The 576716-nt window shown below is 30.8% G+C and overlaps 3 protein-coding genes across 9 annotated transcripts; 2 read left to right on the top strand and 1 right to left on the bottom strand.

The window, feature by feature from the left end:
- The first annotated feature begins 101158 nt into the window (after nucleotides 1–101158).
- LOC142325494 (rhotekin-like) lies at nucleotides 101159–527296 on the top strand. Of its 7 annotated transcripts, XM_075367327.1 has the most exons (11): nucleotides 364005–364026; nucleotides 365043–365164; nucleotides 382806–383147; nucleotides 504121–504317; nucleotides 508494–508703; nucleotides 510328–510507; nucleotides 511006–511100; nucleotides 517409–517635; nucleotides 520005–520162; nucleotides 521430–521542; nucleotides 525794–527296. In XM_075367327.1, exons 3-11 carry the CDS (start codon nucleotides 382992–382994, stop codon nucleotides 525973–525975), a joined length of 1518 nt encoding a protein of 505 aa, XP_075223442.1. In that variant the 5' UTR covers nucleotides 364005–364026; nucleotides 365043–365164; nucleotides 382806–382991; the 3' UTR covers nucleotides 525976–527296. The 7 variants fall into 7 exon arrangements, with proteins under 7 accessions (XP_075223440.1, XP_075223441.1, XP_075223442.1 ...); XM_075367325.1 differs by lacking the exons at nucleotides 364005–364026; nucleotides 365043–365164; nucleotides 382806–383147 and adding exons at nucleotides 101159–101363; nucleotides 160849–161253; XM_075367326.1 differs by lacking the exon at nucleotides 365043–365164 and having other exon boundaries at nucleotides 363910–364026.
- Nucleotides 527297–539612: 12316 nt separating this feature from the next.
- LOC142325493 (large ribosomal subunit protein P2-like) lies at nucleotides 539613–543516 on the bottom strand. The gene is made up of 2 exons (XM_075367323.1): nucleotides 543290–543516; nucleotides 539613–539852 (listed from the first exon to the last, which is right to left on the bottom strand). Exons 1-2 carry the CDS (start codon nucleotides 543459–543461, stop codon nucleotides 539674–539676), a joined length of 351 nt encoding a protein of 116 aa, XP_075223438.1. The 5' UTR covers nucleotides 543462–543516; the 3' UTR covers nucleotides 539613–539673.
- Nucleotides 543517–550039: 6523 nt separating this feature from the next.
- LOC142325768 (putative RNA 3'-terminal phosphate cyclase-like protein) lies at nucleotides 550040–573751 on the top strand. Its single transcript, XM_075367800.1, has 6 exons — nucleotides 550040–550356; nucleotides 551306–551434; nucleotides 558260–558426; nucleotides 564374–564548; nucleotides 568269–568518; nucleotides 573558–573751. Exons 1-6 carry the CDS (start codon nucleotides 550218–550220, stop codon nucleotides 573718–573720), a joined length of 1023 nt encoding a protein of 340 aa, XP_075223915.1. The 5' UTR covers nucleotides 550040–550217; the 3' UTR covers nucleotides 573721–573751.
- Nucleotides 573752–576716: the final 2965 nt, after the last annotated feature.

Here is a 576716-nt window from a genome sequence, read left to right as displayed (position 1 = left end):
TTGTATTAAATATGAATTATTAAAGTAATATTTTAAAGGTTGGTAGCACTGTTGAAGAGCAGTAACGTGAGAGTTGAGCGGTAGAATTAAATAAATGAATAATATTTAAAGTGAACAAAATGTGGATCGGCTAGTTTCGAACCGGGGACGGTTGGTTGTGTATTGACTGACGCCTTAGACCGTTCGGCTAAGTCGGATGGTCGGGTGAGTGAGTGAAATTTGTTCTACATAAGCGGTGAAATGATTTTCAGATTTTTTTGTTAATACCTGTAACCGCCGCTGCAGTCGCAGACGTTGAGTTTTAACGTCACTCTAGTCTGTATGTCTGTGTTTGTGTTGTGAATAAAAATTTAGACGTACCTGGAGGATGTTCCTGGTCGTCGAAAAATCGCACTGGGAGGCGTCACTGCGATGGAAAAGGTTCTCGTCGCCTGCACCGGGAGGCGGCTGTTCGCGTGCGTGCGTCGACGGAGCGGTATTTTTACCGTGCAGGATGCGGCGCTCGGCTGAAAATTCGACCGACTGACGTGGACGTCATAGCGAGGTTCTCGTTGTTGTCCAGGAGGCTGGCTACGCCCTGCCAGAAGCCGCGGTGGCTGCGCGTCGACCTACGGGTCGGTAGCGGCGGCGGTGGTTACAGGAAATGAACGTATTTATTACCGTTTGACAGGACACCCCTCCCACCGCAAAAATAAACGTACCTGGAGGGCGCAGCGGCGACGGCTCTGCAGAAGACGTTTTCGAGGATGATCCTAGTCGTCCTGGTGGCGCGGTCGTCCCGTGGCGCGGAGCGGCAATGTTAGCCGTGCGAGAAGCGGCGCTCGACTGACGTGACCGACCCGTGGTGGGGGCAATGGCGCGCGCGCCTCGACCCATCGGTTTGCCCGCGCATGCGCAGAAAGCGACGGATGACAATCGTTACAGGAAATGAGCATGTTTAATCTCGTTCGACAGGTCACGTGACAACAAAGTCGATTGCGTATTTATCATTTCGCCTACACACGCACACAAAAAAACCGTTAACTTTCATTTATGTATGGGAAACGTGTGCTAGTTTATCAGTATTCATCATCTGCGTTTGATGTTTATCACATCATGGTCTTGTAAAGAAGTAGCATGAAAATGTTTCGCATACATAAACTGTGTAAAATATTATTTAAACACTTTCCTCACCATTTGTAACACAATTGATAGCGGATAAATCCAATATCATATCATGTGACGGGCCTTGGAACCACTGCATTCAATAAATGTAAATAAATATCGTTTCAAAAAAAAGTTAGTTACGTTATTGAACGGTTGTTTAAAGTGTTTTTGTTTTGTGTGTGTAATTTTGTATTGTATGTGTAACGTGATGTAGTCCTGAAAAGAACTATTTTTTTGAATATTTTATAGTTTATTCGAATACGACATCGTTCGCCTTTCCAATTCGGCCCTTGAAGACTAGTTATACGTCATTTCGACAACACGATTGAGGTCATCTTCGGTCATTGCTTCTACAAATTTCCTCAGAAGAAAAACGTTAAATTTTTCATCGTCAGCTCTGATCAAACAGATTACACTGTTACCGTACTTAGTTGACATCTTCCTCCATGACTATTTCGTATTGTTTTCCAACGAGATCACCCACGTTCTTGGTGTCAGCTAATTGTTCAGAAGTACATTAAATTAGTTTTTCGACGGAACAGACATGAGTCTTCTTCAACGAGCGGCTGTACAATGATTCTAACACGTTTATGAGCAACCAATTTATACCCGTTCCTATGACACACACACACACACACACACACACAATCTTATCTATTAAAGAAATCGAACATGTTTCAAGCCGCTTATCAACAATCACGACCTGTGCTCTAAGTATTCATAGTATCTTATCTACCCCACATAACCACTCGACTCCGATAAGAACAAAAACTAGTCCTTTTTAAAACAGGAAATGCTTATCAACCGCACGAACTTGTTTCAACCTGCTTATCACATCCTTGTTATCAATTTTGTATGTTATCTTTTAAATGCGGTTTGAATAACAACGTGATCACATAGAATGAAATAATTATAAACGAAACGAACATGTTTCAACCTGCTTATCAACAATCACTGTATTCTACGAATTCACACCATCTTGTCTACCACACACATCCACTCGACTCCGATAAGAAAAAAATCAAATTAGTCATTATTTTTAAAACAGTAAATGCTGATCAACCGCACGAACATGTTTTGATTTGCTTATTTATTCATTTTAAAATATGTTATCGCTACCTTTACTACGACAAAAAATTACGATTGTGTGAGTTGCAATTCCACACCATCCAGGAGATAGCAACCGCAGTGCGTTGAGATTTTTTTAGAGTGATTTTTTTCTCCCCAATAGGCCTACTAACCCGGCAAGATTTTACAAACTTTTATATCCTCATCGTCGTCTTATTTTTCTTTCCGTAATAAGTTAATTTAATCGAACGATTTTTAACAACGGACAATTCGTCATCGGTAAATCTATTTGTATATGATTTTGATAATAAGGTTCGAAAGCAACCCAGTTTGTCTGCATCGCTATCGTACAATATTACGTATTTACGGAACTCGCCGTATTGAGTAAATATTTTTCTCATTTCCAACAGTGTGTAGTCCACACCGATATCAAGATCGGACAACCTCTTGAACGGTATCTTCTTTAGAAAACAATGTTATCGTTGAAAATGTTAATAAATGCTATGACGTCCATCTTCATACTCGCAGTGCTCACACTCGAATGATTGCGCGTGTGATTTGCCGCCACCTCCTTACCACCACTTCCGTCGGCAATTTTGCAAAATAACCAGTAGAGTTCGTTGTCATCGATAACTGTACAGACGAACGAATTTTCCCATAACTACGTATTTATTTGCGTGCACCGTAGCGTGCAGACTTTTCACGCTTTCAATAATCAGTTCACACGAAAACATGTATTCGGGTAGTCCACGTCCGCAGTAGTCGAATTTCTTACAATCGATAACATGTGTTTCACCACAGCGAACAGAGTGGGTGAAAAGCATCAGAAACAATACTTGCAAATATACGACGCAATAAACCTCAATTCGTTAACCGAATCGGTAAAAGTTCTCATCATCACTATACCTTACCCTCACTATAATTAATATAATATCTACACAAGCCGTCATAGTATCGATTTTTAAACTCTAAATATTCTTGTAACTCGCTGTGAAGTTCAGAGTAAGTGGCGTTGTAATTGAAAACTACTTAACCGTATTGAATCGGTGTACGTCTGCGGTTATACTTGAGTGAGGAAACGCTGCGATTGTAAGTTTCATAAGATGTTGCAACGTTCTTACGCGATGTTTCGGAAAAATCTAATCGTCCACACCGATGTGGCTATGTCAACATTCTTCACTAAACTGAGGATGGAATTACTCATCGGAGGCATGGTTGCGTTTTCACACCACCCACACGAGGTAGCAACCTCGTGTAGCTTAGAGATTTTTTTGAAATTTTTTTAAATTTTTTTGCAAATGTTGTAGCAGCTCTTCAGCGGTATTTGAAGAGGAACAATATGTTCGAACAAAATCGGTACGTTTTCCTTGATGCAGTTTTGACATTGCGTCGAGTGGTGATGTGCGTCGATCCTTTCGTCGCACTAACATTTTACACACAATTCGTTAAAGGAATAGTAATAATCATTTTTTGCCAATTCCTCTTTGTTTTCCGTGTTTTGTTTTCAAACGAACGCAAGCGCTCGGCTTCCCTCACCAGATCGAACGGTTTTTTACGTAGCCACTTCATGTAGAAACAACCGGTTTGTAACGCACATTTTTCACTCGCCTTGTGCGTGGTGTGATACGAACAATTTACGATTTTATTAAAATTCGGCTTCGGTGCGTCCTCCGGTATCTGACGAACATCGTTATAAAACCGATGCAAAAATTCCACTTTCTCCGTAAACAACTTTCGTCGTTATATACGACCATAATTCCAATCGGTTTTGTGAAAATTCGTTCTACTATCTGACCATCTGTGTATATTTAGTCGTCGTCAACTCGGACTTCGGGTACGGCGAACAAAAATGAAGAATTATATAGCATCCATCACTAACAACGGCAAATGCCTTAACTCACCTCGTTTTCCGAGAAAGACGTGATACTCGAATACTTCTTCCATGATGAACGCTCATCCGTGTATGAAGTCTGCGATATGTGTGTAACCGTCGTCGATGTCTACGAAATCACATTGGTGGTGGGGGATATCCCTCCGTTCTTCTTCTCACCTTGACCGCAGATAATCGTGTTTATACGCTGTCTGGTTTGATAATTGTAATTGATAATCGATTCGGATGGAAAGTAACTCATCAATTCGTTCGGCGGATGAAAATTACCGAAACTGTCAAAATAGTCTACCGTCCGCCCTCGTTTTCGTTAACATACTCAATGCGTTCTGTATCCGGTACTACGATCACGATTAACTATCGCCGACTCGTTAGTTTTCGATTTTTTCAGTAACGCGTCCAACATGAAGATCCCTCGAAATTTAGATATTTTTAGTTTTTTTCCCGTACCACAATTCGATATTGGCGGTCGCACTAGTATTACCTTTATCAGAGACGACGATGACGGGTTTTTTTATTCCTACCACCTATCCCCGTTCCTGGGTATGGTTTAAGGTATACTCCTCCCTCCGACACTTGCTTTTTTTTCATCTCTACAAGATGTTTTATGTTATACTTTCTTGTAGGTCTTCTTCTTCTTCGTCTTCTCTATTCTTCCACCGTCGCCACCGCCGAATTTCGCCTTTAGCTTCATCACGTTTGTAACTGCCAATGCAATAGCATTTTCTGCGATACCCAAATCGCTACAGTCGCTCTGTTATCGCTGTATGTATCGTATGCGATATCGTGTTCTTTACAAGCTGCGTCCAACTTGCTTATACCAAGATTGCCTCTCTTAATCATTTTCTGAAATTATTTCCCGGTCCGCAGTACTGATATCCTGGAATATGTAGTTCTACCGGTAGTAGATCGATGCCTTTGTTTATCACTTTACCGACAACCTTTCTGACGCCTTTTAATGTCTTTTCACTAACATAAGATACTAACGCACCTGTAGCTTCTGCGTTTAGATCTGTTAACAGTCCAGCACCTCGTTCAAGAGTGACTTTTTAGTCTTCCTCACCTTACCACCCTTGCGCTTTCGATTACTGATGCGTTTGTTTCTCCTCATCCTTCCCATGTTGGAGAGAGACTGAACTTTTTTTTACGATCGTCCACCGACATCCTTCGAGTGAGGAACGACTTTGTTTGGTTTGGATCTGAGATCGGTGGTCGTACTTCATTATTGGTCAGATGATCCTTGCTCTCAAGTCCGTCATCGCTCGGCGGATCCGTTTTCGGTGGAGGAAGATAGGGAACAAAGACTTTATTCGAATCCGGAAAAGGTACAGGGTGTGCCATATAAAACGCAACCCAACCTTATATTGGTAGGTATTGAAATAATAAAAAGGCATGTGTAAATGTAGATGTCATTTTTATTATTACCATCCATTACCTTACATTTAGAGTAAATGTTGGAAGTGGCCGCCATCTTCTTGAATACAAGCTTCAATTCTTTTTACAGCGTTTCTTGCAACTTTTTTCAAAGTTTGTGGCTGGATATTTAATACAGCTTGTTCAGTATTGACTTTCAATTGTTCAAGTGTTCGTTACTGTAGGCTTTTTCTTTGAGGTAACCCCATAAAAAAAAAAAAATCCGCCGCAGTCAAATCTGGAGATCTTGGTAGCCACAAGCCTCGACCGATAACACGATTACCAAAGAATTCTTTAACGAAATCAGAAGTTGAACCTGCGTAGTGCGATGTCGCACCGTCATGTTGTAGCCAGTAATGTCTGTCTTCCTCTTCCAAGAGTGCAGTGAACTGAAATAAAATATTCTGATATCGTTCTGCATTAGTGGTGTACTCGAAAAAATAGGACCGATTATTTTCTTCCGCGATATCGCGCACCACACGCCCTACTTCTGCGGGTGTAATTGTTTTTCGTAATAAACGTGGGGATTTTCAGCACTATAAATTCTACTGTTTTAGCTATTTACGTAGCCGTCCAAATGAAACCGTGCTTCATCTGTGAAAAATAACGAATCCATAACATTAATTCCCTCATGCAGAAATCGACGGAACCATTGACAATATTGTAGCCGTTTTTCTTTGTCGGGCTCAAGAAGTTGATGAACCGTTTGAATGCGATAAGGTCGTAATTGTAATTGTTTGGTCGCCAAATGAACAGTTGATTTAGACAAATTAATATCAGCAGACAAACGTCTGATCGATTTATTTGGCGATGCGAGTAATTCATCTTTGATTTCAGTGACTGTATCTGTATTCAACACTGACGCAGATCTTTTGTGTTCCTTGTTATTAACAGAACCGGTCTCTAAATTTTGCAACTAACCTTAATACTGACGTTTTGTTAGGAGCTGGTTTATCTGGGTACTTATCCGGGTTTACTGGGCGAAACAAATCTTGCACTGCAACCACTGATTTCGTACTGAAGTACAACTCAACAATGAAAACACGTTCATCTAGCGAAATCACCATCTTATCTCAAGCAAAACACTGAACGTTATGATTGCATTTTTGTTACTATCGGTAGTGTTCTACTGCGTCGCCGCGATGTTCAGATGTTGAACGAGTCCATTTCAGTAACGAGTAGGGGAGTAAGCATGACTTGAAATTTCATGGATGAGTGATTGATGGGTTGCGTTTTATATGGGACACCCTGTATATTATTTTTATTTGTATCTACTATTTGTAGACTATCTCTTTCTTTGTCGAATCCTCCTTTTCCTCATTTTTATTATAGGAGGACGATTCGGAAAGTTTTGCTCACGTTCGAAATCCGTCGGTGGATCCGTTACCGGTAAGGGTATTTTATTTGGATCTACTATCGGCAGAAGTATCTTTTCGTTCTTGGTCAGATCCTTCCTTTTATCTCTATTTAGACCTGTGTTTGATTGGTCATTTTGTATTTCACTTTCATCATACTATTGTTTGCCTGGCACCTTAGCTTTATCTAATAGTTTCATAATCGCGTTTCGATCAATTTCTTGAAAATTGGAATCCTCCAAATATTGTATTATATGTCTGTAAAATTAAACAGATATTTTACAACGTAGCTCTTTGTAGTTAGATCTGATAATTCTATCGGTATCCTAGTGTTGGTAGTAACAGTTCCTTTAGCATCTACCGTTCCATAACTGTTAATCAGACACCTGTCATCGATACTTTTTTTTCATACGTAGCCCTCTATAATCAACATACAACCTTAAAACAAGATCCCTTGCTGTTATCGTATCTCAAGAATTCGTGAAAAGCTTCCCTTCATATCAGTGAGAAAATTTTCACCACCACCAGCAAAAGGTGAAAAGTTGTTTTGTAAATAATTGAGATGAACGGCATTGGTCTCGTTGACAGGATGACCGACGTCACATAATCGCTTATTTAAAAACGATAGACCGTTATCCGTCGATAAACCCGTTGGTATGTATCGATTGGTCAGATCGCTTTGTTTTACGTAAGTCTTGTTCGCAAAACCAAAAGTGGTAGCATCATCGTCTTCAACGGCGCTTCCCACCTTGCACAACCTCCGTTTTCTAATGTTGGAATTTCCATCGGAAGTTTTGTCAAAAGTTTCGATGACCCGTGTACGCGGCAGTCTGTTACCGTACAATCCACCGCGAAAACATCCGAACTTGTCGATGCTCATCGTTAGACCTGATTAAAATAAACTTACCTATACCCCCATTTTTTATGTATTCATCTTCTTGCCTTTCTTCTAAATGGAAATTATTTCGTTATTATGACCAGTATGACCTTCACGCCTTGAAGCCACCAATAGACGCAGTCTAAGCAAAGTTCGTTCGAGTCGTTCCAGTACACGTAATCTTGTCTAACCGTTATCTTAGCCATCATAATTAGACCTTTTCCTGTTATTCTATTTCCTTTGAACGCGAGCTTCTTTTTTCCAATCCACCGATCGTAACGTTTTTCACTCCGTTGACGTTGTCGATTCTCTTACTTTTATCCGTCACGGCTAGGTTTAAGTAATAATCTGCACGAAAACCCAGTGATGTCAATGACTGCGGGTCTGCAGGTTTGACGAACTCATTTTGGGTCTACAGGTACTCGTTGGCATTCAGCAACAAAGGAGTGGCAGCGAATTGCTCTCTTTGACGAAATAAACTTTATATTTATGATTGCCATACATTTTAGTATAGACGTGATGCGCCTACCCGATAATTTTAGTTTATATATGACAACTGAACGGTGGGACACATAAGCGAATGGTGTATTGCATCATGCTTATTCCGTTCACGCTGTTAAGTTAGCTGTAGGAGCTAGTTAGGAGACTGGTCGAGGCTCAGTAGCTCATGGTGGTGCAGACATTCGGTCTTATGCTTTAGGGGCACCGAATGGGGTGGTGGCGGGATAGTGCCAGTAAACCAAACTTTCTGGGTGCTATGGATTATTGCTTATAGCATGTTTTCGAACGCAACTTGTTATTCCACCTCTGATGCCTTTTTTGATAAATATGTTGACATCAGTTAGCATTTTAATTTGACCTGCGTTTTGTAAAGCATTCCATCATAAGCCAGTCCGGGTACGAATACATAGTGTGCCGGATCGACATTGTAAGTTTTTAAACAAAGCAAGCTAAAGTTTTGGAACACGTCGGCTCGTAACAATACGTCGCACTTTAAGTACAGATCGCTGTACTCGACCAATTTTTTGCTGTCAAAGTGATTCCAAACACTCAAAAAAATAATCTGAAGTGATATGCACATCAGTCAGTTTACAGTAAAATTTATCTTAGTACAGTTTCATCAAGCTTGCCCCACGAGTCGACGTAATCGTAAGGAAAAACGCCTTTTATGGTGAGCATTAACATATCTTGAGCGTGAAAGGACTTCCCCATATACTTAAAGGTATCTTTGGAGAGGTTAGAATATTTAATCTAATCCGGACGCCATAAACTTGAAATTGTCGACATATTTTACTTTCAAGTTGTCTTCTAACTGTTTTACTAACTGTTATGAATTTCTTGGTCGACTTTACGATAATATCAATCTTTCCAGCGTTGGCGAGGTTGTGAATAAATCTTAGCTGGCGAGGTTGTGAATAAATATCGGGATAGTGTTTTCTCCTATGCAGGTTGCAATCGCTGTACAGTGCAACTCTGTACTTTTCGGAGAAACGGCAGCGCTATCTAACCTTTTGTCTTTCTTTCCAAATTTCTTGTTGCACATCTCAGCAAGTCGCCCTTTCAAAAGCTATTTCCGGTTCTAGTGTCATATACATATTCGGGTCGCTTTTTCTCATTCGAATTTTGTTTTTTCCATTCTTGCAGACAATTTTATTTCTTCGTTTAATGTTTTCATCGCGCTAGCCACATTATTCGCTATTGTTGCAACTTGTTTAGTAAATTTTTTAGCAGCATCAGGTCCTTTGGACAATAATGGCTCTTTAGGAAGAACGTATTTAATGTCATCGTGGACGGAATCATGACAAAGTATAACCCTTCGCTCATGGGTTCGTGATATTGTTCGGCGTTCGTGTTGCTCAAAATATGTGGTACGCGATTATTTAGTATACTTTCGAAATCTGCATACCCGACAATCAGAGCCGGGTCCATGTTCTGATAGTTTGTGAGCTTTAACACAGGCGGGTTGTCATATTTGTTTTAGCGTGATAGAATGGGCCGGATCATTGTCAATACAGCGGTCTGAGTGATCTTTCATTTTTCGATCGCATTCATCATCTTTATTTTAGAGTTTGAAACAACGCTTGTATACAATAACTTCGCAGTAGTTTGCGTTAACTGCGATCTAATCAGCCGCGAAAAGTGTATATGTAGCAGTAGTGACTGGTGGTTTTATTTTTTATATACAAAAGATTGAAATGGTTCGATTTTTATCGTCGCAGGTTTTTAACGGTTTGACCTGTTGTTTGCCTTCAGAACGCATATGTTCACAGAGACATCGTTGGCTTCTTCAAATTTATCCATTTGGCCGACATAAACTGGAAACCAGAAACGCGTACTGAAGTCATATTTGTCGAACGTAACTGTTGAGGATGATCCTAACATGTTTTGATAAGCATTTAAAGCTGTAATTATCATTCTCTTTTTTAATGTTGATGACGGCGTGCTTATTTTTACGGTAGTTCTATGAATGTCGAACCGCGTAACGGAAAGTATTTGTTAATGGTACTAACAAATCGTCGATAGACAGTAGTTTCCATCCGCTTCCTTTCGTTTGGAAATTGTCTTCTGTAACAATTTTTTCGAAAGCTTTACTTAAAAGCTTGTCCAGTTTGTTGCGATTGTGCACAGTTATGTGCTTCGTTTTAAAGTTTGAGACTCGTTTCGTAATCGTCTTCACCATCTGCTAATTTCCGATATTTTTCGTGTGTACTGAAACAAGATGAAATTTAGACTTAGTTGTCCAGCTGCTCTACTAACACGTTTACGATGGCTTGTTTTAACAAGTAGAGAAACGAGTCAATATCCTTGTTTCAGTAGTCCTTGCTATAATAGTATGCCGTTACGTACTTTGGTTTGTTTGCCATTTCTCCCGCCACCTCCCCATTCGGTCGCCCTAAAGCATAAGACCGAGTGTGTGCTACAAACGGCTACTTAGCCACAAAACAGTTTTATGACCGGTGTTGTAAATAGCTCCTAGAGCTATTTAGATACCTAACAGCGTGAACGGACTAATCGCGGTGCCATACACCACCGACTTACTTGTCTCAACCGCCCACATGTCATATTTACTAAAATGGGTGGGCGCAACCCGTCAACTACTAAAAATATATATGACATCGATATATTAAAATTTACTTCGTCTAGACAGCAATTCGCTGCCACGCCTGGATTGCTGAATGGCTGCAAGTACCTGTCCATATTAAAGCCCTTGGAGACTTAATTGCCTGGTGGTCAGCCATGTATCTGCAGGTTAGCTTCCAACAGCAGTGCGGTAAGAGTTCTTTTCTTAAGTAAACTACTGATGCAACCGCACCGAGGAACTCCCACACAGTCCGACAATGCGGCTTTCGCCACATCGACTCGCCGCTTGTGAGGCCATTTTCCCCTTGACCTCTAAGTTCCAGGATGGCCCGGTCTCTGGCACTCCCCCCAAGAGCAGAGCAGTCAAACATCAGGTGTTCATTTGACTGGACCTCCCCGCAGACGCACAGCTCATCAGCTGCCAGTCAGAACCAAAACAGATATTGGTTAAAATTAACATGGTTGGTGAGCACTCGTTGGCCTTAAAAACGAACTCGAGGCATACCATCCTTCAGATCCCGTATAAACTTGTACAGGGATCTTCCCTTAGTCGTGGTGTCCCATTACAGCTGCCATATTTCTATCGCGAGGCTCTGCAGCCTTTTCCACAGGCGAGAGATGGGCAACTGAGCAAAATTTAGATCCGGTGCATTGTGATCACCGCTCACTTCTCATTGCTGGCTTCTCACAGCCGAGTGAGAGTTTATAAGTATGAACTCTCACTCGGCTGATTACATAGCCTTTATACTTAATGTGAGGGTTTCGACTGTATAATGATAATTTTTCTTCACCCTTGAGAAGCACAAACTTTGTGTTGGGCACAAAAATCTTTACATTTTGAATATCCATCCAGCTCTCCACGGTTGATAAGGCCGTTTGCGCTCGATATTCCTGCTGCAGTCGTGTATTACAACGAACTAAAAGGAGACAATCATCTGCGAAAGCCTGGGTCGAGTACTTTTAGGAATTTCATTCCCAGAAACCCGTCAAATACCAGGTTTCACAGCAGGGGACCGAGAACGGAACCCTGCGGGCTTCCCCTGGCGACGAATTTTTCCACAGCTAGGTGTGCATCTTTAAACAGAATTATACGATGAGACATAGTCACATACTACGGCCTGCAGGGTTACGGGAGGATTGCGGCGTTCCAAGTTATAGAGGACAGAACTCTAACACAAGGAAGAAAATGCTGCCTCTATAAAGATTGCCAAAACATATTTACAGTCGGCGCTTTCCACCACGGCAAGAGCATTTATGATGCAATCCCCGGTGCCAACCCCTTTTGTGAAGCCATACTGGCCTCTATTTAGAAAACAGTTCACCTCAATGCTTTTCCAGAGCCGTTCCACAACCAGCCTTTCAAGCAACTTGCCAATTACCAGCAAGAGGCTGATGGGTTGATAACTGCCGACCTCACTAGGATCCTCTTTTGGTTTTAAAAGCACCCTCACCAAAGCCACTCTCCAGCAAGTTGGGAAGCAACCCCAGCTAAGGCATCACGTGAACTGCCTACCAAGCGGCTCTCTTATAACAGGCAACAGATGGTAGAATATATCCTAATCAAGTTGGTCAATCCCCGGTGCTTTTTTCAGTGCCATTCGAGAAACCACTCGGTCTATATCTACGGGATCCACAACTCGTAAGTCACCTCGTACTTCTTTCTCAACTAAGATAAACTGCGACGGTTCGCATACTAGTCTTGATTGTTTAGTTTTGTTCTCAGTCAAACCCGCATCGCTTTTGGGCAGCCGTACTCGTTTACAATTAACATTAATTCGGAGTAGTAAGCCGTCAACGCTAACCAGTTGTCCGTCTTAGTAAGTATGCGAAATGCTTTTTCGATCGCCTTTTTTATTTCACCCGTACCATTTATCTTGATATCACCGCTGCAGGTTTCTATATCGTCTTTATTCCATATTACATTCGTTTTTTTGTGTAAAAGCTTCACATTCCAGTATGAGGCTGACGTAATAGAACCCGTCTTTTTAATTGATTTTGTAAGCCAGCTTTCTAAATCTCCCCTCTATTTCAATTAGAATTCGATAGTTTGCTTTATCGTTGGAAAGGTTTTTGTGCTATGTTTCAGCGTTAGATCTTTGCGAAGCACTGGCTACAGAGCTATGTATTTACGAATCGCATAGCCCTAATCTAATCTGTTTCGGTAAGTACGTTTAAAATTCGTACGCGTTTGAATTACATAATTTTACCAAACCGCAGGCGCTACCTACTATTACAATCGACGGAACTAAATGGTTACACGCTATTAGTTTTATAAGCAAGCGAGATCTATATATAAATTATTACAATAAAAACAGAAAAATTGGTTCGTAGCAAAATATTGAACAGCAGTTAAATATAACATAAGATACTAGTGTTATAAACGAATGAATTATACATATATTATAGTATTGCAACGAAATTTGTACTTACTATAATATTGAACGGCAGATAAACAATCATAAGATTGATTACAACACATGTGTATATATATTTTAATTATCCTGTCAATGATTTTGATGAACGCAAGAATGATACTTAATAGTTAAGATGATAACAGTGAAACAATGAATGGATGGCCACTGACGCCAGATAATAAAAAAAATAATTTCATTAAGACGTTAATATTTATATACGAGTATATTCCATTTTGATCTTTTGCGTTATTTACAGTACATGGATATGCCCTACCAGCCAGCACCGTGCCGATACCGCTTGACACTGGTACCGACTCGATAACCCTGAAGAACTTACCCGAAGATTCTGTATTAAAAATCGAAGGTTTGGACTAACAATTCAGCTTAATGTCTTCCTAGCTGAATTCCCTTGTTTTAGTTTTAAATCCGGTATTTTCCCAACTGGGAATCAGTAAATCGATTCGAATTCACATTTTGATTACTTATCCCATAAAGTCGCTATCAACACCGTCCCATATTTACTGTTAACTTTTCGTAGGTTCAACACAACATATTCCTTATTCAGTTTCCGCCGCCGGTAAATGTATACGCGGTCGCATCGGTTGGATTTCCAACTGATGGGGTCAGGATGATAAAATACATCGTATATTCACTGCAATTTACCACCCCCGTAAAGCCGTTCGTTTCGATTTTTCGCTATTGTTGCGGTGCCGGTGACGTATGAGTGAAGGGTCCTAGCTGACGACATACAGGTGACGTCATGGGTTAAGTTAGATTGGTGTGGCGTGGGTTTGGTTAGTTGGGACGTCACGTGAATTTAATTGGGGGTCAAAGGTCAAGGTTAGCCCAGAATGAACATATTCACACTTCTCACCGAGGTAGCTGAAATCTGAACGAAATCTTTCACTATTCGTAACTCGCAAACAAAGCATTTTAGGATATATGCTTATATGTACTTTTTCCATTGTTTTCACGAGTAGAATAGCTTATGAAAGTCCCGGGAGTGCTTGATGATATACAATCTGTATATTACATTTTATTAAGTGTATTAAAAAAAGAAGCAGTTATATTATATCATCTGATATTTTCATACTATTAGGATTCTCTCAAAACTGAAAAAACTAAAAACCAGAAATTAGAAACGCCATTAAAAAAAAAGTTATTAGAATTTTCAACATTCTACGCTTACATGTAACTTTGATTATATAACAAAAAGGGAAAAAACAGAATTAATTTCAAAAACTAAAACAATAATTATTGTGTATTTCTGAGTCAATTTATCTTGTTGAACATCAAAGTCTGTTTTTTTTTTTATAAAAATTTAGATGTTCTCCACTAACAATGGTCTTGAAGAATTGGAAATATTGTTACAATATCAAAGTAATTATTAGCAATACATCATAATTTAATTTATAATTTATTATGGTATAATTTAAATGACTTATAAATATGTATTTTGTAACAAAGAATGATGTTTTTCATACGTAGAATTTTCCACTACCCTTTTACTCACATTCTAGAATTTCTGCAATTTTATTTTTCTGTAGATTATTGAATAAGTAATTGATTAATTAGTATAATTTAGATATGTAACAAATATCGCAATTACAATTAGACATGGATTGCGTGAGAAAAAGTATAGATAATTTTTTGGAACTGTGTTTTACAGAAAAATGCCTTTAGCAAGTTTAATCATAATAACCGACTTATCAAGTGCGGGATTTTTTGTATGTATTAATTATTTGGTTATTTGTGTGGAATCCATGTAAATAACAGAGAAATAGGAAGTAGATTTTTTTAAAACTATACTTTTAACTAATCTAATTGAACTTCATTTGTAAAACATGGATTTATTTTTTTCTAATTTTTATTTAGAATGTACATAAAATGTCTTGCACGTTTAAGTCTTGCTCACAGTTAAACTGATCATCTACGAGCCATCCATTAAATATATATGCTGTTTTTTTTTTAAGAGTAATGTTAAATTGTAAATTAATTAATAAGTAAATTCATTTATTCTTTAGAATTATCAAGCAATTTATTGTTTCGTTTTTGGCAAAAAAAATACAGTTTTTGTTCAAATAGCAGTTAAATGTATAACATCTACGCAGTCTTTTTTACTAAATATGAGTTTCTATTTCATTATACGCTTTTTAACGGCGATAGTGTCATTATACAGAAGTTTTGTATAATGCCGCTAGAGGGTAGCAACGACCATGTTTTGAATTCAATTAGCTAACCATTGATTCACCAGTGTGTTGGTGAATCGCCTGTATATATATATATACAGGCGAATCTGAGATTCGCCTGTATTTTTTTTCATGTTATATTTATATTAGAGGCAAACCTCTATTATATTATTCGTAGTCGGTTGTATTCTATGTTTGGAATCTTTGATTATAATCTGTAAGAATTTAATTTTTCAGTAGCATTTATATTTTCAGAGAAGATAATGAACATTATTTTTCACATAATTTGTCGCTTATATATGCGATAAAAAATTTAAAAAAGTTGGCGCTTACGTAACGCTCAGTTATTTCAAACAAACGTCAGGTGTTAGCAACGTATGTATTGCTGTAGCGCATGAATTTTTGCATCTATACGAAAATGAGGGTGATGAATTTTTTTGTGCGTTTAACCTCCAGGTCCTCCGTTAGGTATTGCTTCAGAGGATTAGACGACTGATTTGTAGCGTGTGTGAAAATGCCATGCCTGACCGGGATTCTAACCCGGGACCTCCGGATGAAAGACCGGAAGGTGATTGATCACCCTGATCGGAGGGGGAATTGCTTGATCACATCGTTACCGGAGATGAAACCTGGATTTCTTATTCGAACTTCGAGACAAAGCGTCAGTCTATGCGATGGCGGCCTAGGCCGAAGTTCAGTCAAGAACGTCGATAAAGAAGATTATGACTACTGTTTTTTAATTTTTTTGTGGTGGGACAGGAATGGTGTCTTGTTTGTCAAATTTAGTGATCGGGGAATTACTGTGATGCCGATACGTATTACGAAACGTTATAAAAGCCTTAGAAGACAAACGACGTGGGATGCTATCCGTAGGAATTTTGTTTTTTTATGACAATGCACGGCCGAAAACTGTAAATTAGACGGTGAGACAATTGGAAAATCTTCAGTCATCCATTCTACCCCTGACTACTCCCAGCTGTTATTTTCTTATACTTTACCTTGCATTGGCTTGCATTGACAATGACAAGGAATTGAAAAAATGGCATTACTGCGTTATGTCACTGGCGGCGTAATTTCTTGAAGAAGCTACTGAAGCATTTTGAAAAATGTGTTGGAAGTTGAAGGTATTTGTGTAGAAAAGTAATAAAGAGATGTAATAATTTTAATGTCAGTTTTGTTTTTATTTCAAAACTGATCTTACTTTAAAAACACGCCTCGTGTATTGATTGTAGCTACTATATTGATTACATAGGAAGAAATATATGAATTCACTAAGAAATCTTTACGCACAGAAATATATTTTTTTTGTATAATAAGAAACGTTTCCCTCGTTTTATGCATATATAAAAGAATGAAACTAGGATTTTCGGATTATATTAATCGCAGAATTATTCGTGTGGTCTAATATTTTTTCCTGAAATTGTTTGTTTTATTCCCCTATATATATTTAATGATTTTGGGCTAGGGAAGATTGACCTAAAATGTAAAAGTGAACCTTTTTTATTTTTTATAATTGAATCGCATTAGAAATTGTTTAGAGAATGTTGGGAGAAAATGAAAAGACAAGATACTGTTTTTAACTTCTTTATTATTTTGAGTATCACTTTTTATCCTTTAGCAAACGGAATTTTATATGCAGAATGAAACCCCTTAAAATTTACATTTAAGTACAATCAAATATGATTTATATAGGTAATCATCTTTTAATTAACATAAGTAATGATTTTGCCTATAGATTAAGATTAATTCCCTTAACGCAAGAGTAAATAATGTTTGTTAAACGAATGAATTACGTACCTTAAAGGTAAATGAACACAGAATTACGAATAAAATGTTAATTTATAATAATTAATTATAAAATTTATAATTTTCACAAACTTAACATTTTAAATGGAATAGAACGTCTGACGATTGATGTGGGTATAACTATATTATTCTTGAGATTCTGAATAATGGATAATCTCAAGTAATTCGTGTTAATGGTGAAAAGTTATTTGATTCTTACTTACGATTTATTGTTATCGCTTTATAAAACACTTTTTTTTTATAAATAAAATCGCAAAATTAAAATTTTTTAGCTCAGACTTCGTTGGAAGTATTAGCTTTGATTTAATAATAATACTCTCCTTTATAAATTTTGTTGCTGAACTAAAGCTTGTGGTTTTATAGATAAACAACAAGAAAACAAGAAAAAACATTCAACAAGAAAAAACATGAATAATTTATCGATTACATTTGCAAAAAATGTTTCATTTTTAAGTTGTACGAGTCGGAATTATTTGATAAATATTCAGACGTACTAAGTCGGTGCTTTTAACATTACTATGCGTTTAGATATCTGAAGATTAAAAGACTGAAAATCGATTAGAAATCTGCGGTTAGTCCAGATCATGAACAATCTGCTGTTTATACTCATCGCTGACATCTTGGTAGTGCTTTCTCAGAAATTTTGTTTTTTGTAGTATCGATTTTATTCGTGTATTTTATATAAGCGTTCGATTTTATTTCACCTCTTTGTATCGCTTTTTAGAAAACTTCACCGCATTCTTACGGGCTGCCCGGTTCAGAGAAAGTACGGCATTTGGAACGGCTAACTACAAAACTCCCAGTCGGTGCCTACCGATAATTGCTATCACCGTCCCCCTGTTCTATCGAGTCTGATACTCTGCGATGCCATTTGATATCTTTTGTAGACCAAATTGTGCCTTCTTGTTACATATCACCGACTTAATTTTACATCGTACAATTCGATCACAAATTCGTCGTCCTGTCGGGTTCTGTCGAAAGCAACGGAATTTTATCGGGTGTACTTGATCCCCGAAGCTCACCGAGGTCTTTCGAACGATCACCTCTACAAATATTCACTCGGTTACAGACGACTCAACGTATGATGTAATACTACTCCGCCAGAAGCAATCCACTACAACGGTCTTGAATAGCTTGGCTGCTACATTTACCTCCTACATTGATCGTGAGCCTTTCTGGTCGTATATAGATTATCTTTAACAAGTCAGATTGAGGCACTAGATGACAAGAATATTACTCGCCCCGGAATTCAGAGTGAAATCTTCCTGACCGCTATAAGTGATTAAGCCACGAAACCGAACTTAAATCGACTGAAACAGTAGAAACTTTGATGTATCATCTCTTCGTCTCTATGGTATCAGAAATTCAGTTTTCACCGAAGAATCAGAATTGGCCGTACAGTCCAGCCTCATGTTTCTTGAATTTTTCTCGTATACTCATTGAAAGAACTTTCGGCGTACTTGGCTTTCTTGAAGTTCTGTGTAATTTTTATTCTTTTAATTATTTTAATTTTGGAGTTATAGTTTGACGAATTTGAATGTCCATTATTTCGATATCCTTCGGCCGTTGGGTTCAACTAACGACGTCTTATCAATAGATGGTCTGAGATCAGAGAAAAACTGTCGAACTCTTACATTAATTGGAGTGTTGATTTTGCGTTTTTAACCGCAGTAGATTGCTGAACATTAACTCGCGGTATATCGAAGTGTTAATATTAAAAAATAATGATAATATTACGATTGAAGCTAGATTTATGTAATTGAAACCTAAGTGTTACTTAATATAACACTGTAGTTAGAAATGAACAAGATTTTTATACGCAGATCCGATCGCATTAGTTTAGTATAGGCTGCAGTTGATGTTTGAAAACGTGTTACAGTATCGTGACTGACTTCTATTAACAGTTTAGTATTATTATTGTTGGATTAAAAAAAGGTGCAGCTTAGATATACAGTTTAGGTCACATTCACTCTCCTTTACTGATGAAATGCCGCAGGTTTTATACAGTCCGTTATTTATAATATTATATTTTTTCCACTTCAGTAATTATTTAATTCAAGTAATATATTTTAATTTCTTCAGTTAGAATAACGTTTTAATTTATTCGACTATCAATAACAATTAAACAAGCATTTTTTATTAAATTTAATTGATGAATTTTTATCGTAAACTTTGCGTAATTGAATGATTTTCTTCGTTCCATAATATTTTTTTGGGCGCATTTCGTAATTACAGTGTAGCTTATTCATTTATTCAAATTAACGTTTTTATCGAAATATTGATTGTTAAAGTACAGAGTATAGAAAAAAGGATATCGAGGTTTTAAAGCTATTTAATACCTTTGGGTTGCATAATGGATCACAAATAAAATGTATAAAAAAGTAATCCTTTTATTAATTTTAATAATTCACTTTTATCCTGCAAGTGTTCAGTTTAAGTTTGTCTCGCGACACACATCCTACCGATAGGAGAGTTCGTCCCGTACTTTGAAGGATGTTTGGAATCCTTCAATCCTTTGAAGGATGTTTGGAATCCTTCAATCCTTTGAAGGATGTTTGGAAGCTGTTTCAATCCTGTGCCTTAAATCGGGTAAATCAATAGGTAGCGAAGCATATATAGCATATACACAAGATCCTTTATAAAACCCCCAAGGGGTCAGATCGGGTGACCTCGAGGCCAGCTGAAAAAGCTCCCTGTCATCGAGTCCATGCCTATCTGATCAGTCTGGCGGTCGGCGAACAACGTTATTCAACTGATCTCGTACATAGTTATGCCGGTGAGGAGTCGGCTATCTTGTTGCCAAACAAAATTCCCTTTTCCATCTTGCAATTGAGAAACGTACGCAGCATATCCAGATAAGCGACTCCTGTTGGGCTGGCTTCAGCGAAAAAGAACTTCGTCGTTCTTTTTCGGCCAAAGAACTTGCCGTCGTGATATCCCAAAGGAAATTTTATGCCACACTTAATGTCCGTTTCCCCCAGATACGGGCGTTATATGTATTAACCTTTCCACTAAGATGAAATGTCGATTCGTCACGAAACGCAATACGATCAAGAGTGTTAGATCGGTTTGCTTGGCATTTCTCCCGCCACCACCCCATTCGGTCGCCCTAAAGCATAAGACCGAATGTCTGTGCCACAAACGGCTACTGAGCCTCGAACAGTTTAGCGACCAGTATCCTAAATAGCTTCTAAAGCTTACCTAACAGCGTGAGCGGACTAAACGTGGTGCCATACACCATCGGCTTACGCGTCCCAACCGCTCACTTGTCATATAAACCATCAAGAGTGTATGAACCATCTTGGTGCGACATTTTGATTGCGAAATCAGAACGTTGAGCGTAGCCTGTAACCTTCAAATATGAACGCATGCATAAGCGTTTCCTTAAAAAATGCCACACTATCATCGTCGGCATTGCTGGCTGGCGAGTGACCTTCGTAACAGATTTTCTTTTTAAGAATAGGCAGGAAAGACTCCCTGATACGTCCTTCTATTTCTTCAGACACCCTCGGTCGTCCCGTACTCTTCCCTTTGTCGTTTCAAACTGTTATGCCTTCCACGAACGTTATTGTCACTTGCAATTAAAATGTATACGAAACGCGCGTTGAACTTTAGCTACAGATTCACATTTAGCAATTGCAAAATACAGTAGGCTTTCAGTTCTAGAGTCGCAGTCTTTGCTAGCGGCGCTGTCAAACTGAAAGATAGGGAATCAATCTACGGCGATGCGCGCAACTAAAACTGTCTTTTTTTTTCTGTTTGATTCTAGCCCTAAATCAACAACACTGTGCACCGTATCCAAGACGTAACATATTAAAACCCCGATATTATTTTTTCTACACCCGGTACTTTAGATATTAACGAATTATACTATTAGCATATTAGTAACTTATCGTAACTGTTTAAATTCAGTGCGTGTGATGCGATCCTAATTATATTCTGAAACCTTTTTTACCTGTAAAAGTACAGCTGTATTATTTGTATCCAAGAATCTTAGGAGTTTCTAAAAATCTCTCTCTCTTACTACTGGTAATAATAGAGACGCTATGATATGCGGTTAAAGACCAACTAATGTTACGATTTATTCTAATGTTTACTAAATTTACAACCTTTTGAAATATTTGTGAAGGTTGTACTGGCGTTTTTAATACTACTCATATTTCAATTTTCTTTTTTTTTGAACCCAAACAAATTCTCAATAGATTTTCATTATTCTTCTCTACCCCCTCCCGCCATCGTTCTGTTATTCATTGACACGAAAAAAAAGGAGTAAAAATAATTTATATACACTCTTTACAAAAAAACATGGTCTATCAAGATCATTGGCTTCCACATGTATGAATTGTGGAGACCGATATTTAGAAAAGTAAATATGTTAACTTATCGTTGTATTTACGCATTATCTGCTTTGAGTATATGAATTCATTAATTCATACCCTCAAAGATAAAAGATTACTCTATTCAGTAGATTAAATATTAATTTTAATAAGTTATAATGATCATTACTTATTAACATTTAAATATAATTTTTACATTACATTGTTTAAATTATATATATGTTAATGAAAGTGCATGTTGACATTAAGAGCTCTAAATTTAGTTTGAACAATGGATTAATATTAATGAATTACTAATATAAAATATCAGCTGTTATAAAATATACAACTTTATTTACCTTTACAAAAGAGTAAGAAGAACGACCCGGTTTATTTATTTGTAAATTAATAAGAAGAAAAAGGGAATAATAGATAATAATAAAAAGAGAAATAATATAAATGAAATAATAATAAAAATAGAAAAATGCTGTATTCATTTTATTTCTCTGTTATTTAAAACGAACTTAAATCAACCATATCGCTAAGATCGGATGAGGACGATGAGAAGACTAGTTGTTAGGAGGGAATATTTTTAGAATTTATTTTCTTTAGTGAAATAAAGTCGCATAGATAGACAGAAAAGTGACCGGGAAGTAATTTAAGACCGCCCATCAAAATTTACCGTTCCTTTAAAGCAAGTTTTAAACTCATCGGCAAATGTGCAATGTAACTACTGTAATCTGAACAAACTTGTTATTAAAAGAAACTTTTAAAAGCGACTCGAATATTTGATGACTCTCCGGAGAAGAGTTATTAATTTTTCTAGATTTGCCGCTACTGATTGTACTGTGCGATCGGCTAATTGTTTAAACCGTTTGTGAAATGTTTGAGGAAAGACCTCGCATCAGCGCTCTGATCGGTCGGTTAAATCGGTTAGCATATTATAATTAATTGCTATATTAAAAAATAGTTACTCTTAATCTCATTAAATTAACTAAATCTGTCGCTTAACATTTTCTGTTACGGACGTGATAAGCACGAATAAAACATTATAGCGTGGACAATCGGGAATATTTAAAATCATAATTTACGGTTTGTAGAACAGCAGTCTAATTAATGCGCTGCGAATTATGTTAAATTGCAATATTGAATTTATTTTTGTCTTTCTCTTTGTATTTAGGTGAAAGATATAAAATTGATAGGTAATTATTTTATTCGTTCTTGCATAATCTTAATTTTTTTTCGTATAATTACACTCGTGCAGGAAGAGAGTTGAAATAACAGTTTCTTTTGCTGCTTATAGTTCTTCTTCGGCTGTTACTTGCTCTGTTCCAGGATATCCCGGTTCGGGCAGTAAACATTATTTCATGTTACGTGCGAAGAAATTCTTCGTAAATAAGATCACGTGTATTAATCGTTAACCAAACTTCTTTTTTTAACTCCAGTTTCCTTCTGGTCCTGCACTTTACGCCGTTTTTTTAATTGTTCATTTGATGCAAGTCTTTTGCTTTAACTAATCCTTCCAACATATCTAGTATCTTCATTTATATTTCTGATCTCTTTTTGTTCCGATTATATTCCTTAGAAGTTTCATCTCTGCTTTTTTATCCTCTAATATTTTGAGTAAATCGCCCCCTATACTCGTACGTATGTCAAGATAGGCGTGTAGTACATCTTGAACAAAGACTTCTTGCCCTTTAAAGCCGTTATCTTGTCCCACAAGAACCCTTTTATAGAATGCTTGAACTTAACTTTGGTTTCCTTGTTTTTAATCCTATCTTTTCATCTTCTGTTTTTCGAATATATGAATTCTTAACCCGGTTTATACTACGCCTCTGCCTTTTATTACGTTATAATATAGAAAAAAGTAAATAATATTTCAATTCACATTTATGAAAATTTTCTACTATTCTTGTATCTTGGGAATAGGGCACATATTTTTGTTAACAAGGACGCCTTCAATTTTTAAGAGAAACGAAAGAATATTTTTAAAATGTTGTAATCTATAAATACTCGTAATTTATTTTTGTTTAATTGTTTTATAACTGGTATTACGAAACGTAAAAGTGAACTTTAAAGCTTCTAAATTAATAATTTTGATGTATTTATCTGTGTTTCGGTGAACTTTAAGCGTACTGCTTATCAATTTGGAAATTTGCATAAGTTCTGCCGTTATGGAATATTTTTGTCCACGTATGCTATATTCGGTTACTGAATTGTGTTCTATTATTTGATAATAGAACTTTCTATATTAATTATTTAAAATTTTAAGTTTTAGTAATCTCTTTAATTTTTAAAACGAAATGAATATATCGAATGGATCATCTGCAGTGAGAATATTTCTTTGTATCGATGTTAGTACCGTCAAGTGTCAGTTGACAAGTGAACGATCATTCATTTATGTGTACTTGTCACAATCGTGAATTTATAACTTATGTCGAGTAACTGGACAAAAGAATATCTACGTCGAAGCTGGGTTAACAGTAGTCTATATGTATTGTAATACTTTCTGTTATATATAATTAGATTCTACAGAAGATGTTAGTTTTAATAACGTATACGTTACGGTTATTTGTGAAGTAAGCTCTTACAGTTATTTCGTGAAACAAAGATCGAATGAGGAGTACAGGTGATTCAGGTTGAATTTGTTTCACGGCCGACGTTATATAAAGGAATGCTTTGGTTAGTATCGCTCTCGAACACTTTTAACTTCGGAAACTGTGATTATGTAGTAGAGATGACCGTTCGATTAATGAAGAATAGTCAACTTTGTTATAAATTACAACCGGGTCTATATAGGATTCGAAACGTTCGGTTAAGAAATTCATTACCCACTATTAAGCAACCCTTTTAAAAAAGGATTATAAAAAGTAATTTCTTATCACCGTTTGATATTTAATGTTAACTGATGCTTTTTTATAGTATGACGAATTAATAGTATACAAATTTCCAATTATATTTAACTATTAAGAACAAATTAAATATTAAGTAAAAATTTTGCAACGAGTAATTTACTTAATTTAAATAACCGTCAATTTTAAGGTGAACAATTTTTTTTTACAATAGAGAAAGTTTTCTGAGGGTAAAACTGTTAAAAACATTCTAAACTAATCTAACATCTTTATAATCCAATGTCTCGCCGATAAATTTTGAAGAAAAAACTACTTTTTGTTTCCTCAAAAACTGATATTTACGTATGGAATTCTTACCGATATGATATCGTAAATAAATGTGAATGTATTTTCTTAAAATATATTTTGGCATAGAAAAGAATCCTGAAAGATTAAATATTCTATTGAACGAAAGCACATTTGAATAGGTATCAGAAAAGCTTATGTAATTTTTTTTTATACAGGCGTAAATATAAACAAAGCTAGTTACAAAAAAAAAATGTTCATGTACTTCTTTGTGAATATGTTTTTTACAAATTAAATAAATAATTGATTTGTGCATAATTAAAACGTAAAATAAGATAACGGTATAAAATTATCAAGTTTGCTGTTCCAGATATTAGAAAGTTGTACAGACGTGCGTATTGAGTTAAATCGTCTCATTTTGAAGTATTGTGTCGGTCTCTTCCTGGATGTTATAAAACAGTTAAAATCCTTTTTATTAAAAATGGCAAATAGCGGTGGTACTATGAAAATTGGTCGCCAATTTTTAACCGGCTCAACAAATCCATAGCGTCCTTGATTGCGCCAATAGTTTTAGAAGAGAAAGACGCAGTTAGTTAAATTTCTATTTCTGATAAAAATTCGGTGAAAAAAGAAACTGAAACAGTAGTACAAATAATCACCAAAAAATAACAAGCAAACAAATATTGCATATATGAAACTGTTTGAAGTTTATTTAACATATATGAAGTCGTATTTGCCGTCTTTCTGCTGCATGTTATGTTGATTTTAAATTTTTTAAATCTTATGTACCGGTATGATTTACAGTTTACAGTAAATTTGTTGTAAACTGAAGAAAATATGTACCTGCATCGAAAAGAAAAAGAACTCTGCATCTCGTTGACCGATTTTTTTCAACTTAAACAGGAAAGGTTTCAAGTTTTTGTAAAAAAACTTGAAAACGGGAGGGGGTACTTTGTCCGTAATAACATTTCGAATGATTACTGAGGCACTTAAGAAAACAATTTTTCTTACAAAAATTGAGTGTTTTTTTTATCAAATCACAGATTACCAGAAAGTTTTATTTAATATTCACCCCCACTACAATAAATGACTATGTATATTTTTTTTAGCTATGTATATCTTGCTTCAAAAGAGGAATTAGTGCGAGTTTTTTGCATTTATTTGCATCAGCAGAACTTTCAAATCGCTATAATTTTTTTTTTGCCCATCCTATTCCGATAAGAAAAAATTTATTTATTTTATTTATTGCAGTAAGAAAAAAGTTATTTTAAATTTAAATCCATTTCGCAAGTTACCCGTTGCATTTAGAATGTTAAAATCTTAATTTTCGGATAATGCATTACTCTAGTATTTCTTGAAAAAAAAATTATTCAAAACTTTTCACCCCCTTCCTAGAAAATTACATCTTTGTTTATTTAGGATTATGACAGTATCTTTTTATTTTTTATCATCACTTAAGGACTGTTTGTTTTCTTCAACCAGTTTTCCAGTTACTGCCGTTTTAGAGTGCGCTCGCGCGCGTGTGTGTGTGTGTTTGGGAAGCCGGTAGCGGCAATGCAATTGCCGCTAAAACCTGACATAGCTGCAGACGTAGTGCAATGTAACCGTAAACGTACCGGTAAACATGTTGTCTGGAACAGACTCAGGTCGACCACTCCTGAGACATGTGGTTAATTGAGACCCGATCACCAGAGAACACCGGTCAGTATCCACAGTTTAGCATTTACTTTCTTAAAAATTAATTTTACCCGGATCCTCCTTCCTTTCTCTTGATTATGGGAGTCCCAGAATGAAAAAAATCTTTTCGTAATTTGGCATTTTTAATGCCCAAAACGTATATTGCACAACAATAAAGTCACTAAATTAACTTAATACCCCCTCCTTTGAGATGTTCTCCCAAATTAAAAAAAAAATTCGATTTTAATTTATTTAAAATTAATTTTAGTGAATATTTGAATCATTAAAAAAACACTCTGATGCACGAGTTCCGTAATTTTCAAAAAGTTGTAAAAATATTTTTTCGAAATTGTGTTACGACTAATGACATAATGTTACAAATATTAATAACTAATAATAATTTTACTAATATTAAACGTTATGATGATAAAGAAATAACTGAACCTGGCTAATTGAACATTTTTTTTTATTTTTTATTTTTTTTATTTATGTATTATAAAATAGAAATAAATATTTTTACATAAAAATGTGGTGGGAAAAATTCAAAATTTTTGTTATTTTTCAGTAGAAAGGAATGATTTTATCATAATAAAATAAATACGGTTTAAAATGGTTTAATTGTCGGCTTTTTTAATGAGCATTTATTTTTTGTGAAGACTGGCGGTAATAACGGGTTATTTTTGTCGTACATTATCTGAATGAAAACTGAATTTAATTTACTTTAAACGCTATCTGTCATATGCAGAGGTTTTTCTTAAGAGACTTAATAATAAAAATAGAATATTAAAATTAGTTTTTCGAAAAAAAATTTAAAAAAATGCCGTATCTCAATCAACTTTTGTCGCACGGCAAATAAATAAAAATGAGATTAAATGAAATCAACGATAGTTTTCCTTTAATAATAAACTGTGTGGTTAAATCCTGACACATTCAAAACGTACACTGGTATTCAAATCGGGATGAGTGAAATAATGTAAATCGCACAGAGTTAACTAAAACTAAAGTTTTTATTTTCAAAAAAATTAATTCTCTCTTTTAAAAGCATTCTTAAAACCTTGCAATTATAAAAAAACTCTCCACCAATTCATTAAAGTCTGATGTAGTGGTGTTACCTTAAAAAAGGGTTTGACTATAGCTGTAACATAGTAACTGTGTGCACAATCGGTTCTTCCTAACAAATAAAGGATAAAAAAATCTGTTTCATAATTTAGTTAAATTTAAACGAATGAGTTTTAATTTTTCTTGTACTAGTTATTTTGCGTTTTGTTCAAGCACAAATTAATCGGCATTAGAGCTTAGCTTTTGTTTTGCAGTACCGTTAAGTGATCTTTACTAGTCATTTTAGAGCAATTAAAGAACCGATAATTACGATGAGTTAGTCATTACTTGATCTGTAGATTGAACAGTGTGAAACTAGATTGAAGAATTGCGGTTACTTAAACATCCAAACAAGTTTTCTTAAGGAATAGCTTACATCAGATAAGAGTGTTAAAGTTTCAAAGATGTTGTGATCTTTTTATACAACAAAAAATTAAAAGCTTGTTTATCGGTTTGTAATTTGTTTCTTAAATGGCCTGTTACTTTTCAGCAAAACAATATATTTCACCTTCTTAATCACTCTCTATTTAATCATGTTACGTTTGCGAAAAATGTGTTTTTCTGAAAGTAGATTACAAATGAAGTAAACGCTTTTAATAGATTATAAAAAAGTAACTTTTATTTATAAAGAAATAACTAATACTTTTTTCAAGTTGATACTTCCTCCAGTGTTTACGTCAATCGACTTATTTTCAACTGCAAATAATTAAATTTATCTAAAATATAAAATGTATTTTATTTTAGATAAACTAAATTATGTATCATTTAAAACACAACTAAAGTACGAAAAATTCATTTCCACTTAAGCAAGTTATTTACCAAAACTTCGCAAGAATTGTCCTCAGTTAATGTTAGTGTACAGGGATTCATTGAGAATATTTTGTTGTAGGAATATTTTCATCTTTTTTTTTATTGTCTTCATCATTAATATAAATTCATTTTTTCTCGTAGAATTGAATCGGCGATCTTGAAGTCCCGAGAGTTACTTTATTTTAAATCCATAATATTAATATTACTTAAGAAGAATAATTTGGTTTACTATTTTATTCTAACTTCGTAAAAAAAACTGAAGGAATCTATATTTTCTTGTTATTAATATATAAATTTTGTTAACTGTTTTTTATTTTTTATTTTTTTACTTCCTTGTACGAAGTATTGTGATCGCGAAAAATGTCGGTTTTCAGATTTCAACGTAAATATTCATTTTGACCAGTTTCTGCGTGCGTACGTATATATATCTCGCATTACTGAAAAACTATTAGCCGTAGGATGTTAAAATTTTGGATTTAGGACTGTTGTAACATCTAGTTGTGCACCTCCTATTTTTATTGCAATCGATTGAACCAAATGTCCAAAAACACCCAAAATCCCCAAAAATTTAGATTTTGGAATTTTTCTTAACTGCAGTAATGAATCTTTTCAACTATATAAGTTGTACTTATTTTCATTGATTCCAGAGTTACAGCCAAATGAAATTTTAATTAATGAAATATTTGGATCTTACAACGGGAAGGCACATCGGTTCGAATCCGACTTCATCTCCTTATTTTTTTAACTTTTTTTTAAATTTAAATATATTGATTTAATATTAACCACTTGTAAAAATAAAAAATACGATAAATAATAATTCAATAATTACTATAAAAAGTGTGTGTGTGTGTGTGTGTAATATCAGAAATTATGAAATAAAATTTTATGTGCTTTTAAAAATCTGTATATGTTGTTTAATAGGCGTACAAGGAATTCATCTGGTGTCCACATCAGAGTTTTTGTAACCGAATTAACTTAATAAATTAATTAATATCCCGTATGATGTTGAAAAAAACTATACACAATATTAATATATGAAAAAATCCAATTTTTTTTTATTAATAATGTTTTCTTCATATCATTTTGTTTTTAATCATCTGAATTTGATATTTTTTCCCTACGTAAAATATCATGATAATACAATATCTATCAAGAAGTCATGAAAATTAATTTTATGGTATTTTTATGAAGCAGTATTTAAAATCGGCATTTATTTAAAAAAAAAAATTAATAACAGTTATGGCAATTTTAACATTATACGATAATGTTACGTAAGCATTTATTATTTAGTTGATTTGGTGATGGCTAGCAGGCAAAAGAGGTGTGTGCATCTTGTAAAACTGTGCACGTTGTGATTTCTGTACAATCCGATCAGTGTGCCGTTTGTGAAAGGCGCAAACAAGTTCCCACAGTTCATCGAGGAGCACGGATGTTACTTTGGTAACATCTTCTATAATATAGTGATGCAATGTGTTTTGTACTTGATGTAAAAGAGAGAGGTATTTTTTACTATTAATAATGCAGGAACTGCTGTTGCATATTAAAAAACACGAGATTGTATTCATGGAAGGGTACTAAAATAAATACAAAATTTTTTATTAATATCTAACACTCCGTACAAATTCTTTATTCACTTTTTTCTTTCATTTTAATCTCCGTACTGTTAACGTTTTTTAGCTTATCAGGAACGTCAACTAATTAATATTCAGAAGGCGTATTTTGTGAAGTAAAATAATACTGAGGGAAGATGCGCATCAAACCTTTTCTGATGAGGTTGAATTTTTTCTTGTGCTTCACGAAAAAAAATTACGGTTAATTTTAGAATTTAAACGCGATATGTTTTCGCATCTTTATTTTATTTACTGTTTCTTTTTAGGCTTTCTAAATCATTCCGATTGTTTCCGCCGCGTTTTTTCCTAAAACGAGACAAAACTTGACGGTATGCGCATTGCTCATGAATTTCAGCCGTCACGTTTCCGCGGAAATCGGAAAATAACTCTGGACAGCGTCGATTCGCATACAGACTTGGAAGGGTTCCGCTTAATCTACCAGCGTCAGAAGCGCGAACTACAGCCTTACCACCACAACACAATTTTCGTTATTTTTGAGTCCCATTCATACATACAGCCGGTAAAACTAGTTATTTAGTTTAATGTAAACTAAATGAACATTTTACTTTAAACTTGAACATTTGCATTTTGGAGGAGCTGAGCGAGCCGATTTTCTTCAGTGTTGGCTCACTGAAGAAGGCTACGGAAAATTGCGTCAGCCTTAGTAGATGCCGTTAGTGATACTTATTATTTTGAAAATGGCGATTTAAGGTGCGATTAGTGTCTCATATCAGATCGCTTGCAATTTTTTTTTTTTTTTTGTTATAACATAAATACAACTATGTGATACTTTTGGACAGTAATATCTTTTTTTTTTTGTCTTCAGTCATTTGACTGGTTTGATGCAGCTCTCCAAGATTCCCTATCTAGTGCTAGTCGTTTCATTTCAGTATACCCTCTACATCCTACATCCCTAACAATTTGTTTTACATATTCCATACGTGGCCTGCCTACACAATTTTTCCCTTCTACCTGTCCTTCCAATATTAAAGCTACTATTTCAGGATGCCTTAGTATGTGGCCTATAAGTCTGTCTCTTCTTTTAACTATATTTTTCCAAATGCTTCTTTCTTCATCTATTGGCCGCAATACCTCTTCATTTGTCACTTTATCCACCCATCTGATTTTTAACATTCTCCTATAGCACCGCATTTCAAAAGCTTCTAACCTTTTCTTCTCAGATACTCCGATCGTCCAAGTTTCACTTCCATATAAAGCGACACTCCAAACATACACTTTCAAAAATCTTTTCCTGACGTTTAAATTAATTTTTGATGTAAACAAATTATATTTCTTACTGAAGGCTCGTTTAGCTTGTGCTATTCGGCATTTTATATCGCTCCTGCTTCGTCCATCTTTAGTAATTCTACTTCCCAAATAACAAAATTCTTCTAACTCCATAATCTTTTCTCCTCCTATTTTCACATTCAGTGGTCCATCTTTGTTATTTCTACTACATTTCATTACTTTTGTTTTGTTCTTGTTTATTTTCATGCGATAGTTCTTGCGTAGGACTTCATCTATGCCGTTCATTGTTTCTTCTAAATCCTTTTTACTCTCGGCTAGAATTACTATATCATCAGCAAATCGTAGCATCTTTATCTTTTCACCTTGTACTGTTACTCCGAATCTAAATTGTTCTTTAACATCATTAACTGCTAGTTCCATGTAAAGATTAAAAAGTAACGGAGACAGGGAAGGTAATATCTTTATTCAGCTTATATGGCTACTTGTTTATTTAATTTGCATATTCGCTTAGAAAGGTTTAGGAATCAAACTTTCCGGAACTTTAATATTTTTGTTACCTAGAGTTAGTTTTAATGATAAATTTTCTAACTCTAGGGGGTAAATATCTCTTTTATAAAAAAAAAATTACAACTAATTTTCTAAGTCGACGGTTCTAAGGTTAAATCCTAGGAAAGTTAAGTTAATTTTGTACATATTTGAATATTAAACGGTGTATACCGTTGTACTTCAATGGTTGGGTTCAATTAACTACACATTTCAAAAACGCTCGGCTCAAATCTGTACAAGACTTTGGACCGTATGGTGCTTTAAAAAATTTAGTAAAGAAATATATTAAAGGAAAATTAGCAAGTTTGTATCATCACATCATTAGGGGGTAAAAAAATACTGCGTTCTAAATATCGATTAAAAGTTTCAGATTGACGAAACTTTTTTCTTATATAAATAAATTTAATAAAAGTAAATTTGTTTTTGTTGTAAATTTGTCATGCGTTTAACTAATTTTATGAGAATGAAAAAATATGTAATTTTTTTGTTTCAGTAAATTTACGATCATTCTGACAAATCAAATTTCAGTGTGTTAAATTTACCGACTGAGAGAAAACTAGCAGTTATTTATCCTCTCGTTTTTCTAATTCGAATACATCAATAAACTTTTTCTTAAAGACATACTTTTTTTTTGTAAAGTACCTCTGTACTAAATGCTGGTAGTTAATTTAAAATTAACCGAAATGACAAATTGAACCGAAATGTTCGTATAATAAAGGTTTTTTAAAACAACCTACTTCAAAACGTTTATAGTAGTTTTTGGCTTCTAAACTAAAATGTTCAATATCTATTGAGCATTTTACTTAATATTGAGTTGCTTAATATCTCTTCGATCGTCATGTGTAAGATAAACTTTGCATCTTACTACCTACTGAAACTCAAAATCAAATAATAATATGAAGTTTTCGTTCTGTTTAACAATTTTCAATTTTTTTATATTATAAATACTCTTTTTCCTACATAGTACGATCCGTATTAAAATTTACAATTTTTAGTTTTAGTTAGCTAAGTAGTAAGTTTATTATTATTATTAGATTTTTTTTTTACCTCGTATATAAAAAATTGAAATATCTGTCTTCGTTGTAACATACCATTTTCTATTTTTTTTTTTTTTTTTTTTTTAAGGATATTTATTAAGTTGGTTCTTAGATTAATTTTAGACATTTATTATTTCATAATTACCTTCAATATATTTTTTATCGTTTCATTAAGAGTCATTAAAAACATATGCAAGTATAATTAGAAACAGAAGAAAGAGAAAGTTACAAGTACTTATCTAAACCTACGTTTAAATTAGAGTTTTTTAAACTTTTTTCTGTTCAGCCGTATTTTGTTTCTTATTTCATTAAAAAAAAATTATGGTTAATGGTGTCTATGTTATTACCGTTTATAAATAGGCCATTGTATAATAGAATTTTGATTGTGTAATTGGTATTTTACCTTTTTTTTATTTTAATAATCCTTTAAAAGCCAAGGTAGAAATAATCAAGACTTAGATTATGTTTAGAGTATATGAAACACGTTTAAAAAAATTAGTTTTTATACTTAATAGATTAATATTTAAAATATTTATTTTGTGTTCCAAATTATATAATACGTATTATTAAAAATTTCTATCCGTATCTTTTTAATGCCCTTAATTCAATTTTAAAGCTCTATATAGAGGCCATTATCGTATTTGTTGTAGTTAACATCTTGCGATAGACTTTTATATGATAATAATTCATAATTAATAATGTGTAGGATCTTTTTAATTTAATTTTCCGCGTTAAGTGGAAGTGGACCGGTATGATTGTATTAAATATTTTAAACTATTTAAATATCAATTTAATTATCTATTAATTAAGTTAGTAATTTTAGAAGTTTGACATCTACCCGTTCGTATCATTTATCTTTTATGAAATTCAAGAAAGGATAAATTTATCATTTGTTGCTTCTTCATACTACCATAATGTTTTGTTTTTAAGAATTATTATCTGTGATTAACTGATATTCATTGTGCAATCAGTCGCTGTGGTGTATAAAGAAAAGGTATGTCACTTGTAGGGCTGAGTATCATCTTCGTTTCGGCGGGCTTTGCATGTTAATATGAAATGGTGTATTTCGCTCACTTAAGATAACGTGAAGAAACTACTTCACTCCTCATATTTATTTTGTCTCGTGTCAAATCGTCTACGGCTATAATAATATTCAAGTAAATATATACAAGTATATACATCTAAATGCAGTCTTACGTCTAAATGAATGTATTTTTTTTTTTTTTAGAGGAAATTTCTAATAGATCCAGAACAAGAGCGAATGACGTTTTAAACGAAAAATTACGTGGGTCTGTAGAAGACTGGAATTTATTTATAGCGTATTGTTCTACAGAAATGATACATTGTGATATTCGAAGTATTTTTGCGCGAAAAATTCAAAAAGTATTAATTTAATAACTTATAATAAAAAAAATATAAATTTTCGGATTCTAGAAAGCTCAACCTCATGCTTAATATTAGTTTTTTATGTCGTTTCTTTTCATTCTTTTTCTATCAGGATAAAGTCTCTGGACCTTTTTTTTCTTTGCGGACAACTTTTTTTTGTTGACGTACCCTTTTTTCAGGCTGAACATATTTATGTTAAATGAATTAAAAAATAATATCAATAAAATTGACTTATGATTAATCAATCCATAATAAAAAATAAAAACTTGCCAATTATTTAAATTTCGATCCTTCAAATTCGAGGCTAATTCAAAGCTTTATGATTTGGAACAGATTTCAAACAGTAGAAATTTAAAGAAAAATTGGAAAATATTTGTCAAGCTTAATATCAAAGCTTTTTTGCGTTTCTCAAGTTTTTTTAAAATTTTATATATATATATATATATATATAATTTAAATGGGTGTTTATGTATAATTTAAAAATGGGTGTTTGTCTAAAATTGAGTTGCCAAAAACCAACGGCCGGGGTATACTATTAAATTTTGGAGTGAGATACGTATATATTTATCGAGTGATATCTTTAAAAGAAAATCTCTCTTAGTTATTACGGATCGCTTGACGGATAAGAATGAATATTCTGAATACTTTCATACGATGAATTAAAGGTTAAAAATCAATTATTTGCAGCTGTTGTATTTTATTTATTATTCAGGTTATAAAATATTAGTCAACCTACACAAATGTTAATCAGTTAAAGTGGACAATCCGTCGTCATAGGTTCCAGTGAGATTTCTCTTTTAAACCGTTCATTGTTAATGATTAATTTTCATTTACTGTGCGTTATGTTTTATTCATCCTTTTTTTATTGAAAAAAAAAAATCAAAGGAATAATTAATCGTATTTATTAAACTGTAAAAGTTGGAAACTAAAGTGTCCTATACCTTTAATCTTTGTTTCAGTGATTTCTAGCTTGTTATTAAAAACAATATTTTCTCCACAAAATCTTTTGATATATTAATTTTTTCTTAATTCTTTTCATTGTTTTATCCGACTGAAAGAATCCTTACGTAGAAGTCAATGTTTAATAGAACCCAGTTGACGTTTGTCAACTGGGTTCTATTAAACATTGAATTGTCTTTTAATATTTTATTATTTAATAGTCTCAAACACTTTTCTAAAACTACGTTAATGTTGTAACGTATTACTGCTGTTATACGTAAAGCTTTTAATAACCCGTTTCACAAGTAATATTAACAAAAAGTTACGGATTGTTTTTATTTATTTTTTTTTTTTTTTCATCAAAAAAAAAAATGGAGAAATGTACAGCTGTAAATGTTGACTAAGTGTATATAAATGTTTTTGTTTCATTTGATATCGCTTTTCATTTGCAAGTTATCACGATTGTGAATATTAATTTCAGTCACTCCTCTTTTTACTTCCTTGTACGAAATAAAGGAAGTAAAATTGTGATCGCGAAATGTTTCGGTTTACAGACTTCAACGGAAATATCCATTTTGACTATCTCTTGACCATCCTTTTGATTAGTTTCGGCGGGTCTGTAAGTACGTACGTACGTATGTATCGCATAACTCAAAAACGGTTAGCCGTAGGATGACATTTTGAATTTACGACTGTTGTAACATCTGTTTGTGCACCTCCCCTTCTGATTGCAATCAACTGAAGCAAAAGTGTCCAAAAAGGAATTTAGATTTTGGACTTTGAACTTCTTTTTAAACTTCAGCAATAAGCTCTGATTGAGAGCTTTTCAACTATATAAGTTGTACACTTATTTTCATTGAATTAATGAAATATTTGGATCTTACAAGGGGAAGGCACATCGGTTCGAATGAGACTTCATCTCCTTTTTTTAACTTTTTTTTTAATTTAAATATATTGATTTGTAATAATTATTAAACTCTGATTGTAAAAATAATTTTACGATAAATAATAATATTCAATAATAACAATAAAAAAAATCTGATGCGGACACCAAATGACTCCCTTCTACGCCTATTAAATTATATATACACCTTTTTTTTTAATGAAAAGTATATAAAATTCTATTTCAATAATAACTTCTGATATTTTCTCATTTTTTTATTATTATTGAATTATTGTTAAACGTAATTTTTTTACAATCGGAGGTTAATAATTATTAATAAATCAATATATTTAAATTTAAAAAAATAAAGGAAATGAAGTCTAATTCGAACCGATGTGCCTTCCTCTAAGATCAAAATATTTCATTAATTAGAATTTTATTTGGCTATAACTCTGGAACCAATGAAAATAAGTACCCATTATGATATATCTTTGAAAACCTCTCAATGAGGGCTTATTACTGCAGATGAAATAAAATTTTGTGTACTTTTCATTTTAAAAAAATGTGTATATGTAATTTAATGGGCGTAAAGGAAGTCCATGTGGTTCCACATCAGATTTTTTTCGATACATATGAGTGTTCGAAATTTTATTTTAATTCTTAGTACTCTAGTAAATACATGTCTATTGTACGTCGAAGACTTGATAGATTTCACTGTTACTAGGTGTAGTATAAACAAAAATACTTTCTATGACAATATATCCCGTTTGTTCTGGTTGACGGAATCGCAGCCAAGTTTTTACTTTTTTTTCTTTTAACTCTACCTTTCACTGTATAAAAGTTGTGTTTACGAAATACGGATAGTTTTATTAATAAGAGTTGTTTAAAATTAGGTCCTTGCTTATCTTATTTGTATTCTGTATTGCTTATATTTTTTTTAAAATCGTATATCGTAGAGTTCCATATATATCGGTTAAGATTTTTAAAGCGGAATTATTATTTTTCTACGTAAACGTTTTTATTTATAACCTTTAATTTTCTGTTTAAATTAAAGTTCACTTTGTAATGAACAGAACTATTTATGTATTATAGGATAGACTTATTTTTGAAGGTTATCCCTTTCGGATCATTATTAAAACCACTTGTTTATACTTGTACTTTCTCGCCGCTTCGGTATGTCTTATAAAATTGTTTGCCTTGAAAATATCGTTAACGATGATCTTTTATTTCATGATTTCAACAGACCGCATAGGATCGAATATATTATATCACTAGCACGTGTATCCAGACCTTTTCTCTTTTTTGTTTTTTTTTTTTTTGTTTTTCTAAGGAGAGTTTTGTCTATCTATTATTCACAGCTGTATAAACCGAACTAAAAAAGTGTTATCGGTATGGAATTTAAGATTTTTTGTTAATAGAGATAAGGTCTTTTTAGTATTTTATTTTTAATTACATTTCATTCGGCTAAAGTTTAGATTTTCTTTAACCTAAATTTAGTAATTAATGTCAAATTATTACAAAAAGTAGTAGGTTAAGTAGTAAGTTATCTTATGCTTTTTTTTGGAATTTTATACTAATTATCTTTTTCAGTGTGTAATCCACATCTAATAAAAAAGTTAATCTAAAATGATTCCTGAGATGGCATTTATAATTTATGCGTATTGTATGATATTTTATAATTTTTTTTTTTAAATTATAAACGGTTATATATGAATAAACGTTATCGAACCTAAAAATTAAAATCGATTCGATACCCGTTAATTATTCTAATAGAAAAATATTTAAATATTCCTGCAATCCATTCATAGTCAAGCTTTTTAACGTAAGTTTTTTATTTCCAAATTCAAATAAATCTAAGAATAATAACTAATAACTCTTCAAAAAATTAAATTTTTTTAAGGTTTGAAAACCCTGTAAGAAAATAAATTTTCTTATTCTTAGCCGGAAAGGACCGGCTTTTAAGAATTTACCAAAACGTTTTTGAGAGAATACTCGTATGTACATTCAAACATGTACGTATATACAACAAATTGCTAATAAGAAAAAAAACAATGTTATGCTTCCTTATCTGTTTTATCTAAAAATCCTCTCGGTTATTACTCTTAGTCACTCACGACATTAAATAAAGATGACAAAAATATGGGTTAACTTGGTTAACCCATATACCGCTGAAGTTGGATAACGTGTAACGTAATTTGTTTCTCGTTATTATTACGTGAAATGTTTGTGTACTGTTTTTAAGTATCTTCTTTTAATATAAAATCTTGCATATTATTAAATAATAGCAAAAACTTTTGTGTAGGTAAGAAGTATTTTATGTTATTGTTCATTTCATTTAATCATTTTTTGCTTCTCAGATGACCTATAAATAATTTATATAAGAACAAACTCCGATGTACAGTATTATTTTAACTGATTATAATGTACTTAAAAATAGTGATAGTTTTTCTATGACAATATAACTATACTCTATATAATGTACTATATAACAATCTATAACTACTTGTCTACATCTAGACCATAGATTCTCATACGTTTTCGCCCACCGCCCATATTGAGAATCAAGAATTTTCTAGACCCCCAAAATTTTTAAATTTACCATCTGTTAAAAATAATAATTGAAATCGCTGTTTTAAAGGCGGGCTTCTAAAAGCATCAGTGAAAGGGTTTTGATCTTAGCTTTAATGACAAATTGTAATATCTTTAATCTAACGTCGCAGTTTTTGAATTTTGTTAATTTTGTACCGAGATATTGAAATCTTTAATGATCGAGACTGTAACATGATCTTGGGTTAAGCTGAGAACGGGTGATACATGTTGCAGTCTCAGTCTTTAAAGATTTCAATACCTCGGCACAAAATGACCTCGAAATATGTCATTAAAGCTAGATCAAACCCCTTCAATTAACGTATTTATTTGTATCAATACGTTGCTTAGACCGGGGGTATGCAGCAAGACCAAAGTGGCCTTTTTTCTTTAAAGTGGAATATTTAAATTCAGAAAAATTGTAGAGTGACGTACTTACTAAATAAGAAAATAAAGCTAAAGTTTTTCAAACGATTTTATTGAAGTTTACTGAAAAAAATTCTTTCTCCCATGCGCTCGATCAAAAGCGAAGAATAACATTCAAATTTTTAAAACTTCTCACTGATTTTTTTTTTTAATTTGATGATTTTTGAAATCTGAAGTATACTGTCAAAAAGTAGAGTATTCAAGCTTTAATTTTTTCTTATTCGTCTCTGTAAGCCTCTTGATTGCAAAGTTAAGTAGTTTCAATGCAATCATTTTTTATCATAAAATATAGGTGTCCCTATAATTTTTTTGTATTAGTGTACAAAGTATTTAATTTTAGTTTGAAATATCAGAAAAACATCATTTTTGCCTCTTTTTACTTCCTTGTACGAAGTAAAAAAGTATTGTGATCGCGAAAAATTTCGGTTTTCAGATTTCAACGGAAATATCCATTTTGAATAGTTTCGGTGTGACGTCTGTACGTACGTATATATATACGTATATATATATATATATATATATATATATATATATATATACGTATCTCGCATATCATATAACAATTATAAAAAAACATCTTTTATCTAATATTTTTTTTTTCTAAATTGCACCCCCACTCCAAAAAAAAAATAATTTTGAAACATTGTAGAAGGCAGTACTGTGGGTCTTTTACGTTGCAGTTTTTTCTATTAGCATCTCGTTGGATCAACAAATTTGTTCCCCATCAAAGTGGGGTCTTAACCCAGCCACCCCCGCCCCTTACACATCCCACTTAGCGGCCGGACTACTGCTGTAGTTATCTGCTATGTTGACGTCTCAGGTGAGCGGTAGAATTAAATAAATGAATAATATTTAAAGTGTAAAAATTTATTTAAGTGGCCGCTTGTACCGCCACACCCCCGCGAAATACAGTGTGCGCGCGCGCTTTAGTTAGAATCATTGAATTAAATAAAAACAAAAAATATTGTATTTAAATAAAATGATAAATATTATAAGGTAAGTTGTGTGTGTAAGCCGCGTGACGGGAAATTCCTACAACTGTTGTCAACTTTTTTATTTCCATATTTAATATTTATAACTAAATTAATAACTTGGAAGTCGATTTATTGCGGTAAGTTGTGTATTAATACATGATAATTTAATCTGTTGGCCTGCTAAAAAGTGAGATTGTAATTGATTATTAGGACTCATTGTCGCGTTATTCTCACACTCTCGCTTGTTAATATATCATTATACTTTAACGATAGTAGGATAATATTGTATACTATCGAAATAGCACGGTTTAATGTGTGTTTAAATGCTTTCATATTATAATCCATCTTGGATGACATTGTTCCGTTTTCTCTTTTATAATAACAGCTTTTAGTCGTGGGTAATCTGTTAATTTGGAAACATAGTTTTAGGATAAAAATTACTTTACCTCCATCAAAGATTTTTCTGGATTATAAATTCTTATTTATTATAAAGATATCTGATTCTATTCTGGAAAAAAATATTTTTTTTTATAATATTACTTCATTCTGATCTAGATTGACTGCATTATGCTAATTTATTTTTTTAAAGGTTCCGCTGAATGTGTAATTATTACAAGAAACCGAAGTTCAAAAAAAGAATTACAACAAATTAAACCGCTAATGGAGGCTGGAGATTTGGTCGAACGGTGTTTTAGATCAATTACCCACACAATTTGAGAATAGTTGTGGTTTATTCATTTATTTCTGTTGCTGTTTAAGTTTTGGAAGAAAATCAGCTTTTGTTGCTGTTAGGTTTGTTGCTAAGCCGGTCGACGTAAAATAATCCGTCAGCAATGTGTCGCTCTGATATATGTAAAAATGGATCTGAGATCTACCGAAGGGTTGCGGGTGAGATGGTCGCCCGTCACCTGGAGGGGGCACCGGTCGGATTGTTTGTCTCTCTAATCGTTGTTTGATCCTTTCCCCGTTTTTAATTCTACGAGGATAAGTCTGACTTTCTATGTCTGTTCTGAGGATTACAAGCTCTGTAGATCCCAGTACATAGTGGAAAAATTTCCTGTAAATCTATTCGGGGACAATAATTTTTGTGGCTGAAATTATTTTCTTCTATGATATGAAACTTTAAAAAGTATATCTAACAAAAACGTAAGCAACAGAACAGTTTTAGTTTTGAGTTAAGAGATGACATGAAATCGATTTATTGAATATTTTTCATAGAACTTTTAAAAAATTAGGAAGCTGAATCAGGATTATACCTGCAAGTATTTACGCGAATACGACTAATATGACCGATGTCGGATACGTGGATGTTGATGAAATGTTTCTGCTAAAACAAACGTATAGGAATATTTTTTAAATTATTTTTATATCTTTGAAAACTATAAACACGTTTTCGAATTATTATTGTGAGACCATTTAGTATTATTAAATTCATGTTCGTAATCAAATTACAATACGATTATTATTTTTGTAGACAAATTTAACTTTCTATATATTTATTGTCACTGACATCGGTGACTACTGTGCGAGGCTATCGTGATACGTACATTGCCCAGCACGCAGTTTGTTTCGTTCTGTAAATGCTCTAACTCGTTCAGTCGATATGAATACCTAAATACCGTCTTTCACTATTCTTTTGATCTATCATTCTGTGGCTGTTTCATTGATTTCTGATTGTATTTATTGGACATATATCGCGATAAACAGAAGTGTGTGTGTTTTGATTTTTTTACATAAGTACGCGAAATGTGCAAGGCGTATTTTAATGTCACCCGTTGCGTTTTTGTAGTATTTCAAAGTTTTCCTACCGTTTGATGCTAAATTTATTGCAATCCGACAGCATGTCAACTCATAACGGTTGTTTGAAAGCGACTACGTCATCAAATCCAGCTGTTTTATATTTGGTTTTATAATGTTTAATTTTCATGTTTAAATTTGAGATTAAATCTATCGTGATTTTTTCTCATCGAAATTTCGTGCCTCAACCTTTATAACACGTCTTTACCTCTACCGTACCTTTACCTTTATCTAAGTCTACCTTTATGACAACTCATAAGACATATTCCTTCTAAAATAAAACTTCGGAAAAAAGCTTTTCTAAACCGATTTGTTTGGCGTTAACGTTTTTTTTTTTTGTTTTTTTTTGTAATGTAAGAGATGTTATGTCTTCGACTTGTGTCCGTTCGTGCATCACGTATGAACGAATAAACGCTTTTGACTTGTGTGGAATGCACTGAATGTAAACTGTATCGACCACGGTTAATTGTATCGATTGGATTGTCCGGCTGTGGGATCAAGGGGCAGGTTTTTCGATAGCGTGGTGATTGTGAATTATTCTTAGAGGTTAATACATATCTTGTGTTACACGTATCACATTTTTGATATTATTATTACAACTGATAATGCGGAGCTGCCCGTTTTAAAGATTAATCGCTAGCAACAGTAAAATCATAAAAAGTAAAAGTAGTAATTAAGATACAAAGGTGGACACAGTTATATTTTTCGGAACGTGTTCGCGCCATGCGATACGCTATTATAGCCAACTATATTTTCAGTAAGATAAGGTACCTGAACGTCAAGCGATATTACCCCGTTTACCGCACTCGATATGTGAATTTCTTTTTGTTTTATATTAAAAAGAAATTGTTCAAAGGGATTCCCGCTTAATGAATGAATTGAAGAAGTTCATCTCGCATTCAAAATTTATGGATATTAACGCTAACCAGATTTCTGTTCCAGTGTCAGCGGTTCTATGAATGTAGATTGAGGGCATAAGATAATGAATTTAATCCGACCAGTATTTTATACTTATCTCCTGAATCTCGTTACATATATAGATAATAAAAAAACTCGACTTATAGCTTTTCACACTGTTATTGAAAATAGCTTTAACTTACTTTAATTCAAACCGATGAGCTGAAGTAAAGAATATACGACGGTACAATAAAAGAATCGACTATCGTGTAGAATTTACATCATCGTGACAATGATAAAAGATAAAACTAATTGTGCATCCGCGTGCTACACAGTTCACAAGTCTATAACTGCTTTTTTTCTTTACCGACAGGTTGTAAACGTTCAAGTGTTACCTAATCATTCAACGGTTGATTCATGAATAACGGTAGCCTTCTTGATAATGAATAACGACGACTTTGCGTTAAATAACGTTTATTTACATCCATTAGAAAATAATACTGTTAATGACATTTTATTATGTATGTTGTTGACGTCTATATAATGATTTTTTTTCTTTTATTTATTTATTTATACAATTATACAAATATTTAGACCACTATTCATCGGAACAACTTCGCGGAGGGACGTCCTGTTACAATATTTTTTTTTTTTACATCGTTAATTAAATTTTATAGAGCGAAAAAAATGGCCAAACCTAACGAGGTTTGGCCACCCAGAACCTCATGGATGAAAAACCTGGAACGTTATCACCCCACCACCACGTTGCCGATGGAACAGTTTGCTACAAGAACATATTCAGTATTTTTAAATTCTAATAATACACACTGGTGTTTGACTTAAATGCGGTTTGAAAAGTAATTTCACATTTTATTCCTAAAGAATATGCGAGTTATTTTTTACAAAATTCGTAAATATTTTCCACAGCATGACCCTGCGTAGTTCGCGCTGGTCTCGGTTAATTTTTCTTAAAGCAATATTATTATTGTTATTAATAATAATAATAATAAAGTTTTAGGAACAGTCCAGCAAAACTGTGAATATTTTCCACAGTATTTTTCCACATTTCCATTTTTTTTTCTCACAAAAAAAAATTGTAGGCGATTGACAGATCAGACAAAATCAATTTTTCAGCTGATATTTTTAACTTAAAATACAAGCACTAACTGATTTGGCGAATTAAATGACGATATTGTTCATAAATTCCTAAACTAGACAAACTTAGTAGAGTTCAGCTGTTAACAGGACTCCCATTATTTTTTATTATCAGTATTTATAATTATACATTTTTAATTAACTTTCACGAATTTTAATTATTTTATGGAAAATGTAAACTTTAATTTCTGAAAAATTATTGTTTTTCCAACAAAATAGTATTTTATGAAGCGGCTAATTTTAGTTGAAAATTAGAATGAGTTCTTATCTTTAAAAAAAAAATTATGAAATTAAAATGAAATATGTTTTAAATGAGGTTTTTTTTTTAATAGACATTTAGGATAAAATAATAATAGTTCAAGGTATGTTTAGGTCAAGTTGTGAAAACATCAACAAATTTATAGCTTTTTCAAATTACAACTATTTAAAAGAACATAAACGTCGGGGCAGAGATATTAGTTTTGTATTTTTTGAACTGAGATTTTTTTTAAAGCTCATAACTAAAAGCTTTCAACTCCAGTTGTTATGACATAGGCCATTCAACTCCAGTTGTTACGATAGTAATAGGTTCAAATTTTTATTTTTTATTCCAAACCACCTAAAATCATCATTTTTTTGCCGCATAATTTGTATTATAGTTTCATTTTATCGTTGTATCAGAAATTGGAACGAAATTATTTCACTAGCCACGTTAGGAAACACCATCGTTTTACAGTTTACGTTGATGTGAACTTTATTTTTGTTTTTATTCTCATTAACAGAAGGAATCCTGAATTACTAATGTCTCTTCGTCTGTGAGAGATAGAGAGAGAAAGAGAAATTGTGTGTGTGTGTGTGTGTGTGTGTGTCTGTGTGTGTGTGTGTGTGTGTGTGTGTGTGTGTGTGTGTGTAAGTAAAATATCTCCTTAAACGTAAAGTATCTGCTTAGACGTAGTTTTACGACTTGCTGCGTCATCAGAATATGATTATTAAAAACTACCGCAATTTTTTTTTTGATCTTATGTATAAAACAATTGTCATCAATAAAAGTTTACTATTCTCAGCTATTAGAACAGCATTTTTTTGATGACAAAAATTTATAAAAGTTTGCAATAATATGGTAAATAAACTATTTATATCGTTTATTATGGTGTTTTCATTATTCATAATATTGAATATTTCATTAGAGGAAGCATATTTAATAAAATTATATAACCCCCCCCGCGCGCGCGCGCACACACACACACACACGCACACACATATATACATGTTATTCCATAAGGAAACGGATATATCTTAGTAAAGCATTATGTAGTACAAATAAAGAAATAAAAATTTTATTTAACATAGATCTGCAAACGTTTCTATTTTCAATTACGGCTGACAAAGATTTTCCTAAAATTTCTACTTTACCCGTATTTATATTTGTCCTAAAGTTTTTACGTTAACTGGTAATACCTTATTGCATTAATATGAACACAAATTAAAAATGTATAGTTTTAAGTTAAATTTGATTTGAATTTAAAAATAATTGATCCAAAAGCTTTTCTCATTGTATCTGACAATTATACTCGTATATATAATAAAAAATCTTTTTTTTATTAATTGGCAATAAATGTATAAACATGATTAATAAATTCTGCGTTCCTTTGATATAAATGAATTCTATTGACATTGTATATCACTATGTGTTTTTCATAAATAACCAGTCTTTAAGTGTTTTTCAGTAAACAATTTTGAATTGTTTTAAATGTTAGTAACTTTTAAGTATTATAATTTTTAAGTTATTAATTTATTTTAATAAAGGTGCCTTTTAATAGGATTTTTTCTTTAAATCTACTGTATATTAATTTTCTGATAATTAAATTTTAAAATCAGGTGTTTACTATTCCAATATTTTAAATTGTATTTTATTTTTAAATTCTTAATACGTATTTAATTATAAATTTTGTTTATTTTTTTATATTACAAACCCGTTCTAAAGAAGCAGACACACTGTACAAGTACTCAACTAAGACCGCAAAAAAAAGAAAGAAAAACAAACAGAAATGAAAAAACGAATTTTTTTTTTTTTTGTCTTCAGTCATTTGACTGGTTTGATGCAGCTCTCCAAGATTCCCTATCTAGTGCTAGTCGTTTCATTTCAGTATACCCTCTACATCCTACATCCCCAACAATTTGTTTTACATACTCCAAACGTGGCCTGCCTACACAATTTTTCCCTTCTACCTGTCCTTCCAATGTTAAAGCGACTATTCCAGGATGCCTTAGTATGTGGCCTATAAGTCTGTCTCTTCTTTTATACTATATTTTATAACTATATTTTTCCAAATGCTTCTTTCTTCATCTATTTGCCGCAATACCTCTTCATTTGTCACTTTATCCACCCATCTGATTTTTAACATTCTCCTATAGCACCACATTTCAAAAGCTTCTAATCTTTTCTTCTCAGATACTCCGATTGTCCAAGTTTCACTTCCATATAAAGCGACACTCCAAACATACACTTTCAAAAATCTTTTCCTGAGATTTAAATTAATTTTTGATGTAAACAAATTATATTTCTTACTGAAGGCTCGTTTAGCTTGTGCTATTCGGCATTTTATATCGCTCCTGCTTCGTCCATCTTTAGTAATTTTACTTCCCAAATAACAAAATTCTTCTACCTCCATAATCTTTTCTCCTCCTATTTTCACATTCAGTGGTCCATCTTTGTTATTTCTACTACATTTCATTACTTTTGTTTTGTTCTTGTTTATTTTCATGCGATAGTTCTTGCGTAGGACTTCATCTATGCCGTTCATTGTTTCTTCTAAATCCTTTTTACTCTCGGCTAGAATTACTATATCAAAACGAATTTTATTACTCGTAAATTAATATATTAGTGTGTGAAAACTCCAGTAAATTATTATTCATTATTTGTCTCGTTTTGTTTTAGTTTTTTCTAAAATATGTGTATTTCTCCAACCAGCTTTCCAGCTACTGCCGGGTCTGTGGGTGTGTATGTGTATTGGCAAATGTAATTACGGCTACCGGCTTGCAAGGCCTGACGTAGCTGCAGTGTTAAGTGTAAATGTACCGGTATACGTAATCTTGAATAGACTCAGGTCGACCAGTCCTGAGACATGTGGTATTATATTTTCTAAAATATACAACATAAATCTCTGAACGTTATCTTTTTAACGTTATTGTTAAATATTTCACGCGTAAGTTATTGAAATTTGCCGTAAATTAAACTATATTTCCTGGTAACAATGAACAATGAAATCCAACGGTATTTTAGTTATATTAAGATACGTAATTTTAAGCATAACTAATTACTTTTGAAATTTTTTAGGTTTAATAATTTAATTACTTTTTCCTTATGTTCTGTAAGTTTAAGTTAATATAATAATAAAATAATATATATAGATGACACCTTTTCAATTAACTTTAACTTTTCTTTACGTACTGACTTATTTCACGGTTTATGGTTTCACGTAGTCTGTACTGTTCTGCCGCTCGGGCGGTGCAGATTGTTACTGAGCGTGCATTGGCACCGTTGTGACAGCAACGTTCTGACTTAGGTTATTATACACTATTCCGTGGAAGATTATCAAGATCTGTTAAAAGACTGTTATAAAAAAAAAATAATAATAATAATAATAAAAATATTTTAACGTTTATTTAATATAAAGTAACGGAAAACGTGTTATGTCGACTTGAATCACGTCTGTGGAATCAAAACACTTCATTCACAGATCAAGGATTATTAGAAACGCCTAGTTGCTCAGCCAAGAGAGTTGAACATTTTATTGGTATTAAGCATCTGAATTGTGTGGTGTGTTTTGCGTAAAATATTAATCGGTAGTTTAGCTGTACATCTGTCTTGGAACAATAATAATTTAATTAATTTCAATTAATTAATTAATTTATTACAATTTTAATTCATATTTATTCATTCATTATTTTAGTTCATTTAATTTATTTTGCTTCCCTTGCGTACAATGAAATAAAGTTTTCGGTTAGGAGCCGACATATCTGTTATGCGATATTAACGTTGTTGGACATAAATTAAAGATGTGTTTCTCCTTTGAAAGTGAATGAAAAATTAAATATATACGTATTGAGAGGTAACTAAAACTGTAAGTTTAGTTCAGAAGAAAATATTGTACTTCTATAATTTGATTCTAATTAGTATTGTCAAGATGTGTTATTAATAAGAATTTTAGCTATAGTTATGTGAAAAAGGAATAAATAAAAATGATATCCATTTATGATTTGGCTTGCGCCTATTGCAGTAGGCTTATTTAGTTTGTATTTTTATTCGTATAATGAAATTTTTCTTGTTTCGTATATGATCAAATTCCACTTAAGTGCTTGCTAACGTAATTAAGTGAGATAAAAGTAAGGATAATGAGGAATAACATATTAAGACAGAAAATGCAGTACGTTAAAATTGCAAGAATTTGGTTTATTTAACTTGTAAAATTTACAAAGGATAGATGAATTAAATAAAAATAAAAAAGAACAGACCGGTCTAACCAAGAAAAGTAATTCTGCAGATATTCTTAAGTGAGCTATTTGAATCCAGAGTCAGAAAGACCTTCCGATGTCAGTTGTTAATTACACCAGTTATTTTGTGTTTAGACTGTTCCGTATTATTCCGACTTATTATTACATTCCATTGATCTTCGAAGGTCCTTTTGACTTCAAAAAATTTCAATGGGCGGCCTCTTGCAATCTCCGAAAACGGGCTTTGGTTGCTCCCCAACACAAAAGTATAATTAAGGTGTTCCGTCGAATAAAAACTTTATTCTGAGATTAAGTAATATTTTAAAGATTAAAAATCGGTCGATCGATACAAGACAAACGCTGTTTTATTTGTTTGCAAAGGTTTGTCTTTGTCTTATAAATACACAAAATTATAAAGTTTTGATATCGTAATAAGAGTCATCGATGAAGCGTGACAAAAAAATAATGACACGCACAGCAGGCGGGTGAACTCCTTTTAAGAAAAATGGAAAGGAAAAATATAATAGAGGCTGTGCTAATTAGATGGATTGATAAATCTTTAAACGAAGAAATCAATGGCGAAAAAATTGTAATAGAATATCTTTAATTCGAGTGCTAGATTAGTGGATGATAATATTAAGTAATTTGGTAGTATATGAAACACTGGGTATGTAGAGAATAAACACCATTAGAAAGACAAAGGGTTGAATATTCTATATAAAACAGATATGTAAGGGTGTAGTAAATATACAGAATTAAAAACAGAAAGGAATGGAAAGTGTTATCAAATAGGTCGGTTGACTGATTAAAATAAAAAATTCTCCAGATCCAGGAATGAGATTTATCGCTGTTTGTTAAATGTCCATTCATCAGTACTTGCGTCTACTCTGCTTTCTAATTCTCCCTTGAGCTAATGCCAAATCCTTTTTTTCGTACCATTTTTTAAACACAACAAGGGGCGACCGCCTAAAAGACGTTGCCTCGATCGCACCCGTGTGTCGCGGCGTAGAATGCCCACCCTGACTCCAGAACCATCGGGTCTCCCCCCCACCGGATTATAAGGATATCCCGACCTCGTCTTCCGGACGGCCGAGATATCCCTCCTCAGTGATGCTACCCTTCCCGTTCCTACACTACCTCGTGTCCGGATATGCTCCCCACGCATACCACTCCCCAAAATGCCAAAGCCTTTCTTCTTTCTTTTTCCTGTTTAGCCTCCGGTAATTACCTTTCAAATAATACTTCAGAGGATGAATGAGGATGATCCGTATGAGTGTAAATGAAGTATAGTCTTGTACAGTCTCAGTTCGACCATTCCTGAGATGTGTGGTTAATTGAAACCCAACCACCAAAGAACACCGGTATGTACGATCTAGTATTCAAATCCGTGTAAAAATAACTGACTTTACTAGGACACTGGAACTCTCGACTTCCAATTCAGCTGATTTGGGAAGACGCGTTCACCACTAGACCAACCCGGTGGGTTAAAATGCCAAAGCCTAGGAATACTATAAATTACTCCCTTTTTTTAAATTAATTTATTTGAGTATAAATCATCATGGTTATTTTTTGCAGAAATATTTGTAAAAATTTCGTTTCAATCAATTAAAAAAAAAAGAACAAGAATGTTCATTTAATTGAAATTTTATATGTTCTCAGTTAATGATGTTTAATCAAAAATAAAATTATTAAAATCGTCTTAATTTTCTCATTTCATCAGCTATTACAAAATAATTCAGTACCTCAGATGGTTTTGTTATTAAATGCAACGATAAACAGGAACATTTGAGGATATTACCTACGATCTGATAAGTAAATTGGTATTCCGTTGATTTTTACCAGAAGTACCGGATGAACAATTTTTTTTGGGCGATTGGTATAGTGGTTAATATGATGAAGTTCTGAGTTCAAGTATCGGTATAATCATATGGCATAATTATCATCTAAAATGTCACTCACAAAAAAAGTACTAAAATGTAAGTTATTCATGGCAAGCATTATAGCCTTTTTATTTCATTCTAGGAAAAAAATGGATATATTACTTAGAGTTCAGGAAGCATATTATACTAAAACGTTCTGTAATGAATATCTTTCTTAAACTAATTATAGAGAATTGTTTACTCTGTAATGTTTTTATACACGTTTTTATTGCTTTATTAGTAGGCAAAAAGGATTATAGCTACTTGTATGAATATTCTCTTTGTAGCATTTCCTTTATATCACTTTTAACTATCCTTTTGAACTTTCTGTAAGTATTTTACTAATAATTTATTTTCAACGAACATTTCATTATTGAATTCAATATGTATGTATGAATACACTTTTTGTTTCGGATTCTGACTGAACATCGTTAGAGAGGATTACAAAAATACAGGAGTGGCTGCGATCGCCGTCGTGTTCATCTTAATATTGCGCGAAAATTAAAATTTGTTGTAATGATTTCGTAATAACGGTGTAAGCTATCAAGTTTGTTCAAACGCGATTATATAAGGTTTACTAAAATATAGAAATATTAATTTTTATAAACCAAGACCTCCAACATGACAGAAAAACTAATATTTTAATAGCTGGAAAAAAATGGCATAAAACAGCTAAAACACGAGATATGTGTGACTTTATGTGGAACCAACGTCATAATGACTATAAATTATGATTAACATAATATGGGAAATCAAACTTTATTATGTGGAACCAACGTTATAATAAACTATAAATTATGATTAACATAATATGGGAAATCAAACAGTAATACTCAGATATATTATAGAAACATCTAATATGTAATAACCTGAGTTAAGTAGAAGTTAGAGATAATAACTTTGTTAGAAATGAATTAATAATTGAGAGAGCAATAATATTGATAATAAGAATGTTCGTTCGGAAAAGTCTTACTAGACTTTTCGTTGATAACTGGTTTTGTATAAAATTTACAGATAGCATTAGTTTAATATTACAAAAAATGTTTAAAACTTGCTTCATACTTTACAGTCATACTTTAATGAAATTATTATCATACATTGCATGAGTCACCCGCACTCTTAATTTACACTCGTACGGGGAGATGTTTGCAAAAGTAATGGTGGAATATTGTATTGGCTCCCGACCTTAGTAACTGTACAAAATTTCATCAATCGGCAGTGTCAGGATGTTAAATTAAGGATGCAAGATTTCAGGACAAACATGAAAAAAAATTACTGAAAAAATTGAAAAAAAACATTGTGAGTTAAAATAAAGTAAGTAAAAACAAAACTTTTTTTGAAGGCTATCTTAAAATTGTTAATTCGAAAGAAAAGAAAAGACCTTGTGTTTTACCCGTACAGAAGAAATCTTGCACTATTCTATTATTGATTAGTCTTTCGCTCTTCTTCTCGCGGTCAAATATTGAATTTTTAATCTTAATGCTTTAACCCTTCATTTTACTCTTACGAATGTCGTTAATCAAAATAATGTTCGCTTATTATTCATAAAATTTCTGCTTTGCAGTTATTCAGGAAGTAGAAGAATTAGTGATGAGGTAGTCAACGACTGCTTTCCGATTACTGTCGGTCGGTTTGCGTCCCATTTCACTATTTTTCTAATGGTAGTAACTTAATAATCTTAAGGAAATTTTCTGTAGATTTCAGGTTTATAACTCCTCCAGCTTTGGAACCGTTTTTGAATCTCGTTTTAATTTTATTTTCTACAAGTTTCATTAATCCATCGTCTAATTTAGTTTATTCTTTATGTTATAGAGGCAAAATTTCGCAGAGAATTTTATATCTGGTTGTATTTTTCTTAAATCATTTTGTGTTTAATTTTATTTTGTGAATTTTTAAATCGATCGATTCTCTTTTTACTTTCAGTTGAATTTTTTATTTTTGTATTTCTTTCTAGTATTTTAGATAAAACTAATCGTTATCCTTTTGATTTTTTTTGAAGGTAAGTCTAGATTTAATGTTTTCTAAGTTTTTTTTTATTATAGAAATACTGTATAATGTTTATGAGATTTTTGTCTAGTCTCTCGATTTTTTATATTTTTCAGATGTTTTCTTTGTTTTCTTATGCATTCCGTAGAAATTTTGTTAAAATATTAGATAGTGCATTTATTTTTATTATTTTTTGTGGCTCAGTGTTTTTTCCGTTTTTTTCCTACTTATTCCCGTAGGAATAAGTATGAGGTGTGTGAGAAAAGCAATGAGACTGACTTTTTACTTACCAAAGTTTTCATTTTTTTCAAACAATATTATCCCCTTCAAAGTAGTTCCCTTGGGCAGCTATACACCGGCGGAGTCGTTGTTCCCACTCCTGGTAGCAGCGCTGGAAGGCTTCGACTGGTAGGGCTTTTAACTGGTCGGTCGCATCTTTTGAAAGTTCTCCAGAGTTCCAAAATGACGTCATTTTAAAACATGTTTCAATTTCGGGCAAAGGAAAAAGTCGCAAGGACTCAAATCAGGTGAATATAGGTAGGGGGGTTGAGGAACCGTAGGAATGCGTTTTGAGGTCAAAAATTCCCTGATGGAAATGGCCGTGTGACACGGGGCATTGTCATGATGAAGCATCCTGCAGTGTCTGCAGTGTCTGGTCTCACCCGAATCACTTTGTTCCTGAGCCTTTCAAGGACACCTTTGTAAAACACTTTGTTGACAGTTTGTCCTGGAGGAACAAATTCCTTTATGCACGATACCCCTACTGTCAAAAAACAAATCAGCCTGGTTTTGATGATTGATTAGCTCATTCAATATTTTTTCGGTCGAGGATGACAGTGTGCCACTCTTCGCTTTGGCGCTTTGTTTCAGGATCATACTCAAACACCCAGGATTCACTCTGTGATCACACGATTGAAGAATTCTTGGTCATTGTTAGTCCTCTCAAGAAGATCAACGCACACGTTTCTTCGATTGTCCTTCTATTCCGTTTTGAGGTTTTTCGGCACCAATTTCGCACAAACCTTTCGCACGTCCAAATCATCTCTCAAAATGTACGGTGAAAGTGTTTAAATTTAACTGTTCACTCATCATCCTTATTGTTAAACGGCGGTCTGAGCTCACAAGAACTCTCACACGCTCAAAGTTCATCAGAATTTGAAGTTGAAGGTCTCCCTGAGCGAGGTTAATCTTCAACGTGTTCTAGGCCTTCCAAAAATGATTTGTGCCAGCGGATAATTGTGCTCTTGATAAGCAATATTCCCCGTAGGCCTGTTTCAACTTTTCAATATTCACACTCGCGGATTCCCCAAGTTTAACGCAATCTGATTACACCAAGTCGCTCTAAATTCCGATGCTCCATTTTCATAACACACAACAAAAATACAACTTCACTGATGGCGCTGTCAAAAATAATGTGTTGGCTGAAGGGAGTTGAAACTCGTACTGAGCATGTGGAAGGGATGAACAAACCGGTCTAGCACAGACCGGTAGACACAGCGTTGCCAGATCGCTTGCAGTATTACCAATCTCATTACTTTTCTCACACACCTCGTACATGAGATAATTGGCGATGATAGAGATCTTTTTAATTTATTTTTTGGTGGGGATATTTCGTAAAGGCGAAATGTATTTTAAAAAACGATTCACAAAGTATCTTATGTTTTCGATCTACGTTATTGTTTCGTAAAATTAAATCTATTTTACAAACGAAAGTTTTCAGATTTAATTAAAACGTTTTTGAAGCCGTGATTGATCACTCTTGAAACCAGTCGCGGCAGGATCAGTTCGTATCATGTCAGATTGTAATATTTAATAAATTTCCATACTATTGAAAATCTTACGCTTATATTAGATTCCTTATTTTAAAATTATAAATCTAGCTTTCTACAATAATGTAAATGAGGTCGATCTTTGGCCATCTTGTTTTATTATACCTAGTGTATTTCTGATAGTTGCCGGCTTGTATTTTGTTATTTTGATTGATGTCGTATTGTTATTTTTACAAAACATTATGGCCGGTGTGATTTTACTATACGTTTTTTTTTCATTCTGCATTTAAAGAAAGTAATTTTAGTTAGAAAGCAAAAGGATTTTTGAAATTTTTATTTGATTTTTGTAGTTTATTTTTTGTATTACGTATAAATTAAAGCTAATGTATTTTTTTCATTATCGTTTCGTTATATTCTTCTTTTTTTATTTTTATACCGGTTTTATGTTAGCTTATATTGTTTTTAACTAATCGTAACTTATTTATATGTAATAAGAATACTAATTACGCTTGGGTGTAGCGTATTAAAAGTTTCAAAATTCAAAACTGTTTTAAACATGGAATTGTTCTGTGTCTCTGCTGTTTTTAATTCGTGTCGGAATGTATAATTATAACTAATAAAAGAAAGCAAATATATTTTTATTATTAAACGTAGCAATTCAAAACGCGAGTTATTCGGATTATTATTTAACTTCGGTCAGTAATAGCAAAAATATAATACTACGAAATAAGTAATTAATACTCGGGATTATAATGAAACTAGTACAAAGGCAAGTGAAGGGGAAATTGTACGCGTACAATTTTAGGTGGAGGTTAATTATTGTTATGATTACAGGAAAAGAATTATTAGTGTTCGCTACAAATCTTGTGAAGCTAACGGATTTTAGTATTTAGGTAGCATATCCGTTTCGAAAAAAAATAGTAATATTAGAAAACTAGTTGTTACCCCTACGTTAAATAAGAAAATAAGAATAATTCGGTTTCGGAAAAGCCAAAACATATTGGTTTTTGTCAATCCGCTTCAGAGTTTTGAAATCTTTCTTTTACTTAGATTTTTTTTTTTAATATCTTTTTCCTTTCTCTTGGCCTATTTTGCTGTATTTTTAATTCTGTACCGGTTTGCAGTCTTTCAGTGATAAATCAGATATTGATGTAGTAGAAAAATAACGAACAGAAAAAAAGATTCTAACCGCTGTACTCGTGTTATCTTTGTATCGCAAAATTTAGCCTTGGTCTGCATCCCGTGCCGATCTTACTAAGGAAATTTAGGAGTGTAGTGGTTTTCATCGCCGTCTTCACAGATCCTAACCTACAGTCTCGTGTACGTGCGAGTACATCGGGATACATAACCCGCCGAAATGGAGGAGACCTTTAGCTCTTTACAAGTGACACGTTCAATCTTATTACCGCCGAGTAGTATACATTATTACTCTCGGAGAAGTAAATTTTCTGTCCTCTTTTACCTCAGATGCTTTAAAAGCGTCATAGTCATTAGAAACGTTTAGTTGGGTACTGAAAAGCATCAATTCTAATGTAACTTTTGGTCGAGAAATACAGCGTTAGTATACTTTGTTTTTAGACCATTGTTTAAAACCGAGATAAAAGTGTAGTGTCCTATGTTCTCCAATCGAAACAGGATATGAAACAGGAGTTTAGTATTTTATGTAAAATGTAATATTTCACGTAGGTTTATCAAATTGCGTACATAACAGTATCCATGTATCCGCGTAATTTAACAATTTTCATAAAAAGTAAAACTGTTTTCATAAAAAATCCGTCTCTTTTTAGGTAGATTTTATAAGAACGCTACCTTTTGTAATGGGTTCCATAATTCGAATTCCGGAAAATTTCGACATATCTTCGCGTTTTACATCCCCCAGACCCCAAAATCACCGTCATCTCAAAAATTTATATATATATTTCACTTTCTTGTGGAAACGATATTGCTGCAATTTTGCGCCAATCACTTTCAAATTGTTCCCTAAAAAAAACTCGACCCAAAATCTCGGTCGAGTCCGTTAACGACCAAAATCGTACCATTGGAGTGGAAATGGGGTGGCTTTTTCGAAAAAAAACAATATATTGTAATAACTTTTTTATTAAGTAAAATATCGAATTCGTTAAAGTTCATTCGATTCTTTGGATAAGGACCTAAAACTTATTTAAGTAAAGTTTTTTGATATCGCCAACCATTGGCTCAGTGGGTGGAAAAAATGGGATTTAGGAGACAAAAGAAAATCATATCTCCCTTAATAGGCAAAGTATCGAATTTGTTTAAAGTGGTCGTTAGTCCTCTAAATATTACCTAAAACCTTTGTCTGAAACAATTTTTTATATAACCAACTCTTACGGCAAGGGATGACCAAAATTTTGATGGAATTATAAGATGGATTGGCGTATGCTTAACATGCGAAACTTTTTCACATGCAACCATTGTCGTATTGAGTAAATTTAAAGTTTTTCTTAACTTTAAAGTGGAAATTTTTTTTATCCCCTCCTTATCACCGGTGAAATATTTTTTCTCAACTTTTTTTTAAATTTAATTATATTGATTTATTAATAATTAATAACCTGATTGTAAAAAAAAAGTATTACAATAAATAATAAATTCAATAATAACAATAAAAAAATATATGTAAAAAAAAATCAGAAGTTATTAGTGAAATTAAATTTTGTGTACATTTCATTTAAAAAAAAGGAAATGAAGTCGGATTCGAACCGATGTACCTTCCCCTTCAAAGAGCAAAATATTTTATTAATTAAAATATTATTTGGTTATAACTCTGGAACCAATGAAAATAAGTACCACTTATGATAAATCGCTGAAAAGCTCTCAATGAGTTCTTATTTACTGGCAGTTAAGAAAAACTACGTATAGACGTCACGATGAAAATAGTCAAAATGGATTCAGGGATGGTCAAATGATGATTTCCGTTGAAATCTGAAAACCGAAATTTTTGCGATCACAATACTTCCTTTACTTCGTACAATGATGTAAAAATCGAGATTTATAAATAACATTTAATTATTTTTATTGGTAACTGGTCCCTGGTTATTGAATTCATTGCTGTAACAATTCGATTTCGTAGATCTTGAAGAGTAGCAGGTTTAATTGGTAAACCCACCGGGTTGATCTAGTGGTTAATTCGTCATCGCAAATCAGCTGATTTCGAAGTCGAAAGTTGTAAAGGTTCAAATCTTAGCAAAGGCAAGAATAACGTTTTTAAGGATTTGAATACTAGTTAGTGGATACCAGTATTCTTTGGTGGTCGGGATTCAATTAATCACACATCTCAGGAACTGTGGACCTGAGACTGTACAAGTCTACACTTCATTTACATCCATACATATCATCCTAATTCATCCTCTGAAGTAATACCTTACGGTAGTTTCGGAGGCTGAGCAGAAAAAAGATAATAACCCTGAAGTAAAATGTTACATATTTATGTTTGTTGTTTATATTCTAATGTTGACACATTACAAAATAAAATTATAAACGAGTGTTCCGGTCTAAAGTAATAAAAAACATTATTACATTTGCTATTTAAAAATTAAAGAGATAAAACATTTCATTTAATAGAACGTAATAATATTAAAACTGCGTATCTTATAAAAACGATATTTACAAAAATAATACGAATAATACTCGTGTAATGAATGACACGTTTATAATAAATTATAATATGAAAAACAAATTAAAATTTAATATTATATTATATTATAATACAATAAGAATAGGATAGGGCACCTTACACTTTAAATCAACGAATACTTTATATTTAAATGACTTAAAAATAATTACGTGGTATTTAATAATCAAAGGTCCGATGTTTAATATAAATGAGGTCATGGTTTTAAATATACTTTTATTCAAAATTAGTAAAAGATCTTTAATAATTAAAAATAAATTTTTGTTTTTATTTTTATGTAAAATATCTGTTTTTCAAACCGAATGAATTATCAAATTTTAATGGATTTTAAATTTGTAAAACCCCCAAATTACAAAATAGTTATTTAATTGTATTTTTGGGCAATTTAATATTTTAGGTTGATTCATGCGAAATTTACCTATTGTAATGGGTAACATGATTTCACTTCCGGAAAATTTTGACATATCTTCCCGTTTCACTTCTCCCGGACCCCAAAACTACCGTCAGCTCAAAAGATTATTTATATATGTATTTCACGTTCTTGTGGACACGATACCTGCCGAAATTTTGCGCCAATCAGTTTCAAATTGTTCTCTTAAAATTTCGACTAAAAATCTCGGTCGGGTTCGTTAACGGCCAAAATTGGACCATGTGAATGGAATCGCGGGGAGGTTTTATTATTGAAAAAATAAAATATCGCTATTTAAAGTTTCTACTATTCTTTGGATACTGGCTTAAAACTTATAAAAGTAAAGTTTTTTTATATCATCAATCACTGGCCCCAGGGGGTGGAATAAATGCGGTTTTGTTAACAAAAAACATCATACCTCCCATAATAGGCACAGTATCGAATCTGTTTAAAGCGGTCGTTAGTCCTCTAAACATTAAAATCTTTGTCTGAAACAATTTTTGATATGACCAACCCTTACGGCAAGGGATGACCAACATTTTGCTGGAATTGTAAGATGGATTGGCGTATGCTAAACATGCGAAACTTTTTTCACATGCAACCATTGTCGTATTGAGTAAATTTAAAGTTTTTCTTAACTTTAAAGTGGAAATTTTTTTTATTCGCTACTTAGCACCGGTGAAATCTACCTCCGCCTTCCGGCGTGCCGAAAGGGATTTTTTTATTCGTGTTGTGAGTTTAAATTATTTTGGTCATTTAACTTTTATTTCTCTTCTAGATGTTCGCCGGCTAGAAATAAATTTGTCAAAAATATTTTTTTGCCAGAAAATGAGATTTGTATTCTTAAAGTAACATTTTGCCAAGGTGGTAGTGCCACGGCCTTTCATCCGGAGGTCCCGCGTTCGAATTCCGATCAGCAGGCATTTTCACACGCTACAAAATGTGTCATTCATCTCATCCTCTGAAGTAATACCTAACGGCCGTCCCGGAGATTAGAAAAAACATCTTTATGATTCTGTAATCGTGTAGAGAATCGATGAGTAAATCGTGTAAAGAAGTCGCTAAAATAGAATAAAAATAAACTAAAATTTAGGATTATTTTTTGTTTTTATAAATTTTTTAATATACTTTATTTTTAATAATACAGGTGGCCTTATAACCCACCGGGTTGGTCTAGTGGTGAACTAGACATCGCGAATCAGTTGATTTCAAGGTCGAGCGAGAGTTCTAAGGTTCAAATCCTAGTAAAGCCAGTTATTTTTATTCGGATTTGAATACTAGATCGTGGATGCTGGTGTTTTTGGGGGTTGAGTTTCAATTAACCACACTTGTCAGGAATGGTCGACCTGAGGCTGTACAAGATTACTACGTATTTATATTCATACATATCATCCTTATTCATCCTCCGAAGTAATACCTTATGGTGGTTCCGGAGGCTAAACAGAAAAAGAATAGAGAAAAAAGGTAGGCCTACAAAAAGATGTTCCACATATGAAAAAGCCAGTTTGTAACGACACTAAATGTAAAACACGTGTCTTAAATAAAAATGAATGTTAAAAAATAAGTTACTGTTATGGAGCGTACATTGTTAAAATTGTTTAAAAAGATATTTTTTTATGGCCGTCAAAATTTTTGTTTATTTTTATAATCATCTTTCTCTCTTCCTTTCTTATATATAAAAAAGAAAATTCTTTACAATATGATTTACGAGTATATATGAGTATATAGCTTGATACACCAGTGTTCTTTGAATTCTACTTTTGTTGATAGGAATGATTTTTTTTTTTTAATTACATTTTATTGTCCATTTGTTATTTATTTATTTATTTTTTTTATTAAACAGTATTGTCCTTAATGTATTCAGCAATCGTGTTCTTTCTGGAAAGCAGCCAAAAAAAAAAATTCGCAAACACGGGCTATTATTTCCTAGAATGTTAAAATTAAAATTTGTATAATCTTTCACCTTAGATTTTCCGACTACCTAATCATGAAGTTTTTTCGTGAAAATATTTGAGTATCAAAATTATTTCAGACTACAGCACATCGTGCCAGAACAATGAAAAATTAAAAATGATAACTATAAAAAAATTATAATATAATAATAATAGTATAAATTGAAATACAACTTCATTATATTGACTTTAACATTACCATTATAGGACTGGCTATACAGAAGTTTACTTTCACAATCATGAATATATGTATGAGTAGAAGCTTATTATATAATGTGTGTTTGATGCTAACATCTGACATATATATGTGACGTATGAAATACTTCTTTCTTTTTTCATGTTTAGCCTCCGGCAATTTCCATTCAGGTATTATTTCAGAGGATGATATGTATGAGTGTAAATGAATCTTGTTCGATCATTCCTGAGATGTGTGGTTAATTGATACCCAACTACCAAAGAACACCGGTATCTACGATCTAGTATTCAAATCCGTTTAAAAGTAACTGCCTTTACTAGGACTTGAACGCTGGAACTCTCGACTTCCAAATTAACTGATTTGGGAAGACGCGTTCACCACTAGACCAACCCGTTGGTTGACGTATGAAATACTATTTTAAGTAAATATTTAATTTATAATTTATTGCATATACGTCTTTAATGTGTATGACTTCAACATACATTTAAATGTTTTCAAGTTTTATTTACTTCTATTACGTTTTTTAATTTTATATATACAGTATAATTTTTTTTTTTTTTTTGCTTGTGTGGTCCTCAGGTAGGTCTTTGACTTCACACTTTATTCTTTCTTATTCATGGATAATATAGGTTTTATTTATACATTGCTTTGCCCTTGAGCATCAGTGTTAAAATTTAGTATCTATAATTGCCGCCTTTGTATCGCATCTATGCTGTGGTGATGTAGTTGTAACTGACCACTACACCAGTACATATACGATGTATTTCCTGAGGCCGTTATTAAATCGTATTGTACCATCCCCAGCGTTCTTATATTATAACAGCTCTCGCATCGGATTGGTTCGATTAATATCGATTATTTTACAATTAAATTTCATTATTTCTATAATGAATTTAAAATGTGTAAATCTTTTTTTGTGTTGTTTTAAATTAGTTACGATAAATGTAATTAATAATACTGTGTGTTACCCGGAAACTGAGAAACATTTCGAACATTATCGACCGGTACGGTTATTTTAATCTCATGCAATAGTCTGAAATTAATTAATACGTATTGCCTAGTGATGCGTTTCATTTCAAAATAAACTTAAAAGAACATTCCTTTACGTAGAAGTACGTGCGACTGAAATTCGGTTTACGGGTGTATGGTATACAGAAAATATTTTTTCTCTCGAATCAGAGATGTCGATCTGCAAAAATATATTCGATTTTTCGTTAAACCAAAGTTTATCTATCATAATCAACTTTGATATAAATTATATTAAAGAATTAGATTTTTCCTTAATAAATCGATTGGCCCTTTTATGGTCTTTTTTTTTTTTGAGGTCACAGTGACCAGACTTTAGTCAACTCTGGTTTTCTTTTCATTTTTTTCTTGATTGCTTCCCAATAGGTCTTCATTCTGTCAGATCTTGCTATTCTGAGTTCTTCTGAACAAACCCTTGTTGTTGTTTTCATTTCTTTAATTTTAAATCTGGAATTTTCTTCTTTTAGTATTTTTATATTGTCAGTTTTGTTTCGTAAATCTTTATTGTGATTTCTAGTTCTTGCATATCTTGTTTAATTTCGGTTATCCAAGTCGGTGTTTTGGACATTTTCCAGTATTTCCCGACCAGTTTCCTGACGAGCCTGTTCGGTTCTGTTCTTATTGTGTCCAATGAAGGAGATTCTTTTCTTTCTAAAGTAGTCTAGAGCTGGTTCTACGTCTTTATGTACCTCTTGGTTTGGTATGAGTCTCCATTCTCCCCATCCGTAAGTCGTCTTTTATTTATGCACGTTCTTAGAATTCTTATTTCTATTCGTTGCATCTCTGCTGAGTAGGAAATGTTGAATCTTAGTTTGAAGAGTGTTTCGCTTCGATATGATATTATAGGTCTGATTACAGCTTTTGTAATGTCTGAGTTTCGTATTTACTGAGATGCATCTTTTATTATATGTTGTTTTGGTGGTATTTTGTGCATAATTGAGCTTTTGTGATCTTTCTTTCTAGATAATTTTTTGTTTAAGGTCATGTGTGATATTTCTCCTAAATATTTAAACCGTTTAACTAGCTAATGGTCCTTTATTTATTCATTTAACTGTTTAAATCCTACAAGTTCATGTGAAAAATGTGTAAAAATATTTTGCGATAAAATTCAGTACATCATGTTTGTATGTTCATAACATTTAGTCGTCCAATAAGAAAGAAAAGTAAATTTATTGAACCGTCTTCAAAAGATATGAGATAACGGAATTCAGCCAATCAGTTGTCAAGCTCTAACTTCTTATCTCTTCACTAAGCTTGGTCGTGCAAGAAAAAACTAATGATTTTCATATGTAATTTAATGGGAAACAATAAAAGATGTACAAAGTTAAAAATAGTAATTATTATTAAGATTATATATACATATTTTAAATAAATTATCCTTTGAGATAAGTGCTTTGATTTGGCTGATGCTTACTGGTGCTGCTGTTTGCTCTTCGTATATCGATTTTACTTTTAGAAATCCTGCAATGGTGTGCTCAAGATTGAATATAAATGGTTTTAGCATTTACAGCACAAATGGTGTAAAACAAGGTTGTTTTGTGCAGAAAAGATTGATTATTCTAATGATGTAATTAAATTATATCTATGATTTTTTTTTAACCATAATAACACGGAAAAGTCAACGGCCAAATTATATGAAACTTAGTATAAAGTTAGTGCCGTAAAACTCTTCCATAAACGGTTGTAGCATTGACGAAGTGCGATAGTTGCACGTTTTTTGTAAGTTTGAATGAATCATCTTCGGTATAATTAGACTGTATCGTCAAGAGTTATTTGATTACATGAGGGTAGATCTAAAAAAAAGTTGAGTATATGGATGTAAAATTAAGTCTGAAAGACGGTGCTTTTTCATAGTTTCACAACCGGGTGTCTTGCGAATATACTCCAGTTGCTTACCAGTGGTTTAGTTACAGTTATGCTGACCCACCGGGTTGGTCTAGTGGGGAACGCGTCTTCCCAAATCAGCTGATTTGGAAGGCGAGAGTTCCAGCGTTCAAGTCCTAGTAAAGCCAGTTATTTTTACACGGATTTGAATACTAGATCGTGGATACCGGTGTTCTTTGGTGGTTGGGTTTCAATTAACCACACATCTCAGGAACGGTCGAACTGAGAATGTACAAGACTACACTTCATTTACACTCATACGTATCATCCTCATTCATCCTCTGAAGTATTATCTAAACGGTAGTTACCGGAGGCTAAACAGGAAAAGAAAGAAGTTACAGTTATGCGCGTCCATCATTCCCACGATTGCTTTCACGTTCCATTTGCTACCTTGTAGAACTTTATCAAACAGATTGTGTACAAACTAAAAGTTAACTGCATAATGTGCGGTACGCATACCATGGAGCGATTTTGCGATTTTTTTTTTAGTTTTTTTATAAACCATTGGTTGAGTGATTTTTTTTATTAATTTACCACATAAACTAGAAGCTTGTAGATAGAAATATGATATGGAGATTTTTTGCTTCAGAAAAATGCCACCATCCGGATGAAAGGGTGAAACCTAATTGCCGATCCGGCGGAAATCGGGAGTTACGTTGCATCATTGTCTATCAGCTTTTCTACGATACTAACGTGTCCCGATTCAAATTCAGTTACGGTATTCGTACATATAACTGGTTTATTGAAATATTCATTTTTTAATATTTTTTTGATAATTCATGTTAAATTAATAACATTTTCTTGGGAAAGTTGGCCTGTTTAGTAGAAAACCCCAAGTAAAAACTGGAGTTGCCCAGCTTCGATTAGAATCTAAGCCTTTAGATCCTTATTGTGCCATGACGATCAGAAAATAAACTAAAATAGGAATGGTTAAGTTCAAAGGTCTTGTAATAATTTCTGGAGAACAAAATGTAAAGTTTGTATTATTCTCATTAATATGCAAACATACAAATAAATGAAAGCGTTGTTAAAAGTTAACTACCATAAAAATAGTATAAGCATACAAAAGGAGATGTGTTAATTTAAAAATAACTTTATCCTAATTACTTGGTAATTATCAAGGTTATTAAGTGTAACAAACTGATGTAGGCAGTATGAGAAGGTTTCTAAAGATATGTTATTATTTTTTTAAATGATTTCCACTTGTTGTTTTCGAGAGGTATAAACAAATAATATAGGCTATGTAATGATAATAAGCTGACCGTTCTTGAGTAATTACTGTTAGTAAGGTTTTTGTTTCCTGTGGCTTGTATTGTTCTCTACAGTGCATTTAATATTATGTAATTTATACATATATATAATTTTTTTTAAAGTTAAATACGTGCAGCAAAGTAATGAAATAACCTCAGAAAAAAGCAATAAAATTTTATTAGCAATTTCATTTTCCCTCCTTCCAATTGTATTCTGAGGTAACCATTATTTATTTTGTGTTATTTCTTCGTAAATAGCAGAAAGAGTATGTTTATCTTGTCATTTGCATTAAATTTTACCGTGTCATGAAGATTAATTTTTCTTCATCGCAGGAAATACAATAGAGACATTAAAGGAGTCATCGCTTTTACTCTTGGTCACAATTACTAACAAAGTAAGTGAGCTTTTTACAAGTCCGTAACCAGTACTTTAGCTCTGTCTTATTTATATAAGATTTGCTAAATTTAGTAGTTTCAGAACTCGTTTTGGTAAATTTTTATTTACCTATCGTTAAATTATTATTCTTGTTTCTTTTTCTCATAGTAAATATTATAAATCTGAATTTATTTTAAAAAAAGAGTAAATACGAAGCACATATATACATATACGAGTTTATACAAACGCGCCTCAAAGATTGTTAACAGCCCTGGAGGAACGAAGGATGAATGAAGAATGGAATGAAAATAAATAAAAGAAGAACTAAAGTAAAGAAGTAAACAACAAAGAGGATTTAGTGGTAAGGACAAGTGAAAGAATAATAGAGAAAATAAACAATTACTAATATTGTGGGTATTTGGTAACAGAAGACTGGAAGAACGCTATGGAAATAAAAGGAAGAATAAAAATCGGAAAGGAAGCCTTTTGTAAAAGAAGAAGAAATTGTTATGTAATAAGAATTTTGACTTAAGTTAAGGAAGAGATTAGCCAAAATGCTATGGAGTGTTTTGTTGCATGGAAATGAGGCCATCGATAATTAGGAAGAGGGAAGGAACTGGATTATGAAATTTGGATGTGGAGAATGATGGAGAAAGTAAGATGGACGGATGAAGTGAGGAATGAGGTAATTAACAGGATTAAAGAAGAAATAGCAATTATGCAATAAATTCACAAAAGAAAAGGAAACTGTTTAGAGGAAGTAGATTCTTGACAATTGCATTGGAAGATCAGTAGAAGGAGAAAGGAAGCGAGGAAGAAAAAGGATGAAGTTAAAAGATAAGGCTAAGAGTGGAAATAACGTCTGGACGGGAAGGAGAAGACTTGGAGTAGAGATGGATAGAGAGGGTGGTGGCGTAAGGGACCTGCCGCCAGGCAGAACAACAAATGACGATGATGATAATGATAATAATAATAATGATGAAAACCGAAGCAGTATACATATTTAATCAAAAAAAGGAATGAATTCAGATTTAAAGGAACGACTTTTAAAGTGTGGAAATGGCATGAGTCAGTCCATCAACTTTAAAGTGAAGAATTTTCTGAAAAGATATATCCTTGTAATTTGTGTTCGGCTATATTTAATGCATAACAGAATTAATACGCAGTTTCGTATAATAATTTCAAAAGAGAATTTTTTAATGTTTTGGGAATCAACAAAAATTATATAACACTAAATCAGATGTTACTTTCCCGTCAATATTGTACTGATATTATAACTGCTGCAGGAGCTACAATTGTAAGAGAGCGTTAAAAGTTTTTTGGTGAGGTGTTTTTGAAATCCGTAATGTTTCATAACCCCTTTAACCGAAAAATACAAAAAACCCACGGAAAATTCCCGAAGGATGTATATAGGTCTTAATTTTGATAAATATCTCCTGATTGTGTGAACATTGAAATTTGACTCAAATAGTTTTCCATATATTGATAACATTAAATTTTTTAATTAATCAGGCGGGTAAAACATAGGAACTTGAAACTCGTTACCGTGGTAATACTACATGAGATGTTTACGGTACTTAAATTTTAATTCAGTTGGATTTAGGGGTGAGATATGATTAATCTGTTTTACAGTTTTTGTAATATATTTCAAAAACCGATTACTAAAAACACATAAAACAGAAAAAATATTTTTCTACATAATTTCTGTTTAATTTTGGTCTTGTTCCGAAAATTTATTTATATATATATATATATTTTTTTTTTTTTATATATATAAAAGAATCGTACAACGGGATATTATACTAACTTTTGCGTGAGGGAAACGGTGCCACATTCGGCGCTCGTATCACTCAGTGGAATACCTACTAAACCTTCACAAAGTTTTTTTAGAAATCGATTTCTAAAACTATTCTCTGAAATCGTTTCCAGTTTTTTTTATTTGATTTGATCGATTTTAAATAATTATAATAATCATTAATATTTAAAGCAATCTCCGTGACGGAATAGGCGTTTTTTTCTTTCATCTGGAGGTTTTGAGTTCGAGTCGCCGTCAGGCATGGGATCTTTTTATACATTACAAAAAAATTCAGCTTATTATCAACCATCGGTAGCTGTTATTGGGTGTTTACCAGAATAAAACGGAATATAGAGAAGTTAATGGCTGTCTTATTTTCTTTCAAAGTCAGTTATAGATTTCAACACTTGTTTCATTTCATTCATGTATTTATTTAATTTATAAAGAACATCTCGTTTATATTTAAAATCCTATGGCGTATTGGAAATAAAAAATTTTCAAGAGCGAAGCCGGGGAAGTTACGTATCCTTTGCCGGCTTTTATTAAAAAAATTATATTATTTTTTTGAAACGCGGTAATTTAATAGGTATCTAAAATATCTCGTTACTGAATAAATTTATGAAAATATTTCACAGGCAAAAAATATGTGGAACCGTTTGTTTATTTAGATACACCATTTTCGTTAACATTTACGATAATTAAGAAATCTGTGTACGTTTGCTAAAATGTTAGTAGAAGCAATAATTTGTTTACTTCCGTCGGAGGTGTAATACAAGTGACAAAGCGAAGGAAATTATACGGTGTTGAGTCGTGTGCAAACGTTACTATTCAGATAATTCGTCACTTGTTAAAAAGTCTTGACCCGGTGACAGTAGTTTTGTCTAATTTATTTCCGTCGTCACGAAAAAAAAAGTTAACCGGTTAAGCAGGGCAGAGTTATTGAAAAAAATCCTGATGTTGAAGATGTATAAAATAGTAATAGCAATAATAGAATTATAATATCCCAAAAACGAAAAGCTCAATTTTTACTTCCTTTTACGAAGTAAAGGGAGTATTGTGGTCGCGAAAAATTTCGGTTTTCAGATTTCAATGGAAATATACATTTTGACCATCCCTGAATCCATTTTGACTAGTTTCGGCGTGACCTCTGTACGTACGTACCTCGTGTAACTCAAAAACGATTAGCCGTAGAATGTTTAAATTTTGGATTTAGGATTGTTGTAGCATTTAGTTGTGTACAGTCGATTGCAATCGACTGGGCCAAATATGCCCAAAAAAAGACCAAAATCCAAAATGTTTGGATTAAAAATATATCATAAGTGGTAGTACTTATTTTCATCGGTTCACGAGTTATAGCCAAATGAAATTTTAATTAATGAAATATTTGGATCTTACAAGGGGAAGGCACATCGGTTCGAATCCGACTTCATATACGTACAATATTTCAATTTTTTTTTTTTAATTTAAATATATTGATTTACTATTAATAATTGTTAACCTCTGATTATAAAAAAATTTACAATAAATAATATTTCAATAACAAAAAAAAAAAAAAAAAAAGTCAGAAATTATTAGTGAAATAAAATTTTATGTACTTTTCATTTTAATTCAAACATTTTTACCGAGATTGATAATAATTAATAGATCAATATATTTAAATTAAAAAAAAAAAACAATATATGTATATGAAGTCGGATTCGAACCGATGTGTCCATGGTTACGTATCCGACACATTCTCACTTAGACCACATAACTACTTCAGCGACGTGGAATAAAATTAATATATAAGCTAATGTAAAATGCTGATACGGAGACCACAAAAAAATGTGATGCAATGTGGTGTCCACCACAGTGCAATAGTGTTACTGTCACCTTTATTAAAGAATTGGAGCATCGTATCTCACTTTCAAATGAAGTACAGAAAGAAAGTGTACATGTAATTTAATAGGCGTACGAGGAAGTTGTGCGGTGTCCACGTCAGATTATTTTTGTTAAAATAATGAAATGTATCCTAGTAATGTTAAAATCTATAGTTCAAAGAAAAAAATTCACTACTTATCAATATATGAAGACTGAAAGTGAGCGTTAAGATGTATTTTTTTAGAGTTTCAGTGTGGGGGAATGCCCTGGAATTCGGAAACCATAGCCGCAGAATGAAGGGGTGCAACGGGGTATACCGCTGCGTATCATTTCTGCTTACGCGTCGGTTTCTACCGACGCAGACGTAGTGTTAGCGGCATTCCCCCGCCCCCCATCACCTTGATTGCTCGCAAGAGGAAGAGAGTGGAAGAAGGGGAAAACTGGATAGTGGCGCGTAGATGGCTGTTCCAGGAGTGGCAGGAACGGTGGGGCCAATCGACGACTGGAAGATGGACTCACTAATTAATAAGAGAGGTCGAACCATGGGTCAGCACAAGTTCGGGAACTTGAACTACTGGTTGATCCAACTACTGACGGGCCATGGGGTGTTCCGAACCAAGACGGTAGGAGAAGAGCTGATGACGAACTATGTCGATACTGTGGAGAGCACGTCATGTTCGAATGTAGGAACTGGGAAGGTGAACGGCGCAGATGCGTCAACGTCACCGGACCTCACGATAATACACGTGATGTTAAGCAGGAGAAATAAATTTAGCACTGTAGCGAAATGGTATTTCTCCGCAACACTGTAAAAAAAAAGAAAGTATTTAAACGGTAGATTAAATTCTGTTCTTAAATATATTTTAACAAAAAAAAAGTAATATCTATCAGCGAAATTGCGAGCGTTAAAGTTGAAGTACTAGGAAAATTGGTAGAAGTCCAGGGTACTCTTATTCATTATTTTTCTGTAATTCCTATAGATATTTTTCAAATTAACTCGTAACAATAACGCATAAACAAACAAGCTTCATTGTAGTATAAAACCTTACTTGTTTCTGTCAAGTGGTTCTCTTAAAGAAAAATCTTTCTTTCGTGAGAGATATTATAACAATATCCAATATAAATTTCTGGTAATTTTAATTTAAAATAACTGTGGTAAGTTTTTTGGCATCGAATTTCTTTTTTTTTTTTTTAATATAATTCTTAATAAATCTAGAAGTATTATCATGTTAAATTAAAGAAAAAGGTCTTTAAATTTTAATGAAAACAAATTGTATAAAATGAAATAATATTCTTGTAATAATGATATAAGTTAAACCGGGTATTTAATAAAATGTTATGTAGGAAGTTAATATTACAGTACCGTATTATTGTAGCTTCATTTGAAGTAATCGTCAATAACAGTTATTATAATATTTTATAGTTATGTGAAAATGACCTTTGTAATAATTCAAAACGAAGATAAGTACTTCGTCTGCTTCATAAGTTGCACTACAGCGGTGTTTAAATGTTACGCAACCGCGGCTAATGTTGTAGTAAATTTATTCGATTTAAATTACCGATTCATGAATATCTCTCCCGCTTCGCATGTCTTTACATCGTTTATCTTACTTTATGCATCTACATATACGCATTTCTAGTTCATGAAAGGTGGAAATTACTTGTTCGGTAATAATATTAAACTGGTCGATTACTATATTGTACGATTAGAATTCTTTTCGTACGGGTTAGTGAAGTCGAAATTTTCAGATAAATAACTTCTCATTTAATCACTTGTTTCATTATCCTTATTGATTTATTTCTTTTAATTATTTTTATAATCAAAAGTACCCGGTTTTAGTCAATTTTCAGTAATTAGATTTTAAGCATTATATCGAATTTTTTTTATACTTATACTAACCTACTAAAATTAAAAACCAAATAGAATATATTTAGTTAGGATAAAGAGAGATGAGTACAGAAATTCTTCTCGATTAACATTTCATAAATAAGTATCTGACTTGATTTAAATATCACCGAATAAACCTGTTGTGAAAAATTACATTCCAAATCCATTTTAAAATCCTCCCTGAACAGGACGTACAGATGAAAAGAAGAAAAAAAAATATTTTTCACGAAGAGAGAGAGGCAATCACTCTTACCTTCTGGATGAGTTGCATTATTACGTTTGACTTTCGCATAGCTTATTAAGAACCGTATTTAATAATTTTATGCAATTGTGATATTTTTGTTTATACGAGTATAACGAACTATCCGTTGAAAGTTTAATGAATTTATTTATTTTTTAAATATTTTTTTTTAAAATCTTGAATATTATTTATTTGTAATAACTATTTTAATTTTTGTTTTCAGGTACATGAGAAGAATATATCTGGATGTTTTAGAATAAGAAATGTTAGCGTTCTGTTTATTTCAATAGGTATGTATACGGTGTTAATACATTAATTACATCCCAATTAAATTGATAGTGAATTACAGCAAATACATTCAATGTGATACTACTGTACTTCAGTTTGTCTCTAAACTGACTTGTTTTCGTAATCTGTTTGTCACTAGTTCATAAATATTGTGAATTTTTGTATACAGTATAAAGGAATTAAAATATATAAACAGGATATCATTACAACGTAAAACGTTTACGCAGGATATCCGAAAAGTCCCGCACCATAGACGAAATGACAATATTGTTCAATATTCCCACAATCGAATTACAGATAAGTCTGTTGGTTGAATTGCAGGTTAACACTCTGGGACCATAATGGTGGTCTACAGCACAGTATTCGTCCTCAATCCTGGTAAAGTCATCCTTGACTTTACCAGGACTTTACCAATGTCCTGACATTATCAGAATTTTATATCATGAAATTTTACACTTAAATCGTTATTTCAGATACCACCAGAATGAAACGTCCATTGGATTAAAATCTGACGACTGTAGAGCCCATTCAAACAGGTCCTCTGCGACCGATCCAATATTCAGAAAGGTTTCACCCGGCCAGTGTCGTACAGCACTCGCGTAGTGTTATGGGGTTCTATTTTGCATGAACTGTTCAGGACGCTTTCCGATGATATCCGATGTGGATTTCAGCCAATCTATACATTTTTGCTGGTACTTTTTCCATCCACATTTCCTTTAAAAAAACCTATCGGCCAATGATACGATCGTGCCAAATGACACACAACTACACGATCAAACCCCTGCTGCATGGAGGGATAGTACCGATAGGGGTTCTTCAGTGCAGATTGTGTCTATTGACGTCATCTTTTAGTAAAACGTTGCCTTATCGGAAAATAATACAATAAGATGTCTGTTCTCCTCAATCCTATCCAAAAACGATCCGCACATTTCCTTCCTATGATAGGGATTGTCTTTCGACAAGCGTCGCAGGAATTTGAGCTTTTCCTTCCACAGGAAATCGTGAAACGTTCAGTACAAGGAGGTTCGCCGGATCGATTTCCTTGGACTGCCGCAGATCTCTGCATTCACACCTTCTTGTTCTGCGTCATCGGTTCACGACCTTCCCGATCGGGGCAAATCAGCAACATTACCGGTCCCCTTAAACTTGTCAAGTAATCTTCCCAAAACATTACTTGATACCGTTTGCCGTTTGAGAAGACGTCGAACTCATTACTAACCACGAAGTGAATAACCTTCGTGTACACATAACAGGATGATTTCCACACGATCCGCCAGCGACATCATCATTAACAACTACACAAAACGAAATATTAGAATTTCGCCTCTGATGCAAGACATTCCGAACACTCTGTATAGTTGCAAATATTCTTAAAAGGCTATGTAACGTTTATCCGCTGTGTAATAACTATAGAATACTTCGTTTGAAACATTTTTTTGTAATATTTCTTCTTGTTGGTGTGTTCTTTTACTTATTTTATTATGCAATTTCGTTTTATTTACATCAATATTTTGCAAATATTCCTTTTTCTTTTAATAATTTTGTAGCTTAAATTCTTACAGAAACATGGAAAGCACTGTTTTTTGTAGTATTTTATAATGAAAATAGAAATTACAAATCTTAGTTTTAATAATATAGTAATTTTTATATATATATATCTAAAATATTAATTAACTCGTTACTCCAATTAAATTCGTACACAAACAAACTTTAATTCTTTTCTATAGATAATTATTAATCGTACAGACATACACTTTCATTTCTTTCTACTAGATCTGTTTTACATTCTTACAATAATTAGTATACCGTTATCCTTAATTAAATTTGATTGTCACTTTTCTTTTTTCGCTATTACATACTTAAAACATTTGTTTACATGTTTGTACAAGTGAAATTTGTTTTAACTGATTAAGTGAACGAAGTAAAGCTGCGTTAGATATTTTTTCTAATGAATGACATACTAACGATTTTATTGAGGTAAAATTTTTATATTTGAAACACTTTAAAAAATAATTTGTAGTTTTGTATGTTTGTTTTTTTCGAAATGTAATACAATCTTTCCAAAATTGTAAAATGGTTAAATTTTAAATGGTTATCTTAAATTTAAAGGTGCATAGCCCAAATCGTTCGTACTATTATGTACTATTGTAGAACATATTATAGGGGCAGTTTTACTAACAGTTATAGTATGACCCCCTCCTCGATTTTTTTGTATTTTTCCTAGGAATTTTTATTTCCCTTTATCGTATAAGAATGAAGCTTGTCGTTTAAACCGGGAATTAACATTACAAAAAGTGCAATCATTATTTTTTTAATGTTTCGATCACGATGTTTTATAATTGTTTGGTGTAGAGTATGAAGTGTGTTAAATAACTAAAGTATCTGGTATAATTTTGGATGAAAAATTTAAATCCTTTCCTGGTGGTTTCCTTAAGAATGATAAACTTACTTAGGAAAGTTGTATGTTGTGATGGAATTTAATTGTTAGGTAGTAGGTAGGGTCGGAATTGAATTTCTTTATCTTACAGGTACTCTACCTGGCTTTTGTGTATCTGTAGTGTTATGGGGTGCATCCGTTCAGACTGATAGGTCAAATTTCTTTAATTATAGTAATATTTTACCTCGTATGCAAAGACTAATAGTATTTTTATTTATAGGTCCTATCATATAAAGTTTGGCAATACGCTACTACGTATTATCAAGTTGAGCCCCAGTTAATATGAAGGTACTATTTTTAGGCGTATTTACGAAGAAGTAGTATGAAGATACAATATACTCGCAGTAATTTCTAATACTGTAGAAAAAAAATTTACAGGAAAGTTGGGGAACACCGCTCTTGTTGGTTCATTCAGCCGACAAGAGCGGTCTCATTCCACCTCAAAGATTATCTAAAAGGTTAGTGACTACGACACGTTCTTGAAACAGGTATTTACAGGCCGTTGAAAGTCAATCGATGGTGAGGGTAGTTGACCGTTGATGATTCTATGTTGTTTTGAATGATTTGCCAGTGGATGTATTGTGGAAAAAATTGCGTGTGAATTTACCCGTTCATTATCTTTTCGTCCAAATATACTAAAATCGTGTATATAAATTTGTATATTTTTTTGTGTTTTTATATACTTTTTGGTCTATTTGATTGCACTTATAAAGAAACTTTTTATCTTCACATTCATGAAATTTATGTGGTAAGTAACAAGCTACCACATAATTTGATTGTTTCTTTAAACAAAAGAGTTGGTGTCACAACAAGGAGAAAAATTTTATTTGTACATGTTTATTAGAAAATAAAAAAAGCTTTTGACGAAATTGTCAAACATTTATAGTATTCTAATAACTTAGAATTTAATTACTATCTTAGTACAAAGAAAGAGAGGTATGCTTATTATTGAAATAAATAAGAAAACCAGAAATAAATACCATTCACTTAAAAATGTTAAACTAGAGACCGTTTCTAAACAATCATCAGTAGATACGTGAGAAATAATTAATAAATATAAATAAAATAGATTTTTATTTTAAATATGGAAAACACTAAAATGAATAGAATAAGAATTAAAAATACAAATTGTCATTTTAGGCGATCCCAATCGATAGCTTAAAGAACCATCTAAGCTGAAATCTCTAACTTTTGATTAATTGCTTTTATCACTCTAAACGCGGTTTAAAATAAGCCTATTCATTTTACTGGATTTCTTCAGTTTTTTAAATTAATATTTATTATTTATTTACTTTTTAAAATAAATCTTTTGTTACTATTTGATCGAACGTATTTTTTATTAATTTTTTTTTTGTATAATGAAAATAGTTATCGATTGGTTTGTTAAACTGGTGAAAATTCTAAAAACCCGGACAAATTCAAACAAAATTCCCGGACAAATTCCCTTTAAAGTATCAACAAACAAATCTTAACACCTCAATATATTTTTTTTATTCTTATTTGAACGTAAAATTAATTTAAGAACAAATTTCAGACTGATAGTTTGAAACAATTAAAGTCAGAATGATTTATTGAACTATTATTATTACCGATGTAGAGATTAATATTAACTCTGATAATTTCTAAAATTATTTCCACACTGAAAATAGTTCACAAAAAAACGACACCGATTTTGCACGTTAATTACCAAAACCGAAACGGTGCGAGCGATCTAACATAATCTACTGGTCGATTTCAAATACTGCATAATCGCTGAAGATTAATAAGCATCCCGCGCAAGGCTACCGTTGTTGCTTGATGTTGCCTCATATTTATTGTAATTATTTTATCAGTCTTCGTGTAACTTTTAAAATGAATCGAGTACTACAACCTAAATATTTCAGTTTACTTTGCTTTTGCGATTGTAAATATTTTATTTGTATTTTACAGATAATAATTGTATCCTTTTACTTATTATTTTGTTACGAAACAGAATTACATGACGTCTCATTTTCTTTAAAGTAAATAGCGATGTAATAATTGTTTTAATGTGCCAGTCATTACCAATTAAAGTTTCTCTGTCTGTAGCCTACCTCTGGGTATTCTTTCATCGATTCGTGCTGTAATATATCATCAAAATAACAATCGAGTTTTAAGTTAAACTTTCAAAACAGATCACGTCTCTGTTTAATATATTTGTTGTTAGTTTAATTTACTCGGCGTCGCTTCAGTTGTTATCTGTACCCGTGAGGAAATCCTCGGTCAAAATAAAGATAAAATTCTCATACGGATATTGTTTCTAAATTTATTTTTTTTAATTCTTGTCCTCTGAAATCATTTCAGTAAATCGCAAAAAAAGTCCACTTCCTTTTCTAAATGTCAAAAACGTTTCCTATGACGGACGGTTGTGGGGAGGTTCCATTTTATTTAACAAATATCAGTGATTGCATCACTATTTTTGATTTTGATGATATTTGGTATATGATAACTTACCTTGTAGTGGTCAAAATGTATTTTTTTTTATTTAGTTATCGACTATTTTCTAACCCGCCAACAGGTAAAAACAGCCATTTTAGTTGATTTTTCTATGAGCTGTAGCATTCTAATTTTACAACATACTGAGGTCAATAAGGGCTTTTTCAGTTCATCTTAGTGTACTCAAAATTCATTTTATTACTTAACCAAATTTTGTGTAATTTTTACCGAAATTACGTTTACATGTTGCTTTTCTAAATTTTTGGCCCAAAATAAATAATGAAGGATTTAGGGTAACAGGTCTGTTTTTTACCTTTTAACTCTTAGGTACTAGTAGTACTTACAAAAAAAAATGGAATATAAACGAGTGTCCTTCATTTAAAAAAAAAAATGGCTGCCAAATTGTAAGATTTTGAAAATGTCTCATTTTCCAAAAACCACATGTGGGACAGGTGGCAAAATTCTAAAATTTTTTCAACAGTAAGTATTTTTTATGTACGTAAAAACCATATAAAATCTATTTTGTTACTCAAAGAAGTTGACGAGTAATGAAACCAACAAAACCGCTAAGAAGACCGTTCCTTCTAATGGTGAACATATACAAAAATATGTCAGTTAAGTGTGTTATAAAAAATTGCAAGATTTATTTATAACTTCCATTAGCAGGAGTAAAATAAGATAAAAGTGAATTGAACAACTTGTTAATGAATTTGAATTATCATTTTGTAATTATTAAATATCATTCTGCAATTTACTATTTATTCATTTTTAATATATTCATTCTAATAATTTTAGTTGTAATTTTTATAATCCGAAAAAAATACATAACTAAAATCATTAGATTGAATATATTGATAATTAATAAATAGTCAATTACAGAATGATAAACAATTCAAATAGATTATCAAGTTCTTCAATTCACTTTTACCTTATTTTACTCATGCTAATGGAAGTTATAAATAAATCTTGCACTTTTTGATAACACACGTAACTAACATATCTTAGTGCCCCTGAAATTTTTTTATTGAGTAGAACTGATAAGTCCTCATTCATCTTTGGTATAATGTTGTGTACTCTTTCAGTAGTTGATAGGAAAAGCTCCGAAGGCATGAAAATCTTTAAAGTATTTTACAAATGAACCCATGTTTGATTATCCTTTAATGAATTCTTGAATGAAGTACCAGAACCCTTCGGATGGAGAAATTGTATTCAATATTCCTCTTGATTTTCAAGTACTTTGATTTCAGTGACTTCGCCTAACCACCATTTGCCATCGAATGAATACACAGCATACATAATTTTTACATTTTTACTTTGGTAAACTTATGAACCAGTCAGAAACATTAATGTCTTTGTTTACCGATATTAACGTAAATGTTTCTGATTCAGAGGTTTCCCGGACTTGCAGAATACAATTCTGACTTGTTGGAACATAACTGTGAAAGGTTGTTCTTTCTGAGACTGTTGTGATTACCTGGTAACGAGAACTGAGGTATTCTTCAATCTCTTGAACTTTTTTTTTTTTTTGTAACAATTTGATTATTGACTGTCCTTTGAAGGCTTGCTTTTGTCACAGTCCATTTTTACAGTTTCACCAATACGATCACATGGTCCTTTCCATGGTATGAAGCAAAACAATGCCATTCAGCTGCGATTTCAAAATCTTCTTGATGGTAGCACAAATTTATGAATTTCTTTTTTGTATTGGATTGAGATGTCATCAGAAAAATAAAAAAATTGTTTACCTTGTATAACAGTGTTTTTAATTTATTTATAACATGCTTTAGGAAGCAGAAGAACGATGTAGTATTGTGCTTCAAATATTCATTAATAACACAGTAGCTTTGGCTTTGCAATTTTCCTTCTTCTTTAAAATATACGAGAAATGGATGTACTGTGGTATAAGTTTTTGACCAGTAATATGACTGGGCTTTATCCTGTATCACAAAAGGAAACTTTTGAGAGAAGTCTTCCATTACAATACATCCACCCTCCCAACAAGTTTTCCTTTTTAATGTTGGGGAAATTAGCTTGTTTCTTTGTAACAAAATGATGTCTATTCAGATTATTTTAATTTTCAGTAACGTTATCTAAGTACTCTTGAAATGAAGGAATTTTAATAGTTAGTTTACAACGATCAACAGAAACATACTGTTTGAAGATAATTTCAGAATCAAAATCATCCTAGCTAGTTGTAGCTAGTTTTTATCTATTGATAAGTTAGAAAATAGTCTATTACTTAAAACAAACATATTTTAAAAATATAATAAAAGTTTTTTGGCCAGTACAAAGTGGGTAGTTATCATATACCAAAGATCATCAAAATCAAAGTAGTGATTCACTGATCATTTGTTGAATTAAAATGGAATGCCCCTTGTCTAAAATTTTGTGTAGTTTAACTTCTATTCGTTGAATTTTTTAACGTGTCTTCACAAATCAGCAGTGTAACATTCTTGATATTATCTTAAGTTAACATTTCAACCGTAATTTTAGCTATGTCATTCAATCATTCATTGTCCTGGATCGTCAAGCCAAGATTTGTTGTCATTTAGAACCCAACAACAACAGAGGGATGGCCGGAACACAGTATCTATAAGCCATTAGCTTTAAAATATTATCGGTTCTGCTAGGTTTTGAACTTTTCATATCTCTCACATTGAGCCAAGTACTAACCCCTCTCTCCTTCATTCAGTCATAAAAATTTCAAATATTTTTCTCAATAAAATTAAGTAAATTTTAATATGATTTTAATTGCAGCGTTTGACTCCAGTGTATATGAATATACTGGAGATAATTGAAGAACATCAGTGAATGTTGTAAGAGAATGTGAGTTTGTACCGGCTGACGATGGAGATATTTTCTTAATGAATGTAATCGTGGTAAAGGCGTTTAATTAGTTGTAATATGTAATGGTAGTGATAGGTACGATTTTGCTTTACAGTTAACTTAATTATTGTAATTCATACATACTTTCCCTTGTTTTGAAATAAGCTGATCTTTGTTTACTTAAATGCAGCGAGTTATTTTTATTGTATTACATTATGCATTAAAGTATACAATTTTATTTTACCTACAGTTGAATCGTGTGTATTTCTTTCTATAGCAATGGAGAAAACAGGAAACGTGGTCTTTATAATTCTACTCGTAATTAAATAAAACTGTTGTACCGTCGATTTATTTACCTAAAATTTTTAACAAAAATTCATTTCATATTATGCGATCAGGTTTTCTTTTTGGTCATTTGTTAACGTGACGAAATTTTAATCGCTACAGTATTTCGTACCGATATTGTTTCAGTTCGTAATTTTAAGATTGATCGATTGAACTATTGTTTATTGTATAATTTTATTATTTTCTTTTTTTTACAAAATTATGCAATGTTATAGTATTTTATTTAATGTGTAATCAATGAAAATTCAATTTTGATTACTTATAATTTAGTGTAGCATTTGACCTAATTTATTTCAACGTCAATTTTACCAATACAATATTAACATTACTATTACATCAATAAAATTTAGGTTTTGCCTAACTCTTACCCTTAAACATAGAGAATAATCGTGCTTTGCATGCATCAATTTAATTAAACCTATTCAAAAATTAATTAAAAAGCAAAAGATTTTCAGATAACGTACACTAACTTTTATTTAACAAAAAAGAGAATGAATGATATTAAATTCTTTAAATAAAATAACTTCTAATAATATTCTTTTAATAAAGTAACTTTTTGATAACAGAATCCAATATACATTTAAATGAATAAACGATGAGGGAAAATTATTTATTTTTGCCAAACATCCTAAAAGAACAACTAGATTAAATCAGTCTCCCTTTGTCTTTTTCATTGTCTACCGTGAATACGGTACGTTTTTACATTGAGTATACTGTATGTTTCAAAATGAATATCTGGAGTTTAAAGCTACGTAATATTTCTCAAGTTTCATGTACATTGATTAACTCAAACAGATTTAGCTATGCGCAAGCTCTAAAATGTTTCCTGTACCTTCCGCTTGAAAGCACTAATATCAAAGATGACGACGAAGAATGAAGATACACGATGTACGAACAGATGAAGTTCGGCGCTGATTCTTAAATAATTAAAGTCATAAGTTAATGTTATTATCAATTCTTTATTATATCTGAAAATACCTTTGTATGTATAAAGTGAATGTTTAATATACTTAAATATTAAATGAATTATTTATATATTATTCAATGTTTATTATAATTGAATTATGAATGGAACTGTTACTGAATGCGATTGCCATTCGTAGGCGACTGGCTGGAACTGAATAAGAGTGACGACTGAAGAATGAATGACACAAGATGGAATGGAATGCAAAGTTGGCAGGAGTCTATTACTCCCTACTTTATCGCAGAACCTGGACAGAGTCCCTTGCTGCTGGATCTTTCTAATCGGGCTTGTTTTTAAAAGGGTTATTTTTTTAATCTCGGATCTAATTTTTCAAGTTTTGTCTATTATTATTTTAGTGAATTTAAGACGGATTTAATTGCATTCCAATCCGTTGTTAAACCAGCGTGACACAAGAATGATGATGAACTTGCTTAAATAATGTTGCTGGAGCCGCTGATTCGTCAGGAGCCGAGTGTATCCGAAGAGCGCCGTGTGAACTGTCAGGGGCCGAGTGATGTGTAAGGAGCCGCTGAATCGTCAGCAGCCGAATGCATACTAAAGGAGCCCCAGTGTTCTGTAAATATCCGAATGAATCCGACCGAAGACGAAGATATTTAAATTTAAAAATCCGATTAAAATACATTAAAGCTTGCTAATATTAAAAAGATAATAACAAAATATAAATCTGTAAAGAATATTTAAAAAGAAACCTAAGTTCGAACACACCAGTTTTATTTATTTTTATCTCTTACTTAGAGTAGGGCGCCATGGTTAACTTTTAATTGAAAATGGCGCCGCAACTCGGAAAAGTTTGGGAACCACTGTGCTAAGAAATTGTATTCCGTGCGCTGCCAGTAACGTTTTCTGCTAAGATTGGAATCTTGCATTGTGTGCAAGATTCTTGCGCACAATGCAAGATTCCATATATTTCATATATTATCATTCACAATTTTACTTCCCTGCCCCAGTAAAAGATGAGAAGGTATGTTTGGTTGTTTGTTCATCGTGAGTTCGTCGTTTTTGAACGATCGAGACGAATGCGGTAATAATATACCTTTCAGACCGGTGGCAAAAATTAATTTTAAAAGGATGTGGATGCGGGTGATGACAACGCAGAAAGAATCCGAACTTTCTGTATTCCAAATCTTGATCCGTTCTTCTGTTCGAAGTTTGACACAAAATGGATTACTTTTTTATCAGTATGTTACTTTACTTAATTACAAGTAATAGTCTCAGTACTGCGTTAGACATTCGATTTCCAGTATCCCATGGCCAATCCACCGGGTTGATCTAGTGGTGAACACGTCTTCCCAAATCAGCTGATTTGGAAGCCGAGAGTTCCCACGTTCAAGTCCTAGTAAAGGCAGTTATTTTTACACGGATTTGATACTAGATCGTGGATACCAGTGTTCTTTGGTGGTTGAGTTTCAATTATAGGTTTCAAATATAGGATATAGGTAAAAACCGTGGATTACTAAGAAAATAATAAAGTGCTGTGACCGTGAGCAGAGGATAATCATACCAGTAACAATAATTTGATTCGTCACGTTGCCAAGAAATTTTTTATCGTTTAGATGTCTTCAGGAACCCACCGGGTTGGTCTAGTGGTGAACTCGTCATGGCAGATCAGCTGATGTCGAAGTCGAGAATTATAAGGTTCAAATCCTAGTAAAGGCACTTTTATACGGATTTGAATACTAGAATGTGGATCACCGGTGTTCTTTGTTGGGGTTGGGTTTCAATTAACCACATATCTGGGTAATGGTCGACCTGAGACTGTACATGACTACGCTTCATTTACATTCATACATAGCATTCTCTGAATTCATACCTTACGGTGGTTCCGGAGTGTAAAAAAAAAGAAAGAGATTGGCTTCAGTACCATTTTTTTTAATTCAGAAGAATGTTCTTTAAAATATGAGATGACCTATATTCTTTTAATTGATATTTTGTATTTGCCGTTTGTAAAAATGCATTTAAAAATATACTCCAGGAAATATATGAACCCTTTTAAATCAACAAACCTTTATCGACTTTATAATTTTCCGGAAAATTAATAAGACTATTTCTTTACCGGTTTTAATAAAACTGAGTAATAATTGTATATGTGTAGTTCAAAGTAAAGATCTTTTACGATAAGTTGTGTAAATATGTTCGTTTGTCATGCGATCAAATCGTGATTATTGCTTAGTCATCTTAAGAAAACTTCATTTTATTTCGTGTGATTTCATTCATCGAAACTTTTCTTCCGTGAACTCGATTTGAAGAATAACGCTTTCCGAAGAAATTAGATCCTTGGTTTTTTTAAAAATATTACTCGTACTTCATTGACAGTTTCATTTATTTTCTCGACCATTATTTATTTTTTCTCAAGATGTAAAACTAAACCTCCTTTGTATCTTTGTAAATTTCAGTTTCTCAATAATTTCAAGCAAGATTTACCTGGTTTCGAGCTACCTTCATATTTTCCTTACTATTTGTCATTATTTTCGAGATTTTCTCTTCATTTACAGCTTCCAAGCCGTTTCTTCTTGTCTTCATTACTATTTTTTGTCCTTCTTAATCACTTAAAGAGATCGTAAAATATATTACTTTTTTACATAATATTACTTATTAAATTACTGTGTTTGACGTTGAATATTACTGGTGTTTGTATTATATGAAAAATTAGAAAGTGATATTGTTTTCACAAGAAATTTTAGAAACTCTTATATCCATACTTTTGTCTTCTGTTCGATTGAAAGTTCATTTCGTACGTGGAATTTTAACAATTTTTGATGTTTCAAAAAATGAAGGGTGTTCAGGTTTCCTATGTTTTAACGTGTTACGTTCACAATCAATAGAAGTTGTTTCTGTTGTACTAGTTCCTAGTCCAGTTGCAGAGATCACAATTATTGGCAATAAGCCGGCAATAAATTTCACGCCTTTCCTGGTTAAGTTATTATATTTATAATAGTTACTTAGGTACTTACGTATTAACGCCACCGCAGCTGCAGCTTTATTTAAAAACAAAGTAGTCAATCGGATTTCGGTGGAAAATGGGCCGAAACAATTCAAAACAGAATATAAATGGTTATTTATATTTATTTATTTTATAAATATAATTTAACCAAACTTAACCTACGCTCGCTTCGCTCGCTAACCTTGACTAATTAACACCGTCATTTTTTGAGTATTTATTTAATAAATTCAGTAATTACTGCAATTTGATTATTTAAATAATAAATAATTGTAATTACTAATTTATTAAATAAATACTCAAAAAATTTCGGTATTAATTGGGCAAGGTTAGCGAGCGTAGGTTAAGTTGGTTAAATTATATTTATAAAATAAATATTTATTTATTTATTTATGTTAAATTCTATATCGGCCCATTTTTCACCGAAATCCGATTGACGACTACTTTGTTTTTAAATAAATCTGTAGCTGCGATGGCGTTAATACGTAAGTATCGTTACTTATTTCTAATTTTATGATTCGTAGTTAAAAAAATAAATACAAAAAACTTTTTATTTCTATTCTTAGGGGCGAAGTTAAACATGGAATTATTGTTTTTTTGTTTTTAAAAATGAAAAAATTCATTTTGGGTTCTTCCATACACTAGGTGAAACATTAGGGTAAAATTTATTTTTAAGAAAATAATTCCTAAGTTGTGATAATAAATCTAAAAAAGGAACTTTATGAAATCGTTAAAAAGATATTAACGTAATTCTAAATAGAAAAATCTAGAAATAGAAGTCACCTCACGACTTCTTTCACACCTATAAAATTATATATACACATTTTTAAAAGTACATAAAATTTTATATCACTAATAACATCTGATTTTTTATTCCTTTTTTTTATTATTATTTATTATAATACAATCAGAGGTTAATAATTATTAATAAATCAAAATATTTAAATTAAAAAAAAGGTAACGAAGTCTGATTCGAACCGATGTGCCTTCCCCTTGTATGATTCAAACATTTCATTAGTTAAAATTTTATTTGGGTATAACTCTGGAACCAATGAAAAAACAAGTACCGTTTATGATATATCGTTGAAAAGCTCTCAATGAGGGCTTATTACTGCAGTTAAGAGAAAGTCCAAAATCCAAATGTTTTGAATTTTTGGTTTTTTGGACACTTTTGATCCAGTCGATTGCAATCAAAAGAGTCAACTAGAAGTTACAGCAGTCCTAAATACAAAATTTCAAAATTCTACGGCTAATCGTTTTTGAGTTATACGAGATACATAAGTACGTACAGACATCACGCCGAAACTAGTCAAAATGGATTCAGGGTTGATCAAAATGGATATTTCCGTTGAAATATGAAAACCGAAATTTTTCGCAATTACAATACTTTCTTGTACTTACAAGGAAGTAAAAAGTTGTAATTTTCTAAGAAGGGGGTAAACTTTTTTGGCTAATTTTCTACAGAAATTATTAAAAAGTAAAGACTATCAAAAAATTCAGATTTTAAATGCAGTGGGTAACTTGCGAAATGGATTTAAATTTAAAATAATTTTTGTTACCACACACCATTGGAGTGGGATTGGAAAGTAAATGTTACAACGGTTTGATTTCTGTTAATGTAGAAAAAATAAAGGTGTAAAAAAAATTCCCATATAGCTAAAAAGCAAGATATAGCTAAAATATATATATATATATATATATATATATATATATATATATATATATATATATATATATTATATTCTTTTGGGGTGGGGTTGAGTATTAAATAAAATGTTTTGGTAATTTGGGATCTTAATAAAAAAAACTTCAAATTTTGAAAGAAAAATGCTTTGCTAAAGTGCCCTAAAAAGAAATATTAAAAAACACCCTTATCCCTTTTCTACTTTTTGCAAACATTTAATACACTTTTTTCCTCCGAAGGTAGTACCTGTCTACTAAGTTTGAAGAAAATCGGCCAACGGAGTCCATAGTTATAAGACCAAATACAGGCCAACATACATACGCACAAACGTTCGTGACAAAAATAGATTTTTTTTGGACTTGCGGGCATTAAAATAAAAAAAAAAACTTCGCAGATTATTAACAAATTACATAAATTTTTTTTGTATTGTCTCAATCCACAAAAGTTAAAAAAAACTGATGTTTATTAACCGATCTATATAATTGACGTTTATTGCTATAGCAGCATATATCGCTATAGCCAGGGTAGTAATAAAAATCTATTCCAAAGAAAACAGTTTTTAAGAGAAGGAACCGCGGACCTGCATTTAAATAGTTTCTTTTAAATAATACTTTTAAACTTGCACACGCATAATAAACAATAATAATAATAATTTGTTTTATTATTTAAATAAGATAATTTACATATGTATAAATATATATATATGTGTGTGTATGTGTGTGTGTGTGTGTGTGTGTGTGTGTGTGTGTGTGTGTGTGTGTGTGTGTGTGTGTGTGTGTGTGTAAAATACAGTATTATATATACTATTTATTTGTTCATAATAGAAAGAAATTTTAAATCAGTAATAGGAGTTGAAGTGAAACCACATACAGTTCAGTTCTGCTACCAGAAAAATTTGCTAATTTTTTTTTATGTTAGTATTGAGCGCTTATTTAAGAGGAGACAGGGGTGTGAAAAAATTAAATGATCGCCATTTCGGTTGAGACTGTAGTCTGAAGTTTTTTTACGTCAAAATGTTTGTTTTTCATTCCCTTTTAAAATAATTTATCCAACCCTACCATTTTCATTTATAATTTTTTAGTTTTTTCCATGAAGATCTTGATGCACAGTGAAAACCTCTTTCGAGGTAAGAACATTTGCTAAATTTAATTGTTGTATGTTTAACAGTTGAAAAGTTACTTAAGAGTTCTTACAGTTTATCAACGCTTTGTATATAAATTTTTTTAGTAATCGTATTTGAAAAAAATTGTAGGTATTTCAAGTAACAAATTATTTCGTGCGATGTCTTTTTTATTTTTATTATAAATTACACATTACAAATTACACATTCCTAAATGTGGAATGAAAAATTACACTAATAAACTACGTTGTTCTATATTAATTGAATTTTTTTTCCTAAAAAATAATATTTTTAATATTATTACCAAAGTTCTAATATTAAGTAAATTTAATCTTTATAATACTATTAAAATATAAGTATCGACTATTATTATTTATGAAATATATAATTGTAAACACCTTCAAAGTTAATTAACATTCTCTGAAAGGGTGAAACGTTTTTAAGTGCGTGGTATGTACGTTGATGACGTATTGTTAGGAAAATATTTTATCTATTGTTTTTTTATTTTTTTACTGTACTAACATGTTTAAAAATGTAGAAAAATAGTTAAGTTTGAAACAAACACGCTACTTTTTAGAAACTTTATCTAACGTAATAAATACGAATACGTCACGTACTATTTTGGCACAATTTATCGTATGTACCCCAGCGTATCAAGAGAGAGTGTGTTTTACTGCATTTTTGTCTAGGAAATGCTGCCCTAGTAATGCGTTAATATCAAGGCCAGTAGGATATACGTTCACTGTATTTCATGGGTGTGTAGTATGAATGTGTACGCGTTTATGTACAAGAATAACTTACAAGCCAAAAGACAATACTGTCATCGGCTGACATGTCTGGCATTTTAATATCAACTTATCTTAAACGAGTTTACATTGTCGTACGATAATTTGACTTTCGTGATTTATGTGTATTTTAAGTTCTTTTTTCCTAATTATATATCAAACAAAAAGAAAAAATGTTCCGTTTCTTTTATTTAATAGGATAGATTAGGTACTTATTAATTCGTAAATAAAGTAAATAATTAAAATTATTTCGTGAAATAGAGTTTCTTTTTTTGCGTCTATAGAAGAGAAAAAAAGTTAAATCGTTTTCTTTAATAAAACGAAAATTTTAGTAAATTGTTTTATTTTGTTTAAGGTGTATGTTGTGTATGACCGAAGGTCTTGGCAGTCTTACGGTGTAGTTTAGTCAGTTTATTGTATTGTTCTTCGTAACATAAATATACCGATGTTTATTTTTAACTTGATTTTTCGATACTTGTCTGTTATCCCGACGACCTTCATTTTATTCGCCCGTATATCAGGAATATATAAAATGAACGTTGTTTGTTTAATCGATGCGGTGTTAAAAATCCTTTTTTTGTACAAAATTTTTAAACTGGGAGTAAATAGATTTTTGTTTCTACGACGACCCCTTCTGCTCCAATTTCCCCGGCAATATCTTTGGACAAAGCGTAGAAACAGATCTACCGTAAATAATATATTCAATTTACTGCTTTCTTGCAGACTTTCTACTACCTAAAAAAAATTTTAACGACCTGAGTTGCCGGAATAAAAGATGTATAGAAAGTAAAATTGTTACGAAAGGGGTCCGTGAAGGCAGCTACCGACATATAGCCTACCTTTATGTTTACACATTTCACGCTGCACGTCCAAAATTTCGATGTTCATCATTTAAAGTGCGGTGAAATTTCACAAATTTATAAGCTAGAAAACGCCTACCTTATAAATTGTTTTATTCAAATGTTTTTCTTTCTTAGTAATCACGATTTTTGAACGGTGTAGGATGGTATCACTGAAAATCGTACTGTAGCGTACATGTGTGATGATAGAAGCGCACAACTGATATTAAAAAATGCCGGCCTCCGTGACGGGAGTGGTAGCGTCTAAGCCTTTCATTCGGAGGTCCCGGGTTCGAATCCCGATCAGGCATGGCATTTTCACACACACTACGAATCGTTCATATAATCCTCTGAAGCAATAACTAACAAAAAAAAAGTTTTGTTACATTTCAATACGTCGGAGAAATTGTTATTGCAGCGTATACAACCATCGAAGTCTTAATGACTTAAAGTTCCGATTATGTAATTTTATGTTTTTTTACCGCATGACCATACTGTTGCAGAAAAAAAGATGTGGGTTTTATTTTTCTTATAATTCCTCGTGTATTCTCAAATCGAATAACATCAAATATCATTAGCGAACGATCTACCTAAAATTTTAATTAATTAAAAAGAAAAAAGGATTTTTCTGCATGGCGTGTAAAATTCTTTGCTGCATTATATGACAATAATAATAATCAATCTTCTTTTTTTTATCTCTATAAGATTTAAATTTTGCCCTTCGATCACAACCCTATATCGTTAATCCACCTTTTAAATAAAGCTTGTTAATCCGATTCTTCTGGTTTACTGATCGATCCAACCACTCGAATCGTGTAGTACAATGTATTATCATCATTTACATTATAAACATTAAAAAAAAACTGTATTAATAAAATATTAAATTATTAACGTTTAAAAAGTCTAAAAAAGAAAAAAGGTTTAAGTCTAGTTTAAAAAGAATGCAATTGCTTTAACGTACGACATAAATAATAATTCAGCCTCAGAAGTTAGCTACTGCTGTTAAAGGATTGCAACATTGTTGTGGATGAAATGGAATATCCTGTTCGTAAAACGATTGGAAATGCTGATTTCCTAAATAAGTAGTATTACGATAAGATGTGCGTGACTGTAAGGAACTGAAGAAAATAAACATTAAATCGATGAAGAAGACGAAAACTAAAGAGAAATAGAGATTAAATATCGTATACAGAAAAAAGTTTCATATTACGATATCGCGTTACCGCTTCGGTACCGTAAAACTTAATAGATTGAGAACATACGCGACGAAACTAAATGTTTCAGCGGTTAAACGTAGATGACGAATCTTTTTCGACAAAAATAAACTTATAATAGTCGGGTTAATTCGTACAAGCGTATAAAAATTATTTTAGTTTTAGATGAAATCACGACCGGTTAAAAAACTACTTCAATGAGTACTATAACGGTTTGTACGTGTCTCGAAGCATATAGAGTTTCAAAAGATTTCTTACTCGTTTTCTCATCTATTAATGATGGTTTTTAAACGGTTTCCAAACGGTTATTAATTTAATAGTTTTAATTTTTACATTGTTCTTAATAATTTCAATTGTGTTAATTGATCCTGGTGTGGATCATTTTATCTTGTCATTTCGAATAAATATTTGTCAAAGTCGTTTTTTATTATAGGCTATTTTTTCCGAAAATTAATTTAGAATACATTCAAAACTTATTTGTATTTTTTATTTACCGTATCGAAATTAGATATACATTACGAAATAAAACCGACGATTTAATTTTAAACAAATTCTCTGAATACTAATTTTTCATATAGCATAATGAAAAGTTATTTCTATGATTGTCTAATTACAGTCTGTATTGCGTTTTTTTTGTGTGGTTTTTTTTTTAACTAATGGATTGTGTTACTGATTCTTATAATAAATTTGTTGTTACTCGGTTGCTAATTTTGTAAACTACGAGGATATAATTTAATACCTAAAACAGAAAATATATGTATAATTAATTTATGTATTTATTTTTTTTATACAGCTGATTTTGACGGTATGTAATCTAAGTCATCTAAATCGCTTTAATGTACTCATACCCGAATGGTGTGTTGCCATAGCGTGTAATAGTTTGTAAATACTATCGTCTGTAAATAAATACAGTCACGTACCAAGTAATCGATGTATATCTTTTATTTAAAAATAAATAAAATATCTGTAAAACAAGATAGCTAAAATATTTATTTTCTCTCTATTATCATTTTTAATACGGATCTAAACAAATAGAAACGCTTACACGTTAATGTATGTACAGATGGCAAAGGAAATTTTAAACGCATTGCTTTTCATTTATTAAATTATGAATTATTCTGATTGTGCACGTAGTTTGTTGGAAAGTGGACGGACCTATCTATCTCTGTTGCCTATTGTAATAATCGTTTCACGGCAATGACCTCCGCCGATCATTCCAGCATATAATTACCGAATGATTACCTATTAATTTGGACGGATACATGTCCCGTTATACAATATAACAAAACTAGCCGCGTTGTGTCTTTTAGTCGCGTTAATTTTAGTACCCCGTTCATATAGTTCATTGTTTTAAAGCGATAATAATTACATTAATCTGTTCTTTTTACTCTTGTGTCGAGTTCATTATTATGCTTACAACACAAATAAAGCACTACTTTAGAGTTCAGTCCTTGTGATAAACCGAGCGAAGACGTCCCTTGAAGAACTGCAGCAGATTGTATTTCGGTGGGCTTGTGCGTGCCGATATGCAACGGTGTATTCGGCTCGATGAAAATGCCACGAGATTACTCCTCATTTTTCCTTGTAAACCGGACTTAGAATGCTTATTACTCACGAGAATACCTTTACTGTTTTCTGGAGTACCTTCTAGTGTATATCAGCTCGCCTGCAGCAGTTGTAATTATAGCAGCTAACGTAATTGCAGTTGTAATTATAGTATGTGTTTTTGGGTCTTAAGTTTTTGCGTGAACGTTTTTATTGTTACGCGTAAAATCTGTACTTATAAAGCAAGTTGTCCTGACTGACTGATTCATGAACGCCCAGCAAAAACTACGGAAGATAAATCGATTAAAATTTGTATACATGTTCTTATGATGTAAGCAATTTTGTGAAACACAGAGTTTAAAGAATTAAAATGGAGTAACAATGAAATTTACAATTTTTTTTTATTTTATCCGTAACAAATGAGGATAACAACTTGATTTTTGGTTGTGTAATCTTCATGCGAATATCTGAAAACTAATTTCTAGACTTTTTGAAATTCCAAGTTTAAAGGTTTAATTTCTCGGTAACAATTGAAGATATCAACTTGATTTTTGATGTGTATAATTTTTATGTAAATATCTAAAAACCAGTTTCCAGATTTTTCGAAATTTGTCCGTGAAAGAGGTGAAGAATGGTAAAAAGAATTTATTATTATACGAAACGAGATATTCACTTGATTGGCGCTTGCAGATACTCTTCTGATAACATCTAAAAATCATTTTCTGATTTTTTTAAAGGGTTTTTGTAAGGGGTACGACTGTATACAGCACGGCGGCTCAACCAACACAGCCACTGTTACTGTATGTGCGACGCGACTGGCTGCACCTGTCTCCGGTTACTTTACTAAAAAACATAAAATTAAAATAATTAATTTTTTTTTTTAAATGAGAAACGAAGTAGTGTCACCTCCTAGTGATATTTGTCGGGTATGCTAAGAACCGGGTAAAATACATTTTTATCGGTCGGGTAACCAGTTCAGGAATTTTTAAGATGGAGATCGACTGTTTTGAAACCCACATTCTTAGATCACTCAGAGTTTCGGGTTGTATACTGACCAAACTGTTGCTCTGAAGAAATACATTGATATTTTTTATAAATTGAAGAGGCTTTAATTTTTATTTATTATTATTATTCTCACAAGCATAAATTTAATTAACACAGCGGGGTCCGAGGGGCAGAGCCCTCTGACTAGACGGGAAGGGCGAGCGAAGCTAGCCATTACCGGCTAAACATCCCCTGACCGCGTCGGGAAACGCAAGTAATCACATAGCGCGGGCGAAGCCGTGACGGGAATGCTAGAGTGTAGCACTGTAAAGTGCTGTTTTGAGATATTTTTATTTTTTACCTCGTACAATTTACCCATCGTAGAAGATGATGCGTGTCTTTTCGATCTCTTTATCATATCATCTTGTGTATTATACACAGCTATTGGCGACCGAAGTGCGGGAAAAATTGTGTCTTAAGTGGTGGAGAATTGGGAGCAGTTTCTCAACTTACGATTGAAAATAATTGGTGTTATAGCTGTTCGAGCTGCGATGAATTTTTCGTTGAAATGTCGAGAGGTTCGACTTTTGTACAGAGGTCCTGGGGTGGGATTGTGGGAGCTAGTAGCGGCTGGTAGATTATTTCCATTTGTATTCGAGGTTTACCGCAATGGTGAACTTTATACTACTTTCGGTAATAACGTTCAGCCTGTACTAATATGCGCTTCTCTGGTGATTTATCCACTGGGCACTTTGAGATACGGTTACCGTAAACTGACCAACATTTGACTCCATCATCTGTTACAAAGGCAGCATCTAGAAAGTGTCGAATGAGATACACAGATGCTACGCAAAAAAAGTAGCTTATTCATTCTAGTACCACAAAAAAACTATTCCTGTAGTGTATAAGGAAATCCTGAAATAAAAATATGTCAAACAGCACTTTACAGTGCTACATTCAAAATCGGCTCTTATCAAGGCCATAAATATTTAAGCCATGGGGAATAATTCTTTGTTTATCGTATACTCTTTGTTAAATTTTAATAAAATTTTTATTTACCGTTTTAGCAGGATTTAATGAAAATCTAAAAACTATATTCTTGATTGCCGCGACAGAAGAACGCTGCTTTACTAAATTGCAAAAAAAATCGTTTTCCGTCAGTTTTCGTTGCACAGTAACAGAAAGAAAAACGAGGAATAAACGTGTTAATTTATTTTTCAAACATTTTTCTGTTAATATAATATTCTGTTTCTCTTCTAACTCCTGGAAATTAACGTACTGTATTTCTTAAAACTGAAAGGGGACTATAAAAATCTCTCCCCCTTCTTAACAAACCTAATTCGACTTAAAAATTTAAATAATAAAATTTTCCCAAATAACTTATTTTTACTCGATCTAATCTTGGAAGTTTTTTAATCAGTCTCAGTTATAGATAATATTTAATATAATACCTGTATCAGTTAGAAATGTACTTTTTTATTCAAATAATAAAACCGGTATGTTAGATTTGAGAAGCTAATAATGTGTACTTTATTAAAACTAATCATTTCGAACTAAAAGGAGTGGTATTTGACAATAATAAAAAATGTTCGATCATTTGTGTAGGTAAAAACGTATTGTAATCATCACAACGTAGAATAGGCTAATTAGGTGCTATTGCGAACCACTGCTTTTAAGGATCGAGTTCAAATTTTACTGTATGTATTTCGTACGCTAAGTATATTATCACATTTTTATCTATTGTAACCAGATAATAACGGTCGTTTAGCATTATTGTATGTTTTTTCTCACTCAGTTACTCATGTTTTTTCTCAGAACGAATATATCAGGATTCTGTTGCAGATACTCTCAGATAATATCTAAAAACCATTTTCGGGTTTTTTGAATTTCGATTTTTTAAGGGGTGTGGCGGTGTACAGCACCGCGGCTCAACCGACACAGCCACTGTTACTGTATGTGCGATGCGCCTGGCTGCACCTGTCTCCGGTTACTTAACTAAAAAACATAAAATAAATATAATTAAATTTTAAAAAAAAATGAAAAACGAAATACCCGCTCTAAAAAATATTGGTCAAAAAACTGGAAGATGACATTGATACTCGTATTTTAAAAGCATAGTTTTAGAATTTTTGCTCGTTTTCAGTAGACGAAAGACAAAGTCAAGTAAAAAAAAAGTAGTCAAAAAAGGTGTTAATATTTAGTTTATAGTTGACAGTTACACGATTGGGGAATTAAATAACATCTTCGATTTTTGTTCACGATGAAACACCTTATATAACTTAAAAGATCATCGTCAAAGATACAACCCGAATAGCGTGTGATATACCTGTTGCTAATCAGACAATTATGTTTCAGCCAGTCCTTGACCTTCTCTCTTTCCCACGGCTTAATCCTTATTAATATAGTTTAATTTCTTTATGTTGAGGGTGTTACAAAAGGTTGATGTATGAAAATTATCTTACTGTAATATTTTATAGAAAGCTATGTTAAAATATTAATTTTATGTTATACCGTTTACCGTTAAAATATTTTACTCGGATGAGATAGGCCAGTAGGTTCTGTTAAAGTAATCATCTGTCGTATTAATATTTTTAATTTTTTACACATCTTGATTTATGTATTAAAAAAAAAAAAATACATAATAATTTTCGATAGTTTTTCTTTAATCACGAATTTTTTTCTGATTTCCGCGCGTGCGTGTCTACTTTTAAGTAGTGTGGCGAAATAAAAAATATATTCGGTTATATTAACAGTCATTTCTGTATCTAAATAAGAAAGTGTTAATTTTTTTATTTCAAAATAAACATAACATATTCGATTCAATAAATAAAAGATATTATTTTACTAGTATTTTTTTTAATTCATTGAAATAAAATAATATTTTATATTTGTAACAATCATTTATTTTAATTTACGTTGTAAAAAATATTTATTATTGGTAAATTTTTCCCTTTCGACATCATAACGGTATATTACAATCGATAGGTTTGTTAACTTTAAACATACGTTTACTATAGTAAGTAAAAATACAGGTATATTTATTTGTGTACGTCGCTTCGTGCTGTATACATCAAGTACTACATACATTATATCCGTGCAGTATGTTTACGCAACACAGGAACGACGGCCGACCTAACCTATTAAATGAGAAGATACTTCATCTTCAGCTTCTTGTTCTTCTTCTTCTTTTTATAATCTTCTCCTGACTCTCTTGACTCGGATTGTTGCGAAACCACTTTCACATAATAGTAACTAAATAAAGTTTGAATGAATTTATTTCTTGAGCGACTACATATTACAAGGATGTTTAAATTAAAAAAGAATTTTTATTATTATTTTAATTAGGACCGTTCTTTTAAATCAAACTAGCTGTACTTTTATTCTTTATTTAATTTCGCTTGTTCACTGTTGACTATTTGTAGGCTAAATTTATTGTAATTAACATTTTGTTTTTAGTAAAATGTCAAACATTCTTCAGAGTTTTTTTTTTAAATCCGTATTACCCGTATTTCCGGTACAAGTAATTATTAAAATTAAAGAACAAATGTATTTGTTTTAGTAGATTTTAATATAGATTTAGCGTATGACTTGATTTATAAAATAAAATATTAATTTACTGCCTAAATTATTATATTTTACCGACTTAATTCTTAAACGACAGTTAAAATTTCTTTCTTAGACGTACTTGAACACTAGTTATATTTTGAGATTGCACTACAACATAAACATATGAAAGACGTACATTTTTAAAAGCAGTTCCGGATAATTTTCCATAATTCCTGTAGGTTTTCTTTAAATAAATTGGAATTTTAAATAATGCCGAAAAGAGGAAGGATTAATTTGGTATAAAACTGAATTTTTTTACATCAAACGGTTCTAAAACTGTTCAAAGATTTATTTTCCCTGACAAATACGAGTACTACAGTACATTTCTTTATTTTAGCGTTTAATCGACTTGATAGACGTGTCAGCGCCCCTCTATCAAAGAGAAGGGAAAATATTATTTTCCCATTTTCGGGGGAGAAAAACAAAATCTTTGTCATTTATAGGATACATCCGTGTGAGCCCGCTTGCGTGTGAATCCTCGTATTTTTTTGTGATAATTTTACTTGATCGAGTTTTTTTTCTTAAAAATCTGAAAACTGTAGTTCATTTTAATGAATACTTCTAACTTACGAATATTTAAATTAAAGAATTTTTCGATTAAGATTCTGAAAATAGTAGTCAAGGATAACATACATTTAATTTTGGCCAATATAGATACAATGTTATTAATTTTAAAAAAAATTTGTAATAGATGTTTTATTTTTAGGTAGTTAAACTGAACGTTCGTTTATTTTTAGCCTGTAGATATAATTACTCTGATTTTAGATGATCTGAATCAATTTGAATAATAGTAGTTAAATTGTGATGAAATGTATTGATATAGTCTTCTTGTATTACAATATAATCTTGACGGAGTAGTATTTGTTTTTACACTTCGTTCCTCTTTGTCTGTCTGACAATCGGGACTCCCGATCATGGGAAGTTCTGAAGGCTATTTCTGTGTAACGAATGTAACCGATAAGGATGAGTGATAATGGTAATTAATCTTTTCTCGTCCACTTTCACGAGCAATGCGCAAATTCCACCTGCATGTTTTATACTATACTTTATCGATGTTTCATTTATTCTTATACAAAATAAAGTTAGGTATTTAAATTATCTTTCTATTCTGAAACATGTCACGTGGAATTAATTAATCCAATTATGATTTAACCTTCCAAAAAATCATGAAATGTAGGTTAGTTCAGTGAATTACACGTATATGATTATTTATTTTTAGGTTTCTTATTAACGTAATTAATTCAGTAAAATGATTGTTACCTTACGTTCAGCACTATGATATTTTTTAAACTTTATGTCAATTTTCTTTCGATGCAATAAATTACATCGAAAGAAAAACGTAAGTTCCTTCGTACGTAATCTCGTATTGTACAAAACTTACTTTATTGTTTATTATAATATTTATTCGAACTGTGTAAATTAATTATTATCTTTAATTATATTTCCGCTCTATTAGAATAACATAAACAGAAAATATTTTGAATTACATGATCTCTCAAAATCAGTTTTTTGATTATTGAAAACTATAGTATTCATGTTTTGTAGATTTGAGAGAATTTTAAATTATATATTTTTAACTACCAGGTACTGATAAGCATAAAAGATCTAAAAAAAAAATCAATTTCGGTATATATTATTAAAAAAATAAAAGAAAACGGTTTTAAGAAAGTGCTTTAAATATTAATAATTTTTTTTAATCATTTTTGAAATTTCGAGTTTTGAATTTGATGTCAAATTAAGAAGAACCAGTTACTAATCTTAATTTAAAGCCGACTTTAAAAAGTAAATATTTGAATGTTTTTTTTTTTTTTTAGTGTGGGTTTACTTGAATTCAGTTGTACTTTAATTTATTATATAGATAGGCCTAAAAAACGGGATTTGATTTGATGAAAAACTCATACTATACTCCTATAAATAATATACGAAAACCGTTCAACCTTAGGTTAAATATTTACTGGTAAAAGATCTTTGAAATACAATCATAATAAAATATACTTTAAAAAAAATAATTTTATCTCCTTCAGAAATGCTTAGCTATTAAAAGTTAACATGTCCTCGATTTCAAAAGTCAAATATAATACAAAAAAGTATTATTATTGTATTATTTATTTCTTTTATGGATGTTTTGTTTTAGATGTAAGTTTTTTTTAATATGAAAATGGATTTTGAAGTAGGCTTAGAAATAATACTCAAAAAAAAACCGTTCGTGAGAAACGACGTAAATAGGCTGTTATTGGTCTTGAGATAAGGTACTTTGGAATTCGGGAATTTTTATTATTATTTTACTGAAAGTTTTCCTATTAATTTTCACTAATTTTTGTGCGAAATATTAGAATGATATTAGGGTGTAATATATCGATGTATAAATTAATGTATGTAATAAGTTAATTATTAATACATATATAAATTAATTGTAATAAATTCAGTTAAGTATGTAATAAGTTAATGTTGATGTATTAAGTTTTAATCGAATAATTAGCAATTTTTAATTGTAATTTTTTTAAAAATATTTTCAATATAATTTTTCGTTTGGGAATTATTTTTTATTTAAAAGATTATTCGATTTTTTAGACATAACTTGGATCGGTTTCACTATAGATTTTTATGTGTAAAATTAAAAAAGTAATTGTACGAATAAAATTATATTCCGGTTAAATTGAAAACGGGTACTTCTTTTAATCAAATTAATAATTAAAATTAACCAAATGATTAATTGTTAACTAAAATTCGTTAAATAAATGAAGATATATGAAAATTAATAATTTATGAAATTTGTCTCTATCAGTAAATCAATTGACATTTTTTTTACTGAAATATTTATGGATAAAAAAACCCACATGTGTTATAAATTTGATATATTTTATGTATAAATGATTGTTATATCGTAACATATAAATTGTAGAGAATTAATTATTTCGTTGGTCATGTTACGTCAGGTCCACGTTAGTTAAAAATTATTTTTATATATTTACTCCTGTTCCTTTTCTTCCTTCCTCTTCACTAAATTTTAATTATCTTTTATGTATTACTACGTAACCGATTATATTTAGAACTGAACTCTATTACGGAGAATGTAAATATATTGCTTTTTTTTAAGTTCTTTTTATATTTAGAAAGTTAAGAACTTTTTTTTACATTACACAATAATCTTTTCAAAATTTCATTCGTGATATTTATTCGATAAACTCAATTGTTATTTTCTTCTAATTCGAGTATTTTTAATCAAAACATGTACCGTACTGTTTATATCAATCTTGCAAAGGTCATCATTGTATCGGTAGCAATTTATATTACATAAAATGATCTATGCATTAATGTACTCGTAATAATATTTGTGATATTACGTCATTATGATCGATTCTGTAAATTTAAATCGACAATGAACTCAGCTTTTTTTTCTTTTTCTTTAATTAGGAGAAATATCGATCGTAACATAACTAACAATTTTTGCGATTTGTATTTTTTCCTGGCATGTAGTTGCAATCTGTTCAACTAATGAACAATAAACAACCTCCTTCCCGTGGCCTAATGTGATGAGGATGATATGTTTGACAAGAGAGGTGTAATCTTGTCCAACCATTCCTGAGACGAGTGATTAATTTAAACTCAACCATCAAAGAACACAGACATCCACTGTCTAGTATTTAAATTCGTATAAAAGTAACTCTAGATTTTAGTAGGATTTGAACCTCAGAACTTTTGACTTTGAAATCGGCTGTTAAATAAATTATTGCGAAGACGGTTTACCAGTAGACCAGCCCGGTGGGCTAGTGGTAATTTTCTGAATTTAATCTTTTTTTTATATCGTCTGTACTTCAGAGTGAACGAACATTAACAAAATTTCGAAATGATTTATGTATGTTCTTCAATTAAAAATTAAGATTTTTATCCCGTGAATATTAATCAAAATTTTAGTATCCCGTTTTTTTCTTGAGATCCCCTAAATTCATAAGTGCAAGGAAACAAAAACAATATCTAGTTGCATATTTTGTCTCTATCTCTAAAACGGGGGAAGGTGAAATCGTGAATTATTTATGATGACTTGTATACGACATGTAATTATATTGTAAATCGAACAAGGACTTCAGTTATTACGGTCGGGAAAGTTTCGCAAGTATGTTGTAGTTTTTTATTAAAATTAGTTTAACAGTATTTTCATACAAGAAAATTAAAATTTCAAAACGTTCAGTTATTAATTCTTTCACTGTTAAACTATGTTATAACGGTGCATAAAATTGCGGTTAAACACTTAACCGTAGTCCGTATTACCGCTCAATTACGAACTTGTTGGTAAATCTTGCATTATTTCAGGTAGGTTATGAAGCGATTAAAATTGGTTTTTCAGCCAGATCAAGTAACCATGACATAGAGGGAGTCGAGCTTTTGTAAAGAATCGTTCAGATTTTTACTTCGAAAATTGTCTTAAGATACTTTACTCTCTTCAATTTTCTCTCTAAAAATATGTTAATAGTTCAAAACCTGAGCGTTTAAATCGTAAAAAAATTATATCGCCCGGATGCCGGAGCTCCCTTTTCTAAATTAATTTTTTTATTGATCATTCCTATTGATCCAGAACTTATTTTTATTAATCTCGATTGTAAATCACTTATGCGTTTGAACCAAATTATTTACTTTATCTTTTCTGCAGTTTTTTTTTTTACTACATTATTTTTTTAAATAATCTTTTGTTTTTGTTACATTGAATTTTTTTTGGAGCTAGGATTTCAAAATTTCTGCTACTTATTTATACGTATAGCTATCGTATTTTAGAAATAATTGAGGTATTAGGGCTTACCCATTAGGCTGTCATCCATTAGGCTGTCATCCATTAGGTTTATTGACCAGTCAACGGACGGGAAACAAATTCATGTGTCGTTCCGCAGGCCTACCAGAGATGCTGCAATGGTTATAAAGTTCTATAATAGGAACGATGAGGACGATCTAACGATGACGATGAGGAAACGACTAACTAATGAAAGATCGTCTACTTCGTTACTATTGCTACGTAAAACAAACCGTTTCATTTGGAGCTCATGACCTCCTTTAACAGGAACCGGGTCATTTTGCCTTCGGGATTGTTACAGTTCTTCGGGGATTGTGATTTTATTTCCTCGAAAGGAGTAACACATTACTGGTCAACGTTTTTGGTTCACCAGCTTATAGCTACGTTCCAACATCGCTTGTTTCCCAAGAAATTGAGGAGCCATCAAAGATCAGATTCAAGATACTAAACGAACGACCGCCTCCATCCCTGGAATTATTTGGCGTGCGAAATCCAGTTGAACTGTAAACTGTTCACTCTCATTTGTGGTGACATATATATTATTTTTATTGAATTGTAAGTTTACCAACCGTATTATAACAATTAACCTGTACAACGTTTTCTCGAACTACGTTTTTTCAGGTGTTACACATAAATGTAATCAATCTCTTTGCCTATAAAATTACATTCTCAGAAACCGTGTTAAGTACTTAATTGTACATGTTTTAATCCTTTTTTTTAATTTTAGGATTGTAAGCGAAACGTTTGTGTACTTGATTATTTTTAATTGTTTAATATATGGTTCGTTACTTTAGGATGTACATACATATCCACGAACTCAGTTAATATATGGCTTCATAATACTATTAATATGTATAAATTACCAAAAGCAGTAAAAATATAAACTATATCTTGCCTTAAATTTTGTACTAGTGCTTTCGTAGATACCTCTAAAAGAATATGTAGGTGTGGAAATTAAAATAAATTTTGATAAGAGATTATAGATAAAATTGTATCTATACATTTAAAAAATAAAAATAACCACCGTTTTGGAATTATTAACATTTATTTATTGATTTGTACCGAAACAGGAATATTTCATTCGGAATCTATGTTTACAAAAGTATATGAAGGCAGTAAGGTTGAAATATAAGCGTTTTTTGATATAAATTTATAGTAACTTTTTTCTTTTACCAAAATTACTCCCATTAACCATTAGTTAATGGAACTGACTTACATTCATGTAACATGAATGAACCGTTGTTCATTCGAGTTACATCTGTAATAATTACAGAAGTAATAAGTGTACTGTAACATCAGTTAGTAGTTTGCGCATTTTAATATTAATTTTTTTTTTTTTTTTTTACTTTTAAACTATGTTTTTAATGAATATTGCTAAACCGGTTGCATATTGCTATTGCTATTAGTTGCAAGAATGGGTTTTTATTACCATGTTTTTTTTTTTTTTTTTAAGAACGTCCTAACGTTATACAATTCCAGGCAATGGCATTATGTTATTGTATATTGTATTTAATGTTCTGATTCATGTTATTGTTTTCAATAATTTTTTTTTTGTTGAAAATATTGAATAAGTTATATTATTACTCCCCATTCCTTCCAAAATGTCCGTAAAGCTGTATTATGTCGGTTGTATACTTTCTTTTTTTAACCCACTGACTAATATCTACACGTACCGGTTCAGTATATTGTTTGTTTACATTAGCTCTTATACGTTTATCGTATCGGTTCGACATCGTTCCAGAGGTTACTTGTTCGATAGATAGTTAAAACGTCTTCATGGTGGGGCGACCGATACCACAACCGGTGCACGTTGCACGGTACACGCCGTTCGATCGCAACCAGTTAGTGCCGCGCCGTCTCTCCGAGTAGTGTGCTTATAGTAGTGCCTATCGTTCGCCTACCGATATACGTATACGACAGTCGTTCGTTCGCTCTGTTGATACGTTTGTCGCTTGGATAACCTTTGTCTTTTTTTTTTTACGGTGATTAACCCTTCGACCTTATATACTGCACCGACTCGCATGTCAATTCGGATCAAGTGATATTGCTGTTATAAATGTTATTTTTTTAATGTTTTTAGTTCTGTTGTAATCACAAGGTGGTTTGATGTTATTTTTTTTTTTTTTTTAATTAAAATTATAAAAATGTGATAATAGCTTGTGGGGTTTTGATTTTTTTATTATTATTTTTTATTGATAACTGCTTTCATTTTTAATTAATGTGATTATTTATTTATTTTATAGAAAATAATTTCTAATTTTCCATACAAAATTTATATATTTTTTTGTGATAAAAATTTAACCGTTAAAGTTTCTGCAATACTCAAGAATTTAGTCAGTATCATTCAACTGTGAACGTTTTATTCACAGGATTCAACATCCCTTGTTTTATTTTCCATTTTCTCTATATCCACAGATGGATTACAATCTCATTTCCTTTATCGACCAGGTGCAAAAAAAAGTTTTTTCGACGATGAAAATGTTTTAAAATCCGAATTAAAAATGTTATTTTGGTTTGAAACTGAATGCTCTTTTAATCGTTTTATCGATTTTAATTAATTGAAGTAATTCAGGAGAGAAATAACCATTAATTAGAATGGTGATACGACTGCAAAACAATAATAGTTCGTAATATTCAGTAAAATTAAAAATGTATAAGATCTGAAATATTTAAAGGAAAGAAATATTTGATTGTCGAGCCGATGTGAACGTCAGTGTTCACCATATGTTATAATAGCTGTACAGCGATAAAGAAACTATGATTTATTCCACGTAAAAATATATTATTTAACTTCAACTAGATATTAGTTTTTTCCAACTTTATTGACATAAGCTTCGCGGATTGTTAGAGTTGAATTAACGGTACTGTCTGGATAGGTCAGTCTGAACATGAACAAGACCGGTTAGAGACTAGAATTTGTAACTTATAAAAAACTAATTCGTAGAAACTTTACCGAGCTTATATCGTAGATCGACAGTTTCTGTTGTAATTAAACCAAAATTCATAAATTAATAGTTCCCGTACCGAACGTAAATTAGTGTATCATTTTATATTTTGATGGTTCAAGCGTTTCCAATTCTAAGAATTCGTCAGAAAGCCTTATATTGAATTTTGATTCTTAGAGGTGTAAATTATAACGGCTGTCCGAGTGTGATTATATATTTTTCTGGTACCCTTTCTTCTTTTCCATAAAGAAAAGAGAAGCTTCCGGTTTGTCAGAAGCAGTCAAAGTAATAATAATCATCTGAAAATTTCATCGCATTTAATCAATCGGTTGTTATAATTTCACTTTTTTGTACGTCTTTCTCTATTTAGAAACTTCTTTTTTATTTTGGCTGTAAAACAGTTCGATTCGGATAACTTTAGTATTGAAATTTGTATTTATATGTTTTTTTTTTTTTTTATCTATTTAATATGATAATGGAATTGAATGAAAATGTCAAAAACTGCGTTATTTTTCTCTTTTTATTTACGGTCGAACTATGCTTACTATTATGGAAATTTTACTTAATCCTTAAATTTTCCGATTTCTTTCTTCTGTATAATTTAGATTACACAATTTTCTGTTATCGTAAATATTTTTCATCTCGTTTTTATATTATAACGTGTTTTTTAGTCGACTAAACATATAAGTCTATACAGGCGTAAACAATTAATTATATTAATAGTTTACAGATCTCCAGTTCATGTATCAATTGTATACTAAAATTATGTTTGATGTAGTAACCCGTTCAAAAAACAGTTAGTATAATTTTCTTTTATGCTGTTAGAAAACCAATATTAGTGGATGAGTATTTATTATAAGTTCATTGCAGAACTACGGATGTCGTTAATTTTTAAACGATTGTATTCGACTCGTTTGGTTTTCGTTTTTTAATTTTGACCTCGTCTTACATTTTATTAAATGCATCGAATTCTATGATTTTCTTCCTTATTTTGTATATGATTTTTCCTTTTATAGTAATAAGTTTCTTCCGTGAAAACCAAAAACTTTTTTTAAACGAAAAAAAGAAATGGTAAGCTTTTCATTCGGAAGATTCCGAGTTCGAATCCCAATCAAACTTAGATATTTTTCACACGCTATGAAATTTCGACTCCAAATCCTCCTGAACTCAAGTTTATGAGGTGAATTAATCGTATAAACAATTTGGTATAATTTTTTTTCTTTTTTTTTCAAAATCATTGTTTGTTATTGGATAATTAATATATAATGGTATAGTTTCTTACGTTGTACTCAAATATTGGATTTTCTCGTGAAACATAAAAAAATTGTTTGAAAATTATTACTGTGAATATAAAAAATATAAATAACATTTAAAATAGTATAAAAGTTTGTTACAAAATCATGATTTAACTTTGTATTCTATGTTAATGTTTATGTAGTCGAAGTGAAAAATGATTCATATTCTTGCACAGGGAAATATAACTCAAGCTCAGTGCTAGACAATTCACGTCATTTCTCTAAATTTCTTTTCTTATTAACATCATTACATTGTTGCCTTTTGATTTTATTATAGTTTTTTCTTTCATATAGTGTTCTTAATCCTAAGAATTACACTAAAAAGTTTTAAATTAAATTTTTTAATTTATCCAACTGACAAAAAAAGTTTTTTTATTTTTAAATGTTAATTTTTGAGGTCGGCCAAAAATTAAAAAGTTTATTAATTGCTAGTAGTTAATTAATTTGTCACCATATTCAGGTTAGTTGATTTGTGTTTTTTTCTTATGCGGTTTTTAAGTCTGATATTGAGCTAATGTTGAGTTGCAAATGAGCTATGTAATTCTACTAGTAAAAATTTTAATTTCATTTTCTTAGTTAAATTTAGTTTATCTGCTTAAGCATATTTGAGGATGTATGAATCGTTGATGTAATAAAATTCGTTATATTTTTACTTTCTTGTTCGAATTGAAAGAAGTATTGTGATCGCGCAAAATTTCGGTTCTCAGATTTCAACGGAAATATCCATTTTGTCCATCCTTGAATCCATTTTCACTAGTTTGGGCGTGACGTCTATACGTACGTACGTATCTCGCATAACTCAAATAGGATTAGTCGTAGAATATTGAAATTTTGGATTTAGGACTGTTGTAACATCTAGTTGTGCACCTTTCCGTTTGATTGCAATCGATTAGACCAAAAGTATCCAAAAAAAGCCCAAAATCCAAAACATTTGGATTTTGGACTTTTTCTTAGCTGCAGTAATAAGTCCTCATTGAGGGCTTTTCAGCGATATATCACGTTACTTATTTTAATTGGTTTCAGAGTTATAGCCAAATAAAATGTTAATTAATGAAATATCTGGATCTTACAAGGGGAAGGCACATCAGTTTGAATCTGACTTCATTTTTATTTTTTTTATTTATTTAGATGTATTGATATATTAATAATTATTAACCTCTGATTGTAAAAAATTTACGATAAATAATAATGCAATAATAACAATAAAAAAATATAAGTTATTAGTGGAATAAAATTTTATGTACTTTTAAAAATGTGTATATGTAATTTAATAGGCGTATAAGGAAGTCATGTAGTGTTGACATCAGTTTTTTTTACTTTTGTGATATTTGTTCATAGTTTTTTTCTTCCATATATTAATAGTTAATAAAATTTTATCTCAAAAATAAAAAAAATAGTTTTTTTTTCACCATTTATGAACAGTTATTATTCTTTTATTTATTATTCCATAAAATATTTTATTTTATAATGAACTTTTTTTGGTGAAACAAAATACAAAATATCCTAATCTATCGGATGTTTGAGTAAATCGTTATAAAGAAATGTTAAATAATATACATCATATGTATAAACGTCACATATCTTTATATATTTGTTGACCAGGTTATAAAAGTTGAAGAATAATATTAAATAATATAAACATTCAAAAATTTTTAAATATGTAAATTTCGATTTCGCTTTTTCTTGAATGTGTAGGGTATATATGTTTTCTTTTTTTCTGAAAGAAAGTCAACTAACAAGTTTAACTGCTTTAAATTATATGTTTTATATACATAATAATGTTTACGAAATAAAAATTGATCTCCTATCTTTATTCAATTATTCTTAATTTAAATTACTTCATCGCTATTTATTTCTTTAATTAAGTTTTTACTATTTATTCATATTAATTCTTTATTACGTGTTTGTTTATTTAATTAGAAAATTGTATTGTCATTCACCTTTTAAGACATCATTGTTTCCTTACGTTAGATATGCGTATTTTAAAAACAAATAACTTTTTTCGTATTTGTTTATCTATTTATTTTATTAGGCTTGGGAATCTTTAAAAGATAACTAACCGATATATTCAAGAGGCTGTCAACAAAAATTTCGTATGAAATATAATATAGGAAGCCGGGTGAATTTGATTGAGGTGTCAAGTAGTGGTGAACGTTTTCAACCGAAAGATTCCTACATAAAACGTAATCCGTTTTAGCCTGTTAGAATATAATATTTGAGAAAATGTTGGGATCGATCAAAAAATTAACCCCTTCCATCGTATTCATGTAATTCTCGATCTTTTGAGATCCCGTGAATAGAAATATAATAGACGTACAGAATTGTATGTGTTATCTTTATTTTATTTTTTATGGATTATGGTAAAATTCAAAATCATAAAATTTGGTGCGGTAGATTAAATATAATGAGAAATTAGTTCTTTTAGTTTTATCTAACGGGTGTGGTGGGGTGATATTTATCTAAAAGGAAGGATCGAACGTCATGAAAAATTTAACTCCTTTAATTTACTTTTGGAATCGATGTAAATAAACAACGTTTACTTACATCAATTTCTTCACGCTTTTTTCGTTTATTGTCGGACTGTATCCTTGAGTTTATTGGCTCGGCCGATCGTCATATTAAATTATAATTCTATAAAATTAGCAAAATTCGGATTTGTAACTTTTCCTCCTGCGGACCATTTCCTGAAGATCGTTGTACATTAAAATATTCTTAGATTTGTTTTTATGTCTTAGGATAGAGTACCTTAGGATAGAGTAGCTTAAGATTAAATTCGGATGGAATTTTAATAAACTGATTAACAAATCTGTCTAGAACTTTTTATAGTATCCTGTTTTTCCTTTACATAAGAAAATAAATTGGATCGCATCAATTTTCTTTCTGGGATAGAAATTAAAATTTTAGATGCTTTGTATAATCGTTAGTAAATTTCAGAAAATTTGTTAAATTGTTTACATTTTACGTGTGGATGAATGATTTGACGTTTATCAGCACGTTTCGAGCTGCGTACGATCATTTCATAACGCTGATCAGCACGTATAAGAACAACATTTGTATTAATATTATTATGTTATCGAATTAACATGCGATCGATCGCTTATGTATGCAACTTATTAGGATTCTTTCTGGTTTGCAAAATTAAGAATAAATAAAAATGGCCTTTTGTTACAGAATATTTTTTCTATTTTTCAAATATGGTTTAGAAAACAATTTTAAGTCGCTGTAATAATTGTTAAATTTGATAGGTGAAACTTAAATTTAACCTTATCCCTGCAATTGCATAAATTACTAATTTTTGGAGAAGAAAAGTAATTCTTAAATGAAAAACACTTTTTTCAATTAAAAACAATTGGTTTTTTTATTGTTATTATTATAAGAAGTTTTGTTACTATAATTTCTAGCATCGTATGATAATTTGTTTATGAACTTTGGTCCTACACAATTTGATTTACATTAAAATAAAAAAATGTAGTTTTGTGGATTTCCACGAACCTGTTTGTTCAAAGTACTGCTTTACTTTTTAGTTTTTATTTTTTAATTTTGTCCTCTTACTATTTATTATGCTTCAGAAATAAAATAATTACTTCAGATCTTTAAAATTTGCAAGTAGGTTTCATATCTCTTTCTCCCAATGAAATATCTGATGTCTTTCTTTTGTGGCCTAGAATCTTTTCTCTAAATTTTATTTAAATAATGATTCCCAAAATGATATTGAGTACTGAACAGGAGAAATTACTGCTTAAGAAATAACCGTATTTTATAAAAGATTAGTTTTATACCAGACTTCGTAAAGAAGGTGATATGTTTGACATTCCAGTATTTGTGTATAACTGCAAAAGAGGATACATCGGATTTCAAGCATTAATTATAAATAGTCATCTCGATTTTGGGTGTATATTCCGATCGAATAAACTTGAAATATTTAATATTTAAATATTCGTGAAGTCTTGTGAAGCCTTAGTTATCATTTCCGGTCAAGAATTTCCATATCAGAAGTCCCGTTTCTTACTATTCTTTTGTGGTAATAAATCTTTCTTTGTCTTCCGTTTCCAATGTTTACATAATTTATTAATGATACGTTGCAGATATGTACGCAGTTTTTTCTTAGCCGGTTTTCTTTTCAAGCTTCTGATTTAGGTATAAGATAGATAGCCAAGTTATATCTTATCGTTTTTGTTTGGAAAATAAAATATAAAATTGTGTACGGCAATACATTTCACTTTTACATACAAGGCCAGAGATATAGGTTAAACACACACAAGAGTCGCATAAATACGTAATTATTAGGCATCATACGCAATATTTATTGAATTTATCCACAGTAAAAACAATCAGTGAAATCTACTTAGGATTAACTTAATTAAAATCAATGTTTGAATCGAAAAAATATAGCTAATATGAAGGATAAAAATGATTTATACGTATAAATATGTATTAAAAAGATATTATTCAGGCGGAAGTATAAAGAGGATTCTTGAGAATGCAAAATTAAAATGAATCTTTCATTAGGTTACATTTCTATATAAACTAAATTTTTTTCTCATAGCTTTGAAGCTTAATAACACCTATTCATTTAATAAAAAATTAAAAAATTACTGCTTGTCATTTTTCTGTTGTCGTAGTTTTCTTTTTCTATTGAAATTTTTCTTCAAAAAACTTGTAGAAACACTTAACACTTATACTAATTACGATTATTTTATTTCCGTGTATAACAGGACCAAAATTCTGAAAATATGCCAACCAACTTCCTAATAACGAAATCGTTTTTGGGGGCAACAGTATTCATAGCTATATCAATCTCGAATTTTTAAAAATTGTTTTATATAATATATTAAAATTATTCTGGTACGTTCGTTTTGACAAGCTGAATAAATAAAAAAAAAGCCATAAGGAAATTTGATTAAGAAAAAAAGTATAATGTTAAGCAATCGTAATTAGACAGTGGATGAACTGGTATTTATAAATAAAAATGTGATTAAATATTTTGTGTTCGTACAAGCGACGTACAGCTAACGGCTTTATCTTATTAATAGCAGTCTACAATTTTGACATGATGATGATAGATATGTTACGCTTATATTTGAAAAAAATAAATAAAATAACTCATATATTAAGCGCTGTGTAAAGGAAAACGTACTGTAACGATCAGTTAATAACATACACTTTGTACCTGCTATTTTGAATTTCTGTGTCGGTAAGTCAATCGTACTGGTACAAAATCACATTTTTATTTACAAATATCACACTTCATCGGCGTCTTAATGTTTTGTTGTTTTTTTAACTAGTTTTCTCAATTTAAAAAAGAAAAGTATATCCTTTCGAGTGAAATAGTTATTACTTGAAAAATGACCTGTAACAGATAAACTTGGTTTAAATAAAATTTAGTTTGGGCTAATACGAAAAAAAAAGATTGGCGATTAGGTAATTTGTTTAGTAATAATTTTATATTTACTATTTTCACATCAACGCTAAGTCCAGTTAACATAAAAAGGATTGATTACTTGGTTTTTTTTTTTTTTAAATAAGTTCAATAATAAAATAAACTAAAATAAGACTGCCGTTAACTTTTAGAACTAATATGAAACAATTCATTTAACTTAAAATTAATCAGCAATGATTCGTTGCGACTAGTAGGAACAAGTGTCATAGATACTTTTCATGTTAATTATTTTGTTTTCAGACACGTTTTTTAAAACCCATCGGTTTGGTCTAGTGGTGAACGCGTCTTCCCAAATCAGCTGATTTGGAAGTCCAGAGTTCCAGCGTTAAAGTCCTAGTAAAGTCAAAGTCAGTTATTTTTACACGGATTTGAATACTAGATCGTGGATACCGGTATTCTTTGGTGGTTGGGTTTCAATTAACCACACATCTCAGGAACGGTCGAACTGAGAATGTACAAGACTACACTTCATTTATACTCATACATATCATCCTCTGAAGTATTATCTGAAAGGTAATTACCGGAGGCTAAACAGGAAAAAGAAAAGAAAGACACATTTTTTAAACTGGTTGTCATAAATTAAAAGTCTCGGTCAGCCAAATGAAGAGTGACATTCTAATAACTGGATTAAAACGTAAACATTAGATTTTTTTTATCCTAAATATTGTCCAAGCGTATCTGTTAAAATATTATTTATGTTTGTGAAAAAGAAAGTAACTTTTCTGTGTTTTTTCCTTGTTATTTTTATGAATCGTTTAATCATATATGGGTAACCGGTTTCATATATATATATATATATATATATATATATATATGTCGAATTCATTGAAGTGCTCTAAGCGTTGTTAAATAAAGTTTAAAATATTGTAGGTGTTTGATTAACAATTTGCAAACCTGGGAAGGAGTCAAATTTAATCCTAGTCAATTTTTTATTTATTTTTTTTAACAACTTCTCGTTAAAAAGTTCATGAATTTGTGAATTCTTGAGTATTATTTTGAAGAATGCTGATTATAAGTTGCCGTAGAAGGCAACCTTTTTGCCTTTCTGTAACCATTTTTTTTTTGTTTCCTGCCAAAACTAGCCTCGGGACAGATTGACCTCCCATATAAATTATTTTTTACTGATAGAAATGAATTTTATTTGTAGTTAGTTTAAAACTAAACAGAAACGAAATACTTTCGTATCTTATCTAAAATTTGTAGATAGAAATGAGAGTTCAGCATTTAACTTCTGGAAAGATATATCTCTTTTTCCCCTCCCCCATAAAAAATGAAAGTAGATATTGTTCTACTGTCTACTTTTTATTAGGGTGAGGAAATCAATGATGAAACGATAACAGAAATTATATTTCATTATAATTAAGAACCCGCCGGGTTAAATGGTTAAACTCGTCATCACAAAATCAGCTGATTTGTGATTTTAACGGTGTGATTTTGAGGTTCGAGTCCTTGTAAAGGCACTTTTATATGGATTAGAATAATAGACTTGCGGATACCGGTATTCTTTGGTGGTTGGGTTTCAATTAACCATACATCTCAAGAGTGCTCGACCTGAGTCTGTTCAGGACTACACGTTTACAGGTACATTTACGATTTGCAGTTACAGGACTGGCAAGCTGGTAGGAGTAATTGCATTTCCTATCCGAATGTATCCTAAGTATACAGTTCAGAAACAAATACAACCAAGGAATATGAATTTTATTTATTTATTTTTACTGTTTCTAAATGAGTACTTATGAATATATATATATATTTTACTAAAACACATATATAATTTTAATTATCGTCTTATCATACATTTGTCATAGGAATTTCCTACATTTTTCGCCGAATTTATGTATCACCATCATAAGGGGAAAAATCAATAATTGCGCGTGCGCGCGCGTGTGTGTGTGTGTGTGTTACCGTGAAAAACCGAAATTAGAGAATGTCAATATTCTCGTCGAACGTCGACACATACCAAATACGTCGATGAAAGACCAAAATATATGCTTATTCGGACCTTCGCCGGTTTATATCGACAAACACAGATAAACTCTGGTGGGATTCGAACGAAAACTAGAAATTTAAAAAATAATCACCCATTACCGTAAAAAAAAGGAAGTTTAAATTTAAGCCAAACATAACCTACACTCGCTTTCCTCGCTAACCTCGTTTAATTATAACGTTAAATATACGAATTATGTATGTTATTCTCCAACATTGGAGACGACTTATCAAATTCACCGCATTCAGTATGCACTGATTATGAAAGATGAATAAAAATATATTTATAAAAAAATTGAAAAAATTGGTCCTTCATTTTATAAAATGCTTGAATACTTGATTAAATTTTTTTGTAAATGCGGTGGTAAATTTCATTAATCGCCTCTAGTGCTGGAGAATAGCATATATAAATTGTATATTTAACGTTGATTACACGAACGAAGCGAGCGTAAGTTATGGCGCTCCTAACAGAGCCGTGCCACGTGAACTAAAAGGGATATCCTTCAGGATCTGCATCCTAATGCCGTTGACCAATTTTGGCTCTTACGCCTTTTGGAGTCATTTTATGCCCCACGGACAATAGTGTCCTGACCTCTACCCGCTCATCCACCCTCAAAGAGGATGTTGGCACTTGGTAGAGGGGATCTTCTTATCTCAGAAGATACTCGGTTCCTTCGTGTTTTTGCAACCTGCATATAACATGTTATAAACAACAGGTAGAGACGGGGCAACCCCCGTCACTACCACGGGGAGGTGAATGTCAGGATTTCATCATCATTGAAACTACTAATTCAATAATTTTGTCAGTTTTCAAAATTCATATTGAAAAAAGATATTATTTATTATTTTGAAATAACTAACTATTAACGATTTTTTCGTTAAATTTTGGAAAAAACTAAAATATCAGGTTATATTTTATTTATTTTCTTATTATTTTACATACTTTCGAAAATGTTAACTTTATTTCTATTTTAATTAAATATAATAAGCTATTAAATGAAACTACGAACAAGTTTTCTAATTTTCATTATTTTTCCTAAAAAAAGTTAATTTTTTTCTGGAATCTAATCTGGACCAGACAGTGCAGTTTAAGGACTTGGTACTACGTTTTATTTAATTAACTTCATTTTATTTATCTTCGTTTTCTTTTATCTTGTTTTACGATATGTTTAACATTTCATTTAACTTCTTTAATTTATAAAATTACTGCATAGCGACCACCCATCCGTATAGTAGTTTTGTGCGAGTTAATTCACGGTTCATTTATTTTACATTCTGCTGTTTACAGAAATATATTTCATTTTATTTATCCGTTTCTACGAACGTCTGATATTATTATATGAACGTAATCTCTTCATTTTGATATGGCTTGTGTTTATCTTTCGTAGCGGTTATTAATTATATTCAATATAAATTCAAAGTCCAGTCGAGTGGTTTTATGGTTTTGAAAGTATAATTTTATTTTCATTATAAAATTATTTTATAATAGAGTTGAGATATTACATCGTTTCGTATATTTCCAATTATTTTATGAGTCTGTTTAACTAAAAATATTATTCGTTAACATATTCTTAAATTACGTATCAAACGGTCGATGAATGGTTTACAATTGATCGACCATTGATGGTAGGTTAAAGGGTACGAATCCTTAGTTATGAATTTAGTTTGAATTATTATATTTTTCCGGCGAGATTTCTTCCATTTTTAACCATTACATAAATATTTCTCAATTTTTTCTTTAAAAATAAAAAATTAAATTTTATTTTTGATACAAAATTTGCCGAAGTACTTTTTACGCGGGGGGGGGGGGGTTGTATGCATAATTTGTATTCTATTTTATTTATTTATTTATTTCCAGTTTACGTATATTTTTATGATGTATACGTAATGTATAATTTATAATAATTTTGAAACGCAGTTATTATCATCGTCATAATCAATCATCATCATCAAAGATCAATTACAGTTAAACTTGGACTAGTTCAGTCTAAACAATTTTAAATATACTACGATGTGCCACAAGGTTCCATCCTCGGACCTCTGTTGTTTTTTTATTTTTATTATCGATGTTTGTAGGGATCTTGAATGCAATTATCAACTTTATGCAAATGACTTAAAAATTTATCATGCAATATCCTCAAACTACGATCATATAGACATTTACATAGTTCTGTCAATAGAGTAACTATTTGGGTGAACAATAATTTCTTACAGTTGAATTGTGATAAAACTACTTTAAACCGCTTTCTCCTTGAATATTAATGTTTCTGGGTACATTAATAATGCTTGGAATATTAAGAGAGAAACTAAAATTAAGGATATTGGTGTTACATTTAATTCTAGGTTTTTATTCAGTGAACACGTAGATAATATAATTTCAGTGGTGAGATTATAAGATGGATCTGTAGGCAGTGTACCAGAATTGAAACTTGCTCCTTGTTATTTAAGGAGTTTAGTCAGGAATCGCTTGGAATATGCTTCTGTTGTCTAGAATAGACCAAGAGATTATTCCGATGTAATTGAAACTATCCAACATAATCTCCTTCGGTGGCATCAGTATAATTTTCCTTTTTTGTCTGTTTAAACCAGGGATTTATTTTTAACAATCTGAAGCTTGTTTCGCTTAAAAGTGGAAGAATTTTTCTCAGACTTACTGTTATTTCATATCTCTTTACACCCTCAAACAAATTTAGATTCTGACATCGGAATTAAAGTTCCACGCTGTGCGCTACGAAATACTACACCTGTATATAGATGTTTTAAAATGGCTAACAAAAGTATATGATGACTTGATATCTTCGTGGAAAGAAATAATTTTTTTTAAAGCTGTAAAACAATATATACTGGGGAGAATTTAACTTTATCGTTTTTCGTTTTATATTAGTTTCATTGTTGTTCTAGATGTGTCTTTCTGTTATATATTGTTCGTTTTTCATGTTTGCTGTTTAATATTTCTACGTAAAATTTTTTTCTTTAAAGGGTATTACGCGAAGGTTCTTACTTTCTAATGCCTTTTCAATGCGCCTGTAGTTCACTGAATGGCTGCTTTATGTCCGTCTTTGGGTGGAAAGGCAGGCTGTAGGGAAGTGTTAGGAGCCCTGTTATCAATTTAAAGAAATACGCGTATGTTATTATAATTTTTCAAATATATTTTAATAATGCCTAAATTCTTTGATAAAGGATTCCGCAGTAGACATCCCTGTCCTGAAAAATGCACAGAAAATTAGTGAATAGAATATACACGTTATATAGTGTTCATAAAGTATAGTAACACTCAAATAACTTTTCAACTGTTAAACATAGAAAAATGAAATTTAGCGAACGCTCCACGTCGAAACGTTCTATTTTTTTATATGAGACCACATTCCCAAGCCAAGGGAAGATAACTAAAAAAATGTTAAACGGAAAGGGTAGGACTGTGATAATATTTTAAAAGTCATTTACAATTAAAATTTTAAAGTAAAAAATATCTTTTAAGACAACTCTCACTGAAATGTCTTTAATGTCTGTCTTTCACTGGTTCAAAAATAGCCTTACAGTACACCCCAAGTAGGATCTCATATCGAAAAATAGAGCGTTTTGAAGCATTTACTCTAAATTTTATTTTTTTTGCTTCATTGATGAGAAATTATTTAAGATATTTTAATTTTGGGTTTCACTATTTTCTGTAAAATTTCATAATTTAAAAAAAAATTTACTTTTTGACGAATTTGAAGAATTTTACTAATAAAAAATCTGATGTGGGCACCACTTCCTTGTACGCCTATTAAATTACATATGCATTTTTTTAAAATGAAAAGTACATAAATTTTTTTTTCTTTAATAACTTCTGATATTTTTTCTTTCTTTTTTTTTTAATTGTTATTATTATAAAATTATTGTAAACATTTTTACAATCAAAGGTTAATGATTACTAATAAATCTATATATTAAAATTAAAAAAAAGGAGTTGAAGTCTGATTCGAACCTATGTGCCTTCTCCCTTGTATGATCCAAATATTTCATTAATTAAAATTTTATTTGGCTACTAGCAAACTCGGCAATGCTCAGCTATTGATAGATTTGATTATATACATATATATATAGATTAAATGAACACAATTGAAAGTTTGATAAAACATTAACAAAATGAGCGTTACGGAACTTCACAAAATTTAACCTTTCCCTTTTACCCTCCCCCCCCACTATTTCCTTTTCGACGTTTCCCCTTTTTCAATTTTTTCCCTCTTTTCCTTTTCCGATTTTCCCTTTCTCCCTTTTTCCCCGCACGTAAATCGATCTAGTAGTTTTTTAGTCTACAGCGGATACACATATCGGAAACATTGAAATGGAATCGTAAAATATTTAGTATAGCGTGTATTGCTTTTACGTCCAACAAATAGAGCTGTTTTTAAAAAAGCATGTTTTTCCTGTCACAGGTGCGGCGATATCTTAGATATGTAAATAGTACGTATATAAAAACAGCGCGTATTCGAATGCAACGTTGTGTCAAAATTTCAAAGCAATCCGTGAAAAACTTTCGGAGATGAAATCTGGAACCAATGAAAATAAGTACCACTTACGATATATTGTTGAAAAGCTCTTAATAAGGGCAGTTAAGAAAAAGTACAAAATCCATTTTTTTGGAATTTAGCCTTTTTTTTTTTGGATACTTTTGGTCCAGTCGATTTCAATCAAAAGTGTTGGTGCACAATTAGATGTTACAACAGTCCTAAATCCAAAATTTCAACATCCTACGGCTAATCGTTTTTGAGTTATGCGAGATACATACGTACGTACGTACAGATGTCACGCCGAAACTAGACAAAATGGATATTACCGTTGAAATTTGTAAACTGAAATTTTTTGCTATCACAATACTTTCTTTACGTGTACAAGGAAGTAAAAATCAACAGAAATGTTTCCAGCAGCAACCCAAAGCCAAAATTTTCCCAAAAACCTTAAATTGTTTTATATTTTGTAAGTAATATAATATAAAATATTGAAAATTGTGTTCGTTGTCTAAACATATAGCTGCTGCATTCAGTTTGCCTTAGTTATTTAATATTTGAATTGTAATTGTATTAAATATTTGAATTAATAGTTAACTCGTAAAGGTAGTTTTTTTATTGTCCTATTAATATATACAGTGGTTAAGAGCAACTTTGGTTTTAATAACACTGACAGGAGTGTAAGTTAACTTAATGATAATAGTTATTTTAATTGGTAGTATATCATTTTAATTTTTGGTGTTACTGCTGACGCGTAACCGTTGTGTATCGGTATCACGTGATACTTTCCACAATCTTTTCCTCATAATTTTCATAATCTTTTCTTATTTTTCTCATGATTTATCAGTATCTTCTGTGTTTCTTAATATCATTTTTAACATGTGTTGTAATAATTTTTAATCAGTATAAATTTGTATTTTAAAATTAAATTATTTATTCATTTAATTTATTTTATTATTATATTAACTAATTTTATCATTCCTTGGTGAATAAAACGTTTAGCTATTATAAAATATATAATGTTTTACGTTTCCGTAATTTTGTAATTTATTTTACGTATTCCATTCAAATAGCCATTATAAGAACCTGTTTCTTTCTCTAATACCAGTTATGTATTACGTATTTAATGTATGGTATAAGATTTATATTCTCATGTACGCTTTTACAAAAAGTTACAAAAAAAGAAAAAAATATATAGATTCTATTTTTTATATTGAAAAATTTCCCATATTTTATCGGAAAAACTTAAAAATTGAATATTGTTCGTAGTATTGTTGATATTTTCAATCAAAAATTGGAATATTTATATTGAATATTATTTTTTCATCGATTGTCAGTCGATTTGTTACACATTGATCTAACAATGAGTGAATCTATTTAAAAATGTATGTTTTTACATCAGTTCTTGTTCCGTAACTAGTCTAATTTTATAAAAAAATTCTTTGAATGTTTTTTCTCTTTCTTAACGAGGAAAAGTTTTTTTTAAATTTTAACAAAAAAAGATATATTACAAAAAAAAAGAATACATCCATTTTTTTAAGCTTATTTTTTTTTAGATTTTCTATTTGATATTTTCATCAGAGTATCGTTTCTTTTTTATTAACGGCATTTTTAATGCATAAATTTATAAATTTAGAAAAGTAAGATTCCTTTACTTGGAGAAAAAGAGATTCCACTAAAAAAAAGGAAGCTCCAATCGTATCCCTACTGCCCCTATTTGTACTAGCTCATTGTTCATAACGTGGTGTATCATGGAAAATTTTTTCCTTTCGGTATTAAGTCGTTTGGATGGATTGTTTCCTGTATCCCGTAAATATGTGAATTTTCTTTATTCAAAATTCAGATTCGAGGAATCTGAAGTACATTTTTCTCTTGGAGAAAATCCGAGCACGAATAAATAAATAATGTTTTTTCTGATCGGTACATAAATGTATTATATTACAGACATCTTCGATATAAGATAAATTTTAAATATAAAAACAAATTATAAGATCAAAAATAGGTGTGTTTTAAAGTGCATACTAATTATTTAAATACAAACAAAATAATGTTAAATATAATTAAAAATATATTAAATATAAATAATGGTATTTAATAGTTCACAATTCAGAAGCCGCTACTGAAAGTTGTTTTGAATATAAATTTATGAACGCGTTGAACAGGATGCAGATAAATAACTTCTTTTTTTCAAATTGTTGTAAGTAGTATTATTTAAAAATTCATTGAAAGAATATTTTTAGGCCGTCGCTCAGTTGAAAAAGTACCCGGTCAACTCCGTCCTTCGTAGGATATCTTGTTATTCCTTGCTATTCCGAAACATTGATCGTACTAATAACCATAGATATCTTAGCATAGATCTTCATTCATTTATGGTTTTAATATTCCAGTTAAAAGCAAAAACATATTTCACACTTATAATGATCATCAGTGTTGTAGATATACTTTGAAAGGAACTACACGTATATGTTTTGTCTAGCCATTTAAATTAGTATTGTTAATTCTCTATTTTACATTTTTTAAATTTATTTTTTTGATGCTGTTTGTCTAGCCACTTAAAATAGTTTTGTCAATTTTCTGAGCAACTTTTATTTATTTTTTACTTTATTATTTTTTTATTTCTTTATATATATATATATTTCTGCTGACTGTTTTTTACTACTTATAATAATTTTGTCAGTCTTTACTTTATTTAATTTAATCGATATCTACATATTATATTTGAGAACATGCTTTTCTGGTGAATTTATTCCCGAGATACATTTCCTTTTCTTCTATCCGTTTATATTTCCTTACATTTTCTTCGCTTCTTAATTTGACGTATGTATCAGCTTGGAAATTTTTCAAAACATCATCTTATACGTTGGGATGAGAAATGCAGATGGCGTTACGCGCAATTACTCGAGCGTGAAAATAATCGCAGTCGTTCACTGTAAGATTCGTTATAACGCCTAAATTCCCCCGTATTCGTGGTAGAAATGTAACATCAAAATAATTGTGTCGACTACGTAATCTGTGAATATTCTTGTTTTCTTTTCCGTCTGGTCGTAATGCTATTTAGTAGTCTGCGAAACGTTTATCTAAGTCTTCGAGACTTACGAAGGGTAAGCCAAAAAATAATTTCAAAAACCCCGAAAAAGATATAAATACAAGAAGTTGGTGGGGCGGGGATGTCAAACCGATCTTTTATCGTTAGCAGGAACGGGGACGCAATCGACCGATTTGAAAAAGCGAGTCGGGTAGCGGCAGACAGAATCGACCGATCCCGTAATATTTTCCCGCGAAAGGAAATCTTTTAATTGTATTTTAAAGGTAAAAGGGATTTTTGAAGACTATCGATCCAAATACTATTCGGTCCGTGTTCGATTAGGCGAGATAGATAGATAGATAGGTGATCGCGAAAATTATTTCTGGTGAAGCCGCTAAGTACGTCGGAGAGAACCTGACGATGTCTATTAAAGATCCCCTCAGCCAAATTCACACCCGATATTCATAGTCAGAAATCGATCCGTTACAGACGTCAACGGAATCTACATCTGAAAAAATGAACCGCTGCCTTCTCATAAGAATAAATTAGGACCATCACTCCCTTATAATCTGCTGTTCTATTCGTAAAACCGAAATTTTTTGCAATTAAATCAGTTTTATTTGATTTTACACCAGATAACTCCCGCTGTTTCGATATTTAATTTATGAAATCACGCCGATCGATGAATATTTCCTTACTTTTGAACCGATCTTCAAGACACATACAGTTACAGAAGTTCTCTAGTCTTATCTATTCTCCCGCATTTATATTCAAACGTATTCTCTTTAAAAAATCTTCTGGCCGTTTACAAACCAAAATGGGAACGGTAAGCGTCACCCATTTCCACGAAACCTAGATGAACCGTTGACGTTTTCCACCTCACATTCATTAACGATTTTCACGTTCCCTAACAGTTGAATTTCCAAATAGTATCAACATCTAAGTCGTCAAACGGTCCATTTCCATCCGCTTTTAAGATAATCTCTAAAAAAATGGATGGAATGGGAGATCGCGTTGCCATTGCTCTAACTCCTTAGCAATTACAATAATTTATAAATTTAATACGATTTTTTTTTTATATTGAGTTAAAAATATGAAAAAAAATTTATATTAAAAATATAAATTATATTATATATATATAATTAGTTTAAAAACGATTTTGTCTTAAATAATTTATTATTACGATAACGTCTCGTAATAATTATTTGCTGTCTGTTCTTGTATTCTACGGTATATTTGGTTAAAAAATGTAGTACTTAATTATCAACGAGGTTATATTTTCTTATGGCAAGTCAAAACTGATATTAACTTGTGATTTTTTTTTTGTTTTACAGGACGCGTACTACAACTATGATGGGTACTATTGCCTTTCACTTTTATGAAAGGTTTATTTAATAGATAAAGCGATAATAATTGAGATAATTAAACCCAGCCTTTTAATCTAAGTATATTAAGGTAAAAGAGATTAAAACTATGATTACACCTTACGTCTTGAGTTCGCGCGTACACATAGAAACACTTAATTTGAAACGGTCATTTTTTTTCTACTGATTTGATTTTTTTTACGTATTTAGTTGGTAATTTATATTTCAATTTATTGTTTTTTTTACTAATATAAAATGTATTAGATTTTCGTTTTATTTTTTGGACTAAATTGCCGATGTATTTTGAACAAAAATGTTCTGTATTTTAAATTAAAAAAAAAAAATGTAGTGTTAAATCACTCGTATATTGAATTCATTGCAGATATGTTTGTACAGTACATTTCTATCTGTATTGTATATGTTTCCGGTATTTTACGTAACGGTGTCTACGTATTATGGCTTATTACGCTATTGTAATGAATAGTACAACTTTGTTTTTTTAAAGATATCGCGTTTAGACAGTTTGATTGATCGGTGTCGTTTTGTGTTGTAACTAAAGTTAAAAATTTATCGAATAAATTTAATAAGTCGAAATAAAAGTTGATGTTTCTTTTTAACGTTTTCACAGTGATGTAATGATTTTTTTTAACAAATAAAATCTTTTTTATTTAATTTATAATTGTCATAATCGCGACACCGGAAATTATTTTATAGCGGCACGTTTTTTTAGTTACAATAAATTAATTTTTTTCCATTTTCCGTGGATGTTATTCGACAGAAAAATATTGTCTGATTTTTATTTACTGTCGTGTTTCCCTGAGTAATGGATCGTGTTTTTCTTTGCGGTTATTAAATTCTGTTTTAATGCTCGACGTAAAATTAATAAAAATGATTCGTGTAACTTAAATAATTTACTCTAATAATAATAAAAATACAATTTTTCAGCCCTCAAATTGAATGAATCGGTTTAATCATCATTAATTTAATTTAAGACCTGTGAAGAATCGTTTTTGTCGTGATCGATTTTACACATGTAGAAATGTTTTATTTTTCCATACTCCAAAGAAATTGTAGGAATCGCGATAGTTTTTGGCCTGTAAGTCTTCGTATTTTAATTGTTTTGTAATTTAATTTTTCCGTCGTATTCTATATAATGGCACTTTATATATCGTCTTACTAATATGATTAATAATAAATAATCAGTTGACCTCAGAAACAAATAATTTCTGAAATTGATAATGTGCTTTAAATATGTAACATATTTATTTAAATTAATCCGGTTTTTAACAATATGTAGAATAACGCGCGCGCGCACACCCAATCGCATATGGATTAGTTATCTGCGAGAGTCTCTGTTGGTCAAAATTAAAAAAAAAAAAAAAATTTTCTCAAACATTCTTGAATTTTCTTTTTTTGAATTGTTTCATAAAGTTAATCCCATCAAAGAAAATCGCGAAAAAATTATTTCGCCAGTATTTGGCAAAACCCGTTTAAAAATATTTTCTATAAAGGCTCCTGCAAAATATATAAGATACTGCTCAAATATTTATTTACTTCTTGGATGTTTTAGCAAAATATTTCAAAAGTAAGGAATTTAAAAAAAATTAATTCACTTTCGTAGGAATTTGGACGGAAGGTACTTTTACGAGTCGATCGTTAAAGCAGGTATATGAAGAAACGCTGACTAAATCACTACGGCGTGATAAATATTTGATCAATTCGTTTCTGATGAGTAGACAAAGCTTTTATCTTTGTCTATGTTTATACAAACATGTTACTTTTTTTAGTTAATTAAATTGACGAATATTATTTATAATGAAACTATTTTGTTGTAAATACGCTAATATTATAATATGTAAATACGCTAATATTATATTACTAATTAGCTACATTTTAAAATAATTAAAATTAAATTCTCTGTATATAATAATAAGACGAGTTTTAAAAATAGCAATTAATAACTCGTAATGATTAATTAAATTAAAAATTATGATAGTTTTTGAAAAATAAAGTTCAAATAAATTTTTGTAGCGGTCTGTTTGTCCCGAAAAGATATTTATTATTTTTAGTGTCGCCGACTTACATAAATACTAAGTTAATTCGCCAAACTGTTTGTTAGTTTGCTGTTTTGCTTACGAGCGGACCTAAATTTAAGTAATATAGGCAAAAGTTTTACTCTGTAACGTACAAAGATATATTGTGATCGTGGAAAAACTTATTTTTCGACATTGAATATTGTGTTTTACATCGGATATCTTAAGAACTACTGAAGTTACAGTTATGGGACTTGTTTTATCCTACTTCCCAGCTCAAATTGCATAAGAAACCACTAACTTTACTGCTTAATTTGGATTCGAAAAATTACAAGAGGGCTTATTTTTATAAGAGGAGCTGAAATCAGGGCGAAATCTTTCGCTAGCCGTAACTCGAAAACAAAGCGTTTCTAGACCTATGTTTATATGAACATTTTTCATTATTTTCACCAGGAGAACATGTCCTGAAAGTTTCGTCCTTTCTTCGTGGGATACCTGTATAGAAAGGGAAAACGGTTTTTGATATTAGCGACATCAATTTCAAAATACGGCAATTTACTTTTATGTATATGTAAATAATTATTTAGGCAGTTTGTCAAATGTTAATGCGACGTATGTTTTTTTTCAAAAGCGAAAGAAACTGGTTAATAACATTACAATTTTGGTGTAGAATGATGAACCTCTATTCAGCAGTGGATTGTTATAACGGTTATCGATATCCAGTTTGTTAATCGTACATTAATTAACAACGACGATTAAACTTGTTAATTACTTCGTTATTTAATATTTTTAAACAGAATAATTAATCAGATATTTTATGATGTAAATGGATAATAATTTTACAATAACCTTCAAATTATTCACAGTTGAAATATTAAAATATTTTAAGTGTTATCCGCGATTACGTTATTCTCAAGCTACTCGTATTTTAATTTTTGTGATAGTCACGTTTGTATACGCTTAATCGTTCGTATACAGTTTAATGTTCGATGTAAATTTTATTTTCTTAACGTAACAAAAATTTAAATAAATATTATGATTTATAAATAGTAATTAAATAAGACTTCTTTTGGATAACAATCGTTAATAATAATTACTATTAACATTTTGTTATGTAAATTTTGTATAAAAACTAAATTGTCTATCTTAATATTGCTACATAATTTAAACAAAAAGAGAATGAATCTTGTTCGTTTCGTTAAATTGCACGTCTGTACGATAAGTTTATTATTTATAAACATTATCTTTATTTCGGCCATTCAAAAATCTATCTAATAATTTTATTTATTATTATATTTTTTTTACATTATACAGCTTCGTCAAATGTCGTAAGCGTGACGAATCAAATAATTAAGTACAACAGTTTCTCACAACCCCAATTCTTTTGTAATCGTTTTAAAAATACAATAAACTCGTACGTATTTAAACGAATGGAAATAAATAAATGTTGCCCCCGTTTAATAAATTATAGAACCATCAGCGGCCTATTTTATTTCTTTTTATTCGGCGAATAAAATGTGTTTATAGAAAGAAGCGGACAATAATATAACAGTTCTTAAATCTCTCTGTCAACCCATTTCACTTGATTAGATGGTGACGCTTAACAGTACGGTGTAGAAGGAAAAATATAAAATATTACCATTGTAAACTATAAACGCCTGTCACAGTTTAAATTAAATGTATAGAAAATAAAAGACTAGAAAGGCTAATTTTAAATAGATTTAGCTTTTTAAAGTAAAATTATACTATACGTTTTTGTTATTAACATTTGATTACTTTTTATCGTTTTACTATATATATATATAATACTTTACTGGCATCATAGCTCTAGAGCTATGACCAATGGACTCCAAAAAATCAAAAAAATCTTGGGGATAATGTTATGTACATATATTGGCGTAGTTGAAGCTTAATAACGTATGACTGGACAAACCGATTTTTATGAAATTTGATACGGAGACTCGTATATATCGGGCAATTTTTTTGTAAAAGTTTGGGTTGCAATATCTCTCGGGGGTAGGGTAGATAGTTTCTTTGAGGTTAATTTTTTCAGTTTTGCTAACATAACCCAACTTTACATTAAGTTCTTACGTACATGCTTATTTTACCATTAAAAAAAAGATGCCTTCCCAAAATCTTTTTATTTATTATATTTTTTTTACCGAATTTTTTTACGCCTTTCAAGCTTAGTAGTAGTGGAAATGGCCCAAAAAAATACATGGGAGCAACATTGGGTGTGGGGGAGCCGATCAAAGTTTAAAAATATCGATTTTTGGAATTTTTTAAAACTTTTTCATATAGCATTATTTTTTCACTATATAAGATTAAATAATTAATCGATACCAGGAAAGTATTACAACTTTTTGTCAGTTTTTTTTTTTAAATATCGCAGAAAAAGTTTTCTTTTACGTAACAATTGTTCCAATTTGATGATTTATTTTTAGAAACTCTATAAAAATAAACGTGTACATTTCGTTTTGGAAGTTGTTACCTTCTATCATTTTTTTTTCCAAAGTGATATTTTGTTGTTGGAAAAATAACGGCTTATTATTTATTTCTTTATTATAATTTGTTTTCCTATATCTTTATTGTATTGTATTTGTACTATATGATAGATTAGGTGGTTGGACTTAACGAGTTGGTTATTTAAACCGTTAGGTTATTGGTGAAGCCATCAGATAGGAATCAAGTGTACCCGAACGGGAGCACATGTAGCCTCTCCGTCAAATCACAAAAGAGAATAACGTCGACATTCTCAGCACGAATCTAATTAGGGTTAATCCTATATTTATATAACTGAAAATTATAAAGAAAAGAGAAAGAATAAAAAAAAAAACGAAAAGATGACATATCTCCGGAGAAACGGCAACCGCCCGTACAAAACTAACAGACCAAGAAGGAGATAAAGCGGGTTGGTTTCCTCATTCGGCTCACTTATGTACGTGGAGAATTTCATTACTGTTCAAAGATTTTCTTTTGACCGATCTAAAATGGTTCAACATTGAACTTAAAAGGATTCAATCGGGAACGTGCTCAGAATTCTTAAGGAAACTCAGAATTGCGTATGTTTGATAATATTTTGATCACCACAGATATCTTTCTCAAAATAAATAACCTTCTCAAGATTTTCTATACTCCATCGTATTCATTAATGCAAAAAGTTTCAATAACCTTTTAATCTCATTTCCAAATTGTCGAATCCATAAAAGAATTGGGAATCCTTTCAGACTGATTCAAGGAAAACAGTTTTCTTAATCTTTAATTTTATGATCTTATTTTGTTTTTTTTTAACGTTTCTAATTTCCTCACTATTGCACAAATATTTTTTTTAATCACTTTGACATATTAATCGTGCATTAGTTAATTTGTTATCCGTAAATATTTTAGCAGTATAGTTCAATTTTATTATAATATACACTAGTTTCGTATGTACGGAGACAAATAAAAAATAATGAGATCTTATAAACGCATTTATGAATGTTTCATTTTGTCGATTCTCGTTCACCGTGCTAAATATTGTAATTGTTTGTTTAAAATCCATTTACGTATTAATAGGTCGTAAATTATCACATCTTACATTATCAATTGTGAACGTAAATTAAACATAGTTTTTATTACTTTTATTATTAACTGTGAACACCTTTTACGGCATCTTAACCCTACCGTGCTGATTGTTGACCGATTAGTACCTGTTCTTAGAAGGTAAGATATCCCGTTCCGTGAATTGGTTAAATGCACACTAACTTGCGCGCGAACTTTTGTTGATTATTTCTTGATGAGTTCGAGACTCTTCTTGGCATCTGTCTTCAGGCAAGGTTGACCAGTAATTGCTTGTAATGAGACCCACTCGTTCAGGTTACAATGTTATGTTGACTTCTTTTTTATTTTTTATTTTTTAACTTTTCACCGGTTAATTTTGTTCTTTCGGCTTTTAACTGTCTGTAAATGATTCATTTCTCTTTCTTTTATATAATATCCACCTTTTTTAAAATTTAATTTCATCGTTGAAAACAAATCTTAAAAAACAAGCTAATTATTATTATAAAGTAAGATTTAAATTTTCTATTAGAAAATGGCGTAGCAAATTACACCCTAGTAGTAGAATGAAATTATTTTACTAAAATAAACCAAATTATTTATTTTGAAAAAACTTACTCGCTTTTGAAATTAAGAAAAAAAATTGTTTACTTGATAGCAGTAACAGTAACAACTTAAAACCGGTTATCTTCGAAATCCAATATGCAATAATAATTAGTAATATATTTGTATAAATCATAAAATTAGAACTTAACATAATACGATCAATAAACCTAAACTACTGAAATGATAATATTTTTCATAAAAACTAAAAATTGTTAAAAGCTTTAACTTGAATAAATGCCAATTTAAATAAAGGTAAAAAAATGATATTCCTTTAACTTAATACTAACAAGTAAATTTAAAAATAAAAAAATCAAATGTTTATAAGTTGCTTCAAGAACTGACAATAAGGTGTTTAAATTTGGTAATTTATTAATAAAAAGAAATCTAATTATAATATTTATAATAAAGTAGGTGTCTTTAAACTAAAAAATTGTACGTGGTGATGGATTTTCAGATAAATATGTTATAATTTTTCTGAGAAAATTTTAAAACAATAATGCAATTAAAAAAGAATAATAATAAAAGTAATAATTATGCTGATCATGTTTAAGAAAATAAACACTTATTTTCAAATGTGTAAAATATTTCAATATTAGCATCAATAATAATAATAATAAAGCAAGTAATAAAAATATAATTATTAAAAAAAAATTTAATCATTTAAAAATATATAATTTATGTTTAAAAATATATTCAAATGCGATAATAAAGTAGTTGTTTCATTACCTTCCTACAATCTATTGTTCATTTTACTTCAAAGACTGCTGATGTATTCAACTGTATCAGTGTAGTTTTTAATTAGATATTTTTATCCGTTCTCAAGAAGCAGAGATTTCTGAGAAAACGCAATTTTAATAAAATAAAATAAAATGGGTTTGTGTGTATGTTTATATGCTGCGAATTATATGTTAGCCTTCATAGTTTTTTTGTTGGGGTGAGAAGGTATTATTTGTTATGCGACAACTACTTCTGCCATGATTTAAATTTTCAATTATTGAAACTGATAAGCAATTCAATCACAGGATTAACATATGTATTTTTAAAAATGAACAAAAAAATATTATTTATAAACCCGCTGAAAAATATTAAGACGATGAAGAAAAACAGTACGAATTTAGTATTTATATAAAATCCAATTTATTTAGACAGTATATCGATTATTCGGAGTGGCCCAAAAATTGTTATTTCCTGCACAATTTTCAAAGACAAATCTTGCCTCTTGTACCTTATGTCGCCATAAAACTTCAGATGTGTAGAAATCCGGCAAATTTCTCTTTGCGCCGGATTCTTTCGTAACGAGGCTCTTACGGCTGTCCACGTCGACTAAGTTTAATATTTCTTAGCTCATATAAATATTTATTACACTGTTATTGAAACGTAAAAATATAACGTATTATCAGTGAGTATTATTACTATAAAACAGTGATCATTCCGAAAAGACAATTGATATATCTTCTATAAATTATACGTTCGAATTAAATTTTTTTTTTAATAATTCAGTTTTTCTTCTGTTTAGATTTCTTCTACGTATTCTGTTGAAAAATGTCTGAAGAAAAGGTTGATACATTTTTTTGCTTGTTTCAGACAGACGTAAACTCATGTAAGGATTAAAAGTACTCAAAAATGTAATAACTCTTTTAATTTTTCTTTTATATTTTGAAGATATTTAAATAGAAATATATATAAATTTAGAGATATATTTAGATATAAATTTCAGTGTAATTAAATGAAATTTTTTTAGGTTAACAAAAACACTGACCGAGCAGGGAATAAACTAACTTTACCCTTGGTTTTTATTTGTTATTACTAAGTAAACTATTATTTTTCAAACTAATCGATTAAAAAATATCGTAACTTGTGTATTATTGTGATAAGTTGTTTATACAATTAATTTTTCAGTTTTTCATTCGTAACTCGCAGTACTGTACGTCATGTCGTATTTTAGTTTTCTACTTGTTATTTTACTGCACTTTTCCTTTCATATTTGTTATTAATAGACTGACAATAAAACATAACTGGAAGACGTTTTATTCGACATCTTTCTCGTCCCCTTTTCCGCCTCTCTCTTACTATTTGATTAAGACGTCATGTATAGGCGACATGATTACTGTTCCATTTTCTCTTCTGAAAGAATTTATGTTCTCTCGCATCAAACTAAACTTAAACTGTTTAAACGAATATAACCATCGAGAAGCGAGGAATATCTTCACATAATAACTGGGTCGCGACTGTATTTCTATTAAATCCCGCTGAGATATTCTCCCTCCCAGTTACTTAGAAAGTGATCTTTTTAAAATTTCAAAAGAAGAAAAATTGTTTAAACGGTAGTTGTCGTTCGTAGAGAGCTACCTTATTTTTAAAATATACACGGATACATAAAGTCTTTATTTATCTAGTTATCGAACTCTTGTTCGCCCATTTGAACGTCTTCCTCGACTAGCCTATAAATTAAAATATATATATATATATATTTACTTCTGGTAACTACTTGTGGTCATTTTCTCGATTGATGATTACTCGATTAATAATTAGATTTCTCCTTCTGGAAAACATTTATCTGTTTAATGTAGGAGATAGTACTTCAAAGTAGTTTACTTAATATTTCAGGAGAGATTTTTTATTATAGATAAAATTATTTAGATTAATTATGTAGATAAATTATTTAGATGGTTTTAATTTATTTTATAAAAATAAAAATTAAGGTTTATTAATAAATAATAATTATGTTTATTTTATTCAAATCAGTTTAGTACATAACAAAGAAAAATGTCTGGGCAAAGTGTATCCGTTAAACCTACCGGTTTAACGGATACGTATTTGATTTGAATATTATAATTTTTGCCAAAATTAACTTTCGTTAGGTAAGACATGTGAAAAATAGGAAACATTCCGTAGAATTGAATGAACTACTTTTCCACCCTCTCATTTTTCCGTATCATTTTCAAAATAGCGTCCAAAGTGGGCTAAAATTTTTTTTTCGTTTAAAAGAAATAGTCGTTTTACAAAAAAAAACGTTTTAAATAAATATTGTAGAACTTTTTGAAATAAAAATTGTAAGCCCTGTCGATGTCAGTTGATCAATAAATAAATTAGTTACTGAAAAAAACTACTAAAAATAACGTTTTCTTCAATTATTAATATCTATAAAATTAAAAAAGATTTTTACGAAACTTCGAGAATATGTAGTCCTTGGCGAGTAGAATGAGTACCTTTTTTGACTTTTGAAAAATATCCTATAGTTTTTGCAAAAATCTAGTTTTTCGAAAAAATACGTTTTCTTAAAATTCTATTAACTCATACTGTAATGCGCCTACATGGCCCATCCGGGGCTTAAAATTTTCTACAAGAGTTTTACTAACCTGTGAAAATAGTGGGCGTATTGCAAAATAATTGCAAATATGCGAAAAATCGACCAAAACATCGACTTTTTTCGGCTCGAAAAATGTCTGTTATTTTTTAAAGTTTTCCGTCGAAATGGCATTATTGCCATTCGATAGTAGCTGCTATTTTTCTACAATTTAAAAAATAAAAATACATTTTTCCTCTATGACCGACAGGAGCCAAGATAATTTTTTTTTCAAAAGATTTCTACGACCTCATTTGTCAATATTAAGGTCTGAAATTTGCGCACGCTGTACTCGAATACTTGTACTTTAATATATAAATTATTCCGCATCGATTGATTTCGTCTTCTTCAATGTAAGCTAAATTATGTGGACCCCGTAAAATAATGCGGAATAATTTTTATATTACAGTATTCGAGTGCAACGTGTGCAAATTTCAGACCTTAATATTGACAAATGAGGTCGTAGAAAAAAAATATATTATCTTGGCTTCAGTAGGTCGTAGAACAAAAAATTTGTTTTCAATTCGTAGAAAAATGGCAGCTATCGAATGGCAATAACGTCATTTCGAAGGAATTCCAACTTTAAAAAATAATTTAACTTTTTTCAGCCAAAAGAAGTCGATGTTTTGGTCAATTTTTTGCATACTTGCCATTAGGGTAGAAAAGTATTTAATTCAATTCTACGGAATGTTTACCTATTTTTTACTTGTCTTACCTAACGGAAGTTAATTTTGGCACGTAAAAATCTAAATTGATTGGCCTAAATATATGAGGTAATAAATTTACAAAGAATGTTCGTAAATGGACATGAAAAATTGACAGCTCAAACAAGGAAAGCCTTAAAATAGAAAAAACATCTGGTATTATCAAACCTAGTTATAAGAATTGCAAAAAAATTATTACAGATTTAGGTAGAGTTTATGATAATGAAACGTGGATATAAAAAAAAGGAAAGAAACAGAAAGGAAAGAGACATTTGATGTCAGAGGATTAGGATTTTGAACATTAGGTTTATAAAATTGAAATGAGTTTTAAAATAACGAGAAGAGGTGATAACATTTATGATAAATCTTGTAAAACTAGTGACGAGCTAGGTAGATGAGGTGGCAATATTTTAAGAAATCCAGTATACTAATAAATGGATTTATAATTCTTTAAATCTCTGAGAATTTGTAGAATAAAGGAAATATTGAAACTTTTAAAACTAACAGAATAAAATATATTTTATTTGGAAAAAAATGGCCTGGTTTTACCCAGTATTTTTTTTTTTTTTTTGAAATCTTCTAAGTACTAAAAGATACCGGCGCGACGCCATAGTTAGAACTAGACGACTCAACTTTCATGGCATTCATTCATGGAAATACTTCAATTATCGGAAGTTAATTGGTCCACGGATTACGGAGGTTGATCGTTTTTACTGTTTCCCGTCTGATGGTCGCTGGATGTTAAGATTTGTAAGATATAAAAACAGAAACGAGAAAGCAGACTGTAGAAGATTGACAGAAATGAATATTGAATAGCATTAAACCAGTCTAAAAAAAAATTTGCTTAGTACTAATTCAGATAAGAATTTTTTCTATAAGAATTTGATTTATTGAAATGAAAGTTAAAACAGTTGTTTACATTTTTAGTGAATCCTTGAACATGAATTTCTTTCGCTTTATTGGTTACATTAAATTGTTGTACAGTAACATGAATATACCAGTTATTTAATGAACTTGTTTACTACGTCGTAAATATTTACCGTGAGACTACAGTGTTACAATAACCGCTTAACTACTCAATTACACAATTAACTTACCAATTACACAAATTGTTAAAAAATTGAATTTTTTTATTAATAAAGAATCTCCACATAATATATATTTTTTGGTAGTTATAAGTTTTCTCTCTCTCTTTCTTCTTTTCTTTCTTTCTTTCTCTCTTTTATTGTCTTACCGGGGAAGACGTCACGAGTTTATTGATTCGATAACATTATTAGTTATCTTAAAATTTACAAAGACAGACAAATTATTTTTTTGACTTATATTTTCGCAGTCATACGTAATGTTTCGATGTCAATGTTTTCGATGAATTACCTTTTTTATATTCAGTTTTACTGAACGTATAAAAATCCTTTTTTTCTGCAATGAATATGATTAATATAATATAATATGGTTGACAAAATGTCAACGAATTCAGTGAATGAAACACGAAAACGGTTTTACTTTTTATCGAAAATTTGCTAAAAATAAATCAATCATTCTGTTTGTCACTATCACTCTCAAAACTTTGCATTATTATTAGTTATTCTCTCATCCTTATCAAAAGTAATAATTCGTAATTTAAATAAATATCAGATTAATTAAATTAAAAATATTAAATGGATAAGAGTAGACTATTTTATACCGCATTATTTTGCTTTGATATTTTTTATAGATGAGTTCGATCATAATATTATATTATTTCCTTAATTATTAATTTTTAAATTATTTGTTAAATATTTGTTCCCTTTTTTTATTAGCAATCACTCATTTGAATAGTTTGCGTTAAACAACTTCTATTCGTTTATATAATATGGTTGTAACTAGAATAATAGTAGTACATGTTTTTCAGGAGGAAAACCATCTACCCGGTAATTTGTCCGATTACACGTGTATAGTGTTGTCTAGACTTCGTTTTACGTTGAAAGTAATTAAACCGGTTATCGGGCTGATAATCATGCGCTTATTACAATTGCATGTATATAGTTCGATTATTTTAATAATCTCTTGAACATTATTTATGGCAAAACATAATGAGATTTCAGGTCACGACATCACACATTCGGGTCTCCTTCCGTAAAAGTTGCATCGACCGATTAGCATACTCGTTCTACTATTAGAAAAGAACTCGGGGTTGAAAACCGTAAAATCCACCTGAACCGTTTATTAATTATGTACGAATGAGGGCGGAGGGGTAGTAAAATCTTACGTGCTGTGCGGAAGGGGACGAATGTATTCTTACTGGAGTGATTTATTTCCAATTTTAACATTTAATTACATTTAAATGGTAATATTGTTCGTGAAGAACATTAAGCGAATAGTTTTAATGTATCTGTCAAAATTTTATGTAAATTATATGCAATTTTACAATAATTTTCCCTAAGTTATAAGCAAAGTAATAGATAAATTTTAAAAAAAACAAATTAGTAATGTTGATATTCGATATAATCGATTTTTCCATTTCTTTAATTAGTATTTTATTAGCATAATTATAGATAAAGTGTTGTGGAATGAAATTAACTTCAAGATATGTTTAAAATTTGCCTTCTGCAGACATTTAAATTTGTTTTGGGTAATTCAGAATCACCATTCAATGGTCGCAGATTATATTTTTTCACGATGGTTAAATAAAGACTTATTTTTATTAATATATAACAATAAACTTTAATGTACAGTTGCCTAATTGTTTAAACTTCAAGTTCTTTGAATAGATCCTTACTTGCGTAAAAGTCTAGGTCTGCCTGGCATTGCTTTATCGGACTTTTTAGAATTACGTAGATTTTATTCAACTATGCATTTACTGCACGAATCCCGTACTGAAGAGCAGATTGCGCATAAGAAAATTAAACAAGTCTGGATATGTATAAAAATGTCTTAATTTGTTTATGTTATAAAATTTACTAATTAAATAATGGCCGGATTAAATTATCAATATGCATATCTCATCCTAAATGTAGATGTACGAGAGTAAGTCAATTATTATCCGCAATTTAGTTATAAATTTTATTGCAATACGATAGGAAACTTACATGTACATCATTTTTCAACATAGTCCCATTGCATTTCAACGCACTTGGTCCATCGTTGCACTAGCTTCCTGATGCCCTCATAAAAGAAGGTTTTCGGTTGAGCTGCGAACCAGGAATGCACTGCTTCTTTCACTGTTTCGTCCGAGGTAAATCGACGGCCCCTGAATGCCTCTTTGAGTGGACAAACAAGTAGTAGTAAGAAGGGGCAAGATCAGGACTATACGGAGGATGAGCCGGTACTTCAAAGTTGAGTTTCTGGAGCGCTTCAGCAGTGTGGGCAGCAGTATGTGGATGGGTATTGTCGTGCAACAACACAACGCCTTTCATCAGCTGTCCTCGGCGTTTGCTTCGAATTGCAGGCTTCAGCTTGGCAGTAACCATCTCACTGTAACACGTACTGTTTATGGTTGTGCTCCTTTCCTCATAATGTTCCAGTACTGGGCCTTGTGAATCCCAAAAAAAACATAAGCATCAGTTTTCCTGCGGACGGTTGGTTCTTGAACGTTTTTTTGCAGGGCGAATTTGGATGTTTCCATTCCATACTCTGCCGTTTACTCTCCGGCTCGTAATGATGGATCCGTGTTTCGTCACCGGTGATGATTCTGTCTAAGATGTCCCGTTCGTTACCATAGCGATCCAAATGTTTTTGGTAGATGTCCAAGCGCGTTTGTTTATGCAACTGTGTGAGTTGTTTTAGGACCCATCTTGCACAGACTTTATGAAACCCAAGTCTGTTGTGGATGATTTTAGGCAGAACCATGACTAATTTTCAGACTATGTTTCACTTCATCAATAGTTACTCGTCTGTTTAAAAAAACCATATCACGTGCACGCTCAATGTTTTCCTCATTTGTAGCGGTAAACGGTCGTCCGGCTTCTTCGTCACGCGTAACACTTGTGCGATCGTTTTTGAATTTTCAATCCATTCGTAGACACTCCGTTGCGGCAACACACTGTTCCCGTACTGTACCGAAAGCGATGAGTTTCGGCCCCTGATACAACTTCAGACCACAAAAAACAGATCACTGAACGTTGCTCCCTTTTTGGTGCAAATAGAAAGCGGAGCAGCCATGGTTAACAGCAGGACAGCGATGATGGAACTAACCTAGCAGTGTCAACAGACATAATAACAATTAAACCACGCATGCGTCATCTACGTAACACGACAGTACTACCAACATAAACAAAAATGTAACTAGATTGCGGATAATAATTGACTTACCCTCGTAGTTCAACTAGATATTTAACTTGTAGCACGTGAAGGTACAATGCCGTGGACGAATGAATTTTTATATAATTTATATTATATGGATCACCATAATTTTCGCAGAAAAAGTCATATGCTTATTTTTTTAACGTTAAGGATTAAAATGTGGTCACTAAACCGCATTTTCACATTTTTAAGGCGTCGTTTGTTAGATACTTTGACCCCCTACCACGAAAAATCATTATAAAATTAGTTTTGTATCATCTGCATATGATACAGAGTTCAAAACGTGATGCAGCCTTTATGGGAAAATGAGTAAGTTACGATATCAGTTGAAAGTTGCCACCAGTATGCGATTCGCATAATTGAATACGACGTTGTATGTTGTTAACAAATGTTGTAACGATTGTTGTGGAATTTCAGCAACACATCATTCAATTTCGCTCTGCAATTCGGGAATGGTGTAAGAATGAGTTTTGTAAGCAGCATCCGTAAGGTGCTGCTTGATTGTGGCCCCCTCGGTAACCACGAGGGGGCCACAATCCCTTCGAAATCTTTTGTCCATAAAAACACTGATCCAAGAGAGTCATATTGCTGTTGGCTGCATAAGCCGTAGTATTGTCCTGCTGAAACTACGTGTATCGTAGGCCGTGTACAGGTATAGTGTTTACAAATTGTTGCGCCATCTGCTTACAGCGCTCACTGTTCACTGTGCAATGAAAGAATGTCATGAAGATTCGCCCACGTTACATTTCACACCAAATACCCACTTTTTGTCCTTGCAGAGGAGACTCGTGCAACTGATGTGGATTCTCCGTATACCAAATGCGTGAATTCTGTGCATTCACTTGGTGGAACCGTGCCTTGTCAGACCAAAAACCAATCCTCGAGTTCTTCCCTATCTGGTTACGGATACATTTAAACACTTGCGCCAGTGTAATATATGTAATATTATTTAATTAGTTTCGGAAATTATATAGTTTATCCTATCTACACTTAAATGCTCTTTGTAAAATTTGCAAATTCTATTACTTGGTTCGTTAATAGCTGAACAACCATTTAATTTATACTTATAATTAAAAGAATACTCATCCGCCACCCATGTTTCAGTTAAAACTATTATTTCAGATTCGATTTCACAATTCAGTATCATAAACGAATCGATCAAAATTCTTATTTAAGCTAGGTTGTTCGTATGTATTATATTAAAGAATAATTTATTTATTAACTTTACCAATAAAAGTATTAGACTGAAAATCAAATATGTTATCTACTTCAACAGTATTATAACATTCATTTCTTGTTTCTTACTTAAAATTGTTTACAATAACCATAAAGATAAGTAATAGTAATAATAACAATAATATAAACTGTGATTATTTTATATTAAAAGAAAAAGTATGAAAATACAAGTCACTATCTCTTATGTTATTTTTTAACATTTGTGGTTTAAAAGAATTAAAAATGTTATTTTACATAAAAGTAGATTCTATACAAAATAGAAGAATATAAAATAATTATTTATCTCTGTTTAAGAATAATTTAGCGAATTATCGTAATTCCTAATCTGAAATAAGATTGCATTGAAAATTACATTTCAAATTAACGATAATATTACTTTCTAGAAAGAAATAACTTTGCTTACGAAGTTAATTATTAGTTTATCATAAATTTACTTACTCCATAACTTTACAATATATTGTAACTAATCTTTCATTATTAACTTCACAATAAAAACCGTAAGAATAAATTCATTATTAACACGTAAAAATCAACTAAAAGACGCGTGAAAATTCAAAAAAATTAAACTTAGAAAAAAACTTTATGTAGGAACTCCAAATTTTTATTTTTTTCCTTTTTAACATTTTTGCAAAAAAAATATTAGAATAAAAATTTAAGTGACATATTTATCAAAAGTCGCTCTTTTTGACAATTCTTCTATGATGAGATGATACGTGCTCTCTGATAAAGATCTGTTTTTCTCTTCCGAATCGTTTAGCCAGTCCTAATATTGTTTTAAAATAGAGATAGGTGTTCGTTAATTTACGCATGATCTTTCAGTATAGAACTTATTTTGGTTGGTTTCCATCCAGTTTCATTTTTGATACGATGATCAAATCCTTTTTTATTTTTTTAGACACGAATTTAACAATTACAGATGTAGACTTTTTAGCATTTGGCACTCTATGCATAACTGTTATGTCATTATGTTTAAAATCCAACTGAATCGCTTGTGCAATAGAATCCAATATATTATACAGATTTTCACCATTTTTTTGCGGAAAACCAGTAATATTTCCAAACCTTTTAGTATTTTAATACTATCCATTTGAGTCTGCTGTTGTAAACCAAATACATTTTTTCTTGTAAAAGGGTTACGGTTTTAATGAGAACCGCGTTTTTATAATTGTTTTATTATCAGTTGAAAGTTAAAAACAATTTTTTGTCTGGTTTATAGTAGTTTTTACCGCTTTAACTTGTTCAGACAGTTTTTCAATTTTTTCCATAAAAGAGACGTGAATTCATTTCGCAGCTCAGATTAAGACTGCAAGATTTGGTCAAATCTAGTTTCATGTTGATTACCTTTTCCTTTATTAGTAGTTCTCATGCACTTGTCATATTTCCATGCTGCTTTAGTTTCAGCGTTTTTTTTTCTTTAATTTTTCTAATGATTCTAATCTTGTTCAAGAGGCGTGAAAGTGATTTATGTAGACAATAAATTTTATCGCTTCACTTACATATAGGAGATTTTACTTATATTTGAGATAGGTTCATGTTTTACACGCGCGCGCGTGTGTGTGTGTGTGTAGTATATCCAAAGTTACACAATTATATGGGAAAAAAAAGAATTAACACAGAGGAAATTATACAGTTACTTTGCACAAATAATGATTATAGTTATACATAGATTTGTATAGCGAGACACAGGAGACGACACAAACTTTAGAGAGCTATAGTAACCGCGTCCGAAATTATATATTGATCGATTATCCGCCTATGATAAAACTGTTCGTAAGTAAGACGAATTTGAACGGTTTTATTGTACCAAATTTCTAATTATGTCTATATATATATATATATATATATATATATATACACTCACACACACACACACTCACACACACACACACAACATAATTCTGTAATGCTCATTATGCAGACATTATCTTCTTTAATGTCCGTAATGTCTTACGGGCATTGTAGAAGAAAAAAGTACGATAAATCTGGAATTTCTGAATCCTCTTTAATTTAAGCGCTTATTAATGTTAAAAAGCAAAATTCTATTGTTCAATTTTCGGACGACTCTACTACTGTATGATAATCGCGTAGTGGATCAGAATTAAAAAGAAAACGAGTCATACTTTCGATGTAAAATGTTATCGAAAATTTCATTATAATTTATCCAATTTCTAAGGATTTAAATAATTTGTTATTTGTGAACGAATATATAGCGTACGGAAATAAATTTATAAAATAGTAAAAAACGGAGGTGGATATTAAAAATTCTGTTTCATCTAATTATAAAAAGTTTTTGTTTTCCACACTATTTCTGGAATTCACTAATAAACGAGACACTAGTCTAGACACAATTATGTAATGTATTTTAGTTGATCCAAGGCTACTATTTTTATCTGCTATATATATATATATATATATAATATAGTTGTTAACTGTATGCTGGTATATTTACTTAAATTACTTTCTTGAAGTTATTTATCGAGTACATAAGAATTACTTAAGTAGTGCATTTTTTAATGTACTTATTTTTACTTAATCTTGCTGCCAAGACGGTTGATGCAATGCTATGTTGATAATCACGGTAAATTTTCTTATTATGTTATTTTCTTTTGCCACACACTCTTCTTAAATGCAGTGTATACATTTAAATAAATGGTGTTTCATTATCGTTTATGCTAATTTAATAGTTTTAAGCCGTGGCTGATGTGTAGCAAACGATTAAAATATGTATATAAAGAAAGTTTTGTTTTTATTTATGACGCTACTGCTGTAAACCAATTTTAGGTGTGGTTTTAACTGTGTTTTTTCGCTTAAAAGAAATAACTTAATATGAGTGTTGTGATAATAATTAAAAGGGCCCTAGAAAACGGCGACGTCTTAATGATTAAGTGACAATAAAGAGGCGGTAGCAGAATTATTTAAAATTCAAAAGTGGTTATAAATATGTTGATAACTAGTTGTTCTTCAAACAGAGCTAAATTTTTCAATTCAGATAAATCATATTTTGCATGTTTCAAAGGTCAATTTAAAAAAAAAATTAATAGTAATAATAAATTTTATTGTCTAGTTGGATACTGTACTACTTACGTTAACGAAAGTGAGTTCAGACATGTAAGCTTTACATGTATTTGTACGAGTAAGATTTTTAATCCCTTACATTATTTTTATCTATTTGATAACTTTTACAAAAATTTCATTCCTGTTATTATTTTTTTAACAAATCCTGAATCCTGGATTTTTTTAATACGACACCGATTAATTTCTTTTTATATATAATAGTGCATTAATCTGAAAAACTTCCAGGAATCACTGGTGTACGTAAACGATTGGAAGATGTTTTATTTTCTTTTGACGTTTGTAATACGATGGAATCGGTGCGTATTTAAATCCAAGTAAAGAAAAAATATAATTTCAGTCTTTATTCCTTATCATAAGATATCCCGAAGTATTGCTAATGGAATGACTATCTGGAAAAAATCTTGAGTTTTCTTTTTTGACTACCTGGAAAAAATCATGAGTTTTCTTTTTGATGGAGTTGTTTGCCTATTTCTGCGGCTTCTCCGCGGTTGAACTTCGTTACTCTTCACCCATCTCTTTTCCTTAATTCCTTCTTCCCATTTTCGGTTCTACAGATATCGATCTGAATTTGTCTACGATGTCTAAAAATGTATAAAAGCCTGTTTTATCCTGTGTTAATCAAGCGGACTACTAACTGACTTGGCAGTTATTTTTCTTGCTCTCTACTGTAAATTAATGATGGCGTCAACTTTGGCCTCTTTATTCCTGTTAAAAAAAAATTATTTAAATTAAGTTCCATACAGTAGCAAAATGTTATGTATTCCTGCATTTCAAAAATGCTTGTAAAAATAAATGGTTTGTAAAAATCGTTTAAAATTTCATTATTTTTCTAAGTAATCTCCTTTTTCTGTAATTATACTTTTCAAGACGTACGTCCGTAGCTTAAGAGTTGTGTTTTTTTTACTTTCTTGGACAAAGTAAAGGAAGTATTGTGATCACGAAAAACTTCGGTTTTCAGATTTCAACTGAAATATCTATTTTGAAAATCCCTGAATCCATTTTGACTAGTTTTGGCTTGACGTCTGTACGTACGTATGTATCTCGCATAACTCAAAAACGATTAGTCGTAGGATGTTGAAATTTTGGATTTAGGACTGTTGTAACATCTAGTTGCGTAACTCCCCTTTTGATTGCAATCGACTGAACCAAAAGTGAAGCAATTCTTAATTGCGGTAATAAGTCCTCATTGAGAGCTTTTGAACGATATATCATAAGTGGTACTTACTTTCATTGGTTCGAGTTACACCCAACTGAAATTTTAATTAATGAAATATTTGGATCTTACAAGGGGGAAGGCACATCGGTTCGAATCAGACTTCAACTCCTTTTTTTCAACTTTTTTTTTTAATTTAAATATATTGATTTATTAGTAATTATTATCCTCTGTAACAATTTTTACGATAAATAATAATACAATATAAATAAAAAAAATGAAAAAATATCAGAAGTTATTAATGAAATAAGATTTTATTTACTTTTCATTTAAAAAATGTGTATATGTAATTAATAGGTGTACAAGGAAGCCATGTGATGTTTTTATCAGAGTTTTTTCACAAAAATGCAACAGTTCTGGAAGAAACTTAATTCAATTATTTTTTAATTTGTAATTAAGCTACATTAATACTTGATAAGTTTTTATTGTTAGTTGTTTATTTTTAATGTGATACCCGCTCCAAAAGTCTAAATTTAAAGAACGGGCAAAGTTCATCACATTTTTTTTACTTTTTAAAGAATATTTTTATATTTACTCTATTATTTTATTTATTTTTTTAAATTAAGTTTATTGTTTGAAAACGCCTACTTTAAATCTTAATAACAAGTAATTCATCAATAAATGATCCAATTAATTAAAAAAATGTCATCTTTCATAAATATGGAGAAAGTAAATAAAGAGCTATAATTTAATATTCTATTCGCATTCTATTTGTTAGTTATTATTATTGTAATTTTTCTGTTTATTTTAACTTTCGTTGATATATTATTCAGGTTACGTTTGCGTTCATCTAAATATTAATAATTTTATTTATTTATTCCAAAAAGTGTTCTGTCGTACTTAGAATAAATTTATTTTTTTTTGTGTCCTTCTTTATGTCTTTTTTGTCCCATTTTATTACTATTTATGTGCATATAGCATCAGAATTATATCCTTCCAATTAGATGAGTGATAAATATAGTCGTCGCTGATCTGCTTATATTATAAATGATAGTGGTATTGAAGTGCCCGGTTGATGTAGTGCAAACTACGTAGTTTGATTTGAATGCCTTTTCTTTTGGTGGGTATATGATAGTGGTATAGTTAAGGTTTACGTTAACACCTCCTTCTTAAAACAGGCTGATGTGACAAGTTTCATGGTTGTAAACAAGCTAAAATATCTACTTTCTATCAGGGCTCGTGGTCGGTAAACTGGAGTTCGGATAGTTGCTAGTAGCCTTGCTCAACGGTTTATTGGCCTTTACGTATTATCTGATTAAGCTTAATCATTTTCGTTTTGTCCGGATGAGGCAGTAATGGATAGAAAGTTTTGTGTGATTCCATTGCTTTTGATGATCTAGTCATTTTCTAGACGTTGAAATTACTGAATAAACCTCAAACTTTGTTTTTTTTAGTATTGATCTGAGAGATGGCATTGTACGGCGCTAGGTTATTCTGTAAAAGATTTGCCTAGTTTAAAGTTATATGAAGCGGCTTTCTTATATCGCTAACATCCTTCTGTATACTCGATTTACTTTAAGAGCTATCCTGTTGTAAACAAACCGCGCGGGGTTGTAATTCTTTTTTTTCCTGTTTAGCCTCCGGTACTACCGTTTAGATAATACTTAAGAGGATGAGTGAGGATGATACGTATGAGTGTAAATGAAGTGTGGTCTTGTACATTCTCAGTTCGACCGTTCCTGAAATGTGTGGTTAATTGAAACCCAACCACCAAAGAACACCGGTATCCACGATCTAGTATTCAAATCCGTGTAAAAATAACTGCCTTTACTAGGACTTGAACGCTGGAACTCTCGACTTCCAAATCAGCTGATTTGGGAAGACGCGTTCACCACTAGACCGACCCGGTGGGTTTGCGGCGTTGTAATTGACTCTCTCAAATTTACATGTACAAATTATACTTTTAAATCAAATCTTTCTTACTTTCAAATTTTTTAAAACTAATTTTGAACCTAATTAAAAACCCGCATCAAAATGAGATTATACTTCTGAACCCTAAAGCAATTTAACCGGCAAAATTTCATATATGTAGCAGTTAGATATATACATTAAAAACGTCATTGCCTTTCTATCACTTTAATTTTAAAATAATGATTTCTTAACGTTGGCGTTTTGAAAGTTATTTTGTAATAAACGTAATTTCCAAAATTACGATAAAATAATTACGTTAACATTATTATTAATGTTAACCGTAAAATTATTTATTTAAAAAAATATGTATTTTTTATACAGTATAAAATCTTCCCGTTTAAGAGTACCGTTAAATTTTTCTCTTCTGATAACGACGGGGTAATTAAATTTTACGGACACCATAATAACATTCGCTGAAACAATGCGGTTGTATTAATATTTAACGAAACATTAAAGTAACAGCATTTTAGTCAGACCATCCTTTTTTTTTGAGAATCGTTCAGCGGTTTAACATTTGATGACTTAATATTACTCAGGTGTGAATATCAGCGTCTGTATAATCGGCTTCACAAAAGGAAGTACAGGTCTGTTTGACCTGTACTTTGTATCGCTTTTCTATCTTTATTTGTTTATTTATGAATCTATGCCCTTATACGTTTATTCGTGGTAATTTAAGAACGCTCGAACCAATTTTAATGAAGGCATTCGCAATCATTTGGAATCTTGAATTAGGATTTATTTATACATTTGTGTTTAAATATCCAAGTTCGTTAAGATATATCTTACATCGGTTTCAAATGGAAAGGTGTCTTTTAATTGAACGTGTAAGTAAAGGAACGAAAGGAAAAAATGACCAACATAATACGATATATTATGATTCTCTTCAATTTTTTTTTCTGTTTTGACTAATGGTTTTTTTTTGTGATTTACCTTCGGCTGATTCAAAAACTGTAGAACCGATTTGAATGAAACTTTAAAAAATTTGAAACGATTTTTTGAATTTTAATTCTACGAGTAGATTTGAGTCACAGTTGGTGTTATGTTTGAATATATTTGATTAATACGATTTTAAATAATATAATTGTGTACCACTCACACACACACACACATACATACGTGTATATATATATTTTATTTTTATTTTTATTTTTTTTTTGTCTTCAGTCATTTGACTGGTTTGATGCAGCTCTCCAAGATTCCCAATCTAGTGTTAGTCGTTTCATTTCGGTATACCTCCTACATCCTTCAAACCCTAACAATTTGTTTTACATATTCCAAACGTTGCCTGCCTACACAATTTTTTCCTTCTACCTGCCCCTCCAATATCAAAGCGACTATTCCAGGATGCCTTAATATGTGGCCTATAAGTCTGTCTCTTCTTTTGGCTATATTTTTCCAAATGCTACTTCTTCATCTATTTGCCGCAACACCTCTTCATTTGACACTTTATCCACCCATCTGATTTTTAACATTCTCCTGTAGCACCACATTTCAAAAGCTTCTAATCTTTTCTTCTAAGATACTCCGATCGTCCAAGTTTCACTTCCATATAAAGCGACACTCCAAACATACACTTACAAAAATCTTTTCCTGACATTTAAATTAATTTTTGATGTAAACAAATTATATTTCTGACTGAAGGCTCGTTTCGCCTGTGCTATTCGGCATTTTATGTCGCTCCTGCTTCGTCCGTCTTTATTAATTTTACTTCCCAAATAACAAAATTCTTCTACCTCCATAATCTTTTCTCTTTCTATTTTCACCTCATTTTTCGTTCAGTGGTCCATCTTTGTTGTTACATTTCATTAATTTCGTTTTGTTGTTGTTTATTTTCATAGTGGTTGTTGCGTAGGACTTCATCCATGCCATTCACTGTTTCTTCTAAATCCTTTTTACACTCGGCTGAATTACTATATCATCAGCAAATCGTAGCATCTTTATCTTTTCACCTTGTACTGTTACTCCGAATCTAGATTGTTCTTTAACATAATTAACTGCTAGTTCTATGTAAAGATTAAAAAGTAACGGGGGTAGGTAACATCCTTGTCGGACTCCCTTTTTTTATTACGGCTTCTTTCTTATGTTCTTCAATTATTACTATTGCTGTTTGGTTCCTGTAAATGTTAGCAATTGTTCTTCTGTCTCTGTATTTGAACCGTAATTTTTTTTTTTAATTGTTCAGCATTTAATAAAATGCTGAACATTTTATTATTTATAAGTTTAAATGAAGTCAAACAAAAAATTGTATATATAATTTAATAGGCGTACAAGGAAGTCATGGTGTTCACATCATATTTTTATTTTTAATTATTATGTATTTTGTATTATTTTGTAATACGTAACATCTTTTTCTTTTTTTAAGGATTAAAGATTTTTTTGATACGTTTAACCGGATTAGTTTTCATGTATTTATATATACGCTCTGTCATGTATTTAGGTCTTAATTTTTAGTGTTAAAAAATTTCATGAATGCGGCCTGTTTAGCATAACAAAAAAACAATTACTATATGTGATTTATAAACTAGCGCATTAAATTCCAATTAACTTATTAAATTATGTATTATTTCTTATGTATTATTTTATACCTAACTGTTTTATAATAACAATCTAATAAAAATTACGATAAAAAAAAAATTAATCTTATGATTACTCCTTTTAAAAATTAAACCAGGACGTGTTTGTTAGTAAGGTTTAGTGACTGGTCGGTCAGCCGGCACTATTACGTTGTTAAATGTACCGTTATATAAGTTATTTATATATTTTAAAAACTCGTCCTTACCTTTTTTATTTTTAAAATTGACTGGTTTATATCAGGATACGTATGAGCAAACATAAATAAATTCTAGTCGAAACTAATCTCCTGATAATGAAATACAAAAAAACATTTATTAAGTTTTAAGTTGTTTGTTTTGGTATAACAATAATCTATACTTATTACTAAAACGAAAAATGTAGTTTCAAGTCTTAATGTATTTTTTTTTTTTTTTTTTTTTTTTTTTTTATAAAAATATAAATGTTTTTTTTTTGTTCTTTTGTAAATGAAAATTTTTATTTTTAAAAGAATAATAAAAAAATAAATTTCAATCTTTGCTATGTTATGCGAAAAAATGATTAAAAATCATAAAAAATATTTTCATAATTCAATTCATTACAACAATTTTAACCTTATTACCCCAGATATAACAAAAAAACTAATACTAAAAAGAATTCAGTAAATATTTTAATATATGATTATTTAATTAAAGCTTAAAAAAATGTACGCATTACTCTTATAATTTACGTTAAAAATAGACGTAAAAAGATTTTTAAAAAGAGTATTAAAGTTATTTGTAATAACAATAAAAAATTATTTAAAAAAAATAAAGTTGGAAATTATGTCGATGAACTTTCCGGTATTGTAGGAAACTATCCGGTATTGTATTAACAATAATAATAATAATATTAGAAAGTGTTGTAATATTGTGTAAACCAGTAAAATTTAAAATTTAGGAAAAAGTTCAAAATGTGTTACAAGTATAATATAATATTTAGTGTTATATTAATTTTTATTTAAAAACGATTTTTTATATTATTTGTAATAGCCAACACATTTTTATAGTTTCATAAAAAAATAGCTAAAAAGATTTTTTCAGATAATAATATTTTATGTTATTTAAAAAGAAAAAAACCAATATCTTTTTAATTTTTGTCCGATTGTGAAGACGGTTGAAAAGAATTCTCTTCTTTGTAAGGTACCGCATTTACAAATAATAACGGTTGATGTTTTTCAAAATATATATTGAATAAATATAAAATGTAATTATTTTTATTTGGTTTATTTCCAGGATTCTATCATCATAAATTTTGAAAAATGTTCAAAATTTAATTTAGAGAAAAATTAAAAAAAAAAATATTCGATTTGAATGCTAAACATTTAAGAAAAAAATAAGAAATCCTATTTGTATGGTTACGGGGTACAAAAGATTTTTTTCGTTTAATATAATAGTCCGCCGGTTTGTGTAAGACTTGTTTTCATTTGTAAATTAATACAGCCAACTTCCTTTTTAAAACACCTACAAAAGTATATCCTAATTCAATAAATAAATATTTTAACGACATTAGTTTTTCATAAATTACAATATAGCACGAGTAAATTTTCATAAAATTCAGATTCCTTTGGCCAATACAAAGTCTTTTACTCTTAATGAATCCCCATTTCCTCATACAACGTTTTTGAAAATTTAATTCTGAGATAACTGAGAGATATAAATATCAAGAGTCCAACACATCCGTACGTATACTTTGTACACACAGTAGCAACTGAAGTTCTCTTCCCAAATCTGCTGATTTGGAAGTCGAGAGTTACAGCGTTCAAGTCCTAGTAAAGATAGTTATTTTTACACGTATTTGAATACTAGATCGTGGATACCGGTGTTCTTTGGTGGTTGGGTTTCAATTAACCACACATCTCAGGAATGGTCGAACTGAGAATGTACAAGACTACACTTCATTTACACTCACACATATCATCCTCTGAAGAATTATCTAAACGGTAGTTACCGGAGGCTAAACAGGAAAAAGAAAGTAACTGAAGTTCACTTCACTTATGTTTTTTTTTTATCCCTGTCTCCCGGAACCACACTTCTAATTAAGCACGAACACAATTCCGGGAGGTGCCTTTGCCTCTAGCCGCCAGATGAACGAAAGGCCAGGCTCGGCTGTGCCGTTCCCTGGCTTCATCACCCAGCAATCGGGACTCGGTCCTTTGTGCGTCGCCTCGAACGGGCACATCCCCGAAGGGACGGCCCCGCCGGGACTCAGTCTTTTAGCTCAGAGGCTCGACAGTCCTCGCCTTCGTCACCACCGCCCACCCGTGCAAGCACGGGCGAACGGCAGCTCCGTACAAAGCTGTCCTTCACCCCCTCGCTTCTCGATATTTTTCATCTGCAGTATTCCCGTCACAGTGTCGAAGTCCACCGAACAGCGGAACATCGTTTCAACAATTTTTCCCACCTCGGGATACCCAGTTACGGCAGTACAGTCGCGGAGTTCCTCGTTCCACCGCGGGCAAGTTCATTTATGATTAGAAATATGTAAACAAAAGGCCTGCTCTATTATTGACGAACTGTTTACTTGATGTAACTGAAATCATTACATGCCCCAATATTTATAGCGAGAATAAATCACTATAAAATGAGAAATGTATTAATAAAAAAAATAACTATTAAATATTAAGGAGAAATAATTTAAATTTTTGGTTTGAGATATTTACTCCTTTTAATCACTTATTTAGGTTCTGGCGAGTCCATGACGAATAGGGGTAATGTATAGTATTTTGGGGTGGCGGAGGAAAATGGGTAGAATGGCAGTTTTTTTTTTGCAAATATTTGTAACACCGCCTTCCTCCTGATGAGAGTGTTTCTTTTGCCAGTATTTTTCAGCTAACTTTAGATCTTTCCGTATCTAAAAAATGCAAGCATTTTAAAGAATTTATTTTCCTACAGTTTGTTTTCTTTCGTTATTGATCACTCAAAATTGAGAAGTTGTTACCAAAATATAAAAGATACACTCTGTATTTAAAAATATTTTTTTTAGGAGTAGGTGACGCTCGTTATGATGAATTTAACAAAAAAAATGTATTTAATTTTTTTACCATAACTTAATATAATTTTTCTTCTTTTTTTTTGTGTAAAACAGTCTTGCATAATACAAGCAATTACAACCCATTAATTTATTTGATATTGTCTGTAAAGTCATTGTAAATTCTGTAATGCTGTAAAATTATTTCTTTATTAATTAATTTTAAAAAAAATGGATATTGTACATTTTTAGTAGCCAGTAGTCGAGGCAAGAAGATTCAAATTTATTAATAACGGTTAAAATTATTTAAATGTAGCCGTGGTATATTAAATTTTAATGTCTTGTGTTCGAGCCTTTTTGTAAATAAAATAAAATTGAATTATAATAAATTGTCCATTCACTATTTTTTCTTGTTGTTTTGGTTGCCGTTTGTTTAAATATAATTAAATATTTATTCAATGTTATTTTGATTTTTACTTCACTTTTACCATTGCACTTCTGTCGCTCGGATTTAATTTACGATTGAGACCTAAAAAACGCAATTTCTCGGGCTTATAAAAGGAAATATAATTACAAAGAAAATAAAATTCATGTTAATGTAACTCCTATTTGATGGATAAGCAAAGCAAAATGTAAAATAAATTTACGCGTCCTCGTGAGACTAATTCAAACTTTATATTTCCTCGTTTTAAAAATGTTTAGATACATTCTTTAATGTTAATAATAATCTAGTTTCTATTAAGTTTTATATATATTTAAAGTTAATTTAACTACCTCCTGTATTGTACAAAATGTGATAATGTATATGTGTAATGAACTTAACGATTATTATTATTATGACGTGTAATGTAATTTAAGAATTTATTATTTTTGTACGACTTATATGAGTAAAAAAACAAAGTAGTTTAATTTTACATTTTGTTATTTTTTTTTAAAATTAAGAACCGCTGAATTAACCGGTTAAATGAATCTAAATCCTAAGAAAATAAATGCTATTAAAGAATCGATTACGCGAAGCGGCCGCAGTCAGCCGAGACCTGTTTTAACTGAATAAAGTACATTACATTTTATGTATATATATATATATATATATATATATATATATATAATCAAGAATATATAAGTTACATTTATACTAGTTTTTGTCTTTGTATGTATGTATGTATTAACAGTATATAGTGTATCGCTCGGTTAGTTATTAGGTCAAGGATTACTGGTGAACTCTGCGAACATGTAGTCTCGCATTCCAGTCGCTTTGATTAGTACTTTGCCTATTACTGTAAGAGTATATACGAGTACCTTTACTTCGCTAATGTATTTAGTACTCATTCTTAGATTAACTCGAAATGCGCTCCGGCGCACACCTACCCAGTATTATATCATTTGCAATTATAGAAACAAAATTATTACTGCATTATATAATAATTATATTTAGCTTTTTATTGCGTATATTTATCTAGATAGTGGTAACGATTTGTAATTTTTCTCTTTTTTTAATTCTATTATTATTTAATGTCGGACCACTTCCGATTTATTGAACGTGAATTACCCGTAGAACTTTTGCATAAAATTATCTCATGTCGTTGGAATTTCTATTACGGGCGGTGGTAAATAAATATTTATGTTTGATCTCATTCCTCGTCTACGTTGTGGAGTCTTGATTATTATAATACATCGTTATATATTTATATAATTTGCTATTATGTTGTATTGTAAACTTTTATTATTCAGTATTAAGTGCGGGTTTCTGCAGCAATAATTAAGAGCTGTAATAAGTGTATAAGTTGAATTAATATAGTATAATATTATTGCAAAATATTGTGGGTAGTGCTGGCTGACATTAATAAGATTTATTGTAAAATAATTACTATAAATAAATTTTATGTTGAAATCCTTGGATTTTTCCAGTCATTTACTAAAATTCGTTATTCTTGTTTAACAGTGGTTCCCAAACTCTTCCTAGTCGCGGCGCCCTTTTTCGATTAAAATTTTTCCATGCCGCCCTACCCAAGTCAAAGTATGACTTTCCTCGGAAATAGGAGATAAAAATAAATAAAACTCCTGTATCTACATTTTTTTTAACTTTATTAACGTTAAATTAATAATTATAAATGTCTTGGTTCAATTAATTATGAAACTTTTACAATATTTTGCGGCACTCCTGTATAGAGACCGCGGCTCCACCAGGAGCCGCGGCGCACAGTTTGGGAGTCACTGTTGTATAACATTTTAATTGTATTTGGTCAATTATTCAAATACTATATCGATTGAATTCAATTTCCTAATAATTGTGTTCACAAAATCTGGTTTATTTTCATAATGAAATGCTACAAGAAGTGTGGTGGCTAGAACAGTATTGATTACAGATTATACTGTGTTTACGATCAAATGTTTGACTAACAAGAAATTTCAATTTACCAGAAAAATATTTATAATAGTTTTTAATATCGTGGGGGTCATTAAAAAGCAAAAATTTTTTTTTTACTACAATCAACTTAAACGTAAAAAATAATCAGGCCAATTTTTATTTACTTGTACAACGTAAAGGAAGTTCTGTGATCGCGAAAAATTTCGGTTTTCACGGAAATATCCATTTTGACTTGTTTCGGCTTGACGTCTGTACGTACGTACGTATGTATCTCGCATAACTCAAAAACTATTAGCTGTAGCGTGTTGAAATTATGGATTTAGGACTGTTGTAACATCTAGTTGTGCACCTCCCCTTTTGATTGCAATCTACTGAACCAAAAATGCTCAAAATCAAAAAAATTGGATTTTTGACTTTTTCTTAACTGCAATAATAAGCCTTCATTGAGAGCTTTTCAACGATATATCTATCATAAGTGGTACTTATTTCATTGGTTCCAGAGTTGTAGCCAAATGAAATTTTAATTAATGAAATAATTGAATCTTACAAGGGAAGGCACATCGGTTCGAATCCGACTTTTCTCATTTTATTTTTAACTTTTTTTAAAATTTAAATATATTGATTTATTAATAAATTATTAACCTCTGATTGTAAATAATAAATAAATATGTCAATAATAAAAGTAAAAAAAAAAAATCTAAAGTTATTGGTGAAACAAAGTTTTATATACTTTTAAAAAAGTGTATATGTAATTTAAAGGCGTACAAGAAAGTCATGTGATGTCCACATCAGATTTTTTAATGAACCTTTTTTAATTTCTGTAAAATAAATTAAAAGACTAGTAAAAATAAAGCTATAATAATTTTCCTTTTTAAATCGCTCTGTATAGTAAAAGTATATAAGATTCTTCTTAAAATTACAACTTTTCAATTCAGTGCTGAATTAAAAACAAACAGCTACCAGAAATTATCAATTCTTATTGTCGGAAATTTCAAAAAGTTGAAATTTAAAGAAAAACTGAATAGTATTATTTTTGGAAGTTTTTTTAAGCGTGTTATATATTTTATTTTAATAATTTTATTAAAGTTAATTAAATATCTCTTACAGTTATTTTTACGTTGAATACTTTGATAGAAATTCCCTACTTCTTCAGTATGATATATATATATATATATATTTTTTTTTCAATTTCAGTGAATAGTAAAATAATAACAATTATCTCCATAATTTTAAAGTAAATAGTTCTGAAACATTCACAATGAACATAAAAAAAGACAAACCTGTAGGCGAAATAGTTCTTTAATTATTTTAAGGAAATTATTGTGTTCTGCTGTTAGGATGTTTTTTTTCTGTCTTCAGTCATTTGACTGGTTTGACGCAGCTCTCCAAGATTCCCTATCTAGTGCTAGTCGTTTCATTTCAGTATACCCTCTACATCTTACATCCCTAACAATTTGTTTTACATATTCCAAACGTGACCTGCCTACACAATTTTTCCCTTCTACTTGTCCTTCCAATATTAAAGCGACTATTCCAGGATGCCTTAGTATGTGGCCTATAAGTCTGTCTCTTCTTTTAACTATATTTTTCCAAATGCTTCTTTCTTCATCTATTTGCCGCAATACCTCTTCGTTTGTCACTTTATCTACCCATCTGATTTTTAACATTCTCCTATAGCACCGCATTTCAAAAGCTTCTAATCTTTTCTTCTCAGATACTCCGATCGTCCAAGTTTCACTTCCATATAAAGCGACACTCGAAACATATACTTACAAAAATCTTTTCCTGACATTTAAATTAATTTTTGATGTAAACAAATTATATTTCTTACTGAAGGCTCGTTTCGCTTGTGCTATTCGACATTTTATATCGCTCCTGCTTCGTCCATCTTTAGTAATTCTACTTCCCAAATAACAAAATTCTTCTACCTCCATAATCTTTTCTCCTCCTATTTTCACATTCACTGGTCCATCTTTTTTATTTCTACTACATTTCATTACTTTTGTTATGTTCTTGTTTATTTTCATGCGATAGTTCTTGCGTAGGACTTCATCTATGCCGTTCATTGTTTCTTCTAAATCCTTTTTACTCTCGGCTAGAATTACTATATCATCAGCAAATCGTAGCATCTTTATCTTTTCACCTTGTACTGTTACTCCGAATCTAAATTGTTCTTTAACATCATTAACTGCTAGTTCCATGTAAAGATTAAAAAGTAACGGAGGTAGGGAACATCCTTGTCGGACTCCCTTTCTTATTACGGCTGATAGAATGTAATTTTTTATATAGTTATACTTTTTGCATGCCGATAACGGGCTACACGGAGTACTAGATTACTAATTTTTCTTGCAATTTCAAGAAATACTTTCCAAATACATTGAGTTTCAGAATATCTTCACTCTGTATAACAATTATGACAACAGATAAAAATACCTACAAATTGTCTTTGTCATCACGTAATTTTTCGTGCAAAAAATTATCTATATACAAATTATGTATATTATCTGGAAAAATTTAATTATTGGACTCCGGAAGAACTTTCACTATAATAAAAAAAATCTTTAAAATTCGTACATTTATAATTCAATTTTTATTATTAAATAAAAACACACGCATAGGTGTTTCGGTTGAAGTTTATTGAAATTATAATTTATCCATTAAAAATTAAGTTACATGTAACTTTGGATGAAAAGAAATTTATAAGTCGACTTTTATCTGAATTTATCAATCTTTCAACAACGTTTGATTAAGGCCAATCGGATTTCAAACAAATGTATTTTTCAGTTGTACTGACCGTATTTTATTTCTTCCCCTTATATCATCATTAAAATTATTACATTCGGAATTAATGCTTAGCGTGAATTTAATTTTTATTAATAGTAACGCAAGAAATTAATCACTACTTTTGATTCCTTTATTTATCGTAATTTACTTTCATGTTTTGTTTAACTTCATTCAGAAATTAAGAATTATACTTAAATATATTTAAAATTCATGAAAAATTTGCTTTCAGACCGTTATTTCATTATTTAATTTCACAATTATTTATGATTTCTATAGATATAAACCATATTGTCGGATAAAGCAGGGTTGGAAGAATCTTAGATCCCAGCCTGTTATCTGACTATTTAATTATTTAGGAATAAGTTCTTTATATTACAACCTGATGAACTGAGCGTACGCACATACACAAAATGTTTTCCTCAGAAAGTATTTGTTCACAGACTAATTGTACGGTTAAACAACATAGTTGCATTTTTTTTCTTCATTTTAACCTCTGTTAAATGTTTTTCACTTTAGCTGTCTATGATGTAATCTTTTTTCGTTTTTTCTCCATTTGTGACGCTCGTACGTGGTATATTAGGAAAAAAGTAGAGTTAAATAGTTCAACAAGACCACACACTTAGTAATCTGAAAAGATATGACAAAGAGAGGCGCGATTCCATGTACCTGTAGGCGACTCTTACCTTGAAATAGTCGGTTTTAGATAATTCCTTATATAAATTCTTCGTAACTTCTGAGGAACCCGTCTATCTAATAAATATTACATGAGATTGAGCCTCACTATAACTCGGAAGGTATATACGGTATTACAAACGTATTAACGTAACTAAAAACATCATTCGCTAGTAATTACACACGAATAGTATCGGGTTTTATTTATTTTAAATAATTATTATAATTTTCCATCGTTATATATTAATAAACTTGTTTATATACGCGGCATTGCTCGAAGTTATAATTTCTTTATCGGAACACCCATTTCTTTTTTACAAAAATTCGTCAAAATTTTCCACAACTAATAAAAATTTCCTTTGCATTTCTTAATGTTAAATTTAAACTTTCAAATTTAGCTTGTTTATTATTGTACGATATTACGGTTTGAATGAAAATGCGAGGAGTTGGAAGAAAGAACTTGTATTATTAAACTTTCAAACAACAATAACTAATCCAACTTTACAAAACTGTACAAATATACTACATACGAATAACTTATGCAGATACGTGCAATTTAATTTAATTTTTTTTTAAATTTAATTAAATTAATTAATCCGCGAAGTATTAGCTTGGATCCTCTTTGCTTGAAGACGACGTTCACGTTGGTTCTCAGATTCAGACGCCCGCACAGCTAGAAGCCGTTGCTGTCTTTGATTATTGTTTCGTCTGCTCATAAAAGCTTTGCTTTCTTCATTTTTAGTTGAATTTGACCGATTGACGGACTTTCTTTTCCTTTTAGGCATCGTCAAATCACTACTCTAAAATTTTTACACTTCACAATGATAATATTATCCGAAATTTTACTAAACACTGCGATCTGAATTTACCAGCTATTAAGAAACTAAGTTTTATAATTCGCTCTTCGATCTTAACTTATACACTTTTAAGTTCAAACTGAAACAACTGACATCTCACACCTCCTTTTATATTTTATATTGTTAAAGAACTTTCGATATCTTCTCTATTTCAGGAATATTCATTAATGTTAAACAAACATTTCAAAAATTCCTGATCGGTCAAGAAGTTTTAATTTTCAAACGTTGTATAATGTTGCAGAACTGTATAGAATGCTCCAAAATGTAAAAACTATTACCAAATTCTAGAAATTTCCAAAACGTAATAGTGTTCTTCTCCCACAACGGTTGCGTTCAGGATGTCTAACGTTTACAGTATTTTTTTTTTTTCAGTATTTGCTCACTTTGTAAGTAATTTGCTCACATAACAAGTAATACTTGTTCCAAGTTTGGTTCAAATCGGTCTTGTGGTTTAGGAGGAAATTGGAAACAAACATATATACCCGCATACCAGATACGGACAATGATGTTTATTTATATTACGATATATTGTATTGTACTGACCTAAATGTATTTAATACTAGAATTATTATAGTCATGAGTTTTAAAAATTTGAATATGAATAGTCATTTTTATTGGTGATTGTGGGAGATCTTTGGTAGGGATGGAGGGAGGGAGCTATTATTGCATGCTTTGTAATAGCAATTCTCCACGATATTTAATCCTGCGCCTTTCTCGTTGTGTTGAAATATTCATATTGTTCTTTAATATTCCACAACTTGATTCTTTTTTCCTCCTATTCGTTTACTTTTTTTTAATATACCTTATAATAATTCCTTTATAAACTGTTCATCCTAAAATACATATATGATTTTGTAACAGTAAAAAATATTTGTTTTTTATTTTCTTTTTCTGTCAACATTATAAAAACTATTATTGCATAAGTATTATTTAATAATGTACATCATTCAATTCATCTAGATTTAGACAGACCGTAAATTGAAACCCGATTATTAAATATATCCATAACTTAGGAATGCAAGACCAAATAAAATTAAAGATACCTTTAGTTATAGAAATCGAATGTCGTTCTTGTAGTGTTACAATAACTGATTGCTGTTATTGTATAATCATGTAGGATAATTACTGGAATAAAAATATAAAATTGTCTTTAATTTTGATAAAAATGTTATTAATTATTGTAGACATCATTAGCTATTATCACATTTTAATTTTTATAAAAGATTGCAATTTATCACAAGTTTAAATTAAACATATATATATATATATATATATATATATATATATATATATATATATATATATATGTTTTTATGTTGTTATGGGATTGAATATATATATATATATATATATATATATATATATATATATATATATATATATATATATATATATATATATATATTTATCTTTACCCATTATAATAATATAAACGTTAGATTGGTTTCAGTAGTTTTTTCATTAATCTGTATATTTGTGCATCATATATTAAGATCTACGTACGTGATCTGCACTGTAATTCTCATAGCTTAATTACATTTTAAATAAATATCATTTAGTTACAACGGATTTTTTCATTAAATTTAACATTGATAAATGTTAATAATAAGTCGAAGGTCTCTATTTTTTATTTAAAAATTATAAAATCTATTTATTTATGTTTTAATAAAAATTTTAATTAACCTTCACGTAATGAAATTTTTTGTGGCATGTGCAATGTTTAATTTATTATTAACGTTGAAAATAAGATTCTTTGACGAAATATGTTAACTAAATATTTATTTATTTGTTGAAATAAATTTAAGTACATTGTGATGGATGGACTCTTTTCTAAAAAGGATCGAAGCAGGTATAATATTGTCACGAATAATATTGTCACAATCATCATTACACATTGTTGAAATCTCGTAGTTGTAGTAGCATCTGAAATAAATTCGATTGTTGTTTTTATCAGAAAGACATCATTGAGTAATAAATTGTTGTTTATTTATATAATTTCATAACATCAAATGAATTTCACATTTCCTAAGTTATATTTCTATAAAATATATTATAACTACTATTTAATCGTGTCTGTTATTGAAATAAATTACAAAAAAAAAAGATTAAAATTCTAGAGGTTTTTAAAGAATTTTTGAATATTTAAAAGATTTTCAATTTATTTTTTCTAAATTATATATAAATAATGAATTTTAGTTTCTTAATGTTGTTTTTATCGTAACAATGAACTTTTTAAATAATGCTGTTAAACTATTGTCTTTTTTTTTTAATAATTAATTTTGTTCCTAAATATTTTCCAATAGTGAAATGATTCTTGTTTCGGTTTAAAATTGTAATACAATATTTTTCAATCAGTTTTGCGTTGTTTTGTTACTACCAAAAAGAGTCAAATTTCTTAAACTCTTCGTCGTGTTCAGTTGACGTTACACGTACGTTTTCTTAGAATTAAATACTGTACAAATATGTTACAAAGTTTATTCGTTTATTACCAATTTAACGAAATTATTGTACCTTAAAAATTTAAACCTTAAAAAAATCTTTTTCGACAGTAATTTTTTAGTGTTTTTTTGTAATTTTCTCAAAAATTACTAAAAAAAAAGTGACCTGTTTTATTCAATTTTTCTGGTGAAAACCCATATCAAACCATGTGATTCGTCTTTTAAGTTCGAATAATTTCAGTGTATCTTTATTTTAACTTTTGAGCAAAAATCAAACTTTTTCGCAAACTAACATTCAAAAAAGAAGGTACACTTATGTAGTAAATGTTTCCTATTTTCACCGTTGAGATTAAGCCATTACTAATTTCGTAATAGATATTTAAAGTTTTTTGGCAAAAAGCTTTTAATTACTCCTATTCAGATCACTCAGTTATTTTTTCGTTTTTTTTTTAAGATTTGTATCTAATTTGCTGTTAATTGTGACTAAATTATGCGTTACAGAAAATCAATATATAGGAATGAAGCTCTGAAAATGAGCATAGAGATGAATCAGTTGACCAAAACTGCTTAAGTTTAATGAAATTTCTACTCCAGCTGAATGTAAGCATTGAGCTTCAGTAAATTAGTATTAAGTACAGTAGCCGCCTTGTAACAGCGAGCTTGGATGATCAGCCCGCACGTTATACTGCTATAATATTGTTCTCTGAAACCGTGTCCCGAAAGAAACTCTATGACATACTTGTTTCAGGAAATCCAGGAGGCGCGCTGCAAGCACCTAATACCTGGAAGAGATCGTGCTTACACCACCCGTCTTCTGTTTATCCCATCTAGCTTGCCATAAATAAAATCCATGCTGCTAGATTTCCCGGATCTTTTCAGAAGTCAACTCATCCTTCTTCCTAGCAGCATAAGTTACTGCCTTTCTATCGCAAGAATATCGATTAGTTTAATCCGAGAGATTGTCTCTCGGTGAAATAGTTCGGTAACCACCCGTTAGCGAACATAACATCAGTCGTTGAGCTCTCAGTAAAATATTTCGGTAACTTTAAAATTTTAGCTTCGCACACGTCTTTGTACAGGTTGTTCATGGTCTTAAAATTAAGATCCCCCCAAATTGGGATTGACCACACCTCGAATTCCGAAGAAGGCATTACAGGTCTTCTCCGCGACGCATTGTGCTTCTTGAATTGCAACTTCTTATCCAGAAACACCCCGAGGTACTTATAAGCTTGAACATATTTAATACGTTGACCTGCCAGTAAAGCGGGCTTACCGACTCACAGCCAAACGGCCCTTGAGGAGCATCATAGTGATCTTATCCGGGCTGAACATCATCGTGTGTTGATGACCCCACAGCTTCAATATCCTGCACGCACGAATGGCCTGAACTCAACCTCGCTCCGCGAATATCCTTCGACCAGCAGGGGCCCGTCGTCGGCAGAAGCGACCACGCGACTGGGCAATCTCAGCCGCAGTAGAGAATCAAACTCGACCACCCATCACAGAGGACCCAACACTGCCTTGGGGATAACCCGTAGAGGTCTTACCAACCTCATGGTTACCCTCGCGGAGCAACACATCGCGATGACTGAAATAGCTTTGCAGTACCTGCAATTCCCTATCAGTACAATCTGTTCTTTGTAATTTGTAAATATCTGAAGCCCACCACAGGTTATTAAAAGCACCAGAAATGTCCAGGAAAATTCCCAAGACATATCCCGCCGCGGTCGTTGATATCACACTTATCACACTAAATATGGCGTCCTTTTTGCCTTTTCTGGGACGAAGTCTTTTACTGCTTCTCCATCAGTAACCTACGCGCTGTCAGCCTATCATTTCTACGAAGATACAAGACCTTTACAAAGACTTTACCAATAACCGACAGCAGCGTCAGGGCCCACCCTGACCACAATCCACAATCCTTACTACTCACAGAGTGCTTAGAATCCTTTTTTGCGCGCTGACAGCTCGCATAAGTAGGACCCGCTGACATTTTGAGATTCATTACGATTGTGTCTCTTCTCTCTGCAGTGCTCGCACATTGTCGTCGGTTGCTTGCACAACATGTGTCCATACTGACAGCATTTAAAGCAACGCTGGACATCTAAATAGTCCTTGAGCTTGCAAGTAAGAGAAGTCTACAAACAGCCTACCTTCCACAACAAAACGTTTCCAGAGTTCAGGACCTACCTCGAACACGCCTCGCAAAGGTAGGCGCAAAGGTAGGTAGGCGCAAAGGTAGGCGCGAGGCTCTCGGCCTCGCGCCTACCCGTTTTAAACAGTAATCGACAGTTGAACTTAAAGACCATTTCTATCATCTGAGTATTTTGTTTATGTATCAGAGTCATCAATTCATTCTCAGATAAAATAGTCTGTTATGTCGTAAACGACGACCCTAGGGCGCCTCTACCGATTGGGATTTTCCATGTAGGTTTTGCCGACTTCGAGGGAATCTGAAATTATTGATTTTGTAGTTATCTTCTGCTACGATGACTAACACCTTTTTAGTTTCACGAATGTTTCGAATTTTTGAAGGATTTCTCGAAGGATGACCTGAAATTCGTCCTTCATCTTGCTTGACTTACCAGAAACCCCTTCTTTTAAATTTAAAGAAAGTACCTCCGTTTGCTTACCCTGAGGCACAAAAACGGGAACTGAAACATTTTCTTTTACTATGATCTCCCTCACTTCAGCAGGCCTTGCAGATAAGGCCTCAACCCCTCAATTAGAGCCACGAAAAAGGATTTAAAATCACTCAACTCAGAGGAAACTATTTTCGTAAACCCATTGTTCCACTTTTAGAGCTTTCCAAAAATTGCATGAGCATATCATATCGTTCATTAAATTCACGCAGAAGTGGAGTAGAACTTCCTTGACACCCAAGAACTTGAAATTCACCAATATGTTCAACAGCTCGAGTCAAAATACCGCACACTCCAGCCCTTGTTCTTCCTTTCCTGAGGACGAATCATCATCTCGCACCTCAGTTAATACCTCACCGACAGGAATGGACTGTTTGCCCCGCCTGGACCTACCCACTTCTATTTTCCTGACATAAACATAACGCACACTAATTGCGTTAAAAAGAAATTATAAACGATAAGTAACCAACTAAATAATGTAGCAGTTGTGTACAACGAATGAACAAAAGCCCAATCAGAGCAAACGTAAACAGTAAAACAAGCCAATCAGGACAAGGCAATAGGCTGGCGTGAAGACAGCGACCAATCACAATGCAACAAGATGGGGCCGTTACTACGGTAAACAAACTATGCTCTGAATTAACAAAACAATTAAAAATTATCATAATTTCCAATAAACCACGAATAAATAACACAATTAAACACTTAACAAAACACAACGCTGATAAAAGCCCATCAAAAGATGTGGAATTCAATGAAGAGTAACCACCTAATAACCTAGATTTAGATAGCCCAAGCTACCCAAGCTAAAATAAATAAAAATGATTAATTACCTCAAAATAAATCACCATGATCAGTCACCCTTAGTAGCATAAACAAGATGCAGCTCTTTTTTACAAATGTTTGCTACGTTCGTAAGATGCAACGTCTACTACGTTGGGTACTAATCGTCGCCACCCCAAGCTCGCCGTTACTTGGCGGCGTCTGTACATGAATTGTAATTTTACATGAAAAAAAACGTAGAGATTTACTTTTCTATTACTAATACATGTATTTGATATTCTTTTTGCAAGTCTTTTCTTTTTGTACCCTACAAAATGTTTTTTTATTAAAATATGTTATCCTAAGTAAACCGATAAATACGTATCCCTATTGTACTGCATTATCCGTATCCTTATTTCTTTTCTATTAAACTACGATAATCCTTCTTAATCAGACAGTCAGTATCACCTATTAAGCAAGACCAGTCGTTTTATATTAAATACTTCAATATACGTTCTACTGGGAAATAAAGAATTCCTCCTGCGTACAAGGTTTAGAAAGGAAAAACTATTACTCTGTTTTGCATCGCATAGTCAAATGAAGGACAACTTTGTTACTTCGATTTTTTTCGATCTACTGATAAAATTTTTTTATATAAGCAGATTTTCACTATTACATAGCTATTTATTTTAATGTCATTTATTTAAAAGAAATATTCTGTTTTATGGTTGTGTACAATCCACTGTTAGAAATGTAAGAATAGGTATTGTGCAGTGGAATTCTTATTTTTTGTACGGTTATATGCCCGAAAGTGTTGCATAACTGGTGCCTTTTAGACAGTTAATTCTAGTGATATTATATTCCTAAATTTATTATGACTAGTTAAGCAATACAGTTTCGAATGTAATGTATTCTATAGATTGATGAGACATTCTAAAGAATAGGCTATTATAACAATAAATGTATCAAACCATCTTGTGATAATGTTAACTTAATTGCTAATTTTAATTTCAGAATCTGGTGATTTTATTTGGAATAAAAACGATGATATAAGTGTTGGTTTGACTTAACAGTTTACGCATGTCGGGAAGATGGACAATGTATAAAAAATATAATATTTATATAAAGTGATTTGTAAATATAATTTTATATTTATTTTGCGAGATAAAAACGAAAACTATGTATCGCATTAGACTTTATATCGTGCCAGAAGATCAAGAAGAACTCGAAAACGAGTCAAGAAATAAAAGTAAATCGTTATGGGAATTGTGGGGAAACCGTTGTCGTGAAGAATCACATAGTCAAAATCATCATAATAATAAGTTATTGCCAAAACACAAGGTCAAGGTTAATATACACCCTAACCACGATGACTTCTCCAGGATGACCTTGGCACCGCGGCCATCTTCCCCTTGCAAGGTAAATAACAACACTTTTTCTCATCAGCAATAAATATGACATCTCTTTATTACTCCTTCCTCTCCTTTACCACCGCATTATTCTTCTTTTATACTTCACCGCTTCTTAGTCGTTCTATCTTTCACTACTTGTTTTTCTTATTTATTTTGTTTGCAATTATAGTATATATTTATTTTTCTTGTTTTTGTTTGTTTATTTATACTGGTTTCTTCAGTTTTTGTTGTTACACGTCGACTAATGTATACTTCGCCTTAAGGTAATCTATGTTATACATTGCGCTGTTGAAGTGAGGACGTTCTCTCATCAACTTAGTTTATTACAACTTGTTTGCTCTATAATGCAATAATTATAGTAACATAACTTCTACATGTTACTCCTGATGTATATTTATGTTTCTTTTTCAAATTGTTTCAGGCATATAATAATATCTCTCTCTACCTGTGTATGTGTGTAGGTGCGGGTGTGTGTGTGTGTGTGTGCGCGCGCGCGCGCGCGCGTTGTAATTCAACTTAATTGTAGATAAAAGAGCATAAACCCACTTTTTGGGCTTCCAGTACTGTTATCGGATAGGATTGAGTTTGCAGATAAAAATCCATAAGTAACGCTGATCCCTTAGACATGATGGAATAAATTTATAGACAATATTAATGAAATTAACGGCGATAAAGAGGTTAAAATCAAGAGAAAAGGATGGATGGTCGATATATCCATAGAGGAACTGGAAAACGAGACTAACTATTTATTTCACTTGCTTCTCTTCATACAGTAGGATCTACCTTTCCTTAGATCCTGGGAAATTTCGGAAAGTTTTTTCCAGAATGAGATCAGCGTATAAATAATCAATTAGTTATTTGGTTTTTCCCTTGCCGTTTAAGAACAGGCTCAGGTCGCCTTACGGAAAACCTTCGTCCATTCTCCGAATTGTATGACGTGTAGAAGTATCTAACTGAAATCTAGATCATTTAGGTAGATCCCTCTACAGTATTAAATCTTCAGGATTCCTGATGCAATTTTTATTTATTCGTACCCTTGAGGAAATTGGATCCCTTGCTATTGAAGTGACAGCAAATATTTCACCGTGTTTTTTAAACTAGGTCTTCTATATCAAAGATATGTTATTAATTAGAACCGACAATAAATAAATGCCTGCTTAGCAACAGTGGTGAACAAAGTGGGTTAAAATTTAGCCGGTACGGTCGATCCGTAGACCTACTGTTAAGATTTTAATATTTGAAGCACATTTAGTATGATATACTGCTGTTGTTCTAGTAATATTTAGACTGCATTGCAGTTTCCTATTTTCAGGACCGAATTAAAATATCGATTATTATTAAACTTTACAGTTCCGATGCGACCGGTTTAGTAGAGAATTATTTATGGCTTTATATTTTTTTTTTAATTGAGCGGGCGCAATATTGTAATTATAGATTAGTATCATAGGAGTAGGGGACCGGTTTTACCCGGTAGTCGGTTGTAAAATCCTCATCAGGAAACGAAGTTTTCGGTACAAATGGAGGGTAATTCCTGTGTCGTTTATCCCGATCAGAACTATAGCGGTGTCTCCTTCTTATTCTCCCGGTTAGAAAGGAATTGTGTTTGACGTCCGATCGATTAAGTCCATTAAAAAATACGTTAAGCACAGGTAATTAATATTTTATTTTTAGTCGTCTAATAAATATGTATTAAATGTTGCTTTATTTCCAGAAATAAACGAGCCGGCTCAGGAATATACCGTTGTCCATCTTCGGTACAATGACATACTCGTAGAGCGTTGTCCGACTGAAATACATCAACATTCTATCCTGCTCCCACCGGAGAGTAATAATCTTTCTACAGTCGCCGATCCGTTCGCATATTATATATACTGCTCGTAACATTGTAAATGTATGCATCAGGCATATTACATTTAGCGTGTTATGTGTGGATCTAATGAATTTTACGCAGGATGATTGATGCTGTTATAATGATTACAATTTCAGCGGAGTATTATTAATTAAACTCGTTCGTTCGGACCGTGAAGATCGGTGATACAGAAGAAGATTCTGCCCATATACATTGAGAATTTCACTCTAGTCTACTTCAATTACAAAATTATTTGCCAAAAAAACCATATATAACAGTGGAATAAGATTAATTAGTATTATTTATAATAAATTTTGAAATGATTTAATCTTAATATGAATGAATTTTTCTTTTTTTATCCTGGAATGTAATGAAGGTATTTTTTATGTCATTATATCTCAGAATAAATAATCATTATTTTTAGTAATATAATGAAATTATTATATTACATTTTTTTTTTTACTAATTAAAGTTTGCTAAAATTTTGTTTTTTGTTTCTTAAGATCTACAGCTGTAACTGTTGTAGATTACCGGTTGTGAGTCACCGTCAATCTCAAAAATAATAAATACACTCTTTAAAAATAATGTTCCAAATCAAGATCTTTTGGAAAAGTGAGTAGTGTAATAATCTACTGAATATTCCTTTTTGAGCCTTGAACCGAATATACCGGTGCTAATCTATCAGCACCTTACCGAAATCCATCTTTCCATGTATAATACGTTAAGGAAAGACGACGGTTGTTCTTTATATGACACCATCAACACAAACACCCATAAATGCTGGATTGAGAATTACCCCCCGGGTGTGCATCAAACAGTTTTAAAACGAAAAAGAAGTGAAAAAGTATTGAAAATGCAAAAAAAAAAGATTAGATAAAATTCAAATTTGTTTCCCCGGCCAGTTGATGCGTCCAAATACCACCGTCCGGTCGCTGTGATACAACCAGAATCAGCTGATTTGTAGCAACTTTATTTTTCATGTTTTCTAATATTCTGTACATTTTTTTAACGGTAACATTTCAATCATTGCACTTCTCCTCTGTTTAAAAATAAAATTATTATTGTAGTTAACATGATTCGTTTTTATTTTTACACAAATTTTAACCCGTCTGCCGCATTAAACTCGAAATTGCATAAAATAAAAAGAGACAGTTTGCGAAAGTCGTACGGATCCGCTTATTGATACCTTCATTCCGATCATCACAGGGACTGGCTTATAGTGAGCATCATTACTCTCAGTGAAATCAGTTAAATTGGTATCGTTGTATCTTAAATGATTTAAATGCGTTAGAGGCATTGAAAAAAAAAAATAGAAGCAAATACGTAAACCTCTTTATGTCGTGTAACAATATCCATTATTTATATAAAACACCTCAACTAAGTGGGTGGTAAAATTACTATAATTAATAGAGTGCTAACCTTTAATGGCCAAGAGAAGTAGACGTTTAGTTGTAGAAAAGGTTACGATTTAGTTTGTTACTTTTCAGATCAAAATACGTTTCACAAGTTGCCATTTAGTAAAATTTTGAAATTTATTTCGTCAATATGAAAAAAATTACTGTTTTAAAACAAACAAGAAATTGGTAATCTAGCAAGATCTTAAAATAGAGTTTCTTCTAATCTTAGATGTTTGTAACACGGTGCGCAGAACATAATTTTATTTATATTGCTGAAACTTCGTACAAGTAAATTCAACTTTGTGACATTATGATGTTATTGTAGTTATGTTGAAATTCATCGCATTTCCCCCGACTTTTAAAATCCTCTTATCTAATGATGACTTTATAACAAACGAAATACACATAAAATTTTTTATTGTTGTATTTGGTAATTAGATCTTGAAGGTTTTTACTCTGGAGATTTTATTTCTATAATCTGTTAGCATACCCTTATTTTTTGTATTCATATCGCATTCTTGGTTTATAAATATATCTGTTTAAGATTTTTAATTTGAAGATGCTTTAGTTTATTTCAGCATAGCTTCAGTCATTTTTAAGAGTTGCACATAAGTAGGTATTTTTTTCCAAATCAATTCATTAACTGATGATTGTTATTTAATTATTGAAATGCGCATCTAGTTTTAGATTTTTATACTTGGACTACGGTTCTTTAGCGTTTGCTCTTTGTTATATTGTACCTTTTTTTCAGATTTTATTACACATCTTTTATTTTATATATTATATCTTTTATAAATTACAAAATGTTTATAGAATTTCTTGTAAGAGATTGTAAAAATGTATAAATGTCATTGTAAAGTTTATAGAATTTAAACCTTAAATTTGATTGCAGTCGGCTTATAATTAATTATATAATGTATGCGTTTGATTCTTAAATTATAATGCTAATCAGTGTTTGAAGTTTTGTTTTGATACCTGCATGATTATAAGCTTTATTGTTATATTGTGTTTTGAAGTAAAGTGCTGTGTATATTTAACGAAAGTCTCACATATTAAATTGTATATAATAATACTAATAATCAATCTTTGTCCTTCAGTGTTCATCTTTGTCCTTGAACAGGAATTTTTTGTTATATTGTTGAAAATTTATTGTTAGTTTATTCTGTACTTATTGCATGCTATGCGATTGTTATCTCTATATCATTTGTTTATTGTTAACTGTACAAAGAATATTAGAATCTAAATTCTATTCACCCTTTATTAGACTTTTTTCAGTCAATTAATTCTTGATTGTGGTTGATATAAATGCAGGATTATTTTATTCGTTATTAACTTTTACTTTTTGATATAGTAACGAATTTCTCAACAATTTAAACGATTCCTTAATAATTTATTCGTCTTTATATGATAATTTATATCCTCTTTCCGAGATTTTAAACAGATTTAAACGTATTTTCATGCATTCAATTTTGTTTAGCTAAAATTTTGTAGATTCGACACAAAAAAATATTATTGTCGCGTGTTCGCGACTCGATCAGAATAATGAGAGATTTGCAATTGAAAATGTTTATTTAATTACAATTTATTAGTTTAAGAACATAAATAAGACAAATCAATAATAAGAGTAGTAATAATAATAAACGACAATAATATCAGAATAATATTGGCAACAGCAAACAATTATAATAATAATAAATGCCAATAATAAACAAATAATCAAAGTAATCACAATCACAACAATAATAATAATAACAGACAGTGATTACATACAAAGCAGAATTAAAATAATCGTCAGGATTTATTCACAGATAGTTAAATATTGATATTTATATTTCAATATTAAATATTGTCTTCTCAAAAGACATTAGCATGACCGACAATCTTAACACTTTTAACCACTAGTCGTGTATTAACAACAATAGTACGATAGATAAGACAAGTATGAAGTTCTTTTACTGCAAATACTTTGCTGTTCACAAATAAAATTTCCCTAACAATTTATGAATGAAATTTAGTACATTACCTCTATCATTTATAATCTAGCAATAATTCACCGAACTACTTCTTGTTTTCATGTACTGGAATTACTTACGACGTCACCTTAATCGCGTCGAACTTAATTCACTAAAAATTCGCTCTTTCACCGACCTCCTCGCAGAATACTCGCTTCAAACTCGCATAATCACTCCTCGTTTAGAACTCTACCGTAGCACTCTGTTGCTGACTCAACTGGTCTTCCCCGGAATATTTATACTCCTATCTTCTTTACCTGTCGGACCGGACCCAACTCGAAGCGTGAGAATGATCGTCCCATTTTCCCGTGCAGAATATGATGAAAAAATATTGAAAAGTGGGGAGGCGCGCCATCGTGCTGGACGTATGTATAGTTTGCGTCTCAGGGCTAGAGGAACATCTTCAAGCAGCTGCGGCAATTCTTCGTGAAGAAAGTGCAGGTTGACTTCAGCATTTAAGCGTCCAGGTAATATGAACGGTCCAAACAGCTGATTATGAAGAAGGCCGCACCATACATTAACTCTTAATCGGTATTGAAAATTGCCTTCCACCGTTTCATGAGGATTTACTTCTGCTCGTGTACGCTCATTGCGTAAGTTGTTGACGCCATCTCGAGTGAAATTTGCCTCGTCGGTAAACAAAACATACTTATAGAATTGTCGATTTGTATTCGACTATTTGCAGAACTCCAAGCGAAGCGGACCGTTTCCGAGTTAGATGTTGAACTGGTTGTTTTATGATAAGGATAAAACTTGTTTCAAGTGTCTTCCAAACCATCGAATGCAAAACTTCGATCCGCTTAGAAAGACGTCCTGTACTGACGCCTGGACTGCGCTGAATCGCATCGATAGTAATTTCATCAATAACAGCGTCGTGTTGGACAAATCGATCGTAGCTGGTATGAATAGTAGGAAGTAAACCTATTTCCCGAAGATTGCGAAAAGTTGAATTAATTGTTTTTGGATCTGCGATTCGGAAAACGTATTTCATATTCTACTGTAGATGTAGCATTACCGTTACACACACCCAAAATGAAAACCATAAATGCGTATTCCTGTGTGGTATATAAATAAGTACGGCATTTCTTCAATGGAAAACCGAGCCCGTTAAAACTAAAATTCACAGAATACAATCGCTAACGACAGCACAATTCACAGTACGCGATACACTTAATGTATCTTACAGAAAGATTTAAAATCTAATACAGTATTGCCCATTATTTATCAGCAGTTTATTTTATTACCAACTTTGAAATATTTCAAATAATTGATTGTATTTTTGCCCTTAATAAAAAAATGATTTTTTAAGTAATGTTTATTTATTTATTTCTATTCTATAATTGTTTAATTTCCAATTTTTAAGAGCATTTTTTAACAGTAAATTTTTCACATCATCAAAAAAGAATTTTTTTAAATTTATTTTACATAAGTATTTTTCCTACAAATGTAGCAATGTACTGTTTCTAAATTAAAATTGTTCTAACTTTTCTTTGTTTTTTCAAATACCTTGCACAATTCTGTTTAGAATTAAATTCTCTACAATTTTTGTTTAAATGTTTTATGAGTTTATTTATTAACAACGATATTGTACGTCAAACATAAACAGGTTTTTTTTACCCCAGTTTATTGGTTTTAACCCCAGATTTTTCAAAACCTACTGGGTATACGGTTGTGGGATCTATTTTATTCAATTTTTCAGGTTAAACCATAATAAATTACTAATTCTGCTCGTTAATTAACGTCCTAAAAATTTCATTACGACCTCATTTCACTGAGGTAGTTGAAATCCGAGCGAAATCTTTCACTAGCAGTAACTCGCAAACGAAGAATTTTAGGATGTTTGTTTATATGAACTTTTTCCATTATTTTCACGAATAGAATGGGATATGAAAGTTCCGGGAGAACTTCGTGATACACTCATATGTATTTATATATATTTTTTTAGTTTTTTTAAATGTTAATGATTGTAACTATTGCTCAATGAAGGAGAATTATTAATTAAAAAAGAAAAGATCTTTTAAAATATCTACTCCAAAGTTATTTTTAAGGGGTTATTTATTACGACGTTATAGTGAAGTACTATTACGACATAGGTGATAATAGAGGCGCTCCCCAAAGGGTTGCTGTTTCGGTGAACTTCTCATAAGACTCGGCGCTGACAATTCATAGTCATGGAAGTAATTATTTAAATGGTTTAGATCGGTTTAGGTATAGGTGCCGGAGTTTGAATTTTTTTGGAGGAGGCTCAGAGAAAAAAAAGGAAAAAGAAGGATAAAAGATAAGTTACAAAATGATATTATATAGTATAATTAAAATTTTTTTATAAATAAAATATAAAAACTCAAACAGACTTATATAATTTCTTTGTGTTAAAAACACAAAGAAATTTATTAATGAACATCCAAAAAAAAAGTTTGAGGAAAATTTTTATTATATTTAAAATATCGGCCCTGAAGAGGACCATTGAATTCGTCATCGTTCAATTAAGTACCCTTCCTCATTAGGAATTAAGTTTTAGGGTGGGTTACCATCATCGCGCGCTTTCTAAAACCAAAATAACTTCACAACAAAATATCCGCTTGCACTTTTAAACTCTTTTCTTCAATAAACAAAAATACTGTTCCACTTATTAATCTTGACCATTCAAAATTTCCCTAAAAACATTTTTAACTCGTTTATCTTTATGCTCTGGATTTTATGTATTGAATAAAATTCGTAGTTTGTGCGTGTGTTGATAAATAACTGTCAATGGTAAATCAGTACTAAGGCTAATATTTACCGATGATTTTAAAGCTTAATTTAAACTAATTTTTTCATAGAAGAAAATAATTGAGAATTATCTTATTCATTCTGACACCATCTTGTAACTAAGTTGTTTATTCTATCAAAAACAAATTGAAGAAAACTAATAAAAAAAAAAAACTTTTGACTGATTATTATACAATTTCGAATTTTTCGTTCTCGATTAGCGTAAAAATGTACTCCTATCTTCATCCCAAGAACTAAAATACAATTTACTGGTTCTTATTGCACAGTGGACAATTTGTATCATTGATTTTCGGTTATTGGTCATTTTTCAAGCTATTGCTTCTTCTGGTTAATTTCGGAGATAATAATAATTAGTATTTCTGATTTCATACACTTAGTAAAAATAAAGTTTTGTAATAAAAAAAAAAAACAGTATTACTTCTTAAAGAAAAGATATTTAAGGATATTAGAATAAGAATTACCTTAAAAGAAAAACTACACATAATTCAGTCAGAGTATTCTGTAATGGTCTCTAGAAATATGGTCTCTTTGAAATCAGCTTATCAAACGAGCATCCGTTTTTTATGCGTTTCGCTGGAGCGTAAAGTCGAGTTAGTTAAAAAGCTAGCGGATGAGGTTAAACAATTTTTAAAAGGCTATTTTTCTTTATTACTTAATTTTTTACTTCAGCTTGAATAATAAAATGAAATTTTGAACAGAAAAGTGGCTGGAAAATAAAATTCGGTCGATAATTTTCCGTTATTATTATTGTAGTGAATTAATCTTAAAATCCATCGGTATAACTCGAACAACTCAATTCATCGACATATAACTCGACTTGTATAGTAAGCTATATTTTTTAATTTCTTCTTAATTTATTTTCTTTTATATAAATAAACCAAATCATTGTGATTCTTATTCTGAACAAATTTAAAAAAATTAAATATGCTAATAATAAATCACTTTTCTGTCTTCAGTTAATTATTAAATTTTCTTTTTAATTTATAATAGTCAAGAATCACTTACTCGTAATAAAGTTTCATGTAAAATATGCTGCTTAGCATTTTAATTTTATTGTAAAGAATTTTTCTTAATTTTTCAGTTGAAAAAATTAGTGTATTTTTTTTTTTTTAATAAAAAAAAAGAGGATTGTTATTTACGTACGAAGTGATCATACATCGCTATGCGATACGTGATTATTTCAGTTTCAAAAAAAAAGTCTAGTTTGTCGGAAATCTAACCCAAGATTATCTTAGCTTATCTACAAGGAAGGGACCTGAAAACTCCACCAATTGGCGATTTTACGAGTACTTAAAAATTCTCAATCTCTTATGTTAATGTAATTTTTTTATGTGATTGTTATTTTAAAAACTAGAAGGACCAACAATCAAAATGTTTACTATTTTTAACTTGAAATAAACGACAGTTTCTTGATTTCTGAAAAAGTTTTGACTTTGAGCCAATTTATTATCACTTTCTTGTAGCTATTCCATTTACGATCAAAGGTTATAAATATCCTTAAATTTCGATTTTACATCTAGAAATTTTGACAGTTGTTTACAATATTTTCATTTCTTATCGTAAAAATCCAATTTTTATTCGCTGTATTAAAATTAGTTTATTTTAAACATTTTACTTTATCACAAACATTAAAACAGTATTCAATTTTTGCGTTATTTTTATTATTTATTTCTTTTTATTTGCAACATTTACTTCTTAACATGAGGAGTTCAATAACATAGTAACATAGTTTGTCGGTTATTTTCTATTATAAAACCTATTTCTTACCAGAAGTTTAAAATCATTCAGGTTAGTTTGTGGATGACGTAACACAGGAAAATTACGAAGTTTTGAAAGACTTACTTTAGCAGGTATAAATTTCGTATATAAATTTTTGGTTGTCGATGTGTCAAAAGAAATATCATATTAATAAATGACTTAAATATTACCGTGTCATTTCTCTCGATATTGGTAAGGTTTGCTTTACTTGTGGCGGAAGATTATTTTCGGCAAAATTTTACGGATACTACCAACCAACCTAGATTATTTCAGCTAGAAATATGTTTAACGAATATAAATTATTTATTACTGTTAGTGCTAAATCCTTTGTATCCGTGTTTAGAAGATGTATCCGTGAAACGTCGTGTGTAATTACACGATCTATTATCGTGCCGTGCGTTTTGTTAATATGTCGGAAGCGATTGATCCTGTTATTCATTCATGGTCATAAGGTAAATGTGTCATCCTATTTTAAAGAAACTTTTGTAGAGTTTTCTATATTACATTAATATTTAAATAATTTGTTCATTCAGTAATGAAGATGTTTTTTGAACAAAATTATATTTTGGATTACATTTTTTTGAATCCTGACGAAAGGTAACCGGGTATAACTTTTTTATCTATGTCTTCACACTCGAGACTCCTTCACCGTATTTTTTCTTCGTTAGATAGTCTGAAAGCTTTTAATAAGATACATTGTTACTTAATTACGATGCTGCTTTAAAGGGCTGATAAGAAACAAATTAAGGTTTTATTCGTAAGAAAAAAGTACTGAGAAAATTAGCTGTCTTCATTTTTGTGTAATTTACTATATATATATATAACGTAACGCAGACATTTCTGAGAATAACAACCGTAAAATATTTGATATAATCAAAGCAGTCTTTTCAGCCTTATGGTATTGTCACCCTGATCTTTGTGGATAATTGCTGTGTATGTGAAAAGACAACCGTTATGACTGTGAGATCTGTTATAGACAAGCGTTATTTCCGAAAATGGCATGGCCATTTACCCCGCTCCGAAAAAACATAAGCGGTCCTATTATAAGAAATGTGACTTCAGATTTCACTACTACTTCAATCGAGGCAAATATTCAGTACAACATCAAGCCTACCGAAATGGTAATATCTTCATCTCCTTCACTTCATTTTAAAAGGCTAAATGATGAACATCATTACACTCAGGGAAAGCGATTTTAATTAGTTTCGCTTGTACGTCAGATAATTTGCATTCGTTACAGTTTTTTTAAAATAGACTGTGACCCCCAGATCGTGGATACCGGTGTTCTTTGGTAGTTTGGTTTCAATTAACCACACGTCTCAGGAATGGTCACCCTGAGACTGTTAAGACTACACTTCATTTACATTAACCTCTGAAATAATACCTTACGGTGATTCCGGTGGCGAAACAGAAAAAGAAAAGAAAGACTGTCCACCCTAAATAACTAATAAATTTTTGGGGTGGAGAGGGGGGAACTATGCATTTTCTCTACTCTGTATGGAATACTTTACAGTGACTATTTTTTCACAGGTAACAGTTCATATTGGATCAGTTGCTTAGTATTTTTCGGGTACTAGATTTATGTATTACCGGGAACGGCAGCTTCCCGCCGCACTGTATATTAAAAAAAGAAGAAATACACGAACATCGTTTCATATTAAACCGTTATTGTTTATTTGTTTATTAACTATAATAATTCCGCAACGAATACATCACTAAAAAAAAATTCATTCTGCAAGGTGAAGAAAAGTTTATTAAATTTCCATTTGAAATGTGAAAGCAATTGCTCTGATAGATGTTGACTTTCTTTTTCCTTTAGCTCGAAATATTTTTATTAAAATATTTTTCCTCGGTTAGTAAATCTTGCAAAGTCATTTTCCAAAAAGAATGTGGAACAGTCGTACTCTGTCGGTCATGAAAAACTTTCTGAGGTTTATTTGTTTCAAATGTTTAATACATGAAACATAACAAATTAATTACAAATACTTGTGCATAATAATGTAAAGAAAATAATTAATTTGCGGTTGAGGTATCAGTAGACTGTCTACTTTTGTAATTTTTACTTAAGCTTTATTATTCAATTAGATTTATATTTTATCTTTTCGAATTATTTCGTTTCTGCTGTATTCTATCATATACCGTATAGTTTCTTTATAAATTACTAACATAAAATTTATTTACTGAATTTAGCTACAGGGATATGTTTTTTTTATACCTTTTACGATCAGATTGAATTCCTGAGATTTATACCCGCACACTTTATATATATATATATCTATATATATCCTTAATATATAATTGTCTATCTATATTACTGACCAGTATCTTACAAGGCCAAAACTTCCCTTTCATTTGGATACAATATTACCTTCTATTTTAATTAAACTTCATGTAATTTTAATTTATTTATTTTTTGATTTTTCTAACAACCTTAGTAATTTCATCTGTTTTTTCCTCTATATCTATAAAATACATCATTAAAAACACTTTAGAAATTCGAAACAAGAAATTCTTGTTTTATTTTTACTCTGCAGCTTTGAATTAGTATGTGGTATTAAGATACTCTTATGTAATATAGAATAAACCGGTAGACTGTACATATTTTTTATAGTCAATATATTGAACTAGAATAATAATAATTATTACAATCTTTTTAGTTTTAATGTATTTATTGATATTTTAACCGTTTTTAATGATGTTAGGTAAGGTGAATACTGGAAAGTTTTATATTCAGTACGTGTTTTATGGCAGTAGCAGTAGAGTACTGCTTTCAATTTGTTATAAGATTATAGAAATTGTTTTAAAATAATTAATGTTGTATAATAACTGGAAAAGGTAAAAAAAGTTACGAAATGTTTATTCAAAGCTATTTTTTTCTACCATGTTATTTTTTCACATTAAGATGATTAATAAAAGTGTGTGTGCGCGCGTGTGTGTGTGTCTAAAATGTATTTCGCTATAGAGAGGTTAAAAATTAAATTTACCTTTTACATCCCACTGTTTATATGGGACATGTGATGGGTTCCCCTATTATTTTTAAATGGTCATTAACAAATTGACTTAGATCAATTATTAAATACTCAATAATGGTTACTTGAACAAATTTTTTAATTTAATGCTAATCGATTCTAAAACAGGAGAGCAATATTACTTTGTATAAAGGCGGATTACGATTCTGGCTTTATCTGAATAATATCTCGACCCCAAAATAAGCTACGACTGCAAAAAAAACGGGTTGAACTAGAGTTCCCGGATGGGTCTACAGGCGGGTCCACACGAATAACAAGGGTGTTTAACACAAGAGAGGCTCAGTGTCCTTTGTACGGCTCCAACTGGCATCTAAGGGGGAAACCCGCTTGAAAATCGGGAACAAAAGCAAATTTCAGAGGTAAGGTATGGAGTGGATGATCATTAAAGAACGATTTACCCATACATGAGACGATATAAACAAACAGTCACCTAAACAAGAATCAAAGACTCCCTTAGTGGTCAAACATTTGGTCTGCAATCATTGGAATAATCGGATTTTCCTTTTCTAGGATAGGTACAGCACATTATTAATCGATGATTTTTTTGTTGACCATCTAAAATATATTTTGCTATAAATTCGGTTTTAGCCCATCAGTCCGGTTTAGTGGTTAAGTCGTAATTGCCAATCGGTTGGTTAACAGCTGATTTTCGAAATCGAAGGTTGTGAGATTCAAATCCTAGTAAACGTTAGTTACTTTTATACAGATTCGAATACTGGATAGTGGATATCGGTGTTCTTTGAAAAAAAAATTAACCATACGTCTCAGGAAGGATCTGCCTGAGTAAGTAATAGACTACAAGTTATTTATATGTCATACCTACCACCCACATCTCATTGGACCGTGGGAGGTTGCTTATCGTTCGCTGGTTGAACAGATTGCTGCGTACACAATCCTATTCTACTACTAAAGGGATTTGTATTTGAGTCTGATTGTTTGTGTGTCCGTCCCTCTTAGCTTAGCACATAAATCAGAAGTCCGAAAGATTTCATTCCTTACAACAATAAGTAACAATGTACTCTGATAACAGGCATCGGAATGTATCGACACTAATGGAAAATCCCTCCCTATTCGTTAGTACATGTCTCGTGGTGGTCATGTGTATACTTATCTTCCACTAAACACATCATCTTAAATTGAAAATGGTGTACATAAACCGAAAAGTTTGCTTCAATTGTCGCACGTAAAATTACGTGCATCTTTTTTTCTCACAAAAAAGGATGGTGCGTGGATTTGTTTGTTTATAGCATGTGCTCACAATTTTACTTCCTTGTACGGAGGAAATATTGTAATCGCTAAAAATGTTGGTTTTTAGATTTCAACGGAAATTTCCATTTTGACCATCCCTGAATCCATTTTGACTAGTTTGGGCGTGACGTCTGTACGTATGTACGTATCTCGCATAACTCAAAAACGATTAGCAATAGAATGTTGACATTTTGGATTTAGGACTGTTGTAGCATCTAGTTGTGCACCTTCCCTTTTGATTGCAATCGACTGGACCAAAAGTCTCCATAAAAAAAGTTCATAATCCAAAACAATTTTTTATTAACTGCAGTAATAAGCCCTCATTGAGAGCTTTCATCTATTTTTTTAATTTAAATATATCGATTTATTAATAATTATTAACCTTTGATTGTAAAAAAATTCTACGTTAAATAATAATGCAATAATAAGAATAATAAATAAAAATTATGAAAAAATATCAAAGCTAATAATGAAATAAAATTTTATGTACTTTTCGTTTTTTTTTTTTTTTAAATATGTATATGTAATTTAATAGGCATACCAGAAAGTCATGTGGTGTCCACATCAGATTTTTATTTTAGTTGCTATTGGCGCATGGACCAATGGTGGTGCGCCGGGCGGCTGCGCACGGTGACGTTCTCTCACCGACTCTCTCTTTCTAGAAGCAGACCGTTGTCAATTAATTTACAGATTGTATAATTTAATTTCTAAGCATAGATTATTTTATATTTGTATTTTTATTTACTCATTATTATGTATTAAAAAAAGAAAGGAATTATTAGTTAATATTTAGCAGTAAAAAAAAGGATTCTTTATTTAGCGGGAAAGAGTCGTTGGCGCGCATCAGGTCGGCGCAACACGTTCTCCACTCTGCGCCGATAGCAGCCGCTGAACCGGCAACTAACACAACCTCACACAAACACACACACAAGACCAAACAGGAGCCCTGTTAACAATATGGCTAGCGTTAAACATTATATTAATAACTATTAAATTCTACATCTAATCACTCCTTAAACCTATTTTAATTGTAAAAGCATCAAAGTGTTCAGAAAAATATTCTTTTCTTAAAATATTTCTGTAAAATACTTAATATTCCCACAAACATATGATACGAACGCGTCGAGGGTCCAGGGAGTAGAGCCCTGACCGGCTAGTAGGATTAATAAAACATAGTAAAAACAAATTTGGTTTTGATCTACGGTTACTAAAGATCTTGCGTTTTTGTAAGAAAAACCCTTACCCATTCTCAGAATTGAATAACGCATATAAGTGTTTGACTGAACTATTTAAATCTAACCAGCTGGATCCCCACTGAAAGGAATATATATCTGTTTGCCGTAACCAGAAATAGAACATGATTTAATAAATATCTGAAATGATTAAAACTTATTTCTACTTTTTAATTATATTAAAATGAGAAAGTAATAAATTCCCTTTTTTGAGTAAGACCTGGTAGTGCCTCCTGTAGCATATTTTGTTTAAATCTATAATCTAAATATATATATTTGGTCATGATGAAACTCGTCTGCTAATTTCATAAAGATTGTAATATTTGTATATGTAAATATTTGAAAAACGGAGCCAATATAGTGAACTTATCTCTTTGGGTGATGCGCGCGTGATGGTTGGATTTGATGTTTTCTTGTGGTGACAGATTTTGTGTATGGGCGTTTACCTCCCCTCCTGAAGATAATTCTGTATTAGCGCTTTCCAGGAGGGGTGGGTTGCCAGGGGTGGAAGTTTAGTCAGTAGTCCGCAGGAACACACACCCAAGTAATAACATCCTGCGGAACCTGTTAGCGAGCCCGACACTGCTTCGGCGCCCGTAAATGGGGTTCCTCCACCTCTTCAAAAGGCCTCGATCTGTGTCTTCCTTTCCTGGGATAACACGAATGTATCCTGAAAATTTTTAAAGCAGTCTGTGACAGGCAAATTTTCAGCTTTACATATAAAATATATATTTCAGTTACAAATCGATAGTAGTATTAAAAATTAAAGCTTTACGATTTCAAATTTTTTGGAGACAGCCGTGTGATGGATCATCCTGCAAGCCATCCCAGTAGATTTTATAATTAGGGTTTGCAACCTTAAAGTAGAAATAAGAAGATTATGTTGTATTCTTTAATTCCATCAGTTTAATTTTATATTTGAGCCTATTCTTGCTTCGCATATTAAGTAAGTTATTTACTGGAGAAATTCTGAATATTGAAACGTTTTGGGTGAAGCGTTATTCTTTCGACTATCTACGTTTATTTCGTGTTATGTGGATTACTATTACTTTTTTTAAAATGCTATCTTTGTAAAATAAGTAGATTTACATTGATCTTTTTAAAAAAGTATGTTTTTTACAAAAGTTTTTAATATAATAAACAACATAATAACCTAAATATTTCTAGTTTTGATTTTTTCCAAATTATAAAAATAAAAGGAAATAAAACTGGAATATTAGGTGAAAGTGGAAAGATAGTAGGTATAACTGAATAAGTGAAAATTATTTATACTTATTTATGTTTTAGATATTGTTATAAAAAAGATACATATTACAAATCTCCCTCTCTCTCTCTCTCTCTATATATATATATATATATATATATATATATATGTGTTTTTTTTTACATCATCTTTATTTCTGTGACCTAAATATTTTGGTTGAAATGTGGTCTTTTCCTCCCAACAATTTTATTTTTATCAATTTTTTCTTTCATTTATTGTTAAAAACTTTTAACATTAAAATATCGCTCATGCAAAGATAATAGTTATCTGGTTATCTATTTTTTTTATATTACAATTTTAGAAGGAAGTTGTTTTCGAATTTATGTTTTACTGTAAACATAAGTTATTTTTAAAATTTGTTAATTATTGCTTACTTCAGCCCGCTTTATACGCTAATAAACGTAACTACTGTATCGGCAAAACGAAAATTATATTAAAAATATATATCTACTTAGCAGTTCATTAACTCATGACAGTTTCCTTAGCTACTTACGCTTTCTGCTATGAATTCATTTCATTTAGGCAAGATTGATGAATGTTAGTGTAATGATTAATTACGTATGCTTTTATAAATCATAACTTCCTAATCCTACGTTAGGTAATCGGCTTCGTTACAGTTAGCAAACTTTTGCGTTATAAATGATACGTTACTTACAAACTACATTAGTTTGTTGATGATTATGTCGCTTTTAAACTCGATATCAGTTAATATCACAGTTATTATTTTAATCCGGAAGTTTTTCTGTTAACTTCGTAATTTCTTTGAAATGATTTTCTTCTTTTTTTTTTTTAAATTAATTTTAGTAGTATCCCGTTTTATTAATTCTTAATCTAACAGGAATGTATACCCTGGAAAAAGTACAACCCTTAGCGCAGAAGTATTTTATAAACAGGTCCAAACAACTTTCATAATTTTTTCGTTTTTTTCACCCTATTTGGTTGTTTTTCGATCGAGTTTCTAGTTATCGACTGTTTTTTTATTAATTAATATAATTTTTAAAAATAAAAAAAATAACTGTTAGGTTTATTTTGATTAGCTGAATTTTAAACAAAAAAAGTTCTTAGTAATTAAGATTAATCTGTATATGCAGGTTGCTACCCTATCAAAAGTGATGATGAAGAAGATTGATGCGTTTGAGATGTAATTATAGAGACTAATGCTTTGAATATCATACGTTGATAGGTTCATAAATGAAAAGATTTTACTTTGAATCGATAAGGAAATTGTATCGGTCGTCGAACTTAAAACAAGGAGACGATATTTAGTTCATGTTATGAGAGGACAAAGATATACCGGTTATAAGTGTAATTATTCAAGAAAAAATATTGGAGAAAAGTGTGTAGGCAGAAAACGGATATCACGGCTTCAATACTTGAGGAGTTGGTTTAACTACACAATCCAGGGACCTTTTTAGAGCCGCGTTAGTAGGTTGCAGATAGTCGTGTTGACTGCAAACCGTCGAAAGAAGATGGCACCTTAACAAGAAGAATGTGTGTGTCTGATAACTTCCTCCTGTATTGTTTGTTTATTCCATCAGTTTTTTGAACGATGGGCAAATTGACCAAACCAAATTGTACCATTATTTTTTGCATAGATCTATTGTCGCTTGCAGAAATGAAACAGATGGTTTATTTAAATAGGTTATTTATAAAATCACAGCAGCCATTATGAAATTATTTGCAACAAACTGATATTTTCATTGATTAGATACAGGATTGTCAGGCAAATTATCAATCTGTGGCAATGTGGTAAGAAAAGACTGCATATTAATTTTTTTTTTTTTTTTTTAATTCTCTGGAATCCTTTTTGGAGGGGGGGGGGAGTAAAAATATTGTGGTTTCTTTTTTAGTATGTTCTTTTTTATGTAATCTTAAGAGAGAGAAAGTGAGTGTGTTTGTTTGTTAGTCTTAACCATTATTTTTAATTTAAAATGTAAATGGTAGTACTTCAATGTTTAATGGTACTACTTCATTTAAGAACTAAAGTAATTGAATTCACTTCAAACTTTCGTTCATTTTATTTAAAAGTTTAAAAAAAAATTGATTTACGAACGAAAACATCGGTATGCAAAACGTAATAATTAATTTTTAAATAATTGTTTATTGAGGTTAAAGGAATACATCATGAAGAGAAGTACTTTTAAAAATGTAATTATTAACTTATTTTAATTTTACATGAATGACAGACGGTATATTTTATTTATAACGTTACGCTTCATTTTATTGTATTATTCTATAAATGATTGCTTTTTTTTTAGCTGTTAATATAAATCCTGTATATTCGATATTACAACATACATTATCATATACGAATAAATAATCTACCAGACAGCCCATCTGACACACTTCTGTCTAATAGATTTAGAATGCATGCAAGGATAACTATAGTCTATACGTAGAAGTAAAAACTCAGTTAGGGAAAAGAAAGAGAAAAAACTGGTCGATATGATTATTATCTTTCATAAATTACTATGGAATTGCAAATCCGTTTCTATTATGTATTTCATACACTCCTTTATTTAAATCAGTACATTGCGTTGTTTTATATATTTTTTTCTTTTGTGTACACTATTTATTCCTCGTATTTTTCTGTGCAGTGGTTTGTTTGATTATTCCGTTTATTTTAACGGCGACTTCACTATTTATTATTGTTGATGCTTGTATAAATTATGTACTTGTCGATTTTATATAAATTTTAAAGGTTTCCATAATACGGTATAAACAAATTGAAATTAAGAAGAAAGGACATGAGATAGAAAAAAGAGAGTTTTAAAAAACATGTTTTGATTGAGTTGCAGAAAGAATTTATTAGATTTGAAAAAAACCGTGAAAAATAACAGCTATGTTATGTTAAAACCTGATAAAAACAATCTGGAATCTTTATACAGAGTGTATAAGAAAAAATGTCAAGACTTTTGAACTTACCTAATGTTCCATAAACATGATTTATTGATGTTCCATTAAACATGTTTGATTTCGAGCATATCTGGAATAATGGAAGGAACATTTGCTTCATCCTTGTGTTTTAAATCGGGTAAATCAGAAGACAGCGGAAGCACGTAGACAAGATCCTTTACAAAACCCATAGCAAAAAATCACATGGAGTCAGATTGGGTGACCTTGGAGGCCACCGCAAGACAAAAAACTTCGCTTATAATTTTTCAGTAAACTGATCGTTGGAATTCTCTGTTACGGCCTTTATTTTGCAGCCGATGGTGTTTTGAGATGTAGGCACTTGTGAAAGTAGCTTCCGCATAAATTCAACGATCACAATATTCAACGTATCTGCTACAACAGCCGGTAGAATGAGTTCTGCGATTGTACGGGCTTCTATTATTTTCCAATTTTGTGCTTGCTAACTTGTAAGATGGCAAAGTATTGCTTGCTACTGATGTCTGCTATAAAATCTACCCTTTTTTTTATTTAACTCTTAGTTTTCTGCTAGTCGCAAGATTTACTAATTATACGGGGATGAGTGGTTTTTAAATAGCTTTTCAACTTTTTCAGTAGAAAGCGCTCTGGTCCCAAAACAGAACACATCGTGGCAACTTTTCCCCATTAACTTATGCCGACATAAAACAGAAATTCAAATAGCTGTCAACATATTTTCGATTTTTACGCTCTCTCAGACCCTTGCCGCCGGTTGACGATGTCTCTTTTTCATTATAACTCTCACAACGCGTATTGGTGTTCAGTAAAAACCGATCCATTTTTAAACTTGTGTGCAAGAAGAAATACTTCACAATAAGAATCAGTTTATGCATTATCCGAAACTAACTCAACAATTAATACCTGCGAAACCGATACTTATTTATTTTCTAAAAGTAAATGTCATCAACTGAACATTGAAAACTGAAATTTTTATATAATTTTAAAACATCTTAGTAAAATTATGATTGCCGATTCTCTAAATTATAACGAATTTGGTGGTTTATTGTATTTTTATTACTCTACTTTTGTACTAATGGAATCTTAACGTTCTTAAATTCTCGATTTTTTTCTGGTATTGTTATCTAATCGTGATTATTACCGGATCGTTTATTATAATTAAATTTTTTTCTCATTTTCACTTTTTAAGTGAGAAAATCACAATTTGTAAAAAAATTAAATTAAAGAAATAATTCTATTACAGTTGTTGGCTGTTCTGTATTTATTTATTTTTTATTTAATATTAACTATATAAATATATCCTTTACTCTTAAAAACTACATAAGTACTTAGTTGCGATTATTACTTTTCTCTTGATTTGTTGTGATATTGTACTATTTATTGTTTGAATTTTATTGATACTGTTAAAAAAACTATAAGAAATAAGCAAGTAAAGTTTTGAGTTTTTTTTTTTATGCACTTAACATTGAAAATAGAAGTTTCATTATTATTACTGCTACTGCTACTACTGTTATTTTTAAGATGTTATATATTTTGTTGCTATCGTTATTTATCTTGTTTACGCTGTAATTTAACTTCTGTTGCAGGTAATGATTAGAAACCGAAGAAAATCGATTTTTCTTCCCTTTCGATAATAAACATGTAAGTTCTAAATTTGCTTACTCTCGTCCATGCTAATATTTGGTGTTAAATAAAAATGCATGAACTTTTTTAACTTGTGGATTTAAAGATGAACAATTTACATTTATTGAATAAAAATATCAAAGGAATTATTCAGATAAGAAAATAAATTACTAATATATTTAATAAATATATTATAAACAAAAATAATTAGCTTACGATAACATTTTTATAAAAACGGAATGCAGATGTCAATATTTAAATTTAAAGTACCGTATACGCCCACATAAGGCGTACACACGTTTGGAAGATTAAAAACGAAGGTTGAACGGATAAGAACTGTATTAGTTATTTCTACGTCAGTAAATCATTCTATACTTTTTGTTTTTCTATTCCGGAACCCGTAAGGTATTACTCCAGAGGATGAATTAGGATGATATGTATGAATGCGAATGAACAGTCTTGTACAGTCTCAGGTCAACTACTCCTGAGGAGTGTGTGCGTTAATTGAAACCCAACCACCGAAGAACTCTAGCTAGAACCCCTAGCCTAGCTGATTTCGCGTGAAATCAGCTGATTTGCGAAGACGTGTTCACCACTACACCAGCCCGGTTGGCTAAATCAGTCTATACTGGAAATATTTATTAGAAGCGTATAAATTATCGTAAGTATTTATTATTTCATCAGTGTTCCTGTTTCCTTCATCCGTACAATTGCAGTCATCTTCTTAATCATTTAAAACACAAATAATCTTCCTCACTTCCATCGACAGCGTTAGAAATATAACATTTTTTGAACGATTTTGTAATCAAATCATCCGATATTTCTGACCGAGCCGCAATAATCCATCCACGGATCTGTATCGAAGACGGTATCTTAATGGTCAGTTTACGTAGATATCTAGAGGTTAAACAATATATGTCATTCCACCTGATCACACTTTCCAACAATCAGTCTTCGCTTTACATCATCGGTGGTATGAAAACTATCCGTTACAAGTATGAACGATTTTCGTAATAAGAGCATGGTGGATACTCCCAGACGCATTTAATCCGGTACAGTACTAATTAATTATTCATCCATCCCTTTTATTGAGCTCGAGTGGAGATTTTTCACCTTTCGGTAAATGTTTTCTTTCAAAAATGTTATACGGGGGTAATATTTTCTCGTTCGAAAGTACTGTCAATATCATATTTTTCGAAGTAAAACGCGTGCAAGAATAAATAGCATACTTTTGTAAAATCACTTGCAATTGACTCAAGGTGGTAGATCTCAATTTTAAATATTGAAATATTGTTTTTCTTCTTTTTTGTATATTGCTGAAAACCTCTTAAAAATTATTTTCAAGTTTTAAGCATCGCGTAATTTTTCTTGTTAAGGTAACGTTTTCAAGTAGATTTGATATTGGAATATAAAATAAATTCAGGTTTATAGTCTGATTGGTTCCGAACGCAAATCAGCTAGTTTTATCCCTTACATCATTATATTTATGAATGAGAATTTCTTAAAATCATATTGCTCGGGTGAATTTCATCAGACGGCAACATTTTCAAGCATTTTTATTTGAAGATTTACATTTACCGATTGATTATTTTGACACAACGGTATGCCTTCGTACTCCCAGGGTCGGAATTATTATATAATCCCATGAAATACGTATTTTCGTTTTTCATCGCAACCTGAAAACTGATTAGCAAATTTTCACGGTAATGTAAATTATGAATGTAATTTTTAATAATTTTGTTTTAATTTTATTTTCGCTTTCAGTTTCTCAATTTTTTTTAAAATTAAGGTGTCTTGGTTTGTGATATTTGATTTAATTTTTTCCGATTATGGCTTTGAAGGTCGTTTATTTTTTAGTTATAAGATTATTTTACGTATTAAATTACATAACGATGTTTTTTTTTTTTTTATATATAATTCTCAAATAATTTCTGAGTCTATTTATGATTTAGTTTTATTATTACGAGCTATCGTCCTTTTTTATAGAACTTAATTCATGTATCAGTTTTATGTGATTTGTCTATTTTTACTTCCTTGTAATCGCGAAAAATTTCGGTTCTCAGATTTCAACGGATATATTCATTTTGACCATCCCTGAATACATTTTGACTGGTTTCTGCGTAAGGTCTGTACGTTATGTTCCTCGCATAACTAAAAACGATTAGCCGTAGGATGTTGAAATTTTGGATTTAGGACTGTTGTAACATCTAGTTGTGCATCTCCCCTTTTCATTGCAATCGATTGGACCAAAAGTACCCAAAAATGCTCAAAATCCAAAAACTTTGGATTTTGGACTTTTTCTTAACTGCTGTAATAAGCCCTCATACAGAGCTTTTCAACGGTATATCATAAGTGTTACTTAATATAATTGGTTCCAGAGTTATAGCCAAATAACATCTTAATTAATGAAATATTTGGATCTTACAAGGGGAAGGCACATCGGTTCGAATCATACTTCATCTCCTTTTTTTAATTTATTTTTTTTAACTTTTTTTAGATATATTTTAACATTTGTATTAGATATAACTTTTTACATATATTGATTTATTAATAATTATTAACTCGTGATTGTAAAGAAATTTTACAATAAAAAATTTAATAAACATATAAAAAAAAGGCCAGACGTTACTAGTGAAATAAAATCTTATGTGCTTTTAAAAATGTGTATATGTAATTTAGTAGGCATTATTACGTATGTGTAATAAATTTGGTGAAGCATCTGACTATGTAATATAATTTAAGTATTATAATTTAGAATTGTATTATCTTTGGATTTTCTAGTTTAATTTCTGTTTAATTTTATTTTATTATTCTGAAATTTCTGTTTAATTTTATCTACATTAAAGTAAACTACAGAGTGACTGAAAAATAGACAGTCACAAGAACAACATACATTGAAACCTACATGCCCGATTTTTATTAAATTCCAAAAAATTCTTATCTTATAGTTCATTACTCCTCTGATATTGTCGGAAAATATTCTCCTAAGTCGGAGTTGATCATCATTTCGTTTATTTGTTTTTTGTTGCTAATCATTTAATCGCTCTTTGGTTTGATATAATTCTTATGATCTTAATTTGTTCTATAGTTTCGGGAATTGTGTAGCTGCCCACTTTATTAACAAATTGGAGGATCGTATCTCACTTTCAAATGAAATAAGTTTAAATGAAGTGCAGCAAAAAATGTGTATATGTAATTTAATAGGCGTACAAGGAAGTCATGTGGTGTCCCCACCGGGTTTTTTTTTAAATTTAAATATCGGCTTTCATTTAAGGTAGTATATTTTATATTTTTATATATTTTATTCATTTAAATATTATGTTTTGGTGCCGAGATTATTTAATTATTTTCTTTCGTGATTTATGTAGCTGAATGTATAGGTGGTCTATTATGTAATCGATAAATTAATTACATTTCTGATATATAGATAAAGAAACTTGTTACAGGTAAGTTAAAGTAATTGTCATTTCTTGTTTACTTACTTTCCTTATTTAAAATTTTTCTTATTCTTTGTAATCTTATTTATGTAACCGTGCGGCATAAATGTCGGTTCTACTTTCTAAGAGTTTGTTACATTGGTTGTTTTCATGAGATACCTTTAAAGAGATTATTGTATGTGTTTAAGCGACTTCAATAAAAGGAAGTTCTAAATTCGGTATGCGTGTTGTAGTTTCTCTGGTTGATCCTGTTATAACTTATAAATGTTGAATAATTAAATCGTCTACGTAGACGATTTGAAGATGTTTTTTTTTTGTCATTGTTACATTATATTCTATCGGATTGTTTACCGTAATGATGATCATCCTTCTGATATATAAATTATTTTCACATTCTCATTGATTCAAGAAAAAATTAGTCAGGAACTTAAGTTTGATTATTAAGTAACAAAAATAATAAATATTCCAGCATTCCAAGGAGCTTAAGCCTACGCTTGGTATGTGTGTTACGTTATTTATCTGCACCTTTTCTTCTTATTTTTATTAAAACTTAGATTTACTGCCTTTTAGTTTTTGTTTTGAAGGCGCATTTATTTAAAAAAATAAAAATTATCAAAATAAAGTGAATAATTAAAATAAAATTAAAACTTTTTTTGGGTTAAAAAAAGATACGTTTGACAACATATCGATTAGTTTTGTTAAATTGCCGTAGATAAAAGTAAATTATTTTAATTCAGGACTTTGAGAACATATTTTTATATATTTCTTATCAATTAACAAGAATTGTTTAAAAAAATATTACGTTCGTTATTCTTAAATTTTAAAATCAGTTTTATTCATTCTACAGTTGGATATTTCTTAATTTTTTAAATGAATTTAAACGTCTACATTTTCTTCAAGTTTTTAGACGAATCATAATTGGAAACATTAACTGGGAATATTAATTTTTTTTTGTAACAGCATTGCAAGTTTTAGTTAACTTGATATTTTACTGGCATTTAACATTAATTATAAAAATAAAAAATTTAGTATTAATCAGAAAACCGTGAGGTAAGTGTCATATAGATCTCTTTCGTTAACATAATTTAATATTTTGTTAACGATTCCTCATTTCATCAGAAATTTGTGAACGGCTCCTTAACTGTTGCTGTTATATTCACTTGTGTTTGAGCGGTCAGAGACATTTGCGGCCATAAATCTGTATGGAATGTAGAATTGGTTTTTAGTACAACTATGTGCTATCAGAAGTATTACTTTACCAAAAAAAGGAAAAAATCGTAGCATTTAAAAGAAATCGAAACAGAATTAGTTAATTCTGAAGTCGATGTGTATTTTTTAGCGGACACGAGCATACTAATCGTAACCATAAAAACGAATTGAATTTTAATATTTATTGTAAAATACTGGCTAAATCACTCATTTGTTTCACAAAGGATGCGGTAGATCTTAGTCAATTTATCTTCGTTTCTTTATACAATCGCAAAATGTTAACATTTTTTCATTATTAAAAAGTATTTTCAGTCTGGCCTATGAGACCGAAAAATGATTTAACTCTCCACCATTGCTTACCGTTGTTAATACTTTATATCGGGCAAGGCTAAACAGTTGGTAGATTTCATAACTTATTGTAATGAATAATTATTGTAATACAATAATACTTATTGTAATCATGATTCGACTTCTGGAAAGTTTCTACATATCTTCGCGTTGCACATCCCCCAGACCCCAAAACCACCGTCAGCTCAAAAGTATATTTATACATACATATATATATATATATATATATATATTTGTGTGTGTCTGTTTCATTTTTTAGTGGACACGATAACTGCCGTAATTTTGCGCCAATCACTTTAAAATTGATACATAAAATACCACGACCCAAAATCTCGATCGAGTTCGTTAATGGGTAAAATCGGACCATGGGGATGTTAATGGGAGGGCTTTTTCGAAAAAACAAATATCGAATTCGTTTGAAGTCCCTACTATTCTTTGGATAAGGGCCAAAAACTTAAATAAGAAAAGTTTTTTGATATCACCAACCATTGGCCCGGGGGTGGAAAAAGTGGGGTTTTGCAGACAAAAAATAATCATACCTCCCTTAATAGGCACAGTATCGAATCTGTTTTTAAGTGGTCGTTAGTCCTCTAAACATTACCTATAAAACTTTTATCTGAAACAAGTTTTGGAATGAACAACCATTACGACAAGGGATGACAAAAAAAAAACCAAAAAAAAACAATAAAAACAAAATAACTTTCTTATTAGGTAAAATATGGAATTTAAAGTTTAAAGTTCCTGATATTCTTTGGATAAGGGTCAAGAGGTGGAAAAAATGGGGTTTCAAGGGCAAAAAAAAATCATAGCTACCTTAATAGGCATCTTAAGAAAGTCTTGATAAATTCAGCAATAGCTTGTAGTCTAATGAGAAAACGAAGTGTCCGTAAAACATGGAAAGTAATTTTTGATACGAGCTCGTACAATCCGAGTTCGCCTACTCAATTTTGCCCGAGTGAAATCTACCTCCGCCGTCCCGCGCGCCGAAAGGAATTTTTTTTATTTTAGTTGGATAATTCTAAACGCCATACCATTCTGGGAAGATGATTCAGCGTTTTCCTTATGGAAGCTTGTCCCTGTTTTCTAGTGGCTGTTCAGTTCCTGGAGAAAAAAAAAAGAAGTTTGTTGGATTTATATATGAGTTGTTTTACTCTTAAACAAATTTATCCTTATTTTACTGAGCGAAGTGGAATGTTACCGTCTAGAAGCCTAAAGCACCGTTTTGATGAGATTTTGTCTTTTCATTTGTGTGTGAGTAAATTATCTCTAGTCAATCTACCCTGAGCAGAATCCTTTTCTATTATTTTAATTTTTCTTTTTTTAAACATCTACGAGGCTAGCTTGGAATTCGGTGCTAACGTCGTTCGGATATAGTGTTTAAATAACTGTACTGTGGATATTTGTATGATTTAGTGGAGGCGGCACTACGTATTTATCTCCCAGGGAAGACACTGATTTCATATTCTGTTATTTTGCAAATGTCCGCCTAGGGCTAATCAGTTGTCTGTCGGTAAAGCTATCTATCGGTTCATCAACTGTTAAACAAATCTTTATTTGTTAAACAGATCTTTACACGCGATGGTAAAGATCTATTGTGCCTTTTGTTACGGTGCAGAAGGATATATTTATCCACTCTCCTATATACATATATTGCCGGTTTGTAAGTGAGGGCTTCAACTAAACTGAGTACTTGATATATTTTATCCTCATAGTTTACTACGCAGGGGCGGATGCAGCAACTGAATTTGAGGGAGCCATTGGAGGCAAGGGATCACATTCTCATATTCCCTTCTAATTGGGTTGGGTATATAAATTTTTATACATTTTTATTGGATACGTACTATATTCTGTACTATTATTAAATGCGAAAAATCGTTTAACCGATCATTAGTATTGTTATAGAGGCAAAAAGGGTCGGTATCGGCAAAACCAAAAAAGTGCTTAAGTCTCTTCAATTTTATTTCGATTATAAAATTTAAGCTCCAAGTTATTCGAAGTGAGACCCTGACGGGAGCTCCAGAAACTAAATTAACTTTAAGCTCGGACAGTATAATCGTAACAACTGTAACCAAAACTGCCATGCAAATAGCGAAAAATATACAATAATAAAAGATAATAAGATGAAGATTTAAATTAAGTTGATTTTTATTTTCATTCATTTCAATAATATTTACAATTAATCCATTATAAATCCAACATTTTTCGTGTTTTACTTCATATAATAATAATAATAATTATAATACAATAGTTTATTTACAAAATTAATTCATCTTGATGATTGCGCATCCTTAGCATACCGATCGATAAGGCGATTTATATCAATTTGCTTGTTGTTATGAATAGGCATTAGAGCAAGTGACGTCAGCTTTTCTTAATTACCTATAAGAAAAAAAGATATATTCACTTCACGTTAATTACAGAATTGCAACTTGCAAATGGTTATTTTGGCAATACAGTATTGGTAAAATATTTCATTCTTTTGTACTGCGTTTTCAAAAAGCAAAACCTTCGGGCCTTTGAGGGGCCATGGCCGCCTTGGATCCGCCATTGCTGCTACGTAAGAATTAGAACTTTGTCCCAGGAAATACAATTTATAATATACACCTACGTTGTACGACATTTCATTGTTTCCTTTTTTAACTCTTCTTTTTGTACCCAACCCTCAGGTTTGTTTGTAGCAACTCTCAATTTGTCTCTTGGAGAATGCTTTTTTAATTCTTTATACCTATTACATGTCACATCGATCATAATCTGTTGACATTATATCTTCTTTGGCCGTCCTCTATATCTCTTTCCTTCGACGTAACCTTTTATTATCATCTTCAGTGTTTTCCGGACGAAGTATATATCCGATCAGTTTCATTATTCTTTTTGTTAATATTCTCTATACCTTCCTATTTTTCTTAAAATCTCTTCATCGGGAACTCTGTCACACCGCCTTGTTTTCATCATCTTCCTATAACACCATACTTTTTAATTGTTATATAATAATAATAATTCTAATTATATACATGTTAAATTGTTTGCTAAGCTTACAGTAGAAGAATTACGTAGGCTTAATATTAGGCAGTCTGCTTCATATCTAATCATCTTAGTGAGAATTATTTTTAATTCGTTCCACTTTTCTTTAACGATTATTCGACCTTATTGTTTCATTCGCTGTATTATTTATGTTATTTTTAATTAGGTATTTTTACCATACAAATATTTTTTTTTATTACTGCTATAATTACGATCATCTTCATTTTCCCGGAGCTGTAGTACAGAAATTATTGTATTATACTTTACTTCGGTCATAACAACTAAATTAGTGTGAGATCGTATTTATTATATTACAAACCTACTTTACTTTAAATCGTAGTTCTATTATACTGCTGATCGTTATTTTAAAGTAACATGTTATTATTCTGGCGAATATTTGTTTACTTAAGTAATTTTCTGTTAATAATAAAATAATTATTAAAGGTAAGCTATATTAAATTAGGCCTACTGTACTACAATTTTTCCGTTCCCAATTACCGACAATATAATAAAGAATTCTATATTAGTATAAATTGTTTTAATTTAATTTGATTAACGAGTATTATATTTTTATTTTGTCAGTATTAAGTGACGTTTATTTTAATATATTCTATTAGATAATATTTCTTATATTTTTTCTTTTCTTAAGTAGGATTGAGATATGTCTCTGACATTCTAAAATGGTATTTATTATTTTAGCTAAAGAATATTTTTTATTTTACTTATTAATTGGTTTTTTTGTAAAGGTTTTTGAGCGTTTTCTGTTCATGAACTAATTTTTTGTATTTTAAGTTTGATAAAAGATTTAGATTTGTTTCTCAAATTTTCAAGGAGACAAGGATGTTAATAATAATGGCATTAACTAACTACGATGAAATTAAATTACAGTTTATGAATAAAATAATTAGATTTAATTTTACATCTTTTTCTTTTTTTTTTTTTTTTTTATTTCATAATTTAATAGTCAAATATGTAGCGCCGGTAACTAACCAAAAGACAGAATCACATTTACTAAACCACCGGTTGGTCTAGTGGCGAACGCGTCTTCTCAAATTAGCAGATTTGGAAGTCGAGCGTTCAAGTCCTAATAAAGTCAGTTATTTTTACATGGATTTGAATACTAGATCGTGTTTACCGGTATTCTTTGCTGGTTGGGTTTCAATTAACCACACATCTCAGGAATGGTCGAACTGAGATTTTACAGGACTACACTTCATTTACACTCATACATATCATCCTCATTCATCCTCTATGATATTATCCGAACGGTAATTACTGGAGGCTAAACAGGAAAAAGAAGGTTCACATTTACTTATACGAGAATGTAAATCTGAATAAACGTACAATAGTTTAAATAAACCGATTGTGGTTTGATATTTTTCCTGGATCCTTTTAGTATATCTTAATAATCGATTGAATATTTAGCGGGTGGATTTTTATTTAGTAATAAATCATTGAAATTGTTTTGAATAACGGTAATACTGTAATCGAATCATGAAATTTAAATTTGCGGCTCTAAATGAAACCTTCAGAGAGCTGTATTACATGCTCCACCAACCGACTAAATCATCAAAACATGGAAATATCTTTTTCAGAAACAAAGATGATGGCTTTTCAGACAGAATGATCGATAAGAATAAAAACCGTGATATATGAAAACGTGGAATAACCGTCACGTTTTAAGTTCCTTGGTCGCGGTATAATGTATGAATAGGATACAGATATAACCTCAGATAATTTTCGCTTCTTCTGTATCCCCATCCTCTGCATGCTTCGAGAACAAACTTTAAACTCGGCTGAATTTCTACAAGGTTACGGCCGTACCTCCTTTGTTATACGGTACAGAAATTTGGGCTTAAACTAGAAGAGATCTGTCACAAATAACAACGTCGGAAATTAAGTTCCTCAGAGCTGTTAAAGGGTGCTCGTCGCTTGAACGGATAAGGATCGAGGTTATGTGTGAGGAGCTTCAGATTTAGTATTCGATGCAGCAGATTCTTTTGAAGTAGAGAAGGATATAGAAATTATACGTAGAGAATTAATGATATATCGCTGACAGAATTTGTCGAAACACATCTCCTGTTTGGAAACCGAGGAATCGGTAGAACTCGTAAAAGATGAAAATATCCGTTTTCCGATGAAATTTATCGTAGCACTGTGTAAACGTAATAATAAATAAAAAAATATTACAACAAACATTACATAAAATAATAAATAAGTAAATGAAAACTTTTGAGATCGTAACAAGTATGCTTAATCCTTGCCAGATGAAGAAATTTTTTATGAAATTTTGTCCTGACTGGACATTACTGATTGTCATATTTCTAATTTTAATTTCTTGTTAGGCATTATAATTTCAAAATAAAAATTTTATAATAGGTAATGTCCGGTTATGACAGAGTCAGTGATAATAACAGTCTTTTGTGGTTTTACGTAATCTTCCAACCGTTTACAATTTTTATAACATTTTCTTAATGTTCTACCAGTAAACAATAAGAACCTCCTCCGTCCTAATGAGATAAGGATGACAGGTATGGCATTTAAATGAGGGATAGTCTTGTACACACTCAGACCGACCATTCCTGAAACATGTGTTTAATTGAATCCCAACCACCAAAGTACATCGGTATCCGCTGTCCAGTATTCGAATCCGTATAAAAACATGTAAGTTTTACTAAGAGTTGATCCTCAGAACCTTAGATTTCGAAAATCAGCTGTTAAACAGCTGATTTTCGACGTCGAGTTAACCACTGGATCGGCTTAGTGGGCTAATTTAGAATTTGCAGAATATTATTATTCACTTGCATGAGATCACTCTTTTTTATCATCTGATAAGCCTTCGGTAGTGATAGTTTAATATATATACCAAACCACAAAAAAAACTGTAATTATAAACATTTTTAAATTTGTATGTAGATGATGCTACTAAGGTTTGGAATGGGTGTCTCAAAGAGGTGGTGAAATGGAGAATATCGGGAATCTCATTTGGGCTGGAGCTGGACGAAATAAATATTCCGCTCTTTTAAAACAATGAAAACTTTATCTTATGAAGGCTTTACAAAAATTCCTAAATTAAAAAATCCGATGTGGACACTATATGACTTCCTTGTACGCCTATTTAATTACATATACACATTTTTTTAAAATAAGGACATAAAATTTTATTTCATTAATAAATCTCTTTTTTTTATTGTTATTATTGAATTATTATTTATCGTAATTTTTTTTACAATCAGAGGTTAATAGTTATTAATAAATCAATATATTTAAATTAAAAAAAAGATAAAAAAATAAAAAATTGAGATGAAAATCTGATTCGAATCTATGTGCATTGCCCTTGTAACATCCAAATATTTCATTAATTAAAATTTTATTTGGCTATAACTCTTGAACCAGTGAAAATGTACCATTTATTATATATCGTTGAAAAGCTTTCATTGATAGATTATTACTGCAATTAAGAAAAAGTTCAAAATCCAAATTTTTAGGGATTTTGGACACTTTTGGTTCAGTCGATTGCAGTCAAAAGGGAGGTGCACAACTAGATGTTACAACAGTCTTAAATCCAAAGTTTCAACATCCTACGGCTAATCGTTTTTAAGTTACGGGAGATACATACGTACGTATGCGTACAGACGTCACACCGAAACTAGTCAGAATGGATACAGGGATGGTCAAAATGAATATTTCCGTTGAAATGTGAAAACCGAAATTTTTCGCGATCACAATACTTCCTTTACTTTGTACAAGGAATTAAAAAGTAGATTTTAGTTAAAATTTTCAAGTATCTCTGGAGTAGATGATTTTCATTCAAACTTGGTTTACATATATAATATATACATGGAAGTTGTCTTTAATTTTTTTTGTTTTTTATTTCAAACGGGTGCATAGTTGGATTGGGAAATGCAAAACGATAAGTCAAAGCGTACGGAATACTAGTTGAAAGTAAAAGCAAAATATTTATTAGGAAACTTTAATAATGCCACTGCCGATTGTTTTCATTCAGAGTGTAATTTTTAGTTGAACAGAAAAGTGAAATAGTAATTGAACTGTAACTATGTGTTCATAATAGCGTAAAATATTGTATAACACGTATGAAGAAATAAGAAACCTGTTCAAAAAGAAGTAAAAATACAAAAGTACTATAGTCGGAGTTTATTTTTCACTAGAACGAATACTAGAGGGTTTTATCTTCAACTTTACCGGTCCTTTTTTGTACCCGTGGGTTTTTTGTTTGTTAATTTCCCGCTTCATTTCTTTTCACCCGATTACTCCTAGTCGATATTATGAGTATCTACGTACGTTCTTTCATTGTTTGTATCTGCGTGTTCCTGTAATCCAGAATGACAGCACCGATTTTCATTAAATACGTGTCGCTATCCTCCTCAATCGAGAGAGAGAATTTGTTTATGTAAGACTTATACAGAGTAAAATGGAGAACAGTAGATTTACACTACACCTCAAACCGTTTGATAATATTTTGTAACTCGTAATACTTGTGTCAAATAAAAATGCGGTTTTAAAAGCGGGTACAAAAAAACAGTATTGTTATTAACATTATTCTAAATTTCTTACAAAGTTCTGTAACAATATTACATGAAAGTACTTAAAAGGTATTAAAGCATGATTATAATCAAAATACCAAAAGAGAAACGTTTGGAAGTCATGTACTAAATTTATATATATGAAACTTATTATGAATTCGTAATTTAAAATAAATTTAAGTTGTGTCACTAAAAATTCTTCAAAACGTCAAATAAGAAAAAATATTTAAAGAATCACAAATTTTATTAAATTTATTTATTTATATTTTATAATGATAATATATTTTATTCAACAAAGCATGCAAAATTCAAAAAACGTATACAGATTAACTGTAAAAAACTTTTATAGTCACACTAAAAAGTTGAAATAAATACGTTAATAAAGTTGTAATCAAATGGTGGTATGATGAAAATTAACATAACGAAAGTTAAATTAGAAATTTAACTCTGTAAATTGATACTAAACGAATCGGGATTTTCCGCTAGTGATCGGTAAATCCGGTGCCTACTTTTTGGTTATACTTCATTATTTTATGAAGAAAAACAATCACATAAATAAATAAAACATATATATAAAAAAAATTTAAAACACCACTCTTAAATTTAAACGCACTAAAATGTAAAAAAATAATTTTAGGACGGTATCTCAGAATGAATTTGACAAGTTAAGGTGGTGATAGGTAAGATTATGTGAAAGTCATAGCTTCACATTAAAAACTGGATATTTCGCCGATTTTTTTCTAATGCGTGTTTCCACCCAACTCTTTCTTTAGCCATTTATCACGCATAAGAAAATTTTAGCAAAGACAACAAATTTTTAAGAGTGGTATTTTAAAACTTTTTTTTTACATATTTTTTATTTTCTACTTTTTAGTCTTCATAATTTTACAGTTTATAGCTGCGCTAGCGTACAGGTTTGAGCGTATTTAGCTAAAGATCGGATCGGTACGTTTTACGGTGGATGAGTGCAATCAAAACATAGGGCTAGACGATTTAATTTCCGAATAACCAAGATCCGGTCGATCAAGAGTGTGTACCCGATGCGTTAAACAGTTAGCGCTCGACCTGTTCATACATACGCCGTTTGAATTGTGAAAATCAGACGTGCGGTTGTCGAGATATTACGGTGGCACTACATCGCTCCCCCTCAGCAATTTCCGAACGGCGTCCCGGGGGACTTGAAAATATTATCATTCGACGGGTACCATTGGGTGCGGATGGGATATCGACAAAGGAGGTCGAAAACGTTTTTCAGAGAGGTAGGACCGACCGTTTTCGAGATATTTGCAGTTTTCATCTGAATATTCGGATTCGGTTAAAAAGAACTAAATTTTCCCAAAACGATATATATATATATACACGGTATATTGATTTATAGTAATATAAAAAGTATACATCTGACCACCACGAGACATGTACTAACGATTCGGGATTTTTCGCTAGTGATCGGTACATTCCGGCGCTAAGCGAAGGGGAACGCACACACATACAAATGCCGTTTAATAAGGTAGAATAGGATATGAAAAAATTGTTTGATGTAAGTTCTAAGAGCAAAGCAGAAGAAAAACGACCGCATATCGTTACTAACAAAATGAGTGAATTTGTTTTGTTAAGAATTCTTTTTTTTATACGCAAAATTACAAAATTGTCATATTCGTGAATAAGCGTATGATATTACTTTTATACATAAATCGGAACGCCGTTTGTTCGTTTGTTTGTACTGTACCAATGTTCCCTTAAAAGTTAAGAACCTCTGGGTCAACCTGAATGTTTATTAATCCGTTTTTTGAGATGTAAAGTTATTCAAATAAAGATTTGGGTAAAAATTTCTAACCCCCCTAATGGGAAAAGTAATTTTTATTTTTACTATACAGAACATGGCAAAATATTACTTAAATATAATTTGATAAAAGTTAATCGTTGATCTAGTTAAGCGATTAATGTATCGAGCGCTACGCACTGTATTAAATTATAACTGTAAATTATCCCTAGTGAGGATTAACTTCCATATTATTTTTTGTCATTTAAAATTAAAAAAAAAAAAAGGCTTTTTATTTCAACGGCTTCATTTAAATTCGTGCACCCATTTCGGTTTTTGTTTATGTTTGTTACTGTTCGTAAAGTACAGGGTGATTTTTTAGTCCTGTACCTGTTATCTTGTTAATCTCTGGCAATTTTTTTCTAAGAAAGGAAAATTTTGTTTTGTGATACGAAGTTGGTAGCGCTACTCAACCGGTATAGATACGGCAGTGTGTGTTTTTTCTCCTTGAGCTGTGTAAACATTTGTGCCGTTTCCGGTCGTGTTACGAACAGAATGTCTATTACCTTAGAACAACGAGTTTTCATTCTTGAACAATATTTTGCTACGAAATCGTACACGAGTGTAAAAGAATCATTTCAAATTAAATTTGTTGGTGTTCCTCCGCCAGAAAAGTCAATTTCTAGGCATGCAAACGGATTTCGAGAAACAGGTAGTGTTTGCGACAGAAAACGTAGTGGTCGACCTACTCGATTGACAGATGACGTTTTAGAGAATGTGAAAACAAGATTGCTCAATTCTCCACGGAAAAGTTTACGAAAACTTTCCACGCAAGTCGGTTTGTCATATTCGAGTGTTCAGAAAGCTGCTAAAAAAATTGAAATTGTATCCTTGTCGCGTACGAATAGTCCAAGAGCTTCAGCCTCCAGATTTAAACAAGCGATTGCAATATTGCCGTTGGTTTAGGTCTCTCGTAAATGATAACGGAATCGAATTTTTAAACACAGTGTTCTTTAGTGATGAAGCTTGGATCCATCTCGATGGTGATGTGAACAGTCAAAACTGTCGAATTTGGGCGGTTGAAAATCCTAACGCTTTACAAGACAAATCTTTGCATCCTGAAAAAATTCGTGTGTGGTGTGCGATATCTCGTCATCGTGCAGTCGGGCCCATATTCTTCGAACAGACAGTAAATGGTGAAGTATACAGGAATATTGTGCGCCAATTTGTGTCCCTCCTGGAAACTCAAGAACAGTATTGGTGGTTTCAGCAAGACGGCGATACATGCCACACGTCTCGAGAAACCGTGGATTTTCTGCAAGAGTTCTTTGATGATCGAATAATAATCAAGGGCTTATGGCCTCCAAGGTCCGTAGACCTCACATCTCCTGACTACTTTTTGTGGGGCTATATTAAGTCCGAGGCCTTCAAAAACAATCTTCACACTATTGATGAACTGAAAGTCAATATTACAGACTAATCACGAATATTTCCAATGCAACTCTTAAAAACGTTTCTGCTAATATGCTGAAAAGAGTCCGTGCGTATATAACCGCAAGGGGTGGGCATTTTGAGCATATTCTTTAACAATTATGTAATAGCTTTTTATTATATCTCTTTTGTAAATAACAAATACATTTTTTTATTCCACCTAAATTTCCCTTTCTTAAATTACATTTAAAATTGGGTAACAGGACTAATAAATCACTCTGTATTACTCATGAATGACATATCTGATTTCACTAAACTTGATGAACGAATTTATTTCAACAGGATTGAATTTACGCCACTGAAATTTGAAATATTTACCTTTACGCTGTTCACACTTGATGAAAAATAAGATTTTTGCTATCTAATCACTCAGGATGTATCACTTTACAAAACATAATACGAACTATTTAAGTCCATTTTCAACTTTATAAATTTTTTTTTTTTATTTATACCTTGACAGATTTTAAAACCCCATTACTAGCTTGATGAAATTTAAAAAAGTAGAATTTTATGTAACTTAGAAATTTTTTTTTAAATCTTAAATTTAACTTGTGGATTTTTGCACTTTGCAAAACAAAAAACCACTATTGTTTTATAATTTCTGTTTATGTATTTTCGTAAAAATTTCAGAAAGCAAGAATTAAAAAAAAAAATTTAAACAATTTTAGTTTTAATACTTATTTTTTTAATTTTTAGAACAAGTGTCTTCTGAAACACCTAGAAATTTGGTCTTGTAAGTGAGAACGAGTTCTTGAAATTTAGGAAGTATAATTTTTTTAGTTTAAACTGTTAGATTATTATTTTAAATTGTTAAACTTTCTCCATGGTCATTTCCAAGATATAGAATTCCGTCATCAGAAATCATACAGTTTTCTTTTTCCTTTCGTCATAATTAAAGTAGTTTGCATATTTTAAGACTAATGCTTTTGATACAATTCAGAAAAGCTTTGTAGTTGTTTTTTTTCTTTTTTAAGTATCCTTTTCAATTCTTGTGAAGGAGAACAACCTCTAATTTATAGCCGTACTATTACATATTTCAAGTATTATGGCCCCCAGGAACTTTACCTGTTCTTGATCTGTGAAAGTTTTGCATGAACGAATCTGTGAATTTTAACATTTTTAATCTCATATATCATATATAATTAAGTAAAAAAATATATTTCAACCATAAAATAAAAATTATTATTTTTTTTATTAAATTAAAAAGTTAGGCGTACAAGAAGTCGTAACGAACGTAAACAATCTCTTTAGTCAAATTTCTTTATTTATATACGTTTATATATTCTTTTTTTATTGTTTCTTCTTCATATTTGCATGATAATTGAAGATAAATATGGATAGATTAAAGAGATCCCGTTAAATAAATCTAGCATTAAAATATTTCGTCTTATTATTCTCATTATTCAACGAAATTATATAACAGTATTTTTCTTATTTTGCGTGTATTTTACATTGACTAAAATGTGACGCTTTCTCGACGTGAAATATCTGAATTAGGGACATCGATTCCAGTTGTCCTACATTGTCGCATTTTATCCAGTTTTAACTTATACTGTTTTTTTTCTGAATTGTCATTCGGCTAATATTTTATAATAATATTATTATTATTATTTTGTAATTCTAGTACATAAAATTTACGAAGTTTTATGGGTAAATTTACCTATTTATTTATCTATCTCTGTTTCTTGTTGTTTTTTTACGGTGTTCATAATTTGATTGTGTGAATAAAAATTACCGTGAAATTATATCAAAGAAACATTTGATGGACGTGTACTGTCGGTGTTATTCTACGTAATATGATATAATATGTCATGTTTATATATATATATATATATATATATATATATATATATATATATATGATCACATCGTATCATAGTACGTTAAATGTCTGATGATATGTTGATAGCCTACGTGCATCCATTAAAATGAGGAAGAAATGTAAAAAGATACCGTTCGTTATTTTTTGTAGCATCATTCTTTTTTAATTTTCCCTCTTAAATGGTTTGCGATGACTTGTTTTATTAATTCTGAAAGCACTGTTGGCTTTTGTGCTTTTCATAAGACGTTCCATGTGTTCCGGTTTTTTTATTGTATTTTTTATTACCTAGTTATTACATAATTTATGATGGACTACCGTGAGTTTTTTAAGTGAAAATCCCATTTCTTAATTGGCGTACAAAAAAGAAAGAGCTTATCAACTTTAACCGCTTGTAAAGTTTTGAATAAATATATATATATATATATATATATATATATATATATATATATATATATTCGAGTGTTAAATTATAAAAAATGCGCCTATTATAACGATGGCCTTCTAGTAGTCCCGTAGCTAAAAGAACTTAAGACTACTGAAATTTCTTACAGACAACTTAAATGGAAGACATAAAAAGATTTTTTTTTGAAATTAAACGTAATCTAAATATATTAAGCTATTGTCTTAAGATATTTTTTATCTCTTTATCAGTTTTTCTGTTATTCTAAAAGATGTATTAGTAAACTTTCCGGTTGGCAATTTCAAAGGTTTTTCATCGAAAAACTGTCTTCGATCAGAGCCAATCGATAAATAATACGCAAGCTATTTCTTTCATAATTTGTTCCCTGGAAGTTACGGTTCCATGCAGGGGCCGATCTGAGCGAACGTTGTTCCAAAGGATTCTGTTGATGATAAGCATTCGTATATTGATTTATAAAGCGATGAGATTTTTGCTCGATAGTCTCATCTGTAGACGCACGTACGAGATGTGTGAGAAAAGTAATGAGATTGACTTTTTACGTAGTAAAGTTTTTATTTTTTTCAAACAACAATATTATCCCCTTCAAAGTAGTTCCTTTGGGCAGCTATACACCGGCGGAGTCATTTTCCTACTCCTGGTAGCAGCGCTGGAAGGCTTCAACTGGTAGGGCTTTTAACTGGTCGGTCACAGTCTTTTGAATGTTCTCCAGAGTTCCAAAATGACGTCCTTTTAAGACATGTTTCAATTTCAGGAAAAGGAAAAGTCACAAGGACTCAAATCAGGTGAATAAGGGAGTTCAGGAACTGTAGGAATGCGTTTTGAGGTCAAAAATTCCCTCGTACTGACCATGTGGAAGGGATGAACAAACCGGTCTAGCACAGACCGATAGACACAGCGTTGCCAGATCGCTCGCAGTGTTACCAATCTCATTACTTTTCTCACGCACCTCGTATATCAAATCAAATTCCATCGATAATCTTCTTTTTTCGCTGTCTCTTTAATATAAAATTAATAAACTCGTTTTTTTTACAGAGCTTCCTTGTTCTCGATATTAATCTTTGTTCATTTATTCTGCCTATTGAAATCTATACTTTTATTTCATGCGAACTGTGTTTTTTTTTTAATGGAGAGCGTTATTACAGTACGCCCATATGTTAAATAAAGATAAAACTAATGAGTGTAAAATAAAGTAATAATTTTTTTCTCCACAGATCGGCCTTCAGGGACCACGTAAATATCATTTCATGTAGTTTCTTTTTTTCCCAAAAGTTCTTCGTTCTTTCTGACTGTTCTCTTCTTTCTTCAGTCCATACTCCTCTGTTGAGTTTTTCTTTTCACCTACAAAAACCTTTAATTCTAAAATTTTCTTTCTGTTTCTTATAGATCTACGGTAGACAGTCATTTTCTATAATTTTGAACTTTTTGAGCTCTTCTTTCATCTGTTTACCGTAGCTATCTTGGCATTTATAATTCCAGAGTTTATTGAAAATTAGTTTTTTTAGCCTTGATTGTTTCATTCGGACCGTGTGATCATAGAATTTTAGTCGTCGTTTTCTTATTGTTACTTCCAGGTCTTGGATTTTATCATATATCTCTTTATTTAATCTCAGTCTGTGGCTTTCTTGTATTTTCTGGGACCATAAATCCTTCTTTCTACCTTGAGTAGATTTTCTATTCCTGTTACATGTGTAGTTTCCATGCCGAACAAGACCGAACTGGTCTTACAACTGTGCTGTGATGCCTTAATTGTGCGTTTACGGTATATAAAGGTTCGTTATTGTAAATATTTTTTGTGTAAAAGTTTAGTTGTACTAATTTGTGTTTTTTGATCTCAATCACTAGTTTATCTCTTCCATTTCTATTACGTATTTCTCCAGGATATTTATAATGGTCCGGAATCTTAATTTTGCCATAGTTTATTTCCATTGTCTTTTTGGGATATTTACTGGCACTTATCATCATTTCTGTCTTTGAAAAGGAGATCTGTAAGTCTGTTTTTTCAGCTATTTCTTTCAATAGGTTAATTTGGTCTACTTTTTCTTGTTCTGATTCTGCAGAGTCTTCGGCAAAAGCTAGACACTCAATGTTGGCGTTCTAATTCTTTGTTCCTATTTTTGCACTTGTCATTATTTTCCCATAAGGTTTTCATGACCATCTAAAACCAAGTCGAAAAGCATCGGGGAAAAGCCATCTACTTGTCTTAGTCCTGTTTTATTTAGAATGGTTTGCTGACCACCTGGAAACTTGCTTTAAGATGGTATTGGTTACAGTGAGTTTAGTTAACCTTTGAGTTGGTCACCTTTGTATTTTTTAAATATTTTTAATATGTACAATTGTATGTTTTTTAATAAAAAATATGTATATTTTTAATATTATTTATCTACTGAAACGTAAGTGTCAGCTTTTTGAAAACCAATGAATGAAACAGATGTTTTTTTTTTTTGCCTTTTGTTTCAGTACCATTTTTGGTCTGAGAATTTGTTCTGTACAGATATATTTCTACTGAATTCACCTTGATATACCACGTTGAGTTTATTTACGGTTCAAGTCTGTTAAGAAATAGTTTGGAAAATATTTTATACGTTACAGAATGTTGAGATTCCTTTGTAATTATTGACATCGGTTTTTTAATCTTTTTTATGCATCGGATGACTTAACGCGACAAGCCAATCATCTGGAATTTTTCTTCTTCCCAAATTTTCTGGAGAGTTTGGTCGTTTCTGTTATGAATCTCTCATCTGCAAGCTTTTCAATAATTCTGCGATTGTTACTGTAATATAATAAATTAATATTAAAAAAAACTTCTCATTTTACTATTTGAAATCGGCTTTTGATTGCCAACCAAGTCGTTCTAGGTTTTTTATTATACGCCGATTTCAAGATATCGATACCGAAAAGTTTTAAATCTTGATACGAAAAAGTATTATTTTATCACGTTTTACTTGTTCGTGTGGTTTTTATCTTAGAAGTTATTTTATTTGTATTTTTAGTCGGCGATAGCAGCTCAGCAGTTAATAAAAGTATTGTCGGCTGATGTTAAGTGTGTCCGAGATTTTATTTTTCCATTTAGTATAAATAAATTCTGATACAAGAACTGAAACGTCTTTAAAAATGTTTCTTTCCATAAAAAAAAAATAATAAGTTAATTTAACCTTATTTCTTTAAGCTATTTTCTTTACCTTAATTGATAAATTTCATTTTATTATATTTTAATGGAGTTATTCTGTTTTAATGTTATTTCGCTGAAAAAGTTGTTTGTGAAAAGTAAACATATTTATCACGATTCCGTCAGCGGTTCCCTGATCTTTTTTCGTAAAGAAGTGTCGTATTATTTCAACAAAAGAAGGTGGTTTTATGTCAAATCGAGATTGTTATCATCCTTGCTTCTGTAATTATTAAAACTGTAAGGAAAGCTATTAAATGTAAAAGAATAATATATTTTCTTCCAATCCTTCAGAATTCTTTGTTGTTAGTTATAAAACATTTTTTCAAGAATAAATTCGTCAGAATTTATTAATATTAATTAAAAAATTTCTTGTTTAATTTATAATATTGGCGACAGTTAAATAGGCAGCCAAAGCTGAAAAACTGTTAAGGTTAAACCAAGGTCAGCGATATTGTTACTCGGTTTGTTGTAGATCGATTCTTTCTTTTTTATGCGGTCGGTAGTATTTCATTTCGTACTTGTTCTGTTCGGCGTACATTATGATGTCGAGAGTACTATAGACCTGGATCTTATTGTTCGTGCGACCGTGACTAAATTGTTCCTGTGGGAAAGAATAGTAACGACTACATGATCCTTTGCTTTGCTTTTTATCATGTCTCATTTCATTTATATTGAACCGATGATGGACCGTGATTTTCTTCTTAGCTTTTTTTTTATACGGCTTATAAATTAGGCATATTTCATTTTAAAATTAATTACTTTAACGCCGAGTCATGTCAGTTTGTTTCTAGTTATTGTTTGTTTTTAAATGTAATGTAGATGCGTTAAAACGGTATTTTAATAAGAAAAAATACTAATAATTCCATCATCAGCCTTATCTTTTATCTTCATAAAAGATTAACAAATAATACCATAATCACTTAGTAAAAACTGATGATATATTTTTATTTATATTTTTTTATTTAACTTTTAACTCATATTTGTTCTTTCCCGGCTGCTGAGAGTTTTATTGTAAGCCATATTGCACTTTTACAGATCTTGATGTTTTATAACCCCTCTAACCAAAAACACAATATTAATAATTCCAGAAGGATTGTAACTTTTGTATTTATTTTGTCGCAATTTCTCTTTTGTATATGTGGCATTGATACCGTTTAATTTTTGTCAGGAACTGTGAAAGGGACAGGGAGATAATAAAACTTATAGTACCTGTATCTCAGAAGGCAAACTTTTTTCACATAATTTAATCCCCGTTAGGTAGTTAAGATACTTTCCGCTGGTGTTTGGTCTTATTAAAAACCCACATAAAGGGGTACGGACAAAATTTTTTTTTTCTTTTTTGTCTTTCTGGACTTGTCCGATTGATGATTTCATTCCATTAGTGTTTTACATCGAATATGTATTTGGGATATTTCATTCGAGGAGCCATAATTCTGCGACATTTACAATTCGATCATCAGCCTTATCTTTTATCTCCATTCGATCAGTTATCTTTTATTAGAACAACCCTAATTCTTTTTGATTTTTTAAGTCGGTTATCGTTTTGCATGATATCTTCAGAATGGATTAACCGATTTTTTTTTTTAAATTTGTACAATCACTTTTAATTGATGCCATTTAATATTGCTTGTAATCGGTCGAGGAAGTGGGGAGATACGGTCAACATGGATTTCGATTGATAAAATTTTTCTCAGAGTTAAAATAAATTTTTTACATAACTATTTACTTGCATAATCGCATAATTTAATTTTCCTCCTAAGTGGTTTGCTGGTTTTTTTTTCTTAGAATAATAATTTATCAAATAATAATATTTTAGAAGGAATTCCTGGATTAGAATGGTGAAGTAGCAGATACACGGTGCAAGAAAAAATACGCGACTTAATGCCTTCCTTCCTTAATACTAGCGGGAGCTTTATTGATAGTGCCTGTTATTAACAACGGCATAGAGTCCGTATTTCCACACGGGTAAGAGTTTAACTAGATTATAATTTCTAGTGGACACTGCAAATGAACCGTGTTTTCAATATCAGCTAGTTATATCGGAAGTCGTCTTATGAATAGTTCTGGTATATAAAAATAATAATTTGCTTCCGCAAAGCCTTTTCGTAGTTATTATCCAGTTCGTTCGCTAATAGATAGAATTCTTGTCTATGAAACCGACCGTCTTATAGTATGTAGCGACTCAATCGCGTTCCAATTGAGCTTTTAAATGCTTTATGTAAATTTTCATGAAGTGGTTCCTTTTTATATATTATCTATTTTCATAAGTCAGTTAATGAAATTAATCCTGTTTTAGTTTTTAGTGCTTGTTTCTTCTCTCTGTAGTGGATTGTACGACCGGTCTGGTCTGCTCAGTTATTTTTAGCGCAGCTAATTCAGCTAGTTTTGAATCATATTGGATTTTTTGTTTTCAGCTCTAACAGTAATCCGATTATAAAATGATTTTCTGTACTGCAATCTACACTTATGCGGTAGATTTTCCTTTTTCTATTGGGATTGCCTAAAACGACAAACCTTTTTTTTAATTTTTTACTTTTGAACCCACTTGTCATTTTATAATTAATGCGTTATTATTTCTTTATTCATTTCATGCTTTTCATTTCATTCATGCTTTTATATACTTTTCCTCATTGTATAACGATTGTTTTAACAATCGAAATGGTTATCTGGGATTAGATTATAAATTAAACTTCTGTTAACGGTTTTAGAGCGTAAGTTTGTTCACCAATTTATTTCTGTTTTGTTTACGGAGATTTCTTATATGAACGTAAAGAATTTACGCGCGGTTTGCGCGTTTCAAACTTCCTAGTACTTAAACGGTCGATGTCGGGCCCAAAATTCTAATATGATTTACTATAAAATGTTAACATGAGGTTAAGGTTCAGCTGTAAATCTAGATCCGCTCCCCGTTTTTCCTCCAGTTAAAACTCGCTTCTGCACTACATAAATAATTAAATTACATAGAATGTGTAAGCTGTGTACGTATTTTTCCGGGTAATTTTTTCGGTTGTTTATCGTTTACGTTTATACCTTAATGCCTGTAAATTATGACTAATTGTTACAGTAAAATTATCAGGTTATCTTGATTCTTTACCTGATAAAGAATATTATAGTCGTATATGCTTTGTAAATATAAAAAAATCTTATTTCTTTGTCTTACTGAGTCTGGTTAATGTAAAATTCTGATTATTTTGAATGGAAAAAGCTATTTCAGTAATCTTTAAAATAATAATTATTGGCTTGCTGAACTCCCTAAAGCTTGACGGATTGTCAACCGGGTGATTGCCGAGCAGGCCGCTCTATACTGTGTTCTTTGTGAACGAGAAAGAAAGATCACTTTTCTTACAGGAAAACTAAAATCATATTATCGTACGTTTGGTTTGATAACCAAACGTACGATAATAAAGAGATAAGAAAAAAACTTTTTTCTAGTAGAAAATCTACAGTTTTTCGTACGTGCATTGTTTACATTCATACTCTGTGAAAACCTTTATGTATATATATATATATATATATATATATATATATATATATATATATATATATATATATATTATAATGTGCAAAAAATATAATCACTGCGTTCTTAAAAAATAAAAAATAAAATAAAAACAAAGAAATCTACAAGTTCAGTATTGTTCAATTTTTTTTTTATTACCAGCTTATATTATTATCACTTCTCTTACTTATTTAAGGAATCTTATCTTAAAAAATAGTGTAAATAAAATTTTTTACTCGATTATATTTTTATGTAAATATCATATTAAAATATGAAACGGTGAAATAAACAAGGGGTAAAGCGTGAAAGTAGATATTTTTTTTGCGAATAAAATGTATTAATAAAAAAATAATCTGACAAATTAATCTCTTATTGAAAATCAGAGGGGCTTAGTAATTGAAAAAATGAGATGTGTTGGAAGACCTTGTTTTAATTTAGTTCGGATAATATTCTACCGATATAAAATCTACAATTTTCGTACATGCATTGTTTACATTCATACTCTGTGAAGGACTTTATATTACATCGTGCAATAATACAGCTGCGATTAACAGTGCGTGAATTTAATTTACAATTTAAATCGGTTTTGTAATTTAATTTAATTTCATCGATTAGCTACTTTTTTCACGGTATTATAATACTGATATTTCATTACATAAAGTTATTATTCTGTATTTAACTCTTCTTTTTCCTGTTTAACCTCCGGTAACTACCGTTTAGATAATACTTCAGAGGATGAATGAAGATGATATGTATGAGTGTAAATGAAGTGTAGTCTTGTACATTCTCAGTTCGACCATTCCTGAGATGTGTGGTTAATTAAAACCCAACCACCAAAGAACACCTGTATCCACGATCTAGTATTCAAATCCGTGTAAAAATAGCTGGTGGCATTACTAGGACTTGAACGCTGGAACTCTCGACTTCCAAATCAGTTGATTTGGGAAGACGCGTTCACCACTAGACCAACCCGGTGGGTTTATTCTGTATTTAACTAAACTGGTATTTCGTTACATGAAGTTATTATTCTGTATTTAATTACAATTCTGTGAATTTTGTATCCGATTTCATCTTAATGAGCGTTAGTTTATAATGCTATTAAATACTATTGTATATGTACGCTTAAACAAAGAAGTTATTAAATTATTATTTCTGTTTATCATTTACGCTAATTTATCTCATCTCAAAAGGCTTTCGTTGTCGTAGGTGTTGTGAAGCGATCCCCTTCGTAAGTATTTCTTCGTTTACTTTCACGTATGCTTTGAAGTATACATAAAAATATGTTAAATTTTGACATGCAAATATATATTTTTAAATACTCCTTGTAAATATTTTACTTCAACATGCTGCCGCGTTTACTTCGTTATCGCTTATAAGCGTACTGTATTATTTTTATTTACTCATTTATTATGTATTATTTTTAAGCGTAGAACATAAAAATACATATACGTTGAAGTATGTTGAAAACTTGGTTTATATATATATATATATATATATTCAACAATTAAATTTTATTAAACATTTTCATAATTAAATCCTGACTGTTTGCCTGTAAAATGTAAGTTCAGCGTTTTCTGAAGCGGATGGTTAGCCGTCGAAAATGTTCGGCGTTACTGCTTCTAAAACTGATTAAGCGGCTTGATCTAGCAACACCCTGCAGCTCCACCTATAGGCGAGTAAATTTGTCTTGACAATATTTATTCCTGGAAATAAAAAGCGTCTTGGCCGTTATCGAACTAGACGGTGGATACGCTGCTATAATTTTTTTTTGCTTGGGAATATAGTACTGAGATATTTTTAATTTGTGAAAAATTCCGTATCCGACGGGATTCGAACTCGGACCTTTATAAATTACGTCATTATTATTTTCATAAACATGATTAAGAAACAAGTAAAAAAGAATTCTTTCCACGATATATCCACTGAACGCATAAATAAATAAGTTTTTGCATCAATGGTCCACGTCCCGAGAATTTGGGAATCGCTGAGTTCAAAGAGATGATAAAAAAAGTTACCTGCATAAATAATAATTAAATTACTAATTTATTACTTACGGCAATAGATTGTAAAACAGTAGTATTGTTTGTAAAACAATAATAACGTTACAAAAATATTTTTTATTTTGTGATATAATATTTTTAACTCCTTGTTGAACAAATATTAATGTTTTATAAATGAGGCGATAAAATTTAGTGAATAATTTTTTCCTGTAAAGGTAAATTTTTCTGTGAAATCATTTATTTCATTATTATTATTATTCTTTGATTTTGACTACTTTTTTATCCTGGTTATAGTGTAAGGAATTATTATCTATAGAAATATTCTTTTATGTTATTGTCGTCGTTTCCTGATCCTTGAATTTCTTTTTAGCTATTCGTTTAAATATTACTCTTATTACTGCAAAATGAAATAAATTAAATACAAGAGATTGCGTTCTATATACTTTTGACGATAAATATAAATACGTATTATACATTCAATACGTAGCAGCGAACAATTTAGTGAAGGTACAACGACCTTTATGTAACGGACTAAAGTCTCCTTTGTGCCGAACGGATCGGAACGAAAGAGTATAAGAGATGCAAGACAATGGAAATGTCTCTTTTAAAATCGGTTTACTCGGACACGCTATTCCCTTTGCTTTTCAAGCCTCAAAGATTTCTTATAGATTTTTTGTAATATTTATGTCTGTAAATGATTATCACTACGCTATCCGATTAATTTCGTGATCTTTGCGTAGCTCTTTCACCATTCTGTTTATTTAGTTACGGGACGCCCATCCACTCCTACCTTATTACATACAGCTCGTTAAATTGTTACGAGTTGTTAGTTCTTTTGCGTAGCGACAATAATAATAAATCCTGTCGTTGAAAATGGAATCAAAAATAGACAGTATTAGGATATAAGTCTGCTAATTCGGTTTGGTTTTATCATATTTAGCCGGCTGAATTACCTAGAGTAAGGTACTTTGACAAAATAAATTAAGCATTAAAAACTGTTTTTTTTTTTGTGTTGTTTTGTTACTTCGGGACCCAATTCTTTGAAAAAGATTTGAGTTTGAAATTTCAAACAATGTTTCTAAAAATTTAAAAACTCTATGATCCTTCTTAAACTAAAATTCTATTACCTTACTGCACGAGAAGTTCCCTTTCTATCATAAAAAAAATATAATAGAATAATTACCTAATATATAGGTTATCACACTAAGTTTATTAGTTGTAACTACTACAGGGTTATCAAACGTATTCTACGAACTGTAAAAAAATTAAATCACGGAACTGTCTCGTTATGTCACTCGGTTAAAGTCAAATGAATAACTCAAGTAACGCGTACGTAATTCTTAGCCGATCGAACCATTTGTACTTTGTTATTATAATCACCTGCAACATTAAAATATGTGTTCTAAATCAAACCAGTGCGTTGACATAAAAGTTTTTCTTTGAAAATCGACAAAATCTCTGCTGGAAATATAGAGCTAAATGTCACATGAATGCGCGGATACTGAGAAAACTCATTAGTCTTTGAACGGCAAGAATTTCGATGATGGGCAAGAAGGTGTAAAAAAACTAACCCTGAATCGGGCAATAAAAAACAAAAATTATGGAGGAAAATACGAAAAGAGTGTAGTCTTGGAAATGTGTAATCCGATCATCAACTGTAAGTGTTGAAAAGATGATGGTGAAAAAATTAGCGAGATTTTGTTTGGGCGAGGTGTGGTTGATAAGCGGATCATCCATCGATCCGCTAAAATCTGGTGCGTTCATCCGTGTGAGGATTTCCTCGTGATGAGGAAATAGGTCTATTATCGATTTATTAATAAATTAGATATCGAATTAGTCCATCTTACTTATTCCCCCTAATAATCCTTCATGATTTGTAAACAACGAAATGGTATATCGTTCTAAGTATTAAATGTATATAAATGTTTAAAAAAATGTACTGAGGCCATAACTTGTGTATTTGTGTAGATGGACTTCTCGGACTGACTGTGTAGATGCATATGTGGAATACTTCAATGGTGGCAGTAGTCCATAACATACCGGGCAATTCAATTTGGACTTCACAACTTCAAAAGCATATAAAAATTGATTGACTTACAGATTCGGTTGAGGTCTCATTTCATATAAAAACACTCAAGTTTGTCAGTCAACATTCTGTTTGGTTCGATATGGCTTCCATTTGTAATGCGACATACATTCCGCCTGAAATCGATTTCATTCCGCACTGTAGCCAGCAATTCGGGCGTTAACTTAACTTTATTCGGGAGTCTTAGCTCAACAAGATCTGCAGAAAAAGGCGGTACATAAATCCCGATCTTTAATGAAAACCCACAATTAAAAGTCTAGAAAAGTGACCGTGCAATTTTATTTTCATGACCGATCCACCGACCTGGGAAATTGTCAAGAAAATCTTGGACTTCTAGGCGGTATTGAGGTGGTTTCCCGTTTTTTCTGATAATAATGGCGTCCATCATGGTCATCATCATTTAACTGAGGGATTAGAAAATTTTGAAGCATGTCCAGATAAACGATACCATGTACGGTTGCATCCTGGAAGACAAACGAGCGTATAGTCTTTGTTTGTTTAGGACACAAAAAGTATAGACCTTCGCAGCACGAACGTGCTGCAAAGTTTCATGAGGGTTTTCGCTAACTCATATTCGGCAGTTATGGGTGGGTGTTAACCTTGCCACTGACGTGAAAGCTGACTTACCACTAAAAATTACATCGTCAAAAACGTATCGTTGTTTGAAATTCTATCCGTCATTTCTATACAGTACTACAGCCGAGCAACTTTGTCATGTGTTATGAACCACGGTTAGTTTGTATGGTTTCAATTGCAATCATTTACGTAATACGCGCCAACCAGTCGTTTGTAGAATGCCAGTCTCACGAGACGCACGTCGAATAATTTAATCGAGTAATCCTTCTTCGAACTACAAAACTTTGTCTGAGTTGTTCCACAGCAGCTACAGGAACGCGTGGACGTCCTGGTGATTTTTTATGTTTAACAGAACGACCTGTCTCAACGAAGGTTGATGCCAAGAGTAAATTGTACGCCTACTAGGAGGCTCCCTACCGTACTCTACGTTAATTACGTTGGACTTAATTGCTGACTGCAAATCGTGAAACCAAAATATATACAGCGAGCACGTTCCGCGCCAATAAATGTATCCATTTTTAACAAAACTGGTGGCCGAATTCGGTACTAATGAACAACGCGAGTCAAAACTTGATGTGTTTTACTATAAAATGAAACCTCAACCGAATCTTTAAGTTATCTAAATAAAGTTTTATATGCTTTAAAGTTGTAAAGTAATTTTTGAATCGTTTTGTATTTTCGAACGTATTTTTTGTATAGTTGCATTTTTCATCTCTTAATCCTACCCACTATCGTACACAATCGAAGAATACAGAATTTTGTTTGAATCAAATATTTTTAAACTCGTAGAACCTCTGACCTCCATAAATATAAAAACCCAGATAATTTTTTTATCGACGCCATATTTTTTCTTTTCGTTATTAGTATAACGGTTAGGAAAGTAAAATATAAAAGCTTTGTTCTGAGCCAATCGTAGATAAAAATTTAATTTACGGATCGCATTCCAAACATTGTATTGTAATGCGATACCATATTGTATTTTGTAATCCGCAGTTTGTTTTTAAGTATATAGAGAGATGGTCCAGTAACCTTCTCTTCAGTCAACACGTGTATGAACTGTACATTATATTATCGACTTGTTTACACTTACAAAGTGTTATTTATAATGTATAAGATGCGTCGTCTAATAGTTGGAACCCATTCTGACGACAAAATAATGGCGCAGAACATAAAAGAGATTGTACCTTAGTTTCCTTGTGGAAGATGAAGGATTTGTATGAGGATGTTTGTGCATAACAATAGAAATTGTAATAATAAGAATAAAAGCAATGGAAAATTACTGTTATTATTATTATTATTGTTCAAACGGAGACACGCGCACGCACGCGCGTCTTTTTTTGTTACCAAGCTAGTATGAAAGCAGAAAGTTTTAACCTTGTAGTGTAGTGGGATAGCTATAGGTATAAATAATTTTCAATTTTTTTTAGAATCAGCACCTACAGGCGTCGATCAGTTACTTACCGTTCACATATAGTTTTATTATTATAAAATAGAGTTTCAATTGAACCTATAAAACATAATTAATAATTAAATGTTTGATAAGCAATAAGTTTGGTTATCTGTCACGATTTAATATTGTACTTATTATCGAACAAGGGAGGTTTACATTATCTTATATTAACCGATCGTGACAACAAATAAAGTAAATTATTTGTAAGAATGGTATTTATAGCTACGGTTAGTTGTTTGTTGAACGTAATTTAAGTGTAACAAGTATAAATCGTTACTTTTATAGTTCTGTGTGGTCGTTGAGAATCCGTGACTTTTAAATGTACAATATTATACTCTTCACTATATGCGATATCACTTAAATAACTTTGTTTTTGTGTTGTATTTTTTTTTACCGGATTTTGGCACGCAAATGTTGTATATATATACAACAATGTAACTATAGAACGGTTGGACTGATTTAAAGAAAAACAAAATAAATATTAAATACATTGACTCAATATCACACGTAACAATGGATTTATGAAAATAAGATAAAAAAACAAAACGACCATTTTTTCTAAGCAAAAATCAAACAAAAGCGCTTGAAAAAATGATTTCTGATATGTATTACGGGCCGTAAAATATGGTAAAAGTTTTAAATATATGCCATAAAATTTATTGTTTGTCATACGCTTATTCGTTTCATATTTTTCTCCTTTTTTTTGCCTGTACTAATCCGTTAACTTCAATTTAACTACTACCCAACTTCTAAGTAACCAGTTTTATAAATTCAATCTTTATCTTCTTCTTTACTTTTACCCTATACGCATATCCGTATGACCAATTATTAACTAAATATGTCTTAATATGTTGTCCACCAATGTAGTGCATCTTCTTACAAGATTCCGCCCTAAATCTCTCTCGTCTCGTATTCGTCTTTTCGATTTTATCGACTCCCCAAATTTACAACCTCTCCCCAGTACGTTTCAAAGGCCTCTATGTTTTTTTCATTTCTTCTTTTTTTATCGTCTATGTTCGTTAGCTAACCATTTGAAAAATATTTTCAAATCTTTTCAATTCTTAGATTTATATTTGATACTAACTGACCTTTTTTTGAATTTTACACGCTAAGTAACAGAATTCTGTAACGTGTGTAATATTTAACTCTTCATTATCTTTTTACTGCTACACTTCATTTTTAGTTTTATTTATTTTGAAACTGCGCATTTCTCCTAATAATAATAAATCAGTGTATTTTGAACTAGTTTTTACTCAAAAGGACAAAATCATTACCGAATCTTAATATATTTTTTTTCTTTCTCTTTGATATCATTTTTTTCCCGGTATTTCTTATTATTTCTTACAAGCGATTACTAAATCTACATCCCTCTTTGAGTTCTTTCTGAATCAAAGTTTACCATCCTTCATCTTCTATTCTTATCAATGCTACCCGATTCTTGTAAGATTATATACAGAATGTCCCGTTTAGAATACATAAAAATAAATAAAACTCGTTTTCATAAATAAATAAAAAAATTATATTTTCTATGTATGGAAACTTATGGGATATTCTGTGGAAGTATTCTTTCCCTGTATTTCAGTTCAATTTTTCTTGAAATTTAAAAAAAAATCGATTTTAATTAAGTTAGCAAATTGCTTCTCCGCTTATACAAATTCCGTGTAGAAGGCTTTATTTTCCGTAAGCTTAGCTTCTAAGATTAAGTGCCAGAATAGCCTTTCCTGTACCAATGCTATTCCTGAAAACGAATTTTTCTTCATTTTTTATACCTTTCACTTATAAATTTATTTTAAATAACATTAAAATATCAGCATTTAATAAATATTTTTGTTGGGTAGTAACCAAAAACGTAAGAAGTTGCATGTTACTTCTATAATCGGTGTAATCATCTCTTTAAAGAACGGTTATTTATATAACCGTTTTCATATACTAGGAATTGTGTCACTAGTCGATTCCCACTGACGTGTTCATCGAGATCAGAAATTATAGCAACGCAGTAATAAGATCTTTCTGTTCAGAAACAATACATTAGGGTAGCCTCTACTCGGTAAGGCTTTTTTATATTTAATAAATTACTTTCATTGAAACATCGGTAATTTTTTTTTTTAGTAACAGCTCAAAACTGGTACAGAAAAAGATAATATTTTGTTAATAAAAATTAATAAGTAGAGCGTGATTATTGATCCTAAATAATGTAAAAAGTTTGAATTTTTGTATTTGAAGTATTAAAACTCTTCATTATTACCTGTAAATGAAACTGAATTTAAAAAAAAAATGTATGTTAGTACTTGTGAAGCTTTTTTGGGCTAGATAATTTTACCATCTGAAATCGTATGATCTTTCACAATAATTATAATTGTAATAATCGTAATTTATCTAACAGAAGTGCTGACATAATTTAACGAAGGATGATTGTAATGCGAGTCCTGTTTAGTACTAATTTTTTTATTAATTTCTAACATCTTTGCTTGCTTTCATTATTCTAACATTATTCTCTTTACAAAATAGAGAAAATAATTGTAATTGCAAGCACCTTATTGATTTTTCATAAATTTTCTAAAATGTCAAAAAATGATTTTATGTTGTCCAAAAACAGATACGATTATATTATTTTATACTTCAGAAAATATCTTTAAGGTAAAATGTCTTTTCCGTTAAAAAAAGTGTTTTCTCTTAGAGAAAGTTTTAATTAAATTTTTCTTTGTGAATGTTTTTCGATCTCGAAAGCTCGAATCCTATGAAAAGGATTAAAATGTATAATAAACTCTATAATCAGAAAATGTATACACGTACAACAAAATATTAAAAAATAATTTACGTAAAGTAGTTGCTTATTACAGCTGTAGATTTTTTCGATTACTATAAACCTTAACTTCCTAACTGGTTAGTGCAATTTTCAAGTCAAAAAATTGACTTGAAAGCAGCGATAACAAAATATAAATCGATTCAGAAACTAATTTAATTTCATATCATAAAATACGAGTAAATGTCGTATAATTCTAGAGCGGTATATTATTTATGATGTGTTGTAGAATACAATTTATAGCCGTGACGTAAATATATCATTAAAAAGAAATCGACAGATTGATAAATAATTGGTTTTGTGTGGCGAAGTTAGGACGATCAAACCATAGTTCTTAACCGTAAATATAGAAAAATAAAATGATGTAAAATGCAACATTGTAATATGAACACTCTTTCATTCAGCCATTCGTGTAAGCTTTCGAGTTCAACAGTCACATAGCTCTGAATATAAAAAGTAAAATAAACTAATTGCTATTCATGTCCGACTCCCACGACACCTAAGATAACCTCCCAAAAAGAGCCTCACGGAGCGGTTATCCTTTGTAATTAATCTTAAGATAGATGTAGAGAGAAAGAGATATTAGTCGATAATGATGAATAATCTATTGAATAATGTGTAAATAATTGTGTGAAATGACTATAATAAATCGAGTTTATACAAAAAAGAAAAATTAATTTCTAAACAACTTGCTCTATCTTGAAAAATGTTTATTTCAGTTAATTTGATTGTGAATGTAATACAGTATACGCATTTATAGATTCAACAGATATAGTAACTTTAAATGAGACTTTTTTTTTGTATAACTATACAGAGCGAGTCAAAGTTATGGAAACTCCTCAACAACTTCGTTCCAGATAGAATACTGTAACTTTTAGGATAAGGTATCGGTCAACTATTTTATCTTTTGAAGAGAAATAGAATTTCAACCCCTTCTTCCGGGGTAGCCAAAGGAATGCAGCTCGAATATTTTAAATGGTAACTCCCTTTGTATGATGAATCATTTTAAAGATCTCCTTAAGACAAGAAAAATGGTATAAATGAAGAGTTTGTACGATGTCTGTACCGAAAATTTCGGCGGGATAAAGTTTGGATTTTGAAAATCACTAAATTTCGTAAGTTCAAATAATAAAATAAAGTGAATTAAATTAAAATTTTATCCTAATTTTTTTAAAAGTTAAATTAAATTTTTTTTTAAATTAAAAAAATTATTTTTTAACACAAAAAATTGTTTGTTCCAGATAAGTAAATAAATAAAATTATTGTTACCTAATCGTGCTGATCAGCTGATCATTGATGTTTCTTACCGTTGTTGCAAAAATGAAGCTTACTTCATTGTTGTGTAATATCCCATTTAGAATGTTTCATTAATATACTGTTAGTTTCTTATAAGAATTTATTGTGATCGACTGGCTAATTGATTTTGTCTACACCGCATTTGTAAACCGCTTTTGTTATTTACATCTTTTTTTTCCTTTTTTTTTTTTTTGTAATTGTTTTTTACTGAATTAATTTTTTCTGTGCTACCTTCTAACGTTGCTATCAACAAATCACTAGTGAAGAGGAGAGGGCCACACTTTTAATAACGACGGACTTTGGTGATAAAGTTAGGTCGTACAATAAAGTTCGTGAATTGTTCCGTGCGACATTTAATAATCGTAAACCTATTTCAAAAGGTACAATGTCAAAAATTATCGAAAGATTTGAAGAAACAGAGAGCATTAAAATAGAGGAAAACCAGGGAGATCTAAATCTACAACAAATAATAACAAATCGTTCGATATTATGCGAAAATTTATCGAGAATCCTTATTCCTCGATTCGAATAACATTGGCCGAAGTTCAGTGATTAGAAGATTAAAAAGTGGAAATTTTAAACCCTTCAAAATTCCTCTCTGCAAGAACTTAATGAAGATAACCTCGATGGAACTCTTGAGTTCTTTGAAATTATGATGGACAATATTTGTGCAGATCCTAATTTATTAAACAACATATTTTTTAGTGATGGCCACATTTTTTATGAATGGCAATGTAAATCGCCGTAATTTTAGATACCGATCTGATGTTAACTAGTATCGCGAGACTCATTCACAGTATCCTGTCAAAGTAAATGTAGGGGCAGTTATTGTTGATGGAAGATCGGTAGGGCCTATTTATTGATGGAAATTTAAACGCAGTGAAACACGAGGCTTTGCTTCTCGAGCATATCATTCCAAACATTCAAAACGTTGTTGGCTCCGACTTACAAAATATATGGTTTAACAAAATGTTGCCCCGCCTCATTTCGGTCTTCAGGTACGTGAAATTTTAAATCCATTTTTTCCTGGTAGATGGATTGCCGCAAGGATCAAATAGAATGGCCAACGAGATCACCCGACTTGTTACTTTCGGATTACTTTCTAAGGGGCCACTTAATTATTGTTTACCATAATAAGCCCCAAGATATAGATTATTTACAAAATAAAATTCGAGATTCAGCATAAAATATCACTACGGAATCGGTGGATAATGCAGTATCATTCTTTTACAACAGACTGACACATTGTCACTGAACAGAAGGGAAGGACATTTCGACCATTTATTAAAATGTAAGTAAATAAGTAAACGTTATGCTTAATACATAATTTTGTTGGTACTTACGTATTAACGCCACCGCAGCTACAGCTTATTTAAAAACAAAGTAGTCAATCGGATTTCGGTGGAAAATGGGCCGATATAGAGTTTAACATAGATTCAAAACAGTCTCTTTATTAATTTTAATAAATGGTTATTTAACTTATTTATTTTATAAATGTAATTTAACCAAACTTACCTACGCTCGCTTCGCTCGCTAACGTTGACTAGGTTAGCGAGCGTAGGTTAGGTTTGGTTAAATTATATTTACAAAATAAATAATTATAAATAACCATTTCTTAAAATGAATAAAGAGACTCAATAAAATAAATACTCAATTTTAAATAAAGCTGTAGCTGCGGTGGCGTAATTCGTAAGTACCTTTTTTTTTTAAATAAATGTATTCGATAATATTCATTTAGTTAAAACGTTCAAAATTTATGTATTAGCGATAACATTTCCTTAAATTTTCAATGTAATTTTTTTCAAAATCCAGATTTTATCTCGCTGTCATTTTGGATACAGATATCGAACCAACTTTTTATTTATACCATTTTTCTTGCCTTAAACACACCTTTAAAATTATGTATCACCCAGAGGGTGTTACCGTTTAAAATATTTGAATTATAACCCCTGGGCCACCTTCCCAAGAAAGGGTTAAAATTCTATTTTGCATCAAAAGTTAAAATAGTTGACCGATAACTTACCCTGAAAGAGACAGAATTCTATCTGGAACTGTTTAAAGTTGTTGAGGAGTTTTCATACTTTTGACTCGCTCTGTGTATTTAATGATTGAGCGCGTTTCAAATTATTGGCTATCTACTAACTATATTAGTTTTAACTCGCATTCGTTGGTTTGGTAGGAATAAAAAACTAATTTTAAATTATTCCAAATCGATATGACGTGTAAGTTAATAAATTAGCCCAGACATAAGAAAATTCATTCTTTTCAAACGGTGTTGTTATACGACGATTTAATAAATGTTTAACTCTATTATTAAGAGATTAACTCCATATTACATTGATAATAATTTTTGTTCGCAGTCAACGTTTTTAGAACGTAACGATTTTTTATCTCGTTGATTGTCAAAGTGTAAAAGTGGGAGAAGTCAATTGCTTGTCGTTTCGATTAGTATTTTTTCGTAATGATTCGTATGGAATAGCAAATCTAATGTTGACATTATGCTTATCAGTCTAATGTTTTATAGTAATCGTTAAAAATACTCGTTGTTGTTCACACTGAATTGAAGTAGCCAAAAAAGTCAAGCTTTTTAACTTAACAAATCGCTTGATAGTAAGAAACAAACCTGTTCTTTTCGTACGGTATAAATGCCTTTGTAAGACGAAATATTTTTTAATTATTTATAACAGAGAAAGATTTTTAAAGAAGAATATTTTACAGCAGTTTTTAATAAAATATACTTTAATTAAACCGGTTATGAAAAGAATTTATAGTTTGTAAGATATTTTATTACAATAAAGTAAGGTCGTAAATGTCTTTAAGATGTAGAGAAAACGTATTCCGTTTATTTTAGAATTAATTAGGAACATTTATATCGTACGTTAAAAATGTTTTAGTTAAATGTTTGGATTATATTGCCGTAATTTTCATCGGTTTTAAATTTCATTATCGCTTTTATATAGTTATTATTATGTATTATGGGTTATTACAGTATTACGTTGTTGTATGACTACTATATATCATATTCTTTTGAAATATTTTAAATATATCTTATTAACTAATTTATTTTTTAGTAGTTATTAAAATAAGATATTAAATGGTTTTAAAATAAAACATTATTATAACTGCGATGAATTTTATGATAAAATCTTTGCGCTTTTGTTAAAATAAAAAATTTACTTTTTAGTCATCGAGTTACAATAAAAATAATTTTAAATTACTTTTTTTTATATTTAAAATCTGAAAATTTTTAATATTTTTTTTTTAAACCTGTATTTTATCGGGAGGAAATTTGACTGCTTTTCAATGGTTATAGTTTATTTTTCATTTATCTACCGTAAAATTATTAGCATTTTAAAATTCATTTTTTATAATTTATTAGTTTCTTTGTTCATTTTAACACATTTTGTAAAGAAAAAATGTTGTATTTTTCAAACGCGGCATGTTATTAAGACAACTAATATTCACCACACTATTAATGATCATAATTCTAGACCCAGCGGTACTTTTGAACAAAATTTTTTTACGTATATCTCTAGCAAAAATGAGTGTTTAATGAGGTTTTGGTTGACTGGTGGAATAAAGTTTAAACATCAAGAAGAAAAAAGTTTAAAAAAATTAAATGACTGTTTTAATTGTGAGATCCTCTATGTAATTAGTATTATTGTCATATTTGAATAACGAATTATATTTTTAAGTGTGAATTTCGGTTATCTAGATTTGTTTATTTGTTGTTTTTTTTTTAAAAAAAAAGCTTTTATTTAACTCGCTTTAGGAATAATCAAATCTTGCAACTGCTGTATCTTTTGTTCTATCGTATGAAAATCAATCGAATTTGGTACACGTATGTAACTTCGATGACAATACAGCACTACGATGTCGGAATTTGATTATGACCCATCCCCACGCGCTAACCCTACGCTAAATTCATGCATTTAGTTGAAAATTTTCATTTCTCATTAACTATCGTATAAAAATGATTGAAATTTGGTACACGTATGTAACTTCGATGTGTAAAAATAAATATTTTTACTTTTCTTTTAGTCTTAAAAAAAATTACAAAAATATATTTGATTACATATAAAAAATATTTTTTTAAAAAAGCTTTTATTTAACTAATATTAATATTAACGTTAATAAAAAAAGGAAACAAATTAGAAAAACCCTCTAAAAAGTAAAAAAATAAATTATATAAATATGTAATAAATATCTAATAAATAGCCAATAAATAAATGTAATAATTATTCAATTTTAAAATTAAAAGTAATGAAAATATTTAGTTAAATAAAAGCGTGGCGCAGTTTTTATAACAATCTTTTCGAATAAGTATTTATAGACATTTGCTGTATTTTAAAATATATTTTTTGTTTAATCAGGTTATTTAATATATATATATATATATATATATATATATATATATATATATATATACTTTATTTATCTGTTACCAACTGTTATAACTCAAGTTTTAATTCTTTGATGGTTCAAATTTGCACCGAGATGACCTTTAAGGGTTAATAAGATTAAAAATAAAAATTAACTTTAGAAATCTTGCACAAAGTTATTACATTTTGACGGTAATCTGAAAAATTATTAATTATTATCATTATTATAATTGTAATCGTAATTATGAATTCATAAAATAGAAATTCATAATTAATTAAAATGAAACTTTTAGTGGAAAGAGTGCGTTCAAGTTGGCTTAGATTACAGAATTCGAAAATGAACTTCAACTATATGAGAACACGTACAAAGAAAGCGAGTGGGTGCATTTTCTCAGATCGTTACTTGTAGCTAGTCAGTCTCAAATGGAGAGGTTCCAGCAGACCTTTCCCACTCCTTGCGTCGTTATTGAAAATGAAAATGAAGATTAATTGTTGTAAAAATAAATTTGTGTTGTTTTAAATATATTATAAAAACTGCGCCACGCTTTTATTTAACTAAATATTTTCATTACTTTTAATTTTAAAATTTAATAATTATTACATTTATTTATTGGCTATTTATTAGATATTTTTTTATTTTGTTTTTTACTTTTCAGTGCATTTTTATATTTGTTAATATATATATTTTTTTAATTCTTAATTTGATTTAATTCTTATTTTTTACTTTTTAGAGGGTTTTTATAATTTGTTTCCTTTTTTATTAATGTTAATGTTAATATTAATATTAGTTAAATAAAAGCTTTTTTAAAAAATAATTTTTTATATGTTATCAAATATATTTTTGTAATTTTTTTTTGTATTTCCGGTTTAATTTTGAGTTTTTTATTTTTTAAATTTTCAATATTTCAAAACAGAAGAATTAAATATTTTCGAAAAATAAACAACGAAAATTAAATAATGAATTAGACATCTTTAAAGCTAATTAAAAATTACGTTTTTAAAATTTGTTTGGAATAATTTATTTCATAAGTTGGCAATACTGACAGCTAATTCCGACGATTAAGTATTTTGTATTGCACTTGAACAGCAATAAGCATTTAAATAAGTGAATGGAGTAGTGCATGTATGATATTATCTATCGATGCCTTATAAATTTCCCAATGAATTTGTAGACATTTTTATTGATGGGTTCTGCAATGGAAACGCACGAACTGCATACCGAGAATATCATCAAAGATTTTCACACAAGAGAATTCCTATTTGAACCTTAGTTCAGAATCTTTGCATCGATATTTCGGTATTTACATACGACTGGATCGTTGCGTCTTCTTCACAAACTGCCGAATGGCAAGAACAAGATCCTTTCGGGGAAGAAGAAAACGTAATTCAGCTGAATTACGTAGGCTCATTGAACGTAGCCCGGGAATAAGTACCAGAAGAGTTTCTTACAGCATTGCTTTAACACAAAATAAGTTATGGAAAATACTTCAAAATGATAAACTCCATCCTTTTAATCTTCAAAAGGTACAAAATTTTTTCCTACAGATTTTTCAGTACATCTAAATTTTTGTCACTGGATTCTGTTCGATGTTAAGACACAGGTTCTGTTTTTTGTTTTTTGTTTTTTTTTTACCGATGAAGCTACATTAACTCGAAGTGGAATTTTTAATTCAAAAAACAGTCTCATAGGGAGTCAACGAAAATCTGTACGGCACCGTCGAAACCGGATACCAACACAGGTTCACGTAAACCGTTTAGTGCGGTATTATAGATAACAAAATATTGGACTATTTATTTTCAACGAGCATGTTTCGGATGCTTTATACTTAAACCTCTTGCAGAATAACTTGTCAGATGTGTTGGAAGATAACAAGAGTGCAGATGTTCTAGCACGATGGAGCAACTGCTCGCTTTTCTCTAGCTGTTTTGACAACATTTAAATGCAAATTTTTAAAACAAGTGGATTAGACGAGTCGGACTTATTAACTGGCCTCCAAGATTTTCTGACTTCCTGCTACTGGAGCCACTTGAAATCAGTAGTGTAGGAAAAAAGGTGTAATGCAGGAGAAGAGTTAGTTGTAAGAATTCTAAATGGAGTGCAACAAATACAAACAACCATGTTGAAATTCAAAAAACTACCAAAAACATTGTCGGGCAGAGTAGTTTATCCACTTTAGGGGAATGGAAATTTTCAGCAATTTATTTAATTGTTTGTTAGTTGGTTTTATTGTTTTTAAAAAATATTTGATTCTTTTGTTTTGTAATGTTTAAATTTTTTTTTTGCTATCTGCCCTATTTGATAAATTTTGTTTTTAATAAACTTTGAAATTAGTTTTGTATTTTAATAAATATTTTTTTTTAAATTTAGTTCTTGTGAACTTTATTCATATCAATTTACTCAGATTTTCTACAAATATTATATAAATATTCTACAGAGAATCAGATTCTGTACAATTTTTAATTTTTTTACGTGTTATATTACCCTTTTAACAATACTATTTGACGCCGAACATAAAATAGTGTGTTTTTCTACCCCAATCTTTTGTCTTTTACTCCAGATTTCTCGAAGAATATTAAAAATACAGTTCTAGGGCCATTTTTTTAAAATCAAATTTCATATGTTACCACTAAATTTACACCTTATTTGGTTCCAAGAATTACAGTCTGAATTAATTTTACCGAAGGCCCAGAAATCAGGATGAAATCTTTCGCCAGCCGACACTCATTAACGAAGTGTTTCCGAACCCGTGTTTATATGAACTTCTTTATTTTCACCAGAAGGAAATATCCTTAAAATTTGTTACATTATTCGTGAATAGTTCTTTATATTAGTACAATTTTCTTGATAATAATTTTTTTACTGTAATTCAATATTTAAAACTGTTCTTTTACTGGAAAATAAAAGACGGGTGACTAAATAAGATGTTAGTTGGAATTTTTTTGTAATTATGAAGATAAAACCAGTCTTCGCATGATAGTACGTGGAGGAAATATTGATAATTTCTTTTAATTTGAACATGAGACGATTTTTCTCTAAATATTCCTTCTTTCTTCGTATACGAATATTCATCAAAACTAATTATACAAAAAGGAAAGATGATGGGGAATTCTTCAGATCATCCATGTTTTAGTTTCAATCCTTTTTAAATTATTTCTCAGTCGTATCAGAAAAATGATTGTACATTGTTCTGCGTAAAAGCTGCCCTGTTATATATGATTACTCTATACTGTACATCTGCAATTTACATTGCAGATGTACAGTATAAGCGTCCTCAAATGTTATTTGTTATTACTTTGATAAAAATAAACGTAATCTGTGATTAGTTATTGAACTAAACAATCTCCTTAAAAGGTTTTAAGTTAAAATTTTATCAACACATTTGATTTTTACTGCAATTTTATATATTAACTACAATAAAACACTTTCATTTTACTATCATTACAAGAATACGCGTTGGATAACTCTTTCGTACTGTAGCCCAAAAACCGTAAAGAATCTTTTGGTGCTTATTATATAAAAAAATCTAATTTTATTTTTTGATAGTAAGACTAACGAATTTTTCATAACCAAAAATGATTTAACTGCCCAGCCGTTCAATAATAGTAATGGTTTTGTGCATTTTCCATTCACTAAGCGACCAGTTAACCAAGCCTTTTTATAAGCTAATATGCTTTACATTTTTGCTGAAATGACTGTTATATAAACCTGTGTTGCATACTGCACTTTTACATTGTAAAACTTTGATAACTTTTTCCTTTATTTTAATCCTACAGTAAATCCTGATCGTATCAGTTTTTTTATGTTATTGGTTGCAGCACTATGAAACAAGAAGAAAATGAAATTTAATCCGTTTATAAACTTTGTTCCACTTAAAAAAACATAAAACTCAAATTTACATTTTGATGTGCTCTGTTTTACTTGTAAGTGGAACCAATAACGGTCATACGGTGCGTATCAGATATACATTAAAAAAAAAAGCAATCATTCCTGAAATTATAACTAACTGTTATACAGTAACGTAAAATCTTAATAATGCATTTTTCATCATTTTGTATCATTTTTACGCATTTTGTATCACACAACATAAATGTTAACGTATTCGACCTATTTAACGTTATTTTTTTCTTTATGATTAAGAAAACGATCTTCGTTTCTATATACTATTTAGATCATCGAGTCGTTAGTTGTTAGTAAAGACAATTACTTCTGCAAGCCCAGTGTATTTTAGACAGCCCAATTTAGTTTATTTTTCTTTTTTTTTGTAGTATTAGTAATCTAATCATCTTTTATTTGCAAAAAGTTAAAATTCATTTTTTTATATTCTGGAGTGACAAAAAATATTTTACTATCAAATTAAGTTATGTACCAAGCGTTTATAATAAAGAACCCAAAAACGTTTTTTTTCCAGTGATCGAAATTATCTAAAATGATACTAATTTCGCGTACTAAAGACCAAATTTCGATTGTAAATATGTTTTTACCGCTATATTCAATCCATCTTATTTAACACGGCGTTCTTCGGGACAGCATTTCTGGTTTACTTCGCAGAAAGAAACAAACCCTCAATCAAAAAAAAATGTCTAAGCAAGTTAATTTGACATGACAATTTTTTTTTTTTGGTGAAATCAGTTTCTAGATTACATCAACCGTAATTAAATCCCAATAAGCTCTTTTTAATCTTCTTTTTTTGTAACATTTCAAATCTTAAAAGATTAGTTATATCATAACTAGCTGGCCCTGCAATCTTACCCCGTTGCTAGATTTGAGTATATTAGTAGATTAAATGAAACATAAAGTTTGATCAAACATTAAAAAACTGAGCATTGCGGAACTTCACAAATTTTATCCTTTCCCTTTTTCGCATCTTTCCTTTTTCCCTTCTTCTCTTCTTTCCTTTTTCCCTTCTTCTCTTCTTTCCTTTTTCCCTTCTTCTCTTCTTTCCTTTTTCCCTTCTTCTCTTCTTTCCTTTTCCCTTCTTCTCTTCTTTCCTTTTTCCCTTCTTCTCTTCTTTCCTTTTTCCCTTCTTCTCTTCTTTCCTTATAACCCTATTTCCCTTTTTCCATTTTTCGCAAAAATATTTCTTTTCAAGTAACTAATATACGTTCTGAATATGAGCCAAATCGGACCATAAATGCAAATATTCCAAATACCTCAAACCCCAGCACCATCTAGCGAATCCGTGTTTTTCAGAGGTATTTCTTTCCATTTACGTAACACATATTCTGAATATGAGCCCAATCGGACCATAAATACAATTTTTCGAAATATTTCGACCCCGGCGCTACCGTGCGGTTGAAACTAATTCAGAAACCTTCGCAGGCGTGCGCACAACAATTCACCAAACTTTTATCGCAATCTGATGAACGGTATAGAAACGCATGCGGGACAAACAAACATTTATTTATTTATATTGTCGCTGAATGGCTTCGACGGCACGTAATTCATAACCTTGCGGAGATCCTGAAAAGGGCCGTTTTTTACGTTAGCTCTGAGAAGAGCCGTTGGGTCCGGAATATGGACTACTGCGAAGTCGGGGAGTTGCGGCTCGTACATTGAAGTCCGACCGGGCTTTTCCTCAGCGGCAGTTGGGTCCTCTATACAGCGTGACAGTAATGGCCCTCAGAGCCCCGCAGTGTTAAAAAATCGAAATTCAAAAAAACAAAACCGAAAATGGTTTTTAGTTATTTATCTGAAAAGTATTTGCAAACTTTAATCTAGTGATATCTCATTTAGTATAATGGGAAATGGGAAAAATTTGCAGTCATACTTCAAATTTTTTTTTTCTTCACCCCTTTCAAGGTCAAATTTCGAAAAATCTAGAAATTGTTTTTTACATGGAAATTACATACGCCAAAAATCAAGTTTATATCTTCATATTTTACCGTAAAATATTCAAATTGTTTTTTTTTTTTTTGTACTTTAAAATATAAAAAACAAGAATTTTTAATAATACAAAATTATAAATTTATTTTTGTATGGAAGGACTTTTAGCCCACCCGGACGGAGTATACAAGGAAAGTTCAGCTCTTTTGAAACGAAATGTTGCTTCACTCGACAGTTTCACATCCTTTCACTCAATTTTTCAAATGTATAATAGAACCATTATTAATAATACAATACAAGCCTCTTTCATTTTTAATAATTCTTGATTTACTCCAAACTCTGACAAACGAATACATGAAGAATTTTGTAATAAAAATTATAGTATCATTCTAAACATTTATACTCGATTACTCTTGTATTTTTAGTACTTAACTGTACGTCGGTTGTAATTTGCATTATTTTCTATCCTAGATATTTAGTTTACTTAAAGTAATTTTAGAGTCTCTAATCCTAGCGAACTGAGGAAAGTCGACTAGTTTAGAAATATGCAGTGGAAGATACGTACTTTAATATCTAGAACTACAAAGGTAATTTAGTACGGAACTATATGACATTGTTATCGTATATTTAACGAAACCAGGACGTAATATGACCTGCCAAATATAACAATACACGACTTATTAGTGACACTCATATACACTCAGTTGGAAGTTTTGTAGAAATTTATTCACCTTTATTTCTTTCGTCGTTCATAATTAAGTTATATATATATATATATTTTGCTTATATCGTATGAATGGATATCAACATAGTTTTTACCGTCTGTTTAACAAAGTTAGCCTGAGGAATTAATGATACGCATTATTGATCGTTTATTTATTTACCGTACGCCGTTTTTGTTATGTAAAATTATGAATAATAATATTTAGATTAGATTAAACGAAAATAATTGATCTTATAAAAATTACGTAATGTCGTTTAATAATTCGGTCATAGCAATTTACATGCGGTTATTGCAATCTTATTATTGCAACAGACGGTGACTAAACCGGCAGAATGATCTATGCATGATATTATCAATAAATTATATTATTATTTTGTCAGTGGATTTAGATATGATTGAGAGCTTAACGGCTAGTCCAATTTTATTTGGTAGCCAATAAGTTTTCTTTGTATTTTTTAAATAAATATGTTGAAATTTTTATTTTATTATTGGTACAAAAAACATTAAAAATGTTATTACCTGTTATTTTCTTTTTTAGGGAGACGAATAATATTAAGTATTTACATTTTAAGTAACTGATGAATTTAATCGGTCACATACTCCTGAAACGTTGGCAATGTTGTTTTTTTTTATGTACCAGTATAAAAATAATTTGAAAAATATTGATTTTATTAGAAAACATGATAAAATTTGTTAAAACTTATAAAAAATTACCTTTAATTTGTATATTTAATTACTGATCGAATCGGGTAGGAAAATTACAAATGTAGAATTTGTTTAAGCTTTGGTAAACTTTAACAGTTTTCAGAGGGAATTAATTTTACTTAATTTTTCTCGGTTTGCCCTTTGTTTTTCCTGTTTAGCCTCCGGTAACTACCGTTTAGATAATTCTTCAGAGGATGAATGAGGATGATATGTATGAGTGTAAATGAAGTGTAGTCTTGTACATTCTCAGTTCCACCATTCCTGAGATGTGTGGTTAACTGAAACCCAACCACCAAAGAACACCGGTATCCACGATCTAGTATTCAAATCCGTGTAAAAATAACTGGATTTACTAGGACTTGAACGCTGTAACTCTCGACTTCCAAATCAGCTGATTTGGGAAGACGCGTTAACCACTAGACCAACCCGATGGGTTATTTTCTCGGTTTGCACAAAAATAATTGGTACTTCGTGAAAATTAGTTCGTATAAAGTCGAAAGGTTTTATTGAATTACCTTTCATTTGCTTTCGTTTTTCGTCCTCGAACGAAAAATATTTGGCCGTAGTTAGGAATTATGGTACATAACCGCGAACGTTAAAAAAATTCGTGCCCTATATATCGTGCCCGTAACAATAGTTAACATTTAATATTTTTTCGAAATCACATATTTTTATAAGATACCAGGATAAATAATCGTTAACCCCAGGTTCCTTAATATTCATCACGTCCTTGACCTTTTTTTACACTGTTCTTTCATAGACGTTTTCCATATATTGTTTTTAAGAACTTTCAATTTTTTAATTTTTCAACATATTCTTTTAACATCATATTTCAATAGGTAATTTTTTTACTTCGGATCAGTTCGTGTTGGATTATTCTTTACATCGGTCAGTATCGGGTTCGATTCTCGGCAAGGTCCGTCCCCGATATCACTTCAACAATCAATATTTCATGATAAAAAGAATGTTTAGGTATGTCCGATGTCCTTTTTTTTCTTACAGGGTGGTGCACGAAATGATCCAACTCTTGGTTTTGTTAAAAAAAAATTATATGAATCACAATACAGAAAAGTAAAATACAAAGCATTTACTTGGAAATTATGAGCTGCTTATCACGTGTTCAATATGACCACCATCACGTCTGGGAACTTCTTCAACACTGTGTTGTTAATACTCGACGACACATATCCTCGGTTATTTTGTTGCACGCCTCAATGATCAGTTCCCGCAGTTCCATCACTGTAGAGGATGTTTAGGGATAATATTTCCCTTTAGAAATCCCTAAAGAAAATAATCATACGAGCAAATCAGGACTGTTCGGGGGCCAGTTCTTTCCTCGCGCAAAACGATTAGGAAATCGGTTTGAAATGGCACTTGCGTTAAAGGTTTTACGCAAAACGTCTAAAACAACATTAGCTGTGTGCGGTCTGGCTCCATCATTCATGAACCACTCGTTTTCTAATCGGAACCCTTTTGAAGAAGCTGAGGAACGAAATTATTACTCAGCATGATTAGGTAACGTTCAATGTTCACTGTCCTAAAAAGAATGGACCTATTACCCCATGACTTGAGATAGCTACCGTAATTCTTGGAGCGTGATGCAACTTTTCATGAAGCACGTGTGGATTTCTGGAAGCCCAAAACGCACAGTTTGTTTATTAACAACCCCGTCTAGGTGAAAACGTGCTTCATCTGAAAAGCAAACATTTTTCAACAATATGTCTTGGTACACAGCCCGTTCAGCGAAACCATTTTTTGAAATTTGTTGTCAACCGTTAATTTAGGCAAAACTATTATTTTATGCGGATACAAATGGAAATCTGTTTTTAAAATTCGCTGCACAGATCGCCTAGAAACCCCAAGTCGTGCTGCTGCTTTTCTTGATTGCCCGGGCTCCTCAGCAACGGTGTTCTGACAGTTTCGACATTCTGTTGAGAACGAACATCGGCAGGCCGTTCGCGCTTACTCTCAAATACTGAACCGTCACTATTAAATTTTTCGTAAAGTATACGTATTGTTTTAAATGAGGGCGACCACCGAATTGATCACCTTGATTTGAGATGGTCAAATGGATAATTCCGTTGAAATCTGAAAACCGAAATTTATCGCGATTACAATACTTCCTTTACTGCGTACAAGGAAGTAAAAAACTACTCGACGAATCGCAACCGAATTTTTACCTCCGTTTCTTGACGTAAGCTAGTAGTTTTTAGATTTGGTTCGTTTCGAAAAAATCTCTAAATGGAGATTTACGGGTCGAAGCGCAAACTTTAAAGAATTAAATTAATGGACCGTGAACTGTGAGGGGTATTACTAAAATAATACCCTTAAATTTACGTTGCGTAAAATAAAATAATATTAAATAAATTGAAAAATTTCTGTTTAACAATTACGGTTTTCCCGTGAGGATTGCGTGTGAGGCTGGAGTGGTGAGGTATACGAGGTGCTCGTGGTGATGATCGGTCTGATCATCACCATCAACCGGTAAGAAACGGGGTGCCCCTAGGGTGCTGTTTTGGGAGGTGCAATGGGGTGCTCTTATAATACCTCTGCAAACAATCGTCCGATTTCCAAAATTCAAAAGGGGGTATATGTTAGTAGGTTGAAAGCTAATTTTTACACGCATCAGGTTCATTCTAGAACTAACACACACAAACATATATATATATACGTCTCTTCGTTTGTTATCGCATCACGCGAAAATCAACCGACCGATTACTTTATCATTTGAAGGATACATTCGTGTTTTCCCACGGAAAGTTTTAAGCCATCGACCGACGCCCTGGCTCCCTTGTAGGTTAAGAAATAAAAAAAAATTCATTATTTTTTCATCCGCAAGGAGGGTGAAGTTGTGAAAAAGATATTAATGAGGAAAATATAGATTAATCTTTTTACTTCGTTGTTATATTTCTGCCGCCGTGGAAAATAAATAGGTTATGCATTTTGCATCGTCAGTTGTGTGTGTATTTTAGTTACCGTAGTTACCGTTATTCTGTACTTTGTAATTTAGTTTCTTTTTCAGGGTCCTAAAAAGCCTGAATACTATATTTATTTGTATTATTCTCATAACGATGAGAATAACGTTTTGTGCGGGAGTTCAGGGGTGGAATCTTCTATGTAGATGGGAATGGCGACCGAAGCAAGCTGTGCGGGGGTCCAAGATCCCGGAAGCCACCAGGAGCCCGTAAATTGGCTCCGAGATTCGCCTGAACTAACCTGAACTCCGAAGGACCAGGTTCTAGCTAGACTGGCCGGCTGGTGTATATATATATACATATTATTTTATTTATGCACTGGTAATAACCGAATAATAGAAATGAATTTAAAAATCTTATTATCATTAACTTTATTTAATAAAATAATTAATTTAATGACGTTATATATCGATTGAATCTCGCCTATTAATAATTATAATATTTACAATTTTTAATTAAAATTAAACACATTTTAATAAAAAACTTAATTTTATTTTATTTATTTATGTTTTTTTCTTTGGAAGTTTTTAGGGGCATCGACTACTTTGGACATTAGCCCCATCCCACTTCAAAACAAAAATAAAAAAAGGTTCAATAATTCACATTTTTACGTATCAAAAATGTTCAAAATTTTACATTTTCCTATAACTTCTGATCCAACAAATTACTTCCTAGGCTTTCCTTTCGGCCATCCTTTCTTGCGCCGTTTTTCCATTCTGCGAACGGCCTCAACTTCCGATGACAGTGTGTCTGAGGCCTCGGACGTGGCATCGTCTTCTCTTTCTGATGCCGATGACGTTCGCCGGCTTACATCAGGTGATGAAAGCTTCATCGGTGCTGGTAACATCGTTGCTATTGAATCTAGACTAGCAAGCGATGCGCTTTCCGCAGCTGATGAGCTGGATTCTAGAACAAAAAACGGCTGGTATTTTTTATTTTTTATTTGTTATTGAATTGTTATTCATCGTAAACTTTTTTTACAATGAGAAGTTAATAATTAAATTTAAAAAAGGACATAAAGTCTGATTCGAAACTACGTGCAAAAGTCCAAAATCCAATTTTTTTTTGGACTTGATGTTACAACAGGTCTAAATCCAAAATTTCAACATCCTACGTCTAATCTTTTTTGAGTTATGCGAGATAAATCCGTACGTACAGCCGTCACGCAGAAACTAGTCAAAACGGATTCAGGGGTGGTCAAAATGGATATTTCCGTTGAAATGTGGAAGCCGAAATTTTTCGCGATCACAATACTTCCTTTACTTCGTACAAGTAACAACTTACGTTCAAAAACAGTATACATACATACGTATCTCCCCTAACTACTGAATGAAAAGCGTCCAAAAAAGTCCAAAATCCAAAACAAATTTGATTTTGGACTTTTTCTTAACTGCAGTAATAGGACTTCATCGAGAGCTTTTCAATGATATACACAAGCGGTACTTTTTTCCACCAGTTCTAGAGCACCTAAATGAAAATTTAATTTATGGAAATATCTGCATCTATAAGGGAATGGCATATTAGGTTCGAATCAGACATCAACTCCTTTTCCATTTTTTAACGTGTTTTTTTTTTTTTTAATTAAATTATTAATTTATTAATAATTATTAACCCTTGATTGTAAAACAAATTTTACAATAAATAATTATTCAATAAAAATAAAAAAATGAAAAAAAAAAATCAGAAGTTAGTGAAATAAAATTCTACGTACTTTTAAAAATGTGCATATGTAATTTAACAGGCATTATTACATATATGTATATGTAACAGAGATGGTGAAACATCTGATTATTTAATAATAATTGAAAATTATAATTTAGAATCGTATTATTTTTGGAAAGAAAGGTTAACGATTGTAAATGAAAAAGAAAGTGTAACTAAACTGGTACAAGGGATATATTTAATAAATTCAAATATAGTATAAGGATATGATTAAAAGTTACGGTTATCCTAAATTTATCGATGTAAATTAATTGAATGTGGAGGAAGTGAAACACCGAATTATCAATAAACCTTACTAAGTTAAAATTTAAATAAATAAACTTACACAATTTTTCGATTTTCAGGAAAAATATACGGTCGCAGGTGATATATATCGATTTGGGCAATAATATAATATTATATATTAATTGTAATATTATGTTTTTGTGTTTTGATATAATTATAGGAAAACACACCTGTTTCTGATAATTTGATCTTAAAATTAACCGTGAACAGTAAACTACGTTTTTCCCTTAAAATGGTTGAAGACCATCAAGCTCGGAAGCTTTTTGAGCAGTTCTTGTAAGGATTTAAAAAATATATAATAAATTTTACTATCTATAAAAAATTTATTGTCGATTTAATAAAAGCACAAGTATTGTTTGCAGCTTTTGAAATACTGTATTTCTCGGTCAAGCGACTTTTTTGGGACACTATATTTTCTTATTCAATGTAAGAAACTGAAATACGTACAGTTAATATATTTTATTTATTAGTTAAGAAATGGTCGGCAACCGAAAAAAAAAATTAAAGAAAAGATTCAAGAAATAATAATATTGATTTTTTTAATAATTCAAATGGAAGTGAATATATCTTTAAAGAAATGTTATTCTATTTATTAGAAAGAATATATTTGATTTAAGTAAAAGAAACATTTGAACCAACTGCAGACTAGAAGTAAAACATTACCGTTAAAAAACAGTGACACGGCAAGAGACATAAATCATTCCACATCACTTATAATGACAGCTGTACAGTAAAAAAAAAAAGTCAAGGGTGATGTTATATCTCATGTACACGTGTTACATACGTTTTAATATATATATATATATATATATATATATATATTTGTGTAGAGAGAGAAAGAGAGGGATAATAAGTGAGTAAACAAGCTCTGTAATATAAATGATTTATAACGAACAAATCTGTTCATCTTTTACCTCACTTTTGGTTTTTTGTCTATGCGTGTACGTCAATCATGTTTCAATACACACACACACACACACACACACACACACACGCATATGCAAAGCAAATAATGCAGAGTTAAAGTAAAGAATTTACTCGAAATATATAAACATAAACGATTTTTAAAATCATTATATTCATTTTAACTGCTGTAAAATCCATTTGTGACCAAAACACCAAACATTTAAAAACTTTTATTGTAAAAAAAATTCAGTTGTCGTTTTCCTTTCCCGTTCATATAAATATTTATAAATAAAAAATATTCAAAGTCGATAAATTAAAAACTTTAGTTAAACAAATTTAGCAACATAATTCAGATTCTTTTTACTTTATTTTAAATATATAAACTCTGATGTAAACGATTAAACGCTTTTTCGAACAAAAACAAATATTAATTTTAAAATAAATGATTTATCGTTAACGATGCCCAGTTTTTTACATCCTCTCTCTTGCCGCCATGAACTGTGGTCATGTACAAGCCTTTCTGTTATATAGTTTTTTTATATACTATTTACTTGTCCTTGAATCGGTTACATACAATAGCGTTTGCGTCTTTGTTTTAACTACTGTCAGTTTTAACTGAATTTTTTTTAGTGTAATTATAAAAAGAATTTTAGACTACATATATCTTACAGTTCTATACTTGTTCATCAATAATTTTATGTATATACAAAACTCTTGACCGAACAAATACAAAAAATCTGGTCAATTTATCTGGTCAGATTTGACCTCCATGATCAAATTATGCTTTACTTTTAATTTAAAAATGATGCGGTATTAAAAGCATTAATACAAAAAAAACTATTTGTAATAAAACATTTTGTTGTAGGATTTTCCCGTCACGCGGCCTTTTCTGATGCACGGCTTACACACAGACACATGCGCGCGCGCTTACCGTATTTCATTTCATTATTAAATAATTCATTTCATAGATTCTTTAAATTTCGACCTCTGAAGTTCGGTTGATTCAGAAACTTTTGTAAATTGTTCATTTGGCGGAGATTATAGTTTTTTAAGTGTTAATCGATTTTTTAAAAGCTTTATCATTTTTATGTGTAATATGAGCGGTACTTCAAATAAAATTATCCGTACAGGCCATTCTCAAGAAATGTAAAAGTGAAGCGAGCGTTCCGTTTAAAATAAAAATCACCGACCATCACACTTTTCGTTTCATTTAAAAACAGTCTTTACGCGCTGTTTGTCAACCATCTTGGAACGATACGCAGACAGCGCACTCTGAGAGAGAAAAAAACTAATATTCATGAACTGTTGTCACTTCTTAAACAATTATTGCTAAAACAAATGTTGGATCGTGCGCCACTCTGTGTAATGCGATTTATCCAAATATATTTGAAATTTGTTAATTCTAGATTAACCAGTTTTTTACTGACATTAGTCTATAATGAAAAATTTTAGTTATTATTAACGTATCGTATTTATAATATCCATTAATAATATAAAATTTTACTTAAGTTTGTTATATTCATGAATAAAGTTTTATTGATAGAAATTTTATAAACTTCCGTTGATAAAATTAAAAGTACAGACATGTATTTTTACATTTAATAACATTTTTTACAGGTCGTAAACCCTGGAATTTTTTTATAGCATATAGATAACAATTTGGCTATTAACGTCGGAAGTGATAGTAGTGCAAACGGTTTTTTTAGCATCGTTATTATAAACTTAAGATTTTATTATCAACTATAATTGGATGACATCAACCAATATTTCACGGTATTTGCTATCTTTACTTTTTAAATATATACAACATTTGCATATGAATTGCTTGTATATTTTCAAAGGTTTATAAAAGAGTAGTTATTTATCGCTGTATTTAAATATTAAAAAAAAAAAATATTTATGTAGACATGAATGAATAAACCTTCTGTTTGAATGTCAACTACATTTAATTCTCGTTATATGCCTTTCGGATATTCATGATTAGCCATTTGTTTAAGGTCAGATAATAGTAGTATTTTTTATTAATTTGTAGAGAGTAAGGAAAACAAGAACATTCATTTTTACTTTCATTTTCTTATTTTAGTTTTACTTCATTCACTTAAAAGAAATTAACGGTTTTATTTTTTCTTAATAATGATAATATGTGGGTTTTTTGTTCAATAGATTTATTGGAGTAATACTGTTTTAAAACACGGTTTATTGACGAATTTTATTACATCACTCATGATGTTGTCATTACTTTTTTCTTCTTCCTTAAATTCCTTTTCTTTCTCTTTTTTCTCTATTTCTCAAACGTATTTGGTTTTTCTAATTTGTTTCCTTTTTATTAATGTTAATGTTAATATTAATATTAGTTAAATAAAAGCTTTTTTAAAAAATAATTTTTTATATGTTATCAATTATATTTTTGTAATTTTTTATATTTTTTTTTTTTGTATTTCTTAAATAATTGAAATACTTAAGACCTACATTTTAAAAATACTGATAATCGAGCGAATTATAAGAATAGATTAATGGTACAAAAAAGGAAAATTTGGAAAATAAGCGGATGGAGTAGTGCATGTATGTTATTATTTATCGATGCCTTATAAATTTCCCAATGAATTTGTAGACATTTTTATTGATGGGTTCTGCAATGGAAACGCACGAACTGCATACCGAGAATATCATCAGACAAAACAAATGTTTTGTCTGTTTTTACAGAACTTTTTCTAAGACTGTCTGGATTTAGACGGTAGTGATTCTGCTAGGTTTTTACTAGTAAATTTCTTAAACATGGTTTCCGCTGATATATTTTAATAATAAAAAATATGATGTGGACATGACTTCCTTTACGCCTATACACATTTTTATTTCCTTAATATCTTCTGATATTTTTACATTTTTTTTTTTTTATTGTTATTATTGAATTATTATTATTTATCGTAAAACATTTTTTTTACAATCAGAGGTTAATAATTATTAACCTTGATTAATAAATCAATATATTTAAATTTAAAAAAAAGGAGATGAAGTCTGATTCTCACCGATATACCCCTTCCCCTTGTAAGATCCAAATATTTCATTATTTAAAGATTTATTTGGCTGTAACTTTGAAACCAATGAATAAGTACCACTTATGCATCGTTGATAATCTCTCAATGAGGACTTATTACTGCAATTAAGAAAGTATCCAAAATTGGATTTTGGGCACTTTTGGTTCAGTCGATTGCAATCAAAAGAGAAGGTGCACATCTAGATACAATAGTCCTAAATCCAAAATTTCAACATCCTATAGCTAATCGTTTTTGAGTTATGCGAGATACATACGTACCTGCAGACGTCACGCTGGAACTAGTTAAAATGGATTCAGGGCTGGTAAAAATGGATATTTCCGTTGAAATCTGAAAACCGAAATTTTCCGCGATCACAATACTTCCTTTATTTCGTACAAGGAAGTAGAAATAATTTAAAAAATTTTTAACCATCTTACCAACATAAAAAATGAATTTTCTCAAAATCTTTCAGTTTTTCAAACAATCATCAGCAAAAATTAAGATGAGAATACAGTCATGACTATTTGAATGTCAGCAATATTCTCAAATACTGTATTCTCATTTTAATTTTTGACTTATTATAATATTTTTAATCTCCTGATGATGGTTTGAAAACCGAAAGATCTTGAGAAAATCCATCATTTTTGTTGGTAAGTGGTTAAAAAAGTTTTTTAATTATTTTTGTTTTTTCTTGTGTTTTGACGCAGTTACTGCCAAATTCTTTTTCGGATTTTTATAAAATTTTGCTGTATATTTCCTCTCTCTTGTGTAGGCAAAACAGTGTATTTGTAATGAGTTTTCATGAAATATGCCGTTTCAAAATGGCAACCGGTATAACTGTTGGGAAGAATATCGACTGTGTTAGTCCACACTCACCGCGATGTTCTTTGTACGTCTTAGTTTGTAAATGTTAACTTTGATTGTTTATTATGTACTTTGTAATTTAAAAAAAAATTAAAATATAAAAATTCAAAAAAAAAAAGGTGGAATTATTTCTTTGCAGCCATCTGTGATGTCCGGTAACCTTGTAAATTACAGGATATTGCTAATACAGTAAAATTATTTTTAGCATCGACTAAGTTGCTACCGATAATTTTGTTTTTTCTTTATTTTAATTTTCACTTTATAATTCAGCGTCGTTGTGAATCTGTTTGTTAAATTCAATCCAAACAAGCTACTTCTAATATTCACAGAATTATTAGTATTAATGAATAGTATTTAGACGAGAGGAGCGCATAATGGTAATAGAAGTGCGACTTCTTAACCGTTTCATTTTATATACATGTGCGTTCCCCGCGTCTGGTGTTGATACCCACTACTCGAATGCTTTCACGCGCTCGGCCGTTTTTGGTCATGTTTGGGGACATTTATCACCAATTCCGTAGTATTTTAACGCAAAATACGTTTTGAATTATTTTATTTTTTCTTTCATAATTTTTCTTCTTCCTTTCTTCTTTCTCATAATTTTTTTGGAAAATTGAAATCGGATTACTTCCCCAGCATATCCAGCCCTGCGGCAAGATAGTGTATTAAAAAATTCAAATTTCATTTGTGCAAAAACTATTTATCCTACAGCGTCTACCTTTTGTACAAATAAACAACATATCAATCGCTACTTATAATCGAAGAGCCTACGAGAGCCTACCTTGAAAAATGACAAAATTATGATTTTTTTAAAAAACGATGGTTTTTCCGGTTTTCTAGATTTTCTCTGGTCTAATAGTTCGATCGAGTCCTTCCAAAGCTCATTTTGTTCGCATTTTTATTTTATACAATTAACTCCTTTACAGGATTCAGATTTCTCCATTAGTTTCGCTTGTACAAGCAAAAACTAAAAAAAACGCTATTTTTTTCACAAAAATGTTTTAAAAAAAAAACGGTATTTAAGAGTAGAAAACATAAAAATAAACAACTACGAAACCCCCCTTCCATGTGATGGCACTGTCGGTATACTCCCAAGAATTTTGTCATGAAAAAGTGCTCTGCTGCTTGGCCTATCTGGATTTACAAGTATATATCCCCATCGATATTTAATTGCGAAGAGTATACGATATCCTCTTTTAATGGAAAAGGGGGTTTAGTATTCCTTCTGCTAAAACCTCTTTTCGCGGGTTTATTATCCGAAAATTTCTATTTCTTCTCGTTCGAAAAAGTAATACACACACAAGTAATAGAAAAACTGAGTTTTCTATTACTAAATTAGTAGCGTCTGTAAGTAAGTACACGCCGAATCATCGATGGAATTTAACGTCGGCAAAGATAGTTCGTGAATAGAATTAGGACGGTATCTGATCGTCTTCAAATGTAACTATTTTTTTATCTATGAGAAAAAGCTTGGCAGGTACTCTCACGTCGGTTTTTGTACATTTATTGTTATATTCATGTTTTGTTTTATAACTATCACTATGAAGTAATTATTAAGAATTTTCATTTCGTCTTTCTCTTTTAAAAGATGACAGATAGTGTATTGTATTCGATTTAGAGTGGATATTTTCTCTTTTTGAACAGAAAAGTGAATGTATTTTTTTGGTCGTATTTTTAGTTTTTTTTCTTGCAATTACTTTTTTTCTTTTATAAAACTTTGTTCAGTTATTTTGTATATGAATAATAAACTATTAGAACGATTTTATTTTAGATAACTTAAATTTTATGTTTTATTATTAAATTTGTTAGTTTCGTGAAAACATTATTATAAAAAAATACAATTTTTTCTGTTATTATTATCACTTTACTGATGTCTCAGATTTCATTGATTGATTGAAATTTCTCAATTTAATTCATGTCATTTTTTGATATATCATTTTTCATATTCTAAAATACTTCAGAATTCGAGGTCAGCATATATTTAGAAATCTTTTATTATGGATTTGAATTATTGTACTTTTAGTAAACGTTTGTAACGTATGATTATACAGTTTTTATATGCATGACTGTTTTATTTAATGTATTTATTTCACACATAAATGTTATTAACTATAAATGTCTAAAGTAACGGTAATTATGCAGCAAAACCATTAATTAGCTATCAAGTTTGCTCCGCTCTTTTCCAACTTAAAATAACACAGTTTCCAAAAAAAAAATTAATTTAAAAAAATCCCCTCCTAAAAGTTTGTCACCGAACGATGAATGTTGCAAATTTACGAAGAGAGTTTGTGTAACTGTTTTAGTAGCAACAATCGGAACTTTGCGATTCCAGTTATGTTGAAGTGGCAGTGAAACGGAAATGATTTTTCGTTGAATCGAGGGAACAATTCTCTTATTAATGACATGTATCATAGAATTTAAATCGTGTCGATGGTCGAAAAATAAATCGGTCTATAGATATTTAATACAGATTGTTTATAGGTAATGAATATTGCCAAACGATGAAGGAATCATTTTTATTGTGTAGGATTTATTTTAATTTTCAATAATTTACGAAGGCTATATTAATATCACTATGGCTATTATTATCTGAACTTTTTAAGAAAATCAAAAATTACACGTTCCCGGAATTACTAAACTAAAAACGGTTTCCGAAATACATAAGAAATCATTTTAAAAACAAGCGTTCGTAACTATTAACCACTAGAAAATCGGTTTACGTCGTTGGAATGTAAAATTCGAAATAAGGATAGAAAGAAAGAGAAGTAAAATGTTGTAAGGAAGAGAATTAGGTCGAAGTAATTATGTTGAGATTAAAAGATTCGCCCAGAACAGAAAACAATGGTGTATCACATCGAACCTGTCAAATGGAAGGCTAATTGTACAAAAAAAAAAAACATTCCCGTAAACGATTTTAACAGTCCTTAAAATAAGTATTTCAACATTTATATTTGTAGAAAAAGTATACAAATTATTATTTTTTGTTTTCCTTAAGAAAATTATCGATTCGTTTGGTCGTGGTATAAAAATATCGGAAATTATTTTCCCTGCGCTAGATCAAATCATCTCGATTTATTTCTGTACTATAAAACAAAAACGTGACAGATTCAAAACAGGATAGATTCTGTGAAAATTATTCATCTATATTAAAATACCTGAATAATAGTTATATTAAAATTTTTATTTTGAGTATAATTTATTTATTCCGCAATTTTTTCATAGAAAAAACATTTGTTGAACATACACTCAATAAAAATAAAATATGCATTATTAATATAAATATGCTTTTATTGTTGCAGTACTCTGCAGGTGCTGAGTGCTGCATCTTGTTAAATACGATTGAATTTATTAGTCGTAGGTGTACGTACTTAATAATAATATATTATTTTCTAAAAGAATTTCATATGAAAATTTTTTCCATAAGTAATATTAGTATTTTTACACGTATTGTTTAGCATATACGCTTAGAGAAAGTAAGAACGGCGACGCAAAAATTTCTTATATTTGTTATTGTTGTTTACGTAATGCTGAATATATCATTATTTTAAGATTTATGTTCAGTTTCTCTTATTTGGTTTAGTGAATAATAATAGAAAATTTGAATTCTTCATGGTGTACACTACACCTGCACGATTCAGCTTTTCATACACATTTATTACGCTTAAAAATTGCGTAAATAATATTAATATATTGTTAGAAGTTTATTTCCAGCATTGTTGTTCAGCCGTCGATCGTACTCCAGTATCTCTTGATAAAAATCGTTTCCGTAAAGAATTTGCGTACGATTAAATTATTTCTTAACTGTTCAATATACCTGCAGGAGGTGAAAACCGAAATCAAAAAAAATACCAGGAAAATGTAATTACAGATTTTTTGTTCTATTTTTTAACTTTCAAATTTTATTTAAAATACTTCATTTTCGATAAACGACAAAAAAAAAGAGAAAAAATATAGGGGCTGATAAAATGCACATTACCGATAATATTTTAAAGAAATATCGACAATTAAAGTTATTAGATTACATATCTCAACCGATCAGCGATCCGAAATTCAAAGAGTTATCCCTAGATTTTGATTTCTTTCTGTTATTTTTTATGCTGCTATATTTGCGTGAAATAATTATTCTTTATAAAAACTAAGTGAATTCATAAATTACAATATTTTTCTGAAGTTTTATTTTTCTTTTATTTATATTTTGGGCAATATAAATTAATTTGAAATGCATATTCAAAGAAGATTTTATACTAATTTTAATTTGTACTCAAAAATTATTTCTAGAGAATGACAAAGTTTAATAAAATGTTTTTCAGGGAAATTATGACCTCGGTGAAATAACATGAGATAACGTCTTCCAAGGAGTTTGTCGTAGTTAGAAGTCAAATTATGATGCTATTTCCCAAAGAATAATCAAAATTTGATATTTCCGACAAAATTTGTTAATTGACTAAAGAACAATGTTACGATTAGCTTAAGCTTAAAACAAAAGTCGCGATAAAAAAAAAAAAAAAAAAAAAAAACAGATGGAATTCGCTTCACATATAAAAATTTATATACATATCTTCGAAATTTTTATTGGAATAATTACGTTGAATGGAGGTATGTTAGCTTACTTTAACCGAATTACACTCGAAATTATCAGTCTCATAAAGAAATGAAAAGGTTTTAATTTTTAATTTCTTTAAATTGAATACGTTTTCAGAACTGTATGTAAGCAATTTTATTAATATAATTTTTTCATTTGTTCCTGTATAAAATTTTTATTTTATGAAAATCATGATACATTTGTGGAAGCTGACCTCTAGACCGCGATTAAAATTTATCACAGATTTATCATCGTTAAAATTCGATAATTCAGTCTTATTCTAAGCCTTTCTCAGTCGTCGTTGTCAAGAATGAAAGGACTACTAATTTCACGAACGATTAGATTTAGTTATTTGCGGAATTTCCCGTAGAATATTTTGCGTCTATTAAGTAGTTCATAAGTAAGGTATTTCAAGCTCGTAAGTATAGTTTCGTCGATAAATTGACTTCACAAAAGCTCAGGTTATCGGCTAAAGATCTTTGGACTAAGCGAACTTTTACATTTACTAGTAAAGCCGAAAACTTGGCAAATCTATGACCAGAATAATTTAAGCTAATAAATGTAGATTTTCAGTTTTTTCGAGAACGGCAGAAATGAATAACGTGTGATAAAAATTTAGAATGGTATTTATGTTCTTTGATTTCATTCTGATTTAATGTCGTTTAAATCGTAGGATCATAATACAGTACAGTACTTAGTAGTGAAAGATATGGAATAAGTTAATCGTTAATATTTATCTAGGACATGTTTTTTCGATGTACAGCGAGATTTAGTAGAATTTTCTACTAAGAAAAACTGATCGGAAAAATATATTATAAATAAATTTGGAAATTTAGAAATTCGTGACTTGGATTAAAAGATCTGGAAAGAACATTTTTACATGAAAAAGGGACCGTATAAGTAGAGATTTTAAAACTGATGGGAAACAGTGTAGAACTTCGGAACCCAAGTTTTAAAACTTATAAAAAAATAAATTAAAAAAAAACACAATTAAAATTTAAAGGAATAAAGAAAAAAAACAATTACGTTTAAATAAAATGAATAACTTTTTTAATTTTAATTTTTATTTAATCGGATACCGCTGCTTCTTCAATTTTAAGAAGTAAATGCATACTTAGTTTTGTTAAAATTTAAATCTCCTACGATATAAAATAACCTTGATTTTAAAAATGTAATAAAACAGCATTATTATCACAACATATAGTATTTCTTTTTATTTAACCTGACTTTAGGTAGCTTGTAACTGTGTAAAAATATAGTAATATATTTATTAATCATGTTCAGTTTCCTGTTTCGTGATAATAGTTTATAAATAATTAAATCGCATAAATAATTTTGAGATTTAAAAACAAAAATTAAAAAATCTTGTCCGGGCTATTTTAATAAACATCATTAACCTTCAGACTGTATCAGTGAAAGTTTTTATTTATAGACTTTGTTTATTATTTCAGTTTCCTTTAAAAAAAATCCTATCATATTTATTTCCTAAAATTTCATTCTTATTGATTTTTCCCATCGTGTTAATTTTGTTTTCTCTTTAATTATTAGTAATATTGTTTAATTTAATTTTTTTGCCGATATTAAAAACATTTTTATATGGATTTGTTTATTTTTACAGCCCGTGTATTGTTTAATGTTAAGGTATAGAAAGGATGTAGTTTTTTTTAACTTTCTCCGTTGCTGCTGTATACACACGTATAGCTGTCACTTAAAATATAGTTATCTGGCTAACATAAGAAAATAATAATTACATGTGTCGTGTAATCAATTTATTTATATTTCCTTCTTTATTACATGATTCTGATTTATTAGTTTTTTGTTATCGAGAATTAATCTTAGGTTAAGAAATTACAATATTATGGTTCATTTTACTTTCGTTTGTGTATATCTTTCGTGCGTGGATTATGCAAAATGCGTGTAGTACGTAGCAACCCGTACTCGATAAAAATAAGTATGAAAAAAGTTTTAGTTAAGGTCATAACCGAAATGGCCGCGTTAAACGTTTGCGAATGAGTTTGAATCTTAATAACAATTTTATGATAATAAAAATTAAAGCCGGTTTTTATCCTCTAATAACTTCCCCGATAACGGAAGCGATTTCATTTCGTTACGAAAATTTGTTTTTTAGAAAAAGAAAAAAAATTCTCCTTTTGACTACTTTCTAACCTTTCTCGAATTTTTACCCGTGTAAATTGTTTTCTCCCGGTTTGTGGGTTTTTGGACCGATAGATTTTTTTCATTTTTTGGCTATTTCCTAATAATATTTATTTTCAGTCCATTGTATTTATCTTTAATTTTTTTTAAAATGGTGTTTTTGTTATGATAAACTGCGTAACAAAATAATGCATAATATTGAGAGAGTAAAAAAGGATCATTGCCGTACAGTTTTAATATTCCCAAATAAAAATTTAATTATATCGCGCTTGTGCAGGTAACGTGTGAATAAACTCTTTACAAGAAATGGATTAGCTGGCACGTTGTTTTATGAGAAGCGTTCCACAGTGTTGTTTACTTATTTTTATTTCCTTGTACGAAATAAAGGAAAGCGAAAAATGATCGCGAAAAATTTCTGTTTTTAGATTTCAACGGAAACATCCGTTTTGACTAGTTTCAGCGTGACGTCTGTACGTACGTATCTCGCTTAACTCAAAAACGATTAGCTGTAGGATGTTGAAATTTTGGATTTAGGATCTTAACTCAAAAAAATAAAAAATTTGGATTTTAAACTTTTTCTTAAACGCAGTAATGACCTCATAGAGAGCTTTTCAACTATATATAACGATTCATAAGTGATATTTATTTTCATTCGTTCCAGAGTTATAGCCAGATAAATTTAATTAAATGAAATATTTTGATCTTACAAGAGGAAGGCACATGGTTCAAATCCGACCTCATCTCCTTGTTTTTAATTTAAATATATTGATCTATTAATAATTATTAACCTATTATTGTAAAAAAAAAATTACAATAAATAATAATTCAATATAATATATATATATATATATATATATATATATATATATATATATATATGAGAAGTTATTAATGAAATAAAATTCTGTGTACTTTTCGTTTTAAAAAATGTGTTTATGTAATTTAATAGGCGTACAAGGAAGTCATGTGGTATCCATATAAGATTTTTAGTTATCAAAATGGCACACTTTTTTTTATATTATAAAAAAAATCATTCCTGACCGATATAGTTACTGATTATCAGTGAATCGCTGATTGAAAAATATCTGAGGTCGGTTAGAAAATATAAAGCAGTTAATGGGCATATTTTTAAAATTACATTGCTCAACAAAGTATTTTTCAATTTTTTTCAAACTTCTTACTAATTTTGGGTTGAGAAAAATGAATATGGCAAAGAAAAACTTTTATTAGCTCTAGATTGTGTCATGTACAATAGGTGGAAGTATTTTATTTTAACGGAATAAGAGAAAACGATACATTTTAATTACATATATAAACAATATAGAAAGTCCATTTGACATTTTTTTAATGACAGTTACATTCTAAGAGTTCTTAATTGATGGAAGAATACCATGGGATTTTAAGGGACATGTTGTATCCGAGTTGAGTATCTTTGCAGAAGTACTGTCGCCAACTGACTGTCGACTGAAAGAGGATTGTCAAAAGTCATACTCGAGCAGTTATGCTCAATATTCATAATTTTACAAAGAAAGAAGCCGAAGAAAGACGCCGAAGAAAGACAAACAAAAACTGTAAAACAAATCCATACTCGTGTTTCTAAAGCGACTGATGTATCAGTTATATTCAACGAATCTTAAAACAACAAGAAAAACACGAAACGAGTGGAAGTGAATTTAGTACTCCTCGTAAAAAAACGGCCAAGGAAGAAGTTGAAAACTAACCTGGACGATTTCAACAAAGGTGTTATTCGGAGAACGGTGAATGAGTTTCACGGCAAGAAGAGGAAACTTTTCCCATTTAGTAACGTTAAAAGGTGCATTTGAGCTCTTCATGTAGTCATGAAAAATTTAGGCTTCGGATGGGAAAAAATCCGAAAAGAAGAAAAATTTTGATCAAGGTTGATTATATGCGAGATAAAAAGTTGCATTATCTGCGCTCCATAACGCGATACAGAGACGAAAATCGTCCGTTTATATACATAGATGAAACCTATAAACATTCTTCCCACACGAAGGGTCAGAATGGACTGATCGTTCTTCAAAAGGGCTGAAAACTCCTTTTTCTAAAGGAAGTCGAACAATAATAGTTAATGCGGGAGGAGAAGACGGTTTTATCGGAAAATGCTCTTCTAATATTTAAGTCGGGTCAATAAAACGGACGAGTATCATGACGATATGAATTATAATAATTTTCAAAACTGAGTCGTGTCTCATTTGTTACTGAATCTGTCACCGAGGTCTGTAATAGTTATGGACAGCACATCTTACCAGTGTTCAAGATAAATCCACTCCTAATTCGAATTAAAAAAAAACAAGACATTGTCGACTTTTTACATGAAATGTTCAAACCTGAATTTTATACGCTGATAAAACTACATAATCCGCGATTTAAAACGTTTAAATAAATTCTTTGTTTGCTGAAAAAGAACGTACTGTTGTCAAATTACCACCTTATCGACCCTATTTAAAAGCTATTGAGAACGTTTGGACATCTGTTAAAAATTGCATTGCCCAAAATAATGTAACATTTAATTCAGAAGACGCAATAGAACTTTTGAAAGAAAAATAAATGTAAACATCTGGAAGGCGGTTTGTAAAAGTGTGCAAAATTATGAGACGAATTATTTAAAACTTGAACCGATGTTAGACGAAATTTCCGAGCGTTTTAATGTAAAATTACATGAAACTGGTTTCAATTCCAACAGTTCTACGGATGACAATGATGACAAAGAGGAGGACATACCGAGTTGAATTGAAGAAATCGTATAACTTGGAAAGAAATTGAATATGATGTTTGTTAGGTGACGTGTTCATTTTGTATAATATGTTTGATTTACGTATACCGTCGTTAATGGTGTACGTTGGACATACGATAATGATTCTTAGAAATAAAAATAATCATGAATTAATGTGACCATCCACGATCATATAGCTAAATATAGAAATAAAACTACGCACAGTTAAGACAAGATCAAAGACAATTTTGTTTTAATTAAGTAAATTTATGATTAGCTATTGAAGTATAATAATATATTAGGGACATAAGGACCTTTACGAAGATGAAATCAAGGAGCCGAGTCTTCTTGCTACGATTGTAGATGAACGTTTGCTCTCTGTATTCCTCTCTGCAGACCGAAACTTTGTTACTGGATTGAGATAGTGAGTTCGCGTAGCTCATACGCCACCACTCGCCAAACAAATTGTATATTTCTCGTTGCTAGTTATGACGTCCAGTTAACAAGCAGTAGGCGCCGTGCTTATTATAGGCTAAGCGAACGCCTGCATGTTAGAATTCTAATTAGTAATTAATAATGTTGCAGTCTCTTACCGTTTACGGTCGTCGTTTATTTTTAACGACTACAGGAATAGAAAGACAATAATTAATCTATTGTATTATTATTGACATTGTCTATTTTTATATAGACCGCTTTAGTTATGTACGCCAGCTTTCATGCCTCATTAGGTTATGTCTAATTCTACTCTTCGACACGTTTTTGTTTCCTCGTTTCCAGAATATAATGTTTTGAGATAAATATTTATGCTCTACTACTTGTAAATTCAAATCGGCTCAAAAATCTTTTCAATCGATTCGATTGTTTTTCCTTCAGGAGTAGTACGGTATAATTTTTTCTTTAAATATTAATCGGTAGTATATTTTAAACTGTTTTTTTTCTTAAAATAATACATAAACTGGCTGTATTATTCCTTTTCCTCTACTTTACGAAGAAAAAAATGATCATTAGCTTCTTATGAGGTCATCTGTTATCGCTGAAACATGCGTTTTAATTCTGCTGGAGGATCATTTAAATAACAGGAATAAATGTATAAAACATCATTTATATTGATTATTTAATTTTTTGGTCATTATTCGATGAAACGGTGGAGATTATTTTTTTTAAATATCTAAATTGGTAGTAGATAAAAAAATAAACTAACGTATAAAGAAACCGCTTTAAAAAAATAATAAACAAAAAAAGATTCTTTAAATTTTAATTTTTTGAAGTCATCAACTTAAAAAGATTACGAAAAATGTCTCCCCTAATTTCACGCTGATATCGTAACCAAAATTTTAAAATGAATTTAAAAAAGAGTACCTAAGTAAGAGTAGTTAATTACATTGCATTTACATTTTAGTAGTGGAATATCGATATTAGTTTTTTTTTTTTTTTTAGTTTACATGTTACATTAAAATTTTATTTTGTTTATTTAAAATAACGATAGATTTCAGAATAAACGTGGTATATGAAAAAACCTTTCTGAAAAAAAATTGCAAAAGCGAGAAATCTCAGTCTTGATAAATATAAAAAAGAATTCAAGAAAAATAACTTAATTAAGACTGGAACGTGATAATAGAAATTAATTTGGAACTGGTAACTAAGAACCTGACTGGAATATGGGATTATGAATTTTTACTCCAGTCTTTATAAAAATAAGAAAAGGAATGTTAAGAAACTAAAGGAAGGTTGTCTGGAATGTAGTATTATATATTATTTTTTAACCCCAATATTTACTACTAATTTTGCTTGAAAATATTTTACTTATCAAATTATCAGGCTTTATATGATTGATTATACTGTAAAAATAATTTATTAAGCGGTGGTGCCGGTAAAATATTTTAGAAATATCTTCAAATTACATATGCGATTTTAAAAATCTTTTACACATAAGTTACCTAAATTTCAGAGAAATTAGATTAACATTTCCTGTGCAAAATAGTACCGGGTATCCGAAAAAGTACCCGTGAATTTAAATTTAATTTACTTTATTATGTTTAGAATTAAAAATGTATCTTTTTTATTACATTAAAGTTAAAGTCTTAACTTTATTTTACCTCTTAACTCAATAAGAGCACCGTTTGCAGCACTGCAGATGTCAAACCGATAATCCACCTCATTTCCCACTCTGATTAGCATTTCCAGGAATTACTTCCACGGTTGCTGTTATTCTTCGGCGCAAGTGACTAGATTTGGCCATGAGTGACTAGATATTGTACGATGTCTCTTACACAGCCCGAAAAGAAGAAATCCATCGGCGTCAAATCGTGATTTCGCAGACCCCGAGCGGTAGGAGCTTCTCTGCCTATCCAGTGTGCATAAACATGAACATAAATGTCAATTTGATGGAGGAAAAAATTGAAATTATTTATTATTATGAAGCCACACCGAAAAGCTATTTCTAGTCTAAACAATCCCACCATCAGAAATCATACGGTTTCTTAATTCTTTCCTTGCATAATAAAAATTATTTTTCGTGGTTAACATACATTATCCAGATTAAAATTTCGAATCCTATTTCCTGAAACTATTTTTCTGAAAATTCGATGCCCGATTAGAACAAAGGAAAGCTTCTATTACTTTTATTATATAAATGTAAGTCTACAAAATAAATTGCATCAAAATTTTGATCGTTAATTATAAAGTAAATGAAATATATATTAAATAAAAAACACAGTAAAAATAACTACATAAGGATATTACCTGAATGTGTAGTCAATTACTCCAGAAGTTTGTTTAAATTCTGTACACCAAATTATACTTAACAGAATATGTCACTGCATTCATATTACCGGTAATTACACACTTTCAACTGATAACATAGTAATACTGATCTTTTACATCCTACAGGTCACCAGTAATATAATACATATTCAGATACATTTTGGATGTAAAAATTTTTTTAAATGTATTGAAATTATTGCATCATATATCGAAACAAATGTTTTGATTTCATTATATGAATTTTTTCTTTTCATCACATCTCAGTCTATTTTAAGTTGATTTATTGTCAATTAGAATTTTTCAGTTTTTAAACAAACTTTGATTAATTTTTTTTTAACTTTTGTATGTATACGTAATGACATATATTTACAATACAATTAAATTTTAAAAAAGATTTAGTAATCAGTAAGAACTATTTTTCGGGAAACTAAAATATTTAGTTACAAGAACTTTCGATTAAAAAGTTTTTTACTAGGGAAAATTAGACAATAAGTCGGTCAGAAAAAGAAAGTCATTCAAAAAATTTCATTTGAAAAAAACGGGGAGAAACGAATTTACAGTATTTAGTCTTTATATTATTTGCGTCGAAATAATTAATTATTTTTTATTATGTGGGGGTTTTTGTTTAATTTTTAATAATCTTACTTTCTTTTAACAAGATATCAAAAGAGTAATAAGTACGCGTATTATTTTTACACAAAGAAAATCTCGTGTTACTTTGCTAATCCCTTCTTTTCGAAAAATTTATAGTTTTTTGTAAGTATTTAGACTGCATAAAATTCTTTTATTTGGACTGGATAATTTTCTAATTCGTCACATTTTCTTGTTATTGTTAGTTAATGTAAAACACTCGCTTTATTTATTCATGTATTGTATTTTCATCCGATTTAGATAGGTTTTATTTTTTGTCAGCGGGTGGTCAACTGTTTGTCTGTAGAAAAAATATATAAATTACATATAATTTGTTCGACAGATCCTATCTGTTTGGAAGAGTAATCGATGTACGGAAGTAGGATAACAAGTTTTTTTTTTTTATATAACTTTACATAATTTTTTTTTTTGTCGATTCTTATTTGGATGGCTGTTGCGGTTATAACGATGCGACCACCCGGCCGTATTTTCTAAGTTAATTGATTGTAAAAAAGCATTTGAAAACGGACCGATCTTTTAAAAATAGGTTCGTTATAAACACGCAAATGTTCAAGTATGTGTGTCGATGACTGTTGCTTAACCGACACTTTTTTTTTAAACCGACAAAGAAAAGAGGGAGGTTCTTAAATTATGTTGTTTTTTAAATCGTTATTCTTTATAAAACAAATCGATTTCGATTATTGTTCTTTTATTTTGCGGTGAAAGTTCTTCTGGCAGTACCTGAAATTTTTCCAAGTGTCTGGTTTTTTAAATGTATTATTATTATTTTTAATATATAGTACGAGTATATGCAGTTTTTAAGAATTTTTTAATATATATATTTATGATCCATCGAAGTCGCCGAATCAACTCTCGAATTTGTTTTAATACGTGAGTTACTAAATTTATTTTTTCTATATCTTTAAATATAGTGTTCGAATCGTAATTTATTGTATTTGTGGCGCACCAATGTAGGTTTAAATTCCGATTGAGCAGTTGATTTTTTAAAATGTACTATTAAAAAATTATTAAATCTGCATAATTTGCTAATTTTCAAAATGATATTGCTTTTATTTATTTTTATACTAGTAAGGAAAAAAAATCATTATTAAACATCACAGTAAACTGTTATCGGGCGTTAGCTTGTTTTTGATTTCATTCGGAAAATTTTGGGGTTCGAAATCCGGTCAAGCTTAGTCTTTTTTTCACATCCAACAAAAAAATTAAATAATAAATTATTGTGCGTTTAATAATATAAATAAAATGTTTGATTAATGGTCTTTTTAAATAAAAAAATTCCTTTCGGAACGCCTGAAGGCGGGGGTAGATTTCACCGGTGCTAAGTAGGGGATAAAAAACGATTCCCACCTTAGAATTAAGAAAAACTTCAAATTTACTCAATACGACAATGGTTGCATTTGTGAAAAAAAGTTTCACATATTACTATGTTTCACATAGCGTACGGACAAGCTCCATCTTCTTACAATTCCAGCAACGTTTTGATCATCCCTTGTCGTAAGGATTGATCACATCAAAAATTGTTTCAGAAAAAAGTTTTAAATAATGTTCAGAGGACTAACACCACTTTAAACCGATTCGATACTGTGCCTATTAATGAGGTATGATTTTTTTTGTCTTCAAAACCCCATTTTTTTCATCCTCTGAACCAATGGTTGGTGATATCAAAACACTTTGCTTAGGTAAGTTTTAGGCCGTTATCCAAAAAATAGTAGGAACTTCAAACGAATTCGATATTTTACTTAATAAGAAAGTTATAGCGATATTTTGTTTTTTATAAATAGCCTCCCCATTTCCACCCCACGGTCCGGTTTTGTCCGTTAACGAACTCGACTGAGATTTTGGGACGAGTTATTTTTAAGGAATTTGTAAGTGATCGGCGGTAAGTTACGGCAGTTATCGTATCCACAAGTGAAATATAGATGTATATATAAACTTTTGAGCTGACTGTGGTTTTGGGGTCCGGGGATGTCGAAATTTTCCGAGTCGAATCATGGTACCCATTACAATAGATAGCTTTCTTATGAAATCTGCCTAAAAGGGAAAAACTTCCAACAGTAAGTACCGTTCCCGATTCGTTATTTATTTTTGGACCTACTGATTGTCCTTACCCATTATTTTTTTTACTAGGCTTATTTAATGTACACTAAACATATAAACAACTAGATTTTTTTATTAAATTTGTTGTATTTTTTCTTTTGTTTCAGGTATTTTGCCGAAATATTTATTTTTTCTTTAAGTTAACAAAACAATATTTTAAGGGATACAACCTGAGTAAGTAATAATGACCTTCTAACATTGTTATATACAGTAATAAATATATCTTGTTAATGGTAATTTAGATATTGTAAAGCATTTGTGTATTATTATAGATTTTCCATTCTAATTTCATATTTTATGTATAAACTAGTTTGTAATCCTTCATAAAGTTCTTTGCGTTTGTTTTTTTCCTAATATTACAAGAGAAACTGTAATATTCTTTTCTAATGTAATTTATAAATATATTAACGTGCACGTAATTTACAAATTAACCTAAATAACAATACAGTATGAAAAATGTTGTTCACCGGTGTAAAGATGTACATTTTATTGTAATTTCTCTTAACATCTAAGCTCATCTTCCTTGAATTAACGTGATGACGATGATGTTTGTGCTTATTTTAATGGATTTCTTTAAACAACGTGTTTAATTTTATTTTCAACAATTACTTAAAATATTTTTATTACTATACTTTTAATGTACTACTTTACTATTATTCTTTGTACGAGTATATTATTTATATTATTTGTATAATCTACCGGCCTGTGTGTTAAGTAAAAAAAAAATATAAATACTGATAAATATTAGTTTTTAAAAGAAAAATTGAGAAGGTTTTAATATGTATGGAATGAAAAAATAATTTTTTAATAAAACGTTACGAATTAAAAAAGCTAAGTCGATATGTATTACCTTTAGGCATTTAAGCATTTCAAATTGATTAATTTGATTCTACTACCTGTGCCATGCTTTGAATGAAGGATTGACATTTTGTGGCCGTCGGCAGTAGTACCACTCTTCCATTTAATTACATACTGTAATATTTCACTTATTACAATATTTATCGTTTTTTAGATACCCGAAAAGTTTTTTTTTTTTTAGTTTTAAAAATACTACGTTTTTTTATTTTGTTTGATCGATAACGACTCTTTTTCTATATATTTATATAAATATAAATTTTTATCAGTATGTAAATTTTTAATTAAATTAATCGAATTGTAACTACACTTTCATGAATCAAATTTTTGATATCTATTTCTTTATTTTTACTTAATTACGTTATTGAGATATCCATTAAGATGAATTTTTTCGAGTTCAATTGAATACAAAAAATATATATGGGTGTAAGTAAATTTTCATATATTTATTTATTCCGATACGGTTTTCTTTCGCAAAATGTTTAATTTATAAATAAAATAAAAGTTTAGTTAAGTAGATTGGGAACAAATTATGCATCGATACAAAATACAAAAGTTGACAAAAATAGTTTTTGTTTAACAAATCAAACAATTATTTGAATTTATATGTAAAAATTCTATTAAAGTAATATCACATCCTCCATTAAAAGTTACGGTTATTTTATTTTATAATAGTATAAATAATAAAGAATTAAAAATTTATTAATAAACACAGCGATACTGTTGATTTATAAACCATATGATGTGCAGGTTGTTAATGGTTTTTAGTATGGCGTTTTCACAATGTTCGCCTATTCTTAATACAGTTCAACTCGCCAGTCTACTACTTGCAAAGCGAGAATAATATTGCAGTGACCATCCGTCTTGGTTCATTGATCATTCAAACTGATGGCAACTCCTGTAAGAAAATTTATCGATATTTATATAACTTTAAGCATTCGTGGTATACTTTCTTTCTAATGTTCCATTCTAGTTTTTAAATACAGCATGAGGGAAGTGGTTTTTGAAGATTAATTATTTGTCTAAATGAAAAAAAAATGTGAATAAAGTTTGAAAAAAAAATGAAAAAATATGTTTACCAAACCGGGTCTTATTAATGTTTTTACTCAAAAAATCAGATGCATTAAGTCCGTTTAACTTAATACTTGAAACTTTAATATTTAAAAAACGTAAAGTTTGATTAACAAAACCGTGTACATACTGTGGCCAAGAAACTTCTTTATGTTGCTATAGAATTAACGTAATTAAAGAGCAATAAGTAATATAATGATCAGGAACAAGGAATAGAAATATAATCAATTTAAAATGAACAGTTTAATATATTTTGGTTCGATTATGCCTCTTTGGACCACGAGATTCGATTAATTTATTTTGGAAAGATTTTTGTTCTTCCACATTTCTATCATAATCTTCCTGTGTTTCTCCTTCCTTTCTTCAGTCCAAGTTGTTCCCATCCGATATTTTGCTTTCTTCTGAAAACCTGCTGGTCTTTGTAATTTGTTCCTCAAGAGGCGATCGTTGTTTGATGTCGGCATCAATTTAAATCTTTCCCATATTCGTGAAACCAGTTATTGTTGGTTTTTTTGTTACAGAGGTGTGTGAAAATTTTGTTTGGGTCCGTTCTTTGTAGATGTGTGTAGAATTCAATTCTTCGGTTTCTGATAACTGACTGTAATCTTTTTAATGTGTGTATAAAATTGTTTCTTATGTCGTGTTCGGTACTGTCCATTTTCATTGATTGGTCGGAATAGTTTCCTCTGTATTTTCCACTTTACTTAGATTACCACGTCTGCTAAGAATTAAACATTCTGCTTCGTAAAAGGCTTCTGGTCGAATTACTGTTATATAATGTCTTAATTTTGTCTCGAAAGAAATAAATTTTTTGTTATACAGATGTTTGGTGAGCCGGTAGGCTAATCTCATTTTGTTTATTCGTAGACTTTATGGGAAAATATAAGAAAAAACGATAAATTCAAATATTTAGGTGAAGTAATAGAAAATAATTTTTCAGAAAAAGAAGTATTAAAACTACGAATCAACAAAATAAGAGGATAAGTCAATTATTATCCGCAATGTAGTTATAAATTTTATTGCAATACAAATAAGAAACTTACATGTACATCATTTTTCAACATAGTCCCCTTGCATTTCAACGCACTTGGTCAATCGTTGCACAAGCTTCCTGATGCCCCCATAAAAGAAGGTTTTCGGTTGAGCTGCGAGCCAGGAATGCACCGCCTCTTTCACTGTTTCGTCCGAGGTAAATCGACGGCCCATTCATGCCTCTTTGAGCGGACCAAAGAAGTGGTAGTTAGAAAGGGCAAGATCAGGACTATACGGAGGATGAGCCAGTAGTTCAAAGTTAAGTTTCTGGAGCGTTTCAGCAGCGTGGGCAGCAGTATGTGGACGGGCATTGTTGTGCAACAACACAACACCTTTCGACAGCAGTCCTCGGCGTTTGCTTCGAATTGCAGGCTTCAGCTTGGCAGTAAGCATCTCACTGTAACGCGCACTGTTTATTGTCGTCCCCTTTCCTCAAAATGTTCCAGTACTGGGCCTTGTGAGTCCCAAAAAACCGTAAGCATCAGTTTTCCTGCGGACGGTTGGGTCTTGAACTTTTTTTTGCAGGGCGAATTTGGATGTTTCCATTCCATACTCTGCCCTTTACTCTCCGGCTCGTAATGATGGATCCGTGTTTCGTCACCGGTGATGATTCTGTCTAAGAAGATGTCCCTTTCCTTACCATAGCGATCCAAATGTTTTTGGCAGATGTCCAAGCGCGTTTGTTAATTCGACTGTGCGAGTTGTTTTGGTACCCATCTTGCACAGACTTTATGAAACCCAAGTCTGTTGTGAATGATTTCGTATGCAGAACCGTGACTAATTTGCAGACGGTCACTTTATCAATAGTTATTCGTCTGTCTAATAAAACCATAACGTGCACGCTTAACGTTTTCCCCATTTGCGGCGGTAAACGGTCGTACGGCTCCTTCGTCGTGCGTAACAGTCATGCGATCATTTTTTAATTTTTCAATCCGTTCGTAGACACTCCGTTGCGGCAGCACACTGTTCCCGTACTATACCGAAAGTCTTCGATGAATTTCGGCCCCTTATACACCTTCCGACCACAAAAAACGGATCGCTGAACGTTGCTCTTCTTTGGTGCAAACAGAAAGCGGAGCAGCCATGGTTAACGGCAGGGCAGCGGTAATGGAACTAACCTAGCAGCATCAAACCTGCACAGACATAACAACAATTAAACCACGCATGCGTCATCTACGCAACACGACAGTAGTACCAACATAACTAAATTGCGGATAATAATTGACTTATCCTCGTAAAATTAGCCGTTCTGAAAAATTATTTTCTATTACTTCACCTAAATATTTCAATTTTTTAGTTTTTCTTTTATTTTCCCGTATTTTATGTCAAGTTGTTTTGGGGATGGCTTTAAATCGGTCATATATTCAGTCTTTTCAAAAGAGATTTGCAGTCCTGCTTTTTCAGCTTGTTCTTTGAGAATGTTATTTGCCGGGCGGTCGTTTCAACCAAGTCAGAGATGATGGATAGGTCATCTGCGAATGCTAAGCAGTCAGTAATCAAATTCTGTTTTTTATAGCTTATGAAAAATCTCATGCCTGACCGGGATAATAATTGAATGACATTGGGATGTGCAGCGCTAATTTCAGTGTTCTTAAGAACACAGTTTGTCATTAAAATTAGCAGAGCGTTTGTTTACATCAGTTAAAAAACGAGCTCCTTGGGATCAGGGATATAACAATTTACAGTATACGATTATAGGACACAGCTCTACGAATCCCAAAATTGATAGAATTGTATTAGATGTTCGAAGCCTTTCGGAGTATCATACAAATCGATCAATCATTCAGTTCCATGTATTCATATAAGTACTCTGAACGTGGTTATGTTAGTATTCAGTCATCAAAATGAAGTATTTAGTTGATAGCGTTCGTACGGTAATCCATTACTTTGCCGGCCGTTGCTTATTTGTTTATATTTATTATAGACGTAATAAATATTTAACAGATTAGAATATAAAACGGGATTAAAAGATAATTATGTTTTACCTTCTAATCTTTCGTTTTAGGTAGATTTCATAAGAAAGCTACCTATTGTAATGAGTACCATAATTCGACTGCCGAAAAATTTCGACATATCTTTGCGTTTCACATCTACCAGACCCCAAAACCACCGTCAGCTCAAAATTCTATATATATATATTTCACTTTCTTGTGGACATGATAACTGCCGTAATTTTGCGTCAGTCACTTTCAAATTGTTCCTTAAAAATAACTTGTCTCAAAATCTCGGTCAAGTTCATTAACGGCCAAAATCGGACCATGGGAGTGGAAATCAGGGGGCTTTTTCGACAACACAAAATATCGCTATAACCTTTTTATTAAGTAAAATATCGAATTCGTTTAAAGTTCCTACTATTTTTGGATAAGGGCCTAAAACTTAAGTAAAATTTTTTGATATCACCAACCATTGGCCAGGGGATGTCAAAAATGGAGTTTCGAAGACAAAAAAGAATCGTACCTCCCCTAATAGGTACAGTATCGAATCAATTTAAAGTGGTCGTTAGTCCTCTAAACATTACCTAAAACTTTTGTCTGTAACAATTTTTGATATGATCAACCCTTACGGCAAGGAATGGCCAAAATGTTGCTGGGATTGTAAGATGGGGCTTTCGGTTGCTAAACATGTGAAACTTTTTTCACATGCAACGATTGTCTTATTAAGTAAATTTTAAGTTTTTCTTAACTTTAAGGTGAAAATCTTTTTTATCCCCTACTTAGTACCGGTGAAATCTACCTCCTCCTTCCGAAAGGGAATTTTTTTATTTATATAATTATTTTAGTAGTTTTTATGTACCAATTCTTGCCCTTAGATTTCTCCAATCCCATCACCTACTTTTACGTAATACTTATCGGTCATGTTAAACAACGCATCTCGTCATTTCTTACATTATTTTCAGTCTCCTCTTTTGTATCCGCGCGCGCGCGCGCGCGCGTGTGTGTGTGTGTGTGTGTGTGTGTGTGTTTCGTTAGGTGTATGTAGGTTGTTGCAGGTAGACCCACCGGGTTGGTCTAGTGGTGAACGCGTCTTCCCAAATCTGCTGATTTGGAAGTCGATAGTTCCAGCGTTCAAGTCCTAGTTAAGCCAGTTATTTTTACACGGATTTGAATACTAGATCGTCGATACCGGTGTTCTTTGGTGGTTTGGTTTCAATTAACCACACATCTTAAAAATGGTAGAACTGAGACTGTACAAGACTACACTTCATTTACAGTCATACATATCATCCTCTGAAGAAATTACCTGAACAGTAGTTACCGGAGGCTAAACAGGAAAAAAAAGAAAAGAAAAAGGTTGTTGCAGTTAAATAAATATGTTTATTTTTAATTAAGATAACTGTAAAGAAGATAAAATGAGTTGAAAATCGTTAAATGATAAAATTTTAATTAATTATTGACAAATAATTTTTCTGTTTTCGAATGTTATCGTATGTTATAAACTTTTTCCGGTTATTTTATCGAGGCATTTAATAAAAGCCTCGCAATCGTCTCTGTTATTATATTTATATTAAATATAAGAAATTTATTAGATTTATATAAATTTATTAAATTCTTTTATATTTATTAGATCGATCAGGTTTTAAAAAGCTAGTTCATATCATTTTTTCCCCATTTTTTCTGAGATTACGCTTGACGAATTCGACAAATTGTTTATCCCGTTCACCTTTCCTGATGCAAGCTTTGGAAAATTTGTTACTGAAATTTTTAGTCGGTGAAAAATGCCATATCTAACTCGGATTTAAATCCGGAAAACTTTCAGATAAACGTGTTTGGTATTATTTCGCCACGGATGTCGGCTGGAAAGTGAATTTACTAATATAATTGATGTTTTTAAAAGTTAAAAGATATTATTTTTTTAAACTAGAATTTTTGTCGGACGAGTATATTAAAATAATTTTATTATCAGTTTTGAATGCGGTGTAAGACAATTAGCTTTTGGTGATTTCAATGTTATTAGTTTGTTGACCTGTTTTGTATTAGCGAGTTATTTCATACGTTGTCCATACATAATGACACATCCTGCACGTTTCTATTGTGTCAGATGTAAGCTTTAAATCTGGATTTGAAAACGGACGTGCTAAATCAGGCTATTGTGTTTCGTTTAATTTACGGAAAAAGTGCTAATAATTATTACATTTATTTTATAACACGGTTACTTTTTAATTTAATTCAGTTTTATTTTTTGGATTTTAATATTGTAATTTATTGAGATTTAAGGTCTAGGCTTTCTCGTAGTAATCTGTTTAAATTCCTTTCCTATTTTTATTTTACTAAATATTTGAATACATATATTGTGACCGTCCATTTTCCGAAATTGTCAGCGGATTATTGCTAGTTCATCGTTAAAAAAAAATAATTTTATAAATGCATTCACTTTCAAAATTAATCGTGAAATAATCGTTTATAATTTTGTCGTTTTTACGTATTTTATTATTATTTAATAACTTTTTTAAGTCATTATAAAGAAAAAATAACAAGTCTAAAATTGTAATATTTTTTGGTCGAAATTAAAAGACTATTGTATGAATATCAGATTCATTAAAAATATATTATTTTCGTATTTATGATTTTTTTTTTAAGATAGAGAATTTTATTGGTTTTTTTTTTGAATTGTGAACGTCGAAAGTGTTTAATTTTTTTCCCCGTTTTTGGGATATTAACTGCTTTTTCATGAATTTTACTTGATTTTTTTCTGTTTTCTGTGAGTTTTATCATTACAAAATAACAATTATCTTGAATGTAGCCTTTTGCTTTCCTTTTATTTGTCGTTTAGGCTGTACGGCCTCCCCTTTTAATATATTAAATTGTCATAAGTTAGTACAAACGCGAACTTATATCGAATATATTATTATTTTAAGTGCATATTAAATGAGATTCCTAATATTTTTAAGACGGTCCCATTAAAAATAGTGATATCTGAAATTCAACTTAAAAAAATGCTAAGCGATCATAATTTTAGCTCCGAAAAAGTTCCTTTCGAAAACCAAGTTTTAAAAACATAATCATTTTTATAATAAATATGGAATTCTTATCCCATGTTCTTTCAGTTACATTGGGTGTATGCAAATTAAAAATATTTTTAAAATATTACTTAGTGTTTATGAAATTTCCTATGATCAATTATGTGGGTTTGAGAATACCGCCATCAGTTATCGTGTTTTTCTTTCTCGTTTTTTTTTCATAATAAAAAAATTTATTCACACTTTCGGTAGAAGTACTAACATAAGTTTTTTTAACATTGCCTGTAGGTTATTGTTGGAATTTTCGTATTAGTTGATTTATACTGCGTCCTACCTTCTTTTGAATCCGGTACATAGAATTTAAAAAAATAATGATAAATTTTCCTTTAGTGTAAAATATTGCTTATTTCTATACTTAAAACATTAAATTTATGTTCAAACGGCTTACTGTTCAGTGAACTTACAGTTAATTACTTCTTTATGCTAATTTATTTACATATAAATACAAAGTAAAAGTAGCCTTTTTTATTGAAAGAAAAGTAGGAATACATCGGTAATTATTGCTCGTGTTAATATTCTTTGCACTCTACTTTGCCTGTTTATTTATTATTATTTTTTTTCTTTTAAGTATTTCTTAAGGGTTATTTTACAAGCCTTAACTTAAACGGTTAACGATTCAAGGTAGCTTATTTTTATATTTATATAAATTCTGGTAATTAAATTCGTTCCACCTCGTTAAAAATAACCATTACATAAATCTTCGTCTTAAATTTAAGCGTGATTTATTTTTTATTACTTATATTTACTTGTACGTCTAAAATTATAATAATTTGAAGATAAAATTATTATTTTTTTTTAATTTGAATAATACTTAGTTATAGCGGCGTATGAGGATAAATAATTTATTATCGCAGTCAGTAGTTGTTACTTATTGTAGCTAAGAATAAAGTTTTACACACGTGTTCGCACGCTTACACATGACCGCATACTCCGTATGTATTTCGTGATGTCTGTTGTTACGCCTTCTTTATACATCACCCATGATTAAAGCTACCTACGCCCCAAATCGACCCCTATATAGAGTTATAGTGTGAGGCATATACATGTTTGTTCTTTCTTCGTATTAATTTAATATCACTTCTTATCGCTATGGTGCGCTAACATTATATTAACGGTTCTTGCGCGTACGTGCGTGTTGAAATTAAACGTTCAAATTGATGGTAGACGTTCTTTAAATTAAGTTAAACTTAATTGCTTTACATTAAGAAACGTTCTATCATTATATAATGTAACTTTAATACCGACAAAGTAATTAAAAGTATCCTGATAATTAAGCCAAGATAAAGTAATTTAAAATTTAAATTAAATTTTTAAATAATATTTTATGTTAATTATTCGAAATTATTATTGTTATTAATATAATTTATTGCGCTAAGTATTTATTTTATAGTATTAATACTTGCATAAATTGATATACATATAAAATAACATGTCGTGAGTCATTCACAATCAACGCCCAGCAAAGACTACCGAAGATATAAATTGACGGAAATTTGTATACACGTTCTTCTTACACAAGTACACACTGGAAAGGATTTTTTTTTTAAATTCCATGTATAAAGTGTTAAAATGGATTTTTATTTTTTTTGAAACCCGGTTATTTTTTTAATTTCTCTATTAACAGATGAAGATATCAACTTGTAATCTTTATGTGAATATCTAGAAACCAATTTATAGATTTTCTGAAATTCGGCTTTAAAAGGGGTGAAGAAAGGTAAAAAAAATTCGAAAAATGATTGCAAATTTTCCCCATTTCCGACTATACTAAACGAAGATATACGCAGCAGATTTGGAATTGCAAATACTCTTCTGACAAATATCTAAAAACCATTATCGGGCTTTTTTGAATTTCAATTTTTTTAAGATGTACAGTAACATCTACTTTTTTTCTATTATATCTAGACTGTATATAAATTTTTTGCGACGATGTACAGCACGGCGGTTTAAACACAACCAGTGCCACTGTACTGTTATGCCCATCTGTCTCGGGTTACTTGATTAAAAAACATAAAATAATAAAAAATTGACCGCGAAGGGAAATCGCGAATAACCATGTAGAGCGGAAGAAGCCGTGACTAGAATGCTTGTGTGTACAAATGTAAATTTTAGTGAACTTTTTTCAATTGATTACAGATGAATTTTGTATTTTAAATAATAATAATAATAATTGTATTTATTAGCGTAATATGTAAAAGATTCGTAGGTTTTCATTATATAGTGTCTTTTTTATTGTCATATCAAATATTTGATAAGAGTCAAATTTTTCCAACTCAAATGTATAAATCCTAGTTTGAAATTTCGCTAATGGAACAAATATTGTTGTCAATGAATCTTATTGTATTGTAATATTTTTACATATTGAATGCTTGTTTCAAATGATCTTTGAGAATAACATTAGAAAATAAATTTAACTAAATAATAAATTGTTGTTAAAAAAAAAAAAATTAAGAATTCTTTTTCTACAAGAAAGAGCGCTTTTTATCATTATCATTAAACGTGAAGGGTGGTTAAAGTTGAATTTTGTTTCCTTTTTTTGTCGTAGTTATGTACAATTTTACGAATGTGTGATATGGTCTAATATAAGATAATTTTTACGAAAGTATTGTGATCGCTGAAAATTTCGGTTTCAAGATTTCAACTAATATATCCATTTTGACCATCCCTGAATACATTTTAACTAGTTTCGGTGTAAAGTCTGTACGTACGTATCAACCTCGCATAATTCAAAAACGATTAGCCGTAGGATGTTGAAATGAAGGATTTAGGACTGTTGTAACATCTAGTTATGCACCTCCTCGTTTGATTTCAATCGCTGGACCAAAAGTGTCCAAAAAAATGTGGATATTTTACTTTTTCTTAACTGCAGTAATAATCCTTCACCGAGAACCTTTCAACGATATATCATAAGTGGTTACTTATTTTCACGGTTCCAGAGTTATAGCCAAATAAAATTTTATTTAATGAAATATTTGGATCTTACAAGGGGAAGGCAAAAAAGACAAAAGACAAAAAAAAAGTTAAAAAAAAGATTCAAACCGATATGTTTGAATCTTTTTTTATTAATTTAAATACATTGATTTATTAAGTTATCAAGTTCTGATTGTAACAAAGGTTTTACGATAAATAATAATTCAATAATAACAATAAAAAAATGTATATTTAAAAATTATCAGAAGTTATTAATGAGATAAAATTTTATGTACTTTTTTATTTTTTAAAAATGCGTATTTGTAATTTAAAAGGCGTACAAGGAAATCATGTGGTGTACACATCAGATTTATATAAAGAACCTATCATCATATTATATTATAACGAAATTAAAACTTTCTAAATTATTAAGAGAAAACCTATATTTAGTGGTAAATATGAATAAAATTGCTAGTTAAATGTAAATCTATGAGGGATTTAAAAATAATTATGTATGTTATATATGTAACGATAACACTGTATTTGTTATACTCGTAAAGTAGAATTAATCGTAGAATAAATCGCATTCACAGTTACATGTCGGTCGTGCTGAATTTTTTAGTGCGATTTGTTTGTCTAAATCCAAATTACATTTAGTAATTTTATTTTAGTATTACATTTATTACATTTTAGTATTTAATTATTCTACTTATAATAAATACTAAGTTTAAACTATCTTAACGCAATCGTGTAAATACACTAATTTATTACCGTTGAAATGCGAGGTAAATTAAATAAGGTGAGTTGTCATCGTGTATAATTAATAATTATGTTTAAAGACAACTCTAAGACAAAATATCAGAAACTACTTTTTTTTTTTTTTTCTCTTTTTTTTCTCTTTTTTTTTTTAATTAACTTTGTAAAAAATAAATAATAAAACTTTAATTAAATTTCTCACTTTAAATTAGAATTCTATTTAATTATTAGAACAGATTTGTACGTGACGTTTAGCTCTCTAATTGCGAGCGAAATTAATTGTTATATTTATTAGAAGAAATTAATTTTTTTAATTTTTTAGTAGATAATTCAATTCAATTCATCGGTGAAATATAAAAACTCTATTCGTTTATCATTTTTGATTTTCTACTATATTCAATAAGAAATGAAGAAATTTACTGTGTAAATGCATTTGTAGAATCGGTCTGAAAAGAAAAATTTTGTCCAGACAGCATTAGTAACCCGTAAATTTAAATACTAAATTTTTAATGTGAAAATTCTAAATAAGATAAAACGTATGTAAATTAAAAAATGTACTGAAAAAATAATAAAAATAAATAATGTTAAAAAAAAAAATCTTGTTAAATCGTAATCTTGCTATTCATTAACAAATTTATTTAAGGTTGTTTTAGATATTTCTTTATTATTAAAGATCTAATGTCGACATCTACTACGACAATCGACTAATTAGTTGTACTAGTATTATTCTTGTAATAATATTAATTTAACTATACAGGTAACTGTATTGTATTGGTGATTTATACTTGATATTAATATATCATATTAATGAGATAAAATATTTTATGATTCTTAGCGCTGTACAGTTATTGAAATAAAAATTAAACAAATTTTAATTAAAAAAAAAAAATTAATTATAACATTTATTGACATTTAATTGAGAATAAAATCATTTAATAGGTATAAGTAAGGTTACGAAAGTATACAAAATTTCAGTTCGATACGATTAAACGTTCCTGAAAAAATTTTTTTAATGTTAAAATATAAAATGGCGGGTAGCCGGTATACTAAGCGGTTCTGTATATATATGTTTATAAAAATGTTTTTCTTTACTTTTTTCAGAGGTTAATCCTCTGATATCAGTTCCCTTTTTTCTGTCTAATGTGTGATTTAAATAGTCAATTTTTTATATCTAAGTAACAGTTATGTTTTTCCAAATCAGTATTTTCGAAAATATAATTAATAAAACATAATAATAATGTATTATCGACTTCAATACCCGATACTATTATTTGTTTTTTATCAGTTTAGTAAGAAACTAGCTGCAGAGCGTGCCTCCGCAGGTAGGCCCACCGGGCGGGTTGCCCTGACGGGCGGCGTCTCGGAATGGGATTATTAGGTGTCCAAAATCGATTACCTTGTGTAAAAAACTTTTTTTTTAAATGATTAAAATTGATGTAACGAAAGTTAAATTAAAAATTTAACTTTAGAAATTGATACTTCGAATCGGGATTTTCGGCTAGTGATCGGTACATTCCGTTGCCTACTTTTTGATTATAATTTACTATTTTATGAAGGAAAAAATCACATAAATAAATAAAAAATATGTTAAAAAAAATTAAAACATCACTCTTAAATTAAACGCACTGAAAGGTAAAAAAGTAATATTAGGACGGTATTTCAGAATGGATTTGGCAACAAACTTTGATGGTAATATGTAAGATTATGTGAAATTCATAGCTTCAAATTAAACATTTGATATTTTTGCTGATTTTTCTTACGCGTATTTGCACCCCATTCTTTAGGCCATTCATCACGCATAAAAAAAAATGAGGGATGTTTTAAAATGTTTCTTTATATATTTTTTATTTTCTAGTTTTTAGTTTTCATAAGTTTATACTTTACAGCTGCGCTAGCGCACAGGTTTGAGCGTATTAGCGAAATATCGGATCGGTACATTTTACTGTGGGCGAGTGCATCCCAACCCCGTAGGGAAAGACACCCGAAGTGACGTTCCGGTCGCCACCTCCCCCCCCGTTCCTTGCCCTGTTGTGCTTTAACGTGATGCGGGTGAGTGCGATCAAAACATAGGTCGTAAACGATTTAATTGCCGGAGATTTGGTCGATCAGTAGTGTACCCGTTACGTTAAACGGTTAGCCCTCGACCTCCTGATATATACGCCGTTTGGTCGTGAAAATAGGAGGAGCGGTTGCCGGGATGTTCCGGTGGCACCCCGTTGCACCCTTTCCCCAATTTCCGATCGACGCCTCGAAGGCACTCAAAAATGTTATCCGACGGGTACCGCTGACGGTATATCGATGTACAAGCATACACCTGACCACCACGAGACATGTACTAACGAATCGGGATTTTCCGCTAGCGATCGGTACATTCCGATGCTAAGTTAAGGGGGATTGTATCAGTACTGCACAATTTATTTAATAATTAACTTATTAGTATTAAAATAAAAATTAGTTTAATAATTATTAGTAACTCCCTTGTGGCCTGCCTTGCAGAACAAAGTTTTTTAAAGGAAGGTTTAATATTAGAAATAGACACTGAGTTCTTTTCCTATATTTAGCTGAGATTATAAATATATTTTTCTATATTTTGTCTTCAAAGCAGCCACCGCAGAAAATCCGATTTCTCAAAGGTAAAATGTTGAAAATGGTAATAGTGTACCAAATGCTCTTTCTTTTCAGTACAGAAAATTTCGCCACTTGCCGTGAAGTCTATGAAGTTTTCTTCTTCGGCAGTTGAGAGCCCTTCGGGAGTATTTTGAAATGGATTCCTAACCCGTTCGTAACTTGCTACCGACTTGTCGTCAGCAAGAAAATACTTTCCAAAATTTCTTGCCGGCATGGTTAAATGATTTTCAACGGTTACAAAAACAACTTTCACATGTTGTTCTTCAGCCTTTTAAGCGTTAACACTATCATCCACATTTGCAAACATTTCTAAGATTTTTGCTGTAAATTTCTACTCCACAATTCAATTTTCTTCAAAAACCATTAACTTTATCACTCGTATCCAACATATGTATATTTGCTCCTTGGAGTACAAGATTCAAGTTATTTAATTTCTCGAATATGTCGACCAAGTGGCTCGATTCCATTCATCACAAATAAACCATCTCGAAACCTCTTGACTTCCGGTCGGTTTTCTCTTCTAGAAAAATGGTGAATTCACCTCCTTATTTATAAACTCGTTGCAAAAATTTCCCGCGTGATAACCGTATTGCCTCGCAATAAACGCTGAATCTACTGCACCCATGTCAGAAAAGATTCTTGATTTTAGGGGTCTCATTTTTACATAATTTACTGCGGTTACAACCGTCATTAGCACAATATTCAGACCAGGATTCATTTCTTTGGAAGCCAGAACTTCTCTGCGGATCATGCAGTTTGTCCAGACACACTGTGGGGATGTCTGTTTCATAAGTGCCTGTATACTTTGTAATCATCCAGATATTGAAGAGCACCATCGGTGCGTATTCAGACCCAGTTTTTCCACTCTGTCTCTGCCTCGATTATAAAATCATTTAAGATAGCTGCTGTTGCTTTGAGTTTTATTGGTCTGCAGAAACGTAGTTCATCTACTACTGCCGACATGCCATCACAAAATTGAACATAGGCAATGAAATGAGCATCTTTATTTTGTGTTCCCTCTGTTGCCTCATCTAACTGAATTGAAAACAATTTATCACGCAACTTCCCGAAAAGCTGATGCTGTACATCTTCAGCTATATCACCAATCGACGCAATGCTATCATTAGATAGAGTGGAGTACAATTGTTCAGCAAAATTATCTCCAAGCATAGTTTCTGCAATCTCAGTTGCAGCAGGCAAAATAAGCTCTTGGCCAGTGTTCTGAGGTTTTTACATCTGGCTATTTTATATCAAAATTTGTAAGAGGCAAGTAAAGCTTTTTCATTCACAAAGTATTTTTTTTTTTAAATTATGTTTGCTTTTCTTCATATGATTTTAATTTTAATTCGAAGAATTCTCGGGTTTGTTTAGTGTTCATTATGAAGCGTTTCGAATTGTCGTTTAAGTTTACTAGGTTTCATACTGTCTTCTGCCAAAACTTTTGAGCAGATGATACACAGGGGCCTTTCTTATTCATTTATTTTGGTACTGGTAAACCCAAAATTTAAGAATTCTTGAGAATATTTTCTTGATTTTATTTTTGGAACCACGTTCGTGAACCACTTGTTGATGATTCACTATCGTCTAATGCTCGCTTACGCCCAGTTAAAAATTTATCCATGATTCTGTATAAATCTACTACCGTGAATTGCAGTTAACACGCAAATTACGACATACACATTCACGATAGATTCGATAGCGATAGAAGAATCGACTCGACTGAGACAGGCTGGAATCGAAGGAGGTGCAGCATTTATACACGTTTGTATGCGCAGACGTTCGAAAATGTTCAAGACGAATCGGAAGTTCTCGCGAAGCCGAGAGAATGTCCGATATCGTGGACATAAGATAGAGAGCAATAGAGAGGCATCGATTCTGGTTTAGTCAATGCAGCTGTCGGTGTTGCCAAATATCAATAAATTTACTTATTTTTGGTGTTTTTTAAGGTTTGTAATTAAAGGTCGTAGTGTTGCTTTATTATCAAAATACTCAAAATACATTATTATTATTTTGTATACATTGTTATTGTATGAGAGAGGGGCGCGATGAAAATTATGATTGAAGGTAGAGTTGGAAATACTGAAAGGTTGAGAAACGCTGACGTGTACTGTATGATAGATCAAAGTATAACTTTTTAAAAAATATTTTACAAAATTATTAAATTGGTCATACGTCCCTTCCTTATAGAAGTATTAATATAATACTACATCAGTGAGTTTTATGACGCATTTTTTATTAAAAGAAAAAATATGGGTAAAAATATTTTTTTTTTTTAGAAACGGTCGGTGTAAATTTTCAATAGCATGTTTTTGACATTCGTTTTGATTGTTTATTAATCGACAGTTTTTATTTTATTTGTATTTTACCATTACCATATATGACACGTAGAATTTAATTTCGAAATAATGTTATTATTGACTGTGTCTTATTTAAAAACCTTTTTGGTTATGAAATATGTTCAGTTAATTACAGTTATTAACTTTTTGTCATTATATTCGTACATATTTTTGAGTAAATTATATACGAGTATATGTACGATTAAACTACACGCAATCCATCCGACCGAATGTAGAGGTCGTTAATATTTAGTGTCGACATACCTTCGATATGATGAACGTGTATCATCGCATCGTAACTTATCTTACGAAGATAGTAAACAGAGGGGAAAGTAACAAAAAGTAAACTGCAGAACATGACATTTTCACGGCGAAAGTGCTTCATGATTACATTATTTGTATTCAGTACTCCAAATTGAACGGCATCCAATTTTATGTTGACATTTTTCTTTCTCTTTTATCCGAGCTCTCTTTATTATCCCATATACCTTAACATCTTAAGTTTTTTTTTTTTAGTGTATAAATAAATGTAATGAACCCTGACTTAATCATTTATATTTATTTTGTTTACTTTCTCTTAAATTTATTTATTTATCTTTTTTTAAGCGTGTATAGGTTTGACTGTATTAAGTAGTTTATCGATAAGTTTCGTATTTCTGTATTGTATTTGAAAATTATAAGTAAATATTTTATTTTAGGTTGTCATGTTAAAAATAATTATTTGTGTTCGAGCAACGCGATTTATAAATCTGCGCTAACGTGTCGTTCAATTAAGCTATGATATTTTTAATCTAAATGTATTCTCTTCATACACTTTTGTTAGTTCATCCAGGATGTTTTGGTATCGAAAATTTTATAAATCTATATATATATATATATATATATATATATATATATAGTGAAAACCAATTATCTTGGATGTAATTAGTGAAGGAGTTGCTTATAATAAAAATTTTGCTCTCTAGCTATCTCTAGATTTTGGAATGACCACTTCCTTTTTTTTTTCTGTTTAGCCTCCGGTAACTACCGTTTGGATAATACTTCTGAGGATGATATGTATGAGTGTGAATGAAGTGTAGTCTTGTACATTCTCAGTTGGACCATATCTGAGATGTGTGGTTAATTGAAACCCAACCACCAAAGAACACCGGTATCCACGATCTAGTATTCAAGTCCGTGTAAAAATAACTGGTTTACTAGGACTTGAACGCTGGAACTCTTGACTTCCAAATCAGCTGATTTGGGAAGACGCGTTCACCACTAGACCAACCCGGTGAGTTGGAATGACCACTTCCTAGGTACATTTTTGCCTTTGTGTATCACTGCTTCCAATACTCTATTTTGTACTCTCCTCAATAGATTGTACGTTGTTTGATGGTTATCGAACAATAGTTACCATTTTTCCTGGCCCTCTCGTTTAAAAATTATCCCGTAAAAGATTTTTTAATCGATTGTGATCGGAGGGTGTGTGTGTAAATTTCGGTAAAGTACCAAAAGCAAGCTGCTCTTCGATTCGAAGAAGAACGTTAAATGCTGTTCCTATAATAATGAATTAATTATTTATTTTTTATCGACTCCGACAGCTTCAGCTATATTATTTTTTCATTACATTATTTGTAATTACATATCCCTCTCTTTTGTTACGATAAGAAAATAATTTATATTGCGTATAAACCTGACAGGCCTGACAGTTTTACGAACCCAAAACCTTTCAGATTAAAGACCGAGACATCATTGCGCATGGTAATCGGTATCGTAATACTTTAGTGAACTTACGTTTAACGATCTCAAAGATGATCTACTTAAACAGTACATTAAAATTTCAGTACTCTATTTTTTCTTTTTTTAACAGCTGTGAAGAATCAAAATAACTTTTTTATGATTTTTACATGAATAAATTCAGAGAAGAAAAAGTTAGCTATAGATTTTCTGTAAATTTTCGCTAATGAGTTATACGATTCTAAAATCAGAAAGTGGAATAAATAAATATTTTTTGAAGTGCTTGAAAGAAAAGCTAATTTATTATATCAGGTATCAAAAGATAAATTAATCTACGGTAGCTTTTTTTAGTAATTTTTTTAACAGTCTTCAAAACTTTGTATGATTACACTCATTCTTCACATAACAGACTGATTTTATTATTTCTTTTCTATATTCCAGAGCTTTTAATTTAAGTGCAATATCGTTTATTTTGACAAAAAATTAATACGTCAACGTACGAGTAGACCTTATAAAGATATGTTTAAATTTTTGTCGTTATCATTACTTAATATTGTATGGTTTAACCTCTTTCTTTCTTCTTTCTTTCTTTCTTTTTCCTGTTTAGCCTCCGGTAACTACCGCTCAGATAATACTTCAGAGGATGAATGAGGAGGATGATATGTATGAGTGTAAATGAAATGTAGTCTTGTACATTCTCAGTTCGACAAATCCTGAGATGTGTGGTTAATTGAAACCCAACCACCAAAGAACACCGGTATCCACGATCTAACATTCAAATCCATTTAAAAATAACTGGCTTTACTAGGACTTGAACGCTGAGACTCTCGGCTTCCAAATCAGCTGATTTGGGAGGACGCGTTCACCACTAGACCAACCTGGTGGGTTTGTATGGTTTAACCTAATGGTGTCGTGGTATATCTGATATTCATTACATATTTCCGATAAAATTACATAGAAAACAGAGATTAAAATATGGGCTCCAGACAACCTTACCTTGCCGTAGTACAACCTTTTACCTTACCGTAATAGTATTTTCATATCCTTTTCTGTATTTCTTTTCACATTTTTATCTTTTCGTCATTCTTCAGTAATAATATAAATAATATAACCGACTTCAAAAACGTTGAACTAAGCATGAAAGGAATATTTTCGGAAATTTTTAAGTTTCGTTTTCTTTTTAGATCAACACAAATTGAATTATCAGAAAGTTATCGGTCATTGGTTTTCATATTAGTCGACCTCTAAATTCAAAACTTGCAGAATAGTTGGAAAATCTTTTTTGCAAGAGATTTGTGTTTTTTTACTATTTGGTCGGTTTTTAAATAGCCTCGTTTAATGTCATTTCATCACACTATGTAGCTTTTTATTTTAAATAGTGTAGAATGTAATCGCGCTATTTATAAGTGCTCGAACGAACCGAAGAGTTGCAACCCTATTAATCTTTATACCGTACTCGTTACAAAAATGGTGAACAACGGTTAAAAAGCAAATAAGGAATCCGACCTATTCTGAACGGTATACTTTAGGCGCGATGTCTTTATCCAGAGAGGAAGTGTTATACGTTATTATAAACGGTAAGCATGGACGTTATTACGGCACGTTCTTACCGTTCTATTGTCTAAACGTTCTTCTACTGTCTATCACCTCAAATGGATCGTACAGAATATCTTATAACAGAATCGATAGGTTAAGCATCCCTAATGCCTACTCCTATGTCACACGTAACTCATTATACCCTTTTTGCTGTCGGTTATTTTAACATTTTGTTTATCGGATGAAATTACCTGTCGTAGCACGATATTACTTTTTAACAATTCGACTGCAAAAAAAAATATTAGTTTTTGATAGATTTTTGATTAAAAATGTAAAAAAAGTTACCTAAAGATGACCGCAGGTGAGTGAAAGATGTATCATGAAAACTTTTTAAAACGTTATTTTGAATAAAGTTCCTTGGGTTGTCATAAAAATAATTTTTTTTTTAATATAAAAAAAGACCTTACTCGCTTTGATAAATTCCTTGATAGTAAAATTATGTAGGGAAGCTCAACAAAATTATTTGAATTTGAGATTTTAATACCGCATTAAGAGGTAGTTAAGTCATCGATAAATTTTTACATTTCGAATAAGGTAACGAACTTAAACCAAACCACCGGTAACTTTTAAATCCTTACTTTGGTCGCCTTCGAAAATCAAAATTTAAGAACTCAGTAGTTCATTTTTTCTTACCATTTCTGAAGTCTGTTTATTATTTCAATATTTATTTTAAATTTTTTAGTTGTAATTTTGTTTAAAATAGTCTACCCGTAAATAAAAATTGTCCTGTATGAGAAAGGTTCTCAAAAAAACGATGAGAAGAACCTGGGTTTTCGTAAAAGTAAGAAAAGGAATACTACTTACTACAGGGCGTAAGGCTTTCTATAATGCGGTTATATATTATTTTTTTATCCTATGTTTTCCAACTAATTTTCTCAAGAATGTGAGGTAAAGTAATTAGTTCTGAGCTAAGAGTGATTGAAATGCGAGAATTTTTTTTACATCAAACCCAAAACATTTTTAAGTTTTTCTTAGCAAAAATTTGAATGTTGCAATAAACTATTTACCATTAATCTGTAATATTGTAATACTAATTAATAATGAAGACAACAAATAAAATTCAAAGTACGTTTAAATCATCTACGTAACGGTATGTCAAACATTTTTTTTTTTTAAACATCATTCATATAAGTTATCAGAAAGAAAGTACGATACTACCAAAAAGGATTAAGTAAAAAAAAGTCATCAAAATCAATGTGTGAGCAAAGCTTGAATTTAAAATCAGTAAAATGTCTATATATTATTGTGTAACAATATACTCGCGAAATACATTTTGTTTCATTGCCAAATCTGTAAAATTATTTTGCATAATTTTCGTAACAAATTTATTATATTCATTTTAAATAAACTTCTTTACTCTTTATTGCATTGTTTACTCCTGATGCACTAACATCATGTTATACGGATGGAATTTCAGGTCGGCGTGAAGAATTCGTTGTACACTTCCATCAGAAATGGCTAGCGCAGCAGCGTGTCTCGCTGCTGAGCGTCGTAGAGACCGCGTAACAGCTAACCTTACAGCGTTAATGTTTTCAGGCGTTCTCACAGTCCGTTTTCGTCCTGTCGGTTTCATTTTTAAAGCAGACGATGTGTTCCTAAAATTCTTCACCCGCAACAATATCGTATTCATACTAGGAACAGACGCGTGACGATTTAAATTGAAATGTCTGCGAAATAAACGCTGTGTTACAATAACAGAGTCATTATTTTTAAAAAGGCTTCGATCACAAACGCTCGTTGATCACCCGACCACGACATACTGGTTACTGAAATAGCATGAATAGACCTGTCGATGTACAACACTCCCGCCTTCTTATTGACAGTGGTGACAACATAACAATTACTACAAAATCGTCAGATTTATATGCCGGAACCTGTACAATGCGTTTCTAAGATGGTTTTTTTTTTTAACCTCCAGGTCCACCGTTAGGCATGCTTCAGAGGATGAGATGAATGATTTAATGATTTGTAGTGTGTGTAAAAATGCCATGCCTGAAAAAATGTAGATTGACTATTCTTTTTCGGACTCTACTTGTAAAATTAAACAAAAAATATCCTCAGGAAAAATGGCAGTTTTTCCTTCGTTCTCCCCATTTTCGCCGTTTTGTTATTTTTAAGAAAAGGTTTATATATCAACTTAGGATAGAGGAATTAAATTAATATTTGGTAAGCGACTTTGTAATAAAGTTGTAAAATTACAACTTTACCTTTGCCAATTACAGAATTGCATGTTTATTTTTGAATCCGTTGTATCTCCATAAATATTAGTTTCATCAAAATGTATGTTATCGGCTAAAATATTAAGCCTTTTATTTTGAATAAAATTACGTTTTACTTTTTTTTAAATCGGTTAAGAAATAGTCGAGTTATGGCAGAAAATTGATGTGCGATTTCAAAAATAAAGTGGCATTTTTTATTTACCGATTGATGTGTCCGCTGAATTTAAATTTATAACTTTTTTTACATCGTAATATTTTGTTCATTAGAGAAAGTTTGTATAAGTAAGCGTACCAAATATTCTAACGATTCCTCAATCCGACCTTGAGATACGCATTTTATTTTGAAAAACCTAATCGCGGTTAGAAAGAAAACGAAAGATAAATCGCCATTTTTTCATTGAATTTTATTTGTTACATTCTTATTTTTTATTATACTCTGTTGAGTATCATCATACTAAGCCCGATCGGTTTTGCAAATGATATTCAGCCGTATAAGAAAGTAATTTTACTTAATATGTTGCTTTAAGCTATTTAAATTAAATATATTTTTGATTTCTTGACTTGTTCTATCGCTATGCTTACGAGACCTTTCTCAGCGATTACTGCTTCATCACATATAGATTATACTGTATAATGTAGAGAGGAGACATCCGCTTTTAGTGATTACAACTAATATTTTGTTTGTTTACCTCTTTAAATTTTAAAATGAATTATTAAATTAAATTTATAAGTCCTCAGATCCAGTTTATCGAATATTAGTTCTTCATTTATTATATTTTCATTGTTTTTATTTTATATTATATTTAATTTTTCAGGAATATAACATTAAATTTAATATTATTAGCTTCTAATATTGTTAATCCTCCGCTTTAGGAAAAATCTAATGCGGACACCATATGATTTCCTTGTACGCCTATTATAACATATTCACTTTTTTTTTTAAATGAAAAGTATGTCAAATTTTATTTCATTAATAACTTTTGATCAGAGGTTAATAATTATTAATAAATCAATATATTTAAATTAAAAAAAAAAGTTAAAAAAAAGGAGATGAAGTCCGATTCGAACCGATGTGCCTTTCCTTTATACCATTCAAACATTTCATTAATTAAAATTTTATTTGGCTAAACTCTGGAACCAATGAAAATAAGTACCACTTATTTTTTTATCGTTAATTAAAAGCTCAAATGAGCTTTTAAAAATATTTATGTTGGATCTATTTTTATTTTTTTGTTAATGTTTTTTATGAGTATTCTTTTTATTATTAATTCGTACCTGTGAAGTTATTATTTAATTCTTTTCGTGAATTAAATTTATCAATTTTATTATATCTTTTGAAGTTTAATTTTATATATTAATTTATTTATTTATTCTTCGTATATTCGTTATTTATGGTTATGTATTTAATTAAATTAGATTCTTTAATATACTTTTATCATCAAAAATATATTTTTGTAATTATTACATTTATACCACGTTTATAAATAATAAAATCGTTTTTAGAACGTCATAATAAGGTTGCCATATAGTAGTAGTGTCTATATATTTTTTATAGGTTATCCGGTTCCCTCTAACAACCTAACATCGTTTCCAGTCGTTTTTATCGTTCCGACCGAGTTGCATTTTAGTATAAGTGTAAATTTTTTTGTTAAAATGAAAGTTATTGTTGTTCGTATCGTGTTAACCGCACGCGAATGATTATGGTTATTATTTAAGGTGATGCATATTGCACAGGATATCTTATAACCTATACTTGATATACGTACCGTGTAATCGCTAGAAAGCTAACCGATGGTGTGTAAAGCCAAAAGGCGGTATAATAATATTCGAAATGAGTGCTCATATTAAATACGAGGTCATGAAACATTCGATGGAAAGTTTTTTTTTTATTTTTTTATTTTTATATACAGTTACCCCTTTTTTGAAGTTCAGATTAGATATATCAATCTTTATATTTACAAGTTTAATTTTTTTTTTAAATGTTCAGTTCACTATTAAAGATTCATGTCAATAATTTTTTTTAAAAATTATCAAAATCTGTATAAAGAATATTTCTATCCGAGTAAGTATCTCCGACCAACCCGGTGGGTTGGTCTAGTGGTGATCGCGTCATCGCAAATCAACTGATTTCGAAGTCGAGAATTCTAACGTTCAAATCCTAGTAAAGGGAGTTACTTTTATACGGATTTTATTACTAGATCGTGGATACCGGTGTTCTTTGGTGGTTGGGTTTCAATTAACCACATATCTCAGAAATGGTCGACCTGAGACTGTACAAGACTACACTTCATTTACATTCATACATATCACTCTCTGAAATATAATACCTTATGGTGGTTCCAGAGCTAAACAGAAAAAGAAAAAAAAAGGTTACTATTTCTTGGGTTTGAAAACCCATTTTAAATTAAATAATTTAATTTTTTTACAGTTTTTTCATTATTTATGAAAGGATCAAATCTTTCATATAATTTAATTATATAACATTAAAATTCATAAAACTTTGTTACGTTGTTCGACGTTTGAAAATTATTATTTGTTAATCGTAGCTTTAACAAAGTTTTTTTTTTTTAATGATTCCTTAATGATTGCTGTGGGTTTAAGGTGTAGGAGGCGTTAAAATGAACTTCTCAATACAGAAAAGGAAGAGCGATTTAGTTGATGTAAAATTTTATTATATGTACAGGATTGTTTGGAAATCATAAAATTTTAACAATTTTTTGATTTGCTATTTTCATCCTTACGAGATTATTTTGTCAATTGGTTTTGTAACTACCCTGCCAGGCGTATATATCTTATGAGGACATTCAGTTATTGTAAAACTAGGGTAATATTTTAATATTAAAAGTGTACTTGTAGCTCTTATATTAAAAAAAAAACAAAAAACAGACTACCTTGAATTACAAGAACCTTAACAGAACTATGAGAAAACTTCTAAAATTTCCTTTTAAAGTATCTAGCGCAAACGTTTATTTTAATCTGGAGAAAGTACTGTAAGATATATAACTTTTTCAATATTACTGTTCTTTTCTATATTATTACTATACCTTTGTATTGAAAATAAATATTTGTTTAAACAAGGAATATGTAAATGAAATTAAAAAAATATAAACTTACCGTTTAGTACTTAGAGGTTTCCAGTCACCTACATTTTTTCTAATTCATTAACTGAAGTAATAAAGATTTCGGTTATGGAAAGGGTAATCAAAAGAATTGATATACTTTATCTTTCTAGGAGTTAGAGTTAATACGTATTAATTTTATTATTTAGAAGATGAAATTAGTGTCCTGTTCATCAAATAATCTATATTTAACGTAGCTAGAACAGTTATCTTCCTATCTAATCGTAATTTAACATAACTGTCAAAAAATAAAACATTATTATTTTATTTTGAAATTGTTTTAAAGGGACAATTTTTTGTCACGCATCTGGAGATGTATATACAATTTACGAATGAATATTCCTATAACCATGAGGTGCTTGTAGGTGAATCTGACAGAAACAAAAGTCACTACTAAAAATTATACAGCTGTTTTTAAGAATAACAAGCTATCAAACAGAGTTTTCTAATGAAAGTGAGGAGTCAGTGATTTCCTGTTGCTTCTTTACTCAGACGAATATTTTGTCAGATATCAACATGCTTAGCCCATTCTACTGTAAATATTCAACCTTACAAACTTTTACTCGGTTTAACAGGGTTCGTTAATATAATGATAATCATTATTTTCAGAGAAAGTTGTTCTTGGGTGGTTTTTTACTTGCGTCTCAGCCATAATAAAGACTAGGGTGTAATGTAAAAAACGAAAAGATTGCGGTTCTCCCCTCCCTTTCTGTTGTGAATTAGTAAGGTGAATTTTTTCCTGATTCAACTCTGCAAAAGACAATATAAATTTATGACATTCCAAACAACGCAATTGATTTTTTGTAGGAAAATAAATACATTCCGTATAAATTATTTCCCTTGTTTCTGTACTGATTAAATGGCAATATCGTTGCTCAAAAAAAAGGTATAATTGCCGCCAGAAATAAGACAACGTCTATTAATAAATGAGTATAAAGTTTTAAGGCGATTTATTTCAAAATTTCTTAGTAGTAATAGAAAAAAAGTAAAAGTTAAAAGAATTTGAACAACGATTGGAAATTTCCCCATTTCCAATTATACTAAAGTAGATATTCACTTGATACGGGAGTAAGTACTCTTCAGATAAATATTTAAAAATCAATTTCAGGGTTTTTGAATTTCTATTTTTTAAGGGGTACAACGGTTTCCAGCGCGGCGGCAAACAACACAGCCACTGATACTTTTATAAGGGCAAGCGAATCGCGCCATGACCGGCTAAATATCCCCTGACCGCCACGGGAAACGCAAGCCTTATATCGCGGGCGAAGCCTCGACGGGGATGCTAGTATATATATATATATATTTTGTCTTCAGTCATTTGACTGGTTTGATGCAGCTCTCCAAGATTCCCTGTCTAGTGCTAGTCGTTTCATTTCGGTATATCCCCTACATCCTACATCCCTAACAATTTGTTTTACATATTCCAAACGTTGCCTGCCTGCACTTTTTCCTTCTATCTGTCCCTCTAATATTAAAGCGATACTTCCAGGATCCCTTAATATGTGGCCTATAAGTCTGTCTCTTCTTTTAACTATATTATATACACACACACACACACACACACACACACACACACACACACACACACACACACACACACACACACACACACACACACACACACACACACACACACACAAACACACGCGCGCACACACTTATGTGCGCGCGCGCACAACGTTTTTCATTTAAGTTTAGTTTGGATTTTCACTCATCAGATAATGAATTATAATCCACACTTATCATTAAAATATTCATTCTAAAGGAAATTTATTTTATATTTCGATCGATAAATTTCAGTTTTTTAATTTTGTTACTGAAAACTATAATTATTATGTACATTACGCGCTTTCTTTTATCATTTAGAAGATATTTTGAACATTCCCTCAAAAACCATAAAACGTTTAAAATAATCAACGGATATTCTTTAATATTAATTTGTAGATAAAAAAAATAATTATTTAATATAATGTCGTAATAAAATATTTAATCTAAAAGTTGTAAAAATGTGTACATAAAGTAGATATAGTTTAACAACTATTTTTTTTTTTTTGTTAATTTTGACAGTTTTATGTTTACAAAGCTGACTTATATACTTGATACAAGGTAATAAATATGTACGTATTTAAAAATGTTAATTTATTCCTGCATAAGATTAAATTTTAAGAAAAAATTATAATCTTTAGAGTAAATATTAAATGAATATTAACAGTTATTCTGTATTTAGTAGCAGTACAATATACGTCGATTGTTCATGAAGTTCAACCGTTGCCTCATAGAGAGCAGAATCGGTGTTGTCAGTACGCTATCATTTTATACTGAATCATTTCGTAATTTCTTTCGTTAAAATATTATTTTAAAAATGCAATTTTTATTAGCTTTCAATATTGATATCTTAAATTTGCTTTTTTATCGTTATATATTTCTGTCTTATAATATAAGCTACTGAAAAATTCCGTTAAATAATAAAAACAATTATACAAATTAAAAAACATGACTGCCAAAAAAAATATATATAAAAAAATAAATAAATTGAACTAACAGCGACAATAAATGGAATTAAAAAAAAGAAGAAAACAAGGTACGGAAATGTAGGACCAAACATCGTTATGCATATTTAATTAAATAAAATAATGGGTGACCGATCAACTTTTAGACAGTTTTAATTTGTTTAAATATATTTTTCATGTATTAGAAATAGCAGGCATTTAAGGTTATCTAGCGATTAAGTCTCACCAGGTCTTATATCGATAAGAAAATTTTGTCCAACGAAAATATTTAAATGCAGTCGGGGGACTCTTTAACATAGAATAATCACTATTCAGATGTCTTTATTACAGGACAGTTACTATTCAGAGGCCCCCGACTGCATTTAAATATTTTCCTTCAAGGAAAAATTCTTCTTACGATACGGTATCTATTTTCTTATCGATATCAGACTGGTGAAAACTTAATCATTAGGCAATCTTAAATGACTGCTATTTCTACAACATGAAAAATATATTTAAACAAATTAAAACTCTCTGAAATTTGATTGGTTACCCATTATTTTATTTAATTAAATAATGCATAATGATGTTTAGTCCTTTATTTCCATACCTTGTTTTCTTTTTTTTTAGTTCAATTTATTTATTCTTTTTAATTTCTTGGCAGTTGTTTTTTAATTTTTATAATTGTTTTTATTATTTAGTACTTTTTAGTGATCATCGAGAAAAATTCACGATTTGAAAACTTACGGATGTAACTGTATTAAACGTACCGAGTCAAATTGAACTGTAAACATTTAAATATATTTATTTAATTGGAGAATACCAATCTAAACTTACAGATTTCTCAAGCGATTGAGTTTCTTGAGACACTTTTTGTCTGGCGGATCATACAGCAATTTTCTGGGATCCAAACAACTTATGGGTAAATTCTCCATTTGTCTCACGCGACTCAGTGCTACGTAGGCCTGGCGCGTGGATAAAGATGCGACTGCTCAGATCTACGACAGCTCTACCTAGGATTGCCCCTTATTATAGTTAATGCAAGTCAAAGCCCAGCAAAATATTAGTGGCAGCATACAGCATACGCCGTTCCACTTTGATTTGTCCTCTTAAAGCATCAAATTCGACAATAGTAGGTTCAACCCTCAATCCAATGTCGATAGAGTACTTCTAATCGTACTGTCATCAAACTTTACATAGACCGTTTGTGGAAGCTCGTTGGACTGAAGCTGTCTCAGCGTAGTGCAGGCCACTCGATTTTTCCGAGTGTATCGGTTAATTTTTGTTCTAGTTTGGTTCCATCGCGATTTTGTATTGTACCAGCAAATACCTCGTTTGAATTTAGAAAACCGGATGATTGTCTGCAGAGATATTTATAAGAGCATCCCATTGCACCTTCCAAAACTTAGCCCCAAAGGCACCCCGTTTGATACAAGTTATTCGTGATTTGTCTAGCCTCGCGCGAGGTGCTCGCATCACCTCACCAGAGTGGTGATGCGAGCACCACTCACCAGAGTGGATTGCAACCTCACACGCAATCCCCTCGGGAAGTTCATTATTATTAAACAGAATTTTTTTAAATTTATTTAATATTATTTTATTTTATTTAACGTAAATTTAATTCTATTATTTTCGTAATATTATTCGTTCGATTGATTTGAATGATTCAGTTCAAACGCAGCTAACACAGTGATAGAGACTCACAGTTCATTAAAGTTTGTGTTTTAACCGGCAAATCTCCACTACTCAGTACATATTATATTTATATAATACTATATTTATGTATTATATAAATATATGGTATTACTGGTGACGTAAGGATTCTAACGCAGGGTCATACATGTAAATCGGATTGATCGTTGAGCTACTACGGTGGAACAAACACACATACCCTAATTACACTACACACCTTTTTGAGCAGTCGTGTAAAAAAACACGGTATGTAATTTTTAATTTGTAGATTTAACTAAATCAACTTTACTTCTTAAGAAATATAAAATTGAAGCTGGACTTATTCCCGGCTTCATGTTTTTTTTTTTTTTTTTAAATCAATCATAAGTATTAAAAGATTTTATTTTTGAACCGGTTTTAAGAACTAGAATGTCAGTTCAGCTAAAATTCAAAAGATCTCTCTGTCTTAAATATTTTTTTTTTTTTAATGTTATTAATACATTTTGACATTCTTGTATTATAAATGTGGACGCGCCTGTTTAATATTTTTTTCTTTGAACAATTTTCTGTGCCGATTTGCGATCGGAACATCATTTAATGATAGATCAAACTCAGCTTTCAAGATCTCTAACACAAAAATACAAATATAATAAAACAGAAATTATTGAGTTTATTACGAAGTGGTATAAGTTTTTTCAAGGAACTGATATTTTCCCCAAAACTACGCCCAGCATTGTTCAGTTTTTAGTGGTCTACGGCGATCAGTTTTAATTAACGTTTTTTTGAATTCTTGTTAATTATTCTTTGCTTTACAAAGTTTTAATTTGTAAGGTTCATCATTACTATAGATTACGTCAATACTATAGATATCGTCAATCTGTAAGGAATTAATGGATTTGTCTAATACCTGTAATAACAGAGTAAAAAATATTAGAGTAAGGGAGGAGGCCAAGCAAGTAGTTATAAAATGGTAAACTAACTTGAATGCCTTGAATGTCGTTCTTACATTCTATTTAAATTTTAGTTTTTCTGGCAATTTAAATACGGTTTTTTTTTTAATAACTATTTTCATCGAATGTAAGTACAGTATGTCGTACGTTAGAAGTTCAGCACATCTCCACGTTGTGCTTTTACGTACATAAGATGGATTTATTTATTTTATTGTTTATTTGAAACTTAGAAATAAACTCTGTATTCGCTTATCCTGAACGATTTAGCATTAATAAACTGTGTTCTTTTTTCTTTCTTTTCAATTACTTGCATTTATTACAGTTTTAATGTATTGCTAATTATTAATTTACGTTTATTTTAATCGTTAGCGATATTTAATTTCGTTGTTTGTTTTGTTTTATTTTTGAAAATGATTTCATCGTACGTGTATATTCGGATCTGCATGTCAATTCGTCATGTCAGATAAACTTTCTTCATTTTTACATTTTTATGGTATATTTTAATGCGGATATTTCAGATGTTAAACACGCAACGCCCGGCGGGTCCAACGGTAATAATAATATTTATGTGTTTGTTATCAAATAAAAAGAATTTATTAAATAAGTTTACAAAAGTTTTTCATAATTATTGTTTATATCATTTAGGTAATATCATTTAGGTAATGTTTATTTAATAATATAATTAAATAAATGTATTAATCATAAATAATATCTGCATAAAATAGCGATAAATTTTATTTATTTTATTTTTATCTGCCGTTTTTTCTAATAAATAAAACATAAAATTTAATTCAAAGTTTTACGTCATCGGTGGAGGGCATAAAATAATTTAATATTCTAAACGATTAATGCATCATTTCGTGGCGGGCTAGTCGTAGAATTTTTGTTGTCGCTTTGGAATATTGATAGTTCATTTGTTACGATAAAACTTGGTGATGCGTACTATAGGATCAAAATATCGTGACAGCACACCTTCATATTCTTTGTCATTTAGGATACTTTTGAATTCCAATTTAACTTGCATTCGGTACGTTCATTAAAAGAAGGGGATGATAGTACAGTCATGTTATTGGAATACTATTTATTAAAAACTTTTTTTTCAACGATGAAGTACCTCACAATTTTAATTTCGTAGAAGCGTCTGTTAATAAACATCTATAATGTAGTATAATTGAAAGTAAACAAGCTTCGTTTACATTCAGTGAATTTATACTCCTCTTATAATACAAATAATTATATTTACTTTCAGGATTTTTATCATGATTCATTAGAAACATCTAGAAAATAGAAGAAAAGGTTCTCAACTTTTGTTAAGTCTTGATACCGAATATAGCGATTTCTATGTTTTTTTTTTTTTTATGTTTTTAGTTTCCTACGGTTGCCCCACAGTAAGTTTCATTTTGATAACAGCAGTAAGAAATATTTTAAACGAAAAATTATATTAACTAAATAGACGATATAAAGATATTTTTTAACTGTGTTATTGTTGTCAACGTACTGTATAATTTTATGTTTTTAAAACGTAATGATGTACAGTTTGATAAATTTCTGAATTTTTAAATATTTTCACGAACCTTTTCGACACAAAAATTAGTTTTTAAAACTTAGGTCAAAAGAAAAATACATATTCCTGCATTCCAGCTAAGCTTATGCTCATTTAATTATTAAATAGCCTTTTTTTTGTTTTTTTAATTTTTTTTATATTCCTATTCATTATATAATTTTCATAAAGATGTAGATATTTCACCATTTATCTGTTACAAAATTTGTTTCATGCCTTTTTAAAAAAAAAAAAATCTGATGTGGATACTACGTGACTTCCTTGTACGCCTATTAAATTACATATACACATTTGTAAGAGTACATAAAATTTTTTATGTGCAATTTAATTGTGCAAAATTTTTTTTTTTTGTAATCAAAAGGGGAGGTGCACAACTAGATGTTACAACAGTCCTAAATCCCACATTTCATCATTTTACTTCTGATCGTTTTTTAGTTATTTTAGTCGAGATGCATACTACGTACGTACGTACAGACGTAACGCCGAAACTAGTCAAAATGGATTCAGGGATGATCAAAATGGAAATTTCCGTTGAAATTTGAAAACGGAAATTTTTCGCGATCACAATATTTCCTTTACTTCGTACAAGGAAGTAAAAAATAAAAATTAATTTTTTCTTTATCGATGCTATAATTTTTTTATAATTCGTCCTTATAGTAATAGGCTGGTTATCAGGCGCATCCGGTTGTAATATTAGTGTCAAATCTTTTCCGCCTATCTCAGATAAAAAATGGGCTTTAAAAATTGACTTCAAAAAACAGAAAAAAGGTTTAAATATATATTTTTTTTAACTTGATGCAGAATTTGATACAACAAATTATCATAACTTATTAATCTTTGATTTGGAGTCGTCCTCAGATTAGTAATTTAAAGAAAAATGACTTTTTTTATGCTTTATTTTTTGTCTTTTTTTTACGTTTATATTATTATAAATTTTAGTTTATTTATTTTTTTACATTTTTACTTCCTTGTACGAAGTAAAGGAAGTATTGTGATCGTGAAAAATTTCAGATTTTAATGGAAATATACAGTTTGACCATCCCTGAATCCATTTTGACTAGTTTCGGCGTGACGTCTGTACGCACGTATTTATCTCGCATAACTGTAAAACGATTAGATATAGGATGTTGAAATTCTGGATTTAGGACTGCTGTAACATCTAGTTATGCACCTCCCCTTTTGATTTCAATCGACTGGACCTAAAGTGTCCAAAAAAGCCCAAAATTCAAAACATTTGGATTTGGACTTTTTCTTAACTACAGTAATAAGCTCTCATTGGGAGGTTATCAACGATATATCGAAATCGGTTCTTATTTTCATTGGTTCCAGATTTATAGCAAAATAAAATTTTAATTAATGAAATATTTTCATTAATAAAATTACTAAGAGGAAGGTTTGGTTGGTTCATATCCGAGATCATCTGTTTTTTTTAAATTATATTTATATTTTTATTTAAATATATTAATTTATTAATGATTATTAATGTCTGATTGTAAAAAGATTTTTACAATAAATAGTAATTGAATTATGAGAATTTAAAAAAAATATGAAAAAATATCAGAATTTATTAGTGAAATAAAATTTTATGTATTTTTAATTTTTTTAAATGTGTATATGAAATTTAATAGGCGTACAAGGAAGTCCACATCATATTTTGTTTAAGAATATCGTACGTAGGTGTACTTTTAATTTACTTCTGTTCAATCAAGATATTATGTGGACTTAGTAGTCGTGGACTTTCTTATAGTCGTTTCCTATTCTTCTTGAGCCAATTATTTAAGAACATTTTGTACCTGTCTTCTCATTAAAATATTACACGAAAAACTATTAAACCAATAAACTTAAAATGAACTTAAATCTATTGTTATTTCATTTTTATATGTGTAAAATAATAAGAAAGTAAAATTACTATGTAATCTTTAATAATAACTAAAACATAATATTAAATATAAAATGTAATAAATAAATTACAACCTAACCTTAAAAGATTTATTTTACTTTACTTTTTCGGAAACCGGTACCATATACTACGAGGAATTAGCCGAGCATAAGGCAAGAATTGTACAACTTAAAAAAAATCTGATTGATTTAAACCATTTTTTAATAATCACTTAATTTGGTTCTTAAATTGTTATTTATTTTTTTAACAATATTATTTTAATATTATTATAAAGTCGTTACGATTAAATTAATGGTTATGTAAATTGAATTTTGGTTATTTTAGAGACTAATTCAAGCAATTCAAAATATAATTTATAGTCCAGGTGGTATCTGTTTCGGGTTTGACGTTTTCTATATAATCGATAATTTTTGCTTTTATGCCTCCGGAATATTATCAGAAATGATTTCGTTATGAGCCAGTTGTAAAATATGTACTTAAATTCTTATTGAACAAAATGTAAAAATAAAAAATCGCAAAAAAATCTATTTTTTCTCCTATAGCCTTAGATAACTCGACAGCTGTTAGTTTTAGAGAAAAGATCGAGGAGTAAAAAGTTTTGTTATTAAATTTTACACTCAATAACATTGGTTGAAAATCGAAAAATACGTAATTATTGACGCAAAAATAGCAATAACTGTCAATAAAATGAAAAAAAAGAAGATTTTGGGGAATTTTTTTCGAGTACTTATATTATACCTTCAGATTTTGTCTCAAAGAACTTTTCGATATGATAAAACAACGCCAAATTTCAACAAAATCGGTCTGACGGTTTTTGCACAATAATTTTGCAAAATGTAATATATGTAATTTTTATATGTAATACATATCACGTTTACTTAAATAATACAATTCTTATGATTATTCTTTGTTTAATAAATTAAATCGGGCCGGTAAGAGTTTTGTAACAAACTTTTCTATTTTTTGCTGTACCATATATGGAACGCTTAAACATTGTTTATTTGCTATTATTATTGTATATCTATTGTTTATTACATATATTTAACATGTTTTTTTTAAAGAAAATTCTAAATTAATAACAGATTTTTATAACAGAAAAATGTAGTGAAATGTAGTGTCTTACCTCTTTTGATGCTAGTATCGTTTTGTTAAAATCGTTTTTATTTATATTACACAAATTTTTGTTTTTTAAGCGGAAGAAATTATATCTGTGAGACTCTTACCGTACGGTATACAATTTTATTGTACTTTTTTTGGATATGCATTTACTCTTCGAGAAATTTTTTATTTAATTTTTAACATTCGCTCTTTAAAAATACTCCTTTTCTGTTTAATAATTGCCAGTGGCAGAATACATTTATTAACTGAAATTAGGGAGGGGTAAAGGAATTCAAAGTCCTATATTGTTTGCAATTATTGTTGTGTACAGCTAATTATATTATCCCATTCAACATAAGTTGTGAACTTTCTTGGAATGCTATGTAGTTTCATTATACAGTTATTAGTATTGGCAAGGATAATTGCAGTAATAGCGTAATTATTATTATTGTTACTTAAACCGGTTTATAATGACGATAATAATATCTTAGTGTATTGTGTACAATTTATTTAATTGTTATATTATCGGAAATCAGTTTACTTATTTTTCTTTGTATACTTCATGTTTGCAATTTCAACCTTTTACGTTTAGTTTTACAAATTCACGTACCACAATTTTGTTACTACATTATTGAATACGTATGTCGGGCAAATCCTAGAAAGTATGACCTAATGAAGTAATTGGGTCCTCATTCAAGCTGTTCGAAAAATTAGAATTACAGCTTGTTGGAAGGTATTAGGTAATTGACGATCGGTCACTGTATTTTGCTAGGAAAAGCAAAATACAGTGACATTATGGATGTAGCAAAACACATCCGATCAAAATTAGTGAAATGTTCTTCATTAGAACAAAAAAAAAGAATCCCTTGATGATATGACGAATTATTAATCATCACATTTCGGTAATATTGTTACTTTTTCGGCTATAGCTCTGTTGCTGCTGTTGCTACCGCAGCAGAATTGTAAGTTGAAAATTTAGCTATGCTGCCGAACACGATAAAAAATATTAAGGTTATCGGGTGCCGACATTTCAAGAACCGCTTAGTCAAAAATACAAAAAAAAAGTTGTAAAATTTCTGGAAGATATATTAAGTACATCTGTTGACCTGTATTAATTATTAATACGAGGTGCGACAATAAAGTAATGAGACTGATTTTTCTTTGCAAGATGTGGCAACCCTGCAGCTTGCGTAGGCACACCATCTTTGACCTTGGTCTATAAGCTAGTTCTAGTCCAAGCGGCACATTAATGCAACTGCTCAGTCGTGAGTTGTGCTGTAATAAGTGAACACGTGTTTGTGTCTCTCGTCACAGAAATGAAACCGCAAAATATTGCGCAACGGTATGCCATTTCTTTTTGCGTTAAATCGGGTAAAAACGCGACGACAACTTACGGTAAGCTTCAGAAGGCTTTTGGAGAGGAGGTTATGTCAAGAGTTCAAGTTATTCGGTTGCATAAAAGTTTTAGTGAAGGCAGAACGAATGTTGAAGATGAAGACCGCAGTGGACGACCATCAACCACACGGACAGATGTTAACTTGACCAGGGTGCGTGAAATCGTACGATCTGATCGAATATTATCCGTGAAAATGATTGCAGAAGAACTCAACATCAATCGAGAAACGTTTCGTCTAATATTAACTGAAGATCTTGGTATGAGAAAGATTTGTGCAAAAATGGTCCCCAAAAATCTTACACAACAACAGCGAGAAACACGGGAAAATGTGGCAGCCGATCTGTTAGAGCAAACGGAAATCGATCCAGATTTGTTGAGCCGTGTTATCACCGGTGATGAAGGTTGGTTTTTTCAATACGATCCAGAGAAAAACGCCAAAGTTCGCAATGGTGCTCAAAGGAATCACCCAGACCAAAAAAAGCTCGCATGTCAAAGTCAAAAGTGAAATGCATGCTTGTGTGCTTCTTTGATTCCAAGGGAATTGTTCATAAAGAGCGGGTGCCTCCTGGACAAACAGTTAACCGAAATTCCTCAAAGAAATTTTAAAAAGACTTCGTAAACGAGTTCTTCATGTCCGTGCCAACATTGCTGATAATTGGATTCTGCATCACGATAATGCGCCATACTGCTCTGTCAGTACAGCAATTTTTAACCTCAAAACAAATTTCAGTACTACCACAGCCACCTTATTCGCCAGATATCGCTCCGTGCGACTGTTTTCTATTTCCAAGAGTCAAAATGGCGGTCAAGGGACACCATTTTCAAACAATACAAGATGTCCAAAAAGCTGTGACGAGGGTCTTGGAGGATATTACAGAAGATGAGTTCCAGAAATGTTACCATCAATGGCAGAAGCGCTGGAATAAGTGTGTGCAATCAGAGGGGAACTACTTTGAAGGAGACAACACTAAACATGACTAAAACGGTAAGCAACATTTTTTTCACAACAGTCTCATTACTTTATTGTCGTACCTCGTATAACCCCGTTTTTTCAACATAAATTCATCGAAAACGGCTCAAAACATTTCTTTGTATAGGAATTGATGGCATTAAATTTATGACAGAATTTTAAAAAAAGTAACGAGGAAGAGTGACGTTCTCACTGAAAATTTTTTGAAATGATAAACAGCTTCTCTAAAATGATCAGCGAAACTTCCGATTCTAAAATTGATTATTAGATTTTTTTGTGTCGTTTTGATTTTAAGTAGAATGAAACAATACTTTTCTGTAAAGTTATCGATGGACTTTCTTTGAAAAGTGGGTTTTTGATTTATTAAATTTGAAAACCACGATGATGCCCGCTCCATAATAGTGTCCTCTAATGTGTAGCTTATCGGCTGGCCATCCCACCGCTAATGGTTGCTAGATTGCATTTATCGATCTATCTTTCATCGACGTTCTTCAGTCAGCAATCACTCCTGAACGATTGATTGATAGAATGGGATTTCAACCTATCGTTAAACAGCAACAATTTTTTTATGTAGTTTATAAAATTCATATCCCGGAAAAGTTTTAAAGCGGGGCATTTCGTGTTTTTATTTTGCTCAAAATTAAAATTAAGTAGGTATATTTCTGTTTTTATAATATTTATTTGAGTAACCCGTTTATTTGAGTAAAAGTTTAATTATTTATGATAATATTATTTTCCTTCGTTTAACGGGTAGATACGATTCATTACAGCGAGATGTCGAAAGGAATCTTTTTCAAAAGGATTAATGAAGTAGAAAGATAACAGGATTCTTTGTAATTTTGTTCATTTTGTTTTCTTTTCAATTCTTTTACTTTAGATTTATTTGCTTATTTTATTAAAAAAAAAAAATAATAAATTAAAGGTAATTTTTTCATGTATTATATATGTTATAAATTTACATCAGTAGTCCAGTTGTTTGATTAATAGGAAGGATTGAATTTCACTTATCTGATAGTTTAATATTTAGGTGTAATATTAAATATATGGCAGATTAGTTCGAATCACTCAACCTGTTTATTAGAAAAGTAGCAAAATAAGATGAAATCTGTCCGTAATGAATATATTGTAATTTTCAGATTTTCTGTTACCTTTAAATATCTGAAATAATTTAGTTGAAATTATCTTTTATTTTATATATATATAAAATATATTAAAATTCTTATCTGTTAGAACCTACACGTCATGCTAACTACTTAAACTGTTGATTTAAATAAGTTAAAAAATGACAGCTTCAATTAACGTATTCTTCTTTATTAGTCATAATGTTCTTTCAGTATTAATATACAGTCTAGAAGTAACGTAGAGGGTCATGTAGGGTGTGACAATAAAATGTCAATTCGAATGAGATACAAGGAATCATGGTTTTGCAATCCACAATTAAACTTCTACTTTAGCGGAGTAAGCATTAGTAATGTACTGTAGTATATTATTATTCACTGTTTTGCGTAATACTGTATTTTACAACTCTATCTCGGCGCAATAAATATTGTAAATTAATAATAACAATGATAATGATGAATTGGATTTAACTCGGTAGTGCGGAATCGGTCGCATATAAATAATACGTCTGTAAATTATTACGCAATTTTATATACTAAACGGTATTTTACTATATCTCGTAGTCTGCAAAGTTCTTCTTTAATTGTTTAAATTTTGCCTAGAGACGACTTGAATTATTCAATTTTATTTGCAGTTGTGTAACATTTTTCTGACGATTGCGTAAATATGTTTTCCGGTGAGCCTGAAACTTAATAACTCGTTTATTATGAAAAGCTTTATTAATCTTGAAACTGTTCGTAAAAATATAATGCGAATAGTATAGGTCGATCAGTGAAATATTTTATATGATTTGAACGTATGAAATTTACAACTGCTTATGTAGAATTAATTAATTTATGGCAGTTATGTATTTTATTTTTATTAAAAGAATTAAGATATCTGATTTTATCTAATAAATCAGGTCTCGGGTTAAATTTACACCTCGAGTTAAATTTTTTGAATGGCCACTGGGTAGCACTTAATAAATCTAAGTATTTCTCACATCCTTGGTCGTGAGGACGTCTAACAAATTTCCCCACCACAGGAAATCCCAGGAAGAAAATATGAAGGATAAGGAAAGAATGAATGATGATAGGCTGATCTTAAAATCACAAAAGGATTACGAAATTGGACAAACAATTGCTTCTAAAAGAATTCCACTGTCAGTGGACACCCATTTTTCTTTTATAATTCCTCAAGAGATCTAGCCCAGAATTGGCATAGTAGATTACAATTTTACTTTGATCGGCCTAAATAGTCGAATATCCTACAACAGATTCTTTTTATTTCAAATGCTAAAGAGTCACCAGACCCGAAACTCAGGTTTACTTAAGGAAAACTCTCGTCCATTCCCAGGTTACAGGGTATGTTAAAGTATAACATACTCTCTCTCTCTCTCTCTCTCTCTCTCTCTCTCTCTCTCTCTCGCTCTCTCTCTCTCTATCTCTCTCTCTCTCTCTCTCTCTCTCTCTCTCTCTCTCTCTCTCTCTCTCTCTCTCTTTCTCTTTCTCTTTCTCTTTCTCTTTCTCTTTCTCTCTCTCTCTTTTCCTGTTTAGCCTCCGGTAACTACCGTTTAGATAATTTTTCAGAGGATGAATGAGGATTATATGTATGAGTGTAAATGAAGTGTAGTCTTGTACATTCTCAGTTCGACCATTCCTGAGATGTGTGGTTAATTGAAAATCCAACCACCAAAGAACACCGGTATCCACGATCTAGTATTCAAATCCGTGTAAAAATATCTGGCTTTACTAGGACTTAACGCTGGAACTCTCGTCTTCCAAATCAGCTGATTTGGGAAGAAAGTATAACATACTAAATTAAATAAACTGTTCGGTCATAAACCGACTGCTAGAAGGTGTTTTTATTGGTAATATTAAAGCTCATTGACGTATAGTTAAAATATAGAAGTAAAGATTTGATAACTAGACGTTATAATGTATTTCTGTTAAATGAATAGCAAAAATCAAATGTCATTACATTAAAAGTGAGATTTTTTTTATATATTACGTTTTATATATGTAAACGGTCTGAACCGTCAGGCTCTGAAGTGGAAACGATCGTTAGTATAAACTCGGGCGAGTCGAGTTTAGCCGAGGTAGAAGACAGTCTAATCCGTCAGGCTCCGAGATGAAACGTTCATTCGGGTAAACTCGAGCTAGTCGAGTGAGGGAAAAACAGTCAGCTGGGTAGTGAATAAATATGATCCGTAAGGCTTTGTTGTGATACGCTGAATAGGTAAACTCGGGGAAACCGATTTAGCCCAAGCAAGAAAGAAACAGTGTCAGTTTTGCGTGGTTTCTGTGCTTAGCTGCGTTTCGTTTTACATTAGAAAAATACATTTATTGTTGTTCGATGTACGTAATTTATTCGTCTGATAATTTTTTTCGGTTTATTCGTTTAGTTCTAATACTGAAAAATATTATTGAAGAATAATTTGGTGATTGTGTATGTAAGTAAATTTATGTATTTTTCTTATTAATGGAGTGCGACAGTATAACATTTCAAATCATACTTTCAATTACGCACACAGCTAATTTCGTGCTCTCCGTACAAAAAACACATAAAACGTATATACTGAAATATAGGTGTAGTTGTTGTACCATTCGTTCTCAAAGTGGGCGATAACGCACCCTTGTGGGCCTTCAAGGGGGCGGTAGAAGGTCCACAGAAAATTGGGGGCGTTCAGGCGATCTAGGATGGCGATAGCCTAACCCACCGGGTTGGTCTAGTGGTTAACGTGTCTCCCAAATCAGCTGATTTGTAAGTCGAGAGTTACAGCGTTCAAGTCCTAGTAAAGACAGTTACTTTTATACGGATTTGAATACTAGATCGTGGATACCGGTGTTCTTTGGTGGTTGGGTTTCAATTAACCACACATCTCAGGGATGGTCGAACTGAGAATGTACAAAGACTACACTTCATTTACACTCATACAATATCATCCTCATTCATCCTCTGAAGAATTATCTAAACGGTAGTTACCGGAGGCTAAACAGGAAAAAGAAAGGATGGCGATGGCTGATTAAAAAAAAAGATTATGTTTTCCTGACATTTCAATCTAAAATGTAAAGTAAAATGTAAGTTTCAACTCAGAAGAAGGATATGCCACGTTTAAAAACAATAATTGCAATTGCTGCTTTTAAGAGAGCATTTTAAAACAGCAATTGCAATTATTTTTTTAACAGATGGTATGTTAAAAATTTTGGTAGAAAATTTTGATTCTTAAATTGGGGAGGTGGGCGAAAAGGTTTGAGTATCAGTAAGTTATACGAATAATAATTAGAGTATTTATATATATATATATATATATAAATAAATTGAATTTGTTTAGTACGTCATCGTTCTAATACTGAATAATTCTGAAAAATATTATTGAAGAGCAATTCAGTAAATAAAACTTTAAGGTATAATATATTTGCAAAATTTACAACAAAACTATTCTAGACTGTAGCATATTTACTATAATTCTGGCTATTATACTATAGCTTAAAGTTTTCTGCTGAACCCGCGCGTTGTGTGCTTGTAAGTCAATTTATGTATTTCTCGATTCGTCCTAGTAATGCTATGTATATATCGTATTCACTTCGGCCGTGCGGTCTTAAGCGCACACAATTCTTTTCTCTCCGTGTATTACATTCTCAAATTTCTCTTTCAGTTTCTGTTTTATTACTCTGCGTACACATAAATTGAAAAGTAATGGGGAGAAGCCTCCTTCTCTCACTTCTTTCTGAAACAAAGAAATTTTTTCATCTTCCATTCTTATCATTGCTCCCTGATTTTTGTAGCGATTACATCTTTATAATCGTTCCTTATATTTCTGTCCAATTTTTAAAAAAAAATTCTATTTAACATTTTGTTTCAGTATGGCGACGATTTAAAAAAAAGAAGTTATTTCATCTGAATCCTTGTTTTTTTTACAAAAATTGTTGCATTTCATATACATAGATTAAAAAGAGTTATGAATGAAATAAGAATTTAATTTTTATTAAAGCCGTGGAACTGATTTCAATGTAATGTTTAATAGATTATAGGCGCTTTATGTAAACATGGAATGTAGTTCGTTCATTCTAATACTTGAAAAATCAGTTTTTTAAAGCACAAATATAATTTTCTTTCTGATACATTATGTAACAAGTTTATTTGAAAATAAAAACGTGAAATCACATTTATCCTTTTTAATTATAAAAATATTATTACGATATGATTTCATGTAGAATCCAGTTTCATAGCAGTGTTGTTTATACAACCACATTTTGTCCAGATTCGGTCTCGTGGAATATATATATATTTTCTTTTAACAACTCCGAATGATTTTCTTAAAACTCACAGCTGTTATAACATTCTGTGTGTCTTATATTTGTGTGTACGTTGACATCCTCCGGTGAATTATTTTTGGAACATGCCTAGCCCAGCTTTTTGGCTCGTTTGGTTTCTCGGTTAGTGTCGGTGTCTGTTTGTCACGTGCGTCGTTGTCCTTACGACTAGTTATCTTTTATTACTATTATTATTTTTGTATGGTCTCATCCTTGGTATCTGGCATCTGACCTAAATCTATAATTTATTTACCTTTCATTTTCATTTTTGATTTATTTAAAAAGTTCTTACAAAGGATGATGTATTCTAAATAAGTATTTATTTGTCGATCATCTAATATTAGAATAGATTGTAGTTACCGGAAGCGTGTATATTTATTGTAAATTTTAATAAATTAAATAATTTCTTTTTATAATGAAGATTGTCGTTTATTATTTAGGTTTTAATGTTTCCAGTAGTAACTAGTTCAGCGACCAGAATAATAACAAAACAGATTTTTCAGTTAAATAATCTGAATTTGTGATTCAGATTAATTAACCTTATGTGCGTATATTCTTTTCAAGGCCGAAATCTTATTGTTGAATTACAGGAGGAGTGTATTTCTTCTATTATTTTTCTGATGCGTATTTAAGTTTAGTTTGTGCATCTATCTATGTAATAATTTAGATTTTGTGTTATCCGTACTGAGATAAGCATTGTTTAGTTTTTTAATATTTTAGAACTACGTTTACAACTGTAAAACTCTATAATTTAACTGTGTAATTTTAACAAATTTAATGTTAGGCCTACGTTTTGCAAGGATTCGTTGTTGATCATTGAGCATTTTTCTTAATTACATAATTTTTTTTTTAAGTAAAGCAACTTAATTAGTACTATTACAAATTATTTTTTTTTCTGGATCCTTACTGTTCAAAATATTTCATTTTTATCTTTTTCCATAGAAAGTGAAGCGTATTTTTATGTCAAAAATTTAAAATTGATCGTTGAAATTTGTATAACAAACAGTTAATTATTAAGAAAGGACTTATAGTTTTTTTTTTTTTTATCTTGTTCACACAAGAGATATCTTTTACACGGAATATTATTTTTACACAGACTATTTTTTTTTAAATTTATTAAACTGTGTTATAGTGGATAAATCCGCAATAATTTTAGTGAAGATCTGTTATCCATTTACCAATCAAAATGTTTTGTTGATTTATTTAATGATCTGTTACCGCAATGGTACTTTATCAGTAATAAATAAAATGAATGAGATTTGGATAATTTCTTTTCAAAAAAAATCAATAATTTTCTACATAAAAAAAAAACCATTTAAAAACATAACAAAAATGATGTATTTTAAATTTATATAAAATTGTAAAATGATACATATTAGTATTCGCTTTGAATGTAATTTCTGTAAAAATTTATTAATTTATGGTGTTTGCAATTATAACTACTCTAAGTTCATTATTTATGACATTTTATTTTTAAGGCAAATATAGGTTAAAGAAACCCTTTATTATGTGAAGGGTTGCTTCGATTAGTATTGTCAGTAGAAGGGAAAGTAAGAGCAGCAACACCCTACGTGCCTTACTGAAAACATTTCATACGCTTCGAGTCGCTCTCTAAAAAACTCTAAAAGTAACAAAAGCGGACGTACATCTTGCTTTGTGTTATAAAACAGCTGTGCTTTCACAATAAACATACTCTTCTTTAATTCGTCGTAGGTTATCCAATCGGACAGGAATTTCTAGCATGTAGATTGAGGATTACATTATAATAGATCTAAGCTTCTCAAAAAAAAATTATGACATCCTTGCGCAGAACTTTATTTTTCTCCTTATCTTTTTCAATTTCTTTTCAGAAATTAAAAAAAAAATTGTCACGTTCCCATAATTTTTATTTATTGTACTCCCTTTGATTATTTTATTGATTCTTCTTTAATTAGGTATGTTATTTTGCGTATTACCTTCTTTTTTCTTCAAAGCGCAATTTTTTTTTAAATGTTTTCTTTAAATTAAATTCGTATTTATGATCACAAATTCTCCCAATTTGCTACTTCTAATTCATGTATGTATAACAGTTTGATATAAAATATCCTTTCACAGAAGGTAATGCAAAAGAATTTTATCTAAGATTTTACTCAGATTCCATGAATCAATTGCTCAGAAGTCTGACAAATCCACCAAATTTTATAAAAATCTTCTACAAAATTCGTTTAACTTTAAATACATTTTCATATCTTGTATTACTTTTTAAAATTTTTATCCATAAAGAATATTACTGAATATTCATTTTATTTTCGTGCCATTTTATTTTTTATGTTTATAATTAATTATATTGTAATATCATCTTGTTCTTGTGTTCTTCAGTACAGCGATTGTAATATTTAAATGTTTAGAAATTTCGTTTAGAAATGTAAATTTCCAATTAACAATTAATTATTAAGATTATTATTTTTTTTGTAATTACTATCTAATCTGTATTTTTCGAAATAAAAATGCTGTTTTCAATTAGCCGGTTTTATTCTTCAGATAAGCTTATTTAGGTTCATAATTAGGTTAAAAAAACGTGAGTAGTCTTTTAATGATATTCTACAATCTTTTATTTTTTTGTTACCCATTTTATTGCTGAAGTTTGTCTTCAAAAAACGAACAAAAAAGTACCCTTTTTGACCAATATCAAAAATAATGATTTAAATTTACTTACTTGTTAAAAGTTCAAACTAAAATGTTGGCAACACGCCCTATTAACTGCCTAATAATTAACCTTTTTCCATCATTCTCATCCAGTCTGGATGTATTTAGAAATTACGGTTTTTGGTTATCAGATATTTCATTCAGGAATTGTCATTTTTAGAATTTAAAAAACCGGTTTATTGGTTTTGATAAGCCGATTAACTAAATTAAACGAATAATATTTTAAAATAGCCACTATTATTTCGCGAACAAAGTGTTATAAGTTGTTTTTAGATACTTGCAAAAATTAACTGGTGCTAAGCGGAAGTTATTGTAGAATAAACAAAATAAATTGCTCTACTGTATTGCTGCCTATAAGAAAATACGTCAGATGATTATCTTGTAAAAAATACTGAATTTCAGTGTTATTAGCTCTAAATATTTAATCAACATTTCTGTTTATGAATACAAAATATTAGTTCATTCGTAAAGATGAAATAGTGGCTATTTTTTCTTTACACAATTTCATTCGTATTTTTCTTCTCAGTTAAACCACGTTTTTATTTTATTTTTTTTATTTTCGTAAAACCAATCGATTTGACTGAAGTAGATATTACATGAAAAAAAAATTTGATGTGGAAACATGACTTCCTGGTACGCCTATTAAAATACTTATACACATTTTTTTTTTTTTTTAATGGAAAGTACATAAAATTTTATTTCATTAATAACTTCTGATAATTTTTTTTTCTTGTTATCGAATTATTTTTTATTTATGAAATGATTCTACAATCACAGGTTAATAATTATTAATAAATCAATATATTTAAAATAAAAAAGAAGTTAAAAAAAAGGATGAAGTCGAATTCGAACCGATGTGCCTTCCCGTTGTAAGATCCAAATATTTTTCATTAATCAAAATTTTATTTGTTCATAACTGGAACCAATGAAAATAAGTACCATTTACGTATGATAAAAGCTCTCAATGAGGGCTTATTACTGCTGTTAAAAAAAATGTAAGATCCAGATTTTGGGCTTTTTTGAAACTTTTGGTCCAGTCGATTGCAATCAAAAGGGGAGGTACACAACTAGATGTTACAACACAACAGTCGTAGATCCAAAATTTCAACATTCTACGGCTAATTGTTTTTGAGTTATGTGAGAAACATACGTACGTAAGTACAGACGTCACGCCGAAACTAGTCAAAATGGATTCAAGTATGGTCAAAATGGATATTTCCGTTGAAATCTGAAAACCGAAATTTTTCACAATACTTCTTTACTCCATACAAGGAAGTTAAAATGCTTAAATAATAAGTAAAATAAAAATGTATAATAATATAAACTTAAAAAAAAGACAAAAATAAACCATAAAAAATATCTTTTTTTTTTAATTTCGAATTTTGAGGACGACTCCAAATCAAATATTAATAAGTTATGATAATTTGTTGTATCTAATTTTGCATCAATTTAAAAAAATATATTTTAAACCTTTTTACTGTTCTTTGAATCACAATACTTCTTTTACGTTGTATAAGGAAGTAAAAATAAAAAATTAAGAGTGAGAGAGAATGCAGTGAGAAAAGATGAATTTTTAGACAATTTTTAAGACTTTAGAAGTTTCTTTTGTGCTCTTCATACAAACTCTCATTCGATTTAAGTCGCAACGAAGTCAAGAAAAGGGTAACTTTAAAGACAAATCGATGTAACGAAAAAATATTGACTTTAGGTGTGGAAAAATAAAACCACCCTCATTTTTATTTACAAATATGAAGTCGTTAAAAGTATGAAACTCACGGGCAAAGATGTAAAGCTTATCTTAAAAAAAAAAAACATTATTCCAGTCTATTGAGTACCTATTCTGTAGCCTTTATTCGAAGAGGGCTATAGATCTGTAGCATCAGGAGGACTTATGTTTCATTTCGGTACACGTGTCCAAATTACGTAATTTTGTTTCACACCTGGCTTTCCTATTTCCTTATAGACATCCACCTTTTCAGAGTTCATCATCTTTTACCGTACTGTTACAGTCTCATTGCCTGTATGCTGTTGGATATTATATTCATCTCTTCCGTTCGTTCTGTCTCGTATTTCTCCGAAATTTAATTCTTCACCTTTGGCCGATCCATTAATTTATGCTATAGATTTTATGTTTTCGCGTTCCTTATCGTTTAGTATCATTTTCTTGTGGTAAGCTGTTGTTTAAATTCAATTTGTAATCGATGCTGTATTTTTTAAAAGGTAATTTTTATCTATTCTATATCTATTCTATGAGGTTGACCAACCAACTCTCATCCAATTTTTTTTTTTTTTTTTGTTTTCCATGCATAGTTTAGATTTATTAAAACCGATAGATTGTTTAACGGTTAAATAAACTTTATGAAATCAACAACACATAATTCCTTCCGGCTTTACTATTTATATTTAAAAAATACACAGAATCCAGATACATACTCTTTAAATTTAAAATCCCTTTCAGCACGCTGGAAGACGGAGGTAGATTTCACCGGTGCTAAGTAGGGGATAAAAAAGATTTCCACCTTTAAGTTAAGAAAAACTTCAAATTTATTCAATACGACAATGGTTGTATGTGAAAACAGTTTCCATTTTTAGCATACGACAAGCCCATCTTCTTACAATTCCAGCAAAATTTTGGTCATCCCTTGCCGTAAAGGTTGGTGATATCAAAAATTGTTGCAGACAATAGTTTTAGATAATGTTTAGAGAACTAACGAGCACTTTAAACCGATTCGATACTATGCATATTAAGGGAGGTATGATTTTTTTTTGTTGTCTACGAAATCCCATTTTTTCCACCCCCTGGGCCAGTGGTTGGTGATATCAAAAAACTTTTACTTACATTAGTTTTAGGCCCTTATCCAAAAAATAGTAGGAACTTTAAACGAATTCGATATTTTACTTAATACAAAGGTTATAGTGATATTTTGTTTTTTTCGAAGAGTCCCCCCTGTTTCCACCCACATGGACCGATTTTGCCCAGTAACGAACTCGACCGAGATTATTGGTAGTTATAATTCATACATCAATTTAAAAGTGATTGGCGGAAATTTACGCAGTTATCGTTTCCACAAGAAATTGAAAAAAAATATATATATATAAACTTTTGAGTTGACGGTGGTTTTGGGGTCTGGGGAATATGAAACGCGAAGATATATCGAAATTTTCCGGAAGTCGAATCATGGTACCCATTAAAATAGGTAGCTGTCTTATGAAATCTACCTAAAACATTAGATTGTTCAAATATATAATGACGTAAACTATTTATTTAATTTGGGAGTTTTATCCATTTACAACCCCTTAAAATCGGATAATTCATTCGGTTTGAGAAATAGATATTTTACATAAAGATAAAAACGATAATTTTTTTTTAATTATTAAAGATTTTTTACTAATTTTGAATAAAAGTCCATTTAAAACCATGACCTCGTTTATATTAGACATTTGATCTTTAATTATTAAATATCACGTCATTATATTAGTCATTCAAATATAAAGAGATGAGTTGATATTAAAGTGTACGCTGCCTGTTTTTTTATAATTTATTATAATCATGTATAATATGATTATATTCATATGAATATAATCATGAATATAATAAGAATATGAGTATATTCATATTTTTTTATAAATTTTGTTTTTATAAGATAGGCATTTTTAATATTATTACGTTCTATTAAATGAAATGTTTTATCTCTTTAATTTTTAAATACCATATGTAAGAATATTTTTTTTTTACTTAAGACCGGAAAGCTCGTTTATAATTCTATTTTCTGATATGTCGACATTAGAATGTAAACAGCATATATATATATATATATATATATATATATATATATATAATATATAACCTTTTACTTCAGGGTAATTATCTTTTTTCTGTTTAGCCTCAGGAACTACCGTAAGGAAATACTTCAGAGTATTAATGAGGATGATATTTACGAATATACATGAAGTGTAGTCTTGGCCAGTCTCAGGTCGGCCGTTCCTGAGATGTGAGGTTAATTGAATCCCAACCACCAAAGAACAACGGTATCCACGATCTAGTTTTTAAATTCGTAAAAAGGTTATTATTCTTAACTTTGCTAGGATTTGAACCTTACAACTCTCGACTTCGTAATCAGCTTATTTCCGATGACGAGTTAACCATTAGACCAAACCGGTGGGTTTGCCAATTAAGTCTGCTACTCTTCAAGCTGCGAAATCGAATTGTTACAGCAGTGAATTCAATAACCAGGATCAGTTACCTAAAAAAATAATTTGGGACCAATTAAAATAATTAATTGTTATTTATAAATGTCGATTTTTACATCCTTGTACGAAGTAAAGGAAGTATTGTGATCGCGAAAAATTTCGGTTTTCAGATTTCAACGGATATTTCCGTTTGACCATCTCTGAAACCATTTTAACTATTTTTGGCGTGACGTCTGTACGTACGTAGTGCGTATGTATCTCGCATAATTAAAAAAAGATTAGGTATAGAATGTTGAAATTTTGGATTTAGAACTGTTGTAACATTTAATTGTGCACCTCCCCTATTGATTGTAATCAACTTGACCAATGTCCAAAAAAGCCCAAAATCCAAAAAAATCTGGATCTTGGACGTTTTTTAACTGCAGTAATAAGCCATCATTGGGAGCTTTTCAAGGATATGTCGTAAGTGGTTCTTATTTTCATTGATTTGGAGTTATAGCCAAATAAAATTTTAATTAATGAATTATTTAGTTCTTACAAGAGGAAGGTACATCGGTTCGAATCCGACTTCATTTTCTTTCTTCTTTTTTTAATGAAAAGTACATAAAATTTTATTTCTCTAATAACGATTGATTTTTTCATATTTTTTTTTGTTGTTATTATTGAATTATTATTTATTGTAAAACATTTTTTACAATCAGAGGTTAATAATTATTAATAAATTAATATAATGAAATTTTAAAAAAAGTTGAAAAAAATATTTCACCGGTGCTAAGGAGGGGATAAAAAAGTTATCAACCTTAAAGTTAAGAAAACTTCAAATTTATTCAATACGATAATGGTTGTGCGTGAAAAAAAAAGTTTCATATGTTTAACATACGACAAGCCCCAATCTTACAATTCCAGCAACATTTTGGTCATCCCTTGCCGTAAGGGTTTATGATATCAAAAATTGTTTTTAGAGAAACGTTTTAGGTAATGTTTAGAGAACTAACGACCACTTTAAACCGATTCGATACTGTGCCTATTAAGGTAGGTATGGATTTTTTTTTGTTTTAAAAACCCCCTTTATTCCACCCCTTGCGCCAATGTTTAGTTACATCAAAATTTTTTACTTAGATTAGTTTTAAATCCTTATCCAAAAACTAGTAAGAACTTGAATTCAATGTTTACTTAATAAGAAAGTTTTAGCGATATTTCGTTTATTCTGTTTTTTTTTTTTTTTTTTGTTTTTTGGTTTTGGTCATCCTTGCCGGAAGGGTTGCTCATATCAAAAATTGCTTTAGACAAAGTTTTACGTAATGTTTGGAGGACTAACTTTAATCCGATGCGATACTGTGCCTATTAAGGGAGATGTGATTTTTTCCACACCCTGAGCTAATGTTATGTGAATCAAAAAATTTTACTAACATAAGTTTTAGGCCCTTATCCAAAGAAACGTATTTGTTATTTAAACGAATTCGTTATTTTACTTAATAAAAACGTTATAGCAATATTTTGTTTTTTCAACAAAAAAAATCCATTTCCACCCCATGGTTTGATTTTTACTGTTAACAAACTCGACCGTGATTTTAGGTTGAATTTTTTTAGCGAACAATTTTAAAATGATTGACGTAAAATTACGGTAGTTATCGTGTCCACAAGAAAGTGAAATATATATATATACTGACGGTAGTTTTAGGGTCTGGGGGATGTGAACCGCGAAGGTATGTCAAAATTTTCCGGAAGTCAAATAATCATGATACCCATTACAATTGGTGGCTTTCCTATGAAATCTAACTAAAATTATGAAGAAAAAACGAATTATCTTCAGAATCTAAAACAGGTAAAATGCCATTTATTTATTTATCTGTAAATAAATAAAAATTTATTTTCACCTTCTACTGGTAGTGAATAAAGGAAAAAATTATGTATTTAGGGTCGTTTTTTGAAGTGCAAAATTTTAATATCTACGTATAAAAATGGGACGACAAAAAATTCTAATTCGTATAATTTTTTAACGAAGCATTCTTTTATGACTTCGTAAAATTTCAGATGAATGTTTTAAAATATATTTGCATTTCGCACTGTATTCAGAGATGGTTTGTTTGATTCCATCAGTAATTTTGCTAAATATATAAGTAAAAAATAAATTATTGGCAGTTATTTTCTGATTCAACGCTTAGCACTATCGATAGCGCGTTTTCATCTTCAGAGTTTTACACAGTGTGTGTGCGCGCGCGCGCGTATAATATGGGTAGAAAAAACCCCATTTCTTTCTACCTCTAAATACTTGTCAGATATGCAGTGTAAAGCTGTTTTTATGTTTAAATCACCCGGTATATATTTAGATTTCAATTTAAATCTTTTACTAAAAAAAAAGTTAAAAAAAGTCGTTATTAAATTGTTCAAATAAATGGATTAAGATTTTTTAAATATATATTCATATTGTATTTATTCACCATCCAACTAAACAATTTTAGGCATATACTAATTACCTTAATTATACAGCTAACAGAGATAGATATAGTAACATTCTAGTTAGAAATTACATCAAAATCATAATTCAAGCTACTAGCAGAAGCGAGCTTGTGCGCTAATAGCCGTTCTTGTACTGAATAATTATAAATCAATCGGTAATTTTCGTAATTCTATTATTAACAAATAAAATTGATATCAATTTAAAGGATTATACCAATCGATCATTAACGATAAAAATTGAGTTCAGAAAGATAATTTAATGAATTACAAAATATTTTATGTTATTGGCTATAAATTAAGGAATATAAAATTAATTTTATTGTCGGAAATTTAATTCATAATTAATCTGATTTTTTACCCGTTCATCATTTTCGTTCCCCAAAAATGTAATTAATCAGTTAACTTTTGACGTCAGAAGGAATGAGATTTATTAATGTTATTCCGATAAAAAGCATGTTTTTCGTTTTATTTACATGAAATATAAAGTTATACGTAAAATAGTATGGGCTGGTTATTCATTTTAGGATTGTATGTGTCAAAATAAACAAAAAATGTCCTACGAAGAAATATCGATTTTCTAATGTCCGCCATTTTGTATTTATTAATGAAAAATTTAATTTCAAGATCGGCTTAGGGGAACGCAATAATATGTGGTACATATACGTATTCCAACGTTGTCTGATAAAAGTTTTGATTGTAAGCGCGTTCCAAATTTTAAAATTGCGACTGCGAAAATTTTCAATCCTTTATATCTCGATAATCCTTAGTTTTATCATATTACATTTTTATCAGAAATGTTAGGCATTTAATTGTGCACAAAATGATTCCTTAATTTTGAAAATCGGTTGACAAGTAATCAACTTATGACATAAAATGTATGACAATTTTCTGCCAGATATCATCTCCTCTATTCAACCAGTTGCTTGATTTGTTATGATGCTATTTATTGATTTACTATTAATTATTTTACTAGCTAGATATTCCGATTTATTATATTGTAATATATTCCTTTAATTAATTTCAAAGTATTTTTAATACTTCTTACAGGATAAAAATTAAAAAAGTAATCACTTCAGATAATCAAAATTAAAAAAAAAAGCAGTAATTATTATTTAAATGTCTGTCAAAGGAGATGTTCAAAACGATCTCCATTAGAAAATACATAAGCCTCTTCTCTTCTTCTGAGAGACAATCTACCTGCCCAAAATTCCTGGAGTATTCATTATTCGATTAATTCCATCCAGCCATTTGATCGTTTTGAACTGTTTTCCTCTCAGATACGTCCTAGGCACGTAACATATCTGTTCTCAGTTTTTCTCTATTCTCCTCATTATTTAATTTTAGCACTTCATTGCTTAATTTTTGTACTTCCGACTTCCCCGATCTCCTCCATGCCCGCATTTCAGATACCGTCTGTTTTCTTGGGATAAAATGCTATAAATGCGTATATTTTAGTGGTGCTGAGAAACGAATATTTCCAACGGTTACTCGTAAATTAATTTTTTTTTCCGTATATTATAGATTATTATATTTTCCTGAATATTTTCTCATTTATGGGACAGGATTCTCCGAATATCTAATTTAATGAATCGTTGAAGAATCCTATAAACCGTCTTGCAGATAGTAACTTAATTCGTAGTGTAATTTGTACAGATTACACCACTTCCAGCGTGGTTTGATACGAGGAAAGTAAATCATGGAAGTTAAAAAAAAAAAAATAGTTACAAATTAATGTCATTTAGTTTTAAATAAGACTTAAGCGCCACTCCTTGTCAGTGTTCCAAGATTCTAGCCTTGTTCTTTATGTTTTAAAGGGTGGGACGCATCGGCTGGCATGCGGTGACGTAGTTGTCTGTGTCGTCTGGCTAGTTACTCAGTGTATACAACAGTATAACCTAACGGTGATGCTGTGCTGACTCAAAACACCATCGATTTAACCACCTTGTCCGGCTGTGAGCTCATCGACCAATTAAGTCGATACATACGTCATCATTGTTAGATCCTTCTTTGATCTCTGATTATGTGTAGACCTGATTCTCATAATTAATTGAACCCAAATCTACTTCATAATTTAATTTATATCGTTATATTTATTTAGTATTTAATTTATAATATATCTAGTTATCTGATTTTTATTTGAAACGCCTTCATCGATTTTGCCTCCTCGTGTGGAAGAGGAAAATATGAAACTAGAAAATCTAAATTTGGAAAAAAATTTGTACGTTAAAGAAAAATCATTTTCACATTCACATTCGTAAATAAATACATAAATATTAAGTATGTTTTAAACGTTTGGGATGTAACTGCCTTAAGCGACATTTATGCGGACGTTTTGTGTTGCGGGTTTCACCTACAGCAATTTCATCATCATTGCTGCCACCACAAGATTTCCATAACAATTTTTAACAAGAATAGTGTCAATTTTTAACAAGGCGGGTCCTTACTTTCATATATTTAATCTATAGCTATCCGTCAGCGAATACTCATAAAATAATTAGGGATATACATTCCATAAATTCTGCTAGTAGTATACGACGCATTTCGAAGTCTTCATAAAAAATGATGAAGTTGATGAGAACAAGGTTTTTGATTATTTTAGGATCTCATTTTGCACCGTTTGATGAACTTGTGGTTAAATTTCGTAGATTAAGCGAAGCCAAATTCTGTGCAGGATTTAGCATTTCTTCCTCAAAAATAAATAAATATTTTTTCCATAAGAAAATAAAAATATTAAAATTGCTCAACGCTTTCTTCTCGCTGTACAAAATTTTTAATTTTTCACGTATTCCAACTCCACTGGCTAAACATCAATAATAAATAGAAGAAAATTCAAAGAGAAATAATTAATTAGGTATACGTTTTTACTTTTCTAAAGTAAGTAATAAAGGTAAAATATAATAATCGGTTCAGATTTCGCATGTCGGGTTGATGCAGATCGTAAAATTTCATGACCCTCTAACCGATTGCACTTTTTTTTTTATATCCCCAAACTGGATGTAGCAATATGGATGACATTTGGTAAGTAATTTCCGAACAGGAAGATACGGACGTTATGGATCTGTACTTCCTTGTTCCCTTAAAAGGATAGATTCAACGCTTTTTCTATTTAAATAGTAGAAAACATTTGTTTTCAAATAACTTAGTGCCCATTACGTAGATAAGATACTTTCTGATAGTGTTTGATCTTATTCAAATTCCCATAAAGTGTTTATTGCAAAAATCCTTTTTTTTTATTTTTGAATTCGAAGTCAATTTATTTTTGCACTAACGAGATGATTCCATTACATTAGCGTCTCATTTTGATCATGGTATTTGAAGAATTTCATTCGTGGGAGTAGGATAATAAGCTTATATTTTCGTCAGTTTTATTGTTGTAGCTTGATATCTTCAGACCGATTGACCGATTTTTATTAAACTTAGTTCCTCAATCTCTGAACACGGATAGTTGATGTCATTTAATTTTAGAACAAAGAGCTGAGGAAATACGGTCCCGTATCTTTGATTGGAATAATTTTTTACCGTAATTGTTTACTTATAGATGCATCTTTTAATGTTTTATTTAATTCTCCTTCTAAATAAAACCGAGGGCGAAATCGCCGTAATCTGTGTTGCCGCCTTTTTATGTATTACTAAAGTAAACAACCTTAATAACTAAAAATTTGTATCATTTCTATAAAGGAAAAGAGAACTGATTTCTCTTCATTCTTCTATACTTCTTCAAAATATTCCTTAGAAGACTGATTTCAAATCATTTCCTTCTCCTTCATTTCTTCTATAAAATGTTCTACGTTAAAATTATTCATGTTTTGAGAGAATATGAACTGATCTAAATACAATAAAGAACTGAATTGAAGAATGAAAGTGTGGTTGGCTGCATGGATATGTGAACACCCGGCGGCATACAAGCGGACGTTTCGACATAGATAAATGATATGGAACCCAAGTAGTTTTAGAACGCCGGGATATTTTTGCGCTTCTTTAGTTTTCTGTGACACAAGAGAACGGTGACTAATATACAGAACGGACGGTAATTGCGGTCGGTGAAACTCGCAACACACAAAATAATTTAAAAGGGGGCTAATACATGATTTTATTTTTAAGTTTTAAGTAAGTTGTGAACCGAAACAAGTTTGTTCATATATTAGGAATATTGGAAGTTATTTTCTATTTCTAGACTCCAAGAGTAAACAAAAAAAAAAAGAATTAAAAAGATAAATTAACAGCCTTTTCTTTCTCAATTTCTACTTTCCCTTTTCTTTTCTTTTCTTTCTTTTTCTGTTTAGCTTCCGGGAATTACCATTCAGGTATTTCTTTAGAGGATGATATGTATGAGTGTAAATGAAGTGTAGTCTTGTACATTCTCAGTTCGACCATTCCTGAGATGTGTGGTTAATTGAAAGATAACCACCAAAGAACACAGGTATCCACGATCTAGTATTCAAATCCGTATAAAATAACTGTCTTTACTAGGACTTCAACGTTGGAACTCTCGACTTCCAAATCAGCTGATTTGGGAAGACATATTCACCACTAGACCAATCCGGTGGGTTCTCAATTTCTACTTGCCTCCCTTTCAAAGCAATTTTTTTTATGTTAATGACAGTATATACTGCCATATAACTAAATTCTATTCTTTGGTATAAATTCTATAAAAAATAGATTCTATAACAACATTATCCTACAATTCTTTTTTGGATATAAATTCTATAAATAATAGAACAGACATATCTGATTTAAGAATTATATATGCTAATGTGTTTTAAAATAATATGTATAAATAGATTGTGTATTATTGGTTTTTGTCGGTTTTAGTTTTATTTTTTGTGTAGTTTTGGTTTATTAGTTTAGGGTTAGTATTTTATGTTTGGGTTGTACTTAATGTTATCATTGGAATGGTGGTGGGAGTATCTATGAAAATGATAAGATTTTTAGTAGTGGGGATTTTGGTTTTTGGATTAGGTGGAATGGGGGGGGGGGGTTGCTGGTGTTGTTTTTTGTCATTTGTGGTTTGTCTGATAAAGTCCTACATCTTGGACGAAACGTCGAGGTTTTCTGCTTTTGTTTTTGTTATTTTGTTTGGTTGTTGACCTAATGAATTGCATTAGAAAATTTTCTATTAATTTGGATAATTTTCTAACGTATTTATTATAACTTATTTATATATATGCGCGCTCGCGTGCGTGCGTGTGTGTGCATAATTATTGTATATTAATAATTATTGTAAGTGGACGAAATTAAGAGAAATTTTTATTTTTGATTTACCTACAAAATTCTATATTAATTATCTTTTATTCTAACGCTTACACTGGTTTACTTTCAGTTCAGAATTTAGTTAAATTAAATGTTTCATTATCATTATTGTAATACTTTAACGATCATTATTTATGAAAAGAATTCAAAAACATAAAAATGACGTTTTTCTTTTCATTTTAAATCACGACTATTACTAATGTCATTTATAATACTATTATTACATTGACACTAATATCTGTGACGTCTAATGATTCGTTTGCACGACTGTTTTGTTGCTGTAGAAAATATTCTTTAAATCGTCAGTTTTATCTTTCTAGCGGATCTTAAACGAAGCTCAATGAGTTTGATGATTTTAGTTTATGATATGGTGGGATGAGTTCGTGTTTGTATAGTACAGGAACGCAGGTTTTTTCTGTAAACGTGAGAACTGCAGATTGCTGTAATCGTTACAGTTATAAATATTTTTTTCATCTATTAACCGATAAAGATTGAAGGTGTAATAATTATTGTATGTCGTTTTTCGTTAATTTTTTTTCTAAACTATATGCGTTATGTAAGTAAAATACGTATCAGTTCCACTTATAAATTTAGCATAAACGAGATATACGTGGCTTTTAATTAGTTACCATATTTTTCTGTTCATTATTGTGGGAATAATTATATACATTTTTTTCATTGTATAATAGTTGTTAAATTTTTGTACATTTTGAAGTTGAAATTTGATTTTATATTTCCTTTTTATTTCATTTAATTTTTTTTTTGTTTAATTTAAAAATACAATAAAAATTGATGATTATGTTTATTGTACATATATATTATTTATTGATTATTATACATAAATCAGAATCTCCGTGAGCGTTTCTTTCTGTCGATGTTCACTTCAAATTAAATACAGTAAATTTAACCTCTGAATAAAAATTTTTTAAATGTATTATTAATTGACTATGATTATCAGGCGTAAAATTATGCAGATAATTCCATTATTAAGTGAGTAGCAAAGCTTAAAAAAAGAACATGTCGTATTTATGGCGTAATTTTAATGTAGTAATATTTTGAGTCTCACTATCATGTCTATGATCACTAATGGTTCACAAGAAAATAGAATTTTATTTTATTATATGTTGTATATACATTTTATTAAAAAAAAATTACTGAATTTTATTTTGATGTTATATATAAAAATCTGATGTGCACACCACATGACTTCCTTGTACGCCTATTAAATTACATATACACATTTATTTTTTTTTAAATTAAAAGTACGTGAAATTTTATTTCATTAATAACTTCTGATATTTTTTCATATATTTTTTTAAAAAATATTATTATTGAATTATTATTTATCGTAATACCTTTTTATAATCAGAGGTTATTAATAAATCAATAAAAACAGTAAATGAAGTCGGATATGAACCAATGTGCCTTCCCCTTGTAAGATCCGTATATTTCATTAATTAAACTTACCTAAATTTGGCTATAACTCTGGAACCGATGAAAATAATTACCACTTACATATATCGTTGAAAAGCTCTCAATGAGAGCTTATTACTGCAGTTAAGAAAAAATCCAAATCCAGATTTTTTTAATTTTGTTATTTTTTGGGGACTTTTGGTCCAGTCGATTGCAATATCAAAAGGGGAGGTGCACAACACAACAGTCGTAAATCCAAAAATTCAACATCCTGCGGCTAATCGTTTTTGAGCTATGCGAGATACGTACGTACAGACGTCACGTAGAATATCAAAATGGATTCAGAGATGGTCAAAATATTTATTTCCGTTTAAATTTGAAAACCGAAATTTTTCGCGATCATAATATTTCCTTTACTTCGTTCAAGGAAGTAAAAATCTGATACTGTTCTCAATTTGTTAGCTATCATACTATTCACCTTAAGAGCTATGCTGATAAACAAATAGCGTGGCGTTGTAATAGACTGACTCGAAAGTTACGCGTACAAATTATAACTAGTCCACACGAAAAAGACACTGCGTCCAAATTTTTCGAAAATGAGATTTTTGCTCCATGTCCCATTACTTGTTACGCTCTTTTCAGTGGTATATACGCAGCATTATGTCCTCCGTAATATAACACGCTATTTAGCAGGTGTTAAATAGCACTATAATAGCATGTTTCAGATGATACTGAAGAAAAGGTACTAAATGGTCATATAACTATTTCCCTCGGCACTTCCAATTTTGTTACGAGCACTATGTCGTTTTATTGCTTTAAATGTCAACAATTTTATAAGCACTATGTCCATATAAGTGTTTTTTCTTCCATGATTTTGAATCTACTACTCATCATTTCAGTCAGACTTGTTTTAATATGTCCGTCAAAAATTTCTTTGTCTTTTATACCTCATTACACTTTGAGATTCAGTGGAGTTTGTTCGTGCGATATGCCAGTGGGATTAGGTTTGTTCATTTGATAATCAGTTTATTTATAGTAATTCTACAGTTTTACAAGTATCGCATTAATGTCAGTGATAAATTAATTATTTACATAATTTTTTGTTATAATAATTTAAGAACTGTCAGTTTTAGTGCGTATTCGTTTTATTTTCCTAATATAAAACAACGAATAGTTGAATATTATCGAAAATGAGTTCTGATGAAGTCTTTGATAAATCATAAATCAAAAACCTTAATATTTTGATTTAACATTTACCATAAATAATGAAAAAGTTGAAGTTTTTAGATTAATGTTTTTGAATACACTTTCTATTTCAAACAGATGGTCATAATTCTATTAAAAAAAAGGAAAGAGGGAATTATGGAACCAGATTCACGAGGGAGAGGGAAGGGTTCTTCTGGAGCCTTATTTAGGCTCCATAAAAAGTTGTTGACAAGTGTGTTAGCACATAGCTTCATTCCCGTCTTATGAAAGGCATAATCATAGAGAACGTACAGGAAAGATAGTTTTAGAACAAGAACTATTGCTGAAATGTACAGATTGTATTTGAACTTCTGCAATCACAATAATGTTGACAAAATAACTATTACGGAGTGCTGGTTGTACGGTGATATTTTTAATAAGAAATGTAATTTATCGTTTAAACCTCTAGAAAAAGATATTTGCGATACTTTTGTAGCGCAGATAAAATGTGCGTCTTGAGAAGAAGAAAGAGAAAAAATAAAAACCGATCATCAAAATCATCTCCAAGAAGCAGGAAATCGATATGCTCTAAAAAAAAATTGACACTACTTCAAAGAATAACAAACGTCCTGACTGGAGATCTTAAAAAATGTCTGTTTACACCCCTCTGCACTAGTACTCTCAGCTTTTATAAATGAAAGTTGTGGAAATTTAATTATGCTCTTTGTGATTCTAGTGACGGTTCAGCTAGTCGCATTATGCGGGATGAATCGCAAGTAGGCCGAGGGGGGAATGAAATTATATCTGCAATAATAAAGTGGGTGGACTGATAACATAATTCCTGATACTGATGTTAATGAAATAATTTTGTAGAGCGATAATTGCTACGGGCAAAATAAAAACATCGGTCTTATTATTTGCTTTTTCTGGATTTTGAACAAATACAAAACAATCAAAGTTATAAATCAGAAACTCTATTTCAACCCCTTTTGACTGCCATTTTCCAATAAATAAATCGTTTATTTCATGGAAATACGTGATTTCAAAAAGCTTGAGACTTTCTATTTGTAAAAAAGGACAAAGCGACGAGAAACCCGGCGAACTGTAACGGAAAACGTGAACTCCTTTTGTTCATAGAAAGCAAGATGTAAATAAACATCCGGTATTACTCTCACGATGAATTCTACAAATCAGAAAGGAAAAAAATTGTATCCTTTACGTTAAAGAAAAATTTGAGGATAATGAATTTAGAGAAGTTAAAATGATAAGAAAATCTACAGGAGTTATTGAATTCCCTGAATCAATGGACACCATCTCTGACTCAACGAAAGAAATTTCTACTCAATAATATTTATTTACCTTATGTGTCTTTTACATTTTTTGCCGAGTGAATGTCATGATTTTTATCAAAATTTTCGCCACTCCACAAGTGCTCGAGATATCCCAGTAGAAAATGACGATGATGAAACTGAAAATGATATTTAAACTTATTACACTAATAAATTTTTTCCTTAATATTATGTTATAATTTTTTATAAATAAATTTTTTTCGTCGTTGTAAATAAAGGCACATTATTATTGTTTTAAGCTCTATAAAACGCATTGTTATAGAAATAAGATTTTTTATAAATCTGACTATTTTTCGTAAGTATATTATTGAAATATTTAACTTTTTTTTTAACTTACTTTTTGTAACTATTGCATTCAGTTTTTGCTTTCGATTTTTGGATAATTTTTTTTTGTATTTAGAACTAATTTTTTGGAATTTTTATTTTTGAGTAATTTTTTATTCCGATTTTTTTTTTTTTGAAATATGATGTGTTAAGGATTGTTATAATTTTTTTGTTTTAGAAATATCATTAGAATAGTAGAAAGTTTTAATATTATGTATTTTTTATATTCACAATTACCACATTCTGGTATATTCATTTATTTAAAATTTAAATAAAATGGCATAAGTCTTTTTACAGGCTACTGTTTTTAAGTTAGCATTTAAAATTTTATGTGTATATTTTGTTATTATTTAGATTATTTTGTAATTTTTCATTCCTAATTTTTTTTCGTAAATTGTTCGTCCTTGCTAATAGTATTGATTTGAATGAGTGAAAATAATATTACAAGGATTATTATGTATTAGATTTTATTTTTATTTCATTTTATATCAAAGTATTTTCTTTTTTTTTAATCTGTATTAGTTCCATAGATCTTTTTTTTCAACAGTAATAATTATTATCTTTTGTCATATAATTGTTAAATCCACCATTATATTATACATTCAGAAAAAACTACAGTGTTTTACATTGTTACATCAGCTTTAATATACCATTCCTTTACATTACACAGGACGCACTGTTTTTTGAATCGTGAAATTTATATTATTTATTAATTTCATATCGGAGGCAAAGAGCACTACGTCCACTTAAATAAAACCTGGGGAAAAAATAAAATAATCAAGATATATTGTTAAAAGTTCCATTAGATAGTGAAAAACATTAGGATAAATAAAAAAAAAAGGAAGAGGTGGCTAGAAATAGCCAGAGAAAATAACGTAAACAAATTTTCAATTTGCTCTCCTGTAAAAAAACATTTTTGTGACGTAGTGGTGCCCTTTTCCTCCGGACTACAGATAATCTGATGTTTTATATTTGATATGTTTATGTATTCATTTGGCGCCGACTCAATCGAGTGATTTACGAATTAATTATATTGCAGCTATATTTATAAAGTTATATCGCTGTGGACAAAAACACGATAGACGATTAAGTATTATATAAGTAGTTCATTATTTAACGCAGCTTGGTTGTACGCGGTCAAGTAATAGTGTCACAACCCACCGGGTTCGTCTAGTGCTGAACGCGTCTTCCCAAATCAGCTGATGTGGAAGTCGAGAGTTCCAGCGTTCAAGTCCTATTAAAGTCAGTTATTTTTATACGGATTTGAATACTTTCGTAGATACCGGTGATCTTTTGTGGTTGGGTTTCAGTTAACCACATATCTAAGGAATGGTCGAACTGAGACTGTACAAACAAGACTACACTTCATTTAAAGTCATAAGTTTATCATCCTCTGAAGTAATATCTGAACAGGTAATTACCGGAAGCTAAACAGGAAAAAGAAAAAGTAATAGTATCACAATTATTTATTTTACGCTGAAAAGATTGCTTATACGCGATACGACGTTGCTGACGGGTTCTTTATGTTGTTAGAAAACTTCTTGTCCTTGCTATAGCCGGCGGGGTATAGCTGTTCACATTGCGTGCAAGAGAGATAGATTTACAGGACGGGTGGAACAGTTAGATAGTCATTCCTTTACATAGTCATTCCTTTACGAAAACGTCTCTTACAGCTCCGTATTCTTACTTAGTATGCACTACATTGACAGAGTTGTTCAGGATGTTTAATAGCGCGGTAAGCCAGACATCAGCTTACGTGCACAGCAATACGCTGCCCGCTATACACTGTTTACTACATTAATATTAAAGTAGTAATGTGTTTTTTTTTTTTGCGAGACTAAGCAGTGTGTAAAACGTCTTGGTAATGCTTCATGTAGGCGCCTATGGACATCATATTTTAACTCCTCACCGGCGCCAACGTACACGACGCCGGCGCAAACTCGTGTTCTTGTTGTTCTATTTATTCAGTTATTAAGAGTTTAACAAGGTTTTAATTCCAGATATCGTTCTCTTATTTTAAAACGTGCGATAACACAGCGTTAAATAAAAAAAGGAAAAAGGTTTTAACGATGCTAGCAAAAGACTGATTAGATAAAAATGAAACTTAGCATCTGTTACAAAAAAAATTTTATCTTGATAAATCGTCCGTCAGAACCGTTAGAAACAATAAACAAATGATTCGACAAAGCTTCGCATCGAGCGCTACGTAGTACGCGAAGTCGTGTCGTACGCTAGAGATCCGAACTTAGAAAAAATTGAGAAGGGGTTAATCATACGGATCGAAAACCAGACACAATGAAGGGTTTGTTTAAATTCAGCAATGATTCGCGAAAAAGCACTACAACTGTATAATAACGTAGCTACCTCAGGTTCATGTACTTCCTCGTTTAATACCGACAAAGGTCGGTTCGAAAACATTAAAAATCGGTCACGGTCTCCACAATGTAAAACTTCAGGGCGAATCTGCATCTGCAGATTTCGAAGCGGCAACGGTGTACCCTTCACGTTTCGCCAAGATTGTCGAAGAAGGTTGTCTCCTTGAACAAGTGTTTGACGCTGATGAAATGGGCCTCGTTTGGAAGAAAATGCCTCGACGTACTTTTTTATAGAAAAAAAGAGAAGATGGCACCAGGTGAAGCCGCTAAAGATCGGTTACAATTATTGTTGCGTTCAAACACTACTGGTTATCGTTTAGTTAAACCGACGTTAGTTTACACGTCGGTAAATAATAATAATAATAATAATCTTTTTCTGTTTTATTTGGAACTTAATTTTTTGAATTTAATCCACGTGCTTTGAAGACTAAAAATAAGGAAATTTACCTCGAACTTATCTTGAGGCGGAGTAACATTTTCGGAGTTATATATTTAAAAAATCTTGTTATTGATTTTAAAATAAAAATAATATAAAGAAAGAAAAAAAGTTGAATGCAAAAATTAAGAAAAAAACACCACGATTGAAAAAAAAACCCAATTTGAATCGATTTTTATTTAGTTTGTCTCTATGAAAGGAATGTTCTTTTTATTACCTGTAAAAAAGATGTCAATCCATTTGATTTCCGATGGGAATGGATTTTATATAGTATTTCCTGAAAATTCAAATCTTGTAATATAGTATTCTCTCAAATAACCTTTTATTCTTTTTATAGCATATAATCTTTTTCTGTTTTATTCTCCCATCAATTTTCAATTTTTTGAACTTAATTGGAAGTTTATTTTATAATTTTTTTTTTAGATTCATTATTATTAATTTAATTTTAATTTTTTTTTTTTTTAAATTGGTATTTAGCTTTATTTATATATTTAGGTAATATTATACTCTCCATAATAATCTTGTAAAATTAATTTTATAATCGTTATTTATTTATTTGATTTATAGCGTGTTTTTCTCTCATTTTGCTTGTTTTGCAGTCCCAATTCGAGCAGTTATTGTAACATTGTACATTCAGTTATTCAGATTAATTTTATTTTAAATTAATATAAAGAGATGAACTTGAATTAATTTTAAATGAGTAATTCATCACCAACCTTCTCACCGAAACACACTCGAAAAAATTTGATAAATTCTTTCTCATAAATTCTATCAAATTATCTTTAATACCGTTGGAATGTCGTTACTGAATGTTGAATCTTTTTTAAATCATTTAGCCGTTATAAATTATTTACAGTCACGTTTATAAGGTTTCTTCCTTGGGAAGTTATAAATTAATTTCATAAAAAGAAAACTATTATTTTTATTAAATTTTATAAATAAAAAGTATATATTAAGTCTATGCAGCTGATTTTCATGGAATACCGGCGCAAAAAAATAAACATAATAGTCATTAACACATTACCTTATTTGTTAAGTAATCGATAAAAATACGCACTCGTTTAATAATATAAAATACTCAACATTTTATATAAAGCAATTTATCAGTAGTCTTTTTTTTATTGTTACCTCAAACTTCATACGCGCGTTTTTTATCGCAACACATATAATTAATCGATGATACATACATGAAAAAGTGCCAGACGTTTGCCGGGAATAGAATTTGAGAACAGTTAATCTAGAATAATCGTTTAACTTTTTAAATTGTTCTCTTAAAATCCGTATAATAAATTGGATAAGCAGGTGAATAAAAATGAAATAATGTATAAAAAAAAAAACAGATCCGGCTTCTTCGTTGTTTGTTCGTAGTAAAAAATGGTATTTTATTTTCTTTGTATTCGTTAAGATAAAAAAAAATGTATGATTTAAAATAGGTAAAAAATTAAACTATTAGACAGCGTAAAACGTAAATACTGTAAACGTGAAAATTGATGTATATGTTAGTTTTCTTTCGAGTTATAACTAGATAGTTAACCTTCCTACAAAAGTCTTGTGATTGAAATGCTTAAGCTAACGTCACAAAACACCCGACAAAATACCGACTGTATCTAGTAGCATCTGTTCGGATGGGTGCAGCGCTGTCACTTATCATCCTGTCTTTGGTTCCGTCCATCTGGCACTCGGAACTGACCCGCATTTCCGTTAAAATCTGAAACTTCCTTAGTAATCTAAAACTTGGAACTCTCTCGACTACGTATTTTATCTGTTGTTATGTACTCTATGGCTTAACACGGTTAACGTCTTCATTAATTATCTGATTAAAAATTAAAGTTTAAGTTATTTTTATATATAATTATAAAGTTTGAGCTATTCGAATATAGTTTTTTAGTTGAGAATTTTTAAAATTGTAACAAAAGAAATAATTTTTTTTGTTTAGTTTAATTTGCGTTTACTCGTTTTACCGTGGATCTTAATCTCTATCCTTTAAGAATTATAATCGGTTTCAGCCTAATAATGAGTGGATTGTAATTCCCTATAAAAAATCATAGAACATTCTTAAAATAATTTTACGCGGTTCTCTGACCGTCAAATTCTTTTGAACGAGGCTTGTTTATAAACCGTCCAAGGAATACCTCTCCATTCATATTTTCGTTATCAAACTTTATAAAAGCCATATCTCAAAACGGATTAGGAAAGCTGAACAGGCCGTACGGCGGTCCTTGACTCCATTACTGTAGAGGTATATATCTTTAAAGACTACTACTTCAGAAAGAATGTTAAGTTTAAAAAATCTGATGTGGACTCCACAAGACTTTCTTGTACCCCAATTAAATTACATATACACATAACTTCTGATATTTTTCATATTTTTTTTTATTGTTATTATTGAATTATTATTTATTGTAATTTTTTTTTTTACAAACAGATTAGTAATTATTAATAAGTCAATATATTTAAAAAAAAGGAGATGAAGTCGGATTTGAACCGATGGGCCTTCTTCTTCTTCTAAGAGCCAAATATTACATTAATTAAAATTTTATTTGGTTACAACTCTGGAACCAATGAAAGTAAGTACCACTTATGATATATCGTTGAAAAACTCTCAATGAGGACTTATTTCAGTTAAGAAAGAGTCCAAAAATCATTTTTTTGGATTTTGGGCTTTATTTGGACACTTTTGGTCCGTCAATTGCAGTCAAAAGAAGAGGTGCACAACACATCAATCCTAATCCAAAATTTCAACTTCCTACGGCTAATAGTTTTTGAGCTATGCGAGATACATACGTACGTACAGACGTCACGTTGAACTAGTCAAAATGGATATTTCCGTTGAAATCTGAAAACCGTAATTTTTCACGATCACAATACTTCCTTTACTTCGTACAAGAAATTAAAATGGATTAACAGTTTTTATTTTGCTGTCGACAAATATAACTCATATAAACTAATTTTTAATTAAAAAAATTTAATTTCTATAATTTATATTTAAGAACACCAAACAGTCATTAGCTCCGAAAACAATAACATCGTTTACTTAATAAATAGAGTAGTAAATTGCATCCTAGAAGCAGAATATAATTATTTAATAAAAATATTTTTTTGTTGTTCCTCTTACTGCTCATTAATTATTTTATTTATTTTCGTTACCTGTATCGCTTTCGCAGATATCGCCCCATCGAAATTCAAATTGTATAATGTTTACATCTCGATCGGTGATATAAATGTTCTAAATTTAGAGAAAAAATAAAGCAGAATGAGAATGAAAAAAATTATTTTTAAAAATAATCAATGTTTACTCATTTCAAACTGGAAATCAGGAAGAATTATATTGCGTTTCGTAGCCGTGGTTGTTCAGCCTCCGAAAAAGGGAAAATGCTTCAGGTATTACTTTTAGTAAATTAATCTGAAAGATAAGCTTAACAGATACAATATTATTCTATTAATAAGTTTTTATATAATATTTATTAGATAAACGAATTTTCTGTGCACGTTTTGTATATATATACTAAAATATTTGTCAGTTAACTACTTCGAAGTTAATTTAATTATTACAATCACCATAGTTCCATCACTATTACTTTAGCTGTTGTTGTGTACTAATATGGACTCGTATCATTTCTCTTCTACAATCGCTGGTTTTTTATTTTGTAATCCCACTCAGACCAAAGGCTTTTTCCTTGTTATGTTCGGAACAGTTACATTTTCTTATCTGTACATTAGTGTATCTATCATTTCGGAGATGATGTATATTTTGATTTGTGTAAAGCACGAGGGCGGTTGGCTATAAATAAAAAACCTGCATGGATATTTCATTATATAAATCTTAGTGCAGCTTTTAACTATTTTTCAGTATAGTCGCCATTTAAATTCAAGCGTTTGTCATAGCCTTTCACTAATTTACAAATACCGTCTACATAAAATTAAGCCGCCCGGGTTCCTAGCTAACATTTCACGGCATTTTGAAGGACGTCATCGTCATTGAAGTGCGGCGACGCAAGCCATTTGACACAAGTCTACTTTGAAACTTTAAAGAGACTTAGAAACTTATTTAGAACAAAGCCCGCGATATATTTTCATCCCGTGTTGTTTTCTTTTTTTTGCATGATAACGCTCGTTCTTACAGTGTTCGAAGAACTCAAGAACTTCTGAATCGATTCCATTGGAACATTTTTGATCATTCCCCTTACTCGGACTTGGCGCCGAGTGATTTTCATCTCTTCACTTGTATGAAGAAATGTTTTGCGTCGCAGCACTTCGATGACGACGTCAAACTTCAAAATGCCGTGAAAGGTTGGCTAGGTACCCGGACCGGCTGAATTTTATGAAGCAGGTATTTGTAAATTAGTGAAACGCTATGACGAACGCTTGAATTTAAATGGCGACTATGTTGAAAAATAGATAAAAGCTGTAATTTTAATTTGTATATAATGAAATATTTCGTTTTTTTATTTATAGACAAACTGAGGTTACTTTCCGAACCGCCCTCGTATTTATTTATTGAGAGTCCTCTATTTACGTCTTATTTATTTAGCACTACTCTTTAACCGATCATTTTTATGCTTTCCACGTAACTCTGTTCGGATCGTTATGAAAATTTTAATTAGCATAATTCGAGTTGAAAACGTTATTTTAAATTTTAAACAACCCACCTGGTTGGTTTACTGGTAAACTCGTCGTTGTAAATCAGTTGATTTCGAAGTCGAAGTTCTCAGGTTCAAATCCTAATAAAGGTAGTTACTTTTATACGGATTTGAATAGCTACTAGATCGTGGATACCGGTGTTCTTTGGCGGTTGGGTTTCAATTAATTACACGTCTCAGTCGATCTGAGTTTGTTCAAGACTACAAATTTACCGGTACAATTATATTACACTAATAAGTCGCTAATGACTTTAATTGTTGATACGACTATATAAAAAAAAATAAAATAAAACTTATGTAGCCCGTAACCTAAATGTAACCGAGACAAATCCAGTGCCTTCTAATTTATTAAATTTTATCAAGCGGTTTAAAGAAAGGAAAAGTTTGGCAGTACACTGATACATATTTTCAAAATAACAGGGTCAGAAATACTCAGATCCATTTAGAAATAAATAAAAAACTATAACCTTACTAGATATTACGTGCGAAAAAAGACATCAGCTTATGCTATATAATAATTTGTTTTATGGAAGATCCAGGAAACGTAACTTAACTTGTAACAGATATTGAATGTAATTCTGTATTAAAACATATGTATATATACGTATAAATAAGTCGCAGTTCCACTTGATTGAACTTTTAACTTCGCGTAAATATTAGAATAGGGTTTTTAATGAACGCATTTTACCTATTATGGAAATGATATCTATGTGAATGAAGCAATAACTTTTAAAAAAGAAAAATACATTTAAAACTGTAAGTGGTTTTAAAAAAATATATATTATGAATGGATGTAGATTTATATTCTGACCTTTTAAGTATCGTTAAATTTTTTAAACCGCCATTCTTAATTACATTGTTATTGACCTTGACCATTATCGATAAGATTAGACTGGGACGTATGAAATTAATTATTAATTAATACATTTTTTATGTTAATTTATTTATTGATACGTATTTATAGCGATACAGTTTCTAATTATTAAAATAATTTCTGATTGTTCATTGCAGTATTTAAATCGTGTTGTAATTAAATTATTTTTTATTTAATTATCTTTTTATTGAATTTTCTTTTAAATTTAATTATTGTAACATTATTTACGGCAACAATTTTGTTAGAAATTTATATTGTTTATTTTAAGGAGTTTTATTAGTTTATTTTAGTTAAGTAAAATTACAATCGATGATAGTAATAAACTCTTAAGAATGTTTTCCGCAAATAAAGATGTGCTTTCGATCGTTAAAAAATCATCATTACTATATTCAAAGGAATTAGTAAAAGTAAAAATAAATTCGAAAAACTATTTTAAACGATTAAGTGAATACGAACAAAAAATATAAGCATATTAAAAGAAAATTAACAAAACTCTATAACCAATTCATTTACCTACGTTTACAGAAAACAAAAATAAAAAATACATCTGTTAACTAGATTGTAATGCGATATCGGTTTTGACAGTCCTTGTAAGAAATAAAAGGTTTGCTTACAGTACTGTAGACTACTCGGACTGTTTCTACTTTTTTCATAGGAGAACAATTAGCGATTATTTATTATTCTTTCTAAGGTCATTTTACTTCAATTTCATTCGTTGATCGTCAATTATTAAATATCATATTATTACACATATTTTTTTTTATTTTCATTTATAAAACACTTATAAATTATTGCTTCTTTTCTACTGTTTTCCACGGTCTTTCCATCTTAAACCACTTTTCAGAATGCTCGTACGTGATCGAACTATTCAGATACCGATTTAATCTTTCCACCTTCGACAGTTTTTTCTTCGTCCGTATTTTTTCCTTGTTCATCGTTCTGAGGTGTCCCGAACGGAACTGTCTATTGATGTTTACAAATATTTAATTTATTATATTCAAACAAGAACGATAGAAACGGGAGTTTTTAATTAAGGAGATGCTCGTTATAGCCACCGGTTTCCTCGCGGCATGTCTGAAGACGTTTCATGATGTTTGAAAATAAACGCCGATGCATCAAAGGAGTGATTGCATTTATGAATTTAGATGCTATTTTTTATCGCATTAAGGATCATTTGTAAACGCATCCTTTCATCGCTCCCCGTAAATAATAATTTTAGGTTAAGATCTGGGGATCTCGTCGGCCAGTTGTACTTAGAAATGAAGTTATCCTCGTAAACTTCACGCATCACCTCTACCGAAATATCGGCGGTGTGTGCCGTTTCTCCGTCTTGTTGGAATTAGTGCTTAATTTCTTCACCTATTTAGTTAGTCGATGAAAGGATAAACGATTTCACCGGAATAACGAAATTCCTGAGTTTCCTTTGTTCTGAAAAATCTGTACTGTTTTACGGTTACGCGATGTAGGACATCAAACTCCAATTTTTTCGTCATGTTCCAAGACCTCATGAGGAAACTTTGATCGAACTGCGGATAGCATTGCGAAATGGAACATCGATTTCTGGAACTTTCGATGAAGTATTTTAATCACGTAATCTCTTTACTCACATCACAACCGACATATATTTTCAATCAGAAAAATGCGTGCTCAAGTTTTAAAACCGTTGTCGCACACCACAAACAAAAGAGTAAGCAAAAGCTTCAGTGGTTATGGAGATTAAATTTTCCAACAGTGGAACAAGAAAATCAGCTGTGAACGAATATATTGTTAGTTTCACTACTAACAATATAAAAAAAATAAGTTAAATTTTATTTTATTGACGGAAATTCAGATTCTTTCATTTAGGTGCGAAAATGAAGTTTTAGGTGATGTTTTTAGGTTTTCATTTAGGTGCGAAGTTATGTTTGGAACATTCATTATTATATCTGGACAAAAGTTCTCTTTTCTTTCAGTACCGGTAATTATAAGCGGTTTGCTCTATAAAGTTGCTCGGCCTTGACATGTATTTGACGTCATTACTCGATTTACAGTATATTATACGAGGATAAATTTAACGTCCGCTGTGAATTTGTCATCGTAACAGTATTACCAAGTATATCCGGGGCAGGATATCTATTATCATTTCTTATCGCAGTCGCTCATTTTTTAATTTTCTGAATTGTAGATTTCATTGGTATATATGTTTTTAATTTAAATTTATGCTTTCAATTGAAATTTTGTAGATCAATGTTATTTGTAGTTTTTTCTTTTACTTTATTTGTTATTCTGAAATCTAATACTTTATGTAATAATAAATATTCTTATTTTAAAATAAAGTATTTTCTTTGTCCAGGTTTCTTTTTTTCATTTAATGTTTACATATTATTTTATACTCTTTTTGTTATGTGTATTATTGATACTGGTTATTTAACGGTTGAATATTGCTGTCTAGGTTTAAATTTTAAGTAAAACGTCTTGTAAGCAGTTTCTTAAGCGTAATTTTCTTTTCCAATTTATTCCAATATCAATTCTTTTTAGAAAAAACTTCTTTTTATGCGATCAATCATTTAGGTTGGTTGTTTTGCCTGACCGTTTATTATTCTAAATCGCATTCAAAATATAAAGTTTGTAATCTTATCCCTTTTAAACATAACTTTAAAATTAACAGTAATTTAAAACAAAAAATGAGTTTATACCTTTATGTCGTGAAATAATATTTTATGTACACTTCCACTGCTGGTTAATAGAAGCCTATTTCGTTTAATGAATATCTTTTGTTCAGATTAAAATAACTATATTGAATTTTTTTATTCTTTGTAAAACAGCAGGTAATTTTCTTTTGATAAAATGCATTTATTTTACTATTTATCTTGTTTTGATTATGTATCTATCTCCTAAGTTATTTAATTTTAAAATCACATACTTTTACACACTCTACACACACTGTACAGTACACAACGTAATGATAACTTAATGAAAGAGAAATATTAAGTTACTTAATACGTCACAGATGTCAGTCGGCTCAGCTGGTAGCTGAAGGAATAATAAGACACCTGAATACTATTACGCGGTTAAACCTTTCTCCTACCAGCAATTACTCGTAATAAATAACATTCTTTGTTTGTTTTTTATTAATAATGATTCACTTATAACGTAACAATTCAGTTAACAATACAATAATTACACAAGATTTATTTTAGATTGTGAAGTATACGTTCTTTACTTGGAAAAAAATAGTTAAAAGAAAACATTTTTAACTGAATACGAAAATATTCTGAAATTAAAGAAAAATTTTCAGTTCGTCTCGTATACACGTTATTTTGCATGTTTTCAAAACTTTTTGTTAACAAAATGAAGTGATTTCGATAATTTTTTTTTAGTTTGTACTTGTAAAATTTCTCTGATGATACTGAAGATAGTTCTTTTTGATAATTTAAGTAGAAGATTTATTTAAATAAAAAATAAATCTAGTAGAAATAGTAAATGTAGTGTATGTAGGCATGGCCTACATACTATATATATTGTACTTGTTTTAATTATTTTGTATTTGATTTTGTAGCGTAATGATATATAGTCGAGTGTTATTTTGATATATTTCAACTGAGTGTGAAATTAAAGAAAATTATTCAGAAAACAGAAAAAATATTCCGCGTTCCAGAGTCTTAATTCATACTCAATATTATTCTTTTCTCTTAGGGTTTTTATCGCAGGGTTTTTTTTTGGGGGGGGGGGGGAGTTTTAGGGTAGGGATGGGGTTACAGTTATTTAAAATCGTAATAAAATTTTTTTTAAAATGTACTAAGTAAAAATAATAATTTTTAAATTCCTTTTTAAATGTTGGATATTTTTAAATTATGTTTTTTTTTTTTTTTTTTTTTTTTTTTTTTTGTCTTCAGTCATTTGACTGGTTTGATGCAGCTCTCCAAGATTCCCTATCTAGTGCTAGTCGTTTCATTTCAGTATACCCTCTACATCCTACATCCCCAACAATTTGTTTTACATACTCCAAACGTGGCCTGCCTACACAATTTTTCCCTTCTACCTGTCCTTCCAATATTAAAGCGACTATTCCAGGATGCCTTAGTATGTGGCCTATAAGTCTGTCTCTTCTTTTAACTATATTCTTCCAAATGCTTCTTTCTTCATCTATTTGCCGCAATACCTCTTCATTTGTCACTTTATCCACCCATCTGATTTTTAACATTCTCCTATAGCACCACATTTCAAAAGCTTCTAATCTTTTCTTCTCAGATACTCCGATTGTCCAAGTTTCACTTCCATATAAAGCGACACTCCAAACATACACTTTCAAAAATCTTTTCCTGAGATTTAAATTAATTTTTGATGTAAACAAATTATATTTCTCACTGAAGGCTCGTTTAGCTTGTGCTATTCGGCATTTTATATCGCTCCTGCTTCGTCCATCTTTAGTAATTTTACTTCCCAAATAACAAAATTCTTCTACCTCCATAATCTTTTCTCCTCCTATTTTCACATTCAGTGGTCCATCTTTGTTATTTCTACTACATTTCATTACTTTTGTTTTGTTCTTGTTTATTTTCATGCGATAGTTCTTGCGTAGGACTTCATCTATGCCGTTCATTGTTTCTTCTAAATCCTTTTTACTCTCGGCTAGAATTACTATATCATCAGCAAATCGTAGCATCTTTATCTTTTCACCTTGTACTGTTACTCCGAATCTAAATTGTTCTTTAACATCATTAACTGCTAGTTCCATGTAAAGATTAAAAAGTAACGGAGATAGGGAACATCCTTGTCGGACTCCCTTTCTTATTAGGGCTTCTTTCTTATGTTCTTCAATTGTTATTGTTGCTGTTTGGTTCCTGTACATGTTAGCAATTGTTCTTCTATCTCTGTATTTGAACCCTAATTTTTTTAAAATGCTGAACATTTTATTCCAATCTACGTTATCGAAAGCCTTTTCTAGGTCTATAAACGCCAAGTATGTTGGTTTGTTTTTCTTTAATCTTCCTTCTACTATTAATCTGAGGCCTAAAATTGCTTCCCTTGTCCCTATACTTTTCCTGAAACCAAATTGGTCTTCTCCTAACACTTCTTCCACTCTCCTCTCAATTCTTCTGTATAAAATTCTAGTTAAGATTTTTGATGCATGACTAGTTAAACTAATTGTTCTGTATTCTTCACATTTATCTGCCCCTGCTTTCTTTGGTATCATAACTATAACACTTTTTTTGAAGTCTGATGGGAATTCCCCTTTTTCATAAATATTACACACCAGTTTGTATAATCTATCAATCGCTTCCTCACCTGCACTGCGCAGTAATTCTACAGGTATTCCGTCTATTCCAGGAGCCGTTCTGCCATTTAAATCTTTTAATGCTCTCTTAAATTCAGATCTCAGTATTGTTTCTCCCATTTCATCCTCCTCAACTTCCTCTTCTTCCTCTATAACACCATTTTCTAATTCATTTCCTCCGTATAACTCTTCAATATATTCCACCCATCTATCGACTTTACCTTTCGTATTATATATTGGTATACCATCTTTGTTTAACACATTATTAGATTTTAATTTATGTACCCCAAAATTTTCCTTAACTTTCCTGTATGCTCCGTCAATTTTACCAATGTTCATTTCTCTTTCCACTTCTGAACACTTTTCTTTAATCCACTCTTCTTTCGCCAGTTTGCATTTCCTATTTATAGCATTTCTTAATTGCCGATAGTTCCTTTTACTTTCTTCATCATTAGCATTCTTATATTTTCTACGTTCATCCATCAGCTGCAATATATCGTCTGAAACCCAAGGTTTTCTACCAGTTCTCTTTATTCCGCCTAAGTTTGCTTCTGCTGATTTAAGAATTTCCTTTTTAACATTCTCCCATTCTTCTTCTACATTTTCTACCATATCTTTTTTACTCAGACCTCTTGCGATGTCCTGCTCAAAAATCTTCTTTACCTCCTCTTCCTCAAGCTTCTCTAAATTCCACCGATTCATCTGACAACTTTTCTTCAGGTTTTTAAACCCCAATCTACATTTCATTATCACCAAATTATGGTCGCTATCAATGTCTGCTCCAGGGTAAGTTTTGCAGTCAACGAGTTGATTTCTAAATCTTTGCTTAACCATGATATAATCTATCTGATACCTTCCAGTATCGCCTGGCTTTTTCCAAGTGTATATTCTTCTATTATGATTTTTAAATTGGGTGTTGGCAATTACTAAATTATACTTCGTGCAAAACTCTATAAGTCGGTCCCCTCTTTCATTCCTTTTGCCCAGCCCGTATTCACCCACTATATTTCCTTCCTTGCCTTTTCCAATGCTTGCATTCCAATCTCCAACTATTATTAAATTTTCATCTCCCTTTACGTGTTTAATTGCTTCATCAATCTCTTCGTATACACACTCTACCTCATCATCATCATGGGCGCTTGTAGGCATATAAACGTTAACAATCGTTGTCGGTTTAGGTTTTGATTTTATCCTTATTACAATGATTCTATCGCTATGCGTTTTGAAATACTCCACTCTCCTCCCTATCTTCTTGTTCATCACGAAACCTACTCCTGCCTGCCCATTATTTGACGCTGAGTTAATTACTCTAAAATCACCTGACCAAAAGTCGCCTTCCTCTTCCCACCGAACCTCACTAATTCCTACTATATCCACATTTACCCTATCCATTTCCCTTTTTAAATTTTCTAGCCTACCAACCTTTTTTAAGCTTCTAACATTCCACGCTCCGACTCGTAGAATGTTATTTTTTAATTTTCTGGTGACCCCTTCCTTAGTAGTCCCCACCCGGAGATCCGAACGGGGGACTATTTTACCTCCGGAATATTTTACCAAGGAAGGCGCCTCCATTGTTGCTATGGGAAAATGCAGAGAGCCACATTTTCTTGGAAAAAAAGCAGCTGTAGTTTTCCATTGCTTTCAGCTGCGCAGTACTCAGAGGACTGAGTGATGTTGATACGGCCGTTTAAGTCGTCCTGACTCACGCCCCTAACAACTACTGAAAGAGCTGCTGCCCTCTTTCAGGAATCATTCCTTAGTCTGGCTCTCAACAGATACCTCTCCGATATGGTTGCACCTTCGGTCCAGCTACTCTGTATCCCTGAGCACTCAAGCCCCCTCACCAACGGCAAGGTCTCATGATTCATAGAGGAGGTTAAATTATGTACATTAAGAAATAATAAATAATAATAATAATAATAATAATGTTTTTTTTATTTAATTGGTGATGATTTCAGTATGACAATATTTAAAGAACAATAAAAAAAAAAAATTTTTTTAATTATTGTATTTTTAAAATGTGTATTGTTAATATTATTTTGTAAGCTTATTTTAATTGTTCATGAAATAAATATTCAAGGAAACAGTAAATTTATACTTAATTATTTTAAAAAAAACTATTTATTATTTGATTTAAGATTTCATTAAACAAAATTGATGTGAACACCACGTAACTTCCTTGTACACCTATTAAATTACATATACACATTTTTTAAATATGAAAAGTACATAAAATTTTATTTCATTAATAACTTTTGATATTTTTCATATTTTTTTTTTTTTTATTGTTTTTATCGAATTATTATTTATCGTAAAACTTTTTTTATAATCAGAGGTTAATAAATTAATATATTTTAAAAAACAGTTAAAAAAAGAAGATGAAGTCTGATTCGAACCGATGTGCCTTCCCTTCTAAGATCAAAATATTTCATTGATTATAATTCCATTTGCTATAACTCTGGAACCAATGAAATAAGTACCATTTAAATGTATCGTTGAAAAGCTTTCCATGACAGCTTATTACTGTAGTTAAGAAATAGTCCAAAATCCAAATTTTTTGTGATTGTGTGCTTTTTTAGACACTTTTAGTTCAGTCGATTGCAATCAAAAAGGGAGGTGCACAACTAAATGTTACAACAGTCCTAAATCCAAAATTTGAACATCCTACGGCTAATCGTTTTTTAGAAATGCGAGATTGCCGGTCTCCGTGGCGCGAGTGGTAGCGTCTCGGACTTTCATCCGGAGGTCCGAATCCCGGTCAAGCATGTCATTTTCACACGCTACAAATCATTCACCTCATCGTCTGAAGCGTTACCTAAGTTGGTCCCGGAGATTAAAAAAAGGAAAAAAGAGTTTGTATGTACATACATATGTACAGGCGTACATTCGAATAGGCATACATACGTATGTATGTACGTACGTACGTACGCCTGTTCGAAACTAGTCAAAATGGATTCAGAATGATCAAAATGGATATTTCCGTTGAAATCTGAAAACCGAAATTTTTCACGGTCACAATACTTCCTTTGCTTCGTACAAGGAAGTACAAATGGGGTTTGCAAAATCGGGTAGTGCAGAAATAATTGGAGGTATTAACCGTCATCGAGGTTTTTCGATGAAGAATTTCTGTTTTTTTTTTTTTAAACGATGATAACCATTAAGATACTTGATATCTAACCTCATTACTCCGCTGCATTCGATCAGTAGTTAAAAAGTTTTAAATTTATTTAGCTCTAAATTACTTTAAAATCTTTCGTATGGAGATTGAGATATTTAATTTTTTTTAGGAAACACTTTTAACCATAAATCTACGATTATAGTGTGACATTTTAAATCGAAGAAATAAATATATATTTTTTTTATTTTATGTTATCAAAATCTAATGCTATCACTGATCTGTAACCTGATTAAAATATGATGGGTTGTGATGTATTAAATGAATTATGCTATAAGTTTACACTGTAACGTTGATGAACGAAGTTACTGCATCGTTTTAAAATTATAGCCTATAATACATTACGCTTGACTAACATTCATCTGGAATAGATTGCTGAAAATTCAATCTATATTCATGAAATTAAGACATTACTGTCCCTTTAATAATAAAGGATTTTATTAAAAGTTCAATCTGAAACGTTGTTTATTATTAACACCTTCAGTTTATGGTTCATTAATTTTAACGCTAACCTGAAATTGATTATTAATTTGTAATTAATTTACATCAAACTTAGATTTGCACTTAACCAAATGGATTTAATTAATAATTTTTTATATTATTTTCTGTTAATTTTCAGTAATAATTTTGTTTACAATTAGTGATGTATTTTAGACTTTTTGGAGGCTTTTTATTTCTGAAGAGTGGAATCATACTTATGACTCAAGTTGCGTAAAGGTTGAATAACGGTAGCTTTTCTTCTAAATATTTTATAATAGAGTAGAATGAGGGATATCACAAAAATTCGTTTATTCGATTTATATATTAGAGTGATTTGATAATAAATAAATTGCTATCTATAATATGTAACATTAAAAAAACAGGAGATATTTGTGTAAATATGATAAAGCCCGAATTTGCTCCACTGCAGATCGGGTTTTTTTATAAACTGCAGATAGGAAAAACACTTATTGGCATTTTTCTCAATAATCCACATAAATACAAATGATGCAGTAACATTACAGATTTCCACATCCGTAGAACAGTGTATCAGCTTAGACCCTTTCTTTCTTTCTTTCTTTTTCCTGTTTAGCCTCCGGTAACTACCGTTTAGATAATTCTTCAGAGGATGAATGAGGATGATATGTATGAGTGTAAAGGAAGTGCAGTCTTGTACATTCTCAGTTCGACCATTCCTGAGATGTGTGGTTAATTGAAACCAAACCACAAAAGAACACCGGTATCCACGATCTAGTATTCAAATCCATGTAAAAATATCTGGCTTTAATAGGACTTGAACGCTGTAACTCTCGACTTCCAAATCAGCTGATTTGGGAAGACGCGTTAACCACTAGACCAACCCGGTGGGTTAAGACCTGGTGGCTTAGACCCGAACTCACAAAACCACACTAGGAAGAAGAGATGAAGAGCTATCAATGAGAGGGATAACGATCTGTTCGTAGACGGAAACGAGACTAGCAGATCGCATCCAAATAAGTTCTTAAAGACGATTACAAGTAATGTAAATCTTCATCGTCTACAATTTTTGGCAGATTCAAGTACAAAGATTTTATTGTAAGAATTAAACAGTCATTCGATAGCAGTTTTAACACCACCCGTTTTCAAAATTATCTTCGGCGAGTTACATCATTTTACAGTGGAAAAAGAAACCGTTACCCAGATCTACTATCGATGGTAAAAAGTAAGTAATATTTCGCCGTATTATTATGAGTAATGAATTATTATAATAAGTACTTAAATTTGAAGGTGAAAGATAAAAAGGAAGAAAAACAAAGACTTGAGACGGCGTGGAATTCTTTTGATTTACTTGTTAGCAGCTTCCGTTGACAGAGTGAAGTGGGCAAGCGATAACGATGACGTCCAACTTAAAGACAGTAGCTTTTCAAGTAGCGATTTAAGTGAGTATTACTTAGCTAATAGTTTTTAAGTGATTATAATGGTTAAAAAATTATAAAATTAGAAATTTTATCTGATTCAGGTAATTAATCATAATCCAGCTATGTAAAGTTTTCAGATTATTTTTTTTTTCTTTTTATTGCGTTATGATATATTCTCAATCTAAAACTATAAAAGAGCATCATTTATTCGTGTATTTGTATGTTCTTTATAATACATGGTACGGATACTAGCCTTGTCATAACTTGTAAAACGAGTGGTGGAGATGCACTTCAACACTAAATGTGACTAACTCTATTCTGTAGTTAAAATTGGTGGCTGAAAAGTTAATAAGGACAGTTGTTCATTTAATTTTAATCACCTCTGCTTTTGTATCACCTGTTGAGAACCGGTTAATAATCTTAAACTAGATATCTCTCGTAATCTTGACTAGGTTAAAACTGATGGTTCACGATAAAGAATATTGAATTCCTCTGTTTACTAGTCGAACAAAATCCGGTGACGGACATAAGCAGAAATTATTTCAGGAATGTAAAAAGGAAAATGGACAAATTATTTTTGTTTTTGGGCATATTCAAATCGGGATGAACGAGGAAGATAAAAAGTGATAGAAATTTGTCAACGCTGTAAATAATCTTTGTGATAAAACCTAATACAGTGATTTTAGATTTTGCGTGCAGGGCGCATCTTTCAGTTAATCTATTTTCCCGACATCCCAAGATCGCGGTGTAGATTTCATTTGGGACAATCCGGGTACAGAAAAATTTTTAATTTAGGTTTTCGCGATATCTATTGCCATCACAATAACTAAACCAGTGACTGGTTGAAATCGTTCTTTGGATTGATCACCTTTCCGACTACATGCAGAAGTACCGTCTGCTTATAAAGAAGTAATTAGTATCGCCCCGTCAAATGACAAATGCATTAATGATTTATTGGATTGCATTGCAGATATATATTGACACCTCCAATTTCCTCCTCGTGTTTGGCCCATAGCCTACTGATGAAGCGTTGTGGAGAACAATAAATGGACTGAAACCTTTCATCGGCATTTTAATCAAATCATTATTTCAGTCAAAAAAACCATCTATTTGTATACTCCTTGAACATTTGCAAGTTACAAAGAGTAAAGAGTTACAAACATATGTAAAAATTAATAGTGGAATAAAATCATTGGCTCCGAAAGAAAAGCGGAACCTGGCGGAACTAAAGCAAAATTGGGTAGGTTACACAAACCGAATGATTTTCCCCCTACGACATTTTACAATCGTAGGCCGTAAAACCACTCCAAGAGATGTATAAAACGCTTCTTTTTTTTTTTTTTTAAATGCGACGTTACCATCTTTTACCCTTGGCGAGTAATTTGTGCTTTCATCCTATAATTGTGGTTTGTGTGTGCTTCATTACTTTTGTTCATTTGTTTTTCGTCCTATTATTAATTTTTATGTTTATATTCCCTCTCCAAAATGAAAACAGTTTATGCAGAGAAAAATAAAGACATTCATAAATAGCATTTTGGAGTGTTATACTTACACTCATTGAGATTGGAATTAGTTTATGAATAAGTAGGTAAAAATCAAAAAGGAAGAAACTCTCAGTTACCTCCTTTTAAAGAAGAATAAATTAACTCAAAAAATCTTCGTAATGATTTTTTTTTCTGTTTAATATTGTTACGTTTTCCTGCTATATTTTATTCTGAATTAATATCGAATTTCTGAAACTCGTATTTGTTTTCTATTGATTTCATTTACATAAATTTTCTCAGAATTAATTTTTGTCAGACATTTTATTTTTTAACGCGAATTTAACAATCTTAATTTGCGGTAAACTTAGAAAAGCTTTTTCTTTCAGTTTGTATTTTTTGGGCTTTGCAAAAATTTATCGGAATCTGGAACCTGTTTCGCTAAATTTTTCAGATTATAATATGTAAAACTAACAAATTTGAGTCCTAAAAATTTCAGATAGTGCTTTAATAACAGTGCTTTGAAATATTCCGCCAACAGTAACTTGAAAATAAATCGTTCCCGGAAGTATTTTTATAACAACCTGTTTTCTTATATTAATGCCCATGGCAGCTTCTAAAGCCGATATAAGTTTAACTGGAAATTACCAATTTTATTGGATTGGATTGAGATTTCCATTTAAATAATTGAAGTTGGTCAACTTGTTGGAAAAATTTACTATTTACACACTGCCCGAAAAAAGAGTGTAATGTTTTTAGGGTGTATGTATGTATGTTTGTTCCAACATAGTAGCTCAAGGGCCGAACCGATTTAGATGAATGACCCCGCGTTAGGATTCTTAGGCTTGCGGGAGTGTTAAAGGTTATACATATATATATATAATGATTTGATTTAAAATGCAATTAAAGGTTTCAGCTCCATTTATTATTCTCGGCAACGCTTCATGTATATATTTGATTTGTTATCATTAAGATGATATGATGTTTATCATAAAATGTTATCATTTTCTTAAAAATAACATTTTTAGTAGCGGGGGGTTTTGATTTTTATTAGATTAGTTGGTGGTGGGGGGGGGGGTTTATAAGTGTTTGTTGGTGTTGTTTTTTTGTCATCATTTGTGGTTTGTCTTGATAGTCCTACATGTAGGACGAAACGTCGAGGTTTTCTGCTTTTTTTGGTTGACCTAATGAATTGCATTCAAAATTTTCTATTAATCTGGATATTTTTTAACTTATTTAGTTTTTTTATAATGTAAAAATGTAAAAATATATGTGGTAGTAGAGTTTTCCTGTTGAAGCACAAACTTGAATGAATTAATTAATGAACTGTGAACTGTGATGTTAGCTGGGTTTGAATTGAATAATTCAAATCAATCGAATGAATAAAATTACAAAAATAATAGAATTAAATTTAAATTACATAAAATAATATTAAATAAATTTAAACTAATCGTTAGGACTGCGTGTGAGGCTAGAGTGGTGAGGTTACGTGAGCATCTCGTGCGAGGGTAGACCGATCATTACTATCAACTGGTAACTAACGAGGTACCCCTGGGGTGCTGTTTTGGGAGGTGAAATAGGGTGCTCTTATAATACCTTTGCAAACAATCGTCCGATTTTCAAAATTCAAACGGGTTATTTGCTAGTTAATACAAAATCACGATGGAACCAAACCATTACAAAAGAGTAATAATGTTTTCTCAGGAATGATTTTTTCGGCAATAGTGTTTTTTTAATTTTTGGGCAACCACAAATGAAATCCAAATAAAGGAAACTTAATCAAAAAAGAAAATAAAATAATAAACATTAAATAATTATTCAGCAAAAAATCAAAAAATAAATAATTAAAATAACCATAAAAACTATTCAAATAAAAAATTCTAAATAAAAAGGGAAAAGAACCAAAGAGAGTATAAAAAATTTAAAAAAATCCCGCACTTAAACGCTCAGGCTGATAACCCCACCCAAAAATTAATAAAAATAAAGGAATCAATCTACACTCAAAGAAAATAAAAAAATCAAAAAAAATCAATAACAATAAAATCCAAAAACAAAAAAAATAATAAAAAATGAAAACAAATTTTTGTCAATATCTATACCTACAGTAAATATGTGGTGTGCTCATACAATAAATCCTAAAATACCGATTGCTAATATTGCATAGATTATTCCCAGATGTCCGAATGTTATTATTTTTCCTCTTTCATTTGTAATAATATGTGAGATTAATCCGAATCCTGGTAAAATTAAAATATATACTTCTGGATGTCCAAAGAATCAGAATAAGTGCTGATATTTATTTCTTGTTTAATGCATTCAACATTTGAGGAAAAATTTCACACTTGAAGTTCTTTGTAGCTTTTCCAGTTTACGAGATCCCAACAGATATATGTAAATACATATATATATATATATATATATATATATATAGAGGTTGGGATATTTTTTTAAAGAATTTTCTCCTTTGGACTCAAACAATTAAAAGAATATCCTATATATTATTCGAAGTAATTTCAAAAATCAATTTTGAAACATTTATTCGGCTTTTTAGACACATTTATATTGATTTATTTTTAATCTATTCGTATACTTGAAAAAAAATCACTCGCTTCAAGATCAGTCTAACGCCTAGCGTGAAATAAATACGATCTTTTATCTCCCAATCGATTATTCTGCGGGTAAAATCCCGTACAGAAATACATTAAAGTTAAATTGCATATACTCTAGCTAAGAAAGGGAACACAAATCACTTCAACAATGTTTCGAACGTTACCTTAACAATAAATTTAAAAGAAAATTATCTGATTGCGCGAGGTGAGAGAGAAAAAATGGTTTGTGTTATTAGAAGATAGAGCAACTCCAACATCCAAAAAAGGGGTAACGGTGGTAGCATTCTCACAAAATTACGATTAGCTACGATCGGCTTGTAGAAAATCTGCATAAAGTTGGTATTCGTACCTTTCCAAAAGGTTATAGTATGTAAACAATTAAGATATCGTTATGAATTGAGACCATCTAAGTTGTAAGTTGACAGTAATGTGGTGTAGGAGATTAATTAATGAGTATCAAATTGTTGAGCATTAATAAATAAACAATTATATGCATTTGGCGTCACCTTCGAACAGTCGAAATTCTGACAATAATAATTAGTACTATTTTTTACTTTTAACGCGTTTTTTAAATGCGGTTTTATTTATTTTATTAAGTTTAATTTATTCCATTAACGTTTTATAATTATAAAAAGGAAAATTGAAACATGATTACTCAAAACATTTTTACGACGTGTGCGGTCAGCATTTTGTCTTTAATCCTGACGAAAATTAGACTAACTATAAATTACAGAATAATATGTACGAATAATTTTAATATTATAGCGGAAATCCCGTATTTTATAAATGTAAATTAACGAGTGAGTCATATGAGTATTTTTATAAAATAATTAAGCGTACAGCGGTTGCGTTTTTGCGTTTCATATGCAACTATATGAAGGCGGTTCCGTTAATAAATCCTATATTTTTTTCGTACAAAACTTTACAGCTTACATTATTTTCAATAATTTTATGAGATTATTTAATTTTTTCCTTAGTAACTCATGATTACGTTTTTTTTTATGTTCGTTACTTGTCATTATGTTGAAATGAACTTGAATTTATTAATAATGCCACCACATTGCAAATATAAACTACCTTTTTTGGATATCATAACAATACGTTAATGTTTAATCGAGATATAAACCGAGTCAGCGGTATTTTTAAACGATGTACAGATAAGTGAACGATGCATTTATTATTCTTGCAGCTTGCATTTATTGTATTTCTTTTGTTCAAATGATATATCCACACAGATGTGCTGTTCAGTTGCATCGACCAATTAACTTCTTTTAGAGGTTGAAATTAAAAGTTCTCGTTTTTCTATTATTACTGGATTTTTCGTCTCTTAAAAATTACGTTTTCTAATTATAATTATACTATAAAAACGTTTTAAACTTAAAATTGTATAATTATCATACTTAAATACACTGAATATTATTTATAAATTGGCCGTATATTTTACAGCATATACTACTTGTGTTTTTTTTTTCAGTTCACATTAGCACAACAATACTAATTTTACTAATTTTTACATTACTTAAATACAAATATTTGTCGGGCGTAGTACCATCGCTATTATAAAGCAAACATAGAACTATGATAGTTAAGAACGGTAGTAGCAATTTTTATACCAATGAGAAAATACTCTTTACGTTACTGGGCTTTTATGTAGAGAGGTTAAAATATTTATAGTAATAGTTTCTCTTATTTGAGTTTGTGCCTTTTGTAATACTAAAAGTAGGAATTCATATTTACTTTTTATGTACACTGTACTGTTAGATATAAAATCTGCAGTTTCCATTTTTGTATGCCATTCTCCACTGGAAATACCTTTGTATTTCTTGTTGCATGTCTATGATTGATACGTCATGAAAGACGTGCTTCTCCATTAAAAGAAGTTTTACTATACTCGTAATATAATTATATATTTAAATGCGATAGTCCTCAGTAACTCGATCCTTATCGACTCTCCCGTTTCCTGTATTATATGAAAACTGATATTTAACATCGTATTGATGAAATCAAAGATCGATAGATTGCTTTTCAAATAGAATTGACGTACAAAAATTATAAACTGATTTTAACCAAATTATGTTCTTGAGCTCAAAGGGCAGACATACAAAAGAGGAACTCAAAAAAATTTATATTTACCCATAAGAGGAGTAGATACGTCAGTTATTTCTAAAATATACTGAAATTTTGTCCATTTATTTTATTAATTTTTTTTTTATTTCATCGAGTCAAACTGTGCGGGCTTAATATATCGTATACCATCCAAAAATTGGAAGTTTTTTTGACTGTCTGTTCACAACCGCATCACGCGAGAACCAACCGATCGATTGCTTTCAAATTTTCAGGATACTTTCTTGTTACCTAAGGGAAGGTTTTAAGCTACAGATCGAGGTCCTAGCTCCCTTGTATGTGAAGTTGTGAATTAAAAATATTCATTAAAGAAACAAAAATTAATCATTTTATTCGTTATATTTCTGTTAGCGTGGCGACAGAAATGTAATGAAGTAAAATGACGACTAATTATTTTTTTTTTTAATGACTATCTGTAAAATATTTAATACTCTTAAACCACATGGATAACGAATGCGTCGGGGGTCAGAAGGCGTAATCCTCTGGCTAGTATTTAAATATATTTTGAATCGTTTTTTTTCTTCTAACATGTGATTGCCGTTTTGTAGATTACATTTTATCTCTTATGAAACTTTTCAAATGTAAAACAATTTACATTTTCTATAGCCGTTTTATCTACTCGATTTACTTCTCATTAAGTTTGATTAGTCGGTAATTATTATACAGGCTTGTATATATGTAGTCTAGTTCGTGCTTTTGAATTCCATTGAAGCTATCGTCGTTGTAAATAAGAATAGTATTTATTTCACACTTTGTTTTTAAAAATAGCCTAATCGATTTGGAACCCTGAAACGTACCATTATATCAATATAAGTGAAAGGAAAGACCTTGTAGTGTTCGTACTGTGACAAATAATATTTATTGTAACACTCCTTGAATAACAAATTGAAATCAAGGAAATTAAGGGTCAAATTATTAAAATAAACTTCGAGTTACACTTAAATGAAATATTACATTTTATTGTTTTATTTTATATTATTAATCTGTTTTATTAAAATTAATTTTTTTTTATTTATAAATTGTAATTTATAAAGGTTTGTAATATAATTAATTGTACAAAAGTTTTTTTTTTTAATAATAATTTTAAAAAAATCATTATTAATTGAAAACCATTTTTATGGTTTTCTATGGCGAATAATTCTTAGAAAAAGTTTTTTCTATCTTCCATTTAACGTGCGCCTGATTAAGGTATTTCAATTAATACAACTTTCGGGTAAATGTGAATTAGTTGATTAAATAAATAAAATTTGTTAATTTTAATTGACTATTAATTACACCTAACCAAAATCTTTAAATTAATATAAAACTGCAACAATGCACATTAACAAATTTGGCAGTAGTAAAATAGATATATAAAAAAAGGTTTTGTTTATTTGTTTGTCAATCAGTAGAGTTGGAATAATAATACTTTTAAGCTGAGTTTTGTACAGCTTGATGTTCTTAAACCTTCGTAATACGTTAATACTGTAATTTAGGTGTGTGGATTCTAAGAACAACCCGAAAATGAACTGGTTTTAGTTAATTTTTAAAGTTATTTCAGGATCGGTTGGGCCTAGTGATTACTTATTAGATTAAAAATGTTGGATTTTTATCTGATAAATCACTCCCGTAAAAAAAACTTTGTTACTGGGGGAACGTTATCTTTCATATCGTCGTTGTTTTGGGTGATCGTTTGATCGAAATTAAAATATTTTTGTAATTCTTGAAATCGGTTAACCTATCTCCTAAAAGTTTTAATTTTCTATTCCATTTTATATTTTGCCTGTCTTGTAGACGGTCTCCTTGTATATTATCGAATATCTTATCGAATAATTATGTATTGACGAATAATATCCAACTAACAGTTACATTTCATTCAGGTTTTATTTTCGTAAAGTGTAGAATTTCATGTCGATCCCAATTTTCAAAGTTTTGTCGTTAGTGGGCGTCCCTTTACGTTGTTAATTTGTACTGACTTGCATGCATTATATAATCAATACAGTGTAATAATATAGTGCGCTACGCTACGTAGCTTAATACGCTACTGTTTTTTTAGAGGTGGAGGGCGTCATTTACGGGCGCCTTAGCAGTGTTGGGCTCGCTAACAGGTTCCGCAGGATGTTATTCAGTGCGTATGTGTGTACCTTTCTATCTTTTTCCTGTTTAGCCTCCGGTAAATATTACCTTTCAGATAATATTTCAGAGGATGAATGAGGATGTTATGTATGAGTGTAAATGAAGTGTAGTTTTGTACATTCTCAGTTCGACCATTCCTGAGGTGTGTGGTTAATTGAAACCCAACCACCACGTATTAGATCGTATCCACGATCTAATATTCAAATCCGTATAAAAATATCGGACTTTACTAGGACTTGAACGCTGGAATTCTCGACTTCCAAATTAGCTGATTTGGGAAGACGTATTCACCACTAGACCAACCCGGTGGCTGCGTATGTATACCTGCGTACTAACGACTAAACCTCCACCCCTGGCAACCCTCTCCCCTGGAAAAACTAGTTTATTTCAGGAGGGGGGATAATGCATCCACACACATAATTTGTCACCACAAGGAAACAATCAAAGCCATATCATCACAAAACATATCACATCACAAAAGAACATCAAACACAGTTCCAACCAAGGACAAATATACCCACAGGAACATGGACCTCTTCAAACACAGACACCACACGCCCACACACACGGGTACAGACCCTGCCAACGCACCAACATAGCCATCGCAACAACTCTACCATCGTGGTTGGCAGAGAAACACCAACCACGAAAGGTACTCTCGAAAGAGGCGCCCATCAACCACACATGCACTCGTCGCGCGCGCACACTCACAAATGCGTAGCAAAACATGTACTCAACTCACATACTTAACCCATAACAGCCATCAGACGTTGCTTTAGTGATGAGGGGAACACGCTCAGGAACTGGGAACGGAGTGTCCACAGCTTCCTAGCACGAAGGCGATCCCCGCACGCTCGCAGGAGCCCCCAGGCACCAGCGGCAGACCTGCCCGGCTCCCCCGACGTCTTCTTCTCTGCCGGAACTCTTTCAATAGACTGAGCTTGTCTGTCACCTTCCTAGCATATCGATCCACCGCAGTCTACTCTTCCTCTTGCCCCCTCATTAATATTTACCGAGTGTCTTCCGGCTGGAACATATTTCCATAGCCCAGACTGGCTTATTCTATTGTACTCTATTTTTAATATTTGTGTTGATATTTGCATCCCTTATAATTTTTCTTCAATTTTATTGAAAATTTTTCTACTTTGAAACACAGTACGGCATTCTGTTGCTTATGTCTCAGGAGATAATAATCTGTCAGCTAGTTAACCTTACAAAAAAAAAAGAAACTAGTAATTGTCTTTCAACAAATTAATGTAATTTGGTTATTGAAATGTGTCTTCAAAAACCCGAGGTTAAATAAAAAGGACCCTGTTTGATTACTTTTCAACCTAACTGGACTTTACGTTCCAGTAATGCCTAATTAGCTTATTAATATTTTTACACTCTCTTGAGTTCAAGTTTGACCTTTATTAAAAGTATTAGTTTTTTAATGTTTCATTCAGAAACGGTTGTTTTTATAAATTAAAAGTAAGTTCGTTTGCATATTGTGAATAATCAAAAATGCGGTGGAGTAATTAATATTAATAATAATTTAAAATTATTAACTTTTGGGTTATTAATTACTAAAAAAAAAAGCTACTACATTAACTGCTCCGTTATGACCACTTAATAATTTAGGTAATAATTATTAAAGTACTACTGTGAACTGTTGCTTAGAAAGTAAAGGATCGGCGAATCATTTTCATGAGAAATTTACTGTGTATTGACCGATCTGACATTAACATTTAATCAAATTATAACTTTTAAATACCACCAATCGGGTTGGTCTAACGATGAATTCGTCATCGCAAATCAGCAGATTTCGAAGTTTAAAATCCTAGTAAAGGCAGTTACTTTTATACGAATTTGAATACTAGATCGTAGATACCGGTGTTCTTTGGTGGTTGGGCTTCGATTAACCACACATCTCAGGTATGGTCGACCTGAGACTGTACAAGATTATACTTCATTTACATTCATACAAATCATCCTCTGAAATAATACCTTACGGTGGTTCCGGAGGCTAAACAGAAGGAAGAGAGTAATCCTTGATGTAATAATGTTTTTTTTTCTATACTATATAAATTTTCTCATCATCCTTATCAACTTCTCACCTTTTCAAATCAAACATATATTTTTTATTAATAATTTTTAAAAATAATAATTTCTGGCAGAAATATCTGTTATCACTTAAAAAATGATCGATAACATTAAAAATATAAATCCAAATATTCCCGCAACAATTAAGCATAATTAAATGGTTAGTTTGTTTTTTTTTAAATAGGCAATTAGAAAAGTATATTTTTCGATATTTTACACTTTCAAGTGAACGAAAACTCTAGTTTAAATTTAAATATAATTTTAAAAAATTCTTTAATTTGTTTTCGTTGACGCGATATGTGGGTAGTCACCAGATATCGTACTGCTTTTTTGAATAGGGGCCTGTAAAAGCAGCTGCAACATTTGTTCGTAAAGCGAGTGTACCTTTATCTCGATTTCTATATTACCAAACAGGATGCGTTAAAACAAGAATGCTGGCTTAAATTGTAACTGGTCAGCCTAAGATTCGAACCGATCGACCTCCCGCATGAGAAGTAACAATTGAAATGACAGAATGAAATAAAAACATCTTGATTTAAATCAAGCTAATTTATCTTCGTTTTTTTTTTATACCGAACAAAGCGAGTTCTTAAGCTTAAAAATTCATCGACTAAGATGTAATGCGACTATTGTTGGCTTAGTTGTTATCCTATATGATGAAAGCAGTTTTTTCGGGACTGTATTTATATTTCGTCGCTTGCTATCATAATTAACAAAAAGTCGGTTCCTTTGTTTCCTCTTTTAAATTGTTCGTAATTTTAAATTACAAAAACTTATCTTTCCAAAAAAATTTTATATATTAGGAAACAATGAGAATTTTTTTAGGCAAGGTTATTAATTATAACTTATGGAAAATAAATGTTATAGTAAAATTTAATCCGTTATTATGGAAAATAATTAATACAGGAAAGAAATATTTGTGGGTGTTGTTAATTATAAATTGTAAGATTAATGTATACTACAATGAAATAATTATTTAGCTCACTTTTTTACTAAAAAGGAAGTATAATACACAGATATAGTTATAAATAGAAATTAGACTCTTTAACGTTAATTTATATAGTATTCTTTATTATAATGGCATACGTATCTTGTTACTTTATCATTTTCATAATATATAATTCAAACTTTTACAAAAACTTGTATTGTTTGAATAAAAGATGATGAAAAACTTGTTGTTTTATTTTTATTTCAATTTTTTTTTCTTTAATTGTAAATTTCTTTTTTTAATTTTTTTTATGAAACATTTTATTTGAAGAGAATCTCTCTAAATGGCACAATGATATTTTTTTATCTCTTTATTCCGATTTTTACAATTAGATTTATTTCATTCGCGTCTCATGTATATTTTTTTTAAGGATTTCATTTATCTAATAAAATTTATTTTTCTTTTAGATGGATTTTTCCTCTGTTCTTTTCCTTTTACTGTTCATTTTATTCTTTTCAATACAAAACACTGTTTATGAAGAAGAGCTGCTGTAATATAACATTAATTCTAATTAATTTATTTGTTTATGGTGATTCGTCAGTAACAAAAACATCCATTTTTTATGTTAGCTGTATTTTATTTTCTGATAGTTTATTTGTTATATATATAGTATTTTTAAATTTATTTATCTGAAGCACAAAATAAATTTTAGTAACAAATTTAAAGTTTTTTTTTTTATGTATAAAAAATAAAATTGGCTACCGTATTGTGTTTTTGCAATTTTTATTAATATTTTATTACTTTATAATTATTTAGTTTTAAAAATCGTTAAAAACATTGCGAATAACTTTAATCCCTTGAAAAAAAAGAAAGGATATGTGAAAATAATCCTTGAAAATAAAATATCTACCCTATTTAGACGTAAACGATAAGGTTTATATACTACAAATGAAATACACAGATATAAAAGTTCAAGGAAATCGGCTGACACCAAATCCGATCGCCTTTAACTCTTATATTTGTAAAGATGTGATATCGATTACCAATGAATTGTTCGCTCGATTAGAACGTTGAAATTGTTGTGGTGCGTATTACAATTCTGATTCCCTGTTAGGACAGAACTCCGAGTAAAGATAAATGCTATATCTATAGCACTCGACTTTTATTTGCGAGCAGGTACTAGGTTTCATCTTTTGTAAGGGTCAACTGAGGTATTGAAACGACACACCACGAATGGTTTTCACCAAAGACTTACTGTTACAGTTTTTTTTTATCTATACAATGAAAAATTGAATCCAAGATCCCTACGTAATAGCTTACCAGTAGTCTACACCATTGGGCACACATGTATAACAAATAATTGTTTATATAACTAGATCTGCAATTGATATTTTGTAACACCATACCGGTATTGCCCAGAAGGAGTTCTACGAGAAGATGTAAAAAAGGATTTTTTTCGGCCATTCGTCGGTAAAAGAGTTGAGAAATTTGAATTATATTTAAGTTACGAGTAGATATGCATATTAATAAATTTAATAAAATCACTGAAACAGATGGTAAACCCACTTCCTTTCTTTTCCTGTTTAGCCTCCGGTAATTACCATTCAGATAATACTTCAGAGGATGAATGAGGGTGATATGTATGGGTGTAAATGAAGTGTAGTCTTGTACACTCTCAGTTCGACCGTTTCTGAGATGTGTGGTTTTAATTGAAACCCAACCACCAAAGAACACCGGTATCCACGATCTAGTATTCAAATCCGTGTAAAAATAACTGACTTTACTAGGAATTGAACGCTGGAACTCTCGACTGCCAAATCAGCTAATTTGGGAAGACGCGTTCACCACTAGACCAACCCGGTGGATAAAATTAAAAGATGGTAAACCCACTAGCAGGATGTTAATCCACGGTAAAGTGAGAGCGGGTCAGTCTTTCATCCGTAAGGTCCCGAGTTTGAATTCCGGTCAACCTTGCAAACCTTCTTTCACTATGAAACTTCCATATCGTATTCTAATTCATTTCGAGTTGATGAAGAGAATTAATTTTATTAGGATAAAATTATTCCTAGTCGTGGGATTCTCAGACTGTATTAATAAATGTTTAATTTAAAAAACACAGTTTATATTATATATTGCTTCTTATTGTATATATATATATATATAATAAGGGAAGGAAAAGAAATGATCAAGTGTTAGCAGAAGTGAGTGAGAGATCCTTGCTAAATGTTATACGAAGAAGAAGAGCGAAATTGATAGGACATGTTCTACGACATGGCCAGTTCTTGACGAATATATTTGAGTGCAAGGATTTGGGTAAAAAACTTAGAGGTAGACCGAGAGCAACCATCTTCAATAATGTTAAAAAAGAGATGGGCCTTGGTTCATTTAATGACTTTATGAGAGAAGCGGAGATGAGAGTGACGTGGCTAAATCGACAAGCCATAGCTTTTAGTGGATGATGATGGTGATGATGGAAGCGGTTTTTAGTAATAAAATATTATTACTATAAATGTAAAGAAATGAAAAGGAGGCATAATGACAAAATAAAAAAAGTTTCCTTTGCGCATTTTTGTTTGAAACGAGGAAACTTTGAGAAAGAAACAGGTAAATTAGGGAAAAAATAAATAATAAATTTTTGCGGGAACCGTGAAGTTTTTTTAGTCCTTCTGCTCAATAGGCTGATGCCCAATAACAGTTACTGTACGCTGGATAATTATGAATATCGGCAACGTGTAAAAAATTCCGTACCTGACCGGGACTCGAAGTCGGAACTTGCGATTGAAAAACAGATGTGCTACCATTTCGCGAAGAAGTTCGGCATAGTGGTACGGTACTTATTCAAATGTTGCAACCATTATGAAACAGTGAGATTATACAAATGCAGTTTACTACTGCGACCGAGAACCTATTGATGTATTGAACGATTTCAAATTTATTTTTATTTAAAAAAAATTTCATGATTATTATAATTAATCGTGTAAGAATTATATTTTTTAAACTGCGTTTCTAAAAGTTTAATTGCTAATAAAATAATTTTGAAAATGAAAAAAAAACCTAAAAACTGTTATATAAAAACTATTTAAAATTTATATTTTTAATAATCAAAATGCCCATCTAGCTCTACATTGAAGACCTTTCTTTAACGATTTTCGAGTGCTTTCTTGTTTTCTAATTTGTTTCAATAACTGTTCATTGTGCACAGCTTTGCGTTTGTTTAGTGACTGTTATTTATGCATAAAATTTATATGTTATGCATAAACCTTTAAATTATAGGGCTACTATATACAGGTAACACGAAATTTTATCTCATCTTGTTGAGCCAATTCCTGGAAATATATGAAGAAAAATCTTTATATAAGCGTACTTCTTTATTTAAACGCTTAATTTTTGAGTTGTGACTAGCGAATAATAATACGAACACTCTTATTTGTAATCCAAACATATTGAACTAAAGGGATTTGATTTTTTAGTTTATTGTAAACTTAGTAGATGCACTGTAGTTTTAACGAAATGCAGATGAAAAACACAAATGGACTGCAGCGTTAGGTTCATAATATCGTCAAATCTCTTTAAGGAAGTATAGTATTTTTCTTCTTCCTTAGAAAGTCCTGTTTTATTTTTATTTTCGTATTTAATTATAATTCTTTATTATTGATTGACTAATAGAAATTTCAATATCAAATATTAACGTACCAACAAAAAACGGCAGAATTTATAAATTTAATTTGAACTTTGAAAGAGTAATATTATTAGTTCGGTTAATAAGTTCGTATTAATATATACGTTTAATAATACGTGCAGATGATGCAAACTGGAATGATTGCTAAACCCACCGGGTTGGTCTAGTAGTGAACGCGTCTTCCCAAATCAGCTGATTTGAAGCCGAGAGTTCCAGCGTTCAAGTCCTAGTAAAGCCAGTTATTTTTACACGGATTTGAATACTAGATCGTGGATACCGGTGTTCTTTGGTGGTTGGGTTTCAATTAACCGCATATCTCAGGAATGGTCGAACTGAGAATGTACAAGACTACACTTCATTTACACTCGTACATATCATCCTCATTCATCCTCTGAAGAATTATCTAAACGGTAGTTACCGGAGGCTAAACAGGAAAAAGAAAGGAATGATTGCTAGTTTCGTGGCTGGAGGGGAGAGGATGGCAGCTCTTTCGTAAACAAACAATTCCTAGAATAGCTCTCTACTATTCGAAAAGTTAACATAGGCGGTCGTTTTCTTTTCATTCGCTTCTCGCATTTGTTTGACGACACTGGTAGCATTCAGTTCGATGTTAGCCTGCATCTGCGTCTTTCTATTGCAGTACCGATTATAATTATAATCGTCTAATTATTATTTAATTCTAATTTCGTCTAATTATAATATAATTCCAATCCTTTCGATTATAATTATATTCTTTCTTTTTTCTTATATTCTTTGGCCGTAGGGGAAACATTTTTTATATAGTTATTTATATTTAAATTTATCATTTAATTGTTATAATTTACAGAATGACATCGAAACGAAAAAAGGACAGATACTGCATAGTGAAGTCAGGGAGTTGAAAAATAATCAACAAATGCGATGAAGAGGCTCGTCCCTAGGAAAACGTATGGAAAAAAGAAACTTGTTTGCATCGACCTTCACCGGAATATCTGTGCGTGCAATAACCACGATAAGGAAAGAAAGAAATGAAACCTGGGAATCTAAATTGTCAACGCCAGGGAAAAGTCGCCCAAGAAATGAAAATTATAAATTTTCCTGCGATAGTTTTAATCGGTCACTTATCCGAAATACCCTGTCTGAATTTTATACGATCAGAAGAATAGTTCCCACTGCGAAGAAATTGTTACCGGCCATAAGGGAAACAATTAATTTTCGGTACGGAGTTTATCCGTTAAGAAAGTTGCGGCAAATGGTTTTTCGGTGAAGAAAGTGTACTAACCGAAGAAAAGTAATTGTTGAGCGACAAGACATTGTGAATTGGCGGGGTAGATTATTACATTATATTAAGAAATACAGATCGGAAGTTAGACTTATTGTTTAAGTAGATAAGTCGTGGGCCGATAATAATTTTGACCTTCAATAAATGCTGCCAAAGCGAGTACATAGAAGGTGTGTTGACAGACACTAGTTCACCGAACAGGCTTGTTATTGTGCACAAAAAATGGATTTATTGTAGGTGTAGAACTTATTTTAAAAGCAGGTCAATCATCTGGCAATTATCAAGGCAGGTGAATTCAGAAAACTTCGAAAAATGGTTAGCGAAAAACTATTGCCGAATATTCCGGAGAAAAGCGTGATCGTTTTAGACAACGCACCTTATCACACCGTCCAGGTAAATAAGAAGCCATCAAAGAACAATAAAAAAACTGAAATGAAAAGTTAGCTTTCAAAGAGTGACAGTCCGTTCAAAGAAGCTATGCGAAAATTTAAGCCGCACTCATTAATTGAACAACGCCAGAATGAAAAGAAGTACAGGATCGATGAAATATTAAAATTGAATGAATGGTCATTCCGTGTTGAGACTTACACCGTATATGTGTAAATTAAACGCCATTAACTCACTTGGGCAAAAGTTAAAAGATTACTGATAAAAAAAAAATGTCCGGAGATTGTTTCCAACAGACTTGGAAGGCGTAACAGTAGAAGATATTAATTCTCTGAACGAAGAAAACTGGAGTAATTAGGTAGAATGAGGACGTCTGATAGAGAGAAAGAGAGTGAGAGAGAAAAAATGGTAGAGCCTGAACTGTAAGGATAATGTGTAGGAATGAAAAGATGATGTTTTTACAAATGTACGATTGTTAATACATTTGTTACATAACCTTCGTGCAAGCGGGAACTAGCCGCATTCCACAGCCTAGTAATCACTCCAGCTTGCAACAATATGCATGTGGTATATCACAATAGGCTTTATGTAAACTATCAAAGAGGTTACTTTTAATAGTATGTTAAGGTTAGTGAATTAAATCTTTAGTTGGTTATTTTAGCAATTGATTTTTTTGTATATTTTAAAAATCAAGATTTTTCTCTTCCTAAAATAGACATTTTGGTCTATTTAACAGTTTTAGCGCTTTACGTATCATTTTGATACGTAGACATATTTCTGTACGGACCATGTATAAAATTGATAATTCTTGAATGCCCCTATGGACCAGGTGTAATTTGATATAATTTTCACCATGGCCCAGATGATTTTTATGAAAAAAAATCAACATTTTTATTTAAGGTTAGTACTTTATAATACACATAAAACTCATTTCAATCAAGTTTTATAGTATGTATCAATTATATACACATCGTCCATGAAAAAAGATTTGAAAAATGTTAGTCGAAATAACGCAAAACCAGTTGTTTCATTTGTAACAACCAAACTAATAAATCCGTTATTATTTTATTTGCGATACACTAATGAATTCATCTACAACTACTAAAACATTATTTGTAATAATATTAAGTGATTTTGATAGCAGTATTTGTGAAATTAGTCATACATTCTTACAATAATATGAAATGTCTAACAAAATGTTCACCGTTTGGACTGGTACAATTACTTCTTGGTTGATTTATAGGATTTAAAAAAGCACTCCATGCAGATAAACTTTTCTTCACACATTGAACATTTAAGTCGAACTTGAGGTGCCTTCCGGACAGCAATCTTTCGATCAAACTTTTTGGTTAAAGCAGCATATTCACACCACCTTCCTCTTTTTCCAGTTGGATCAGTTTATTGTCTACTGACGCATTTACGCATAGCTGCAAATCTTGCTTTTCAATAGCCAGTTTGAAAATAAGATAAGTAGCTAAAATCTGTAAAATGTTTCTGTCTAAAAATCAGCTGACTACCAGGGCTACCGACACAAAATGTATGACCCGATGGTAGTGTATAACTTTTACTGCTGCACAGAAAAACAAATAGCACTATTTCAACCAATGCTACAGTGTATAACAGTATCGTAATTAGCATACGTAATCGGTATCACAAGAATTGTAGTATTGCATTATTTAGTTTTGAACCGTAAATAGGGGAGAAATGTTTCATTAAACATAACTGTAGATACACATTTCTGTAGATAATGTTCGCTCGAGTAGGAGTAAAAATTTGTGAATCACTGTGTGTGTGTGTGTGTGCGCGCGCGCGCTAATATATTAATCCAAAATTTAAGCACTTTTGCTGGATGAATATTTTTTTATAAATTTGGTTTGGAAACAAATGTATAGAACACCCATCATTTAAGGTTTTTTTCGAAATTTGAATGGATCGCTTGCTAATTGAAACGAATTGTGGGATACTTTAGTTCATTAAAACCGTTTCAGTTGTTTTCACGCTACAGGGACAGAAATACAATTTTAAGTAAAAGTTCAATATTTAGTAAAAGTAATTTAATTTTAGCATATTTTTTGGTTGGCTTAATTTTTAAACAAACTAGTGTGATTTTTTTTTTTTAATACGTTAGTCTCAATTCAAATATTTTTTAATGTAAATAATAATAAACATTGTGTATACAATATACATTATTTTTTTTACCTCCCTAGATACATGTTTTGAAAACACCTTTAATAGCATTATTAGCAGGGAAGATATTCTTTTGTTGTTTTTTTCTTTTTTATTCATGCATATAAATAATATTGATTATTATATGCGTGTGGAATGTCTGTCGTATGCGTGCTTTGAATTACTAAGCCGCATTTATTGTATAAATAATTATTAATTACGTGTTATATATTAAAGTCTGGAGGGAAAAGTGATAAGGATTTTTTTGAAAATGATATTTGTTACGTAAATTATGTGAAATTGGTAGGGTGCGATGCTTGCGTGTTTTTGGTTACTTCAGTCTTCTTATTTTTACGCCCTTTATATACATTTCTTTCTTTTCAATTTATTCTCCTTTTTTTTAGAAATATTGTTAGAATTTTTATGATTACTGATAAAAATACAGAAAGGCAAAATTCATAATTTGGACCTTAAGTATATTCCCCTCATCAAATCGGACTAAGGATGTACTCTCACCTGCAGTTACCCGGTATCCTGAACGGAGACTAGCAAGTTCAGACGTAAAGTGGGAAGAAGAGATACAGGATAAGGAAAGGACAGTTTATTCTCGGAGGAGCCGCAGTTAAACGATATCATTCGGAAAAAAGTTCAATAACGCTCATGTTATAAACGTTGAACGCTCAGCGTTATAAACGCTCACATCCCTGCGGGATGTAAGCGTTTATCCTTCTAAAGATCGTAGAATTTTTACGCGAATAAGAAAAGGATATTACTGATCAACGATTTTTTGTAAAACTGATTAAGTATTTGCTACAGTGCGTTCGAAAAGACCTATAGTATGGTTTAGAATTATGTGATTCATTCTGGCGTTAGGTTGGTTACCGTGTGGATTCGTTGAGCGTTGCTACTAATGAACAAAGATGTCAGTTGTTGAGTTATGATTGAATGAGCTTCGATCGTTTATAGTAATCAATAGTTGCGAGAAACGTAGCGGTTCATTCTGTAGAGGAACGTATTTTTCTCGTTGGACACGTCTTGGGTGAAGGTGGCAAGTATACTAATTTAGTGAAGAACAAGTTTCTGAAATGTTTGCAAATAATCCTGTTCCTCACCGCGATGCGGTTCGAACTCACATCGAAAAGTTTCGGGCAACAGGCTCTGTTGAAGACGGTGATCGAATTGCAAGACCTCTTAAAATAAACGAACAGAAACTGCTTGATATTTCGGATGCTACTGCCGAAAATTCATCAAAGTCAATGCGTAATTTAGCAAAGCAGCAAGATATCGGACTTGCAATTGCACATAAAGCTGTAAGAAAAGAACTGAGAATTTTCCCCTACAAACTAATGTGTGCTCAAGAACTGAAATCTGTAGGTCATGCCAAAAGACTAAATTATTATCAATGGTTTAAACGTTTTACTGACCAAACTTCTTTAGGTATCTTCGACATAACGTTTTTTTTTTTTACACATGAAACCTGGTTTCACTTGGGTGTTTATATTAATTTACAAAATACACGACTGTTGTCGACAACTAACCTCCACGAATTACACGAAGAATCTTTACCCAAAGCGAAAATTGGAGTCTGGGTCGTTGTGAGTTTAATGCGCACTGTCCGCCCACTCTTTTTTGAAAATGCAGTTAATAGTGATCGTTGTTGTGCTATTTTAACAAACTTCATTAGTCAGTAACAGAAATGGAAACAATCACGGTTATTTCCAACAAGATGGCGGCAAAACGCATACAGTAAATGACTTTTATACGAAATATCTTTGGTGAACGTGTCATTTGTGGCCTGTACGATCGCCCGATCCCGTTCTGATTCCCCAGAATATTTCTGTATGGTTTATAGAACAAGCAGTGTATCGCAACAGACATTCCAGAATATCAGCTGGTTAAAATGTTTGAAAATAAATTGAAACGTGTGCAATATCGTATTGATGTTGGAGGTAGATTTCAACACCTTTATAAACTATTGCAGTTATTGTAATATCCGTTTCTATAAGATAGTGAAATAAAAATACAAAGTAAAAATTAAGAAACTTTCTTCATTACACTTCTATAATTCCAGTGCACAACAAATTTCCGAACATTCTGTATAACAAAAATTAGTTTTCATAAAAAAGAGATGAAACAGCCATTCCAGCAGGTACAGGATTTCTAAAGGAATAATTTCGCACATCTAGGGATATGGCCTGAAGTAATTCGACTCATTAAATTAAGAGTGACCGTTCCATGTCACTTATCGCTTTTTAATGCATTAAAGTGGCAGTGGGAATTTTTTTTACTTTAGGTCTAGTGAAGTTTTTATCAAATCATTTTACCACGCTTTTTTATTTCTATAAGTCAGCATTGTATATGATTTTGAAAATTAAATTAATAATTTAATTTGAAAACATTTTTTAATACGTAGTGTAAACAATTTACTTACTAACTGTAAAAAGATTGCCGTTTATGATGATAAACTTTGTCATTGTACTGGTACAGTAGGCGGTAGTTTAAAAGAAATTCGTTTTTTTTATCGTATTATAAAAGTCTTAATCTTTTTTTTAATGAAAGAATAATTTTGAGTTAAGGGTTGTTTAAGAGTAAATCTTTTGATATGCTGTAGTAGTTATGGAAATGAGATTTTTTTAGGAAGGAAGATTTTATTCAGCTAACTAGTCGAGTGGTAATGTTAAGCAAGATATCTATTGTACGGAGTAATGACAGACGACCGTAGTTGAACGTCAATTAAAGGAAGAACTTCCTTCCATTTCTAACAGACCCTCCTTTATTTCTTTTTACTTTCTGCCTTCTTTCTTGGAATGAAAACTCATCGAGATACCTGCTGGTTGTCCTACTAAAACTGTCCCCTTTCGTCGGGTCTTTTTGAATGTTTTTGGTTTTGTGCGTCCACCAGCATATTTGTGTATATTTTTTGCTGTAGGGTAAATCAATCGGATCGATGCATATTACTGTTTTATTGCTTACTTAAAGTAGTTTATTAAATATATCTTGATGTGATTTTTAAATAAATGATTTATCTAATTTTCGATAGAATTTCAGTATGGCACAGTTTAATTATTTTAAATTGTTTTTTTTATTGTTTTATTTGAATACTTGTTTTCATTTCTTTAGTTTTTAAGTGAAATTTTCATTTCCTTAAAAAAATGATGGTAGACACATATGTTATAATTAAGCAAATTGTAAATTATTAGGAATTTAAGCTAAGATTTAGTATTCAATAATAAGATTTATTATTCATAACGAGAATCAATAATTGATTCTCATTATGTGCTGCCTATTTGTTGTATTCTTATCATTGTGTTTGTATCTACTTAGAATTATTTAATGAAGTAAGATTTTGGTAATTGTTAACATTTGTTAAAAGAATTATATCACTAGTAAACAAATTTAAACCACTTTTAAGTAACATTGATGAAAATAGTTGTATTGAAAGTATTTTGTGGCCCTAAATTCGAAAATGATGTGCAAAATACTATAACACATTTTGTTACAGACGTTGGGGTTTGATTAAAAAACAGAAGACGACTAATTTTTGCAACGTAATGTTTATTGAACAAAAAGTATATTTACATCTAAAACAAGTTAAATTTAATTAGAGATGTTTTATTAAGGAATAAAAAAATATAAAATGTTACATAAAGGTACCGTACAGTGACAAAATATTTCACTTTTTCTCTTGTGTTCAGTAAAATCTTCCCTTTTTTAAAACACAGTAGTAGTCGCTGATAAGTCCCAGCGTCCCTGGTACCGTGTTTCCATTGGCCTGGTGAAATCTCTTTTCTTGCTTGTCACATACTGAACCCAAATTTTCCGGAAAAAACCAAATGAGTGAAAAAAAATGGATTTTTAAAAACGTGCGACATCCTAGTAATTCATGGGCTTTTAAGAGTTCATCTATGAAGGTTTTATAGTAATCATCTTTCTTATTACCCAAAATTCCCTTCGCTACATTTGTAAAACAGTTCCAAGCTGCAAATTCTTTGTCGTTTAATTTTTCTTTAAAAAGAGGATCGCTAAAACTTTCCTTATTTGAGGTCCAATAAAGATGCCTTCTTTTAGTTCTGCATCACTTAACTGGGAAAATAATTCTTGTCAGTAGCTTTAACAAAGTTTTTCATTAGTCCAAGTTTAATATGGTGAGGCGGGAGAAGCACCTTTTTTGGATCTACGAGGAGAGCATACTTTTTATTCGAAGTACCTAGTTAAAAAGAAGTCCTCTGAGGCCAATAATGAAATGTTCTTTTGTTGCCCAACTGTCCCGTAGGCATAAAAGCAACAAAATTTGTAAAACCGCTTGAAGCCCTAGCAATATTCCTATCACTTTATAATCTTCACAAATATCCCACTGATACTGTTCATATTTAACTTCATTTACTATGGTAGCCAGCCAAATTGTCATAGTTTTCTTTCATTGTTACTGAATGAGCTAAATGAATAGGTGATTTTTCGTTTTCATTATGAAGCAAAACTCTTTTTAAGGTTATTTACACGAATCTACGAAAATAAACCACTCAGAAGGAATATCCCTATTAAAATCATTCATTAAACCATATGTATCATTACAGACGCATCTTTCCATTTTAAAAAACATGAAAATGTTAATCCGTTTTCGGTAAAGTGAAACACTTTTGTTTTTATCTAACAGGTTTCCACTGTTGAAGTCTGGAACCAAGAAGTTCAGCGATTTGTTTTGAGAAACCCAGGTCATGTACCAAATCATTTAATTCGTTGAGTTATTAAATGAGGTTCATTGATGGTTGGTAAAAACGTAAGATCAGTAATAGTGGCCTCAGGAGGTTGTGAATCAAATCTTGTTGAAGAATAAGAATCACGGGAAACGTGAAGTTTTCCAAATTTAAAGATAATCGTCACCGGTAATTTCTGGCCGTGAGTAATAGGCCTTAGTACTGAAGGCAAATTTGTATACTCAATTTTGCCCTTTTGCTTTTTTTAATGCCCCTCTGTTGTAGTAATGCAGAAGTAGCAATCACATAGACGGTCAGAAAGTTATCGCCACAGCTTAGGAATACAAACGGCATAGAATTGTTTGTGCCGTGCATCCATTGCACTAGATTTACGTGAGTACTCGCACAGAAAACTTGAAGAGCCCAACGTTTATTTTGATCTTCAATTTGGTACTTAAAATATAAAAAGTAGGTTTTTTTTTGACTTCCTGAGATATAAATTTAGTCTGTGACTCTAAAGAAGATCTTCCAGATACATAACAAAACTTATCCGCTGGATTTTGACATCAAAACTTGCCATTTTATGTAAAATATAACAAAATCACTAAAAGACATTTGAGTGTACGCAAGACAGAATCCAAACTAAACTTTAAAGAAACATAACAGTCTTTAAAGAGTCGTAGAATGCGGCAGGAATACCCAATAAAACAAAATGTAAACAATACCAACTAATTCAAAACAGGTTAACGGGTAGAAAGGTTAAAAAATACTTGGAAATAGTATGTGGTAAGACGTTTTTGTGAATAGATAATCTAATAGAAAAAAGTGTTTTCATTGTTACAAAAATCATGTCAACCAGTGTAATTAATAATTTACTCTTTTTTTTATTCTTATCATATTTTGTGATAATTTAAAAGTATCCAGATTTTTGTTTCGAGAACTATTGAAGATAATCTTGTAAAATATTTGCTATTTACGTATATCTTTATTATTGATAATGTGAAAAATATAATGAAATTTAAAATTATTAATTTTTTTAAAACATTCCTTGAAATTACATTAATAATTAAGAAATTACAAAAAGAAATTATTAATCAAGAAATTACATTAATAATTATTAATGTAATCGCTAGTTATTAGTATATAAGATGTTACTTATATATTAATTAAAATAAAAAAAGTAAATAAGTGAGTAGTAAGTAAGTACAAAATAAGTAATAAAATAAATATTATTTAAAATAAGATAAGTAACATTTATTTGCATCACATGATTTTGTATTAATGTATGCGCTTATATATTTGCACTAACCAAAGCAAAAGCTTTCAAATATTATTAACTACAGGACTTCAATCGACTGTTGGTCGATACTTTAAGGTTTGACTGCTAGAAAAGTACATAACGTATTCATAATAAGTAAACTAACAAAAATAGTATATAGGGAGAATTTTTCTGAATAAAGTGGTTATTGGAAATAAATGATCTGTTGCTATGGAAACTATATGCTTCAGCTTACTTTATTGGCTTTTACTGTTCCGTTTCCGACAACGTCCTCGCTAATTCACTACTAGATCCCATTTTTCATGTATTAATTTTAGAAATAAGCTTAAATGTAACGTTAGGAGGTTAATTTTTTTTTATCTTGTTCATGTCAAATAACTGTTATTTTCAGATACCATTTTAATGTTTAGGCTGATGAATGCTAATGCAGTTAATATATCTATCTAATTAATAAAACAAAGTTGTAAATATTATTTATAAGAAAATCGCTTTATTATCATATTTTTTTATTTTATTATTTTTTTTTTTTTACAGGTGAGTACTTCTGAAATTACTTCTGTTTGTTAAGAGTTACATTACTGCAATATTTTACGCCGTAAGTTTCTTGTTAATAGTTTTAAAATTTTAACTTCTTTTGTTTTATGAAAATGTATTCAATTTAATGTAAATAATATTTTAATTAATTTTACCGAATATTTTCTTCCTTTGAATTAATAATATTGATTTTTCTGAACTAACAAAGCAGAAATTGAATGGTTTCGTCAAATATGTATTTTACACGTACAATCGCCGCCAACTAACGGCGAGCTTGGATTAGCGACGATTCCTACTCAACGTATAATGCTACTAAGAGATAACTAATCGTAGTGTACCAGTGTCTCAGAGAACACTAGTATTGCAGTGACGTGCGCGCTTATTAACCAAGCTCACCGTTAGGGCAATCGCGCACTTACGCAGCTGCGGTGACGACCAGGTGAGCAGCTGGCTGCAAGCGGCCAATTGTATAGAACTCGCACGAACGAACGCGCACTTGGTCGGTGCGACCAACTAGCCGCTGCGGCTAGAGATTTGTCGTTCTGGCCTCTACGACCAACCGAAATCTTGCGGCCAAAATTTGTATTAATTGTAATGGGACAACGCGCACGCCAGACGGCCAATGTGCGATCTGACAGTGACCTTTTCAGTTTTGTGCAAACGCACGCAAAATTGTATTAAATTGTAATTTTAATCAGTAATTTAGCAAAAAAAATGTAAACGTATATTTTCAAGTACGGTTTTTCTCTTGATATATATATATATTTTTTTTTTAATATTGATATAATATCGGTAATTGATTTCGATACAGAAAAACTCATTTCTGACGTTAAAGAAAAACCAAAGTTTATGGGATCTCTCTTTCGATGAATACTTCAACAAAACCTTCCCTATCCACAAGCGCAATGATGTGTCTTATCCATACTCTTATGTTGTCTGCAATTTTTTATTAATAAATCATCAAAACTCTTTGGTTGACATTCTTGTGAAATTGAACATTTTTTTTTCATATTGACGCAAATAAAAAAAATTATATATACACGCCTTTTAAAAAACGACTTCGTAAAATGGGATGTACATAGTTCTTGATATTCTTGACATCCATCTTGCGACTGAACGGCTGAGGCGCGGCCATTACCTTAGCGGTTTGTCGCTTGTTCAGCAATATGCAATGCGGACAGGACCGGCCGTAGCCGCAACCGCATACGGCGCGTTTGCCCCTACGTGGAGGCTACTGGTATTATCTTTGCAAAAACAGCTGTATTGAAAAAAGAACCTTTTCCGTTATGGGAACCTGGTACCTTGTATATAATTTTTTTTTAAAATCAGTTTATTTTTACATTCTTGCTTATTTCAAATTTTTTATGCATTAAAACAATAAAAAATCAAAAATAATATTTTTAGTGCCAAAATAGATTTTCTTTTTTGTTAAGCACTACTCACTGAAAAATTCGAAGTTTGAATTTTTTTTTCTATTGGAATTGACTATTTATTAAAAAGGGGAATTTATTGTTTACGTAGGGAAATTTTGTCAATTTTGGTTAAATTTAAAATTTTGGTCATATTCAGAAGCGGATGGGCTCATGATTGCGAAATCTCCGCGGAAGATTGTAGAATGTTATGTTGGTAAAAAAAATTTCTGGAAAGGGTCAACTTACAAATAAACTATTGTGGTGTTGATAAACAGTATAAAAGACATGAAGCGTGCAATATGTGCTATTTATTTTCATAAAATCTCGCCAGATGAAAACCCTTCACGTGGGCTTTATCCGTGGAACATCATGCATTACCATGAACATGATGGACTATCATCAAATAAAAAGTGCCGATAAGGAATCAAAAATAGTTTATTAACATTAAACTAATAAAAGCAGAAAAAGTACTCGACCAGAATATAAGGATGATGAGGAAGAAAGCCCGGACAATGCAGAATATGGTGTTGGGATGCATTGATCTGTAGTAAATGATGTTTTTAATCGTTTTCCGAAAATTACATGTTATCTCATAAACCGCTGAAAGCAGTAAAATGAAATTTTTGCTGTGTGTTAGTGTATGCAAGACACATCTACCTTTTTTTAAACACTAGATGATTTATATTTTCTAAGATACTTAACGTATTGTGCAAAAACTTAACTTAAAAAACAGGAAAATTGAATAAAAATTGTAATAAAAAATTTTTGTAGTAAAAGTATGAAAAAAGTCAGAAGCTAAAAGAAGACCTTAAAACAACTGCAAAATTTCCCTATTGTGTCCCGAGATAACGGGTCTTTCTTTCTTTTTCCTGTTTAGTCCAGTAATTACCTTTCAGATAATACAGAGGATGAATGAGGATCATATGTATGAGTGTAGTCTTCTACAGTCCCAGTTCGACCATTCCTGAGACGTGTGGTTAATTGAAACAACCAACAAATAGAACACGGGTGTCTACGATCTAGTATTCAAATCCGTGTAAAAATTACTGACTTTACTAGGACTTGATCGCTGAAACTCTGGACTTCCAAATCAGCTGATTTGGGAAGACGTGTTCACCACTAGACCAAGCCGGTGGGTTGAGATAACGGGTCTTAAAGTTAGAAAAAATAACATTACCGAGATACAAGGTACCGGGTTCCCGTTAATGGAGCATTTGCGTTTTTGTTGGGAATAATGTAAACGCGCCTCGGTATAGACTGGAATGACGTCATTGTTGCATATTGCCGGCACCGCATTGACTGGCCCGTTGGCCGAGATTCGGTGGCGGCAGATTATTGTCAGATTAATAACAACTCAGTATTCCATTGATTACTTTCTTTAATTTTTTAAAATTATTTTTCTTTTTATAAAGGTATTTTTATTTTATACCAAACGATTACTGTTCGTTAATAATCAACGTACATTGTACAGAAATAAACATATGAATGAAGGATTCAACTCGCTTGAATGATTTCTGAGGAATGGAATATTGTAAATAACTTAATCACGTGCGGTGACGGCGTTTATGACGCAACATACATCTATGATGTCTTCTACCCCATACTGAGCCGCGTTTGCATTATTCCCGACAAAAATGCAAATGACGCACGTAACGGAAAAGATCCTAAAAAATTCGAAAAATATTGAAAATATTGTATAATAATAATATTGTATAATAATAATATTCTCTATCTGAAAATATTGTCTACATCAAAAACTGTTCTACATAGCCGGATGAAGTTTGTTTTCGGTTCACTGTTCGGCTGGCCGTGGAAAGGAGAGTTTTTTTAATTTTTTGACAACTTGTGTCTATAATATATGTTTTAAATTTTGATACGTGTTTTTAATGATGCAATTCTTTCTAACGACGATGGTACCAATGGAAAGATTGTAGAAATTATATTTTTAGAAAGAACTGTGTATTTTTTGATTGGTGGTTCATAAATATAAATGTTTTAATTTAATTATACGTAATTTTGTCGGTGTTATTACTTCCAAAAAAAAAAAATTGTCGTAGGAGTAGATTATTATGATTTAAAAATGCGTATTATTTAAAATTTAACGGATAAATTTACTTTTATCATACATTTTGCATTTTGAATAATTATTTTTAGGACAGGATTTTTAATTGTGATGTAACACAGTTTTTAATAACGTATATCTATTTATTTTATTTCATTAACAACGTCTATTGCTCAGTGCTTAGTTAATAGTCGTATAATAAAACTTCGTGGTTAATAATTTTTGTCTTTATTAATAAATTGTTTCTGTCATGATCGCTAATTACAGTATAATTGTTTCGATTCATAAGTGTATTTCTGAATGGAATTTTTTACACGTCATTTCGTTAAAAATTACCTTTATTATAGCGTTAAATTACATCACTTGTATATGCTTCACCGAGTTAAAAGTCACGGCGTTAACTTTGCACGGTTTTGCATAAGAGTTTATTAAACTCATCAATTTTTTTTTTAGAAACAATTAAATTAAAATTATTATAAGTACTTTTATTGTTCATATCGAAGCTTATTTATCATAAATGTCCTCCGTAACCAGTTATCTGAAAATGTTTGAAAGAAATTTATAATAAATTGTTAACTGGCAAAATAATATGAATGTCGGCTTGGAAGAAAGTGAATTTTAGTAATTGAATATATATTTTTTTTTTTTGCTTGATATCGCTACATAATCTTGAAGCTTTTGTGCGTTGGATATGGAAATGTAGCGTATGATAATCCCGTGCCTGACCGGGATTCGGACTCAACACCTCCGGCTGAAAAACCGAGACGCTACCACACGCGCCACGGAGGTCGGCTTAAATTGTCAGCTTAAATTTATTTATAAGGGTACCGCTTTACCCCTCCAAACCGATAAAGTTCCTTTTAGCTTTTTAAATAGAATGTAATTACTATTTTTTGTGTTATTTTGTTTGTTTTTTTTAAATAGTCGAACTTTTTTATCATGGTTTTTTTATCGTATCGAATTTTTTATTTTATGTGATTATATCACAGGTATGTAGATCATATGTATTTGTAGATGTTAGATCATATCAGAGGTATGATTTTTTTCAGGTATGTATGCTTAAGATAAAATTGTTTCTTCCATTTGAAGAAGAATACTTAAGAATTTATTGAAATAAATAGATTTGATTATTTGTAACCGACGCACGCACCCCTATATTGTATTCTCTTTTGTTTTTTATTTTATTAGCGGCTTTTTAGTATCGGTACCCTTGAAGATGGTTATGTTCGTTTGCAGTTGGTAGCGCTCAGTTGGTAAACCTGTTATTTCTGAATGGAACCGCGGGCGGCTAGCTACACCGCCTCGCCAGCTGCCAGTTGTGCGCTGGATGTTCTTGCGGGTTCTTCGTGATAGTGCTTGTTTTATTGTGTTGTATGTGCTTTACATAAGTATCGCTTCACTGTCATTCCTAACCTATTTTTTTTTTTAATACTGAAAACTGTTTATTTTATATGATCGTAAAATAATTTTATCGCTCTTGTATTACTTAATGTGCGTGTAATTTGTAATTTTTGATGTTATCATTTAACAGTTTTTTTTAACTTTTTTTCCTTATACTTCGTAGGAATAAATTACAATAATTAGTAATTACCGATTAATTTGTTTCACCGTTCAGTTAAATCGTTTGATTGTTAGAATTAAAGTTAGGGAAGCTAAAATAATTGTCCGTAGTAGCTTAAATATCATTGAGAGTAAACCTAAGTTTAATTTTCATAATGAATTATGTGTGACATGATCTCGTAACCTTAAGCTGATTATTTTTTTTTTATGCCAGTACGATACAAAATGTACGTCAATCCATTATTGTATTGCCATTTACGTAATTATTGATTTAAGGATATAAAAGATAGTACATAAACCGGTAGTTAATTTTAATTATTAGATAGAATTTATTTTCCTATTCACTTTCGACTGCAGATAATTTTGTAAAATGTATTATCAGTGTTTTAAATATGTTAGTTGGCATTTTGAAGTAGGTTAATCAAATTAATTTCAGTTACATTTAGAAACAAACGTTAAATTGTTTAAAAATAAATTCAATATTTTATTTTTCTTATCCACCCTGTTATTATTATCTTATTAATTATCATTATTTGTGTAACATTACGTAATGTAAAATATTGTTCATTTTAAGAATCTTTTTTGTACTATTTTGTTGTATTTCCTGAAGATTATTATCGAAACTTTTTTTTTACTGCTAATTACCGTAACGGTTATATTATTGACCGGATGGTATATTGGATTAGTTTATTTATTGTTTATTTTGATAGTGTATTTTTATTTCTTATTTCGAAAGCCTTTGTAGTATCTTCGTACACTCGAAATTATAAATTGTTAAATAAAATCAGGTTAAATAAGTATTTTCTTCTGATCATTATATGTTATAGATTATGTATGGAAGAGAGGGTGAGAAACAGTGTGTTTGTGCGCTTGCGCATACTACTCCACGAATAAAAAAAGAACTGCCTTTGTATTCATCTGGAAGTATCAGTGAAAACCGTGGGAAAAGGTAGATAAACACGGTGCATTACAAAATTATCAAAATAATGATTAAAGTATTTATTACAAAGAAAAAAAAATTGAATATATCAAATGATAATAAAACAGTAGTGAAGATAAATAAATAAAATCTGTATAAAGTAAAGGTAATTATTGAAATTATTTGAATAATAATATCGAAAGTACTGTCATTAAATGTTTGTTTTAAATAAATGGTAGGAAGATCATTAAAATTTGGTATTACTCTCTTAAAAGAGACAAAGTAAGCGATGAACATTTTTTTTTTGCCGTCGGAAGTATTTAACAACAATTCTGGTGGTTTTTTTTTTATTAATTGTTAATATTTATGGATGTTATTTATGACTCCTTATTTACATCGCGAAAATTTTTTTCTTTTTGAAGATGCCCCAATTTTACGGTTTTTTTTTAATATACGGTCCCCAATTTTACGATGAAGCATCGATTTGTTCGATTAGGGGAAACTTAAAATTCAGTGAGACGTTAAAAATTGTTTCACCCGTTTGTCAATGAATGTGTCGATGGAGTCGTTCAATGATTAAACACAAAATATATTTTAAATTGACTTTTTTATGGTTACGTTAGTATTTGACGTAGTATTTCTTTTTTAAGTTCATCTAGTACTTTTAATGAATTGACATACCCGAGTTTTAGAGGCATTGACAAGAAATTAATTTTTTATTTAAAGTGTATAAATGAAAAAATAAGGTTTAATAACATAATAAATTTTTTTTAGCATATTTGTTGTACTAATTGCAAATTTTCGGGGTTTTTTTTTGGGGGGGGGGGGGAATAATTTATAATTGAAGTTATAACCCGAGAGCCTTTAATTTTCTAATTAAAAGATGCATACCTATCATAAATATTTTTTTGTATTGTATTTTTTGAAACTCGTAGATCTTAATTTCATAAATTAAAAGTATGAATTTAACAAAAAATTATTCATTAGCAACATATTTTTATATAGTATAAAATTATATAGAACAATTATATTAAACGGTGTGACAGATTTTAAATGATACTATTAAATAAACAAACTTTTGATTTGTAATTAGCATTGTTTAATTATGATAAAAAAATTCTTCCAAACTTCCGGTGGTCATCTTCTATTTATAATTAAATAATAGTAAATTATACTAAAACATATTATATTTACACTTTCATTTCTCTATTGCATAATTTTATTTTTTAAGATTTATGATGATTTAACTACAATTATCAATTATTATTCGATATTCAGTAATAATAACTATCGATGAATAAGTCTCGTTATTTACTATAACTTGTTTTTTTTTTTAATGTATTTTAAGGATTGTAATTTTAAAGTAAATAAAAATTATTGTAATTAATTTGCACGTACGCATTAATATATTGTTTTGTAAAATATGTTATCAAAAAAATAATCTTTCTTTCACTTATTATTACTGATAATTATTCATTAACTTACTAAAAATATTTTTCTAGTTGCTAATTTTATTATTCTCTGCTCGTATTAACGATTTGAAGAAACCGTTCTAGAAAGTCGGTTCTGTTCTATTTACCGATATCTGATAAATTGAAATATTTTTTTAATTATTTTAATTCGGCAGTATAATTTGTTTATTTTCACTTTTCTATTGTAAAGATTGAATTGTAATAAATATGTTGCCTATTAGTTTGAAGAACTTTAATAAATCGCTTCATAATTGCAGTGAATAAATAAAAATAAAAAATCTTATTCTATTATCTATTCCTTTTTATTTATATAAATAATTATTAGTGAAATCTGCCTTAATTTAAAGTTGAAAAGCAAAAAAAAAAAAAACTGAAAGAATATTAATCGAAATTGGATTAACGATCATGTATTTTAACTGCCTGATAACTTAGTCTTTTTTTCTCGTTGTCGGGGTTTTTGTTTCTAAGTAATCAGTATTTCGGTTAGAAACGATTAATCTTTTAAATTAGTGGGCTGATGTTATTTTTTTTTAACCTTCGGGTCTACCGTTAGGTATTGCCAAGAGGATGACATGAATGATCAGTAGCGTGTGTGAAGATGCCATTCCTGACTGGGATTCGAACTCGGGACCTCCGGATGAAAGGCCGAGACCGTAAAATGTTACGTGACTACGCAATGAAAAACAAACATCTATGCATCACAAGTGCTATAGTATTTGTAATCGTGTAAAAATTATATATTTAGCCTGCGTACAGTCGATGTACACTCTAGTTTTCAAGAGAAATTATAATTCGGCACTTGGCCTTACGAGCAGTAAGCAGTCGCAATCTTAGCTTATTTCTATTTCATAATTAGTGTAGTTTTCTTGGCAGTAGTTATTTTTAAAAGTTTTTTCAAACACCAATTCTTCCCTATTGTAATAAAATTAATTTTAATCGGTTGTGTGAAGTAAGAAAATGTTGGTAATAAGGATGTTAATAAGAGATATTATTTAAATAAATGTTTTGGTGTTAGTAATCTAAAATTGTACTCTTTTTGTAGTGTAAATAAATTGCATCGGTTCAATGAAAAACGTGGGCTATAAAATTAAATCGTCCTTGGTTATTTTTTAACTTAATAACGTTTCTTCAAACACAAACTGTTATTGAACTTTAAATTGATAGGCACAGTGATAGTATAGACGCCTGTATCTGCTTCTAGCTTTATCGTCATATTAAGATAGTGGATTTATTTGGAAAACCTTTTCAAGACTTTCTTAAACATTTCTTTTGGTTTTATGATAATTAGCTGTGTTTGTTAGAAGAATAATAATTTTACGAAAGAAAACAAGTATATTATTGGTATTTTTATATATATATATGCGCGCGCGCGCGCATCTCATTTCTTTGGGAAGGTTAAAATAATAAATTTTGTCACGTGTGCGATAATTTATATAATTTAAGAAGAGGTGGGGTTGGCGTTCGGTTGAATTCATAATATATCCAGTTTCATAAATTTTAACAGTAAACGCATTACGCAAAGTTTTATTTCAGTGTTAGACGAATGTACACTTTTTTCGTGTTTCCTTTTGCATTAGTTATTTATGTCGTAATTGTAAACAGAGGTAATACGTAGAGGGTTTTCTATTTCTGACAACAAGAATGAATAACAATAGATAATTCATGAGGTAAAGCGAGGAAAGATGCGTTGTCAGTCGGCAAGAACTGTTTACCCTCTTTTACAGACAGCTTTTCGATAATTTTGAAGCTGTCCTGGCATATAGCGATCTATTATACCGCGTACCAGGAGACTTCTCGTTGGTAAAACTTTTTAAATTCTTAGCCCGATCTATTCTAGAAAGTTCTATATTAAAAATATTCATTTATTATTTTAATTAATCCGTCTCGGCGTCGGTTTTCTGAAGCGCGACTCGATTTTTCATTGCTGGTACTGTGTTAGTTGACATCTGTTTTATAATCCCTCTGGTAAGCGGTATCATGGTATAGTTCTGCATGGCGAAGTCTTACGACAGAGGTTCGTCTGAATCGCTGACCTATCTGTTTCGGCCTTAGTCTCATTAGCAGCATTGTATTGTTACATTGTCGTTTTTTTTTCTTTGGAATCTTTTAATTACATTTAAATAAAATAGGTTAATATATTACAAAAAAAAAACCGGCTTAATTTGCTGGTTAACGTGCTCTCAACATTAAATATTCTGTATTAAAATTGCGCTAATGGATAAATTTTAATTTGTTCTGGCCCGCTACAATAGTATCTTATTGTTGTTTGGCTAACAACAATTGATGATATAAGTACAGAAATTTACCAGCTACGATTCAAGCGGAAAGAATTTAATCCGGAAGTAGTGATAAAATACAGACTAACAAATCATTAGAAATGTTGATTCTTTTTTTTCTTACCATAAAACATTTTTGCTTCGTAATTGTGCCGTTCAGAGAGAAATGTATTTTATATTTATTATTATTAATTTCGGTTTACAATAATGTCATTTAATTTTTTTTTTACTTTTAATCCGTTTTTTCGTAAAAATGTATTAATGATAACATTTTTTAGGAAAAACAAATTTGATAATTTGCTAAAATATGTTTCTTAAAAAGTGAAATTAGTTTTCCTTTACGATCCAAACCTAAGTTGTTAATTTGTCTGTCTGTAAACTTAAATTTATTTGATGTTATATTTTTATTTATAGGCCTAGATATTTTCACGTGCTTGTGTTAGTGTATAAGTTCAATAGAATCTGTGACTACTGCATTATATTTTTGAATGTATGTTACAAATGATTTATAATGCTCGCTCATTTTTGAATTGCTAATGAGTGCGGTACACTCTTATACATCCGACATATAACTATACAATAAATGATTTATTTCTTATGAAATTTATTGCATCATCATTATTTTTTTTTCAATTATAGACAATATTGAATTAATAACTTTTTTTGTTCGAAGAAATAATGTTTCATTTTTATTTATGATGTTTTTGTTTTGAAGAAAAACATTTATTTCTCTTCTTAAATGGATTTCTTTTTTCTAATTGATCCCGAAAATTTTTTTTTCCCGAGAATTAAGGTCAGGCGAGATGCGGTTATTGTATGGAATTCCCTCTTATTATTTCACATATAATACCAAGAAATTCGTTTTGTGTAGACTATAATTCTTTAGATGAAAACAAACCCTGATTTTAGTGACATAAATCTTTGGTTTTAGTTCCCAGATAATGGATTTTTTAATATAAAATAATTTTATTCAATAAATAATGAATAATTAATAAGCTTAAGATATATATGTATATATATATTTCAATAATGATCCGAATTGCATAATTTTCCTTGTTATAATTGTAATTTATCATTTTATTATCATTAATATTTCAATTTAATTAATAGTTGTTTCCTTTTCTTTTATAAAGTTATTATTGATTACTGTTTGTATTGCGATTCTGAGAATATTAATGCGATAATTAAAATTAATTATATATGCACGCGTATGTGTGTGTCTGTTCATGTACTTAGCTAAAACGTTAATTTAATTTTTTTCTTTAAACTCTCATAATAAATAACAATTTATTTATTACGTGTTATGACTTTGAATAACGTTTAAAGTAAATTTACGTTAAGAGGTCCATGAATTCTGTCATTCGTGTTTTTTACATTTTAGATTTCATAATTTCGTAACGCTAGATACGAGTGTTACAAATTTCAGATAAAATTAATTATCCAAATTTTATTATTTTTTTTTTTATGTAAATATTTTAATTTTCCCATTTTCTTCAGTATACTAAATAATAGTAGACAGGTACGATGGACAAATAAAAATTAATATACTGTTTGCTAATTTGGAAAAAAATATTTGGTGGCAATTTTTGGAGTCTGTTAGCTAATAATAATCTTTTTACTGCAGGTTTTTTTTTACAACTGATTGTAAATATAATTTTTTGTTCTACGGATAACTTCGTAATCCTCGAACCAAATCCCTTCGAACTGTTAAAGTTCGGTAGAATTATTTTCATCCTACTAATATGTAAGAGAAACGGTTATTCGTATTTTTGATGAAAAATCGTGCTAATAAATCGTCTAAGAAGATTTATCTGACCGATTGATCCAGAGACCTGCGAGTTAGAGCGGTTCAGATTAATCGCTCAACAGTCTAAAACATTTTTAATTTTTTGATATTTGGACTTATTTGGGCTGTACAGTTACAAAATGGCGTAGAAGAAATGAAAATCTTGCATTCTATGACTATTTCTTATATCGCTATTAAAATAGTTACAAGTCGATCATCCGAATGACTTTAAAGATTTAGATGACATCAACATAAGTTCGGGCCTCGAGCAATACCACCCGAAGAACTTCTTACAGCAGCATTACGATTTCTGAGACAAAAACGATATTAATTCTTTCTAACATGTTATTCTAATTTAGATATATTCGACCCCTAAACCTTGTTCTCAGATTTTGAATTTCCTGCTAAACAAATTCTTTTTCCGTATCTTTAAAATAAGTTATTTTTAAAAACTGAATGTTCCTTGTGGATTTTTCTTTCCTGGCATCGTGAGCTCATTATAGCACATTTGCTAGCATTGTAGCAAATTATGCTACAAGAAGGAAAGTATGGTATCAGTCAAAAAATGGGGTATGGTTTTTTTTTCATTTCTCGACGTTTCATAACCAAGGGATCTCCCCCAGAAAAAATGGGGGTGAATTTTCCTGCGTATGTCAAAATTTTGGAAAAACCTCACTTTTTATTAAGCTACCAGTACATGCGTACTGGTATCTTACCATTAAAAAAAAATTGCCCCTAAATTCTCTCCCCCTTTCGGAAAAATCGAAAAGAGCTAGCTATCTTTTTATTTATCATATTTTTAACCGATTTTTTTTTTTTGTCTTCCTAAGCATAGTAGTAGTGCAAGTTGCTTAAGTATAAACTTTCGGAGCAATATTGGGGTTGGAGGAGCCGATCAAAGTTTAAAAATATCGAATATTTGAATCTTTTAAACTTTTTCACGTATCATTATTTTTCCACTGTGTCAGAATAAATAAAAAATAGCAGGAAAGTGGAACAAAGTTTTTGTCAGCTTTTATACGTGTGTATTCCGGATATAAACTTAGTCTTAACCGCGATGTAGTTGAATGAAGCCTATGATGAAATCATTTAATAATGTCATTATTTATGAATTAAAGTATTGTTAAATAAAATAAAATTAAAATAAACGATAATTAAAGAAGAAATAAAGAAAACTTAAGGGAGCGGGTGTATAATTTGAGGGAAATCAAAAGAACGATATGACAAACCATTTATCTTAAAATCGCAAAAGAAACTGGGAATATTTTTTCATAATATATCTGTCGATGTGTCCGACTGACCGATTGATTGTATCAAAGTATTTACTAGTTACTTACCCTTCATCTCTATAATCGTTCAAGTCATTAACAGAAGTTTTAAATTTTAATCGATTTATCATTCATATCGTCCGATAAATCTTACTGTGTGTAGCCAGCATTTCGTTGGAGATGCGGACTTTTTTCATTTCGGGCCTTTTCTGTTTTCTCCCACACAATGGTATTTTTTTTTTTAGGTTACGTATAACATAATAGTAATTGTCATGTTTAAACATGTCTAGTTACAACATTGCACAGCATACTAGACATTGGTAATATGTTATAAGTCTATATATATATAATAAGTCTTGGTAGCCTGTAATAAGTCTATGTCGATGTTATTGAATCACGGGTCTTTCAAATGTACATGATAGAGGTCCAGTATAAGCAGCATTATTGCTTATAATTATAAATATAATTAACGAAATTTAGCTTACGCTCGCTTAAGTTTGTAGGTTAAGTTTGGATAGATTATATTAATAATTTCTCTGCAAATACCGTATAATTATAATTATAGCACGAACAATTACTAATACGTAACGTAAAAAATAACCGTCGTGGGGGAAAAATAGAAAAGGTCCTGCATTTCTTTCTTCTACGCACTAACTGAATGGAAGGTTGTTAATTTTCTTTAAAGGTGACTATCATTTCATTCGTAGTTATATTTTTTCTTTACGATGGATCATAGTTTTCTTCTCTTATTTAATTGTTATTATATAATTATTTTTGTGTGACGTAATAGTTCGTGACTTTGTTCTGGACCTCACCTACAGCCATGTATTTTATCATCATCTGTCCCAGTATTCCATTGATTTGTTCTCTCGATTATTATATATTCCTTGTCTTTGCCTATCTTTAATTTTTATTATCCACCCGCCCGCGTTTTTAACCTTTACTTATAATAATATCTGGTGAGTGTAGTCTATAAAAAATTCTTCTGTTATGTATTATTTTTTTTATATTCCATAATGATTTTACTTATTGTTTCTGAAGTGAAATTACATTAAATTATATTTCAATTAAAGACAGATGATAAAATTTAAAAAAAGTAGTTTTGTACTCGTTACTAGAACTGTAAATATATATAATATTTTTTAAGATATTTACTATTATAAAATGTAATTGCCTGAAATGTAATTTAGTTGAATATCTTTTGGCAACTTATTTCGATTACTGCAAAATACTATTTTAAAAAACCCACTTATTTCCTTCCCGGATAGATAATTTTTATAACATTATTCATATTATGAATATAAATTTGTGATAAAAGTGTTATAATAAGCTTGGGAGACATACATTTTTATCATTGGTATAGGATTTAATCCGTTTAAAATTTTCAGTTTTACTTATCCATTCCAAGTCACAGTAACCTGGAATTAATAGGCTTATCGGCTGGTTAATTGTTACATTACTTAAAATCTAATTTAAATTTAATATGATAACGTATAAAACGTTTAAACATAAGAAACAAGTTACACCGACGTACTAAATTTACAGAAATTTTAAAAATTGAAATATAATAAAAGCGTTTTAAAGCAGCAGTTTGTATAATTCATTTCATAAGGTAAGTTCGTTAAATTTCTCAGGAAGATTCCCAAGAATTTAAAATGTCAGTGTTATTTCTACTTTATATTTTGGGTGTAATAAATGAAATCCTTTGGAAATTTGATTGAACGAATAGTAAAATTTTATTTTTAGAAATAGATGGAAGGGATAGAATGTTATGATCGTTAAAAAAGGGAGTGTTTGTATGATTAACGTGATTTTTTAACCTATCCGAAATTCGTTTCTGTTTGTAGTTTAATGTTAATTGAATTTTACTAAAATATTTCTTCATACCCGATGCGTAGAAGAAATAAATACAATTCTCGCAATTTCTAAACTGTCCATCCTTAAAATTGAAAAAAAAAAATTAGAAAAACAAAAGCATTAATATGTTACAGAAGAATGTAACAAACAAATTAAACATTTTTCACTTAATGTATTAATTAAAATTATTCACATGACTGATTACGCAAGTTTTTAGTGAAAAGTTAAGGAATTCTATACAAATCAGGTAAACTTTAATATCAGTTGAAAGTGAAATACGCATTTCGCAATAAATATGGTTTTTTTTACGCGCGCGGACTACACACATCGATTTCTTATATATAGTTTTTATATACTATATATAAATGCATGATAACAGACAAATACGTAATTTGTATAAATACTTGCCACCTTTTAACCGGTTCTTGGAAGTATGATAGCATTTTAAAATGACTCTGTTTCTTATTTTCGTTTGAATCATAGTTATTTAAAACAATTTGACAATGATGATTCGTACATTTTTTTATTTTTTGTTTGGGTTTATTCTTACGTAATGTATGAACATAAGATTTGAAAAAAAAATTAGAGTCAGGATTCACGACATCCCTGCATTATAACTAGTTTTTATATAAGATTTGTTTCTTTATTTAATTAGCCAAACTCTAGGCATTTACACGGTTTGGTTTTCGGTTTATAGGATATTTATTGGATAAAGTATTAATTCTATTAACGCCAAGAAATATAAATATTATTCTCATCCAAAATCGAGACTAAAATAGGCCTAAATGAGTTAATTATCTAAATGATGGCATAACTTAATGTTATAAATCCATTATGTTTGAAATCTAAAGAAATGTTATTATTACCTTTGAATTTGAACTGCCAGCGGATCGATTTTAACTTGCAATCTTTTTAACAGAAACTATACTTACAAAACTCGTGAGCTCATTTCAAAATAAAATGCTTTTATTTTGAGTTGAAATTCTTACATCGTTTTTGGGTTGATGTTAATTGGTTTATTGTTATTTTTATAAATATTTTCAGACGGGATGTTTTTTTAAATAAAGATATAAAGAAAGTTTATGCTTTAAAAAAACGCATATTAGCTCAAGAGTTGATTTAATACTCACCAAAGATATCATTAGCTTTTATAAACTTAAGCGACACCGGTGAGGCGTATTAAACCGAATTAGTTTTTAAGAAGTTATTTTTTTAAATATCCGTTCGAAACTGGGTAACGATTGAATTGCTAATAGAGTGTTCCAAAAAAGTATTATGTATTCTTCTTGTACCAGACGGCTAGTTGCATGGTACATGGAAATTAAAAATATGTTGGTAAAAAAAAATACTTGGGTTAAGTTGATCTAAAATCTTATCTTTAGAGATTTTAAAACTTAAGTTTAAAGATAAGTTTCAACACTGTGCGCAACTTAAGGAGCTTGGTGCTCGTAGCGTGTACCATTTTAGAATCTTGTGAGTACTATTTTAATTCCTGTGAGAATCCCTAATTGCGAAGGGGAGTTAACGTTTAAAGATGCAATATACGGTAAGCTAAAAGGAAGTATGTTAAAGAGAAATAAAGTCCTTCGGGCTTTTTAACTCATCGAAGGAGATGGATGTATCAATTTTTGATCACCAAAAGCTAGTTCTTTGAATGTTATCGTGGCTGAAGAGTACAATTTATGTATTTTAGCGATAAAATAAAAGTCTTGATTATTAATATAGTAGTAGTATTATAAAATATAAGGTGTTTCGTGCCATATAAACAAATAAAATGATTCCATTATACAATTTTCCATCGTAGAAAAAATTATTTTTTTAGGTCCATTAATTTTCAGCCGTTCAATCTCACGCACGATAACTATTTGAAAGTAATAAAACAATGGTGCCTATATTTTGTTGACTAGTGTAAAATTAAGGTAACAAAACGATTAAAAAAGATGTGAATAAACGTTTAACTACCTTAACAGAATATCGTTAAATCTAAATAATTTTTTTAAGCCTGTCCGCAAAACACGTTGCAAGGTTTTGATATATATCCCTTGGTATAATAACAAATAAAAATGTAATTGTGTATAAACAATAGTAAGAAAACGTAATAAAATAAAATATAATTTTTGTGTACTTCAACGACGGTTGTATTAGAATTAAAACAGTGTTAAAAATAACGCTGTGTTGTCCCCGTAATAATTATCAATTTACGCATTTAGATCATAATTTGTTACAGACATTCTCTTTTTATTTTTTGTGTAATCAGATGAATTTTGTGGTAGTGTGTAAAAAAATGTTAAATATGATCAGGATTCGAACCTCGAACCAGTTGAAAGAGAATGGTCGTCCGCGTAACCTATAATGCGGTCGGCTCCGGTACCTTATTATTTAATACAAATATTTCAGACGGCTACTAACTGTAGATTTTTTTTTTAATTGAATCGGAACGTGGTCTTGCATCTTTTTTCCTCGCATTGCTACAAGTACTATCTGAAATAAATTACACGATTACTTAAGCGATAAGTAAACTTTTTTTCTTTGATTTTTCACATCGGTTGATTTATTACGGCTGAACGTTATTAATGTTGATTTAATTCGATACGTTAAATCTTAATATAAAGCCTTGGCTTTTTTTTATTGTATACAATATTATGATCTTGATCATTTTGCAACATCTGTGTCTATTGTTTTGATATGCGCAGTAATTTTGAATCTCTGCTGGGTATAAACAAAAAAAAAAAAAAAAACAGCTGTGTGTTTGTTTTAATCTGTTGCGGTGAATGTCCTCATGGGATGATTGTATTTGATTATTTATGTTTCATATTTGTTGAATATTTTACTTTTAAATAGAACTACAGTACTTTTTTTTCAAGGTTTATTGTGATCGCATTTATTTTCTTTTCTGATGTATTGACCAAGCGTGTATAGTGATCGAGTATTAACGCGATAATTTGGCATTTCGTTTGTCGATTGGTTTTCGTATAGAGAAGTTTTAAATGCCTAGCTACTAATATTTGGGCGCTCTTATTCTTGACATAACATACGGTTTCCGGTTAGCATTTCGGTGATTACGTTTTGTATAACTCAATGTTTGCGGTTTGCTCCATCCTTAGCCATACATTTTTACCGCGTAGTGGTAATTTTTACGTAAGTTTATTTTAATTTTCGTTTTTTAATCAATTTTGTTGTAAAACACATTTATTAAACGAAAGAAATTTATATTCTCAGTAGTATTTGTAACACTACGATTGACAAATACGATTAAAGAATAAATTTGTTTTATTTAGTCGTAGGGCGTAAATATATTTAAGTTTAATCAAATATTAAAAATCGTACGCTGTATTAATCAGAGCCGTGAGAAAGACATAATTGATTTTTGTACATTTTGTAGGAACCAGATTGTGAAAGGATAGAAGGAATCTGATCGAACACTTACACCCGCACTTTTATCGGGTCACACACTTTTACCCGGTAGATAGAAAGAAGGTATTGATTGTCGTTATGTATTACAAAATAAAATAAAAAATTAATGATTTTGAGTGTTTTCGAAGTCAAAATGTTCTATGTCCTCCGGATAAGTATTAAGCGATTAAAGTCCAAGGTCTTATTCTAAATGTTAAAATACGTAAAATTTTTGGAATTCAGCTCGGCCGCATACTGTCACGTATATGTTGCAGCACTCCAGTTGTATAATAATTACACCGATTTTTATTGAAATCACTACGTCTTGATCGCACTAGAAACACCGGGTATAATAATCGTTCAGCTGATAAAATCGATACAGAGTTGATACATCAAATAGCAAACAATATTTTTTTAAAACCGAAAAATGAATTTCTTTGAAATGAATCGCTTAGAGCATCAAAATAGATTTATTTAAAGGACTTAAAACATTAATGGTCTTAAAAGGTGTATTCTCATTTTTATTGTTTTTTGGTGTTGCTTTATTTTTTTAAATCAATAAGGAATTAAAATCCGTAAATCAATATGGATTTTAATATGTTAATTCCTACGGTTTTTTTCATTTGCAACCCGTATTATTATTTGTCCTTAAAAATAAATTCAACATCAGAATAAGATCCATACATAGTTATAATATATTAAAACTTAATATAAAGTATGTTAAAGTTATAAAATTTATAATTATAAAATACGGTTAATATAAAGTATGTACGTTCCTAATTTAATTTAATTTTATTTGTAAATACTGTGGTTTACTTATACGTATGTTCTGCGCCTATGTACGCGACTTCCGGTTTCATCGCATTTGTATATGGTACTTCGTTTCATTCTTGTGACTAACAGCATTAAGTGTGTCTACGCTTGCATACGTATGATATCGTTGTACAACTTTTAACGTGTTGGAAGCGATGATGGTATAGGCAGTTTCTTCAATCCGTATCGATCATGATTATTTAACAGTAATTTATATTGTCCGTTTATCAGACTCTAATCGATTGTTTGCAACCGAAAAATCATGAATAATGTGATACAGAATTAATGCAATTATCTATTGGCGCAATTTAAGGACAACTATATCAATAAAATAAAATATTTTATTACCTATATAAATAGGCTAATGCATTATGTTAGTGAGTCTTAGTAAAGCGAATCTAAAAAAAAAATGCATTAAAATATCAAACTAAAAAAAACCCAGAAAAGTCAGGTGAAATTCAAAAGTCAATAGTCACATTACAGTCGATCGGCAGTTACTTGTGGTACCCTGCAGGATCTTATCCAGTCGACTCTAAAACTCCAATAGATAGAGCATTAACTTCGTCAGGCAGTAGTTTCCAATGATTAACTGCTCTTATAGAGAATAAGTGCTGCTTTATAGTTTTATCAAATCTTTCCTTAGTTGAGCTCGAACGTGAGATCACGAATCGTACTGTCGAAATTTCTTAAAAAGCGTGGAATTGAAGTTGTATAGTGCCGTTATAAATCTTGAAATTTTCAGTGACATTTCCGCGACGATGTCGGTATTCCAATATGAGAAGATACTGGGAACGAAGGCTAACCTCGTACGGCGTTTGTTTTAAAGTGGGAATTAGTTTCGTTATATAGGGAACGGATGGAATAATTTAATTCGTAAATCGGTATACCGATTTGTCTTCTTTTTCCATAATAAGTTTTGTGTAAACGCATCGATCAAATTATAAGTTTCCTGTTTATTTTTCTTAATTTAAACATATTACATGTTATAATTTTCTAGGGGAGGGGAATATGTCTAGTGGTGAACGCGTCTTCCCAAATCAGCTGATATGGAAATCGAGAGTTCCAGCGTTCAAGTTTTAGTAAAGTCGGTTATTTTAACACGAATTTGAATAATAGATCGTGGATACCGGTGTTTTTTGTCGGTCGGGTTTCAATTAACCACACATCCCGGGAATGGTCGAAATGAGACTACACTTCATTTACACTCGTACATATTATCCTCTGAAGTATTATCTGAAAGGTAATTACCGGAGGCTAAACCGGATAAAGAAAGAAAAGGGGAGGGGAATGTACATAAAATAGATCCTTAGCCGTTTTAAAAGATAAGCAGATTGTGTAAGAAAACAGTTTGTTTTTGCATAGTTGGTAAAATTGGCTGATGGTAACATTAGATTTACATTCGAGTCTGTGGCTGCGCACGCGCATACACCAAAATTCGTATAGCGACTCTGTATGAATGTATTTATTTAGCCCAAGATTAAATGACTTGGTCATGGTAAGTTAGTTTGTTTACCGTTACAGGGGTTAGATTAAAGGGGAAGATGTTTCTTTTAAAGTGAGTTGTGACAGTTCTGTAAAAAAATAAAATAAAATTGGCTTTGAAAAGGTTTGAATTGCCGGAAAGCTGTAAAATTACTTTCAATCAAAAAATAACATTGAATATCTCAAATCAATAAGAAGCGTGAAGTATTATTACTTTATTATTATTTTCATAATATTCGTTGAATCGTTTCGCAGAATTATCCAGTTAGGCAATAGTAGTTTCAGTTATCGAAATCGGGCGTACATATTACTTTAATTTAATAGTTAGTAAAATTATACTAGTGAAAAAGACGCCCATAAATGCGGGAGCGGCCTGTAAATTGTACAGCTTGTCTTCATTCGTCGACCGATCTCTCTCTTATGTTTCTTTTGTAGGATAAGGCCACACCTTAATAACCATTTATTTATGTGTATCATATATACACACACACACACCGTAATTATATATCTTTTTCTTTTCACATAAAAATTTTACACTTCATTTTCTGCCGTTACTGTAAATTTCTGTAGAATATAGTCTTATCTTGACAAATTTCCAATTAGATAGACGTAATGAACGACCGATCTGAAGGTTTCGCTTGGTGTACTTGAAAGCGGATATAATATATTTATTTATTTGTCATCTGTTTTTGATTGGTTTTGTCCAGCTTATGTTAGAAAGATCAGTCGATCGGTTCTGTTTAAAAACGACCACAACTGGATGGATCGCTTTTTAATATTTCACAAAAAAATTATTCAAAGGGTTTTTAGTGTGTATGTAAATTCCACAAAAGATTTGTTAATATTTAAGGAATGTTAATGAAAATGAATTGAATTTCAGTATTTTTTCATTTACCTTTTTTTCATTTAGCGATTTTCCGCTAAGTTTTACATTAATTGTTCTTGACTAAAAAATTGTTAAAAGAAAACGCTTTTTAAAAGTAATTATTGGATAAAATTACACTTAAATGAAAATTTAGTTTCAACTGCTGTACGCTATATGCTTCTGTAAAAAATATTCGCCGGTAAGTCGACATTGTAGTCTTAAACAATACCATTATTACTAGGCCGTGGTGGTTAACAGTGGGTAAAACATCTTATTACTTAAAAAGGCTCATTTTTCTTCCGCCTAAACATAAGCGGTGGGAGAAGTTACTGCTTTGCAAGTCGATTGCGGATCTGGCTGAACGGTATGTTTTCAGTCGGATTCTTCCGAATCCCGCATGATCGGGCAAAACGGATAAAGTTATTCTTTTAGGAACCTTTTACTCGTTCTTAGGTGGGTTTTTAATTTCTGGAAAGGGAAGCATGTAATAAAAATTCGTTCCTTCGTGGATTGAGCATCATTTCTTACCATCCTGATCCCCGTAGAGGAAGACACCCTCCGCCAACCCCTCCGTTCCTAGCCCTTATGGGATTTACCGGAGCCCATGGGCTATAAAAACCGTCGGCTTTTGACATATTCCAGTCGTCTCGGCCAGGATGCCACCGATGCAAATGCCACGAGTGACATTACCATCGGTGTACTATTTTAATGAACTAAAAACAAAACGCATCTTACCGAGTCTTAAGCAAGACTGAAAGGACTTAACGAAGCAAAGGAACTGAACTATGCACCCGTAGAAGGTAAAACTGAATTCAACACACAACACGAAACATAAAAATATTACACGGAACAACAACACAGTAACACTGAGACAAAACAAGACAAAACATTACACATTGTTATCTTGAACCTTTTAACCGTATTTCTTTCATGAGATAATTTGTTGCTTTTTATCTTTGTTTAGAAGTCATTAATGTAATTATGTTTTCCGATTTGTTTGCGCGCGCGTTGGTTTCTTTTAAAAAAACGGTCGGGCTAAAAATAATTATGAACAATTCTGTAAAATTTTTTGTTATGATTATTAACCGAGCGAAACGATGTCCTATTTTAAATCGAACTTTTGACATTTTAACCCCCTCTCCAACGGCTAATTTTCACTGACTTTGTTTTCCTGCAAACTTATTTTCAGATTCGTAAGATTTTTTGCGTCGGTAAGGTTTCTCGCTCTCAGGCAGAATGACGTTGTATGTAACGATTTTTCATAAGAAGTTTTGTTTGCAAATATGATTTTGGTTATTATCTCGATCGAAATTTGTTAAATTTAGTACTAAATCAATGAGGTATACGGGTGGGCAATTGCTATTATGATAAATTTTATACAAATGTATAATAAATAAAGAAGTGAACAAATATTATGATAAATGATATTCCTTCATAGCAATAAAATTGTTTAGTTAAAAACAGATTTCCAAGATACAGCGAGCATAAATCAAATAAAAATTAATAATTAAAGAAACGATTACTTTTACATAATAAGTGTTTAGGTAATAATACTTCAACGTAAATAAGTCCATTAAACAGGTTATAACTTCTTCTCCTGTTGAATAAAGTAGTTAAAATGAATTAAGTTGCTATAAATGAAAAGATGACTAGACTAACGGCTAACTAGATGTAACGTAATATTTTTTATCTTCTGACTGAACCTTGCTTGTGTACTGTCTCTTTACTGACGGCTAGAGTAAAAAAAAAAAAAAAAAGATTTACAGCTACCAAGTAAGTCTACTGTGTTACTGGAGTTTATACTCTGTCCTGTAATAAGAGTATTAAGATAAAATCTTTAGAGACGGACAGTAGAATAACAGTCGTCTTCGTTATAATACGACTAGTGAAGTGTTTTAAGCTTACACTTACAGGGGGTGCTTCGGAGTCGTTAAATCAAGCCTAGGCAAGTTTCGAACGAACCACGTGCTGCCCGAGCCCGTTGTCATGACAACCTACAACCCTCTTTTTCGTTATTACCACCGTTGCGACTATACAATCCCTTTTTGATTGTCAAGGGCACTGTACCCTCGTCACGATATATACACGCAAGCGCACCTCTGGCTGTGTTATTGTATTATACAGGATACGGTGACACAACTTGCGTGATGATGATAATTATTATAAAATTTTAGTTCAATTAAAAGAGATCGTATATGTTTTTTTAAATAAGCACGAATCTTATTTAATCTGTATTGCAACTAGTTAAAAAAAAACTTTTTAAATTTTCATTACATTAAACTGTACGTGGTAGTATTGTTATATAAAAAAAGAATACTTAAGCTAATTGTATTTTTGTTTAACATAAAATTGCAGTTACGTTTGGGATGACAGTGAAAAACATTTCTTTTTTTTATTACTTTTCTTTAATGTGCAATGAGATAATTAATTTTGTTAATTTCTTGTCGTGTGTATTACAGAATCTTGGAAAAAGTTAATGACAGATTGTCAGTGAAGTGATTCGGGGTTTACTTATAAAAATCGACAACGATGTTGTAAATAAATGTTTTTGTTTACGTCGTTGCGTGATTTACTTTTATATGTGTGAAGTTTATTGTGCTATAGCTGTTTTATTATGGGGAAATAAAAGTAAGGGTTGATGAACAATGGATTCCTGCTTTCCACCTCTTGCGGCGCTCAGCTTGTCGCAACCCGGTGAAAAGGGTGAAAGACGTACGGAACAAAATGATAATGCTGGAAAAATTGAAATTTTACAAGATCTGGATTTATATTATATAAGGCAAATAGCGCATAATTTGAAGGTAAAGTTACATTTTAATTTATCAATAGTATTGTGCACGTTTTAAATCTATTTACTTAGTAGTTATTTTTTCTTTAATGTATTTTACTTGTTTTGTCCTTTTTTTGTCTAGTTTTTTTTTTATTGATTATCCTACAAAGGTCAACTCTTGACATTGTTGCCATATTTTCGACAATTTATTGTACACGGTACATCTGCAATTCTTTTCTGGCAATCCTGTTAGGAATTCAGACTAGTTAATCCTGTTCAGAACAGAAAAGTCTTACATCGAGTGTCGTTTAATGTTGCAGATTTTGGACAACTTAATTAGCTAACCGTTGAGTTACTAATTAATTACATTCATTATTTTGTTATTAATTACAAATTTGCATAAACGTCATTGTGTTCGGTGTGGAAGAAATTTTTTCTCCAAAACGGAGATTTTTTTCTTTTTTTCAGTAATAAATTTGGTCTTTCCATTCCCATTTTCCCAGTTTTTCTTAGATTTAAGAGGAATTTCTTTCCTGATGAAAACCAACTTGAAGGAATGAAGTATAAAGAAAATTTCTTGCGTTACCGAGATTTGAACGTGGGACTTTTCTAATGAAATATGGTGTCGTTACCGCGCTACTTCTTTATGATTACTACTTGCATATTTCTTGGTACTACAGCCCGTGTAGGGTCTTGGCCTCTATCAAGGTGCCATTTCATTCCTCCCTTTCCGACGCTTATCGCCTCCATCCTGTAACGTTCATTCTCCCCAAATCATCCTCCACATCTTTAGTCCATCGCCTCTGTGGTCTCCCCCTCAATCTGCGCCCCTCTCCAATAGTTTCTTCTATAAACTTCCTTCACATCCCTGGCATCTTTCACCCGTTCAACGTGTCCCAGCCAGTTAAACCATCTCACCTTACTTTCACCAACAATATCCTGCCGATCAAACATTTCCTGCAATTCCTGATCGATACGTATTCTCCACTCTCCATTTTACTTTATTTATGGATTGGCGTTGATATTTGTTAAAATGATAACATAATGATAATTATAACTAAATGATACATTAATCCGTAACAGTGGATCAAAATTATTTTTCAACTGATATCTTCTGTTAAATGTTTCATCAGAGCTTCTTTTTTTAAAGGTAGACAAACCGATGCAAAAAATGTTTAAAAAACCTATTTTTAAAGTAAGATGCATGAACGTTTACTTAAATATTAGATTAGGAAATTACAAACCTTATTCATGAAGATCAGCATTTTTACTTTGTAAATCTTCAAGTAGACAATACTTTTAAAATTTATTTCTTCTTTGTTTGGTTTTTTCTTCAGCTTGGATTTATTCGTATCAATATTATGATCAACATGGTTGAACATTTCGGTGAACCTGGTAGTTCGAATAAGTCCTTTTCATGATTTTTCACCCGGTGTATTTAATTCGTAAATCGTCCTTCATTTGGTCAAAACAATAGTTTTTTGTGTGTCAGCCGACCTGCTCATTGATAATTCTCTTTATATGTTGACGAGAAAGTTTTTTCTTTACAAATCTCTTAACGCGGCCAAACTATTTCAGTCCTGAAGGTATATTTCTTCCTCCCACTGTAATCTTTACCGCAAACCTTTTCTTTCTTTTGTCAGTTTACATCGATTATTTCTTTGGCTTGTGAGCTTACGTGGAGTTTACTATCGATCGAATATGAAAGTTTTTAGGTCATTGTCAATCAGAAGCGAAAAGAATTATAGGATCTGTTTTTAAGATAACGTTTTTTCCCGTAGAGGGTATCCAGGATAGAAAAAGTAAAGTTCTGTTATTTATTTTCCTTTACGCTTCTTGGTTCTGCGTCTGTTGTTTTTGTATTAAATACTCGTATTACACGTTTTGAAGATTTCAAAGTCTTGTATCTGCTTCTTTAGGTGATAGATTAAAATAATTTTTTTTTCGTTTTTAATTAACAGATAAGAATTCTTAAAATATTTGTTCCCTTTTCTAGCTCGCTCTGCTCATTTCTCCCCGTCTTTCCCCGTGACGTAACTGTTTCTTTTAGGAAACCCGGAACGTCCCATCTCGCTAATGTTCATTTTTACAAATTCAAGGTACCTTTTTACAAGAACTACTACAATACATAGGGTGATGGTTTTTATTTTATTTTGTAGAACGGTTCTTTCTCAATGTTTTAAACATATTGGATTTTTATCAATTACTTTAACAATTTTTACAAATTTTTTAGTGGATTTTACATAGCCCAAATGGATCGTTGCATTTTCTCTAAGTTACTAAATTTTCTGCGGACAGCCGGTCCACAATAGGTTTGAATTTTGTCTACGATTGCTTCTGTAAGCCGACAGGTGTGTACATTCTTTACATGACGAAAAATGTTTAAAAACTTCAAATAAAATATTTAAATCTACTATTCCATTTCCAAATTGTTCTTTACAACTAAACTTATCGTAAATTAAATCTAAGTCGTGAAGTTTTTTGGAAGAAGTACCAGCAAACTGTGAAGAATTAGCTTGAATAGATCGCGCCTTAGATTCTAATTTTTCTTGATTAATTTTTTTATTCCCACAAATTTTTTTTATATACTCTTGGATTAGTAGAACGAGGCACTCCAATCGATAATACTAGAACAATATCAACTTGCACGATCAGAAAACGAACCTCACTAAAGATGAAATATAAACAATACTGCAACAGATGAGTTACAGAGCCATCTTGATTATTAAATATAAAAATATATAACATTTAAATAAATTAAGGAAATGTAAACAGCTATATATTACCAGTCAACTACACTGTTCCATTTGAAATAACAATTTTGTGTGACCTGAAATAAACAGCTGTGCATTGTTTACAAAAAGTGATTTATCTCCGGTAATAATCATCAGTTTTTAAGGGTTATACACAATTTTAAATAGAAAAGTCTGAGTAATTAAATAAAACGATCAATTTTTTTTTCATGTAATGGCCTTCCGGATCCCCTTAATTTATTTAGTTTCTCCGTTTTTACATCTGTTGTGCTTATGAATCGTAGTGACAAATGTATTTCCCTCCTCTCCCGTTCTCAAAACATTTTCAGACGTCGCAGCCACCTTTCCCCTGATATAAGTAGCACATTTACCGTAGGAAATTCTTATTTTTATCGTAAGATAGCCTGGTACATCGAGCGTAAAATTATTAATTTAATAATTTTAACTTAAGTTGCGTACGTTAAGCCCCCGGTAAAATAATAGTCCCGATAAAGTTAATCTTACATAAATCGCAAGTCGCTCTCAAAAATAATCTAGTCTTCAAGAATAACAACGCCGCATCTCAGCTTAAGTAAAGAGAGGAGTGAAGTAGGTACTTCTTTTATAACCCAAATGTGCGGTTGCAGATCGGGATGCCAAACCCGCACTGCAATGCAGACGGTATTCTACTCTGCGAGTGACGATTTCTTTCTGTTCATCACAGGGACCGATTGTAGTGATCATCATAACTTTTATAGAAAGCAATTCTCGATCGGTAACTTTTACTTCGGGTTCTTTCCGTACCATAAGAAATTTTGGGACGGTTGAAGTAATGCAAGAATTATTTTATCCTTACTATCGTAGAACAATTAGCGTGTGCACGTATTACGACTTGGTAGGGTGAACTAAGAGAATAATTGAGCTTATCATAATGTTATAAATACGATCGGTATTCTCCCCTCGTTTCCTTGTCCTGTATTCTCTTCTAATCCTATTTATCCTATCATTCTAATATGAACGATAATGCTCATTCTCCGCAGATCAGCAGGATATTGGTGAACAGCGAGATAATAAGGATAATTTACACCGATAATTGTTGAAAAATGAATGAGTTAATTTTACTAGCTATAAAAAATTAATGAAATGTATTTTAATTAGCCGATAAAAGTAACAAAATAAATTTTTTTGATTTGTCTTTTTCCAATTTAAACAATTTTTTTTGATACTCATATGTTTTTATTATTTTGTTACCTAATAAATAACATTTAAATACTGAAATTAAATAAAATTATCGTATTAGTAACGTAAGTAATACAGTATTACTTTATTGTTTTGTGAATTACTATATTTAACTTCATTGGTAATCCTTGAAATATAATTTTATTGCTTGTTACCTACGTAGTGCATTTGTCCCGTTATATATATATATTTATTTATATATTTATTCGTTTCCTATTTTAATTAGATTTATATAGTCTATTATTTTCAGTACGTATAGACTATAAGTAAATCTCTTAAGTGCTTCCGCTTTCGTTTGGAACTATGCCCGGTGAACTTGTCAAGATTTTTTATTTTTTGTTTGTTTGTAAAATGAAGAATGAAAGGAAGTGTTTCTTACCGCGTGTTTGGTTTTTTTTTACTAATAAATTATACCAGAAATTTATTTCTGTTACGTTTTATTTAAGGTACATTAAAATCTTAGTGTTTATATAGAATTGGTAAACTATCTAAGGTAAATTGTAAATACTCTGTTTTACTGTATAAATGTATTTTTTTAATGTAGAAAAATTACATACAGTTAAAGATTTTTGATTGATAAATCACGTAGCTAATTAAGATGATTTTTGATTCTTATGAAAATTTTCACGTGTAATTAGATATGACTGAAAAATATAATTCCAAGCCCAAGCTAGGAATCGAATTCAAGAGCTTTCATTTATAATGTATAACGAAAAATCTTTTAAGTGTCTACTATGCGTTCGATCTGCATATGTAAGAACGTTTGTCGAACAGGTTTTTTAATTTTATGTTATTGATTTAAGTTATATTTTTAATTTCTCATTAAAAAGCAAAGAGTATCAGCGGAGGTCAGTTTATTTTTCATTAAAAGGATAGATAAATATTTAATGCAATTAGATACCTGGCGTTTATGGGAAATCGAATATTTTTTACTTAGTTTGGAATATTGTATGACATATTTGTGTCTTAGAAATTATTAAATTTTCTGACTTTATTCGATAAATATTGCAGCTATTGATTATAATACGCAGGGAAAAAGAGTTCTTACGATTTGCTATCCCCACATCATACAAGATAGTTCATTAAAATTTGTTTTTTCAGTATCAATCTATTATTCTATGAACGTATTTGTGTAATGTGACAAAATTGCTAGATTGAAATTACTTCGTGTTTTATCCGATCGTGTTTGTGTCGCGCTGTTTGTTTATCCACGCCAGTTTATCAAAGATGGCAGTCAAAGGAAGAATGGTCTTGGAATACCGTATAAAAACAAGAGTTGTTATTTCATGAAAGAAGTGTTTGGTCACACAAAGAAAAAAAAAATACAAACTTAGGAAAATTTAAAACGTTGATGGCTCGGTGTTTGAGGTGAAATATAACCGACTTGGATTTGGTGCGTACTATATCAAACAGTTTTACTAAACTGATCTTTCTCAAAAAAAACAAAAAACTGTTGTTTCACTTAGTACAAAATCTTTTTTTCCGCCCGATAGTAATACTGCTTAGCGAACACAGCTATCAGCTCACTCCCACGAAAACAGAAAAAGTGAATAGACTTTGCTGAAAATAAGTTGTTTGCCCAGCAAACTTTGTTTTATTAATGTTAAATACTGTTAAGATCGAACAGTTTCAAAAACAAAATCTTGTTCATGAAAGTACTGTAATATTAAAGTGCAGAATAAAAGGGTCATAAACCTGTCAAATCTTGCGATAAAATGATATATGGTATTTGCTGGCGCCAACCGAAACATCCTGCAGCCAGTGCGATGAGAAAAATATTAAAATGAAACGTTTGTTTTTCATACACAAAAAAACAATCAGTTTAGTAATGTGATGGAAAATAGTCATGAACATCAACAGATTAATAATTAACCGGTTTTTTCACAACAGCTAGTACAGTTTTTTCTTCAACGGTTAGTTTTCGTCTGGCAGAAATCACAGAAACGCCCACCTATAGTGCGTACTCCAGAGAATATCGAAGCTTTTCAAAAACGCCATGTTAAGGATCCTTGGTAAATTAAGAAGAAAAATTGGTGCAGCTGTACAAAACCCACATCGGTTTTCAATATCCTCAGCTTGAACTGGGCGGGAACTTACGCTATACCGTTCAAACTCATTTTGTTGATTAAGGGATGTATGATATGAAGAAGAAGAGGTGAATAATTAGAAAGGATGATCTGCAAGTGTACTTAATAATCGTGGCACAAGGCAAACACAACCCGCATGCTAGTTTTAAGCCCTTTGTCAACAGGGCAGCGGGCGCCTAGTTGGACCACACACAGTCTTTCGATATTTCCTGGTATTTTTACCCTGATTGAGAGCAACACCTAACTGATCAACGATTTTATGTCTGGTAGCTTAAATATAAATATTGTAACAAAATTGCTTTACTTTAAAAATTAAAATGTCTTTTAACTTGAAACAGGCTCAAGCTATCTCTAATAATACCATCGCGTATTCCCTATATTTTATTACTTGTGGAAATATCTAGTTGATCCACGTACCGCTAAGCATCAGTTGACCTTCACCAGAAACAGAACAAAAGTAGGCTTTTAAATTAATTGTTGAATTATGTGTTGAGGTCTACTTGAAGGCAGATACGAATTTAATCATTGTTATAAAAAACTAGACAATGTGGAAAGATTTCTGATTTAGAGGAGGGTAATTTCTTTCTAGTTAATGTACACTATCAAATAATGATCCAAATAGTGTTACCCTGAAAACAAATGTTTGCCATATAATGTTTTACTAAGACGTTTAGGGAACTTAATTGATTGCATTAATCAGCCTTGAGCGCGTATATATTAGTAGGATAGTCTATATTAGTAGAGTCCAAAATGTAATTTTCAGTTACACTTTAATAAAATTAGTAAATGGAATTTCAGTTTTCATTTGGATAAAAATTTTTTTTTAAAGTTATTTATTCGGTTTTGTTTTTGCTTATCCGAGTCGACAACTTACTTGCTAGATTACTACTAGATGTTAGAGTTTTGACATTTAGGAGTGTATCAGAGTGGGTGAATTCACCCACTTTTAGAATTTTGATCTCCTGCCAGTAAGTATTAATATTAAAGACTGTCACGTTTAAAATGCTACGTTCACGCATTCATATCGATTTAATTATGTGTTTGACACATTTATTCTTTAAAGTCTATCGTATAACTTATCTTTTTTTTAAACTGAAATTCAATGTAAGGTTATTTTGGAGATACGTATGTGGTGTCGTAAGTTTACTAATGTAATTGTGGTTTCCCCCCATTTTTTTTTTAACTTGCTGTCTTTCATCCCTGTTTTATTAAACATTTTGAAAAAAGTTATTTGAGGATTTAAATATTGTATTAAATGTATTGAGCCGTATAATGTCACTTTTAACGCGGTTTTTTTTAGCGTAACGCGTAAAGGAAATTCATTATGTCACTTGTAAAATTTGCGACATTACTGAAAATAAAAAATAGATAAATTTTTAGTTTTGCGCTTTGTGACAGTTGATGTCTCCCACTATAAAGTTTTTTGTGGTTCATTCTATAAGTTAGTTATAGTTCTGTAGGTTCAGCCTATCCTCAAGTTCCAAAATAAATTATTTTATATAATTTTCCCCCCTGTAATGTGGACGCTGCAGTCTGTTCAACTAGTGAACAGAAAGCAACTCCCACGGATCATTAAGATGAGGATAATATGTATGACATGTAAATGAGATGTACTCTGGTACAGATTCAGACCGATCGTTCCTGAAACACGTGATTAATTTAACCCCAACTACCAAAGCACACCGGTACTGTCAAGTATTCAAGTCCGTAAAGAAGCAACCTTTACTCAGATTTGAACCTCAGAACCTTCGACTTCTAAAATCTGCTGTTAAACAACTGATTTGCGACGAGTTAATCGCTAGATCAGCCCGGTGGGCTTATTATATAATTTAAAAATACTTTTGAATTATTTAACCGTTGTTATGTAAGCTCCTATTTGTAAATCTTTAGAATTTTCTTAAAAGTGGCGTTAGGCATTTCATACTGTTTGACAAGAGAGAATGAAAGAGGGAGATCGTGTGAGCGCGCGCGCGTGTGTAAACGCTATACGTGAATCTGCTTATCTTGGTTAATTTTCTTAGCGTGTAGAAGTTTTAGCGATTAAAAACAGTCACAATCTTTGTATATATTCAGGTGTTAAGTAAAACTGTATGAATAACGTTCCGTTACGATTATGTTTTTTAGCGATTTAACCTCAAACAGTTGAAATATTAAAAATGTTAGTTAAAAATAAATGAAAAATAAAAATGAATTTTTCAGCGAAAACCTACTTCTATCTGTACATTGGATAAATTTCTGTTATGGTTTCCGATTGGTGATTATGTAGTGTGTAGCTTGTGATAGAAAGTTGGGAGGAATCTTGGATGATTATACGTAGTCCATCGGGGAAAAGAACTCTTAGAAGATAAAGGTTCGAAGCGAGAAAATAGCGCAGCTCTTAGAGATTCTGCAATACAACTGTTAACGTAATGACAGCAGCGCATTGAATTAATTGATAATCCACGGAAATATTACTTTTGTTCAAAGAATACTATGATACCGATTTGTTTTGGCTATTCACACGTTCACAATGAAAAGGGAGGGTGTATTCGATAGCTTAAAACGAAAATTTGTCGATTGACGCATCCTATCAATGAATCATCGTTCACGATATCACTGTTTTATTCGTCGGCGATACCGATATGTTTTCTAGGAACGTTTTTCGGCTACTACGATTTGTTCATTTTTAAATACTAAACAACGGTAATTTTTTACGATAAATAATACGTATTTAAATGCACCAAAGGAGACCGTTTACTTGGAGGCAGGATGACAAAAATGTTTTTCCGAAAACTTGTCTGCCGATCTTAATGTTCTGTAGTAAGCGATTTCACAAATCTCGCTGGAGAGGGAGTTTTTCTTTATCGAACAAATCTTCCTGAAGCTATCTGCCTTATACTGGATTGCATTTCTAAAGGAAAATCGGCCGTGGTAAAATATGTTGAAATGGCGGTAAATAGGCTTGTTGTATTAACAATACATCCACTATTACTAAAAAAAAGAAGAAAAAGGTCTGCAGAGAAACCCCACTGTCACTGTTGCACGCCCCATTGCTTCTTTGCAACTGTGGTGACAAAGGGCAAGTTACTGGAGATTTACTTGCTACCACCACTCGTCCGAGTAACATCATCCGTTTCAAAAATTTACTGCTTTATTTCCGGTTACTATACCAGTAAAGATTTATCGTTTTTAGTTAAATTTTAATAATAAACATTTCGTTTTTACCACAACGTTTTAGATTTAGTCGATTTATTTTTATTTTAAGCAGGAATTGAATTCTTTGGTTATTAAAAGAAGTTTTACAACGTTTTTCTTATGAATTTTGGATAAAAACATAATAATATTTATCTCGTCTTGTACGAGTTCGTGATTCCCTTGGACCGGTAAGGAAGTCGTTGATATGTATAGCCTTGTTACTTAATATTTTAGGCCTTGGTATTTATAGTTTGATACGTCTTATTAGCATAAATGTTAATTTATTGCACGTTTAGTACCAGTTCGCATTCTACTTGGGCCTGTCGAATTACAATTTAGATGTTAGCCTAATTGTTTTTCCCTCTCCCCGTTAACCAGCATTTATATTAAGAAAATAATGTGGTTATTGATATATGTACGAGTAGTATTAATACTTGTACGTGTACTGGAAAATTACGAGTGTAGCCTATATTCATTGTTATTAGTAGTAATGTACTTATTACAACAGAAATGAGGTATTGTATAAAATCATTAAAAGTTACTCAAGTAACTTGAATGGTATGCAGAACAAGTGTTTCTTTTTTTCCTTCTGTTGCCACTTCATTCTGTTTTATACCTATGTACTCTCACTACGATTCAAGGTTAAGGTGTTGTTATACAGACCTAATTAAGTTGAAACAAGTTTACAGGTTAACCGGAAAGAAAAAGAAGTAGCATTATTTAGGTTGTGTCACTTTTTTTTATTTTTGCATTATTTTTTTTTGGTGGGGAGGAAGGTAAGTTTTATGTGTTCTATTCACGTTCGTATTCCAGGTTTGATCGACAAACTAGTCGTTTTACATTTTGTTTTAATTTAAAATTAATCACACAGTCTATGAGAAAGTTCAATTATTCTCCATTGTTTTATCTTAGAGATGATTTTATCAAATAATCTTTTGTTTAAGTGTTTTGGATCGAAAGTGTTTTATAACTTATATTTAAAGCCGTTAATTTTTTTTTGAATGTTGTTACGTTTTATAAGTTAATTATTGGATGTTTACTAGGTTTTTAAAATCTAAAAAATTGTAGGAAATTTGATTTTCTTTAATTCGTGTTTACCGAAAATCAATTCGTAAAATTAAATCTAGTTTGATGGGAATAGTTGTAGCGAAAAAACTTCAATTTATTTTCCCAGTTAATTTAGTGTAATAGCTTAGTACTATACGAAAGGAATTTATTTTAATATTATAAGTAAAAATTTAGCACCCGGTTTTATTTTCATTTCTCCACGTTTTGAGATTCCCGAGTTCAAAGGAGCATATAAGTTATGGGAGAATTCTGGGTATATGGATGTACTATGTGTTGGCGTGTATTTTTTCTGGAACTAATAAACAAATTTACTATGAATTTTTTTTTTTTTAGAAATCTCACAAGGGGTGGGTTGTTCTTTACCTCATGATTTTTTTCTTTATTTACACGTTACTCATTCTGGACTACGGTTTCGATTTAGGTGCAATTTGGGGAAAAGTTAAAAAAAAAAAAGGTAATCGACGTGTTTTTTTATTTTCTTCTCATCTTTCTATTTCCAAATTAACTGGTCATGGATGTCTTTAATACATGGCCGATCAACATGGTTCATCTCTTTTTAAGATAATTGATATTTTCTGTTTATAAAATTGTTGTACATTGCTATTGAATTAATGGGTAATATTCAGCATGAACTTCTCCCTCCCTCCCACCTTATCCCTCTTTCTTTCTCACCCTTCTCCCTCCTTCACTTCTCACTCCCTCACACCCGCTCACCACTCTTACCCATTCACTCCTCCACCACACTCATCCTTTCATACTCTCCTCCCCCTCACCATCCATACTCACTCTCTCTCTCTCGCGCGCGCGCGTATATACACGCGAGAAGGGAAGGGGAGGGGGAGAGGATTTAAGAACCAAAGAAGGGACAAGAATTGATTTTTAATAAAATTTTCTAATGTTTAGAAATTCATTCTATAAAAAAAATTCACTAGTTAGGAAATTGATTATACATATAAAAAAAAGGGTAAGAGCCTTTTATTATTTTTTTTCTATAGTATAAATAAGAGTCTCATATATATTATATGTTGTATCCTGAGTAACCATTGACTTCTGAAAATGATATTTTGTATCATATTAGATTTGTTTTAGAGGTCCAACTTGACCCGAAAAACATCTTAGACCTAAGTTGTGCATTTTATATCGCCACTGATAGGAATAGAGTTTTCCCGCATACAACTACAGGCAGAACCTTAATAAAACCGAACAGATATCGAGAGGACGCGATAATTTGAAAACGCTTCTCCGTATTCTCAATATTGATCCGACAGGTGTGTCTAGCAAAACACTATTGCAGAGGAGAATATGTAGAAAAGCAGTAGGTAAAATCTACGAAAAGAGACAAAAAAAAACTATACCGAGGAATACCTCTGATTCATTAAAAGGCAATTTTTTTTAACTTAACCCTGGAAGATTAAGTATAAAAATTCTCGAGATACTTCATGGTTCTCCTGATTATAAAAAAACAATTATCCTGGAAAAACAATTTTATCTTTACCAGGAAATCTGAACATGGCAAAAAGAAAATTCTTCAAAAAATGTAAAATTCTTTAAAAAAAATCTTTACCAGGACAAAACTGTTTTTTTTTTTTTTTCAGTAACGATCACTTGAATGGCAGACTCAGGCTTCCTTTTTAAAAAAACGTTTGCCTATCCTCAGAATAGACTTTCTAATTTTTCCCGAATGATTTCAAAAAAACTGGTCGCTTGATTAAGAATTTTCAATAATTATGAAAATTATTTCAGCATTTCCATCTAAATCGCTTTGTACATAAAATCTTTGTATTATTACTTTTGTTAACGCTGTTTACGATTTCAATAATCCTTATTTATCCTAGGTAGTAATCTAAGATGGTAATGTGTGAAGTATATTTACCGTGTTTACTTACGATTTGTATTACAAACCGTTCAGTAAAATAAGTTACAATAATATAAGGTTGATGTATAAAGCTTTTGATAAAATTTAATTGAAATTCATTATTTCAAATTTACTTTTACGAAAAAAAAATCAAGTTTAACGTTTAAGTAATCTTTTGCATCAGAATCTAAATAATGAAAATGTTGTAGGGAAATTTACCTTCTTATTAAATTATTTAACATTTCGTTCAAAATAAAATGTACTTGTGAAGTTTTTGTCTTTTTTCAGTTAATGAAGTATTTATATATAAAGCGGGCGTAGTCTTATACTAAAAAAAATTATTATATTCCTCTTCAATGTTACAGAGGGTATGCGTGCTTGTTGTATTAAACATACTATGTCCAATTCCAGGGTAGAATCTAAAAAGATACGTTAACTTGTCGATCCCAATATTCCAAATTTATATTTGCATTTGACCTAAATATTGGATCTGATTTGAAAATAGGTTTTTTAAATTTCATATAAAAATCAATTGTGATTCAACTAGATCGCAATCACACTTGCAGTTGAATTAGAATTTCAGTACATAATGATTTACGTCCAACTAATCAGACGTATCGCTGGCTACTTTCGATATAGTCAGGATCTTAGTATGAAGATAAATTTCAGTACATATATATATATATATATATATATATATATATATGTCTTACTTTATTAATGTTTCTAATATTGTTTAAAGTTTACGTATATGTATATTTTTTTCATATTAATTTTACCGGTTAGTAATTCAAATTGCTGACTGATTATTCTGTATAATAAAATATTTTAAGTTATTAATTACATATGTCGAATAATTAAAACTATATTTTTCCCCCGGGGAATTATGCATTCTTTTTTCTGTTATTTAGGATGCCCACAACTGTTAATCGACCGTTTTATTTTTGTTTTTTTTTTTTACTACAGAAAAAAAGTGTTTCCTCATCGGAGTAATAATTAATTATTACTGTATTATGGTTTTGTTGTGGAGCATGTGTGAACCACATGCTGTAATAAAAAAGGATATGTTTTTTTCCCCATTTTACTCGTGTGGTACTTTTACTTGTAGTGGCATTCTATTTATATTCTTTATTCTTAGTTGCAGAATTGCAAAATTGATGATATTTAAGTAAGCGAACCGAAATAAACTGTCTTGTTTCGTAGTTGATTATTATTTACGAGGGACGTGTCACAGTTATTATAAGTTCATTCTATTGTTAATTATATTTAATGTTTATTTAAAGCAGTTTATTAATGTACAGAGTAATTAACCGATTAAATATAGCTTATGCGTACTTTAATGTGTTAAATGCTAATTTTTATTTTTTTTTTGGAAATAGATTAATTTGAATCGTTAAAAGTTGTTGGCCTGTACACATATATCCTTGATATCTTGAACTAAAGATTATTGTAATTGTTACGCATAGATAATGAATTAATTGGTGTTGTTCTTTTTTTTTTTAGAGATGTATATATTTAGAAAAATAGTAATGTTATTTTTATTTGTTGGAATAATATTAAAAATTAGAAAAAACCAGTTATTACTGGTGTTTGCGGTCGAAAAATGGGAATGCGTTATGCGTTGGAGAACGTACGCTAAAAAGTTTTATGTCGTCGTAAACTGGTCACCTTTTAGTTCTTTATCATACTGTAACTCGTTTATTTTTTTCATATTTTTTTTTACGTCAAAGGGATTAAATAAAATGCACCGTGACGTAGTCGGCAACTGTCGATGACAAAATTGTTGTCGACGTAAATACTCTCCGTTAACCTCAGGCGTCTGTCCTTGCGACTTATGCAAAAAAAAAATTGGGTTGTTTAAAGTTGCTGCAAGTGATATAACTCTTAATTTATCTGATAATTTAGTGCAGTATTTTATTCTTTTCTAAGACTATCTCCTTGATTTTGTGATTACTAATTGGCGCAAAATACTTGTACTTGAACGCGCATTCTCACGCTTATTTATTTATTCCCGTATATTGTATTGAGTGGGTTTTAAGCCACCCAATACTATTTGTAAACATATATCTGATGATAATATAATCAATCTGATGTCGCACCAAATTGCCATCTTTGCCTGCAGGGGATTTCCTAGTATGTAGTCGTCTTTATCTTTTGTGTAAGTTATAGAAGGTGTTGATTATGCAAAGTTCAACTTCATGATATCGTACCGACCGGTAGCTGTATCGTTCTATTTCCAAGACCGAAACCACCAACAATCTTATCCTCATTTCCAGATCCCACTTTGACGTTTAGATTGCTCATCAGTATTACAACTTCTCTAACATCCATGTGCTGTATCAGTAATGATCATAAAATTTCTCAATCGCTCCATAGCTCCATTTCTCAATCATCTCACTTACAGCTGTCGGTGCTTATACTTGACTTAGAGTGATATTAAATGGATACCCCTGAACATATAGCACGATAATATTCTGTCGGACACTGGAACGAATCTTAAAATTGCATTATCTATTTTCCTTCTTCTTTCTTTTCCCGTTTAGTGTCCGGTAATTACCGTTCAGGTATTACTTTAGAGGATGATATGTATGAATGAAGTGTAGTTTTGTACAGTCTCGGTTCGACCATTCCTGAGATGTGTGGTTAATTGAAACCCAACCACCAAAGAACAACGGTATCCACGATCTAATATTTAAATCCGTATGAAAGTGACTGCCTTTAGGACTTGAACGCTGGAACACTCGACTTCCAAATCGGCTGATTTGGGAAAACGTATTCACCACTAGACCAACCCGGTGGGTCATTATTCTACTTCCCTACTTACAACAAACACCACTCCAGTGATAACTGTTATTTCCACCTGAAAAATATACTGCATAATCTGCTTTGGATCTTCCGCACTCTGGCGAATAACTTCGTCCTGCACTGTGACTAATTAATTACTCGTATAAGTGCGGTATGCTTTTTTATTTAATGTTCTATCGCCATAGGCTGATTATTTATGACACGCTTACCTATTTAAACATTAAAATTTATATTTATATAACATTAATCACTTTTTTTAATCATTTTTTAATATTTGTTTCCAAATACTGAAAAATCCTGTTTTCCGAAGTGAGAGTTTATAGAAAATTATGTAGATCACATCATTAGTATAGGGAGAATTTTTATTCTTAAATAATTTAATTACGTAAATGTTTAATTAGTATTAAATTAAATTAGAAAATTCTGAATAAACGTCGATGGAAAACTGTGCTCTAGAAAATACTACTGTTATATTTGTTAGGTTGACGATTTGAATTTTACTTCAGTTTAATTTTTTCGATCTCGTATTTGGTTTCACGTGTTGTTCTGTAAATTATCGCTTTTATTGTTTACTTTTTTCAAATATTTTTATTATTTTTCTATATTTAATGTAATATTCATAATTTTAGACAATATTTACAGTTTTGTTGTTAAATTTTTAGGTTTATGAGCTAGTTTTATTAATTTTGGGATTTTATTTTTTTTTTTTTTACAATGTCTAAAACACATTGTTTTTAAATTGGTTTATGTTGCTTCATCGGTAATTTATTGTGGAGAAAATTTAATGCCGAAATTATTTTTTGGTAGTATAATTTTTAAAAAAATAGCAGTAATTAATCATATTCCCACATGATTTTCTTATTTTACTTCATAGAATATGAATAATCATTTAATTTTTAAACAGCACTTCTAAAATAAGATTTGTTTTTATTGATGATGGATGATGTGTGATTATTTTCAAGTTGGAATTCATTAGGCTGTTGACTTTATCAAGATTTAGGGCGACGTCCGCTGATAACACTGGTTCAAAATCGAAGTAAAAACATACTTATTAATGGTTATCTGTCATGAGGCAGGTCCTTTGTACCATGTCTGTCTCCATTCTCCTTATTTCTTGTTAAATTTTTAAGTTATTGACGATTCCGTTTTCCTTTTGAAAGCTCTGTATGTTTTTTAAAGGCCGCTCTTCTTTTTCTATCTTCTGCTGATTCTTCTAGTGTTTTAATCGATTCTTCTGCACCTGTGATAGTTCCAACACGTTAACTTTCATATTTTCAGTTATTCTGATATTCTTCTTCTCTCCTAATTAGTTTTCATTTTTCACTTTGCGAAAATGTTCTTCATGCCCGCATTTCAAATACTTTTACCTTTCCTCCTTTATTTTAGCGGCTTTGTTTTCAAATTCATACAGGAATTCTCCCCGATTATAATACACCTCGATACGCTTTACAAGTCTTTAACTCGTTCTTACTACATAATTCCTTTATGAAATGCTTCCTTAGCCGTCTCTAGTGTTTTTAAATTCATCTTTGTAATGTTTTGTTCACATAGTGTTCGATTGTTTGTACTCGGGCAATCCTTTTTTCTTTTGAGCAGGTTGTTTGTCTGTCTCCTATACTCATTACTTTTGTTTCTTTACGTTCATTTTCCCTTCAAATATATTCTATCGTAGTATCTTCTTATTTTGAAATCATTGTTGAACATTCTACTTGTCATCTCCTAAAAATATCTCGCACAATTCGCGTCGCATCTAAAATCCTTAATATATTTTCTTTCCTTCTACGGTGATTTCTTCTAGAACATTTTTAATCATCTACGTATAATTAAGCAAGATCGGCGATACGTTTCGCTCTTATTTTGTTCCTCTTAGGTAGTACCACTCAAACGCTAATAATGACATTTATATCCAGTTGTTGAAAGTAAGAACATGAACTGGACCGGGGTGTTACACTTTTATATAGCAGCCGATCCCAGCGATTAAGTACTTCGTAGTTCTTTTATTGTTCGCGCATTTATATCGGATTTCAGTGGAAACAAAAGAGAACAGTGAAAATTTATAATTTAATATATATTTAATAACGATAACAAATTAATATACTTAACGCATCGCATGCTTTATAATTTTTGTATTAGAAAACTAAATTCCTGTTACAGTTCATAACTGTATTGAAATGATCGTGAAAGGGTTTTGTGTTTGGCTTGTTTCAGATTAACCCCGTAGGTCCCACCGATCTGTAGCAGTTTATTGCAACAGACCAGATTGGCGCAATCGATCGCAAAGTTTGAAACGGACCAAAGTTTTTGAAGTAGCATTCTGTTACCGCCTTGTATTTGCGTAATATGGTTTATTGACTTAATCCTTCGATAGCGAATTAGCTGTAACTGTGATAATTTGGTTAGAAATTTAGGCTGAGGACACCATCGTACCGTGATATAAGCCATTAACATATATATACATTGAACTTTCTCCTTACCCCGTACCATTTCACTCATTTCCTTGTTAAAACTGAAATTCGTTTAAATGTCTCGCTTGTATAATTTATTTGTATTAACTGTGTATTTATTTATTATTTTGTCAATTTTGTTTCTTTAGTGAAAAACCTCATTTTACGTTATTAAGATAGATTTATTTTTGATTTACATAATATAAACATATTCTTTCATCGACTGTAATGGAAATTTTAGGTGCCCCACTCTGAATGCATATTTTAAACTAATCTCCGTTATTTATTAAATTTAAATTTGATTCAAGAGACATTTTTTTCTATAAAACTGTATACAGAGTAATTTTATAGCGTTTTTTAAAATTTTTTATATAGATTCCCAGAAATTCAAACAAACTTTACAAACTGTGTTAGATTATTCTATAACTCAAAAATCACATGTTGAATTTAAACGAATTTTGGAGCATGTTTTTTGTCATATCAAAGAACTAAAATGTTCCAAAACCTTTTTCCGATGGAAATTGAAACTTTGCGTACTGGCATAGATGACCATCACAAAGTTTTTAGTTTGTGGGAAATTGTCGTGTTAGAAAAGTTATTTGTGTTAAAAATCCTTCAATAAGTTTTGAAAATTTCTTGTAGTTCGTAAAGAAAAAAAAATTGTCTTTTTTATAGTAAAAAGGCAGTATGATTTTTTTTATAACAGTTAATGATAGTTACTGTAATATTGTATATTTTTGATAATGCAAGTCTTTTGTTTTTTCTAATGTTGAAATAACCACCGTTTAAAATTAAATATAATGGATTATTTTCAAAGAAAAGGTTCTTCGTAGATGCTACTGAATTTTTTTTTTACTTTTTTTTAATTGTGGTAATATTTTACTTCGCTAAGTTAAAAGCTACAAAAAAAGCTGTATACACATGGACTTTTGATGAAATTTTTCATTTTTAGGTTGTTTGCCGATGCAAAAAATTGCACATCCTGTCATAAGTTAAAGCGTAAATTAATCACAAAAAATAAAGTTCTCTATTGTTTATTTAAATAGCCTAGATTTTTACCATTTAAGGGAATAAATATTGCTGTAATTAGAATACTTATAGCATTAATAATATTCGCATCGTTGTTTTTTCAATCGTGTTAAAGTGTTGGCGCATCTTCAGAAGTGAAAATAAAGATCAAAAATATCTTTTAAAGATATTGCATCTTGGTTACTGTTCAATAGGAACTAAATAGTAAGAAAATAGATATATAGTTTATTCGAGCAAGGTATAATAAGCTAGAACTAATACACGGTTGCGTTTATTAAAATTTAATTACAGAAAGAAGTTACAGAAAGAACCCGTTAGCAATCGAGAAGAGCTTTTGTTAGGTCGGTTCCAAAGGTAAGTGGATTGGATTGAAAAGACTACCTCGCTGGAGAAATCCTGTCAAATCCCACCTTTCCCCAGTAAAAAAATTAGTAAAAGGACTTAAAAATAAAAGATTATTTATTTTTTTTATTAAACGTGTAAGTGTTTTTAAAATTTATCTCAAAAAGGTAAAACATTTAAAGGCGATTTAACTTTCTTGTATCCTACTTGTACCTTCTTGCATCTAGGCGTAAAAAGTCGTAATTGACTTGTTACGATTTAACTTTTTCTTTTTTCCTTTATTAGATATTTCTTGTCTTCTATCTGCTGCAAAATACTGCTCTAAGGTTTGTTTTATATGTTATTCTTACCACGAATTCATCTCGTTCGTATTAACAATAATAAATTCATTATTTTCTGTGATGGTTTTTTAATTTTTTTTTTTCTTTCGATCGTCGTTTCTTGTTCGGTTTGTTCATTTATTGTTTACATAATAATCCTAGTTTTTACCGTTCGTTTACTCGTAAGTCGAACATTAATGGAATATTAAAATTCTCTCGTTTACGTAACAATACGAGCAAACAAGTATTAATAACAATACGTTTCGTTAAAATAGTCGATCATGCATGCTTCTCACGTTCTATTGAATAAAAATCCGGTCGGAGTCGTTCTTCATGAACTTCTTGACTCTTCTTTCTTATATTTTTATTCTTTTACTGAGTTGTGTTGTAAACATCGTTTCTTTAATACATTTAAAAATCCCGATCGGATTTTTTTTTGTTGACCTATTGAAAACTGTTTCTCAGGATTAAGGATTAATTCTCTAATTTATCTTATGACGTACATTTATTTATCTTTGTCAATTATGGCTAACGCCCAATTGTAATTACTTTATGATGAGAATGAAAGTTAAATTGCGTAGCGGTGTACATTTTTGACCTTAATTTTAACCCGGAACATTCCGTTTAAAAATTGAGGTATTATCGTAATTTAATTACTTGACTGGGGTTTTCCGTCTGTTTTGAGACGTAAAAATCATTGAAATGCATAATTTATGAATGAAAAAATTTACCAAATTTTAAAGCAAATAAAATTATGAGTTTTTGGAGGGGTTCTTTGAGAGATAAAAAATGTATTCTAATAAGCTGATAAAAAAACGAAAGATTGTTAACTATTATTTCTAAAATGTTTGCTGCTAGGTCGAAAATATGGTATTTAATTAAACATTCGCTATATACCTACGTAACAAAGATTATATTATATTACGCGTACATTGTATTGAGTAAAAGAAAGGAGATATTTTTATTGTAAATCCTTTTTCCTCGAGGCGCCCGTCTTATTTCTGACGGGATTTTTTTTATGTACGTATTTGTATAATTTTAGGATTCGTTTTTATTTTAGGCATGACGATAAAATGCACCTGGTGTCTTGATTTTTATTACGTCTGGCACGTCTAAGGTAACATCAGAATACCAAACATTTTATAATGGTTTTTAAAGAAGGGGAAAGTCGACGTTGACTTTGCCTTCTCGAATATCGGTTCTCTTGTGGATCGTAAAGTTCATAACTGTAACAAAGTTAAAGGAGTCTGGATTCCTTTGTCGAGCCAGTATTCGTAACAGAAGGATAGAGCATTGAGATATCTAAAGAAATGTGCCCTCCCTTTTTTTTTTTATTGATTGTTTTCCGTAAACCCATTTCTTCATTATATTTTATCTTGTGAGCGTGTTGATTTATTTCTGAAGTCTGCGGCTAAGTAAGCATTGGTAAGTTGCCAGTTATCGTACATAGAATGGAGACAGCGTACAGTAGCGAACAAATTAATCCGAACAAAAGGAATTTTTTCGGTTGTAGGGAATTTTCATTCTGTGGCAGGCTGCTTGCTGTTGAGTGTTTCAGGTTATGTTAGTTCATATACAGACAGAATTAGTGGTTTTTGTACTTTTATAATTCATTGTTAATTTGTTCTTAATGAGCTTGTGAGTTTCTGTTATAAATGTTTTTTAAATTATTTATTTCTAGTTAAGACAATGGATGTAATGTTAAGACAATGGATGACCCGCGAAAGCGGTCAAACATTGTAGCAACAATGAGTCATTTGTGTGTGTCCTAACACACAAATAGAGTGTAGTGTGGGGTTAAGTACAATAAATAAAAATGTGAAAAGGTTTAGGGAAACAGGTTCCGTCTCTCCAAAGAGAAAAGGAAAATGTGGACGGAAAAAGAAAATCATGCATACACAAGATCAGTTACTAATAAGAAAAAGCAAAATTAATCCACGATTTTCATCTGTTGACCTTAATAGGGTCTTGAGAGCCAGTGGGACTAATGTTTCTGATATGACAGTTGGTAGAAGACTGTTGGCAGTGGGAAGGATTTCTCGGAAACCTAAAAAGAAGCAGTTACTCATACAGCTTATGAAGACATAAAGACTTCAGTGGGCAAACGAACGTAAAGACTGGAGTATTGAGATGTGGAAAATGTTATTTTTTCAGACTAGACTCGTTTCTTTGTTCAAGGGGAGAGAGTAGCCTACATTCGTAAATCGCAAATGAGAAGACTACTTCGCCAGTATACCTGCAAGAAGCTCCCAAACATCTAGCCAAAAAGATGTTTTGGGAATTTTTTATACATGATGGGCCAGGAGAACTTATGCGTGAGGATGGGATGATGAAATCTGACCAGTACATTAACATATGCCGAAGAAAAATAGTCCCGCTTATGCAGAAAAACCCAGAACTGATTTTCCAACAGGACCTTGTACCATGTCAATGTCACATGTCAAAGAAAGCAAAAGAGTTCTTCGAAAACCAAAACATTTGACTGCTCTCGTGGCCAGGGAACTCCCTCGACCTGAATCCCATTGAAAATTTATGGGCCATACTAAAAAGACTTGGGGAAAGACTTGAAAAGACTTGGGGCCAAAACGGATCTACTGAATGAGTAGCACAAAAACTGACCTTATTATGTTAGTTCAGTGATACAGGTTTGGTTTCGAGATGAAGAAATAAAAAAATCATTGTTCTACCGTAGTGGAATTAGCGCCAAAGATAATTAATGAGAGATAATAAAAAACAAAGGAGGACACATAAACTAATAAATTTGAGTAAGTTTGATTATTAAACTTTTCTTTTTTTTAAATAAAATTTTCTCTTAAAATTACTGTATTCGGATTAATTTGTTCCCTACTGTATATAATTCATTTCCCACAGAAAGGAGTAATTCGTTGTTTCACGTTCTCTCAACTGACAGGGATTTTTCTTATGTCTTTCTTTGGAAAGACATAGGAAAGATCCCAGTTCCATCTGGGGAGATGATAGTCAGTCAAAACTATGATCTCTTCAGATGATAGTCAGCACAAGTAACAAGGGGCACTAATCCGAGTTATTTCTTTTAGAGTAATGATGTTTATTATACAGTCAGTCCTACGGTATACAGTAAAAGTGTTACTTACAGGGCTGAATATTAACTGAATTTCGATGAGCTCGGCTTGTTGACGTGTAACATTGTGTTCGGCACAGTGAAGAAGGTAACGAACGTGAAACCACTCGATTCCTCACTTTCCTTAATAGGCCTGGCGTGGAATGCTTGTTGTTTTAAGCCATTTTTGTCATGTCGTTAACAATCGTTACGGCAGCGTACATCACAAGTTGTTTTTTAACTGTGCGTCGACTTCAGAATTAAAAATTTAAAGAAAAGTTGTGTAGTGTTAATTTTATATCGTTTTTAATGTTTCGGCGTACGTTTTAAAATGGATATTCATTAAATTTTATCGTATCGTTGTTTAACAATATTTATACGGTTTTGATCACGTATTACCAGGCTTAAGTAACGCATTTGATGTATTTCTGTTGTCTTGGCTTGTTTATTAAGTGCTATTACTTTGTTTTGCTTGTTCTACAATAAGTAAGTTATCTATTAAATAATGGATAATTTACATTTTACTTTTTTGTCTGTGGTAAATTACAAAAAAACTTTTTTTTTATATGTTCGTGCATGAAAACGTGAACGGTTAAAATTATTTTTCCTTTTAAGTATTTTTTATTAAATTTTTTGAGCGTTTTAAATAATAATTTATAATTTTTATATCTAATTTTATAGCTGCAGGTAACGGTTTCAGATTTGTTGAATATTGTTATTTAGGACGTTTATCAGCTCGTTTCGGTTCACTCTGTTGTTTTTGGAGAAAAGACAAAATGAGGTTTTTTTTTAAATTGTTATAAGGTTAAACATTTGGTTATTACATATGTAAGTTATTTTAGTATGTGTTATCAAAGGAATCGAGTTTATTATTATTAGCTCAGAGTTTTATATGAAATGTTGTTATTGAACTGTATCTTAAACGGAATGGTTTTTCGGTAAAATAGTTTTAAGATATTTCTGTCAAATCTCTTTTAAGTGATCCTTTCGTCTTGATTATTCTACATTTATGATAGTCGTACCGATTTCTAAAATTAATTCATTTTTCAAAAGACAGCTATTATGATAAAGTCGGATTTTGTTTATCGATTTTCTTACAAATTTTTAAAGAAAAATTGCGCATCAAGATTTTGAGCTTTGATTTTTAAATTTTTTCTTAATATTGGGTCAAATTTTGAAAATTACGATTTATATGGATGTGTTATGATTTTATTTTTACGGTTAAAATTGAAATTTTTTTAATAAGTTACAGCCAAACGTAGCATATCGGACGGGGGAAAGATAGATGCACGAGTTCTACTTAACGACTAGATGTATGTTTGTTTTGCAAGATTCTAAGTAAGTAAAGGACCGATTATATCTTTATTTTATCACGATTTGACTGAAATACGTCATTTCTTCTGCCGTATAAATACTTGGCAGTTTTCTGTTTGCTCGGTCACTTAAGTGTGTAGTATTTGTTAGATCGTACGAACATGTTCTCGAGCCAAAAAAGTTGAAATTTCGCGTTTTTGGCTGTCGGCCCGTTTTTTCGGGTGTACATTAAGACGTGGTATTTCGTGACCGTATCGGGCTCTTCATTAGTAGATTGGATAGCCGCTAGCAAGACCTGCTGTGCGATCGATTATTATTATTATTTGTTTAGATTAGAGTTCGTCGACCTTATCGTAACGTAATATTTATTAGCGTCTATTATGTACGTACATCTTCCTAACTACCATTTCTATATCGTCCAGGAAAGTAAATTAAAGCTACTGTAGTAAAATACTATTACAATGAAGAAAGAAACTTTTGCAGATTCATTTTTATGAATAACTCGACCGTGGTCGGTCCTGATGGAATGTACTAGTATTATCTATTCGATTATTTCGTATGGTCTCAAAAACCGATGATTTAATTATTATTAGCGTTACTTCCGTATTTCATGATGATGTCTAACCGATAAGTTACTCGATAGTTTTTACATGCGCAGAAGAATAAAAATAAATTAGTTTTTTTTTTATTATGAATTATTTAATTGGTTCGATGCATTTATTCCTTCTAGTCTCTTTACAGGAAACATATATCTTTCATATTTTATTATTAGTGTTTATACATTCTTTGTCACTTAAATCGCTTTCGTTTTGTGTACACTTCTCTTGTATTTTTTTTTTTTGTAGCCGGATTGACTATATGTTGATTGACTATATGTATATGACTATGTGACAGAATGTTTGTACAACATTCTGCCGCAAAATTTTCTTCCCGGTTCATTTTAAGATATCTTCGCTTCCAACACACACCGAATTTTCAACCTTTTCCTGTTAAATCTTTTTAGATATTTTTAACAAGATAATTTGTAGATGAAAGCGTATTCCTTGAAACCTGAGTTTTATTTTAGGATGATCGTGTTTAATTTCTATAGGAGAAAATACTTTTGTGGGTAATATTGTCAACAATATTACGTGCCAATAGTGTTATTGTTTTTAATAAGCTTTTCAACGTAAAATCGTTGGCCTGTAGTGTGCTGTCTACATCTCTATGTAAAATTATTACGATTTCCCCAGAAATTAGTCATATTCATGTGCGGTATGGATTTTGAGTTCTCGTTTAGGTGGAATTTTTTTTGTCTCTTGTTGCGGTTTATTTTCTCAGCTGAATCGCCTTTCCCGCCATCCATTACCTTTCCTTATATGTGATCCCTTTTTCCTGTTACTGTTTTGGATGAAGTATGACCGTGGTAATTGCACGACGACGATGGGACTAGTAGAACCAGCAGATACATTCTTTGAGCGATTTAGCGAGGATCTTATTGAGCGATCCGGAGACTTGTATGTCGGTTCGACAATAATTCTCTATCGGCTGACCTACCTATCCGTGAAACCGATTTTAGGCCAGTTAATCCCATCTAAATTTTACTCGACTGATAAAATAATTTTTTCATCCCTTTCGCAGTCGGTTGTTATAGTATTTACGATAACTATCCGGTTACTAATCTTTATATATATATATATATATATATATATATATATAAAAGACAAAAAGTGGGTGAAAGAAAATGAAAATTTTAATTTTGTATACTGGATGGATAAGGTAAATTGGATAATATTGCGTTAAGGAAGGAACTGGTTTGTTAATCGATCAAGCAATCATATTTATTCACTATGCGATTAGGCTTAATCGGCATATCTTAAAACAAAATTCATTTTATGGCCTAGAAAGAATAAAGTGTGGATTATTTCATATCTATTTTTTTTTTAAACTTCTGCGTTCTATTTACTTGTACTTCGTAGTGAAATATGAAGCGCGTACCTCTTGGTGAAAATTCGTAAAAATGTATATTCCGCGTTTAAAAGCATGAACTTTACCGAATTTATGTACAAAAGATTTTATTAAAATGTCGGTACTATATGGCTGTTAATAAATAAAAACGTATCCTATGTGTTGTTTATTTTACCTAAATAATATTTTTGAACGTTTCGGATGATTATTTCATGCGCGCATTTTAGAACTCTTACGTTTGCGTGAGGTAAAATCACTGCGATTTATCAAAGTACCTTATCTAAAATTATAAAAATTCATTCGTGCGACTGATGTATCTTATTATTTTCTCGGCATTAAAAATAGAATTCTTTGCGTGATGGTTTTACTCGTTCGTAATATCACGGGAGGTCGTCTTTCCGTACTTCTATCTAGCCTCTGCTTGTTTCGTTTCATTTCATGATTTCTTTCTTTCTTTCTTTCTTTCCTTTTTCCTCTTTAATTCTTCTTATTTTGCTTTTAATGGGAGATGGCAGGAAGAAAGGGAAGATGCTCTTTACATTGTAAAGTGGTGTGACCTTCAGTTCGCTCATGCATTAAATCATTATAATTGTTAATTAAGTTTATTATTCGTATGGAATTACGTAAGAGGTTAATTAAATACTTTGTTAATAATTTTAATTAATTTTTTACACGTCTGTGTGTGTGCGTGTGCGCGTTCGTAAAGTGTATGTAATTAATTATTACTTATATATAATTAATGCAAACTGACAGTTATTGTGATATTACTGTTAAGTTTTATTATTTTTTTTATACATTTATTGATAAAATTACACTGATAGACAAAAAAAATTTTTTATGTTTCTAAGTGTGGTACCATTTCTTGAATTGCTTTTTTGCGTACATTACAGATCTGTAAATACAATTTTTCTATCACCTTAGTTTTAAATAAATTATGCTTCAAAAAAATTAAGGAAATATGAAGTTAAAATCCGTAAAATTTATAATTCTGCATAACCTGTGTTAAAATGATTTCGCTGATTCTTTTCTTTTATAAATAGCCTCGGGCACATCCCGAATTAATATCCAATATTAATCGGCTCGCATGTTAGTATTCCATTTCCCTTTATTTCCCTTTCGGCGTTCCATCACCGAAATGTCTTTCTGAAAACGTTCACCGTGTTCGTCACTTTCGACTCCGAGGTTGTCCAGGAAAAAATCCAGATGTGAGGCCATAGGAAATGTATTTTCAAACACGTATCACAATCCATAGCTCTGATGAAGTAAGAAATTGATTAACAATATCGTGGTAATTGTCGGATTTTTGTTTGCCGAGAAAATGTTTGCAAACGTCTTTAAATGAAGCCCAAGCTGCACTTTCTACATTATTTAACATTGAGCTAAATACATCATCTTTGTCCAAATTTCTTATTTGAGGACCAACAAGTATTCCTTCTTTAATTTTTCCTTCACTTACATTCGGAGATTTCTGCCTGATGTACAAAAATCCGGGTCTATCCTTCTTCATTGCTGTTACAAAATTTTTCATTAGTACTAGCTTGATATGGAGAGGTGGTAAAAATATTTTTTTGGGTTCAACTAAGGGTTAATGAATAATATTTTTCCCATTTGGAGTTAAGTTGTCTTGTTTCTTTCACTCTTTTGTAACATAATGTTTATCCCTAGCTCGGCTGTCCCATTTGCAAAAAAAATAGGTGTACTTAGTATAGCCTAACTGCATGCCTAACAAAATAGTTGTAACTTTCAAATCATGTATGCTATCTTTCTTATAACTTATTTTTTCAAGAACGTCTTATCACATTGTATGTCTCTTTCAAATTAATACCATAAGCGATTGATACCAAAAAATATTTGTTACCGTTGTGTAGTAGAACCACTTTTAAACTATATTTGGATAAATATATGAAAAGGCGCCAGTCCTCTTTTTTGGAAGTTGTCCTAAGTGCAAGATAGACTCGTCAATATTTTTGCAATAAACCAGATTATTTTCATCAATAAGGTACTGAGAAAGTTCTTTTTGTCGGCTACGAAAGGCTGAAATTTTTATATTTTTTTAAGTAAATTCTTATCTTGCAGTCTTGATCTTAACAGTTCAGCTGGATTTTTTGATAAATTTAAATCCCTAACCAAGTCATTTAATTCACCTTTTGATATATGATGTGGCTTATTGGAAGATAATTAAAATCAGAATAATTGTTGTCTTCTTCAGTACTGCCTGATTTTTCATCACTGCTTTCAAAACATACATTTACAGGTGGCTCAGGTACTGGAATAATTTCTCTGTGAGGTACAGGCCTGATTGCAGATTCCATTGAAGGATATTTTACAGTATGTTTAGATTTTTTAGAAATTTCAGACACACTTGTTAAAGAAAAGTAACAATTGGTTACATGATCCTTTGGTTCACACCATCAAAGTACACCAAATGGCAAAGCCTTCCGTGTACCTTTCAGCCATCCTCTTAAATATACATAACAATTATTGCATACTATATGAGAAGCCCACATCTTATCCTGATCACCAATTTTACACCGAAAGTACAAATGATGGGCTTTTTTAATTAAAGGTGTAATGTTTTTTCTGTCATATTTTATGGTAAACTCACCACATTCTTAACAAAAGGCATTTGCATAATTTTTAAGGCATTATGACACTGAACTGTTAACAAACTTAAGACAGCAATAAGACTGAACAAAATTAATTCATTCCAAAATCCAGTGCTAAATATAAACAACACAGCTGTGTTTTCAGCTACAAGTTTTGACCTGCACAGACATGATTAATCTTGCCCATGAAAGCTCACTCTCCAGTATTATATATGATGTCATAATATGTGACTGTGATATGATTTGATTCTTTGTCTAGTATTGTTTATTTAAAGCTTACAAATTATGTTAAAAAGTTAATAAAAAATGAGCTAACAAAATACAATATAGGAGCTTAAAATGCTAACTATATGTTGAAAAACGAAAACATTCATTAAAATAAAAATTTTTTTTCTAAAATGGTGGGTGATAGAAATATTATGTTAATATTCGTTTTCAGCATCAAAAAACAGATTAAAATCATGTATCGCATGTTAGGAAACAAAAATTATGTTTATCAGTGTTTTTTTTTTTTTTTTTGTTATGAAGTGAATATTGTCAGTCGATGTTGCCAAATACAGTTTTGTAGAAAGACTAAGCGCCATCAGTGTTGTGTTCTCCAATCTCCAATGATGTTATGTTTGCCAATTTCTCTCAAAATCACACTTTGCTAGACAGTTAATTGATTATAATAGAATTTTGATGTGACAACATTGAATATTCTTTACATAAAAAAATTCATTTATTGAAATCGAATATTTAATAAATTATGATAATTTTATATAATCATTTAAAATGATAAAACATTTCAGTCACTACTGAAATACATCACGGTCAGTCTCGAAAAATAAAGTGTTCTGTAAAAAATCTTCTTAAGAAAGAATGGTGTAGAATGGATTATTTTCATGTTGGCTTTTACACCGACATGATTGTGTTGTAGATTTGCATCCAACACTAATCTCTTAAACACTTTTTTTTTTGTTGTCAAGAATGCTTGTGTGTAGATATAAACAGAAATTTTCAAAGAGGGTGCACTAAGTAACCAAGTAAGTCATAGTATGACAATAGGTAATGTTTGATAAAACTGACAGTAGATTTACTTATAACTGTACAAGACGAAATATTTCCAAAAATTAATTTTTTAAAAGGAAAAAGTTAACTATGTCTGGAGAGAAAGACACAGAGAAATATTAATTATTTAGCATTTTTAGAATTCAGGGATTTTTAAGCATTTTTAGAATAGAATGTATACTGAAATGAAACGACTAGCACTGGATAGGGAATCTTGGAGAGCTGCATCAAACCAGTCAAATGACTGAAGACAAAAAAAAAAGAAGAAAGAATTCATGTCTATTCATTTACACATTGGCTGCAGTACAATTTACTTACATCCTATATAAGTATACAGATAGTGAGGCTCAATTTCTCCTCTGTGAGCATATTCTTGTCAGTTTCCCTTCTGTCCAGCAAGTGTATTTTTCATTTTCCTCTTCATTTATTTTTTTCATATTGTGCAATTCTAAAGATTAAATTCATATGGACCTTGGTAAATGGTACTGCGCCATTTCAATATAAAATTCAAAAATAGTTCTATCAAAGCCTTATAGATAGCGTTAGAAGAGGTGAAAGTTTACAAGATAAAGATGTCTTATAATGCACCAATGGAAATGTGAATACCAGACAGTGTGAACTTACCTAAAGCATGAAATTATGTGCTCTAAAAAGAAATACTGCAGGAAACTTAAGTATTTACTAATCATCAAATACTGAGTAAATGCGATCAATGCAACATTTTATTACTCTACAAAAAAGGGTTTATTGATTTGTTTACTTTTTCTGCTCTTTATTTCTGCTGTGTCACATACATAAAGTACAAGAGTTAAAAAAAGGTGTGTCAAATTTTTTTTTCTGTGAAATTCATGATATTCATTATTCAGCGGGAACCTGCAAATGTACCCCAGCGGGAACGAAGCAAATGTACTGAGAACTTGTAGAAATGGGTGTCTTCTGTATTTTTGTTATGATTTAGTATATTTGGCTGAGTAAAGAAACTCTTTAACAGATCCCCTTTACTTTTTGCTTTTCCTTGTAAGACCAGGATAATCTTATTTTGTTGAAAGCGGCTGTTATTTTTCAGATAACTGATTGTGACATTCAGTAGACAGAGCCATATGATTCTCTCATACGGTGGTTGTATTTGCGTTAAAGAATAAACAGTCTTTCATAATATTTTGTGTAATTTCTGAATGCTTGTGTTGGTGGGGTGCTGAAAAAATATAAGGAGAGGGAAATCAGTCTGTTTAAGTTAAGAATTTATCAGTATAAAATCACTTTATACTTTTTGTTGATGTTTACGTGTTTTGTTAAATTTTTATAAGCAATTTTATTTTTTCTTGATATTTTCTACGTGAAAATTTTATTTTGAAATATTCTTTTGATGAATGTTTTAAGTTGTATTATGTTATTGTTATCGAATCATTTATAAAATTTTAATTTCTAATACAGTCGATATAAAACATATCCTCCGTTGTTTCAAATTTAGAGATGCGTTTAAATATTTTTATGACGTGAAAATTACAAAAATAAGATTTCTATGAGCTAATTTTAGTATATATGCTCTTTCAACTCGGTAGTTCCTTATGTTATATTTAAGTAAACACTTCTGTAGCGTTTGTCCTTACTTTTAAGCATAATAATTATTGTTTTCCACAAATAAGATTAGGGATAGAACGTTAAAGCAATTCTATTTTTAATGAAAAATAGATGAAAATATAAACATGTTTATTCATTCATTAATTTTAGATTCTTTGTTTAATATAAAAAAGAGAGATATAGCTAGCTGTACCTGGTGTATGACTCATATAGGCAAGTGTTATAAAGTTTAGTAAAAAGTGGGAAGCTGTTTGTTTATCTGAAAGATATGATATGACGTCATTAAATTTTTTTTACATAAATTTTTAAACATTAAAAAATTATCTTTAAATGTTAAATTAGGTTTTTATTTTATGGAAGTTTCTAAATGTCTGTATAAAGAACTTAAAATTACTTCAAGATGTATAACATCATGATTTGAATATTTAATATACATATACCTTTGTTAGGGATGTCAGGTTTTAAAGAATTGCTGTATTTGTTTTTTTTTTTTTTTGGCAATTTTGAGTGGTGATTAAGATTGAAATTGAATAGAATTTTATATATATTGATTAATTAGAAAGAAGCTATTCTATTTCATTAAACCTCTATTCACCGATTTCTATAGATATAACCATTACGTTTTTGTAAATATAATTGCTTCTGTAGAAACTATGATGATTTATTTAAATTATAAATATCTAATAAACATATAAGTTTTTAATTTAGAGTATTCTATTATTTCATTTTCACCTTGAATAAGGTGTACCATTAGTTCAAAATTATTTATTAAGATTTCTTTAGATATAAAATAAGTATAAATAAAATAAATAAATAAATCTTTTGTTTTTAAGTCAAAGATTCTTGGAATTATGCACATCTTTTAATATTAAAATTTTATTTTGAGATTGATTTCTATTTATTTATTCAAACATAACATACATGCAAAGAAAATATAAGAATTGATTACAGTATAAAACAGAAGATTTGTGTACAACAATAATCACGTTAACAATTACTAGGTTTTAATACAAACTTGTACAGCCAATTTATTTATTTAATTATAATAATAACAAAATAAACAACAACAAATTTATTAACAATAACAAAGTGAAATTATAAACAATAACAATATTATGAATACATCTATTTAAATCCAACCAGAATTGCAGCTCATGATGAAAATTCAACCGTTTCATTATCCTTAAAAAATAATTCATTGTAGAAATCATTGAATGAATTTAGGCTGTTACATTAATTGTTACATATGCTACCCTATTAGAGACGGGTAATTTGAAGACAGTGTATTAACATCATAATATATTACATTTAAATCTGTATCCTAGTTATTTCGTAAAATATAAGTGTAGAATTAGGAAAGTGTGTACTGAGAGATAATTTTATTGTAGGAAAAATTAAAATTATATAGGAATTTGTAACTTTTTTTTTAATTGACAGGGTTCTAAATCAAATAATTTTGTTTTTAAAAGGCGAGCCATCTTTGTACGAAACATGTATTTAAGTTATATTTCTGATCAAAGCATTTTCATCATCTGTATCAACGATACGTAGTATGTATCGTCAATTTATGCGATGCAACAACGATGATACCATTATCATTTAAATGTATCATTATTGTTAAATGAACTACACTAGAGTGATACAGATCGATGAAACATCCATACCTAATGCCATATACCATGGCTTGAGTTTTTTCTTTAAAATATCAATGCATCTTAATACTGAATACTTTTTCAATATAATTCAAATTTTGTAATGACATTTTTGTTTCAAAAGTTGTATTTTCTTGCCTATCTTCTGCATTCATTATTAATGGATGTGTGCTTTCAAATTGTCTTTTTTTTGTGTTCAATAAATAATGAATTTTTTTAGTTAAAACTATTGACATATAATTATTTTATTCTTGTAAATGATATAATTTTTTTTTTATAGAGTTTAGAAAGTGTATGTAATACATTGTAATGTAGAATATTAATTTGTTGCTGTAATTGAATTATTTCAGCCCTCTATGTGTGTAAAACACCTAGGTGTTTGAAACATTAGAAATGTTTTATCTAAAAGAAACAATATTCACTACACAGCCACTTCTCACTGTGAATGAGTAAACGTGTCAATTGTTAGGCTGATTATCACTTCCATAACATTGGGATTGGTGGTATGCCGATAAGAAAAATTATATTTAATTAAGTAAAAGTATATTCAGTGAAGAATGTAATGGCATATCGGTAGTTCACTTTCATATTCCCTAGTGAGTTCTTGTTAAACTTGAGAATGATATGCTGTTTTCAGATGTCTTATAATTCATATCAAGTCACACCTGTAGCTGTCATCAAAAAGAAATATACATTTATAAAATATGAAATAAAGAAATTTAATTAATATTTTGAAAATAGGTAATAAATAAATTTATTTGTACAGAAAAAATTTCCTATTGAAGAATTAAATTATGAAATAAGTCGTGGATAAATCTGCTAAGAGTATCACCTTTGTTCACAATTTTATTTAAATTGCTCTTATATTGCAAATTGAGTTTTTTCTTGAAAGTATCTTTTTTTTAATTATGTTATTCTTTCTTGGATTTTTTGAACCATTTTATTTGTGTTAAATAGGCGTGAGGAATGTTTATAACATTGTTTAAGACAGCTACTAGTTTACATTATTTCCATTTTCTAACCCTCATTGTTCCACCTAGTTGACAGGTCGATGCTTTGTGAATCCTCTCCAACTGTTTCTGACATGTTTTCAAAATCTCTATCTCCCCCTTTCTGACATCTGCTGTAATAATGTTCCCTCTGCTTACCCCTAGGCATCCTGACATTCAGTATATTGCTCTTTTTGGTGTCCTATCTTTCTGTACCTATATGTATGTACTGATTTCCTCTTCCTGTTCTATCCTATATTATATCTCGGTTGCTCTCTTGTTTCTCACTCTTTGGATACATACCTCACTTTATACTGTACTCGTACACATTATTTTCATCGATTCATTTATTACGCTATTCATTGTGTTGTTGTGCAATCCCTTAGTTTCTTAATTTCATCTAATAATAATAATCAGTGCGGTACTAAATAGTCTTAAAACTGACAGTTTTAAGACTATACATATTTATATACATATACAAAATCTAGTATAAAAAATATTATGTATTCATTCAGTTATACTTCTGTAATAGTAATATGAACATTTCTTAACTGAAATATCTGGCAGTTAAAACAGCAACATACATGCTTGTTATATGAACGTCTCTTAAATTAAATTTCTGGCAATTGAAACGGCAACATACAAGCTTGTAGGAACTGACATCTAGCTGACAATACGTGTTCAAATATGATACATTGACAAATAATTTTATATATGCTGCAGTAACAAAAATTTATTTCAAATCAAAGTAAATATTTATAATCTTAATTTTTAAAACGGCAGCATTTCACTTTGAATGCGAGCCATTCATTGAAATTGTCAGTCATTATAATGAAAGAATTATAATAATGACAGGAATTTTAATAAAATTAGGAATATACCTTTTCATCTTATAGGACACAACCATTTAACTGCTTGATTTATTCTACTGTACTTCTCCCTTTCTAAAAAAAGTAAATGTATACAGTTACAATTTTTGATAACATTTTTAAAAAAATGTTTAGAAGAAATTGAGATTATTTAAGAATAATTTTAGTAATGCACAAAAATAAATATGGTATCAAAATAATTTACCTTATTAATAAAATTGGTTTGTTTCTTACTTGTGCACATTTATTACATGTTCTTTTGATGTTATATACTTAGATTTTGGATAATTTCTAAATTATCTGAAATTAAGTCCTAACTAATTATTTCATACAGCAGAAATTTGTTTTATTGTCGTAAAACTACAATAAAGTATTGTTTATTTATTCTTCTATACTACACAGTATACTACGATGTTCACTAAAAATTCACAACAGCTATATTTTGCTTTAGGAGGGTTTAAAATATATATCTCTAATAGTAAGACCTTCAGATTAAAGCTTAAAGATTGGCCCTTTTATTTATTAATTTGTCTGAGTTTCCAGACTATCGCTAATGCTGGTTGTTAGAACTTAGGATAAGTCCAGTCTATGAGAGGAATTAGGTGTAAATGAAGGCTGCTGAGCATAATTTTTCATTTTTTGTCTAATAATATATGGTTGACTCCAACTCATTTACCATTATTTTGATGGTAACTAATACTCAATTTTTTGTTTTTAAAAATCATCTTACAGTGATCCAGTATTAAATTTATTGGACTAGTTCATGTTTATTGTTATACTATAGATAATTTGTTATTAATTATATTATATTAATAATATTTTGGTTCAGTCCAGTTGATATGTATCTGTGTGACTGTGATGTGTTAGTTACGTGCTAGCTTTTTATTGATACTAAAATAATTGCATATTGTTAGATATAACACTGGTCAACATGATTTTTGTCTCACAAGTACCAATAGGTATACTTAATGCAGTTTTTTATCCTGTTTTCAAATATGTATTCGGAATTTTTCCATCATCCAGTTTTTTTGTTATTTTAATTTTTTTTTTTACTTTAAAATGTTTTTTGTCCATTGTCAAGTAAAAGCTCGTAGAGCATTGTAAATATAATCAAACCAAATGAGCTAACTCAAAGGGTAGCGTTGCTACTGTTGTTTAGGTTCAGATATGTATAGACATGTACAAACGTGATCTTAGTGTAACACTCATTTATCAGAACTGGATGTCAGTTACTGAAATAATATTGAGATAGTACTTGAGATTATTGAGATAGTAGTGAAATAGTAAACACGTCATTGTGAGTGCTTTGTGTGTCTGAATTATTGTGTATTATTACATATTTACAACTTTATTTCTTTTAATTAGTCGTTCGATACAAAATGCCTAGAGTTTGTGTAAATCATCCTAACAATTTTTGTTATATATATGGTGAACTGACACTCAAGTTCCAAAGGCGAAACCTTACTCCATTAGTAAAAAAATGTTAAGAATTTTTTTTGGATGTGAAGTCGGGGACCAAACAAGGGCCTGGGTCCCACATATCTGTTGTTTATTGTGTTCTTCTCACTGCATGGAAAAATGGCACATGCCATTTGCTATCCCTGTGATTTGGAGGGAACCCAAATATCACTCAATATTAAAGGGATTATGTCAAAATCAAAATGTACAGTGGTGTACCCTAACTTGCAATCTACAATTAGACCAGTTCACACTGAGAAGAATTGCCCATAAAAGCCTCCAGAACATGTGACATTAGATGAGAGAGCTCAGAGTGTGATGGAAGTAAGGAAGAAAAAAACAAATTCTGGTGATATAACTTTTGAACAAAGTAGTTCATCTGAGCCTCATTTACTGACTCAAGAAAATCTTAACGATATCATACAAGATTTAAAGTTAACAAAAAAACAGTCTGAGATGCTTGCTTTCCAGCTGAAAGGATGGAATGTTTTTCAAAAGAATATTAAGATATGTACTTATCGTAAATGTCATTCTGAATTTAAATACTGTTTTTCTGAAGAAGATAACTTAGTGTTTTGTAATGGTATTTCTTCTCATATGGAGACACTTTGTAATGAACTTAACCCCACAGAATGGCACTTGCTCATTGATTCCTCTAAAGTTAGTTTAAGAGCTGAACTTTTGCATAATGGCAATAAATTCCCATCAGTACCTGTGGCTCACTCTGCTAGTATGAAAGAAACATTATTTAAATTTATATTGGAGAAGCCTCAATATGCAGTGTATGAATGGAATATTTGTTGTGATTTGAAGGTAATTGCACTTATTCTTGGTCTGCAGCTTAGTTACATAAAGTACTGTTGTTTTTTGTGTGAATTGGATAGTAGGGACAAAAAAAAACCACTTCATTAGAGAAGAATGGACTAATCACTTATTCCTTAACAGAAAAATGTGAAACATGACCCATTGTGTAATCCTAAAAATGTGGATTTACCTTCGTCACATATCAAACTAGTATTAATGAAGAATTTCGTGAAGGCGATGGGCAATACTCCTGATTTCATGTACTTAAAACAGAAGTTTTCTGAAATTAGTGATGCAAAATTTAAAGAAGGAATATTTTGTGGGTTCACAAATATGATTACTAATGCATGATGAAAAGTTTGACGAACTATCGCATCCACCAGAGAAAGCAGCTTGGCAAGTATTCAAAAATGTTACTCATTTTGGTTTTTTTGGGGAAATCAAAAGGTGGAAAATTACTATGATATGGTTACCAATCTTATAAAAATTTGGGTTGTAATGTGTCCTTAAAAGTACACTTCCTGCACTTGCACCTAGATTTCTTCCTGGGATATCTTGGCACAGTGAGCGATGAGCACGGGGAACACTTTCATCAGGAGATTTCAGCTTTGGAAAAGAGGTATCAAGGCAAATGTAATCCTAATATGCTGGCTGATTATTCTTGGACAATCAAAAGAGGTGCTCTACAGGCAAAATATAGCAGAAAATTGTAATTTCTTACTTTCTAGGTGTATCAAATGTTTGGATATTGTGTAGTTACGAATGCAAAAGTGTTAAAATGTTTGAAATTATATATGTTTATAATTATAAATTATAATTCTTGGAAACCTTCCGTGATGGGGGGAAAACTGATATCATATTTGAATTTAGGAGACAAAATACTGTCAGAATCGTGTATTTTTCTTCCTGAGACAAAATAAAATTATTTTTTGTTCCTCAGTGTAATTATATTGTTATCTTAAATAATTATATATTGTTATTTAAATGTATGATATAAAACAATGATTATTAATAAATAATGAAACTGTTCTAAGGCTACATTACAGTAAAATGAATATAACATTTTTCAAGTTTTTTTTAATATTCCTTGGAGGTGTTGCAGGAAAATTTTGTATTTATTTCATAATTTCTAAACTGTTTCTATTTGAAATGTTCCATGCACTTATTTATAATTCAGTATTTCTTACTCATTAAAAACACTTCATATCTATCAATAATCAGCAGGTGGCAAGATGTAATTTTATTAAATGCTATTCATGTACTCAGCTTTGCTCAGATCTGTTTCAATTTTGTGTTGTTAGGTGGTATATGATCTTGAAGATTCAAAATGTTCAGGAGGATAAATTGATATGCTTGGTTATATAATAGATATTAGTATACAAGTGTACATATGTACTAGTGAAAATAATCACATAAGAAGAAAATAAAAAACTTAAGTGATTCATTGTGGTAGAATTATATTTTGCACATTTACTGTGCATGAATCACAAATAATAAATTTTTTCAAAATTTTTCAAGTTTTCTTCTAATCAATTTAGATAACATTTTTTATTAATAATTTCATGATAATTTTCATTATATATATATATATGACAATATATAAAGAATACTGAAAGAATTTTGAGAATATTTAGTATTCATGATGTCTGATTAGCCAATGTGTAGAATATAATACCACTATTAATCATTTCGCTTTTTATTTCTTCATTAACATTTTATTAACACTTTCTGTAAATGTTATGACTTAATGCTGAAGGCCTGTCTTTATGCACTTCCTTGAAACAGAATGCTATAACTAGAATATATTAAATGCAGTGTATTATAAAACAAAATATTTAAAAATTTTATTAAGATTACATTTTAAATATTTTTTACTTAAATTACATAAGTAAATCTTTATTCTGATAAAAACATCATAAATCCATTTCATTTCAATGCAGATCATGTATAAGATAAATTATAAATACAAAAACAAATCATTAGATCAGTTCAGAAGCCAGTATTGAACATTATTTTCAACACATATTTACGCATATGTGTTGAAAATATCTTATAATATTATCTTAAAATATTATCTGTTGAACAGAATACAGATAAATATATTTTTTTAGATTAATATTAAAAATTTATCGATAGGGTATATTTTTCCTTAAATAAAATCGTACTTTAAATAAATTGGTAGGAAAATTTTTTAAAAGATTATTAAAAATGGCAACAGGGCCGTAATGAAGCACTTTCTTTTAATCCAGAGTATTATGTTGAATTATACAAAAACAGTTCCGTTATCTGCTATAGTAAAGGTAGATATTGTTATTTTTTAAAAATAAGCGATCATTCTTTTTAGAAAAGGTTGTGCATTCATAAATATAATCACAAGGATAAAGTGAACATATTTAATTTTCTAGATGTCTACACGTTTCTTACTTATAGGAGCCAGTTAATGATATGACAGCCCATTTTTGTAACCTAAAAACTTGGTCTGATACAACAGTAAGCTTTGGTTTTGTTACAAACAAAACTAAAGCTTGCTAAAAACTTGTCATCTAATAAAAAACTTAAAAAATTTCACCTTGTGGACAACAGAAATCTGTAGTTGATATCATGGCAAAAAAAAACTTTTTCTAAGTGAGTGGAGAGGTTGACATTTTTGATTTATTTTTATGAAGTTTTATGACTTTTGGAAATATGGCTTAAGAAAAAATTGACCTGTCTAATTAACAGAAAGCTACTTTGAAATAAATTATGTTCGGCTTTTTACACTACTTTACATTTTTACATTTTTATGTGATAAGTTTTATACTCTCTCTCTCTCTCTCTCTCTCTCTCTCTCTCTCTCTCTCTCTCTCTCTCTCTCTCTCTCTCTCTCTCTCTCTCTCTCTCTCTCTCTCTCTCTCTCTCTCTCTCTCTCTGTGTGTGTGTGTGTGTGTGTGTGTGTGTGTGTGTGTGTTGCATATATTGGATTATTATTATTTATTATAACATCTTAAAACAAGTGTTTGTATAAATTTTTATATTTTCTGATTGCTCTCATTAATTTGAGCTATAAATGACAATATCATCTGTAAGAAAAAAAATAAATAGATTTCTTGGTCATATTATTATTATCATTATGGCAATGTATTTTAACTTATTATGACACTATTTAATTATACTGATACTGTTTTTGTCTTATTTGTTTTAACATACAATTACTGAGAAAGCGGTTCATTTGTCTTTATGAAAAACTATCATATTGTGAACTTAATTATTGATTTATTGACCCTTATTACTCCCAATATAAAAGGCTCTATTACATTACTACATGATGTAATGTCATGATAGAAAAATTTGTTTGATCGCATGTATATTTATAGATGATCTCATATAGTTTTTTAACTCTAGAAATCCAAAGGTCTTTGTGTTAAATTAGCTTATAATTTGTATATATTTAAATTAAATGTGATTTATTTTTATACTATTGTTATTATGTTTTAATAATTTTTGTGTATTGGCACTCTGTCAAAAAAAAAGCACTGTTGTTTTTGTTTGTCATTGATTTCGAAATTTTGTTTTTTAATTTTATCAAATTCTTAAATTAATTGCAATTTTTCTCTTTTACTTTTTAATTAGGAGAATTGGGTCACATTTAATCAAAACAATTTATAAAGTTTTGATAAAGTTTATAAATATATAATGAAGTAATCGCATCTGTTAACTAGCTTTTAAATTGAATACCGTATTCAGAACCCTGGCTCTTGAGTCAAGCCAACATAAACCACCTTTGTGGGAAACAAAAAGTAAAAATGAATTGTATAGTATTGTCTGTACTTTGATAAAGTGAGATCAGACAAAATCTAATTTTAATGTGATATATTTAAAAATTACATTTTCATCTCTTAAATATATTTCCTGATGAAGCTAATACAAAAAAAGTAGCTTCCTTTGGCCCTGAATGTTATATTGATGAAAATAATCTTAATCTGCAATAGTCTAATAGTATCCAAATAATATGACTGATTTCATTGGATGTTCAGAAAACCGATTGTAGTGAAAGTTTAAAAATCACTGCTGCCACTATGGTTTTTATTATCATTTTAGGGTTACTTATTGTTTTTATACATTGATAATCTCAAATAAAATATATAGATATTTTGGGAAGTATCATCTAAACGAATATATAAAAAGACTAATGATTACTGAAGAAAACCATTAACAGATGGAGTATTTCCATAATTCTCTTTCAAATTTGTGGAATTTATCTCTTGAAGATTTACAAATAATGATATTTTTTTATTATCTATTTATGAATGTATAATTAATTTTTGGAAAGACAGAATTCAAATGAAATTCAGATACAATTATCAGAAAAACCAAAATATTTAAGATATAAACTGATATGTTACGTAGGGCCAAAGTTTGTGAAAAGTTTTTAAAGACTTCAATACATGATAACACATTTATAAAATAAGGCGGTTGTTTTTAATTGAAATATGTTCTTATTTTGTAAAAAAATCCTTTCTTTTCTCAATAATACTTTTTTTTAAAATTTTAAGTAACTTTAAACTTGCTTTATATTCGGACATCTCTGTTCAGGTCTGACCTAACATTTTACAATTGAATTGGATACTTCTACATGGAATAGAACCCTAGGAATGGATGAAGATATTAAAAACCTGACCTCAGTAAAAATATTTAATTTCCTGTGGAATTGTGGGTAAGATGGGTAAACATTACCCAAAGGGGAATTTGAGATTTTCTCTGGTAGGGAAATGCACTGCATTTCTTTTGAGAATAGATGTTTTGTTCCCATAATTCGTCCTTTTTACTTTTCCTTGCCCCTTCTCCTTTTTCAGTTTGTGACTATAGAACATGACCTACTACATCCATGCTTAGGTTGTTGAGACTTGTAGCACCGGTAAATATATCCTTAGTGGCGCTGATTCTGTGGTGATCTAGTCTGTGTGGATTGACTCGGTTTTAAGTCTCCTAATAAGTCGAACGACTACACATTGTGTAAGGCTAACATAACAAATAGAGATATTGTTAGTATTTAATCACAAGAGAGTAGTAGCAAATAAAAGTTTATATGCTAATAAAAAGCATGAGAACAATCCTACACAATTTATGTACTCCATGGGTTGGACTGTGAACAAATATAAATAGATATAACTGTTAATGCTATTTTAGAAAATTCTTTTGTTATACTCGCAAATTAATGATATTTCTTTAGCCTAGTAAAATTATTTTGTTGTATATGTTAATGGTATTAGAAAGTGCCCTTACTATCTTGTAATCAAGTGTTTCATGATAATTATTTACAGAATTATAATTTTATTTCAGGTTTGTTATATTTTAAATTGAATTCTTTCACAAACAATATATTGCTTGTGAAATGTGTGGATTGTGCTATATTCCCAGTAATTCATTCTCTATAATATGATTTTATGCATGCAAATAGATGCTGTTTGACTTGAATAGAGTAAATTGTTCTTGAAGTAAGTTGTTAAAAAAAAAGAAGAATTTTAATTTATCAGTTCTATATTTTATCATTCTTTTCTATTTCTTTACTTTGCTATTATATATTTCAGTTGTATTATTTATATGTGTAGTTTAGAGGTAAAGTAAAGAAAGCTGTTTGGTATATGAAGTATACTAGATATTTTTTAATCTACCATACTTTTGTAGAACAATTTTTATACTTTTTTTTGTATGAAAAATTAACATCTGTTATTATATCACCTGTAAGAATGTTTTAAAATTGCATTTTAACACAATAATAAAAACATAAAACATTAAAAACACAGACATAATTATATTAAAATATTTATGTCATAAACTACACTAAAGAAAGTATAGTGAAAAACACTAAAGAAAGCTTATGTTTAGATTATTTGAAAACAATGCAGTCGCAGTTAAAGTAGTAACAGACATTAAGAATTTAAGATATTGGAGCAAAATTCTTAGAAATCATATAACACATCGAACTAATGAAGTGAGTGTTATTAAAAATTTGAATATTTTTTATCAAAATGTCAGATTAATCTATTAAATCTCACAGCAAGGATTTCATAACATGAATCTGTGATGTATTTGCTTTTAAGGCACCATTTTTTACTATGCTGAAAGCCCTTTGATTTGATTCTCATTAAATTTATAAAGAATTTCTGGTCCTGTCTTTCAGGGTCTTACTACCATTGATGTCATATACAAAAAAAAGAATGTATTTTGCATGTGCCTTCATAGCTTTTTACATTATGAGATTTAAAATTTAGCGATTATAATTAGTTGTAAATCAACAATTTAATTGATTACCTAGCATTTTGTTTGCCTCAAATTATTTTAAGGAATTGCCCAAGAGATGTCTATTCTTTCATCGGTACACAAAATTTTGTTTTTATATAAGTTCAGAATTTTGTGGAATCCCTAAAATACTCATTCAAGTATATCAGTAAATATTTTATATTATTACTGATTGGGTGAAACAGTAGCTGTTTTGTTGTATGCAGTATAGAGGTTCAAATCCGGTTACTTATCTGGGTTGAATTTTCCAATATTTCCTTGATTTTTTTGGATTCAGTACCACCATCATCTTGGTAGTGGATTAGCATGAGACATCTGTAAAACCGTCTGCCAGATTGAATTGGAATTGAACTTCCAGTCTATCGTATCTTATAAACGTCAGAAAGAAAACTTTAAAGTAAAATTGCAATAAATATATTTTTTATTTCATCATTAGTTTGAATTATTCTATGGATCTCTATTTGTTTATGAGGAGTTTTTAAATTAAAAATATTTTCTACATCCCAGCACTCAATAATCTGCTTCATGTAATCTATTATAATTGTTCCCATTCAGTTATTTCTGAATAAATTCGCTTGTAGGGTATCAACTAATAGTCCATTTAATTCTTGTTGTAAGATTCTTCTAGAAGATGCTCTCTTGTCTACTTAAAATTTTTTTCAGTGCCATCTAATTTTATACAGTATCCATAAAAAAAATGTTCTAAAGCTTTTAATTAAGATATTTTAAGATAAATAAATGTTGGTATGAAAATTAATTGATCAATAAATTTTAGATTTCATAATATAAAAAGTTAAGAAGACACTTGCAAAATACATTCCTTTTTTGTATATATCATCGCAGATAGTAAGACCCTGTAAGACAGGACTAGAAATTCTGTGTAAATTCAATGGGAATCAAATTGAGAGCTTTCTGGCTTCAGCGGCCTTAGTTTAGTTGATCTTATCTTATCTTCATCCTTCCTTTTGTTAAACAGAGTTCCTTAATTTCTGATGTATTAAGTTTATTTAATTTATATTACAGTTAATTTCTTTTACCAGATTAAATTAATTTTGCTTATTTTATTTTTGAATAGTGTCTTGTTGAATTTAATCTTTACCGTCCGTGCTTGAGTACGGCTCATTTTTAGTTCAGCAAAAATGAATCTTTAAATATCTTTTTTCTGCCCTTGGATTGTTATTGTGTTTCTTAAATTTTTTGTTTAATTCTCTTTTATTAAGTTGATAAACAGTGAGAGCAAATAACATACATTACCGCTATACTTTTCTTGTTGCATTGTTGCATTGTCTCTTACTCAATTAATCAAGAAACTTACACGTATTAAAATTTGATATCCCTCAAATATTAATTGAAACTTAATTAGAACATGAAATATTTCATGAATTACATTGGGATCCGATTATTTTACCTTGTGATGAATTGGGATTCCATATAACTTATCTATACAACAAATTTGTTGCATCATTTTGTTGCAACGTACATTATAAAAGCATTTGACATTCCCAAAGTGTCCTCTGTTGCTCTTTGGTATCCTGAACAAATATCAGTCACCTTTAATTATTTGCGAGGTTCGTCTCTGATCTAGAAAGTTATTTGTTTAAAATTTGTTAAAAAGAAACTTATGTATGTTTATAATTTTTATCTTATAGCGGTTTACCACTAGTTCAGTAAAATAACCTTAGTTTATTTGTTATGAAATATCTTGGAACTTATTTCATTATTTTTAGGGCTTCAAATGTATAGTATTAACAGCAAATAAATTTTATTTTTAGGATTTTTATTTATATTTCATACTAAAACAATGGAATATGATTATAAAAAGTTTAATTGTAGATTTAGATATAAAAATCACAATTAATATTATGGTCATTTCTCTTTTGTTAGTTGTTTTTATTTAGATTGTGTTCTGGTAAAAAAATTTATCATAATTTATACATTTGCAACAAATTTTTGAAGAGGAAAGTCATGAAAAATAATTCTATCCATCTTTTATGTAAAAATCCATACAGACATGCTTTAAACAATAATTTCAAATTTGATGTAAACAGTCACAATAGAGACACATTTATACACATTGATATTGATGTGATATCTGATGGTTTTTTTTCCATTATAATGATTCATTGGTCAGCAGATTGTGTATTATCACAGAACAGTAGTGGACTTAAAGAAAAATTTCTATAAATAAACATTGGTACAGAAAACAAACACTCTTAAACTGCTACACATTATAAACAAATTTCCATTAACGTGTTCTTTATTATTAAATACAAATTATGGTGAATAATTTGTAGAGTAACATTATTAACCATTTTTATAATACTTCTAACATCCCTTCTGTCTATCCGTACCGTGGCCCCATTCATAAAGTTAAATTTGCAATTTAGGAATGAAAAAAAATTATTTTCATTTTTTTTTCCGTGTGTTCATAAAGGACTTAATAAAAATTTGAAATAAAGTTTATAAAATTTGTTATACATATTTAACTAGAATGTATATTTTTTTTTTAGAGATTGATTATTATTGATTTGTTTATATGTTTTTGTTTTAGAAGACTTGTATATACAACATAATTTTATTCTGGTACTTCATTGATTTTGTTTTAATCGGTGCAATATTTACCAGACCTTTGATGATATGATCTACACATTAGATTTAGATTACAATCTAGTTGAATTAATTATATATATAAAATATTATTAAAGATTTGTTAGTATCTGGTAATTCTTCTTGTTTTTATTATGTTATTAAGAATCAGATTCTTTCATTTGTATCTTAATTTTTATCTAGCTTCGTTTTATCTTTTAATCTGTTGTAGTATTTTTCTCCAGAATTCAATCTATATACTTCTACTTCTTCCTTGGTTTTTATGTTTCTTCCTTTTACTCTGGTCTCGCATCAGTCACTATTTTATCATCTCCTTCATTCTTCTCGCACAATCATAATGCTCTTTGGTTCTCAACCTGTTTCAGAGATTCCTGTTTTATTATTCTATTTTAAATTTTTTTACGTCCTTTTTTATCATTCTCCTTGTGTTTGACTTCACTTGATGCAGTATATTTTTATAGTTATTTGGTGATATTAAACATTCTGCCAGGTACAACAACAGGATTTAATATTTTTTTTTTCCAGTGCTGAATTCTGTTGTACCTACGAAAATATTACTTAACGGGTAATATATCTGTTCAACTTCATTAGCAACCTTATTCGCTTTTTTTTGCTTTTTTTTTAATTAAAGTTGATCATAAAATGTAGGTAAAAAGTTGTTGACCCTGTAACAATGTATTCCTCCCACGCATTATTAACTTGAATTTGTTTGTACCCTTTTCTTTTTTAACGTATACAACTTTATTTTTTAGCGGGTTAATTGCCGAACCTTTATCTGTAGGAGTAAATTGTATTTGTCTCTGTCCAGCTATTGTATTTTGTTGAACTTTTGGTTCATGGCCGACACAGCAATATTTTCAGCATACTCGTTGACAGGATACAGACAGATTCTTGATCTCTCATCTCAAATACTTGTAATTCGCTAACAGTTTTATTTTCTCATTTAGTAATACCCCAAGCGGAAGATTAATGCTGCATCTTTGTCCTTCTCTAAAATTATATTTGTAAATAATAATTAAAATTATTCAGTAATGCAGAATACGTAAGAAGAAAAGAATTTTTTTAATATCGATCACATTTAGAACAGAATATTTTAATTATTCGATAATATTTTCAATGATGGGTCAGTAAAGTTAATCTTTATCGATTAAATAATTTTGATTTAAATTTTTGTTTAATTATTAACTATTTGTGCGTAAAAGGTTTTTTATTCCTGTATGATGTGTTAATTGTATTTCTGCTTAAAATGAAATGATACGTATTTTAATTTTGGGTATTTCGCATTTGAATATCATTTTATTTGGAGCATCATTATATTAAGAATTAATTTTGTGTAAAGTTTTTTAATATCAATTAATAATGATAAGATTTAAATGTGTTGCTAAATATAAAATTTACTTTCTGATGGATTTTGAAGTATTTATTTTATGATTCATTGTTTGGTGCCATTTTGCATTCGGATAATAGAACCTACTGTAAGCAGAAATTGTTATTTGATTATTACTTATCTTCGATGATTCATAAAATCATCGTGAATTTGCCTTCATCGTTATTTTTATATTGAACATTTGAATTATTATTTTTTATTCTTTTATTGAAATCTCTTCAGTCGTTTTTGTTTATGTAAAACAATGGTCGGTTTTGTTTAACGATACAATTCAGCCCTTTATGATTTACGAGTAACGGTTTATTTTTTGTTTTCAACTGTATTATTGCTAAATTTCTCTTTAACGTAATTCTGGTTTATTTAAAAAAATATTATAATTAAGTTTTCCTTAAAATCAAGGAGTAGAGAAGATTGTATTTACCCTGGTATAGAAGAGTAGTCCCTCTGCGGGTTGATCTTCCCTACCTCTTCTTTTTTTCTTTCCTTTACCTTTTCCCCTTGAATAGTACTGTAGGATTCCCGTCGGCTGCTGACATCAGTGATGTAATGCTGGTACCTACTAGTAGACGGTCGGACGGCCGCTTCTTTTTCGGAACATAGTTCGTGGAACTAGAAAAACAACTTTTATTTTGATTTTGTGAATTCAAAAAAAAAAACCCAAAATGATAGCTAGGTGCTTAATGGGTAACAAGAAACCTCATATTATCTTATAAATTCTAATATTAATTGTAAACGTATAAAATAAAAATCCTACCGCCCAAACCTTGTAAGGTTGCTCTGTCAGGTAAGCCGCTAGATAAATAAATTAACGTAATTTATTAAATTGCTTCTTGCAGTCGTGCCGATTCAGTTAAATTCGATTCGCAAATTCATTTCCTATTATCTTAAATAGAAAGAATATAATAACGAATATAATTCTTAATAGTTACTCGTAATCTTATCGATTGGAATAGAAAAATAAACTACGTGCATATTCATCCAGAATAATAACAATAAAACAAATTGTCGAATTCCTACTTTTCCTATCTTTATTGGACCTTATTATCTCGCCAACACATTACGCAAATTATTTCGAAACGCCATAAAAATTAGTAATACGAGTAATCGCGACTAATTTTAATAACTGCTTAGTTTTACGCCTGCTAATTGTAACTGAAGAACTAGAAATAAACCAAATTATATATCCATTCGGATAAATAAAACCGTCTTTAGAGTCGCTAGATTACGTCGATAATGACCTATTTATCTCGTAAACTTGATGGAAAAAATACTCTGGAAACACCCTATTTAAAAAGATAAGCTGCAAAAATTAGTTGTGGTTGCTCTTATTTTTAGTGAAAAAATAAAAAAGGAGCGTTGGATATCTCCAAATGGATAAATCAAAACGTAAATGTTTCCTAAAACAAGCCCGTCCTGAGGTTATCACAAGCCTTTTCAAAGATACACAAACCTGAAATTCTGTTTCGCTCCTTCATATAATATCAAAACACCCCTGCCCGTATGCGAACAAGTACATTTGGGAATTTGTTAGCGTAAATAATATCGTACGAATAATGAAAAAAATGAAGTTGACTACTCATAATTCAACGTTAGCATTGTCCGTTGTAAGAAACCTCTATTTCACCAACATCCCATTCAAGTCGATCGGCTTTAATACTGTTCCTGTATGATGAAAACTTTTTTATTAAAATCGTTGAATTTTATTATAGCTAATAAAAATCAAGGTGTGGTAAATATTATATTCTCGTACTTTGATTTCTGCAGATCGATCCATCAGGTTGATCGGCAAGTCTTCGTTAAATTTTTAAATTATGACCATCAGGATTAACCGATTGGAAGACATAATCTAACATACGAGGAATGTGTAAATGAAGGAATGAGACTGGTTCACAAAAACGTTTTATTTACCTTCCAATTATACATGGACTCACCTTCGAAATAGTTTCCTTGGGAAGCCATGCAACACTTTAAACAGTTTTCCCACTCTTCATAGCAGTGCTGTAACTCAGAAACCGAAATATCCTTCAAATTGTCGGTTAAATTTTTTAAAAATGTATTCTACTGTTCCAAAATGGTGTCCTTAAAGGTGTTTTTTGAAGTCGGGAACAGGGAAAAGCCGCAGGGACTCAATTCAGGTGAATAAAGTGGTTGAGGAACTACAGGAATGTTTTTCTTTGCCAAAAACTCATTAATTGAGAGTGCAGTGTGACAGGTGCATTGTCATGATGCAGCATCCAGTTGTCTTTGATGGCTGTTCTCGCGCGTGGAATGTTTTCCGCAGTCTTTCAAGAATTTCTTGGTAAACATATTGATTGTTTATCCTGTAGGCAAAATTTCCTATGGGCAATGCCATTACTATCGAAGAAACAAATTAACGTGGTTTTGATTTTTGATTTGCTCGTTTTTGTTATTTTGGGACGTGGTGAGTTTGAAGTGTGCCACTCCTTGCTCTGGCGTTTTGTTTAAAATATCCAAGATTCATCACCAGTAATACATTTTTTAGAAAATAATGATCACTTTCAATTCGCTGTAGAAGGTCGCGGCACACTTCCATCTTGTTGTTTTTCTGTACAACAGTGAGGTTTTTCGGGACCAATTTTGCCCAAACTTTTTTCATATCTAATTCGTTTGTCAAAATTTGATGGACTGTGTTCAAAATTTGTGGACGGTTCAAATTCAATTCTGCTGTCATTCTGACAGTTAATCGCCGGTCGTACCGTATCAAGTCTCTGATTCGCTCAACGTCATCTCTTTTTGACGTTAACTATGTTCCAGAGCGTGGATCGTCCGTAACTGATTCCCGGCTATCGGAAAATGCTTTAAACCACCTAAAAACTTGAGCTTGTGACTAAGCATCATCTCCATACGTCCTTTTCAATTTTGAAAAAGTTTCATTAGGATTCTCACCGAGTTTAACCCAAAACTTGATTACACAACGTTGCTCGTAATTAGTACGAAATGTTTTTTTACGTCTTATTTGGCAATAGTAAACTAAAAATATTAATACCTAATATAAGTCAGCTGTTCATGTAACCGTATGTTTACCAGTAACTTTACAGTTTTGCCACTTTGGCTGCCAAAAAAAAACTAGTCATCGCTTTATTTACAGATCTGGTATATCACATCACTAATTTGTTTTTTGTTTTTAAATTCCTCTTTAAAAAAATGATCGGCAAATCATCATTAAATTTCTAAATTATGACTTTTGGGCCCAAAGGGCCTTTGGGTGGAAGACATAATCGTGAACAGCTAATTCATAATGAAATTTTTTTTAGTCTGATTTGTTTAATTCCATGATAAAAAAATATTCTGTAATTGGTTTTTTTTTGCAGTTCTATTAGGATAAATTGGTTTACCAAAGTAGTCAGTGGTTCTTATCATTTACGTGTTGAATCTCATATTTTACTCATAACTTAAATTGCGGAAACAATATTGAAAATAGTTGCTGGTTTACTGCATTCGAAATTTTTGAAACCTTTTTTTTGAGGGGGTAACCGAAGGAATTATACAGTTATCTAATCTAAAGACAGTGAACGCCGTTTGGGTGGAGCACGTAATTTGAACCACATAATTATGAAAATAATTTCCTAAAAATTTTATTGGTTAATTGAATTTTATCGTAAAACTCATTTCCTGCAGTTCTGAAGAATTATTTTTACGTTTCTGCAGTGTAATTAAAGCAGATTTGTTTATATAGGTAGCCGGGTAGATTTTTATCTTGTACAACCTTGGATCATATATGAAATTTTCAGTTAAATCAAAAGAACAGTACAGAAAAGAGTTTATATTTTAATGCATTCTTTTACTTTAAATACTCGTATAAAAACTTTTTCGTACAATAAACATTATGTTATAATGCATAGATCACAGTATAGGCTGAGTGGATCGTTTAATATCGGGCCGCATTCTTCAAAATTACGAATTTTATTTATTTAGATAGATAACTCTGTTCTTTGATTTTATTATTATTCCTGCGATAGGATTACATTTAGTTATAAAATTTATGGCATTTATTTTTAAACGTTATGAAATAATATATATATATATATATATTGCTAATTGAGGTTACCAGAATAAGTAGACCGATGTCAAGGTGCGATTTAGGATTTCGAAAGATTGTTACGGTTATCCGACCGGGTATAAAAGTTGAATTTTTTTTTACATCGGCTCAGATTAATGAAAATATAACTAGATATTATACATCGGCCGTTGTTTCGTTTTAATTAGGGACTAGGAGATAGTAACTTGATTTAACTTTATCAGGTCGATATGCAGATAATTTAAATCAAGTTAAATTTTCCTTAAAATAAATTTCGAAAGTTTTTATAATTTCTGTTCGTAATCTTGCCTGAAATTTTATTAATTGTGATCGCCGATAGGCAAGTCGAAATGTTATTTCGATAGGTTGTTTTATTTATACGCCTGGATATGTGTGTCGGTTAATTTTAACTTTTTAAGTAGGAATTAGCGATAGAGAAATTAAACGTTAAACTTTTTCAAGGTTATTTCAACTTTTTGGACATTGTGAGAAGAGTTTTTGAATCGGTTTACTAGATTTTTTGGTCGATATTCCGCCAAAACAATCTTTATCTTCTGATGTTTTGAAAGGTTGTTTTATTTTTCCAGGTGGTTATATATGTTGGTGTATTTTTTTTCTTTTTGGTGAGGATTAATGAAAATGCAAATTTTTACTGTTATTTTTTTTAATTTTATGCCGTTGCGGAATGAATTACTGAATTTAGTTATAGGACAGGTGTAGGTCAAAAGAGCATCTAATATTTTGAAAACTTTGTTTTATTCGTCCAAGTTGATATGTATGGTAGTAATTTTTCATTCTTCGTTTAGAATTTAGTGAAAACAATTTGTTTATTAAACGTTTTTTTTTTATTTGGAACGCACGCAAGATTCTTTTTTAGGTCAATTTAGATTTTAGTAAAGCCAAATAAATATACAGATGTATGTAGTAGCATTTCAAAATTTTGTTTTACTTGTTTGATTGTCCTGTGTGATCCTTGATTGCCAAAAGTTTTAATTCCCTATTTTTATTAATTTATTATTTCTTAAATTCGGATTAGGTTAAGTAAAGATACGTACGGCAGAAATTTTTGATTTCTTAGTAATTTTAATTTTGCGAATGTATTATATAGAAGCTAATTTACGGGTCGGCTTCGAAGAAAAGTCTTAACATTTGAACGATTGTTTTAATTTTTCAGACGTATGTAACGTGTTTCAAAATACATCTCATCTTGATGTGTCCTCTCCTTGCGATACACATGTGTAATAATCTAAGGTACACTCATTACCTTCAGCGGCTAACACGAAACAAGAGATATCTCTCTCAAGCGATTCCTCAATCGAGAAAATACACTAAATGTCTGGAAACTTTCAGATGTACGAATCAGTCGGATTTTATAGGCAATGTGAGATGATACACGAAACCTTTCTATTTATTCGTTTTCGATAAAAAAAAAAATTATAAGTTAAAAAATTTGGTATTGATCGTTATAACTATATAAATTCCAGTTACGAGTATAAAACAAGAAGTTAACGACATGTAACCGATCACGGAGACGTGTAATTTTCTCGACAAGCCTGTATATAAGTTGTGGTTTTGCGAATTTAACGTGATTTACTGATCGACTTAACCAGATGATAATGGAATCTTTTATACCGATCCAAAGTAATATTTTTTAACGTATTTTAATCCTCATAATTAAGTTAGTGTTGATGATCGGCAGGTACATATTCACAATTGAAGCACCGGCAGAACATGATTATTGAGTCAAATTAGAGTGGAAAATTAAGATTGTATTATGGGATTTTGTTTCTCGAAATACGAACGGATATGATTCATTTATAGATTTTAGGTTGAGAATAAATTATCTTCAGTGAAAAATAAAAATAAAAATTTGTTTTGACGATAATTAAAAAATTAAATATTCGATTTTTTAATATGAAAATGTAAAGAAATTAAGTCTTGTTTAAGATCTGTTAAAATTACTTAATCGCATTTAGTAAATGCGGATTGCCGTTTATCAGCTCTTTCGTGTAGTTTTTTAAGCTTATCTTTTACGTATATATTTTAATTTCTTCAAAATATTTATATTTGTTGTTTTATTAACAGTTTTGTTTATTTATTTTCTCCCCTTTATTTATTTTAACGTAGTTACAACCAGTTTTTGTTCCTGATAAATCCTAACGATTTGTCACCGGTACCAGTACAGTAATATGAAAAATATTCTACTAATTATCATAATTCTATTAACCGGATAATTGGATAGAAAGTTAATACGATGATTGCGTTTCAGTTGCGCTAATTGCGATTGGTGAATTTTAATTGCCACGGTACTAGTGTAATTAGTCGGGGGAGTAACAACTCGATCAATAAATAGAGTGCACGTTATGATCCGTTTAATTTCCATCTGATTATACGTCAAATTCTATATACAACTTGCCATTTTATCTTCTTTTGTTTTATAAACTAGAAAATAAACTTATTACGTGTTATTTATTATCTTGTATTATTACACAAGATTTTTTTATACAGAATAATTTTTCTTGATATGAAGAATCAATCTTGTTATACAAAATTGTTATAGAAGTTAGACAAGATTATTACATATCTTCTAGTCAATTTAAGCGAATTAGTTTTCAACCAATGATATAGGCAGGGAGCTGGCCCCTCTACTTTGCTGTTAGGGTCCGCGCTAACTTTACGAGACTCGTGAAGTTAGCGCGGACCCGGATTTTCCGGCCAAGTTCTTGCCTTGAAAGTTCTGAATCCCCTTTAGGTAGGATCCATAGTACTACTATGGTATATAGAATGAAGTAAAGTTGATACTAATGTAGAGATTTATATTTAGGTGGTACTGTATTACTGTACCGCTAGTAAGGTGTGCAGATGAAAAATTGATGACGTTACGCATGTTTAATTTATTTGTTTTAAAAACTTAGGGATGTGCATTCTCTTATTTGTTTCATATTAAATTTAATGTACGATTTAAAATTGTTCTATTTCAATAATACGATATAATTTAATATTTTTTGTTTTTGTTTACAGGTAAGGAATCACTTTGTTCTTAATATCTTTGATGTAAGTTAAATATTTACTGTTATTATCGAATTATTTATTTTAAATCTATTGTATTATTTATTAATATGTGTGTTTAGTTATTTGCGTTCGTTCATTTAATATATTTGGTCCTAAAACTGGATTAAGTTTGGAAAAACTCCATATGAAGATTAATTATGGATTTGTAATATAATTTTAATCAAATTGTATTTATGTTTAAATTTTGAAATAATGTTTATTTATAAATAGATAAAATTTTATCAAATAAAATAAATTAAAACAGAAATCCTATTGTTAACTTAACTATAATTAACAATTTATTGAATGGCGCTTGATTTCTGTTTGAGTGTCTGCATGCTTTGAGCTGTTAATTCATTTGATTCTGGAAAAAATATGCATACTTAAGAATTTTTTTTTTCATTTACGTTTCGTTCTTAACTCTTTTTGTACCTAAGGTTTTCAATGATGACATAATTGTTTTATTTGTTTTCAACTAGCTGAACCTTGATGTTTTCTTAAGTATACATAAAAGAACATGTGACCGATTTATAATCAACGCCCAGCAAAAATTATTGATGATAAATTGATGAAAATTTGTATGTACGTTCTACTTGTACGTTCGGTGTAAGTGCACACTAACAAAGGATTTTTTGAAATTTCTAGTTTGTAGGGTTAAAATTAACTAACAATGAAATATATTATTTTTTGAATTTCTCGGTAACGAAAGAAGATATCAACTTGTAATCTTCAGGTGAATATCTAAAGACCAATTTTTAAATCTTTAGAAATTTGACCTTGAAGTGGTAAAGAAAGGTAAAACAATGTTGAACAATGATTCCAAATTTTCTTTTTTTTTCGATTATACTAAACAAGATATTCACTAGGTATGGGCTTGCAGTTGCAAATATACTTCAGATAAACACCTAAAAACCATTTTCGACTTTTTTTAATTTCGATTTTTTAAAGGGTGTGTACGGCGCGGCGGCTCCACCAGTAGAGCCATTGCTACTGTTACTGTACGTGCCACGCGACTGTCTGCACCTGCCTTCGATTACTCGAGTAAAAATTATAAAATGAAAACCGAAGTAGGGTCACCTCCTAGTGGTAGTGATGTTTGTCGGGTAACGCTAAGAACCGGGCAAATACATTTTTACCCGTATGGACCGGTAACCAGCTATAACAATTATTTAGCTAAACGCGCGTGGGTGTACATACTCAAACATACATATATTGTGTGTTGAGTTTGTAAAACTGTTTACCAAAAATTTAGGAAAGCCAAAGCAAAGAAAATGTCATTTTCTGGTTTAAAACTTCACGTTTACGTAAAACACGCTAAATATATTACACCCTTAAGCTAGATATATATTTTTTAATGTTCTTACTTTACGTTGAAGTTTTGGGCCAACACTTTTACAGTTCTCGGTCATTTCTGAAACTGTCTTTCTGGAAAAAAAAACCATGTTGACGGAATAGCAATTCACAATGAAAACATTAAAAAAATGTTTAATAAGAATTATTTTAATTATTACGTTGCTGCAATTTATGAGTAACATAATTAATTATATCTGTTATTTTGTTGTGCGTTTTTTAAAATTCGTTTCTTTCTACTTTTGTATTCTTGATTATAAGTTTTGTAAGGTAAACCTGTATAATTGATATATAAAAAAAGATTATATTAAAGAAATAACTGTATTTTTTTTTGCATTAAAAATATGATTGCTTATTTATTAAAAACTATGTTAAATTGTTAGCAAAACTTTTTAGTAATTAAAATAATAGTTCGCATGTCTTTTACTGTTCTTAATACATAATAAAAATATTTGTGTGGCTTTGAAACTTATTCGATTTTGATCGTGGAATATTGCGGTTATAAAAACAAATAATACATGTATATATTTATAAGTAAAATTATACTATATAAAATTAAGTTTTCTTGTGGATAAACAATTAAATGATATGTTATTTGATTATATTGCTTTTTTACTTAAATGGATATGCACGAAGTACCTGCTAGGAGTTGCGCATGTTTCAGTGGCAGTAATGCTGCAGCACAGTGTTGCTCAGCGCACGGTTAATGTGAAACAATATTTTCTGTTAGTGCCAGGAAATAATCATTAATTGATGACGTTAACGCCGATCGATTTACTAACATCGTCAGCAGAATTCGTCAGAGGTAAGAAAGCCGGCTAAGAGAACTTGAAAGCAAGCCGGCACTTATAATGTGATCTCTGTTAATAACAATATAACCGGAATAATTTTTCCGATCCCCTATTTTGGTTAAATATTTTTACCGAGGTAATAAAATAAAATAGACCTTTTTTACTGAAGTTCGAAAATAATCAAAATTATATTAAAAGGAGCGCGTGAAAGAATAATAACGGGATACGTCTGAGATGAAAAACATAACTGGAAAACCGGGTGATTTTGATGAATCTGTGTTCGGCGAGTTCAACGACCAACGGTTGGAAAAAGTGAACAGAAAAAGGATGAGTCGAGAGTAATCCTATTAAATATAAATATTTATAATTACTAAATTACAACCGAAATAAATTTGCAACATTATCTGAAATTCTTTTTACACAGTTCCTCCTACGAAAGCTGTGATTTATAATAATATATCGTCTTAATATCTTCCGAATTCCGAGACTTTTTTCTCATCTTAGTTTTGCAAAAATGATGGGTTTGTGCCTACAAGTAAACTCACGCTTGTTTTACTTTAGTGTAAATTATCGTATTTTTATGTTAAATTTTAGCCTATAATAATTTGTTTCGTACCGTTTTCTTAATCGCATCCAATTTTACTTAAATTAACTAAAATTTGTATAAGTTTTGAGTTTTTTTTTCTTTTGCTAGATCACAATATTGCATAGGGAGTCACTTTTCCTCGTAAATAAAAGTTAATAAATTTGTTTTACTTCTCTTGTTTTGAATTTGGAAAAACAGCAATCCTTTGATTGCTGTTTTTCCGCCACAGAATTGTGGGCAACCTTTTGTTTCCAACCATTCTGTGACCGTATACAACAATATCAAATTTATTATTAAATCGGCAACGGGCGAGAGATTCGTTAATTAGTATTGCGTTTGCTTGAACGTTGGATGTTTACGCATAATTGCTTAAAAAATATGTTAACAATTAGCCTAACCTAAGTAAAATAACATTACAAAAACATTAAGTGACTTTGTCGTCCGCGATTTTACCGGGGGTTTTTTTTTTCTAAAGGAACATTGAGTTCAAAATATTTATTGTGTTCACCGTTTGTCGGGGCAACAATACCAGTAGATGGCATTTGAAATAAATCCTTCGATTGTTCTGCTTCGATTGAAATGTGATTATTATAAAATATTTCTCGAAATTTAAAATCGACAAAATTTTGAATTTTCTCATAAACTCTAAACTGTAAAAATGTAATAATTCTAATAAAGAACTTAATCGGTTTGAAGTAATTTGTGGGATCGATCACTGCTAGGCCGTAGACTTGGAATTTTCATAAATTGATATTTATTACAGCCTACAAATTTTACTATTTATATTTTGTATTAAAGTATTTTAATTCAATTAAAATAAGTATATAAATGTAATTAATTATTATTGACCGTACATATTTGTTGTAATTACCAAGGTTATTTTTTATTTGCAAATATTTTTTTACGCGTTAGAAAGCCTTTGCAGTTTTTATTGCACGATAACCGACATTTCAACCGAGAAATATTCCTTTTATCGTTAGGTTATGTGATACGCGGATGATATCTATCCTTGAATTTTATACATTTCTTTTTTTTTATTTCTAATATTTCAAGAAAAGATTTAAATAAAAAATACGGTGTTTGTACATATTTATTTAATAAATTACCTTCCTTTATTATTATCATTATTTTTATTTTATTTCTTTTTCATTAAAAAAAATTATGTAGTTTTTGTCCCAAGCGTGGCCATGGACGAAGTTTTATAGTTTATCTAATCTGCTAGTATGAATGTAATACAGCTAATTGTAATTAATAAATATTACTCTTTTTTTTTTTATTATTCAGTCCTTGCTTATTTTTATTCCTAGAGATTTCACTTTTACTTTATTTCCGTACGATTTTAATAAATAAATAGTTACATAAATATTTATGTACACGCATTTTGATTTATTGTAGATAATTAATTTTATCTTTTAGCAATGATAAAATCTACGGAAAAATTATTTCAGAAAATAAATATGTCTGTATTAGTATTATATCTTTGCCGATAAATTACAAGTTTAATAATTCGCTTCATAAGAAGATAAAAATCGAAAAATCCAGGTCAGTTTTCTGTGCAGTGTGAAATCTTCATTTCATAATTGAAATTTATCTTCAGAAAAAGTGAAGGAAAACTAAAAAAAGGCAGGTTTTCTTCTTTAGCTTTCCTTTTCTACCTTAGTTATAACTAGGTAGTAGTAAACTACTTTTTGATCGTACTTGCCTTGTCAAACCCTTAAAAAAAATCCAAAAAATATTATCAATTGCCAATCTTTTCTTAAAAGATTTTTGTTGATAAAAGTTTTCCACTTATCGGCCACTTTTTGTATAATAGGTGTTTAATTCAGAAATGTATAAAAGTCGGACTAATTTTGTTTGGTTTAGGTTTTCAGCTTGGTTTTACCGATTTGATATATGTTGATTTTATATGTATTTGTTCTTGTAAGTAGCACTTGCCGACCTAGTTTGCTTTGTAATTTTTATATAAATTTTTTAATGATGATTATATACAAAAATATTTTATTTTTTCGAGGAGTGGAAACAACTATTTTAGCTATTAAGTTTTTAGAAAATTTGCGGATGAAAATGTTTCTTCTTACAGAATCGACGATTTGGGATGTATAAAGTTAAAAATCTGAATACTTGACTTTACCCGGAATGAAAATTTATCGATAAAAGTTCGTGGTGTAAAGCAAATCGATGGCAAATTCCCAAAAATTGAACGATCTTTTTTTTCGGTTGTCGTCAAGCTTCAAAATAATGGGATAACGGGATTAGCAGTAAGCAGGAACGTTTACCGAATCGGTCTTTGTGTGGAGTTAAAAATAATTTCAAAAAATATAAATGGCCCATTTGGTAGTAATATCCGCCAAATCAACTGCGCCGAAAAGTAAGAGTGTGATTCAGCACTGTGCGAACGTTTTGCTTATTTCCTACTGAGCAGCGGTTTAAAATTTTTACACGATAAAACTCAAAATTGTTCGGAGCACATCGAAGTTATTTCGGTTAATTGGTTATTATCTCTACTACCCGATGGAGTATATTTAGACCTTTTTTCCCCGCTTTATTTCTGTTTATCTACAACCTTTCTTTTTTCCTGTTTAGCCTCCGGTATCCACGATCTAGTAGTTTATCTACAACCTAGAATGGGAGATACCCACTCACCGTAAAAGGTAGTCTGGCCGTTCCCCTATCGCCCGTACCGTACCTTGTGTACTAGTCATTACGGTAGTCGTCTTTCCATTGGCAATATATTTTTCCTTGTAATCTTAGACCGGTTAAAAATAGACTCTCTTGGACTCGATTTGAATTCACCTGAAATACATTGCCACAGTGCAGGGTAAACAGGGATGGATAAGAAGATGGTCAATGGGATCTCCAACGCAAAAATAGGAACAAAATTGGACGTTACTTTTTTCCCCGTTCAGCATTCTTTTTAACTAAATAAACGAAGAATTCGGCACAAATCCACAAATATAGGTGATCACTGTAGAAGATGTTATCCGCTCAAGCCTTCACCCAGGGAAATCAAGCCAAATTTTTACTGTTCTTGTACGCGTTCGCATGCAACTACTACAATATTCAACAAGAAAACACTCGTAGCGCTAATTTTTAAATTATGAACAAATCAAAATTGTATATCAGTTATTCTTACGATACCTATAAGCATTATCAAGAGCTTTTATCTTTATTAATGAATAATTAATTTCCCGTAGCCTTTTAATACCTTTGCCAACGAATTACTCATATCTATGGGCTACTACTTATGTTTTGAATGAGAAATGGATTGAACGAGACGATTATGTGTAAAATTATTAAGAGCGTTTAAGAGATCCCCGTAACCCACCGGATTGGTCTAGTGGTTAACGCGTCTTCCCAAATCAGCTGATTTGTAAGTCGAGAGTTCCAGCGTTCAAGTCCTAGTAAAGTCGGTTATTTTTACACGGATTTGAATACTAGATCGTGGATACCGGTGTTCTTTGGTGGTTGGGTTTCAATTAACCACACATCTCAGGAATGGTGAACTGAGAATGTACAAGACTACACTTCATTTACACATACATATCATCCTCATCCATCCTCTGAAGAATTATCTAAACGCTAGTTACCGGAGGCTAAACAGGGAAAAGAAAAAAAAGAGATCCCCGTATGTTCTACTATGCTTCCCATTAATCTTGCCCCGGTTGACGAAGTCATATTTGACTAAATTTATATAAAAATTCTGCTTCACAGAAGCGGCAAGAGCGAACCCAGGAAAAATTAGTGTTATTTACTGAATTCCCGTTACGTGAAAATTTTAAGCGTAGCGGATCTGTTCGGAGACTGCATCACAGTTTCCCGTCAGTTTTTGATTTACTGTTTACCCCTTAATAGTCACCATTATGTACAAAGGCATAGAAACTATAAATAAACGGTAAGCCGTCTATAAGAATTTTAAAAACCTTACAATCTTTTTTTTGTACGTCAGTTCCATAATCTTTACGGTTGTTGGCGAACTGATACGAATCGCAATTCACTCGAAAAAATGACAGCCATGTTTAAAAAACAACACGAATTTCATTTAGATATACTAAATAAAGTTAGGAAGTATATATATTCAACCAGAAATACGGTTGCATATCAGCACGGCAAGCCCACGAGATACAGGTGATAATTACTAAAATATAAGCGACACCTTCATTCTGTTCAATGCAGAGACTCGGGGAAAGCAATTTTGACTGGTAACGCTTGTCTTCGGTTTACTTACGCCATTGCTGTAATAAAGATGGGACAAATGTTTTAAAGAAATAAATTAATGTACCTCTAGTGAAATTACTTGTTATATATACCCTGGTTCAAGTCAGCGGGAAAATACAATTTGTTATATTAACATTTAGTCGATGAGCCGTATTAAACATTTACCTAATAAGAAATAAGTACGTACATGTTAATGAATGTAAGTCCGACGTGCAACCCCTATCTAAGCCGGTTACGTGTAACATAAAAAAAAGACTGTTTGCACCAAAAATTATGGCAATTTCACAAAATATTTGAGCAATGAACCGTAGACGTATATTATGTTATTAGTGTATTTTTTCTGCATAAACCTGTTATTTCTGTATTAATATGTAGGCGGAAGTCAAGGCAAGCGTAAAAAAGTAGAATTTTATTGCTGTGTTGTCAACCAGTACATGTTGTTTTTTGCTTTGTTATTGTATTCTCCCGTTTTTTGTTCTGTTGTAATCCCTACGTTATACTTATTTATAATCTTATAATAAAATGCACGTGATAAATTTTGATTTTAAAATAGATTTGAAATAACATCGGCACCATAACTACTTTTGTTTTCTTTGCATATGCTAATTCATTTTTTATTAATATCAGAAAGTAAATAATTGATATGTAGGCTGCTTTACTTAATATAAATCATAATTTTGGTCTTTTTTTACATTAAAGATTGTTAATCTATATTATGAAATTCTTAAAAATATTATTTATATCGAATGAAATGTTTGCAGTCGCGAAACGTGGTGGGTATAAAAAGCTAAGTAGCTAGCGGTAGAGATATTTAAATGCGTGGTATTATAACAGAACGTTGAAATCTAGATGTGCTCATAAATTATGAAATAATTGGTTTAGACGATTTTGCGTTGAAACGTTTTTACAGCTAAAAAAATAACAAGGATATTAATGGCATAGAGGTTTAGTTAATTTGGTTTTATTAAGAAAACAGATTATAATGATAATAAACAAGTAATTGTTTAGGTTATAGTAAATATATATATATATTGTCTAATTACATTAATTGCCGTAAACTAACGGTTTTAGGCGATATGACACAAGATTATCCCGTAAGTGCCTTAGCCGGTCCTGGTAATAATACTGTAAGCCTTACTAGGCGTACCCTGGAAATTAAATAGTTTTCCGGTCTCTTCTTCACCGATCCGAATATACTGTTCCATATCAACACGAAGCTCATCTAACTACTGTTGTTTAACACAAGCGACAACTTCAATCTCTTCCCTGCAGCAACATCACTCTTGGAGAAGTCAACTTCGAGTAGTTAAGAGTTACTTTCAAGTCGGTACTGAGGAATAGTAAATATTTTAAGATTAAAAAAGAAGGAATGAATTTTTAAATAACATGTTTATTTATAAAAGTCGAAATTTTTTAAATTATTTTCTTCTGGGAACATTTTTCTTCTCGTTGTTGCTGCAGATGTTTAGAGTGAAGGGAAAATATTCTGCCAAATTTCTGGAACGGTCGGGTCTTTAGCGCGAACAGGACAACGAATCTGGGAGTTTTATTTAACGTACCTAATGTGGATTTATGAATTTTTTTATTTAAGATATTCCTTTTTATTATCTAATATTGTGTTCTGTTTAAGAATCGATAGAAATTTAGATTTAATGTTTTTGTAAGCCGATTTTATTTTCTATATTAAATATTTTACGAACTTATACATTTAACATCTGTCATTCAGATATAATATTTAAGGGCTGTATAATTTATTTTTACGACTTAAAGGAACGAACGTAAATCGTAAACCCTCGTAAAATCGTTTTACGAATGTGTCGCTGTTTTGGCTACCTAATTTTTCAATATGTTTCCTGTAATTATACGCTTAAAAAACAAATATGGTTTCGTTGTTTTGTAGAGTATAATTTATACGCTTATATAATTTTCACTCGAATTAATTATAAACAACGTAACCTATGTACTCATATATAGCGATTTACACCGTACATGATTGCTATTCTTCCTGTTACCTTCACGTAATAACGATGTGAAAATTCTATTTATAGACTATTTAATAATTTTTTTTTTAATGTTTTATTTTGTATAGACACCTATATTTCCTTTTATAACGTTATTGTATCGCTATAATGAACGACCTTGCATTATTTACTTTATAATCGGTGCGCCCTCTTCTATTAATTAATATAATAAGTATTGTTATTTTATAATAAATGTCTTTATTGTTATATGGTAGAATAATATAATTATTGAAATCTTGCATCTTACAATTAAAATTGTTGGCTGAAGTTTATTTTCCTTAAATTAAAGACCGCGTTAATTGTTGTTACCATTGTATTTTATTCCGGATATCTGTAATTAATTCGAATTTCGATCTCATATCTTATCTGAACTATGATTCTGCAGTTTACGGTTTTTATATTTATATAATTATTAAATAACCGCATATCTTTTAAAGACGTAAAATAGATTTCCAAAAAATAACACTTTTCAATAATTTAACTTTTAGAATTTTTTTTTGTCTTCAGTCATTTGACTGGTTTGATGCAGCTCTCCAAGATTCCCTATCTAGTGCTAGTCGTTTCATTTCGGTATACCCCTACATCCTACATCACTAACAATTTGTTTTACATATTCCAAACGTGGCCATCCTACACAATTTTTTCCTTCTACCTGTCCTTCCAATATTAAGGCGACTATTCCAGGATGCCTTAATATGTGGCCTATAAGTCTGTCTCTTCTTTTAGCTATATTTTTCCAAATGCTTCTTTCTTCATCTATTCGCCGCAACACATCTTCATTTGTCACTTTATCCACCCGTCTGATTTTTTAACATTCTCCTATAGCACCACATTTCAAAAGCTTCTAATCTTTTCTTCTCAGATTCTCCGATTGTCCGAGCTTCACTTCCATATAAAGTGACACTCCAAACATATACTTTCAAAAATCTTTTCTGACATTTAAATTAATTTTTGTTGTTAACAAATTATATTTCTGAGTGAAGGTTCGTTTCGCCTGTGCTATTGGGTATTTTATTTCGCTCCTGCTTCGTCCATCTTTAGTAATTCTACTTCCCAAACAACAAAATTCTTCTACCTCCATAATTTTTTCTCCTCCTATTTTCACATTCAGTGGTCCATCTTCGTTATTTCTACTACATTTCATTACTTTCGTTTTGTTCTTTTTTATTTTCTTGCGGTAGTTCTTGCGTAGGATTTCATCCATGCCGTTCATTGTTTCTTCTAAATCCTTTTTACTCTCGGCTAGAATTACTATATCATCAGCAAATCGTAGCATCTTTATCTTTTCACTTTGTACTGTTACTCCGAAGCTAAATTGTTCTTTAACATCATTAACTGTTAGTTCTATGTAAAGATTAAAAAGTAACGGAGATAGGGAACATCCTTTTTGGACTCCCTTTTTTATTACGGCTTCTTTCTTATGTTCTTCAATTATTACTGTTGCTGTTTGGTTCCTGTAAATGTTAGCAATTGTTCTTCTATCTCTGTATTTGAACCCTAATTTTTTAAAAATGCTGAACATTTTATTCCAATCTACGTCATCGAATGCCTTTTCTAGGTTTATAAATGTCAAGTATGTCGGTTTATTTTCATTAATCTGAGGCCTAAAATTGCTTCCCTTGTCCCTATACTTTTCCTGAAACCAAATTGGTCTTCTCCTGGAAAAGCGTCGTTACTGAACAAGTAATAATTTTTCTACAGACACTTTTCTCCTTATTTATTAACGACCTTCGTATGTTATCAAAGATGATTATAACAACTCCCAACTGTACATAATTTTTCTCATTTCATTGTCGATTACAGCACTGCTGTATCAGAGGCATTAAAATAATTTGGTATTTAAAACATTGATATTTGAATTACAAATATCATATCTGTATTTCAAGTATATGAGCACATTGGAAAAAGCACATCAATAAAATTTTTAAAAGCCTTGCTTATTTCTTCAAATTGATAATGAATTTATCGGTGTAGTCAAGTCTTATCAGTTTTTTCAGTAACATTATATTTAAAAACTTACTTATTAAAGAAAGACTGAGTAGTTCTTAAATGTAATGACATAAAATACTTACTGTGGGGCTAAAATAACGTACGCCATTTTACTTTCATATTTATTTCATTTGAATAAAGTAGTGATGGGGTAATATTAAATCTGGAGACCGTTGAATAAAATCTCCTTTAATGTTAGAGATCGATTGCAGTTTATTATTTTACGCATTTTTCTGTAGGCTCTGTCATAGTGATTTAAAATCACGTTTGAATGATGAGAATTCCGTAAACAAGAGAGCACGTTGTCCTTGATTGCGGATAGGATATAAATGGTTTTTCTCATTTATATAAAAACATCCTATTGTAACCAAATTGTTATCGATTGACTTCATATTATTTTCTGTATTTTTAGTATTAATTTTGTCGCATACTTCTAAATTGATTAAAATACGAATAACTAATGACAACCGGTCGATTTTAAGTTACAGTTTGATTGTACGCTTTACTTTTTACACTAACGATAGGAAATATTTTAAACGTTATCGCTGTTATTTATGTTAAGTTTAAAAGTATCGAGTCATAACGTATTTACTCGTGTGAAGAAATATTGAGGGGGAATGCAAGAAAAGAGATACCGCATTGAATTCTGATTAGCTTAAGCCGGCAATCTCATTTAATTGACAAATGTTTAATAAAATTTCGTTCATTCTTATCGGTCGACTGCGCTTGTTTTTAATCCATTCTTTTTCTAAACATCAAACTCTCGGATGACTAGTACTTTTTTCCGATAAAGTAAATAACGTGCGTATATTAAAATTTGACATCGTTTTTTCTTCTCGTTAGATTTTGACAATAAAAAAAAGATTAGTTATTTTTTCTGCTTTTGATTTTTTTATGTCAATTATTATTTCTTTTGCATTAATTTTTAGTTAAGAGGAATGCCAAACCTGCACTCTTCTTACGATCGGTTATATCTTGTATAGAAATAGTTTATTTAAAGCTTATTACTTTGCATTTTATTTATTTGTATATTTCTCGTTCGTGTTTTATCGTTTACTTATTATACCAATAGTTGATTGTTATTTTGAAATACATTAACGCGATAACATTTAATTTCTTCTTCTTTTTGTTAAATGGCAAAGATAAAAATCGACAAAACTGTTAACACAAATTAACATCTAAAACCGATGTGAAATTCTATGTTTAAATAATCATCAATAGATATTAAATAATATATAAGAGTAAATATAAAAATAAACACGAATCTTAAAATAAATACATAAATATATAAGTAATATTTACCTAATAAAAATTGTAAAAAAACCGTACGAAGCTATATAACAAAAGTATTTCCAAGACATTTATGAGAAAAAACTAACAATAAAAATATTTAAGTACAGTGTAAACTACTTTAACACCTCACTCGGACTGACCATCACATATTTTTCCACGCCTCTTAAACGGTTTCCTTCTTTGCGATTTTATTTTATTAACTATTTAACATAACTCATTATTTGCATGCAAATTTTTATAGTTAGAAAAATTGTATACATACATTTAAATTCATATTTTTATATTTTCAGTGGGGGTTCCGTCTCCACTGGTTAATGAAAACTATTTTTATTGTTTTTTAAAAACAAGTAGTTTCTTATTCGAATTTCAGAAAATTTATTTAATCGTATTCGATTTTCTCGTTATGATAATGTTTATGGGGATTTCTAAAAAAAAAGGATACTACAGTACTGATGGATGTCAGTTACGCCTCGTCCTGTCGATTTTACATACAAAATCGAGCAAATAAAAAAAAAAATATTTTTTTAAATAGTTTTTTCTTGGTGGAAAACATTGTTTTATATTAAAGTTATAATTTGTAAAACACACGGATTTTTTTTAATAATTAGAAATTTATACCAGCTTTAATTGATGTGCTTCAGTGGTCTGTTACTTTTTTTTTAAGTTTATAAATAATATTTTTCTTTCCGTAATTTTTGAGGAATGTTTCCCGTTTATTGAACTTAATTAACTTACGGTGTTATTTTCTTATAGGCCTAATTGTTGTATAAAAAAAATATTTTAACAGTTATTTTATTTGTGGATAGCATTCAACGTATATTGTGAAAGACGTCATCATCTGTATAGAACCGAAAGTCCAAAGTTCAAGTTATCAAGCTAAAAATACAAACGGCTAATGTTGAAAGAATCTTAAGACAACATGAAATGTGCATCTACAGTAACAAGCACTGTTTCTTTGAAGGATTTATGCAAATCCCTCCTTTCGTTAAACGGGCTGCATATACATATAATAATATTTTGCGAATTTAAAATTTGATGTATTAAGGAATATAAACAAAGAGATTTGATATTCTCTCTGATAATAGGCATTAAAATTTTTCAAATGTAGGCTGTAAAATATGTGACCTAAATTTTCTTAAAACAATTATAAACGTTAAGTTGTACAAGATGACAATTTTTCATCAATGGTGTTGTTGGTAGAATACATAATGTGTTTTAAATAAATACTACAACGCAATAATAATGGATTATAAACCTGTGTGTTTTAAATTTGTTTTTTTTTATTGGTTCTTTTGATCTTGTTTTTTAGAAGTTTTGCAGTCATTTTATTAACTTCTGATATTTTCTAAAATATTTAAATTTTTCGGATTCTTATAAATTATTCTACAACGGTTTAATTCACAAACCTAAATACCGTACTTTGTCTACCTACAAGAAAAAAACAAACCTAGTTTGTCAATAAATTTCGCTAAGTTGATTTATCGGTTGCTTGTTTAAAGCCGTTTAGGTTTTAGTGTTACCGCGCTGCAGTTACTAAATAGGATTACTGCAGTATATTAACTTTTTGCATCCTTTTCGTATGTACGCTTGAAGTATTCCACTATGTTCTGTGCTATAAATTATATACCAAATTCAGTATGTTGTATATATGATTTACATCTTTAAAGATATTTTTTAGTATGAAGATACAAAAAAACCCAGGTATTAGTTGTTGATAGGAAATAACCGGTCTATTCGAGAATAATCTTATAAAACAGACCCTGTAAGTAATAGTAATTAGTAATATCCGTACACAGATGCCAATAAAATATTGGTAAATTTAGTGTTTTATGTGAGAAACCCTTCTTAGGATTCAAGGTAATAAGATGAAACATTTTTCTAGCTATGATTGTACACGTTATGATTTTTGAAAGCGAGAAAACTATGTCGGTCTTATTTATGAGCTTAGATTGATAAAAGAGAGTGTCTAACGTTTAATGAAACGTTGGGACAAGAAGAGGGATCGAGAATATAGGGAAGAGTTAGCGGTGAAATCTCTTGACTTATTCACGAAAACGGTAATTAAAGGAGTATCTAAAGAGAATGTCACCGCAGTAGCTCTCTGTATGAGAAATTACAGACCTAGATAGAATTTAGATCTAGGACGATCGAGTAAGTATTGATTGTTGTGAACGTAACGTGGAATTGAAACGCGCAATTCAATTAATGCGGCTGGAGCGCGTAACAAGATCGTTATTTGAATAACGTTATTTTTATTTCATTGACCAAGCAAAGCGAGGTACTATTCTAATTTGGACCTTTTCGGACTTCATCTCCCTGTGTGTTTGTGAGTGTGTGTGCACGCACGCGCTTGTGTTTAAAGTAAAATCTCTTGCTATTTGGTGGAGTGACGTATATGGAAATGATTTTCCATACGTTTTTCCGTCTCAAAATGTCATTTATCTTTCTTAAGTCGATCGATAGAAAAGTGCAGTGAAGGGGAATTTCTTCTGCCAAGAGGAAAAGCCAAGTGAAAACAAAAAACAAAATCTGGTTGTTTTTTTTCACGTGTGTGGAAGATATTGTGAATTTTTATTTCGAATTGTTGTCAAACTGATAGATTAATAAATTTGTCTGGCGCTTTCTTCTTTTTTTAAATTGTTCTCGAATATCACGCTGTAATTTCGGTTATCTGCCAATAAATGTTAGATAACTACCTTTAAGTGTTTATATATCGTTATTTAAACGCTAAGTACAATAACAGTTGTCATCAATTTAAGATTTATGATTAATTTTTAGTAAATTTTACATTCGGTTGTGGAAGTGTTAGTTGTCATTACGGTTTTCGTCTTCTTCTTCTTTTGTATTTATATTTACTTTCTGTGTGCTAGTTAGTTTGTTATTGTGTTCTAATATTATTAAATATGAAAAATAGTGCAAATTTTCGTTCTTATTTAAGGTGGTCTTATCAAGAAGGACTAAATTACGATGATATTCATCTTTCTACTATAGATGCGCGTTGTAAATCATTATGTTTTTTAACCAAAGTAAGTTGTGTTTTTATTACTGATCGATAAAAGTATTTGATTACGTGGATTTATTTGTATAATTTTTCAGTTTACAGCGAGAGAGAGCAAGCGAGGGGGTTCTATTCAGTAACATTTTTTGGGTTTATTTTTTCATCTGCAAATCAATTTAAATACAGATACCATACATATTGTGGTTATTTAGGGTTATCTACCTCTCGCTTAACAAGGGTTATGTTATTTAGCTATATTTTTTAAGTTTATTAGGATTATTTTGGATGTGATACGTATTAAATTAACATTTAATTTTTCTCTTAAAAAAAATTTGACTAAAAGAATTAATATTTAAAATATCAATATTCTTCTTAAATGATGTGATGTTTTATTCATAAATCTTAATGCCGTAAGAATAATCCTTTTATAAGAAATTTGGAAAAAAAAGGAGGATTTAATTTTATCTAACATCGATTCCGTTTAAGTGTTATTGATTTTAGTTAACTGAGAACATAGCTCTAGAGCTTTGCTGCAAGAAAGAAAATTGGTGGTATTCAGTCAAAAAATGGGTTATGAGTTTTTTCGATGTTTCATAACTAAGGGACACCTCCCCCCCCCCCAAAAAAAAATAATGGGTGTAATTTATTTACTACTACTGTAGGCATTTCACTTGCCGCATGGAGAGATAAAAGTGCATACATGTCGATTCAATAGTAGGTAAGACCTTTCCCACCATCCGTGAGTGGTGGTTGTGATGTTAATAATTGTAATGTCCAGTGCAGTTCTGAAATATCTCTGATTTAACTTCTAATAATTATTTTTTTTTAAATTACTTACCACCAGACAAATATTACACTCTTCTAGTCCACTCCGCTTTAGCATTAGAATCCGGATCGCTATCATAAGACACTACTGTTATCCGTATCATTTGCGTTATTTTCGTCTAAACATATAAAAGATTCAATTGCGTTTTCTAAATACCCAGTTCGCCTTTATATTTTTATCTTCATACTAAGCGATTATTTAATTTCCATTGTTTTTAGAATTAAATTTACCCGTACGAAGATTAACAACGTTTTCATATGTATGAATGTTACGTTGGGTTTCCGACCCGGTTTTTCACATCTCCCCGCATCAGTTCATCTCTGTGTTTTTCTTTTACAATCTCGTTAATGGCATATTTCTCGCAGCGCTTTTTGTTTCTCCTTGATAATATTATAAAACTCCACTTTCAAGACAATTTGAGATATTGTAATTTTATTCAACTGAAGCCAGTTTACTATAATTTTTTTTTCAGCATTTGGATTACGAGCTTTATTAACTTTTACATTGTGATTTGGCGCATTGTCTATCGATACAGAGTTTTTAGGTAGTTAAAGAAGCGATTGACAAAAAATACACAGCTTAAAACGGGACACAAAAAATTAACTCTTATAACCGTACTCAAATAGTATACAGTGAAAAGGTGAACAAATGCTTGCAAATCATTAAAGCTGGCAGTTGTATAGAACAAAATGTACCGATTATTAGTAAGATTTGCAGTATATGATTTTAATATGCGAACGTTTGAAGAAATGGGCAATAGGGAACGTTTCAACAATGACTAATGATTTCCAAGTGAAAATAAAAATCAAAACAAAGATGACATAATTAGTCGTTTTACGTGACCGAGTAAATAAGCTGTAATACTTGAGTTATAGTTGTGATGAGTCATAACTCGTTGTTATTTGAAACGACTATAGACGAGTGGCTGTTGGCGTAGGGAACAGTGACTATGCTGAACGATCCATGCGCCAAGTGAATTGCCTGCATCGTTTGTACGTGTATCGTAGGATTAGTTACGTTTGACTGGATTTTGTTACAACCGATTTTGATGATATTTAGCACAGACTAGTTTATACGGGGCAAATTGTTGGGTTAAAGATTCGGATCAGTATCTCCTGGGGACGGGGTAGATAGTTTTTTGCGGTCTGTTTTCTCCAAATTTTGTAAACATAACCCATTTTTTTTTTGTTTAATTGTAGCTTCCGGAGACCACCGTTGTATTGCTTCAGAGGATGAGATGAATGATAATTTTGTAGCGTATGAAAATGGCATGCCTGACCGGGATTCGAATCCGTGACCTTCGGATGAAAGGCCGAGAAGTTACCGTTCACTCCACGGAGGCCGGCAACTCCGCTTTATATAAGCTTAATACGTTCTTATATCTTGCCCTTTTTAAAATTTTCTCCCAATTCTCTTCCCCTTCCACAAGAATCGAAAAAAAGCTGTCTTTTTATTTATTGCATATTTTTTAATCAATTTTCTCGTCTTCCTAAGCGTGGCCCAGAGAAATATTTGGGAGTAAAATGGTGGTAGTGGTAGGAGCGATCAAAGTTTAAAAATATCGATTTTTTTAAAACTTATTTTCACGTATCCACATTATTTTCCACTATGTAAGAATAAATAACCAAAGCTAGGAAAGTATAAAAAAAATTATCAGCTCTTTTTTTTTTATTAATTTAAGCTATATTTTTTCGTGCTAAATTATTACCGCATTTCATATTTACTTCGTTATTTCTTAAGCATGTCAGATCTTTGTTTTTTACCATTATTTATATATATTACAACGAGGAATTTATGATCGGCAAAAGCAGAATTAAAAAGTAATAAATAATATATTCTATTTTAATGTTCCCTAACATTCGCTCGATTTTTCTTGTTAAATGAATGTGGTAAGCTGTTTTAGGCCTAATTTTTACAGTTACTCGTATCTAACAATACGAAAACGCGTATCGTAACGAACTAACAAAACAATTTGAAAATGATGTTGCATTACAAAAAATATTTATACGTTAATATATGTATATCTACATTATAATGATTTTTATAAAAGGTTTCAATTTTCTATTCGTACATTTATCGACTGTATTGTTGTATTGTGTCGAACGTATTGTTATATAAAACAGCACTATTGTCTAGTTATTAGTGTATCTTGTCCCTATTGGGTGAGGCTGTTTTTAGATTTGAAAACAAATAATTACAGGGCCTAAATGTGGACCCGTATTTTATAAAATATGTATAGTACAAGGCATTGGTTGTTAAACTTTCAATAATTAAAATCTTAACTAATGAAATAGCATCGCCAAGAGCGTAAAAATCAAACTTATTTTGTTGAAAACCCGACAATTATATTTTTTTTAACCCTAATTACGGCCAAACCGACCATCAAAAGTTACAGAATTTCGTATGCGCATTCTATACATACGAAAAACTGTAATAGAAACGGATTTTCTTTTATTCTCCTGAAGTAATATTTATTTCTTCTTTACTTAATATTTTGAGTAATATTGGCTGATGTCAAAAAGTTGCATTAAAAGAAACATCGTTATTATTAATTATTATTACCGTCAAGTAATTTATTATATATACATGAAGTGAATCTAGTGTGAAAGGTAGAATATATTTTCACTTATATTTTCATGTTTGGCGATTCGTTCACATTCGATGAGGTGAAAAAAACCAACCGGTGATAGTTGGTTTTGTAGTTAAAATTTGTCACAACGTTTTTGTATCGCCTATTGTTAGCATGTAGGCTCTAATAATTGTATTTTTCGGTAAGGAGAGAGATATGTTTGAGTGAGGGAACGGGAGGGAGGTTTCTGCGAACTCGACGTGGAATGAATCGTATCGTTGATCATCTGTGATTAATTAACGGTTCCTAGAATAATATAAGCGCGTTTTCAATTTGACTGCTTAACCGGACATACTTTTTAAAAATATAATTTTGAATTACTATTACGTGCTTATTTCTCTGTGTAACCATCTGACACAAATACTTATTAATTCGCTACTGTTGTACTTGTTTAACGGCCCGTGGCCGAATACGTAACTGTCTTGACAAATAAAAATGGAACATAATGGATGTTTCAGTACTATATTGTTAAATTTTTAACAGCTATTTTCGTGTACGTTATGTCATTTGCTACGAATTATTTTATCGTTGTCCGTAAATATTTCTCGATGATGAAATTACTTGTTTTAATAGAACGTTGCGTTTGCAATATTAGAGTTCAGTTACTGTTATTTTTCGATTTTTACGGTTTGGAAATTACCCTACAGACTGTGTAAATTTATTGAAGGTAATATAGAATATACATTCGTTTGCAAAAATGTAAAATTGATTTTAACCTTAAACGGTGCGAACTAAAATTTATATAACTGTATCTTGTTTACAAGATTTGGAATGTAATTATGTTAAATTGAAATATTTATGTAAAGTCTTACATCGTTTTTCTAAAAATGTTCAACTCTATAATCTAAATTTACTTTAATCTTATTCATTCCAACTTAGTCGATAAAACGACACGTAAAATTTGTTTGGCAGTAATTATAAAATATACTGTTACGTATCGTTAGAAAAAAATCCACATTATCAATTTTATTGCATCATACTGTTATAGTTAACGATGTAAAAAAATATTGATATTATATCGATTTTTTGTTGTGTCGTTTTCATATGTCGTCTAAATTATCAAAACTCGACATTACTAAAATAACAAAAACTAGAAAAACCTTTTTAAACGATTTTCATAATACGTTAAAAAAAAATAATTCACCTAATGCGCAGAATAAACGAACCTAAATTTATAAAACAAAAAACCAACTGCCTTGTTTATTCTTTAGAACTTCAATAACGTCCGTAAGAAAACATAAACTGATAAAACATATATAATCCCATTAAGTGTTAAAAATGAACATGCGTAGGATGGCTGTGTTAATTACGGCTCTCTCATGTAGTGTACCATATGGATACGTGCAGATACGTCAAAAGTTACACTACGATTAAAAAAAAAACATTTCTACTTAATATCTCTTTATAATATTTTCATTTTGTATATGGAATTTTTTAAACACTTAATCGATGTGTTGTTCTTTAACCTTAAGATGAGAAAAATTTCCAAGAGGAAAAAATGTAAGGTTAACAGATTATATTTTAATAAGAGACGCACATCGTGTTGTGTAACTGTTTTCACTTCGCATTTTCGCGTAATTCGCTGTTACGTTACACTAACAATTGATTAATATTTTCATTTTAAGGTTGAACGTGATATCATACAACAAATTTGTTTCAGTTAATTGAACTGCTGTCAAAATGCAAAATATTTAGAGGGGCGATTAGCTAATAATAATATTAATAATAAAAAAGCTCGGACACTCATAGCGCCGAACTGGTAAGATATTATTTTTCTGAATTATGTCGGTGCGAATGAAAAACAAATGTGTTTGAAAATAAGACTACAAATATTAATGACAGAAGATTTTTTACACTTTTCTAACCAGTTGAAGTCTTAAGAAAATTACAAAAACGATTTATTGCCAAAAAAAAAAAAATTGATATTTTTTATATTAAGAAAACTTCATGCTTGGTTGTATTTATTTAATAAAACTAGTTTAAATTATTAAAGAATCCTGGATTTTTATTTATACAAATTTTAAAATTGATTCAATAACTCTTCCCTGTTAAAGTTCGGAAAGCCACGCAACGGAGGCCAAAGAACATTTTTGAGGTTGAATGTTCCGACTCGCCATTATATTATAAATGAAAAGCAGTTTCGAAAACAATTTCTTTCAAGTTTCTACTGGCTATTAATTTGTTACGGTTAACAAAGTAATTTAATACGTTTTTTAAAAATATATATAAAAATCGCGGAAAAGAAAAGAATTGAAATGGAACTGATCTACCAGAAAGAATTTATCGGCGGAACCGAGTCAAAAATTATATGAAATTCACATTCCCTGGCGAACGGAACGCTTCGCACGAAAACGGAAATAAGAATAGCAAACAAATTTTATTACATTTTGATTATTTATGCATGCTGTCTATCGTAGTAAGGCGATAGACGTTGTTTTAAAAAATGATATATATTACAGGTTTTTGAAAGAAATATAAATAAGATGTTTATCGATTAAAAATCACCAAATTTATTTCGAAAAATTAATTCAGAATCTTGAAACGATTTATCACTTTCTTTATGTAAACAAATTTTTTTAAATGAAAAAGTAAGTTCTCTCACTCACGCGCGCGCGCGCGCTCGCGCCTTCTATCGATCTATCTGTTTCTGCATCTAAGTCTATCTCGTATATAAATAGAAATAATCATATTTTTAAACGTTGATAGCGTTAAATTTTAAAACTTTGTTAATTTTGGAAATGTTCGGCAGACTTCCGTAATTTATTTTTCATTTTTATTCGATTTAGTAGAAAGGGATTTGAAAAACTACAAATTAATATTTTCACTTATCTCATTTCTCATGAGAAATTTCGTGTTTTCCTTCTCATTGTTTCTTATCTTTTATAGATCTCATAGCAATCAGTTAAGCGACGAAAGAAAAAGTGCTTAACGAAAGCTAGAAATCGAGCACGGACACAACTGTCTCGGATAGAGTAGTTGTATCTACCGACTGAGCTGTAGAACCTATCTTATAATGCGCACGTTAACGATCATCACATGCACGGGTTTGTTGTTTATTGTAAATTTTTTATACGTTTAGTAAACATTAAAAGTTTAGCCGCTTCGGTTGTACGGTATCTGACATGAGAATATTACTCCGTATTAAGATATAACACAAAAAACATTATGTTACACGGGTCTCCGGAGAAACCGTAATTTTCTATTAACACGGTTGAGCATAAGAATGCCAAACTACCAAAATATAAGGATCAGCCCCACAAATAATATCTTAATTTTGTTAATTACAGGTCTCTGTTGTATAATATAATTGTTATTCTAAAAATTGCTGCTTAGAAGGCCGTTTCCTCTTGCTCCACGGCTCACTTTCATAAAAATATCGGAGCAGATTACCGTTTACCGCGATTTAATAAAGAAAATTTATCCCTTTTCCTCGTGAAAGGAGGAAAATAATGTACTGCCTATATGTAGTTACAATTATTGTGTTCCATTTAGATTAGTAGTCGATTTAAATTTTCCAAAGTTCAATCTTTATTTATACAAGGTTGATGCTGCGGTTGTTTCCGACAGTAGTTATGAACTGCGTAAATAAGGGGGATAACGCTATTGGATTTCGTTTATAGTTTGCTTCATGCTGTATGAATGTACTGTACTGAATATACAGTGGGCGATGTCCTTGAACTTTTTCATCTTCATCATCACGACGTTCCGTTTCGTTGCCGTTTCTGCTTTACTTCCACTACTTGTCTCTATAAAATTACGCTCGTTCGCTGTTCCACCACTCCTTTTTATTTTTATTGACAGTCGGTTACAGTAAACCTTCATAAAAGAGAACTACTCGTTGACTATGAAAATTAGACGGCCCATTAAATTTTACTATCGTTTTTGTTTGCGCTACACCTGTTGAAATCTGGTGTTCTGAATTAATTTTTTTTTTTAGAATAAATTTTCTTCTGTTATTATTAGACATTTCGACATATGGTGGTCGTCCTGCAGTATTAGTAGTGGTGGTGTTACAGTCATAACGGATTTATAGTCATTAGTCAGCATCTTCCCTACTACCCGTATCTTCACTTACGTACGGACTTTAAACCTATTTTTATATCTTGTTTTTATTTAATCATTATTATTTGAAATTGTTAACATTTTAAAATAATTAAATTTAATTTTCCTCCTCTTGTAGTTAGTAATTATTTTTATTGTCTTTTTTAAAAATTCTTTAGAAATTTCAGTTGACCGTTTGAAGCTTCGAACTGTAGGTATATCTAACGCTTGAATTTTTGCAACCGTTTCGTTGAACTAAAAAAAAATCATTGACATCGAAATAAGAACTGGTTTATCTGCGCCGTTCTCGTTTTTAATCTTTAAGATAAAGTCATCTGATCGCAGTGTTATTAATTACTTTACTTTGTTTGAGTTTGTAAATACAAATCGTGCTGTATCAGAGGGCTTGAGTTCTTGGAATACTTCTCCCGTCATTTTCGCTAGATCAGACGTCAAATTATCGTCGAATCAGTTTCTTGTTCCTATCAGTGTAAACACCATCCTTTCGTGATAATTCTTTTTTCAACTTACATTTGTAGCCGATTATTTTATTTCTTAAATCAAATCGTTTATCGACTGAAATCTACAGTATTAAATTTGTCCAAAGATATGAAAAAATGGTAACTAACTTCGTTACCTAAAATAAAAAATAACCTTTAAAGTCCGACATAAATAATGCGTTTTAAAATAGTTATATTGCTTTAATCGCTATATCAACCAGTAGGTTGTAGTAGCGATGTTTTGACAGAAGAAAAATAACGTATACTTTTCGTTTAAAATACTGTAATATATAGTTGCTTTTCAGAATGAATCGGCGATAAAAATTCCGTGAAGAGCGTAGAATTATTGTAGTTGATGTAGATGCAGTGCTATAACCCATTAAAGAAGGCTATAGTAACAAATTATTTGACGTCATTTAATTCATTTTTTTTTTTTGTTATTAACGTCAGTATCTACATTAAGTTAATAAATTTTCGATAACGGTTTGTTACTTGTGTTTCCGAATTACGATGGTAAATAATGTATTTTAAAATCTTTATAAATATATTTATTTAAAAAGCGTTTAAAAGGTTTTTTGTTTTAAGGGTATTTGGTCATTTCTTGTTGCGATTTTTGTAGGTAAATTTTATGAATAGATTTATTGGATTTTAAAAAAAACAAAAATAAATTTATCTTTTTTTTAAGTGATTTAACCTTTGCAGGTTTTTTTTCTTCTAAATTATAGTGTAATTTTAAAATGTACATTTGTAAAAATGTAAAAAATTTCTGAATAGAACGTCGAATGATGCGAAGGATGGTGTAATTATTAGAAACTTTTTAAATGCATTCTAAATACTTAAATAGCGTACCATTATGTCATAATATAAATTAAATTCCTTTTATTGAAACCATTTTATGTAGACTATCTTTTAATAAATAAATGGACTTTTTAAATAATTACCGATATTGAATTGCTATTTAAAGTCGTTATACAAACGTGACTACGATTGGGTACTATTAAGATTGCTGTAGAGAATAATAAAGATTAAAATTGTTGTAAAGAATAGTATTCAAAAATACTATAATAGAAGAAGATCTGTTAATGAGTTTAAGGTATGTAGGAATGTCTGGTCGGCTTCAATTTGTACAATTCCATGATTTAAACCGAAGGCAGGAGAGCGATTGCTACATTTAGCTTCCAGATGAAGAACAATTTGACGATTCATTAGAGACCACTGCTGTTGTTATAGCGGTAGCGGTTCACTGTTTAATAAGCTTTCACACCGCGTACAATAATTAAAGTATGAATAAATGTATACGACACGCATTTTGTTCGAACTGATTTTAATAATTATACGATTAATAATAATTTAAAAATTGAATTATTCCATCGAATCGGTCGTTAGCTTTACTCGATATAAAGGTGATACCAAATGGAGTTCTGAAAGTAATTAACACTTAAATAATTAATCGCTTAATTCGTTAAACAAAAAATCTAGTTCTAATTTTTTAAGTAGTTTCAATTTTATTAAAAAAATAAAAAATAGAACTTCATCCTATTTTATATATAAATATGTTTTTTATTATTTGATATTGCTAATTTGCTTTTTATAGAATCTTCTAGAGAAAAGTATATTTGTGGTCAGCACTGAACCCAATTGTACTTTCTCTTTTTTTATTTATTTATGAACGACAAAAGAATTAATTAAATAATTATAGTTTTTGTTTGTACGTACTTAAGATAACATTTTATCAGTTGATTAATTATTAATTTCATTAAATCTATCAATTTTTTTTTAATATTTATCTTATTTTTGAGGTTTTATTGGTTTGTTTTACTTCCTTACATATTTCCGTAATTGATTATTAGCATGTAATTTATTTTTCATAATTTCTCAAATTCATTTTTGCTTCCTTGTAAGAAGTAAAGTATTGTGATAGCGAAAATTTCGGTTTTCAGATTTCAACAGAAATATCCATTTTGACTAGTTTCAGCGTGACGTCTGTACGTATTTATCGCGCTCGCATAACTTAAAAACGATTACCGTAGTATGTTGAAATTTTAGATTTAGCACTGTTGTAACATCTAGTCGTGCATCTCCCCGTTTCATTGCAATCGACTGAGCCAAAATGTCCAAAAAAGTCTTATATTCAAAAACAGAAAAAAGGAAGGATTTTGGACTTTTCCTAACTGCAGTAATAAGCCCTCATTGAGAGCTTTTCAACGATATATCATAAGTGATACTTATTTTCATCGGTTCCAGTTATATACAAATAAAATTTTAATTGATGAAATATTTTGATCTTGGAAGGGGAGGCACGTCGGTTCGAATCTGACTTCATCTTCTATTTTTCAATTTAAATATATTGATTTATTAATAATTATTAACTTAGATTGTAAACAAAATTACAATAAGTAATTCAATAATAAAAAAAAGAAAAATATGAAAAAATATCAGACGTTATTAATGAAATAAAATTTTATGTACTTTTCATTAAAAAAAATACGTATATTTAATAGGCGTACAAGGAAGTTATGTAGAACTCACATCAAATTTTTTTTACATTTACGAATGCGTTATATTATATTCACGCATATGAAATCTACAATAGAGAATATTTTGTGATAATAGCAAAATTTAATTTCCAGATTTTCATCTTTTGGAATCCCTGTATTAGAAAAAATGTTTTAGTGTGTTTATTTTTATGTGGTAATTTTGTACAGACTGCTGCGATGGCGTTCTTTTATCCTCGTTCGTAAAGATTCTAAAAAAAGTTCGAAAAACAGCTTCATCTAATAAAATAATGTTAAAAATAAATAAAATCGATGCTAAATTAAAAATTAGCGACTACCAATAATTTACTAACTCGTAATTAAAATATATGAAAAATTCGACATTAAAAAAATATTATTTTTTTAGTGCAGTTTTACTTAGAGATTTTACCGATTTAAAAAATAATTATTAATTTGTATCGGTCAACCAAAAAACGTCGTTTCATATCCGCTCCCAAGAAAGGTAATGTCGGGCAAATCGATCAGAATTAGATAAGAGATGCAAGTAATCGACGTAGACAGCTATCGAGTTTGAGCTAACGCTCTTCAGAATGCGGGAATATGTATTACTTATTCCCCTAAGTTTTTCTATTAACTTTCTTGAATTTTTCACCAAGCTGTGATCGTAAAAAATATATATCAAATACCTTCTACTGGTCTTTTTAGGCAGTCTAATTTCTTTTTTAGTAATTTTCACATTTTACTCCTTTTATAGAGAAAGAACACCGGAGGAACTTCCAAAAAAAAATCATTAGAAAAAAATGATACCATGTACAATATGTAATAGGCTTGTTAAGTATACACGAGAAAAATTCACGGGATTCCCCCCTTCCTTTGTGAAATTATTTTTAATTAACAGCTCAAAATGTTTTCTACAAGGAAAAAAAGTAAAATAATTAAATGTATTAATCTATTTTTTTTTAATATCTTTATTTTATGATTAAATTTTTCCTATTAAATTAATATGTTTTGTGACGTGGTATTTTTCCGGGTTGCAGTTGTCGTGACTTTTATTTCTTATTAACACTTCTGTCGAACCGTTTTTAAATACTTTTTCACGATAATCTTAACGCGTGTTCTTAGTGCATGCGAAATCTACTCGTCATTCTTTAACGGAAACCATCTGTTAAAGCGATTTTTAGAAGTACTGTAAGTTCATTCGCAAATCTAAACTTGTTTTTTGTTTAAAAACGAAAAAACAATTAAGAAGCACTCTTTGTTTTTATATTTGTATTTATTTTTAAATATAAATTTTAGAATTTAAAAGATAAAATGTACATTTATTATTTTAAAATAAATTAATTTTTAGAGCAGTTACTGTATTTTATTTATTGACCTTTGAGATTCTTTCATTTTAAAGATTATTTTGGGTTGATGGAATTTTAGCGCGGTCAGGCTAGACGTTCGGCTACAGTAGTGACGTTAGTATTCTAAGCGATCAATTAAATAAATATTCATAAGATAAGAAATTTCTGCTTAATCTCCTCAAAAACTCGATATTTTCTTAATATCCACAGATCGATTGCAGTAAACTTTTTCAAATTTGTCGATGTGAAAAATTCCAAGCTTCATCGAGATTCGAATCCCGAACCCGGACGAATGACATAGACGCTAACAATCCACCGTGTAGGTCGGCGTTAAAATCCTCAAAATGAAGGTTAATGTGTTTTTGTGTCCTTGTAACATTGTTACAACTGCATCTTCTTTCAATAATTAAATATTAAACGAATCACATAAGCGGTATGCTTATACGATGATTTAATGTAGCTTGAGCCTTGCGACGCTCGTTTGTTTGATTTTCAATCTCGGAAGCTCTGGTTGCTGTTTTAAGTTAAGCTTGCGGGTTTTTTTTTTTGGTAGCCTATATTTTTGTCTATAAAAAGAAAACTAAAAAAAAAAAAACATCGAAATCGGTGCAATAGTATTCGAGGATTGAAGAAATTTACGTTTCACAAATTGATAATTTTCTAAAATTGCATCGTTTCTTCATTTTTCGAAAAAAGTAGATATGATATCGGGGTTTTTTTTTGTAGCTTATATGTTACTCTATAAAAAATGTAAAAAACAATCACCGAAATACGGGTGGCGTAGTTATTGCGTGATTAAGTAACAAACATTTCGATTTACATATTGTATGATATGATATGACAATATTAATGAAAATAAATACCGTTTAAAGGTAAGTGTAGAAGATTAATATTTTTTGTAATTTTTAATAAATTAGAAGACAACTCGTTAATTTATACAGCAAAGTAAATATAATTTAAGTAATTTCTGAAAAACTGATAAAAAGTAATGAATCTTTACGAAGAAAACAAAACGATTCCTCTGTATCTTTAGGGTGACACTGAACGAATATAATTAAAAACAATTTAACAATTTTTTAAAATTAATTATCGTATGTTAATATACCTACAGCTTTCTGGCATAAGATTCCTTATGGCTTTCGCCATAAGGACTCTTAAGGTTGTTCTTTTACAAAAAATATTATTTACTCTTTCCACGCATATGTTGACATAATTTATTAAACATCGATTTTAATATTAGGTTTTTAATATAATTCAGAAAAGGAAAAAGTTCTCGATTCGACTTAAACGGTTTACTCTTAAACGAAATTCGGTTAACTTTTTATTAGAAGTTTCTTTCGTAGTGCTTTACTGTAAGTTTCTTTCAGATGGCATTCGTGGAACATTTTTTTAAACGAAATATTACATGGTTTAAATTAAATTATACCTGGATAAAAAATGTTTTTTGTTTGTCATTATTTACCATTATATTGTTTTAAAATAATGACATGTTGCTTTAAACGATTTGAAAATTCAAATCATTTTCAAGCGGTACTTTAAGAAAATTAGCTGCAGCTAATAATTACTTTTTTCTAAATTCCGATTTTTATTTTAACGAAGACGCAGGTTTTTCGTCTATTTTATTGCAATTTCTTGCAGGTAAATTGCAATTGAGGTAAACGTTTAAACTAAATAAAATCGAATTAAACTGAAAATTAAAGAGTAATACTATATTATCTTTAAATTTATTTTTTTTTTAATTCGGCGCAGATAAAATATTGATAGGTTGTTTATTTATAATTTAAAGATATATCGTTTAAAGAATATTTTTAGATTTTATTTTTAATATTTGTTTGTTTGTAGTACCGCATTTTAGTCGGTTTTATTTTGGAAATTGTACGAAATTCTCAACAAACAAAAAAATTCAAGGTCATTTAGCGCATTTACCGTATAAAATAAAATTCTGTAATTCAAGTCGGGGTTTTCAATTTAAGAGCTAAAAAATTTGTTCTTATGTTAACGTTTTATCGATTAATTATTTTACATTTAACTCTTTTTACGTTACTTTATTTTAAAACAGTGCTTCCTGATTATTTATCTGATTCTTATTTTTCATTTAATTTTTCGTACGTTTTAATTATGACGTGCGTTTTCCTGGAACATATAATTATTTAATAATTTATATAAATGCAATAATCAATTATATTTTCTTTGTAGTTATTTAGGTATTTCCTTTTGAAATTATTGGTTGGGGTAGATGATAATTATTTATATAATATCAACAATAATAATAAGGGTTTAATCGGAAATAGATTGTCAAAGTTATTAATAGTATTCCTCGGATTTTGTGTGTGTGTGTGTGTGTGTGTGTTTGAGTGTATAGTAGTTCTACGTACAGTAGGGAAAACGACATCATTTCGGTCATTATTTACTTAAGATACTCTATTTGCAATTGAATATTAATATTATTATTATACGTAGCTTTTTAAAATTTCATAGCATTATTTCATTTAACCGAATGAGCGATGAAGTATTTTACGTGTTGGAAGTGTGAACCTATAAGTTATGAAATTTATAATCTTTGTCGATCTCGTGGTTTACCTTCATCTAAATTATGCAATAGTGCTTCGATTTTTTCTACTAATGAAAAGGTACGTTGTTTTACTTATTTTTAATCTCGTTTAATGTAGGTCTATTGGTTTAGCAATTTCTTCTGTAAGTAAGGGTACCAAATTACATTTTTTAATTTGAATTAGGTTTATCGAATTAAAAAAAAAAAATAGTAATAATAAATACATCCGTCTAATTTTAATACTGTTTGCATAAAAGGGTTATTTGATATTTACTCATAATTCTTTCTGAAATGATTATACATACTTTGTGAAGAACACTAATTTAAAAAAAGAAAAAATCGGCAAGTTCGGATTTTTTTTATAACAAGTATTATGTATTTAATACTTAAACTACTGAATTTTAAACTACTCCATTTTCTATCACTGAAATAAGTAAAATCTGTTTTATTATTGGCCAATCTATTATTTCATCGTTTTCTTTAGCCAGGCAATTTTTTCAAGGATTCCAATCAGTCATATATATATATATATATATATATATATTTATAAATTACAAAATACAGAATATCAAAATTGTATTAAATTATAAAACAAAGACGCCACCGAAAACTTATTTTAAAGCATATTATCGCATATTAGTATACTGATTTTGTTTCACTTGCAGTGAATAATGTATCAACTTTTACTTTAAAAAAAAAAATTTGTGATTATTTTAATTTGCAAACTTTGTTCGGTTCTAGATTAGGTAGTCTTTATTTTACAATTTACTTTTAACATAGTAACAATAAACTGGCTCGGGTATTAAATTATACTTAAGAAATTAGACAAATATTTGAAAGTACTTTAAAAGTTACAAAAAAAAAAAAAAAAACTTATAAAAACTTCTAAAATATCTAAGGTAATAGAAAACTTTTCATAAACTGTATTTCAGTATTTATTTTTCCTTGTTTTAGTTTGTACTTATTCTTTTTTGAAAACGTGATATAAAATAACATTTCGATTCGTATGCCAAAAATGAATTTAAAAATTGTACGATGGAAATAATTAAGGAGGTATTTATGAACGGTTTATTTGGCTTTTTCAGTTTTATTACGCAGTGGATGTTTGGGAGAGATAAAGGGTTTTTTAAAATTTTAAAACTTTAATAACAGAATACTTTGTTGAATTAACAAAAACTGTTATAAGGCTTTTAGATTTTTTTTCTATTCGGTAAAGAAAATTGAGTTATAACGTTTATAAATTTTTATGTTTTTATCCGCTACATCATGAAAGATCCTTCATAATGTTAAAATTCCAAATCTAACTGTAAAAAAAGAAACCAATTTTTTTTAATCCATCTTTCAAAAATTTTTTGTTTTTCAAAATGAATATAATTCCTTTTTTATCCGGAAAGTATTGTTCTTTTGTTCTTAGCCTTTCGTAAGATTTTTACCTATTTCTGTTTCATATTTACTGTTTCATATTTAACGTGAAAAAGAAACCAATTCAGACTAGTCACAGTACTGTATACGGTTTTTGTAACTTTAAATTATGATTGTAAACAATTCTAAAAGCCGGTTTTATTAATTTAAAAATAACATTTTTAATAAAGAGAATTTTTGATATATACATTTTTTTTCAGTAGAAATGTTAATATAATTTATATTACATAAAATGGTTTATTAGGTCATACTGTTCTTATAGATAAGGTAAATATATAAATATAAATAATCATATAATTAGGTCAGTGCGTGATTGTGTAAATTTTTATGTGACATTTAGAGATAAATAAGTTATGAGTAATCCTAAACAGTGTTATATATATCTATTACACTTAGTACTTTAAAAATTGAATTATATCGAAATACGTACTTGTAGCGATAAGAGAAATAAAGTTCCAACTTGTACATAATTAATATTACCTCTTATGAGAATACTATTATCACTGCTAATATAATATGTGTAATTTAATAATATTGAGATTTGCTACGCTAATTTCAGTTATTGCAATTAATTTATCATTGCCCATTTTAGTTACCTACCCTAGAATCATAGTGTAGATTTTCCTTAATGTATATTTCTTTATAATATTTTGGAAGATATTTTGCCCTACTATTCGATGTTTAGATCTACTGTTTGTTGTTCTCTGTTTAATGTTATAAAATTTGTACTGTATATACTCGTGTACCGTGCGCACGATTTTGTCCGGATTGACGGATGTAAAAATAGCCTGCGCGTCATACATAGATTTTCAAGTTTCACATTGATGATGGTGATGTAATCATTAAATTTATATATTCCTGATGTGTATTTTTTTAATTTTGTGATATAAAAATGTCAGATAATTGGCTGTTAAATAAAACAAGAAATAAAAGTAAACGATGACTGTCATTATTATTTGAAATATAACAAGAATAATATTTTTTTCATATTTAATATAGTTTAGTTGTTTATGCATCCATTTATAAAGCGAAACGGGTGAGCTCCAATTATATTGTCCGATCAGCAATCAATCGGTAGCGGCGTTCTGTACGATGTAATAAATGTTTTAATGTCAAAATGTTAGAGTGCACTGGCCTCGACTCGGCAGACTGCTTGGAAACAATATTAGGCCCATTCTTAATTTGTGCTACATAATTACTGAGATGTTTAGGCTATCTTATACGGCTTATTTACTAATTATATATTCACATTGTGGTTTATTACAGTTCAAAATCTAGATTATGATGATTTTGCAAATTTTTTTATTATTAGGCTTATTATTACAAATGTTATGCAACATAGTTTCTATAATACTTTTGATGGTAATTAATTTTTCCATCCCAAATTATTATATAAGAACCTAAATATGTCATTCGAGGTGTAGATGTCGCAAATTTTTTACATAGGCTATAAAAAAAAAGCGAGTTCGCGCTTCTTCAGTAATTTTCTTTATTTTTCTGAACTTACGAAATCTTTCCTAGTCGTTCTGCTCCAGTTTAAATCGTCATATCGTGGTATATGTGCAGATAGAAATTTGGTCTTTTTATAAACTTTTTTCAGATTACTCTTACCTCGTAATGTTTCTTAACGGTCTTATATTTCTTGGATTCTGATTTATATTTGTTTAAATTGTGTATTAAACGCGAGGAGCAATGGTTATTTGAATATAAAAAATGATTTTTTCTTCTTGAGTTTAAGAAACTATTCAGTGTTATCTATAATTTCGATGAATTATTTTTTCCTTTGTCATTTTTTGAGTTTCGAGTAGCTCACTCTCACGTAGCTTTTTCCTTTTCGTTTTGGAGTTTTACAAATCGGTCCGTAGATGTACTATTAATATGTAGCTTCAGTCAATTTGTTTTTGAGTAGCAACATTTCCTTTCTTTTTTTTTTTTTGTTTAACCTCCTGAACCACGTAATGTATTACTTCAGAGGATGAATGAGGATGAAAAGTATGAGTGAAAATGAAGTGTGTAGCGTCTTGACAGTCTTAGGTCGAGCATTCCTGAGATGTGTGGTTTATTGAAACCCAACCACCAAAGAACACCGGTATCTACGATCTAGTATTAAAATCTGTATAAAAGTAACTGCAATTAAAATCTGTATAAAAGTAACTGCCTTTACTAGGATTTAAACCTTAGAACTCTCGACTTCGAAATCAGCTGATTTGCGAAGATGCTTTTACAACTAGACTAACCCGGTGGCTTAGCCATACCTCCTCTCTCTCTCTCTCTCTCTCTCTCTCTCTCTCTCTCTCTCTCTCTCTTTCTCTCTTTCTCTTTGTTTTTTCCTGTTTAGCCTCCGGTTATTACCGTTTAGATAATACTTCAGAGGATGAATGAGGATGATATGTGTGATTGTAAATGAAGTGTAGTCTTGTACATTCTCAGTTCGACCATTCCTGAGATGTGTGGTTAATTGAAACCCAACCACCAAAGAACACCGGTATCCATGATCTATTATTCAAATCCGTGTAAAAATAACTGGCTTTACTAGGACTTGAACGCTTCCAAATCAGCTGATTTGGGAAGACGCGTTCACCACTAGACCAACCCGGTGGGTTAGCAACACCTCCTGGTAATCTTGCTATGTAACGGGTATTAATTGGATGTGTATTATTAGAAATTATTTATCGTTTCTATATTTATAAATTTTTATTTATGTATTATTGTATTGTATAGTACATTGTAAAATTCGAGTGAATTTTTATTAAATAAGTAAAACGGTTATTTAACGAAATTAAAAAAATGTTCAGTTTTAAGCTTTACTTTGAAAAAGTTCGTCATCAGGTTTTAAAATTGTTTTTTTTGTATAATTCATATTACGGATAACTAATGCTTTCCCTTAGCAAAACTCGTTGATTTGTTTCTGTACATTACGCTCTTTCCTGCACATCAACGTCAAACGCTGTATGTTATTTTTGTCTCTTTAAATAAAACTAAATATTTTATATAAATCGGTAGGTAATAATATTTTGTGTAGATCGTATCAGGAAAAGGTAAGTATGGTATTCTTTCTACAAAAGAGGTACTTCCCCAGGATTTTATTGGATGAATTAAGGGAAACCGTGGTAAAATCTCGATCAGAACACCATAAAAAAGTAATTACATTACTGATTTAAGTACTGATTTTCGTGGCGGAGTGATAGCGATTCAAATTTTCATCTTGAAAGTCCCGGATTCAAATTCCGGCCGATCATGGAATTCTTCATACCAAAAATAATTTTCATTTTAAATTTCCACGAACAAGCTTCGAGCTTATTTGGTGAATTAATCATAGAAAAAATCTAGTAATTATAAAAAAAACTGGTGAAAAAATCACATTATAACATAATGGTGATGATAGCAACTGTTTTTTTAATTTAGTTGCCGATTTCCACGTGGGAGGCGTGACGGGTCGAGAACGGTGAGAGCAGTAACAAACGGAATCCCAGGTCGTTCCCTCATCTCTGTTAAAAATATTGCTACGAATTCATTAATTTTTCTTAAATTGAAATCGATATGATGCCACAAATCGGAGAAACGGATTGATTGTTTTCCCCTTTGAAGTTATGTAAATACAATCCCATTATGTACTTTGAGATATATGCGAGATTTTTTAACAGATTAGTAGTAGCCACTCCCCTCTGAATCCGCTACTATTAATATAAAGAATATATTTTCGATTCTTGGTAAATATTTATTAAACCGATGCATAGGGGGTGTAAATGATAGTGTGGACATCGACCAGGATGAGAAACTTTTCTTTTTTTTAAAAGGGACTTAGATTTACTGTTAAAAACTGTTCATTTGTGAACCATTATTTATTACTTTTTATGGTTTTGAATTACCACATCGTCCTGGTATCAGATGCCTAGTTTTTAAAAATTAGATTTTTAGAGTTTCGTTAGGTTTTTATCGGCCTACATTTACTTTTATTTGGTACAGTACAATTTCCTTTCGTTCATCTAATAGTTATTGGCTCTATGTCATCAAATGTAGTAAATTCTTCATGGATTGTTAATTTTATAAGAAAAACTTCTTTCATTATTTTTTTTTCTATATTACTCTTATTTCCGATTTAATTCGGTTCATCGGAGGAATAGTGCGGGTTCTTATACAGGCTTTTATACTCGATTTCGCTATCGAATATACGATTAAACAACAGTTAGCAACTTTTTATTTTTTATTTAGTTGCCGATTTCCACGTGGGAGGCGTGACAGGTCGAGAGCGGTGATAGCAATAATAAACGCTTCGACCAGATGTGTTACAATTATATACCTTAACTTTTTATACGCGGGTGGGCCGACTATTGTAAATTTGGTTCCTTGATCTGCGTAACTTTAATTCGCTTGGTTACGTTATATCATCTGGTTTTTATATAATATGCAAACATTTATTAGTAAATTGTTTTACAGTTGTGTAGGCTTTGTCTGAGCAATTTACAGTCCGTATCGCCCATGTATTTTTGCTCTTATGAGGTTAGTAGAATTAGGTTTATACGATCGAAATAATTTTAACATATCACGCATATTTTAAATATAATTTTTAATTTTTTCTCACTAACAGAGCAAACTTCTTCGGTTATAATATAAGCGGAATGTAAAAGAAAGAAAAATACTTAATATGTGAGAGGGACTTAACCCGTTCATCGATCAAAATAAACGTTTTTTAAAATAACTATTACACGATAAGTTCTTTGTTATGAATTACTCGTTAAAAACCATCTTCAACGAGACATTTCCAAAAAAGCAATTCTGCAAAGAAGGTTTTGATCGGTTGAACGACATTAAAAAAAAAAAAAAAATAGTGTCACATTATTAACAGAAACCGTGTGGATTTTATTTCTTAGTAATTTTGTTTTTAATGCGTTTTATATTGTATATTTAGAGAACTTGAAAATAAAATCCATATATGACCTAGAATCATTTTGAGAATACGTGCTCAAAATTAATAACTCAAAAGAGATGTTAGAGAGAAAATGACGAGCTATTAAAAAAATATGTAAATTTAGCTTTAAATTTTGCGTCCGTAAATCCTTATTGTTATGATATTTACCGAATTAGAAAAGGTTTTCGATATCGAATCAACCTGTGAATTTTCACTTACGTATTCTTAAATTTATTTCAGTGTCCGAGCTATTTTAATAAAGCGGTTGCTTATTGTTGTGAATATTTAGTTTGAATCCCTGACGGGTGGTAACGTCATTCATTGACGGAAAGGAAGTTTTCATTCTTTAACCTATACATTTTTGATCGTATAACATAAATTATCATGCTTTTTGGAGATCCGTAGAACGACATCGCTTGAATGTAAGCCGTTACGTTTGTCAAAGTTCACATTGAAATTATCTAATAAGCACTAGTATCTGTGATAAAACAATTAAAACAAAATATATATATATATTTTTTAAATCTATAAATAAGAAACTAAATATGAAAAATGAATATTAATAAAATAAGAAAAAAATGAAATTAAAAGCTGAGTAAAACAATTAATAGTAACAAACATTTTATAACACTGACAGTTCGTAACAGGTTAATATGATTGGTAAATATCGAAGGACATAAATGGATTATAAAAACTGAGACAGTACTGCCTGGGAATAGGTTTACTTTTATCTGGTAAGTCGGCATAACGTACACACTTAGTATCGTTACAGCGTAACTCTCGGTTGCATTGATTTCCTTCTTATTAGCACAGATAAGATATTAACGTAAAATATTTGATAATTAATATTAAGTAGCGTATTACTGGACTTATTACCAACGGTATACCTAATACGAGGCAATTTTAATTTGATTCTTTCAGTTTTTTTCTCTCGCGATTTCAAACATTTACAATGTTTATAAAAAATGATTTATAAATTACTTCCTTACATTCATTTTTTATGTTTAAGTTACGTTGTATATTCTTTTATTAATTACGAATGTAACGAATGCGATGCGATATTTTATTTTTCTGAATAAATAGTTCTCGTGACGATAAATATGACTACGGTCTATTACTGTACACACGATTCAAGTTTTATCACCTGCAACAAAGATAAAACAAAGTTACCAGCTGTTTATGAATCTATACGCATATCTTGTCTTTTCCCGAGGTACGCCGACTGGCAACTACGACTCAAAAGATTAGAATCGTTAAATCAGTTCTCAAGTATAAGCGCTATCGATTGTAATGCTGAATTTAGTACGATGTATAATTTTAAGAATTCATGTTGGCGCATTTTCGCTTTCTCGAGTAGAAAATGCTAGATATACAATTGAAAATTTGAAATAAATTATTACTCATCTTTTGCTATTGTGTTGTATCAGTTAGGAGAAAGAAAATGCGTTTAGACTATTAAATGAGGCCATCAAATTTTACCGGTAAAGGATTAGAACGTAAGGCTCATAACAGCGCTATTAAATGGTTTGAAAGCACCCCCGAGTACATTAAAGTCGAAGACCAAGTAGCGAAGATTTACGGCCTCTTTTAGTACTCCAAAATCCTTTAGGAAATGTAAAATTTATAGATAAAATTTATCTTCAAAGGTGAAACCCCCATAAGTTTTAAAAGTTATGCGCTTGAAACATACCAGAAACGACTGTGAATCTAAGAATCATAAACTGTTCCGAATAGACGGTGAACATTAAAAAAATTGCTTCTTATCAATAAGATGATGGACCGTCGTATGTTATTATTGTGCTCGTAGAGCCGTTGTTTTTCGCTAAAAACGAAGTGAATAAAGTGCAGGGTTTTGTTTAACGTATGAAGTGTATTTAAAATATTTGTTAGCTATTTTTTTATCGCATAGATCTGTCATGTTCTGCAGTGTGTAGGTAGAATTTTGCTTAGTTTGAAACGATTAATTTATAAAACCGATCCGACTACAGTTTGAAGGAGTGGTCTTCGATCATGTTAGCCGTTTTGAGATTACGTTGTTCAATACTTACAACTCGCTGAACGACAAGATAATTAAATTGTATCCTACTACTTGTCTATGCAAATTTATAAACATGTATTATGATTGAAAATAATCTTACATATTGTTATCGTTTATAATAAATTTACGTTTAACATATAAATATAAAAATAGTTATTTTATAAATTTCTCATTTCGATTTATTACTGTTATTGTTGTTGATGATGTTTTTAGTGTACTTGAAAAAAATTAAAACCATTATTTTAAAAAAATAGTAAGTTTGTTTGCTGGTCTGTGCATCTGCGCCAGTTTTGTACCGAGTAGAAGTTACTATGATGAAAATAAATATTTACAAAGAACTGGAGAAACGGATCTCAGCCATTCAAAATATTTTAATAATTCTATAATTATCGGAAGATCGTACAACTGAAAATCATGCTTATTAAGCGAATCGGTTTTTTTTACACGGCGTTTCAAATTTATAAATTGCTTTTTCTCGTGAAATCTAAAATTATCGTATTTATCCGTGTGTGAATGCATGTTTTTTTTTTTCGATCTGTGGTGTAATACACTGACTTTTTTACTCCTATTTCGTTTTACGTAATTTCACTTACAATCGTTTCTAACAATCGTAGCCAGTAGATATATTTGGAATTCTGCTTCAGTTTAAACTTTTTGGTGTACTGTGCAATCTGTAGTGGCGATATTTTTTTTCATAAAGAGACAAAGACTTGAAATTTAACGAATGATTTTTTTTAACTAAATTTTTGATTAAAGATAAGTAAGTTTATCAATAAGAAAAATATAAAAAGTGGTATTTTCTCGATAGAAAAACGACCATTATTTCTATGTTATATATGGGACATTAAATTTTGATCTGCTTCGTCAGGGGTTATATTCTTTTTTTAATTGGACAGAAACGTGTTAGAAGTATGTAAGTGAAAAAGACGGATACGGAAGCTCGGCTTTAACTATAAGCAACTCTGCCCCGTTCGGAGGTTTTTTTAGAGGCAGGAACCGAAGTTCCTGCAGAGATAGGTCTACAGGGAGAGCTACCTCCCATTAAACAACATAAACACGAAGGACGCGGTGAAAAATAGATCCATACGTCCTTATGAAATAGGTCCCTACCGCAATAAATTACTTTAATCTAGGTATTGAGTAAACCAGGCATTAAGAAGCTGAATGAGATCTCATGGTTTTTTTAAGAAAACATTCCCTAACTTCCAAAACGTTGTAACGTCTGGGAGTATCCGACGTGAGTTGTATAAATACGATCAGTCGTATTTTATTTGTATAATATTGTTTTTGTTGTTTTAATTTTCTTGTGCGAAGTAAAGGAAATATTGTGATAACGAAAAAATTTTGATTTTCAGCTTTCAACGGAAATATCCATTTTGACCATACCTGTATCCATTTTGACTTGTTTCGGCGTGTTGTCTGTACGTGCGTACGCACGTACGTATGTATCTCGCATAACTAAAACGATTAGCCTTAGGATGTTGAAATTTTGGATTAGAACTGTTGTAACATTTACTTGTGCACCTCCCCGTTTGGTTGCAACCGACTGAACCAAAAGTGTCCGAAAAAGCCCAAAATCCAAAAGAATTGGATTTTGGACTTTTTCTTAACTGCAGTAATAAGCTTTCATCAAGAGCTTTTCAACGATATATTATAAGTGGTACTTATTTTCATCGGTTCCATAGTTATAATCAAATAACATTTTAATTAATGAAGTATTTGGATCTTAGAAGGGGAAGGCACATACATCAGTTGGAATCAAAATTCATCTTCATTATCATTATTTTGAATCAAAATCAAATTCATCATTTATATATATTGATTTATTAATAAGTATTAACCTCTGATTGTTAATAAATAATAATTCAGTAATAACAATTAAAAATATATCAGAAGTAATTAATGAAATAAAGTTTTATGTACTTTTAAAAATGTCTATACAGTTTGATAGGCGTACAAAGTCATGCGGTGTCCACATCAGATTTTTTAATTTTGTGCATATACATTTTTAATTATAATTTCTGTTAATATAAATTTTTTTGTACATAAAAATCTACTTGTACGAAGGACGTCCATAAAAGTTTCGAATTTATATGCATTTCATGTAGTTTTTTTTTTTTTTAGAAAAACCTGAAGTTATATACCTATTAGCTATGTTTTCTTTTGTCCATCGGTGTTAAAAGAGATTGAATTTTATTACTATATTAAACAACAGTATAGTGTCCTTTTTGTCATGAGTTTCTCTTGGCGCCCAGTGACATTATTTTGGCTATACGCCATGTAATCAAAATTTAAATGGCTCAGGTGGTGGCGGCGGCCGCCACTGCATTATATTGCACTATTTATGGTATCCATGTGCGTTTTGGTGTATACTTTTGCGCGCGCGCGTGTTTTATAGAAAAAGAGCGAGAGAGATACGGTTAGAAAAGGAGTGAGTGAGGTAGCTCTTTTTTCTTACAACCTGGCTCGCGTCCAAAATAACAAAACTCCCGTTCGCCTACACATTGTTTTATTTACAGAATCACATGATGTAACCAAAATATGAAAGCTTTCAACCCCTTCTTAGTATCTTCTGTATATTCACTATTATTTACGATTCACTGAAGTTTTATTTCATTTTCCTCTTGTCCGATCCTTCATGTTTTTAATTGCGTAATTATGATTTTTTCTTCTCGCATTTCTGTAATAAATTAATAAATGTATCGATCGCTTGTTGCTTAAATATATCGATCTAAGTAACATGTGCCCGTTAAAAGTTACGTATTTTCTTACAATGGAAAATCTCTTTGAAAGAAGAAATTTTATCTAGACAATATTTTTGTTGAATATAAGGCAGTGATCTTTCTCGGGAATGTATTGTAAATAACGGCCACTGTACTATTTTCAGGCGTTTATTCGGTACGTAATAATGTTTATCTTTTTTTAATAATTGAATAAATATTAATTCAAAATTAAGGAGTTTTCTGAACAATAAACTTTCTATTATCTTTGTAATATATAAACTATTAATAAGCGGTATATATTTAGTTTTATTTTAATCTTATCTTTATTAAAATATCTCCAGTTTAATTATTATTAGTATTCTATCTCTTTTAATCTATATCAATTTTAATTACAGAACAGAAGTAGACAAATGTATTTACATGACTGTTATTTCATTTTGTATGCACGAAGATTCAAATGAAGATTTTGTGAATTGTATTTATTTGGGTCTCTAACAGCCAATTAAGTTTTATTTAAACAAGTTGCAAACGAAACCCGATCTACTATTAGAATAATAGTACTAGCGAATGAAGAGAGGATAACGAAATTTATATTCTAACGCGATTTTAATGAAAGATGACTGTTTTTTTTTTACGTGCTCAAAAAGATGAATACATTATAGAAATTCTTTGTATTCATTCGTTTGCTTAATAACGAACCGATTGGATAAATTAAACGGGAGAGTAGAGATGAAATAGCGCTCGGTTAAACAAGGATTAACTATGAAATGATGAAATTTTCCAAATCTTTGATCGGTGTCTGTAAATGTAACGACATAATTTACCGATACAGGTAAATCGACGCCGGGTAAACGAGCTACCGTCCCTGAAGGTCCGATCCGATACTCCGGTAAAACTGCCATATATTTGGCAGAGGGCGGATGCGCGATCTCTGCGCCGACTCCAGGCCCCTACTCGGCGAAGCTTTCAGGGTTCCCGTTAGCCGAAGTACACGTGGAACTTACATTTTCTTTTTCTGTATAGTTTCCGAAACCACTGAAAGGTATTACTTCAGAGGATGAATGAGAATAATATACGAATTTAAATGAAGTGCAGTCTGAGGTCGACCGTTCTTGAGATGTGTGATTAATTGAAAACCAACCACCAAAGAACACCGGTATCCACGGTCTAGTATTCAAATCCATACATACAAGTAACTAACTGACTTTACTAGAATTTGAACACTCGACTTCGAAATCAGCCGATTTGCGATGACGAGTTAACCACTAGACCAACCCGGTGTGGGTTAACGGGCACCTTACTGCACGTTTGCCGTGGCGGGGTCTGTGTAGACGACGTAAGGGCTTTGTTACACCTGCGATCGCATCGACCCTGGCCGCCACGTCGCGTCGCCGGCTCTAAAGGTGGTATAAGTCCGTTTCCTATATCGTTTTCAAATGTACCTTTCCCGCGGCCAAAAAAAAACCACTCCGTATATGATCGCATTTCTGAGGAAAGTGTTCAGAGCTCCTTTAGCCGGCTATATGCGTATTGTATTTAAATACAGCTGTTAACGCCCTGGACGTGGAACGTAGAAATATGTTCCGGGAGTGGTGATTATCTACTTCTGGGCAAGAACGTGTTGTGTTATTCAGTTACGATTAAACTCTTTAATAAATTATTTAGTGATCTTATTCCATTTAATTATTTAAAATTCAATTTAGCTGTTTTCTTTTGTATAAATAATATATCTGTTGATGAATTTTTAAATGATCACTTATAACTAGATAAATCTTTTTTATAATGCTTCTTTTTACGCATATTTAACTACCTACTCAATTATTTAACTAACCCGTTTGTAATTATTATTATTCTGTGCACCGATTTTATTTATTTATTTTGGCATAGCTGGATAACAATTTTGTTTTTTTAAATAATTATTTTTATTCATTAAAATATGGACCTTATAAACTCTTTTATCATTCTGTAATGTTTCTCTAATCAATGATTTTTAACGGTATCCTTTGCTCCGTTCAGTCAAATTGGGAAGGTATTTTTTTTTTTGTCTCCCTTGACTAGAAGACTTATTAATAACGTGATTTGTATAATGAATATATTTTTATTTATAATTTTAGTAAGTTATTAAGATTTTTCTTCGATAAGGCGGTTGCCAAACCCTAGTTCTGGAGTTTTACCCATCCGCGGAATTAAATATTAAATTAAAAATGAGATTGTAATTTTAATAGATCCTCAATCCCGCACGAGAAGATTATGATAAAATACTGGGAAACTAGATTAAAGTTTTTCGATCTTTTAAAAGAAAGGAAAAGGAAATTCGTATGACTTTCAGTTAAATTGTGTTTCGAAAAATTTTTGATTTCATTTTTTGATTTAATTTTAAGTTGGTTTTATAATCTGTTTGGTGTACAAAGTAAAAGCCGTTAGAAAGAACTGTAGATTTCAGAATTTTTCGTATCGACTATCCTAGTTAAATAACTATTTTTGTGGTTTAAAAACCACTTATTATCTTATGATCAATACTTATGGGGGGTTCTGAATGAAAAAAAAATTGAGTTTTTTTTTCTATTTTTGAATTTGCACTAAATGATTGTATAATATTTGAGCATTAATTTAAAACCTTATTTGTGAAAATGTGAGGACTAGAAAATTTTTTATGATATTTTTTTGAAAAAATGTGTCACCGAGAGCATTTTGTCGATTTTTTTTGTAATTATTTTGTTTTACGCAAATTTTTAGTTCAAGAATATTTCATTGTTGAGTCGGGAAATTTCAGTTTTGTTAGGGAATTTCTTTTTGTTATTTAAAACTACAAACCGCGTTAGAAAAAGAAGATCCCGACTGCCCCTTTTATTGGAGCTGGCATACATTAGGTGAATTTAATTTGCGTTTACATAATGTATTTTTTTAATAGCAGAATTTCTGAAAAACATATTTTTACACTTGAAAGACCCGATTTCTCAGTAATTTTTACCAGCTGTTATTGGCTCTAAATTACACACATAGACACAAGGGATTGCCAGATTATTTGTTTTAAAAGTTTTCATTTTTTATAAAAAAAAAAAGAAATATACATTTTTTTTCTAACTTAAACATTAATGAATCATAATACGGGTTAAAAATTGTAAAATTGAACACATTAAGTAGAAAAAGTTTGAAGTTTATAAGTTTAAAGGTGACTGAGAAAATGGGTCAAATGTGAACATGGTGGAAGGGGACCCCCCCAAAATATAGTTTTCGATTTTCGCTGCATTTTCAGAGAACCTAACTCCCGCGATTAGCGAGGGTTTCTTTGAAATATCTAATTGTAACATTTAAAAAGTGTAAATTAACAACATTTTAAAAATTTACATCAATACTTTTCATTTTCATTTTTGTCCTTTTAGCGACTTTTTTTTATTAAATATGAAGAAAGTAGTGCTCAGTTTTTATTATATCCTATATGGAAGGTAAGTATGATATGTACTATGCTAGTCGACAACGCTTAAATTTAACATTTTTTGATTAACTTTCCTGATATATTTGTACTTTTGTTTTTATTACTCAAAATCATAATTAAATGAAACTTGTTTAGAAAATATACGGTCGATCATCCATAGATATTATTAATTCAATTTGTTTTATTCGGTTAATTATTCAATTTGGGTAAATATCATTAAAATAAAAATAAAAAGTTATTCGAGTCATTGTGAAAAATAGATAATATGTTAAATTGAAATTTGGTGTAGATCCTAATAACTTCGATACTACACGTTTATTTTGTGGGCTGCTATAATTTTTAAAATAACATTCTTTGTTCTTTCAGTTCATGTTGTCAGTACGTTTCAGCTTTTATTATGTTATAACGGCTATTTTTTTTGTACTACCCTTACATTTTTGTCAGCTGTACAGTCGAATTCATTGGCACGATTTTGTCTTTGTCATGAAGCGGTGAGTTTGTTTAAGGCTATTTAAAACGGTTAAATTAAAGCCATTAGCCTTCTTCGTCTTACTTTAATAACTACATCGTAGGTGTTAAATTGGTATTTTAAATTAGCTGTTGACCTAATAAAAGTAACGAATTTTATTGTATTATTAAATAAAGTTTACCGAGGAGGAATTTGAAATTTAATCCTGTAATGAATTCGGTGAAGATGGGTGAAAATTAATTAAAATTAAAATCTGTTATAACATAATTTAAATGAAGCTTAATCGTTGTAAAAGAAATTTACTGAGGAATGTTGAAATAAATTTAGTAATGGAAATAATATTCGCAGTTAATATTACAATTCTTTCTAATAGAAAAGCAATTGCCAGAAGAAAAGTAATGGAGTAAATACATTTTGATTAAAAGTAAAATAAATGGAAAATTTCAGCTCGTTCGTTAATCCATGAAATTTAAGTTTAAGCTTTATAATTTATTTTTTGCCTTAATATTAAGTAAACCTCATTTAGAATACTATCCGGTCTCTGTCTGAACAGAAGGAAGTAAGGCTTCGGCATGTATAGCTAAAATATCCTTTTGCGTTTTGTAGGTGTTCTGATACGCAGAATTATATTCGACTCTTTGAAAAAAGCATTAGGAGATCGTTCCCACGTTTTTCCTTCTGTACACGGCAGCGAATGTTGTTATTCCTAAAGGTAGTTGTTCTGCCCTTTTTTTGGGGAATAATTCATGTAAAATCGCCAAAAATCGTTTAGGTTATGGTTAACTGTTAAACGCAGCTATTAATCTACCTCAAACTATTAAACATAGCCTTTTTTTAAAGCTAGTTTCTTAATTATTCAAACTATGTCTTAATATCTATTTCAACAAGACAGATACGGAACTATCAAGAATATCAGTTTTCGTTGTTACGTATAAAATCAACATGTCAGGGCTTCTTTATTTTTATCTTTTTTTTAAATATAAAATTCATATTTCGCGGAATTCATGTTAAACAGTTACGAGTCCTTAACATTAATAATTTCTTAAAATTTATTACAATTTTTAATTTTATGTTGATATAATTCAATTAATATAATACATACTAGTTAACTTATTGATTATCAATTGCTAAATCCAAATTTAATCCAGCAGTAAGATAACAAAAAAACAATTTGTACATAACCTATAGAACTTGTATTATTTAATCGGGTGGAAGTAAAAGCTAATTAAAATAGAAATTTCGTCGCGTAATGTTGTAATAACCTGTTTCTTGCTTTCTACCTCTAATCGTTTAATAGTGGTATTAAACGGTAATTAAATGTCAGTGATGTACTCATAAAATGGGCTTTTCTTAAAAATATTCCAATAACGATGAAGGATCTGCATCTGTTTGGAAATCGTGTAAGATTTTTTTTTTTTTTAAAGAACATTTTAGTGCAATAAGTTTTACGCAGTTATAAATATATGCTGTAAGGATTAATAATTTTTTTAATTTGAATGTTACTTACCCATCCTGCAAGAAATAGCTAGGATTATATTTACGAACTTTTTTCTCTCCCATAAATTCCACAAAACCACTTCGTAAGGAGGGAATGCACCGTTCTAAGGGTGGAAGTATTGCAGCAACTGTCTTAGACCTAAATTAAGTAATAGTAATAAGATAATCTCTTGGCCGAAAAGTCTGCACATTGTTGATCATCTTACACGACTGTCCGATGTAGGTGACACTCATATGTTTAAAGGTTTCTAAAACTCTCTTTGATTATGCTCCTTTAGTTTTTAATCGCGTTTTATTGAGTCCTTTGATTAGCAGAAGGTTTTTATTAAACGACACTTCACTTCGTTTATAAACGGTAATAGGATCTCATTTTTTTTCATATGTTATTATTTTCAAAGACGTAAATTTTTGACCGGTGCTTTTATGTACTTCATATTAGGGCAACAAACAAATTAATTTATTGTTTCTTTGTAAAAGATATAATGCAGTCGGTTTTACTGAAGATAAATGATGTATTTTATTTTAATTCTACAATTAAGCCCATTAATAACAGTTGAACCTTCATTACATAATAGTTATTATTATTAACAATATTTTTTGTGTTGCTTAAATGAGTTCTTGATAAAATTATGTAAAAAAAGAAAAGGTTTTTTTTACCACTTAACTCCGGCTCCGATTACAATCAAAGTTTGATTAGCTCTTGCTAATTAAACTATAAATTGTATCTATATTTAAGTCATTGTCTATATTTATTATTAAGATAATACTCTTCGAACTTTTAACGACTAAAACTTAGTTTTTAAATATTTTTCATTAAAATAATTTCTAGTTCTAAAAATTGCCGTTTTAAATAAATTTTAATTTTTTAACGATATAACTTTTTTCGCTTAATCTAGAAAATTCGGGAAATATTTTCGTTGGAGGATAAAGAAACAAGTTTTATTATTTAATTTTTTTTTATATGAGTTTTATAGTGAATAATTCGTTTATTTGATTAATTAAATATACATTATTTTATGTACGTATTGGAATTAAATTTTTCTTTTCAATTACAAACGGTAGACCTATAGACCTATTACAGCGTTATTAAATTATTTTAACGGGTTATATTTTACTGTTTATCTCTCTCATACAAGCGCGCGCGCACACACACAACACACACACAGATTTAGAGAGAGAGTGAGAGAGAGTGGGTGAGAGAATGAGAGATTGAGAGAGAGTGAGAGAGTAAATGGTAATGAGGGGGTGGGGGTAAAACGTATGGAAATCCCTCAACAACTTTAAAACCGTTCCAGGTAGAATATTGTAACCCCCAAGAAAGGGTTGAAATTCTATTTCCCGTCCAAAGGTAAAGTAGCTGACCGATACCTTATCGTGAAAGTTACCCCTCCTTTCTTGGGGGGGTTGCCCAAGGATTGTAACTCAAATATTTCAAATAGTAACACTCTTTGTGTGATACATTATTTTAAAGGTTTTTTAAGACGAGAAAAATGGTATAAATAAAAGGTTTGTACGATGTCTATCTAAAATGAGGACGGGATAAAGTTTGGATTTTTAAAATAACTAAATTTAGTAAGTTCTAATAATAAAATTAAATAAAAGAAATTAAACTGAATTAATTAAAATTTAATCTTATTAAATTAAAGGTTAAATTAAAAATTTAAACAGTTAAATAATTGTATTTTTTAATGCAAATTGTTTTTGTTCCAATTTAATGAGTAAATAGATAAAAATATTGTCGTCTAATCGTACTGATCAGCTGATCCTTGATGTCTCTTACTATTGTTGCAAAAATGAAGCTTATTTCATTTTTGTGTAATATCCCATTTAGTGTTTCATTTATATACTATTAGTTTCTTATGAGAATTTATTGTGATCGGTTGTATGCAGTTATAACATTGCTATTAAGTCGCTTAGCGATGAGGAAAGGGTCACACTTTTAAGGATGAGGGCTTTGGTGATAGAGTTCGTCATATAATGAAATTTGTGAATTGCTTAGCGCAACATTTAATAATCGTAACCCTATTTCAAAAGGTACAATGTCAAAAACAGTCGAAAGATTTGAAGAAACAGGGAGCGTTAATAATAGAGGAAAATCAGGGAGGCCTAAATCTGCAACAAGTAATAACAAATCGTTAAGAGTTGATGCAAGAATTTATTCAGAATCCTCATTCCTCGACTCGAATTGCACAGTACAAGAATATACTGTAGCCAAAGTTCAGTGATTCGAACACTAAAAAGTGAAAAATTCAAACCTTTCAAAAATTCATCTGGTGCAAGAACTTAACGAAGAAAACTAGAACGAAGACTTGAATTCTGCGAAATTATGACGAACAGTATTTATGCAGATACTAATTTATTAAACAACATAGTTTTTAAGTAATGAAGACCATTCATAGTTTTTGAACGGCAGTGTAAATCGCCTTAATTGTCGATACTGGACTGATATTAATCCAGACTGGCATTCTGAGGCACGTACACAGTATCCAGTCAAGTAAATGTACGGGCAGTTATTGTTGGTGGACGATTGATAGGGCCTATATTTATTGATGGAAATTTAAACACAGTGAAATATGAGGCTTTGTTTGTTTAACGTTGTTGTCCCCGACTTACAAAACATTTGGTTTCAACAAGATGGTGCCCCGCCTCATTTCGGTCTTTCTTTACGTGAAATTTTAGATGCATTTTCCTGGAGGATGGATTGCCTGAAATGATCATATATTTTTTATAAATTTATTTATTTGCAGTAACAGTTCCTTAAATTATCATCATAATTTTTTTCGAAATCCAAACTTTATCTCGCCCCCATTTGGGTACAGACGTCGTACCAAGTTTTTCTTTGTACCATTTTTCGTCTTAAAAGAGACTTTTAAAGTGATCTGTCGTCACACAAAGGTGTTACCGTTTAAAGTATTTCAATTATTACCCCTGGGCCACCTTCCCAAGAAAGGCTTGAAATTCTATTTCTCATCAAAAGGTAAAGTAGTTGACCAATACCTTATTCTGAAAGTTACAGTATTATCTCTGGAACGGCTTTAAAATTGTTGAGGGGTTTCCGTACTTTTGACTCACTGTATGTGCGCTCTCTCTCTCTTATGTATTTAAGATATACATAGTATTTTATATGATATACTTTATATTTTTAAGATATACATATATATTTGATATATGTATAAAATTTTAATGTATTAATGTTAGGCTAGTAATATTATTCTGCCAATCACCATCCTGAATGTTGGAAAAAAATTTGCCGTCAGCGATTTTTACATTGCTCGACTGACAGACAAATAGATGTTCTTGCTTACATAGGTTTTCCTTACATCACGCCACTATTTTATACCTCACCTGACCGATAGGCTGCGTCTATTTGTGCATAGCGTGTGCACACTAGCCCCATTTCATGGTCCTAAGGAATTTCATTCCGTGATAATGGTTTATTTTTTATAATACATTAATATTTCATTTTAATACATTTTTATTGTACTTATTTTTTCTTAAAAAATCCTGATTAATTGTGTTAAAACAAGATTTTTTTTGTTGTTTATTTTTTAAACTTGGTTTTTTTTTACAGTTTGTTTAACTGTTATTTTCAGATCTTTTTATACCGTTTAACATAGTTATATTCATCCACATGCGTACACCCGGGTTTCTGTTTATTTCTATTTCTTAATTGATTGTGGTCACATCTCTCCCCCTTTTTTTATGTTATCGTTAGGAGTTATACTGTTTTTATATCACCCTTCACAACGTAATTTTTTGCTACAATCGTGTGGACATTTTTAGTAAAATAAATTCCATTTAAACCGTATTACATTGTGACAACAGCATTGTTGTTGAATATGATTTAATATAATTAAAAATGATTAATTATAACTTCTGTTATCGTTCTAGATACTAAAAACATCGGACAGACAGGATATACTTTTGTCACGACTTTTATGAACACGTAAAAGCCTTCCATTAATTTGAGAACTAATCGATTAGTACTTTTAAATAGAAATTATACATCCGCGGGAACATATCTCGGATTATTCCATAATATAGAATTATAGATAAATTTCCATTTACGTCATAACACCGTATAATATCGATCGATTACATGCATACATTACTGTTCCGGACTAACCTCGCATACGACTAAGTTTACTTTACACCGATTGTAAAAATATTTTACTTTCCTATAATTATTATTGCTCTTATGATATTTTGAAAAATTTGGCATAATTTCCGTCTACTTAACATAATTTTTGTGCATATAATGCTTTGGTACAGCATAAAATTTCTGTGCATATTTTTATCAATTTAGGAAATTTTCTGTATATAAACGTAAACAAAAAAAGACGCCTTTCAATTTAAACGCTTCACATTGTTTAAGAAATACGTTTTAAAGGTACTTCATACGAGTAATCTAACCGTATTTCAGACTACGTTGTAACCCACCGGGTTGGTCTAGTGGTGAACGCGTCTTCCCAAATCAGCTGATTTGGAAGTCGAGAGTTCCAGCGTTCACGTCCTAGTAAAGCCAGTTATTTTTACACGGATTTGAATACTAGATCGTGGATACCGATGTTCTTTGGTGGTTGGGTTTTAATTAACCACACATCTCAGGAATGGTCGAACTGAGAATGTACAAGACTACATTTCATTTACAATCGTACATATTATCCCCTGAAGTATTATCTAAACGGTAGTTACCGGAGGCTAAACAGAAAAAAGAAAAAAGACTACGTTGTACAATTTCGGGGACGGGTTAAGTTGTACTCTGAACCGGTTAGTTATCTATAATTTCCGGAGGAAAAGCAATTTTCACTGAAGCATAAATAGTAAAAGTAAAACGGTTCGCCAGACCGATATCGTTAACCGCATTTTACTACTCACCCCAGGTATTAATGCTCCGATATATCGAATAATTGTGTGATCGGAACAGCCTCTTAAGGTAAAATTTTCTCACTTTAATTTGTGCCGAACCTTTTTTTTTTTTTTGAGTTCTGCGGATGTCGGTCGGATCAAGCCACGTCCACACGGTGAGGATACCTGTCCGGCCGTTAATTTCTTAACGTAATTTGCAAGGGATGGAGTTTCCTGTGGACCGATTCGTCGGGTTTTTCCGCAGTTGCTTGATAAGCCTAAGCCTAACGGCCAAATCGTCAATTTCATGAAAAATAGTAATTTTCATAAAAAAGTACAATCGATTAATTCAATCAACTATAATTCAAATTCGTAACTACGATAACTAATAAAAAACCTTCTTGAAGAATTACACACGAAAGGCACATATTTAGTTTACTTACGTTTGAATTCTCCGCATTTTTGTTATCTAAAGGACACGAAGGTATATATTTAATAGAAGAAATAAAAATCTATATCTACGGAAGATAAAATCTAAGCAGATGGTAATCATATTTTTTTTTAGATAAATTAATTTGTCGTTTTACACATAGTTTTTGGGATGTAAAATTATTCGCTTCTCAGAAATTGAAAATTCATCTCGCGCAAATATTTAATGATTTTAAATGTCAAATTTTTTTCATAACTTATAGGTTATTAAAAGGTTATTATATTCACCTTTTACTGTTACAGAGACGTTTAAGCGAAACAGTATATTTTCTTCAGAGTATGTATCGAATCAGAATAAGTTTTAACATTTATTCTATTATAATTTTCAGTTTAATATTTACATTTAATCGATAGAAATATTTCCTCGTTTGGAATCTTAATAAAATTAAAAGTACAGTACCATATTTTCTCCGTAGTAGATGTCAGTGTTGTATATTTATTTCAGGAACGAATAAATGCTTAAGATAACTTATATTTTTAGTTAAAATATGTTTCCCGTTGGTTGAAGCTTAACATATATATATATATATATATATATATATATATATATATATGTGTGTGTGTGTGTGTGTGTGTGTGTGTGTGTGTGTGTGTGTGTGTGTGTGTACGTACGTTCCACAATCGCAAGTGGTTGTTGCATTATCGGCGAAGAATGAAATCATCCTATATAGGTTCTACGCGATGGAAGTGAATTTTTCATCTATTATATGTCTAAGAAATTAAATATTCTGAACCTAACCGGTGGTTTCCTCGTATTCATCTCACGTATTATTTCTGTACGTTGCGTTAGTTCTTCGTAGAATTCCACTGCAGTGACGAAACTGTCAAATCAGTCGTACTGAATATTGATTTTACTATCGTGTCGATCGAACGATCAACATTCTGATAATATAATGAATTCTTAAATTTACAGCGTTCAAAATAATATATAAATCTTTTTAGGAGTACCTTTGCTGCTACAAAACGTCGGGTACTGAGTTTTCGAGCTTTTATTGTAGATCGTACGCCTTATTACCATCCGGATCTTTGATAAATATGATGGCAGTTAAATCGAATAAAAACAACCCCGATAATGTTTGAACGCGATTGCAGGTTTTTAAGCGTTTTTATTTGTACCGTTGGGTCGGCGTTCAAATGCTTCAATCTATTACAATATTTTTGTATTAATTGCGGATTAAAAACTCTGTTCTCTTAAGGTTTACTTGCTGGTTGTGTGGAGTTAATCGTATATTTTTAGTGAGGTGTAAGGCGGGAGTGTTCCTAAATCTATCTCATCTTACTTGTATTTTCTTTCGTCTTCATGTATATTGTAATTGTAATCTTTCCGTACTATTTAATTTTATTTAACCGGCAAATCATTAGACCGTGCCGTTCAAGTAGAGCATATACAAAATTGATATTAGCGGGCGGGTGGCTCTCTCCCGGAATGGATTCAACAAAACATATCTTGAGTTTTTTTTTTATTGGGGTCCACAATGTAGGGATAATTAAAAAAAAGCTTATTCTTGTTCCAGGCGAAACTAATTCGACATACGAATATTTATACCTGGTAAATCAATAAAGGAACGATGTCTCGTACATAATTTATGGCAATTGAAAATTTAAAGAAGTTCTAGATTGAAAATAAAATCAAGTGGTTTTTTTTGTGAACGACACTTTTATTTTTTTTTGTTGCAATTTAAAAAAAATGTACTGTTTATTATGTTTAAAAAATATATATGTATACACACACACACACACACACACACACACACACACACCTTACCTCGTATGGGAAGTCACCCTCTGCCACCCCGTCCATTCCGGGCCCATATGGGTTTTACCGGAGGTCATCTTCGAAACCTCCGATGCGAATGCCACGAATGACATTCCCATCGGTGTACTACTAGTTAACGAACTCAAAACAAAACACATCTCATAGAGTCGTAAGCAAGGCTGAAAATACCTAACTAAACAAAGGAATTGGACCGATTACTGTAGAAGCTAAAGTGATTTCAACACGTAACAAGAAACGTAAAAATATTACACGGAACAATAACAACACAGATTTACACACCCTACAACTTTTATATCTTTGGCTGAGAAGACAAACCGGTTGTAGATTATCGGATGTGAGGGATAAGTAATTAAAAACGTCACAGCCATTTTCAAGAATAAAAAGTGTATCTTGTCAGGCTTACCGAGATCGAGAGGAGTGTAGTAGTTATCGCTGGACCCGCTTCGCCGATTCGAATATATTGTCGCACATCATGCCAAAATGCAGATTTTTAGTCCTATAAATCATAACTTCTATACCTCATTTTGTAATTGTTTTTTATTTATTTATTTTATTTTTTTTTTGAGTTATACATTGTTCTATTTTCATTCTTTAGTACGGCAGTGGTAATAAATGTACATCTTTAAAAATCACATGGTTCGAAATTTTCAAGATGTTTAATATATTTTGTTTCATTTGAATAAAATCCTGATAGAAATCACTTAGCTTTATTCTTTCTTGTCTTTGTGTGCGAATTGCGTGCGGGCGTTTGCGCGTTATCATGAGAAAATTTATGGTTAATAAAAATAAGAGGGGATAATATTTTATGCCGAGTTGCAGAATATGATACACGAGTATGTAATTTTTTTTTTCTATAAGCAGGAATAAAATTCCTTAACGCTTACTTTTTAATCGCCTTTTTACAGTTAAGTGTCTGCTAAAGTGTTCGGTATTAACGCGCATTTTTATTTATTAGTATATTGTAATTTTCGTTAATAATTTGACTATTTATTATATTTTTATTATTAATATAAAATGGTTAGAAGTTTTTTGAATTTTTCTTGGAAAAGTGCACGACGTGATATTACTGTAAGTCAGTTAATGTAATCATTTAATGTTTTTTTTCTCTTATTTACATGTATTTTAGTTATGCTCAAGCTATTTAATTTAAGCGTAATTTAAAAGCGTAATAATGTACTGAAATAGCATATAGTTAACGATAAATCTAGTTTACGCGTGTATATAATTAATCCAAATTATATCGATTAACAGCTTACGGATTTAATGAAGCCGTAAGCCATTTATGCATTACTTATCGAGTACTTGTCGATAGACTATTTGTTCAACGGATTAATATTTTTACATTTACCACTTTTTTTTTGAATTCAGTTGCACGGGTATCTGATTCTATTTAGGTCAATACTATTTCTGTGTGTGTTGGTTGAGTTTCATTTGTTCCCCGCTACCTCCTGCTGCGCTATGCGAGGTAGGACCTCTCTGTATGTATTTTGGATTGGAAAAAAAAATGAATTAAGGCGTCTTGGATGGCTACAACGGGGACCAATACTTTAATATTTGTGCGCGCGTTTTTAAAATAAACCGAAAATTGTTAATAATGTGATAATTATTATTAATCATTTTTATAATAAGGTTTTATAATAAGTATTCCTACGAAAATATTTAGCGAGATCAGATCGATCCAGAATTATATTTAAAAAGTTTTACGAAAATTTTAAAGCGATTATCGATATTAAAAATCTCAAAAGAGAGGAAGGTCTCCTATCAAAATTTAATAAGTAAATTGCGAAGAAAAAACTTTTTGAAAGGTTCCGACTTTTTAATTAAGATAAATAAGATTTAACTTTATTTTAAAAATATCAACTTTTTATTCTTTTAATTTTCTACATTATTATGTAATGACCTTCATAGACTCGTAGTCGAAAAATTAATAAATATAACAAGAAAGGAGCAAGACCGTTTTCACAAAATTTTAAGAGTAATTAACCCTAATTTTGTTTAATTTTATTTTAAGAGTTTTTTTTGTTAGTTTACGTATCTATTAAATCTGTCGAATCGATTACAAGCGAGAATTGTTGATAAATGATTTTTCGTCTAAAGATTTCTTTACTTATACCAAATAGTAACCCGTAATTTTTCCTTGGAAAATTCATTTACGATAAATAATTATAAATAAGATGATTTGTTTAACTAGTTTGTAATTTTGATGAAATTGCGTGAAGTTTCGTTGTATTTTCTGTAGCATATTTTGTCTATTTAGGAGGGCAGGTAACCTGTTTCTTATTAAAAGGTTAGACAACACTTACCCGAAGAGGTGTAATCTTATTTTACTGAAACTTTTTATGAAAAAATAATTTTTCCTTTTTTTTATTCATAGGTTTTTTAAATACAGTTTGCTGTTAATCGTGCCAAGAGAAAAAGATTAAAAAATATTTAACATTTCAATAAAAAAAAAATGATGGAAGTTTTCCTCGTTTTTGCAGTGTAGTAGAATTTTAAATGTTTATTTTCATTACACAAAATTATAAATATTTATAGCGTATTTTTTTATTTCTGTTAGTTTAGCACTATGTTACCTATTGGTTACGCCTTGGTTTTCAGAGATAACAAACATCCTGAAAAAACAGATTTACGCTATTAACATCGGTGTATGAATTTTATCTTCCATAGAACTCGATACAATATTTAAGAAGAGTTATTAATTTATAAATTAATAATAAATATAAGAAGAGTGTTTATTACACTGGATTTATTCGATCTGTGTGAAGAAATAGATTAAAGCTTCACGTGGGTTTAAATTACCCACTTAAACAAATTTACCTGAAATAAATGCTCCTTTTTTTGTTGTAGGCGTTTGAGTTGTAAACTTAGTTTTACATTTACTATTAAAGAAAATATTTTTTATTTTTATACTGTTGGCAGAATGTAGACTGTTGAAAATTTAAATTATGTTGATTTAATCTGATTAGTTATCTTATAATAAAAATTTAACACGATTGAATTATTAATAGTAATAATAATAATAATTTCTACAATTAAACTGATAAAAAAGTACTTAATTAAAACGCGATATCCAGATTTTTTAATCGTTCGTCTTCATTTATAATTTGTATGAATCAGATTCTTCTTTCATAATACATGGATTCTGCTTTATTTTTTTTTATTGCTATTCTTTCATTCTTTTGTAAATAGTTAGTCCTTTTCTTCGCAACTTATTTGGTTAGCCGATTCAGAATTTTTTTTAACTTTATGTGGTGAAAGTTTTTTTTTTTTTGATTGATTAATTCACCATATTAACTCGAAGATTGTGCATGTGAATATGAAATGGAAATATTTAGCGTATGATAAATGCCATGTATGATCGGGGTTTGAACTCGAGACCTCCAAATGAAAGGCCGAAACTAAATCGGCAATTACTCTACAATTAATACGTTTGCTTTTCAATTTTATTTACCGTATTTATCCTTACAAATTTTATTTAAATTTTCTCGTAACTGATTATAAAGTAGTGGTAAGTTTATTATTAAATGGTTGTTCAGAAACTATACAAAATAAACAATAGTTCACAAACAAGATGATCATCAATTCTCTCCCACTGTTTTGTAAAGATGTTCCTGTTTGATAATTTTATAGATTCCTTCCTATACAAGCGTACCGAGAATTTTTCTGAGTACATTTCTTTCCATTTTTCCAATATTTACTTTTGGTAAAGAAATTCAAGTATTCAGAACCGTATAAAGCTGCAGGTGAAATTATTGTCTTACAGTGTATCATTTAGCATTTCTCAATACTGATTTTTTTGTTACAAATATGGGTTAATATCTGTTACACGAAAGGCTTTTTCCATTTTTTGTATTCGTGCTTTCACGCTTTCTACTTGTTTCTTTGTGTTTCCTGTTTAGCCTCCGGGAATTACCGTTCAGGTATTACTTCAGGTGATGATTTACCCTTCAGGTAAATGAAAAGTAGTCTTGTACGGTCTCGGTTCGACCATTCCTGAGATGTGTGGTTAATTGAAACCCAACCGCCAAAGAACACCGGTATTCACGATCTAGTATTCAAATCCGTATAAAAGTTACCCCCGCTAAAAGAAAGTGAAGAACCCGATATTACAGTTTAAAGTTCATAGTCTGGTAGTTATTTTGCTATCTTAATCTTTTCTTATCTAATACTTTACAACAACGTAATTCAGAAATTACTCTCTTGACTGTGAACTTAAAATGACGTTTTATGAACAATTTACCCTTTATTGGTTTACTAGGACTTGAACGCTGGAACTTCCAGATCGGCTGATTTGGAAAGACGCGTTCACCACTAAACCAACCCGGTGGGTCACGCTTTCTACTTCTAGAACATTACTTTTTCACACATCTAAATTTAGATTATCTTTTTAACGGGTGATGTTTTAATTACACAGATTGAGTTTTTTTGTGTTGGAGATCCATTCCGGTTTTCCGTATGGCATTATTAATTATTTTTCTAATTCTACTAGTTTAGGTTTTCCTTCTTCTGAGTTCTTTGTAAATATTACTAAATCATCCGCTAAAACGAGATGATTGGTCGACAGAGATTTATTTTTAGTATTGAACTTTACAGAATGATAGATATTTATCTCTTTAAGTTTCTTGATCCGTTCTCTTATAATCTTTTCCGAAGCACAATTAAGCTATATTGGGGAGAGACCATCTCCCTGTTGTACAACAGTTTTGGTTTGAAAAGGATCAGAAACTGCTCAAAGTAATTTTACTTTAACAAAGGTTGTTTTTTGTTACGTTCTTTTAATAACATTTACAGTTTTTGTATCGGCTTAAAATTCTTGGAGAATTCGGTAACGTGTGATTCTCTATGAATTGAAAAGTAAGTCGATAAAAATTGCTACTAAATTTTAGTTTTTAGTTTTATCGTACCGCATTAAGACTGAGAATTTGTTAAGCACAACTTCTTCCTGGTCGAAAACCATTCTTATAATCTCCTTATTCATTTTCAAGAATCTGTTGAATTCTAATTTATAGAACTTTGCTAAGAATTTTGTACGGTATTGAGAAAAGGGAGATCTCTATAGTAATTCAAAACTTCCTTATCGCCATTTTTATGAAGTGGATGTGTCCCGGCATTTTTCCAGTCGTCTGGTATTTTCTATATAACCCAGATTTCTTTAAATGCAATTTCTAGTATTCCATCTAAAGTAGTATCAGGAGCAAATTTAAGCATATCTGCATCTATGTTATGTTCTTCTCCTCTCGCTTTGTTGTTCTGATTACTTAATCTTTTTTTAGTCCGGTGATTCCGATGACCGTAATTGTTCTCGTTTTTTAACCATGTGAATTATTTTATATTACTGCAATGTTTTCATTTCTTTATTTTAATAAAAATTCATTTCTTAAATATCATTCTTATTTTTGCCTGCTGCAACGGTATTCTTTTATTTGAGTTTTAATAATGTACTAATAATTTTTGTTAAACCATTGATGAAATTGTTATACCTAATTAATTACTGTAATAATATTTTTAATTCCTTGATCGCACGGTATCTTGTTGAGATCTTTTAAAGTTTTCTTTTCAACTTAGGTCGGTAATTACGAAATTATTGAACAGTCGCCTTCTTTTCCTGCATTTGTAATGTAGAATAATGCGAATTGTTGGAATTTGAATCTAACGTTTAATATTATATATTAGTATATCGCAACTTTGACGTAAATCTTTTTTTGGAGTTGTTAAAAAAAAGGAAGAGTTTTGCTGTCTGTTGAAAGGAAGTTAATGCCAGAAAGGTTGATGAATCTACTTCCTGTAGAATGAAAGCAATGGTTATAGGGCAGCTGCGTCTTTTTCCCCCCTTCATTAGGTCCAGGTGCTTTCGTGTTAAAATTATTGTTTCTTAATTATAGGTCGCTTACTACCTTATATGGGGATTATTAAATATAATTTTTATATGATAACCGAGTAGATAATCTGTATTTATTTATTAGAAAATAAAAATAATTTTTTTTTAATGTATATAAAAAATTGTTTAATAATTATTGAGGCCGTGTATAATGAGCGATTTTGTTTTTTTTTAAAATATGATCAGTTTTAAAATTAGAACAAATTGAATAAAGATAACAAAAAGGTTTATTAAAGTAAAACAAATTCATTATTTTTCCACTTAGAACGTTTATATTCAATCTCCAAAAAATTCTTCCGTGATTTATTTCAACTACTATTGCCCAGTTTTTATTTCATTTTTTGAAATCTCAGTATTACAATGTATATTTGATGATCACTTGATGCGAGGTTATAGGATTAAGAAGATTAATTAAATATTTTCCTGTGAAATCGCTACTAAATTATTTTGTACGATATTTATGTGAGATCGAGACGTGCCTTAGAAAAACGAAAATTCCGTCGGACAATGCCCCACTCCTTTGTTTTTTTTTTTATATTTACGAAAAATCGAATCCGCTCGGTATATGATTCCTCTATTAGGAAATTCAACAATTTTTTTTCATTTTCATCCCCGCTAAAAGAAAATGAAGAACCCGATATTACAGTTTAAACTTCATAGTCAGTTTAAACTTCATAGTTAGTTATTTTGCTATCGTAAATTGTTCTTATCAAATACTTTATTTAAATGACAATGTAATACAGAAATTACACGCTTGACGGTGAACTTAAAATTACATTTTATGTACAATTTACTCTTATTAGTGTAAATAAAGCATATTAAATCAATTTAAAAAGTTATTTTGAAGTTTAATGAAGTTTTAGTTTATTTATCCATTTCAAAACGTTACATCGTATTTGTTTTAAATGCTTGTTCACGATATAAACAATTTCACTAATAAAATTTGTCCATAAATATTTTGGGTCTTTGTTGCAGTTAAGTAGTTAATACATTAGAATAAAATACATTACAGTTTTTAAGCGTTTAAAATATTTTGCTTGAATCGCTAAATCGAACGATGTTTTTCAGAATGTTACATTAAGTACCGTTAATAGCTGCTTACTGATTTTAAGGGACTTGACATGAGTTTCAACTTATTCCCGAAAATGACAGCTACTCACAAAAAAAAAAGAAGAACCGATCCGTCTCAAGTTTTTGGGCGAATGGTCAAACCTTACCACTCGCCTAAAAGGTGGTTTTTTACCCTTCATTAAACTAAATATAAGGTTATATATGAGCACGCCAAGCCGTTCGAAACACGAGGGATAACTTCATTCGATTCAACTCTGCAACCGGCTGTATATTCAAAGAAAGGGATCTCTGATTGGTATCCCTTGCACCAAAGGTGCTTTACATGAATTTCAGTCGTAACGAAGATCGGAGTATAGTGTAAAAGTCGATTGGAGCTGGAGCGGGGAGGACTGTTCATTGCTTGCACGTTTTAGTATTACCGTGTCGTGCATCGGCTTTTGAACAAAGTTGCGTAATCGTGTGTTGTTCGGTATAATTCGGTTAAATGTTGAAAAACGTGTGTAATCTTGATGGAAATCTATTTAGAAACGAAAATCTCAATGTTTGTCGGCGAAAGTTCAAGAAGAAATTTAAAAAAGAAGCACCAGTGTAAAGTGTTACTCAGAAGGTTAGTTAAAAAATTTCGTGAAGTAGGTTCGGCATTAGACCAGAAATGTGACCGACACAGGTCAGTTTTAACGACGCAGGTCATAAAGGACCAAGCGGCGGTTATAAGATTTCCTCATAAAACTTTACGGAGACTAAGTCGGAAAAAGAACATTTCACTAGGTTCAGCCAGCCTGCACTGTAGCGAGGCGAATGCTGAATTGTTATCGGGATCGAATGCAGATCTTCCGCAAGCTAACCCGCTGTTTATGCTAAAAGTGTTTACTACTGTCAACAATTCAAGAACTTTATTAGAAGCAACGTTGACGTTTTAGAACAAGTATTTTTCACAATTGAAGCGCGATTTCACGTCGGTGGATATGTTAAAAGTCAGAACTACCGGACCTGGGGTACTGAAAATTCGCACACTTTTTTTGGATCTCCCCTACAACCACAAAAAATAGGCCTATGAAGAACGGTTTGAAGGCGACGAATAATAGGATCCTTTGTTTTTTGTTTTTTTTTTTTGGATAAAATTGTAGATGCTGCCGTCTACCAAGAAATAATCCCAATAGTTCATAGCCTTACTGCAAGAGAATGAGCGTTACTGCCGGTCGTAACAGAGCTTGCTGAACAGCTCTCGGCTCGATCTGGTAGATGGTACAGGGTTTTTTCGGTGGAAGAATCATTTTTAAAGGATTGCGGCCAGCAAGATTCCCTGATCTGACTAGTCAATTTTTTTTTTGTAAGGTTATTTAAAAAAATTGTTTATAGAAGCAAAATATATACATCTTGCAGGAATCGGACAAACATTACCTATGCCATCCAGTAAATAGACAGGTTACCGGTAACAAGAATAGCCAGGAACATGGTCAAACGTGATCACAAGTGTATAGAAGTGGATGGATAGCATTTTAAATACCTTCTATAAATTATGTAAGTGTTTCCCAGTAAACTGCTGTTTATAGATTAAACTAACCGACGGGGCCTCTTTTTAGTTGAACATTTTTTTATTGTTAATGATGATTGATTATTTAATGAAAAATAGATAAAAAAAAAAATTGTTTAATTTATTAGTTGACGTGCACGTACAAAAGTAATGCAATAATAATTATTTATGAACGAGTATATGGAAATAAATCGGTAGCCTAAAAAATGATAATGAAATACGGTTTGAAATAGCTATAAGGTAGTTGTATTTTATTGCAGGTTTTTCGTGGTTCGAGTCCCCCGAACAGGCTTTGCACTTTTTAAAACGCTACAAAATCATTTTTTTCTTGCAAAAAAAGAAGGGTAAATATAAGCGGGCGTAGCCTAGCCCTTTACGTACCGGACGGTGAATAAATTAGGTTTATTATTGAACTATTGAGTTTATTTTATTGAACTGCAATTAAAGGTTTGTACTTTTCAAAATGTATTTAACGGTCTAATTATAATAATTTTTGATATGTTGGAAAAACATACATATGTAAGAGGAAAATGTTTATTAAGCTCAACGCTTTGAGATTAACACCACAAGTGTGAATTTTTGTAACCCTGTTTTCAGACTTTTTTAAAAAATTTTTAACACTTGCCCGTGCGCATATTCTGGTTCAGTAAATCATAATTTTTAATTAAACATAGATATTTTCTCTCGCCTGTGTACACATAATAAAGTAATATTTTATAACAGAATTTTTTTTTATTCATTAAATCGTAAAACGTAGGAGAGATACAAAAAAATCTTGGTAGGTCAATTTTTGACTGATAGTGTAATATTTTCTCTTAGCTAAACAGTTAACGAGTAAAACAAAATTGTCATATTAATAATCTGTCGTACATAATTTTATAAACGATGACTGATGTTGATAATATGTTTTTTATTTATGCTTTTTGCAGTACAGTAACGTAGAATGTAATGTGTAACTAGATACCGTCTCGTTTACTCGGTCGGCAAAGTAATTTCTGTAGTGACATCTCGAGCGAAAACTGTTTTCTTTATCTCTTTTGTAATACGATGTGATGTGTTCTGAAGTACGGTACTCTTTACCGTCTAAGGTTTTCGAGTTTGAAAAGTTAGTAAGCTTATAAGCTCCTTTTCTTTCTTTGTAAATATGTTACTACGTAATCGGCCATTTTAACCCGGTAAGTAACACTACATTCCATGAATACCATTAAAATAAATATAAGCTGTATCGTTTTTTTTTAACATTCCGTGGTTCCGGACCCACTCGTAGAAAACAAAATCAAACTTTATATGACTTAAATTTCCTAATAAACCGGAATACAATATCCGGAATAGTTTCAAAAGGTGTTTTAAATGATCTCAACGTCAATACAATACTGCACACGTTTCAGTTTGTTTTCAAACGCTTAACCCGGCTGATGTACTGGAATGTCTCATACGAAAGCCGTTATTGCCTTTTTTAGTTCGTCAGTCGTGCGTTGTCTGTTGGAATGCACTGCTTCTTTCGCTACCCTCCGTAAAAATGTAATCTGGGGGAGTCGGGTAGGGCGATTCTGCAGGCCACAAACACGCGGAAATGATTCATTCATCAAAGATATTTCGTAAAAAAGTCATTGACCTGTTAGCGGTGTGCGCTGTGGTGCCATCTTGTTGGAACGAACCGTGATCGATTTCCACTTCTGTTAACCGGCTAATGAAAGTTTGTTAAAATAGCACGATAACGATCTCTATTAACTCTATTTTCAAAAAGGATTGGACCCACAATGCGGGTTCTACTCGCACCGACCCAGACCCCAATTTTCGCTTCGCGTAAAGATGAAACCGCGCTTCATCTCTATAAAACGTAATGTCGAGGGTAACTACGGAATTTTGGTCGATGAATTGTTTAAACCGTTGACAATAATTTACTCTTTTTGCACGACCTTAGGTTTCGGTTCTTGAACGTAAATTACTTTGTGGAGAAAACTTTCAGTTCTTTTCTTACAGTTGTATGTGCGTTAGCAAGTTCAGTATCATCTTGCCGCTGTGCTAATTTACGCGTCGACACTGATAGACTTTCTTTCATAGCATCCGAAATATCAAGCAGCTTCTATTTATTTAGTTAAGGCGGTCTTCAACCGCCTTAACGCTTTTCGATCAGCGTTTTCAACAGAGCCTGTTGCCCGAGATTTTTCGATAAGAGTTCGAACCGCATCTCGGTGAGGAACGGGAGTGTTTTTGGACACTTTTCAGAAAATTTGTTCTTTACTTCATCATCAGTATACTTGTCACCTTTGAAAGACGTGTTCGACAAGAAAAAATGCGTTCCTCTACAGAAAAAACCATTACTTTTCTCGCAGCAATTGATTCCGATAAACGAAACAATGCGCGTCCACAACTCAACAGCTGACGTCTTGGTTTATTACTGAGCAGCGCCCAACGAACTCACAGGGCAACCAACCTAACGCCGAAAGAACAGAATGCACCGCATAATTCTAAAGCATACTGCATACCGACTTTCCGAACGCTCTGTAGTATTAATTAGTTTAATGTTGCTGTGCAATATACAGCGAGTTGCCGAACGCTCTGTATTATGAGTTAGAAGTTTAGTATTTAAAAAATTACTATGCGTGTTTGAATTTATATCATTCCGTATACTCCTGAATATTCGGTGCAGTGGTGGGAGGTCAAGAACCACGGGTACTCTACAAAAACGTGTAAAAAAATATTTATTTTTACTATACATCTCTGTTAAATGTTGCAGACAAATATTTAATCGCCAAATTAAAACGATCGTATTGGATCATACATTTTTTTTTACTATTGAACTTTAATTCAAATTAGTTTTTGTGTGAGGATGCCTTATCTAAAAGTAGAATGATATTTTTAAGAATTAATTTTTGCTTACTAGTAACAAAGATTTTTTTCTTAAATCGTTCCGTTAACATCGCAAAATCGTCCGATTTACGAAGTCGAGAATTCTAAGGTTCGAGTCCGTGTAAAGGCAGTTGCTTTTATATGGATTTGAATGCTAGACTTCGCATACCGGTGTACTTTGGTAATCGGGTTTCGATTAATAAGTCTCAGGAGCGGTCGACCAGAGTGTTCCAAACTATTTGTTTACCTGCTTATTTACACTTATACTGCAGCTACATCATGCGGCAAGTCGGTTGCTGTAATCGTATTTTGTTTATCCGCACACGCACCCAGAACCGGCACTACCTGGAAAATAATTGGAAAAACAGTAAAAGACATAAAAAAATAAATTATCAACCGATGGAAGACGCAGTTATTTTAGTTTTTAAAATTATAAAAAGTTATTCTTTAGTTGTCTTCTCCATGAATGAACCGCAAGTAAAATTTAAAATGCCTCTAAATAATTGAAGAGAGATATACTGCGGATTAAAAGAAAATCTACAATATTTTAAGCAGTAAATTAATTTTATAATTATTGAACGTAATAGGGATTCCAGTAGTATGCTATTAACAGCTTCCTTAAAATTATACCTGAAAGTTTTAGTATACTAATTACGCGTAGCGATCTTAATTGTATACTTATGTTGATATGTATGTATATATGATTTTTTCTCTTAATTTAATGGTAAGTTCGGTTTTATTTTCTTGATGGATTTGTTGTTTCAAATTATATTTCGTTGCACGTGTTGCGCTTAATACTGTATTCTTTAATAAGCCCTTTCTACGGTTTTCGAAAGGATATATTTATCATTGAAAGACGAAAATATATTCAGTGGTCGACCAGACTGCATTATCTCTTATAGACGTAAACGAAAATAAGAAGCTTTATAAAATTTTAAGTTCTTCTTTTGTTTGTTTTTTCTTCCTTTGTTCAGTTGTTATTCTGCTTTTAGACGATTAAATAAAAGGTATATTATCACTTTTAATTTTTAAAGAGCTCATCCCCACCGGAAGACATTAAAGGATTTAACCCTTTACATCGTATGTCTTTTATAATAGTTGTAGTCGTGCCAAAAATGCTTCAAGCCAGATTTTATAAGCAACATGTGTAGGGAAGGGATTACTTGATATTTTACATACTTACTCACGCGCGTACGCGCACAGAATAAATCGCAGTTTTTTTAAATGATTGAATTTCGATTAATTAATCTAGTATTTTAGTAATTTTATTCGTCTTCCCATACTTAATATAACCGATTAACTTTTTCTTAACTGTGCCCATAAAATCAAAGAAAATTGTGTTAAAAATTTTTCTTTTCGAAAAAGAAGTTTAATTTTCAGGTAAAATTGATCCAGAAATGGGTGCAAGATGTAAAAGTTAATTTTCCCGTAATTAAATTCTTTAAAGTAGAATTTATTTTGTTTTTCCAAAATGACAATTTTTTTTGTCGGTTTGCTTTACATCTTATAAAAAAGTAAAGGATTGTATTCGAAAAATTAAAATTACACCCTTAATAACTAAAATTTTACTAACATATTGGTGATGAAAATCTATCGGTCATACCTCTTTTTGTTTTTCCTGTAAGACGCTCCCAGATGATATAAAGAATTAACATGAAGAACTTGCAAAAAAATGTGGCGTTTGTCATGGCAAAATTGATTTGTGGTTATCACTGCCACTATCGCCCACATTTTGTAGAATAATTTTTTTAATGAAATTATTATGTTGTTAGCTTCATTTTTTAAATAAATCTTTACAAAAGTTAATACCTTTCTATACACATAAATTCATATTTTTTGAATGTAGAATGTACAACCTAGAAAAATACTTTAGCATTAGTGGATACATTTATCCCCATATGATAAAGTTCTACGGATTTGTAATGCTTACCTTAGAGTTACTGTAACAATACTATATTTTTGTCAAAAAATATTCTTATTCAATTAATCATGGTGCATCAAATTCAAACACTGAATATTGTACGTTATTTAATTTAGTAGTGGATATTTCAAATGAAATATTTAGGACATTAATATTCCCCCCCTTAAAACCACTAAACGTTTACCTTAGATAAGAATGTTTATCGCAGAATTAATCCTAAAGATAATGAATGTTTTGCCAAAACTCACTTTACAGTACAGGTGAGGAAGAAATTTTAATAATAAGAAAGAAATTGTGGGTTCGTATGAAAGGGACAATCTACTTACATATGTATCGTTAAGTGAGGCAAACATTTTTATCTATAGAAGTGTTTTAATGCTTCCTGTACATTGTTGAATTGCTAGAGAGCCCCCTCTCTGGCTGAAAAATCTTATTTTCCTCCAGATTTCAAAAAGCCACTTAAGGAAAATCTTTCTTCATCCTAAAATTTGTTAAGAAGTATGAAACTGACCAATAAATTGCTTAGCCAGATCTCTCTTCCCACTAGAGACAGAGTATATCTAGGATATATTATGGTTCTATCAATGAAGCACTTTGTTCTTTTTTTTTAATTTTTTTTTTTGATTACTTAAAGTACAATATATTTACACTATTTATTTTATTGTTGAACATTAATTTTTTTTTGTTTGTTTTCATTTTAGGAATTCGATTTGGAACAAAAAATTGATTTGGAAATTAAGATGAGAGAAGGAACAACCAAATTGTTAGCGGCATGCCGGCACCAAATGCAGACACTGGAAGCGGCCAAAAGTTTATTAACATCCAATGAAAGAATGTCTTCATATTTAGCTGAACTACAACGGAGAAGAAAGGAAGTGCCTCACAGGACAACTGCAGAGTAAGTATTTATATTAAGAGAAATAATTAGTTGTGTTGTTTAATTTTTTGTAGTTTTATTAAATTGTATAGTGCTAAGCAAGAAGTTTTTTTGTATTTTTCCTGTATATGGCTTTAGAATCACATAAATCTGGTAATATTATCAGATCTGGAAACACTTGTGTGGATTGAAAAAATGACATATTGCTGAGTATCGTTAAGAGAGGTTATAATTATGTTAGTTAATTTATTCCAAAGTTTTTATGTCGTGAAAATAAATAAAATAAGAAATTTGATGTATTCTGAAATCTATCAAATAGGAAGAATGCAACTCAGGCTGAATTTGTGATATTTATAGACATTATGTGGTATCAGTACAGGTGGGACAAAGCTGGTTCAAGCATTATTAATCTCTGCAAATTTAGATTTCAATGATACATCTCACTCTAGTTGGCCAATGAATGAAAAAACGATGAAATCAAAAAAAAAAAAAAAAAAAATTGAGCAAGACAGCAGTTGTAATATCAATAACAAATTAAACAACGACCACAAAACAGTTTTAAATAGGTTGAAGAAGACGATACAAAAAAGTTTAGATAATGAAGAAAATCAAACTATTTTTGAAATGGCTCATTGTGACAATAAAAATGAATCACATATGACTATAATGTACAGAAAGTATTGTGGTCAAAGCAAGGAGAAGAAGATCTGTAAACGGTGGCAAAGTCAAGATTGATTCGAAGAAAAGCGATGCTGTCTTTGTTTTGGTATTAGAAAGGAATTGTTCACTACGTGCTACAGTCACCCAGTCAAACAATTGATTCTAATGTGTATTGTCAACAACTGGAACGATTCCCCCAAGATATGGAGATAAAGTGACTGGTATTGATCAGTAGGAAAGTTTTCATCCTCCATCATGACTACACATGTTTGGTGACTCATCAAAAATTGAGAATTTTTGCTTTGCTGGGATGCTGTTATATATCCACCTGCATAGTCATGATCTTGCATTGTCGAACTGCAATTTGTTTTGGTTTCTTCAGAACTCTCTTAATATACAAAGTTGGTTTCAAAAGAGATGTGTGAAAACCACTTAGAAAAACTTTTTAATCCAGAAAACTAAAGCTCTACAATGACGGGATTATGAATTTACCCCAAAAATGATAAACTTTGTGGTCCCATACAAATGGCACATGTTTGATGTAATAAAGTGATTTGAAATATAACCTTGTTTTGTTTTTGCATTAAAATACGTTGAAACTTTTTCCTGACCTGTTACAAGCCAGAGGTTATTTAAAAGTCTTCATGAGATGTTTATGGTTTGCCATACTGAAATATTGTTGTACAAAACCGGTATATTCCATTCATACTGTGTAATTCGTTTTATTTTTCTGACTTTCCTCCCATTCAGTTACTGAAAACTGTCTGCATTGAAAAATATTTTACAAACTTTTTTAACTAAAAAAAAAGTTATTTATTATTTGGTTTTCTCTAAAAAATATTGTTTCCAAATAATTTTTATTGTTTCTGTTTCTATTGACATCACTTTTCATTTATTATGTGATTACAGTATGTATTTATTTGGTAAAACAATTTAGCTATTAAATAAATTAATTGACCTTGCATGATGTTCCATGGAAATCTTGCTTAGCAGAATCTCCATATATTAGCATATGTGTATACATGCATGCATGCATAATGTAAGGTATGTATAGCATATTAGCTAGTGCCAGTAAACATGACCGATACAATAATTGTACATAAATACAGAATAATTCTGTTATTCAAAAACAAAAAAATGAAATGATGTAATTAACATTATTACATTTGCATGCACATAAAGACATACTTGGCTGTTAACGTTATGGCTATTACTCCTTCTTGCAGCGTTGTGTTATGACTACTATAAAATATTGAGTTTTTTAATAGGTCACTGCATTCTTTCTTACTCAGTTCTAGGAGACTGAGTAATATATACAGTCAAATATGAAATTATAAATATTAAAAGGATTAAAAAAAAAAAGAAGTTAATATATTCAACAAAAAAGTAACCATGAATGAAGAATTTGTAAAAAATAAAATTATATATTTATGTATTTCACAGTATAAAACTTTAAAGAATTCTGTTTCTAGCACAACATTAAGGATGTTTAAGGATGCATCAAGGCTTAGTAAAAGTATTGCATTGAAAGTATTGCAGAAAAGGGGCTCTTTTTTCACCATCCTCCCCCTTTTTTTATTCTCAATTCCTTTTTCCCCATTATCATGTTTTATTTGTAGATCTATTCCTGCTGAGAATGCTGGGATCTTTCATTTAACGTCAGTTTATTCTAGGTTTAATATCGTGTAAGGAAGGCTGTCTGTGGACTGACCGACTTAGAGACTCTTTTTTCCTCAAACAGTATTGCTGTAAGGAGGGTTTAATTCCGGTTTTGTGTAAAATCACTACTACTTACCCCTAAAAAAGAAGAAAAGTTGAAAAAAATCTTGTTATAAAAATGGGAAACAAAAATTCTTATAAAAATGTTGGAACAAAACTAAAATGGAATGGAACACAAGGATAACAGGAGATTGATGTATCTCCCTACTAATTGCAGGATACGGCCAAAAGTCCCTTGCTGCTGTATTTTTTTTTTTTTTTTGGATGGGTAATTATTTGTTTAATGGTAGTTACATTTGTTTATTTTGTTTTATTTATGAATGAATTGTTTGTTGCGTTCTGATCCTTTAGACTGGTAGGAGATTGTTTGTCTGGGGCTGACCTTGGGAGACTAGCTGTGTATGAGCTTCATTCTCCCAACCTCATTCCCCTTCAGTCCCCTATAGTCTGTTCAGTGCGAGAGCCTTTTGGCCTAGAAGGAATGCACCTTTCAGGGGCTTAATGTTTGGAGGATGCAATGCGCTTCCCTTTCTAGAGGAAGTACATACTATTTTCATAAATCTTACAATTATATCACCACCAGTACTTGCAAGATTTAGGAAAGTAGTATGGATGGTTGCTGAGACAAAGTTCACTCCGACTGTCAGCATCACTGCATCTCGACTGGATTGAGGGTCAGGTCGGATGCCAGTCTGTGGTAACAGATCAATCTTCATTGTTCTTTCTTCTTGTTTTCTTTAAAACAAAATTAAAAGAAAATGGCTATCTAAAGCAATTTAATTCGTATCTCTTCAAGAGTAGTGAACTGATTTTTTTCTTCAAGAATAAATTAGAGTTACATTTAGGGTAATTTACACAATAATTTAGTACAATTTACTAGCACGGATCACTTAATTAATAATGGAGGATATCTCTTCAGTTTCATTTATTTAACATAGAAGGAACATGTATATTTACACATCAATTTTGGTTATGCAAATATTTACAATCCTTAGGCTTGGGTTTACTAAATGGGCACTTCTTAGGAAATGTCTTTAGGCAATCACTCTTGCATCAGATTACACTAGAAATGCAGTGTCTAGAAATCACAGCATTCTCATCATAGACCTAGCAGTGTTTGATCTGTAAATCAGGGTAAGGTTTTTTTACTCAGGGTAAGAACAACTCAAAAAATTCTCTAAATATAAAATATTTTGAAATACTGTAGTTGATTTTTGTCACTTAAATCCTTTAGCACTGTTGGGACTTCGCACTGATGAGCTTAATTATATGCTGCAGATCTCTCTAGAAATTAAAAGAATGATTCAAGGATAGGATCAGGCTTCTTAAAGGAATACTTAGCATTGTATGTTACTTGGAAATAAGTAAATATAACTTGTTCAGCCAGATCTCCACTGGAGAGGATATGCAGTGTGGTACACTTAAAATATTTTTATTCTTTAAGATTAAAGCAAACTCCCTACTGACTTTTAAAGCAAACCCTACAGCTTTTTGTTTACTTACTTGGGAAAGGCTTCCTTATTTTAAGTTATATTTACTGAGGAATGTGTTCAGCTAACTTTTTATCACCTGTCAGTTATAATTTCCTCTGTACAAAAATTTATTTAATTATTTAGGGTATTTTATGATGACCAGGAATCGATAGAAAAAACCAGGACTAATAATTAACAACTCAGTTGAAAGTCAACATACTACTTCACACATTAATAATTTTTATGTCTTTTGAATAAATATATTATGTTGATTATTGTTTAATATCTAATATATTATTGTAAACAAATTTTTAATTTCTAATTTTTAAAAAAATTTTTATTACAGAGTATCAGCATCAAAGGCAAGAGTATGTTTGTCTGATTTACGGATGCCATTAATATGGAGAGACACTGATCATTTTAAAAATAAGGGTGATTATAGGCGGTTCGCTGTATTCTGCCTTGCTAGAATCGGCACTGAAGTATATGACACTACATTACTATGTCCTGTAGATCGTTCACTTACTGACCTCACATTTCCTGATGTTTTAGTTTTGTAAGTTTGTAGTATTTTGTAGATAAGTATATATGTATAATATAATAAATTTTATCATTAATTAATAAATAGTTATTTTGTTTATACTATTTTGCTCACAGTTGCAATTGATCTCCAATTACATTGTACTATTTTTTGAATGAAAGATACATTTTTTTACTTATGAAAAAAATGCCCAGTGTAGAAGCCTAACGCAGAACTTTCCAAATGAAAGGCAGAGATGCTATCACTCTGTCTTGGAGATCTACAGATTAATATTGATAATAATAATACTTAATGATTGTGGATTTGAACTGTTAAGAAATTATAATCATTGATAAAAGATATATTAAGAAGTAAACATAAAACAAAAATAAACTATTAAAACTGTTAGTCTAATATAAACTGGGATCAAAATAATTTTAATGCTTTAAGAAAACTAACTTAAAGGTTTTAATTAAAGTTAAAGTGGCTTTATATGATAATATAAAGTATATACGTTAAGTAAGATTAATTATAGTTTAATAATTAAAGGCAATTTTCACTGAGTATTTAATTTTTTTCAATCAAAAAAATATAAAAGAATTATGAAGAATGTTGTCGGTAATTTATAAATAAATAAAAAACTCACCACGAAATGAGAATTCTCACCTTTGGTTATAAAATAAAACTAATGATTGAAAAAAGAATTTTAGTCACAGTCAAACACATAAAGTGAGTTTAATAACAGCCTAAACTACTGAAACTTTTCATACTTAGATTTCTCCATTATAATCTCACCTCATGTACGCCCCCTATAACAAGATATAAACTATGAGACAAAAGATGAATAGTTTGTATGAGGTAGTAGTAGGAAATCTGAGTTGATTTTGGCTGTTTTAGGCTAATTTTATGCTTTTGAATGTGATTATCTAAAACAGTTAAACATTTTTTATTTACGATTATTTTTATTTTATGAAAAACTTGAAATCCACTAATCATTCGATATATGAAGTTTCTTCATTTAACAACAGATTTTTGCTGCAGGTGCAAAATTATTATGCTTGCTTTATTATTATTATTATGCTTGCAGGTGCAAGATTATTTTCATCCTGATATTGTTTAGCTCTTTCAGTTTTTAGTTAGCAGAAATCTATTTGTTTTAATGTTGTAATGAGGAAGAGACAAATAAATATAATCAATTATTGCACTTGCTATTGTATGGATCCGAAATAGAACTTTGTTAACTTTAATGCCTGTGTTTATAACATGTCACGGGTAAGATGATAAACTTCATTCTGCTTACAACATGACATCTTTTTCAGGGAGATTCCTGGAAACAAGATAAAATTCCAATTATCCAAGTCATGCCATTTGAACTGGTTTCTATAAATATCATATTTATTGAATGCTGGATATAGCTTCACTTCATGCTGTTGACACTTATTAATGTTAAAACAGTTGATGAAGTTAAATATAAAAAAATAAATAATAATAATAAACTGAATAATTTGTATTCAATTAAGATAAAGATTGCACGTGTTCAGATAGTATTTGCCTTAAAGTTTTTTCAAAAGTAAAACTTTAATAATTATAGGAGTTTCAAAATATTTCTTAAATTAATGCATCATTATAGTCTATTTATTTATTTTTATTTTTGTTACAGCAATGAAATACAGAGTGATTTTGTTTTTCAACTTGAAGTTTATAGCCATATTTTACGTGATGACCTCAGCATTGCTAGTACACCACGCAAGATTAAAAAGACAATTCATTCATCCATTAGTAGAACTGTTGGAAAAAAATTAGCTGCTTCTTTAAGAGATGAACTTAATACTGGTAAAATGTATGTATTAAATTTAATTTTTAGTTGTTTTTTGCCATTTTTAATTAGTAAGTAATAGCTTTACTTTTACCGAAGTAAATAATATTTTTATAAAGCAGGTTCTAAGTAATTTATAGCTGTGATTTATTTCAGTACATTAAGATGACTTTTCATTATTTTTTAGTTTAGTTTTCCTGCCATTTATAATTGTACCAAGGAAGCATTTTGATCCCAGAAGAGGTCTTTTGGTTGCATTTCGATAATATTTACATTTAAATTCTCAAATAAACAAATTAAATTTTTGTTTTTTTTAGTTTTGAAATTTGTTTAAATAAATTTTTTTTATGAGTAGAATTAGTATTACACAGTTAATAAATATTTTTAGAGATCCAACTTTGGTGTCTATTTCTATGAAATTTTTATTTATTTGTTCGATTAGCATTTAATTGTATCACTGCTATTAATGATATACATTGTTGCACGGATTTTTTTTTATTCTTACAATTTAATTTGTTACAGAGGTCCACATTTTGAGCTGATGGCTTCAGCTCGACTTACGTTGGATGATATTCATGATAGTATCCGTACTCATGATCTAAAACTGGAAAATACTGGTAAATATTTGATTAAAATTTACTTAGTTCATATATTTAAAATGCAGCTTTGTTTCTTTGTCTGTAAGTTCCATTTTTTTTTTTTTTTACTAAAAAATGTGTTTGTTCTTTTATAGTCGGACAGTAACTCAGTAATGTGTTATGTGCAGATGTTAATTTATCGTTTTAAATAGTCAATCTATATAATTCTCTCCGATAATTGTTTTCCTTTTTTAATATACTATATACCGATAACTTTAATGTAATGTAAAGAGGATCTTTTTTCCTTTATTTTATTCAAGAATATCAAGGAAACATCCTTTCTCTAGTAGTTATTAGAATTAATAAAATAAAAATTTGGCAATAATAGTTAATAGAAACAAATTAAGGACTCATGATTTTTTTTGGTAATATAATGCAAAATGTTTTTAAAAATGAGTTCAATATACTTTACTATTATTATTACATAGTATCAAATAGAAAATTTCATTATTCACATTAATTAAAATTTCATAAATTCAGGATTTCTCCCTACTAATTTTAGATTGTTTATATCAATCTTAATTTGTCATTAATATTGTTAACTGTGAATCATATGTATCAACTAATACAGTTACTTGAAGTAACAGTGTGTTTGAACTAATGAACTAAGCAGTTTTACCACTGATCCATGTATACCAATTTATGTGCACACTTGTTTGACTGAAAGAATTGCATATACCTACTTTCTTACGTTCAAAGATGCTTTGTGTACCATCTAATGCCACAAAATTTAATGCTGTAAATGGATGAAATGCCTTGCTAAGACCCAGTGAATGCCTAATGGGCTTAGGTTTAGTTTTTTTTTTATCCAGTGTGAATAATTGTGATGTACAACTTTTAACCATTTCTAACAGCTGTTTTATGTAAATAGATATTTACGAAATCAACAGCTTACCACTTATACAGTCCCAATAACCACTAAAGATTTTCAATCATAGTGCAGGATTTTACAATTTTACATTAGTGAATGTTTTATCCAACGATATTTTTGAGAAAAATTATTTAATGGTTAAATCTATTTTTGTTTAAAGTGGAATTGTTAATTAGGTATGGGGAGGAATAATATTTATTTTTGTTGTTGGCAGTTAGTTATTTCATTCTAATTTTTATTTTTTGTTACACTTTACAAAAAATATCCTCAGTTTTTTTTTTTTATAATCAGAAAATGAACGAGAAGAAAATGTTTTTCTACTGAATTTATCATTTGTAAACAAGCTTCCTAGTTAGGTGATAAAGACTTGACCCTCATTCTTGTCAAAAACATAATTTTAATTTCTGTTAAATTATTTTGTTTCTGTTAAAATTAAGATTATCAGTTTTTCCAATAATTTTTGCTAGGATTTTAAGAATTGTTACATTAAAAAATTACTTTATTAAATATGTCAGATTAATTTTTTATAATTAATTATCTGTTGTTGTATTTGCCAATATGAATTTTGTTTCTTAAAAATATGGAAATTCGTAGAAATTTCAATCTACAAATGTCTTGTGCACTGATCACCACCAAACATTTACGACCACCTACATTTGAACCTTATATACCAAATGTGGTTACTAATTTTACACAAGTTGACCTGTGTACTATATGTGTCACACAAAAATATTGTCTTAACTAAATTTTTTTCCAAAATACATCCATTCGGTGACGGTGGAATGGTAGTGCTTCTGCCTTAACAGTTTTCATGGGCTACGAAAGTTCATCTTTCATCAGCAGTTATAATTAGGTGGTTAGCATATAGTTGTATAAAGAAAGGAAATAAATAATTAAATGAGTATTCATAGTCATATTTTGGTAAAGTAAATTCTGGGCTAAGTTTGACTTCTTAAATTGTATTCCAGTTGTATATTTTATAATAACAGGGCTGGGAGTTAATCATTTACATGTTAGGTGTTACAGTTACAGGGAATAGACATCTTGATGATATAAATTTTATTAATAGATTGTAAAATATCACATAAAATTAAAATCATTAATAAAAAAATTAATTTAAGAAATGAAATGATTTATGAGTTGTAAAGCCATGGTTGTATTAAATTTAGGTAATCATTGATTTTGTGAAGTATTTCAGTTTGTTAGTCTTGTAACTTGTTTTGCACTTTATTCACTCTTAAAATAGAAAGATCAATCAAATTCTTATTATACAAATAAAAATTGTCTGAAAGTCAAAATTATTCTGTTACATTTTAATATTGAGTAAACTGATGTAAATATACATTCATAATGCCATATTTGACAAAGAGAGATTTAGAATATTTACAGAACTCTTGCTATCTGTCAAAACAAGACTAATTTTCTTTTGCTGATAATGAACTCCAGTTCAGTGCTTTTATAAAGATCATAATGCAAATGAAAATGAAGTAGAAATACAACATTCTTAATACTTCAGAAGAGAATATATTACTTTTAATTATATATTTTATGTACAACTGTAATCTATTCATACCATATAATTATATATCATATATAGTTAATTGATATGTTGTGTATATTTTATGATATCCGAAGTTTCTGCAGTTGTATTTTATATGCTTTTGTTGTTTAAATGCCAGATTTATTAATTCTTTACAATAATAGATAAATTATGTATTATGTTTGATGTATTAACCGGTGTAAGTGTAGAACATTATCAGTGCTTCATTATATGCAAGCTGAGTTGTCTACCGTGTTCCTCCACGTACTCGTTTTTATTTGGAAAGGAACCCACTTGTAGAATTATAAAAAGGTTTTATAAAAATATTTAAAATTTTGTTCAATTCTTTGTTCAGAAAATTTTTATTAAAATAATCAAGTAAATAAAAAAAATTGTTCTGGTAAGATGGGGAAGAAATCCTGTTTTGAAGTTTTATTTAATTTCGAAAATTTATTTTGATAATCAAAAATTGACAGAGTTAACAGGAAGTCCTTTTACATTAGTTATGAAATTGTTAGGATAGATGCAGCTTAGTTTGTATAGATCTAAAACGTCTGTGTGGGTTCTACCGTGTTCAAAGCATAGCTGTATGTGCCTCCATGTGGTTATGTCCATCCGAAATAGAGTATCAGGGGTAATTATTTCAAATGCTGCTATATCTGTGTTTTCAGATCTCTTTTACATAACATCTGAGTACATTGTTATATGTGGTGGTGTCAAGGCTTCTTGCTGACCAAGACAGTAGAGCTGGTAACTCTTCTGACCCACATATGATTTAACGATTTGGAAAAATTTCATTGAGGTGTGGTCAGACATTCAAAGTAAAATGCATTGGAGCTTGCTGAAATGTAATGATGTCAGCAATCCTTTGTCATTAATTTTGGGGGTAAGTTATTCGCTGACCATTCTCATATAACTGTTGATTAACTGCACCTTGAAAAAATAGAGACCAAGGAGGTGGTCAGCTGTCATCCCAGCCTAAATCATAACATGAAACAGATGCTATTTGATTTCCTCAAAAAACTGAGGATTGCCTTTTATCCACAAAAATAACATTTTGATTACGAGAGCTTTGATAAATCGCACATTCGTCTGAGATAAATGATACTGTTTTTATCTTTTGCTCTGGGAAAGTGTTTAAGCAATAACTGACATGCATAAACATGTTGATCAAGGTCATTTTCACTCAACTCATTAACTGTGTCTGGACAAAAACATTCAAGTCCTTCTGCATATGGTCTTGCATTGTCGATCTTGGAATGCATAACTCTGGAAAACATATGCACTTTGATTTCTTCAGTGATTGTTGAATTTATGCTTTCACAGTAGCATACGTCTCAGCTTGGCTTCCCACTGTGTGGTGGACAATCAAGAACACTTCCCATTGCAAAAGCCTTCTTCTCCCATGTCAGTCACGTTTGCCGTGATGAAGATTTCCCAAAACGCACAAAGAAGTCAGTTGTAATGTTCTCCAATCTTTTATCAATATGTGGACTTTCATGGACCCATTTACAAGCTAGCAAATGCTCCTCAGCATTTAACGCACTTATATCTGCCACCGTTTCACATTTGACTACGACTAAAGTCATACCACTACTAATGAACGCACCACACAATCATCATCACGGTTTATCCTTCCCATCTTTTCCACCACCAGTGAGCAATGTAGCCATGACATTGGCAGCAATAGAGCCTGATGAAGCTGGATTTATTACAGTGTAAAGGGACTTCCCATTCACCCCATATTATATTCCATTTTCATAGCTTGAAGTTTTTTTTTCTAAAATTCATCCTTGTGTAGTAAATCATGAAAAAGGTTTTGCAAAAACAAAAAGGTTGGACCTCATCAATTTTCAAGGAAATTAGTTTCAGTTTTATTCTTGTCTGTTCTTTTCTGCATTCTGAATAGATAAAAAAACTGTGGTTTTTTTTAAGTCACTTTGCAATTTAAATTCTAATTATCCTTATAAAAAAAAATTAAAGGATCAACTAAAAAAAATACTTCAAATTTAAATCAATTAATCATTCAAAAGATTTCATGGATAAATGCCAAAAATATTTTTCTCTTTTTTTGCCAAAGTAGGGTAGCCTACTGTTGAATATTTCAACTGGAGACACAAAGCTAAAACACTACGAACAAAGGTGTCATGAAAAAACCATTGTCTAGAATAACAATGTGTGAAACAGTTGCCTCAGGAAAGGAAGTAAAAATTCTTTAAAAATTTCTTTTTCCTAACTTTTCAAACTTCAGTGCTGAAATGTTGTTAACATAATAAAAAAGTGTAAAGATTACATATTTTAAAGGAAACATTGTTGTTAAATTACATAAGCTCTTTGCTTTTAAATTCGACTTAGGTGAAAAATGTGGTAAAAATATGAAACTTTTTTCCTTATTAGTAGCTTTTTAAATTAGTCTGTTTTTACAATGCACATTAAGTTATTAACAAAAAGGACAACTTTAAAACAAGTCATGACCAATTTTTATAACACGTTGTTGATAAGATATATGGGTCCATAGCCAAAATTTGTTTCATTTTGCGCACTGGAGGCATTGTTTAAAATGTTCATTGCTTTTGAGTCTGGTCATTCACATTGCTGCCGACATGCCACCTACCTGTGGAACCAGCCGGTATGAAGTTGACTCGTGATATTCTGTCTATAAGCATGCCAGTGTCATCCTAGGTAGTACTGTGGCATTTGTTCATACAAGTATGAAGTGTTATACTGAATGATTGGTACTATATATTTTGTTATTCTATATGCTCACTTTTGTATTCATTGTATCATATTTTCTTTTCTTTTTTTTTAAATTTTTTACTTCTTTTTTCATAAATAGTTATATAGTCGTATTTTCATTACATTATTATCAAATTACTAGAGGAAAAAAAAGACATTCCAGAATTTTGCAAAAAAGTGCTTTATAAAGAAAAACTTGCTTGTGCTTAGATTCCAACATAGAAGATTGCCTGGACTGTGAAGATAGTAATTCTGAATTTGAATTTTGCGAATTTGATTCATAAGACAGTGATGATTTAAATGTTGAAGATTTACATTGGTTCGAATTAACAGATTGAGTAGAAATAAATTAACAGAAATATTTCCAATATTTCTCATAATATTCTGCCAACAGAACATGAAAACTGTAATCTCCTAACAGTGATACTAGTGCTATACCAACAGAAACTTCAAGTTGGTTACCAGCAGGATATATATATATATATTTTGAAAGCTGTTGGTTCTTTGTAAATCAAACAATTTAATCAAAGATTACACATTCTGAACAAAAAGATATTTTTTTCTTAAGTAAATAATAAATAGATAAATCTTTATATAGAAATCTATAATAAATCTTATAATAGAAATAAAATAAAACTATTAATCATAATAAGTAATGATAATTTCATTACTTTTTAAGTATTGTGAATATTGTTCTGAACTAAAATTAATATTTTGTAAGGGAAAACTTATGTGACTGGTTGGTCTCATCTGCATCTCCGATCAAAATTCGGTCAGCAAGCCAGTGGAATCAGTTGGTCACAAGACTTTTTTGTATTTCTTAGGATAAAAATAACAAACAGCATAGTAACCATTATTTATTAATCTAGTTCTTGCAAGTAAAAATATTGCCTCTGTATTTGGGGTCCAGGAGATTAAAAATAACAAGCGCTTAATGTGGTAATAATAAACATTCATTGGTTTTTTTCTTAAATTATGAAAAAAATTTAATTCTTTATACCTTCTAATTTTAATACTATTTTTTTAAGAAAAGGTTAAAAAAATTGTTTTTTGTAACAATAATAAAATTCTAAAATTTATTGTTTTACTCTTTTGTGCCTTCAGCTCATATAACACTGATATTATTTCTGTTTCGCTTAGAAGTGCGCAGTCATCAGCTGCCCTTATTTGGTCACTTCTGCTGTCGATTGGCAGCCCAACCAAATTGTATATCACAACCAGTGCTGTCAGGTCCATTAACTCTACCACACCTACTACGGCCTCGACCATCTTGGGCACAGCTGCAGGCTTTCACGTTGCACTTCTGGCAAGATAGAGAAGCATGGCTAGAAGCAGCTGATCCTCTTACCTCAATTGCTGTAGATAGAGTGAGTTTTTGCCTTTTACTGTTTTGATTACATAATTTTTTAAAGAAATACTTATAAATTTAGTAATGATTTCTTTTGGCAGTATTCATTTGTTTTACAGTTGTATATTATATATATTAACAAACTAGCCAAGTTGAATGTCAAAGCAACTTTTTTTCATGATCTTGGAAATATTTCAATGGTGAATATCTTTAAATTGTAGGAGTGTAGAATTTTTATGAACATTTTTTACATGTGTATTGTTCAATGTAATACTACGATGATTTGTGCATATTTTTAATAAAAAATTATTGAAAAGACTAGTTAATTCTTTGTATTTAGAAATGATGATTTTTTTTATCAAAAATGATTAAATTCTTTTAAAAAATTTGCATAATTTTGGTAACATTTTAGTGCTTTTTATATTGTTTTGTGGAATGCAAAATATTTTTAGCATCCACTGGTAATTTTCAACAATATTTTGAAGGAAAAATAATTTCTGAAAGTTTAGTTAGCTTCTTGTTAGGGCTGGTATTTTGAAGATGTTAGTCAGTGGAGTTACTTTTTTATTAATGGGCATGTCATATTCTTTATACCATCACATCCATTAAAATAAAAAATGCAACGTGCAAAAAAATTACTTTATTAGTGAATTCATACTGAATACACTGATGAAAATACGTGGAACTTTTGGAATAGACAGATAAGTTCTAGATAACTTGAAACCGTCTTTTCTTTTTGGTTGTTTTATATATATAGTATAAAATATACACACTTCACTAACACTGAAATAGCACACCCACCTTTTATGAGACAATACTTCACTGAATTCTTTATCACCGTCCTTTCTTGTCAAGAAATTTTTCAGATTTGAGAGTTGATCAAATTGAAGGGATTACTGAATAATAGCTCCTTTTTCCTGCATTAATTTTACTTCTCAATATCAACCCACTGTGGAGAATTTTATGGAGTTCCTGGCAAGTATGGAACTGGTGGATATATTGAGTTCACATAAGATACCGTAAATATCTGTAATATATGTAACATACGTCCAGTTATCTTTTTTTTTTTTTTTTTTGTAAACACTGATACTCATTTTCCTCACTATCTTTAATAAGCTCCTTTGCTTTCTTTCTACCTTTCCACTGAGATTAGAGTTGACATTATTTCCACTATAGAGTTACTATAACGTTCCATGGCTTGGGTTTTATTATGGAATAAAAACATTAATGAAAAAAGAATTCTAAAATTGAATTAGCCCAACATTAGCAGGAACCAGAGATAAGATCTGTTTAAACTATTTTCAAAAACCTGTATGACAACTAGAGGATGTTCTTGTGCAGATGTTCTGAGGATGTACTTGTGGATTTTCTTGTCCAATATCTTTTGCAAAATATTTGTCTACTGTTTTAGAAGAATGAGCACTAATTATTGATCTTTTATGTATCAGAAGACAGATGCTGAGATTCAGATCTGTACGATCTTTACTTGCTGCCAATATCACACAACATACATACTTCACAAAGCACTAAATAATTTATTTTTATAATTTTAAGCACTGGATACTCTTTCTGTAAAGCTGCATTAAATCTACATTTTTGTCATGACACATTTTGTCTAATGCACAAAAATAAAAATTATCATAAACTCATACTAATTACTAACAAGCTATTAATTTCACGAATTTAGAACAGTTCACTTCATTTGGCAGTTAAAAGTTGGCACTGTAATGTTATACAGTTAACATTGCAAGGTTGGTTACATTCACAATTTTACTAACAGATTGTTATCGTAAGAGCTGTCACCAAGCAAATGTGGTATCCCCTTACTGGGTGTTGACCAATTACTTTTAAGCCATTATACTGTTTGCTTCATTATATATATTTACTATTAATTGTCAGTCTGAATTATGGGTGAAATATAAATATTGGTTAAAATATATATATTTCAAGAATAATATAATATATATATACATATAAGAACAAATAAATAAATAAATATATATATATATATATTATATTGTGTTATATACTGTATCATTATTTTGTTGCTTATGGCTGTTTAATTAATTTAATGACTTTTTTATATAATGTAAATGTACTTTCCTTTGATGTGATGTCATATTTTTGTGATAATGTAAATGAAAACATTCCTCAGTTTGATTATTTATTTTTTTCTTTTTATATAACGATCTCTTCAATATGTTAAGGTTTAATGTACATTTTTACTTAAAATTTTCTTAACCATATGAATTACTTGGTAACCGTTAGAGAAAGACCATTGCATTCTGCATTGACCCATTCTGTATTGATTGCAATGTAATATGTTTAAATATATTGATCGGTTTGAATTTTATTATAATGTACTTATTGCTTCCATTTTGTTTCTAGACAACTGTGATAAGGAGCAGCAAATCTTCCCAATTTGATTTAGAAATTGTTAATGAGGTTGAAGGTAAAAATATTGTAGCGCTAGTTCGAGCTTCTAGCCTAGAAGAAAGAGATCAATGGCTTAGGCATTTGCTACATCATACATTTGATCATAAACGGTAAATATGCCTGTTAATTTTTTTTAATGTATAAATTATGTAATTAAATGTATTGATGTAGATCTTTTTATAAAATTGTAAAAGTCAAAAAGTGTTGTTTATAAACATTATTGAGTAATATAACTCAGTTGAATTATTGTAGTGTTTTAATTTGTGGTTATAAAATATTATTTAATGTTGTCAATTATAACATTTGGTTTTGTTATTCATAAAAAGATTTTGATAATGTAAAATTAATAGAACATCCAGAATATTCGTAATAGCTACTAATCATGTTACAATATTTAATTGAATGCTTGCATTACATTTGGGCAGAGTCAGTTATGAAAGATTAAGTAACATATGACGATCGACCGGGTTGGTCTAGTGGTGAACACATCTTTGAAAATCAGCTGATTTCGAAGTCAGGAGTTCCAATGTTCAAATCCTAATAAAGGCAGTTACTTTTATATGGATTTGAATACTAGATTGTGGATATTGGTGTTCTTTGGTGGTTGGATTTCAATTAACCACACATCTCAGAAATGGTCGATCTGAGACTACGAGAATACACTTCACTTACACTTATATATATCATCCTCTGAAGTAATACCTGACTGTGATTCCCGAAGGCTAAACAGGAAAAAATATACGAAGGCTTGGAATATGCCTTGAATACTTCGCTTGAAGCCCAGTAGGCCCCACCTTTGAATTGATGTGAATTTCTTCTTTGGTGTCAAAACATTATCCTTTCACCTTCAGTTATACTTTTGTGAACGAAACCAAATTTAAACCTAGATATCTGCTGTAAATATGAAATGTGCATTTTTTGCTATCTACCAAAAGCTGCACAGTTGTACAGGTGCATTTTTATATTGAAGAGCTGGTTGTATTTGAGCCTTTTATATCCTTTTTCAATTTCTCAAAACATCAAGAGAATTTAAATTCTTTATTCATCATACAGAGACCAACTTCTATTTTCATAACCTTTGTAAGCTTGATAAAAGTCAGTATTCTCACAATAACTTATCCAATACATAATTACGATTGCTGCTTCATATCCGACTGTTTCCTTGAATGCAAGTTTTTTGAAGGTAATTACCCTGTCTTCACACTAAATTTATTAGTGTTGGCTATTTTTTGACAACCATGATGCTGTCAAAATACAAGGCCTGATAGCAGTTTAAACCTGTCAAACCTTGTAGGTTGTATGTTTCAACAGCAGTGTTATTTTGTACAAAGTGTTATTTGGTGTATTGGTGGTTATTTTGGTGTTTTGTATATTTAGATGGAAGGGAGCAGCTGAACAAGTAATGGAAATACAAACTCCAGGTTCAGGGAGACAAGTATTTACACGACCTATCAGGCAGGGATCCTTGTATGATGAAACTCCTCTCATTGGTGAGTAGCATGCATACGTTGACAAAAATTAATCTCTTTTCCTATATTTTCATCGTATTGCAAAAAATTAAACTGAGCCAATAATTAAAAGTACCCTATTTAAGAATGGGTACGTCCTTTGAAATCCATGGGCACCAGAATCTGCTCTCAGTGCTTCTCCTGCTGTTAAAATGCTCTGAAGAAGACATACTCTGGTCGTTAAGCTTGTCAAGCACATACTGGCTCTTTTGCATGATGATACAACAGCCAACTTTCTGCTTGAGCATTATCTTGGGTTGAAAGAAGTTACAGGAGGCCAAATTCAGCAAGGATGAAGGTGTAGAACAACAATGAAGCACTGAAAATTATGCTGTTTTGTCAGCTGAGTGAATGGAAACATTGCTTATCTGGTCTGGGACCTCAGTTTGGTCATTTACTTTGAACATCCTTCTTCAGAAGCCTTATAAAGTATAAGCATCTTACAGTATTGGGAGTGTGAACCTTGAATTTGTATTCATGGATTACAATCCCATGAATAGAAAATAATGAACATCAATTGCATTCGTGATTTGCCTTTCCTTTTTTTGGTCTATATATGATAATCATATGCTTCATTTTTGCACTTTCCACTACAAATATTGCTGCTTAGTCTGTGGATTGCAGCTTTAAATCTAATACTCATTACTGATTCATGAAATTTGGATCACCCTGGTTTGCTGATGATCTTGAAAAATTTTTATTCAGTGCTCCTTAGTTTGGGGTTCAGGAGCCTGGACACAAAATTTGCAGTGACATGTTTCATGCTTATAACATAAGATTTCCTGCACTGTTTCAACAGATATTGAGTGATGTCAGAAATTTTCTTTATGTTGATCTGATAATACTCGCACACAAGCTGTCTAATTTTGTTCACATGTTTAGGAGTTTGTGATCATGAAGTGTACTTTTGACATGTATTTCTTCAGTAATACTCTCTTCCCCTGTTGTATTATGATTTCTGTTCAAAATAACCTGTCTGCCTCTTTTCTTCATTATTATTTTTATCTATAAGTTCATTAATGGGCCTTTATCATTGTGGATTTTCTAAGTTTGGTACAGAATTTAATATGACCACTATGTTTTCTGACGGTGCGTTTATAATTGAAATGCACTGAAATCAATGGTTTTCTGTGCATTCACTTATAAACATTCTTTACTGAAATTTAAAAAAAAAAAAATTCAATTTGCAGTTTTGTTAAATACATGTCATTAAATACAGGTGAATAAGGTAGTTGAGGAACTACCGGAATGTTTTTCTTTGCCATTAATTGAGAATGCAGTATGAAAACGTACATTGTCATGATGCAGCATCCAGTTGTCTTTGATGGCGGGTCTCGCGCAGGGAACTCTTTTCTGCAGTCTTTCAAGAATTTCTTGGTAAACATATTGATTGTTTATCCTGTAGGCAAAATTTCCTATGGGCAATGCCATTACTATTGAAGAAACAAATTAACGTGGTTTTGATTTGCTCATTTTTGTTATTTTGGGACGTGGTGAGTTTGAAGTGTGCCACTCCTTGCTCTGGCATTTTGTTTAAAATATCCAAGATTCATCACCAGTAATACATTTTTTAGAAAATAATGATCACTTTCAATTCGCTGTAGAAGATCGCGGCACACTTTCATCTTGTTGTTTTTCTGTCCAACAGTGAGGTTTTTTGGGAAGAATTCTGTACAAACTTTTTCATGTCCAATTTTTTCTCAACATTTGGTGGACTGTGATATGGTTCAAATTCAATTCTGCAATCATTCTGACAGTTAATCGCAAGTAGTACCGTATCAAGTATCTGATTTGCCCAACATTGTCATCACTTTTCGATGTTAACGGTTTTCCAGAACATGGATCATCTGCAACTGATTTCCGGCCATCTGAAAATGCTTTAAACCACCTAAAAACTTGGACTTGTGACAGAGCATCATCTCCATATTTCCTTTTCAATTTTTAAAAAGTTTCAGAACCATTCTCACCTAGTTTAAAACAATGCCCCGAAAATGCTCCAAAAATGGAGATGCCCCGAGGGACATCAAAATCAGTAATTCCGCCTCAGTAAAATCACCTTCCGAAGAAAACTCGAAAATCTAATGCTACTTCATAGCCCTCAAGAACTAAGCTAAGAGCGTACACGCAGAAGCGCAAACCCCGTGCCTAGTTCTACTATTTAATGAGCCAATTCCATGAATGTCTCATAATTCGAGGCAATATAACTACAACATACAACAACAACCCACAAAAAGTGTTGATCACAACAACGAAATTTAGACCTAGTTCCCTTAATGAACCCAGCTACCACTAATTTATTCAACTTGAGTGCAAAACTAATTACAGACTCTGGTCTGGTCTACCAGGCAGAGGAGAATGAATGTCTACTCCCGCTCAGCTCCATCATGGAGGCCCGCGTGACATTCACCACCATAAACCGCTGTTGAAACGCTGCTATACACCATGGCAAAATGGCGTGCAGCCTCACCCCGCCGACAGTGTTGTATGCTCATACAAAATGCCCTCTGCAAAGCGCAACCGCACCCACCGGAGCAAGGAATTCCATGCCTGTTGGCAGCGGTTTTATAATGCACAACAAAAACTTGGTTTCACGAAAAGTTTGTTGCCGCGTGAAACGTGGCAACAATTGACAAAAAATATTAATACTTAATATAAATCAGCTGTTCATGTAACCATATGATTACTAGTAACTTTACAATGTTGCCACTTTAGCTCCAAAAATCTAATCTCATTACTTTATGTAATGACCTCATGTGTATATGTAAGCTAGTGAAGGATAATTCTATAGGAAGCCAGTAACACCTGCTGGCGCCATCTCTATGTCAGGCCAGAGACTTATAGCTCACCTTCGTTTAGTGGAATTCAGACAGCAACACAAGCATGTACACCACATAAGAAGTTCAACTTAATCCGTGGCCATTTCCTACCAGTTTTAGTACCAAACCATCTATTTAGTACCGTCCATCATTTTTTATTATATGTATATATATTTTATTTATTATGTACCTCTGTAATGCAGTATTTTTTTTTTATGTTCCATTTGCAAGTCGCACTACATCTGCTTTTCATAATTCATGTCCAATGAAATTCATGACTTCATGTATGCCTAAACCACACGCAGACTAATATGAAATTCTTCAGTTTACAAATTCTGTTTTTGGCTACTTATTTTACTGTTAATAATTACTTTTCTCAGTAGTTGTATAATTCTTATTTTAGTTCTGCATAATAATTTTTGAGGAGTACCTATTTATTTAACTCTTTATTTGCACCATTTTTTTGGAAATTAGCTTCATGATATTTGATTTTTTTGCTCCAGGACAGTTGTTATTTTGTTCTGCTGCTACATTGATCGTAATAAATTTAAAATTCATTTCAAGGTTATGATGAAAACTTCATTTAAAATTTGTCATACAAGAAAAATTTCTTACATTTATGGTCTTCTCTTTGTAGATGTTATTTGAATTAATTTAATTTTATCGGTAATTATATTTAATGTTTTATTATCAAATAAGTGTGCAATTATAAGGTACTTAATTATTGTAGAAATAAATTCGTTAATACAAAAATAAATATGTATATATTTAATTTGTTAAATACTTTTAGTCACTAGAGATATATGAATTAGTGTAGGGGTAATTAAACTCTAAAGAAAAATAGCTTTTAAAATAAAATTAAATATAAAAGCAAAATTAACTTTTTATTTTAACTAAAATATACTAAATGTATTAATAACTATTTAATATAATACTTATGGTTTATTAGAAAATTGCTATTTCCAATTTTGTACTAAACCACTAGGATTGTTGTTAATCTTGGTGATCATAGCAGAACAAATAAAATAGAAGAAAAACATAAAAGATACATGAAAAATGTACAAAAAAAAATACAAAAAATTTACATGAAAAATAGATCAAAACATACCTTTCATTAAAAGATATTGCATTCCTAAAAATAACATTAAGAGTTTTATTCATATATGATTTATCACAGTATACTACTCCCTTTGAAACTTAGAAAGTAAAAATCATACTTTTTAAGTGAAGATTTAACTATTTTATCTTAAGATCAAATGTTTTTGTCGAATCTTATTCACGTAAATCATTCTCTTACTAGTTCAAATCTACTGGAAAAATAATCACAACAATAAAATATATATATTGAAATGTAATATACCTAAATGTATAAATATAATTTAAGTTTTGTTCATTTAAAAATTTTATGATTTTTCAGAGTCTGTTCAGCAGAATGATTACAGACCAACTGTTCAGGAGATATTTAATTTAACTCCATCGACGAGTCTTAGTTCCTGTTCCTCATCATCATCTCCCACATTCCGGGAGCGTTCTTTAAGCTCTAGTGGAAGCAGTAAATCACGATCACACTGGCCATTCTCTAGGAATGGCAATGACTGATAAATTATTGTATATACTAGCCACACTTATATATAATATAATATTGTTTTGTACGTTCATGAGTACTATATAAAGTACACCTTTTTATGATTGTAAAAAAAAAGTTGTAAGATGGCTGTCACTTTTTGGTGTTTTTGTTTGTGTTTTTTTTTTTTTAATTAATGTTTGTTCAAAGTAATACATTTATTTAAAACATATTGTGTATACTCAAAAACAAGAAAATTTTTTATTTGTCAGATATTTAATTTGTTAAGTAAATTTTAAGGTCTTCTTTTTCTTTTTTAAGTCGTGTACATTATTCTTACACGTCACATTAAGTGTTGTTTAGTTCTTTTTCTTTTATTATAATATAATTTTTTCTTAATTTAAAAAAGAAAGACATATATTGAGAAATACACGATATATTTAAAGAAATACTGTTATAATATGTTAAAGGAATACCCAATATGTTTGTTGAAATACTACCCACAAAATGTTTAAAGATAACAATAAGGATTTTATTTTATTTATTTTTATTGTGACGCGAGATTCAGAGAACAAAAACAGATTTTCATTAAAAACATAAATTTCAAATTTTTTATCATTTTTAACTGCTTATGAAAGGACACTTCATGAATTTTTTTTGCATGGCAACTTTTAATTGCTTTAAAACACATTCTTTGAAAAGGAGAATTTTTTAATTATGTGAAATGATATAAATTTTTTAATTGTATACAATGTTAAGATCTGCTCTGTTAAATTAAAAATATTTATATTCGTTTTTAATTATAATTTTTTATTCAATTCAATATTGTTATTGCTCTCTAATACTTAATTTAATTATATTTATAATTAGCTTATTTTGTTTATGTTATTGAAGTACACTTCTATACATAATACTAATTTCAGTAATTTTAATTTGGAATTCTCAGATAAATTGAGTGTTACTTGAAGATACAAAATATTTGTTATGATGTAGTTAGTGTTAATGTAGCTTAAAAGTTACATTTATAAAATAAAGAAAAGTTATAGTAAACAGTAATGTTATCTCTATTTTGTTTTAATTCACAAGTATTTCATTTTTGTGTTATTTATCCACGGTAGATATTCAGTTTCCGTACTAAAAGAAAAAAAAAAAAGCGTTATTGATTGTGTATTATGTATATAAGTTAAAATTTCTATTTATGTGCCATTTTACTATTTATTTAAAAAATAAATACTGTCAGTTTAATATAAACAAACACAAATTGTTTAATGAAATATAATGTATGATTTATAATATAAAAATAATACGATTGTACTATGCTGTATATATTTCAGCGGATTAAATAAATTATATGTACATTAATTCTATTATTTATTTTTATTATATCCATTTAATTTCTTCACATCATTGCAGTAGCTTGTATTTAGTCCCTAAAAAGTTATTATAGAGTTGAACTTCTGTATATGAATTGTGATGCGGCCAAAGACTACTAGGTCTACGTATGAGATTTGTCCCAAAAGTGTGGGTAGCTCATAGTTTACGGTTTTTATGTGTTCCATCATCTTGAAATGATGATTTCAACTTCAATTTAATCTTACGGAAGAGGTAAAAATCAGAGCTAGATCTGGGCTATAGAGAGGCTGTGGAAGTAGGTGAATGTTTTTCTTCGCCAGAGATTCTTGAATTGAATGTGAAGTGTGAGCTGGTGCCTTATTGTGGTACAGCACCCAATCATGTGCAATGTCTGTTTGGATGTTTGGACTCGTTTTCAAAGTCTTTACGAGACATCTTTGTAAACGGTGCTATTAACTGTCTGTCCGGGAGGTACAAATTCTTTGTGCACAATGCCACAGCTGTCAATAAAAAAATCATTGTTTTCACCTTGGATCTGGATGCTTTCTTTGGACGAGGAGAACATTTGTGTGCTATTCTGAACTTTGCCGTTTTAAGTCTCGAGATCATATTCAAACACCCATGATTCATCGCCTGTTATTTCCTTATTCAAAAAATTTCATGTTAACTATTATTAACACGCTGTTCTTTAGTTAGAGTGTTGGTAGGTGTGTATATTTAACTGAATAAAGTTTATTTGTTTAAGTAAAAGTAAATAAGATATTTTTCTAATATGGAATTACCATCTTTAGTGTCCAGTATAAACTGTGGTGTGCGAAAAAAGGTAGAAAGGTGGTAGAAAAGCATAAAAAGTAATACGACAGTGATCCTAACCTGACGTTTCTTAAAAATAAAGCATGACCCTGTAACTGATACTAAGTGGTTTAAATGTAATAAAGTGATGTATGTATTCTGATATATCAATAAATCGCAATCATTTACGCAACAGAAGGTAAGATAAAATGTTACTTAAGTATATTTCTGCCAGTGATACTAAGAGAAAAAGATGAACAAAACCTAAGCCACCTTTAATTTACATTTTAAAAACTAAAAAGCTGGGAATGATAACAGTTTAAGAAGTTTTTTGTTTTGCTTTGGTTTACCAGCTTCTAGAATAATTAGAGTTCCTAAAGTTATAAATTTAGGTCATTTTCCTAATGAAAATCTTGGTGGTAACAGATAGTTTAAAAAATTTGAATCTGAAAAAGAAATCGTAAAAAAATTTTTAACCAATTTGCCTACTTGTGAATCATACTATAAGAGAAATAAAAGTAAAAGAATTTATTTATCTTCAGATTTAAATATTGCAAAATTATATAAAATGTATAACCAATCAGAATGAAGATCTAAAAGTTACACTTCCAGTCTTTTTATTAACTATTTACCACTGAATTTAATATTTGATTTAATAATCCAGCAACTGACACATGCTCTTCTTGTGTCCGTTTAAAGAATGAACTTATCTTAAAAAAGGATAGTAACAAAACACTTTGAATCTAACAAGAACGAAATTAAGAGTTCATGAATTGCATGCCAGTTCTTTTTACGACTACGAAAGAAGCACAAAATAATGAAAGCACTGCTTCTTTTGCTTTTGACTTATAAGTTCATCCTTTGCTTAAAACATCCAAGAGGCCTTTTAACTTACTCTGCAAATTTCATTTTGTTGTGTAGACCTAGGTTCTAGAAATCCAACATTTTTTACTTGGTCTGAAAACCAATCGAGCAGAAGAGCCACTGAAATAGGGTCAGCTCTCCTAGAGTGAAAGGTATCAGTGAATCAAATAGAATCATTATTTCAAAAGATAAGTTAAAAACTGGAGAAACTACCAGTAAAATACAACATTACACCAATTATAAATACATGTTTACCAATTACAAATTTTCGTTAGCTGCTGAACTTCAGAATTGTAGGTCGATAGTTGCGTGAGAGCATTTTAAAACACAAAATTAAACACTTTGGCAAAGACTGTGATTCTATTCTAGAACTTCTTTGAAGTAATGAATTAATCTTTAATGATGTGGATGCGGAAAATGAGTCTACTGATGAAGTTAACTTGCCACTGTCGCAGATGATTGCCATGTTCATATGTAAAATAGTTTTTATTGATGATGCTATAATAATATTAAAAATTATAATGTGTTTTTTAAAATGTAATAATATAAATTCTATAATTAAAGGGCAGATTGTTCAAATATAGGTTTTTTTTTTTCAAAAGTTAACATCCCCAACAGTTTTTTTTATTAATTTATCAGCCATTTCAAATATCGTTTAAGTGAATTTTTGAGTACAGAATTAAGAATGAATCACTAACACCTTCAACCAAAAAAAAGGATAAAAATGTATTAAGGCTGTAAGTAAAGCTGTGGATTTTTTGTGTCTACTGATAAATTACAATTGCTGGAGAAGTTAAGTTTTGAAAAAAGCTCCTCCATAGTAGTATATTCTTTTTCTGCGTGTTCTCTTGACAACAAGTCTAGTAGTTATTATTCTCCTAGCCAGAACAGTGCTGTAGTGTAAAATTGAAACTTTGAACCAATAAGGCCCAGCGAGCCTACATTGTTTTCTGCCTGGTGGCCTGTCAAAGCCGTTGCTGTTGCAGAATTTTACCCATGGGTGTGATTTCATGGCCCAAGAATGACACCTCGTCTTGGCAAAACTGGCACTTTTCCGAGGAGCACGTTAGGTGGTGAAGTTGCAGGCGTTCCAGCTACAAGGCTAGGTGGCGTAACTGTTCTTGTTTACTGCTGTAAACAATGATGTCCAGACACAGTAGGCAGCATTGGCAGAGGAGGCCAGTGAGAATGTTGTGCATTAAATGCGGGAATGTGAGGTGCATTTTTCAAGCCAATTTGCATGACTCGGAATGGTATTGGCCGCTCTCTGGAATTCAAAAGGTTATAAAATATTAGATGATTCCTCCAGTGGTATCTGCCAACAGCCACTTTTAACATCGAGTTTTGAGGAGACACGAGCGTGCATTTGTCATACCAACGATGCAAATGCCTTGGTAGATATTTTCATCAGTGTAGCAGGCACATCCTCACCCCTGTAGAGAAGGACGCTAAACTTGTGATGATAACGGTCGCTACAACTTTCTATCACCTTGGTTTCACTCTTCCAATCATGATCACCTACCACAACTTACAACCCCTCAACTGTCAAATTAACAGAATCGTGATCCCCACGCCTTCCTCTAACACAGAAAGTTCACACAAAATCTCTTCAATTAGATTATGCACTCAGATCATTAATTGAATGAATCTTTTAAACACCAAAAACTATTCTCATACCAACAAAACAAGTGTTGATCACAACAACAATTTTGTCCTACAATTCAGTTTACTCAGTCTTCTTGATTTACTCAAAAATCAAGAAAAAAATTCACACATTTAATAAATTTCTAATGAAAACATACCCTACTTCAGTAGTATGAAAACCTTGGGCTTACGGCCATGTTTTCTTGTTGGTTCTTTATTTGATTTTTTAGGCTGTTAAATGATTTCAGTGATGAATGTGTGTGTGCAAATGAATTTACACGGTGAAAGAGTGGAGTCACTAGTAAAACATGCGTTTGAGATGTCTCTAAAAGAAAAAAAAATACATTAAAGAACCAAAAATCAAAGATTGGGGCTTGAACCTGAGGGTCTCTTTTCATGGGTGTTTCGATACATTAAATAATGATTACTCAAAAAAGAAAACCAGAGTTTTCTCAGTGAAAACACTCTTTCATTGTGAAATTTAACTGCAAACTCCATGCACGATAAACTGTAAATTTATTATGATGTTCTACATCAATCATTCATCATTACTTTCAGAGAAATCGGGGTGTTTTGTATATGTGTGTGTGTGTGTGTGTGTGATAAAGGTAGTGGATTTTTTATTTATTTTATAGTTACAATTCTGACTGATTTTTGAAAAAAGGGCGTATCTCCCAAACGGTGCGTCAATTCTGATGCGATTAACGGATTTCATCGTTTGTGCAAATACCGCCGGTTTGGACACTCAGCTGAAAGGTGTAAACATCTGGAGGTAGTATGCTTCCACTTTGTGGATGAGAGTCATAAACGAGAGGAGTATACTAAGACGTCGGAGGCACGACTTGTGTTAACAGCAGACGTCTTGGGATGGACCATAAGTGGGATCTGTAAATAAGTAGTGTGCGCGTTATAATCGGGCTTTCATAATGTAATACAATTTGAAATCATTAGATGGTTAAAATTCAGTAAATAATTGCGTAGGGGTCTTATATTGCACAGATAGAACTTGGCGAGATCGCCATGCGTAGGGGGTTGGATGTTGTCTTGTTGCAGAATCCTATGTTGTGTCCGGTGAACTGCCAGGCTTTTCTCGTTGGAAAAGTTTTTAGTTTGTTTCTGTTAGCATGTCTGCTGCAATGTGAAGAAACGAACTCATTCTACAGTATGCAAAAGATCATCAATTTGTTGTCCGTGCGGATGATCAGAACTTGCAACTGTATTCTTCAAGTTCATATTTTCATTATAGAGATACTGCTGATCTCATTTTGAAGTCTGGTATAAAATCCTACGTTTCCCAGCTGGCAGTCGATTCTTTGTTTGTGCGGATGTGAGCCCTAAGTCTCTTTTGTGGGATAGCGGCTTCAACGATGATGGCAGTGAGTAGGTTGGTTTTTTCGCACAACATAAGTTGCAGGTAACTAATGTACTTGGCGAGTTGCCCACCTTAGAAGGTACGGAGACGAGCGTCGGGTTTTTTTACTTTGAACAAATACATGTACAACCATGAGTTTGGGAAGATACTGTAAAGTGGTTGTCGCAGGGCAATGTGTTGGTCAGTTATTGTGAGTGGTGGAGTTTGATTCACTTCTGAGGACTAGGTTGCTCAGCGGGTGTCGCACCGTTGCTTATGCTGTCGATGGTTTCTGCTGGGCAAGGGATGCTCGTGGAAGCAGGATGAATTCCAAGACACTCAAGCATGCAGGATACACAAGCAAAAGCGTCATCAACATAAATCATCCATTAGCTCGGAGAAGACCATGATGATGCTCTCTCCTCAAAGACATCAAAGGCTGTGAGGCGGCGTATCGATGTTTCGAACACAAAATACAGAGTTATCATAAAAGAATGGTGCGGTTTTGAACATGGTTTAAATTAAAACAGAAATACTTACAATTTATGTTTTCTTTTTTCAAATTTGTCGTCTCAAACATTTTTTTACATAATTAATAAATTTCAATATGTGCGCTCTTAGTCGCTCGACAAATGTCCAAACGATACTAAACTTCTCTCCAAACATTGGTTAACATTTCTTCGTTAATGGTTGTCATTGCTTCATTAATCCAGTTTTTTAAGTTGTTTAGTTCGCAAATTTTTTGTGTATAAACAACGCTTTTGATGTACCCCCCAAGAAAAAGTCGCAAGGTGTCAGGTCTGGACTCCTTGGAGCCGAAAGTATGGGTCCTTGCCGGCCTATCCATCGATTTCCAAATTTTTCGTTCAAAGCGTCCGTGACCAATGCATAGAAGTGCGGGGGAGCACCATCTTGTTGGAAATGGAAGTTGATGAATGTTTTCGAGTTCATCCAGCTGAGGAAAGCAATAATCGGTTAACATGTCAAGATACACAACTCCATTAATTGCTTTTTCAGCGAAGAAGAAAGGCCCTATTACACGATTTTTCATCACACCACACCAAACATTAACTTTAGGCGAAAAGCGTTGTTTCTCAATAATTGGGTGTGGGTTTTCAGAGCCCCATATTCGTGAATTGTGTCTGTTAACACATCCATTCACATGGAATGTAGCTTTGTCTGTAAAAATTATATCGTCTAAAAATGATTCGTTTTCACTTATTCTGTCCAACATTTCAACAGCGAAACTAATGTTTTACACCATCATCGGGTTCCAATTCCGGCAGTATCTGGATTTTATAAGCGTGTAATTTGAGTTTTTTATGTAAAACATTGTGAACTGTTGATTTTGGAATACCTAATTCGACGGGAGATGGACTTCTAATTGCCGATTGTCTAATTAGTTAAACCCTTTCGTCTGGTACACTTGGTCTGCCAGTTGATTTCTGTTTCTTAACTGATCCAGTTTCTTCGAATTGTTTGTTAATTAACACGCTGTTCTTTAGATTGATTTGTTAATTGGATGTTAAAGTGTTTATGGTTAATGGACTAGATCTGAAAATTTCAAGAGTTTTGGACACGGAATTACTTTTTTATTAGTGTTTTTTAGTTTTCAAACTATTCAGTGAATTTTTAGTGAATTGAAATAGTTATAATTTACTTTTTATAAGGTGTTGAAGTGATATAAGTTATCAATAGTGAATAAGTATAAACTGAGTTTACATACAATTCAGAAGAGTGAGTAGAAGATACTTTTTTTGAGTGTTTTATTATATACTATTGAGGTTATAATAGTATAATATTAGAGAAAATTTTCTAAGTGTTTGAACAAGCTATTGCAAGTTAATAGTTTTAAGTAAACAACCACTTATAAAAATTTTAGAGAATTTCATAAGAATTCAATAAGAGATTTTTTCCAAGTCCTACAAGACTTTTAGTAGGGGGAATTCCTTTCCTTTATAATTCCCGAACCAGACATCATAATCCAAAAATTCCTTGACCAAAATCCGAATCATAACCTTCCTGACCCTTTGACCCCCCTCTGCAAATTTGACCCCCCCCTTGATTTTTTGGCATCATACATTTTCGATCACCCCCCAATTTTTTGTTTTGGGGCACCAAGGCTTGTGGGTATTATAGGACTTGGGATAGTCCCCTGAGTACTGTGATACATCATAAGAAGACGAAGTTCGCTCCCGCTGGAAGCTACAGCCATGCAAAGCACCAGTGCACAGAAGTTATCTCACGTAGAAAACCGACGTTAAGGGAAAAAAGAGAGCGCGGCAAGGGTCCACAGATGAGGAGGAACCTTTGCCAGAGACATTGGGAAGTCTGATTCACCAACTAGGGCTCACGATGGTGGCACTTAAGCAACATATAGGGCCCGGCTTGCCCAAGTATATAGGCACCCATGAAATGGAGCTAAAGAAGATTTATGAAGGCTTAAATGCCTTGACTGATCTGTCGGCGCCTTTGACCTTGATTTCGCAGGCCACACAAACGACGTCCACCTATAGAGAAGACGATATTGAACAAATACTCACAAGAGAGCTAGATGATCAAGAACTTATTGAGTTATTACATAGGAGATGGCCCAACGTACTTAGGGGTAAATTGAGTTTGGTTTCTGAGCTTCTTTCTGGAGTAGGGGATACGTGTAGCTTGAGAGATGTTTGCAGAGTCCGTGACAGTGAAAATTATGATGCAAGGAGTCCCAAATATAAGGCGGGGGATATTATGAAGGATGAGCAAACTGTCTTTGGAGAGGAGACAGAAGTGAAGCGGAGAAAGTATAAAATTTACTATGACTCTAGCATGGATGAGAAGAGTACTATGCTTACCATACTGAAAGCTCTTAGAAGAATTAAAAGAAATAATTATGAATTAGCATATATATTGCCTAATAATAGTATAGGAAACTATACTAAAAAGATTTTGTCGTACCTCTATAGGGAAAAAGAAGAAGCTATCAAAGTTCTGACTCTACATACGGACAATGCTGATACCCAGGTTAGGCCCGGGCAAATGCGTATTAAGAAGTCAACCCCTCCTACGGAGGATAGCAGAACATTAGTCGTTAAAGCTCCGGGTAAATCATATGCTGAACTTTTGGGTGCCATGAAGACGGCGGTTGCAAAAGATGATGCTAAAGACGTAATTTCTCTAAAAAAAAGGAAGAAATGATGAGGTACTGGTAAGAATTCAGGGTTCTAAAAGTGCTGAAGAATTTACGAGTATTCTAAAAAGTAAAGCTGCAGACCTAAAAGTGGATCTTAAAACAAGAGCCGGGCGTCGAACCATTGTCCATATCAGAGATGTCGAAGTAGATACCACTGAAGAAGAAATCTTAGCGGCAGTAACGGCAAGAGTTGGTGATATGGAGGACATCAGGATCTCTTCAATTAGACCCGGAATCGCGGAGACTAAGAATGTTACGGTGATCACATCCTATAAGGCAGCCTGTAGGATGGTGGAGCAATGCTTACGTATCGGCTGGGTGAACTGCAGAGCCTTTATTAGGGAAGATGACGAAAAGTGCTACAGATGCTGGGGCTCTGGGCACCGTCGACAAGACTGTAAGGGCCCAGACAGGCTGGACCTATGTTTTAACTGTGGTGGCAAAGGGCATAGGATTGCGGAGTGTCGGGAGCCTAAGAGCTGCCTCAATTGTGGAAGTCATGACCATCGGACTGATGCTTGGGCGTGTTCTCATAATAAACATGACTAAACTCCTCTTAGCTAATGCGAACAGAAGCACGCTGTCGCATGACTTGCTACATGAACTGGCTTTTGAACGTGATGTTGACCTGTTGGTGATCACGGAACCTAATAGATATGAATCGGCGAAATCAGCATGGATCACTGACATAGTGGGTGACGTGGTCATCAGGAATGTAAGCAATAGAATGGCCTTGAGCTTTAAGGAGAGAGCTGAAGGCGTAATAGCACCGGAGTTGGATTCCATAATTATTGTAGCGGCGTATGTTTCCCCCAACATCTCAATCATCGATTATGAGAAGTTTTTGGATAGCATATATAGAATTCTGTCTAGGCAGAAGAAGAAGTTTGTTTTGTTGTGGGACTTCAATTGCAAAACTGTTTATGCTGGCTGCTCGCACAGTAATAGACGCGGTGAATTAATTGAAGAGTTTATGGAATCGATTGATGGTCACTGTATAAATGATTGCACGCCAACCTATGAGGCTCAAGGTCATTACTCGATATTTGATCTAGTCATCATTGACAACAGATGGTTGAGGGATCAGTGTGAATTAACAGTCCTGGACAATGATATCGCTAGTGACCATTTTTCATTACAATTGGTTATAAGAGATGGCACTCATACTGCAGTAGAAAGACCTATCGTGATTAGACCCACGGCTCGCCAGGTTGATAAAATAGTCGATAAAGTGTCACAAAGACTTAGCACTATAATTGAATTGACACCTGATACTCTCACATCAATTATTCAACAAGAGATGGACAGGGAGATAAGGGCCACCAGGAGTAGAAGACAAGTATACTGGTGGTCCAATGAGATAGTGTGCTTTCGCAATATTCTACAACAAGCTAGGAGGAAAACGCAAAGACTAAGGATCAGAGGCGGCTCTGAATATGACACCGCAGTCAAATGTTATTTAGAGGCAAGGCGTCAGCTTAATAGGTCTATCAAGAGAGCCAAAAGGGATCATTGGGCCAGACTCTGCGAGGAGTTGGACAATGATCCCTGGGGCCAGGCATACAAAATCGTCACGAAGAAGTTCGGCAGGCGTTTACCGATATTGAGCGAGCATCACGCCAGGGACCAGTTCAACGAGTTATTTCCGTGCGAAGAAGAAGCGATTATCACCTTACCTGATTTTGAGCCCAGGAGATTTACACCTGCCGAACTGAATTGTGCCATTGGCCAGCTTGGCAATAAAAGAAGCCCCGGCGTAGACAGAATTCCAGCTGCTATACTTAAAGGACTTTTTAAAAAACGGCCTTGGGAAATGACGGACATTGCCAGCCATGGGCTAGAGAATGACTGCTATCCGCAGTGCTGGAGAGAAGCAAGAGTTGTTTTTCTCCCCAAGGGTGGAAAGGAACAAGAACAAGTTCGATATAGGCCGTTAAGCCTTTTAAATAATATGAGCAAGGTGATCGAGAAGATGCTTGCCGCAAGGATTATTGGAGAAATTGAGCAAGGAGTGGGGATTAGCCAAAAGCAATATGGATTTTGGAAAGGTCGCTCCACAGTGATGGCCGCTAAGAAAGTAGTCTCCTGGATGACAGATGTAAGATGCGGCACCTGGAGGACGAGGGGTGTTCCATTGCTTGTCTCATTGGATATCAACAATGCGTTTGGCTCCATTAAATGGAGCCATATACATAGAGCGCTATTAGCAAAAAATGTTAGTCCATATTTGAGGAGGCAAGTAATGAGAACATGCAAGGTGGCAACGCAAGAAGGAGAAATGGAGATAGATATACATGGTGGAGTGCCCCAGGGCTCAGTTTTAGGCCCATTATTATGGGTCTTAACGTTTGATGAGATCTTAAATCTAGACTATCCTGCTGGGGTTGAAGTTATGGCGAAAGTTATGCTGGGGTCCAGAGTCGAAAGAGATCAAGGTGTTGAAGTACATGAAGCGAGGCATAGGCTAATAGAGAGATGGAGCACAGCAGGCCCTGGAGACAGGACCAGAAGGCTAATCCCCAATCTAAGGAACTGGATATATAGAAAACACGGTGAAATAAACTTTTACACGTCACAGTATTTTACAGGACACGGTAGTTTTAATTACTATCTGCATAGAGTCGGTAGAAGGGAAACTGCAGCCTGTATGTACTGTGACTGTGATGATGATGTCGAACATACTTTCACTGTATGTCATAAATGGAGGGAAGAGACAGACGGTATTGACCTGTTATCTGATGGAACTGGGAGACTAATCAGTAACATGATAAACAGTGAAGAAACTTGGAAAAAAGTTGAGTTGGTCATCAAAAGAATACTCACGCAGAAAAACAATGATGAGAGGAGACTGGGTTTTTAAACTTTAGCATAGGGCAGGGTGGGCAGCCTCAATGGTGAGGGCTGACATGCCGAGGCGTGTCGGTTCTGATGATCCACTGGGGACTCCTAAGGGTTTTATCGTTAGGTTAATATCAAGATCTGAGAAGTCCCAATCGCCGCGTCGCGACAATGCTGGTATTGTCGTGACGTGGCGATATATGAATGGGGCAAAAGAACTGACCGGTGGGCTGACCTGCCATGCCGGACTTATAGACGGTAGGTGGGAAGGCCCATTAGAGTAGAACAGGCACTCCCCTGGGTGGCGCAATACCAACCAGTCGGACCGGCCCATGGGAGTAGAGTTCAAAAAATATAATAATATTAAAAATTATAATGTGTTTTTAAAATGTAATAATATAAATTCTATAATTAAAGGGCAGATTGTTCAAATATAGTTTATTTTTTCAAAAGTTAACATCCCCAACAGTTTTTTTTATTAATTTATCAGCCATTTCAAATATCGTTTAATTGAATTTTTGAGTACAGAATTAAGAATGAATCACTAACACCTTCAACCAAAAAAAAGGATAAAAATGTATTAAGGCTGTAAGTAAAGCTGTGGATTTTTTGTGTCTGCTGATAAATTACAATTGCTGGAGAAGTTAAGTTTTGAAAAAAAGCTCCTCCATTGTAGTATATTCTTTTTCTGCCTGTTCTCTTGACAACAGGTCTAGTAGTTATTATTCTCCTAGCCAGAACAGTGCTGTAGTGTAAAATTGAAACTTTGAACCAATAATTACTAAATAATAAATACTCATTTAATTAATTATAAAGTCAAGGTCCTCAAACTATATTTCCAGTAGTTTCTTCTGCAAGTTATTGTAAAACCAAACAGTAAGCTCGTTAGTTTAGCATATATTTATTTTGTTAAACTATCAGTAACAAGATAAAACTTTCGGGACAAAATTTAGAATTTGTGTAATTAAAAATTCATTTTTAACAAAAAAACAACCATAAACAAAACAGATTTTGAAAATGTTACAATACAGATTACTTCTACTATACTGAATTTGGTTTTTTATTTCTTTAGTGCAACTTTCAGCCAAAAGGTGCACTAATCCACATAATAATAGTGATCTATGTTCCATTTCTAAGCATGTGATCCATTCGCTTTAAACACTGTTGAACAAAACTAATATCAATCAGTTCAATGAATAAAAAAAAACAGTCCTCTTACTTTTTATTAGAGATTTTGATATATTTGTAGAAATTATTCTTTTGCATTCTTAAAAATACTTAAAATATGTTTTGGAATAACACATTTTAATTTTATTAATATAAAAAATTAGTCTATTAAAGAGGTTTTACAACAATTTTCTTAGGAACTACTGGCAATACAGTTCTTGAGCCTAACTTTTATGTCAGTTTTTCATGAGATTCCATTTAAAATCACTAATTTTCTCCTTAGAACTTTAATATAGCACTGATCTTCAGAGTAGGAATCTAGATGATCTTTCACTAACCATTAATTTGAAAACTCCCTTCCAGATATATGTTTAATGAACCTTTTCATTAGGAATGGACGGACCTATATATAAAGTACAGGAGGAGTTAACTTCCTGAAACACCAATAAATAAATATTCTTAAAGGAATACAAAAAATCAAAGAATTGTAAAAAATTAATTTATTAACATCAAATAAGAAGAAATGAAGCGTGTACAATTTAAAACTTAATCAAAAAGACCAAATCCCATGTCATCATCAGATTGGTCAGATTCTTCTTTTTCTGGCTTCTTCTCCTCTTTCTTTTCTGCAGCAGCAGCTGCAGCTGGAGCAGGACCACCTCCAGCAGCTGCAACTGCTACAGCTGCACCACCACCAACAGGCATTGAGGCTAGTTTTTCTTTGCCTACAAATAAAATAAAAAAATTAAGTGAAATAGTGCTATAAGAGATTAATAATTATCATAGAGATATTTTAAAATCCTGAATCCTTTAAGCAAAGCAAAATTTACATAGGTCATATCCTGAGATGTAGATATTTTAATATTCAAAATCACCAAGAAGTGCTAATTTAAAATTGAAAAACAAATATAGGCAACTGTATTTCTACAATATCCTAAACAGGTAAAACTTAAGAATGAAATAACATTCAATAAAAATTCAAAATCAGGGTGGGAAGAGTTCATATACATTTGTCACTGTATCTTCTGATAAAAGGTAGTTAAAATCCAGACTTTTGATGGATCATCCATTGTTCAAGTAACTCATTCTCCTTTTTTCAATGGTATAAAAGTGTACAGTAGATTAAGTAAAAAAAATGTTACTAATAAAATAATCTCTCTCTATGTTCACTGCATTTAAATTTTTTTCTGAATATCCATGATATTTATGTACATGGATCAATATAGATATTGTTTTTTAACAGAAACTCTTGTATAAAAAAAGAACTTTAAAACACCAGACATCCGCTTCCTTAATTTATTTTAAACATGAGTTTTATTAGACTATGTGATATTTGCAAACAGTTCTATAACTTTGTTGTTTGCATTTATATTACAATTTTCTTATCTCAGAGAAATTTTATAATTAATTAAATAAAATCTAATAGTTAAAATAATAAATAAAATAATATTGTTTACATAAAATTGTTGTTATTTATGTCATTTTCAATTATTTAAATTAAACGTTTTTTTGGTGCTATTATGTCATGCAAGATACAAATAGTAATAAAAATGCATTAATACGTCATACATTTATGTAGTATATACTTACATAAATATAATTCTTTTAATTCCAAAAAAACATCTTTTGAAAATTAGGAAGCTTGATATGTAATTAAATAATATTTTTTGCAAAAAAAAAATAATTTCAACAAGAAGTTTTTATACTGTGAAATCTTCATCTGCTGTTAAGTTTAAGGGCAATATAAAAAAAAAGTAATATTTTTTTTAAATTTCAATTATAAAACATAAAAGAAGTGGCTGAAACACAACTAGTTACTTAACACTAAATGTATTTCATGTTAATGTGGTTTATATCTGTTCTATGAGTAATATGGTGGTATTAATCAAACTGAACTTGGTGGCGTTCAATCTTGAAATTAAAAAGGAGAAACATTCCAAGATTATCACAGTTTGGTTTGTCTAGAAAATTTATATACTACTGAACAGAGACTGAAAGAGTAAAAAGCAATTTTATGAGGAATGAACCATATGGAAGTTTTCCTTTTTTCAACCATTACTTATCTACTTAATGAAATTTATTTCAAGTAGTCTTCACTTTGAAATGTTTAGATACTAACAGGTTTTGTTCTGCAGTTGAATGGAAGTAAATTTTTTACTTCAAAATTCATTACAAAAATCTTTCAAGCTCCTTCCTGAAATTAAGCTATTTGATGATCGTTTTTCTTTTACTTTTTTGAATATATATACAAAAACAACCGTAACAGATGATGTAAAACAGTTTGGGCCATGGATAACAAACTTGAAACAATGGGAAAATAAACTGCAAGTCATAATCCAATGCCTTTATGAGGCATGTATGTTCCTTTTAAAATAAATACATTTGTTTACTAATATTAATTTTAGAAAAAAAAATTATTGATGTTTACAATGCTTTGAAACTCTTAGTAAGTAAAACTGAATAGGATTGTGAATGTTTCTTTTCCCATGACTAATTATACATTTTTTTATACATAAAATAAAAAAAAATAAAAACAATTATAGTAAATTTCCAAAGAACTTGGGAAATTGCTACTGCACCCAATCATAATTATATACATATATATGTAGAGCTTGTTACGAACCATAATAAGTTTGAAGAAGTGGATTGACATAGAAGAAAAAAGCAAAGAAGTGGCATACTATGTACAATATTGATCTGAACTGTTTCAATTCCTGCTAACTTATTGCTAATATTGAAATCACAATCATCGCTATCACTGCCTACATTAATAATAAATGACATTTTCAATACATTATCAATTAAAGATTCAAGACAATAAGATGTTTCTATGTTCTTGACATGGTCAAACCTTTATTTCCATGTGGCATTTGTAACTGAATCTGTTATTCTTCAATTAATGCAACAGCATCATTTAATTTAAAATTAACATATTTTTTTTACAACTCTTAAAACCGCCAAATTTTTTCATATTTGAATTAGAAGCGCAGTTCAGAAACATGTTTTGGTGTGAAGCATTATTATCTATGACAATGACAGAGTTAAAGGAAAGATTAGGAATTAATTGTTGTTTTACCCACTGTTTATAATTAAAAAATTCATATTGCCATCATAATCTGTTTTAGTAACGGATTTAAATATAAGAAGTGTGTTTTTATCAAAACTGTTTTTGGAACTGAATGAACAATGCAAGCATGCTTGCCTTTTCTAATCATACAGCAAGGTTGCAGCCAGTCCTCACTCCACGATATTTGTTTGGTATGACTGGCATGTACATAGGATTCGTCCATGTAAATTTTAGATCTGTTTTGGTTACGGTACTCTTTTAACAGCTCTAAAATAACGCAGTCTCATTTCCTGATTTTCTAATTTTTCTTCAAATTTTTTCCCTGTTTGAACCCCATGTCTTTCATTATCCACTACTGATTTTCAAATGAATCTATTAACGAGAACCAGAGTTATGAGGTAAAAAGACTGGGTTTTTGCAATGTTTTCAAGGTTAACTAAAAACCAGAAATCTGCCTTTCTGATGCATTTGCTAAGACAGGATTTTTTTTATTTTTGCTCTAGAAAATATTTACAGCACTGATAAATAAAGGCTACAGCCTTATTTATACTTGTAATAACTAATTGAATATTAATTACAAAATTCATATAATTTCAATGATTTTGACTCACTTTAAATTACAGTATTTTTAGAAGGTATTCATGGTTTTTTCTGATGCAAGTTGCAAGGATTTGCTTTATGAACGAAGAAAACATTTTCTACTAAATTTCTCAAAACTCGTAAGGGTAACTGCAATAATAGGTAGCAGAATTAAAAAAAAATTGTTGTAATGTACAGATCGATATAGAAGCACTCATGAATGTAAATTAATAAAATAACCTTCAGCAAATGAATCAAACATATTTCAAGAACTGTCATTTTTTTCATAAATTTAAGAGTGAATGTTTAAGATGTTATTAAAAATACTAGATAAAATGCAGCCCACATAAGGATTACTAGCAAAGAAACAAAAAGACCCCACTTAGACAAATGATGGTTTGAGATAAGCATAATCGCACTGTAACAGACATAAACCAATATGAATGCTTCAGAATAGCAATCATACGTTTTTTCAAATATAAAGTTAAAAATAATAAAAACCTAATAAAATCATACCTTGTGTTATGAGTTCATCAACTGATTTTCCTTTCATTTGGTTAACCACCAGTTTTAACTTTTCACTGTCGCATTCAATACCAACTGAACTAAGGATTTTTTCAATGTCGCTGGTGGTAGGGGCATCTTTTCCGCCAAGGGCAGCAAGTAAGTAAGCGGCCACGTAACGCATGGTTTAAGTCTTAGTGACACGAAACTGGTACACTGAAACAAATAAATTCATTAAGTTACATTGCACACATGAATATTTGTATCTTTCTATGCTTAATTCTTTTTTTGTTTACTATGCTTGCAACAACTAATTAAATCTTTCAAATATGTGAAGCACAATACTCAACTGTTACATTAGTAAATGACTTCTCATGAAAACGTTTTTCAATCAGTCTTGCATACTTACTTATTAAAATAGGAAATGAATACTTTGGTAAGATGTACAATGCTTCTTTAGTATGCAGTCTTCTGTACCATTATGTATATAATTTTTATGCTTAATGTTAATTAGATGAGATTAGCGAACATTGGGAAGTTTGATTATGTTGATATATGAAGTCAGTACATAGAAATATTACCTAACCAAACTTAACCTAATGCTTGCTAAACTTATCTAATTAACATTAGATACAATTTATAATATATACTAATGTTGGTGTGTAATGGGTCAATTTAATAAATCAAAACCCTAATATGATGGGGGAATTGATTACACCTCTCTATGAATGAATTATACTTTAAACATAATTTTACACAAAGAAAATACTAAAAAAAAAGTTGATGAAAAATACAATACTGAAAAAGTCAAGTCAACATTCTGGTGGATAATGAACTAAACTTACATGATAAGAGAATCGGGCATATAAATAATCAACATGTGATAAAACAGATCATCGGTATTCAAATCCGTGTAAAAATAATGACTTTAATAGGACTTGAACGTTGGACTTCTCGACTTACAAATCAGCTGATTTGTAAAGATGCGTTCACTAGACCACCCAGGTGAGTCTCAGAGTACATTTCTGACTTGTTGAAACATAACTGTGAAAGGTTTCTGGAACTGTTGTGATTACCTGATAACGAGAACTAAGGTATTCTTCAGTCTCTTGAACGTTTTTATTAGGGCACTAGAAAGAGAATCTTGTAAAGCTGCATGAAACCAGTCAAATGATTGAATTCATATTGTTCAAGAAGGCAAGTTTTAGAACATTTAAAACAAATTGTTACAGGCTAAAGATATAAATGGGTTAATTAAATGAAAGAACTGTAATTAGTAAGAGAATCTTGTAAAGCTGCATGAAACCAGTCAAATGATTGAATTCATATTATTCAAGTAGGCAAGTTTTAGAATATTTAAAACAAATTGTTACAGGCTAAAGATATAAATGGGTTAATTAAATGAAAGAGTTGGGACTAGAAAGAGAATCTTGTAAAGCTGCATGAAACCAGTCAAATGATTGAATTCATATTGTTCAAGTAGGCAAGTTTTAGAATATTTAAAACAAATTGTTACAGGCTAAAGATATAAATGGGTTAATTAAATGAAAGAAGTGGCATTAGTAAGAGAATCTTGTAAAACTGCATGAAAGCAGTCAAATGATTGAATTCATATTGTTCAAGTCGGCAAGTTTTAGAATATTTAAAACAAATTGTTACAGGCTAAAGATATAAATGGGTTAATTTAATGAAAGAGTCGGGACTAGAAAGAGAATCTTGTAAAACTGCATGAAACCAGTCAAATGATTGAATTCATATTATTCAAGTAGGCAAGTTTTAGAATATTTAAAACAAATTGTTACAGGCTAAAGATATAAATGGGTTAATTAAATGAAAGAGTTGGGACTAGAAAGAGAATCTTGTAAAGCTGCATGAAACCAGTCAAATGATTGAATTCATATTATTCAAGTAGGCAAGTTTTAGAATATTTAAAACAAATTGTTACAGGCTAAAGATATAAATGGATTAATTAAATGAAAGAGTTGGGACTAGAAATAGAATCTTGTAAAGCTGCATGAAACCAGTCAAATGATTGAATTCATATTATTCAAGTAGGCAAGTTTTAGAATATTTAAAACAAATTGTTACAGGCTAAAGATATAAATGGGTTAATTAAATGAAAGAACTGGCATTAGTAAGAGAATTTTGTAAAGCTGCATGAAAACAGTCAAATGATTGAATTCATATTATTCAAGTAGGCAAGTTTTAGAATATTTAAAACAAATTGTTACAGGCTAAAGATATAAATGGGTTAATTAAATGAAAGAACTGGCATTAGTAAGAGAATCTTGTAAAGCTGCATGAAAACAGTCAAATGATTGATTTCATATTATTCAAGTAGGCAAGTTTTAGAATATTTAAAACAAATTGTTAGGGATCTACAATGTAAGCTGTTTACTAAAATGAAACAATTGGCACTAGATAGTGAATCTTGTAGAGCTGCATAGAACCAGTCAATGGACTTAACTAACATATTAGGCAAGTAGGGCACTTTTAGACTATGTAAAACAAATTGTTAGGGATCTACAATGTCAGCTGTTTACTAAAATGAAACAATTGACACTAGATAGTGAATCTTGTAGAGCTGCATAGAACCAGTCAATGGACTTAAATAACATATTAGGCAAGTAGGACACTTTTAGACTATGTAAAACAAAATGTTAGGGATCTACAATGTCAGCTGTTTACTAAAATGAAACAATTGACACTAGATAGTCAATCTTGTAGAGCTGCATAGAACCAGTCAATGGACTTAAATAACATATTAGGCAAGTAGGGCACTTTTAGACTATGTAAAACAAATTGTTAGGGATCTACAATGTAAGCTGTTTACTAAAATGAAACAATTGACACTAGATAGTGAATCTTGTAGAGCTGCATAGAACCAGTCAATGGACTTAAATAACATATTAGGCAAGTAGGGCACTTTTATGGGCTAGTACAGCACCTATGGGCTGGCAGGAATGCGCCATAGGTGAATGAGCCATAGTTATTTGGAGGGAGAAATGCAGTCTGTTCTCCAGAGGGAGCTGCATATGCTGATTAAATGAGATTGTGGTCTCTTCGTGGGACAGTGTGGGGTGTTGTCTAGCCTTTTATAGTTTTAACAAAATTTAATTGTGAAAACGGTCATTTTCCCGCGGTTTCCATTTATAGGTTACACGATACACGGGCTCCTAAGCCTGGTTTGTCATTTTTTGACTCTCTTACCGCCTCTTCACGGTGGTTCGTTTAATACGGCAAGAGGCTGTTTTCTTATACCCTGTGGAGTACGGTCCTCTCGGCAGATTTCCCGGAGATGGCCGTGTTCAGACACGGCCGCTCTCCCCAACAGTCTGCGTGCCTGCACCACGCCCACCTTGGATACGGTGTGTAGTCCCGCATCGTAGCGAAGAGTGACGTTTCTGACGAACCACGGTGTTCCAAATATCGTCCGCAACGCTATGTTTTGGACGGCTTCTAATTTCTTTTGCAGCGTGGAGTTCAACAAAGCTCCCCTAGCCGGGTAAGCATATATTAGAATCGGCAGGACGTATAGCCGAAAAATGAGCAATTTGGTCGCCAGTGGATATGGGCTGGCACTGTTCAGTACTGGGTATAGTGAGGCCCTGACGGCTTTTCCCCTTTGGGTCACATGATTAACATGTTCTCCTAAGGTGAGCCGTTTATCCAGGACTACTCTCAGGTACTCGACTGTTTTCCCAAAGGGGATTTTCTCTCCTGAGATTTCCAGCTACCTGGCTGGAGCATGTGTCTTGTATATGAACATCACTGTCACCGATTTTTCACCGTTGACCTTGATTCTCCACATATCGAGCCACGGCTCTACTAGATCCAATTGCCGTTGGAGTCTCTCGATCGCATAATCTACACTTCCGGATTCATAATAATATGCCGTGTCGTCTGCTTATAGAGCTGTTTTGACTCCTTCCGACAGCGGCATATCGTTGACGTAGGCCGTGTACAAGAATGGCGAAAGCACTGCTCGTTGGCGGCAGTCTATGGTTAAGGAGATTGTTTTCCCTACGCGTACAACAAATTGTCGGTCTAGTAAATAAGACCGTATCAATCTGACATAGCGACAGGGAATCGTCGTATGTGCGAATTTATACAGCAAGCCGCTATGCCAAACTTTGTCAAAGGCTTTAGCTACATCTAGAGAAATGGTTGCAGGTACCGCTTTTCTTTTTAGGCCTCCGACAAGACTATTATTTTAACCAGTTTGAGGGTCGTCGATTGGCTCTCCCTGAACCCAAATTGCTCAGGCCGTACTCCTTTTCCCAAATGTCGCCTAAGTCTTTCCAGGAAAATCCTTTCGAATAACTTTAACAACACTGGTAATAAGGAAATCGGCCTGTAATTCTAGGGAAAGAGCAGACTTTTCCCAGGTTTGGGTAGGCATACAACCTTTGCAGTTTTTCAGCAATTCGGAAAATATCCAACGTACAAAATTGACGTGAATATTGTGGTTATGGTCGCTATAAGAGCGGGTGAAACATTCCGGAATGTGCGGGCACCGATCCCATCAACATCTGAAGCCTTGTCGGGGCTTGTGGCTTTGATTGTAGCGGAAACCTCCGCCTCAGTGACTTGGTCTATTTCTAGTGGGGGGTCCTCCACCTGTGCTAAATAATCTATGAGGAAGGACTCTACCTCGGTTGTGTGGTCGTCCTTCGAGGCGGAAGTGGGGTTTGGAGTAAATTGGTTCTCCAGGATGTCGGCGAAAACCTCCGCCCTATCCGTCTCCGAATATGCCAGAAGGATTTGTTGCCTCACAAACGGGTGGTGAGACTTCTTTCCTTCTCGTAGTTTTTTGTTTAGCCTGAACACCGAGGAGTGGTCGTCTGAGACCGAGGCGAGGTATTCATTCCGCGAATCCTCTCGATGTTGTACCAGCAGCTGTTTCACTCTGTCCGTTTGAATATAAAAAGCCCTTTTATCATCGGGGGACAGAGTGATTCGGTATCTCCTCCTCAGTCGGCGCTTTTCTGCTATAGCATCATAGACGTGAGGTGTGAGATTATTACGGATAGGCCTCGTGGTCTTTTCCGTAGAGCTGTTGGACATAGTCTCGGTCATTGACGATATGACGCGTTTGACCGTGTCGTCGATTTCCTTCGGTGTGGTCAGGAGTTCAGGATGCGCTGGCCTGTAATTCCGTAGGAGAGTTTCATAGAACCTTTTCCAATTCATTGACCTTCGGAGTATAGTCGGGAGGTCTCGGCCGCCCCCTGCTTGGTCCAACTCCAATAAGACAGGAGAGTGGTCCAAGCTGAGGTCTTCTATCGTTTCAATCATGACCGGAGTTGTTACCGCCTTCATAATTGCGATGTGGAATACATGAGGTCTCGATCTGCCCGTTCGATGAACGAAGGTGGGCACCTCGGGGCCTATGACGACTAACCGGTGTGCTCGTCAGTATAGCAACCTGCCATTTGCAATTCTCAGATTGCTATTCCAAGACTCGTGCTTAGCGTTGAAGTCACCCATGAGTATTATGGGCCCATCCCAATTTTCTAGCACGGCATCTAGATCTGCGTCGGGTACCGCTGAGTTTGGTTTATTATAAGCCGAAATCAGCCGATACACCGTGCTTAGATGCTCCACATGTACACAAGTCTGCTCCATCACGTTAGTGTGGAGGTCGACCCGCGTGTGTATATGGCGTCTGTGGACTAAAGTTGTGGTTCCGCCGCTGGCAGGACGTCCGGGTCGTATTGGCCTATCCGTTCTATACGTAAAGTAATTCCGAATGGTCAGTTGTTTGTTCGCGTTCAGACAATCACGTCGATTAGTAGATTCTCAGCCAGACGGCAAAGTTCTGCCGTCTTGCCTACTACTGAATTGGCGTTCCACTGTAGCAGTCTGAGAGTTTGCCTAACCGTTTCCCTTCCGTCCCTTGTCGTTAGCTTTTTAACTGAAATTGTCTCGTAACTGAGCGAGGTCAGCTCCTCTTTTACTTCTTCGGGATGCCCCGGATAACCACTTTGAGCTCGCTATCTTTTGGTAGCTGGAAGGAGTGAATGGCGACTCCCTTGGAATTCAGAAAACTCTACACTTCTCTGAAGTCGCCTTCGCTGCTTAGCTGCAGCCTTACAAAGAGCCTGGTACTTTTGGCTGACAGGCGCCCTCTTATAATGGCGGAGATTGCTCTCGCCAGCGTTGGCCACTCCTTAAGGCAGTCCAACATGTTTGTTTATAACACCAACAAACACTCCCTTGGTAGTATAAACAATACAGTCAAATAAATCTTAAAAACTGTTTATGAAGCCAACAAACTCAAGAAAGCTTAAAGACTAAAATATAGGTTTAGCACCTATAGTGTAAAAATTATGTTTGTCTGACTATTGTTACCATCTTTATTTCTTTCTACTGGCCCAGTTTAAAAACAATTGAGCTATGACCGTAATAGAAATAACAATTAGTAGCGCGTGAAAATGTCATGCCATGCCATGCCTGACCGTAATTCGGACATCGACGTGCTACATATTTATTTTAACGAAGACGATATAGATGAAATTATTGTGAACCTTGCAAGGAAAGAAATCAGCTGATCCGGAAGCTTGAACGATGAACTAAAACTTATTTTGTATTTTAGAAGAGATTTGGAGGCCTTACTAATAGTATTTTGAGATACAAATAATTTAAGTAGAAATAAGTGCCAAGAAAAATATAGATTGAGTAGAGTGAGTGAACGAACCAACAAATTGTTACCATTCACTAAGATTGCCACCTTTATACCGTTCATTCGTGTACGAATTATCAAATAAAGGTTATGTGTACCATTACACGTGAATTCAATGTGTATATTTTATCAAGTTATGACATTTATTGAGATGGATTAACTTGCAGTTCTGTATTTTGATTACTGTTTAATTAGTACATAATTCTGTGGATCTTTCCAGATTTTTGCTGTTTTTACAGAACTGATTATTTAACTATGGCAGCGGATAATTCAAATGTTCTGTGCTTTAAGGGCAGCAATTACATGCGACAGCGACTCTTATTATCGGTTGTCAGTGGTAAAGCTATCAGAATTACCGATATAAGAACTCGGGATGATGAACCTGGTTTAAAAGGTAAGATTTGAGTAGCTTTTAAGTATAAAATTCGAATATTTTCTAAAGGTATTTTCTAAGACTAAAAATGCTTAACTTTCGTCAAGAAAGTCGAGCTTTAATTACCTTTTTTGTCAACTGATTTAATTTACTTCGTAAGGTCAAAACTTGTGAGGTAAGAATAGAGTGTAAAAATCTACCCTTGTGTATAATACTAAGTCTGGCATGTATGTATATATATTCAAGCCCAGATGAAGTTAGTCTTTCTACCGCACAGATGGGGGTTGTATTTATTAAATGACTTATTTATTATATGCTATTACTTAAATTATAATTTATTGAAGCTTATATGTCAAATATACAGGATTTTTAAAAAAATATACAAAGATTTATTAGAAAATTGATAAGAAAATGAAAAAACATTTGTTCTGTCTGTGTCTCTTAAGTCTTGTCACACAGTTGAAGTTGTTATACGATATGGTTTCAAAATCATGAAGAATCTTAAGGCAAGAACTATATTTACATCACTTTGCTGTAATAACTTATGTATAGGTTTTTTCAGATTGGTAGAAATTTTTCTTTGAATATTGGCTATGGCCGTACACCATTTTTAACCATATTCTGCTGTAAGCTTTCACTGTAACAACCGTTTCCTTGATTGAATAAGGTATTTTAGATATACACAACTGCAAAGAACAGAACTACTATATTTAATCATGAACAGTTTATGCTGACAACATTAGAAAAAAGTAGTAACAAACAACCAATAGTAGTAGCAGAATTAAAGGTGATACTCAAATAACTGCAGTTTGAGCTGGCTTAGTTCAGTTTTCAGTTGTTCACTTGGTATAATATCAGTGTTGATGGAAGTTTGTGCATCTTATCACTGGACAGTGCTTTCTGTATTTAAATTCTTTAAACTTTTATCTTTTGTAAATACTATTGAATTTTTTTAATGATCTTCTTTCAGAATATGAAGTAAATTTACTGCGACTCTTAGATAAAATGTCAAATGGAACGTGGCTAGAAGTTAGTGAGACTGGTACAGCATTTTCTTTTACACCAGGATCTTTGATTGGTGGTTCTCTTATTCATGAATGCTTAGATTTAGGATCATGAATTTCATTAGAACAAATTACAAAAAATTAAATATATGGCTCTTTTAAACTTCTTTTCTTAATTTTTTTTCAATGAGCAATAGAAATTTCTTTTGGCGACTTAAAATCTGTACCAGTTTTCATTTTGTTTCTTACTTGGTCTTTCTTTGAAAACATGACAACTAGTTGTTTACAACTTTCTTGTTTCTCAGTGGTTTAAAATCAATCTTTATTTCCTTTTCCAAAACAAATACACTGTTACAAAAAGTACAAACATTGTCATTCTTACAATAGGATCAAAAAACTTACTGCATAAAGCTGTACACATTTTCATCATCACCTGCTATCTGACCATTCAATAAAACTAGATTAAAGTCATAAAAAAAGAACAACAAAGTTTCCTCATTATTTAACTCTATCTGTAAAGAGTTTCTATTAACTCTTTCCAAGTGATGAATATTAAAAATAATATTCTCTAGGATAACGTGTTGTATCACAGAGTTTTTATTAAAATTCCCCATTATCAAGAAATTCTACTTTTCACACTTAATTAAATATATTGCTTGAGAATCCAAATTCAATTCTATGATATAATTATCAGCAAAATCTAAATACTTTATCATATTTATTTCCTTTTATGATTCTGTAATTAGTGCCTCCACTTGCCTGCCTGAATAAAGAAGTTTAACAGCAGAATACTGAATTACTTCATAGGTTGAAAATTTATTTTTTAACTTTGAAATGTCTTTCGTCATAAATAAAATTTTCAAATTATAAACAGATTTGTGGTTAACTAAAAGAATTTCTGTAGTTTAACTAAAATCCCGGGTAAATTAAAAAAGATAATTAATATAAATGTACTTCTATTCATTGATACTTTCAGTGTTAGGTTTATCATTAATTCTAGACTGATTTACTAGAAGATACTGATCTACTTCAGAATGAAAAAAAGTTGATAATTTTCATGACCGACCACCTGTTTTAACAGAAATTCTTTTACTTTTCCTAAATTTTTTTTCCATATTCCAATTTCCTAAATAACATTTTTATTGAAGAAATCATTGCAGAGTTCATTGTAATGATAGAATTTTTCATCTATAAAGATTCGTTTATTCTGGGATTCAGGGTATAGTATGCTTTCTGTAAATACTTCCTCTTTCAAACAAAGTTTTTAGATTGATTCACTATTTGTTATAAAATGTAGAGATAAAAATTTTACTACCCTTAAGCTTTCCACAGTTGTGCAGAACTGTAATTTTTTTTTAAATAGTTACAAGAGCCAATGAAAAAAATCGATTCTCTTACCTGATTCAATACCTAATCTTATTACAGAATTAATTTCTGATCTTTTATGCAGACTATCATAAACTTATTACATAAATCTAATTTTTTTCCTTTTTACTTTTCACAATTATCCACATTTTTGCAATTCTGTAAAATATTGTATTGTCTCCCTCTTCATCGAATCAATTTAATGAATGAATTTAATTTTTTTTTTTTATAATTCTAACTGGAATTTTTTAATTTTCCATGTTCAAATCAACTAGCCTTTTGTTTTGTTCTTGGAGTAGACAATAATTACTTAAAGTAGTGTTTTCTGTTTTGATTTCCACTTTTAATTTTTCCAATAATAATGATAACTGTTGAGGTTCACTGACATTTTCAACAAATCAAACAAAATAGTGTAATTGGGCATTAAAGTAAATTAAATAATTTAATGATGAAAATGTTTCTTCAACATTAAATGAACAAAGAGTGAAATTCAATAAGATTAAAGGTACTTGCGAAATATGCCAAATAGTTAGGCAGTTTATCATAAAAAAATAGGAAAGTAAACAATGATAACAGTAAACAGCCCTATTTCATGTACGTCATGGTAATACAGTCCAACTGGCCTGTAGCCAATTTATTCCGGTGTATGACATGTATAGCATGTAATTTTTTTTTTCATAACTAACCTAAATATATTCATTTTGTTAAATAAAATACTACTTACTGGCTTAAATTGCTTTACAAAAACACGGATGATAAAGAAACAGATGAGCATATACTTTAATACAAAATGAACTTAAAAATTCACTTATATTTCACTGAAAAACACAAAACTTCATTGAGGAAACTAAGCATGTCCAACTTCAACCAGATGTAAACTTAATTCTTAACTCTATACATCCTATACTGTAACTCCTGCATTCTTAACTCTGTTTACACATCCTATACTGTAACTCCTGCATTTGCCCCAAAATTATTTAGTAAAAAATTCTGGAAATAACATTTCATAAGCTTCAAATCATATAAGTTTTAATTTATATAAAAATCATACCGTTTTTGTAAAATTGTTTAATAGGAAAGGCATCTGTTTCTCCTGCTACTGTTCTGTAAGTACTAAATGGCTTATTTAGGAAATCTAACTGCCACCATTATAAGGCTGCCAGTATCAGCTAAAAATTCTGCCAAATTTACAATTCAAAATATTTCATTTTTACAACCTGTATTATATAAATAAAACTTTCATTAAAGTAGATTATTACATTAATATCATATTTGTTTATCTTATATATATATATATATATATAGTAGCGTACAAATTAATCTGAACACAATGAATTTTTTGTTTATATCAAAAAATTGTGTGTGTGGTCACTACTTGACCACACACACACACATTCTTTAATTGTCTGTGTAATTTGACATTATTGTTCTTTGTTTATTTAGCAGTTTTCATTTTATAGATAGTCTTTTGTGGAAGTTTATTTCATTTTTACTTCCTTCTAAGAAGTAAAGGAGGAAGTATTGTGATCTTGAAAAATTTCGGTGTCCAGATCTCAATGAATATATCTAGTTTCGGTGTGACGTCGTACGTACATACATACATTATGTATCTCGCATAACTCAAAATCAATTAGCCATAAGTTGTTGAAATTTTGGATTTAGGACTGCGGTTGAAACATCTAGTTGTGCATCTCCCACTTTCATTGAGTTTACTGGAACAAAAGTGTCTAAAAAAACCCAAAATCCAAAAAATTTAGATTTTGGACTTTTTTTAACACCAGTAATAAGCCATCATTGAAAGCTTTTCAAAAATATATCATATGTAAGTGGTACTTATTTTCATTGATTCCAGAGTTATAGCCAAATAAAATTTTAATTAATGAAATATTTGGACCTTACATGGGGAAGGCACATCGGTTCACATCAAATTTCATCTCCTTTTTTAACCTTTTTTTAAATTTAAATATATTAATTTATTAATAATTATTGATCTTTGATTGTAAAAAAAGTTTTGCAATAAATAATAATTCAATAGTAACAATAAAAAAAAAAAAAATGAAAAAAATCAGAAGTTAGAAAAATAAAATTTTATGTTCTTCTCATTTTAATTCAAAAATTTTTACAGAGGTTAATTATTAATAAATCAATTTATTTAAATTAAAAAAAAAAGTTAAAAAATAATATGTGTATATGAAGTCGGATTGGAACTGATGTGTGCATGGTTACGGTTCTGACATGTTCTCACTTACACCACATAACTACTAGAGCAATGTAAAACAAAATTAATTTATAAACTAATATAAAATGCTGATACAGACACCACAAAAAAATGTGATGCAGTGTGATGTCCATCAAAATGCAATTGTGTAACTGTCTACATTATTAAAGAGTTGGAAGATCATATCTCGCTTTCAAATGAAATAAATTTAAATGAAGTACAGCAAAAAATGTGTATATATAATTTAATAGGCATACAAGGAAGTCATGTGGTGCCCACATCAGTTTTTTTATTACACAATCGTATTTTTTGTTCTGTTATCTTGAATATATAATAACAGACATAACTCCTAGAAAGCATTCAAAAGTTGTTTCTCTTTCTGCGTATACCAGTATGGCATGACAAATAGCTTCTGAATGTGATTTTGGACTAGGGACAGTGAATGGTATTTTTAAATAATTTAAAGAAACTGGTTCCTTTTCACCTCAAAGGGAAGGCGAATGAGGCTGTAAAAGGAAAACTACACCAAGACGGATAAGTTATTAGTGAGAAAAAGTAAACTTAATTCAAAATTGTCTACTGTGGACTTAAATCAAGAACTAGCAGCCAGTGAAACAGATTTACATGTGACAGCTGCTTGATGCCAACGTTCTGCAGCTGGACAAAAAGCTTGTCAGCCAGCTAAAAATTGCTTTTAACACTACAAAGTGCAAATAAAGGCTCTTGTGAGCTAAAGCACATGCTAACTGAATCAAAGAAGACTGGAAAGATGTTGTGTTTTCTGATGAGTCATATTTTTATTACAGGGGCAAAGGGTTCCATACCATTATTGTAGAAAAGCATCAGATGAAAATACATATACTGGCTCATATCCAACAATCAGTTAAACATCCCCAGAAAAAATTTTTTGGAGTTGTTTCACAACTGAAGACCCTCAGATGTGGGTTGTAACACAACTTCAAAACAAATTTCTACTAGGCAATGAAGTGCTCCAACAAGATCTGGTGCCATACGATACTGCTGAAAGAGTGGAAAAATATTTTGAAGAATGAAACATTAAAGTGCTCCCATGGACTGATAACATAAACCCAGTTGAAAATATTTGAGCAATAGTTAAAAAATGACTAACGAATTTTACCCCAAAAATGATCTAATTAAAGCAATATTATCAGTATGGTTTCGTGATGAAGAAATCAAACAAGTGTGTAGTACAGTATTAAATAGATGACAAAATATGTTTATGAAGTGATGAAGAATAAAGGAGGGCATTTTAATTACTAGATACTCAAATTGTACACGTATGATATTTTTTTAAAAATAAAGTTACGTTTTAATAAATTACTTTCTTGTGTTCGAATTAATCTGCACATTACTGTGTGTGTGTGTGTGTGTGTGTGTGTGTGTGTGTGTGTGTGTGTGTGTGTGTGTGTGTGTGTGTTGGCTGAGCAGCATAAAACCAAACCGATACAGTTAAACACTGTTGCAACATAAATTTTGTATTTGCATTACAAAAGTTTACATACTTACCATATTTTTACCAAAGATAATCGAAATGAGCCCTGTGCAGCAGCAATTCACTTTTGTGCTCTAGTGATCATATAAAACATTTTTGTTAGTACCATCGATTTCTTGTTGAAAATTTGCCTTGAGTTCATCAGTATTATGGGGATTTGATTCATAAATTTTATCCTTCAAACAGTCCGGAAAGAAAAAATCATAACTAGACGAATCTGGGAATTGTGAAGGCTACCACTCTCTGCAGACAGATTGTTCTTCTGTAAGAGCTACATGAATCATTTGATATTTGAGATGTTGCTCCATCTTCTGGGAGAAGCCTCTTTTTCATGATTTGTTAACTGTGCATAGAATTCTTTGAAAATTGTACTGGACAATTATGTATTGACAGTCTGGTTTGGGACTTCCGCTTGTGGGGGTGACTGCGCTGCTGGGGTATGTTAACCCGTATGGCCGGGGGCGTGGCTTCCCTCCACCAATGGCGGTTGTGATCATCACTTGGTAATGCCACACGAGACACCATGATGCGACCGGGTGGGGGTGCGGGGTTTTTCCCTGGCCCCTGCGTGGACCAGAATGGGGTTGCATTCCCCTTGTTAGGTGACCTAAATTGGTCGACTTAATTGGGTTTAGGTCTGAATGTCTATGTTGCGTAAGACATAATTTTGATTGGTATGAGTGTAGCACTGATTTAACTTTAAACTCCTCGTTCATTTTCTGAAGCATTCACAGTCACGAATGGTGCTGTCAGATTTTGACTAGGCAAGGGGTTTGCGCGTCCACAGTTTCGTCGTTTAGTTTGAGGGAATCATGTTAGGTTGGATGTGAAGGTGTCCGTTTGAGGCCTACGTGAAGGGGAAATCCGATTTGTATTTTACTGATGCAAATATCTGCTGATGCATTTACATTGGTGCGTTCCGACCAATGACTTTGTGATGTAATCAGTTTGCTCCCTATAGGGTTGGGATGACAATCTGGTTAAAAAATATTGACACCCCACTATATGATTTCCAGATACAGCACTTCAACAGACACAGATTTTCTCATCTTGAAATGAAATTTTACTTAATGATGTTTTGGTTCAAACATCTGGTAAGGATTTTCAGTCATCCAGTACTGGTGTGCAAATTTACTTGCCCAAATAAATGAAACCATGTCTCATCAGGCGTAAATAGAGTATCGGTATATCTCTATTCATTGTCAATGTTTTTGAATTTTACGACAAGATGTGTATTTTACATCTCTTTGTTTTGACAACTTGCATAATAGATTTTTTTTGAACCAACAGAAATTCTCTTTGAATATTGGCTATAGCCTCTGGACCCCTAATGGAAGCTGCCCTATTTTGTTTTGCATTCTAAACCGACCCATTGTGTAATATTTGTTAACCAAATTATGTATGCTACTCTGCTGGGATACTGCCATTTGGAAGTTATTTTATGAATATTTGACACATTTCTTAAAAAGATCCAGAGTGTACATAAGCTTCCACTATAATAATCATTGAATAAGCTTTTAGAAGAATACAACTGCAGAAGAAACTCCACTGCACTGAAGCATGAGTAGTTAACAATTGATAATAGTAGACAAGAGAAGTAACATTCTTAAGTAGTGGCAGTAGTAATAGCAGCTACGCTAGCAGCGTTTTAGATGACACTCAAATTACTGCAGTTTGAACCAATTTTGTGTGGTTTTAAGTTGCTCATCTAGTGTGTATTTATATATATATATATATATATATATATATATATATATATATATATATATATACATACACACACATACACACATAATTGATAATGTTTCTGTTTTATATAGAAAGACCCTTCAGTAGATGCATTTAAAAATGGAGCTTTAGCAGTTTTACGAAGGTTTATGGTTGTTGATCCAGGTCTTGAATTGATTATCAAAAAGAGAGGAATGGAACCTCAGGGTGGTGGAGAAGTCACCTTAAATTGTCCTAACATCAAACAGTTGAAACCAATTATGGTATGGGTTTCATAATCATAATCAGTTTATGTTTACTTAATTGTACGTTTTTACTTCAATATCATAAAGAAAAAACATAGTTATTTTATAAATCTCTTACATTTAGCCATTCTGATTTATAGCTATTTAAAATTTTTAGTTTGACTAACATTATTTATCAGGCTGATGTTTTTTATAATTTTCATTATTATTCTCTTGACATGACACAACATGTTGTCATCTAGCAATATTATTGATTCAAACAAGACATGTGTTTGAATCCAGCTTTTTGTAGTTGACAAGTTATATATTGCATTTCAACAAGAGAAATAATAATGAAAATAAGAAAATCAAAACCCATAATATTCATATAATATTTTAAAAATTTATCTCAAAATAAATTTGACAAAAAGATCTTAGCGTATGATTATGTTTTAGTGTTCTGCTTATACAACACCTAGCTTGTAAATAAAGTATCAGATTTTATGTTACTAGTATATTATTACAATCACATAAACAAATTTGTCAATAGAGTGAAGGCTAAGAGACAGCATCAAGGTGCTAATAGAATTAAAATTTAAAACACAAGTGCTTTAGCTTGATCTCAACATAACCTTCTATTTAGAAAGTCAAGTGTTAATCCTTTGTATATCCTGATATACAACACTAGCCCTAATGTAGATCAACTCCAGCTTGGTCTAGTGGTAAATTCTTCATTGTAAATCAGCTTTCGAAGTCGAGAGTTCTAAGGTTCAAATTCTAGTAAAAGAAGTTACTTTTATACAGATTTGAGTACTAGATCGTGGATATTGGTGTTCTTTGGTGGTTGGGTTTCAGTTAACCACACATCTCAGGAATGATCAACCTGAGACTTACAAGATTGCACTTCATTTACAGTCATATATATCATTCTCATTCATCTTCTGAAGTAATACCTTATAATGGTTCCGGAGGCTAACATAAAGAGAATCGTAATAGAGGGAGTAAGGAAGACTCAGATATAAGAAAATAAGACTATATATTTCTCTTATGATATATGTAGTTAAAGATTAACAAGATAAAGTGATCGATCTTCATAAGAGAAATCCAGTAACTGAAAAGTGGTTGGGAATAAATATAAACAAAACTGCATATACAGTTGGAAGTAAAAATGGAAACAATATTCTAACAGGGAAAGAGAGAGGGTATAGGAAATTTTTTTTGCCTCAGTCATTTGACTGGTTTGATGCAGCTCTCAAGATTCCCTATCTAGTGCTAGTCGTTACATTTCCGTATATCCCCTACATCCTACATCCCTAACAATTTATTTTACATATTCCAATCGTTGCCTTCCTGCACAATTTATTCCTTCTACCTGACTCTCTAATATTAAAGTGACTATTCCAGGATGCCTCAATATGTGGCCTAAAAAATCTGTATTCTTTTAACTATATTTTTCCAATTGCTTCTTTCGTCATCGATTTGCCGCAACACCTCTTCATTTGTCACTTTATCCACCCATCTGATTTTTTAAAGTTCTCCTATAGCACCCCATTTCAAAAGCTTTTTTTCTTCTCAGGTACTCCGTTCATCCAAGTTTCACTTCCATATGAAGTGAAACTTCATGCTCCAAACATATACTTTCAAAAATCTTTTCCTGGCATTTAAATTAATTTTTGATGTAAACAAATTATATTTCTGACTGAAAGCTTGTTTCTCCTGTACTTTTCGGCATTGTATGTCGCATGTATATTTTTTATGCATGGCTAGTTACGCTAATTGTTCTGTATTCTTTACATTTATCTGCTCCTGCTTTCTTTGGTATCGTGACTATAACACTCTTTCTGAAGTCTGACGGAACTTCCCCTTTTTCATAAATATTACACACCAGTTTATATAATCTATCAATCGCTTCCTCACCTGCACTGCGCAGTAATTCTACAGGTATTCCGTCTATTCCAGAAGCCTTTCTGCCATTCAAATCTTTTAATGCTCTCTTAAATTCAGATCTAGTATTGTATCTCCCCCTTTCATCCTCTTCGACACTCTTCTTCCTCTGTAACACCATTTTCTAATTCATTTCCTCCGTACAACTCTTCAATATATTCTACCCACCTATCGACTTTACCTTTCGTATTATAAATCGGTGTACCATCTTTGTTTTACACATTATTGGATTTTAATTTATGTACCCCAAAAGTTTCCTTAACTTTCCTGTATGCTCCGTCTATTTTACCAATGTTCATTTCTCTTTCCACTTCTGAACACTTTTCTTTAATCCGCTCTTCTTTCACTAGTCTGTACTTCCTGTTTATAATATTTCTTAATTGTCTATAGTTCCTTTTACTTTCTTCATCACTAGCATTCTTATATTTCCTACGTTCATTCATCAGCTGCAATATATCGTTTGAAATCCAAGGTTTTCTACCAGTTCTCTTTGTTTCGCATAAGTTTGCTTCTGCTGATTTAAGAATTTTCTTTTTAACATTCTCCCATTCTACATTTTCTACTTTATCTTTTTTACTCAGACCTCTTGCTATCCTCCTCAAAAATCTTCTTACCTCCTCTTCATCAAGCATCTCTAAATTCCACCGATTCATCTGACACCTTTTCTTCAGGTTTTTAAACCCCAATCTACATTTCATTATCACTAGATTATGATCGCTATAATATATGCTCCAAGGTAAGTTTTGCAGTCGACGCGTTGATTTCTAAATCTTTGCTTAACCATGATATAGTCTATCTGATACTTTGCAGTATCACCTGGCTTTTTCCATGTGTATATTCTTCTATTATGATTTTTAAACTGGGTGTTGGCAATTACTAAATTATATTTCATGCAAAACTCTGTAAGTCGGTCCCCTCTTTCATTCCTTTTGCCCAGCCCGTATTCACCCACTATATTTCCTTCTTTGTCTTTTCCAATGCTTGCATTCCAGTCTCCAACTATTATTCAATTTTCATCGCCTTTTATGCGTTTAATTGCTTCGTCAATTTCTTTGTATACACGGTCAATCTCATAATCATCATGGGCACTTGTAGGCATATAGATGTTAACAATCGTTGTCGGTTTAGGTTTCAATTTTATCCTTATTACAATGATTCTATCGTTATGCAATTTCAAATACTCTACTCTCTTCCCTATCTTCTTGTTCATTATGAAACCGACTCCTGCCTGTCCAGAGCTACATTTTCTTGGAAAAAAAGCTGCTGTAGTTTTCCATTGCTTTCAGCTGCACAGTACTCAGAGGACTGAGTGATGTTGATATGGCCGTTTAAGTCATCCTGACCTACGCCCGTAACAACTACTGTAAGAGCTGCTGCCCTCTTTCAGGAATCATTCCTTAGTCTGGCTCTCAACAGATACCGCTCCGATATGGTTGCACCTTTGGTCCAGCTACTCTGTATCACTGAGGAAAAGTTAATAGGAAAGTTAAGGATATTGATTATTTAGGGAAATTATTTTTGAGGAACATATGAAAATGAATGCACAAATGAAAAGGGTTTTGCTATGTAATAATCTTAGTTACTTACTGAAGTGGAAGAATGTGTAAAGCAAATGTAATAAAATGTAGTAAAGTGGAAAAAATATCCAATGATAATTTCTTGATGAGTACTAATAAAAGGGAATGAGAGAAAATTAATAAATTCTGTGAAACAAATATGAAACTGGGAGGGATGATATTTCCATTTTACAGAAAATAAAAAAGAACAGGAAATATAAGCTCTACAGTTACATTGCATTCTATATTACAAAGGTATGATTAGATTTATATTTTAAGGATAAAAAAATGAGATGGGTATGCAATTTGATAAAAGTAAGAAGTGAGAGAATACTCGAAATACAGTGACTGTGATCAGTGGGAGATTGAAAAGGAGACAGATACAGATAGAAGATTTAAACAGACAGAAGTCATCATGAACCCTTTAAGGTTTGTTGTAATCAGGTATGTGCTTAATTTATTATATAACATTGTTGATTTTCTTTCATCCATTTCTGTTTTATGTGAAAGGTATATTTTCTATAAATTTATGAATTGAAGATATCCAGAATACATTTTTATAAAGAACTAATAAAAATCTAGAAATATTTCTAACTTTTATTCTAAAATGAAAATTTTAGATTCTGATTTTTTTTTTATAACCTGTTTTTGAGCATTTTATTTATTCTAATAACTGTTTAGCATAGCTCTTACTTTTTGTTTATTTTGTATGCTTATATTATAAATTTGCATATGTTTGGACTGTTAATTTCCATGTGTATGACAAGAATCAGTGTTAGTGTAGTAATTTTTAATCTTTATTTATAAATGAATAAAATTTTCTTATTTTGATAATAGAATTCTGACCACCACCTGAAACTGTTGATCTTTTAATAATTGTTTTTCATTTACTTAAAATGTGGATTTTGGTCAACAAATATTAATTTATTTTTACTAATAAATCGTCGTTTGGTATGTTGTTACAGTAGATCGTTACTTTGCCATTAATACTTTGGTTAATCAGCTGTTACAATAGGTTTTTCTTAGTGCGGTTTTTTTATGAAATGTATTTTAATATTCTTCTGTAGTTCAAATTAAAATACAAAACTATCTGTTAATTACAAAATCAGTCAGCCATGTGACTCCCTCCAGAGAAGGGAGCGCATTGCCTCCTCCAAAATAACTAGGGTCCCGGTAGGTGTATTCCTGCTAGCCTGAAAGCTTTAGCATCAAAAGGACTTCAGCGGACGTACTGAAGGGGAATCACGCTTTCAGTCATGCCTTGAAGGGGAGTACGAGGCTCAAAAGCCAGTCTCCCACAGTTAGACCCACTAAATTATTTTCATGCTGGTCCGTAAATAAAACTTAAAATTTACAACCGCCTCTAAATAACACCCAATAACCCCCCTAATAGTAGAAAGATAACAGCAGCTAGGGACATAGTCCAGTCTCTGTAATCTGTAGGGAGAAATAATTAAACTCCTGCCATTCTTGCGTTCCATAATCAAGAAAGTGATATTTTTAATGGCTAATTCGATATTATGTAGCAATTATATACATATAGTTTTTTATTTTATAATACAATAACATTGTAATATTTTAAAGATAAAATAGTTGTAAATCTTCATTATAGAATTACTTTATAAATTACTTTTATGTGATCTGTGAGTATTTTTTGAGTTTTCTTATGCACTACTTTCAAAGTTTTCTGTAATTTTTTTGACTTTGCAACAAACAAACAATCAATCACAAATTCTCCTTTAGATTCTCAAGATCATAAAATAACAGAAATAAACCATGTTAGTCTCTCTACAGCTGTTTCTTTATTACTTGTTAAATGATTTTCATGAAATATGAAATGAATTCTGATCTTTCTTTGTAAATCTGCTTTTGGTTTTAGTTAATTGTTGTGTAAAATAAAAAATATATGTGGTGTAATTGTTGGTTATTAGTTTTTCAACCGCATTTTATAATTTTTTTTAAATAGTTAAATAGTTTTAAATTTGTATCAGTTGAATAAGAATTATAACAAAAAATTGCAGCCTTTCAAACAGATTTATAATTGAAGTTAAATATAAATTTTTTGTCAACTTCAAAATGTTTTGTAGTTGTATATCAAAAAGTAGTCGTCTTCATTTCTTAAGTTTATTGATTTAAGTACATAATTAAATTGTGACAATTGAAAGATTTTAACTCTAAATTTTCTTTCTTATATTCAAAATGTTTGAATTGCTGTAGTATAGTTTACATTAATTGAAAATACAAAAAAATATATTTAACTCTTAGATAAGTATGTTCATATTCTTTATGTTAAAAGATTATTTTCATTTCAACTTAACGATAATTGAATTGTTAATTTTTACTTCCTATAATTTTTCATAATAATTTAATTACCAATGTAAGATGTTTTATTCATTTAATCTATGCAGGGAAAGAATTTGTAATATCACAGCCAAATTATATTTATATTATAATGTTTATTAATTATTTTTTATTTAATATTTTAGTTAAAGGATTGGGGGAAAATAAAACGTGTGCGAGGAACAATGTTTGCATTACGAGTTTCACCAGCACTTTCTAATCGTATGGTTGAAGCAGCAAAAGGAGTTTTCTTGCAGTTTATACCAGATGTTTTCTTTACGGTTGACCATCTTAAGGGCCAGTGTGCTGGAAAATCTCCAGGTAAATTTAATTATCTCATATTTATGAGAGTTACTTAATATAGGTATATTAAATTCATAAATAGAAAACTCAAAAACTATTAACAAAACAATAAAATGTAAAATTGGATGTTCATTTTCATTGCCAAACAGTTATCATCAGTAGATACTTGGGAATTAAAGTATTACAGAACTTCAAAGAAGCAGTCAGAAATGGGAAATGATAGAATTACAGAAATAGAAATGTTGTCGTTAAAAATATGAGGGTAGATCCAGAAATAAGGTTCCCATCAATGTTACAAATAGACAACATTGTTTATTCTAATAGAAATTTACATCATTGGAAAGAAGAAACTTTGCTCTATTTTTCTACATAATCGCCATCTTTTTCTACGCATTTTTGTAGTTGATGCTCCAATTTCTGTATTCCAATGTTATAGAACTCCACCACCAACCCATTGAGGAAGCGTTTCACCTCTTCTTTGACTTCATCGTCACTCCGGAAGCATTGGCCACTCAAGTGTTCCTTTAACTTTGAGAACAAGTGATAATCACTAGGCACAAGGTCCGGACTGTAATGTGGGTGGGGCATGTCAGTCCACCCAAAGTATGTTAAAAGTTCCTGGGTTTAACGGGAGATGTGAGGTCGGATGTTGTCGTGAAGTAGTGTTACACCAGCTGTCAGTCATCCTCGCCGGTGGTTCTGGATAGCTTGCCTGAGTTTTCCTAGTGTTCCACAATAACTGAGTTGATTGTTGTCCCAGGTTCCATGAAATCGATCAGCAGTATACCCTTAAGAGCCCAAAAAACACTGGCCATGACTTTGCCAGGAGAAGGAGTTTGTTTGAACTTGTTTGCAACTGGTGACCCTGAGTGACGCCACTGCTTGGATGAACAGACATACACTTGTCACTATACACCTCTGTCAACTGACGATGAATATCCACGAGTGGAGTCCCTTTGGCATGCAAAAAGCGAATTACAGAATGAATCTCGCACTTGGCAGGATCAACAAGTGGAACCTCCATCTCGGACGGCTGCTGAGCTAAGACTGAGCAGCACAGCAAAGCACGGCCGGGCGGATTCGAGAGTGGAGGAATAGCCGCGCACAGCAGTGTTGCCAGATTTTGCCTCGCACCTTCCGGTGCGGCTAGAGCTCTTTGGGAACCTTCTGGATTGATCCTCGTATTAACATTTAGTACGAGTATATAAAGAAACACTTCTTACAAAAAGAATATTTCTCCCTATGTTTGTTTAGTAAAATTAAAAATAAAAATTGAGATAATAATTGTAGTAAAATAATAGACTTGTCATAGTGAATAGTGAGTTTTGGTATTTAGTTTCAACTTGGAAACATTAGCTGAAAGTTTAAAAATTAGTGTTAGCTTATAAAATATTTTACAGCTCTTTCTTTTGTTCTTTCATAATTTTTATCAGATTCTTAATTCAAAATGGTATAATATTATGAAATACAAGGGTCATTCAATAACCAAAGACACAAGTTTCTGTGAAGGTAAAATGGTTTATTTAATCAATGTGACAATTCTTTCACTTTTAAAAAAAATCTCAGCAATATTAATGCATTTGTCCCTCTTCTGAATCAGCTTATTTATGTCTGCTGTAAAGAAATCCTATCCTGATATTGGCAATCAATTTATTACATTTTTTTTTTACATCCTCATTGTTATTAAACTTCTTACTATGTAGTGCTTCCTTGAGTGGATAAAACAAGTGGAAGTATGTGAAGGCTGAGTCAAAACTGTGTGTGGATGAGGTAGTACTTCCCAATTCAATTTGTTGATGGTTTCTCGAGTTACCAGGCTCTGGTAACTGTTGGTTACTGTTTGAAGCCGGGCTGTATCAGGAAGCAGAATGATGCCTTTTGCACTGAGATCCAGTGTGTTTTTTCAACACTCTGCTGGCTTCACTTTGTTGATAAGCACATCACAGTAGTATGTATACTGTTTATTGTTCACTGATCTAGAAAATAAACAAAAACTAGGCCTTTTGCATCCTAAAAGATTGCCATCATGATTTTTCCTGCTGATGGTTAAGTTCAGAATTTTTTCTTGACAGGTGAACTCATGTGTTTCCACTCCATGCTCTGTTTTTTGATCTTGGTTCATAATGGTGATTCCATGTCTAATCACAGGTTAGAAAAATCTGCAAAAAAGCATCACCTTCCTGCTGATACTGTTGTTTCAGCTCTGTGCACTTGCAAAGTCTTGTTTCTTCTTATGGAAGAAATCTATCAACTCTTCTGAAACTCATCTTGCACGTGTTTTACAGTACTTGAGCTTGATTGTGATAGTGCGTTATGAACTGTACTGACACTTACTTGTAATTTTTCAATTATAATCTTAACTGTAATCTGTCAATCTTCTTGGATGAGAGACTATGTGGAGTTTAAAGCATTGAAATTGAAACTTCAATTGGACTTCCTGAATGTAGTGAATCACTGAAGTTCAGCTTTCTTTAAATTTTTCTACCCGCTTTAAAAATTTCTGTAGTCTTACAATTTTGTCCACGCGAGAGTAAATGTTAACCAGTTTTTCATCTTCAGAAAGCAAAAAACTGATCACTTTGCGCTGTTCAACTAATTTGTAAACTTCAAGAAGACTCACCATCATAAAATGAGATTTTTAGGTTATAAACAAAACAATTTTTTCAAAAGTCATCACAGGATTTCCAACTTAATGTTCTGAAAGTATCATAACCCTCTTACCAGTTCTTTTTCTTCCACAGCTATTTGCTTCTTAATTTGAATGACCCTCATATTTAAATAAAATTAAATAATTTTTAAAAATCAGAAAATTTGGATTTTTCATATTTCCTAAGTATATTTTTTAAATACCTTAAAAAATGATTTCAAATAAATTTCTGCATTTTACAGTTCAGAATGTGATCTCATTAGACTATCCAGACATTTATTTACCTGGACCATGTCCTGAGTATCATGTAGACAAGATTAACAGGGTTGAGGATTGTACTATAATTTACAGTAGTATATAAATTAGTATATCTATAAATTTCATGTTAACCTTACCCGTATGATTTCCCTCTTATGATAACATACCCAGTTTTAAACATATAAACTTTTAATGAATTGCCAGTTATTCCTGTATCTTATATTTCACTCTATCTTCCTAACAGGAGTTGAAAATATCAGATTCTGACTTGATTGAATCGTCTTCCTTGTGGACACTAGTTTGACACATCAACTAATATGCCAAACCTTTATTGTTTGGAACAAACTCACTTTGAACTACTCCTATTACCTTGCGTAAACTTTATTGGATTACCGTAACCCCTAAATAATGTAATAAAAGGAATTTGAGAAAATTTATTACATTTTGCATTTTTCTGTATAGGAATTTCCTTACGTGATCTTTTTCTCAATGATATTTACAAGCAATTATTGTTAATCCTTTTTTTTTAGAGAAAAATTGAATATTAGTGGAAAATTTACAGCTGAGTAATATTTCTTTATTAAAAAAATAAATCATATTCTTAATGACTGAATAAGTGTTAAAGTTCTGTCTTAAATCTATAAAACTATTTAGCTTCGTAGAAAAATAAAATCTTAACAAAACTACATGTAATAAAAAAAATTATATTAATTTTTTTTTTTGACATTTTATTTGTTTCAATTATTTGATTAGCTGTATTAAAAATGTTTAGTTGTTTTTATCACTTTTTTATATTGCTTTGCCAGTAATTGTATGTATTTTATCTCTTCTAGGATTTGGTGCCAGTATATACGCTGAGACTACAACAGATGTATTTTATACAAGTGATAAAGTTTCAAATCCCCCAACAGAAAAACATTCCGTTCCTGAAGATGTCGGAAAAGAAGCAGCTTGGGCTTTACTGGATGAAATATCTGGTGGTGGTTGTATTGATTCAGCATTTCAGTCTCTATGTTGCCTCTATATGGCTCTTACAACAAAGGATGTTTCTCAGTGTGTTATAGGACCCTTATCACCATACACGTTAGTATTTCTTTATAATTACTATAACTCAAAATAGTAATGAAAAATATAGAAAACACATATTATTTATTTTAATTATGAATTAATTTTATTAATATATATTTAATAAGGAGGAATAAAAAATAGCATAAGAATAAGTAGAATTTAATTCATAATAATATTACTTATAAAATGAATTTTGATTCTTGTAGTATATGTTTACCGAGAAACATTTGGTACCTATTAAAATAGAAATTCAAAATTATCAAAGCTGATAGAAAATCTGATTTATAACTAGCACAAATTACAGATATTTAGAAAATAATTAATGAAATTTAAGATTAAGAAAAATTGAATATTACATTGAAAATTTAAATTTTTAACTCATGTTTTGACTGTTTATTCTGCATTATGATTTCTGAGATAACATAACATTTAACAACTGTTAATGTATGATCAGATATTGAAGTAATATTTTATTGCTACTTATTTTTACATCAGATTGTGATTTTGAAATAGTATTGCGCTAGTGTCACTTATATATGGCAAATGACTATTCATAGCAAATATTATTACTGTCATATTACATGTGTAGATTAAAATATAAAACAAAATAAATTTATTTATATTTTGTAGATTAGAAAAGTATTTATATCTAAAACTAAAAAAATTATAAATTGATAAGAAAACAAACTGAATTTTGATTCTTTAAACAGCTGGAAATTATTGTTGAATTAAGTAAGTTGGCAGAATTAATCTAAAATAATAATTATTACACTAAATAAATTTCATTCCATTTTGGTCAAGCTTTAAAATATTGCAAATGTTTTAAAAATGGGATGTTTAGAAAATTATTTGTGCACATCAGTTAATGAATTTTGAGATGCACTGATTAATTCCTTGAAAACAATTTTACTCTATAATTGATGAGTATTATTTTATGTACTTTTTAAATCAAATTTCAGGTAAGTTTTTAATGCAGGTAAGAAAAATATTTCTTGTTAGGTCACAAACAAACAGCAGTAATTAAACAGATTAAATAGAATTATCAGTTAAAGGTACATGAATTCACATGTACTTACTCATTATTATCTGTTAGTATTAATTCAATTTTAAGACTATTTAAAAGACTACGGGTAGTACAGTGGACATTGGCCCAGCCAGGTCTAGACTATCTGACAGTAACTGAAAAGTCAATTATCCACAAATGCGTTATAAAATACATAGAATTTTATAAAGAGATTTTAATTAAGTACCACTATTAAGCATTTAGTTAAAGATCTGTAAAATAATATTGTATACTGTGATTGCCGACCTCCCAAGATTGCATCTACCTTTTATCCGGAAAATTCTTAGTTCAAATTGTGGTCAGGCTTGGCAATTTTTATGTAACAAAATTTGTCTATCATAGAATAACTGTAATTGGGAATAAGGCTGTTGTTGCTTAAAGAATAAATAAATAATTTTTTGTAATTATTTTCATCGCTAATTATTTAACAAAATACCTAGGCGTGCCACTTGATAGAATGCTTTCATTTAAGGAGCACCTAATGAAAACTACAGAGAAATTGAAGCCGAGAAACAACATTATACATAAGCTCTGTGGAACAACGAGGGGAGCATCGGCTTCCACTTTGGGCACATCATTCGGCTGCAGAACATTGTGTGCCAGTATGGCTTAACAGCCCTTGTGTTCATAGAATTGATGCTCAACTTAATAACACTATGAGAATGATTGCTGCCGGGGTTATCAGGTCTACTCCTGTGGAATGGATCCCAGTATTGAGCCACATACCACCCCCAAACCTGCGCCATATGAACGCTCTTATAAGAGAGTACAAGAAGATTATGGACAATCAAAACCTACCAATACATGGGGATATTGAGGAAGCCAATCGTGGTCACCTTCTATCTAGAAAGCCACCTGTCAAAACAGCAATTGCTGCCACAGAGGAAGGATTTAACTAAGCCTGGCGTCAAGAATGGACCACAAAGCAAAATAACCAAATCCCATGTATTACTCAAAAGCCACCGAGTTTTGACTTGCCATGTAAGACATGCTCAATGCTAAACAGAATACAAACTCAGCATGGTAGGTGCGCCTATTTCCTGTATAAATGGGGTAAAACACCGATGCCCCTTTGCAGGTGTGATAAAAATCAAACTGTTAAACACATCGCAGAAGTTTGCCCTAGGACAGCTTATGAAGGGACTCTTGAGGATTTCCTGATGGCGACTCCAGAATCAGTAGCTCATATTAATTTGTTAGATGTTTGTTTGTAATTTTTGATTGTAATTGGTGTTGTGTTTTGGTGCCATACGTTAAATAAATAAATTTACTGTACTTTGGATAAACACTTGTCACTTATATTTTAATAGATCATCTTGATTAGTAATCTTTATAGTTTCTGTTATTATTATTATTATTATCTTTTATTAATGAATAGGATCACTGTAGTCAGTCCAGTATCTAAGTCTCTTCGATGGGACTGTTTGGGCCTTGTGGTCTTCCCGGTACTTTTTCATACATTTCAATCTTTGTGCTCTTTCTAGTGTTGAAAATGTTCGGGTTGTGAGTTTTTTCATGTGAGTGTAAAGCGACTGTTTTTGTTCTTGATTTTCTTGTTTAATTTTATGTTATCTGTGTTGTCCAATGGTGTAAGGCCAATTTCCTTCAGATCGTCTCTTATTTCTCTGATCCATCTGCATCCTATCTTGGTGTTTTTCGAGTCGAGATTGTACTGTACTAGCTGTTTCAGAAATATTGAATCTTGTATCCTCGTGAATTGTCCAAAGAATCCTAGTCTCCTCTTAGACATGGTGTCGGTGATGGATTCTAACTCTTTCTACACAACTTTGTTGCATTGTCTTATTTTTGTGTTTATTGATACCCTTTTTTTCTTTTTTTTGTAAGTATACCACATTAATTTTTGAGCTTTAGCTAGTTTGTTTTTTCTTATTTGGATCAAGGTTTTTTCATTTAGGTTGTTGTTATCACTGCAACATATTTAAATTGGGTTACTGTTTTAATTCTGTTACCATTTATGTTTACTTCTTTTAATTGTGTTGGCTTTCTTGAAATCTACAAATTTTATCACCTTGTCTGTTTCTTTTCCTGTTGTAATCCATTATTAGCTTGAGATTCATTATCTTGTCTAGACAGCTCCTCCAGGGTCTGAAACCTCCCTGGTATTCTCCTAGTTTTTTCTCTAGTTGTGAACTGATCCTGTTGAGGATGATTCTTTAAAGAATTTTGTATGTTGTGTCTAGGAGTGAGATTCCCCTGTAATTGTTAGGGTCTGTTGTGCCCCCTTTTTGAGTAGTGAATGGATGAGGGCTATAATCCAATGTTCTTATAGTTCTTCTTTGATCCAGATCTTGACAAGCTGTTGATGAAGGGCAATTTTTGCTGATCTTAATAATAAAATTATTGCAGCAATTTAATTACAGTATTTGCTGTTGTTTTCTCCATGTTGGAGCTGTGCGTGGAAGGGTGGATGCACTGATCTCGCTTCCAAGATCAGATCAGACCCAGAGGTTAGATGGTTAAGGTACTCTTGATAGAGCTGTGACGTGGAAGGGTGAAGGACTCCTCGTGTTAGGAAGTAACTGAAGGACTCCTCGTGTTAGGAAGTAACCTCACTTCCAATTACAGACTAGATCAGAGGTTTTAGTTAAAGTGTGTGGAATCTCCTCAGAATTGTGGAAAGGAATTCCCAGTTTGTTTAGTTCTGTATTTATTTAACAATTTACTTAACAAATTTAACAATTGGGGTGATTGCAGATCAAAATTATCAACAGTTTTGGTGGCTGCGATCATCAGTTTTCTGTTGTATGAGAAAAAGTCCTTTGACATTATATACAAATTAATTATGAGTTGATTATCACAATCTACACTGTTAACGTTTTTTTTAATTGTGATTAGTCTTCTTTGGTGTTAGATTGAGGTGCAGCGACCGCACTTCCCTGATCTTGTCAAATAGTTGTGAGGGTTATAAAGTAGGACAGAAGAGCAAAGATGTCCACAGAAGCCTACAGTGAAGGCAAAAGCTGAGCTAAAATCGCTGATGGAAATGTCTACCAAAACAATTGCGTCGGTGCCATCCTGATGGAAGCCTAGCTGATGACTGTGATATCTAATCTGTGTCTGAGGTCAATATGATAACCTCCAGTAAAACCCATCAGGGCTAAGAGCAGAGGGGGTGGTGTGGCAACCAGAATTGTCAAAGGTGAGTGTGTTCCCCTTAGGGGTCAGGATGTTGTTTGATAATTATCATATCAATACTTAATAATCGTCAGTGTTTATTATAACTGACACTTATTATTAATTCAATATTTTTTTTTTAACTTTTGTTGATCAGATGTAAAGTTTTTTCCTAAACATGGGAATATTTTTCTCATTATTGTCAGCATTAGAAATGAAATTATATAATTGAATCATATCATTTAATCCTTGCATCTACTATCACTGTCAGCTTGACTTTTATCTTGTATTTGTGCTTCTTGTGTAGTAGGTTACACCATGCATTTTTTTAAGTGTAGAAGTGAGACCTGTGTCTCAGCTTATATGCGACAGCTATTCGTCACATTGATATTATTAAAAATGTTATTACACTTTCTAAATTACTTTAATTCAAAATTAAGTGATATAAAACATGAGTTTTTTTAATATATCCATAGACACTGACCACATCAGCTCTAAATATTCTGCTCTTGAGCATTATTCTGCATAGTAGCGGCTTTTTATTTTTCAATAGTTACTATACATTTATGTTCTTGGAGGCTGTGTGTTCTGAATCAGAGATCAATTCTAAAATCAAATGAAAGAATACTGCCAGGTATTTTAAGATAAAATTGCAAAGTTCTGTTGTGAATAGAATGGTTTCCATTACAAAAAAGTAGGGAATCACAAAACTGCTGGTCCAACATTACAAATATGTCGAAGATAAAAATTATTGCTGTTCACTAAGAGTATAAATTAAAATTTTGCTTTATAAATTAATACTTGCATTTAAATATGTATTTTTTCATATTTAATCATATGAGAATTTTTTTTACAGGATTGAATTCCTTCGACATTTAAGAAAATTTTTTGGATTGATATTTAAACTTGAACCATTCAAAAATGAGGAAAATGTTGATGTTGATGATAATGAATTACAACTAGGTGTTGCTAAAGTATTACTTACTTGTGTTGGTGTGGGATATCAGAAACTTTCATAGTAATTAAATGTTTTTCTTTTTTTTCTTAATATTTGTTATTTTTTATTCTTTTCCTTTATAGAGTTTTTATTGTATATTGAAAATTTGACTTAAAATATGATAATATAGAGAGCATTCTCAAATTTTCATTTTTAGCTTTCATGTAGTGGAGAATGTGGTACCCTACCTCATAACACTATTCACTGATGTTGTCATCTGCTATTTATATGAGAAGAAAAATTCTAAGGGAACTTCTAACATTTTAATTACATTACTCTATATTAATACCAAAACTACTTAAAAAAAACCGGGTGGGGCACACGACAATGCACTTATCCCAATGACTTTCTCAATATTTGAAACAGAAAAACACTTGATCACAAAATGCTTTCTCTTGAGCTATATTTTTATATAGTCAGAAAGTCACAAGGAGCAGGATTAAGTGATATGACATGGATGGCAGAGTAGACAGAGGCTCATGTTGCAGGAACCAATCCTACAACAGCGTGCATTTTCATCTTTTACTCATGTAATCTCAAGTTTTCCAGGTTGAACCATCTGTCCAGGAGGAACAAACTCTATAAATTTTGTTACTGACAAAAAATGACAAATCATGTTCATATCTGTTAAAATTCATCAGCAATAACTCCAAGACGCACAAGTCAATTAAAAAATTTGTTTAATAGTCTGATGACGATCTTCATAAATTCCATTGTGAATTTTTTCAAGGTTTTCAACATTCATAGTTATGTTTCATTTGAAACATGAAAACCACTTATATATATCTGCATTTTATTTAAAGCTTTTTCTTTAAACGCATTTTGAATCATCGCTACATTTCAACAGCCGTTTTCTGTTATAAAATATAACAGAGATCGCTCTTTGATAAACCATAATAAAGACTATAGAATGCATTTAACAAGCACCAAGAAAAACTGACATGGAAAGCATTGTAAACAGTACAGAGTAATGGCTAGTTGGTAGACTGCCTTAGAATACTGTAAGTTTGTTATACCTAGTGATGAAATTTTCAACTTTAGAAAGATGTAGAACTGCAGCAGTTCCTGCCATCTTACATTATGTGGGTCAGGAACTGCTCCGTGTAATGGATCTGGGTATTCATAAAACATGATTTTAATCTTAACGATATTTATCAATGATAATGATAACATTTACGTAAACATAATGAAATTTATGTTTAAATCATGATATTTATCTTAATGCTCCTAGTCAATCACCATCTCCCATGAAAAACCTCTTTCCTCCACATTCTTTTTAATCAGTCACCGTTGATATTTGATTCACGTTTTAGACCCCCTTAACCTTTTTTTCTATTTCCTTAGTCTCATATCTTTCATCCTCCTCGCATGTCCAAAACCATCTTAACCTACTTTTCACAGTCTTTTCTTTTATTTTTTTATCTTTTAATTCATTCCCTAAATCACAGTCTGTCATCCCAATCCTTCTTGTTTTCCTGTTAGTGATATCAAATTCCTCATTTCACTTCAATGAAGACTTCATCTACTCAGAAATTACCATGTCTACACTGTATAAGAATTTATTTAGAAGAGAAATAGTTTATTATTATAAAAATAATTTTTTTTTTTTTAATTTATAAATAATTCTAACAGTTTTGATGGTTTTTTTTTGAGATTTTATTTGCTCTCAGTATGTTATACACGTCTTTTATATCTTATATTTAAAAAGCATTATAATGTTATGCTTAATTTCATTTTTTGATGTTATTAATTATTTCCGTACTACTTTTTTTAACATGAAATTTGTTTTTTTAATTTAATAGATATATTATATAGGGTTTTTATTCCTTATATGTACATGAGTTTATAATTTATAGTCATACCACTAAACAGGATTATTTGGGTTATCGTTAATTAATAAACCATTGATATTTTTACTGTTTGATTCTAAAGCTTTTCAAACAAAAGTTTTTATAATTCTAAAAAGCATTTTCAAGGACTTGAAAATGCTTTGTAATTGAAATGTACCCTCAAATTGTTTAGACAATGTAAAAATAAGCATGCACAAATTTTAAATCGTAAAAAGAAAAAAGTTCTTATAAAAGTAATAAGTAGTAAAGTAAAAAATTACATAGTGGCAATAGAGAAACTCTATTTTTCTAAAAAAAATAATAAAATATTAAAAGAGCATATTGCATTTTTAGAGGATAGTTTTGGAGATCTACTGCTATCCACAATTAATCAAAGTTTTTATTATAAAACATATGTAATTGCAATAGCATTCATTCAGTTAGTGTTGTGTAATGTTTTAAGATTTTTAAATTTTACTCTCTTACTGATGAACCTTACAGGTAGAAATGCATCAGTACTGAAATTGAATAAAAGTTATGTTTTTTTTGTCCCATTTTGATTTAATAACAAAAGTGAGTGATAAAGAAAAAAATTTATTACGTTAAATAATTTTTCATGTATAATTTTTCTACACTGTTACCATTCATTGCCACTCTTTTCATATCATTTTTAGCTGTATTATTATGCCTTCAAAAACATTTTCTGTTTTTCCAAAAAATATTTAAATTATAGGAAGATGCATCCTACAGTTCAAAAACAGCTTCCTTGGCCCATTCATCAAAATTTTTGGAATCCACTTGGTGCACAACTTTCTGTAACCTTTTCTCTGTTAAAATACTGTAAATCACTAAATACAAAACGTTTGTAAATAGTTTGATAATTACTAAATTATCTGTTTTCATAGATTTCTTTGTTTATGTGTCCCAAAAATCATTTGTGAAAAGAAAAAATAAATGAATTCATTTTAGAAAATATCAGTTGCAAACTAATGATGTAATATAAAATTTCTATAACAACACACACTGCATACAAAAATTTTCAACATTTTTTCTGGAAAGAATATTGGTGTTTCACTTCAAAGCTATAAACAGAATACACAAGATTATTCACCAAAGTAACAGAATATACTGACAAACGAATAAACTTTCCAGTATTCAAATTAAAGTTTAATGACCGTACTTCCTACAT

The sequence above is a fragment of the Lycorma delicatula genome, chromosome 5, assembly GCF_047948215.1.
Source record: "Lycorma delicatula isolate Av1 chromosome 5, ASM4794821v1, whole genome shotgun sequence".
NCBI classification, from domain to species: Eukaryota; Metazoa; Arthropoda; class Insecta; order Hemiptera; family Fulgoridae; genus Lycorma; species Lycorma delicatula.
Note: the sequence above shows the minus strand (reverse complement) of the source record. Positions and strands in the feature narration are given on the sequence as shown.

Excerpts from the sequence above, each read along its gene's own strand:
- LOC142325768 (XM_075367800.1), top strand. The coding sequence starts at position 550,218 with ATGGCAGCGGATAATTCAAATGTTCTGTGCTTTAAGGGCAGCAATTAC. Across the intron at positions 558,427-564,373 it reads AACAGTTGAAACCAATTATG|TTAAAGGATTGGGGGAAAAT; the intron begins GTATGGGTTTCA and ends TTAATATTTTAG. Across the intron at positions 564,549-568,268 it reads GTGTGCTGGAAAATCTCCAG|GATTTGGTGCCAGTATATAC; the intron begins GTAAATTTAATT and ends TATCTCTTCTAG.
- LOC142325494 (XM_075367325.1), top strand. The coding sequence starts at position 161,014 with ATGTATCGCATTAGACTTTATATCGTGCCAGAAGATCAAGAAGAACTC. Across the intron at positions 504,318-508,493 it reads CCTCACAGGACAACTGCAGA|AGTATCAGCATCAAAGGCAA; the intron begins GTAAGTATTTAT and ends TTTTTATTACAG. Across the intron at positions 517,636-520,004 it reads CCTCAATTGCTGTAGATAGA|ACAACTGTGATAAGGAGCAG; the intron begins GTGAGTTTTTGC and ends TTTTGTTTCTAG.
- LOC142325493 (XM_075367323.1), bottom strand. The coding sequence starts at position 543,461 with ATGCGTTACGTGGCCGCTTACTTACTTGCTGCCCTTGGCGGAAAAGAT. Across the intron at positions 539,853-543,289 it reads TGATGAACTCATAACACAAG|GCAAAGAAAAACTAGCCTCA; the intron begins GTATGATTTTAT and ends TTTTATTTGTAG.